General features: G+C 45.4%; 7 protein-coding genes, 2 long non-coding RNA genes, 1 other non-coding gene and 2 pseudogenes across 50 annotated transcripts; 7 read left to right on the forward strand and 5 right to left on the reverse strand.

Annotated features, from left to right (window-relative positions):
* Positions 1–8,460: 8,460 nt before the first annotated feature.
* On the reverse strand, positions 8,461–28,211 carry PATZ1 (POZ/BTB and AT hook containing zinc finger 1). Of its 4 annotated transcripts, none has more exons than XM_037510930.2 (5): positions 26,096–28,211; positions 24,651–24,714; positions 18,491–18,662; positions 11,379–11,516; positions 8,461–9,983 (listed from the first exon to the last, which is right to left on the reverse strand). In XM_037510930.2, exons 1-5 carry the CDS (start codon positions 27,364–27,366, stop codon positions 9,565–9,567), a joined length of 2,064 nt encoding a protein of 687 aa, XP_037366827.1. In that variant the 5' UTR covers positions 27,367–28,211; the 3' UTR covers positions 8,461–9,564. The 4 variants fall into 4 exon arrangements, with proteins under 4 accessions (XP_037366827.1, XP_037366824.1, XP_037366822.1 ...); XM_037510927.2 differs by having other exon boundaries at positions 11,379–11,451; positions 26,096–28,208; XM_037510925.2 differs by lacking the exon at positions 11,379–11,516 and having other exon boundaries at positions 26,096–28,208.
* Positions 9,378–20,109, forward strand: LOC129145796 (uncharacterized). Its single transcript, XR_008551868.1, has 3 exons — positions 9,378–9,692; positions 13,084–13,322; positions 19,760–20,109. It is a non-coding gene; the product is annotated as an uncharacterized LOC129145796 (long non-coding RNA).
* A 6,619-nt stretch (positions 28,212–34,830) lies between the features above and the next one.
* On the forward strand, positions 34,831–39,863 carry LOC129145838 (uncharacterized). The gene is made up of 3 exons (XR_008551936.1): positions 34,831–34,904; positions 34,992–35,103; positions 39,768–39,863. It is a non-coding gene; the product is annotated as an uncharacterized LOC129145838 (long non-coding RNA).
* A 16,272-nt stretch (positions 39,864–56,135) lies between these two features.
* Positions 56,136–77,588, forward strand: DRG1 (developmentally regulated GTP binding protein 1). The gene is made up of 9 exons (XM_037510953.2): positions 56,136–56,278; positions 57,146–57,269; positions 58,054–58,229; positions 63,834–63,903; positions 67,049–67,218; positions 69,572–69,702; positions 72,400–72,567; positions 73,247–73,369; positions 77,274–77,588. Exons 1-9 carry the CDS (start codon positions 56,237–56,239, stop codon positions 77,371–77,373), a joined length of 1,104 nt encoding a protein of 367 aa, XP_037366850.1. The 5' UTR covers positions 56,136–56,236; the 3' UTR covers positions 77,374–77,588.
* A 4,383-nt stretch (positions 77,589–81,971) lies between these two features.
* Positions 81,972–127,537, reverse strand: EIF4ENIF1 (eukaryotic translation initiation factor 4E nuclear import factor 1). Of its 4 annotated transcripts, none has more exons than XM_037510945.2 (19): positions 127,356–127,537; positions 126,266–126,388; positions 115,503–115,576; positions 113,223–113,350; positions 110,100–110,386; positions 109,633–109,834; positions 103,598–103,773; positions 97,309–97,444; positions 96,931–97,110; positions 96,002–96,234; positions 92,635–92,706; positions 92,010–92,190; positions 91,011–91,090; positions 90,556–90,695; positions 87,177–87,261; positions 85,499–85,631; positions 83,751–84,095; positions 83,296–83,460; positions 81,972–82,719 (listed from the first exon to the last, which is right to left on the reverse strand). In XM_037510945.2, exons 2-19 carry the CDS (start codon positions 126,359–126,361, stop codon positions 82,478–82,480), a joined length of 2,955 nt encoding a protein of 984 aa, XP_037366842.1. In that variant the 5' UTR covers positions 126,362–126,388; positions 127,356–127,537; the 3' UTR covers positions 81,972–82,477. The 4 variants fall into 4 exon arrangements, with proteins under 4 accessions (XP_037366842.1, XP_037366840.1, XP_054551239.1 ...); XM_037510943.2 differs by having other exon boundaries at positions 90,556–90,698; positions 127,356–127,400; XM_054695264.1 differs by lacking the exon at positions 127,356–127,537 and adding an exon at positions 127,051–127,121.
* On the forward strand, positions 94,151–198,400 carry SFI1 (SFI1 centrin binding protein). 10 transcript variants are annotated; one of them, XM_037510932.2, is made up of 35 exons: positions 94,151–94,229; positions 100,048–100,118; positions 118,155–118,219; positions 119,249–119,308; positions 122,703–122,845; positions 135,989–136,118; positions 139,084–139,245; positions 141,887–141,958; positions 153,180–153,290; positions 154,376–154,470; positions 156,047–156,164; positions 158,157–158,259; positions 170,436–170,592; positions 172,574–172,735; positions 174,817–174,887; positions 175,904–175,996; positions 177,871–177,968; positions 179,650–179,716; positions 183,843–183,973; positions 185,663–185,744; positions 186,036–186,214; positions 186,959–187,034; positions 188,010–188,086; positions 189,135–189,237; positions 190,335–190,431; positions 192,627–192,787; positions 193,179–193,253; positions 193,830–193,904; positions 194,039–194,215; positions 194,298–194,557; positions 195,272–195,376; positions 195,463–195,676; positions 196,786–197,114; positions 197,576–197,687; positions 197,766–198,075. In XM_037510932.2, exons 6-35 carry the CDS (start codon positions 136,021–136,023, stop codon positions 197,868–197,870), a joined length of 3,765 nt encoding a protein of 1,254 aa, XP_037366829.1. In that variant the 5' UTR covers positions 94,151–94,229; positions 100,048–100,118; positions 118,155–118,219; positions 119,249–119,308; positions 122,703–122,845; positions 135,989–136,020; the 3' UTR covers positions 197,871–198,075. The 10 variants fall into 10 exon arrangements, with proteins under 10 accessions (XP_037366829.1, XP_037366830.1, XP_054551235.1 ...); XM_037510933.2 differs by lacking the exons at positions 94,151–94,229; positions 100,048–100,118; positions 118,155–118,219; positions 119,249–119,308 and adding an exon at positions 119,877–120,018; XM_054695260.1 differs by lacking the exons at positions 94,151–94,229; positions 100,048–100,118; positions 118,155–118,219; positions 119,249–119,308 and adding an exon at positions 119,877–120,018 and having other exon boundaries at positions 195,275–195,376.
* Positions 197,885–231,096, reverse strand: PISD (phosphatidylserine decarboxylase). Of its 8 annotated transcripts, XM_037510946.2 has the most exons (10): positions 231,014–231,096; positions 223,711–223,790; positions 220,172–220,347; positions 203,538–203,941; positions 202,084–202,249; positions 200,530–200,766; positions 200,231–200,369; positions 199,910–200,047; positions 199,591–199,751; positions 197,885–199,099 (listed from the first exon to the last, which is right to left on the reverse strand). In XM_037510946.2, exons 1-10 carry the CDS (start codon positions 231,076–231,078, stop codon positions 198,875–198,877), a joined length of 1,791 nt encoding a protein of 596 aa, XP_037366843.1. In that variant the 5' UTR covers positions 231,079–231,096; the 3' UTR covers positions 197,885–198,874. The 8 variants fall into 8 exon arrangements, with proteins under 8 accessions (XP_037366843.1, XP_037366845.1, XP_037366844.1 ...); XM_037510948.2 differs by lacking the exons at positions 202,084–202,249; positions 203,538–203,941 and having other exon boundaries at positions 197,886–199,099; XM_037510947.2 differs by lacking the exons at positions 223,711–223,790; positions 231,014–231,096 and having other exon boundaries at positions 197,886–199,099; positions 203,711–203,941; positions 220,172–220,280.
* LOC119244866 (60S ribosomal protein L35a-like) lies at positions 218,858–219,240 on the forward strand (annotated as a pseudogene).
* An 8,843-nt stretch (positions 231,097–239,939) lies between the features above and the next one.
* On the reverse strand, positions 239,940–299,570 carry PRR14L (proline rich 14 like). Of its 9 annotated transcripts, none has more exons than XM_054695271.1 (10): positions 299,485–299,570; positions 290,638–291,162; positions 281,656–281,728; positions 277,823–277,846; positions 271,373–276,455; positions 266,456–266,524; positions 265,476–265,647; positions 264,787–264,893; positions 246,716–246,787; positions 239,940–244,260 (listed from the first exon to the last, which is right to left on the reverse strand). In XM_054695271.1, exons 2-10 carry the CDS (start codon positions 291,109–291,111, stop codon positions 243,999–244,001), a joined length of 6,336 nt encoding a protein of 2,111 aa, XP_054551246.1. In that variant the 5' UTR covers positions 291,112–291,162; positions 299,485–299,570; the 3' UTR covers positions 239,940–243,998. The 9 variants fall into 9 exon arrangements, with proteins under 9 accessions (XP_054551246.1, XP_054551243.1, XP_054551245.1 ...); XM_054695268.1 differs by lacking the exon at positions 299,485–299,570 and adding an exon at positions 298,982–299,379; XM_054695270.1 differs by lacking the exon at positions 299,485–299,570 and adding an exon at positions 299,145–299,378.
* Positions 255,976–260,100, reverse strand: LOC129145798 (eukaryotic translation initiation factor 1-like; annotated as a pseudogene).
* Positions 299,571–303,820: 4,250 nt separating the features above from the next.
* Positions 303,821–413,965, forward strand: DEPDC5 (DEP domain containing 5, GATOR1 subcomplex subunit). Of its 11 annotated transcripts, none has more exons than XM_037510960.2 (43): positions 303,821–303,859; positions 304,644–304,761; positions 307,549–307,636; positions 308,016–308,062; positions 309,691–309,776; positions 310,661–310,744; positions 312,583–312,632; positions 317,975–318,044; positions 323,815–323,893; positions 325,637–325,698; positions 331,553–331,622; positions 332,226–332,298; positions 335,422–335,525; positions 335,801–335,875; positions 336,670–336,804; positions 338,254–338,315; positions 338,460–338,533; positions 341,710–341,779; positions 343,954–343,990; positions 344,521–344,641; positions 347,352–347,572; positions 350,736–350,942; positions 352,583–352,718; positions 353,630–353,727; positions 358,384–358,449; positions 361,150–361,333; positions 361,801–361,961; positions 365,367–365,484; positions 365,927–366,094; positions 367,320–367,539; positions 369,181–369,314; positions 375,545–375,653; positions 378,601–378,666; positions 388,650–388,804; positions 390,068–390,145; positions 390,903–391,035; positions 393,169–393,277; positions 394,546–394,770; positions 399,994–400,163; positions 403,021–403,192; positions 405,705–405,765; positions 409,225–409,307; positions 409,454–413,965. In XM_037510960.2, exons 2-43 carry the CDS (start codon positions 304,704–304,706, stop codon positions 409,744–409,746), a joined length of 4,812 nt encoding a protein of 1,603 aa, XP_037366857.1. In that variant the 5' UTR covers positions 303,821–303,859; positions 304,644–304,703; the 3' UTR covers positions 409,747–413,965. The 11 variants fall into 11 exon arrangements, 10 of the variants coding, with proteins under 10 accessions (XP_037366857.1, XP_037366855.1, XP_037366859.1 ...); XM_037510958.2 differs by lacking the exon at positions 303,821–303,859 and adding an exon at positions 303,954–304,030; XM_037510962.2 differs by lacking the exon at positions 303,821–303,859 and adding an exon at positions 303,954–304,030 and having other exon boundaries at positions 361,177–361,333.
* On the forward strand, positions 314,377–314,507 carry LOC119245419 (small nucleolar RNA SNORA17). The gene has a single exon (XR_005125347.1). It is a non-coding gene; the product is annotated as a small nucleolar RNA SNORA17 (small nucleolar RNA).
* Positions 413,966–427,156: the final 13,191 nt, after the last annotated feature.

The following is a 427,156-nucleotide window of genomic DNA, read 5'->3' on the forward strand; positions in this document are numbered from 1 at the left end:
CCCGAGGCAAGCAGGTAGGAAGACCTGTCCAGTCCCCAGCCCTCTCGTAGAGAGAAATGGGAGGGGAAGTGGTGGAGGACAGACCATGTTCCTCCACCTTACAGTCAAACCACCCAGTCCTTAGCTAGACCCAGCAGCTGTGGGAAGGGGCACAAGCACATTTGAAGGGGAGCTTGAGATGGACGTTTTAAAATGAATGTTTTTATTTGTGTAAACATTTTAAATGAATTTTAAATACTGGGAGATATTTAATCTAATTCCTGAAAGTAGCTGAGGGCCTATGGCATCCATCATTAAGCTACCCAGTGGGAAAGACGGCTCACATAGTTCCACTGAGGGCAGCTGTTGACAAAGATTGAAAGGCTTTATGTTTATACAGGATGAGAAATCAAATAAACCAGTTGCAATCACAGTTCCTTCCAGGCCTTTATCCATGCTTCTTTTTAACATTGGTCTTAACCTACCACTTAGGTGATTTTTCTTCTCATAACCACTTTTATATAAACACTTCCCCCATGGTATTAGTTTTTTGGGTTTTTTGTTTGTTTGTTTGTTTGTTTGCCAGTTAGGTGGCTTATACATTATGCATACATCTTTCTACATGTTAGACTTTGTAGGGTTACTTTGTTAGATAGCTCCCTTAAGTCATACTATTGGTTTAAAGGATATGAGCATTATTAGACTCTTAATAAATACTAACAAATATTTTCCCAAAAAGCCTGACTCTAAGTCTCAGCTTTTTGTTCTGTGCTAGATTTTTTGAGTCTCCATTTTCTTATCTATGAAATGAAGGCAATTACACCTGTTCTGATGATGAGAACCAGAACTGTATGCTGAGTAAATGGGAGTTACTATTTTTTTTTAAAGATTTATTTATTTATGCATACAAGAGCTGGGATACAGGGGGTGAGAGGATTCACCAAAGACAGAGTGGAGGACAGAACAGGCAGATTGACTGAAATACACTGTTGAGGGGAGCAGCGGGTGAGACAGGAGAGGTCTGCGGCGCGTTGTAGGTTGTTCCCTGGCTGGCTGGGGATTGAACTCGTGCTGCAGAGGCTGTGGATTGCTTCATAGTGTGGTGCTTAACCCCTTGCACCACCAGGGAGAGCCAGGGAGTTACTATTTTTTTTAAGATTTATTTATTTAGGCATACAAGAACTGGAGTACAGGCCGGAGGTACAGGGGGTGAGAGGATTCACCAGAAACAGAGTGGGGAACAGAACGGGCAGACTCATTGAAATATATTGCTGAGAGGATCAGCAGGTGAGACAGGAGAGGTCTGCTGTGCCATGTGGGTAGCTCCCTGGCTGGGGATCAAACTTGTGCTGCAGAGGCTGGGGATAGCTTCACAGTGCTGTGCTTACCCCCTTGCACCAGCAGGGAGGCCCGAGTTACTATTTTAATGAGAAGATTTGTTACTTAAAAGTTGGCTGCAGACCCCTATTCTTATTGCAGCACTATTTACAGTAGGTATAAATGGAAACAACCCAGATGCCCAAAAATAGATGACTGGATCAAGAAGATATGCTATATATACGCAATGGAATACTACTTGGCAATCAAAAAGGATAAGCTCATGCCATTTGCAGCAACGTTAATGGAGCTAGAAGGGATTATGCTCAGTGAAATAAGCCAGAAGGAAAAAGAAACATATCAGATGGTTTCACTTATAGGAGGAATATAGGGGAACCAAAGAAGGGATCAGGGGAAAGTAACAATAATAAATAAAAAAGAAAAACAACAAAACTAGCAGGAAACTATAAATCAGAGACATTCTGCAACACAGATAATATATGTATTAAAGAAGAAAAAAGCTTGCTGTAGAATTCCTCTTAGAAAATTGTCTTTGTTGGGCCTCCTTGGTGGTGCAAGGGGTTAAGCACTGCACTATGAGGCAATCTGCAGCCTCTGCAGATGGAGTTTGATCCCCGGCTGGCCAGGGAGCAGCCCACATGGCGCAGCAGACCTCTCCTGTCTTACCTGCTGCTCCCCTCAGCAGTGTACTTCAGTCAATCTGCCTGTTCTGTTCCCCGCTCTGTCTCTGGTGAATCCTCTCAGACACAAACCCCCGCATCTCTGGCCTGTACCCCAGCTCTTGTATGCATAAAGAAATCAATCTTAAAAAAAAGAAAAGAAAATTGTCTTTGTTTTCTTCAGTTACCCAGACTCTACCCCTCCCTCCATTAGAGTGTGGTCAGCCCTGCCCTGCCCAGGTCTCCTTCACAATCTGAAGGCCAGCTGACTTTTGCCAGCAGCTTCTATCCACTCTGTGACTTGAAGAGATTTATCCCTCATGGAAATGAAGAGATTTGTTATTTTGATCATTAGCTGATATTTGTACATCAAGGGTAGGCTTGGCCACATTCTCCCTTCCCTGGGCTCCCCATCCCCCCAGACCTGTCTCTACAGGAGTCAGAGTCGTGCTCTGATTCCACCTTGTCAGACCTGCCAGTATCTCATCCTACGCCAGATCATCAGAACATTTATTTCTCCTCATTTCTCTTGTGGTACAAGTATCTATTTATTTGTATCTCCCATGTCCTGTACTACTCTCCTTGAGAGAAGAAATTAAGTCTTTCTGAGAAAACAGTGGCCACTCATAATACCTAGTGAATAATTCAGTGACTGCCAAGTGCCAAGCATACTAAGAATTATCTTTGTGTGAATAAGAACCCCATTTTCAAAGAAATCTGTCTCCTGAGGCGATAGATCCATGAGAAGATAATGCAAAAGTAGAAATACGTGTAGAACAGGGACTCGGCACCAGAAGACACAGTGATGGAGTCGCGGGCTCCCTGTTCAGATAGTTCAGGATTGGAGCCTTGGCTCTGCCAAGTCTCAGCTATGTGACATTGCCAGTTATTTTACTTACCTCTTAGGGTTGTTGATGTCCATACAGCCTCTGGCACAGTGCTTGGCAGGTGTAATTAGTGAAAGCTGTTTCCCCTCTAGAGGGAGCAGGGAAAGCTTTTCAGATGAGGGGCCCTCTGAGCTGAGCTATTGAATAAGAGTTCCTCAGGTAGACAAGAGATAAGGACTTTGTAACAGGAAACTACATCAATAAGCAAGCAGTTTATCATCATTCAAAGAAAAGCTTTTAAAAGATTAAATGCAGGCCCAGCTATTCAGGGAGTTTGTGTTCCTTAGCATGGGCAACAAAACATTCAGCAGACTCAGGGCACAGATTTTGACTCAAGAGAAGAAAATCAGGGCCTCCCCAGTGGCGCAGCAGTTGAGCGCTGGGTTGCGAATGCCCGCAGCCTCTGCAGCTCTGGTTCGATCCCCGGCTGCTCCCCCGCCACCGGAGGAGGGTCCCACATGGTGCGCAGACCTCTCCTGCCGCCCGCTGCTCCCCTCAGCAGTGTACTTCGGTCCTTCTGCCTGCTCTGCTCCCTGCTCTGGCTCGGTGAATTCTCTCACCCTCCCGCGCTTCTGACTGTACCCAGTGCTTGTATAAATAAATAAAATAAATAAATCTAAAAAAAAAAGCCAAATTTAAAAAAAAAAAAAAAAAAAGAAGAAGAAGAAAATCAGAAGAGAACGCCCTAGAAAGAGGAAAGGAGGTGTCAATAATCATGCAGTTACTTCTTTTTTTTTTTTTTTTAAAGATTTATTTATTTATTATTCATACAAGCACTGGGTACAGTCAGAAGTGGGATGGTGAGAGAATTCACCAGAGCCAGAGCGGGGAGCAGAGCAGGCAGAAGGACCGAAGGACACTGCTGAGGGGAGCAGCGGGCGGCAGGAGAGGTCTGTGCGCCATGTGGGACCCTCCTCCGGTGGCCGGGAGCAGCCAGGGATCGAACCGGCGCTACAGAGGCCGCGGGCAACCCCGCAACCCAGCGCTCAACCGCTGCGCTACCGGGGAGGCTCCAGTTACTTCTTCATTGCTGCCCCAGGCTTTGACCTCTGCTTGGCATGGCCTGCCCACAGCGTCCTGCACCAGATTTAGGGAGGGCAGTAGACTTTCCTCAAAGTAAAAGTAAGTTATTTTTCTGTTGTTCCTACCTACAGCAATACAAAGAGGCTGTATTCAGAGGCACTCCAAGCTGCCTTGTCTGCAAAGGAAATTTGTCTTGTTAGACATATTAATCTCCTGGATAAATATTTGGCATTTCCTTTCAGGGCAGTTTAGCAAAAGATGCAGATGTAGATGTTAATCATTCTGCCCTTCTCCCTCTGCCCTGTGAGGGTCCACAGGGCCTACAGGTACCCTCCATCCTTGGAAAGGTCCAGAGGAGGGTTAGGCCCAGGACCATGGAGAGAAGAGGGAGAGGAGAGGTGTGTAAGGACTAGAATTCTGGCGGTCCTGCTGCCAGGTGCTGGTGGCCAGGTATGATTATGTAAACTGGAGGGAATCTCACCAGCCTGCTTCCTGTAAGGACCAGGAGGGATTTATAAGACTCTAATGATAACTTTAAGGTAAGTGCTGACCACTGTCACTCAACTTGAGAGGGCGTGACTGTGGAATTTCCTCTATGAGGGGCACTCGAGAATTGTGAAATTCTGAACTCATAGCCAAAATTGGCAGCCCTCATTTCATCCCTGGTACCTCTTAGTACAGGCTTTCCAGGAAAGCCAGAAAGCAGAGGTAGGTAGGTAGCCAGAAATAACCTGAGCAGACAGGATTCACTGGCCTCATTCACTGCTTCCTCCACTCCACCTTCTAAACCAGCAACCTGCCTACCTTGTCCCTCTGTCCTTCCTCCTCTGCCCCTGCCCCAAAAGGATCTATGAAGGAAAACAAAATGACCAGGAGACAGGATTGGTTAACTGCGTGAGCCATTCTTGTTCTGCACACAGTAGGCCCATCTCTGTGTGGACTATGGATTTCCTTAGAATGACCTTGTTTGGGGTACCTGGCGTGGCACTCTGTGTGGAATGAGGACTTGATTGGCAGGCCAAGAAATCACCAGCTCCTCTGCAGCTGAGGAGGCTGAGAAAAGGGTTGGATTCAGACGCACATAGCTGGGGAGAGCCTTCCGGGTGGAGGGTGTCCTGGGTAAAGGCAGGGGCTGGGAATCCATGGTAAAGACTGAGACTGTGAAGCGCTAAGATGGCAGCTGCGGTTGGATGGGGCAGTTGGGATCGAGCCATGGCACACCCCCGGGCAAAGTGGCGGTGAAGAAACAGACTGTGGGCCTGGACTGCTGCACTTAGATCCTCTTCGCTCTGCTTACAGATGTGTGTTTGGAGCAAGTTGCTTAATTGTAAAACTAGTGCCTACCTCTTTGGGTGATTTGAAGGCAAGCAATTAAAATGTACAGTGTTGAAAAGGGTCCCTGGGACTTGGTACACGTGTGTCATTGTTAGGACTTTTGTGGTTAAACAGGATGGGCATAAACAAAGGCCTGATACATGAAAAATAAAAGTACAAGTAGGGACTTATGCTTGAGGTGTATCAAGTGGAAAATGTGAGGCTGGAGGTAGGGAAATCCAGGAGGCAAACTGCTGTGGACAGTTTTGGGGGTCCCCCAAGTCACCAAGGGAAAAAGAAGAGTGTAGGAACAGAACAGACCATAGAAGGGCCTGAAGTTCAGTCCCACCCATGGGCCCAGACACCTGACATACAACATCCCCTGTCAGTCCTTTCATCTCCCCTTTACATGTAAGGAAGCTGAGGCTTGGAGATTTGCCAAAATTATAGAAAGTTTATCTTGAGACCTGCCAGTCTCCCAGCTCCAGCCCACTGTTGGCTTTCAGTAGGCACATTACCCTGTAGCCACATGAACTGGGATCACTTGGCGCCCCAAGGCCTCCCTTACCTCTGCCAGGGGCAATCATGGGAGGTCATTGCCATGGGGAGGTGAGCACAGTACCAATCGTGGCCAGGCTGGTCCTCTGGCAGTTACTGATCTGGCTCCCTGGTGTGATGGCCCTGGCTGGAGCAAGTCCACCAGGGTGTTCCTGATGCTGGGACTCCTTCATTTTGGGGGCCAAGGCACAAATCACCCTAAGGGGTGCTAAGCTATGTGATAAGCTGTGTGTGCTATGTGATAAGCATTCTCACATAGGGCCCCTGGGCATCCCTCTGGCTCTGACCCTGACTTCCTCTGTGGCTCTTTGCTGCTGCTTTGTCCTGGCCCTCTTCCTGGGGCCTTTGGGCAAAGCATGATATTGGACATTTACATATGTGCAAAGGCACTGTCACTGGAGCTTGGGAATGAAGGTTCTAGAGTCAGAGGACAAACCTGAGTGTGAGTCCTGCCTTTCCTTTATACCTGTGATCTAGGGGGTTTGGGGGATGGTGCCTCCACCTCTTTTCTGAGCGTATTTATTCATTTGTAGGAAGGGGTAGTAATGGAACCAGGATCAAAGGTTGTGCTGAGGATTAGGCGTAGAAAATGACAGCTCAGGCCTCCACTGGTGGCACAGCGGTTGAGCGCTGGGCTGCGAAACTGCCTGCAGCCTCTGGAGCACCAGTTTGATCCCTGGCCACCAGGCGAGGGTCCCACATGGCACGACAGACCCCTCCTGCCGTGCCCTCTGCTCCCCTCAGTAGTGTATTTCATCAGTCTGCCTGTTCTGTTCCCCGCTCTTCTCTCACCCTCCCACGCTTCTGCCTGTACCCAGTGCTTGTATAAATAAATAAATCTTAAAAAAAAAAAAAGAAAATGACAGCTCATGAAATGTTAGCTCCCATTTTTCTGACAAGGAACCTAAGGCTCGGAGCTGGCAAAGAACGGATGGTGGAGCTAGGCAGCTAAGGTTCAGGATTTTCCTTCTTGACCATGTAAGAGAAGGCATTCTGACTTTATGCACCCATGTTCTGCATAGCTCTTCTCCCTGTGGCCTGAAGGGTGTGGTGTATGGAAAAACTGTGGAGGTTGAGGGGCAGGCAGGGGCACCTCCACTTCTGCTCAGGCCTGTAGGTGAGAGCACATAGGAAGAAGCGGCAGCCTACTGGCTTTGTTGTCCCCCACTGTCCCTTCCATGTGACAGTCATTGCTTCCTGAGTGGCCCCTGTCAATGGAGATAGCCAAGGTTTTTAGTAAGGGAGCAGGGGAGGGAGGAATAAGAATGTCTCAAGTACTTGGTTCTAGGCCAGGGTCTCTGCTTTAATACTCTGCTGGCAAATTCTATGGTGGTCACAAGGCCACACGTCCAAGGGCCTCAGCATTGTAAGGTCACCATTTCCTCTGCTATTACACCACACAGCTCAAGTCTCCACCTCACACAATCCACAGAGCCCAGCAATTTACCTAAGATTTCCTATAAACGGCTTAGAGGATTTTTTTTTTTTTAATCCAGCTCAGAGTCTTTCCTTTTAAACCAGAATGCAGTGTAATTACTGCTATTAATGTGAATCTCAATCATTTTGCGTTCTTTGTTCCTCCCGGTCTATGTTTATTTTTCTATTATCATTTTTTTCTTTGTACTTGCTTGGAGCTTAAATGTTGTTTGTATTAGTTTAGGGTTTCCCTCTTCCCTGAGGTTTCTCAAGATGCCTGGGTGCTGTAATTCTCCCTGCCCTCTTGCAACAGTTCTGGCTCCCAATAGTTCGCCATTGCGTTCGCTTCTTCCCTTTTGTTTGCTTTATTTTTATTCCTCCTCTTCATACTCTCACCCCTTGGGGGCAACAGCCTTTTACTCACCCCTGTTGGTAAGGTTAGGGAGATTCAAGTTGCTGAGCTTTTAAGAACTCCTTGGGGCCTCCCTGGTGACACAAGGGGTTAAGTCGCAGCAATGTGAAGCTATCCGCAGCCACTGCAGCACGAGTCCAATCCCTGGCCAGGGAGGTGACCCACATAGTACAGCAGACCTCTCCTGTCTGGCCCGCTGCTCCCCTCAGCAGTGTATTTCAGTCATTCTGCCTGTTCTGCTCCCCACTCTGTCTCTGGTGGATCCTCTCACCCCTCACCCCCCACACCTCTGGCCTGTACCCTAGTTCTTGTATGCATAAATAAATAATAAAACTTAAAAAAAAAAAAAGCCCCTTACTGTGAGGATTTTCTCGTTGGCCATGTGCCATCTTAGGTCCTAGCTAGTTGCTACGTCAGGCCCCTTGAACACTCTAAAACTCCAGGCCTTATCTCCCAGAGCCCTAACTGCTGCCTCACAGGGTCCTGGGCCACCTTAACTACTCTTTTGCCATCACTGCCCGGCTTTCCTCCTTGGACTTCTTGATACCTGAGATCAGTTAAATCTGCTTACTTGTTTACTGTCTCCCTCCACAACGATGTCCTGTTTACTACCATGTCCCCAGGGTCTGAGGCCAGGCCTGGCATAAAGCAGTGAAGACTAGGAATGAGTATTTGTGATGAATGGGTGAATGCAAGCAGCTGAGTCCTCTGTGGGAAGATTCCCATCGATCCCAGTGGAACTGGTGCAGTGAAGAGAAAGGAGGGTCTGCTGGGTTCCCACTGCCACCCAGGCTGCAGCGGCATAGACTGCCCATTCTCTAGGTCCCAAAGACCCCCCACAGCTAAAAAACTGGACTCAGGGGAGCAGGTAGAGTAAGGTACTAACATTTTTAATACAGTCTGATCAGATCAATTCACATCATGAGGTCAGCCTGGGCTTGCTCCCAGGTGACACAACTGAGGCACACAATGTCTCCACCTCCTGCTCCCCTACACCTTCCTGGCTCCCAACAGCATTGAAGCCCCCTACCTCCCTGATCAGACTGGCATTTTTAAAATTCTGCATAAAACTATTTCTTCCATAGACTTCAAACAATCAACTAGCCAAGTTAATTATGGTACATCTAAACAAAGTTTAATACTAACCCTAATGTGTGACTGCGGTTTACAAAGAGCTCTGTATCACCTGGGATAGCTTTCAGTAGCAATTCACTACAACTGGTCCTAAAAAATAATAACAATAATAATAATAATTAGAGAATTAAAACCCAACAGCAAGTTGAATGGTTAAAATCACATAAGAACTGGAATCTGAGGTGGGGGTGTCCTCTGTAGCTGAGTTTGCCTTATAGCAAAATGCTAGTCTTCAGGCAGGGCTCAGGAAGGTCTGGGGCCCTCTAGGTCAAGGGTCAAACTCAGGTGGCTCTCAGAGGACACTCACCCATGGTCCGTGGATGCTGTAGGCTTCCAGCTTCCTTAACAACAGTTGGGCATCAGCATTGTGTAAGTGGGTAGAAACCCTATTCTGGTTTCTTATGAGGGCTATGAGAAGGGGGAAACAAGGAAGTAGGGAAGTGGAGGGGACCAAAGTCACTGAGGCCCCAGGATGCCATCAGGCACTGGTTTGGGATTCGGGTCACTAAGAATTGAGCACCAGGAATTCCAGCTTCCGCCCTTTAGAAAAACCAGACTGGTGTTGCCTCGTAGGCCTATGTAGTGTTTTCTGCCCTTGTCCCATACCAGGTCTTGGAGATATTTCTGCAGAATATCAGATGAGAATCTATTTCTAAAGACCACTGGGGGTGGAGGGGTGCAGAATGGGTGGTGGAGAGGGAGTGGGGTGATAACGTTGGGGGGGGGAGTTAAAAACGAATAAAAATCTCTCAGCTACAGAACCCAAAGACATTACTTCCCTCCGCATTCACAGCATTTCTCAGCAATCCCCGATGGTCATTTCCGTGGGGACACAGCATTTGCCTCACTTCCCCTCAGGCCCCATGGGCTGCTGGTCAACCTCAGGATCTACTAAAGACGATGCAAACGCCGACTGAACAATCTGAAACCCAAAGGACTCGAGGAGAGACATGTTCTGCTGGGGAGAGAAAGGTGAGCCGAGGGCAGGACCCAGGTCCCCCAGGGGGCCCCCAAGGGCCCGGACATGCACCTTCTGGATGTGTTTGTTCAAGTAGGACTTAGAGCGGAAGAAGCTCCCACATTCAGGGCAGGGGTACTTCTTTTCCCCGTCAGACTCCATTTTGTTTTTGGGGACTGCCATGTCACAGGAGAAGGAGCCATTGGTGCTCTGCTTCTCCGGCGTCTTCAGGTCGCTAGCGTCCGAAAGGTCACCATAGGAGTCGGAGCTCTCAATCGGATCCTGATGTGAGCATTTCTGGCCTTCTAGGAGAAAATAAAACACAGAGGAGGGATGAGGCCAGGCTCTGGAAGATGCCCCTCCTGGAGGGGTGGGGAGGGGCCAGCTCACAGGCCGGTGGAGGGCAGCTGATGGCCGCCACTGCCCACGGAGATTCAGCTGGTCAGTCTGGGAGCCTGGAGTGCCTATGGGGGTGAGACAGTAGGGCCCTGGGACTGCCGGCCTACCTCGCCACGGCGCTTCATGCAGGTGCACGTGTTTTGCTCACCACCATCTCAGCCTGCATCAAGGAGAGGGAAACTCCACTGCTTCTGCCCAGAACAACTCAGACTCCCAACTCCTTGGCTCTCTTGGCTGCCCGTGGGGGTAAAATGGCCATTCTGATGACACCAAGCAGGTATGTCACCCCTGCACCGACTAGCTGCACCCTAGCAAGGCAGAACCGTAGCCCTGACGTCTTCACCTTGGGCACACCCCATCCATGGCTGAGACACAGAAGCCAATCCTTTTCCTGACACTACAAACCTTACCACCTTCTCTCTGCCAAAACTTTTCCAGGGCCGAGCAGCCAAAGCACAGAGATTAAAGCAACTCTGAAGAACTCAGTCAGCTGGCTGTCCCTGCAGGGCCCAGGGCAAGCTGGGCCTCAGGACAACCCCACCACTCTACCTTGCCTGGTCCACACTGGAGTCCTCCACCAGAGAGGCAGCTTCCTGCCCAGGTTCAGAGAGCCATGCCGGGAAAGGGAGATCTGTGATGGGAGCGTGGAGCATGCCATCTCTGCCATCTGCCAAGCCCCTGGAGCCATCCCCAAGACAACAACAACTTGAAATACCACAGAACAACCTGAATCAACAAGTGAAGTGGGACCTAGGGAGCGCTGTGCAAACCAACTCCAATCAGAGGCAGTCAGCTAGCTCACTGATCACCGTGCACCTCACAGATGCAGCCAGAGGCTCACAGCAACCAATCACCCCTATGGAGGGGAAGCCAGCCCTTGGCTCCCCCTGCCCTCAAGGTCACAGTGGGAGAAAGCATTCAGCTGCAGCTCCACACCATCTTTAGATGGCGACAGGCAAAGGACAGGCCCCGAGTGACTCATCATGCAGGGCTCCTCTTCCTGCTGTGGGCCCCGGACACCCCTGCAGGACTCCAGACTGTGGGGGCTGGCCAGGAGCAAGGGAGGAGGGCTGGGAGAGGAGGCGGGGCTGGATCTCGGCAGTGCCCTAAAGCCTCACTCACTACCCTAGAGTGAGATACCCACTGTGACATTTGTCCTGGAGGCCACTGCCACTCAGATCTCCTCGCCTCCTCAAGGCGGCCAGCAAGCCGGCAGCCTTCTTGCCTCCCCACGCCCGGCCTAGCGCCCCCACAACACAGTCTGCGCAGAGAAGCAAAGTGCAGAGCAAGGGGTCGCTTGCCTTTGTTGCCATAGGTCCTGGCGCAGTGGAACGCTGCTCCCCCATTCGGGATGGGCTCCTGGTGCCTGGAGACCTGGGGAAGGGGAACACCGTGGTGGGTTTTAACATGGACCTTTAAGTAGGAGGCAGAGGAGAAACCTAAACAAGACAAAAGGAGATGAGATCCCGCAGCCAGCAAAGACACTCTCTGCTTCCCCCACACCTCGCTTCTGGCCGCTCTGGCTAGCATTCCCAGATCAGCTGCACCTAGAAGGGGCCCCCTCCTTGGCTGAAAAAGGACTGCAATCACAGGAGCCCCCTGGCTCAGGCCGGAGGGTGGCACTGTCTTTGGCTTCTCCACAGAGCCCTCTCGGCAGGGCTGTGGTGCCTGCAGGGGTGGTCTAAGATCCTGCTCCTGCCTGTGCCAGAGGCCAAATGCCAACTTGCTCGCTTGGCATGTTAGCAACAGTATTTGAGTCATGTCTCACAGTCCTGGGTCAGGGGCCAGGACCATAGCTAGAAAGATAGTCAGAAAGTGTGTGGGACTCCAGGGCAGCCACAGGACTCCAGCCAGCACAGTGCCTGCTTACCACCTGTGAAAGGTAAACTAGACAACATACCAGAAGGCAGCAAGATGAAATCCCAAGGGAATGCCTTCAGGAACCCCCTTCCTCTATCAGGACACATTGTATTTTCCTAACATGCTCGCCTTCAAAATAACTGAATCTAGTAACTATTTAGGCCTTTTGAAGAACAACAAAAACAGGAAGTTAGGTTAAAGGAACACAGGATCTCTGATTCCTGGTGATGTTTTTGGAGTATCCATTAGGTTCACTTAAAGAAGAAACAGGGATACTCTTTTCTTTGTTTTCATTTGAGGGGAGGGGCAATCCAGCCATCTTGGAGCTGCTCAGGCCACTTTAAGCCACGAGATATCGCGGGCTAAGAAGAGCTGATCTTAGACCAGCTTCCACACCAGCCATTAAGTCTGAGGAACCAGGTGGGCCAGGCTAAGGATTCTGACTTGGGTTTCACAGGAAGAAGCTATACCATTGAAGCCCACTTGGTCAAAATTCCAAAAGTGCCTTCAGTAGGAAGCAAAATTTTTTAGTGTAAGGCCCACTTGGGGTGCCAGGACCTTGATGGTTTCTTTTTAATCCACTCTAGATCTGGTTGACACATTCTCAGGTATTCTCCTGGGATTCACTACTAGCAGGTCAGAGGCTGGAAAGTACTGTGTAATGTCTGCAAAAGACTCATTTAGAAGTCTGAGTCAGCATGGCCTTTCGAATTGCTGCTGAAACCATATCAAGTGATAATGCTGTGCCAGGGTTCAATGCATTCCATGCATTTTTCTGTATAATTTCCCCAACCATCCTAGGGCTGGGAACAGCTATTACACCCGTGTTACAGAGGAAGAACAGAGGCTTGGTGTGGCTGAGTAACTTAGAGTCGCACGCAGCTACTGAATGGCAGAGCCTGAACTCCACCGCGGCGCCAGATGCCACCAGAACTTGATCCTTCACTATTGGTCCTGTGGCTTGGCCCTGGCCCTAGAAAGCTCCCTCAGTCTTTTGGAGTTGGTTCCACTGTCACCACTTAACTCGTGCCTCTCTCTGCCATGCTAGCGAGTCTGACTGGAAGCCACTGGTGGATGGGGGCAGATCTGTGTGTCTGGAAGGGAAATGTGGGTCTGGATTAAATATTCCTTCCATTCCTAACACAGCTACTCCACAGACCTACCCAGACCAAATAATGACGTCTCGCCCGCTGGCTACAGCAAGTTGTCCCAACTATAACTGAGTCATCTGCCTGATCACTGGGCATCAGACTGGCTTTAGAGGGTCCCCTATGAACATTCCTAAGAGGGAGGATGTAGTCAAGAATAAAGAGATGAGCCAATGGAAAGGAGGATCCCAGCCCTGCCTCTTGGATTGGCACGTGGCCCCTGGCAACCAGCTGAAGGTATCAGGACTCTCTGACAATATGAAGCTACTTTATTTTTTTTTTAAGATTTATTTATGTATATAAGAACTGGGGTACAGGCCAGAGGTGTGGGGGTGAGAGGACTCACCAGAGACAGAGTGGGGAGCAGAACAGGCAGACTGACTGAAACACACTGCTGAGGGGAGCAGCGGGCGAGACAGGAGAGGTCTGCTGCGCCATGTGGGTAGCTCCCTGGCTGGCTGGGGATCGAACTCGTGCTTCAGTGGCTGCAGACAGCTTCATAGGTTGCTGCGTCTTTACCCCCTGAGCCACCAGGGAGGCCCGATATGAAGCTACTTTAGAAGGGAATTTTCCCTCTTTGTTTTGTAATCCCTGTGGGGCTGGTAATGAAACACTCTCCATGGCATACCAGAGCAGGGTATGATGTAAGAGGAGGGAAGGAAGACATAATTTTTTTAAAAAATATTTTATTTATTTATTTATTTAATTTTCTAGAGGCATGTCTTATTTATTTATTTATTTTTTTGTTTTTTGTTTTTTTTTTGGTTTATACATGCGCTGGGTACAGTCAGAAGCACGGGAGGGTGAGAGAATTCACCAGAGCCAGAGCGGGGAGCAGAGCAGGTAGAAGGACCGAAGTACATTGCTGAGGGGAGCAGCGGGCGGCAGGAGAGGTCTGCGCGCCATGTGGGACCCTCCTCCGGTGGCCGGGGAGCAGCCGGGAATTGAACCGGCGCCGCAGAGGTCGCGGGCAGCTTCGCAACCCAGCGTTCAACCGCTGCGCCACCGGGGAGGCCCTAAAGATTTATTTTTTATTTATACAATAGCTGGGGTACAGGCCAGAGGCACGGGAGGGTGAGAGGATTCACTAGAGACAGAGTGGGAAGCAGAACAGGCAGACTGACTGAAAGAACTGCTGAGGGGAGCAGTGGGCGAGGCAGGAGAGGTCTGCCGTGCCATGTGGGAATCTCCCTGGCTGGCCGGTAATCGAACCCGCGCTGCAGAGGCTGCAGACAGCCTCAGCACTGTGCTCAACCTGCTATGCCACCAGGGAGGCCCGGAATTTTTTTTTTTTTTTTTAAGATTTATTTATGCATACAAGAGCTGGGGTGTAAGCACAGAGGTATAGGAGTAAGAGGATTCACCAGAGACAAAGTGGGGAGCAGAACAGGCAGATCTACTGAAAAACACTGCTGAGGGGAGCAGTGGGCAAGATGGGAGAGGTCTGCTGCGCCACGTGGGTCAGCTCACAGGCCAGGGATCGAACTCATGTTGCAGTGGCTGGTGATCGCTTGATAACACTGTCTTTAACCCCTGCGCCACCAGGGAGGCCCAGAAGACAGAATTGTTATGTTTACTCCTGGCGGGAAGAGCTATACCAGGGGAATACAGCAGATGCTCACTGATAACTTACTGCGTTTTCCTGAAAAATCTAAGAAACACATGGCTGGGTCCTCTCGACTTCCCCCAGCTGCAGACTGTACTATCTATAGCGAAACCACATGGTGTGTGGTAGGAGTGGATCCACAGCTGCCACTTGAAGCCTAGAATTTAAACACAGAGCCACTTGGCAGCCAAGTGTTGGGATAAAGCAGAAGCCGAGTTTCTAAGAACGTATCTTTAAAGCCAGGCATATTTAGCTGGAATTCTAAACTCATCTGCCTGTTCACCACTGGTTAACCAAGAATGAAAGTGGCAGCTTGATCCAGGTGTGATGGAGACACTGAGCATGCATGTGATTCCACTACAACTACAAACCACCCTCACTCGCACTCCAGAGACAATGAATTTATTACCAAAATTCACATTTTCTTGCCTGGCATGCTGCAGTTATACTGCAGAAGAAGAACCCTTTTTTCATAGGTTCCACATCTGCAAGAATTAGGGACTGCTTTCTCCCCATCCAGACCTTGGTGGAAACATGCCCAACTGAATTGTGTTGAAGGGGGGCACTAAGCAGGTTTGTGTCAGCTCAATCCAGGGGAGCGGCAGGCAGACTGTCTGTGACCATGCTTGGCCTCGATGATGTGCACTTACATCTGACTGGAGAGAAGCCTTCCTCTGCCTTTTCAGCAGTGACGTTGGAGTCCAAATATGGACTCTGTCAAAGGCAGATTCCCAGGCAGATTCCCTCTTCCTTGTATCAGTAAGTTCGTGCATATAAGGAAAGGCCCTGCTACAGAAATTTAAAAAGAAAGGAAGGTGGGCCTCCCCTGGTGGCGCAGGCGGTTGAGCGCAGCGCTATGAAGCTATCCGCAGCCTCTGCAACAAGAGTTCAGTCCCGGTCGGCCGGTGAGATTCCCACATGGCGTGGCAGACCTCTCCTGTCTCACAAGCTGCTCCCCTCAGCATTGTGTTTCAGTCAGTCTGCCTGTTCTGTTTCTCGCTCTGTCTCTGGTGAATCCTCTCACCCTCCCGCACATCTAGCTTGTACCCCAGTTCTTGTATAGAAATAAATAAATCTTTAAAAAAAAAAAAGAAAGAAAAGAAAAGAAAGGAAGGTCCTTCTCTCCTGTTCACTGTTCAATTCAATGGATTTCCTCAGCTTGAGGAAGAAAGGACATGCTTTGCCAGCCATGATACATCTTTGCTGAAAAGTGTTTTCCTCTAGAGATGGTATGACCCACATCCTGATATGTCACTAAGACAAAAACTAGGCGATCTGTCTCATAAACTTGCATTTGAGTCAACTGTGGGGCTAGGGCAGCCAGGCTGTCTCCCCTCTTTTCATTCTTCACAGCCAGCAGTCATTGTAGGTAATTAGGTTGACTACTTAAGAACTGTTCAGATTGAAGGATCTTAGAGGCTTGGACGTTGACCTGATCCAACCTCAGCTGTTGCGGCTGATACGTCACCTTTGCTTAAACCTTTGCTTGAATCCTTGTAGAGGTTCACAGCCTTGGTGGCAGGCAGGGCAAAAGATGACACCGAGGTCTCTGCATTTTAATTCCAATGTCTCAAGTGTCTCTGGTGTCCTTATCCTCTTCCTGGAAAAACCGTCTTCCTCTTTTTGCTGGGTAGGAGCATGGGGAATCTCTCCCTATTTCTGCTCAAGAAGTGGGTCCAGGCGTAGAATCCTGCTCCTTCTCTTCTGATAAAGACTGTAATTGTTTTCTCTCCTTCTGAGTACCCAGGGTGGGTTAGACCCAGAGTGCGCGTCTTCCTGGAGGAACGAGACTTCCACTCTGACTCTGGTCCCCAAAGTAGTTTATTCAGCCTTGATCCAGACCTGGTCTTGGTTTTTCTGAGAAAGGTTGGCCCTGGTTTGCCCTCTGGCTCCCGACCCCAGTCATGTAACCCTGCAGTCACACCCAAGTCCTCTCTACCAGCCCAGGAAAACAAATCCTCATGTGCAGTAGTTGTTGGCTTCGACACATCAGCTGGCTTCTAACTGGGTCAACGTTCCTGCGGTTTCTTGCTGCTCCCAGCTCTTCTTTCTTCCTGAGCTGGGCCCCCAGCCCTGCATCTCGTCCGCTGTCCAGTTCTTGTCTCACTGTAATCTGGGCTAGGCTGAGTCTCATCGTCAGGATTCTTCTCCATGCTCGTATGCTTGTTGTCTTCCTGCCTCTGGGCTCTGACCCCAGTTCTCAGGCTGAGAAATTCAACTTTGAAAACTTGACAAAACACATGTTGCAGCAGGATCAGAGTTACTTGGGGATACTGTCAGGAAGCCAGGTCAGGATGAAACAAGACAGGAAACCATCTTTTCCGAGAGCCAGGACAGCCACAGTCAAGGTGGTCAGCCATGGTCTGACAGCCTCCTGCATGCTCAGCCCAAGTGCTCGCTACCCAGGGACGCTCCTGCGAGAAATGGACTCTTCTGACACGTTGGAAATCAGGACAGACAGCTGAAGCGGCTGTTACTAGCACCTCCCATTTTCACAGCAGGTTTCCTGATGGTACCCATATCGACCGGCAGTTGCCTTCACGGCAAACCCCAGGTATGCAGTCCCAGGAAGGGCCCTGTTCCAGCGCACCAAGAACACTCAAATTCTCAGCAGTCTCTTTCCACCAGGGACCTCAAGAACAGGGAGACAGCACGGGCACCCAAAGATTCCAGCCAAGCACTGCAGGAAAGTTGTGCCTGGTCCAGACCAGAGCCTCGGCGATCCGCGTCTTTCCTGATACTATTGGAAAGTGTTGGGGCTTCCTCCTTGTGGGGCAGTTCCTTGTGGGGTTCAGAGGACTTTCACCCACCTTGTTTCCCACAATCCTCACAACAACCCTGTGAGATGGGCAAGGGAGTGGTCTTAACCCCATTTAAGAGATAAAGAAACTGTGGCAGAGAGAGGGGAAGGGAGCTCTCAAGGTCACATAGTATGAAGTAGGAGGGGCTGTGACTAAACCCTAGGTGCCCTGACTTCTGGTTCAGTACTTACTCCACTGAGTCACAAGAAAATTTCCAGAAGCATTGGGACCAGGAGATAGGACTCCCCAGTCACGGCCCCACCTAGCCAAAGCAAGCGCACTGTGCAGAAGCACCCTCACACCCACCAGACAGCTGCCAGACCTCCTCCAGCACATACACGGCACAAGCCTCCTCCACTGACACTGTGCTTGCAAAACACAAACCTCCAGTCCTTCCAACGCCAACAAGCCCTGGCAGAAGCCCAGGGACAAGCTGCCTTCATCCAACACAACACCGGGACCACAGAGCCAGACGCCACCCGAGCTGACCCAGGCCATCCGCACACTGCCCTGCTCAGCAACTTCCACTTTCCTCTGTCATCAAGGCCACAACTGACCCAGGCTTGGGATCTTTTCTGACCATTTGTGCTAAAAAGTTTCCACCCCTTGTTGATATCCAGATGCCAGGGAATCAGCCAGCAAAAACTCTCCAACAAGGACCCCTTCTAATCCCATTTCCTGGGGCCTAATGACTCCCTCACCAACCTCAATAGTGCCATGATGTCTACAAAATCCGTGAGCAGCAGCTGTATGTGTTACAGGCCCAAGCATGGGAGCAACATCTGGAAACTTCCATTCCAAGGACTTCTATTCCCAAGAAACTCAGATAGGAAGGGGTAGCAAACAGCTAGCTAGGCAATGAAGGTGTTTACTGTTCAGTGGGAAGGAAGGGCCAGCCGTGTGAATAGTGGCATCTGAGGTGGTTGGCCAGGCATCCCCAGGCCTCCCACAAAGCTCAGGCCCATCCTCTGGAAGTGAGGAAACAGCAGGGAGATTACCTCGGTTACAGATACTGCAGAAGTTGCTCGGCCCCTCGCTGTGCTTCTTCAGATGGTCTGCCATGTACGCTGCCCGCAAGTACTTCCCACACACCTGGCAGGGCACCTTGTCTTCATGACAGGCCAGGTGGGAGCGCAGGCGGTCTCGGGTGGCAAAAGAAGCATTGCAGGTCTGAGGGCAGAAAGGAAAATGGGATGGGATGAGGTAGAAACTGGTATTCCACACCCGATTCCCCACCAAACACATGGTGAAGCAAAAACCATTTATGGCGAACACATGGACTCCTGTGCTGACTTTTCCTTGAGAGCTTTATAATTTGGCCCCTGTTTTTCCTCACAATGCCAAGTAGCTGCTCTCAGTTCCTAGGATGCCTCCTCATGGGGCACCTGAGTTGCAATCATTGGTTACAAGTGATCAGCATGACACACCCCAAACCTGTTCTAACTCAATTCTAACTCCTCTATAAAATAATCATCCTTCAACATTAAGAATTGAGTTTAGGGAGTTTAAGTTTAGTTGCACTAGCTATTAGTGAATTTACAGGTGAGTTCCTGGCATATATACATATCACTCTTCATGTTCTCCATCCTGGGTTTCCCCTCTACAAAGAATTCAATTTATATAGTGGCGTTAGGCTTAGCCACAGGAAAATGGAAAGGCAGGACAAAGCACAAAAATTCTTCTTCATAATCTCACAAGTTTGTACTGAAAATGCAGCCTGCAAAATGATAGTGTCAATTCTGCTACTGAGAATTACCAGAGAGAAAACGGGTCGGAGGCTTCAGCAACATTTGTGAAAGGTTAAGTTGGGGAAGTGCTGGCAATAACAAGGATAACGGCACTACCCTGCATTAATTGAGCACTCGTTCTGTCAGACAGGCACCACGTTTAGCCTTTCAGAGGCACTGACCTCAAGTTATCCATCTTTACAGCCTGAGACAGGCTGTGATATCACCCTCCAAGAACGCAGTCATAGAAAGCAGTGGTGTGAGCACCAGCTCACAGCCAGGCCCAGGGCCAGATGACTCAGGAGCGGAAGGCAGCCCCAGGTCCCTGGGTGTCTCCTGTTCCTGAGGCTCCACTCGGTCTTGGTCACTGCTCTCCCCACACGCTTCCTCAGCCTGAGCTTAGATAGGCAGCCCAGCCTTGGAGGTCATAGAAGAGCACTCAGGAGAGTTGAATCTGGTGATTCTTAAGTCATTTTGGCCCCATGGTGGTGTTTCAGGGATGCTTACTTTTGTTCTCTGTGTTTGTGTTTGCTGTTCTAGAACTGCACAGAGAAAGCAACATACATCTTTAAATATGTTCCATATTGGGTGTCAGCCCACTGAACGCGCACTGCCCCATTACCTTGCTAGAGCAGCGCTACTCCAGCTACCTCTGCCTAACAGAAGCACAGCCTGAGATCTCCAGGTAAGACCACGGTGAAAATTCACCTCCTGACTTTGTGGTCAACGTGAAAAGCAAATGCATGGAGTGCTGAGGAAGAACCACTGTTGCTATCCGTTCCCAAATGTCTATGTGCATCAAGGCAGGCCTTGGGGTCCTCAGTCACTTTTAAGTAAATATTACTAATTTGAATAGAGCACTTTATATTAATGAAATACTGCCTTTATCATGTGACGTAGTGTATTCATTTGACAGATGAAGTTAAGTTTAGAAAGTGATTTTTTCCAAAACAACTAAGCAGATGGAGGCCTAAAGAGAATACAGGGCGGCTGGAATATGAAACCGTCCCTGAGCCTATGTTCTTACCACCTCCAGGCTCAGTAGAGGTAGCTTCTGGTGAGCAAAAGGTGCCGATATTTTTAACACCATGTACTTGGTAGCCAGTACTCCTAATAGGGAGAGGTGACAGGGTTTGTGCAGGGAAACTCAAACACTTGGGTGATGAGAAGGCATCACTGGCACTCAGTTCCATGACTATAGGTGGGGTCTACCTCGGGCAGGAACCTCATGACCCTATCACAGGCCCCAGCAGGGGGCCATGAGACACTTCCCCCTAGACCACCAGCCTGTAAGCCAGAGCAAGGGCTGCCATCCACACCCTTGGGAGTCAACACCTGTCGACTTATGCAGGGATAAGAGCCAGATTTGCCAGCCAGCAATCTGAGGACCACACCTCCGTCCATGAAGGCAGTGTGGTCCATGCCTCAGAATTCAGAGGAACCAAACATGGGCCAGGTGTAGGAAAAGGGGGCTGAAAGCACGCATTCAGGATTCGTCTTCCGCTTTCCCTGGGTGAGGGCGCCACTAGAGGGCTATGAAAGAGATGCCTTGTTTCTCTTGCCAACCTTCTTTTGGGACCTGCCCTTTAAAGTATTGCCTGTCATACTTTGCTACCTAAAGATAACGGACAGCCAAACCTCAGTTATCGACAAGTGGATTATCCATTTGGGGGATTAGCTGATCAAATTTAAAATTCCAGGCCAGGCTGACTCCCCCACACCGTCCTCCACTGATTATCTCTTAAGGAGTGAGAGCTAACTTTAGTCTGAACAAACATAATTAGGAATGTAAATCTGTTGGGGGGGGGGGCCCGGAAGAACACAAACACAACAAAAGTTTTCCCACTGAAGTGATGGTTGGCTTCTCTGTGCCAGAGTTGATCCTCGGTGGCGGGAGTCCCCAAGATTTTCTGGGGGAATTGTGAAAGTGTACAAGTGCCAGAAGTTCAGACATCATGGACCATAATGAGCCAGGAGAGAAGGGACAGAGAAGAGTGGCTGAGGGAGAGACATCTCAAAGAAGGGACACCTAGAAGCGATGCCGAGGCTCTTAGGAGAAAGGCGTTTCCTGTTCTGGAGACGGAGAAGACAGAGGGGCCCTGAGACAGGTAGAGCGGGCCAGCGGCAGAGAAGCCTGATTGATCACTGGTGCTTGGGTCGGCTGCTCTGCCCACAGCCCTTTGGGTGAGGACGCCTGCCTGTCCCAGCCACCCCAGCTCGGCTGGCCCTGCGCTTGGCCACCTCTGGTCATCGCACCCACCCCTGGCCCAGTCATGCTTCCTTCCCTCCCCTTCCAGTCTCTCCCCATCCCACTTCCTGAAGCTTTTCTTCCCAAGGGTTGAGCTGCTCAGGAATGAGACCCAGAGGGTACCAAGGACACAAGTGTACTCCCCACCCTCGGTGGCCTTTGAAATCTGGCAGCCTCAAGGGGTGTCTTTTCCACAGTCCTGGAAAAGTCAGGACACGCAGAGGCCCAGTGTCATGGGCCTGTTGCCTTCTCGTTTCTCCGGGGTATCAGCTCCCTTATTCCCACCTCCATTCATTTGAGCTATCACTCCAGCCCACACCATCCCAACTAGGCCCTGGGAAGTGGGGCCACTGGGAGCAATGGGAGAGGCCTGAGCTGCTGTAGATTCTCAGCTTCAGGCTGAACTCAACATGGTAGAAATGTCCTGGCCCACCAAACGCATATCCCCGGTGTCGGGGGCATCTGGGCCGGGTAAGGAAACTTAATTCGGTGCCACTGCTAAGCCTCAGGCTCCATGCCTCCCTGCTTTGAATGGCCTTTTCACTCAAGTTATGGCACCAGTCTCTAAGTGACCCCTTTTTTCCTCTGCTCATCAGGAGGGGCTGAGAGGTAAGGCCTATGCCCAGCTCTGCCAGGGGCCCAAGGAACTAACTCCCAGAGAGCCGTCCCTTCCCCTCTGCTTTCAGAATACACACCGTGCATAGGAGAGGCCCTTGCTGCTTAACCAAGCCCAGGCTTACTTGAAAGTAAGGCACACCCGGCTGGCCAGCCCAAAGCATGAAAGCCAGAATGTCTTCACCTGCTGGATCATCACTGGGGCGTTCTGGCTATGGGGCTGGTGGTGGGGCCAGCAGGTCTGTGAGAATGTGTGTTGGAGGGCGGGGCAGGAGTGGGTTCGTACACCATGGGACAATGTTGTCAGTGTTATGACACAGACCAAAGACAAAACACACAAAGCCTCAAGTGTTAGAATGAAAACTTTTATCATCACTCCTGTTACCCCCGCGGAGCCTGCAGGGGCTAACAGGGTGCACCACTGGGATCTGAGGGGGTCTATACCTGCTTATCAGCCCCCAAAGCCATAGACTGGGGTGACCCGATATAAAGCTACTGGTTAGTCTAGTTCCTGAGCAGACCTGCTAATAAACCTCAAAAAACACAAAAGTCTAATTCATTAGCCAGAAATGAAAGCAGAACCTGTCCGAGTGGGAAGGGAAGAGGGCAGCATGGGTTGACCCAGTTGGAGATGTACCAGAGTCTCCTCTGAAGGAGGAGTCACTTCTAGAGTGGGGGGAGGGGTGGCCAAGCCCCATTTGGAACTCCATGCCTTAGGGGAGGTGATGCCAGGGAGGGGAAGCATGAAAGCCAGAGGCTTAGTTCCCAGGAAAGCACCAACCTCCAAAATCACGCAGGCAAGGACAGACACACAGAGGTGCCACCTGTTAAAGGGGGACAAAAAAGACAAGAGCCCAGAAAGATCCTGGAGGCTGTGGGGAGACTCCTGTGGGGCTCCCTTGCTACCCCCATCAGGGGTCTCTGAGCTGGGAAAGCCTCCCAGTTAGTCACTCCAGGAGGAGCTGGGCATACTGGGCAGGAACCATTCTACGGGCACCTCTCCAAAGCAGGGGTCTCAGACCCACTGCCACTCCTGCTCCCCTCCACAAAAAAACCCTCTCCAAGGAGGCCAGGCTAACCTACAGGCCACTGGGTAAAGGCCCGGCTACCCTCTGGGGCAGTCCAGCCCTGCCTCAGATATCCTGGTGGGGCTGGGCAGAAGAGAGCGTTGCTGGAGTGTGCTGGGCCCAGGTTTTCAAGGGCTGGGAATGACTTTTTTAGAGAAAGGGAAAAGGCGGTGTCAGGAACCGAATGGGACGACCTCCACAAAGCAGGCTGGGCAAAGTCCCATGATGGCAGTTCGCTAGGAAGAGATTCCAGGGGCGGCAGGCCGCTGCTGCTCCCAACCCACACCTGGAAAAAGGGCAGAGAGTGCAGGTTACCCCCCCAGGCCACCGGGCACATCCCCACTGCCCTCTGGGCTCCTCCTACTCTGCCCTGGGTGCTCAGCACACTACCTGGGAGAGTCAGAATGTGCTCTATGATGAGAGAATCAGAGAACCAGAGAGAGAGAGAGAGAGAGAGAGAGAGAGAGAGAGAGAGAAAGAGAGGAAGCAATGAGGCAAAGACAGATCCCAGCAGGCCCACCCGGAGTCATTCTCCTCGGGAGGCCGCCTAGCCTGGCATCTGTGAACAGTGTCCGCACCAGGACCCTGGCTCTTTGCCCTACCTACAGCACATCCGTCCCTCTCTACAGGAACCCTCCCTCCTTGCCACCAACAGGAAAAGAGAAGCAGGTTATCCTACCAGAGGTTGTAGTAAGCATCCCACAACTCTGTCTCTCCCTCACAGGGGGGGACTTGGCACAGGAGAGGACATAACCAAGGAGAAGTCAGGTGTGTTTTCCATCCACACAGGAATACACAGTGGTCAGGAAAGGAGACTCAAATTTTTCTGGGCACCACAGGACCCCCACATGTTGTTCCAGAAACAAACCAAGGGTGAGAATCGTGCCCAGCCTTCCCTACACTGCTAGCTACACAAAGCGTTCACAAGGAAGAGAGACCACCTTGCTTTCCAGTCCTCAGAAACCCTGACTGTTGGTACACTTGGCTCAGGATGGGATAAACAGGTGCCAGTGCTAGGAGGTGAGGCCACCCACCCCTCCTGTCTGAGGGGACCCAGAAGGAGCGCCCCCTCAGGGCAGGCTGTCTGGCCACAGGGGAAGAGACGAGACCACCAGGAGCCCTTCACCGACCTTTCCCTCCCCACGGGGGCCCTTGCACGCTGCTGGGAACCAGAAGCCAGGCCCAATGGGGAGCCCCAGGACACTTACACAACGTGCCCCGCCATCCAAGGAGCCGACACACGCCGGGAGAGGAAAGCCAAGCAACAGAGCAAAGACGAGACAGGGTGGGAACCAGGACCCAGCAACCAGGAAGGAGGGGACATCAGCAGTGGGGGGGATGGGGCTGGGGGGAAGAACAAAGGAGAGCAGACGGAGGGTGGAGGGACAGAGGGGGAGGTGTGCAAAGCGGTGGTCAGCCAGCCAGCCCAGCACACATCATGGCCGAGGCTGTGAGAACAGCAGCATTTTCCTGCCCATCTCTGCCCTGGCCCGGTCCCTACCTGACACTTGTGAGGCCGTTCTGAAGTGTGAACCTGCTTGATATGTCCATTCAAGTGATCAGGCCTGGAAGAGAGAGAACCAAGAGACTTTAAAACAAGATGTCGAAATACGGGGGCTACAAACTTGGCCTGGCCCCCCTCCCACACGGCGCACACAACACTGCTGGAGAGGACTCCCTCTGCACCACCCCAGCATGACAAAGACAAAGTCACCACCCAGCTCTGACTACACGAGCCCCAGGCCTCTCTGCCCTGGTTTTCTCTAGAGGGGGAAGGGAAGTGAGCACTCGTCTCTGACCTTGCCTACCCGCCTCCCCCCACCAGAAACTCAATGATTTCTAGGACCGAGGAGGTGGCTTTCGAATGAGACGGGGCTGCCTCGCTGCAGCCTTTCCGGGAGGGGGTATGTGTGATTCATTGTCCAGACGAAAGCCCCTTAGAAACTCAGCCTTCCCCACCCCCAACCCCTCTCCCGCCACACAGCCAATGAATGCCACCCGAATGGAATTCAGTCCCCAGAGGCCATGGGATGAAGCCTGAAGTCCCAGCTGGGCTGGTAAACCAGATGCCCGTCTGAGCAGGTGGGCAGGGGCTGCCTGACCGGTAAGACTGGTTTCAGCTTGGGGCCCCTCTGAGGGAGTTCTCCATCCCTGGGTCCACACACACAAGGTCCTCAGTATCCAGGCAAGTTAAAACCAGTCTTTTATTCTGAATATTAAGAGGAAAACAAAACAACCTACTGCTCCCGGAGCTGCTTCAGTTCCCTGTCGGGCTCGCTAGAAAGTGAATCTAAACAGACATCCTGCCCCCCTTCCTCTCTGTCCTGAAAACATAAAGGGGATCTGTGGGCTCAGTTTGGCTCTGGGGCAGATCAAAGATTTCCGTGTTAAGAAGGGACTCTGGGTGCCAAACTCGGTGCCCTCTGACTCCAGGGGGCTCTGAGGGGCAAACCAGCCTACCCACCCAGGACCACCAGTGCTGGGCTGAGGGATATGGTGGCAGGGTGGCGTCAGGACTCCCAGATGCACTTGTTTCAGCCCCTCCCTCGGCAGCCATTCAAGCGGGGAAAGTTGCTGGAGGAGCCCAGCCTCTCGCCCCCAGAGGGGGCCCCACGCCTGGTGCCGGAAACACAAAGGGAGCCCAGGGAGAAGAATGGTGAGGCCCTGTGGCTGTGGCCTGAGGAATCCAGCCCCTACCCACAAGGCCCCAAGGAAGAGAGACAGCAGGGCACGCCTCGCACAGGGAACTTCCCCGAGGGAAGAGTAAGCAGCTCTTGGCCACACCATCTCAAAATCAGGGCCACTAAAACTCAGCCCAAACCTGACATGGCCCCGTACGATCAAGTGACCCCCACAAGTCCCACACCCTCAGATCTTGGCAAGGAGCTGTCCCCAGGAGCCAGGAATAGGACAGGTCAAGATGGGGGAGAGGGCACCTTTCCTCACCTGGAGAAGCCTTTCCCACAGCTCTGGCAGATGTAGGGCTTGCCCACGGACCCATCATGGGATCGCACATGGTAGGACATACGATCTTTTCTCTTGAACCGCAGCCCACACACGGGGCAGGAATAGGGCTTCTCCCCAGAGTGGGAAAGCTTGTGCCGATTGAGATGATACACGTCACGGAAGATCTTGCCGCAGATCTCACATGCCACCTGCTTCCTGGTCCGACTCCTCTTTCGGGGGCCATCGGGGTCCTCAGAGATAGGTAGCCCATTCTCACCCAGCCTTGGAGGAGGAAGGTCGATGTACCCCAGCTGCAGGCTGGTGACACCGTGCTGGGCCTCGTGCTGGCGGAGCCGGTTGGCATCAGTGAACACCTTCCCACACAGGCCGCAGGGAAGGATGCCTGCCTCCCTCAGGCCCCCAGGGGATCCGAACATTGAGTCCAGCAGGTTGGCCTTTCTTGGGCGACCCCGGCCTCTCTTGCCAGTCAGGGGAGGGGCACTGGATGCCACATTTGGGAATGGGGAAGTCAGCAGTTGGGGGGACAGGGGTCCAGCCACCATGGGCAAGCGGTCCACCCCAGGTAACACAGGCAGGGAAGCCTGGCCTGCAATGGTTGCACCAGCCGCCCGGGCTGCCTCCTCCTCGGGCTGCATGCTGCCTGCGATGCCATTGCTGTTGGCAGCCAAGGCCGCCCCGTTGGTCATGTCCAAAGGAAAGCCCAAGTCCGAAGTCCCAGGGGGACGAAAGAGCATGATGTCGGCCCGGGCAGGGGGCACCAGGATCTGCACATTGGACTGTTTGATGACTTCCTGGCAGATCTCAATGACCGACCTCATCAGCAGGAACTTCGCGGCCGTCATGAGCTCCGGGAAGCTCTCCAAGCGAACCACGATGCGGGACGTGTAGGCGAAGTCCAGAATGTCGCCGAACACTTTGGAGCTGATAGTGTGCATCTCCAGCTCCCGGCTGCCCCCGGCCCCGCCGCCCGGGGCCGCCGCGGCGCCCCCCACGTCGGCGGGACCCCCGTCGGCAGCTCCGCCGTCGCCTAACTGGGCGCTGAACACCGACTCAAAGTACTCGCTGCAGGCGGCCAGCACGGCGCGGTGCGCGGGGAAGCTCTCGTCGCCCACCCGCAGGAGCACGTCGCAGAAGCGCCCGCCGTTTTTGCGCTGCTGGTTCAGGTTGTGCAGCATCTCCGTGCTGTGCCTGCTCACCTGGTAGGTGTAGCAGCCCGACGGGCCGCACGAAGCGTCGTTCACCCGCTCCATGGCCGCCGCCCCCTCCCCACAAGCCGGGCCGCGGCACCTGCCCGCCCCCCTCCCTTCTCTCCGGCCACGAGAAGCGGGGCGCAGCGGACGCGCCCACACTCCCCACACGTGCCGGCCCGGGTCGCTACAGTCCCGCAGGTGCGCCGAGCGCACACGCCCCCTGCCCGGATCAGGCCGTCTAGACCACAGAACACAGCACCCCCCGCATCGCTGCCCCCACCCCGGCTAGATCGGGCGCGCCTCTCTCCTCCCGGCCCGCCCGCCTCGGCCGCGCGGTCTACCTCGCGGGGGGGGCGCGAGCGCCGAGGTGCGCCCCTCCGGCAGGCGCGCCTGCCACCTCCCCTCCCGCCGCCAGGCGGCGCCGGCGCGCGGCCGGCAGAGGCGCGCGCGCGCGGGGCGGAGGCGGGGCGGCCGCGCAGGCGCGCGCGCCGCGGCTGTTCCCGGGCCCGCTGGGGGCGCGCGCTGCGTCCCCTGCAAAGCGCGAGCCGGGGCGGGGGCGCCGGCGCGGAGGAAACAAAAGGCGAAGGCGGCGGCGGCCGGGCGCGCGCGGGGGCGGCGGCGCGGGCGGTCCCGGGGCCCGGCGGGCGGCGGCGGCGGCGGCGGGCGCGGGCGGCGGGCGCGGCGGGCGGCGGCGGCGGCGGGAGCGGCCCTTCCCGGCCGGCGGAGCCTGCGACGACGCGGCGCTGCGGCCCCGGCCTCCGTGTGCGCGGCGCGGAGGAAAGATGGCAGCGGCTGCACTTCCTCTTGCACTTTCACCCCTGGGGGGAGGAGAAGGAGGGGGCGATACCAACAACACCCCCCCTCTCGCTTGCAGGAAAAAAAAAAAAAAAAGCAACGGCCGGCTCGGCGTGGGGGGCCCCCGGCGCCCCCGGCCTCGCACGTGCGCACCGGAGCCCCGGCCTGCGCCGCCGCGCGCGGCAAACTTTCCACTTTCTTTGTGCCGAGCGCCCCCCCCTCGCCCCGCCGAGGATGCACGTCCCCCGTCCCTATTTATACAGCCCCCCGGCCGCGCCGCTCCCCCCGCTTCCTGCCCCCCCTCCCCATTCCCCGGCTCCGCCAATGCTCGCGCGGGCTGAGCCCCCGGCCGGCCCCCGCCTCCCCACCCCGCCCGCGGGGCCGGGGGCTGCAGCCTCGGCCCCCCCGGCCGATGCAAACGACGCGCCCGGCCAGCGAACCAGCGCCGCCGCCCCTCCCCGGCCGCCGGGAGCCGCGGGGAGCGGACGGGGCGGGGGGCGGGGAGCGCGCCGCGGGGGCTCCTGCGGGTGGGGGCCCCCCGGCCCCGGCCTGCGATGCGCACCCGTGAGCCGAGCGCGCAGCGGGGACCCTGCGGAGCCCCCTTCGGCGCGCGGAATCCCCACGAGTCGCCGGCGCCCGCCCCCCCCGCCCCCAGCCCCGAAGCGGGCCCGGGGTCCGGCTCGGCGCAGGCCGAACCCCCGGGGCGGCTCGTGCCCTCCGCGCCGCGGCCCTCGGGCGGCCTCCCCCGCGGACCGCGGCTCGCCGGGCTTTGTGCCCCGGGCCGCGGGAAGTCGCCGGCTCGGCTCGGGAAGGCGGCGGCGGAGGAGCGAGCGCGAGGGACGGGAGCAGGGGGCCCCCGCGCACCCCGGCAGCCCCTCCGACGGGAAGGGGGACGGGGAGGGGGGAGGGGCGCGCCCCTCGGCCGCCGCTGGCCGCGAGCATCGCCGCCCCGCGAGCCGCCCCGCGCCCAGGCCGTGGGCCCCGCCGGCGGGCCCGGGCGCTTTGTCCCCGGGCCGGGGGATGCTGCGGAGCGCGGCTCGGACCCCGGGGCTCGCCCGCCCGGGCAGCGCCGGCGGCCGCCGAGGGGCCGCCGGGCTCGGAGCCCCAGGCTGCAGGCGCCGCGTGCGCGGGCGGGAAGTTCCCACAGTTGCAAAGAGGGAGCGAAGTGTGCGTGCCAAACTTTGCACGGCTCCAAACTGAGCGCTTCCATGAGGAGAAGCGCCGTGCGGGGAGGGGCGTGTGGGTGCGGGCGCAAATGCGCGGCCCGGCGCCCCCGCAGCCTCCCCGCCCGCCCGCCCGCCGGAGGGTGTCGGGGGCATCCGGGCGCGGCGCGGCGGGAGGATCCGAGTTCAAATTGGAGACCTCCCTCTGGTCGTGTGTTCTGGTTCCAGTCACTTGGTCTCTCCGAGCCTGCTCTACGCAGAGTCAGTTTTAGAATCTGTGCGACGGGACAGCAACACCTGTCTCATGAGGTGGTGAGGCTTCCAAGGTCATGTCTGCACAGCGCCTAATTCTGCACCGGGCCCCTGCTCTGAGGAAATGAGAACATAGATTAGCCCCATTTTGCACACCTCCCCCTTAGGGCATATTAGGTGCCATTCGCCCGTTGGAGATTTAATAAATAAATTAATTAAAAGATCCGTAAGGGGTTTTTTTGTTTTTGTTTTTTTAAGAGTTATTTATGTATATAAGAGTTGGGGGACAGGCCAGAGATGCAGGGGTTGGGGGTGAGAGGATTCACCAGAGACAGAGCAGGGAACAGAACAGGCAGAGTGACTGAAATACACTGCTGAGGGGAGCAGCGGGCTGGTGAGACAAGAGAGGTCTGCTGCGCCGCGTGGGTTGCTCCCTGGCAGCCGGGGATCAAACTTGTGCTGCCAAGGCTGCGGGTTGTTTCATAGTGCAGTGCTTAACCCCTTGGGCCACCAGGGATCTGTGCCCAGATCCTTAAGATTTAAGGAAAGTTTCCTGAACTCAAGAGGCAGGCAATCTGTGTTCTAAGCCCAGACTGACCAGTTCTTCCACCACCGGGTAATGCCTTAACCTCTCAGAGCTGGGAGATTCTAGCAACTGGCAATTTTTGTGCTCCAGCTTGCTGCTAGGAATATCCAGCCACAAAGAGAGAGAGAGGGGTCTGACTATTGTGCCTGTGGTATACACACATCCTCTCTCCAAGATAGGTACAGCCACTCCGTTCTACCGTTGAAGGTAAACTGAGGGATCTGGTGACTTGCCAGAGGCCACATGTACATTGGTTAAGCCAGGATCACAGCTGTTTAACCTGCGTGCTCCCCCTCCTGACAGTGGCTTTGGAAGACCTTCAGTGGCTCCACAATAATTAGGAATGGCCCCACGTGCAGTACTTAGAAGACGGTGCAGTGACTAGCTTCATGGCAGAGGGTGAAGGAGGTGGGTTAACAGAATGCTTCAGAACCCTCATCCTCAGTGCTCGGAGGAAAGGAGAACATCGATTAGCCCCATTTTGCAAATAGGGTGCTTAAAGCTCTGGGAGTTTGAATATAAAGCCCAGGATCCCACCCTGGGGAATTGGCCAGAGACAGGTGCAGATCCCAGTTCTGACTAGGTTTGGGACCTTCCTCCTCCATGTCACCTTAGCAGTGCAGTTCTGTGCCCATTAAGCCGTCATGCCCCACTCACCCCCTTTCTCCAGCTCCCAGCAAGCACCATCTGGATTCTGTCTCTATGGATTTACCTGTTCTAGATACTTTGTATAAATGGATTCATACAATATTTGAGCTTTTGAGAGTGGTTTCTTTCTCTTAGCATAATGTTTTCAAGGTTCATGTTGTAGCATGTACCAATGCATCCTTCCTTTCTATGGCTGAATTCTTTTGTATGGATACACCACCTTTTCTTCATTCATTCACTGATGACCTGTTGACTTTGTGAAAAATACTGCTGTAAGCATTCATTTATAAGTATTTGAGTACCTGTTTTTAATTCTCTTAGGTATATACCTCCAGTGGGTCCTGTGATAATTCTATGTTTGACTTTTTGAGGAACCAACAGACTTTTCCACAGAGACTGCACCATTTTATATTACTATCACACTTGTATTTTTATAAGTAATTTTAGAGCTGTCAAACCTCCCATTTATTTTTTTTAAAGATTTATTTATGCATACAAGAACTGGGGTACAGGCCAGAGTTGCAGGCGGTGAGAGGATTCACTAGAGACAGAGTGGGGGAACAGAACAGGAGGATTGACTGAAATACACTGCTGAGGGGAGCAGCGGGTGAGCCAGGAGAGGCCTGCTGCACCATGTGGATCACCTCCCTGGCGGGGATTAAATTTGTGCTGCAGTGGCTGCAGACAGCTTCAGAGGCTGCATCTTAACCCCCTGTGCCACCAGGGAGGCCCCTCAGACCTCCCATTTATAAAAAAATATTTATTTATGCATCCAAGAACTGGGGTATAGGCCAGAGGTGCAGTGGGGGTGGGGGGGAGAATGAGAGGATTCACCAGAGAGAGTGGGGAGCAGAAGTGACTGAAATACACTGCTGAGGGGAGCAGCGGGTGAGACAGGAGAGGTCTGCTGCACCGTGTGGGTTAGCTCCCTGGCCGGGGATTGAACTCCTGTTGCAGTGGCTGCAGATAGCTACATAGTGCTGAGACTTAACCCCTTGCACAGAGGCCCCAAAACCTTCCATTTTATGAATGTCATGCTGAGGCTCAGAGATGTTAAGTAACTTTTCCAAAGTGACACAGCAGGGTCCAGACGAGAACCAAACTTAATTCTTAAGTCCCTGAACTTCCCCCGCATTAAGAGCGTCCTACCCTCCTTCAAAGACCCCAGACTTCCTGTCTGAGTATTCATTGACTTGACAAACTTGTCCAGAAAACAAACTAACTAACATATTTATGAAGTTCCTTTCCCCTCTACATCTATTGAAGAAGCCCAGTTCCCAATTTCTGGCAACACCTTAAAAAGATGCAGAGTTCACAATCCCTGTGTCTGCCTCCTGCTGCTGGTCTGGAGGGCACTCTTCTGTTGCCGTGGAAACCATGCGCCTCCATTTTGGCAGAACACCAGCTGGATGGCAAACTGAGAGCATCCTCATCTCCAAGACTAAATGGAGCTGTCAAGGTTGTTTGCTCACTAGAGCAGTATTTATTGAGCACCTACTAAGCACCAGGTTTTGGGCATTGGTTTGGTTTTAGGTGCTAAGGCTACAGCAGTGAATAAGGTAAACCATGGACCGCACCCTTCTTAAGCCCACAGTTTAGGGGAGGAGAAGGGCAATAAATAAGAAAGTGAAAAAGACTTGTGGCTTCTCTCCCCAGTTTTTCAAATTCTTCCAGCCCTGGGGATCCCACTCCCCGTGGGGCATCCTTTCTGTGAGCCCAGATCCAAGAGATAACTCCTCAAAGCTCTCACAGTGTTTTCCTTTTTTTTTTTTTTTAAGATTTTTTTTTTTAATTTATGCATACAAGAGCTGGGTACAGGCCAGAGGTGTGGGGGTTGGGGGACACAGGGCATCATAATCACAGCCAGCTTGTGTTGAGTACTAACTGCAGCCACGGGACCTTCTCACCCCTATGAGGTAGCTACTCTGGGGTTCTTATTTTCAGGTGGGGAAACAGGAATCGCCTGTGAGGGAGGACAAAGGGACAGCCCAAAGTGCATGCAGCAAGGCTAAGTGGCATCCAGGCCCCAGTCTGCCAGGGACCCAACAGGAGGAGGTGCTAAAGGGAAGCGTGTTCCTGCAGGACAGTAAGAAACTAGGCCTCACCTTTACCTGGCTTGCTCAGAAGTGGTAAGAAGCCAGTCCACCTTCTCTGATTTTCTTGAATCCTGGGCTGTTTAGCTCCCCAATAACATTACTGCAATACGATTATTCATAGAGCAATCACGGCACCTCGCCAGGAGCAGAGCTCAGGGTTTGAAGCAGGCAGACACGAGTTCAGGTTCTAACTCTGCCCCTTGCCGCAGTACAGTTCTGAGTGGACTGTGCCAGAAGTTCATTTAGTCTTCGCAGCCTTCCTCTGCGGGTAGGATCATTGCTCCTGCCTTTTTACAGGTGAGTAACTAGGAAGAGAGATGGCTGGTCCCAGGCTCACAAGTAGAGGGGTAGGGTTTATGGAGCACAGGCTACCCTGAGACCAACAGGCACTGAACTCTGAACTCTGAACCTCTCTTCTTTCTTGACAATTGGGCGTCCTTTGTGACTGAGAAAAACTGGACCTGTTCCGGAGGTCCAGCTCTTTGAGCTTCATCAAGGATCCCACAAGAGACACAGGCTCAGAGGTGGCTTGCTGCCTCCTGCCACCCATCCTGGTTATCTTGGCCCTCTGTGCTGTGGTCTTCAGGGCCTGACAGGGTCCCCATGAGCCCTGGTTTATCTTCAGCCATATTTCCTGCCTTTGTGTCTCCATCTGCACCTTAATTCCCCTTCAGTGACTCAGGGAAAAAAAGTAAGGGGGAATTCCCAATGTGCAGTTTTTGTATATTTTCTACTCTCAAATCTGTGAGGGTCTTCTTTTTTTGTTCCTGATTCACTTATGGAGAATTAAAGTGCCGCTGGTGGCATGGGGGCCAGGGACATAACGGATGATGAACCACGGTGCATGCATGCGGGGGCAGGCGGGAGGCAAGTGGCTGAAGAAAACACATATGACAGAGCTACTAACTTTAATATAGAACAGTTTTTAAAGATCAACTTAAAAATAAACACTCCAGGGGCCTCCCTGGTGGCAGAAGGGGTTAAGTCTCAACACTATGAAGCTATTGGCAGCCAGCCAGGGAGCTACCCACATGGCGCAGCAGACCTCTCCTGACTCACACGCTGCTCCCCTCAGCAGAGTATTTCAGTCAATCTGCCTGTTTTGCTCCCCACTCTGTTTCTGGTGAATCCTTTCACCACCACCACCCCCACACCTCTGGCCTACACCCCAACTCTTGTATGCATAAATAAATAACAAATCTTTAAAAAAAATAGTCTAGAAATACATGTTTTTTAAAAATTACCTACAAAAGATGCTCTTTCATTTTCTCCCCTTCCTTTCTTCAACACTGCCCATATAAAAGACATTACTGCACCTTCTCAAAGCCTCACTTAGCGGTCGAGGCAGTACTCCCTTTTACATCCGCCTAGATGTACCAGCGCCCCAATTCTCCAGTTCCCATTCTGGGTTCACCATTCCTGACTTTCCTGTTAACTCATAGAGGAAAGGCTTGGGATTGAGGGGTAAACTCATGGCAAGGAAAGGTCTGCTGCGCCATGTGGGTAGCGCCCTGTCTGAGGATGGAACTCAGGCCACAGTGGCTGCTGACAGCTTCATAGTGCTTCGGCTTAACCCTTTGGCCACTGGGAAGCCCCATAAACACTTTTTTTTAGTACTTTAAAGGATAAAATGAGTGAAGGACACTAGCAGGCAATTGACAAAGGAGAAAATAAAAATGGTCTGTAAAAGCCAATGCTAGTTCCTCCATACTAATTGGTCTCTTTTTAAATGCAGCTTCCTTATAGGAGGCTGCCCCAGGGTAGCTAAACCCTGTTAGGCTTCCAAGAGTGCCCTAAGCTTCCCACCACACCTCTGACCCACTACTCCTCAAGGTACTCAAGGTAATAATTACCTCTTCTATTTTCTCCCTTCCCTCTAGACAGTCTCACAGCGCCTCCGGGTAGGGGGACGGGGTGGGGGCGGGGCCGGGGGAGCTACTCCTTTGTCCCAGTGCACTGCCCTCAAATATTTTTTCAGTGAGTACAAGAAAAAGATCATCCGCTGTGGCTGGGGAGGGCCTGAAGAACCCGGTGTTCCGGTCCCCTGCTGCTGGGAAGGTAAATTGTTGCAACTTTCTGGAAAGTGCTTTGGCAATGTTTTAAGAACCTAAGAAATACTTACCCTTTGACCCATAAATTTCGTAGGAATCTGATGAAATAAACACAGCTATGCTCCAAGATGTACGTTCAAGAATGTTCTCTGAAGCGCTCCTTCTAATAATGAAAACCGGAAACCATTTAAGTGTCCAACGAGAGCGTGAGTAGGGGTGTGGGCGGGGGTAGGGGTGTGGGCGGGGGTGGGGGTGCAGGGGGTCGCCAGCTTGAACAAGGATGGTGCTTGGCGTTGAGTTAAACGTTTCGCTGCAGATTTAGGGGTGATGGGTGAGTCGATGGGCCACTCCTTTGGGGCACTTCGTGTCAGCGCCACCAGACTCTGAAAAGGCAAAGTGGTCCCTGGGTCACTTCTGTTCCCCAGCCCTCGCAGAGGGACCTTTGATGCGGCCTGGGGATGCAAAGAGTTATTTCATGCTTGTTGAGTCCAGCTGACCGCGACTCAAAATACCCGTCATGTAAAATTTGCCTGTTAAAGGCTTAAGTACCACCCTCTTTTTTTTTTTTTTTTAAAGATTTATTATATTTATGTATACAAGAGCTGGGGTGTAGGCCAGAGGTGGGAGGTGGGTGAAAGGATTCACCAGAGACAGAGTGGGGAGCAGAACAAGTGCATTGACTGAAATACTTTGCTGAGGGGAGCAGCAGGTGAGACAGGAGAGGTCTGCTGCACCATGTGGGTAGCTCCCTGGCCTGGGATGGAACTTGTGCTGCAGTGGCTGGGGATAGCTTGATAGTTCTGAGACTTAACCCCTGCAACACCAGGGAGACCCTCCACTGAAGTCTTGAACCCTTTAAATTCATTTGTGAGAGTTGGAATCAATTTCCTCCAAACTCCTTTCATGTTGATATTTTGACCACCTTCATGAATCATGAATGTTCTTAATGGCATTTAGAATGGTAAGTCCTTTTCAGAAGGCTTTCAATTGACTTCGTCCAGCTCCATCAGAGGAATCACTATCCATGACAGGTATAGACTTAGGAAATGTATTTCTTAAATAGTAAGACCTGAAAGTCAAACTGACTTCTTGATCCGTGTACTGCAGAATGGATGCAGACATGAAAACAACATTTTTTTAAAGATTTATTTATTTATGCATACAAGAGCTGGGGTGTAGGTTAGAGGTGCAGGAGGTGAGAGGATACACCAGATAGAATAGAGAGCAGAACAGGCGGATCTACTAAAATACACTGCTGAGGGGAGCAGCGGGCAAGACAGGAGAGGTCTGCTGCCCTATGTGGGTTAGCTCCCTGGTGGGGATCAAACTCCTGCTGCAGTGGCAAGCGATGGCTTGATAGCTCTGAGACTTTAACCCCTGGGCCAGCAGGGAGGCCTCAGGTTAGCTTCCTTCTTAACTGCCCCAGGATTTCTGGACCTGGTAAATGAGCATTGATTGGCTTTAACTTGAGGTCACCAGCTGCATTAGCCCCTAACGAGGGGTCAGCCTTTGCAGCTTTGAAGTCAGCATTGATTCTTTTTTCTAACTATGAAAGTCCTAGATGGATCTTCTTCCAACAGAAGAATGTTTTGTCCATATTGAAAATCTGTCGTTTAATGTAGCTTAGGTCTTCTTGCTACTTGGCTGCAGCTTCCAAATCAGGACTTGCTTTATGTTGCACTTTTGTTACAGAGGCTTCATTCCTTAAACCTCTCAAAAAGCTTCTGCTAGTTTAGAATTTTCCTTCTGCAGCCTTCTCACTCTCAGCCTTCACAGAACTGAGGAGAGGTTGGGTCTTTCTCTGGATTGGGTTTTGGCTTAAGGAAATGTTGTGGCTGGTTTGATCTATTATCCAGACTACTAAAACTCTGCTCAGCAATAAGGTGATTTCACTTTCTTATCCATATGCACTGGAATAGCAGTTTTCATTTCTTCCAAGAATTTTTCCTTTATATTTATAACTTACCTGTTTGGCTCAAGAGTCCTAGCTTTCTGTCTGGGTTTTCAACATGATTTCTTCACTCAGCTTAATCATTTCTAGCTTTTGAACACTTAGAAGTCATTGTAGGGCTATTAATTGGCAGAATTTCAACATTGTTGTGTTTCATGGAGGCCTAAGGAGAGGGAGAGAGCCCGGGAAGGACCTGTTGGTGGAGTGGACAGAACATGCATAACATTTAAGGGTGGGCATGTTTTGTGGCTCCCTAAAACAATTACAGTAGTCACATTATTATTGTATTTGTCACCATGATGGATGTAATAATAATGAAAAAGTTAGGAAGATTGTGAGAATTACCAAAACATGATTCAGAGATCCAAAGTGAGTATGTTGCCGGGAAAATGCCTAGGATTTATTCAATGCAGGCTTGTCACAAACCTTCATTTTTTTTTTTTAAAGGATGCATTTATGTGTAGAAGAACTGGGGTGCAGGACAGAAGTGTGGGGGGTAAGAAGATTCACCAGAGACTGAGTAGGGAGCAGAACAGGCAGGTTGACTGAAATACACTGCTAAAGGAAGCAACAGATGAGAGAGGAGAGGTCTGCTATGCCATGTGGGGTAGCTCCCTGGCCTGGGATCGAACCCAGGCTGTGGCGGTGATAGCTCTGAGACTAACCCTTGTGCCACCAGAGAGGCCCACAAACCTTTATTTTGTGAAAAAAAAAAAATGTACTATCTGTGAAATGCAATAAAGCAAAGTGCAATAAAATGAGGTATACCTATACCATGTTTTGCTTATCCATTTATCCACTGATGGACATGTGGATCCTCCCACATTTTAACTGTCATGAATAATGCTGCTATAAGCATGGGCGTACAGATAATTCTTTTTTTTTTCCTATTTCAATGTATAGTTAAAAAAATATTAATGAGAGGCCTCCCTGGTGGCGCAGGGGGTTAAGTACCGCACTATGAAGCAGTCCGTAGCCTCTGCAGCATGAGTTCGATCTCCAGCCCGCCAGGGAGAAACCCACATGGTGCAGCAGACCTCTCCTGTCTTGCCCGCTGCTCCCCTCAGCAGTGTATTTCAGTTCAGTCTGCCTGTTCTGCTCCCCACTCTGTCTCTGGTGGATCCTCTCACCCCCCTATCCCCGCATATCTGGCCTGTACCCCAGCTTTTGTATGCATAAATAAATAAATCTTTAAAAAAATACTAACGAACATATGTAATTTTATCCTGCTTCTTAACCATAACATTAGATCACAAATACATTGTGTGTTAATGCTGGCCTTGGCAGTAGGTGTGTTTGTGGGGTAGTCTCACTTTTTACATTAAACACTTCTAGAGCGTTTTACTTTATGTTAATAATGAAAAGGGATTACTTTCATACTTTGAAAAGCAATAAAGAATCCAGAATATCACAAGTCCTTCTCAAGTCACTACATAAACATTCAAAGTAAAATAAGTAAATATATTTACTGGCTGCAAAACTTTCCTACTGGGTGGATACTTGTACCTTGACTTTTTAACTAGTTTTCTATGTTGGGCGTTTAGGTTGTATTCTTTTACTTTGCTGTTAGAGTCTGTGCTGAGATCAACATCTTTCATATCAAAGCAGAAGGTTGAAAATGATCATCTGCTTTTATTTGCACTGGAAGTAGAGGGCGGAAGACAATTTATCGGGCGTGTGTGGTGTTTTTACAAGATTTTTTCTACTGTTCTGGGAGACAAATAGGTTTGGGGAGGGGGCTTAAAACAACAGAAATGTGTTCAGAAATCCAATGTTTAGATTTTCAGAAGGAAATAATATAAATTATCAGAGCTTTGCTAAATGAGCGTCCAGTTCATTCAGGCTCAGGAGTTTGGGGTGTCACTGCAGATTGATTTATGGTCATTCATCTTAATCCTGGGCTGACATGAGGGGTCGGTGGAGATATAGACAGAAATTGGCAATCCATGGTCCACATTTACCAAAAACACTGCTGAGCACCTTTGTGATCCTTCATTACAGGGCAGGGAGAGGAGCCCCCCAGGCTCCCCAAACCTACCTGTTCAAAACAGGTTCTGCCATCTACGACCAAAAGGCAAGAGCAGTTTCTTCACGTGTCTCTTGGCTCCATGTGCCTCCTCCAGGTCTCCTGGCTCCATCCTGCTTCCTTCCTTCCTCAGTCTCCTCCGCAGCCTCCTCTCTCCCTGCTCAGCTCCACCCTCCTTTTGGGTGGGGCAGGAAACCTGGAACCTCCCTTTCCTGGGGACCACCCTGTTATACTTCTACAGTGATTCCCCAGCTCCGATCTGTGCAGATGGGACTGCAAGATTCATGTAGAGAATTGGGGGTCAAGGTGATGGAGTGCATCCATGTGCTGAGGACTTGAGGTTCCACCTGATTCTGAAAATCCAATTCTAGAAACTGAGGTACAGAAGGTACCATTGGCTTCTTATCAGGCAAAGAGGTCTGAACCTATTTTCAGCTGTGAGATTTGGGGGAAATTTACTCCCCAGAGTCTAAGGGGTTCTTATAGAGGTTGGTGATAGTATTACTACGCACACGTGTTGTAAATGCTTCATCAAAACTTTTGTTGTTGTTTGCAATTCAGTATGAAACACAGTGATGAGGGAATGGACTGGAATGCACTTAGGGATGACAGAACCTAGCCTGGGGGATCAGGGCAGGATGCTTCCAGGAAGCCACAGCCAAATTCTGAGTGATAAGGAAGAAAGGCCCCAGGGGATTTCTTTTCTGGCAGCTGAACCTCTCTGAGTGAGAAATGTATTATATTCCAATGCCAGGTGATTCCCAAGGCTGGTTTAGGTGAGAAGAGCCAGGCAAAGGGGAGAATGGTCATGGTGTGTCATGTGAGATTATGGAAGGGAGATTCAATTCTGTGTGGGACCCCTAGCATTCAGTAACCTCTGACCTTCATGTCAGGGAGGAAGGTTCCTCTTTTTCTGGTCTGTGGCTTGTGCTCCCAAAGAAACACAGGACTGGAAATTGGACCTTGGAAACCAGCTGAAGTTTCCAATCTTTGTGATCTTAGGTAAGTCCCTTCCTCTGCAGGATTCAGTTCCCTTACCTATAAAACAAGGGGATGACCTAGATCAAGGGTCTCAAGTTCATGTGCCTCCAGGGCTCGGGGTAACCCCGGCTGAGTGGAAACTCCAGGGCGGAGGGAGGTACCACACCAATGGGGCAGCCAGAGTTCAGCCACTGTGGAAATGTGGGCCTAGTATTGTCAAGTTTTCCCATTTTTTAGAAGAATTTAGAAATCTTGGAACTAGTCCATATTTTCCCACAAATATTTTTCCATTTGCAGGCCAAATGAAACAAGTGGTTGAAGTGGAGTATATAATCCTAATTCCCAGTTTATCATTCCTGGAATGGTTCTTTGTAGCAGAATCCTCAGACTCACAGTTTGCCATTTTATGTGCCCAGAATTGTTCCTGGGTAGGTCTTTTTCTACCAGTGGACTGTTATAAGTGACCTTGGGCAGTGGGGTCAAATGCTTTGAACCTGCAGGCTGTGTCTGTACTGCAGAAGAATTCTGAGATGGAGCCTGGACCTTGGCACAAGATCAAAGTAGCCTCCAAGAACATAGAGAGTTTTCTTTGACGTTCTTATACATCTCTGCACAGTTTTCCACTCTGGGTTGATTTAACTGATCCCCAGACTCATGGTGACTGATAATTTGTGGTTAATCAGAACTTGAATTTGCAGGAAGTAAAGCTGAATCAAGCCAATTCATCTATTTTACAAACCTAGTGTGGAAAACCATTAGCCCCAGATTGATGTCATATTGTTATAGGACAGGGAGAGGGGCAGCCCAAACCCCGCAAACCTGCCTATTCTACATGGGTTCTGCCATCCGCCGCATCAACACAAAACATAGGAGACTTTAATGGGAAGGAACTTTAATACAACTAGGAAACAATACAGGTAAGGCAAAGAGTCTAGTTTCTAAATGAAGCATCCAGAGTTACCCGTCCCCTCGTGGGTAAAAGTCCATCCAAATGGGATTGGCCCAGAACAAGGCCCCAAAGCCTGCTACAAGTCCAAAGCATCTTCCAGTGGGGACCCACAGAAAAGGGTCACAAACAACCGGACAAGCCTGGAAGGAAAAGAGCAAAATCAACATCAAGATAAAAGCTGCCATGGTCACCTCCCCACAGGTCTCACCCACATCTGTGTCACCCAGTCCACGACCAAAAGACAAGCGCAGTTTCTTCACGTGTCTCTAGGCTCCCTGCGCCTCCTCCAGGTCTCCTGGCTCCATCCTGCTTCCTTCCTCAGTCTCTTCTGCCGCTTCTCCTCTTCCTGCTCAGCTCCACCCTCCCTTGGGTGGGGCAGGGAACCTCCCCCTTTCCTGGGGACCACCCTGTTACAATATGTCATCCAGGAGGGCCCAGATTCCTGTCAAAGGGACTGGTTATTGAGCCTCCCTGGTGGTGCAGGCGGTTGAGTGCAGCGCTGTGAAGCTGTCCGCAGTCCCTGCAGTGCCGGTTCAATCCCCGCCGGCAGTGGAGCAACCCACTGTTGCAGCAGACCTCTCCGGTCTCACCTGCTGCTCCCCTCAGCAGTGTATTTCCGTCGATCTGCCTGTTCTGTTCCCCGCTCTGTCTCTGGTGAATCTTCTCACCTTCCCATACCTCTGACCTGTACCCCAGTTCTTGTGTAAAAATAAATAAATCTTAAAAAAAAAAAAAAAAAAAGGACAGTGGTTATTGCTGAGCACTTAGAAGCCAGCCAGACCTGGGTTAAACTCCTGATTTTCTCCATTACCAGCTTCTGATATCAGGCCTTTTGCTAGATAAATAAGACTGTTTCCCTAACCCACATCTCTTTTTTGCCTCTATGCCTTGCTTGTGCTCTCCTTATTTTAGGAAATCCTCCTGTCCACATTTTTATATATTTTTTTAATATAGCATTCCATTTTTTTTAAGTTTTATTTATTTATGCATACAAGAACCGGGGTACATGCCAGATGCGTGGGGGGTGAGAGGATTCACCAAAGACAGAGTGGGAAGCAGAACAGGCAGACTGACTGAAAACACTGCTGAGGGGACCAATGGATGAGACAGGAGAGGTCTGCTGTGCCATGTGGGTAGCTCCCTGGCCAGCCAGGGATCGAACACGTGCTGCAGTGGCTGCGGATAGCTTCATAAGTTGCGTCTCAACCCCTTGCGCCACCAGGGAGGCCCACATCTTTATCTTCTAAAAAAGTTCTATTTATTTTTCAACAGTTAGCTCAAATTTCAACTGTTCTCTGAAAACTTTATTCATTTGAATAGGCAATAATTCACAAACACAATCAAAATTCAGGTGGAATGAAATCTTTCTTGATCTCTTGCCTTTGTCCCAGAATCTTTGTCCTCTCCCGCTATTAAACTGCCATAGTGTCCATCCAGTCTAAGGTCCTTCAACAAAGAGGTGGGAGGGTGGTTGTGGAAATTAAGAATCATAACTGGAATGAAGTACCATGCAGCCATTGAAAGAAAAGTGGAGTACCTCCCTGGAGGCGCAGATGGTTGAGTGCAGTGCTGTGAAACTGTCTGCAGCCTCTGCAGTGCTGGTTCTATCCCCGCCAGCAACGGAGCAACCCACAGGGCGCGGCAGACCTCTCCAGTCTCACCTGCTGCTCCGCTCAGCAGTGTGTTTCAGTCAGTCTGCCTGTTCTGTTCCACACTCTGTCTCTGGTGAATCTTCTCACCCTCCCACACATCTGGCCTGTACCCCGGTTCTTGTATAAATAAATAAATCCTAAAAAAAAAAAGTATATAGCTTCCTTTAAAAAAAAAAAAAGTGGAAAGGATGTGGGAAAATAGTCACAAACTGTTGAGCCAAAAGGGTAGAAATCCTACTTCATCTAAAACAGTAGGACTCCAATTTTGTCAGAAAAAAAGTAGACATGGAAAAGAGATTTGTGGATATACAGCAAAATCTGTCCACCGGCATTTATTGGGGTGAGGGGAACAGAATTACAGGTGAATTCTTTTTCTACTTCCCTTTTCATGTTAGTCTTATCTTTTTGGAATTTTCTATACAATTTTGTGTTTACTGCATAGTCCTTATAAAATAATAGCTCTTTACATTGTTGAATCTCATATTCTCTTAGACTGCCAAATAATTCTGGGTGAGCAGGAAAGTAAAGGATATTATTCCCATTTTAGATTTTAGAGGTGGATCTAGAATTTACCCAAAGTCTGAAGCTAAGGTATGGAGCCAAAGCTGATCCTCCCGAGCCCCTTTTTGGCTTCTATGGGGGAACCCCTCTCCGCAGTTCTTTGTCCGCCTCTCCTGGCTGTGTGCACGGGGCATCTAAAGATTGTGCAAGAGACAGAGAGACCAGTTGAAAACAAACACATAAAGCAACATCTTGAATGGGTGGGGGAGCTTGGTCCACTGATGACTTCCACGTACATATATGCAAAACTCCACACATATGTCATCAATACACACATGTTGTTCCAGTCAAAGAACTTTTGGAAGCAGGGCCTTCCTGGTGGCACAGTGGTTGAGTGCTGGGTTGCGAGGGTCCCACATGGCACGCAGACCTCTCCTGCCGCCTGCTGCTCCCCTCAGCAGTGTACTACATCAGTCTGACTGTTCTGTTCCCCACTCTGGCTCTGGTGAATTCTGTCACCCTCCCACACTTCTGACTGTATCCATTGCTTGTATGAATAAATAAATAAATCTTTTTAAAAAAAAACTTTTGGAAGCAAACAGACCTAGTCAAACTAGCTTAAGTGAACAGAACATGAATTTATTGGAGGGACACTGTCACATCTCACCCAAAAGTTATGGGGCATCCAGAGTCTGGAAAATCTAGAATTCTTTTGGCTGCAGGGCCTCCCCTGGTGGTGCAGGTGGTTGAGCGCAGCGCTGTAAAACTGTCCGCAGCCTCTGTAGTGCTGGTTCCATTCCGGTCATCCAGCGAGGGTCCCACATGGCACAGCAGACCTCTCCTGTTGCACCCGCTGCTCCCCTCAGCAGTGTATTTCGTCAGTCTGCTTATTCTTTTTTTTTTTTTTTTTTTTTTTTATAATTTTTTTTTTTATAGAGGCATGTTTTATTTATTTATTTTATTTGTTTGTTTGTTTTGTTTATACATGCATTGGGCACAGTCAGAAGCGCGGGAGGGTGAGAGAATTCACCAGAGCCAGAGTGGGGAGCAGAGCAGGCAGAAGGACCGAAGTACACTGCTGAGGGGAGCAGCGGGGGCAGGAGAGGTCTGCCCACCATGTGGGATCCTCCTCTGGTGGCCGGGGAGCAGCCGGGGATCGAACCGGCGGCGCAGAGGCCGCGGGCAGCTTTGCAACCCAGCGCTCAACCACTGCGCCACCGGGGCGGCCCCAGTCTGCTTATTCTGTTCCCCACTCTTTCTCTGGTGAATCCTCTCACCTTCCCACGAATCTGGTCTGTACCCTGGTTCTGTATAAATAAATAAATAAATCTTAAAAAAAAAAAAAAGAATTCTTTTGGTTGCAGATAACAAAGTGAGATCAAGCTCTGTAAATAAATAAGGCCTTTATATCAAAGACACAGGGTGTGTCCTGAAACCAAACAGGAATACCAGTGGTCCCAGGAGGAGAACACTTGGGGGATCAAGTCCAGTGTGCTTTTCTCAGGCTACAAACCTGCTTCTCTTCTTCTTTGGTCTGGATGGGGAACAGAATAGATCTGCTCCCCAGCTTCCCAGTGTCACTTGTGTATTTCCTACCATACAGACTGTGACTCTCACCAATACCTGGGGGAAGGACTAACTGGCCACACACTTATTAGTTACCACTTGAATTCAGTCAGCTGTAGTCAAAGTAAAATCTCATGGTACAAACACAGCTGCCAGGATGCAGCCCTCGTTTCTTCTTTCCCCTGAACATCCTCGCCTTCTAAGATTAACTTTTCTGTCTTTCCGGAAGATGGCTACAGTATAGATCCCAAACTTTGCTATGTTTCTCATTCTAGCTACTCCAGAAACTGACCAGACCTGTTGAGACCCAATGCTGAATCTCTTGCAGAGAGCATGGGATGAGCCAGCTCAGATCCCTTAGCCACCCTTGTGCCCTCTCCTGTGGCCAGAAGGATGAGAGGGGTCCTATCCTACCAAATGGCTGCCATGGCCCACACCCAGGGAGAGGGCAGTTCTCAGAAAATATGGATTGTGAGGAACTGGGTGGATGCCTCCCAAGATGAGGACTCTTTGAACGAAATGACGTCATGCTTGCTTAAGGGCTGCTAAGCTTGAAGCATCTTCATAAATGAGGGGCTAGCTTTATTGTGTTCCATTAAAGCCCCAGAAAAACTGGGTATCTTTTCTGTTTAAGGACAGTGAGATTAGAAACCTTGGTGCACACTGGCTAACTCAATTTGGCCAGCCTATTGAGAACCTACCTTGAGTTGAACATTGTGCCAGGCCCTGATGTGCAGATGATCAGATAACATCGATGCTCAGTAGATCCTGCCCACCCCCCCATCCCTAATATTGTATTTATATCACTCAAGCTCATTTAGAAATCTGTTATCTGCAAAACAGCCTGCTTTGGAATTTCCATCTGACTGCATTAGGAGGCACTAAATTGCATGAATTCATCTGAGAGTTGAGATCACAGGAACTAATAATGTACTTGATCGCCTTACTCGGAATCATCATGTTTTAAACCGAAAATATTATGAAGGCCATTGACAGTGGTGAAATTAATATCCGGTTGGGATTTCCCAAGCAGCAGCAGAGGCCTGTCATTACAGAGTGGAATCTGGGCCAGACACCCTAGTGATGTTTTCCTGCATCTGCCTTGGCTTGTTTTGTTATTAATAGCTTTGCTAAAGACACAAGGGGACGCACTCAGTGTGGGAGCCTGACCTACGGGGTACACGTTCCCTTTCTTCCATTTACCTGTCGAGTCACTGGGAATGGCTCCTCTGTGAGCCTCAGTTATCGCTTTCCTAGAAATGGTCACAGATCCACCCACAAGCTGCCATTACTTCTGGAAAGATCCTGTTTCTCTTATGATCTTTAAAAGACTTTTTTTTTAAAGATTTATTTTATTTATACAAGAGCTGGGGTATAGTCCAGATACGCGGGAGGGAGAGAGGATTCACCAGAGACAGAGCGGGGAACAGAGCAGGCAGACTGACGAAATACACTGCTGAGGGGAGCAGAGGGTGAGACAGGAGAGGTCTGTTCGCCATGTGGGTTGCTCCGAGGCCAGCGGGGATTGAACCGGCGCTGCAGAGGCTGTGGACAGCCCCACAGTGCTGCGCTCAACCGCCTGTGCCACCAGGGAGGCCCCTAAAACACATTTTTAAGACTCATAGTAGATTGGGCAAAGCCAAAAAAAAAAAGAAAACAGAAAGTAAAAGTTGGGCATCAGCTTTAACCATGTCCAGCACATGTTGTTGCTTTTACAATGTGTTAAAGCTCAACAAACCACTCTGCCCACAAGTCACAATTTTTTCCCTCTACTTTTATCTCCTGCAGCCTCACTCAGAAGCAGAGAGCCTAGGATTTCTCTCTTGCTTGCCTCCAGGGCCAATTATATGATTTGGAGGACCCCTTGTCCAAAAGATGGAGGAGGGGAGCATGCTGTTGAAAGTAGTAACAAACCCCTTTTTTCTGCAGTCTCTCTTTTGACTTGTCAGAGTGTTTTTTTATTTGCTAATTTCAACCTAAGGAAAGAGAAAATAAAGTTTTGCGTTGTTGGCATGCATTTTACCATTTGTGTTTATGTTGTGCAATGCCAGTTTTAAATGCAAAAAATGTGAGAGTTTAAAATTCATCTGTGGAATCACCTCATTTACATTTTGTATCTTATATATGGGTTTAGCACAGCAGTGGAAATGCACAGAACAAACAACTGTTTTTATTTCACTTCATGAGACATTCACATTGTCCCAACACTCCCTTCTCAGCTTACTGATGAGTAAGAAAAAACCCAGAAAGGAAAAGGAACTATATGTTGCCTATCTCACCCTTTCCCTCTGTCATTTACAGCATCTGTTGCTGACTAATGCAAAGAAGGCACATGAATAAGAAAGGCTATGGTAGGACCTCTGGGTCATTCATGTTTCTTAGAACATTATTGCCTTCTTTCTGTGTTCAAACAAGTTCTGATTTAAAGGGAAGGCTTGGTTTCTCCTGGCTGCGGATACCCCATTTACTCAGCCTGAGAGTAATTGTACTTTGTACTTGATTTGAGCAAGTGCTCCTGGGGCATGCAGAGTGCTTTGAACTTTCTCACTATATAAATAAATATGGGGACTCCCTGGTGGTGCAAGGGGTTAAGTCTCAGCTCTATCAAGCTATCAGCAGCCACTGCAGCATGAGTTCAATCCCTGGTCAGGGAGTTCACCCACATGGCGCAGCAGACCTCTCCTTTTCCCCCACTGCTCTGCTCAGCAATGTATTTCAGTAGATCCACCTGTTCTGCTCCCCACTCTGTCTTTGGTGAATCCTCTCTCCACCCCCCTGCACCTCTGGCCTGCACCCAAGCTTTTATATATTAAATAAATAAAATAAATCTTTAAAAATAAAGAAATAGGTAAATAAATAAATAAAAGCACACACATAGAATGTTCATTTGCTCTGCTCCACTGCTCCATGGGGCTTCACTTACCAAATATCAGTTCAAAGATAAAATTATAAAGAAACTCAAGGTGGTGACAGCAGAGCATAATCTCCAAGTGCAAGGGCCTTCTGAGTGGGGAGCCCTGTGGGACTGGTTGGCTGCGTACCCATAACACCAGCTCAACAAAGGAGTCCATACAGGATGGGCAGCAGCCAGGGGCAGAGAACTTTCCATGAGGACTTAGAAGTTGTGTTCTGGCTGGTACTTGTATTTCTGTTTTTAATATATATATATATTTTTTAAAGATTTATTTATTTATTTATTTATTTGTACAAGCACTGGGTACAGTCAGAAGCGCCGGAGGGCGAGAGAATTCACCAGAGCCAGAGCGGGGAGCAGAGCAGGCAGAAGGACCGAAGTACACTGCTGAGAGGAGCAGCGGGCGGCAGGAGAGGTCTGCGCGCCATGTGGGACCCTCCTCTGGACCGGGGAGCAGCCGGGGATCGAACCGGCGCCGCAGAGGCCTGGGGCAGCATCGCAACCCAGCGCTCAACCGCTGCGCCACAGGGGAGGCCCTGTTTTTAATATATTTTTAATTTAATTTTATATATTTTTTACATCATTTTTCATCTGTGCACAATGTATGCATTTTCCTCTTGGTGATAGTCCCCATACAATTCCCACCCCCCTTGTTTTGATCCTAGTCCCTTCTCCCCGCCTCTGGTGAGAGGATTCACCAGAGACACAGTGAGGAATAGAGCAGGCAGATTGACTGAAATACACTGCTGAGGGGAGCAGCAGGTGAGTTGGGAGAGGTCTGCTGCACCATGTGGTCAGCTCCCTGGCCAGGGATGGAATTTGTGCTGCATTGGCTGCGAATAGCTTCATATGTTGCATCTTAACCCCCTTGCACCACCAGGGAGGCCCTTTCTTTTCTTTTTTTTTTTTTTTTGAATATTTATTTATGCATACAAGAACTGGGGCAGAGGCCAGAGGTGTGGGGGGGTGAGAGGATTCACCAGAGACAGAGCAGGGAACAGAACAGGCAGATTGACTAAAATATACTCCTGAGGGGAGCAGTGAGCAAGACAGGAGAGGTCTGCTCTGTGCTTACTTATTTTAACAGGTGAAGCAAATCATCTCTTCCCTGTCTCTATTGCCACTGCCTGGAGGTGATCAGGGTTTGGAAGCCTAGTGTGTATACCTCTGCCTTTCTCCACACTCATCCACATGTCTATGGATAAAAATAACTACAAGTGTAAATATGTACATATATGATATTTGAAAGTAGACTTTCATTTTCAGGGCCATTTTAGATTGATGGAAAATTTGAGTCACTAGGATACAGAGCTCCCACATAACCCCACACTCCGTTTCCAAGATCATTAACAAGGGATGAATAATACACATACATTATTCTTAATGAACATTCATATTTTGTTTAAGGTTGCCTTAGTTTTTACCTAGTGTCCGAATTCCATTCAGGGTACCATATTACATTTAATTGCCATTTTCTTTTTTTTTTAAGATTTATTTATACGGGCACTGGGTGCAGTCAGAAGTGCGGGAGGGCGAGAGAACTTACCAGAACCAGAGCAGGGAGCAGAACAGGCAGACCGATGAAGTACACTGTTGAGGGGAGCAGCGGGCACAGCAAGAGAGGTTTGCCTGTCATGTGGGACCCTCACCGGTGGCCGGGGACCGAACCAGCACTGCAGAGGCTGCGGGCAGCCTCGCAGCCGAGTGCTCAACCGCTGCGCCACTGGGGAGGGCCTTAATTGCCATTTTCTCCTTAATTGCCATTTTCTTAATTGCCTTGGGTTTCTCTTGGTTGTGATAAGTTTCTCCAATGTGACATGTTTTTTAAAACCTTAGCAGTTGTGGAGAGTATATACACATCAAATATTTTGTAGAATATCCCTTAATTGGAGTATGTCTAATGTTTTTCTCATGATTAGACTGGGAGTGTGAGTTTGGTGGAGGAAAATCACAGGTGCAAAGTGTCATTTTCATCGCATTCTATCAAGGGTGCATAACTTCCACATGCATTATCACTGTTGACATTGACCTTGATCACCAGGCTAAGATAGTATTTGTCAGGGTTCTTACTGTCAAGTTACTCCCCTGCCCAACATACGCACTGTATTTTTTAAAAGGAAGTCACTAGAGCCACACCTAAATAGTAGGGACGTATGTCCCCTTCCTTGTGGACACAGTATCTATATAATAATCATTTGAAGTTCTGGACTGGGATTTGTGCCTTCTCCATTTACTTTTTATTTTTCAATCATTTACATCAGTTTGGACTCCTGAATATTTATTATTTATACTTTGGTTTATAATCCAATATATCTTTATTTACATAAAGATATATTTTTTATTTATATAAAAAAAGTTTGTTGCTCAAACTTTTCCAACTTTGGCCATTGGGAGATCACATATATCTGCAGGATTTTATGTGAGATTTTTTTGTTTGTGTTTTTTGCAAAATTTAGGTTAGCTGTACACATTACTCTATAAATTTATTTTCACTGAAAAAATAAACTATCATTTATATCCCTTTCTAGTAAAAAAAAAGATATCTACCTATTCTTTTTAATAGTTATGTAATATTCCATATTATCCATATACATAATGGAGTCTACTATTCCTCTACTGATAGACATTGGGTTGCTTCAAGCTTATTTTGTTTTATTTGTAACTACAAGGTGTACTGCCATAAATACTCCTGAACTTATATAGGAATTATAGGATAGATTCCCCAAAGGGGGGAAGGGAATGTATATGGGGTCCAAGGGTATGTATATTTTACATTTTTAGTAAATATTATCATCTTATTTTCCAAAAGGGTTGTAACAATTTACTTCTCTATTACCAAGGAATGAGAGTGCTCTTTTTCCACATACTTATTAGCATTGCATGTCATTATTCTATTTTTATCAGTATGATAGGGACAAAATGCTATGTCATTGTTTCTTTAATTGGAATTTTCCTAGTCAGTAATGCTGTAAGCAGTTCTTCATATGTTTATTGACAGTTTGGGCTTCCTTTTCTTAGAATTGCCTGTTCATATACTTTGCCCACCTCTTTGTTGGATTGTTTATCTTTGTGGAGACTTTTTGTACAGTAGTAATTGTAAACCTTTATCTTTCATATAGTTCTAAGTATTTTTTATTAATTGGCCATTTATTTTGTACTTTATTTTTGGTGTCTCCTAAAGTCCCAAAATACATGTTTTTTTTTTTTTTTTTTCTGAAGTTAAATTTGCCAGTCATTTCCTTTAAGACACTGGGTTTGCCTTATTTTGGAAGTCTTCTCTGTATTCCTAAAAGTTCTTGTAATACTTTTTTTGTAGTCATTGAAAAAATTATCATTGTACCATTTCAGGTAAAATATAAGACTCTTAAAATATGATTCCATTTACACCCCCAGTATTGACCTTTGTGCTACTATATTTCATGTGTATATACAAACCTCACAATACAGTATCACTGCTTTTGCTTTAAATAGTTGTCTTTTAAGAAAATTATAGGAAAGTTTTATTGAGATATAATCAACATATAACATTGTATTTAAAAGTTAATTTAGAAAACATTTATCTATGAATATATCATTTCTTCATTACTTATTGCAGATCTGAATTCCATCTGGTATTATTGTCCTTCAGCCTGGACAATTTCTTTTAGCCTTTCTTGTGGCTGGCAATGAACGCTCTCAACTTTAATCTAGCTTTATGTCTTTATTTCCCCCCTATATTGAAGGACATTTTTAAAGTATAGAATTCTGGATTGACACTTTTTCTATTTCAGTACTTTAAAGCTCTGTTCTGGGGCCTCCCTGCAGGGGTTAAGTCTCAGAGCTATCAAGCTATAGCCAGCCAGGGAGCTGACCCACAGCAGACCTCTCTCCTCTCTTGCCCGCTGCTCCCCTCAGCAGTGTATTTCAGTAGATCTGCCTGTTTTGCTCCCCTCTGTCTCTGGTGTATCCTCTCACCCCCTGCACCTCTGGCCTACACCCCAGTTCTTGTATGCATAAATAAATAAAATAAATCTTTAAAAGAAAAAATAAAGATCTCCTCTGGTGTCTTCTGGCATCTGTTTCGGATGAGAAATGAGTTGTCATTGTGTTGTTTTCTTTGTATTTTTTCCTCCTGCATGCAAACGTGTCTTTTCTCTTCTGGCTGCTGTTTAGATTTTCTCTGAGCTTTTCAGCACTCTGAATATTATGGCCCTAGGTTTGGTTAGTTGGTTTGTATTTATCCCACTTGAGGTTTGCTGAGTTTCTTTGGTCCTTAAATCTTCACAATGGGGTTTTTCTATCCCATTATCTCTTCTCTTTCTGGGCTCCTATTACAGGTATGTTAATTTTATGGTGTCCCATGTGGCTCTAAGACTCTATTCATTTTCCTAATTTTTTTTTTGTTTTTCAATTTAGATCATTTCTATTGGTCCTTCAAGTTTATTTTAGCTTTACGCTGCACTTGTTAACTCCATATGGTGAATTTTTCATTTCAGATATTATACTTACCTGTTCTAAAAATCCTATTTTTAACAGTTTCCATTTCTCTGCTGAGATATTCCCTCATTTTCAGGTTTTCATTTTCATTCTTTTTTTCCTTTAAGTCCTTGAACATATTTATGATAGTTGTGTTAAGTCCTTTTCTGTTAATTCCAACATCTAGGTCTCATTGAAGTCTTTTTCTATTGACTTTTTCCTCTAGATTGTGTGTCTCTTCTATACCTAGCATATTTAACAGTTTCTTATTGTATGGTAGACCTGAATGATACATGGCAGGAAGTCTGGGTTTTTTGCATTGTTTTCAAGGATTTTGAGTTCTGTTCTGGTCATTCAATTACTAGTGGAGTTTCTCCTATCACTTTGGTTTAAGTTTTGTTTGGGAGAGTCTATTTTGGTTTTGTCTTTGGCCCTAAAGCATATCCCTACTCTAGGACTTAGTCCTTACTCCTAAAACATGGCTTTTTAGGGATCTCAACTGAAAGCCCAAAAATTTCACTATGTCCACTCTGGTTGGGCCTGAACTCCAATCTGTTCTAACATTGAGCAAACTGTGATGTCTCTTCAGCTCTTAGCTTAAAGGAGTTGTTCTCTGCTAAGCCTCACAGAATCTCACTTTGTACTCAGCCCTCAGCCAGCCTCTTTGGTCAGACTGAAGATGAATTCCCATGTAGAGGGCTGCCTTAACCCCTTATGCCACCAGGGAGGCCCTGCTTTTCAGTTCTTCCATGGTCACCTTCCCATTGCTAATATCATATATTTCCTTTTATATATTTATATATTCATTATGTTTATTAATATGCCACAATTAAGTAATGACTAAGTATTTTAAAAAAAGATTTATTTATTTATGCATACAAGAACTGGGGTACAGGCCAGAGGTGTGGGGGGGCGAAAGAATTCACCAGAGACAGAGTGGGGAACAGAACAGGCAGACTGACTGAAATACACTGCTGAGGGGAGCAGTGGGCAAGACAGGAGAGGTCTGTTCTGCCATGTGGGTAGCTCCCTGGCCCGCCGGGGATCCAGAACTCATGCTGCAGAGGCTGCGGATATCTTCACAGTGCTGTGCTTAACCCCTTGTGCCACCAGTGAGCCCCTCCAGAGACTTTTGATCTGTTTAAACCTAGGCTTAAAAATGTGCTAACATGAGCAGTGTACTTCTGTAAATCTGCCTGTTTTGCACCCCACTCTGTCTCTGGTGAATCCTCCCACGCCCTGCACCTCTAGCCTACACCCCAGTTCTTCTATGCAAAAAATAAAAATTGAAAAAAGGTGCTAATATGAAATTTTGATATATCATATTCCTGTTATTTCTCTTTCCATCAACCATAGTTAAGGAATCATGTAACTTTTCCCACTATTGCTAAAAATATATTTTAAACTGGTCCTTAGCTATGACTCTACTCCTTCTCCGAAGCAGACTATATTTAGATAAAACAAATCTAGGAGGGTCTCCCTGGTTGGCGCAAGGGGTTAAGCACTGTGCTATGAAGCAATACACAGCCTCTGCAGCACGAGTTCGATTCCCGGCCAGCCAGGGAGAAACCCACATGGCGCAGCAGGCCTCTCCTTTCGTGCCCGCTGCTCCCCTCAGCAGTGTATTTCAGTCAACCTGCCTGTTCTGTTCCCCTCTCTGTCTCTGGTGAATTCTCTCACCCCCACACCTCTGGCCTGTACCCCAGTTCTTGTAAGCATAAATAAATAAATATTTTAAAAAAATCTTTCAAATACCTTAAAATAATTTGTTAATTTTTATTAAATGATTCGTGTAGCAGTCAACTTTCCATTTAGCAAGTAGACTCTGCCCAATATTTTTCTACCTCCTTATTTTTATTTCTGTTTGTTAAATAAATATGTTTTAAGACCTTACTATAGCTGCCTGGGTGTTATGTTTGAGCTATATATTTTTTAATGGTTTTTAAAAAAGATTTATTTATTTATGCATATAAAAACTGGGTGTAAAGGCAGAACTGGACTTTAAAGAGGGCTTCCCCTGGTGATGCAGGCAGTTGAGTGCCAGGCTGTGAAGCTGTCTGCAGCCTCTGCAGCGGGGGTTCAATTTTGGCCGCCTGGCGAGGGTACCACATGGCACAGCAGACCTCTCCTGTTTCTCCTGCTGCTCCCCTCGTCAGTGTATTTCGTCAGTCTGCCTGTTCTGGTCCCCGCTCTGTCTCTGGTGAATCCTTACACCCTCCCGCACATCTGCCCTGTACCCCCGTTCTTGTATAAATAAATAAATAAATCTCTAAAAAAATAATTTTAAAGATATACAGTGCAAAGACACTAGTGACTTAGCCACATTCCAAAACAGGTTAGTACTGTTGTGGTTAATACTGAGCAGACCTGGATGAGCAGGTCTAAGAACCTGCTAGTTCTTAGCAGCTGAGCTCAAGGGCCTGGACCATGGGCTCCCAACCTACATACCGCTTAAACACAGGAACAGTGTCTGCTCTCTATATTCTGGTCCCAGTCTTGGTACAGAGCCAGGCAGCAATCATATCTCAGTATATTCCTTGAATTTATTGGATGGCCATATTACCCTTTGACACACTATTGGCCGCTTGGGACTCCAAAAGTAGATCCTGGGATGTCTTGAGCAATGAAGTAGTTAAGTTAACTGCAGGTCTTCTCTGATGGATTTGTTAAGGAGAACCTACTTACAGATGCCCTTGATTGTCTGTCAATTAATTCTGTAAGTACTTGAAGTTAGGAAAGGCCTGCTGATTTGATTTTATCTGTCTGTCAAGACTGATCTTTGATCATATTCCATTCCAGCTGGACTTCCTCTCCTCTTCTTCCCTCCATTACTGTCCTTGCAGGATCTAATTACCTCATCACCCCTTAATTTATTTATGAAAAGGCTGAGGTTAAAGAAAAGAAGAAAGAAACTCTGGGGCCCTTTGGGAACCTTCTGTAAAAGTTTTCCTTTCCTCATTCCCTCTATTATGCCTGATAAACCTCCTTTTCTGTCTCTGGCAGTTGGAATGTTCTTACTTACAAATTTAAATAAACTCCCCTTCCAGGACTGAGTGGAGGCCAGCGGCTTGGGTTAAATCAGGCCTGCAGAATCCCGATGGATCAATCAATCTATCAACAAGAATTCACTGATCCCACAGGAAGCAGCTTTCAAAACCAGGACACAGCTCCTGGACGTTCTGGCTTCCTCTTCACAAGACACTTGGGGAAGAGCAGTCTTTTGAAATTTTTAATTTTATTATTGCACAGATAATACACGACTATATTCGTGTCGTAAAACAAATTGGGAGGACACAGAAATACATGGAGTAACAAGTGAAAAGGGCCTTCTCTCCCTCTGCTTGCATCCCATGCCACTAAGAGCTTGCTATTGTATCCTTTTATTCAGCACTTTAAACACTGCACTTTCATACATGTACACCTAAATAAACACCTAGTTTTTAAAGTAAAGAAGGTCTCAACACAGACGTATTAAAAAACACACACAAAAAATCAGCATGTCCTGGACATCCAACCAATCAGACGACACAGACCCGTTTTAATGACTGTAATACTCTTTCACAGCATAGAGGTATCATTATTTATCCATTTCCCTACTGATGGGCGTTAACATAGTTTCGAATTCTTGAGTATTACAAGCTGTGTTGCAAGTACCGGTTCTCCGGGAAATATCCATTCAATCATGCATTTACCATGCACTCTGCTGGGGGGGTGGGGGGCGTAAACAAAACCACCTAAAACTAGTTTTATCCGAGTGATGGAAAGGGGCATTTTCTTTTTCCAGAGGGAGAAACAGGGTGAAGGTCGGTCTTGACACCAATCTCGGAGGCCGAGGGTGTTGACCCAGCTGAGAAAAGGGAGCCCCTGATCCGTGGAGGCTGACGAGGAAGAGGGGTGGGGGGCGTGAGTGCGCTTTTCCCCCACGCCGGGGCTGCGAGGACGCCGGGCCTGCGGGCTGTAGCGCCGAGCGGCTCCTCGCACACCACGCGCGGGACGCAGAGCCGGACGCGGGGCGCAGGTCGGGTGGGGCGGGGCGGGGCCGAGCGGCGCGCGACCCTCGGCGCGCTCGAGGAGGTACAGACTGGGGCGGCCTCTCTGGCCCCCGCTCCCGCGGGCTCTATGACCCCGCGCTGGCTCGCGGGACGGGGCGGGGCTGGCTGAGGGGGAGGAGACGGGCTGCGCAACGTGCGTCTGGTCTGGAGCCGCACGCGGAACGCTCTCGCGAGAAGAAGGAAGTTCCGCGCCTGCGCGCTGCAGTAGCGTCGGCTGACCGCGGCGGGTCCGCTGGCGACTCTGTGACGCGAGGCAGCGTGTTGGCCACTGAGCCCTCCGGGACTCGCCACCATGAGCAGCACCTTAGCCAAGATCGCGGAGATCGAAGCCGAGGTAATGGACCCGGCTGGCGCTTCATTCTGTCGGCGCGTTCCTTCTTCGAGTGCTCACTCCTGACAGAGCTCTCTTCAGCCGCGTCAGGACCCGGCCGCGTTCCTCGAGTCTCCTCAGCCGGGCTCTGGCGTTCCCTGACTCCCCTGCCGAGCCCGCGTGTCCTGACTCCCCACAGGCTGGCCGGGTCTTCCCCAGACCGTCCCCTGCCCACGTTCCATGCCCCTACTCCTTGGTCAGGCTCCCCTTCCAGGGTTCGGCTCTTGTCCGAACATTGTTTCTCTCAGTCTTTCCTGCCTTTCCTCCCCGCGAGCGACAGTGAATCTTGGCTCCCTGCTCCAGCCCAGACCTGCTCACAGACGCGCGCCTCGCACTCACCCCCGCTCCTTGCCCCTCTAGAGTCTCTTATCTTGATGACCCCCCCCCCTTTCCCAGAGTATTGCTCCCGGGAATAGGATCTGGAAGTAGATGAGTGGTAGCTGTTGATTCCGCCTGCATTATTGTGATTCTTATCTGAAGCGCTCACAGCTCCTTAAAGTCGGGAAAGTGGTGAACCTGTATCTGATGGGGCACACCAGTTAGAAGCCGTGGAAAAGAAATCAGCAGATGTTTTAGTCAAATCTGTGGACGTTAATTGTAATGACCTTGGTCCTGTCTTTTCTCTTTGGGTCTCAGTTGTTTGCTCTGAAGGGAATGGGCTGGATGGTAGAGAGACTGGAGTTTTTACTCTCTTTAAGTGACAAGAATGGATATACTGATATTAATAGAACCTAGGAAAAACATCCTTTCTGAACTGGGAAAGCATTTATTCTGCATATTTTGTTCTGTAGGAGCTGCTTCTGATTTATGAACGTGTTTTCTTCCTTGCAGATGGCTCGCACGCAAAAGAACAAGGCCACAGCGCACCACCTAGGGCTGCTTAAGGCTCGCCTTGCTAAGCTTCGCAGAGAACTCATTACTCCAAAAGGTGGTGGTGGTGGTGGGCCAGGAGAAGGTTTGTGATGTTTTTCTTCAACTTTGTGTTTGCATGTGTGTGTATGAGAGAGAGTTCTATCAAAATAATATGGGCTTATGGTTAAAAATAATTTTAAAATTTCTATCAAAGTAAATTTGTATTTTCTAAACCTAAATTCCTGAAATGTTTCCAGAATTCATCCTGGTTTTGAAAGCAAATGAATATTGTCTAAGTGAATTATACTTTTATTAATATGTATCCTGTTCTGGTCCAGAATGGAGTTCCATAGTCAACAACATAAAAATAGAAGTAATTGAATTATGCAAAGGGAAAACAAAGGTAGTAGGAATAAGTTGAAGCCAAGAGAGATAATGTTAGGGCTGAAAGTAATGTAAGATCTGTAGCATTTCCTAGAGAAGGAGCACAAATTTGACTTTCAACTTGTGTGTGGCCATTGGGGGATAAAAAACAACCAGCAAACCCAGTCAATCACATAATTCCCAGGGTTTATAAGATAAGAAAGAAACCCATTTTTTTTTAGATCAATTATATAATATTTGGCCCTTAAATACTATGGGTATTAGAAAGGCATATAACAGTTTAAATGGCAGAAAAGTTTTATATCAAACATCACATTAAATGTTGTGAATTGCTGTGGGAGAATTTTGTGTGCTTGAGTTATATCCTCTCTAGAGGTAAACTGTAAAAAGTTGAAGAAATAAGGTTTGCAGGGATAGGCAGCCAGAATGTGAAAGGAATCACATGAATTTCAAGTTACCTCCTAGAGATAACTTTTCTACTCCTTTTGATATTTATGTTTTAGGTTTTGATGTGGCCAAGACAGGTGATGCTCGAATTGGGTTTGTGGGTTTTCCATCTGTTGGGAAGTCAACGCTGCTCAGCAACCTGGCGGGGGTATATTCTGAGGTGGCAGCCTATGAGTTCACTACTCTGACCACTGTACCTGGTGTCATCAGATATAAAGGTGCCAAGATCCAGGTGAGTTCTGAAGCCAAGGAAGAGAAGAAATCCGTTCTTGAATGCATTTGAAAAACACTTATTGAGAGCTCTCTGTATACTAGGGCTGATCTTTAATTTACTAGAACCTTATTGTTAGCAGGGGAGGTAAACAGTATGTAAAAACTTTTAATATGGTAGGATAGTGACTGTGGTCAGGGAAGGAAGGTCTGCTATGACAAAGAAAGATTCATGTTGAAAGTAATAGTGGGGCTAGATCTTGAAGTTCAAGTAGTTTCACCAGCCAGAGAAGGTAAAGGGCAATTTCAGTCAGTTGTAATGGTGAGTAGCTTGCTGAGGTGTGAACTTCAGTGTGGGACAGAGAATATTAAAAATTGAAGCTGGAAAGGTAAACTGGAGCTGCATTATGAGGTCCTGTGTGTCTGCTAAGGAAGTTGAATTTTATCTTGTATATAATTAGGAACCATTAGAAGCATTTAATAAAGAAATAACCTGATCAGACCCTTTTTAGAAGATAATTCTTGTCTGTGAGATCTGAAGAGGCGATATCTTGAGAAGTTCTTAGATTTTTAAAAAAAATTTTTAAAGATTTATTTATTTATGCATACAAGAACTGGGGTACAGACCAGAGGTGCGGGAGGGTGAGAGGATTCACCAGAGACAGTGGGAGCGGAACAGGCAGACTGACTGAAAACACTGCTGAGGGGAGCAGCGGGCGAGACAGGAGAGGTCTGCTGCGCCATGTGGGTTTCTCCCTGACCAGCCAGGGATTGAACTTATGCTGCAGAGGCTGCGGATAGCTTCACAGTGCTGTGCTTAACCCCTTGTACCACCAGGGAGGCCCCTTAAGAGAGAGTTAGAACTGGATAGGAAAGAAAGTATATGTGAAGTAGAGTATATTCTTGTTGGGTGTGGTAGCAATTATTTCATGACATTTTTCCTTGTCCTGATAATTTTTTTATAAAGGTTTATTTATTTATGCATACAAGAGCTGGGGTACAGGCCAGAGGCGTGGTGGGTGAGAGGACTCACCAGAGAGAGTGGGGAACAGAACAGACAGATTGACTGAAATACACTGCTGAGGGGAGCAGTAGGCGAATCAGGAGAGGACTGCTGTGCCATGTGGGGTGCTCCCTTGCCAGCTGGGGATCGAACTCAGGCTGCAGAGGCTGTGGACTGCTTCATAGGTTGCGCCACCAGGGAGGCCCTGTCCTGGTAGTTTTTTTTTTTTTTTTTTTTTTAAGATTTATTTTTTGTTTATACAATAGCTGGGGTACAGACCAAAGGTGCGGGAGGGTAAGAGGATTCACTGGAGAGAGAGTGGGGAGCAGAACAGGCAGACAGACCGAAAGCACTGCTGAGGGGAGAACCGGGCGAGACAGGTGAGGTCTGCCGTGCCATGTGGGAATCTCCCTGACCAGCCAGGAATCGAACCTGTGCTGCAGAGGCTACAGACAGCTTTACAACGCTGTGCTCAACCCACTGTGCCACCGGGGAGGCCCTGTCCTGTAATTTTTTATGATGTCCAGACCAAAAGGAATATCTAATGGTTGTGTTTATTTAGATAATTGGGTCCAAACAACCTTTTATGTCCTTACAGCTGTAGTTATATACTAATGGGAAATGTGTGTGCATTGTTGAGTATCATATAACTTCTCAAATATAGGAATCAGATTGGATACTGCCACATTTGTTTTCTATTCCACATTGGTTTTTTTGTGTGGTGCTTAACCTTTGAAACCATAGTAACTGGGCCTCCCTGGTGGTGCAGGTGGTTGAATGCAGTGATGTGAGGCTGTCTGCAGCCTCTGCAGCGCGGGTTTGATCTCAGCTGGCAGGGGAGATACCCACATGGCATGGCGGACCTCTCCTGCCTTGCCCTCTGGTCCCCTCAGCAGTGTATTTCAGTCAGTCTGCCTGTTCTGTTCCTCACTCTGTCTCTGGTGAATCCTCTTACCCTCCCACACATCTGGCCTGTACACGGCTGTTTTATGAATGAATAAATCTTTAAAAAAAAAAATAGTAACTGCTGAAAAATCCAGCTTCCTGAAGATTCAGATCTTACATAATTGAAGACAGTATAGTAGGATCTGATGTTGAAATTGTCAGCTACCTGTAGTTGGTACTTTCTTCAGTACCTAACATATCAAGAATTGCTGTGTGTTTTTCTCTTGAAAAATAATACTCCTTGGCATCCCTAAGTTCTCTATCGTGTCCCAGAGTGCCTTGGTGTAGACATTTGCTTTCTGTCTTAACTGGGCTATCCAGTGAGTTGTGAGGTACATTTATGTTTATTATTATAGAATCTGAAGTAGGAAAGGGCTCAGGGGTTAAAGTCTCAGTGCTGTCAAGCTGTCACCAGCCACTGCGGCATGAGAGCAATTACTGGCCAGGGAGCTAACCCACATGGCACAGCAGACCTCTCTTGTCTCTCCTTGTGCTCCCCTTAGCAGTGTATTTCAGTAGATCTGCCTGTTCTGCTCCCTACTCTGTCTCTGGTGAATCCTCTCACCCCTAACACCTCTGGCCTATACCCCAGCTCTTGTATGCATAAATAAATAAAATAAACCTTTAAAAAAAATGAAAAGCTAAATTTTAGCTGTTTTTTTTGCTTTTGGGGGGACCGCAACATATTTTCTGCCCGTGTTGTTTTTCTTCAGTGTAATACTGTCAGATAGTTTTTTTTTTTGACATTATAGTCATATTCCAGATTTAGGAGTTTTAGATTAGCCATATGGATTTTCCTTTTAAGTTCTTGATAACAACAGTTATATAAAACATATAATAAGGGGCCTCCCTGGTGGAGCAAGGGGTTAAGCGCTGCACTATGAAGCAATCCACAGCCTCTGCAGCACGAGTTCGATCCCCGGCTGGTCAGGGAGAAACTCACATGGCGAGGCAGACCTCTCCTGTCTCACCTGCTGCTCCCCTCAGCAGTGTATTTCAGTCAATCTGCCTGTTCTGTTCCCCACTCTGTCTCTAGTGGGTCCTCTCCCCACATCTCTGGCCTGTACCCTAGCTCTTGTATGCATAAATTAATAAATCTTTTAAAAAAACCCAAGCATATAATAATGTCTTTTGCTGAAGAAAAACCTTTTTAAAGCAGAAGGGGATTTACTAAGTGTTTTAAGTAGATTACAGAATCTAATTTCTAGAGACAACTGATGAACTTTTTTTTTGCCCCCAAGATCTTAACTGATCTTGTTTGAATTATGATTCACTACAATAAGCTGTACATGAAATGTGTAATTTTATTACCTACACATTGGTAAAAACATCACCACAATCAAGAGTTGATTCCATCCTGTCCCTTTTTTTTTTTTTTTAAAGATTTATTTATTGAAAGATTTATTTATTTATTTATACAAGAACTGGGATACAGGCCAGATGCGCAGGAGGGTGAGAGGATTCACCAGAGACAGCGGGGCACAGAACAGGCAGACTGATGACATACACTGCTGAGGGGAGAAGCAGGCACAACAGGAGAGGTCTGCTGCACCATTGTGGGACCCTCGCCAGCTGGTTGGCCAGGATTGAACCAGTGCTGCAGAGGCTGCTGACAACTTCACAGCGCTGCGCTCAACTGCCTGCGCCACCAGGGGAGGCCCTAAAGATTTATATATTTAGGGCCTCCCTGGTGGTGCAGGGGGTTAAGTTAAGATGCAGCACTATGAAGCTACCCGCAGCCACTGGAGCACAAGTTCGAGTTTGATCCCCGGCTAGGGAGGTGACCCACATGGCGTAGCAGACCTCTTCTGACTCGCCTGCTGCTCCCCTCAGCAGTGTATTTCAGTCAGTCTGCCTGTTCCCCAGTTTGTCTCTGGTGAATCTGGTGTCTCTCACCCACTGCACCTCTGCCCTGTACCTCTGTTCTTGTATGCATAAATAAATCTTGAAAAAATATTTATTTATGCATACAAGAACTGGGATGTAGGCCAGAGCAGTGGGGTGGGACTCGGTTTGGGAGGTGGTTGAGAGGATTCACCAGAGACAGAGTGGGGAGCAGAGCAGGCAGCTCCACTGAGATACACTGCTGAAGGGACAGCAGACGAGACAGGAGAGGTCTGCTGCTCTGTGTGGGTCAGCTTCCTGGCCGGCCCGGAGATGGAACTGGTGCTACAGTGGCTGGCGATAGCTTGATAGCGCTCTGTCTTTAACCCCTGTGTCATCAGGGAACACGCTCCTGTCCCTTCTTGCTCCTGCCCCTTTCATTTTTTCTCCAAGTAGTCATTTGTCTACTTTTGCCACTATAGTTTATATGTTAAGGGTTTTATGTCAGTAAGACTGTGTACAGGTATAAATGTACTTGTTGGGAGAGGGTGACTTCCCTGAGCCTAATTATTTTAGGTTCTGCTGCCCCTTATATTAAAATCTTACATAACCTTAGGATAATTATGAGGGATAGATTAAAATTTGGTGTGATATTTAGTAAACTACAGATCTTATTTGGATTTTTATCAGTTTTCCCACTAGTATCCTTTTTCTTTTCCAAATTTTTTTCTATAATCATAAATGTTGTATTTAGTTATTTCTCCTTATTCTTCTGGCATTTGTACTGGTTTCACAGTTCTGTCTTTCATGACCTTGATACTATTAAAGAGTATTGACCAGTTATTCTGCAGAATGTTTCTCAACTTGAGTTTGTCTGATGGTTTCTTCATGATTAGATTGTATTTTTGCTAGAGAAATGTTGGGTCCTTAATGTATCCTGTCATGAGATTCATGGTGTTGATGTGTCTTATTGGTGACACTGACCTCTCCTAGTTGTTTAAGGTACTGACCTCAGGGTTTCTCTATTGGAAAGCTGTCTTTCTTTCTGTAATTTAATACTTTGGGAGAAATACTTTGAGAAGATATAAATCCTGTTTCTCAAACTTGTCCACTCATTTTAGCATCCATCTGGGGATTTTATGAAAAGATTATTACTATGCTTCTTGCTTAACGATGATCCTTTTTCTCTTTTACCTTAATTGGAATTCTATATGAAATAGCTGTTTTCTCTGCCATTTGTTCATTTAGTTGATAATTTGTATTAGTGTGGGCTCATGAATATTCATCTTACTTTATGGGTTATAATCCAATACTACCGTATTTTTAATATTCATTGTTCCAGCTTTTTTTTTTTAATATTTATGTATAAAAGAACTGGGGTACAGGCTAGAGGTGTGGGGGGTGGGGTGAGAGAATTCACCAGAGACAGAGTGGAGAACAGAACAGGCGGATTGACTGAAATGGGCTGCTGAGGGCAGCAGCAGGTGAGACAGGAGAGGTCTGCTGCGCCGTGTGGGTTAGCTCCCTGCCTGGGATCGAACTCATGCGCAGTGGCTGGCGATAGCTTGATAACTCTGAGACTTTAACCCCTGTGCCACCAGGGAGGCCCGTGTTAGGCATTTTAAACTAGGCAAAGTATATTAAAAGTCTGTGGCTGATGTTTATTAGATGCTTAATAAAATTAGTATTCATACACAAGGAAGTTTGCATTTAATCACCTAAATTTTGAATAACTGAGAAATAAATCATTGTATTTGATTATCATCCTATTTAATATTTAATCATTTTATTCTGTTCAGATTTATAACTCATTTTCCCCTTTCTCTCATTCTACCTGTCTTTAATCTTATATAGCTTCTGGATCTCCCAGGTATCATTGAGGGTGCCAAGGATGGTAAAGGTAGAGGTCGTCAAGTCATTGCAGGTGAGTAGTCTAGGGTTAATATCCTGGGATATCAACCCTTTACTGGATAGAGGAACTGTTCCCTTAGACTGGGTGTGTTGAACTTGGAGATGATATCACAGTGAAGGAAATATTCTGACTTCTTATCAGAATAAAATGTCAGAACTTGAAGGAACTTCAAAGAGTAAGGAGAAACACTAAAGACAAGTGAAATGTTTTGGTTGCACTGTTTGTGGCAGCTTCAGAAGTAGAACCTAGGTTTCCTGACTTCTGCCCATGCCTTTCCTTCTTTCCTCCTGTTTCAGGTAAATTGTTATAAAACATTAATCACAATTTGCATCAGTTACCCCACCTCTCTTTACCTCTACTGTCATTCCCCATTAGCACTTATTGTTGACTCTGATTTCTGCTATTTCATGTTTTAAAATATTATGCTCATATTGCTATTTCATGATTAAATATAGATATTGTCTATTGGTTTCCTATTATAGTAGAGAATTAGCTTTCTATTACTTTTTGCTTTCCCATTTAATTTTTAGTTAACTCATCAGTCATGGTTTACATTATTATGTAACAACTGTAATTTTTGTTTAATGCTGAGATAAGTAGTATGTTATGACTTGGTTTCTTTTCTCTTGAACTATGTTTTTTAAATTGGGTTTTCATGGAGTTAATAATTGGTTCTTGTTTTGGTTACTTTTCTGTGTTTGCTAATATTTTTCAAATGTTTGAATAGAACATGTCTATCAAAAATATTTTTCCAGATACTAAGATATAGTTCCAAATACAATTTTTTTTTTTTAAAGATTTATTTAGGGCCTCCCCTGGTGGCGCAGCGGTCGAGCGCTGGGCTGCGAAGCTGCCACAGCCTCTGCAGCGCCGGTTCACTCCCTGGCCACCAGTGAGGGTCCCATATGGCACGTCAGACCTCTCCTGCCGCGTCCGCTGTTCCCCTCAGCAGTGTATTTCGTCAGTCTGCCTGTTCTGTTCCCTGCTCTGGCTCTGGTGAATTCTCTCACCCTCCCACGCTTCTGACTGTACCCAGTGCTTGTATAAATAAATAAATCTTTAAAAAAAATAAAAATAAAGATTTATTTATTTATGCATATAAGAGCTGGGGTACAGGACAGAGGTGTAGGGGGCTGAGAGGATTCACCAGAGACAGAGTGGGGAACAGAACAGGCAGATTGACTGAAGTACACTGCTGTGGGGAGCAGCTGGTGAGTCAGGAGAGATCTGCTGCGTCATGTGAGTTGTTCCCTGGCTGGCCGGGTGATTGAACTCATGCTGCAGAGGCTGCGGACAGCTTCATAGGTTGCGTCTTAACCCCTTGCACCATCAGTGAGGCCCCAAATACTTCTTTTTTAAATGTCATTCTCTGCTGCCAACTGTGCCACTACCTACTGGTACCCATAGTCTTTGTACTTCAATTTGCATTGACTGCTTTCTACTTTTTTTCTTTTTTATTGAGGGGGGTGGGGAGGGATGGAGGAGAGAAAGGGGCCCCCTAGAGCATGGACTGCAGCAGAATGTGCCAGTGAGGTCCCACCTCCTGTTGGCCCTCTGGTCACATTGTGGCTCTGAGCTTCAGACAGACTCTCTTTTCTTCCCTTACCTCCTCTATGTGCTGAGAGAAGTGGTTGCTTTCTAGACCAGCATCGTTCAGTAATGGAAATGTGTGTTGGACTATAATATTAACTAGGTGTTAAGTCTCAGCGCTGTCACCAATACAGTATTTCCTAGGTAGGTATGGCTAGTGATCATTTTAGATAGGTCTGGTCTTGTTGAGGAACTGTATTTTCAATTTTAGTTGATTTTCTTAAATTCATGTATTTATTTACATTTTTTTAAAGATTTATTTATTTATGCATACAAGAGCTGGGGTGCAGGCCAGAGATGCGGAGTGGGGCGGGTAGAGGATTCACCAGAGACAGAGTAGGGAGCAGAACAGGCAGATGTACTGACATACACTGCTAAAGGGAGCAGCGAGAGAGACAAGAGAGGTCTGCTGCGCTATGTGGGTAGCTTCCTGGGCAGCCAGGGATCGAACTCTTGCTTCACAGTGCTGTGCCCTTGCTCCACCGGGGAGGCCCTGTTTACAATTTTTTTTTTAAAGATTTATTTATTTATACAAGAACCAGTATTTACACAAGAACTGGTATTTATATACCAGGCCAACTTCTGTGCATAAATAAATCTTTACAAAAAAGTCTAATTTAAAATAATGAGAGGGCCTCCCCTGGTGCTGCAGCGGGTTGAGCGCAGTGCTGTGAAGCTGTTCGCAGCCTCTGCAGCATGAGTTCGATTCCCGCCTGGCCAGGGAGATGCCCACATGGCGCGACAGACCTCTCCTGTCTTGCCCGCTGCTCCCCTCAGCAGTGTATTTTGTCAGTCTGCCTGTTCTGCTCCCCGCTCTGTCTCTGGTGAATCCTCTCACCCTCCCATGCCTCTGGCCTACACCCCACTTCTTGTATAAAAATAAATAAATCTTTTTAAATAAATAAATAAAGCTTTAAAAAAATAAATAAAAATCGGCACAAAAGTCTACATTTTGTATGGTTTCATTTGTATGAAATTCTAAAAATGTAAACTAACCTGTCATGACAGAAAGCAGATCAGTGATTGGAAATGAGAGAGGGGAAGGTTGATGGTAAAGGACTACAAGGGAACTGTTGGATGTGATGGGAATGTTCTGTGTGTTATTGCTGTGGTGGTTACATAGATATATATAGTTGTCATTAAACCATATGCTTAACATAGGCACAATCAACTTTTCATAAATTACAAAGTTGATTCTACTGCTAACCAGGCAGTCATATTTTAGAGTCCTTCCTGTTTTAAATTTTTCTAAATAGTTTCTAGAGTTTGGGGTGTGCCTGGTTTATATCTTCATTATATCTTCATTTTTCTACTGATGTATCTAGAAGTTGACCCGTTATCTAGATACACTTGGAGAAAACAAGGCATAAGTTGCAGATTGACTTCTGGCATAAATATTTGACAACCTTAACAATTCATGTGTATGTATTTGCAAAAAAATCCTTTTAAGTATAGGAATGGCACCTTCACCTTACGCCCATCTTTCTGCCATTCGAGTATTTGGGTTCATTAAATCTTTAATGAACTTTGCTTGGGTATAAGTTATTTTTTTTTTCCACTTCTTCAGTGGCCCGAACGTGTAACTTGATCCTGATTGTTTTGGATGTCTTGAAACCCTTGGGACATAAGAAGATAATTGAAAATGAGCTGGAAGGCTTTGGTATTCGCTTAAACAGCAAACCCCCTAACATTGGCTTTAAGAAGAAGGATAAGGGAGGCATTAATCTCACTGCCACTGTAAGTAAAGAAGAAGATATATGAGGCAGGTTGCTGAATGGTCTGGGTTGGGGACTGGATTAAGCAATAGCAATAATGAAATTTAGAAGTTCCCTGACTTTTCCCAGCACTGTTTGACCTAACACAATGATCATGTAATGACTGATAGAATCACAGGCATTAGAGTCTGACTTACTATCTTTGTAACTCTGTTTCCTCTTTGGGGAGTGGGTGGTACTAATCTTATGCTTGGGTGATTTTGTATCAATAGATGACTGCCAAAGTAGTATGTTTTCTGTCAACGCAGACTTATAGAGCACCTACCATGGGCCAAATATTATTTTATGTTCTTGGTGGAAGAGAAAAGACTGAGGAAGAGACACAAAAATCCCTGCCCTTGTATACTAATAAGAGAAAGTAATAAGCAACATTAATAGTAAAATATAGCACATTAAATGATGTTAAGTCTAAATATGAAAGTAAACCAAGGAAAGAAGATGGTGGAGAGAGTTTGTGGGAGGTTTCAGTTTTAAATAGATTGATTAGAGATGTCTTTGTTGAGGTGACATGAGGGAGTGAACCAACGGGATATCTTGGGAAAGAGTGATTCATGTAGAAGAAACATACAAGTTCTAATAAACAAGTAGGAGAGTTGTTATAAGAGATGAAGTCATAACATAGGGTCATATATGCTGTTATTTTGCAGGAGATGGGTAAATGTTGATAAGGTTCCAGTCTGGAGTAAACATGATTTGACTTAGGTTTTAATGTAATCAACCTTGGCTGTTGAGAATAGACTGAAATGGATTAAGAGCAGACACAGAGGAACTATTTTAGTGGTTGCTGCAATTATCTAGTCAAGAAATGATGGCTTCTCAGACCAGGGTTGTGGTTGTAGCAGTGGAGGAGATGAGAGAGAAGTGGTTGATTGTGAAAGATTTTGAAAGTAGACAGTTGGAATTAACAGCTGGGTTGGACGTGGGTTGTGAAAGATGACTGGGAGTTTTTGGGGTAGAATATATTTGGTGAGGAGGGGACGATCAGAATGTTTAGTTTGAGATGCCAATTTAGACACCCAAGTAGGCATGCAACAAATGATTTGAACTGGAGGTACAAATTTGGTGGTTATCAACTTTAAAGCCAAGAGCTTAGTGGGGAGCACTAAGAAGTGAGTATTATAATAGAAAAGAGGTTGAAGGATTGAGCCTTGTGACCCGCTAATGACTAGAGGTTGGGAGATGGGAAAAGTCAGGCTGAGAAGGAAAACCAGAAGAGTTTGGAATCTTGGAAGTCAAGATAAGTGTTAAGATTGGAGTGTTCAGTTTTGTCACATATTGCTTCTAAGTCATGTAATTGAAGACTGAGAATTTCCTACAATTTGCATTCTAGAGGTCCAGATGAATGGACTAGCGTGAGTTTAAATTATGTTGTATAAAAGAGCCTTCTCATTATATTTGGATTTGAGCATTCATCATTCTTTATTTAGTAGTTTGCTAAGGCTGCCATGATAAAGTTCCATAGATTGGTTGGGTGGTTTAAACAATAGAAATTCATTTTCTTTTAACTTTGGAGGCGAGGTACCTGAAATAAAGATGTGCACAGGGTTCATTTCTCCTGACCTCTCATCTTGCTTTGTAGATGGTTGTCTACTCCCCATGTCTTCACATGGTCTTCTCTGTGTGTATCCCAATTAAATACCTTTTCTTGTAAGGTCACATTGTATTAGGGCACACCCTTCTGACCTCATATATACTTAATTACCCCTTTTAAGACCCTGTCTTCAAACATATTTGCATTCTCAGATACTGTAGTTAAGACTTCAACACATCAATTGGGTGGGGATGAGGCTCACACACAAAATTTAGTCCAGAAATACCTTCCACTGAGTTTTTTTTTTTTTTTTTTTAAAGATTTATTTTTTATTTATTTATTATATAAGCACTGGGTACAGTCAGAAGCGCAGGAGGGTGAGAGAATTCACCAGAGCCAGAGCGGGGAGCAGAGCAGGCAGAAGGACCGAAGTACACTGCTGAGGGGAGCAGCGGGCAGCAGGAGAGGTCTGCGCGCCATGCGGGACCGGTCTGCGCGCCATGCAGGACCCTCCTCCGGTGGACGGGGAGCAGCCGGGGATCGAACTGCTGCAGAGGCTGCGGGCAGCTTCGCAACCCAGCGCTCAACCGCTGCGCCACCGGGGAGGCCCTCCACTGAGTTTTGAAAGAGTTTTAGTTCTTAAGTATTTCCTACTAAAATTTCTCAACCAGGAATACAGATTTCAGAAATGAGCTTGCACCTTAGCTAGGATTATCCAGGAACATAAATATTCTCGGGAGATTTGTTTTGTTCTCTTACCAATCACTGTCTTCTTTCTATTCAGTGCCCTCAAAGTGAGCTGGATGCTGAAACTGTGAAGAGCATTCTGGCTGAATACAAAATTCATAATGCCGATGTGACTCTGCGTAGCGATGCCACAGCGGATGATCTCATTGACGTGGTGGAAGGAAATAGGTACTGACAAAGGAGTCTGATGCCTGAGTTTAAATTTGAAGCTTTTTGTGAAAACAATATTGGATCATGGCAATTGTGCTGCTATCTCATATATTGATAACTTTTTTTTTTAAAGATTTATTTATTTATGCCTACAAGAATGGGGGTACAGGCCAGAGGTGTGGGGGTGGTAGTGAAAGGATTCACCAGAGACTCAGTGGGGAACAGAGCAGGCAGATTGACTGAAATACACTGCTGAGGGGAGCAGCGGGCGAGTCAGGAGAGGTCTGCTGCACCATGTGGATAGCTCCCTGCCTGGGGATCAAATTCATGCTGCAGTGGCTGCGGATTGCTTTATAATTTGTGTCCTAACCCCTTGCGCCACCAGGGAGGCCCATATATTGATAATTGTTGGCCCTGGTTTCCTTAGCTACAAAATGAAGGGCTGGTCTTGATTTCTAATTTCCTTCTTTGCTCTGAAGTTTGATTATGATAGCTTCACATTTCACTTGTGAACTGGACTGTCTTCTAAACTCTATATCATACAGTGGTTGAAAATAATAGGTTCTCAATCTGCTCTCCTAGAATTAATCCACTTGTGAAATTCTGTAGCTGTCCTACAGAACTCAGAGCAGGTGGAGCTCAGTCTGTTTTCTCCAGCCTAAAGATACATAGCGGAAACCCTGTTCCATGAGTTTTTTTTTAATATTTATTTATGCATCCAAGAGCTGGGGTACAGGCCAGAGATGCAGGAGGGTGAGAGGATTCACCAGAGACAGAGTGGGAAACAGAACAGGCAGGCTGACTGAAATACACTGCTGAAGGGAGCAGCGGGAGAGATAGGAGAGGTCTGCTTTGCCATGTGGGTTGCTCCCTGGCCGGCTGGGGATTGAACTCTTGCTGCAGAGGCTGCAGATTGCTTCATAGTGCGGTGCTTAACCCTTTGCGCCACCAGGGAGGCCCCTCCATGAGCTTTTACTATTATTGATATTTGAGATTGAGGGGCCTCCCCATTGGTCAGTGTGTTGAGCGCTGTGCTGTGAAATTGTCCCGGCTGGCCAGGGAGAAACCCACATGGCGCGGCAGACCTCTCCTGTCTCTCCCACTGCTCGCTTCAGCAGTGTTTTTGGTCTGTCTGCCTGTTCTGTTGCCCGCTTTGTCTGTAGTGAATTCTCTCACCCTCCTGTGCCTCTGGCCTGTATCCCAGTTTTTATATAAATAAAATAAATCTTAAAAAAAAAACAAACTTGAGATTGAATAACAATTAAAATCATTGTTAAAATTATTCCTGGCATTTGGATATAATATTTTCTAATTGCTTTCCAGTTGATTTGTTCCTATTTGTTGGATGAATTTATTTGATCCTCATTTGAAAACTAAAGCCAATGCTTTGAGTTACGCATTTTATAAGTGAGGCCATTGAAGCCTGAGAAGTTGTGACTTATCTAATTATTAGTAATCTTTTTTTTTTTTTTTTTTTTTTAAAAGATTTATCTATTGGGGGCCTCCCCCGTGGCGCAGCGGTTGAGCGCTGGGTTGCGAAGCTGCCCGCAGCCTCTGCGGCGCCGGTTCGATCCCTGGCTGCTCCCCGGCCACAGGAGGAGGGTCCCACATGGCGCGCAGACCTCTCCTGCCGCCCACTGCTCCCCTCAGCAGTGTACTTCGGTCCTTCTGCCTGCTCTGCTCTCGCCCTCCCGTGCTTCTGACTGTACCCAGTGCATGTATAAACAAACAAACAAAACAAACAAATAAATAAATAAATAAATAAAACATGCCTCTATTAAAAAAAAAAAAAAAAAAAAAAAAAGATTTATCTATTGGGACCTCCCTGGTGGCTCAGCGGGTTGAGCGCAGTGCTGCAAAGCTGTCTGCAGTCTCTGCAGCGCCGGTTCAATTCCCGGCCGGCCAGGGTGAGTCCCATATGGTGAGGCAAACCTTTCCTGTCGCACCCACTACTCCCCTCAGCAGTACTTTCGGTTTGTCTGCCTGTTTGCTCCCCACTCTGTCTCTGGTGAATCCTCACACCCTCCCGTGACTCTGGCCTGTACCCCAGCTCTTGTATAAATAAAATAAATCTTTTAAAAAAAAAAGATTTACCTATTTATGCATACAAGAGCTGGGGTACATGCCAGAGGTGTGGGGGGCAAGAGGATTCACCAGAGATAGAGTGGGGAACAGAACAGCAGAAGTATACTGCTGAGGGGAGTAGCGGGCGAGTCAGTAGAGATCTGCTGCGCCATGTGGGTAGCTCCCTGGCCGGCGGGGATTGAACTCGTGCTGCAGAGGCTGCGGACAGCTTCATAGGTTGCGTCTTAACCCCTTGTGCCACCAGGGAGGCCCAATTATTAGTAATCTTAGCTACCATATTGTTTGGAGATTAGACTTGTGACATTGCTAGACTTTTAAATTTTTTTTATTTTTTAAAATTATCATGGAATTTGATATTAGAATTATACTTGCATTTTTACATTTCTTAAAATAACTTTACCTGTCTAACTGGGACTAGGAGCCTGACTTTTGATGTTTTTTAACCCATAGTTCACTTCTTTTTGGATGTTTACCGTATTTTGTTAGGAGTGTTGTGTGTGTGTGACTGAGCTGCTGTAATCCCTTTTGAGAGTCTGTTTTGGCGTCCTGGGTGGGGCATGTTGATTATCAGACTAATAGTCTTATCATCAAAACCCAGACTAATGTCCTATTTTTCTCCTACTTATATAGAGTTTATATACCCTGTATCTATGTGTTAAATAAGATTGATCAGATCTCCATTGAAGAACTAGATATCATCTATAAGGTGCCTCACTGTGTACCCATCTCTGCCCATCACCGCTGGAATTTTGATGACCTTTTGGAAAAGATATGGGACTATCTGAAATTAGTGAGGATGTAAGTCTTTTTTTTTTCCCAGCAAGGGAAAAATTTAATGATTTATAATTAACCATCAAATTAAATTGTCTTGTGAAATTATTTTACATCAAGTATTTGCTTAGTTATGGACATCTGTTCCAGACAATAGGTTATTTTGTCATACATCCTGATTTTTTATTTTCATATATATTTTACGTCATTCTTCATTTTTGTACAGTGTGTGCTCTCTCTTCTCAGGTGTAGTCTTGGTAAAATTCCCACCACCAGTTCACCCGTGCACCATCACCATAGTCCCTTGTGCTCTTCCCTCCCCTGCTTTGATCCCTCTCCCTCCCCTGCAGAATGTCTCTGATAAATAGTTGCCTGTTAATTTTATTTTTATTTATTATAATTTTTTTTCCCCTGATTCCATGTTTTCGTTCTTGAGGATGTAAGTCTTAATGGATAAAGTACTGCTGCATAGGAATGAAACTGGACTGTCCTAAGTGACACCATTTGGAGCATTTTAATATAACTCTTTTTTTTTTTTTTTGAGATATAAATTAATTAATTCTTATCCACTAGGCCATATTAAAGGTACTTTCTTCCTCAAATTGAAGATTATCCTTGTCTGTCTTCTAAAAAGTATTCAGGGTTGAATGCATTTAACACGAGAAGTATTCCAAGAAGTAATCAACCTCTGGTCCTTCTGTTCTAGTTACACCAAACCCAAAGGCCAGTTGCCAGATTACACATCCCCAGTGGTGTTGCCTTATTCCAGGACCACTGTGGAGGATTTCTGCATGAAGATTCACAAAAACCTTATCAAAGAATTCAAATAGTAAGTATCATGGTTAGTGGTGTCTCCTTTTCCAGTTGAGCCATCCTTAGGATAGCATTAAAAAAATTGGCCATCAGAGAAGCTGCTGAAATTTTTGCTTTATTAAAACTCTGTAGTGTCTTCTTAAAACCATACCTGGAGCAGGAAGAGTTCTAGGAACCTCTTCAGAGTTGGGAGAACTGATAGTACAAAGGGCTGTGACTTTCTCTCATTAATTCATCTTTTTTCAAACACAAATACTAATTTTTCCTGCCAGCATTATACTGGCCTCCATTGGATCCTGAGTCTCCCTATAAACCATGGATAAATGCCCCTAATCTTTTGTACTTTTTCACATTTGATACTGGCTGAAAACAATTTTTTTTTATCATTTTATTTTGAATTTTATTTTAGACTTAAAAAAAGTTGCAAATAGGGCCTCCCTGGTGGCGCAGGTAGCGCTGTGAAGCTGTCCTCAGCTTCTGTAGAACTGGTTCGATCCCAGTCAGCCGCGGAGATACCCACATGGCATGGCAGACCTCTCCTGTCTCACCCGCTGCTCCCTCAGCACTGTATTTCAGTCAGTGTGCCTGTTCTGTTCCCTGCTCTGTCTCTGGTGAATCCTCTCACCCATGCCTCTGACCTGTACTCTAATTTTTGTATGCATAGATAAATAAATCTTAAAAAAAGAAAAAAGAAGGGCCTCTCCGGTGGTGCAGCAGTTGAGCGCTGGGTTGCGAAGCTGCCCGCAACCTCTGCAGCGCCAGTTCGATCCCTGGCCGCCGGGCAAGGGTCCCACATGGCGTGCAGACCTCTCTTGCCGCCCGTGTACCCAGTGCTTGTATAAATAAATAAATTTAAAAAAAAAAAAGAAGAAAGAAATAGTGACATTTTAAAAATATTTGTTTTTTGGTTGTAAGAATACTAAGTCAAATCCTTTGTTAAATTTCATATTTCTGGGCCTCCCTGGTGGCGCAAGGGGTTAAGCACCACACTGAGGCAATCTGCAACCTCTGCAGAACGAGTTTGATCCCCGGCCGGCCAGGGAGAAACCCACATGGTGAGGCAGACCTCTCCTGTCTTGCCTGCTGCTCCCCTCAGCAGTGTATTTCAGTCAGTCTGCCTGTTCTGGTCCCTGCTCTGTCTGGTGAATCCTCTCACCACCATCACCCCCTTCCCCCCGCATCTCTGGCCTGTACCCCAGCTCTTGTATGCATAAATAAATAAATCTTTAAAAAAAAATTCACATTTCTTTTATCTAAAGTATATTTCACATGTGGGTGCTAATTTCCACAACCTTCAAACCATTATATGTGCCATTATATGAAACGGAATCTAGGGAAAAATTAGGCATTATCCTTTTTCAAACTTTGTAGATTTATATATAATTCCTGCATTGCATGTGGCAGAATATAGTTCAAAAAGCCTCTAGAACTGTAAATTAACAAAGGCAGTAAAGAAAAGTATTTTGGAGAAGAGACTTATCAAAGGAAGTGGAATTTTATTTGGTCACTTTTCCTTATTATTAATGTATTTTTATTTTTTGTACAAATGGCATTTTAACCATTTTTTTTTAAAGTTTTGTTTATGCATACAAGAACTGGGGTACAGGCTAGGGGTGTGGGCGGTGAGAGGATTCACCAGAGACAAAGTGGGGAACAGAACAGTCAGACTGACTGAAATACACTGCTGAGGGGAGGAGCGGGCGAGGCAGGAGAGGTCTGCTGCACCATCTGGGTAGCTCCCTGGCCAGCCGGGGATTGAACTTGCGCTGAAGAGCCTGCGGTAGGTTCACAATGCTGTGCTTAACCCCTTGTGCCACCAGGGAGGCCCATTTTAACCATTTTTTAAAAAAAGACTGATTTTTTATTTATTCATGCATACAAGAGCTGGGGTGTAGGCCAGAGTTGGGTTGGGGGCGTTGTGTGTGAGAGGATTCACCAGAGACAGAGCAGGGAACAGAATAGGCAGATCTACAGAAATACCCTGCTGAGGGGAACAATGGGTGAGACAGGACAGGTCTGCTGCGCCATGTTGTTTAGCCTCCTGGCTGTGGATCAAACTTGTGCTGGAGTAGCTGTGGATTGCGCCACTAGGGAGGCCCCATAAGACTTTTTTTTTTAATAGCTGAGTTATGTTCCATTGTGTTTATATACCACATCTTCTTTACTCACTCATCTGTCGGGCACTTAAGTTGTTTCCAAACCTTGGCCATTATGAACAATGCTGCAGTTAATCTGTTCCTGTTATTTCATTTATATTTTAAAAACTGAAATCTTGTTCAGTGATTTCTTTTCGGAATATAAGTTTTTAAGGACTTTATTTTTGTAAAGATGATTTATGCATAAAAGAACTGGGATACAGGCCAGAGGTGTGGGGAGTGAGAGTATTCACCAGAGACAGAGTGGGGAGCAGAATAGGTGGATTGACTGAAGTACACTGCTGAGGGGAGCAGCAGGCGAGACAGGAGAGGTCTGCGCCATGTGGGTAGCTCCCTGGCCAGAGATCAAACACATGCTGCAGTGGCTGCAGATAGCTTCAGAGGTTGCATCTTAACCCCTTGCGCCACCAGGGAGGCCCTTAAAGACATTTTGCTTCAAAAGCAATCTAATAACAACATGGACATCCTTTTTTTTTTGTTCCACCCTTTGGTTTGTAGCTCTTAGCCTCTTTGAGTTAGTTCCCAGTGTCTTGTTCAGCAGTCTCCATCTTTTTTTTTTTTTAAGATTTATTTATGTTTACAAGAGCTGGGGTACAGACCAGTGATGCAGAGCATGAGAGGATTCACCAGAGACAGAGTGGGGAACAGAAAAGGCAGACTGAAACACACTGCTGAGGGGAGCAGCGGGTGAGACAGGAGAGGTCTGCTTAGCCATGTGGGTTGCTCCCTGGCTGGCCAGGGATCAAACTCGTGCTGCAGAGGCTGCGGATTGGTAGATAGTGCAGTGCTTAACCCCTTTCACCACCAGGGAGGACCTCCATCACTAGTTCTTAAGAAAAATATGATCTTAAACATCAGGAGAACATAACCAATTGCAGTTTCTTGATAGGGAGGCAGAATTTTCCTAGCATGGTTGAGGGGAGGAAAACCCTACTTTTCTTCTCAGTACCCACTGATGAGTATTGGTACTTCTTTGCAACTTTTTTTTTTTTTTAAAGATTTATTTATTTATGCATACAAGAGCTGGGGTACAGGCTAGAGGTGTGGAGGGTGAGAGGATTCACCAGAGACAGAGTGGGGAACAGAACAGGCAGATTGACCGAAGTACACTGCTGAGGGGAACAGTGTGCGAGACAGGAGAGATCTGTGGCACCATGTGGGTTGCTCCCTGGCCGTGGATCTAACTCATGCTGCAGTGGCTGCAGATAGCTTCATAGATGGTGTCTTAACCCCTTTCACCACCAGGGAGGCCCTGCAACTTTTTTTTTAAGATTCATTTTTTTAATTATGCATACAAGAGCTGGGGTGTAGGCAAGAGGTGCGGGAAGGCAGGCTAATTAGAGGGTTCGCCAGTGACAGAGTGGGGAGCAGAACGGGTGGATTGACTGAAATACACTGCGGAGGGGAGCAGCGGGCGAGACAGGAGAGGTCTGCTGCACCTTGTGGGTCAGTTCCCTGGCCGGGGATTAAACTCATGTTGCAGTGGCTGCAGATAGCTTCATAGTGCTGAGACTTAACCCTTGCACCTCTAAGGAGGCCTCTTTGCAACTTTGTATATAAAGGCTCCCTTATAACACACTGCTGGGGAAACTAAAGTCTTTGTATTTTCGAGGGTTGTTTTTGACTGTTGTTTTTGACTGGGGAGAGGGGACCTTGGCTATTGCAGGCCAGTGGCTATTAGTGAGCAAAAAGGTGGCACCCAAGTAGATAGGGGAGACACTGGTAATTCTTTACACTGACTGTTCTTTTTTCCTTTCCATACAGCGCTCTGGTCTGGGGTCTCTCTGTGAAACACAATCCTCAAAAAGTGGGTAAAGACCATACATTGGAAGATGAGGATGTCATTCAGATTGTGAAGAAGTGAAACCTTCCTCTTTTCCCATTTTCCAGCCAACCACAGCAGCTTTCCCCAAAACCACATACCCTTCCCCAAACCTCTTCTGGCTTTGGCAGTCACTGGATCAGGATTCAGAGGAGGGAGATGGAGGCATCCAAACTGAATCTTCACTTGTCTTATATTGGTGTCACCTTGTATATTGAACTGCATAAAGGACCTGGTAGGCAAGCCGGCTCTATGCAGTTCATGTGTCATTGTCAGAATTTGTTTTGGAATGGGTTGAGTGAGCATGGGTATGTACAGTGAGGCAGCTCCAGAAGGGTACCCTGGGAACCTGGTCTTGAGTATGAAATGGATAAAAATGTGACATACAACCTCTTATTTGAAGTTTAGTTTTGAGAAACCCTTCCAACTGGATTTGAGCTTTGATCCTTTCAAGTGACTTTTTCCAGATGATACTGGAGAGATGAAGGACTTGATGTAAGTTAACATTATTCCCTGCAAGGCTCGTCCTTTTGGTAGATGGTGTTGTGTGGCAGTTGAGTAAAGAACTGACCAGGTACATTGGAGTTTGAATTGCAAGTCCATCTCTAATTAGCAGTGGAAACCTTGCACAGATAACCTCTATAAACCTGTTTCTCATGTAACATGGAGATAGTAGCACTTCCCTTTTTGAGTGGTAATTGTTAGTATTAGGAGATGGTGCTTATAAAATGCTTACCATAGTATCTAACATGTTCAGTAAATGTCGGCTCCAATTGTCACTGGTTCCTTTCCTTTTCGGGGCTCCCTCCTGCCTTAGTCAGAGCATAGCTATATATCATCAATGTTGGACTGAATGTTTAGCTGAACTATACTGTCAGCTTGGGCCCACTAAATGTCTCCTTTCCCATAGCCCAGCCTTTTTGCTTGAACTCCATGGCAGTCCTGGTCTCAATCACATAACCTGAGCGAAGGCATGGAGGGAAGAGCATTGAAAGGGAGGCATCCAGTGTGATCAGAGCAGGTTTGTGTGTACACTTTGTGTGTGTATGGAGGTGGGAGGCTAGGTTAGGAGGGGAGGGATCAGGATTGAGAGGGTATGAAGGGTATAATTGTCCTGGGAATAAGGAAATTTAAAGGGACTACTCTGATAATTGGAAATCATTTGGCAGAAATCTTCATGGGCTAGTGAGAATGTGGTTAGTGGGAGGGTGTGGGTATATAGGTACGGAGGAGAAATCTAAACTTGGTAACCGACTGATGCTCTTTGGAGGAAACGAAGCCAAAGATTATTTCAGTATGGAGTACAGGGACTATAGAGAAGGGTAGTCTCTCAGAAAATCAGGAAGGGATATAGATTTGCAGGAAGAAAGTTTGATTTTTTTAAAAGATTTATTTATTTATGTATACAAGATGTGCGGGGGGCGGGGGGTGGTGAGAGGATTCACGAGAGACAGCGGGGAACCGAACAGGCAGACTGAAATACACTGCTGAGGGGAGGAGCGGGCGAGACAAGAAAAGTCTGTTCCGCCATGTGGGTAGATCCCTGGCCTGCTGGGAATTGAACTCATGCTGAAGAGGCTGTGGATAGCTTCACAGTGCTGTGCTTAACCCCTTGTGCCACCAGGGAGGCTCGAGAGTTTGATTTTATATGAAGTAGAGCTTCCAGTACCTTGAGAGAGATGGGGCTGTCGAATTATCCACATACTCAGCCAGTACTTGTTATTCCAGTACTGTTTCCAGTGCTCTATTTCTACTACTGCTACCTTAGTGGCAGCAGTTTCCCATTGTAGTTTGGACTTAGCACTTCCCCAGACCCAGAAGGTAGGACCCTAAGGCCTAGTATCCTAGTCCCTTTTCTGGATATAGACTAGTATCACTCCAGCATTCTAGATCATTCCATGATCTAGAACTTACCTCTAATTCAGAGAAACTGAGTGAGCTATGGGATTTCCAGCAAGTTTTTTTTTTTTAACAACCAAAGCAATGAGTTTGGAGAGCTCCCTGTGCCCACATTACTCTAATTGATCAAGAATTTAGCACTGATAGGATTCTTGGAAAGTTTCTGAAGTCCAATCATACAAGGCCTGAGGATGTGCTTTGAGAAGGCCTTTTTGCCATATTTTAGCTCCCTCCCTCCACCAGTGGCCCCCTAGTGCTTGAAGAGAGCATTGCCCTGTCTTTCTTTTTTCTTTTGTCCCTAGACTTGGGGGTCCTAGGGCGGGGGTAGTTTTGTGTTAGGAGGGGCATTCCTGAAGATTGTCTTTTTTCTCTTTATGAACTGTGATGGTTTGCAGTGTGGTTTACATTGCCTGTGCTACTAGAGATTTCATGTTTTTCCTGATTTTTTTAAAAGCACATCTTAGCACTCACTATCCTCTATTAGAATACTTCTGGCTTATATGTAACAGCAAGCACTAACCAGTTGAAATGGAAGGAAACTTGGTCTCTCATGTAAATTGTCTGGCTCTCAGATGGGCAAGTGGCAGCTGTTACCTCATTGAAGATCCAAATTCTTTCCATCAAGCTTCTCTGTCCACTATAGTTTATTGGCTTTGCTGGGCAGCTGACTCAGCAGTCAAGGAGTATCTGTTAGTCTCAGGCTTGACATTAGCATCCAGGGGATAAAAAAGGGCTCTTACCATTTTAGGAAGCCATCTCCTAGAAGCTGCCCAACCAATTTGTCCTTGCGTTTTCTGGCCTAAATTGGGTCTCATGCCCTTTTTTGAATTGTTGGTAAAGGGAATGGAATTACTAAATCAGAAGTAATTCCTGGATTGTTTCTTTCATTAACAAAGAAGGGCCAGTGGAGCTGACTTCCCTCCTTGATAATGTATCCTGACTTAGAAGATACTCAATAGCTATCTCCTAAAAGAAGGAGGTCTCACTTTACTTTACATTCTTCCCTTCACTTTTCATTATTGCATTGGATTTCCCAAGCACTAGTTGCTCAGCTGCTTCCTTTGGGAGGCACTTTTCTTTCCTCCTACATGACCCTCCTTAAATTGGTTTCTCTGTGATCCTCTGCAGCTTTGAGGATGCTTTCCACACTCTTAGCTTAACCTTTATTCTGCACATACTTTGAATCTTGATTGCTTCTAAATTCGTCTCATATTGGCCCAAAGTTGCTCCATGTAAACCATTGCTTATTAGCCATCACTTTCTCTCTGCCCTCACACTGTATCAGGCTCTTAGCTCCCAAAAGACTGCATTAGCCTCCTCTTTTGCCTCTACTAACTCTAGTACACCGAAATAGTTGTTAAAACCTTTGTCTAGCTTCTGCTGTGTTTTAGCAGTGTTCCCTATTTTCTTCTGGCTCTGTTTCACCAATCCCTGGCTAATGGTTTTGCCCTTTGCTAGGTGCCTACATTTGTTCATTTGTCATACCAGGTTCTAGCCCAAAAAGGATACCCTTATTGGCAGCCCCAATCAATCTTCCCCACCCTAAACCTATTAATATTGGTTCAAACAGAGGAGAATGAAGTGAGAGGACAAAGAAAAGGGGGAATTGGGTGTAAACATCTGTTCTGCTATTGCTACTTAAGACTGCTTTTCCAGTCTTTACCTGTGGAAACAGCATTTGCAAGAATCCTAAACAGTTTATTTCTGGAGCTGAGAAATCACATTGCGAATGAGTAGTACTGGGGCAAGGGAGTGCTAATGAGTACTGGGAAGGGACAAATCTCTTCCTTAATTCAGAAAGCCATGTTTTGCTGAGAGGCATTCTGCCTTGTTTCTGGAAGTATAGGGCAGGTTGGGCAGCTCTCAAGTTTATTAGGCAACACCTCTAACAACTCACACTGTTTTTTACCCTTGCGAAAGTCCAACCACCTTGCCCTTCACCTGTAAATCACAATGGCCTCATATTTGATCCTCCAGCATGAAGTCACAGTGGCTTAGGTGACCTTGAATGAATAAGTATTAAAAACTCAAAAATTAATTTGGTGTGCATGAGAAATAAGTAGTCACCCCAGATCAGTGAGAGGATTCACCAGAGACAGCAGGGAACAGAACAGGCAGACTGACGAAATACACTGCTGAGGGGAGCAGTGGACGAGACAGGAAAGGTCTGCTCGCCATGTGGGCATCTCTGCGGCCGGTGGGGATTGAACCAGCATTGCAGAGGCTCCGGACAGCTTCACAGCGCTGCGCTCAACTGTCTGCGCCACCAGGGAGGCCCAGTTGTGTCAGTTTTTTTTTTTTTTTTTTTTTTTTCCTTTTTATAGAGGCATGCTTTATTTATTTGTCTGCTGGTTTGTTTGCTTTGTTTATACATGCACTGGGTACAGTCAGAAGCGCGGGAGGGCGAGAGAATTCACCAGAGCCAGAGCGGGGAGCAGAGCAGGCAGAAGGACCGAAGCACACTGCTGAGGGGAGCAGCGGGCGGCAGGAGAAGTCTGCACGCCATGTGGGACCCTCCTCCGGTGGCCGGGGAGCAGCCGGGGATCGAACCGGCGCAGCAGAGGCCGCGGGCAGCTTCGCATCCCAGCGCTCAACCGCTGCGCCACCGGGGAGGCCCCCAGTTGTGTCAGTTTTATAGAAAACTTAAAATTTCATTTCCCTAAAGAAAACTACAGAGCCTCATGGCTTCACTGGTTGGAGACAAAAGGGGCACAGGAAGAAATAAGCACAACAGTGCCATTTGCTTCACTTACGCAGCAACTGCAACTTTAATCAACCAAGAAAGTCCCAAATATACAAGTGAAAAAAATTCAAACTTCACAGAGGCTTAACTACTAACAGCTACTTTTATGTACAGCTGTATAAGTTCAAAAAAGCTATCCTATATGTATATACAAAAGTTGTTTATACACAGGTCTGTACATAAGGGTTAGGTGCCACCTCTTGGTGAAGACACCAACACTTCATTCACATATTTTACAAAAAAAAAAAAAACCCACACAGATATACAACAGACAATCCAGGATTGACAACACCGTGCATGTTGTCAACCCTCTTCAGACCACGAGGGCTCCATTCAATTGGTTACGATCTTTCCAGCTTCCTTCATAATGCGGACTGCGCCAGGTGCCTGAACCCTTGCAGAGTGCTCCAAAGAAAAGCCCCAAATTATCCCACAATGAGGAAGCAGAGTCCTGGCCAAGGTGCCGCCGTAAGTCCAGGATTAGGTGAGCCCACCAGTCCTGCTTCACTGTCGGTATTCCAATTCATCTACACTGATGACTTTGGCAGGCATGGAGGGCAGGGGCTGCTGTAGCACATCTGAGCCAAACCATTTGGCTAGGCCCACCGGGGAGCTGCTCCTCTGATTGGGGCGATGCTCCAGCTGCGAGTGCATGTGGGGCAGGCCTGACCTGCTGGGTACATTTTGAGGGGTTGTCTGAATGCTGACAGCTGCTGCCTGGGAACCAGAGCCTGGAGGATGAAGAACTGTGGGATAAGGAAGGATTATTCATAACATGAAAATAGGTCTATATCATGTCCTGCTTCATTCAGATTATATCTCATAAAACCCCAAAGCCCTTTATTAAGGGCTTCATTAGGAAACTCTTTTGCAAAATGCTAACAGTGCCAGAAGACATACCTTTGAAAGATGAGCTATCTAGAAGCTATTCACACTGAGAACCCACCCTAAATGATGTGATTACTACCTCAGAAGGCAAGCAGTCACATCATAGGAGTGCTAATATTAACTGGTGAGAAGGTATCTACTCTGGGCAGTCCCTGTGTTGAACCTTTGTTGGAAAGATTCTCAGCCTCTTCTCCAAACAAGGACAAAGAAAGCCAGAGCACACTTGGTTCTCCTCCTATCTTTGCAGGGACAGGAATCCCACAGAGGCTGGTTCACCTCATCCTAGTTTCTGGTTAATTTTTCGTAGCAAGACTGTGATAAGGGAATAAAGAATGAACTGTCACTGTCATTTCCTCCCTTCTACTCAAACTGGTCCAAAAGCTTTAAGCCAATTCAGCCCACCTGTAGCTCACCTAGCCCATTCCTACACTTACCTGAGCGCTGTAATTGCTGTTGCATCATTGCCAGATGCAGAGGTGTCCCAGGACGAGGGTTTAGGAGAGGATGATTAGTGGCAGGTAAAGGGTAAAAGGGTTGACCCAGGATTGGACCAGATAGACCCTGTAAGTGAGTCAGATCCATCCCAGGAGGAAGCATACCTGAGGAGCACAAAGAAAAACTGATGAGATGTAATCTTAAATTTACTGGAAATTTTCCAGTTTTGACTAGTTTTATTGATATGAAGCTTTTTAAGAATGAAAAATGCTCAAGCTTAGGTTGCTAATTTGTTAATGGACTAAGGGATAGGTTGGATTAGACCCAATGCCCATCAGTTAGATGGAAAAATCTAATAATCTCTTTTTAGGGATGGAAGCCTCCCACAGTATAGTATTTCATCAGTGCTAGCAATTGTTGTCCTGCCAGGACCCACGCCAGGTCAGAAACTCACCAGCTTGGAGTAAATTCGGAAGATGCTGTGGATGGACTCCCTGGGCCAGCATCCTTTGGACCAACCCTGGGTGAAGCTGGTGAGCATGCCGAACAATTGGGACATGGGGAACGAGGGGAACTTGGTGGACAGGGCGGAGAAAGGGTGTTCCTGGAACTGGGGACACCAAAGTGGGTGTTTTTCTCCCAGTTGCTTTAGGTCGGTAATCTTGTTCTTTGGTGTAACGGCTGGTCTGGGACAGTGGGGTAGAACATGAAGAGCGCTGCAATGTTGACAATTTGGGATTTGTAGTTGGAGAAGAGTCTCGATCAGCACTGTGCACAGAGTTGGGTGACAGGAGACTCTCTGTAAAGATCCAAACGAATATTTTGGTGTTGGTAAACTAACTTCTCGCAGACATTCTGTCCTCCCAATGATCCATCCAGTAAACTAACTTTCTTTTTTAAAAGATTTTACTTATGCATATAAGAGTTGGGGTGTATGCCAGAGATGTGAGGGGGTGAGAGGATTCACCAGAGACAGAGTGGGGAGAACAGGCGGATTGACTGAAATACACTGCTGAGGGGAGCAGGGGGGGAGACAGGTCTGCTGTGCCATGTGGGTCAGCTCCCTGACTGGGGATCAAACTTGTGCTGCACTGGCTGCGGATACTTTTATAGTGCTGAGACTTAACCCCTTGTGCCACCAGGGAGGCCCAAATCTCATTTCTTAAAAAGTTCACAATCCTTATTTGATCCCCTCAACAAATTTGGAGGACTGCACTGTAAGGACCAATGTTTGCCTTATGATTAGGACCAATTAAGGTCACAGGGATTATTAGGGGCAGAGCTGGAACTAGTCCCCAAGTTTTCCAGTCTTCAAATACTTTGCTGGAACAAATTATTTTTGCTACACTATAAATCCAAAGGGACTGAAGTTATAAATTACAACCTAAAATACCTGTATCTTTATTCTTCTAATCCTTCCAACCTAGGATTAACTATAGGCAGGGGAGCCAACTCTGTGACTGGTGGTCCAACTCAGTTGGGCACCTTGCTTCTGTCCATTTGGCTATGGCCTAGATCTGTGTGGGAGCTAGTCCTGTTTTAGACACTTGGGATAAACATGCTTTTTAACTTAAGGGGAAAATCTAGTGTAAAATTATATAAATCGATTACAACAGAAAATTTAAACATCTATTTAAGTTTGGTGAAGGAATCTAAACTGCCTTTCTAGTAGCACAACTAGATTTTCTCAGTTTTTTCCAGAAGCTTTCTCATAGGCAAAAAGCTCCCACCAATACTCTAGACCTATGTAAACCCTAGTTTTTAGAATCTGTCATGTCCTTCACAATTCCAACTGTGCAGCTCCTAAAAGCCTGTCATGTGCCCCTTAACTCACTGTACAAACTTTGCTGGACATTTAACCTCCACAGACTGGAAACCTTTCAGTAGTAAAACTAGTTGATTAATTTGTCAAATAAGTATACTAATAAATTCAACTCTGAAGCCCAAATAAGGATCTTAATCTAAATAAAGATGATTAATCCTGATAGCACTTATATCACTATTGGATTGGTTAGAATTTCAAGGGGTTAAGTGACAGAGCTGGTCCAACCCTTCTCACTGGTCAAACAGAACTGTGATCCAGAGCAGCCACAGTTCTTGCCAGGGCTTTGCAGAGAATCAGGTTAGTATGGTTACTATTCAGGTCCATGTTCTCTATCACATACTTTCTTGAGTAATACACCCTCAACATCTCTGTAGTACCTTCACTGGTCTTCTGAGTGTCCTCTTTATTTTCACCAACAGCTGCTTTTCCAGGTGCTGGCTCTTCCTTGCTTTTCTCTTTGCTTTCATACATTTTACGAATCACTGAGGTAGGGGTAAAAGAAGGTGAAAGCTGCAGAGAAAAACAATTAGCATTAGCACATTCCCTGAATGCCTTTCCTTAATCAGGTCAAGATTAACTGGCTAAACTACTCCACATGTTTCCAGAGTCCCCCCTGCTACATGGTAGCAGGGGCCAATTCCAGAATTCTGGTCTCTAGCTGCTGAAGGAAAAGAAACAGAATGGATCAAACAGGTGGTTGTACCAAGTATATTATACCTTATTCACAACTCAACCTAGACTTAGCTCTAGTAAAGGCAGTTAGAACATAGTTTGAACCTACCTTTGGGGTCACGAGGACCTGCCTATGCAGTCTCTATTTTAGCCTAACCCTAGGCTGGGGAGAGGGAAAGAACAGCCAAAAGAATACCCTGGAATAACAGTCCTTCCATCTCGCAAAAGACATTTTATTATTATTTTTAAAAATTTATTTATGCATACAAGAGCTGGGGTACAGGCCAGAGATGCAGGGTTGAGAGGATCTGTTAGGGGGAAAAGGATCACAGACAGAGTGGGGAACAGAACAGTCAGACTGACTGAAATACACTGCTGAGGGGAGCAGCAGGCGAGACAGGAGAGGTCTGCCTTGCCATGTGGGTAGCTCCCTGGCCGGCCAGGGATCGAACTCGTGCTGCAGAGGCTGTGGATTGCTTAAGAGCGTGGTGCTTAACCCTTTGCTCCACCAGGGAGGCCCTCGTAAAGGACATTTTAGAAACAACCTCAGAAACTAAATCACTCCATATTTCTAATGTTTTCCTTCTTAATTTGGTTACCAGAAGATGTATAATTATTTGATAGTCTCTTCAGCCACTAGGACTCACATATGTGGTCATTTGTTCCCATCTCTTCACTATTTCTACTTTCATGATTTTACATAATACTTGTGACTATGCTCATAAAACTCCAAATCCCTAATGGCAGGAGAAGCGTGAATTATGAAAAGAAAAGCTTCTAGACCCTGTGCCTTCAAGGTGCTTAGTACAAAGACCCACTTGGAATCCTGAAGTACACAAGAACAGTTTTTCCCCTCGTCTGTCAGCCCTGATTAATGACAAAGGTCTATGGGGGAATGAAATTTTAAAAAAATACACTGGTTGGTACGTGGGTCAAGTTGTAAAATTATACTTGACACCATAAATAAGCAAACTTTTCTGACCCAGCCTCATTCATAATACTAAGACCTGAATCTGAATTTGTGAACATCCCAACATGTTTTACTGGACTACATGAACTGACCCTAGCCATCCCACCTACCTCACCTCCTGTCTTTTTACCCTTGTCCTCTTCAGCTTCCTTTTCCAACTGTTGTTTGACTATACTACACATTGCTTTGTGCACTCTGGCCCATACCCACCAATTTCCTGAACACACTTTCCCCAATGTAAGGGCTTCACTAGAAGCCTGAGTTAGATTGTGTCTTGAAAGGGGAAGGTATAAAAGACTAAAGCAATTATTTTTGTGGAAAATACTCATGAACATTTTGGGATTCAAGTGGAACAACACAGGCACTAACAAGGAGAAACCTAGGAGTCATTCATAAAGGCAAAGGCCACTGACCATGCTTGTGATGGGTGCTGCAGGGGCAGGGGATGAGGAATTCCCTCGGTGCACAGGTGCTGGTGACTTGGTCACTCGCTGTTGCCTGTGAATAGAACGAAGTATCAGTGTGAACGCTAAGATGCTCAAACCCCAAGTCCTAAAACCACAATCACTCAAACAGCTGAGGAATTTAACATCCTGTTTCTCTTATCCAATTCATTTAATAAGTGTTTAGCATATGCAAAACTACATGCTAAATTCTGAGGGAAGACAAAAGCTTAATAAAATATAGTCCTGGGATTTGTAAGAACTTTCATCTACTTGGAAAGATACTAACCAAGGGCAAACCAAGTCATGTAGACGTTAGGTATCAATAGATACAAGTAACAGCCAAGAAGCAGAAGCAATGATAGGATGTTCATGCTGAAGGGATTTTGGGAAAACTCTGGGAAGGAGATGGTTAAATTGGATGTGAGCAATGAGAAACTACAAAATGGAGAAAAATTCAGGTAGAAGGAACAGGTACAGGGACTTGGGAAGGCTGTGGGAATGTAGAGTTATACAGGACTGGTGTGTATATTTTGTGTCAGTGAGGTAAGCTAGGGAGGGCCTTCGTTCTGTGGGCCAGGCTGTGCTCCAGAGGACAGAGAGCAACACTTATTAGCACAGTTCTGGGCATAGGGCTGATGTTCTGTGAGACACAGGGTCATATTAAATAGAGAGCTGAAAGTTTCAGCTATTTTAAGACCCGGTTACATGCAGCATTCCCAATCAATCCTTATGTATATAGAAGGTTGATTCCAGGCCTTCCAAGTTAGTAAGAACAGATTCCCTTTCCCCACAGACATTCCACTAATTCTTCCTGTTACAGGAGAAAACAGTAAAGTGGTTGATGAAGATGTAGACAAGCTAAGAAATATGAGTTAGCCATCTAAGGAACGTGTCACTGCATTTCAGTCACGTCAGACCTTGTACCACATAGCCCAAAAAGTGCTAAATAGTCAGTGATTCTGAAATTTTATTTAAGAATAATAAGCAGCTGGGAATCCTAAACCCATGACTTCTTTCCAGTCTGTACGAGGTAAGCCCTAATGCTGCCACACTGAGACTCTGAATATGACAATGTTGGGAGAGTCAGAATACAAGTGTTTAAAAGGTAAATCTCAAATCTGCTGGTTCTGCATAACAAACTTCATTGGGTAAACACATGTGAGCACTTACTATGTGCTAGATACGGTATTATTATTTTTTGAAAGATTTATTTATTTATGCATACAACAACTGGGGTGTAGACCAGAGGTGGGGGAAGAGTGAGAGGATTCACCAGAGATGGAGTGGGGAGCAGAACAGGCAGACTGACGGAGATACACTGCTAAGGGGAGCAGCAGGCGAGACAGGAGAGGTCTGCTGTGCCACGTGGGTTGCTCCCTGGCCGGCTGAGGATCAAACTTGTGCTGCAGAGGCTGCGCAGATTGCTTCATAGTGCGGTGTTTAACCCTTTGCGCCACCAGGGAGGCCCCCCACATATGGTTTTAGATGCTGGGATATGGTAGTAAACAAAATAGACAAAATAATCTCTGCCTTCACTATATTCTTGTGGTTGCTGGATAGAGAGGGGTTACAGGTCGACAAAAGAAGAGTATTCTAGAAGATGGTAAGTACAATAAAAAAATAAAGCAAAGAAAGGAAAGGCATGCCTACCAAGGGACACAGCTATGTGCAGGATGTTCAGAGAGAGCCTGAGAGGCTGACATCTGATCTAAAACATGAAGGTTCCACTGATACTGATTTAGGTCTACTTGCTAGTTTTGAGTAAGTCACATTTTAAAAACCTGTGTCTGTATCTATAAAATGCAGCTATTTACTCTTATCTACCTTACCAGGTTGTTCTGGACAGTGAAAGTGATTTTAAAGTCAACAAATCATATTGGTAAATACTAATGAATACATTTTGTTTTAGAGTGAAATCCAGTGAAAGGGGCTCAGCAGATCACTTCTGAGCTCTATTTACACTGAGAGCTAATATAGATGGGATGCACTTAAAGTCACTTATGATTCTCAATGTCTTCTGAAAATGTCAACATACAAACCCAGCTGAAACAAGACACTGAGGCACTGATAAGGCAATTTTAAGAATCACATCAAAACATAAAAATTTCTTATTACCAAATACTGTCAGGACTAAACTGTAATGTTCAGAAATACATATATTGGTAATGAAACTCAAAAAAATGAAGGCAGTGTTTATTTTTAAAGACCAGACACTGGTGACTGTGGGGAGGAAAGGTGATACTGGGACAGGGCACAAAGCTGCTGGGTAGTTAACAAGAGAGTTTGCCTTATAAGAAGCTATATAGCTGCTTAGTGCACTTTTCTGGAAGGTTTTATTTTACAATAATTTTGCCACTTCCCACTTGTGGTTAGTTTCCTTTGACTACTTGTTACCACTAGTGAAAAGAACAGGAGGAGAGAGAAGTAAGTACTCAATTGTTAAGCTCAGACCAACAAACCCTTGATCAACAAAGGGATAGTTTGATAACTTAAGGAATCTGGGGGAGGAAGATAGGTGTTTTGTTTTTCATCATCTCATAAACAAGGAACTATGCTAGAGGCTACTTTTGTAAAAATGAATCCTTTAGATCAATAAAATAATTTAGGATGAAAAGTATGTGCCTGAAGTAGAATCCAATTGTGTTTCCGCTTCTAGTAACATTTAGAGATGGAATTCTCTATACTGTACAACATTATCAGTATGTGGCTAATTTGCTCATCTGAGGAAAATTAAGATTTATTTATTTATACAAGAACTGGGGTACAGGTCAGAGGTGCGGGGGGGTGAGAAAATTCACCAGAGAGAGCGGGGAACAGAACAGGCAGACGGGGTTGCTGAGGGGAGCAGTGGGCGAGACAGGAGAGGTCTGCCATGCCATGTGGGTTTCTCCCTGGCCAGCCGGGAATCGAACCTGTGCTGCAGAGGCTGTGGACAGCCTCACAGCGTAGCGCTCAACCCATCCCATTGCGCCACCAGGGGGGCCCCTCATCTGAGGAAAATTAATTAGCAAATCTCCACAGGAGTAGGACTGGTGGGCCTCCCCGGTGGCGCAGCGGTTGAGAGCTGGGTTGCGAAGCTGCCCGCAGCCTCTGCAGCACCGGTTCCATCCCCAGCTGCTCCCAGGCCACCAGAGGAGGGTCCCACATGGCGCGCAGACCTCTCCTGCGCCATGCTGCTCCCCTCAGCAGTGTACTTTGGTCCTTCTGCCTGCTCTGCTCCCTGCTCTGGCTCTGGTGAATTCTCTCACCCTCCCGCGCTTCTGACTGTACCCAGTGCTTGTATAAATAAATAAAAATAAATCTAAAAAAAAAAAAAAAAAAAAAAAGAGTAGGACTGGTAACATACCGGTTTCTGAATCCATCTCGGGTTCTGTCCATTTGTGGTTTGCTAAAACCAGGCTGGTAGAAGTTTGCTGCTGGCACTGCAAGGTCATGTGGTAGGGCCAGCCCCTCCAAAGCTGCCTGTTGCAATTCTAGCTGGCTCATCTGCTGAACCGAAGTGGCAGGAGAGGATCAGCAGAAAAAAGAGGACAGTCAATGCACTTTCTCCTCACGTATCACCTTGCTATATCTTATGTTTAAGTAACAGCCAAGTGAAATTTCATACTACAAACTTTTAATTGTGCTGCTATAAACTTACCAGGATTTTAACTAAGTATGACTTTAACTGTTCAGCACTGAGCTTGAATTATAGTTCAGAACCACTTCCAAGCATAATAACAATTCAATTCTCCATCCCACAAAAAAATAGTAAGAGGAAATCAAGCAACAGATTGAGTTTGAGGAAGAGTTTAGCCCGACCTGGGTTGTGACAGGGCTCATGGGCTTGCGCATGCCTTGGAATGGATCTCCAAGAAGTTGCTGTGGTCCTGGTGTGAAACCTGTTGGGAAAGTTACAATAACAATGAGTGTAAAGAGAGAAATCATCCATTAGAGAGGCGTTATCACTAATGCATGCTCCTCCTAGCAGGACACCATCTCTTAAAGGAGCACTGACTCCTGTACTGACAGTGGGCTATATGGACCTCAAGCAGAGGACTTGATTGCCCAGCATGCTGGTATATATATATCCATCTTCTCCACCAAGTTTTCGGCTTGTCCCTTTAGGCTGAGACCTCTATTTGTGAGAGAAAAGCTTTTCTAGGCCATGATTTAGCCCATTATCACCAAGTCCAATGGTACCAACGCAGAGGCCAGTGCTCTGAGGTTTCTTGAGGTTCTTTCCATTCTAACTCACTAACTGTGGAAGGAAAATTATAAAAACTTCCTTTTAAAGCATGACAGGCAGGGCCCAGACTGGCCAGAAGCATAAGGTGGTCTAGGGTGGCAGGAACAAAAAATTCTGTAAAATACATGGGTTGGACAGGTTTCTGAAAGAGCTTCTGTTCTTGTTCTAATTAGACACAAGACCTCACAGTTGACTGTGTACCAACTTTATGAGAAATAGAGCACCCCTACTCTCCTATCAAGGAAAAAGGGAGTCAAATTAACTTTTTTGGATTGAAGTCCCAACATAAAGAGGACTAAAAGAGCTGGAACCAATTTAGATCAATTTCAAGAGAAAGAAAAAACAAACCCAAACCTATAATGTGAACTTACTAATCTAAAAGGGCAGTTTGAATAATAAACTATCTTCCACATTTGTATTCCCCTCCCCAAGTATAATAAATAATAAACCCGCATTCAAATAATAAATCCTTTGAAACTCTTCAAGGATCCAAAGGAAGGACTTTGTCCCTAGATCCATAAAACAAGTATAACATGTTGGGGAGGGAGCCATCTATGCACAATCATATTTACCAATTGGTGATGGTATTCTAGGACGAAGGTAGTCTGCTGAGGCTGCTCGTGTCTGAAACACCTGTGACAAGGGAGGAGAGGGTGCTCTTTGGGCCAGTAAAGATGTAGACTCCAAGCTCCCCATAAGGCCACTCAGAAGATTGGAAGAAGCAGGTCTCTGAACTGGTGGACCCAGAAGTTCCTAAAGGGAGAAAGCCAAATCTATGTGAACAAATTTAGTTTTTCCTCTTAGCCAGAGACTATGGACTAAATTTTGAAAGCCAATGATGAATCTCCCTGATGCTCTAATGAGGGACTTGGCACAGGTACATGCAACACATTTCTCAAAATAATCAGTTAAAAGCATTTGCTTTAAGTTAGTGCTCCAAATACAAGTTATGTACTTTCAATTTTCATAGAAATTGCAAACCTGCAAATTGGACATCAAGGACTGACTTTGTCATCTTATTTTAGCCAACTCCCTGCCCCACATTGAGATTAACAGCAATAGAAGCATGTCAGCAGTGATTTCATATCCTCAATTGCCAAGGCAACATGAATCATTCTCTAATGCCTAAAGCTGGACCACAACACCAAAAAACCACTCAGAAGGACTCTGAGGCCCCAGTATGAGACTGAGAAGTACCTGCAGAATGTTCTTAGGGACAGGCTGGCCTGGAATCTCAGCAGGGGACATCAAATGGCTTTCAAGGTTTCGCTAAAAACATCAAAAGAAAATTAGTTTTAACCTTCTTCCACACTTAACTTACAGAGTTTGGGCTCACAAGAAAGCATTAAAAATTCCATGGAGTTGACAAAACAGCAGAATGATGTCCAAATAACAAAACTAGCTTAGATCCACTTGTCTCACTGTCATCACACAGGTCCCAAAGATCTGGGACTGGAAAGAATCTTCTAGACTCCCTCAGAGTCTCTCAGGTCTTTTCCTTCCTGTGGTAACCCTAATCCATTTCACTGTTTCTATCACTGTGACCAAAAAGAAGGAAAAAAACAAAATGGTGGAATAGGGGAGCACACACTTAGCAGGAAGCCACATGTAGGAAATGCTGGTAATTTATAGATTGTAATTTTTTTTAAAAGATTTATTTTATTCATACAAAAATTGGGGTGCGGGCCAGATGTGCGGGAGGGTGAGAGGATTCATCAGAGACAGAGCGGGGAACAGAACAGCAGATTGACTGAAATGCACTGCTGAGGGGAGCAGTGTGCGAGACAGGAGAGGTCTGCTCGCTATGTGGGTTGCTCCAAGGCCGGTGGGAACTGAACCGGCACTGCAGAGGCTGCGGACAGCTTCACAGCGCTGTGCTCAACCACCTGCGCCACTAGGGAGGCCCTATAGATTGTAATTTTTGAGGCAATCCTCATTACCCATTACCTTTATCAAGATTTACAGATAATAGATGGCACTTAAAATCTTATTAGAGACTTGCAATTTTGGCCAGAATGGTTATAATTCAGGAAATTTAAACTTCATTATTATAAAACATGTTGTTCCAAAATTGGTCTCACATACAGGGCAAAATTCAAACGCTCCACTTTTTGTTCTTTTAATGTAGCAGCAGTTATATTTTGCATCCAACCTGCATTATTTCCTGCACTTCAAGACATTCTTGTGCCCATTTAGCTCTGCCTCAAGTGCTTCTCTGGTAGTTTGCCTTCTAGCTGGAGCTGCCAAGATCACGGTAGTGTCTTCAGGCAGGCCTGACGACAATCCAAAGATATCCAAGTGTTTCACTGTTGATTTTAGAATTGATCATCTGATTGGTGATTTAAATCAGCGATCTCTTCAAGAATCATTTAATTTCATCTAACAAAAACAACTTTATATTATATGACTTACTATATTTGGAGGATAGAATCTACAATTCAATTTGCATGAGTTTAGATTGAACTAACATGTCCTACTTGGGGGACGAAGGAATACCACTGACTCTATAAACAGATGGAGGCACATCAAAAACAGTATGCATAACATACACAGGTGTAGTAACAACACATACATCAAAGTAGTATTTCAGGATGACACCTGGTGTGTTTGTCATACGTCTTTCCTTATTGCTATCTTTTCTAGGTTAGATTGAGTTTGTTACTTTTTGCCTAACAACTTGAATTATATCATTCACCCTTTTACACAGGTTTTTGAGGCTCTTTCTCATGGCTGAAACCAGATATATTTCAGAACAAAACCCCAACATCAAGCCAGTTACCTTCACAATGCAGGTAGACAACTATGTTAATATCAAACTCTAGAACCATATCTGAAACAAATGTTGAGCATCTTGTAAACTATTGAATTCCACCTTTCCCTCCATTTTTTTTAAGATTTATTTATGCATACAAGAACTGGGGTACAGGCCGGGGGTGGGGGGTAGTGAGAGGATTCACCAGAGACAGAGTGGGGAACAGAACAGCCGGATTGACTGAAATACACTGCTGAGGGGAGCAGCAGGCGAGACAGGAGAGGTCTGCTACCATGTGGGTTAGCTCCCTGACCGGGGATTGAACTCATGCGGATAGCTTCATAATGCTGACGCTTAACCCCTTGCACCACCAGGGAGGCCCCTCCCTCCATTTCTTTACTCAACTTACACTAAAAGAAGTTACTTACAAAATTTGATCCATACCACTATAATCAGCACCCTGTCAGCAAGCCCCAAAAATAACAAGAAAGGCGAACATAGTAACTTGCAATCTTTTAACCTGATAACTCAGTTAAAAGACACTTTCCCTTGTAACTGGCATGATGTGGTCAGATACCTAAAAATAAGTAGATATCCCTTTTCAGAGAGAGAGTCACTTCTAGTAGTGAGGCCAGGAAAAATGGCACCTATGTTATCTCTATCATTAACTGGTGGTCAGATAAGTAATATCAAAAATCAGTTGCTTTTCCTTGGTACAAGGCACAGTGAATCAAACATGTGCTACCTTGGCTAACTTGTAGTATCCAGATGAGGTGTCAGGAGAAAACAAGACAAAACTGAGTTTGGTAAATTTGTTATAACTTAGCGATTAAGTGTAAGTTTATTATTCAGATTTACCCTGCTTTCCCTATTCACACCATCAATGAATAGCAATATTGACACAGGCCATAGCTAAGACCTAACCTCTAATCATTAAGACAAAGTATGTCCTACTTAACTGCATTTACTGACGTATAGTCACCTTCTAACTCAATATCATTCTTAAAGGTGTTTTACAAGTTTGGAGTCATAGCTTTTCCATTAGTAAATTAACACTATGCAACTGTCTTGAAAACTCCATCTTAAATACTTTACAAATGACTTGCATAACTGTGAGTTGCCTAATCAAGAAAGCAGGTAATCCTAAGTATCCTGTAGTAATTAGAAGATACAAGAGGAAAGAAATTTTAACATAAAAAAAGGTAAGTTATTTTAAGTATCTGAACAACCCTTCTCTGCAACCCATGCAATAGTATTTGTTTTTACCTTTTTTTAGTAGTGACTTAAAGTTATATCTGAATCTTTCAATCTTTATATCGTCACCCACAATGCATAAAACTAACCAACAAGCCTGCTTTTTCCTTTTTTTTCCCCCCCAAGATTTATTTATTTATTTATACAAGCACTGGGTATAGTCAGAAGCACAGGAGGGTGAGAGGATTCACCAGAGCCAGAGCGGGGAGCAGAACAGGCAGACCGATGAAGCACACTGCTGAGGGGAGCAGCGGGCGCGGCAGGAGAGGTCTGTCGCGCCATGTGGGACCCTCGCTGGTGGCCGGGGATTGAACTGGCGCTGCAGAGGCTGCAGGCAGCTTCTCAGCCCAGCGCTCAACCGCTGCACCACCGGGGAGGCCCAAACCTGCTTTTGCTAGTAACAAATAGCATAAGCAATAACTAAAGAACTTAAAAGCATCAATTAACTACAAATGACTACTAAAGAATTTTGAGCTTACTCAGAATACCGTTTAAAAAATCCATTATTATGGTGGGAAGTAGAGTAGAAAGAGGCCAGGGCTTTAGCCAAATACTTACGCTAACTTTGGGCTGAGAAGGCAAAGTTCCACTTGCTTTCATGGTGCTCACAAGCTTGTTGAACGCAGTCATATCTCCATCTTTTTTGAGCTGTCGATTGTTGGTAACAGCACTCAGGGTCTCCTCTAAGTGTTCTGCCATGAAGGGAGTTGAATTCTTCACTTGCTGGTCCACCTTCAAGCCCTTGAGTCCTGCTTCTACCTCTTCCACTGAAAGCACAACTCCAGAATGTGCTGATAAGTCAAACAAAGAACACTTGGTAGGAATTCTTTGACAATCATCATGGTTAACGTGAAAATATTTCACAGTTGAAATGAGGTTGTCAGAAAATACTGACACCCAAAATAGACAAACTGAACACTTAAAATCATAGCTGCTCAGGGGAACAAGGCCATAATTGCATACTTAATAAGACAAACTAGGGATCTAGGGAATCACAACTGTGGTATGCTAGTTTTAACACTTGACAAGATGCTATCGCACATCCTGCTGGAGGACTTCAAATGGGTCTTCTGGAGACTTGTTACCTGGGACAGGAATCTCAGATAGCCCAGTATCAGCAAAATTGCTACATGTACTGTACTTTGGTTATTCTATCACTAAGGTTTCATGGAGAGGGCTTAGTACCCTAAGACAGAGCATGGCAGACTGGGTCAAAGGTGTGAGGAGATGCCAAGTTAGTCATCATGACTACCACACTCATTGGAGTGCTATAATCAGACTGGAGGAGAATGTGGAGAAAAAATTTTTAATGGGGCCCATGATCCACAGAATATCAGTTATCAGGAAGGTGGTATTGTTTGACTAGAAGATTTTTTGAATGACATTAAGCATATCCTACCACCTGCGTGACTTGTGATGAAATAGCAGTATATTGGGGCCAATTGCCTTAAGCATCCAAACTTAAGGAGAACCTTACAAACACTCACAGCTCTCTTTAAGTTTTTCTTTATTTGCAGAAAGGCTGGAAAGAAGAGGTTTTAAATCCACTTTGGCTTTCTGTAGCATTTCTAAAATATCCACTTTATTTTCAGCATGGTCTTCCAATGGTATAGGAGCAAAATAATTCCCCGAGTTCTGTCCAGGAGAAAGGATGGCTTGCTCCAGACCTAATATTGTAAGAAAACATATTCATGACTAACTGGTCCTAATAAAGCATAGTAACATATTTTCAACAGTATTAAAAGGACAGAAATGAAGACTTTTCAGTATCCACAGATTCTCTGGTAGATCCCTGACTAATGAAGACAGAATGAACCATGTCAGAGCAAGTTCAAGTCTATGTTGAAGGCCAGAAGCCATTTTACCTGCAAGTCTCTCCAGTTCTTCATGTGGTGTTGACCCAAGACTGCTGGATCGGCTTCCTGAACGGCTTGGGTTAGAGAACCATCTACTGAATCGACTGGCAGAGACTGACCCTTCTCCCAAAACATCTTCTATCATCTAGAGGGAAAGACAAAAGTAGCTAATAGTTTCTTGTTAAAAAAGACAATGACAGGGCCTCCCCTGGTGGCACAGCGGTTGAGTGCTGGGCTGCGAAGCTGCCTGCAACCTCTGCAGCGCCGGTTTGAACCCTGGCCACCAGTGAGGGTCCCACATGGTGTGCAGACCTCCCCTGCCGCGCCCGCTGCTCCCCTCAGCAGTGTATTTCGTCCGTCTGCCTGTTCTGCTCCCCGCTCTGGTTCTGGTGAATTCTCTCACCCTCCCGCGCTTCTGACTGTACCCAGTGCTTATATAAATAAATAAATCTTTAAAAAAAAAAAAAAAAGACAATGATAGTAAAGGTTCCAATATTAAGAATGTGTCACTTTGAAACTTCCCTTGATGCTGGTGACCTGAAAGTAAACACCCTCAGAACTTAGGATTTTGAACATGTTTGTTTTTTTCTTCCCTTCCTGGGTCATTTCTGTGCAACCTCAACTTGGGAACTTGGGTATAATCAACCATGTACTTTCTAAGCATATAAAGAAAAACCTGATGGCACAGAGTGTTTTGGTTTCCTTTGCTTATTAGAAAACCCATGAGTTACTGAATAGTCTCAGGACAATTTCAAAATCAAAATCAGCACCAAAGGAGTGGGAACAAAAAAAAACCAAAATCAACACCAGAGTAAAGCATATCATTGCCAAGCTGATGGGTGGCCTTCAACTGAATATCAGGAATGAAGAGCTGATAAAACCCTTCCTTCAAACTGCTCCAAACTAATGAATATCATGAAATTCAGCGATGACAATTTCTACAGCCAAAAGCTAAAAAGTAGAGCTCATATAAATCATAATTCCAGGCCAAAGTTACAAAGTGTTAGAATGTGGAAGATTAGCTTTTAACTGATTTCTAACATCTCTTTGAACTTAATGAAGACTTTTCATATTTTGTTTTGAAACATATGGGGGTATAATTAAATGATGCACTAAGATCAGAAATAATTTCTTTACTGTTTTATAAGAGTAATTTCTATTACTAATCCTCAAAAACTAGATTTAATCTCTTTTTAAAAAATGAGTTTTCGGGCCTCCCCAGTGGCACAGGTGGTTGAGCGCAACACTGTGAAGCTGTCCACAGCCTTTGCAGTGCAGGTTTGATCACGGCCAGTTGGTGAGGATCCCACGTGGCACAGCAGACCTCTCCTGTCTCACCTGCTACTCCCCTCAGTAGTGTGTTTCACTCAGTCTGCCTGTTCTGTTCCCCACTCCGTCTTTGGTGAATCCTCTCACCCTCCCGCATGTCTGGCTGTATCCTGGTTCTTGTATGTATGAATAAATAAATCTTAAAAAAAAATGAATTTTCAATTCTATGCTTTCATGAATCCTGTAAATGGTCTTTGTGCTGTGTTCTCATGAAAAGATAAAGCAAATGTCAATTCAAAAATGAGGCACAGGGCCTCCCCGTTGGCGCAGCGGTTGAGCGCTGGGTTGCGAAGCTGCCTGCAGCCTCTGCAGCACCGGTTCGATCCCTGGCTGCTCCCCGGCCACCGGAGGAGGGTCCCACATGGCGCGCAGACCTCTCCTGCCACCCGCTGCTCCCCTCAGCAGTGTACCTGGGTCCTTCTGCCTGCTCTGCTCCCCGCTCTGGCTCTGGTGAATTCTCTCACCCTCCCGCGCTTCTGACTATACCCAGTGCTTGTATAAATAAATAAATCTTTAAAAAAAAAAACAAAACAAAAAAAAAAAAACAAAAATGAGGCACATCCTTGAAAATAAGGCATATACTTCTATACCAACGATAAACAAAAACTTGGGTTTTTCTGGATGATAAAGTTAGTGACTTTGTTTTATCTGAAGTCTAGAACTAACAGTTTCTAAAATTAAGCAGTGGGAGATTAAATATATACTCTTACTCTTACCTGGAAGAATTTTCTAATATACCCAAACCATGTGAAAAAATACTTCTTTTGAACTCTAGAACAGATTTAAATTCAAGACCCTAATTTGGCTTGTAGTACATTTTGCTGGTGGTACATTTATTTTCTGGACCACAGAAAATTGACACAGTTTCAACCATATTCCACTCATAGATTCTCACACCTTATAATGCTGACTAATTTTGCAATGATCCAAGTAAGAAGAGAAACATTGAGTGATTTCACTGTGAAAAAATGAGAAATGTACCCAAAATGTAATTACCTCAGTCACGGACAGGACAGGAATTATTTAAAAAGTAACTAGGGGCCTCCCTGGTGTTGTAGGGGTTAAAGACAGCGCTATCAAGCTGTGGCCAACAACTGCAGTTCAATTCCCCAGCCAGCCAGGAAGCAACCTACATGGTGTAGCAGACCTCTCCTATCTTGCCCATTGCTCCCCTCAGCAGTGTACTCTGGTCAATCTGCCTGTTCTGTTCCCCATTCTGTCTCTGGTGAATCCTCTCACTCCCCGCATCTCTGGCCTGTACCTTAGTTCTTGCATGCATAAATAAATAAATCTTAAAAAATAAAATAAAAAGTAACTAAATGCAATGCTACAGTGATTAAAAATATTGAAAGAGTTTGAAATGTTATAGATAGCAAAAATGTCTGCATTTTAATTATTATTTTTCCTCTTATTGTATAGGAAAAAGGTCAGAAGATACACATGAAAAAGGAAATGAATATAAAATATCAGGACTTTTTCCAGAGGGAACAGTAAGTGCTGAAAAAGTCATTTCCATTTTTTGATCCATTACCAACTTTGTTTCTGTTATAGAAGCTAAGTTTTACTATAACCAAAACCAAAAAGTAAAAACAAAGTTACTTTTAAACACATTTACTGGAAATGCCAATTTCTTTTTTAAAGATTTATTTATTTATTTATACAAGCACTGGGTACAGTCAGAAGCGTGGGAGGGTGAGAGAATTCACCAGAGCCAGAGCGGGGAGCAGAGCAGGCAGAAGGACCGAAGTACACTGCTGAGGGGAGCAGCGGGCGGCAGGAGAGGTCTGCGCGCCATGTGGGACCCTCCTCCGGTGGCCGGGGAGCAGCCGGGGAATCGAACCAGCGCTGCAGAGGCTGCGGGCAGCTTCGCAACCCAGCGCCCAACCACTGTGCCACCGGGGAGACCCTGGAAATGCCAATTTCAAGAAACTAAAAACATTGTATTTATTTTTTTAAAAGATTTATTTATTTATGCAAACAAGAGCTGGAATGTAGGCCAGAGGTGTGGGCTGGGGCGTGCGGAGGATTCACCAAAGACAGAGTGGGGCGCAGAACAGGAGAACTGACTGAAAGACACTGCTAAGGGGAGCAGTCTGCGAGGCAGGAGAGGTCTGCTGTACCAAGTGGGTTGCTCCCTGGCTGCCAACAGCTTCATACTGCTGAGACTTAACCCCTTGCACCACCAGGGAGGCCCTAAAAACATTTTAAACTTGAATCTTACGAGTTTATCTAGTCAGTCATTTTTACCAAAGAGCAAGCTGGATGCTCTAGCAGCAGTGGCTTGCTCCTGTATTTTGGTACAGAAGTTGAGATCTGAACCCGTAGCTCTGACTTCTTGTTCAAGACATCCTCTGTACTTCCTTGTCACTCATCAGCTGCTAGAGAAGAGGATGCCATGAACTGTGTTCTGGTATATATCAGTTGCTCTTTCGAGACTAGATTTTCAGTAGCATTTGTAGCATAAGCTACATGGACTGTTTGGTCTTTTAAACAAAGGTTGTTTAGACAAATCATACTAAGATTCAAATTACTCAGATTATCAAACAGATATTGTGAAATATTTTTGCTGTATTATAGCTATTAAGTTTTTTTTTTTTTTTAAAGATTTATTGATTGATTGATACATACATACATACAAGTACTGGGTACAGTCAGAAGCGCGGGAGGGTGAGAGAATTCACCAGAGCCAGAGCTGGGAGCAGAGCAGGCAGAAGGACCGAGGTACACTGCTGAGGGGAGCAGCAGGCGGCAGGAGAGGTCTGCGCGCCATGAGGGACCCTCCTTTGGTGGCCAGGGAGCAGCCGGGGATCGAACCAGCGCTGCAGAGGCTGCAGGCAGCTTCGCAACCCAGGGCTCAACCGCTGTGCCACCGGGGAGGCCCTATAGCTATTAAGTTTTATTCATAAATGCTTTTTTATTTTAGTTTCCACATTTATGGAAACTTTGTATTTGTTTTGCTCAGTTTTACTGATTTTTGAAAATTTTCTTATGAATGCATATAAGGTTATTATCATGTTCTTCTTCATCACTCTATATAGTTTAGGATTACATTTTGATTTCCGTTTTTTCCCCCAACATATTTCAGCACCTGTTCTGTGTCAGGCACTGTAATAAGAGTTGCATCATATATACAAATTTATTTCTAATTATTTAACTGAAATTTGTACATAGGATACAAAATTTCAGTTTGTATAAATTTTTGGCAATTTCTAATATGTTGCAATGTCAGTAAATACAACTTACAAATATAGGTATAATCTGGTTTATACCTATTAGTAACTAACATTTGTGGCATGTTAATTATGTGCCAGGTATAATTTCAAGCACTGTATGTAACATTTACAATTTGCTATTCCAATTTTACATATGTCTTTCTTATTTTTCCACAGTATTATATTAGAGTCCATCCAGTTGGTTATATAGCACAATTGAACACTGGCATTTACTAACCCCAGCTTTGCTTTTGAGTGTGTGTATTATGGAATATATAGCTTAAAGAGCAGCGCATGTCAATGGAGAGACTTCCTAACCTAGTACTTATTGCTTACTAGTAGCCAAGTTTTGGGTGAGGGAGAGAGCCAAAGGATAAGTTGGTGATGAGTTCTTATTCCTCTTTTTTGTGCTTTTTTTTTTTTTCTTTAAGATTTATACAAGCACTGGGTATATAGTCAGAAGTGCGGGAGGGTGAGAGCATTCACCAGAGTGGGGAACAGAACAGGCAGAAGGACCAGAAATACACTGCTGAGGGGAGCAGCGGGCGGCAAGAGAGGTCTGCGCGTCAGTGTTCAATTGTGCCTTGCCTGGCGGCCGGGGATCGAACTGGCGCTGCAGAGGCTGCGGGCAGCTTCGCAGCCCAGAGCTCAACTGCTGCGCCACCAGGGGAGGCCTTCTTTTGTGCTTTAAAGGCAGTACAGTTGTGGGGAATTAAAGAACAAAGACTTAATTGTAACTACATAAGTTAGAATTTAGTGCTTGTAAAAATAAATAAATCTTTATTTTTTTTTTTTTTTTTTTTTTTTTTTATAGAGGCATGCTTTATTTATTTGTTTGCTGGTTTGTTGTTTGTTTCTTTTGTTTATACATGCACTGGGTACAGTCAGAAGCGCGGAAGGGTGAGAGAATTCACCAGAGCCAGAGCGGGGAGCAGAGCAGGCAGAAGGACCGAAGTACACTGCTGAGGGGAGCAGCGGGCGGCAGGAGAGGTCTGCGCGCCATGTGGGACCCTCCTCTGGTGGCCGGGGAGCAGCCGGGGATCGAACCGGCGCCGCAGAGGCCGCGGGCAGCTTCGCAACCCAGCGCTCAACCGCTGCGCCACCGGGGAGGCCCAATAAATAAATCTTTAAAAAAAAAAAAATACTCGCTTCTGTGTGCATCAGACACAGATCTTTCCTCCAAAAACTTGACAAGCCTACACTAATTAAATGGCCAAGACTATAGGAGCAAGTAGTAAGTGAAGATTTGGGGATGTCTTATTGTTTCTACTTTAAATGTCCAGAAAGACAACTTTAAGGTTTCACTGCAACACTGAGAGTCCTTCAAGGCCCTTTTTAGTAAAGGTTTTTGGAACTATCACATCACAGCGGTACCACCTTACCCAAGGAATGTACATTAGCCTTACCCAAGGAATGTACATCAGCATGATACCAATCACCAGTTATAAAAATGCACTTCCACAGTAAATCTTTACAACTCTTAACTACTTGAAAGTAAACCAGACAATGTTCTTAAATATCTGAAGAATTCTTAGATCAATGCTACCAGCCTGGAAAGAGTTCGAGACGCAGTCATTTCTATTAAACTGCAAAACAAGGCCAACACAAATTTAAATAATACTTAAAAATAAGAACCAAAAGACCCCAAGACAGCTAGCAAATAATACTTTCAATAGAGCTATCTTAAAAATTGAGGTCAAATTGAACCATAAAGTTAACTGCTCCATTCATATTGGCATGTGTGCTGCTGTACTCACCGAAGCCAAGCATGGCACCTTATCAAGGTTAAAGAACTCATTAAAGTCAAATTCTCCTGGGGACTGTTCAGCCAAGATAGCATCTCTTGGCACTTCCTGATCAGCAGCTGGCTCCTGGGCAAGGAGGACCTCCACCTCATCTTCTTCCGCCACTCCTCCATTGCACTCAACTATGCCTGAAAACAAACCCAGGACAAAACAGTATGATCACGTGAACTACTCCATACTTATTCCTTGGCCTCAGCCATCAACCCATGTGTACCACAGCCATAAATGACTTTAAAAGCAGACTTCTTGTGCTAGTGTAGCACTCACAACAGCAACAGTCCTCATTAGAGGAAGACAAGCCAGAACGCCAACATGATGGGGAAATAATTATGGTTCCCCTCCACCCATTCTTCAAATTTTCTACAGTATAGTGGATTCTTTTCCAATGGGCATTTTTATTTTTTTTAATTTATTTTTATTTTTTAATTTTTTTTTAGATTTATTTATTTATATAAGCACTGGGTACAGTCAGAAATGCGGGAGGGTGAGAGAATTCACCAGAGCCAGAGCGGGGAGCAGAGCAGGCAGAAGGACCGAAGTACACTGCTGAGGGGAGCAGCAGGTGGCAGGAGAGGTCTGCGCACCATGTGGGACCCTCCTCCGGTGGCCGGGGAGCAGCCGGGGATCGAACCGGTGCTGCAGAGGCTGCCGGCGACTTCGCAACCCAGCGCTCAACCGCTGCGCCACCGGGGAGGCCCGGCATTTTTATTTTTTTTTTTATTTTTTTTTTTTTTTTTTTTTAAGGCATGTTTTATTTATTTATTTGTTTGTTTGTTTGTTCGTTTATACATGCACTGGGTACAGTCAGAAGCACGGGAGGGTGAGAGAATTCACCAGAGCCAGAGCAGGGGCAGAGCAGGCAGAAGGACCGAAGTACACTGCTGAGGGGAGCAGCGGGTGGCAGGAGAGGTCTGCGCGCCATGTGGGACCCTCCTCCAGTGGCCGGGGAGCAGCCGGGGATCGAACCGGCGCGGCAGAGGCCGCGGCAGCTTCGCAACCCAGCGCTCAACCGCTGCGCCACCGGGGAAGCCCCAGCATTTTTATTTTTAAAGATAGTTTTTACAAGCCTCTTACTGCTTAAAAATGGAACCAATTAATTGTGTCTGCCTTTGTCCATGTACCCACACCACCAGTTTAAGTCAAGGATCAGCAACCTAAGGTATTTATGTGAAACATGGCTTTAAGGAAGTTTTTAGCTAATCTTTCAAGGTAAAGTTTAAATGTCTTTTCCTCTGCCTTCACATTTTTCCCTACTTAGCAAAATTACTGTCTTTTCTATAATGCTTGTGTTATCTGTCAGAGTACTTATCATACTATTATAGTAACTCTGGTGAGAATGAGTTCTCCAAGGGTAGGTAATTTGCTTTCTCTTCTTGTATATAGTGCCTGGTACATTAAAACGCAATCATGTTCTGTGGTTTTTATGATGGGAATACAAGGTCTAAATGAAGCTACCAAACACTGACATTTAAGGAATCTAGAATGTCTTTGTTTTGGCTACAGTATAGGCAAAAAGCAAAATCCCTAGGATTAAAAAACAAAAACACAACTTTTTTTTTCCTTTTAAATAAATGCACTGAGAGATACTAGGCATTCAACTTCTTAAAGAATACAATTCCAAAGTTCTACCCTGCAAAATTCACCTATTTGAGTAGCCTGCAGCTGACGATCACAGCAGACACAAAATCTTTCCAGCGGGAAAAAAATAAAAGCATCCACCTTATCAAAGGTTCCAACAGTTACCTCAGTGTTTTAATTAATCAGTCAGAATATTCTAAACCAAGAGAAATTAAACGCTATCAACTGCTTTCATCTAACACTTCAAGAAGATAGATAGCAAAGCAGGGAACCACAATAGCTGAAAGCTAAGAGTGGTGTGCTTACCAAAGGTCTTAACACAGCAAGTGGCAGAAAACTCAAACCCTTGTAGCTGATGCTCTTCCATACCATGGCTGTGTATACAGGCACTGTTCCTCTACAGGTGCACCAACCACCTAAGAACCTGAGCATTCTGAGGGCCTGAGGCATCTAGTGTGATGGACATTTGTAAGCTTCAGAATCCTTAAAGGCTAATATTTAAACTACACTGAGCACCTTAGTGGAGGTATTATCTTCACTTTACAAAGAAACTGAGCCTTAGAAAAAGAAGCCAACTTAACAGCCTAACTAATGCCAAATTTGTGTCCTTTTTCTACTACAGTAGTTTTATCCCTGACACACTTTACCTACCAGAAGAATCTGCCTGCCCACTTCAGGAATGGCATGGAACATAAATTTTGCTGCAGTTTTGTGACTCAAATTAAGGATGAGAGCCTGAAGAGATTCTAACTGGCTCATACATCTAAAAAATAAATTTTTAATATTTACCCTGTCACTTTTTTTTTTTAAAGAGAGCATTGTTTGTTTTGTTTTGTAGGTTTATTTTTATTTATTTATACAAGAACTGTGGTACAGGCCAGAGGCGTGGAAGGGTGAGAGGATTCACCAGAGAGAGTGGGGAACAGAACAGGTAGACTGACGAAATACACTGCTGAGGGGTGCAGCAGGCGAGACAAGAGAGGTCTGCTGCGCCATATTGGAATCTCGCCGGCCGGCCGGGATCAAACCCGCACTGCAGAGGCTGCTGACAGCTTCACAGTGTGGCACTCAACCGCCTGCGCCACCAGGGACCTGTCACTTTTGTGTTGAGATGGGGACCTCTCTTAACAGATGAATGGCTTTTACAAGCAGCAAGAGTGACCAGAATGCAATTTTATACTAGCTTTAAGCATTCTGGAAAGCAGAATGGGACTGACAAGTGAAAAGGGTTATGAGTGGGTTTATTATGCCAGACTTAAAAGTCAGGGACCCAAGAAAGACAACTAAGCTAGGGTTTTTTTTTTTTTTTTTTTAAATCATATTTCAGAATGAGCACATACTTTCATTAGAGAATACAAACTAATTTTTTTTTTAAAATAAATTGAGGTTGTTAGGGGCCTCCCCGGTGGCGCAGTGGTTGAGCGCTGGGTTGCGAAGCTGCCCGCGGCCTCTGCAGCACCGGTTCGATCCCCGGCTGCTCCCCGGCTACTGGAGGAGGGTCCCACATGGCGCGCAGACCTCTCCTGCCGCCCGCTGCTCCCCTCAGCAGTGTACTTCGGTCCTTCTGCCTGCTCTGCTCCCCGCTCTGGCTCTGGTGAATTCTCTCACCCTCCCGTGCCTCTGACTGTACCCAGTGCATGTATAAACAAAAACAAACAAACAAATAAATAATAAATAAATAAAAACATGCCTCTATAAAAAAAAAAAAGTTTAAAAAAAAAATAAAATAAAATAAAATAAAATAAATTGAGGTTGTTAACAATTTCCCCCTGGTTAAAATTCCCCCGGTATTTTTTTCCTGGCTGTATGTCTAATACATTCAAATTGTTTAATTCATCACATATGTACCTCTCCTAGCACTGAGCCCTGTTTAGAATGGGTATAGCTCAAAACATCTTTAAAGTCATGCATGCAAGGGCCATGGCTTATCGCACTCATTGTATTCCTAGCACCGCTGTGTCCCTGAAGATAGCTGCTATGTAAGTTCAGTGGAAAGCTAGAATATTAGACACAAAAAAATAGACTAAAGGGCGCTCATCATTGCTCCCCCTCCTTTCATTCTTGCAGCCAAGATGAAACCACAGAAGACCTGTTTATCTTAAAAACAGCAGTGAGTACAGGCTAGGGACTATTTGCAATTAACTAATGAGGTAAATGAGTCAGGACCTCCATTCTACTTGAGGTTCTGCCATGAAACCTGTGTTACAGGGTCTCAAGTTGTTCGTCTTTCCAGGTCTGTCTCTCTTTTGTTATCTGTAAGGTGAGGAGGTGCCACCAGCAAATACCTCGCTCCTTTGGCTTCCCTGTTTATAAACAAATGGATGAAATTCAAATTTCATCTCAGTTAAAACAAACACATAGGGAAAGAGGCCATGAATTTAATCTGGAGGCATTTTTGAGCTTGCCAACTAGCCCGTGAGCAAACCTTACCCTCCCCAAGGTGAAAAAAATGTAAGGACAAAAGTTATCATTGAAATTAAATGGTGGCAGCCGTCCAAGAATACTGTGGGCATTTGATTCCTTTGACTCTTGTGATAGATGAATGTGTGGAGATGGCCACTGGTGGGCAACACATCAATACTAGAATACGAAGAAATAGTCTCATCATGTTAGAAACCGCGGGGCAGCTACCAACAGTGGCTGTGTTTACTAGAGAAAACAATTGCCTCCACATAACCCCTTCTCCACAGCAACTTTTTCACTATAATGTAAAAAAATGGATCATATACATTTTCTTATTGAAATTTTTTGTTAAATAAACTTTTGTAGTAGTCAAAAAAACCAACAAAACCCAAGACATGCTTTTCTCACCAGAAGCCTGACCTTTATCATTAGGTGAAAAGACCATACTTGCTGGTGCTGCTTTAGCTTAGTCATGAATGAGACAAGGGCACAGTTCACAGACAATTTAATAGCAGTCTCCCAACTACTCCTTAATTTCCTCTATCACCATAGTGAAGAATGTGTAACAGTACAAAGATAATGGTAATGTCTACTGTATTTTCAAGAATGCGCCAAAAAAAAGACAAGTAATGTGATTTTTCTTTTCCATCTAAATAAGCTTGTTTCTGCTCATACACTGTAGCCTTGTAATTTTAAGGTGGCACAGATTAAATACAAGTATTAAGATTACTCTCCTATTTTGTTGTGCAATATCTGCCAAAAGATTTTTTTTCAACTAAACCTAAAGGCCAGAAGGAACTAGGATTTACTGAATAAGGGTCCATGAAAGGTGGAGCTCTCATGTGTACATTTGATATTCCATGTTAAATGGACTGTCTTCAAATTAAAATGAAATGGGCCCACCTATTAAGAGTTTAATTAGAGGGCCTCCTTGGTGGTGCAAGGGGTTAAGACGCAACCTATGAAGCTGTCCGCAGCCACTGCAGCACGAGTTCGATCCCCGACCAGGGAGATACCCACATGGCACAGCAAACCTCTCCTGCCTCACCCACTGCTCCCCTCTGCAGTGTATTTCAATCAATCCACCTGTTTTGTTCCCCACTGTCTCTGGTGAATCCTCTCACCCCTTGTACCTCTGGCTTGTACCCCAGTTCTTGTATGCATAAATAAATAAATATTTTTAAAAAAAAGTAGGAAAAAACAAAAAGTTTAATCAGAAACTATCCTTCTAAGCAATAGCCCCAACACACAAATCCAGGCTAGCCCACATGGGGTCTTCACTAGGGCCTGCAGTGCCTCTTTCAAGACCATCAGTTTAGGGCTGCCCATCTCAGGGCCAGGCCATTGTCCTAATTAATGGGCCCCCACTCTCCACCAGGCACCTCTTACAAATTAGCGCTGGCCTTTCTGTTTAGCAAGGGAGATTTTATCACAGCTGAGAAAAGCTTGGGAGAAGCCAACTCAACAAACAACTGCCAGAGGAAGATCCAATACCACGGTGAAGAAAGTGGGCTCTGAAGTTCAAAAGCATCCTGTCAACTCTCAACTTTACTACTTACTTCCTCAGTGTCCACAGAGAAGTCACTTAAGTCCCATGTGTGCCATTTGCTAATCTACAAGAGACATAAAAATACCTACCTCACAGGGTCATTAGGAGAAGGAAGTAGGATTATTGAGGTACCGCTGTGCCTAGTATGTATTCAATAAAAGACCTCTCCTTATCTCTATCACATTCTTCTCTCTAGGGAACCCTTTCATGTACATAATGCTCTTACAGGGTAATGTGAGATTTTTCTGTTTAGCACTGCAGGCAGATCAAGTTAAGAAGACAGTATAATCTGCGCCTGCTGAATTCAAACTTAGGAAGCAGTTTCAAAATCTGGCTGCAAAAGTAAAAACCTGCCATTTCCTAAACAGTGGTTTCCATTTCTAAATGTACAAGTAAGACAATGATAAGCAGATTTCATTTAAGAACAGTAAATTTCCCTCCCAAAGTTTTCACTGACCTTCCTTCACAGAAGCTGTCCGTCGCCTTGTTCTCTTTCTCCCCTTATGATCTTCTTCCAGTATCTTATCATCAAAGCCAGTTAGCTCAATGGTTTCAGACTGACTTGTGGGTCCAGCTGAGAACCATTCTGGTTCTTCTTCTGTATAGGAATCATTTCTTCTACGTTCACCAAAGACACGCTTACTATCCCCAAACTCCCTCTGGAAAAGTACATAGTAAGATTAAAAGAGTCCAGTTATGGCATTTCTACCTCTATTAAGGTCTGGACAAATTAAATAATGCTCAGTAGTGAACTGTAGATACTAAGTTAGACTTGAACTTCCATCCAGCCCCCAACCATCTCTATGCTTCTATATCTGATTTAAAATAAGAGGGAGTTGTTTATTCCAATCTCAGAATTAAACTGGTACAAAGTGAATGTTGAGTTCTAAACACATGAGGCAACAAAGGATCTAGAAGACAAACCCTGAAACGCTTGTCCTTATAGTCCCTCTCTCGGTCTCTGTCCCTCAAGTCCCGTAGATCCTTATCACTAAGCCGATGATCCTTCTCAAAGGTCCGAGCAGAGATTATCCTTCCACTGCCAATCCTCCTTCCACCAAGCAGGCGAAGTCCATCACTGTCTTTCTCCAAAGGGCTTCCTGAGCGCCGGGAGCTAACAGCAGCTGTTACGTGGCAGCCCCCTCCAAAGCTTCGTCTCTGTGGGCTGAGAACAACATCTAAGTCATCTTCTTTCACACGCTCTCGTGGATCTGGAAAGATGCCAAAAAGAGAAAAATTAAACCAACAAGGGCATTTTCCCTTTCTTATGTCCATGACTGGTGGTAGTGGAAGTATTGGAAAGAGTCATCACTAAAACAGATAGAATTAACACGTATATTAAATATTTAAATAAGACAGAGCCTTTTACTTTTTCTCTTTGGAACACTAAATGTACTTTATAATAAATTATTTTCCAGGATTAGTCTCCGCAATCCCTTTATTTTGACTAAGTCGTTATCTATGTAATTATTAGCAAATGTTTTGTCAACTAAGAACTATAGTAGGTGTCAGCATTTGAAAAAAAATAACTACTTAAAAAGTTAAAGTGTCTCTTCAACAAATGGTATTGAACAATTGGATATCCACATGAAAAAAACAACCCCCACAAACCTGAATCCATGCCTAGTACATTATACAAAAATTAATTCAAAATAAATTACAGCTGTAAAATGTAACAAAGCCTAAAACCATAATACTTCTAGAAGAAAAATTTAGGAGAAAATCTTTATGACATTGGGTTAAGCAAGTTTTCATATGCACAAAACCAAGAGCATAATCCATTTGAAGAAAAATGATAAATTGGGCTTTACAATCAATTTAAAACTTCTGCTCTTTGAAAGATATTGTTCAGAGAATACAAAAACAAGCTTTAGATGGGGAGAAAGTACATTAAAGCATATATTTGATAAAGAATCTGTATCTAGTATATAACTTTAAAACTTAACACAAACAATCCAATTAAAAACAAAAGGACAAATGGTTTGAACAGACACTTCACCAAAGAAGATTTATGGATGGCAAATAAGCACATGAAACGATACTCAACATCATTAGTCATTAGGAAAATGCAAATTAAACCATAATGTGTATGATACCACTACACACCTATTAGAATGGCTAAAATAAAAAAAAAAAAACTGACCATTCCAAGTGCTGGCGAGGATATGGAGCAAGTAGAATTCTCACACACTGCTGGTGGAAATGTAAAATGGTGTAACCACTTTGGAAAACAGGTTGGCAATTTCTCAAAATGTTAAACATATACCTACTATAGGACCTAGTAATTGTAATCAGGTACTTACCAAAGAGAAAAGAAAGCATATGTTCATATAGAGACTTGTACATTAAAGTTCATAGCAGTTTTAATTAATAGTAAAAAACTGGAAACAACCCAAATGTTCATCAATAGATAAATGGATAAACTGGCAAATTCATACAATGGATTATTACTAGGCAATAAAAAGGAATAAACTATAATAACCCAACAATATGGATGAAACTTAAAATAACTATTTTGAAAGAAAGAATCTACCTAAAGAGGACATCTATATAATTCCATTTATATAAAATTCTGGGAAATGTAAACTAATCTATAGTGACAGAAAGCAGCGTGAGGAGGATTTTAAGGGAGGGACTCATAGGGGTTAACTAGAGAACTGGGGAGGACAGAAGTACTTATTACTTTGATTGTGGTAATGGTTTCAAAAGCATGTAAAAATGTCAAAACATCAAATGAAACACTTTATCTGCAGTCTATTCAATGTCAATTGTAGCTCAATGATTTTTTAAAAAATAAACATGCCATCAGAAAAAAAAAAATCTTCATAAAAAGACCAGAAAACGAAAGAAAAGTCCAAGTGAGAAAATCCTCCTAGAATCACCTCACCAGAAAGAGTTCCTACAACAAGACACAATAGTTTTCTTTGACTTGATAATCACAGCTACAATGCAGTGGAACACTGTAATACTCCTAACATATGGTTGTACCTAAGTTTACTCAACTTATTTCTCTGTTGGACATTTAGGCTGTTTCTAAATTTTCATTGTTTTAATCAAGTCTCTGTGCACATCTTTAATGATTCTGTTAGAATGAACTGTTCAAGGGACACTACTAAATATGCTGACCGAACGATGACCTTTCTACACAGTCTAACTAGAGTTACTCCTATCTTCTTTGCTCAGTTCCAAGTTTGTTTTATGATGGGTCTTCCTCTCAAAAGGAGATTCTCTTGCAACAAGTTCCTTGACTGGCTTTTTATATTACTAGGTCTTCATTTTGCTCTTAAGATATGTATCTTTTCTAGTTTAAGAGGGTAAAGATGTGAAAGATCAAACTTTATTCCTGTTTCAAATCTATATAAATCCTATCGTAACTCATGATGAAGAATTAGTAAATTGATTTGTTTATCCCAGAGGACTAGTCTCACAAATCAGACTAAGCATATTCAGATTTCCAGCACAGGGTAACCACATCTAACCCTGTCATCCATATCCGTGAAACATATCACTATTTGATATTTAAAAACATGTAGCCTAATATAATCTACTTGCCACAGGAAGGTTATGATTTTACTCTGCTAATCAGGAAAATCCAATTTTTAAATCAGCTTCCTGATAATGACATTTTCCCCAATACATAAAATTCTCGGGCCTCCCCGGTGGCGCAGCGGTTGAGCGCTGGGTTGCGAAGCAGCCCGCGGCCTCTGCAGCGCCAGTTCGATCCCCGGCTGCTCCCCGGCCACCGGAGGAGGGTCCCACATGGCGCGCAGACCTCTCCTGCCGCCCGCTGCTCCCCTCAGCAGTGTGCTTCGGTCCTTCTGCCTGCTCTGCTCCCCGCTCTGGTGAATTCTCTCACCCTCCCGCGCTTCTGACTGTACCCAGTGCATGTATAAACAAACAAACAAACAAACAAATAAATAAATAAAACATGCCTCTATTAAAAAAAAAAAAAAAAATTAAAATTCTCAGAGCTAAAAATGAAGCAGTAACATAAGTGTGTCATCTCCAGTATCGCTGCTTCCACTCCTGAGTAACTTGTGTGCTCACCTACAATCTTGCGCACCAAGGAAGGGCGGTCTGTATCCAACTCTTTCTTCAGACTTTCCACTGGTGAGCTCCGCCCTGAGGCTGGGTAGAGAGAGGCATGCCACTTCTCAGGGTCCCAGACACCATCACTGTAGGTTAATTAATACCAACAGTTAGCATTTGCACTCATGAAATACATAGTCTAATTTCTAAACCTCTTCAGGTAAGTAAGTTATGAAAACACCTTTCCAATATAAAACTGTATGGCTGCCATCAGAATGGTTATATCTTTTAAGATGACAGCAAAATATTCAGTAATATTTTGTTGTTCACATAACACCAACAGTCACTTGAAAACCAGTGGTCTGTGCATCAATGAAACATTCAGACCACAAATCTCAGGACACAAATGGATTACAATAACTATGCCTGTTCCACACAAAGAAGAGGCCTCATAAATATTGATTACTCAGTTTACTTCACATTAATACAAAGGAAGAAAAGTCAAAAACCAAAAAAACCCTTAATCCTCTCACCAGAAGTAGGTCCTGGAATCCTTACTATTTTTCCAAAATTTCTATAGTCTCAGTTTTTCCCCCAAGCAGAATAGCTCTTAAGAGCCTAAAATGTGTCAACTGAGTTTTATTTTGTTACTCTCTCTCCAACGATTGAGTGGCAAATGGTACATTGTGCACAGCAGAAGTTTTGGAGTCCAGTGATTTATGACCAAATTCTCACTATTTTTCCACCTCTGGACATCCTGGACGAGGTACTAAACTATACCCTTTAGTTTTCTGCAAAAAGAATTTCCCCAACCCCTGATCAGAAAAGGTCACACTAGCACTATATTCTGTAATTATCCTTCTGAGCCTATTTTTGATGGTAATGATAAATTCTCACACGTATTTGACTGCTTCTTTCCACAGACTAATCCTCCACGGAGAGTATTTGATAGCATCTGACACATGCTATTTACCACATATCCTATACAACTAGGAAATTAAACAGAATAAATGCATTTTTTGTTAAACTTGTGGGCAAGTATTAACCATCTATCTTGATATTTAAGAAGTGACCTTAAAATCTTAAGTTCAGGGGCCTCCCCGGTGGTGCAGCGGTTGAGCGCTGGGTTGCGAAGCTGCCCGCGGACTCTGTGGCGCTGGTTTGATCCCTGGCTGCTCCCCGGCCACGGGAGGGGGGTCCAGCATGGCGCGTGGACCTCTCCTGCCGCCTGCTGCTCCCCTCAGCAGTGTACCTCGGTCCTTCTGCCTGCTCTGCTCCCCGCTCTGGCTCTGGTGAGTTCTCTCACCCTCCCGCGCTTCTGACTGTACCCAGTGCTTGTATAAATAAATAAAAATAAATCTTTAAAAAAAAAAAAATCTTAAGTTCAACATTGGGTCACTGTAAGAGAATTTTAAAATCATTTTAAGCTATAATCTTCTCAAACCAGTCTTTTACCTCTTATGAAAGAGCCCAAGATGCAAAAAGGATAGTCTGAATGGTTCTTTCATTTGGGGTGAGGAGCAAAGATAAAAGGGTCAAAGCCTATCAATCAGTCTACTGGGTCCAGGTCCTTGAAGAAGGACCCTCAAAACAAAGTTTAAAAAACCAATGGTAGGGGCCTCCCTGGTGGTGCAGGCGGTTGAGCACAGCGCTGTGAAGCTGTCCACAGCCTCTGCAGTGCCTATTCGATCCCTGCTGGCCTCGGAGCAACCCACATGGTGAGCAGACCTCTCCTGATTCGCCCGCTGCTCCCCTCAACAGTGTATTTCGTCAATCTGCCTGTTCTGTTCCCTGCTCTGTCTCTGGTGAATCCTCTCACCCTCCCGTACATCTGGACTGTACCCCGGCTCTTGTATAAATAAATAAATACATCTTTTTAAAAAAAAAAAAAACACCAATGGTAGACAAGAACCTGGTGAGGATTCTTGGGTTCAAGTCTTAACTCTTCTTTCTGATTATGTACCATAACCAAGTTGTTTTCTAGTTTTAGTTTCATCAGTTAATTGAAAGGTTTAGCTGAGTTGGTTTAGCTGTCCTTAATCCCTTGCAGCTCAAATCTCTGAATTAAAGGTTTAAAGCTAATTAATAATGAAACTGATAGACAATGAAGTGAGATGCTATTTAGTGATGTCTATAGCTTGTATGCAACATATTTATGCAGAAGCCTAATATCATTACCCCTCAAATCTTCCTACTCATAATTTCACCAAAAATTTCCAGAACAATACAAGTCTTATTTTACCAAGTGTGGTAGAACCGTTGATTAAAAATACCCCTTATTCATCCTCTCCCCAATACCTGTCGTATTTTTCAGAAAGGCATGAAGGCCTCTGCTTGGAATGAGGGCGTTCTTTTATATCCAAAAGTTCCTCCTGGAAAGATAAATCAAATGGTGATTTTTGAATAGCATTTCTCAAGCCACACTCTTTCAATTTCTTTTTTGTTCTCAGTAGTTGAGTGTCTACCTTAAGCATTTCACACAGTTCTTATTTATAACTTTACTTATTCCAGAAAGAATTGGAATCAGATCAAAGCTTTTTACAAGAAGCTCAAATAGAATTAGCAAATAACTTAATAATAATCTGTTTCTTGCTTAAATGCACTTTCATAAACCACTGTCCAATAACAGTTATATTCCACAGTACTGAATGCTCATTTAGGCATGGACACTTACATAAAATCTCTAGCCCATATTACTACTCTTAAATGCTTTAGATGCCAATTAATAAGAGGATAGTTTTGTGTTTTTTTAATGGATAGTAAAACTACAAGAAAAAAGGTACTTTTTTTTTAAAAACACATACCATTTACCTTGAATTACCTGTAGTTAACATTTCCTTCATTAGGTTTAGTATTTGGGCTCTATATGTAACTTTCTATTTTCTAAATCATTTAAAAGTAAATTGTGGAACTCATGGTCTTTTACAACCCTAAATATTTCAGTGCTTGTTTTCTTAGAATAAGGGCATTCTTTTACAGCCTCTTACCTGGTCCCCTGAGATAATGAAATGATTTGAGTGACTATTTCCCCATTCGCCTAAGGATGGTACTTGACCAGTTATCACTTTTGATGTACAGAAATGAACCAATGAAATACAACAGATGCCTTAGGCCACACTACCTTACTTCTGCACAACCTGGTTAAGAAGGGCTATCAGATCTTTGGCTGTTTATTTAAGTAACATTAATTTATAACATATAGGTTTCAGATGTACAGTCTTATAAGTCAACATCTGTATATGCTGCATTAAGCTTGCCACCAAATCTAGTTTTACATCACCATCATCACCATACAACCCCTTTAATCTATCTCCCCGTCACCCCTTCACTTCTGGCAATCACTGTTTTGTTCTTATGGACTCAGAATTTGTTTTTCCTTCATTTGTTTTCTTTGTCTACCGCATGAATGAAATGATATGCTATTTGTTCCTCTCTTTCTGACTTATTTCACTTAGCGTAGACCTATTTCACTTAGTGTAACATCCTATAGATCCATCCATGTTACTGCAAATGTCAGGATTTCATATTTTACAGCTGAGTAGTAGTCTACTGTGTATATATTCCACATCCTGGCATACATCTCTTTAAATTAGTTTTCATGTTCTTTGGATAAATACCCAGAAGTAGCATCGCTGGATCATATGGCATATGTATTCTTAGTTTTTTGAGGAATCTACGTATTGTTTTCTGTAACAGCTATACCAATTTACATCTTTACCAAGAGTATACAAGGGTTTCCTTTTCTTGTCAATACCTATTGTCTTTTTCATAACAGCCAATGTCAAATGTGTGAAGGAATAGCTCATTATTTTAATTTGCATTTCCATAATATAAGAAATGCTGAACATATTTTCATGTGTCTGTTGTTTATCTGTATGTCTTCTTTGGAGAAGTGTCTGTTGAGCACCTATGAAGGGCTGATTTATACAAGCAGTTATCAAGAACGTCTACCTAATCCATCCCTGCAGAACCCAGTTTTGTCAACTGACCCAGTCATGTCCTTCATGTTACTTTTTGTAGCCTTCAACACAGGATCCAGTCTAGAATCAGATAGTGATTGCCATGTCTCCTTGGTCTCTAATCTGGAAATTTCCACCACTTTTATCTTTCTTTTGACACTGACATTCCTAAAGAATAAAACCTTTTTCTTTTTTTTTAAAGAGAACATTATCCATTTTGGGTTTGTTGGCTGTTTCCTCACAATTGAGACCATGCATCCCTGAGATATTGTGTCTTTCTCAAATCCTCACCTCTGGATACCCATGATGTACATCTGACCCTTATTAGTGGTGTTAACTCTCACCACTTGGTCAAGGTGTTCTCCAATTTCTCTACTGTTTAATTACTACTTTCCCATTTTAAATTAGTATGTCATCTGTGGGGAGAGACTTTAAAACTATCCAAATATTCTGCTCTTCCTAAAAATTTCCTCCTAAATTTATTACTGTTAATGATTCCTGCCAAAATCAATCTTGATTTTTAGATTCTAGATATCTCTCCATATTTACCAATCAGTACTTGGCATTCTGCTGTAAACATAAACCCTCCAGACCATAAACAAGAATAAATTACTGGTAGATGCTACAACACGAACCTTGAAAACCTTGTTAAGTGAAAAGCCAGGCACACAAGGCCACATATTATGATCTTTATATTTAGGGTTCAGATAGGTAAATCCATAGACACAGAAGGCAGGACAACAGTTACTGGTGTTGTGGGAAGGGAATAATGGGGAGTCACTGCAAAAAGGTCCAGGGTTTCTTTTTGGGATGGTGAAAATAATCTAGAATTTGATAATAGCTGGGTGAACAACTTGGTGAATTTTCTAAAAACTACTAAATAGTACACTTTAGAAGGGTGAACTTCAAAATTATTTTAAAAAATTTAGAAAGTAAATTAAAAGAATTCGTTACCAAAGGCTAATGTTTTGCTTAATAACTCTTCTTACAGTGTTCTTGCTCTAATTTATAGAAGGATGATTGCCAACTACCCTCAGATACGAAAGAGCCACTCAGGTTGGTACAAAGGCTTTAACTTTACCTTCCATATTATTCCAGCTTTCTTTGTTGATTTTATGTGCTTAGTATATTCTGGGTGTGAATAAATGCTCAAGAGATTGCAGAAACTTGACAGGCCTAAAACAGTACAAGTTAGAGCAGTGAACAGTTTCACTAACCAAGGTAGCAGCACCATTGTTTCAGGGTACACTTCTGACCAAGTGCAATGTCTAAAACACAGCCTGTCTATAGAAGATGAAGAGATATTTTTGTCTTTAATAATCTGAGAACAGGGCAACCAAAAACAAAACAATTCCTGGATTGCAAAAGCTGCTGGAAATAACTTTAAGCATCTAGGTAAAACTAATACATATTGTGGCTGACAGCAGGCTCCTTAAACCAATTTTAAGACCTGAAGGACTACAAGATTTTCTGAAGCCATACAAAATTATGCATTTCAGTGTTTTGTTCATACCTTCAAAAGATCTCTAGGACCTTAAAGAGGTTAAGTAGTGGTGTTTTAAACTGATAATGTTTCTCAAAATGTGGCCCAACATTCCACCTGGAGTTAAGGGAAAATGAGAAAGATCCTCATCGGGTTTAGAGAGCTAAATCTGTTACCTCCCAATATCCTCAAATGGGTAAGATTATGTAGAAGTCTGAGAGGACCCCTTCACTTAAAGTGTAGGGAAGAGAGACTGAGCTAAGTCAATACAAACTTTGCTCTTTTCACAGTTGTCCACAGAACACTTTCTGTGTGCCAGAATGTTTTCCAGTGTCCAGTGTAGATAGATGACTCTTGTCTATGTCCTAAAGGTTCTCTGGTCTCTCAAGAGACGTGTTCTTGAACTTGTCACCTCATCAAGAGTCCTTAATGGTAGTTATTCCTGGAAAGGAACCCCTTTGAGGTATTTTCAAAGAAAACCTTCAGTTCCTCTGGCAAAAAAAACAAACAAACAAAAAAAAAAAAAACCCAAGAAAAACTTGCAAAGTGTTCACCCTGAACTGGAGTGAAAAGTCAATTCTGAGAACTTACTTTTCACACAGGTTACTAAAACCTGATCAAGCAAGAACAAGCTGCTAATTGCCTCAGACTCACACACCCAAGTAAGTATAAACACATTTTCTTAATTTTAGGACTAAGCCCTTTTTTTTTTTTGACATTCACTCAGCAAATATTTATTCAGCATCTAGTATGTGCCTCCTTTAGCAGCCTATCTTAATGAAATTTTGTTAAGCCTCCCAAAACAATCTATTTTAGAACCACTAATATGGACACTCACTTTTAGTAAACAAATTTAAATTAGAAAGTAAATGAATCTAGTATAAGTTTTAAACAACAGGGGTAAAATCCTCATCATCTCTGTTAGCAGAAATCCATGCAGAAGCAGGCAGGCCAGGGATCCAACTTGTGCTGCAGTGGCTGGTGATAGCTTGATAGCTCTATCTTTAACCCTTCTGCCACCAGGGAAGCCCCGGGTTGGGTCTGCCTTTGACAGTCTCTTCTAGTCGCCACCCTCCATATGCCTACTAGCACTGAGCTTGGCCCACTAGGCTCTCATATAGTTGCTGAATCGACCTGATATTTCATCTCTGTAACAACTTTTGTGAAAGAGCAGAAAGGTTCTACTAAGTCACAATGAAATAATGGCATCCATAGATGGTAGCCAGGGCAACAATGAACTGGCTACAGGGACATGAGGGGTGCATGGTATACATTCTACCATTTCCCCCCACCATTCATGAGTTTGTTGCTAAAGGGGCACATTTAGAACAGTTTTTACAAGTCAGGATTTAAAGTGTATCCTGCAGAGTTGGTAAGTAAGACTTAGCACCTTGATTGACCCAAGCTTCTGACAGTGGCTGATTTGATGCAAAGATCTCCTTCTATTAATTTATTTGAAACTAAGAAAATGGTAATTGGAAAAGGCAGAAAAGCACGTTTTTCTGTTGATCTGACCAGTGCAATAACCTTTGTCTTTTTAATGTATTTATACAACTGATAAAACAATGTAAAACAGTAATTACGCAGGTAGGTAAATACTCAAAGGAAAACAAGAAAATCATTTTTAGGGTGACTGCATTATATATTCAAAAGACTTTCTGATTTCATATTCATCTTGCTCTAAAGTTGGTATCTAAAGGAGTTATTTTGAGTACCTTCCCCTACCCTTATTATATCATAGGCAGTTTTAGCATTATCACTTTTCCGTAAGTACTTGACATGCATTTTTCTCCACAAAAATCCTATGAGTTTGGGGCCTCCCTGGTGGTGCAAGGGGTTAAGTCTCAGCACTGTGAAGCTATCCACAGCCACTGCAGCATGAGTTCTATCCCTGGCTAGGGAGCTGACCCACATGGCACAGCAGACCTCTCCTGTCTCACCCGCTGCTCCCTTCACAGTGTATTTCAGTAGATTCACCTCTTCTGCTCTCCACTCTGTCTCTGGTGAATCCTTTTACCACCACCCCCTCCCTGCACCTCTGGCCTACATCCCAGCTCTCGTATGCATAATAAAATAAATCTTAAAAAAAAAAAATCTTATGAGTTTGATTCTATTCTACCCACATTTTATAGAGGAGAAGAATGAGAGCCAGCGAAGCTAAGTATATGGCCCAAGGTCACAAAGATTAAAAAGCCAGACACTAGGGCTCTTAGCCTCTCTTCTCCAATGCTTCTCTTGAGCGGACAAGGGAAGGTACATAACCTCTTCCCAGAAGCTCTGTCAATGTGTTGGGTCTGTCCCTGGTCAATGGGATCACTGGGGAACCCTGAGCCAAACTGTCACTCCCTTAGGCAGGATTCCCCTAAGGATTCCCTCCCCTTGTTACACCATCACCTGAATCAAAGGCCTGCCTACAGATTTCTATGTTAAAGAATCCAGTAATGAAAAGATTGGCTCCTTATCTGGCTAGAAGCTGCCACCATTAGTGAGTAGGAGAGGGGCAATAGTCTTAAACCCCAATGTTTCAAGATGATTTACAATTGAAATAAGTAGTCAAAAGAGACTATCTATGGTATTACCAACCAGCTCTAAGAACATCCAGGGAGCTGGGTTTTCTGGATATTAGTGGAACCATTGAGATTGTATAATAATTTTTCATACCATAATTCTGCCTTCCCAAATATAAAGAGGCATCCCTACCTTTACACTAGCTTAAGAATTTTATATCTAAGTGTTACTGAAATGCCACCTACTCAGGTCAGTTTATACTTAAAAAGGGGCTTCCCTGGTGGTGCAAGGGGTTAAGATGCAATCTATGAAGCAATCTGCAGACACTGCAGCATGAGTTCAATCCCCAGCCAGGGAGGTGACCCACATGGCGCAGCAGACGACTCCTGACTTGCCCGTTGCTCCCCTGAGCAGGGTACTTCAGTCAGTCTGCCTGTTCTGTTCCCTGCTCTGTCTCTGGTGAATCCTCTCACCCCCCCACATCTCTGGCCTGCGCCCCAGCTCTTGTATAAATAAATAAAATAAATCTTTAAAAAGATTATCAGGGCCTCCCCGGTGGCCCAGCAGGTAAAGCGCAGCACTGTGAAGCTGTCCGCAGCCTCCGCAGTGCGGGTTCAATTCCTGGCTGGCCGGGGAGATACCCACATGGAGTGGAAGACCTCTCCTGCCTCGCCTGCTGCTCCCCTCAGCAGTGCTTTTGGTCTGTCTGCTTGTTCTGTTCTGTGCTCTATCTCTGGCAAATTCTCTCACCCTCCCATGCCTCTAACCTGTACCATAACTATTGTATTAAAAAAAAAAAAAGATATCAAATGAAGGCTTCCCTGGTGGCACAGGCGGTTGAGCACAGCGCTGTGAAGCTGTCCACAGCCTCTGCAGTGCCGGTTCGACCCCTGCCGGTCCTGGAGCAACCCACATGGCGAGTAGACCTCTCCAGTCTTGCCCGCTGCTCCCCTCAGCAGTGTATTTCTTCAGTCTGCCTGTTCTGTTGCCCACTCTGTCTCTGGTGAATCCTCTCACCCTCCCGCGCATCTGGCCTGTACCCAGTTCGTGTATAAAAATAAATATATCTTTAAATATATATATATAAATCTTTAAAAAAAAAGATATCAAATGAGATCTTTTTATAATAAAAATGAGTCTTCTGATTACTGACTTCAACCTAAAATTTAAATCAGTTACTTTATTCCAAGAGGCTTGACTTCAAGTCTCTTAACTGATTTTCTTCCTGGGGGGTAGAAGGATTACTCAAATCAGTCACTTCAGTTGCTTGTCTATTTCCTTTATGGTTTCAAAACAAACAAAAACTTAAACAGGCTGTACCACTGTGACCAAATGGCCCATCAAATCACAAATTAAGGTGACTACCTTTAAAAATCACTGACGACACTGATTAAAATGCTGCCAATTCATAACTAGTGAAGTTAATGAAAAGTACTTATGAAATTAAACTCAGATAATTCAACATCTACTTTTTAGGTTGTAGATTTAACATGCATGATTAATATTGGTCAGCATCGGCTGAATGTTCTGAGTGTCCTCTGCTTTTAGTTTTAGTTTATGTCCAAGAAGCAAAAGAGCAGCAGCATAAAATATGTATACTCCGTGACTTAAAAAGACCAGGTTGCTCACCTGAAGAAAAAACATGGAATAGTGGGACAATCCAAAGCATTTACCAAGGACCTTTGATGAAGGTAAGAAGAAGTGGAATGGTTCTAAAGGTTTTCCTGTAATAAGCATCACTGCCTCTCTCGTTTCCTAAGCCACTGGTTATCAAACTGAATCAGTCACAATTCCCTAAACATTTTTTTTTCCTTAAAAAAAAGATTTATTTTATTTATGCATACAAGAACTGGGAGGCCAGGGGTGCCAGGGTAGGGGTGGGGGGAGGGGGCAAGAGGATTCACCAGAGAGAGTGGAGAACAAAACAGGCGGATTGACTGAAATACACTGCTGAGGGGAGCAGCAGGCTACACAGGAGAGGTCTGCACTCCATGTGGGCTAGCTTCCTGGCCAAGGATCAAACTCATGTTGTAGTGGCTGCCAATAACTTCATAGTGCTGAGACTTCACCCCCTGTGCCAGAGAGGCCTCCTAAATGTCTTTAAATGCTAATGTCTGGGTCTTAGCCAGAGTTCCTGATTAAATGCCTGAGATGGGATTTTTGTATTTCTAAAGGCTAATTTGGAGACCACACTTTGAGAACCACTGTTTAAACCACTTTTTAATCTATGACTTTATAATTACTCAATTAACTCCAAAGATCCTTCAACATAAACCACTCCTTTCATAAAAGCACATTTAAATACGACCAAGGGCCTCCCTGGTGGCGCAGCGTTTAAGAGCTGGGCTGCCAAGCTGCCTGCAGCCTCTGCAGTGCCGGTTCGATCCCCGGCCACCGTCGAGGGTCCCACATGGCGTGTGCGGACCTCTCCTGCCTCGCTCGCTGCTCCCCTCAGCAGTGTATTTCATTGGTCTGCCTATTCTGTTCCCCGCTCTGGCTCTGGTGAGTTTTCTCACCCTCCCGTGCTTCTGACTGTACCCAGTGCTTGTATAAATAAATCAATCTTAAAAAAAAAAAAACTACCACCAAACTGTAACTTTTGACCTTAGGAATCTGGCCTAGCAAAATGGATCTGACGGGTTTTATAAATTAAGGGAGCAAGACCCTCAGGACAACAGGTGCATAAAATAAACCCACTTATAGCCATCCCAATTAGTTACCATTGAGGTTCTGGGATTGAACGTGCCCAGTATGACTTCACCTTGAGTTCCCTGATGCTAATGGAAGCACATGGGACACCATCTGAACACTGTGTAACTATGCATTTGAGTTGCTTGACAACATCAATACCATATATCAAGTTCTCCAAGGAAGACTAAAGCTTTAGGATGGTCAGTGGACCAGCAAGGGTACTAACTGGGAGCTGAAAACCTGAATTTTTAAGCACACCCCAACCTACCAATCAGAATTCACAATTTACCAAGATTCATAGGTGATTCCCAGATACATCAATGTTTGAGAAGCAAGCTGGACTAAAAGATGTCCTAACACATGGGGAGACCCTGGTGTATTACCCAGCGCTTAGCCAAACATCTGGACCTTTGTGGGGGGGGAAACCTCCAATTCTGAACACACTATTAATGTAATCTCATAAAATAACTGAATGCTAAACTAGAAAGGGTCAAAGATCAAGAAGTCCTCTCATTTGGCCAGTGTGGTTTATTTTGACCTTGTAGTGCATGTCCTACATTTACAAAAGTTTTCACAAGATACAGCATCTATAAAGATGGCTGAGAAAAGTTTTCTTCTACTTCTAAACTTTCTAGCTCATGAACTTGAAGTAGCATAAACTTTTATTCCAATAGTTTGATCTTACTAAGCAGCTAAGGAGTAAAATGGCTGAATAGTATTTGAGACATGAAACGGGCCATTTATTATAATGCTCAAAAGGAGGAAGGCTTAGTTTGCCTCAAGTCCACATAAAGTCACTAAAGTATATAAAGAAATACATATGGAAGCACTACTCTAACACTGCCTAAACACAATACTAAAACTGCTATTAACTAAATCCTCTTGAGTAAAAAATAAATCTGTTTCCAACTAAATTTGGTAGATAAGACCATTACCTCTAAGGTCCATTGTCATTAACTTAAAAATTTTTATTAACCATTTTTATAAGGCACATTTAAGTATGGTAAAATTCTAAAGCTGAACTGTCAAAAAGAGCAATACTGAGCTTCTTAATCTTTACTGTAAGTTTTGTCCTAAGGGGGATCAATAATACCTTTCTAAAAGACTTTAGCATAAAGATGAATACATCTGAAGATAAAATACATTGCACATCAGTGAGTGAAAGTGACTCAAAAGCCTCTACCTGGACTCTAAAAATAGACTACAAGTCAAAACTTTTATTCAAAAAATACTGGCTTATAAAAGTAGTTCAAATTAGTTTCCTTTCAATTTGATAAGCTTTTCTCATTCAGAATTCACCTGTTAACACTTTAGGTAATGAATTTAAGTCGTAAAACACTACTCAAGCACTTTCAGGTTTGAGAGGGCCTACATTTGAATGAAGACCACATTTGAATGAAGTAAAATGGTTTTTATCAACTCACATTCTCTTATGTCAAAACAATGTATAAGACGGTGATTAACCAAGACTCCTGTTATACCTGGAAACATCTCCCCTCCTTCAATTTTTTTTAATGCTAAAAATAGGCATTACATTTGATACATTATAAGTAGGCAAGAATAGAGGCACCAGGAAACAAAAAAAAAAGACTGGCTTTAAAATATTAACCAATCAGTATCCTGGAAAGCCAGGGACAGTAACCACATGAGGGTCCTTGATTGGATCCATATGCAGGAGTATAGACACCAGCCCAATGAGAATATAATCCTTCCCTGTCAACAGTTCCAAGCACCTTTAGATATTCCAGCCCAACACATTTCAGGGACTCAAATTCACAGCTCAGATTCTTGTCAACCTCTTCAAAAACATCTAGTAGCCAACAGGATCCTGAAGTGACAGCTTCAATAAATATACCATGGTGCAGCTGAATTGGACCTACTCCTCCCCAGGGAAAAAAGAGATCTAGTTGAGAAGTTTAAAATTCATAGGTTTTTAGCTCAGGAAAATATGACTGAAATCTTGTTTTTGTGAGTCCATATCCAATTTGTAATAGAAAGTTAAAAAAAAAAATTAAAATCTGGTTACTATATCCACACCCACGAACTTTCCTTGGGGAGTTCATCTCTCAAGGAAATGTCAATGTATAGGAGGTATTCCAGGGCTGGAATTCTTACTCTACAGCATGTAAGTCAATAACCTATCAATTACAGAATTGGACAGAACTTGTGTTGGTACAAAATTCACAAACTCCTTTGGTATCTGAACCTAACCCTTTACCTGAAAGCTACTTCTGGTTTAAACTCTGGCTGTTTACTGAAAGAAAAAAGTTTAAAGCACTACTTCAGTAAATCTAGTTTAGTACTTAGTCCTTATAGTAAGAACGAGATTACCATTTTAGATAACACTAATGAAATGCCTACACAATGTTACTAACCTCCCTACCTATAAAGAAACACTATTTCATAGTAACAAAGCCTACTTTTGTATAGCGATGGGGGGATTTGGAGGCCGGATGCTTCTTCAGGTCAAGGAAAGCATCTCCATTTTCTGTTTCACCCACACTTCTCTTGTCCATGGCTCCGTGGTCTACAGTTCTTTGCACCTGGAAGATAGATCAGCACAAAACTGTCACCGGTAAGACTATATTTTCAGAAGTCTTGATCAAGAAACTGAAATTCTTCTCTTAAAATGACTAGCTTTGAAAACCAAACCCTCACCCAACAACTATGCTATAAACCAGAACCCACTTTGAAGTAAAACCACTGGCATTAGGCTTTCCCTTCTAGTAAAGGAAGTATTCTAGGCATCAACAGGGTAAGGAAAAAGTAGAAAGTGCCCAAATCAGGGTACAATCTTCAAGCAGTTTTAATACAAAAAGAAACTAAGATAAGTCGCTTCCACCCTTGGGGGCTGATCAGGCAGTCGCGGGGAAGTTTCTCGCCGTGGGGGCAGGCGGGAGCCTGGTTTGGGGCCGGGGATCCGGGAAGTCGGGCTGTGTGTGGTAAAGTGCCTGTCACTTGCCAATGGACGGCGCCAGCTGCCCCTTGTTATCCGGGGGCCGGGGGCTGCGGACAGGGTCGGCGCGCCCCTCGCCCGGCCGGCCGCACCTGTGGCCATGTCAGGAGCGCCCGTGGCAAGGGAGGGGCGAGCGCCGGCCTCAGCTCGGAAACTCGCCTTCCCGGGGCCGCGACCCCAACCCCCGGCCTCTCGCGCAGGCCCCGGCCCAGCGGCCTCCTTCGAAAGAAGGGCGGGGACGGTACTCACGGAGGGAGGCGGGCCGGAGGGAGCGGGGAGGCCGAATCCCCCGGCCCGGGCGCTCTGAGCTGGAGCCGGCGCAGGCCCGCCGCCGTCCGCCCCGGCCCGGCGGCTCGGGCCCCGCCAGCCCGCCCGCCCGCCCGCTGCCCGCCGGCCGCCCCGCTGGCCTCCCGCCCCTGCCCGCCCCCCGCGCGCGCCCCGGCGCTCGCGCTCACGCACGCGACCCCGGGGCAGCGCGCCCGCGCCCCTTCCCTCCCCGCGGGCCCCGGCGCGCGGCGCCCCGGACCTCGCCGCGCCCGCCGCCGAGCCCTTACTGGGTGCCTCCGCCGCCCGGCGGCCCTTCGCCTCGGCCGCCGCCGCCCTCCCCGCGCCCGCGCCGGTCCGAGCGCTGCTCCGCGCGGCCTTCGCTCTCGCCCCCCCCACCCGCCCGGGCTGTCTCTCCTCAGCCGCCGTAACCGCGGCCCGGCCCTCGCCCCTCCTCCCCGACCCCCTCCCCCTTAATAACTCCCTCCGCGCACCCGGGCCCCGGCGCCGCCCTCGCCGCTGCGCGCCCGGATGTGAGGTGCCCGCGGCGGTGCCGGGCGGGAAAGAGCAGCCCCGCGGCGCGCTGCCCGGGGGTCGGCCCCCGCGCGAGCCCGGAGGCGGGGAGGCGGGAGCGGAGACGAGGCGGCGGGGGCGCCGGGGGGGCCGCGGCGGGGCCAGCGGAAGCCCCGGCCTGTGCGCGCAGGCGGTCGGCGCGGGCAGCCCGGGGAGGACGCCGCGTTCCCACGCGCGCTGCAGGGGCGGGGCGGGGCGGGGCGGGGCGGGTCCGGCCGGCGGCGCTGGCGGCCCTGGGAGCCGGACCCCCGCCCGACGGCTCCTCTGGGGAGGCGGTGGTGCCCGGGCTGGGGGGCTGGGGGGTTGGGGAGGCTGGGGTTCCCCGTGGGTTGTGCCCCGGGAGCGCGTTTCGCTCGGGCGGAGAACCCTGGGGCTTCGGCAGTGGGATTGAGTCAGGCGCGCCTGGCGGTGTAGACGCACACCTCCGCTCCTTTTCACTAGTAGGAGGATCGTGGACAAAGCTGCCTTCTTTAGGGTTTGTTCTTTTTCTTTCGAAAATGGGCCCTCTCTAAGGTGGTTAGAAATAAGCGAGGGTACGCGTCGCTGTGTTAGTGGGCACCTGGCCATGGCTGCTTTTGATTGAGCTGAGGGCGACGAACGAATTCACTGAAATGGCATAACCTTCCCTGGCCTGTACGGGAAGGGGAAGTGCGAGTTTGGTTGAGTGAAATGAGATGGCGAACGTCTCCGTCTAGCCTCGTACTTGGGCCCGAGGCTGTGGCCAGCAGGGGCACAGACATACAAATTTCATTTCCCGATTCTGAGTAAGGAGAGAAACATATGCTGGTGAGGGGAGCTCAGAGTGAGTCTGGTCTGCAGGATCATCACGATCCCCAGTTTCTGCCCCGTAGGACCGCCCAGGGTTGATGTGAAATGATACATGGGCGTGGAGTGAGAGATGGAAGTTTTTTTTCTCTGCAGGGCAGCAAAACCGACATTTCTTTAAATGGGCCTACTTTCTTGGGGCTTCACTCTTCGCTTGTGAAATTAGACTAGCAGTGATAGTTCCCTTTCTCTGTTGGCAACTGAGAAAACTGAAAAAAAAAAATTTTTTTTGTCTGTAATGTTAACTAAAATGTGTTCCTTACAAACTATCTTCTCTGCAAGCAAGAAGCAAAATTAGGCTATCTTTATGGTTCTTTTTCACTTCTGTAAAATTGGATTGGTAACCCATTCACAGCTGTTGTCAAAATTAAATAGTATAAGGTGGGTGAAAGCTTTATACAACAATCTCCATAAATCAGCTATTTTTTTTTAAGATTTATTTATATAAGAACGGTGTACAGGCCAGATTCGCGGGAGGGTGAGAGGATTCACCAGAGGCAGAGTGGGGAGCAGAACAGGCAGACTGACTGAAATACACTGCTGAGGGGAGCAGCGGGCGAGGCAGGAGAGGTCTGCAGAGCCATGTGGGACCCTCACAGGCTGGCAGGGATCAGAGGCTGTGGACAGGTTCACAGCGGGGTGCTCAACCGCCTGGGCCACCAGGGGAGGCCCAAATCAACTATTTTTCTTAAGCCTATACAAAGTTGCTTTGTAGGTAATCAAACAATGGTGGGTTTGTGTTTTGTTTTTTTTTTTCTTTTTCTCTTTTTAAAAACCCAGCTCCTTGTGAATCTAGGTTCCATGTAATGCTGGGGAAAGTGACCCAATCCCCTGTCACAAGAGTAGTGGAGAAGGCCCATTCTTTAAAACTTTTAAGTCTTGGTTCTGTCCCTTAATGTGTAATGTGAGCCAGTATTTTAACCTTTCTGGGCCTATTTACTGTCAAAAAGGGATAGTGTCTAATTTTCAGGCTTGTAGAGGGAATTAAAGATACTATTCCCTTCTGGTTATCTGTTGGTATGTAACAAAACACCCCAAAATTCAGTGGCCTAACCCAGCATTCAGTTTGCACCCAAATCTGCAATTTGGCCTTGTTTCAGCTGGTCTCTGCTCCATTCAACATCAGCTGGGGCTGCTGGAAAGCTGGAGACTAGGAGCATCTAAAGACTCTTAGATGTTTGGTGGTTGATCTGGCTGTTTGCTGGGGCCACTGAAGTTTGAGCTGGAATACTTACACATGACCTTTCTGTGGCCTGAGCTTCCTCATAGTATGGTAGCTTGATTCCCAAGGCTGATGTTCAGGGAGAACTGAAGACCAGACAGTTACAGAACTGTCTTTTCTAATCTAGTCTTGAAGATGCTCAGTGTCATGTCTACCATGTGCCACATTCTGTTCCTTAAACAGAAATCACTGGTGCTTCCTATATTCAAGGGGAGGGAACTGACACTCCACCTTTATGGGGAAGGAATGTAAAAGAATTTGTGGGCATGTTTTTAAATTACCATAAGGGGCCTCCCTGATGGTACAAGGGGTTAAGTCTCAACACTCTGAAGCTATGGGCAGCCACTGCAGTCCCCAGCCAGGGAGCTAATCCACATGGCGCAGCAGATCTCCCCTGTCTTGCGCACTGCTTCCCTCAGCAATGTATTCCAGTAGATCCACCTGTTCTGCTCCCCACTCTGGTGAATCCTCTCACCACCAACACTGCCCCCCGCACCTCTGGCCTACACCCCAGCTCTTATATGCATAAATAAATAAAATAAATCTTAAAATAAAAATACCATAAGCTATGTGTGAAATCTGCTGCATGCATTGTAGCTATCATGATGGAGGCCTGGCCTGGGGCTAAATTCCTGGGTCCTATCCTAATTAGGACCTATGTGGCACTCAGCTCTTCTTTAATGTCTTGTAGAACCTTGGTCTCAACTCACATCTTAACCTCCCAAAGTCTCAATTTGATCTTGTAAAAGAAGAAAATTATTACCTGGGACTAAAGATTATTAAGGTAGAACATCTATAACTTTTCACCTGTGTGATGCAAACACTAGATAGATACTTGCAAGTTGTTGTTTCATTGTAGCTTTTGAATGTTATTTTTCCTTGGCAGGAATATTTGTAGTTATACATGCCTGTTTTTGCAGTTAATGCATTTTCAAACAGCAGTATTGGAAAACCTTTAAAGTAAAAGACACTATTTATACTAGTTCCTTATTAAATATTTGGAATCTCCTGTATTGGTTCAAATTGTGGGTTCAAATTTTGGCATAAGGGTACTCAAAAGTTCACTCATTTGGGGAAATTAACAGTGCAAGAACAGGAGAGAAGCAAATGAAAATATTGGAAACCTAGAAATTATGAGCAATCTGTTTATCATATTCTAACCTCCCCCCTCTTCCACCTCAGGACTAAGTATTTTCATTATCACTCAAATGGAAAATACCTTTCATAGTTTCTTAAATTAGTAAAGTTGATGGTGGTAAGTATGCATGACAGGAAGAAAGCACCAGCACATTATCTAGAAAATATGTTTATTGACTTTTCCTGCATTTGTCATAATGTATATACATATAATTATATAAAAGTGCTTATAAGAAAGACTAAGTAAATATTAACTAAAAGTGTTAATTAGGACTTTTTAATTCCCAAATTATTTTTTAAAAAGATTTATTTATACATGCAAGAACTGGGGTACAGGCCAGAGGTGTGGGGGGTGAGAGGATTCACCAGAGACAAAGTGGGTAGCTGAACAGGCAGATTGACTGAAATATACTGCTGAGGGGAGCAGCAGGTGAGGCAGGAGAGGTCTGCTGTGGCATGTGGGTAGCTCCCTGACCTCGTGGAATCGAACTCGCTCTGCAGTGGCTGTGGTTAGCTTCACAGTGCTGTGCTTAACCCCTTGCGTCACCAGGGAGGCCCCCAAATTATTTTAAAACCACTTGGCCACATAGTTTCAGATAAGAGTCCTTAAAACATTGCGTCCCTTGTCCTACTAAAGTGAAACTTCTTTTAAATACCCTTTTTACAAAAATTAACTTGTAGAACAAAAATGCCAGTTACCTATGATTCTAATCCCGACATCCAAGTATTTATTTTTCCTCATTTATTAACATTTGTCAGGCATTTAAATACGTAATGCTAGTTTGCTCTGTCCACCACAAATCTCATGATTCAAATGGTGTTTTACAAAGCACAGGAGAGAAACATAGGACTGTCCCACTCATTCTCCCCATCCCTATTTTTAAAAGATTTTCTGGATGGATGCACATTAAAGAAAAAAATACATATACACCATATATAGTGTGTATATATATATATACTAATATATATATATACACTAACAGTGCCGTAAATTACATTTTTAAAGGAAGGGTTGTAAGATTGAAATGATAAAATAATCTAAATTAGCGGCTGCAGGATGAAGCCCCCACCCTGTCGCTGAGGGCTGGCTCGCCCTTCCCGGGCCCTATGAAGAACCAAGAGCCAGCGAGGCTCTAGCGGGAGCGTGGTTGGGGAGAACTGTGCCGAGCCCCCGACGGGAACCTTCTGCCTCGTGTTTTCTCCACGAAACCTAACTTGGGAATCGCTTGGAAACTGCTCTCACTCTTCTACGAGAAGCAGCAGAAAGCTGAGCTCAGAGAAGCCAGCGGGCCAAGGCGCTGAGCTGAGCCTCTGTGGGGCGGTGAGACCAGGCGTCCGCCAGGCACCTCGAATCAACTAGAATGGCTTGGTGGGTGCTTCCAGGCAGCCGGGGCTGGCGGGGGGCGGCGAGGGGCGGGGCAGGGGGCGTGTCACGGGCCGGACTGCGGCTGCGCCAACTCCGGGGTCCCCGGCGGCGTCCCTCACGCACGCCGCGTCGCCGTGGAAACGGAGGCGGGGCGGGCGCTGGGCCCGCGTCTTCAGGCGCGGGAAGCCGGACGCCCGGGCCCCGGGGAGGCGGGTCCGAGTGTGCGGCTCCCGCCGGGGCTGCGCGGAGGCGCGAGGCCGGAGGGCCGGCGTCCGCAGGTTCGAGGCCCCGTCGGTCGTCTCAGCGGCCAAGTGGTTCGGCGTCCGGGGCCGGGAGCCCGTCGCGAGCTCGGGCCCCTCGGAGCGGGCGGGTGAGCGTCCAGCCGGCGCCTCGGCTGCCTCTGGGAGCGCGGGTGGCGCTGCCCGCCCGCGGGGCCGCGGCGGCGGCGGGGGCCGGGGGAGCGGCGCGCCGGCCGGCGGGGGCCGCGTCCCGGGGCGGCTGGTAGGCCGGGGCGCTGCGGGGCGCGAGACGGGGAGAGGGTCACTGGCGAGCCGGGTCGAGTCCACCCCAGCAGCGGACGGGGCGAGGGGTTAGCGTTTGCAGAGCGGACCCGAGGGGCCTCCGCTGCCTGGTTCAGTGCTGTTGGCACAGACGCGGGGAACCCTGCCCCCCGCCGTGGGGGCCTGGTGCTCGGTTTTCATTTCATGGGCGACTCTTCTTATTTCTCGTTAATTTCTGTGTAGATGTAACTGTTGAAAGGATGGAGTTAGGAACCTGAGCGCCAGCACTAGCTCTGCCACTTAACTCGTGACGCTTCTCTGTGAGCTGAAAGTGGCTGCCACCTGTTGGGGTGGTTGTAATTGGAAAGCAGATAATTAATGGAAAGCGCTTTGTATTGCAGGTGGCACAGGTTAACTATTCCATAAAGGTAATTTTGAAGCTAATGTGTAAACTAAAGATTGTGCGTTACCCACCTGAGTGGCAAAAAAGTATGACGCCTGGAGGTGGAAGGCTTCCTAGAAGTAGTTGAAACTTATTCTGGGGCTTGAGATAGAAATTTAGGTATTTTTTTGCTTTACTTTAGTAGGATCATTCATTTCTCGTTGTCAAAAGTTGTAGAATACTGTAGAAACTTTGGGACGCTTACATTTAAATTTTTCCGGTTGACATACGTGGTTTTAAAAATTAGTATTAAAAGTTTTTTTTAACAATTTATGTGTACAAGAACTGGGGTGTAGGCCAGAGGTGCGTGTGTGTGTGTGTGTGTGTGTGTGTGTGTGTGAGAGAGAGAGAGAGAGTGAGAGAGAGACAGAGAGAGAGAGAGACAGAGAGAGAGAGAGAAAGAGAGAGAGAGAGAGAGAGAGGATTCACTAAAGACAAATTGGGGAGCAAAACAGGCAGATTGACATACATGTGGGTCAGCTCCCTGGCTGGGGATGGAACTCATGCTGCAGTGGCTGCTGATAGCTTCGTTGTGCTGAGACTTAACCCCTTTTGCCACCAGGGAGGTGCTCTTTTCACTTTCTTGATGGTTTCCTTTGAAGCACAAATGTTTTTAATTTTGACAATATCCAATTTTCCTTGTCAAGAAAAGGATACCTTAAGCTGCTTTTCCTTGCATATTAGAAAGTGGTTGATCTATACTGATATTTGACCTTTCTTCATCTTTGAGGATTATCATCCTTTAGTGTTGACAAACTTCCTTTTTATTTCATCATACTTTCTTCCTCTTTCATGCTCTCATACCTTTTTTCCTGGATTTCTATTTATATGGTCCCCAGATGAGCTTCTGATTTTATTTTTTAATTTCTTTTTGTCATCCCCTCTCCCCCTTGGACAGTTCTTCAATGTTTTGGCTCTCCTATTTGTTTCATGTTTTTCCTTTGTTTTATTTATTTTGTAAAAGATTTATTTATGCATGCAAGAACTGGGGTGTAGGTCAGAGGTGGTGGGGGGGGTGAGAGGAGCCAGCAGAGACAGAGTGGGGAGCAGAACTGATGGATCTACCAAAATACACTGAGGGGAGCAGTGGGTGAGAGAGGAGAGGTCTGCTGTGCCATATGGGTTAGCTCCCTGGCCACGGATTGAACTCATGTTGCAGTGGCTGGCAAAAGCTTGACAGCACTGTGTCTAACCCTTTGCACCACCAGGGAGGCCCCTTTATTTTCTTTTAAATAGTATCCTCATTTTACTCCCTGAGTATAGAATATGTTCTCTTTCTGAGGATATTAACTATAGTATTTCTTTTGTTTTTAAGATTTATTTATTTATGCACACCAGAACTGGGGTGTAGGCCAGAGGTGCTGGGGGTGGGGGCGTGAGAGGATTCACCAGAGACAGAGTGGGGAATGGAACAGGCAGATTGACTGAAATACATTGCTGAGGGGAGCAGGGGGTGAGTCAGGAGAGGTCTGCTGCACTATGTGGGTAGCTCCCTGGCTGGTGATCGAACCCATGCTGCAATGGCTGCGGATAGCTTCATAGATTGCGCCTTAACCCCTTGCGCCAAGGGAGGCCCTATAGTATTTCTTTTTTTGTTATTGTTGGCTTTGTTTTTCTTCTAGTGTCCTATTTTCTTTGTTTCCTGCAGAATTTTTTAAAGATTTTTTTTATCCATTTATACAAGAGCTGTGATAAAGGCCAGATACGCAGGAGGGTGAGAGGATTCACCACAGAGCGGGGAGCAGAACAGGCAGATGGACAGAAAGCACTGCTGAGGGGAGCAGCAGGCGAGACAGGAGAGGTCTGCCACGCCCTATAGGAATCTCCCTGGTCGGCTGGGAATCAAACCAGGGGCTGTGGACAGCCTCACAGCGCTGTACTCAACCCATTGTGCAACCAGGGATGCCCTGTTTCTTGCAGAATTTAAAAAAAGATTTTATTATGAAAAGTTTCAAACACATAGAACATGTGCTCATCACCCAGTTTCCAAGAATACTGGCTCATTGACTTTCTTGTTTCATCTATACTTATGCCCACTCTGTCCCTACTGGATTCTTTTACTTTTAATTTTTGTATTGAAGTAATTTTGATCTTATAGAAAAGTTGTGAGAAGGATAGGGAACCCCCGTATACTTTATCCGCATTGACAATTTTTTTTAAAAGATTTATTTATACAAGAACTAGGGTACAGGCCAGAGGCATGGGAGGGTGAGAGCATTCACCAGAGACACAGTGGGGATCAGAACAGGCTGATGGACCGAAGACACTGCTGAGGGTAGCAGCAGGCAAGGCAGGAGAGGTCTGCTGCTCCATGTGAGTATCTCCCTGGCTGGCCAAGACTCGAACTGGCACTGCAGAGCCTGCAGACAGTTTCACAGCGCTGCACTCAATTGCCTGTGCCAACGGGGAGGCACAAGTCTTAAGAAAAAATAGCTTTTAAGGGCATCCCCGGTGGTGCAGCGGGTTGAGCGCCACGCTGTGAAGCTGTCCACAGGCTCTTCAGCGCAGGTTCAATTCCCGGCTGGCCAGGGAGAAACCCACATGGCGAGGCAGACCTCTTCTGTCTCGCCCGCTGCTCCCCTCAGCAGTGTCTTTGGTCTGTCTGCCTGTTCTGCTCCCCACTCTGTCTCTGGTGAATTCTCTCACCCTCCCGCACCTCTGAACTGTACCCTAGTCATAGTATAAATAAATCTTTAAAAAAGAAAAAATAGCTTTTAAAAAGAATATTTTAGAGACCTCCCTTGTCCATCTGGTGTTTCATTAATATGGAGGCAGGAAAGTAGGAACTAGCATGTAACTTCAGAAATGTGACTCATAAGAGGCTCCCGATAATTTACTTTTATTCTCCTTTTTCTTAGAGTTAGAAAGGGAAGATAAAAGACTTTGATTCATGAAGAATCTGAACACTAAGAAGTATATGTCAAGCCACTGGCAGAATTTTTACCAAAAAGGGACTAAGCAGACCATGGAGAAGAAGGCTGCCTCCAAGTAAGTGATGATGAAACTTTGCCCAAAACAAACAAAAAACAAAACCAACTGAAATTGTGGTCCACATAAAAGCCTGCAAATATTTTGTGTGTGAAATATAATAATAAAAAGTTTTCCTAAATGAGTGTGGGAAAGTTCCTACGGGCTGACTTTGGGTAAGAATTTTTTGTTGTCAGTATTTTGAGTTTCTCATCCAGAATGAGTATAATATACATTTCATACTTTACAATCCAAAACTGTTTTGAGTGTGTAGACATACCCTTTGTTAAAATTCTGATTTTGAGGACCTCCCTGGTGGTGCAGGCGGTTGAGCGCAGCGCTGTGAAGCTGTCCACAGCCTCTGCAGTTCCGGTTCAATTGCTGCCAGCCGCAGAGCAACCCACATGGTGCGGCAGACTTCTCAGTCATGTCCACTGCTCTGCTCAGCAGTGTATTTTGTCTCTCTGCCTGTTCTGTTCCTGGCTCTGTCTCTGGTGAATCCTCTCACCCTCCCGCACATCTGGCCTGTACCTCAGATCTTGTATGCACAAAGAAATAAATCTTAAAGATTTATTGTCCTCTCTCATAAGAGGATTCACCAGAGACAGAGTGCGGAACAGAACAGGCAGACTGACTGAAGTACTGAGAGGTCTGTTGCGCCATGTGGGTAGCTCCCTGGCCAGCTGGGGATTGAATTCATGCTGCAGAGGCTGTGGATTGCTTTATAGTGCAGTGCTTAACCCCTTGCACCACCAGGGACGCCCCTGATATTGATTGTTTTAATGGTTCATTTTTCTAACATTAATTTTCCCTTTCTGTAATTCTCCATGTTATCCTTTTTCAGTGTCACTAATGTTAAGAGTTTTATGTATGTACTCATTTTCAAGGAGGAGGGTCCCACATGGCGCGCAGACCTCTCCTGCCGCCCGCTGCTCCCCTCAGCAGTGTACTACAGTCCTTCTGCCTGCTCTGCTCCCCGCTCTGGCTCTGGTGAATTCTCTCACCCTCCCGTGCTTCTGACTGTACCCAGTGCTTGTATAAATAAATAAAAATAAATCTTAAAAAAAAAAAAAAGGAAAAAAAAATCCTTGTCAAGTTATGTGATAAGATTGTGGATGGCCTCATAAAAACCACCTTGGTTTATATAGATTTGAGATGGGGAGTGTTCCTTTTTTTTTAATTTTCTGCAATACTTGATGTGGGATTGGCATACATTTTCTCTTAAATTTTGGTGGAATTTGACAATACCATCTAGGCCTAGAATTTTCTTGCTGCAAAGTTTATTACTTTTCAGTTTGGTTTTTTTTAAAGGTTTATTTATTTATTTATACAAGCACTGGATACAGTCAGAAGCGCGGGAGAGTGAGAGAATTCACCATAGCCAGAGCGGGGAGCAGAACAGGCAGACTGACAAAGTACACTGCTGAGGGGAGCAGCAGGCGTGGCAGGAGAGGTCTGTCGTGCCATATGGGACCCTCGCCAGTGGCCAGGGATCGAACTGGTACTGAGCAGGCTGCGGGCAGCTTCGCAGCCCAGCGCTCAACTGCTGCGCCACCAGGGAGGCCCACTTTTCAGTTTTGTAAATGGTTATTGGACTATTCATATTATATTTTATTTTTTATTTTATTTTATTTTAAAGATTTATTTATTCATACAAACACTGGATACAGTCAGAAGCACGGGAGGGAGAGAGAATTCACCAGAGCCAGAGCGGGGAGCAGAGCAGGCAGAAGGACCGAAGTACACTGCTTGAGGGGAGCCTCAGCAGGCTGCAGGAGAGGTCTGCGCGCCATGCGGGACCCTCCTTCTGTGGCCAGGGAGCAGCTGGGGATCGAACCAGCGCTGCAGAGGCTGCGGGCAGCTTTGCAACCCAGCGCTCAACTGCTATGCCACCGGGGAGGCCCTGGACTATTCATATTTTATATTCTTGTCAGTGTCTCCATTTTATTTACTTTTTTTTTTAATCAAGTTATTTATAATGTCATCTTGGGATTTTATCATCATGTGTCTCCCGTTTCTCAGTGTTGCTTTACTTGGCCTTTTGTCTTGATCACTGTCACTGACTATTCCGTAATTTTATTTATTTATTTTTAAAGATTTATTTATGCATACAAGAGCTGGGGTACAGGCCAGAGGTACAGGGGTGAGAGGATTCACCCGAGACAGAGTGGGGAACAGAACAGGCAGATTGACTCCCCTCCTGCTGAGGGGAGTAGTGGGCGAGTCAGAAGTGGTCATTGCACCATGTGGGTTGCTCCCTGGCCGGCTGGGGGATTGAACTCGTGCTGCAGAGTCTGTGGTCAGCTTCATAGGTTGCATCTTAACCCCTTGTGCCACCAGGGAGGCCCTTCCATAATTTTATTGGTATTTTTAAAGAACACCTTGATCTTTCTATTATGTTTTTTTCCATTTGTGCAGAAAAGAATTAACATAGCTACTGTTCACATGCCATACAATTCACCCATTAGTGGGTTTTATCATATTCAGAGTTTTTTTTTTATTGTGGCAAAATATGCATAACATAAAATTAACATTTTAATTACTTTTAAGTTTACAGTCTTGTGCATTAAGTACATTCACAGTATTGTGTTGCCATCATCACTTTCTATGTCCAAAATTTTTTTATCATCTAAACAGAAACCCTGTACGCATTAAATAGTAACTCCTCGAAGTCCCATGGAAACCAGCATTCTACTGTTTGTCTCTAAGAATCTGAATTGTGATGATCCCCTTACTATGACCTATTGAAAGAGTGTTAGGGCTAATGTCTCCAATATAATCTCCAACTCTAGTTCCTGCTGACCCCAAAGTACCCATGTCCAGTGAGTGGCAGGTATTTTTGTCAGAGATTGGTTTGCTTATTGTCCCTGAAGCATAGTTGTCTAACTCAGTGAGCTTATCTAATTTTGCTTGATGTTAAAAGGTATTTATATCACACACAGAAGTAATTTGATTCTCTCCTTCCCCCTTTCTCCTCAAATTTTAGGTCTTTTGGAGATGGTGCAGTTAAGAAACCTTATCCTCCAAAAATACTGTCCAACAAGAAGTCTTCTGCCTTCTCTAGGACCCCTAGTACCCGTCAGCCAGTGCAGCATCGTGCCCCACATGCTTGGACCCGAAGGGGCCGGTTAAGAGAGTTGCGTATCAGGTGAGCTTGTGAGTAGTTAACTGCTGTAGGTGACTTTCCCATTGTTCTCCCTTTCTGGTTAAGATGAGGGAAGATTCTTATTCTCTTCCCTCAATTAGTTGGAGATACTGATGGCTGCTCATCAGAGCAGAATGTTCAGATAAAAAAGGAAATGCAGATGAAATCTCTTATTGAGTTTTTACATTCATGGTCTCCACAATGTGTAAACTATAAAGGGTCTTCCAGAAGCAGTCTAAACACGCTCCAAGTACAGCTTCATTTCCAGCTACTCTTGATTAGGTCTATCAAAGGCATCTATTCACTCAGCAAAAATTTATTAAGTGCCTGCTCTGCCTGGTGTTATGCTAGATACTGAGCACCCGTGGTGAATAAAATCTCCCTGATCCATGGTTTCATGAAAGTAAAATCAGGTGGGCTTGACAGATTAAACAAGCCACAAGAGTGTTGTAAGTGCTGTGAAAGCAGAATAATTTAATACCTATGTGGCATGAAGAGCCACACGTGTAGCCAGCCATAACTTCCTGGAGAGGAATTACAGTTTAAGCTGAGTTCTGAAGGATAATGTAAGAATATGCCACCTAAAGGACAAGCTGTCCATTTGGAAGAGCAATCCAAAGTGAGTTCAATGTTTAACTGGCCAAAGACGTGTCAACTCTTTGTGTGTACCAGGCACTGTACTAAGTACTGCATACTCTAAGAAATGGTCCCTGCCCTGGGGGCTAACAGTGCAGAGGGAACAACAGGTATCTTGTGAGCTGATTACTGTGATATGGTATCATAATGTTACACTAACGGCTTGAACAGGGTGCTCAGAGTACAAAGCTACTCTCTTTCGGTTGGGGAAGATCCAGAAAGACTTCACATAAGAGCAGTCATTAAAGATGAGGCATTTTAGGCAGGAAGAATAGCATGAACAAAAACCTTATCATGTACTTCCTTTTCTTCCACTTAAGTCTTCATCAACAAAAGACTTTTTTTTTTTAAAGATTTAGTTTATATATTTATGCATACAAGAACTGGGGTGTAGGCCAGAGATGTGGGGGGTGGTGAGAATATTCACCAGAGACAGAGTGGGGGCAAAACAGGCAGATTGACTGAATTACACTGTTGAGGGGAGCAGCGGGAGAGACAGGAGAGCTCTGCTCGCCATGTGGGTATCTCCCTGGCCAGGGATCAAACTCGTGCTATAGTGGCTATTGATAGCTTCATAGTGCTGAGATTTAGCCCCTTGAACCATCAGGAAGGCCCCAACAATATACTTTATAATGAAAGTATTTTTAAAAAGTAATTTGGTTCGGGTCCTCCCTGGTGGCACAGGGGTTGAAGATAGTGCTGTCAAGCTACTGCCAGCCACTGCAGCACAAGTTTGATCCCCAGCCTGCCAGGGAGCTAACCCACATGGCGCAGCAGACCTCTCATCTCACCCTCTGCACCCCTCAACAGTGTATTTCAGTAGATCTGCATGTTCTGCTCCCCACTTTTTCTAGTGAATCCTCTTAACCACCCCTGCTCTGGCTTACACCCCAGTTCTTGTATGCATAAATAAAGAAATCTTTTTTTTTTTTGGAAAAAAAAAAAGAAATCTTTTTTTTGAAAAAAAGTAATTTGCTTCATTTTAGGTTTATAAACATATCCCATCCTATGCTCTGGTTAATGGAAGACTAATTCACCTTTTGACTCGTACTAGCATCTCTCTCCCTGGGATTTTAAAACTTCCCCCGTCTTTGCAGAAAACTGATGACATAAACCAAATTAAAGTGTCTAATGTTTGAGAGGATTGCTCTGTGGAGTACTCACCTGTGTGTTCACAGTTGCTATGAACACAGCACAATCTCACGGTGCAACAACAGGGTTTATTTACAAAGGGGACATAGGGATAAGGGAAGAGTTCCTAAGGCCACAAATGGCCAGCTGTCCTACTCCAGATAGTGTCCACACTCTCCATTAGTCCAAACCAAAAACTGCTTGTGCGAGATGGTGGTGTCCCTTTGAAGGGAGGCTGGAACTGGTGGCACATGGGTAAGTGGTGGACCTGGATCCAACTAACCTGTGACTGCTGGTGGTAGTCACAGGTGCTGCAGTGGCACCTCTCCTTAAGCCCAGTCTGTTTCCTCCTGAAGCCAAAGTTAATTCTCCTGAAACTTCTCCCAAACTGAGTCAAGCCTCTCTTTTTAAGCTGCCTTTCTTGGTTTCCATCCTGAACCTGAGTCAAGCCTGTGCTTATATCCCCCTTCAGGTCACCCACCTTTCAAAACTGATTGGTCCATTTTCTAAACTAGCTGTTTGCAAGAATTGCTTGGTGTGAACACAAACTTGAACCTAATTGGTGCCAGTGAGAATTTGGATACTTTCAAAAGCACCTAAGGATTCAAAACCAAAACCCTAGTAGTGCCCGGCACTGTCTCGTGCTGGAGCTGGGCAAGTAAGCTCTGCTGTATCTGAATGGTGTTGGCCAGGTTCAGACCTGACCTGAGTGTCTCCAAAACTGCTGTGGGTTTTTTTTTTCCTCCTTTTTTCCTAAAACCCAAACACGGATGCACCAGGGTCTGGATGCCGTGGGCCTTCAGAGCACCAAGAGCCAGGAGGACTGCTCTTACAAAGTGAAGTTGTAAAATGCACATATCCTCTTTCCTTCTTTCAGATGTGTGGCCAGAAAATTCTTATATTTGTGGATTCGAATGACTTTTGGAAGAGTATTTCCTTCTAAAGCCAGGTAGTATTCACTCAGAATATCAAATGTCTGCTGAACTTAGAGGTTTTTGTTTTTAGTAAGTCCTTACATAACCTTTATTTGGACATGTGTTACGATCCTCTCCTTTACCTCTCCGGGCAGACATATAATGTAGTGGTAATTGAACACTTACTAGTTTGATTAAATGAGTACATGAAGGAATCATAAGTAAACCAAGACAAGTGAGCCCTTTGGGGGGAAAATAACATTTGCCCAGGAGAAGTAAATGAATACTTTCAGAAAACTGTCAAAACTGACAAATTAGGGCCTCCCCAGTGGCGCAGCGGTTGAGCGTTGGGTTGCGAAGCTTCCCGTGACCTCTGCGGCACCGGTTTGATCCCCGGCTTCGCCCCTGCCACCGGAGGAGGGTCCCACATGACGCGCAGACCTCTCCTGCCGCCCGCTGCTCCCCTCAGCAGTGTACTTCGGTCCTTCTGCCTGCTCTGCTCACTACTCTGGCTCTGGTGAATTCTCTCACCCTCCCGCGCTTCTGTCTGTACCTAGTGCATGTATAAACAAAACAAACAAATAAATAAATAAAAACATGCCTCTATTAAAAAAAAAAAAAAAACAACAACTTAGTTTAAAAAAAAAAAAAACTGACAAATTAACTTGATCTAGCACAGAACTTGGGGAAAAGTTGACACTGACAAGAGGAGAGAGATTTTAGTGAAGAGCAAGTCCCTCTGCATGATTTCACTTTGCAGAGGTCACTGCCCACTGTGGATTTTGGGGGGAATTGCTGTAGCTGTGTTGCTGCAGAGGGTGAACTGCAAGGAGGAGTCACGGGGCAGGAGATAGTGGGTGTGGAGTGGAGAGAAGGGGCCAGTGTAGGGTATGTTGCATAAGGAGATGGGGCCATTGAGGATGTAAGCATTTTTTAAAAACTGAAATATCATGGCTTTGCTACTCCCTTTAGTTTATCCCCTACTAAAACCTTTCCAGTGTTCATTTTCCTGACTGTGACTTTCCTAACCTTGTATATCGCTCAGGGTATCTTGAACAGGCAGACTGACTGAAACACACTGCTGAGGGGAGCAGCGGGCGAGACAGGAGAGGTCTGCTGCTCCATGTGGGTAGCTACCTGGCTGGCCTGGGATTGAACTTCTGCTGCAGAGACTGCGGGTAGCTTCACAGTGCTGTGCTTTAATCCCTTGTGCCACCAGCGAGGCCCTGTTTTCTGGGTTTTCACCGGCAAGGTTCCCAGTGTGGCTACAGCTTGGCCTGGATGCAGGCACTTGGCATAGTTCACCTCTGCTTTTTCTTCTGGAGTTCCACCCTAGTCTTCCTTACCTCCTCAGTAGTTCTTCAGTGCCTTCAAATATGTGTGTTTGTGTAATTTTTTTTTTTTTTTGGTCCTGCTTTTCTCATTTTCAGAGGGAGAATTGATCTGAACTGCCTAGTTTCCCATTATCAGAAGTGTCTTATTTTTTCCTTTTATTCAGTTGAGTATTTTATTTACATCACACCCCGTTAGTATAGAAGTTATATACTCCTTTATTTTTTTACTGACTGCCATAAAGACCATATCTTTATTATTTATAAATGCCTTTGCCTTCTCAGAGTCTAATGTTAGTTGGTTCTTTACCCTCTTCCCAAACAAGACAAGGTCCTGAGAACACTGTCTCTCTCAAGACACTTTTATGCTCTTATTGTTATGTGTGCTCATAATGTAATTTTAATTCCATTTAGTTTTTTTTTTATAAAGGTTATTTTATTTTTTTTAAGATTTATTTATTTATACAAGCACTCGGGTAGAAGCCAGAGGCTCGGGCGGGGGTGGGGGGAGGGTGAGAATTCACCAGAGACAGAGCAGGGAGCAGAACAGGCAGAAGGACTGAAATACACTGCTGAGGGGAGCAGCGGGCGAGACAGGAGAGGTCTGCTGCGCCATGTGGGGATCTCCATGGCTGGCCGGGAATGGAACCGGCACTGCAGAGGCTGTGGACAGCTTCACAGCACTGCGCTTAACCCGCTGCGCCACCAGGGAGGCCCCTTAATTCCGTTTGTATTTAAATTCTACAAAACACTATTATTCTTCTCCAATATCAGCCAGTGTTCACTAAGATTTATTCTTGTGTTTACCCCTTTTTGCTGCTCTTTTTCTTCTTCTGTATCTCCAGGTTTCCATCTGTGATTTTCTTCTATCAGAACATCTCTGAGTATTTCCTTTAGGGTGGGTCTGCTTGTGATCAACTCTCCAATATTATCTGCTTAAAATGATTTTATTTCACTTTCATTTTTGAAGAATATTTCACAGAGAAGTCTAGGTTGCAAGTTTTTGTCTCCAGCACTTTGAAGAGACTTCATTGTCTTAAGACTTCCACTTGTAAACTGTTAGTTTAAATGTTGCTCTTTTGAAGATTTATTCTCTGTCCTAGTTTTTAGGAGTTTCAATAGGATATGCCTAGCTATGGATTTAGTTTCTTAAAGTCATTTAGTTCATTTTGAATTAGTGGGTTAAGGGGGTTTGTGTTTTTGTTTTTCTGTGTTGTGAGCACATCTTTCTGGCAAATTTTCTTCATGTATAGGCATGTTATTCTGCTCCTTTACTTTTCTCATATAATAACTTTGGTTAGGATTTGACCTCATTTTTTTGTGAAGCTAATTTTTCTGAACTTTTTAGAGTGAGACCCCATTCAGTTAAGCTTTCCTCATTTCACATAGCTCCCTTTTCTGTCATTTCTGTACACTATTAAAAAATATGGTAGTTTACTCTATGGGTTGTCCTGGTTCTGTTCCCCTACCACACTTGGTCTGGTCCTCTCTTTTCCTTGTTTTTGTTGTCCCTCTCCTGCTTAATTTTCATTCCACTCCCAATAGTTTCTTATTAATATGAAGCCAGTCCTGGAAGGGAGCCTGGCTGTTGAGGTTTGAGACTACAGGGGCGGGACAGCTTCAGCAGTATCCATTTTTCTTATGTTAGCCCTGGTGTTGGAGGGAACAAACTGACAGTTTCAGCCCTTGGTCTCAAGTTGGGCCTCCTTACTTTCCAGTGACTAGTTACTGACTGTTTGGGCTTCTCCCATTCTCAAGTTCCTCATATGCCTCCCTTGTTATTCCCTTCCCCTTCTATGCAAATGTTAATATCACATAGGTCTTTTGACTCTGGGTGTGACTGGGTTGTCCTCCCTTGCATTTTGGATTCTTGGACTACCTCATCACCTGGTTTTGTTTTATTGATAGATATGTTTTCCGTTTTGCTACATTGCTCTATGTATTTTATGGAGATTCAGAAATTGAAAAACTATGTTGTTGCCTCCATTCTCTTCCCTAAGCCCTTTTAGTATGTAATTTTATTTAACTTATATTTGACCATATTTAATGGGGAACCTCTTTTTAAGATTTATTTATTTATTAAAGATTTATTTATTCAGGGCCTCCCCGGTGGCGCAGCGGTTGAGCGCTGGGTTGCGAAGCTGCCCACAGCCTCCTCGGCTCCGGTTCGATCCCCGGCTGCTCCCCGGCCCCGGAGGAGGATCCCACATGGTGCACAGACCTCTCCTGCCACCCGCTGCTCCCCTCAGCAGTGTGCTTCGGTCCTTCTGCCTGTTCTGCTCCCCGCTCTGGCTCTGGTGAATTCTCTCACCCTCCCGCGCTTCTGACTGTACCCAGTGCATGTATAAACAAAACAAACAAACAAATATAATAAATAAATAAATAAAAACATGCCTCTATAAAAAAAAAGAACACAATTTAAAAAAAAAAAAAAAAAGATTTATTTATTCATACAAGCACTAGGTACAGACAGAAGCGCAGGAGGGTGAGCGAATTCACCAGAGCTAGAGCAGAGAGCAGAACAGGCAGAAGGACCTAAGTACACTGCTAAGGGGAGCAGCGGGCAGTAGGAGAGGTCTGTCACGCCATGTGGGATCCTCACCCGGTGGCCTGGGATCGAACCAGCGCTGCAGAGGCTGTGGGCAGCTTCGCAACCCAGCACTCCACTGCTGCGCCACCGGGAAGGCCCAAGATTTATTTTTTTATACAAAAACCGGGGTACAGGCCAGATGTGTGGGAGGGTGAGAGGATTCACCAGAGACAGAGCGGGGAACAGAACAGGCAGACTGAAATACACTGCTGAGGGGAGCAGTGGGCGAGAGTGGAGAGGTCTGCCACTCCATGTGGGTTGCTCTGCCACCTGGCGGGGATCAGACTGGCACTGCAGAGGCTGTGGACAGCTTCACAGCACTGAGCTCAACCTCCTGCGCAGGCCCAGAAACCTCTTTTTAAATAATACCTATTGATATTCTGAGTACTTGAGAAATGCTGAATGTGTTAGTTAGAAATGCATTTGACTCTAAGTAAGTGAAAGCCTGACAGTGGGATTTACTATTTCTCAGAGCATTCTAGAGGTTGGTATTGGTTCAGCTCTTCAGTGATGCCATCAGAAACTTGAACTTTTATATTTTATACTTCACCATACTTAGCATATTCCCCTTTGTCCTCAGAGATGACACTGCATAGTTGCAAGACAACTGTTCAAGGGCCTCCCCGGTGGCGCAGCAGTTGAGCGCTGGGTTGAGAAGCTGCCTGCGGCCTTTGCAGCGCTGGTTCGATCCCCAGCTGCTCCCCGGCCACAGGAGGAGGGTCCCACATGGCGCGCAGACCTCTCCTGCCGCCCGCTGCTCCCCTCAGCAGTGTACTTTGGTCCTTCTGCCTGCTCTGCTCCCCGCTCTGACTCTGGTGAATTCTCTCACCCTCCCGTGTTTCTGACTGCACCCAGTGCTTGTATCAAATAGATAAATAAATCTTTAAAAAAAAAATAACTGTTTAAGCTTTTCATAGTAAGGAGGAAGGAAGGGTGGTGTCAACTCAGTTTTTCCCTACCAAGACAGTAAAACTTTTAAAGGGTCCCCTAGCTTTATTCAGCTTCTGCCTCATTGGCCAGAGCTATGTTACTGTCAACTTTAGCAAAGGAGGCGCTTAGGAAAGGAGTCTTTTTGGCCTTTATATACTATATCAGCTGGTGAGGAAGGAGGGGCTAGCCAGTGACCAATGTCTTCTAAATTACTTTAACACATGCACATTATACTCTTTCTACTTTCTTTGCTCTTGTGTGGTAGCAGGGTACAGAGGAAAGGATATCTAGGAAACTTAGGGCACCTGAGTTTGGTTTTAACCCAGATCCTAGCTAATTTTTTTTTAAGTTATTTAATAGTTATTTAGATTTTTTTAAAAGATTTATTTATTTATTATTTATACAAGCACTGGGTACAGTCAGAAGCGCGGGAGGGTGAGAGAATTCACCAGAGCCAGAGCGGGGAGCAGAGCAGGCAGAAGGACCGAAGTACACTGCTGAGGGGAGCAGCGGGCGGCAGGAGAGGTCTGCGCGCCATGTGGGACCCTCCTCCAGTGGCTGGGGAGCAGCCAGGGATCGAACCGGCGCTGCAGAGGCTGCGGGCAGCTTCGCAACCCAGCGCTCAACTGCTGCGCCACTGGGGAGGCCCGATCCTAGCTAATTGTTTGAACTAGGGTTCAATTATGGCTGTGGGCCTGTTTCTGAATTATAAAATATTCTTACTGTCAGTGAGAGTATTTGTTCTCTAAGCATCTATCAGAATTAGAATTCTGGTATTTTGTTTCCATTGACTCAGGAATTTGTGAAGGAGTAGTTGTTTTCAGTTTGCATTTTTTTTTTTTTTTACAAGTGGTTTATTTGTTACTTTGGGTAAGGATGAACTTTTTTTGTGGGGGGGGTCTAGTTCCATACTGAGTTATTTATTTCACTTTTTAGGAACGTTAGAGGGGAGTGATAGCTTACTAGAAACAACCAAATAATGCCTTTATGTGCTTGGAGGATATTTTAACTTTTATAAATGGAAGTTGTTTTATCATTAATAAAGTGACAAAAATGACTGTTGAATTGGTTGAGCAAAAATAATACAATATGTGTGTGAATATAATGCAATCTAAAACGTGAGGTAGTTGCCTAGCTTTCTGAAAAGAAGAAATGAAAAATTTTTTTTAGCAAACTTTGGAAATAAGTAAACAGTCATGTCCTTTGACAGTTTGACATTAATATTTTTTCCTTATTCTTATCTAAGGGCCTTGCTTCCTATTTTCTTGGGAAAATAGAAGAGACCTCCACAAGCTCCCTTCTCTCTCCACCACTATTGGCATACAACCTGCTTTCCCTAATGTTAGGTGAGGAGCTGATCCTGCTCTTATCTGTGGCAAAATCCTTGACTTTTGCACTGTATTTCCCACATGCCTACTGAAGGGCACCACTCTGTGCTTTATTTCTCTTTCATGCATCAGTTTCTCCCTGTTTGCTCAAACATTTGTACCAGCATTTAATGCTATTATTATTTTTCCCATGCTAAAAAAAAAAATCTTTCTGACCTAACTTCCTGCTGCAGCTAGCACTCTCTTGTTGTTCCCCTTTATGTCAAATCTCATAACCATACACCATGTCTCCAGTACCTCTTTTTGTGGTCTTCCTTAAATCCATCCCACAAGGCTTTAGATTCCAACAAAACTATTTTTGTTGAGGCCACTAAATTTGCTAAAATCAGTGGTGACTTGTTAAACTTTCTTAATCTACATTAGTCAGCAACATTCCCTTCCTCAAGAACCCCTTTATTCTCTCAGCTTCCAGGTTACTATCTGCTTATGGTGTTCCTTCTACTTCTTTGAGTGCCCCTTCTAACTCTTTTGTTGGTTCCTCCTCATCTAAAGACCCCATACCCATTTCTTGCACTGCCTCTTTATCTACCTCACAGCCATTGCCAATCTTCAAATTTCAAGGTGATTCCCAAAGGTATTCACCCAGGCCAGCCCTCGCCTTAGACTCTAGTCTGCTGTGTATGTGACAGCTACATCATGTGTTTAATAGACAACACACCTTAACACTCAAAATAGAAGTCTGGAGTTCCCCCCACAAACCTCCCAGCTCACTCTTCCAGCTTTCAGTTAAAGGAAACTCCCACCCATTCAGGTACAGGAGTCAGAGACCGGGGAGTCATTCTTGCTTCCTTTTGTTCTCTCACATCCCAATTTAAAAGCCAATGTCAAAATTACATTGTTTCAACCTTTAAAATACATTCAGGGCCTCCCCAGTGACCCAAGGGGTTAAGGCACAACCTATGAAGCAGTCTGCAGCCACTGCAGCACAAGTTTGATCCCCCGGCTGGCCAGGGAGCAGCCCACATAGCGCAGCAGACCTCTCCTGACTCACCCGCTGCTCCCCTCAGCAGTGTATTTCAGTCTATCTGCCTGTTCTGTTCCCCACTCTGTCTCTGGTGAATCCTCTCACCATCTGCACCTCTGGCCTGCGCCCCAGTTCTTGTACACATAAATAAATCTTTTTAAAAAAATAAAATAAGGGCCTCCCTGGTGGCGCAGGTGGTTGAGCTCAGCGCTGTGAAGTTGTCCACAGCCTCTGCAGTGCCGGTTCAATCCCTGCCAGCCGCGGAGCAACCCTCATGGCATGGCAGACCTCTCCTGTCTGGCCCGCTGCTCCCCTCAGCAGTGTATTTTGGTCATTCTGCCTGTTCTGTTCCCCGCTCTGTCTCTGGTGAATCCTCTCACCCTCCCACACATCTGGCCTGCACCCCAGTTCTTGTATAAATAAAATAAAAATAAATCTTTAGAAAATAAAATAAAATACATTCAGACTCCAACCTTTTTTCACCTCCTCCAGTTGCTACACTCCTGTTGTCAGACATCATCATGTCTCCCCTGAGTCACTCCTGTAACCTCCTCACTGGCCTCTTGCTTCCGAACTTGCCCCTACTTAGTCTCTTCTCAACAGCGATCTGAGTAAATTAAGTCACATCATTTTACTCAGCCTTCTCATCCTGTTTAGAGGAAAAGCCCTGCTTTCACCCTGCTGAGTCCTGTGGCCTGCAAAACCAATCAGCTTCTTGTTTTGCCTATCTGTACATCTTTTTTTTTTTTTTAACTTTCACGCTCATGATTGTAATTTTCAATAGCTTTGTTTTGTTTTCTATTCTTTTTTTTTTTTTTGATTTATTTTTATACAAGAGCTGGGGTACAGGCCAGAGGAATGGGAGGGTGAGAGGATTCACCAGAGACAGAGAGGGGAGCAGAACAGGCAGACAACCGAAATACACTGCTGAGGGGAGCAGCAGGCGCAACAGGTGAGGTCTGCCGCGCCATGTGGGAATCTCCCTGGCAGGCGGAGAATCGAACCCATGTTGCAGAGACTGAGGACAGCTTCACAGCGCTGTGCTCAACCACCTGCGCCACTGGGGAAGCCTTGTTCTCTATTCTTTTTGTTGTTTAATAGCATCTATAAAATTTTGAAGTAATGTAGTGATTTTTTTTAAAGATTTTTGTCCGATCATACTGTCTTTTGGACTCCTTTGTGTGTGTGTGCTTTTGTTCACTGTCTCAAGGGATAAGAAATCCTTTCATTGTCTGTTCCTATTGCAGAGTTATGCACTAAAACTGATTTTATAAGTTTTCATATGCATGCATAGGGACTTGTATATTGAGGGCTTCATTTTAGGCTTTTGAGGCAGAGACCAGACAATTTCACTGGGACCAACAGCTGCCATTGTCTGAACGCCTTTTCCTGTAAGTTGATCAATTTTCCCCAGAGGAGAGGAATACCTCTCATTCTTTCTAGGATAGGGTGGGTTGGGGGCGAGGGCAGGGTTATATGTCTGATTACAAGCAGAGGGGAGGGAATGTGGGTCTCATTGTTCAGTATGTAGATTCTTGGTCTAGGACCCCCTCTAGAACTTCCCTGGTATTCTAGAGCCTCATGAGCCTCTGGCTCATCCTTTCCAGAGATAAATCTGAGTCTTTGCTTCGGTGAATACAGTGTCTGCTACCTTGCTGTTTCTTGTAAACCTGTATTTTCATCTCCAGGGCTCCCCCATCCTGATGCTTCTCATTCCTGTGCCTTTCTGGAACACTCCATCTGGTGCCCCCAGTTGGTTGGTTCTTCAGTCCCCCATCACAGGACACTTAGTTCTCAGTTGCTACTCCCCTGCCTGCTTTCCAGCGTCTAAATTTGTTGACATCTCTTGTCCATCATCTTTGTTCCTTTTCTCTTGTCTTTGTGGGTATATACCTTTTGAAATGTGTTTATTATTTTAAGTGGGATTTGTGAAAGGAAAGCTAGATGGATGTGTTCATTCTAAAGTGCAAGATGGAAGTGGTTCTTTTTCATTAACTTTTTTAAAGACTTATTTACTTATGCATACAAGAACAGGTACAGGCCAGAGGAGTGGGGGGTGAGAGAAGTCACTAGAGACAGAGTGGAGAACAGAACAGGCAGATTGACTGAAATACACTGCTGAGAGGAGCAGTGGGTGAGTCAGGAGAGGTCTGCTGCGCCATGTGGGTAGCTCCCTCGCCGGGGATCAAACGCTTGCTGCAATGGCTGCAGACAACTTCATAGATTACGTCTTAACCCCTTGCGCCATCAGGGAGGCCCTTCATTAACTTTTTTTTTTTTTTTAAAGATTTATTTATACAAGCATTGGATACCGTCAGAAGTTGCGGGAGGGTGAGAGAATTCACCAGAGCTAGAGCGGGGAGCAGAGCAGGCAGAAGGACCGAAGCAACGGGCGGCAGGAGAGGTCTGCGCGCCATGCGGGACCCTCCTCCAGTGGCCGGGGAGCAGCCGGGGATGGAACCGGCACTGCAGAGGCCGCGGGCAGCTTTTCAACCCAGCGCTCAACTGCTGCGCCACCAGGGAGGCCCCTTCATTAACATTTTTTAAAATTATGAACAAAACTGTCAATTTTTTTTCACATTACAGAAATGTGTAATGTAGGAAACACTAGTCTCCTATATTCCCTCCCTGAGAGAGCCCTTGGTGTTGGTTGGTTCTCTGGTGATCTTTTTGTACTTTCACTGTGTATAATATAATCATTTGTATATGTATATACATATGCATATGCGCGTCTATATATGCAAATATGTATGTATGTGCTTACATTTTGTATGTGTTTATAAATAATATATAGATAAGTGCTTGGGTATATTAATTCCAACATATAGGTTCTGGAAGTGAGGTAACTGTTTTTCACTTAACTTTTTGGAGCATCTCTATACCTCATTTTCCTTAGCTCTGCTTCATGCATAAAAAACAACTACATAGCATTAGTTGAATTTAACCTTCCCTCTTTTGATGGGCTTTTTTTGGTGTTTCATCTTTTTTTAAAAAAAATTATGAAACGTGAGAAAACCTTTCCTATGTATATTTTTGAAGACCAGGTTTTTTTTTTTTTTTTTCCTTTTTTTTTTTTTTTAATGTACAGCCTTCAGGTAAGGGAAGGGGCGGCCCCGAGACTGAAGACCAGGTTTTAAACACTGAATGGGTACAGAGGAGGGATGCGTTAGTAACCTGCAGAACCATGAAAAGAAATTCAAAGAGACTGATAGGACCAGCGTCTTGAGTTATCAGTCACCTTGATGGGGTCTTGTTAACGCAGTCTGTCACTGCTCTTCTATTTTCTTGTTGCCTTCCCCCCCCTTTTTATTTGCTCTTGTTTTCTTTTACTGTTGTTACAGTCTTCACAGCCAGATTTCAGTTAAACTAATGTGCTTTGTTTCTGTTAAGTACTAGGAATTCCATTAGGGGGTTGCTTATTTTATAATTTTCAACTTCCTATGTATGTAAGTGAAAGTGTAGCTGTTACTTTTTACTAATCACAAATAAGTTTTAGGGCCTCACTGGTGGCGCAAGGGGTTAAGATGCAACCTAGAAAGCTCTCTGCAGCCACTGCAGCACGAGTTCAAGCCCCAGCCAGGGAGCTACCCACATGGCACAGCAGACTCGCCTGCTGCTCCCCTCAGCAGTGTATTTCAGTCAATCTGCCTGTTCTGTTCCCCACTCTGTCTCTGGTGACTTCTCTCACGCTCCCCCCACCTCTGGCCTGTACCCCAGTGCTTGTATGCATAAATAAATAAATCTTAAAAAAAATAAGTTTTAGTCTGGTGAATGAAAAAACTTGGAAATGATTATTCTCAACTTACGGTATGTGAAAAGTAAGATTTTTATTTTATTTTAACATCTTTAATTGGTAATATCTGTAGTATAACATTTTTGAACATCATTTCTAGTTTACCTGTTTCTAAGATTTTTGACCTAAAAAACTCTTATTTGATGTTACCAAACAATGGACCATGCTTTTCTATGAGAAAGCAATGCAGTATGAAGCTATCACTTGGTAACAGCAGTGCTAATATCATCATGTACCTCTGATTATTTTCATTGCCCTAGGTTTTACTATGAACAGAGAATGCTACGGAAAGTTTTTGAAGAATGGAAGGAAGAGTGGTGGGTTTCCCATCAGGAATGGAAGCTCTGCGTTAGAGCTGACTGTCATTACAGGTCAACTTTCATGTTGTATTTTTTCAATTTTACAGATCCCTATTATCAAATAACTACTTGTTGGCAAGTTTCAAGTTAATTTACATTGATTGGGGGAGAAAGTATATGCCCAGCATGTGTATGTTTCTATAAATGTATAGGTATATGTAAAGAAAGTAGAAATGAAAGGAAAGAAAACTTAATCCTTGACATTAGAATTTGTAGGGACAAGTAGAGGGAAAATTGGGAATTATATCAATATGCATTTTTAGACTATTTTTAAAAAGATAGACACTTTGCGTCTTTAAAATGGATTTATCTCTCAGTCATCTTAGTTTCCTTTTTTTTTTTTTTAATTTTTTAAGATTTGTTTATTTATACAAGCACTGGGTGCAGTCAGAAGCGCGGGAGGGTGAGAAAATTCGCCAGAGCCAGAGCACGGAACAGAACAGGCAGACTGACAAAATACACTGCTGAGGGGAGCAGTGGGCGTGTCAGGAGAGGTCTGTGGTGCCATGTGGGACCCTTGCCGGTGGCCGGGAATCGAACCAGTGCTGCAGAGGCTGTGGGCAGCTTCGCAGCCCAACCCTCAACCACTGCACCACCACAGGATGCCCCATTTTAGGTTCTTTAGGTAGGTTTTCTGATTTTATGGATATTCAGATAAAATACATATTGAATAGTTCTAATAAGCTGATAGTGTGAAATCAAGTCATAGGAGTGGGTAGTAAAAATATGGAGGGACTTGGGGTCTTAGTGTGTATAGTGTGTGTATCAAGAAGGAATAGACAAAGGAAGAGATATCACTGTGTTTTAGTGCAAAGGAGCAGTGTGTGGCATTATATATTGTGGATGATTAAGATATGACTGTCATTCCAGAAGTTATTCTTGGAGAAGTCAAGCTTTTTTTCCTCTGTAATGCCAAAAGATGTGGAGGAGATTAGGTTTCACCATGATTATCAGAGAGAAAATTTTAACTTAGGATGTAGATATGACTTTTTTGTGTCAGAACATGTTAGTTTTGCCTCCGTATAGAGCAAACTGGGTGTGTAGGATTAGAAGTTGTTCTGTTTTAAAGAAATGCCATTTGTTTTTTGGCTTCTCAGATATTACTTGTACAACCTGATGTTTCAAGCCTGGAAGTCTTATGTGCATGAGCAGCACAAGATGAGAAACAAATACTTGAGAGCTGAGAATCATGGTGAGAAAAAGAAGTACATGTCTAAAGAAATTGCCCATATTAACTTTATTTCTTTATTAAGGCTTATTTATTTTTAAAAAACTTTTTTTTTAAAGATTTACTTATTTTTATACAAGAACCGGGGTACAGGTCAGATGTGCGGGAGGGTAAGAGGATTCACCATAGACAATAGGGAACAGAACAGGTAGACTGACCGAAATACACTGCTGAGGGGAGCAGCAGGTGAGACAGGAGAGGCCTGCCGCGCCATGTGCTTTGCTCCATGGCTGGTGGCGATTCAACCGGCACTGCAGAGGCTGCGGACAGCTTCACAGCGCTGGACTCAACCGCCTGCGCCACCAGGGAGGCCCTTTTCTGGTCCTTTTTATTCTATTTCACAAACAAATACAAACACATATAGGTAGTATCCTTTTCTTTTGCTTATTCTAGAGTTTTCCCTCAGTGTCTGTGGGGGCTCTTGATACCAGGATCCCTCCACAGATACCAAAACTGTCATGCTTATGTTGCATTTATAAAATGGCATAGTTTTTGCATATAACTCACATTCCTCCTGTATATTTTAAATCATCTCTAGATTACTTACACTAGCCAGTACAATGTAAATGTTATGAAACAGTTGTTATGCTATATTGTTTAGGAAATAATAACAAGGGGAAAATGTCTGCCCCATAAATACACAATTATCATAGATCTGATCACAAAGTGTGTATCTTTGATTTGTGTTTGATTGAATCTGCAGTGGCAGAACCCACCAGTAGGAGGTGCCAACTGTACTTTACAATCTGTTTCAAGTTGCAAATTTTATAACATTTCTTCTGTAACTTTATATTATGGAAATTAAATTTTTAAAAAAATCCTACAGCATTAAAGGAATCATGATCCTTCATGTATTCCTCACCTAGCTTCAGCAATTACCAATCACACCAGTCTTGTTATAGCTGCATCTCCCAACTTCCCTGCCTCCTGCATTATTTACATTATTTCATCTGTAAATATTGCAGAATACATCTCTAAAAAATTAAGAACTTTTAAAATAAAGAAATTCTGAACCATGCAGTACAGTGATTATCCTTTAAATGATTTGCAAATGTCCTCACTTTTGTAATCATTCTTCACATATTCTTGCATCCTTTTTTTTTTTTTTTTAAAGATTATTTATTTATGCAAGCACTGGGTATAGTCAGAAGCGCGGGAGGGTGAGAGAATTCACCAGAGCCAGAGTGAGGAACAGAACAGGCAGACTGACAAAATACACTGCTGAGAGGAGCAGCGGGTGCAGCAGGAGAGGTCTGTCGCACCATGTGGGGCCCTCTCCAGGGGCCGGGGATCGAACCAGCACTGCAGAGGCTGCTGGCAGCTTCGCAGCCCAGCACTCAACCATTGTGCCACCAGGGGATGCCCTGCATCCTTATTTTTGCATAGCTTCACAATGTTTCCAGCAGGGGCCACTTGAAGGCTAGAGGAAGTTAGATATTCTAAGGAGGGATGAGTACAGAGAAGCTTTGAGCTTTTGTCACAACCCAGAGTAATACGTCTCCCCCCCACCCCATTTTGAAAATCTCTTTGGTGCATCTAGATGTAAAGCAAAAGATGCGGCGGGCCTGGAAGTCTTGGTTGATATACGTGGTTTTTCGTAGGACCAAACGTCAGATGCAGACCACTGCCCTGGGATTTAGGCAGCGGAGTATTATATGGTGAGTGTGCTCAATGGTTCTACACATCATCATTTTACCTCAGCTTTGCTTGATACTGCTGGAAAGCAGCAAAATAATTCACCTTAAAACAATGTTTCAAACATAAATACTTAGTTACAACTTGTTCAACTATAAGATCTGGTTTTCACATTGTCATAATTAATGAACATCCTTACTATGTACTAAACCCTATGTTAAATTTGTGTGTGTGCTAATTTAATGTAAGTGTCTTATGTAGTCCTTACCACAAATTATGAAATAAGTACTGTTGTAGTGATTAAGAAAGACAGTAAGTCTCAGAAAATTTGAGCAGCTTGCCTAAGCTCATGTAAGTTGTAAAGGTAAAATCAAAGCTCAAGTGCCCATCTTTCTCATACCAAAGCCCGCACTATGAACTGCTGCCTGCACTGCATCTCATCAGCATTGTCCACACTTTGGAGGGTCATGAAAGCCAGAGTTTCCATATAATGGGGCTCGTTCCACTGTACATTGTGCATTGTGTCTGACAGTCCCCTAGTGGTTTTTTTTTTAAGTTTTTTTTTTTAATTTTAATTTTTTTTAAAGATTTATTTATTTATGCACACAAGAACTGGGGAACAGGCCAGAGGTGCGGGAGGATGAGAAGATTCACCAGAGACAGAGTGGGGAACAGAACAGGCAAATTGACTGAAATACACTGCTGGAGGGAGCAGCGAGCGAGTCAGGAGAGATCTGCTGCGCCATGTGGGTAGGTCCCTGGCCAGGTGATCGAACTCGTGCTGCAGTGGCTGCGGATAGCATCATAGGTTGCGTCTTAACCCCTTGTGCCACCAGGGAGGCCCTGGGGGTAGCTCTTATCAGAAATGCGGTATCTGTGAAACACAGTGGAATGAAGTATGCTTGTCATATCTGTGTTTAGTACAGTATGCAGAATATCAGTAGACATGAAGTTGTTTAAAATAAAAACTTTCTTGGGTTATTTCAAATTTATTCAGCAAATATTTTTAAATGCTTAATAAGTATGCAGTTTTAGAGTCTATGGGAAATATTTTATTTATTCAGTGTATAGTTATTAAGGACTTGAAATGTTGCTGGTACTATTTGGGGAACTCGTAATTCCTTAAGTGCTTAAAAGGATAAGTAATAATGCTAGATATTTTGAAATAAATGATGCCATTAGTACGATCAAGGTTAGGAGGAAAGAGAGATTATAAATACAGTGACCAGGCAATGTGAATGTTTCCATAAAGTGGAGGCTGCAAACTCTCCTTTGCTCATTACTGTTTTCCTTCAGAAAATTAGAAAATAAGAGAAAGAAACAAAGCCTGGAATAAAAACATGGACAGGAGGGGGCCTCCCTGGTGGTGCAAGGAGTTAAGACACAGCACTATGAAGCTATCCACAGCCACTGCAGCACAAGTTTGATCCCTGGCCAGGGAGCAACACACATGGTGCAGCAGACCTCTCCTGTCTTGCCCATTGCTCCCCTCAGCAATGTATTTCAGTCAATCCGCCAGTTCTGTTCCCTACTCTGTCTCTGGTGACTCCTCTCACCCCCGATACCTCTGGTCTGTACCCCAGTTCTAGTATGCAGAAATAAATCTTAAAAAAAAAAAAAAGAAAACATGGACAGCAAAGTAAGAAGGAAAGGGAACCTTCAAATTCTAAACCTAATAGTTACTGTTTTTGCACAGTTTTGTGAAATCTCCTGATTTTTAAGTGTTGGCAATAATTTGTAAGAAAACAAACAGCGACTACAGACAGAGGCATGTCTGTAGTGTCTAAGACTGGGTCTGGCCTTAGGAGCCACCAGTTTCCAACCTTTAACTGGCAGCTGTAGGACTCTTTCTCAGTTGGTTTCTTTGGCAGTGACTCTAGCAGATACCAATCTAGAGTTGATATCATGAGGGAGAGGGATGAGAACTGAATGCCTGAGGCCCAGCCCTCACTGCCCTTTTCTTTTCTGGGTGGCTTTTATCTGACTAGTTTCATCTTCAATTTGTTCTTTAACAGGGTGTGTTGGAGAGCGTGGAAGCGGGGATTGGAACAGGTCTGCATGGGCCATGCTCTCCATGCCTTGGCTGTGAAGCACAGGGCCCTGAGCCTCCAGCTGCAGGTCAGTCCAGCAGACCCAATTTTGATTTCCTCTGTATATGTTGTCTAGCCCCACACCCACAAAAGGTGGGATCAGATTCCCAAGCAGAAGACTAGTCATCATGCTGCTGCCTCTCGTTGGGCCCTTCCTGTAGCTCAGGAACCTAAATGGGGTGGAGGACAGACCCTGCCTAAAAGGCTAGGCTCTTCAACAGACAGAGACTACTTTTAGGAATATGCTAGATGTGACAACCAGTGGTTTTTAGAGAACTTCTGCTAATGTGGAACTGGAAAGGGACTTAGGAATTAGTTTTTTTTTTTTTTTTTAAAGATTTATTTATTTATTTATTTATTTATTTATTTATTTATTTATTTATTTATTTATACAAGCACTGGGTACAGTCAGAAGCACGGGAGGGTGAGAGAATTCACCAGAGCAGGGAACAGAACAGGCAAACTGACAAAATACACTGCTGAGGGGAGCAACGGGCACGGCAGGAGAGGTCTGTCGCGCCATGTGGGACCCTCACCAGTGGCTGGGAATCAAACCGGTGCTGCAGAGGCTGCGGGCAGCTTCGCAGCCGAGCACTCAACTGCTGCGCCACCAGGGGAGGCCCAGGAATTAGTTTTACACATGCCTAAAGGAATAGTATATATTCTTACCTCCTCATTACTATTTACCTACAGCATATTGGGAAATAAAAAGAGCAGAAAAGAAACGGACTTAAAACAAAACCTGACTTTTTTTTCATATAGCTTTGCTTGTCTTAGAGGGTTTTTTTTGGGAAGCCACTAGCTTTTGGTGAGTTTTAAGACCTAACCTCTGTACCAAAACTGTGCTATGGTAAAACTTTCTGATGTCCTTTGATAGACTCTCTGAATTTCTGTCACATTTTTGTTTTTGCTGTGTACTTGTAGGACTGTGTTCGTGAATAAAATGTTCAGTTATAGTGAATAAAACAGGGAAGAGAGAAAAAGAAGAGCCTGTTAAAAAGTATAGGAGTAATATCTTTGTAATCTAACATCATTTCGCATTGGCCACATAAGTATAAGCAATATGTGCAGATGACATGCAAATTGCATATCTAATCATATACACCAGGGGTCAACAAACTGGCCCCCAGGTCAAATTAGGCCTACTACCTCTTGTTACACGTATTCATTCAGGTATTGTCTAAGTCTGCTTTCTGGTTGCTAGGGCGGGGTTGAGGAGTTGCAGTAGAAACTACATGGCCTGCAAAGCCTAAAATATTCATCTGACCCTTTAAGGAAAAAATTTACTGACCTTTAAACTCAGAAGGTCTTCTCAGACAAAAGCAAGGAATTGAGACATACAGTTCTTGCCAGTAATAATAACCGTAATGAGAATAACAGTGGCGGCGGCAACAATAGCATTTACTGTGGTCTTCCTTGTGCAAGGTGCTGGATGAGGGGCTTGGCATAAATTATCTGAATTAATTTTCATAGTTCTTTTTTTTTAATTCCATATTTTTGCAGAAAATAGGGTGTGTCAGAGCCAGAATTTAAACCCATTCTGAAAACTGCAGAACTGTTATTTTTTTCAAGATTTATTTAATTATGCATGCAAGAACTAGGGTCCAGGCCAGAGGTACGGGGTGGGGCAGGGTTGAGATGATTCACCAGAGACAGAGTGGGGAACAGAACAGGCGTATTGACTGAAATACACTGCTGAGGGGAGCAGCGGGTGAGTCAGGAGAGGTCTGCTGCACCATGTGGGTTGCTCCCTGACCGGGCATTGAACTCGTGCTACAGTGGCTACAGTTAGCTTCATAGGTTGTGTCTTAACCCCTGCGCCACCAGGGAGGCCCTGAAGAGCCGTTCTTTTAATCAGCATCCTACATTGTCCTGAGTTAGACCTAACTCAGTGGAGAGATAGAAAAAATGCCATAAACACAGAAACATGATACTGATTTTCTCTCGCCCTTGGGCTTACAACTGTGAATGTTCTTGCTGCACACAGCCAGTTTGAAGCAGTCTAGTGATGCTGCTGTTGTGTGCAACACTTTCAGAATTGCCCTTTTACTGTTGTCTTCAAAGCTTGCAGCTTGCAATAGCAGATTTAATTAAGCACTTTTAAGGGTAGCAATTTTTCAGTTTGACATTGAATTTCACTTATAAAATTAGTCAAAAGTCATGAATAAAATCCAATGAAAAATATGAGTAACCAAGATAATAATGATATGGGCCAAAGCTAAGATATGGACTCTTAGACCTGAATTTTGGGTGCAAATTATCAGTAATAATGCCATGTGTCTGATAAGTACCATGTGGTTTACTGAGAACTTACAGGTAATCCCCACAACATCTCTGAACTGGGCAGGATTCCATCATGAGACATGTGAAATTCTTAAAAATAAAATTTATGCACCTCAAACAGAGAAACATTAAATACTAAGCATTTATAAAAACATCAACAGGTAGGAGAGCTGTGTGGAGATTTCTGGACCTACTAAACATAGAGCTTCCATATGATCCAGCAATTCCACTCCTAGGTATTTACCCAAAGGACACAGAAACATCAATTCCACAAAGAGCACCTGCACCCCTATGTTTATAGCAGCACTGTTTACAATAGCTAAGCTTTGGAAACAGCCCAAATGCCCAAAAATAGATGACTGGAATAAGAAGATGTGGTACATATACACAATGGAATATTACTCAGCATTCAAAAAAGATAAACACATGCAATTTGCAGCAACATGGATGGCGCTGGAAGGGATCATGCTCAGCGAAATAAGCCAGAAAGAAAAAGAAAAATACAGGATGGTCTCACTCATAGCAAGAATCTAGAAAACTTAAATAAGGGACCAGGAAAATGAATATAAGAAAGTGAAAATCAAAATCAACAAAAAACTATGAACCAGAGACACTTTTTGGGGGGCGGGAGGGGAAGGATTGGGGTCAGAATGGGGCGTTTGCAATTGTATGGGGGAATATAAAAATAAAATTTATTATTTAAAAAAAAAAATCAACAGGTAGCCAAGTACCCACCACCTTCATTTAAAAGGTGTTAGCATTTTCCATACTTGGCCCAGAATTTATATATAATGATATAATGGGCCCTTTCTCCCTTCTCACTTTCCCCTCTGAGATAACCCTATCCTGGGACTGAAATCATTATTCTCTTGTATTCTTTTTTACTTATAAAACAAATCTGTGTGCATATAGATTCATAATAAATATTTAGGCTTTGTGTAGTTAAGAAATACATGAGACCTCCCTGGTGGTGCAAGGGGTTAAGCACCACATTGTGAAGTAATCCGCAGCCTCTGCAGCACGAGTTTGATCCCCGGCAGGCCAGGAAGCAACCCACATGGCGAGGCAGACCTCTCCTGACTCGCCCGCTGCTCCCCTCAGCAGTGTATTTCAGTCAGCCTGCCTGTTCTGTTCCCCACTCTGTCTCTGGTGAATCCTCTCACCCCCTCCATCACTGGCCTGTACCCCAGTTCTTGTATGCATAAATAAATAAATCTTTATAAAAAAATAGATGAATGGTTGGCAGCTTGCTCTTTTTAATGCAACAGATTTTTTTTTAGAGATATATTTTATTTATTTATGCATACAAGAGCCAGAGGGTAGGCCAGAGGTGCTGGGGAGGGGGTGAGAGGATTCACTAGAGACAGCGGATTCACCAGAGACAGAGGATAGGCAGATCTACTGAAACACACTGCTGAGAGGAGCAGTGGGTCTGCTGTGCCATATGGTTTAGCTCGCCATTTGGGTTAGCAGGGGTTGAACTCATACTGCAGTGACTGTGGTGTATAGCTTCATAGTGCTGACACTTAACCCCTTGTGCCACCAGGGAGGCGCCTGTTGCTTTAATTTATATTTCCCTTACTCCCAATAGGCCCAGCATCTTTTCATGAATTTTGCCACTTGAGTTTCTGTTTTTGAGCTGGTTTACATCACTCACCCCTTTTTCCCTCCCTGTGGTGTTGCTTGTTTTTATCTTACTGATTTCTACACATTGTTTTAAATTCCACTTACTAAACATAAGTACATGACTTATGTTAATTGCAGGTATTTCCAGTTTGCTGCTTGTCTTTTTGAGTTTCTTTTTAATAATGCTTGTTTTTCATACTTCAATATGACCTAATTTATTGTTTTTTCTTATGGTTTGGTCTTTAATACATCTTGGATTCAATTTTATAAATTGTGTAAAATGGATCTTAGTTTGTCACTTTTTTTTAAAAGATTTATTTATTTATGCATACAAGAGCTGGGGTACAGGCCAGAGGTGTGGGGGGGAGTGGGGTAAGGTGAGAGGATTCACCAGATAAAGAGTGAGGAACAGACTAGGCAGACTGACTGAAATACACTGCTGAGGGGAGCAGCTGGCAAGCCAGGAGAGGTCTGCTGCGCCATCTGGTTAGCTCCCTGGCTGGGATCGAACTTGTGCTGCGGTGGCTGTGGATAGCTTCTTAAGTTGCGTCTTAACCCCATGCGCCACCAGGAAGGCCCCTTAGTTTGTCACTTTTCCATATGGATAATTAATTGCCCAGCACTATTTACTAATTAGTTTATTCTTTGTCTTTGTCACACTGATTATTAATCCTACCTCCATTACAAAACAAGGTCCCCTTTACTCATGTGTCTGTTTTAGGCTCTCTGTTCCAATGGTGTATTTGTCTACTTCTGAGCCAGTACCACATTGTTTTAATTATGATTTTATGATGCAGATAAGAAAGAGTATAGGTTCTCTAGGCAGAATGCCTAGGTAGAAATTCTGCCTCTCTCTCCTAATGTTGTTGTGCCTTTGAATTAGCTATTTAACCTGCCCATACCTTAAATTTCTTACCTGTAAGTAGATAATACCTGCATAATAGGATTGTTGAAGACTAAGTGTGATGAAACAGGGAACATGCCTAGAGCAGCACTGAAGTATGGGGATGATCAGCAAGTGCTTGCTGTGTAGTCTAGGCCTACTCTTACTATATAGCTTTTGAGTCTGCATATAGAAAAGGATCGCCTGTATTTTTGCTCTTTTTATTTCTTAAGATTTATTTATTTTATTTTAAAGATTTATTTACTTATACAAGAACCAGAGTACAGGCCAGATGCGCGGGAGGGTGAGAGGATTCACCAGAGACAGAGTGGGGAACAGAACAGGCAGACTGACGAAATACACTGCTGAGGGGAGTAGCGGGTGAGACAGGAGAAGTTTGCTGCGCCATGTGGGTTTCTCCCCCGCCGGCTGGGATCGAACCTGCGCTGCAGAGGCTGCAGACAGCTTCACAGCGCTGTGCTCAACCCACTGTGCCACCAGGGAGGCACTATTTTTGCTCTTTTTAAAAGTCGTTTTAGGAAGTCTTTTTTCACTTATTATTTTTAGAAATAATTTGTCATGCTCCATAACAACGCCTACTAGGATTCCTATTATAATGCAATGACTACATTAGATTGAAGGAAACTATCATGTATGTAAAGTTGAATCATGCCATCCATGAACTTGATATATCTAGAGATGATGATTGTGAGAGGGAAAGTAGAAAGAATTGGGTAGTGAGGTAAGAAGGAGGCATATTTTAGGGCATTACAGGCTGTGCCCTATAAAGGCTTTGGCTCTTATTCCAGGGGGAGGTGGGAAGCTACTGGTTTTGAGTAGAGGAGTGATAAGATCACACCTACTTCTTAACAGGATCCCTCTGGTTCATTGTGTGCTGCCTTTGGGTAAGAAAGGAAGAGAGATGAGTGTGTGGGAGAGGGGGAGGAAGGGAACAATGTGGGAACAAAGTACTTCTGTGAACTACCACTGTTACATTGTTGTAACTTTGGAACCACCTAAATATTTTACGTAATTAGAAAACAAAAGTAAATTATAAATCAGAGACATATTGCAGGACAGGAGGAGGAGGGAGAGGGATCAGAGGGAGGGAGGGATGAGCACAGGGGACTGAGGTGATGGTTTGCACAGGTGCATTGGTGAAGGAAAAACTATGGGGACTACACCTGAGGGGGTGGGGGGAAGCAAATATTGTTTAAAAATGAAAAATGATGTAAAAAATTAAAAAATAATTTTTTTTTTAAAAAATCCAACTGTACAGTTTAAAATGGTGAATTTTATGGTATGTGAATTATGTTTTTAAAATCTGTCAAGTTTATATACAAAAACTTCTAAAAATAAAAATTTTAAAATGAAAAAAAATTTTAAAAATAAAATATAAAGCAGATATAACTTTTCTGCCAAAAATTAAAAAAAAAGTAAATCAAAAAAAAAGGAGAAAAGGCAATCCCTACAATTTTATTTATTTATTATTTTATATATTTTTTACATTATGTTTCATTTTTGCACAATGTATGCATTTTCGTCATGGTTAGAGTGCCCATACAATTCCCACCCCTTCTTGTTTTCATCCTACTCCTTCCCCCTGTATTTTGTCTCTGGTTTATAGTTGCTTGTTGATTTAGATTTTTACTTTATTATAATTAGTCTTTTTCCTGGTCCCTTAGTTAGGTTTTCTAAATTCCTGCTATGAGTGAGACCATCCGGTATTTTTCTTTTTCTTTCTGGCTTATTTTGCTGAGCATGATTCCTTCCAGCTCCATCCATGTTGCTGCAAATTGCATGTGTTTATCTTTTTTGAATGCTGAGTAATATTCCATGGTGTATATGTACCACATCTTCTTGATCCAGTCATCTATTTTTGGGCATTTAGGTTGTTTTCATAGCTTAGCTATTGTAAATAGTGCTGCTATAAACATAGGGGTGCAGGTGTCCTTTTAAATTAATTTTTCTGTGTCCTTTGGGTAAATATCCAGGAGTGGGATTGCTGGATCATATGGCAGCTTTAACAGGTTGAGGAATCTCCACATAGCTTTCCATAGAGGTTGGACCAGTTTGCACTCCCACCAGCAGTGCAGGAGAGTTCCTATTTCTCCACATCCTCACCTACATTTGTTGTTGCTAGTTTTTTTAATATGTGCCATTCTTGGGCCTCCCCTGGTGGCACAGGTGGTTGAGCACAGTGCTGTGAAGCTCTCTGCAGCCTCTGCAGCACCAGTTCGATCCCGGCCAGCCGGTGAGGGTCCCACATGGCGTGGCAGACCTCTCCTGTCTCGCCCGCTGCTCCCCTCAGCAGTGTATTTCCATCAGTCTGCCTGTTCTGTTCCCCACTCTGTCTCTGGTGAATCCTCTCACCCTCCTGCACATCTGGCCTGTACCCTGGTTCTTGTATAAATAAATAAATAAATAAATAAATAAATAAATAAATAATTTTTTTTTTTTTAATAGAGGCATGTTTTTATTTTTATTTGTTTGTTTGTTTGTTTTGTTAATACATGCACTGGGTACAGTCAGAAGCGCAGGAGGGTGAAAGAATTCACCAGAGCCAGAATAGGGAGCAGAGCAGGCAGAAGGACTGAAGTACACTGCTGAGGGGAGCAGTGGGCGGCAGGAGAGGTCTGCGCGCCATGTGGGACCCTCCTCCGGTGGCCGGGGAGCAGCCGGGGATCGAACCGGCGCCACAGAGGCTGCGGGCAGCTTCGCAACCCAGCGCTCTACCGCTGCGCCACCTGGGAGGCCCATAAATAATCTTTTTAAAAAATGTGCCATTCTCACTGGTGTAAGATGGTACCTCATTGTAGTTTTGATTTGCGCATCCCTGATTACAAGTGATGTTGAACATTTTTTCATATGCCTGTTGTCCATTTGCATTTCCTCTTTGGAGAAGTTTCTTTTTAGCTCTTCTGCCCATTTTTTGACTGGATTATTTACTTTGTTTTTGTTGAGTCTCATCAACTCCTTGTAGATTTTTGTGATCAGTCCTTTATCATTAGTGTTGTGTGCAAAAATTTTCTCCCACTTGGCGGGGTGTCTCTTTGTTTTGGTTACTGTCTCTTTTGCTGTACAGAAGCTCTTTAATTTGATGTAGTCCTAACTGTTTATCTTTGCCTTCGCTATCACTGCTTTGGGTGATATGTCTTTAAAGATGTTCTTGAGGTGTATGTCGTGTAGCGTTTCACCTATATTTCCATCTATATATTTTATGGTTAGAGGTCTTATGTCTAGTTCTTTAATCCATTTTGAGTTGGTTTTTATGCATGGTGTGAGGTAGTAGTGAAGCTTCATTCTTTTGCATGTAGCAACCCAGTTTTCCCAACACCATTTATTGAACAAACTTTCTTTGCTCCATTGCATATTCTTACTTTGTCAAAGATTAGTTGACTGTAAATCTGTGGGTTTATTTCTGAATTTTCTATTTGGCTCCATTGGTCCATATGTCTGTTTTGTTCCAGTGCCATGCAGTTTTGCCATGCAGTTATTATGGCTTTGTAGTATAGTTTGAAGTCTGGGAGTGTAATACCTCCACTCCCTTTTTTTTTTTTTTCAGGAGAGCTTTGACTATTCTGGGTTTTTGGTGGCTCCATATGAATTTCATCAATATTTGTTCTATTTCTTTGAAGAATGTCATTGAAATTTTTATTGGAATAGCATTGAATCTGTAAATTGCTTTTGATAGGGTGACCATTTTGATAATGTTCTTCCAATCCATACGCTGGGGATGTCTTTCCATTTCTTTGTGTCTTCTTTTATTTCTTTTAATGGTGTTTTATTTTATAGTTTCTTTGTATAGGTCCTTTACTTCTTTTGTTAGGTTTATTCCCAAGTATTTGATTTTTTTTTTTTTGTTTCAATAATAAAAGGGATGGTTTTCTTGATTCTTCTTCAGATTTATTGTTTGTGTATAGGAGGGCTACTGATTTTTGTATGTTGATTTTGTATCCTTCCACCTTTACTAAACTGATTGTTTAATTTGATTAGTTTTTCTGTGGAGTTTTTGGGGCTCTCTATATATATTATATCATCTGCAAATAGTGATAGTTTAACTTTTTCCTTCCCTGTTTAATCTCTACAATTTTAAAACACTCTGAAACAAATATATCGAGTACTTAGCAATGACTATACAGACAATAATTCAATTAACTTTATTTTTTTTAAAGATTTATTTATTTATGTATACAAGAGCTGGGGTACAGGCCAGAAATGTGGGGGGTGAGGGGATCCACTGGAGACAGAGCAGGTGAACAGAACAGACAGGCACACTGAAATACACTGCTGAGGGGAGCAGTGGGCGAGACAGAGAGATCTGCCTCGCCATGTGGGTTGCTTCCTGGCTGGCCAGAGATTGAACTTGTGATGCAGAGGCTGTGGATTGCCCCATAGTGCGGCGCTTAACCCCTTGGGCCACCAGGGAGGCCCAATTCAATTAACTTTAAAAGACAACATTTTGATTGTTTGTCCCTTAGGATGTAACCTAAGGACACAAAGAACTGATAAGAAATCTAAAACTGTACTCAGTAGTCTTATTGTCAATAGTAGGTTTGGAATTGTTCTGTTGAAGCTCTTACAGCTACATTGTAAGAAAAAGCAAATAACTATGTGTCATTAGGAATCACAAATTTCAGTGTAAAGGAAAAGATTGCAAGTACAGAATGAAGTAAATAAAAGCCCTGTAAATCTAAATTTGGAAATGTATATTTCATTATAGATTTTTCTTAACCTTAAAAATGTCTTTCTAACTCTTATTTGCTGAAAAGTCTTAGAAAGCAGTGCCAATAAGATAATACTGGGGAAGTTAACTGTGGTGTCTACTGTTTCCCACTGAAAGGAACTGAGACTTTTTGGAGAAATCACTGATTTCAGGTCTAGAATGGGAAATAATACATCATCAACCTAAGCTATAGTGTACTGGAAAGTGAAGAAATTAAAGGGTTGTGTCAGAAGAACTTGAGAACCAATGACTGATAAGCTTAAAATAGAATAGTTTGAACATCAAAAAATAAAATGACTGAAGTGGATTGAAAGCATATCAAATACATAAATTTCATAGATTCATAATGACAAAGAAAGGGAACTCGTTGGTCATGTTATCAGGTAGAGCATTCATTGCTTTAAAAGTGAAAGCAGGGCCTCCCCGGTGGTGCAGGGGTTGAGCGCTGGGTTGCGAAGCTGCCCGCAGCCTCTGCAGCGCAGGTTTGATCCCCTGGCTGCTCCCCGGCCACCGGAGGAGGGTCCCACATGGCGCGCAGACCTCTCCTGCCGCCCGCTGCTCCCCTCAGCAGTGTACTTCAGTCTGCCTGCTCTGCTTCCCGATCTGGCTCTGGTGAATTCTCTCACCCTCCTGCGCTTCTGACTGTACCCAGTGCTTGTATAAATAAATAAAAATAAATCTCTTTAAAAAAAATTTAAAGAATAAATAAATAAAAGTGAAAGCAGGGGCCTCCCCAGTGGCACAGCGGGTTGAGCGCCATGCTCTGAAGCTGTCTGCAGCCTCTGAAGTGCAGGTTCAATTCCCGGCCAGCCAGGGAGAAACCCACATGGCACGGCAGACCTCCCCTGCCTCACCCTCTGCTCCCCTCAGCAGTGTCCTTGGTCCATCTGCCTGTTCTACCCTCCACTCTGTCTCTGGTGAATTCTCTCACCCTCCCACGCCTCTGACTGACTGTATCTTAGTTCTCGTATAAATAAATAGATCTTTAAATAAATAAATAAATAAAAATAAAAGTAAAAATCAAGCAATTATCCTGCCTTTCCTGTATAAACCACATCTCTCTAAAACCAGAGGGTTAATGAATAGGCTTATTTATAGAATTGTAGTTAATAAATGCAGAAAGACTGCTAGAATCTGAAAAGCAGTCAGTAGGTAAGAAGATGATGGGGAAATACACAGGAGGGATTGGGCTGACAGCCTATGAAGCCACAGAACAATCTTAGCTTTGCTAGACTGTGGCAGCCAGCCTTGATGTGCCTCATGGGCACTGCTAGGGGTGTGTTCTTGCCTAAAAATTTGAACATGACTCCGCCAAGCCTAACATGGATCTGTCAGTTCACAAGAAGTACACGGATCAGAGGACTGAATTAAAGACTCCTTGAGGAGACAGTCACTCAAAGTTTGAACAGATTGGTGCTATGAAAGGGGGAGAGACGGGAGTGAGATTATCATATGAAAAGGAGAGATTTTAATGCTGTAACAACCAAAAAAGGATCACTGTGGCTGCTGAGTTAAGAACAGACCATGGAAAATCAAAAGAGGGTGAATAGTGAAGAAGCTATTAGAAAATTCCAGGTGAGACATTTGGATAAGATAAATAGTAAGGTGGATATATTTTGAAGGTATTGTCAACAGGATTTTCAAGTGGATACATAAGAAGTGAAATTTCAGAAAAAAAATTCAAGAAAACTCCCGGGTTTTTGGTCTTATGTGACTGGAACAGTGGAACTACCATTTACTAAAGTGGGGAAGATGGAGGAGAAAGTCTTGTGGGGGAAGACAGGATCTCCATTCTGAGCTCCACATCTTCTTCCTGATCGACGTTTTGTGACATCTCCATGAAGAAATGTGAAGGGGCAGTTTGATATAGGTATAGAGTCCAGGCCAGAAGTACAGATTTACAGGGCTCAAAATGCAGATGCTATTAAAGCCAGGAGACTGGGTGAAATCACAGAGGACTGAGTGTAGCTAGAGAGGAAGTTCCCGGACTGAGCCTTGCCAGGTGAAGAGGTTGGTTTCAGCCACTTGAACAAGGGAAGACCTGAGGTATCCTGGAAGCAGGGGAAGAAAGGAGTCATTGGCTATGTCAGATGCTTCTGGCAGGGTGAGGATTGAGATTTGACCTTTGAGTTGGGCAATGTGGATACTATTGATGTTCTTGATAACAGTAGTTTCAGTAAACCTGATGGGGAGAGGGTTCAAGGAAACTTGTCTGGGAGAAGAGAAATTAGAAGAGAAATTATTAAAAAATAGCCCTTTTGAAGAGTTTAGAAATCAAAGGAAAGAATCAAGTGTTAGCTGGGTGGCCAAGTGTGGTCTTAAGAGGAATGTTGTTTGGTTGGTTTTGAAATCACTGATTTATTCCTTTCAGGAAATATTTTTGTGACCCCTCCCCCCAACTTTTTATTTTTGACAAAACCCAATCACAGAAAAAAACAGTGGATACTGTATACTCTTCACTAGTTTAACCCCTTATTAACATCTTGTCACATTGGCCTTCTCTGTGTCTGTAACTATATCCCTTTACACTTTAAAATTAGATATGAAGTTTACCCTAACCACTTCAACTTAGGTCTCCTGAAAATAAGAATGTTCTCCTATGTAACACAATATCATATCCGAGAAATCTAATGTTTCCCCCACCACCATCCTGCCTTTGCTCTCTTGTCATTTCCCTATTTTTCAGGCTTGGTCACAGTGGCAGGAGCAGCTCTTGCATGTCTGGCGGGAGAGACGGAAGATGGTTTGTGCAGCGAGACATCATCAGCACTGGCAAAAGTGGAGATTCCTGAAGGCTTGGCTTCAATACCTACAGGTCCGCAGAGTGAAGAGACAGCAGCATGGTGAGCAGGAGTCCTGGGCTCTAGAGACAGAGGGCCTAGCACAATTTCTACGCTCTTACTGCCAGTGGTGCTAATTTTTTCAGGAGAGAGATAATACTATGCCAGAAATTTTGTAAAAGGGACATGAAGGAGGGTACTACCTCATCCTTGATTCATTTATAGTTATTTCCTTCTGACTTACAAGAACTAGGGGATAGGCCAGAAGTGCGGGGGAGGTGAGAGGATTCACCTGACACATAGTGGGGAGAAGAACAGGTCGAATGACTGAAACACACTGCTGAGGGGAGCAGCGGGTGATTCAGAAGAGGTCTACTGCGCTGTGTGGGTAGCTCCCTGGCTGCAGTAATTGCGGATAGCTTCACAGTGCTGATACTTAACCCCTTGCACCACCATGGAGACCCTGTACATACAATTTTCTATCTCGTTTTTTCCATACAACTAATGAACACTTTTCTGGGTCTTTTGTATTCTTCAAAAATTTTTTTAATTTAAAAATTTTATAGGATGGCTTGCCTTAATCTGTTTAGCCATTCTTCTGTTGATAGATATTTGGATTGTTACTGTTTGTCCCCAGTTATGCAAATGCGTGTGATTTATGATGTCGACTTTTTGAACATTGTTCTTATGATTTGGTTTCCCACTTGGAGTTCAGAAGTAATAATACATGGGTTATGACCTTTGGTACTTTTTGTACTGGGTTTGCTGCACCTACGTAGATGTGCTTGATGCAGCCTTAGGCTCTCTGGCTTTCATCTAGGCCTCCCTGCAGAAATCTCCTAGAATTCTCAAACACTCTCTTGGGAGAATTTGAATGTGTCCATTTGAGGCTAGTAATGGGGACGAACTGTCCCCTTGCCCAAGTCTGGAAGGTGAAAGCATTAAGCTGTTCAGCATGAGATGCAAATTAATTTGCCTCCAGTTACAGTATTTGAATTCCAGACCCAGTTCCCTTTGACTCCCTGATCTAAACTCCTCAGGCCATTAGCTAATTAGTGTTAAAAGGAGGTGAAGCTGGAACCAGAATCAGCCTGGCTGAAAGCTCAAAAAGTCTTTGCCAGCATGTTGACCTAGCATATCCTTAACTTAGTCCCTCCCTAAAGTCCTATCTAGGAGACATCAGAAAAGAGACAATAGTGAGAAACGACCTTGAGAGTATGCCAGTGGGCCTTATTCTTCCAGACACACCCTTCCTGCACTTTAGTCATTAACCAGGAGCCTTAACCCTTTGATGTAACTGATTTTATAGCCTCTTCCTTAGAATTAGACCTTTTCTGTTTCCTTAGAAAGGGGATATAGCTAAGGATTTTCCAATAACTCTCCAGTATTTAAAAAACTTATTGTATGGGCCTCCCTGGTGACGCAGGGATTTAAGTCTCAGTGCTATCAAGCTGTCACCAGCCACTGCAGCACAAGTTCAATCCCTGGCTGCAGACATCTTCATAGATTGTCTCTTAACCCATTGCACTACCAGGGAGGCCCTAAAAAATAAATCTTAAAAAAAGAAAAAATAAACTCACTGTAGGGTTTTTTGTATGTATTTCTTTCCTTTTTTTTTTTTGATTTATTTATTTATACAAGTACTGGGGTATAGGCCAGAGGCGCGGGAGGGTGAGAGAATTCACCAGAGACAGCGGGGAGCAGAACAGGCAGAAGGACCGAAGTACACTGCTGAGGGGAGCAGCGGCCATGACAGGAGAGGTCTGCCTTGCCATGTGGGACTCCCCCCGGCTGGCCAGGAATCGAACTGGCACTGTGGAGGCTGCAGACAGCTCCACAGCGCTGCACTCAACCCACTGCACCACCAGGGAGGCCCTATTGTAGGGATCTTTGTGAGAGTGGCCTTGAATCCCTGCTGTCTGCCATCAGTGGGATTCAGTTTGTCATAAATGTGCTTGTAGCTCATCGCCCCCATCAGTCTTGTGGCAGTGGGGGGGTGCTGGGGGGGCGGGGGTAACACTAAAGTTTATGTTCTCTGTTGCAGAGATGGCTGAGCAATTCCACCATGTCACTGTGCTGCAGACGTATTTCTGTGATTGGCAGTGGGCTTGGGAGCAGAGGAAACGCTTACATGCCCACCAAGCACTGGTGGGAGAACTGGCCAGGAGGATGGCGCTGAGGCGGGCCTTCACTCACTGGAAACACTGTATCCTTTTCATCCACCATCCCTGTTCATGGTCTCAGCCAAGACAGCTGGCACTGAGCAGCTGGTAAAACAAGAGTCACATAAAACAAGAGTCATGAAACATGGGAATGAGTGCTTGTACAATTTGGGACAGTTGATTTCTGTTGACTTATTAAAAAAAATTGTTTAATTGGGACTATTCATACAAAAGAGTATGTATAACATACATTTATGATTTAAAGTATAACAGTGATATCTGTGTACTCACCACCCAACAAAGTTAGAACATTACTAACATTACATCCTATCTGTTCCTCCCTGATTATGTTCCCCTCCCCCACCTCAGGGGTGATTCCACTGTCATGAATTTGATGTTCTCATTCCTTGCTTTTTTCTACCCACTAGGTAATGGAAATAATCACAACTATCTGTTTCTTGGCAGCTCTATCATTATGATAAAGCTTTCACTTACTGAGTTCTCACTGTATGTAGATACTCTGTATTATCATCTCAGTCCTCATAGCAATCCTGTGGAGCAGGTGTTTCTATATCCAATTTTACAGATGAGGAAACAGATTCAGGAGGGCTGAGTGGTTTTCAAAGTCACATCAAGTCATTGGTAGAGCCAGGAGTTTGTAAATCTAGGCCTTTGACCCTGGTCACATGTGGGGTGTCCCCGACCACAGTATGTGCCTGAGTGTCCTAGACTGTCCTGGATGCTCAGCCACGCTGACAGTCTAGACTGTCCTGGATGCTCAGTTTGTTCATTTAATTCTTGCTTAGTTAGTGTTAAAACTGCCTAAGTTCTGGGATATGAACGTACTCGAAGACCAATAGAGAGTGCATTGTCTAGTGGGGAAAATAAGCAAGAAAATTGGTCTTTATAATATGATGTGATAAGTGTTATAACAGTTTGTGTCAAATCCTGCAAAGAGCTACTGTGAAGATTCAGCTGAGGAGGTCATGTATGAGCTGAATTTAAACCTTAGAAGAGGACCTCCCCAGTGGCACAGCAGGTTGAGCGCAGTGCTGTGAAGCTGTCCGCAGCCTCTGCAGCATGGGTTCGATTCCAGGCCAGCCAGAGAGAAACCCACATGGCGCGGCAGACCTCTCCTATTGCGCCTGCTGCTCCCCTCAGCAGTGTGTTTTGGTCTGTCCCCCTGTTCTGCTCCCCGCTCTGTCTCTGGTGAGTCCTCTCACCCCCCTGCATCTCTAGCCTGTACCCCAGTTCTTGTATAAAAATAAATCTTAAAAAAAAAAATCTTAGAAGACAAGCTTATCCAGCAGAGGGCTTGGGAGGGCATGTCAGGTGAGAGGAGTGACATTGATGAGAAAAGCATCTGAAGATGGGGCAGGGGTCAGAAGTGAGTTGTGGTGGTGTAGAGCAGCTGTAGGCAGAGCAAGTTGGAGACCCGCTTGTGCAGCCCAGTATGAAGTGGTCAGGAGTTTGGGCTTTATCCTTATGGCACTGGGGAGCCTCTAGGTTTTTCAGAAGAGAAGTGATTCAGCAGATTCGTACTTTAGAAAGGATAATTCTAGAGTATAGTACCGAAGCTTGCACAGGGAGACCAGTTATGTGGTAGAGTTGGGACTGGCAGGAGACTTAGCACTACATGTGAGGGACAAGGCAGATGAAGGTTGCAGGGCATTGGGGGTGGAGCCAGGTCCGGGAGATTTAGGAGGAAAACAGATGGACTGGCAACAGTAGATGGAGGGAGTTGATGGGGAAAAGGTTTGAAAATAACTCCAAGGTTTTTTATCTCAAATATCTGACTGGATTGTAATGTGGAAAAAGAAGGAGAGGGACCATCTTCTGCTTTTTAAGATGTGGTTTTGAAATGTTTCCTGAAATTGGTGGCAATTTATCTCAAATATTTTGCCTCTCATCAAATGGGCATCAAAGAGGAGAAAGACCAGGCCAGCTGTTGGATAAAACAACATGGCTTCTCTTTGCCCTCTCTTCTCTGGAGGAGTCAGAAGTGGACATCAGCCCACTTGGCATCTCTGTTACCCCCTATAGCCAGGCCACTGCACGTGGGTCACTAGGATGGCACTTTGTGGGAAGGGAACCTTCAAGATGAGAGTCCTTAACTCCCTAGCAGATGTGCTGCTGTGTGCGGAAGCAGCTGCCCAGTGGAAGGTGGCAGAAGAACACCACAGGCACAGCTTGCTGGTAAGCTTGTCAGCCTTTCTCGGGCATCTGCTCTTGAGGGGACTCAGAACCCCATGTCAGGTTCTTTGAGTGCCTGCAGTTGTGTGGTTGGCTTCAGTCAGGAGACCCTCTTTCATTTAGGGTGTCCCTATTTTCATTTTAATCAGAGATGGCACTCGTGTGAGGTCAGAGGGCTTTGGAGCTTAAAGGAATCTTTGAGGTGATCTAGTCCTGGGATTTTCTACATGGAGGGCCCTGTTTTTATGGTTGTAGTCTGTGAAATTGATCAAAGTAGAACTGCTGAGATCGAAGAAAGGTGTACAAGTTGGCCCTGTTTTACTGGCCGTTCTCGCTGACCCGCAGCATACGAGGTGCTCTTCAGACACCTCAGGAGCCTATGGAGGTGTACAGAGCATAAAACCCTGTGTTTTATGTAATTTTGTTCTCTATAATTTTGTCTCAGAAAGTTGAAACCAGGGTGTGGGGGAATGGACTTTGCTTAGGACACCTGTGAGGCATTATTGATAATGCTGCAGCCGGGCCTGCTGTCCTACATGACCCCCTCACTCACCAAGGGTTCCTTCTACTCTGCTCTTGCAAAATTGCATTTATAATCATATAAGTATACATGTCGACCCAGGTTATAACACACGCACACACAAAACAACACAACAGGCAAAACGATGTCTCTTTTCTGAGAGGTGAAGTTGATGTTTTTAACCTCTCTTGATAGTGTTCTCACCTGGGTCATGGGGATCTCCTGGTGAGAAGTGAGGGTGTATTTGTTCCCTTGCAGTGTCAGTGGAGAGGCGGGAGTTCAGCTCTGTCTCTTACGTGTCTACTGTGTGGGCTGGCTTGTGTCAGCCTCCCAGTGGAATCTCAAAGCAGACAAATGCTTTCAAGGACTTGGGAACAGCTGCAAGCAGCTGTGACTGAGCTTCTTGCTCTCTGATTCAGACTCTGCTTTCCTTTGTCTTCTCTTATTTTTCCATACTCTACTGATTTGTAACTATCTGTATGCTTTCTTCTTTTCACAGCACTTTTGCTTTAGAGCATTAAAAGACAATATGACCCGTGCCCATCTTCAGCGAATAAGAAGGAATCTCGCTCACCAGCAGCATGATGCCTTGGTGAGGGCCCTCTATTCAAGGGGCCTCTTCTGATAACCATTCTCGTTCTTTTTTTTTTTTTTTTTTCGTTCTCGTTCTTTAACTTTGTGCTCATAGATTTGTTCAAACCCTTAGACTCTGAAACCTTAATGCCCATTTTCTTTAAAAATAATGATCGATAGAGAACTCTTGTTTTTGCCTTGCTTAATCCCATTTTGTATCTGTTTGCTAAGAACATTGAATCAGAGGTCAGGGACTGTGGATTCCACCCTGACCTAGGGAATGTACTTTAAGCCTTGAATTATAGGAGGCCTTGGTTGTGTTTGCACTTTAAGTCTGTTTTTTTTAGTGGCTTATTTACCTAAGTGCAACAAATGCCCTGTCTCTGCTTCTAGATTGTGTTTCAGGCTACAGAAGGATGTTTTGGGTTGTGTTAAGTGTTCAGACGTACAAAAAAATAGAGTAGTATGATAAACATCTATATATTCACCACCTAGATTCAGCAGTTGTTGATATTTGCTATATTTTTTTAGTTTTTTTTTGGATGAATCATTTTAAAGTAAATTAGACATCACGACACATTGCACCTAAATATTTCAATATGCTTCACCCCAAAATAAGTTTCTCACATAACCACAATATCCTTATCATCCCTGACAAAATGAGCAGTAACTCCTTAATATTATCCAGTACCCAGTCCTTACTCAAATTTCCTCAGTTTTCCCCCCCAATTTTTTAAAAAAATATTTATTTATTTATACAAGCACTGGGTACAGTCAGAAGCACGGGAGGATGAGAGAGTTCACCAGAGCCAGAGCGGGGAGCAGAGCAGGCAGACTGACGAAATACACTGCTGAGGGGAGCAGCGGGCGCAGCAGGAGAGATCTGTGCGCCATGTGGGACCCTCGCCGGCAGCTGGGGATCGAACTGGTGCTGCAGAGGCTGTGGGCAGCTTCGCAGCCCAGCGCTTAACCACTGCGCCACCAGGGGAGGTCCCCAAAATATCTTTTTAAACCAGAATTCCATTAAGGTTTATTCATTGCATTTGGTTGTGTCTTTAAGGCTATTAATCAACAATAGTCTTCTGTTTTTTATTTTTTAGTTATAATAAAACACATGTAACATAAAACTCATCCTCTTAACCTATTTTAAGTGTGCAGTTCAGTGACATTAAGTACATTTACATTATTGGGCAACCATCGCCACTGTCCACCTCCAACACTTTTTCATATTGCAAAACAGAACCTATGTCCCATTCAGTTCCTCATTCTCCTTCCCCGGCCCCTGGAAACCACCTTTCTACTTTCTTTCTCTACGCATTTGACCATTAGTTGCCTCAAATGTATAGTACTTGCCTTTTTGTCTCTGGTTTATTTCACTAAGTATAAGTACACTTTTTTTTTTTTTAATAACACTGACTTTTGGAAAGAAGAGGCCATTTATTTTGTACTGTGACCCATATTCTAGATTTATCTGTTTCCTTTCATGTAACTTAATTTTCCTTTAATCTGTGTAACCCCTATAGATCGAAGACTATTAGATTGAAGTTAAACTTTTTTTGGCACAAATACTGAACAGGCGATGAGGTGAACACATGAGATAAGATCAGTTTCGATTTCTAAATATTAAAATAGCTTTTTAAAATGGCATTGTCTTCCATGATAGCCAAGTTAGGAATAGTTTCTTCATTTTGATTTCCATAAACTGGATTGGATCTATCTATTTGCTTGGCCATGATTATTTTGCAAGCCTGAGTCGGACATGCCTACTTAAAATAATTCCTGCTTTGGAGTTGCTTAGTTTTTTGGAGCAAGGATTTGCTAACTTACAAGGTAAGAGAGATTGTTTTTCCTTTTGTCTCAATACATTTCCATTTCCTTCCTGTTCTGCTTCAGTTGCTGCATAGGTTCTGGAACCTCTGGCAGTCTCGGATTGAGCAGAAGGAGGATAAAGAGCAGTTCCCCTTACTGCATGCTGCCTGGAACCACTACAGGTGGGGACTCTGGCCTTATCCTTCGACTCTCTAGGAACACATGTTGGCTGAATCACTGTTCTCCAGGCGTGATGACTTACCCTCCATGTGTGATTACAGCAGATTCAGAAAGGTCCTGCTGTGAACCAGTGGGTCCTGCGCTTGCATTTGTCTTTTGAATGAACAAGTGGGAGATAGAATGAGGATGTTTGTACTGGTCCATGGCTGCCATGGTTTGAGGTGTGTGCCTGCTAGCTCACCCCTCAGTCCTTCATACTTGAGTGGCATTCATGTCTTAGAGTTCATGATGGTGTTAAAGAGGAGGGTCAGGCCAGGGGACATATGTGGGCTGGTTGATGGGTCTTGAAGGGTACAGAGTGTGTCAGTTTTTAAGACTTAATTATTTAGTTAAATAAAAGCCCCACATGTCCATGAGGAAAACTGACAATGTATAGGAAGGAAAATACAAAGTAAAAGTAAAACATCCTGGGGCCTCCCCGGTGGTGCAGCTGTTGAGCACTGGGTTGCAAAGCTGCCGGCAGCCTCTGCAGCGCCGGTTCGATCCCCGACTGCCGGGTGAGGGTCCCATATGGTGCGCAGACCTCTCCTGCTGCCCGCTGCTCCCCTCAGCAGTGTACTTTGGTCCTTCTGCCTGTTCTGCGCCCTGCTGTGGCTCTGGTGAATTCTCTCACCCTCCCACGCTTCTGACTGTACCCAGTGCTTGTATAAATAAATAAATCCTTTTTTTTTTTTTTAAAAATTTATTTATTTATACAAGCACTGGGTACAGTCAGAAGCGTGGGAGGGTGAGAGAATTCACCAGAGCAGGGAGCAGAACAGGCAGAAGGACCGAAGTACACTGCCTGGGGGAGCAGCGGGCGGCAGGAGAGGTCTGCGTGCCATGTGGCACCCTCCTCTGGTGGCTGGGGAGCAGCCGGGGATCGAACCAGCGCTGCAGAGGCTGCGGGCAGCTTCACAACCCAGCGCTCAACCGCTGCGCCACCGGGGAGGCCCTAAATAAATAAATCTTTAAAAAAAACCCAAAACATCCTGAATACCTTCCTGTCACCCCTTAGTCGTACTCTTTACAGGTAAACACTACTTTTTTTGCTACCAGAAATGTTCAGTTGACCTTCTCCTTTTTCAGTAGTATAGTCAACTTGATTTGCATAGTTTCAGGTCTCTGATTTTGGAGCATATTTTAATGGATCTGTGAGAATCCCAGTATTTCACTGACTCAATTTGGAGTTATCACAGTATATCATTATTCTAAGTGCTGGTTTATGAAGCTGAAGTGGTTCTCACTCTCAAAAATCACTGTGTACAGACAGCATATCACAGACCCAGGTGGGCCTAAACAAACCCCAGAGTTTGGCCATAAAACAAAAAAAAATTGAGGCTATTTGGTGGATTTCATAAATATTTACTCAGTTCCAGAGACATCATGCTTGGCAGTCTTACTAATTTTACAAGAACATTGTCAAAATTTTGGGGCAAGCCTCAGTCCAAAAATAGGGCTTCACAGATTTCATGTTAGGTATCAGGCTTTTATTTCCCTCTCTCCTAAAATGAAACTAGTGAACCGCTAGGGTGCCTTTAATACTCAAGATGTAACTGCACTCAGATTTACCTGCTTTAAAAACAAAAGGAAGTTCAAAAAACCTGAGTAGGTAGGATCTTTATGGCCTGTGTTTTATTTCAGAATAACATTGCTACGCAAGTGTATCAAATTGTGGTTGCAGTGCACACAGAAGAGGCGATACAAACAGGTATGGAAGACTTCATACAGATAGCTCTGCTGCTTACATTTTTGGGTCCATTTGCTTTGGAAAGATTCTTGGAAAAGGCCTATGCCAAGAGGTCTTGGTGTTCTGATACAGAGAGAGAGCTGTACCAAACTCAACGGTATTTCCCCTAGTACCCTCTGGTAATTTCAGAAAGTTTGCATAACTCCCATTCCTTTATCTGCTGAAAAATGCTGCTTTTCTCGCCCTTTCTATCCATATTTTGACTCATCCCTTTCTTATATATTTCTTCACCTTCCTGTCACCCAGTGGGACCTTGAGGAGCAATTGGGAGAGGTACAGAGTGTATACCTCACATGCTGCACTCAGTACTGAGGATACAGCTGTGATACATATTCTTACTTGTCATATCGCACTGGCGGGGGCAGAGGGCAGATGAGTGTGACCTTGAAGGCCTGCTGTAATGACTGGGAGCAGCTGTCTGGAATACAGCTGTTTGGAGTGCTGAACTGGGGAGAATTCTGAGGCTGCTTCCAAACTCAGGGAAATATGTGTCCCACTGATGATGTCTGCATGGGCATCATGGCCGAAAGTGTTGTGACCACTTTGGCCATCGCTGGCAGTGAAATGGAGGAAGACACAAACCAAACTCCTTCCAGTTATTTTCATGCTGTCGTCCCCACCCGAACTTACATCTGCTACCAGAGTCTAACATGTGAATCTAAAATTATAGTTGCTTCCTTATAGTTTGGGAGTAGAATCCAGATTTTCTAGTGAGGGATGAAACTCCTTTGACGGTTGGTAGCCTGTCTACTTCTCTCCTTTTCTTGTTACCTCTCTCTCTGCCTTCACTCTGACCAGTGAAACTGCGGGTCCTTCCCTGCATCCACTGTGCTCTCCTGCCTCTCTGTGTACCTGCAGTCCTGTATTCCTTGCTACCTTTCAGCTCAGGTATTACTTCTTCCCCCCTGCCCTGCCCCAAGCCCCCATGTAGCTTTATCAGCATGTTCATCACACAGTTATATACTGGCCTCTCCCCCTGGCAGGCTGTGAACTTCTTGAGGGTACAAGCTGTCTCCTTGTCAACCCAACACAGTGTTGGCATAGCGGGGTAGCTTCTGACTAATATTTGGACAAATGAATGAACAAACGAGTAAGCAGATTAACAAACTGCCATCAGTTGCTTCACAGTTGTCCCCAAGGATCACCTCATTTAGGGTCTAGGTGTTACTAGCTGAGACCTGGCTTGTTTCTGTGTCACCCTTGCTCTCCACACCTAGACAGTGCTTCAGAGTTGCTGCACTGTTGTCCTTTTGGATTATGTGACTGTTTTGAAAGGACATTGCTACTTGGTCTCCTAAACTCATTTAAAGCCAACTCAACAAAATGTAGAGAGACCTGCTAGAAAAAGAATGTGAGTGTCAAGGTTGAAAGATTGTATTTATTCAAGGTAAAAAAGCAGTAGTGAATCTCTTTTAGTCCCTTTCTGGAAAGAATGCTCCTTGACATGAGAAAGCCCAGCACTGGTAGAAGGTCAAGGGTCAGTTTTCTTATCTTTCACTCTACCCCACATGGCTGGCTGTTACAGGCATCACAGAAGGTTTGGAAAATCATATGAACCCTACTTGGGTATTGGTTTTAAGAAATCTTTAGCTAACAATCTGAGTATCATCTCTTGGTGTTGCTATCTAACAAACACATCAGTTCTGGTTTTAGGTAGAGAAAAAAAAAATTATTTATTGTGTGTTTTTTTTCCTTTTTAAAAAAGTAATATATAAAGAATGGCAAAATGTTTATTAATTGCTGAAAATGGATTAGGTAAGTTCATGAAGATTCAATATACTATTGGCTTCTGCATTGAAAAATGCCCATAATAAAAAGTAGAGAAAAGCAATGTATAGACAGTATCAAAAACTTGGAAAGTAAAGAAAGACATAAAGAAGAAAAAACCCCATAACCCATAATCTTGCCCTTAAGATGACATTTGGTGGGTAGACCCAGTATCTTTTATCCTTCACGTGGGTAGTAATGTGTATACCCCTATATTCACATACCCACACACACATGCACGCATACTGCTCTAGTTATCTATTGCTAAGTAAGAAAACACCCCAAATTCAGTGGCATAACATAGTAACCACCTATTTATGCTTAAGAATTCTGTTGTGAGGGCCTCCCTGGTGGCGCAAGGGGTTAAGATGCAGCACTGTGAAGCTATCTGCAGCCACTCCAGTATGAATTTGATCCCTGGCCAGGGAGGTGACCAACATAGTGCAGCAGACCTCTCCTGTCTTGCCCGCTGCTTCCCTCAGCAGTGTAATTCAGTCAGTCTGCCTGTTCTGTTCCCCGCTCTCCCGCTCTGTCTCACCTCCCGCACCTCTGGCCTACACCCCAGTTCTTATATGCATAAATAAATAAAACTAAATCTTAAAAAAAAAAAAAAGGATTCTCTTGGTTAAAAACTGACAGGATATTGCAAGGATGACTGGCCTCTGCTCCGTGTTTACTGGGGCCTCCTTGGAAGATTCTAAAAGCAGGGGGTGAGAATTATCTATAGAGTTTCTTCATTCACATGTCTGATTCCTGGACTGCAATGGCTCTAAGACTGGGCTCAACTGTAACTGTTACCCAGAATGTCACCTTCCCTGTACTCTGTTGGTCAAAGCAGTCATTGTTCCACCCAGATTCCAGGGGAGAGGACATAAAAGTGAGAGGACTTCAGGGTAAAAAGATCAAAGAATCTGCTATCATGTTTTAAAAACCACCACATGTTCACATTGCTTTCCCTTTCCCTCCCCCCAGTTTTAGATTGTAGAAACAAAAATTCTTTTTTTTTGTTTTTTGAAACAAAAATTCCTTTTTTGAAAGATTTATTTATATATGCATACAAGAGCTAGGGTACAGGCCAGAGATGTGGGGATGGCGAGAGGATTCACCATAGACAGAGTGGGGAACAGAACAGGCAGATTAACTGAAATATACTGCTGAGAGGAGCAGCGGGCGAGATAGGAGAGGTCTGCTGCGCCATGTGGGTAGCTCCCTAGCCGGCCGGGGATTGAACTCGTACTGCAGAGGCTGTGAATTGCTTCATAGTGTGGTTCTTAACCCCCTGCGCCACCAGGGAGGCCCTGAAACAAAAATTCTTTATGTCAGTTGTCTTCCTACTGATAAATCAGTAAGAGTAGCTTTATATAATTAGATAAAATTTTAAAGAATATATATGACAAATACTATAAAGAAAATCAAAGACATAGGGTGGGAACAATATTTATATAGCACATGACAGAAGACTAATAAATTTCTTTTTTTTAAAAAATTTATACAAGAACTGTGGTATAGGCCAGAAGTGCAGGAGGGTGAGAGAATTCACCTGAGACAGAGCCGGGAGCAGAACAGGCAGATGGACCAAAAACACTGCTGAGGGGAGCAGCGGGTGAGACAGGAGAGGTCTGCTGCACCATGTGGGCATCTCCCTGGCCGGCCAGGTATCAAACCCACGCTGCAGAGTCTGCGGACATTTTCACAGCACTGCACTCAACCTGCTGGGCCACTTGGGAGGCCCAAGACTAATAAATTTCTTAAGGTTCATAAAGCCCATAAACATTATTGAATTAAATGCTGACAGGCAGTAAAACAGGCAATGGGTGTGAACACCTAGACCACAGGAAAATATATACATGCATACTGCAAATATATGAAGAGGTGCTTAGCCCACCTTTAATTAAATTTTTCCCCATCATTTTGGCAAAGATGATAAATAAAAATATATTTTCCTGTTTTGTGTAGGAAGCAACCCTCCTTCAAGAGTATGATCCTGACAGGTCATTTTTAAAAAAATGTACAAATAGGGCCTCCCTGGTGGCACACAGGGTTAAGCATAGCACTATGAAACTATCCGCAGCCTCTGCAGTACAAGTTTGATCCCCAGCCGGCCAGGGAGCTACCCACATGGTGCAGCAGACCTCTCCTGTCTTGCCCGCTGCTCCCCTCAGCAGTATATTTCAGTCAGTCTGCCTGTTTTGTTCCCCACTCTGTCTCTGGTGAATCCTCTAACCCCCCACACCTCTGGCCTGTATCCCAGTTCTTGTATGCATAAATAAATTTTTTAAAAAATAAATATGTACAAATAATGGTCCTTTTTTCACTTTAGCTGTTGCAGGCCAGAGCAGATTGTCATTTCCAGCAGAGAACCCTGCCTGTAGCCTTCCAGGCATGGAGAACACTCTGGCAGTGGAACCAGCAGGAAAATGTTCTCAATGCAAGAGCAGCACGCTTTCACAGGTACACATGCTACTCTGCCTGCATTGGGGCAGGCATCGTGAGTCTGTTACCCACAATGCCATTTGCTTTGCTTATTAGCCTCCCAGCCCCCTAGGCCATAATTCTTCCTAGTTTTGAGGTTCCTAACCAGGTCTTTCCACTCTGACTAGGCTGAAACTCCATTTCTCAGCTCTTCCAACTTCTGTTAATTCCATTCAGCTCGTAACCCTACAGTGGCCATTCTGGTAGGCCTTACAGAGTCTGCCTGTATATCCTCATTTGGAGGATCTAGGGAACCTCACCTAGAATTCTGGAAATTGCCTCTGTAGCAAGGTTTCCATGAGAATGCCATGAGTGTGAGGAGGGCCTCCCTCAGCGAAGGGCATTCAGTAACCATGGTAGCACTGAGGTTTAGACAGGTGGGACAACAGGGTGAGGTCTCTACCCACCCAGGTCTAGAAAGGTTATGGGGGTCCATGCAGGCCTACCCCTGCTGTCTTGAGCTGCAGTCTGTGTCTCCCCAGCTCAATGCAACTGTCATGCTTTGCTTGGATTCCCTTCCCTGTCCGCACTGTCCAGGAAGTACCCAGACAGAAAGCCTGGGCAGCCAAGGGACTCACCTTGCATGTTTACCATTTCTCAAGGATCAGTCTGCACTGCTTGTTGTTCAGTGTCTGAAAACAATAGCCTCATATACTTTGTCCCATTTTGTAATGCATGGCGGGAGGGCAAACCCAGGACCAGTTGCTATGTCTTGGCTGTAAGTAGTGGTCTTTGTACTGAGTGATATGCTACGAGTCTGATATGTTAAATGCCAGGGAAGCCCTCTCCTCCTACCCCCTGGCTTTGGTTCCCATGGCTTTGCCAAAGTGCAGCCCCGGTTGTCCCAGAGTAGCTTTTGTAGGCTTTGATGTAGATGTAGACATAACGAGTCGGTGAGAAAGTCATGGTTCCCAAACCTGTCCCCTGTGCAGCTCCCCTGGAACGCTTGCTTAAATACTGTCTCCTAGGCCCCCTCAGACCTGCCCATCAGCCTTGGGGGCCTAGCGACTGCTTTTTCACTTCGCCTTGGGATTTATGTAGAAGCGACCTGGTGGATTTATGTGGAAGTATGGACTGGAAAGGCGGTGCCTGGTGATCATTGGGCACTGCTAGTAATTCAGTGTGGAGCCACCAATAAATAACCAGAGTCAAAATGGAAGTCTTTTTGTCACAGAGTCCCTGGCTAACATCAGAAATAAGTTAAAAAGTATTGGGTCCTTTTAGGATTTTGGCCTTTGTTTTCTGCTTTCCCTTCCTTCGCCTTTCTTCCCAGCTAAACTTATTTGCATCTTCTGCAGTAGTCCGTTTTGAACTTCTTGTCTTTTTGGAGTTGTTTTATTTTATTTATTTTTTTTAATTATTTTTTTAAGATTTATTTATTTATACAAGCAGAAGCGCGGGAGGGTGAGAGAATTCACCAGAGCCAGAGCGGGGAGCAGAACAGGCAGAAGGACCGAAGTACGAGGCTGAGGGGAACAGCGGGCGGCAGGAGAGGTCTGCGCGCCATGTGGGACCCTCCTCCGGTGGCCGGGGAGCAGCCGGGGATCCAACCCGCGCTGCAGAGGCTGCGGGCAGCTTCGCAACCCAGCGCTCAATCGCTGCGCCACCGGGGAGGCCCTGCAGTTGTTTTATTTTAAGTAGTTTGCTATTAGTCATTTGTGTTTTTAGGGAAATGTTAGAAAAGCAAGTATTTGCTATTTGGTGGCAGAAGATGTTTCAATGTCGAGAAAACCGCTTGGCAGAGAGACTGGTAAGTGGCTCTCCCTGAGGAGGTGCCCAGGGTGGGCAGTGCTGTTTCAAACCTTTGTACTCGGGAAGGGCTCACAAGACCCACACTGATGGGCACCCCAGCTGTGGGACTTAGGAGGCAGGAGCAGGGCCTAGGACACCTGTTGGTTTTGTTTGTGTTGAGTTTATAATTTCTCAACCAAGGCAGCTTCTGAATGTCCATTTCTGTTGCCTTGGTCATTATTTGTGCCCCTGGCTTCTGTACCCCTTCCTCCTTGAGACATTCTGTTCTCTCCCGCCTACCCCGCCATAGGCTATCCTTCATGCAGAACGGCAGCTTCTACGCAGGTCCTGGTCCACGTGGCACCAGCAGGCGACAGCACATCGCCAGGAGAGGCTACGGCAAGCAGTGGCCTGTGCCCACCACTGCCGCAGGCGGCTCAGGGGGGCTTTCTGTGTCTGGAGGGAGAGTGCCCGAGGGCTCAGGACAGAGTGAGTGGCTGGTTATGCCTGAGGAATTCTTCCCATCTCACGCCGCTTTACCAAGTAGAGTAGCTGCACTGTTAGCAGTGAATGCCTGTCCAGAGGGTCATCTTAGCTTAGGCCCTAGTTTTAAGTTTCAGAAATTCAACCTGAGACAGTCTAAGCAAAACTAGGGCTGTGGCGACAGGATGTTGGGGTGTCTAGGGACCATACTAGCTACTTGGAGCTGAGGTCCCATTGATGGGTTGCATCCCACTTGCTGTGGGGGCCCATTTGCAGTGAGCATGGCTAGGGAATAGAGGGATAGATCTGTTTTCGGGTAGTTGACCTCCTAGCACCAGCAGTGTGGCCCAGAGGGCAGGTTGTGGCAGTCTGCCACATCACCTAGATAATGGGGACAGGAGCTACGGCCGCATGTCCACAGCAGACACTGTCCTGCTTTGGTGCCTTTTTGTGTCCACTTTGTGCACCGATCATCTCCCCACCTCTTAGACTTTAGCACAACTAACCTCCTCCCCGGCCACCTGCACACTATCGGGCTTCGGTGGTGCCTGAAGCCCCATGAAGTTGCCTACAAACGTTTGACTACATGCACTTTTATGGAAGGAAAGCCCAAATCAGTTCTTCAGAGAGCCCCCACCCCCCATGTTTAAGAAACGCTAGGCGAGGGCCAGGGACTGTGGGCTGGTGCCCACGGGAGAGGGCCCTCACTAGGTCTGGACTGCAGCGCTGAGCTCTGACCGTCTCCCACAGGAAGGTGGGCAGCGTGTTGGCCGCGGAGTTCCACTCGGCACGGCTCCTGCGGTGGACCTGGAACAAGTGGAGGGAGGTGAGGCTCTGGCAAGGCACCCCCTGCTGCGGCCAGGTGGAGCTGTGTGTCAGTGTGACTCAGAGCGGACATATGGCTCCTCCACGGTCCCTCGGAAACCACCTGCCTCCGAGGCCAGGCAGCGGATGAAGAAGTGGCAGCCCTGTGGTAACCCTGGCCCAGGAGTCCTTGTTCTTCTAGGTGCCTGTGTCCTTATCGGTGCTTACTGATCTGAAATTCCTGGTCTAACCATTTACAGGCATCTAATTCAGGGTACAAAAAAGAAAAAGGGCTTAAGTAACAATGCCTGAGCATTTGCCCTAAATCAGGCCCTTGCTTCACCTGATCCTCCCAAACCCCCTAAGAGGCCCATGTTTATACATGAGGAAGCTGGGCTCCCCGGTTAAGTTCCTTCCCTGAGCTCACCCAGAAGTAAATGGAAGAAAAGCTGAGCCTGCCTCCTGCTTGGCCCCTCAGCCCACTGTGGCTAGCCCTGTGGGGTGCTGAGTGGCAGAAGCTGATGTGCGCCGACCTGCATCACCAGCACACCTTGCTGCACAGGGTGCTGCAGACCTGGGGGTAGGAGCTGCTGCTATGTCCAGATCCCCTTGCCTCTGGGGAGAGGGATTTCCCTTCCTTGTTCTTCCTGCTCCACCCCAAACAGCCATTCAGCAAGACTCCAACAGAGCAGATGCCCCCAGCAGTGGGCTTTATAGTCTCCAGTGTAAAAACCCCGTGTTCTCTGGGGTGCCAGCCTTATGACCAGTGGTCCTTGGCACGGGAGTCCAGTTGTTTGAGTTGGCAGGGGCATCCCACTAAGGGTGTTGTCTGAGCATTCTCCTGGCCTCGGGACTAGGGGCTTTCGGTCTTTCCCCACCCTCTGAGGTGCGTGTTCTCGACATCAGGGCTCCTGTGGAGAATGCACCTGTGAGGTCTGCCTGCACACAGGGAGAGGTGTGGGCCTGTGTGACCTCCAGTTTGCCTCGTCTCCTGCAGAGTTTCCAGAGCAGAGTGCAGGGCATGCTACAAGAAGTGGCAGCGAGGGAGAGCCGGCACAGGAGGGGGCTGCTGAGGTGAGTGTCCCCAGTGTCTCCCAGGCCCGGCCTGAGGAATGGGGAGGACGCTAGGGCCAGGTGGAGGATGGGACTCCGTCCTCCCGCCACTCAGATCATGGTTTTGACGTCTCCACAGCAAGCACTTCATTCCCTGGTTCTCCTCTTATGCCTTGAGCCCCTGCTGTGTGCAGAGCCAGGCCTGTAGGGAGCAGCTGTCGCCTGGTGCCTGAAAGAGCTCTGCTTGCCTTGCTCCCTGAGACTCCCCCCACCCCTTTACAGTGCGAGATTCAGCTCCTTAAAGCATCATTTGTTCTCCCTTCCTGCACTGGAGGCCATGACTTCCTTTGCTTCCAGTCCCTGTCAGCCCCCTCCCTAATGTGGCTGCCGGCCTTTCACTGACTCTCCAGAATCATCTCTCACCCCACAGGCCCCATCTGCATCTCTTCTACCCTGGAAGGTCACTTATGCTGCCTCGACCCCAGCTCCCACCCAAATCCATCCTCCACCTTCTGCTAAGCCAAGCTCTAAAGCCACTCCTCCCCAGCAGTCCTCCCTCATGCCACTCTTCCTTGCGCTTTATTTGTTCAGCACACACTATTCCAAGCTGTCGGTGGACAGTGGGCCTTGTGGACTTTAAACACTTCTGTCCCTACATCAGGGTCCCATGAAGAACTTACCTAACTCCTCAGTCTGTGTGGAATAAGACAGAGTCCCTGAAGCACTAAACAGCAAGCCTCCAGTTCCTCTCTTCGTACGCCTCTTACCGTGCTTGAATCACCGTCCTCATGATCATCAGTCTGGTTATGGGTCTGTGCTCCCTGTAGCACGTACAGACGCGAGGGTAGTAAGGGCCCAGTGTCGTCTTGTTCTCTGTGGTGACCCTAATGCTCCCCAGTGCCTGGTGCACAGCAAGCGCTCAGCAGCAGGAGGATGGCTGTCAGTCTGACGGGCTCAACCAAGGGTGTCCTCGACTCTGGTGGGCTGAGGAACTAGGAGTGACTCCTAGAAACCTCGAACTGCACTCCACACCTGCGTCACCCCCGCTCCTGGGCCTGTGTCCCTGCAGGAAGGCTTTGCATCGCTGGAGAGAGAACACTGTCACTCGTATAGATGAAGCGAAGAAAACCTCTCAAGCAAGAGCTCACTACAGCAGGACCTTATGCTCCAAGGTGAGGCATTGGGAGGCTAGCTGGCCACCAACGAGGGCTGGGGACCAGGTTCCTATGAGGGAGCAGCGCCAGAGATTGCACTGAACAAGGAACCTAGAGAAGGGACCGACTGCCCTCTAGCACATGCAGCCATGTGAACATTTGGGTTTTATATCTGTTTGTCTTATTCTCAATTATGAACCAATATCATTTAAAGTAAAAACCCAGCACCCTGTGAGTGAACTAATTCTTGTCAGATCAGTATTTTCTATACATGTGGAATTTTCTGCTGGGGTGAGTCTCTGTGCTTCTGTCTCCTCACCTGTAGAAGAGAGAGCTTGCTCCTGCTCATCAGCCTTGCAGGCTTTATGGCCACTGAAACTTGCTGGAAAGCATAGCGCATCCGGGAATGTGAGGTCATTGATCATTTTTAGTGGGAAGTGCTGAAAAAATGCCACTTGCTGGCCTCATGATCAGGATGTAGCTATGAGGAGAAAAGTTGTTACAGGAAAGAGGAGATTCAAAGAAATGAAAGGACAGCAGTAGTCCCTGAACTCAGGGATGTTTCAGGAGAAAGTTTTCAGGAGCCCTGAAGGCCAGGGGGTATAGGACGGGCTGGTCCTCACGACTCTGAAGCCTCCCTCCTACAAGCAATGATTACACACGGCCAAGGCCCTGTCTGATCTCAGGAGCACTCCCAGGCCAGCTTGTGCATCCCGGCCCTAGGAGCAGAGTCTGCTCTTTGCTTTGCTTCAGGGCTTGGGAAGGGAGAGGACTTTGTGACGGCCGGGGAGCAGGCGCCAGGTGTGAAGTGTTCTGTCACTGTGACTTACGTGTCTCCTGTGTGAAAGCATACACAGTGTGTGTTTCATTTAGCAAACAACAAGTGTGACAACGTGACTTCTGGTGTGGTATAAAGTAACTTGGGGCTTCCTCTGAGAGCACTGGGGGCTCTGGCCACTCGTGTATGGTCTGCACGGATGACAGGCGCTTCCTAGGTGTGTGAGCCTGTGCGTACACCACTCGGCTTCGGTCTGTGAGGACAGGCCAGTGAAGGTGGCTCCTCAGGAAGGCAGCACATGCTGTAACCATCTCTCTGTTCTTTGTGTGACCTACAGGTCCTTGTCCAGTGGCGGGAGACTGTGTCAGTGCAGATATACTACAGACAGCGGGAGGATTGTGCCATCAGGGAGGCCGGGAAGGTGCTGGAGAGGGGTAAGCAGGGCCCCTGGATGCAAGTCAGGTAGAGGGGGTTGGTGAAGGACTACCTCGGCGCTCCATTCACTCCCCCGTAGCATTTGTCTCCTTGTGTATATTAGTTTTTGTTGCCGCAGTAGCAAAGCACCATGGAAGCTTAAAACAACAAGGAAGCTTAACAGAAAATTATTCTCTTATAGTCCTGAAGGCCAGTGTCTTCAGGAAACTCAATTCTGAGTTTCCAGGACAGTCATGAATTTGGGGCGGGTAACTAGTCAAGCCAGTACCTCATAGCATTCTGTTCCGAAATGATCGCCAAATAGTTTGTTAAAAAGAAAGGTCACGGCTTGAGATCTACAGAAATGTAAAGAAATGAAGCTGGACCTGGGGAGTTTGAGGTGGTTGGTGGTTACGATGGGAAAGCCCTTCCACTGGCCGTTCCTTGTCAGTCTGCCCCGTGTTGCCGGGGGCTTGCTTCCCTGCCTTCTTGGGCTTTTTTGTGTTTCGGGCCCAGACACTTGCTCCATCAGCCCCACTACCTGCTGCGGACGACGGCCCAGACAGGAGCCTCTGCTCTGTGCAAGACACAGGGCAGGGGCCTGCAGTGGGGGGTGTGACCCTTGGAGGGGACAACTTGTGGTCAGAGTGAATGAAAATACAAATGGAATGGAAACTGTTAGAATGGGGCCTTAGAGGAAGTGGATCAAGTTGATAAATTGACTTAGCAGTTTTCTCCAGAGCAAAACCTAATCACCTTTGGGTTGGATCTGACTATAGTGTTTACGTTGATGAGCGCAGATCCCTGTTGTCCTCTGATAGAACCCCTGGGTTTGCTCCACCATTAACCAGCTTGCCTGTGTCCTCTGGCCACCCTCACCCGAAAAACCCATGTTGGATTTCCAGTTCACTCCCAAGACAGAAGCCAAGGGGTTTAGCCCATCCTGCGGCCTCTGTTTGGACAGGGACGTGGCACCCAGTGGTGAGAGGCCTTGCCTGTTCAGGTCAGCTGCCCAGCCCGGGCTCAGGTAACACAGTGGGACGTTGGAGGTGACAGGTTTAGGTGCAACCTGAAGCTACTTACCTTTGAAGGACTGTGAGGCAGGCAGTTTCCTGAGAAGGGGGTTGTGGCATGTGGCAGGCCCAGGTTCACCATGTTCACAGCAGATGGTACAGATGACGTGGGAAACCAATTGACAAGGTACCATGTCCTCAGCTCATAGTGGATCCCCGTGGAGCCAGTGCTTGGCTTAACGAAGGCCTCTGAGTCTCAGGCACACTCCGGCAAGGGGCGAGGGGAAGAACTCAGGGCACGGCAGCACCTGACGGAGCGCTTAGGAAGCGTGGGGCCATGCGCTGCTCACGACCTCGGCAAGTCCCCTCTCTGCCTCAGGTTCTTCATCCGCGAGAGGCCAAGTAGTACCTGCCTCTTGGAGTCATCCCCAGTGAGGCTGATATTTGGTTGTCAGAAAAGTCATGATGGGTTTTTCTGTTTTTTTCAAGCAAAAACGCATCATGACTTTCCGACAACCCAGTATATGCCCACTTCCAAGCAGTGTGGGCACCGGCAGGCAGCCTCCAGGCCGAGACCCTGACCCTGGAGGCCCTGGAGGGGCCTCATCTTGGCATCAGTGGTCTGGCGTCGACAGTTTTCTGTTTTCTAAAAGAAATTTACCACAAGGCCTAAGGAAAATGCTAAAAGTTTAAAAATCAGCAGAAGAAAGTCCTTGCTCCCTGGAGAGGGTCTGGCGGCAGACAGAATGCACAATATGGCCCCTGCTGCAGGGCCGGGCTGAGAACGAGGCCCAGCAGCCACTGTGCCTTCCCCCCTGGAACTCTCTGCGCCTTGGCTTCCTACTTGATAAACTGGTGCCGCCGCTCACTCCTTCGGACGGACTTCGGACGGAGGGTCTGCCCCGTGCATCCTGTGGCGGCTCCGCGGGCCCTCGCACTCCTGGCTTGCACAGCCAGTGGCTCCGGTGGGCCTTTGGAGGCACAGTAGATGGCAGACCCAGTTCTGTTCCAGGTGCTCGCAGTTGCTGCAGGCGTCTGGGGCTGTCCTCACAGTGTGCACCCATCCACAAGTGGTGTTCCCCAAGAGTATGGGCTGACACCCCAAGGGTATTCCCTTACCACCTTCTCGACGCTCTAAACTTCCTTCCCCAGTGCATAGTCATTCATATTGATCCTACAAAACAGACTCTGATCGGCCACAGGCTGTCTCAGGACCTGTTTTCAGCGCTGGCAGGCCCAGAGCCAGAGGGCAGCCCAGCAGCGGGAGCAGCTGGAGAGGGCATCGCAGCATCACCGCCGGACACTGCTGCTGGTGGCCATGGCCAGGTGGAAGGCCTACCGCCTGGGCTGCGTCAGGAAGAAGGTGAGGCAGGTGGCAACTCCCCAAGTTGCTCTGTGTGGCAGGACTGGCTGTCCAGGTCGCAAGACTACCTCCCGGGAGCCAGGATGGATGCTGGGTGGTTTGGGGTCCTGTGGACACAAGGCCGCAGGATCCTTTCTGGGTGTTTTCTGCAGGCACCAGGGTGGGGGGAAGCAAGCTAACCTCAGGATGGAGTCTACCTCAGGTAGAGGTGGCTCAGCAGGGACCCCTGGTCACTGAATCATGGCTTATCAGAGCTGGGGAGCCTGTGCAGTCCTCTGGACCCCCTACCCGGTGCAGAGGCCCTTGGCCTCTTCCACTGAGGCTGCCCCAGGTGGTCTGGGCAGGGGCACCTGATTGCATTGTCGGCTCCCTGTGTGTTTCTCTTCCCCAGCTCCTGCAGAGGCTGGGCACCCAGCTCCGGGCCCAGACACTCAGCCGGTCCTGCTTCTGTCAGTGGAAGCAACAGGTGGGAGCCTCCGAACACCCCTCTGTCCCTTCCCCCTACTCCCCTTGCCTCTTGAGCCCCAACCTTCAGTTCAGTATTTGTCCTATCACCCAAGACCGGGGCTTCCATCCCTTAGGCCCCTTCCCAAGTCATTTCCTGTTTTCTCCCACTGCCATCTGAGCGTGTCTCCGCACGGCATGGTCATAAACCATCGGAGTAACTCCCCCGGATGAACATGAAATGTATTTTAAGTCCTTGCTGAGGCCCGGATACAGCTCCAGTGAGACTGCGTGGTGCTCAGCACACCTGTCCTCCTGCCCTGCGTGGTGCTCAGCACACGCGTGCAGACCGTCCTCCTGTCCAGGCTAATGCAGAGCAGCCCCCGCTCCCTCCCGGAGCAGCCCGCTGCCCTGCTCTTGGCCTTGTTCTCGCCAGGGGTCATTCCTTACTCCACCACCTCGGTGCCAGGCAGGGCCGGGCCTTTCCTGCCGGAGGGAGGGAAGCTCCAACTAGGAAGGGATCTCCGAGCGGACGGGCCCCAGAGTCGCAGCCCTCGGGGAGGGGCTGTTAGGGCCATCTTGCTTTTCTGGCCCACAGCTGCTGAGTAGGAGGCGGGAACAGCAGGGCACAGCGCGGGCCTTGTGGTTCTGGTCCTTCTGTCTACAGGCGAAGGTAACGGGCGTCTCCACCGTGCTCCTGCCTCCCCCAGGAGGGGACAGCGCCTCGGCGGAGCCCTGGGTGGGTTGTGGGCCAAGCCCTGGGGAGTCTGCAGGGAGAGCTGGGCCTCATCCCCTGTTCTCCTGGAGGTGTGGGCTGCGTGGCTGGACTTCGTGTTAGAGAGGAGGAGAAAGAAGGTGCGGCTGGAGCAGGCGGCGCAGGCCTACCATGAGCAGCTGCTCCGGGAGGGCGTCACGCGCCTGCTGCACTTCACAGCCGACATGAAGGCTTTCCGGCAGCGGCTGCACGCCCAGCAGCAGGTCCAGGTGGGCCAGCGGTCACCCCCTTGGCGGTCACACCATGACCTTTGCCTGTGGACAGCCTGACCTGACCAGGGGCCAATTGCAGGCAGCCCACAGTCTGCACCGGGCGGTCCATCGCTGCGCCACGCTCTGGAAACAGAAGGCGCTAGGCCCAGGCCAGAAGCCTCAACCTTCCGCCTCCACCATCCCCAGCAGGAGAGTAACCTTCCAGGGTGCCCTGCTCAGTGACGCTGCTGCAGCTGGGGATGCCACCCTGGAGACCAAGAGGTCGAAAGCTGCTCATGGGCCTTGGGGAGCCCCGGGCAGCCTGACCCTGGCAGCTGGGAACCCGCAGCTTCTGGAGCTGTGAGTAACCCACCCCTTTCTCCTTCCTCCTCACTCTCACCTTGGCCTGCATAGGAGGGAGGATGCTGGACCCTGAGGGTCATGGCCAACCCCCGCCCAGGCCTCTCTAGCAGGATCTTGTCCCCCACATGGCAGGGACGCCAGCCGGTCTTCCCAGGGGCAAGGGGGAGGAACGTGTAGTTGGCAAAGGCAGCCCTGCCCTCCCGCCTCCGGGCCTGCCGCCCTCCCGCTTCCCGTACAGTGGACACATGGGCTTCCTCTGGGAAACCCCCCTTTCTGTGACCTGGCCCTGCCTCTCTACTTCTCCCGGGATAGTCCCCTCAAATCCTGCCCCTTCCCTGTACGCTGTGCTCACTGGGCCGTCAGCCCCCAGAGCAGCCAGCGTGAGTGCTGGCAGGGAGGGGCACTAGTCTGGACCTTGGTCCTGCTCTGCCTCCCACACTGCCCTCCTCTGACAAGAGCCTGGCCCCGAGGAGACCACGTGGGTAGGGCATCCCCAGGCGCCAGGCTGGCTTCACTGGAGTTACCAGAAGTTCTGTGCAGCCCAGGCCCAGCCCAGCCCACCTGCTGACCTTGGCCAAGAGCCTTTCCTTCAGTCTCCCTGTGAGCTGGGAAGAGCTGGACTGGATCATCTCCCCAGCCGCCAGCTACAAGGTCTCAGGCCCTCAGCAGTCCCCAGACACGCTGGGCGAATGGGCTCATGTATCTTCCCAGCAGTGCTCCCCGCTCATTAAGGAGGCAGCCTCGACGCCCGCACTTCCTGCTGGAGCCCATGCAGAGTCAGAGGCCCCTGGAGTGTGGAATGCTTGGGGGACAGAGGTAGGGTGTGGAGCCCTAGGGTGGGAAACCCCCTTTCCTTCCTGCCTCCCAGGGGAAGGCTCCAAGGCCTGCCTCTTTCTGCTCAGGCCTGAGAAGCATCAGGACCAAGGCCTAGGCCCTTCCCTGTCAGGGCCCTTCCTGGCAAAGGCCCAGGTGGCACCGATCCCAAGCAGCCCCCTGCCCCAGTCTGGGGTCCTGCCAAGTCTCCCTGACCTGAAGGTGTACCCCACTGCCAACGCAGGCCCCGAGCTGCTGCCCCCTTCCTGCTTCGTGCCTTATGGGAAGGACACACCTGCCAGGGTAAGTCCTCTCTGGTCACTGGGGGTCCAGCTCTGCGGTCTGGGCTTCGGTGCTCTTTACGCGTACTGTGGCCAGCTGCACTAAAATCATGGCTTCAGGGAGATGATGGGAAGCCGGTCACCTGCTGAGGCCCCTGTGATGCAGCTTACATCCTAGCGGTAGAGACCGGAGACTTCCACGTGCACAGGGGAGGAGACTGAGGTCAGGTAGTGCAGCGCTGGGTTCCAAGAGGAGGAGTTTGTGGAGCTGGTTGGGTGCTGTGGACCGACAGCCCAGCGGGAGGTGCTGGCAGCAGAGTGGGGGGCTGGGCCCATGGGTGGGTTTGATAGGAGGGAAGCAATCGTGGGGGCAGGCTAGGTTTCTGGCTTGAGAAACTGGGAATAATGAACTCTTTACCAACACAGGGAAAACTGGGGGTGGGGACCAGTTGGTGAAGTGTGTCCCCCTTGAACCTGTTGACTTCGAGATCAAGCAACAGGATTCAGCCTGGCCTTCAGGAAAGTCAGGCCGGAAGTCAGCGCTGAGACGCTGCAGCTGGGGAAGCTGGGAGAGGGGCTGCCCCTCCCTGCCAGCTGACACCCGTAGCGGAGCGGGCAGGCAGAGCGCTCAGTGACACTAACAGCCGGGGGGCTGGGCCACCCTAACCCCGGCTCTTCAGAACCGGTCCCTGGAGACAGTGGCCATGGAGGCGGGCGGGCCTGCAAATTTGGCCTGAGTGTAGAGGGGAGGGGTTTGGTTCTCTGCACAGCGGATGGAGGGGGCGTGGGGCGATAGTCCTGAGCACACTGTGCCCAGGAGGGAAGGAGTGGACAAGAACTCGCCTCTGAACATTGTCCTCATGGAGGTGCGAGCTCGGGCAGCTCAGCAAGGTCACAGCTCGGGGGCAGTGCAGAGAAAGGTCCGTCAGGTTCCAGACAGCTTCCTCCTCTAAGACAAGGGGCCCTCGGGTTAGTCATGGACTTTCTCCAGCCATGACTGGGTCCGCGGCAGGGCCGGGCTCTGAGGGAGTCGGCGGTGGCAGGTGTGAGGAAAGCAGCTGCTGGTTTGGGCCTCACGTGCCCTTCTCGGACTTGCAGTTTCCCTGCTCAGCATCCACCCTTCTGTCACAGGTTTCAGCACGGCCAGCCACCCCTGGGCTTGTGCCTCAGGCCCCCCCTTCTCTGGCCAGTGCCCGCAACCCCCATCTGCTCCTCCCTGGAGACTTCATAGGCACCAGGCCTGGCTCTGCAGCTGCAGGGGTGTTTCTGAGACCCGTCAGCACAGCAAGCACGCGGGCTGCTCTCAGCACCCGGGATCCCTCCATTCAGCCTGGGCCTGGTGGGAAAGATCCAGATCGAGTTCATTCTCCCGTTGCCACTAGCCACACGGACCTGGAGGCTGAGCTTGAGGGAATCCAGCAGCAGTTGCAGCACTGCCAGACCACGAAGCAGAACCTCTGGTAAGACCCCAAACCCCTCTGCCACCTGTGCACAGGGAAAGCAGGGAGCGCCGCCTCCAGAGCTGGCTGCCAGGGTGCTTCGTCTGCACTGCAATGCCAGCTCCCCACTCACGGGTGGCACTTTACCCCCCAGGCCTGCTCAGGAAGGCCCAAGTCATTCTTACCTCTGGGGAGGGAGGACAATGCTGAGCAAAACATTAAGCACGTGAAAGCCAGGCCAGCGGCTGCCCAGCAACGACTGGGGCGCGGGCTGACAAAGGTGCGGGGAAGACAGGCCCAGGCTGCAGCCACACACATCAGGCCATCCTCTCACGCCAGCGCCCACACCCGCACACCCAGGGCACGGACCCCCCTTGGTGTGAGCAGCAGCCTCAGATTCAAGGGGTGCCAGTGGGCGCAGAACAGCCCTGCCCCTCTGTCGCCGTCAGAGGTAGCTGATGTGCTGCCCCCTGACCCCTCAGGTCCTGCCAGCGTCAAGCACGCAGCCTGCGCAGGTGGCTGGAGCTGAGCCGGGAGGAACCCAGGCCTGAGGACCAGGAAGCAGAGCGGCTAGTAGAGAAAGAGCTACGGGAGGTAAGGCCTCAGGGCCCCCCGGCTGGCCTTCCAGGTCGGGCCGCCTCCTAAGTTGGACCGCCCCGCCCCTGCCCTCAGGTGGAACTGCAGATCCAGCAGCTGGCCGCCGAGCTCCAGGCCCAGCGCCAGCCCATCGGGGCCTGCATCGCCCGAGTCCAGGCCCTGCGGCAAGCTCTGGGCTAGCGCCCCGGCTCAGGGAGGCCACAGCCCACCACCAGGAATAGGACACAGAGCTGCAGTGAGGTTTTTTTATTTCAAAATGTTGCAATTAAATGAATCACTGTTCAGAAGTCTCCTGCTTTTCATACAAAAATACTGTGCTACTGATACAGTTGAAAAAGTTCAAATGGCTTCTCCTGCAGGAGAAATTCACAGCGTCCCCAGGAAACATGAAACCTGGTCCTGCCCCCATCAGTGGCACCCCCAGGACTGCATACCTGGGGACAGGTTTTCTAGGCACTGACACCCCCCAAACACCAAAGCCCTGAGCTGACAGCGGCCGCGCTCCCTACCCTGGCGTGGCGCTGGCTTTAGGGAGGGGCGTGCTCTCCCCATCCCCCGGCTGGACAAACTGGTAGGGGGACTCACCAGCTCCAAAGTCACTTCCAGGACCCGCGTCCCGTCCCGGGACGACACTGGCAGGGTCCAGGGCACCGTGCTCAGCCACAGGAGGAAACACCGAGCTTTTCCCCACGAGCAGGGTATGGCAAGTTGGGAGCAAAGCAGTTGCATTAAAGGCTGTGGGGCCCTGCTCGGGGAGGGGGGGGGGCCGCGGGGGTCACAGTCAGCGCCAGCAGGCACCTCACCCCAGGCAGAGGCGGCAGAGGGGCAAGGCCAGGAGCAGGGACGGGAGGAGCAGTGACATCAGCCGGAGACGCAAGGGCTCCATTTTATACAACGTGTTAAAAAAAAAAAATCCCCAACAGGGATTTTGAGGATCCTCCCTGCCTGCCCCTTCTTCAGGGTGGAAGGGGCCGACGGGTGCCCACCTCCTTTTCAAAGGGATCAGGAGCCTCTTGTCCGCCCCTCACGGACTCGGCAGGAACGGGTGTGGCCCAGGTCCTGCCCAGGCAGACCCTGCGGCCGACAGTCGCCCCAGCCCTGGAGAGCCGCGGGGGGTCCCCTGGAGAAGACCGGGGTGTTTTTCTGCTTGGAAAAGCGCCCTGGCAGCAGAAGCCGGGGAGACTCTAGAGGGAGCCCAGAGCCTCCCCGAAGTGGATTTTCTGTCCTGCTTTCAGACGGAAGTTGAAGTCCTTGGGGGCCTCGAAGATGAGCACGATGGTGGAGCCCAGGTTGAACTCGCCCAGGTGCTCGCCCTTGCGCATGGGGATGCCCTCCTTGTTGGCGCGGCTCACGAAGCTGAAGTCGTTGTAGCTGCCCTTGCTGTAGCGCGGGCTGTTCGTGTGCAGGTCCTGGGGAGCGAGGGACAGCGCATGGGGGGGCTGCCGCCGGCCCCAGCAGCTCGGAAAGGGTGGTGGGGACGGCGTCTCGCCTGAGGACTGGGTCTAACCGGACGGCCCCCAACACTGGCCATGAACCGGGCCCTAGAGGGATGTGTGCTGGGGCTCATTCCTCCAGGGGGGCGTGAGGGCCGGGTCACCACCCATCATTGAGAGCAGCAGCCCCTCAGGCAGGAAGGGCACTGTCTGCCTCCCGTCTGCGGACGCCGCCCCAGTACGTCCCCCCGTTCCCAGCAGAAGCCAGGTGCTAGGTGGGGAGGCTACTTCCTGCGCGCTCGGCCACCTCCAGACAGGGCGAGGGGCAGATCTGCAGGTGGGGGAGCAGCTGCTCCCCAGAGCCTCCCAGAACTTACAGTCCCGGCAGATCCAGGCTGTACAGGGGACAGAAGAGGCGAGACCCCGCTGGCCCGGCCCCTGGGTTACAGCAGGGCCTGAGCTCTTACCCGGTCAAAATAGATGCGGATGGAGCCCACGTTGGTGGCCCCCACAGCGGTCAGCGAGAAGAAGCCGTGTTTCCAGTCCCCGGTCAGGACCACTCGCTCGTTGTGGCAGAAGAGCTCTTTGATCCAGCGGGCCATGCCAGGGTTGACGGACATCAGGGAGCCTGTGGGCCAGGGACACTGCCACTGCTGCCCAGCAGGAAGCACCGGCCCCCCGGGGCCCAGTGTGTCTACCTGGGGCAGCCCGAGACTGCCCTCCCTGAGAAGCAGAGCACTCTGACGCCCGGAGCCCCCTCCCATCCAGGGGCCAGCCCGGGCCTACCTGGAAAGTGGCGCCTGTGGGAAACCGTCCAGTCCGTGGGGGAGTGGAAGCAGTGGTAGTCCCCCGGGGCCAGGTAGATGACGCAGTGGTAGAGCTCGTTCCCCTCTCGAGTGACCAGCTGGTTCCTGAAGGAGGTGGCTGCGGCGGGTGCACACAGGGCCAGGCTCTCAGACGAGCACTGACGTCACCCCGCGTGCAGCCACGGGTTCCAGGGAGCCCCCAGCTCACAAGCGAGGCCCTCCCGTCCCTACACCTGCCCGGAGTCCCTCTCCAACCCCAGCCCACCACGCTGCAGCACGGCCGCTAGCCGCAGGGACCTACCTGGTGGAAAGGGCAGGTCCTCTGAAGAGGTACGTGGGCCCAGGAATGACTCGAGAGAGTAGGTGACCCCCTTGACCTGCTCCACCTCAGAGTTCTTCACCTGCCCAAAGTTGAGGATCTTCCCATCTGACGGGCTGATCTGGAAGGGCCAGGAGAGGCTGGACACAGCAGGACCTACCTGCAGACCCGGCCTTGGGGGACCCACCCACCACAGTGTGGGCTGCTGGGGCCGGTGCCCACAGGCAGAGGCGAGCACCCCGCTTCTGGAGGGAGGAACGGAAGGCAGTGTGGGGCCTCACCACGCTGTGCAGGCCATTGACGGGCCGGGCCTGCGGCTTCAGCTTGCGCCGGAAGAACTCGCTGAGGTTGCGGTAGTGGTGCAGGTCCTCCACCGCGGCCTCCTTCATGTTCACCCCGAAGGTCCAGATGTACAGACTGTAGACGGGCCTGCGCAACCAATGTGGCAGCTCCACCTGGTTGAGGCGACCCCAGGCCCGCGACAGCAGGCGTGTCGGCACCGACTTGTACAAGGCCACCTGCAGGTCACAGGCAGATGGACGAGACTGTTACATGGAGGCCCTCCTGCCCGTCAGCCTACCCTCGCCTCCCGGCCATTTTTGGAGGCCTGGGCACCCCCACTCCCCCATGGCTTTGTGTTGAGACCATTTCTCACTAGAAACCAGACTGAGCTCACCCGACAGTGTTGGCTGAGACCAGGACAGCGACTTACAGCTCAGGTGTTTGTCACTTTGTGCAGAGGTCAAACAGGACCCCCCCCCCCCAGTCCTGAGGAGACTGGCAGGTGCAGCCCTACTTCTTAAAAGAAAAGGCGGGGGCCTAAGTGGATCTGACACCGTCACAGAGGCTGGAGGAGGAACCACCGGGAAGGCGCAGGATGCTCAGGCACATGTCCTAGTCCTGACAGAAGCAGACAAACCCCCACCAGGCCAGCCTGGCGCTCAGAGGCAGGAGCCTGTCCACAAGGAGGTCTGCACCTGGAGCTCCTCCCAGGAGACCGGGGGGGAGGGGGGGGCGGGCGGCAATCGGGTTCCCCGGGGCCCCTTCAGCCCAACTTTCAGGGCCAGGAGCCGAGCACACTTGAGGACAGGCCATGGCTTGTGGTGGACGCGACACCTGATGCCGGGCCACGCGCCCTGTGCGGGGCGGCCTCTTAATAAGGCTCAGTGCCTCTGCCTCAGTGGGAGGCGCGGCTGCGCAGTGGCTGCTGCTTGTCTGCCCGTACCTGACACACCAAGTCCCCGAGGTGCTGAGAATCACTTCACTCCAGTGTTGAACACCTCCACGACGGCTATGGACTCCCAGCTGACACGGGGCACTGGAGCAGCCCAGGGTGCTGGGCGGTCCCGTGTACAGTCCAACGCCCGTAGGTTGCCTCTGAGCCACCCAGTCCTCCAAGGCCCAGGAGCAGGGTCTCCTTCTCAGAGTGAGCCTGGCCAGGCCACTCACCCATCCAGCCCTGCCCAGGGGTCCCCACCCTATGGGGCCCAGATAGGCTCCTGCCTTCCTGAACACCTCTCTGAGGTCCCGGAATTTGAATTCTCAAAATCGCCTCTGACACCATGTTATGAGCACCCCGTGTGGGTTCCTTCTAGAAGCAGAGGCCCCCAAATGGCACGGGTGCAGGCAAAGGACCACCCGTCCGCAGCCCAGACAAGCCTGACCTGCTGCCACCCGTCCGCAGCCCAGACCAGCCTGACCTCTCGGCCGGCTCACGTCACACCGTCCAGAGGGAGGGCACAGCCCCCACAGCCATCACCTCTACCGTGACAACTGCCTCCACCCCAGCCTCAGGCCTGCCCCGGGGAGGGTGAGGTGGCAGCCTGCAAACTTACCCTGCTCACGGGCCTCCATCCCACCCGGCTGAGTGGTCTGAGGGCCCCCAAGGGCAGGAGATAGTAGAGGACAGTCAGGGGCCAAGAGCGAAGTTTCAGGGCGGGTCTGGACATGCAGCTCCACTGGCCCAGCCTCCGCCTCAGGGCCAGCTGGGGGAAGTGCAACCTGCAGGGCAGATGTCCAGGCACAACCAGGGTCAGCGACCAGGGGCTGAGGGGCCCCGCCCACCCCAGCAGGGTAGCCCCTGCCTGTCCTCCCGCCCTCCCCAGCTGCTCTGGCCAGGGCCCCACGTCTCCAGCCCATTCCCGGTCGGGGATTTGGCTGCTCCTGCCCGGCAGCCCCACTCCCCAACTCTCCACCTGCCCGCGGCTGAGGACAGGGAACCCGGGCGCTAGGACACTGGGGGTGAGGCCCGGCCGCACAGGAACTGGGGAGCCTGGGCGTGCTCCCCTGGAGCCCCAAGCAGCGCCCAGCAGAGGGGAAGCTATTGCCACCACGCTGCTGCAGGGGCTGGGATCCCCCACCTGACAGACCAGCGCCGAGCCGGAGGAGCTGGCAAGGGACACACACAGACGCGCACAGCCTCCTCGCAGCCCCAGCGCAGCGCCTGGGGGCTCTTCCGCAACAGGATCCTAAACCCATCGGAGGCTGGGAAGGGCCCTCCTCTCACCCCTAAAGGCTGTGTCCCGACTCTGGGGCCACGCGCCTGACCCAGACCCCTCCTTTCAGCCGCGGGAGGTGAGCCTCTCCCGAGACCCACCCCCCAGATCCAGTGCATTTGGCACAGGCTCGGCCTTGCGCTAACTGCAGAGGCTGGGACAGGTCTCTCCCCCGGAACCCTGGCCTCCCGAGGCACAGCAGCGACACCCGGGCTCCCCTGTCACGCACCACGGCCTAGAAAATAGTGGAGGCCCCAGTACGGCCATCAGGCGACCACACTGCCCCCCACTGAGGGAGCCCCTAGGCCTCGGTTTTGTCATCCGCAAAAGGACTGCACTCAACCGGACAGTGCGAGGCTCCCATCTGCGCCTGTGTTCCCAGAGGACTGTGAGAACTGGGTTCTCAGAGGGCTGTGTCCTCTGCCCCCGGTTGCTGAAAAAACAGGAACAAAGAGGCATCTCTGCTGACACTAAAAGCAGAAAAAATGGAGAACTAAGGCACCGGCCAGACCCTGCAGTCCACTGATGGGAGCGGAAGGTGGCCGCGCCGCCCTGCCTCCCACCCACCCTGCTATGTTTTCAAGGACCAGGGAAGGTAGGAAGGGCCAAGCAAAGCTGACAAATCACTGCGCCCCCACTCCACCACCCAGCCGCCGGCTCACTGCAGCAGCACGGGGACCAATCCCGGAAGAGCTGCGCCCTCCCCCAGCGGGTGGGGGGGCGCCCGGGGGGTGGGAAGCGGCAGTTAGGGTGCCGCAGACAATGGGCCACCAGCCTCCTGGAACCACAGGTACCTGAAGCGGGCTCTCCGACTTAGGCCCCCAGGACCGGGCCCCTCCAGTCGAGGGGGCTGATGCCCAGGCCCCCTGCCGCCACCTCCACCTCGGGGCCGCTGGACGTGAACTCTGACCTTCCGGAGGTCGTGGCGGGGCACCGCGGGGTTAGGACGAGGCGGGCAGCATCTCACCATTTCGCTGCACGGAGCTCCGGTCCTCGCCGCGCTTCTGACTGACACATGGTGGGCGGCGCGAGGCGCGCTCGCCTTTGTTTCTCCTCCTTCCTCCCTTCCCCCCAGTCCGCGGGCGGCTCTCCTGCTACTGCGCGGCGGCTCCTCCGCCAGGGCTGGGGCTCCGCCAGACCCCTGGGGGCTGATGGGCTGCTCCGCCTCTCGGCTCCGCGGCGCGGGTTGGAGGTCCGGCTACGGCAAAGACAGGCACTGGTCACGCACCTGCCCTGGCCCGCCGCCCACAGCCCCCGGGCTGGGCCACCTGCCTGCTCCAGGGAGCGGATGCCAGGGAGGGACCTGGCAGTGCCGGGCGCAAGGCGCACAGGCGGGAATCTGAGCCCGGGGCTCCAGCTGGCGTCGTCAGCCTGTCTGCAGCCAGGGCAGCCCCTCCCTCCCGGGACCTGACCCATTTCCTTTCAACTGAGGAGCATCTGAGGAATGAGGGAGCAGGACATGGGGGAGACCCTGGGCATCTGACGCACAGATCCTTAGAGCCCCCACAACCTTGCACTGGCCCCCCAGACCCCCTTGGAAGACACGCACCCGAGTGACCTCAGGGAAACTAAGGTGGGGCTGGGAACCTGCCAGGACTGAAGCCCAAACAGGCCCCACCTACCCTTCCCAGCCTGGCCGGGAACAGCACTCTGGGGGTTCCAGGGCGCCCCGCCTGCTCTCTGGGAAGACAGGCCTGGACTCCACAGCCCTTCAGTCCAGCCTCACAGATAACAGGGAGGAGGAGAGCAAACATTCCACGTTGTTGCCATTTCAGCCCAAGGACAGCAGTCCAGACCCCAGAGGATGCGCGCTGACAGGGAGCCGGCCCCGCCCGCCTGCTGCCAACCCTCACCTCAGCTCTGGAAGGAGACAAGCACCTGCTGCCATCTTTACAAGAAGAAACCTGGGCACAAAGATCTACTGCCGGAGCAGAGAACCGACCCAGTCGAGGACTCTGCCCCGGGCCAACACACGATGACAGAGCACGAGACCCCAACTCAAAAGTGGCTCTACCCACACAAGAAGAAGCTGACACTCCGGCAAAACCACTGCGACCTCGGACGTGAAAATGCCGGCCCTGCCAGGCAAGTCGCTGACGCCCCAAGTGTACAACGGGCTCCGGGTGCCGAGGCAGGACGACTAATGACCAGATGTAAGCGTGGAAGGTGCGCACCCACCAGGGCTCACCCAGCAGCAAGCCCCCTCGCCAAGCATCAGAGCAGACACGGGCCTCCCCCCCCAGAGCCCCGTGGTCACCCGTTTTTGCCCCAGGTCTGTGCTGAGACTCCCACTGGCTCTCCCACCCATCAGGCCACCAACCACTCTGCCCCAGCACTGAGCACACACCCCATCCCTTCCCGCTCTTCAGGCCCTGGGGCTCCACGGTGGCCTCCTGCCAGCTCCCCGGGAACTGGCCCAGAAGAGCGGCGGGCAGTCAGGGTTGAACCTGGCACTTGGCTCTCCGGAGGAGGGGAATCTCTTGCACAGCCTGGGATTCCTGGTGGAGGGCACCTGCAGGGCGGGAGAGTGCCAGTCTCCTGCCCATCTCCTGCCCTGCCACGTGGGCTGTGCCCACTGCAGCCAGACAGGCGTGGTGAGGCGCCCCCAGACCAGCTGGGTCCAAAAGCCTCCAGTCCTCAAAGTAGGTCCCCAGCTGGCCTCTGCATTTCATGCTCCCCCATGGGCTCCGGGCCGGGGGTATGAACAGACCCTCGACCCTCCTCCCAAAGTGGGGAACTCCAGGGGGGCCAGTGAAAGGAGCTGCTGTCCTGGAGGAACTCTGGAAACTCGGGCACAAGGTACTTCCACCTCTGTCACTCCGCCCCCTCACCTGCAACAGGACGCTGAGACCAGGGGCTCAGCGCTCTTCCCAATCACCACAGCTGGGTCCCAAAAGGCCCCCAGGCAGCAGACATGACTTTAGCTGACCCCCAGGGGTCAGGCCTAGCACCTATTGTCCAGCTTGGAGCTTCAGAGTGGAGGGAAGGGGGTTCCTAGATGTCATGCCATGTCCGAAGAGCAGAGGCACGGCCGTGGCCAGCAGTGCCCACATCCCCTCCCCGCTAGGGGCGCGCGCCTCCCGCACTGTTGGTGGCCCTGGACATAAGTCAGAGCTTCTACTCTCCCTGGCTCCAGGTGGCCTGGGGAGTGAGGGGGAGCCTGAGGAGGAACCTGCAAGGAGGGAACCCTGAAGCAGGGACATGTAGACACCTTCCCTCTCTCCTGAGTCAAGGCCACTGCGGAGGTGAGTTCTGGGCTGTGGCCAGGAGGGCTGTACAGTCATTATGTGGCTTACGGGTCAGCCACCCAGAACAAGAGGACTGAGGTGGCTTTGGACGGCTGGGAACAATCTGACACTGCAGCCCTGACCACCCTCCCGAGAGCAAGGAAGGGCTTTGCAAGGCACCCGCGTTCTCCGGGTCTCGCTGACTCCCCTGGAAATCAGGCAAGGGCATTCCTCCAGCTCACCTGCCCACTGTGCAGGTCACAGCTGTGCCCTAGAACAACCGCTCAGGAGCCCGGTACCTCACTTCCACTTGGCGCAGCATCACCCCCCAGGCCTGACTGCCAACACCTTTACACACCCACAGTCTGGGGGAAGAGGGGCGCTGCCACCGGGAAGATGGCGGAGCAGGCGGAGGCTGCGGTTCTGAAAGCGGCGCCTAAGCAATGAGGACGGTGGCGGCGGGCACTGCGACTAGAAGGCCAAGGCCTGGCCGTGGGGCACGGGGGAGGGATGCCACCTTTCCAGAACACGCTGTTCTGCGAGTTGATGCGGTGCAGTGCTGCAGAATCCCGATCCACCCCTCGCCACCCAGGAGGCAACAGCATCCCCTCCGTGGGATGGAACATTCCAGTGGAAGTCTTAAAAAAAGAAACAGCAGGCCCAAAATGGAGTCACTTGGGCCAAGCCCAGAACACGCCTCCAAACGAAGATTTAGAATCTCACTGAACTGTCGTTTCTACCCTCCCCACTTAGTCCTGCCAGCACCGGGAGCGCAGGTATCTGAGGCAGACGCCTTCTCCTAAAGGAAAATAGTCTCACCTGAAACTTCTTATTTTTGCTAAAAAATAAATCTCACGCCACCTTATTTCCGACCATAAAAAACCTGTCGTTTTGCATAGCCCTCCCCCGCAGCTTTCTAGACGGGATACTGTCCTATTCATGCATCATTTAATAAAACCAATTAGATCTTTAAATTTACTTGATTGAATTTTGTTTTTCAGCAGGTCGGGTGGCGAGCCCAGATGGCGAGCCCAGATGAGTTACTTGTTGCCACAGGTGTGTGTGGGGAGGGCGGAGGAGGGGGTGCTCCTGCCAGGTTCCTTGGACCTTGGATTAAGAGGTGGGTCTCTGCTAGGCCGGGAAGGGAGTGAGGAAGTCGGGCCTGGGAGCCTTGAACAGTCCAAGACAACCAGAGAATTTGCTCCTGCTGAGAGGAAGCGGCACCGAGTGCCAGTCACCCACCGGAAACCTTAGCAGTAAGCCCCCCAAACCTTCCACCACCCCAAACGTTCACACCTTGGAGGGTGCAGGGCATACTTCCTCCCGGTCTACCGACAGCGCCAGGGGAGGGGCAGCGGTGTCCAGGTGGGACTACCAGCCTCCCCCCCCCCTTCCAAGGCAGGCAGCAGACAGACTTCCAAAGTAGGGAAGGAGAAAATGGATTCTCAGAGGACAAAATGGGAGAGTTGCCGCAGCCTCTGCAGCCCCGGTTCGATCCCCAGCCACCGGAGGCGGGGCCCACGCTCCCCTCAGCAGTGTCCTTCGGTCCTTCTGCCTGCTCTGCTCCCCGCTCTGGCTCTGGTGAATTCTCTCACCCTCCCGCACTTCTGACTGTACCCAGTGCTGGTATAAATAACTAACTAACTAACTAAATAAATAAATAAATAAATAAATAAATAAATCTTTAAAAAAAAAAAAAAAAAAAGGGAGAGTGGCATTGGGGAAGCCTTGGGCAAGAGAAGAGGAAGCAAAGGGAAAGCCCTGAGGCGCTTCTTCTCAAAGGAGGGCCTGCAGGGGATGGACTGGGCATCGGTTCTTCCTCAAGCCTCTCAACCAAAGCCCCTTATCCAGGCAGCCGCAGGCACCAGCAGGGGCCAGGGCCTTGCACAGGGCAGCAGCTAGGGCCTTGCCAGCCCTTGGGTGGCAAGACGGTGACAAATTCTGACAATCCTGGGTCCCACTGGGCAACAGTGCCGCTTCCCCTCCCCCTGGGGTGCTCCTACCTCAGCCCTTTCGGCAGCCCCGAGAAAATCAGCCCCGAGCTCACAAGGCAGGAGGGGGCCCGGAGCCCAGGACGCCAGGATTTCCCTTCCCTCCAGCGCGAAGGGCGAGGAGATGCCACAGGATGTGGAGGAAGTGAGCTCACGCCGCCTGGCCCGTGACCCTCGCGCTCAGAAGCCGGCAGCCGATCCCCAAGGTGGGGCGGGGTGGGCGCCTCGATCCCGGGCCCTCCCGGCTCTAAGCGTAAGCGCTGACCCCCACCCCAGGCGCTGAGGGCCCCTCCCCACGAGCCCCGGAGGCAGCACTTCAGGCCGGGGGCTCCAGCGCGGAGGGCCGCACTCACCGGCAGGTGGTCCAGGCCCGCTGCTTCCGGCCAGCAGCCGCGACTCCGGGGAGGCCCCGCCGCGGAAGTTAGGGGGGTGGGCGGGGCCCGGCGCAGCCACTCAGGCTGCCGGGGCGGGGCCGGGACGCCAGACCACACCGCACGGCCCCCCTCCCGCCAGCCCGCGGCCCCAGGACCCTGGAAGAGGCGGGGCTGGGCCGAGGGCCAGGGGGAGGGGTGCAGAGATAGGGGAATAGGGTACTTCCCCGCAGCTGCCTCCGGGGACTGGGGGCCAAGGCCCCACCCCAACTCCTCTCCCCTCTTGCACCAACCCTCCGGGCAGGATCAGGACCTCCAGGTACCAGAGACCTCACCCAGGAAAGAGGAGAAAGACACCTCCAGGCTTGCTCCTTTCTACACCTCATCGTAAAGACACAGCCCCCCCCCACCCCCCTTCCTCCTCCAGGCCGCCCTCTAACACACCAAGTCCCCTGGTGCAGACCCATGGGCGAGGTCCACCCCCTGCTGAGCAGCACATTCCACAGCTGGGAGGAGGAAGCTGTGGGGGTGATTCCTGGGGGTCTGTCTAACCCTCTATGTGATAGGGAGCCAGTTTGTGGGCTCAGCATCCTACCTCCATGCCCACAAGCACTCAGTCAACCTGGGGCAGAATGAACCATTTTAACATGTTTTTGTGGTGGGGGAGGCCGGGCACGGAACACGATGAACCTAACAAGGCTGCTGCGCAGCAGGACCCCCCAGCCCAGCTCCGACTGCGCGGAAGGCTCCGCGCTTCTGAACAAGGATGAAACCCCGAGAGCTTCCCACCACTGCTAACACCTGCTGGGCTGTGAGGAGCAGGCAGCTGTGTGCAGAAAGGCGGCCCTCACACTGTCCTTGGCATCCCAGCGAAGCTTCAGACCTCTACTCACCTCAGCACCCTGCAAACGGCGCGAGACGATAAAAAAAGGAGTTAAAGCTCCAGGAGATGCTGACACAGAATCCCAGCGACACAAAATCCAGAACCTGAAAGATGCTGGAAGACTGCTGACTCCCCCAACGCCTCCGGTACCCCAGACCAGGCCACACAAATTCCACGCACAGAAGGGAGCTAGACCAAGTCAGAGCAGGAGAGGGAACTAAGGTCTGCAGGTCAACCACCCAGGGGCCGTCTGCTCAGTGGCTTCCAACACGCAAGTCTACAGAATCACCCACGGGCTCCTCCCACCTCTACCAGAGGTGGGAGAACCATTCTGTGGCTCTGGGGAGATAGGTGTTTAGAAAACGCATGACTGGGCCCCCAGGTGTGCCCTGTGGTTAGCCCTCCTAACCTTCTGAGCTGCCCTCCTCCATGCGCAAGTTCAGGAGGAAGATGCCTTTTGGATTCCAGACAATAGTTAACAAATGATTTCTGGGAAAAACAAAAACCCTTTGATTTTTTTCACTTTCTCACTCTGCATGATGTCTCTTCCGGCACAGAGCCCTTCCTTTCCACGAGTCCCCTGGGTGGGAGTGCCCCCTAGTGCAAATGCACGGCTCTGCAGGCCCCAAGCCACTAAGGCAACAGCACCTGCGGTAGGGCCTCCCAAGTGAATTTTATACAGGGGCTGGAAGGCAGCTGCAGGGCAGGGGGAGCAGGTGTTCTCTGCTAATTCTCATTCCCTGCGGGCCAGTGGAGGCCCCTTGAGGAAAACCAGTGACAGCTGGTGTCTCAGGACAGGCAGGTGATTGATCAGCCTCACAGAAGCTTCGGTAGGTAGCCCAGACACCAAGTGCCGTCAGGCCATTTCTTCATCTGTAAGATTCTCCCAGCTCTGTCAAACCCCACCTCGTGGTGGCAAAGGTTCCTCAGAGGTTCCACCACCCACACGTCTGCTCTAATGCCCTCCGGTCCATCCAGGGTCCCTCCAGCAGCAACCTGAGGCTCAACCCAGGCACAGAAGGGTGGCCTGCCGCATGACAAAGAAAACACAGTGCTTTAAGGGCGCTCACTGGGTCCAGGAGAAAGCTTCACACAGGGCCTGAAAGCATCCAAGTCGCCACCCCAGACGCCTTCCAGCCCTGAGGCCAGCGTTGTCTTATTCCACGTTCTCAGGCGTAGCCCTCCCCTCTTCCACACACTGGTCACTCAAAGCCTGGGAGGCAGTTCCTGGGTGGCACAGATTGTCCCAGGGGTGGGGAGACCGGTTAGGGAACTGGGGTCTGGCACAGCCTGAGCCACCTTGGGGGCGTGGCTGCCACTGTCCTTGGTACTAAGTCCCCCCACCTTCGTACCCTCCCCACCTGCCTTCTGTTTCCTCAACACCTACTAGTAAGCAAAAAGGTACTGAATCCCTGCTCCCCGCCGGCGCGAGGCCAGGCATTCAGTACATCATTTTCATTTAGTAACTTGGAGGGAGTTAACAGCAGCCTTTTTACAGATGAGAATAAAAAGGCTTTCGTAATTACATAAAGTTTAAAAATACACAGGCTATGCTCAATCATGTCCAGGGTCCTGGTCACCGAGGAGCATGCGGAGTGGGGATCCTCGGTGCCCCAGACCGGGGTGTACAGTGCACTTCACAGGGTCCTGTTCAACTTCTTAAGTTGGAGAACGGGAGAATGGCTGTCTCCATTCCCCTTTTCAAGAACTGGAGTGCCACACTATACATTTGTCTCTTTTCAATTCTAAACTAAGGTTAGAACCAAGGAGACAGGGGCCTCCCTGGTGGCGCAAGGGGTTAAGACACAATCTATGAAGCTGTCCGCAGCCACTGCAGCCCAAGTGTGATCCCGGGCCAGGGAGCTGCCCACATGGCGCAGCAGACCTCTCCTGTCTTGCCTGCTGCTCCCCTCAGCAGTGTCTTTCAGTCAGTCTGCCTGTTCTGCTCCCCACTCTGTCTCTGGTGGATCCTCTCATCCCCCACACCTCTGGCCTGTACCCCAGTTCTTGTATGCATAAATAAAAAATAAAATCATAAAAAAGTCTTGGAAATGGGGCCGGTTTTGAAAACAGGAGAGTTGGATGTGAAATGTGGGCACTCTAATGGGAACATAAGCAAGGCACAGCAGACACATTCACTCATCCAGATCAAGACCTTCCTTCATTGAGACCTTCTCTCCAAATTCATTCATTTAAGACCTTTGCATCTGATCTCCATTGTAAACCACTGCCTAACTGCTGTCCCTGCCTGTGACTCCGCTTCCGTATCACCTGCTGCTAGGCGCTGCTAACCTGTGCCCGGCGTCTCTGAAAGAGCTGCACACTGGTGCCCGATCCTCTGGCACTGCCTCTAAAAGAGCTCTCAACTGCCGGCTTGTGCCCAGCATGTCTAAAGAGCTGTAACACTGGTGCCTGATGCTCTACATCGCTGCCTGCTGATATTGCTGACCTGTGCCTGGCCACCTCTAAGAGTTTCCACCACTCCTGTCCTTCCAGCACCACCACCTGATGGCCACCCCTGCCTGCAGCACACCCGGCGCAGCCTCCTGGTGCCGTTGAGTCCAGCACTATGTCCACAGCGCCACCCACGACTATCTCCAGCTGCAGTGAATTGTGTCCTGGTCCACTGCTCATTGGTGTGCCCCCAGCTCTAGACTCTTGTATAAGGACAACACCATCTTGCACAAGCACCTTTTGATTTTGGCTACTGGACACTGCAGGCACTATCTGAGGTAAGAAAGCCAGCTTGTCGTGGCCTTGGAAACTCCTTTTCCCCTAATTTCCTTTTTATTAGTAAACCCAGTTGTTGTTGCACTCTGAGCCTGAGCCAAGCCTTGCAACTGTGAGCCCACAGGTGAAGACCCGCGAAACGTGACATTCCCAGGTTTGCAGTTTCAAAATCATGAGTCATTTTCCATTTCGCACCATTCAATCCATCAGCACATCCTGTTCACTCTCCCCTCAAAACACACTTAGAATCAGGTCCCTCTCCCCACTTCCACCACTCCCACACCTGGGTCTAAGCCACCACCTTCTCTGCCAGGACACAAAGTCTCCCAACAGGTCTCTTGCCTCCACCCCAGCTTCCCCACAGTCTGGCTCAACAGCAGCCACAGCAAGCTGATCACCAAGATGATTCAAACCTCACGCAGAGAACAAGCCCTAAACGACTGATGCACCAGCCTTCCACCTCTCTGTCCACTGGGCACTGCACGCACTTTTTAAACCACTGCCTAACTGCTATCCCTGCCTGTGACTCCGCTTCCGTATCACCTGCTGATAGGCGCTGCTAACCTGCGGGCCCTGAGTTCTTTCTCAACAAACAAGCAAATCTGTCTCAAGCCTCGGCCTGGACCCCACTCCCGTCTGACACCATCATGGCTCACCCCTCTACTCCCACAACGCCTGCTCACATGGCACTGAAGCCCTCCTGCTCTGACTGCTCAGTTCTGGCCCAGCTCTACCCCAGGCTGAGACACCTGTACCCTTCACTTGTTTAACTTTTCCTCACAGCATTTCAACTGCTTGACATGTGTATGTGTCCATTTGTTCCTGTCTGTCTCACACTAAGAAGGGGAGCTCCTTGGGGACAGGAACTCTAGTTCTATTCACTAATGGATCCACATCTCAAAAGGACCTGGTATGTTGAAGGAGCTGCAATATCTGTAGAATAAATGAGTAAATTCAAGAAGAGAGGGATCATGTTCATCTATGACAATACTTGCTTGGGTAACGTCCAGTGGTTCATGTACTCGCCACAATGCCCACTACGAATGGGTACAAGAGTTTCAGAACACGCATAATACAAACTATAAGGATGTCCTTGTCCTTGCACACAGCAATTCCACACCCAGGCGTTCACTCTAAGAAAAAGGCCTATGTGCAAAGACGCATTCTATATCACTCGTGATGACACAGTCACTGGTCTGCCAGAACCCACTGTAGTGGTAAAGCCACTGAAAATGCTGTCATGCAACCCAGCAAAACGTCACATAGCAAGAAAAGTAGAAAAGACAAGATACAAACCAGCAACATCCGTTTGAAAATTGAGACAAGGATAGGTAGTGTGTGCATTAAAACATAATCATGATTACACAATCGCAGTGATATTGTGACAAGGGGTAGAATACTGATTATCTTCCCTAATTTTCAAATTCAAACTTAAAAAAGGGCCACCTGACACTTTTAAAATGAAAGGCAATATCTACAATGAAAACTGTAACCAAAAAACTGCTAGGATAAATGAATTTAATAAGATGATAGACTTACATATTGCTAATGGGAACACAAAATGAAATGGAACAACTACTTTCAAAAGGCTGGTGGTTTCTAATTAAAGTTTATATAAATATATGTTTACCATCTGATTAAGTATTTGCACTTTAAGTATTCAAACAAGAGAAAAACAAATGTCCAAAGCCTCCCTGGTGGAGCAAGGGGTTAAGACGCAACCCATGAAGCTGTCTGCAGCTACTACAGCACAAGTTTGATCCCTGGCCCTCCAGGGAGCTACCCACATGGCACGGCAGACCTCTCCTGATTCGCCTGCTGCTCCCCTCAGCGTGTATTTCAGTCAATCTACCTGTTCTGCTCCCCACTGTCTCTGGTGAATCCTCTTACTACTTCCCCATACCTCTGGCCTACACGCCAGCTCTCGAATGCATAAATAAATAAATCTTAAAAGACACACACAAATATTCATATTGACTTATGAATAGTCAAAATTTGCAAACAATCCAACTACCCACCAATAGATGGATTAAAATTAATTTGCAGGGCCTCCCTGGTGGCGCAAGGGGTTAAGCACAGCACTATGAAGCAATCCGCAGCCTCTGCAGCATGAGTTCGATCCCTGGCCGGCCAGGGAGCTACCCAAATGGTGCAGCAGACCTCTCCTGTCTCGCCTGCTGCTCCCTTCAGCAGTGTATTTCAGTATGCCTGTTCTGTTCCCCACTGTCTCTGGTGAATCCTCTCACCCCCCCATACCCCTGGGCTGTACCGCAGCTCTTGTAGGGATAAATAAGTAAATCTTTAAAAAAAATTAATTTGCAGAGGGGCTTCCGGGTGGCGCAGGGGTTAAAGTCTCAGTGCTATCAAGCTACGGCCAGCCACTGTGGCATGAAGGATAAATGAATTTATCCTTTTATGTGTAAATAAATAAATCTTTAAAAAAAAAATTTCAGTACATCTACCCAATGAAATGCTACTCAGCAATATAAAGGAATGAACCCTCAATATATGCAACAAGAATGGATCTCAATATTATAGTCAGTAAAATTAATCACAAGTAACAGGTATGTATTATTCTCTTTATATAAATTGTCTTAAAAGACTAGTCTATAGTGGCCTCCCTGGTGGCGCAGCGGGTCGAATGCAGCGCTGTGATGCTGTCCATAATCTCTGCAGCACAGGTTCAATTCCCAGCCGCCCAGGGAGATGCCCACATGGCGCAGCAGACCTCTCCTCTTCACCCGTTGCTCCCCTCAGCAGTGTTTTCGGTTGTCTGCCTGTTCTGCTCCCTGCTCTGTCTCTAGTGAATCCTCTCACTGCACTTCTGTCCTGTACCCCAGTTCTTGTATAAATAAATCTTAAAAAAAAAAAAAGACTAGTCATAGTGACAGAAAGTAGATCAGATTGGAACTCTACATGTTCTCTTCTTGAACATGGTGATGATAACACAGGTATGTACAGTGATCAAAAACCAAGGAGCTACTTGCTTTCAAGGGGTCTATCTCATTGTATATAACATAGTATCTCAGTAAAGTAGGCTGAAAATTAAGTCAACCTTGAATAACACAAAAGTATATTTGAAGAGATTTTCTGGAAATGCTTCTGAACAATGGGAATGAAATTAATAACGGGACAGAGGCCATCTTCAAGTAGCAAACTTGAATCTATATCATGTTTTATTTAAAAACTTTTGAGCTATCTCTTTAATAATAAATGTTAACAATCCAGAGTCCAAACCACAGCCAAAAGCCTAGAACGGCTATGTTCATGTGGGATTATGGATCATCATTGTTTTCATCTTAATATTTCATTATACTTGGGGCCTCCTGGTGGTGCAAGGGGTTAAGACGCAGTACTATGAAGCTAGCTGATGCTACTGCAGCATGCATGAGTTTGATCCCCAGCTAGGGAACTAACCCACATGGTGCAGCAGACCTCTCCTTTGGTACCCGCTGCTCCCCTCAGCAGTGTGTTTCAGTAGATCTGCCTGTTTTGCTCCCCACTCTGTCTCTGGTGATTCCTCTCACCCCCCCATACCACTAGCCTATACCCCATCTCATGTATGCATAAATAAATATATAAGATCTTTATTTAAAAAAAAAAAAGGAGAGGAGGGCCTTCTTGGTGGCACAAGGGGATAAGTCTCAGCACTATGAAGCTATCAGCAACCGCAGCCACTGCAGCATGAGTTCAATCCCCAGCCAGGCAGCTGATCCACATGGCACAGCAGACCTCTCCTGTCTTGCCCACTGCTCCCCTCAGCAGTGTATTTCTGTAAATCTAACTGTTCTGCTCTCCACTCTGTCTCTGGTGAATCCTCTCACCCCCTACCCCAACCCCTCCCTGCACCTCTGGCCTATACCTCACAGTTTTTTTATGTATAAATAAAAATAAATCTTAAAAAAAGTCTGATGCTCCCTCCTCCTAAGAGCTGTCCCCTCTCCCCATCCCAGAGTACAGTCTGCAGTGAATGGGGTAGCAAGATTTTCCAGTATGAATTCTTCTATGTTGTTACCAAAAAAAAAAAAAAACCCAAAACAAAACAAAAAAACACCTATTTAAATAAAGGAAAGGTATGGATATAAATTTTTTAAGATCACTAGCAGGCAGGCCAGGCAGATATGAATGCTTATCTGCATTATCACAGACAACTTTTCAAGTCAGTATACTCAAATTCACTTCACTTTTTTTTTTAAAGATTTATTTATTTAATTTATTTGTTTGTTTGTTTGTTTGTTTATTTATACAGGCACTGGGTACAGTCAGAAGCGCGGGAGGGTGAGAGAATTCACCAGAGCCAGAGTGGAGAACAGAACAGGGAGACTGATAAAGTACACTGCAGGGGGGAGCAGCGGGAGGCAGGAGAGGTCTGCGCGCCATGTGGGACCCTCACCCGGCGGCCGGGGATCGAACCGGTGCTGCAGAGGATGCGGGCAGGTTCGCAGCCCAGCGCTCCACCGGGGAGGCCCCAAATTCACTTCACATTTTAAACAGAGTCCTCAGAGAAGGAGGTGCCTCAAGTATACAGCAAATCTGGGTGGACAGGGAGCTTGCTTCTAGCTCTTGCTATCAGTTTAACTTCTGTACTAAGAATAGCTCTTACTAGCAATGTCGTTTCATTGAGAGAAAATGGGATTTGGTGTCCCCAAAGCTAAGTTCTGGAACCTACTCTGTCACCAAGTAGGCTTTCCATTTGTGAAATGGCTCTGACATCTGCCCTGCCCACCTCAGTGAGCTGACTGACATAAGGTATTCCCACCATGTTCTTTTTTTTTAAAGATTTATTTATTTATGCATACAAGAACGGGGGCATAGGCCAGAGGTGCAGGAGGTGAGAGGACCCACCAGAGACAGAGCAGAGGACAGAACAGGCAGACTGACCGAAACATACTGCCAAGGGGAGCAGCGGGCAAGAGGTCTGCCGTGCCATGTGGGTAGCTCCCCACCCAGGGATCGAACTCATGCTGCAGGGGCCGCAGACAGCTTCACAGGCTGCGTCTCAACCCCTTGTGCCACCGGGGAGGCCCAATTACCACCACGCTCTTAGGCTTTCTGATTAAGAGGAATAACCAAATGCTTCTCAGGCACAAGAGAAGTTTACAAGATGGGGAAGGAAGCAAAGGCTTCCTGCTGGTAACCCAACCAGCAGGCGCTAACAGGAATCAATATTTCATGTGAGGGGAAGGTTCCACTGGTCCTGGACCCATGTCTATATCCTGGAAGTCCAGAAAACACTTCTTGGTAAACAAAATCATTCAATCACCTCAACACATCAGCATGCCAATGCGGTTCATCTCAGCAGTTAACTATCAGCCTTTCTTCAATCACCTCTGTAAGTGCCAGACTTGGTTTCAGGAGATGAAAGAATTATACACCAGCAAAACCACCACCAGAAATTTTCATTTGCCACTTAAAAACAGAGCCCTGGGGGAAAACTTAGAGATTATCTTCCCTTGGTTCCTAAATCTGGCTTATCAGAATCACTTAGGGGAGTGATCTTGAGGCACACCCAAACTTTCTAAATCTCTGGGAGACCAAAGGACCTACCATTTTAAAAGCTCCCCAACAATTCAGACAATCAGCCAGATGGAGATTCTCCCTCATTTTTTCATGAGACAACAGTGATTAAGTAGGGTCGAGGGGAACTCTCCCCCACAGTCTGCTGCCTCTCTTGAAATCCTATCATGTCAACTGAGTACAGACCATTTCCCCTTCACATTTCTCATTTCCCAAAGTGAAATGTTGGTATCCTACGTAGAAATCCGGGTTCTGTGGCCATTTTACTCAAACAAAAGAACAGTATCTAGCTTAAGTGCTGCTTTCTACCAAAAGGGGTTTGAGACCACCTGCTGCTCTAGGCCCTCTGCTCCAGTGTCCTGTCACTATCCAGACCCCAGAATTTATAAATCAATCAATGCTATCCTCTTTACAATCTATCATCTGTCACGTGTTAATTCATACATGGCAGTAATCCCCACTCTCAAATGGTAGAAGTTAAAAACTACTGACATACGTCTCTGATGATTTTGGTGGTAGCAAATTTCTTTCAAATTTAAATTCTCTTGGGATATCTTTGAAACGGGTAGGAATTTGCTGACAGTGTGAGCTCGTCACAGGGTGAGTCAGTCTGTCAAATCGGTAGAGTCAGAGAGAAGCCAGCTTGGTTGTAACACTTGAGTGGGATCATATAATCACAGTCTAACAAGTACTTCACTTGTCTGAAAGCACAGGGTATGTTTATAGAAGTCATAGGTCGTGGGAAATAAACAGAGTACAGCATACTCTGAGAGTGTGGCCCACATCTATGCAGCTACTCTTCACCAAAAGGTTGTGTAAAACCTTTTTCTCTTGTCTAAGATAGGTTATTATAAAACCCAAGTGTTCTGAACATGCCAAAGGGTAGGCACATCGGCATGTAGAAAGGTATTTCTTTGGAAAAGGTCCCATCTGGATCTGTACAGCCAGTAGACTGAGTCGCAGGATGGTCAGAACTAAACTGAAATCCTTACAGAGGATTGATTCTCTTGGAGGAAGAGGAATTAAATGAAAATTCAAAACAGGGGTTTTGAAGAGCGCCTATAATGTCAACGTCAACAAAGATTCCAGGTAAACTGTTAGAGCTGGAAGAAAATCACGTCATATTCCAATCCAATGTGCTATCTGATAGAAAACAGAGGACCAGGTGGACAGTGATGTGCCCAAGGTCACACAGCTATGAGGGAGCATGGCTGGGGCTCCCCTCAGGACCTGGCCACTGATTTAGCTGAATTGTGATATGGAGTGGCTGAGGTCACCCAAATTGCAGCAGTCCAAATACATAAAGGGTGAAAGTAGAGACTTTTTCGAGGCTATCAGGGCCTATTAACGTTTCATATTTTTCATTATCACTGAGGCCGAACATGGGGGCGAATAACTAAGGCCTGCTGCGAGCAGGATTTCTAAAATATGGCTGGAAGGCTCTGGTTCGAGGCCATTTTTTCTGGCTACAAGTGAGGTCTCCAGAACCAGAGGGAACACACAGCTCTTCTTAGAAGAGAAGGTGTTTATACTTGAGATGAAACAGAATGCAATCTAGGCAAGAGAAGTGTTTCCATGTACAAAGCAAACAACACCACAGTAACTCCTGGCGGCAAACTGAATGAAACTAGAGTCATCTGGGGAAAGGCAACTCGTGCCTGGGGAAGCCACCTAGTTCAGGCCAAATTCCAAAGCAGCCTTCCTGCCAAGGGCACAGGACACAGAATCTGCATGACGCTGTACCTCTCAAGGACTTAAACTTACTGACAAGCCAAAAAATAAAGGTGAGTTTGTCCTCTTGCATTTTGTTAAATGGTGTCCAAAAAAAGGTCAGGGCCTCCCTGGTGGTGCAAGGGGTTAAGCACCGCACTATGAGGCAATCTGAGGCCTCCGCAGCACGAGTTCAGTTCCTGGCCGGCCAGGGATAAACCCACATGGCGAAACAGGCCTCTCCTGTCTCACCCGCTGCTCCCCTTAGCGATGTGTTTCAGTTAGTCTGCCTGTTCTGTTCCCCGCTCTGTCTCTGGTAAATCCTCTCTCTCTCTCACACACACACACACACACACACACACACACACACACACACACACACACACACCCGTGTCTCTGGCCTGTATACCAGCTCTTGTATGCATGAATAAGTAAATCTTTAAAAAAAAAAAAAAAGCCATAACTGATAAGGTCATTTTAAAACTTACACCTTATTATTCCATTTCATATTTACTGAATGTTTAACTGATTTAGGCGGTGTCCCTAGCACAAAGGAGTAAGACCATTCACTATGTGCCGTGCCTGCACAGTTCTATGACCCTGCCCATCCCCCATCAAGGGGGAGTGTTCTGAGCAATAATGATAAAGGAAGTTGATTATCTCAGTCTGGTTCCTGGTGAGAACTAGTCCACATCACAAAAGCCAAACCATTTCAGCTCCTGCTCCGACTAAGAAGGGCATGATGGCCAGCACGCCAGCCCTGACAGCAGGCATGAACTCTCGAGGATTTCAGCAGCAGGAATTTCTACCCAAAGGTAAGTCAGGAGAGCCTGATTCAATGCCGAAGGTATGTACTTCTGTATCTGGCCAAAATGTCACTTGGAGACATAAGCTCCATGAAAGTACAATTCACTTTTTCAAACATTTCATCAGTGGGGCAGTTTCAAAAGTGACAGTTATGCTGAATAAGAACTCCAGGTGGTTCCACCTTATTCCTACCTCCCAGTGACCAGCAAGTTTGGGTGGAATCTCCAATCCCAGCTTCTCCAGTTCTTGTTCCCTGTACTTCTCATACTGTCGGTAGCCTGCGTACCCACTGCCGGTCACAAACAGAAGGCGCAGGGGGCGCAGCATGAACAAGGATCGAGGAGGGGCAGTGTGGACTTTTCTGGCATCTGTAACAAAAAATAGAGAAGTTCTGAGCTGGAGAGAAGGGGTAGGGATGAGTCACACAAACACAGCACCAACAGAAGGGTCAGGAAACATCAGTGCACCTTAGAAACTCAGTAAAGGTGACTGTAACCTGAAGGGATGTGCTCTGACAGGCAGGGCAACCCTGAGTCACTTCTAAAATGCTTCTGTCTCCAAATTGTGTCAGTAAGTAAGGGGCACACATCTTTCCTATGAATACAACATAATCTCGACTGCCACCACAGTGACAGAATTTATGATAGACACATGAATCACAAAGAGATCAAGAAAATAACCAAGATTGCCCAGTTGGCCACCAACGGGTACAGGACTGGAAGCCGGGACCATTTCACAGCCAGGACTTTGACCTCACTTTTACAACTCAGGTCCAATTCTGATTGAACACTAGTATTGTCAAGTACAAAATCTCCTAAGCTCTTATAACTCAACAATAAAAAGATAATGACCCCATTTAAAAATATATGAAGGATTTGAATAGACATTTTTTCAAAGAAGATATAGAAGTGGCCAATAAGCACATGAAAAGATGCTCAACTATTATAGGCTGAACTGTGTCCCTCCAAAATTCTTATGGTGAAGTCCTAACTACCCCATAGTACCTTAGACTATATGACCTTATTTGGAGATCAGGTCTCTACAGAGGTAATCGAATTAAAATAAGGGGTCTCCCTGGTGGCACAGGGGTGAAAGTCAGCGCTATCAAGCTATCGCCAGCCACTGCTGCATGAGTTTTATCCCCAGCCAGGGAACTACCCACATGGCGCAGCAGACCTCTCCTGTTTCACCCACTACTCCCCTCAGCAGTACGTTTCAGTAGATCTGCCTGTTTTGCTCCCCACTCTGTCTGTTGAATCCTTTCACCCCCTGCACCTCTAGCCTACATCCTAGTTCTTATATGCATAAATAAAATAAAAATTAAAATAAGGTCATTATGATGGATCCTAACCATAGGATTAACTAGTATCCATACAAAAAAGAACAATTTGGACACAGACACACAGAAGGCTACATGAGAATGAAAGCAGGGATCAGGATAATGTTTCTAAAGACCAAGAAAGCCAAAGATTGCCAGCAATCCATTAGAAGTCAGACATGGGACAAATTCTATCTCACAGCCCATAGAAGAACACAATCGACACCTTGATCGAGGACCTTTCAAAACATGAGAAATTAATTTCTACTGTTTAAACTAGTCAGTCTGTGGTATTTTGCTACATCACCAAAACAAGATCACAAGTAATCAGGGAAATGAAAATCAAAGCCACAATGAGACTATGCCACACCCACTAGGATGGTTAGAATAAAAGATAAGTATTGGCAAGGATGCATGACTCTTCACATAGTGCTGCTGGGATTATAAACTGGGGCAGCCAATTTGAAAACCAGTTTGTTAGTTCCTTAAATTAAACATGAAACTGCCATATGGTCCAACAATTCTGCTCGTAGATGTATATCTAAAAGAATTGAAAACATTCATTTACATGAAAACTTAGGCATGAATTTTCAATACCGGCATTATTCATAATAGCCAAAAAGTGGTAATAATCCAAATGTCCATCAACTGATGAATGAAAAAAAACAAGATGCGGTACATCCTCACGAAGAGAGTACTATTTGATAACAAAGAGGAAGTACTGACACATGCTACAATGTGCGAAAGAAGCCAGTCACAAAAGGATGCATACTGTCTAATTCCATTTACATGACGCTTCCAGTACAGGAAAACCGATAGAGACGTGAAGTAGACTCGTGGCTGCTAGCAGCGGGGGGTCAGGAAGAAATGCACAGCAACCGCTTAATGGGTTAAGTGTTGTTATGGGGGGGGAAGCAAGGGAGAGAAGGCCGGGACAGGGAATGAAAATGTTCGAAAATTAGTGGTGATGGTTTTGTAACTGAATTACTTAAAACCACTGAATTGCATATTTAATAGGGTATGTTTAACGACACACAAATGAAACGACAATAAAGCTGTTAGCAATTCAAGATTTCAAGATCTGAATTCTCATCAGTCTGTGTAAAACCAAAGAGCATAGCCTTGTCTTGCCTTTGGTTTCCAATGAGAGGAAATTGTCCTGTTTCCTCCATCACTGTCTCCACACCTGGTTTTTGTTACTGCTGTTTCTTTTTCTAATGTGCAAGTGTGGCCACCATTCACCTCTCCCACCTTTTTAACTATTCCCAGTGGACCCTTCCACTAGACATTCTGCCTCTGGCCAATAAAGACTTGTCAAAAGGCAAGAAACTTTTTCTCTTTCTAAAATTTCTGGTAAGGAAAGAACTATTGTATCCTCCTTGCACTGACAGCACCCGAGAACGGCTAGTCTCAGCCGACTCCATGTTTTCCGGTCCACCGACCTTTCTTCTAGTTATGGGGCTTGGTCTTCCATCCTCAAAGGCTTGCTAAACTTTCCAACAGGAAGCAGTGAGCAGAGCGCGCTCCTCTCCTGACCACCTGGGTTGGGTCTATCATTTCATGAAAGCACAGTGGTTGCTTTTCAGCAGACCCAAGTATGGCCCTATTTTTGAGGTTCTCCTTCCTATGATTCCTACATGTTGCAGCAAGCAACTCCTCACTAAATAAGTAACACCCAGATGTGCTCCTATTAACTACTATTTTTGTTCTCATTAACCTCTCATTTTATTCCCACAGTACTGTTATTAGACAGTTAAAAATAGCAGTATGATAAAAAGATATTTATGTAATAAATACACACATTTTTTATGGGTTCAAATAGCTGCTTAACAGGTTTTAAAAGTTCATAATCCAGGGCCCCCCCTGGTGGCACAGCGGTTGAGCACTAGATTGCGAGGCTGCCCGCAGCCTCTGCAGCGCCAGTTCGATCCCCAGCCACCGGCGAGGGTCCCCCCCAAAAAAATTTTAAAATTAAAAAAAATAAAAGTTTATAACCCACAGTGCTGGTGAACGTGTGGGAAACTGATGTATGCATATGTACTTCTTGAGTGTGAAGTGGGACGACCTCTTTGAAGAGCAATTTGGCCTAAATATCAAATTATAAAATACATAAACCTTTTGATTCAACAATTCTACCACTGAAATTTTATCCTGAAGATGCCCAAAGATTATGTTACCACACAATTGTCTGAAGTAGAAAAGGATCAGAAACCACTTCAATGTCCCACCAAACAGTACTGGCATACGATGAGCACCACACAGTCAGTAAAAAGGATGAGGTAATAGCCAGCTACTGCTCCATGATAAACACATGCAGGCTCTCGCAGCACATCATTTCATTCTCACATAGGAATGTTTATCCCAATTTACGGATGGACAAATGAAGGCACAGCCACCACTGATCATTACTTACTTGTGCAAAAGACTCTGAGAGGCAGCTTCCACAAGGATTGTGAGAAATGGTTGAGGACAGTGTTTTCACAGTGAAGGAGGCTATAACCAAGCGAAAATGAACCATTAAAACATTTTTTTTTAATTACAAAAATTAGTGGATCATTTGGCAAATTTTGAATAGTCTATAGATTCTATAACAGTATTGTGTCAATGTTAATTGCCTAGTTTTGACCACTGTGCTGCGGTTATGTAAGAAAATGTCCCTGTAAGAAAAAGGCTGCAATACTTAAAAGTACAGGGGCAGCAAGCGTTTCAGAGAAAAATATATTATTACTATACATACGTGAGTGAGTAGGGGAAGAAGGAAGGGCCAAGGGGAGGGAGGGAGGGAATGAAAAAAGGCAAATAGTCGACATTTGGTGATTCTGGGTGAAGCGCATTCAAGAATCCTATGTATTACTTTTATAGCTTTTCTGCAAATCTGAAACTATTTCACAATAAAAAGTTAATTTTTTTTCCTCAAATAAGCACAAGATCACAATCAGCAGCAGCACTGGTGCTCCCCCACAAAGTCTACGTCTCCGCACCGCAGAAGCGTTGACACAGCCTGCAAACACCTAGCCCTGGCTCATTAAGGAATCTAAGATTTCAGCACGTGGAAATTATACATTTTAAATGACCTGGGGGGGGGGGAATTACACAAACCAACCATGCCTGAACTATTCTAATCTATGCCAAGTATGGAAAGCCCAATCTATGTCAAGTATGGATCTAGCATTTTTGAATATCTTTTGTGCCTACTTTTGCCACAAAAACTACTTGGACAGAATAGGTTTCAAACATTCCTGGAAAAAAAAAAATTACTTTCATAGCTTCATGCTCTAAGAAAATATTATTTCTGACTCAGTTTCTCTTGTCTCCTCTTCACCCAGGGAAACTGAATAGTATCAAATGGCTATGCCAGCAAGTAAAGCATCAATGAATTTTTTAGTTAATCAAAGGACAAATGTCACTTTCAATTCAGGTAACATTTCAGTTTCCCCAAATATTGACCTGCAATAAAGAAACTGTATTCTTGTCAGTAAGCATTTCTTTTTTTTCTTTGGAGCCCTTTATTTAAGAAGTACTAATTTATTATAAATATCTATATTGCTTTTTATGTGGAAAATGGAACTGCATTTACAACTTTTATACGATATTTACTTTCATGGGTATTTAGCAGCTAATGTCTACCTTGGTTTCCTGTGAACATTATCATATATCGAAACCTTCATTTTTTTTTTTTTGCCTGAAATTTCTTTAATATAAAAATATTCTCTTGCAGCATGAAACAAATATGGCTAATGTGATAAACCTGATCTTCCCACCGACAAATAGGTCTGCATGGAGAAAAAGCATGGGACCATGATAACTGTCACCCCTAAAGGCCAGTGAGCAACACTCACTCCCATTTGTGTTTATCCACTATACCAGGAAGCACTGCACTCAGGCAGTTGGTTTTGGACATGGGTCTTCCCTCTTTGCTGCCTGAAAGCACAGAGTTGGGTTTTCTTATACACTGCTGCAGCCCCAGCCCTAAAATACATACATGGCAATGCACCATTGTCTTGAATTACTAGATCTTTCCTCTCCCCATATAAATGCCGAATGATCTTACATAGCACGCTGTCAATCATATATCCTTCTCTAGTTCCCATTCCACTCTTTTGCTCTTCTTCTTCACCAGCTCTTAAAAAAAACCATGTTCACTGTAGCTGCTTCCTCACCTCCCACTGTTAATCTCATTCAACCAAGGCTTTTCCTCCTATCACGCCCCTTCCTGTTGAAGTCTTCAATATCCTCCATGCTACCAACACACATTTCTTGGGTCTCATGTTACCTGATCTCTCAGCAGCATTTGCCACTAGAGATCTCTTTTCTCCTTTTTGAAACACATTCCTCACTTGGCTTCCAGGACCCTTTCCTCATACCTCTGGTCTCACCTCAGTCTCCTTTGTGGATTCTCCTTTGTTTTCTGACTTCGAAGTATTGCCATGGTTCCTACTTCTCTGTCTATGCCCTTCCTAGAGATGCTGGTCCAATTTCATCACTCTAAACGGCAACACCATGATGAGTTCCTCACTGCTCCTTCACAGACCTCCAGATCCATATTTCCAACTGGCTACCCAACATCCCCACTTTGTGTCATCTTACACTGAAACTGTCAAAAGCAGAATTCCTGACACTCCCCTTTTTGCAACAGGAAGCACAGGGCAGGTTCTCTATCAATTTGCGCAGATGGATAAAGGATCTCTCAGTGGTTTTTTTCAGGCTTTAATGCTCTTTCTACGCCAACTGTTACGGGGCAAGCCCACAGCAAGCAAGGCAGGGAGATCAGAGGGCCAGGCCAGGAGGCTGGCAGGCCTCCCAGCCCCCAGCAATCTTCACTCTTTCACTTTGGGCTCTCTGGCTTTGTAGTTTCATCCTATTGCAGCCATTTCACCACAGCTGTCTGAATGATGCTGCCCTTATAGCCTCAGCCTCAAAACGCAGCTGTACCCACTTATGCATGCCCGCACCATACTCCAGGTGTCCACAATCAGACATGAGCGCCCTGAGCCCAAGCACCTCCTGCATTCAAGACCACAGGTGATAGCCACAGAGGACAGCAGTGTAAAAGCCTAACCAATCTTCTCTTATACTACACCCTCAACTTGCTGCTGCCCCAGACTAGTCCAGAGGCTAATCAGATGTTTATCAAATCAGCTTCCTTTTCTTCCCAGATCCCCCCACAACAGGGTGCGGTCATGGAATCGAGTTTTTACCAATGTGAGGACCATTCAGGCTTCCCAGGCATCTACTACAGACTTCCCCCTTTCAGCCTACTTGATACAGACATTGCAAAAACATGTGTTAAAGATGTCTGGAGGGCCTCCCTGGTGGCGCAGGCGGTTGAGCGCAGGGCTGTTAAGCTGTCTGTAGCCTCTGCAGTGCGGGTTCGATCCCGGCCAGCCAGGGAGATACCCACATGGCGCGGCAGACCTCTCCTGTCTCTCCTGCTGCTCCCCTCAGCAGTGTATTTCAGTCAGTCTGCCTGTTCTGTTCCCTGCTCTATCTCTGATGAATCCTTTCACCCTCCCGCACATCTGGCCTGTACCCCGGTTCTTGTATAAATAAAAAAATAAACCTTAAAAAAAAAACAAAACAGATGACTGGAGACTAGGTCCATGAATCACTGCTGTCCTGCCAATCAGGAGCACCCATGAAGGCTTTACAAGAGCAAGACATACACTTCTACTGTGTTAAATCACTGGTTTACCCATTATAGAGGCAGCGTTACTATAATTAATGTGCCACCTCAGAAAAAGGGACCGCCATTTACCCAACTGCACAGGTGAAAACCCTAGGACACATCCGGAAATCCTTTATCACTACCCAAATTCAATCCACTGGCAAGACTCTCCATTCAGAATATATTCAATCCTGCCCATCACTCATCTTTTCTCACCCTAGCCCAAGCCACCTGATGACTGACTAGATGACTGTGACATCCTGTTCTCCCCGGTTCAATGCGTGGTCTTCTATATCCGATTCACCACAAAACAGCCAATGAACTTTTCAAAACAGCAGACTGGATTTGATGTAATTGGTACCTGCTGACCTCTCAGATCTCTGCTGCTTTCCCTCTGCTCCTCACTCATTCCTCTCGACACGCCTTGTACACACCACACCTATACCCCCTTCTACATTAAAGCATGTGCTGTTTACTCTACTGGGCACACCCCACCATGTGACTCACTCCTTCACCATTTGAGTTCTTTGCTCAAATGTTTCCTCTTCAGGAAACTCTAGTACCTTCCTTCGTTTTCCTTCATTGCACTTCCTATTATCTGCAAAGAATAGATTTATAAGTTCACTTATTTGTTTACTGCCTGCTATCCCTCGATGATGCAGGGTTTTGTCAATCTTCTCAGTGAGACAAAATCCCAGAGAAATGAACAGATAAACTCAATCAGCACTCCCTGCTACAAGGCGAACTCATGTGGGCATCCTGCAAGCAGGTGATTAAAGTCCATGTTTAAGCATCAAGTCTGATGTGTGCCTCAAATCCCGGTTCTGCCACTTACTAGCAACGTGACCTTGGGAAAATTCTAAACTAATTCTAAGCCTCCCTCAGTTTCTCCACCTTTAACAGGATTTAGCTCATTAGGAGTATGTGATACAATCATGTAAAATCCTAAGCCTGGCACCTATTAATTACTATTATTAAAAGTAACAGCATTGATATTCGGCTGGCACACTGGGATGTTGATATCCATTCTCTATGACCAGAGTTCACTCTATTATAATTATAAAACATTTTTAACATTGCAACTAATGGTAACATGTCTCTCCTACTTTCTAAAGTTGTGAAAGTTCTAAACATGAACTGGCAGACCTCTTAAAGGTTTTATCTTGCATCTTACCTTGTATTTACTAGTGTTTCCTCTTCAATAAATTATGTATTTTTTTAATTATAAAATTTTTAAACACAAGGTCTCCTTCAAGAACCTTTTCATTCCTCTCTTTTCCCCACCCACCTCTCCCCATCCCCACATGGTTCCTGTAGTTTGCAGTAGGAGGGGTGTCAAATATTTTGGAATATTAGCTTTGCACAAGCAACCACTCCCCAGGTACCATGTCTATACTTGCCTAAACCTAGGAATCACTTGGGGCATTTGTTAAAAAGAAAAAACAACACAGCTGCCAGAGCCCCAACCAACTGCTACTAAATGTGAATTTGGCATCAAGGTTGAGGAATATCTGGGAATGTTTCTAAAAACATTCATTCCATTCTTTTAACAAATAAATTTGGGAAACATGTCACTCAAATTGTCACTCAAAATGCTGATTTCTCTTTGTTCTACCACCTGTCATATATCACCCTCTTTTTTTTTTTTTTTAAGATTTTTTTTTTTTAATAGAGGCATGTTTTTCTTTATTTATTTGTTTGCTTGTTTGTTTGTTTTGTTTATACATGCACTGGGTACAGTCAGAAGCGCGGGAGGGTGAGAGAATTCACCAGAGCCAGAGCGGGGAGCAGAGCAGGCAGAAGGACCGAAGTACACTGCTGAGGGGAGCAGCGGGCGGCAGGAGAGGTCTGCGCGCCATGTGGGACCCTCCTCCGGTGGCCAGGGAGCAGCCGGGGATGGAACCGGCGCCGCCGAGACCGCGGGCAGCTTTGCAACCCAGCGCTCTACCGCTGCGCCACCGGGGAGGCCCTATCACCCTCTTATTAAAAAAAAATCTCTGCAATGAGGGCTTCATCTGTCTTATAGACACTGCTGTCCTTAAATTAACGAAAATGCAGCCTTTTGGGCTTTCTGAAAATAAATGTAGTTTCTATCTTTTTTCTACATAAGAGAAAATTAAGAGTTTGTATTGTACCCAAATGAAAGAGACCTGATGGGTCTGACCCATCAGGTCTCTTTCAGCTCTAAATTCAGTTTTAGGGCCTCCCCGGTGGCGCAGCAGTTGAGCGCTGGGTTGTGAAGCTGCCCGCAGCCTCTGCAGCGCTGGTTCGATCCCCGGCTGCTCCCCGGCCACCGGAGGAGGGTCCCACATGGCGCGCAGACCTCTCCTGCCGCCCGCTGCTCCCCTCAGCAGTGTACTTCAGTCCTTCTGCCTGCTCTGCTCCCTGCTCTGACTCTGGTGAATTCTCTCACCCTCCCGCGCTTCTGACTGTACCCAGTGCTTGTATAAATAATAAATAAATCTTTTTTTTAAATAAATAAATTCAGTTTTATCTACCTACACTGGTACTAAAGTATGACCTTTTTCTCTCCCTTTTTAAATGATGGCGCATGAATCCATCCTCCTCACCATCATTTAAAAAATATTTTAGGGGGGCCTTCCCGGTGGCGCAGCGGTTGAGCGCTGGGTTGCGAAGCTGCCCGCAGCCTCAGTGGCACCGGTTCAATCCCCGGCTGCTCCCCGGCCACCGGAGGAGGGTCCCACATGGTGCGCAGACCTCTCCTGCCACCCGCTGCTCCCCTCAGCAGTGTACTTCGGTCCTTCTGCCTGCTCTGTTCTCCGCTCTGGCTCTGGTGAATTCTCTCACCCTCCCGTGCTTCTGACTGTACCCAGTGCATGTATAAACAAAACAAACAAACAAATAAATAAACATGCCTCTATAAAAAAAAAAAATATTTTAGGAATGTTTTCAGTCTTTCCAACTCATGACATAATTTAGATGAATTCTTGGCTGACTCATAAACAGCACAGCCATAATAACATAGAAACCACAGAGACCCTCCTGTCCAAACCATAAATTATTATCACCACATCGCAGAGCCCGTCTTGGGAGAGCTACACCAATTCTGAAGAGTTAATGGTGGAGAGTGAAGATGGGCAAGGGCCAGTGATGTTTCTGTTCCCTTTCAGTCCAAATCCAGCGCCCTTTTTACCTCCCCAAATTACAATAAGCTACTTATAATTACAGCGCAAGTTTTGGTCAACACTAACAAAATCACAAAGTAACCTTGCAACTCTTAAACCTTAGTTCTTTGAAATGACACTGAGCAGCTGACTCGGTGTAGAAGATATCCAACATTCAATCCATTTTCCTAAAGTCCAAACACTCCCAGCCTATCTTTAAATAATAAATGTCCTCACGGTAGACTGCCCTGGAAAGGAGCTGACTGGCAGGAGAAAGAAGTTCCAGCCTTGGCTCTGCTACTAACTTGCTCGGTTAAACTGAGCAAGATCCTCCCTCTCTCGGGGCCTCAATTTTCCCAAGTCCAAAAAGCTAGACTTAGATGACCCCTTAGGTCTCTTTCAGCTCTAAGAAAATAAGAATTGGGAATCACCGGAGTAGCCATGACCCCAATTCCGCAAGACTTTTGACATTACCGGCTCCAAACTCCTATCTTCAAAGAGCAAACTCCGAAGTGAAAGTCGCCGGATTCCCATTCAGGGCTCTTCGTACATCACGCTGCCCCTTCCAGAAACATAAATCCCTGAGAACAAGGCGTCCAGCCCTGCCTCGCCTCGGGCGGGGACGGGGGTTGCAACATAGCCTATCCCATGTGGTTTTCAGATCCCCTGTGCATCAGCCCTTCCCACGGAGCTAGAAAGGGCAGAGCGAGAGAGGGCTCAAAAAAGTCGGACCAGACTCTAACTACACCTGGACTTTTCTCCGCGGCGGTAGCCGCACCTGCTCTGGAGCTCGAGATGAAGGTGACTCCGTCTCCACTCGAGTTCTCCTCAGGGCAAGTCTGCGAAGGAGAAATAGTTTCTCTCTCTTGCTCAGGGTTTGGCCTCGGCTGCCCCCATCCCAAGGTCGCCTCTACGCGCAGTTGTACCTGCTCCGCCGCGGCATAGTCCCGCGCAAGCACCTCAGACACCTCTGGCCTACGGACGCCGCCATCTTGCCTCCTCTTTTGGAGCGGAGCACGCCCCCTTTTACAGGCGCGGCTCACGCGGGTGGCGTCATAACCCAGCGCTCGCGGAGCCAATGAGGAACGCAGGTGCTGTGCGTGGCGCCCACTCCTCCGGTGCGCCCCCGCCCACCTCCTGGTTCTCGTGGAACCTTCCGGGTGGGGTTGGGCAGGTGCGGGCGTTGGGCCTGGGTGCACCGTGGCCAGTCTGTCCCTCTGTCGTGCGTTTCCGCGGATGCCTAGAAAATCCGAGTCGCCCAAGGTCCTAGAATGCATCTAGTATGCTAATTCATACAGGGGGAAAGCACTACCCATTTAACCCAGCCAGTTAGTAGAGGAGCCAGGACTCCAACTCGAGTACCTTTCTTTCTCACGCATTATCAGCTGCCATTTACTAAGCGCTTCCTGAGTGCCAGGCTGTTCTGAGCATTTTGCATGCTGGGTCTACTTCTTACCTCCCGCCCTGAACTGCCAGAGAGACCAGAAGCAAGGGGTCTTGGGTCACCTCCAAAAGAAATTAGTCGCCAAATGAGAAGCACTGGTGTGAGGAAGTTTACTTCTGCAGAGACTCCTAGTCGGAGTTTAAAGAAAATCAGTTTTCATTAGTATCTGCTTTTTCTTTTTCTTTTTTTTTTAATGGAAAGAGACAAGTCAAGCGGCTAGCCCTGACTTGGCATTGTCCCCATTTTAAAGATAGAAAAAGCGTTATCCCCATTTAAAAGATAGAAAAAGCGTGACTCAGAGTAATCAATATGCACAAAAGCATGCAGCTGTAAAATGGAAGCCAGTATTTGAACAGACATATTTGCCTCCAGAATCATGAGCTAAACCTTTGTAGGGTAAAGAAAATGTCAGGCTTTTCTGCCCTTCCGCCATCAGGATAGATGATGGATTCTTATCCTGAATGCATGCCTGATGGCGGGCACCTGGAATAGGGTGTGGGCATAGGTAGATGGAATTCAGCTGAGTTAAGACTGTGCTTTTTAAGGGCGGCGTCACGGGGGAACGCCAGCAGCACCAGTAGCAGCAGCAGCAGTAGTATGAAGCCGAAAGAGAAGCCGAGAAGCAGCAGAACCAACTCCAGAGAGCCCAGATAGAGTGAAGACTTGCTGGGGGCTGGGAGGCCTGCCAGCCTCCCAGTCCCCCAGGCAGCACCCCTGCCTGCCATATGCCTGGTGAACCCCAAATAAAAAACCTGCAAAACTACTGAGGACTCTGACTCCTCCTTTACCCAGTCTGCATGGGATCAGAGAACCTGCACTGTGGCCAGTCCGGCCCTTACAATTGGCGTAAGTCGAGGGCCTCCCCGGTGGCGCAGCGGTTGAGCGCTGGGTTGCGAAGCTGCCCGCGGCCTCTGCGGCGCCGGTTCGATCCCCGGCTGCTCCCGGCCACTGGAGGAGGGTCCCACATGGCGCGCAGACCTCTCCTGCTGCCCGCTGCTCCCCTCAGCAGTGTACTTCGGTCCTTCTGCCTGCTCTGCTCCCCGCTCTGGCTCTGGTGAATTCTCTCACCCTCCCGTGCTTCTGACTGTACCCAGTGCATGTATAAACAAAAAAAAAAAAAACAAATAAATAAATAAAGCATGCCTCTATTAAAATAAATAAATAAATAAATAAATAAAAAAAACAATTGGCGTAAGTCGGCAAGATCCATGCAGACGGGTATGGAGCCCTCCAAAGACCTGGAGGGACTAAGGAGAACAGACTGTGTGCCTGTGACGATGCTGGAGGCGCCATGGCAGTACAGAAGGTAGACACTGTCCAGGAGCTGCAGGACAGGACCTGGCATGAAGGAGACGCCCACGAGGACCAGACAACGACACCGGAAAGGACCAGCCAATGACCCCTGAGGCAGCAGACCGTTGCTGAAGCAGGGAGAGGCCAATGGACATGAATTGATGGACTGACGAACTTGGACTGACAATCCCGCCAGAAGGCAGAGGACCTTACAGGTTGATATGTTTTGGGACCCTGGGGGTGGAACAGTTTTGTTTGTAAACCCCAGGAGATGGGAATCTGGGGGTGGCCAGTGGGCCTAGATGGCCAAAAACAGCCTGTTATGCCCAGCAGCCAGGTGGAGGAGAAAAGCCAACTGAGAAGGCAAAAGCTGGTACTGATGCTAAGTTGAGAAGCCCTGAGTGGCTGTTAAGCAGCCTGAGTATGCTGAAGAACTGTGAGTCTCGTAAAATCACCTGTGGGTGATGCCCTGCTCATTCTTGAGCGAGGGTGAGTTGCTGAGGAACCTGTCCTTGGGGGACGGGTGGGGAACGTGGCTTGGGGTGGAGCCCAAGCCAAATGTAGAGTTTTGGTCCCCAACCCACGTGCTTGTGCAGTGGGTTGGCTTGAGTGCAGGGGTCTGCGAGTCGCATTGGTGGCCATGAAGGCCGAGTGTTGGAGCGACTGCAGACAGAAACCCTGAGGATTGGCGATTACCCCCAACAGAATAAAATTGCCAATCCCAGAGCTAGTGCATCCTGGGGGTGGATGCTGTGTGTGCCTTGTAGCCGAGACTACAGCCAGAGAAGGCCAGGAAGCCTGACGGCTCCTGGTGTGATATAGTAGATGTGATTTCCCCTTCCTTGTATGAGCAGTGCCTTCGGCAGCAGATTTGGTGGCTTATCTGCTGGTACCAATAATTGTCTTTTGCACTTGGTTGGGGCCCTGCCTGGACTTATTTGTGTTCTGTTGTATTTTGTTGTGATGTATTTGCTTTTGTGGGCCATGGCTGCATTGTTTGTTTGATAAGAAAATTGTATATATATAGACTGTATGGCAGAAAACCCTGAGAGGGTGGACTGTAGGGTAAAGAAAATGTCAGGCTTTTCTGCCCTTCCGCCATCAGGATAGATGATGGATTCTTATCCTGAATGCATGCCTGATGGCGGGCATCTGGAATAGGGTGTGGGCATAGGTAGATGGGATTCAGCTGAGCTAAGACTGTGCTTTTTAAGGGCGGCGTCATGGGGGGACGCCAGCAGCACCAGTAGCAGCAGCAGCAGCAGTATGAAGCCGAAAGAGAAGCCAAGAAGCAGCAGAACCAACTCCAGAAAGCCCAGATAGAGTGAAGACTTGCTGGGGGCTGGGAGGCCTGCCAGCCTGCCAGCCCCCCAGCCAGAACCCCTGCCTGCCATATGCCTGGTGAACCCCAAATAAAAAACCTGCAAAACTACTGAGGACTCTGACTCCTCCTTTACCTGGTCTGCATGGGATCAGAGAACCTGTACTGTGTTTTGTCCTGCCTTTACAACCTTCTTTCTTTTAAGCCCTATTGTGGACAGCAGACATTTGACACAGCAAGAGGGATATATTACCTGATGCTTGCAATTATTTCTATGTGGTTATTTAAGCCCATGTATGGCATAACTGTAACAGGGTGGTCCCCAGAAAAGGGGGAGGTTCCAGGTTCCCTGCCCCATCCAAATGGAGGGTGGAGCTGAGCAGAGAGAGAAGAAGCTGCAGAGGAGACTGAGAAGGAAGGAAGCAGGATGGAGAGTGTAGGGTAAGGAAAAAATGTCAGGCTTTTCTGCCCTCCCACCATCAGGATAGATGATGGATCCTTGCGGTCCTGAATGCATGCCTGATGGCGGGCACCTGGAGTAGGGTGTGGGCATAGGTAGATGGGATTCACCTGGGCTAAGACTGGGCTTTTAAGGGCGGCGTCACGGGGACGCCAGCAGAAGCCAAGAAGCCGAGAGAGAAGCAAGAGAAGCCGAGAGAGAAGCAAGAGAAGCAGAGAACGCCGGAGAGCCCAGATAGAGTGAAGACTTGCTGGGGGACGGGAGGACTGCCAGCCTTCTGGCCCCCCAGCACCCCTGCCTGCCATATGCCTGGTGAACCCCAATAAAAGACCTGCAAAAACCACTGAGGACTCTGACTCCTCCTTTACCCGTTCTGCATGGGATCCTAGAAAACCTGCACTGTGTCCATTCCTGCCCCTATAGAGAGCCAGGAGGAGACTTGGAGGAGGCACATGGAATAGAGAGACATGTGAAGAAACTGTGCTTGTCTTTTGGTCGTGGACGGGGTGACACAGATGTGGGTGAGACCCGTGGGGAGGTGACAATGGCAGCTTTTATCTTGATGTTGATTTTGCTCTTTTCCTTCTGGGCTTGTCTGGTTGTTTCTGACCCTTTTCTGTGGGTCCCTTTTCTGCTTTGGACTTGTGGCAGGCTCTGGGCCAATCCCATTTGGATGGAGTTTTACCACGAGGGGACGGGTAACTTTGGGTGCTTGATTTAGAAACTAGATTCTTTGCCTTTCCTGTATTGTTTCCTAGTTGTATTAAAGTTCCTTCCCATTAAAGTCTAATGTTTTGTGTTGATGCGGTGGATGGCAGAACCCATTTAGAATAGGCAGGTTTGTGGGATTTGGGCTGCCCCTCTCCCTGCCCTGTAACATAACCAGCTCATAAAGGAGCTTAACAGGCATCAGGTTTTGTATTAGAAGATACTTCCCCATTTGGCTTTTGAAAATCTGAGGGGGGAAAAAGTATAGAATTGGTTTTAATGTTCAATTGAGAGTAGTAACACAAAACTGAGGGGAGGAAGAGCGCTTCAAAATGAAGTGCAAAATGGATGGAAGCAGAATCCGGCAAGATGGTGGCAGAGTGAAGAGGCCAGGCTGGCTTCCTCCATATACTCACAACCAGATTGTAGCCAAAGCTAATAACCCCTGAAAGAAAAACAGACTACTGCAGTACACACCAGTGGGAATTGCCCAGAAGAAAGGGATAGGAAAAAACTCTAATTGAGCAGTGTTTGCAGTGATACCAGAGCACTACAGCCCTTGCAGGAGTTGGGAGGAGGCTGCTCCATAAAATCCTTCACAGACGCACATGCCAACATCAGGAGTTTTGGAGACCAGGCACTGTGCTGGATAAAGGATACATAGAGTTGGCATCCACAGGTGGTGTACTATTAGAGAACTATAGAATGGAGGGTACAGAGTGATGATTAGTGACTGGAGCCTGCTGCTCCCAAAATAAACCAGCTAGTCCAAACCAGCAAAGAGAACCAGGTCAGATCACCTGTGTCTCCTCAAAGAGGAGGCAACTACTTGAAGCTCAATGCTGGGATAACACCTGCCACTACCACTGCCCACCCACCCCACCTCTGGCTAAAACCAAGATAAAAAAAAAAAACACAACACTTTAATTAAGCAGAGTTCAAGCACCTGCTAACTATAGACATACACATCCTAGGATAAGACTCTGTTCTAGAAAATAAAAATGAACAACTCCTGACTTGTGACCCTGTATAAACTACAATCAAACCCCAGCACTGCATCTAGTGCTCAGACATAGCCTAGAAGTGGAAGGTGATATGAGACTATACAAGATACTTAGACTGGGGGCCTCCCTGGTGGTGCAAGGGGTTAAGACGCAGCATAATAAAGCTTTCCGCTAGCTGCTGCAGCACAAGTTCGATATCCAGCCAGGGAGGTGACCCACATGGCACAGCAGACCTCTACTGTCTGGCCAGCTGCTCCCCTTAGCAAATCCTAAATCCTCTTTATTTAGAAAGAAAGGTAATAAGAGATGGTCAGGCATTATATTATGATTAAGGGTCTAATAAGAGGAAATAACAAACATTATATATGACCTAAATGATGGAGCATCCAGATACATAAGACAGGGCCTCCCCTGGTGGCGCAGTGGTTGAGCGCTGGGCTGTGAAGCTGCCTGCAGCCTCTGCAGCGCTGGTTCGTTCCCCGGCCGCTGCTGGCGAGGGTCCCACATGGCGTGCAGACCTCTCCTGCCAGGTCCGCTGCTCCCCTCAGCAGTGTATTTCCTCAGTCTGCCTGTTCTGTTCCCCACTCTGGCTCTGGTGAATTCTCTCACCCTCCCACACTTCTGACTGTACCCCGTGCTTGTATAAATAAATTAATTAAAAAAAAGATACATAAGACAATAACAGAACTAAAGAGAAATATTGACAACAATATACTACTAGGGGATTTTAACATCCCACTTATAGCTATTGACAGATCAACACAAGAGAGGCTAAATAAACAATAGCCTCAAATGAGGAGCTAGACTAAATAAGTTTAACAGACATCCATAGAACACACCACCCCAAAACTGCTGCATACACATTTTTTTCAAGTGCACATGAAACATTTTCAAGAATATACCATATGTTCGGATGCAAGTCAATTAATAAAATTACAAAGAATGAAATTTTACCAAGTACTCACCCTGACCATAATGCTATAAAGGTAGAAATCAATTCTAAGAAAATGACAGGAAAAACTATGAATACATAGAGACTGATAATATGCTTCTTAATAGCTTTCCTCATGGAATCATAAGGATGAAATGATGTAAGACCATTTCAGAGCACCTAGTAATTGTGAATTATTCCCTGCTACTAGGTTATTGGCCAGTACTCTGCTGACACTAGGGGGCAGAATTATCCTAGGATTTAAAGAATAGGCTAATAACCATGATTTAAATTCCCATTTTCAAAGCAGTTTTGCAAACTGTGGACAGTGGTGACTGAGCTGCATCATGGATATTGTGAGATATAAGTACTTTTGCCATTAAAAAGAATTATTTTAGGGCCTCGCTGGTAGCGCAGGTGGTTGAGGGCAGTGCTGTGAGGATGTCCACGGCCTCTGCAGCACGGGTTTGATCCTGGCCTGCCGGGGAGATACCCACATGGCACGGCAGACCTCTCCTGTCTTGCCTGCTGCTCCCCTCAGCAGTGTATTTCAGTCAGTCTGCCTGTTCTGTTCCCTGCTCTGTCTCTGATGAATCCTCTCACCCTCCCACACATCTGGCCTGTACCCTGGTTCTTGTATAAATAAATAAATCTTAAAATTTTTTTTTTTTTAACTATGTTTTACAGGGCCTCCCTGGTGGCGCAAGGGGGTTAAGCCTCAGCACAATGAAGGTATCCGCAGCCTCTAGAGCATGAGTTCGTTCCCCCACTCAAGAGCTGACCCCCATGGCACAGCAGACCTCTCCTGTCTTGCCCACTGCTCCCCTCAGCAGTGTATTTCAGTAAATCGGTCTGTTCTGCCCCCACTCTGTCTCTGGTGAATCCTCTCACCCCTGCACCTCTGGCTTATACCCCAGTTCCTCTATGTATTAATAAATATATGTTTAAAAAAAAAGGCCTATGTGGGAGTTCTACTCAAACTCCTTCTATCTCCTCAGTGAATTGTGAAGCAAACTTATCTGAGAAGCAGAGAGCACAGGAGGCTTGAAAAAAGATATGACTCACCTAGAACTGGAAGTTTCTTGAAGAATTAGGAATTTTCTACAACTCTTCTCAAGAGAAATCCCAAAAGGAACTGCAGAAATAAGTTTCCATCACTGGAAGAGGGCAGGATACCATAGAAGATTCTTAAGTAAGTGCTCTTTTCAGGCAACCCCACCACTGCAAAAATTTGGTCATGGCACATGCTAAAGAAAAACTGCCATAATTGACAGTTCCCCTCTAAATAAAGAAAAATTTTATTTATTCTCCTCCAAGTAGTGGTGAAACCTAACAAGCAGAAAAAGTTGTCAGGCAGAATGTTCTGGGCGTGTGAAAGATTACTTGGACACAATTTTTTTTTTTAAAGATTTATTTATTTTTATGCATTCAAGAGCTGGGGTACAGGCCACAGTGTGGGGGTGGGGTGGGGTGGGAGGATTCACTAGAGACAAAGCGGGGAACAGAACAGGCAGACTGAAGAAATACACTGCTGAGGGGAGCAGCAGGCGAATCAGGAGAGGTCTGCTGCACCAAGTAGGTTGCTCCCTGGCTAGGGATTGAACTCGTGCTGCAGTGGCGATTAGCTTCATAGGTTGTGTCTTAACCTCTTGGGCCACCAGGGAAGCCCTGGACACAATTCTTGACTGTAGTTCAAGAACAGACTGGGCTCTCCTCTTCTTCTGGACAGAGGAAGAACATCCAGGAATTACACTTCTTTCTGGAATACACCCGTGTGGTGTCAGGGTGCCATGTTTTCATCTGTCCTTTCACTAGGTTCAGTTGGTGAGAATTGAGAATCTGAACTCACAGCTGAAACTAGCGTACAACTGGGAAGGGAATGTGATAAAAAGAGACCTCTCAAAAAGTAAATGAACATACCCCATACCAAGTAGTCTTCTCATTCTCAGCATGTTATTGTAGCTTATTCCAAAAATGTTGCTAATATTTGAAATATATTTCAATCTAAAGACATACCACTTTCCTGCCCCCCACCCCCATCATCATGAGAAAAGTCACACCACTTAAAAACCTCACCTAGAATCCTTGCTCAGGAGGCCTCCCTGGTGGCCTATGGGTTAAGTCTCAGCGCTATCACCTCTACAGCCAGAGTGTGATCCCTGGTCAGGGAGCTACCCACATGGCGCAGCAGACCTCTCCTGTTTTACCTGCTGCTCCCTTCAGCAGTGTATTTCAGTATATGTGCCTGGTGAATCCTCTCACCCCCTGCTCCTCTGGCCTATACTCTTATGCAAAAAAAAATCCTTGGTCAGCAACCCCACCCAATTTATTGGGTATGACTTGGAGCTTAATGAGTTTTGGATGTTTCCAAACATCAAATTTCCCACACAAGAAATGAGCTGACACCACTGGGTAAATTTAAAAAGCTTCACTTTTTAATTTAATTAAAGAGGCTTCGAAGGGTATCCAAAAGGTGGAGTGCTAAATGTGTTCTGAGCACTGGACAGTCCTCAGAAGACAGGACTGTGAAGACAAAGTGATTTCCAAATCACTTTGAAAATAATGCTTGTTTCTAAACTGTATCTCTGGATCGTCCATTAAATATAAACATTATGACATTAGAGGTGAAACTTTAACTTATTACTAGTCATAAGAACAAAATAACAGTCGAGAGTTATTTGAAAGGTTTTCAAAAAAAAATTTATTTTCATAAATTAACACACATAACAGTGGGAATTTTCGAGTCACAAACTACCAAACAGAAAAGGAACTGCAGGGGCATCATGTATGCCAATGTTACCAAAAAATGTACAAATTTCACTGAACTATTGACCATGATAATATATAAACACTTCAGGCAGCTATTTACTGGCCCAGACCAGCCCAAGGAGATGCTGAGGCCTCTCACCAAGAATTCAAATCCAATTCAGCACCAGAGAGGGGCTCATGAAGATACACAAACAATAAGCATCAAATCTGAGACTACGCTGTGTCTGATGGTGGGCTGTACGGGGACCCTCAGGATAGCCTTTTGCTGCTCAATTTGTAGCTAGAGAGTAACATTGATTTGATTTGATTAAATTAAGCCTTCTTCCCGAGCCAGCTTTTTACATAAGAAGTTCAGTTGTGGCGAGGAGCCCTTCCCTTGCATGATCTCCTCACCGCTGGTCAATTATTTCGACTTTGGATACAGCCACCCACAACGTGGTGTTGAAGAGGTCCTTTCCATGATACCAGGGGAAAAGCTTACAGAAACAAAGCAAAACAAGGGAATTAAAGAAAGCACCAACTGCATACTTCCCCGCAATGGGAGAAAAGGATCACTGTCTAAAAGTTGGTCTTTCGCGGATCTTTACGTACATGGTATTGATTGAGATGGAATCCCAGCCTGGATATGGAAGGCTGGCTCTGCGTTCTATTAGGCTGCACCAGAGCCCTGGACCTGCTGCTCAGTCCTGCACACTCTGTGCTGCTCCTGGCCTGCAGGCAGAGAATGAGCCATGGGGGGAGGGCTATGACCAGAGAGTAGATCTGGAATTTGCCTCAGTTTAGCTCTGGTGCCTGCAGGAAAGACCCCCTCAGGCAAAATTGTGACAAAGTGTCATGATTTTCACAGCTCTTGGAGGAGCGCTGAGTTTTGGGATTCACAGCATGAGTTTCTGAGCTCTTTAGGCTCCAAATAAGGCAAACGCTACATGTCTTTCGACTGCACTTCCCTCAGCTGTAGGTCTTATCAGTAAGGTCAGTTAAAAAAAAAAAAAAAAGGACATAATCTGCTTTCATAGCTGATGAGGTACATTTAAACTAATGGAGAAATGAAGTTGGAAAGAGACCAAAAGAAAAGGGGAAGGGAAGGTGGGGAATGGTGCAAATACAGCTCTAAACTGAAAGATGAAAAAATCTCTTAAAAGTTTCAGTGAAAAGCTGATGGGCAAAACCCTGATTGGACCTGAGATTTCTCCTCTCTTTCCCATATTAAGAACACTAAATGTCTGTATTTGAGTTATAGTTGAGTAAGTTATAGTTAACTACAACTTCTCACCTCTAGCAGTGGGAAGTCCCCGTACTCAGAAATTGTACCAACTCCCACCCCAGAAGCAGACCTGCAGCTCCAGGCAGGGGGCAGGGCAGCAGCTGACTACCACCTCCCACCTGGACGGCACCACAGGCTTCAAGGCCCACAGACAGCACTGCAGCTGGCTAGGCCATGGCGAGGAAAATGGATGTTAAGACAGGTGCAGCTGAGCATAGCTAAAACCTGATGTATCAACCTCAGATAAGCAATTTCAAGTTCACATTGGGGGCCCCTTTCTTAACTGTGGAAGCAGGAGAAGGGTATGAGCCAGAGGGAAGGCCAAGAATTTCAAGGACAGGAAGATTTGGTCTCAGAGATTGCCCCTCTGTTCCCAAGACAAGGAAGGAGCCCAGGTCTCCATTTTCACCAATACTCCCTTCACTGCTTCTCATCATTGCAAGTACCATGCCCACAATGGGCAAACTTGAAATTGTATCTCCGTGATACTGGTAATACCACAGCAGTACCCATCTCAGCTTTAGTCCGCTTGGATGCCACGGCAGCCACAATGCTGACTCATATATGCTGGCAACAGAGCTAGAAACAGTGCTCTGCTGATTCACCAGGAGTTTGCAAACTATCTAGAGTTCCCTAAAAATGTTTACACAGGGACACAAGGTATGACTTATCCCACACCCTTAAGCAAAGACAGAAGCATTTAGTGTCTAAGGACCCTGTCCCAGGAAGGGAGAGGTATTGAGGTGAAACACAGGTCGCGTCTATACAGTCTGGGCAAAGTGGATGTCGAACAGCAGAATCTGGTTCGCGTCACTCAGAACCAGTGCGGAAACTTGGCTCTCTTATAATGCTATTTGGCCATGGCCTTAGAAGCCTCCGTAGATGACCAGGTGTGTGTATCACTGATTAAATGCTATGTCTGAGGCAGGGGGCCTAGAAGATAGGATGTGGCACTTTGTTTTTCTTGCTCATGTCAATGTTTCTGCTCCAGTGTGGCATAGACTGTCAACCTGCAAAGGAAAGGCACATAGAGACTCCCCACCCCACCCCATCTTCCCACCCACTAACAAATGGGGAAACAAAAGAACCAAGGAGACACATTCCAGGACAGCACCACTCACTCTTCTCTAACAGAATGACTTGAAAATGTCTCTGGAGCTTTGACAGTTCCCATCGGTGGCTGCTTCACAGCAGTGGCTCCTAGGAGGCTGGGAGGAGGTGGCCATGTCCTGAAGCTGGGTTTAGTATTCTACTCACCAGCCAAGGAATGTTAATTCTCTGAACTCTTGTTTCGAGAGAGAGAGAAAGATAAAACATAGGGAAGGAGAGGAGGGGAAGCAGGCGAGAACACACAGGGGTTAAGTGGGAAAGGAATGAAACCTCTGGGCCTGCTGGCCCACACGGCATCCTTCTGCCCACAAACTCCTGTAGGGATAAATGAAGAAACTCAGCTAACTCCGGCATTCTACAAAGTTTCCAGCAGATTCGACACAGGAGCCCAGAGTACAACTCGGTGCCCTTAGAGAAGGCTGGCCGTGGATATTTCATGATCCACCACAAGAATGCCTCACTGGGTTTCAACCAAGGCGTGTCCTCTCTCCACTCACAGAGCAGGTCACTCTGACAGCTGCAGCACCCTGGGCTGGACTTTATAATTACTCGAGCTGTTGTAACCAATTTAGTAATTGACCACCATTTCAGATAAAATCCATTAAGACCTTACCCAACCTTTATATATTTTTTAAATGATTGGGAGAGCAAACTGCTCTTACATCTGTCATTACAACAAACACATGTACTTAGTGAGCAAAAATGAGAACCCAGGTAGAAAAAGTGCTCCCTCTATGGCATTACACTAAAAGTTGGAGATGGGAAGGAGACTGAATCATGTGAATGGGAGAATGTCTCTTTCATTGTCCCATACCATGCACCGATAAACCGGGTCAAATGCCTATCATATATTCTTAAGACAGATATTATCTTTCTCCTTGATATCTTAAAAAAAAAAAAATTGTTTTAAAATCACATTTAAAGGCTCCAAACATGCAGCAGTAATACAAAAAAAAAAAAAAAAAAAAAGAAATAAAACAAATGAAAATAATCAACATCACAACATTAAAAAGTGCAACTTACTTCGAATGGGGCCTGGATGGGCTCCTCTGGCACTAGTGACCCACAGTCACAAAGGGGAGGAAATGATGGGAAGAAGACACACACACACACACACACATACACACGCACACACACAACCAGTTCTGGGCAGACTCACGAAGGATTAGAAAACACCACAGGACAGGACGCCAGGTCCCCTTCCCTAGGCCACGTCTCTATCTAAATAATCTTGGTCTAGCACCACCGTAAACAACGCGGAACTTTCACAGGGACGTGCAAATGCTGTGAGTCCTTGGAATCCTAGTGTTACTGAAGGTATGCTGCATCTTCCTCCTGTGGATGGCAAAGTGGGAGGAGGTGGCCAGATGTCATTCAGGACCATTTCCAGGAGAAAGGGAGCATTCCTGAGGTTCTATACTCAGCAGAAGAAGACCCTCCTTTACCAGTTCCTTAAAAGGTTGCACCTTGAAATAGGTAAAAATCCATGGACTATAATTTGAGTGACTTGGGTGGTGGGGTAAAACTAGGCAACCTCTTCCAAAGAGGACCAGAAAAACTAAAATTGAGACCCCCCCAAACCAAACTGTTTCTTTGTAACCAGATGATCACTCCTGCTCTTCTTCCTTGGCAAAGAAGGTCTCCAGTTCCATTAGTTTCTGTATCAAAAGAGCATCCAGTTCTCGACTCTGCAGCGCTGCCTTCTGGGCCCTGGTAAAGCTGCCTGCCACCTTGACCTTACCTCGAGCCCTCCTCTTTCGTGGGACTGTAAAATCTTGAAATTCTAGAACTCGTTTTCTCTTTTGTTGGCTGATTGAAATCAGTGTACCATTTCGCTCCTTAGGTTCCTCAAAGATGGTCTCTAAACACCTAAGGTAGAGCACAAAACAGAATCACCAACTCTCCCAGGTCACCAAGCCTCTGGTCAAAGGCGACTAAAAGCTTCCTGCACTAACCCCTCCTTTCTCTATTATTTCTGCTGGCTAGTGTCTATTTTTTTTTTAAAAAAGATTTATTTATTTATGCATACAAGAACTGGGGTAAAGGCCAGAGATGTGGGAGGTGGGGGGGGGGAGGGGTGGTGGTGAGAGGATTCACCAGAGACAGAGCGGGCAATAGAACAGGCAGATCAACTGAAATACACTGCTGAGAGGAGCAGCGGGCAAGTCAGGAGAGGTCTGCTGCACCATGTGGGTAGCTCCCTGGCCCCGGGGATTGAACTTGTACTGCAGTGGCTGCGGATAGCTTCATAGATTGTGTCTTTTTTTTTTTTTTTTAAAGATTTATTTATTTTTGTACAAGAACCGGGGTATAGGCCAGATGCGCGGGAGGATGAGAGGATTCACTGGAGACAGAGCGGGGAACGGAACAGGCAGACTGAAGAAATACACTGCTGAGGGGAGCAGCAGGTGAGACAGGAAAGGTCTGCTTCGCCATGTGGGATTCTTGCCAGCCAGCTGGGATCGAACCCGCGCTGCAGAGGCTACGGACAGCTTCACAGTGCAGTGCTCAACCACCTGTGCCACCAGGGAGACCCACAGATTGTGTCTTAATGCCTTACGCCACCAGGGAGGACCCTAGTATCTACTTTTTAATATGAAAAAAGTGTGTGTTTGTGTGTTATATATGAATATGCACTATAAGCATAAAGTGAAAAAACTGTGACTATATAGAAAAGGAATAAAAGTAAGACCAATGCCAGCAAGTCCTTCATGTGTACCCTCTCAAAGTTCATTCAATACACGACATGCACAAAAAAGCAAGCATTATGAGGGCCTGGTTCTTTTCTGGGAAGGGCCAGAGAGTGGGGCCTCCCTGGTGGCACAAGGGGTTAAGATGCAACCTATGAAGCTGTCTGCAGCCTCTGCAGCACCAGTTCGATCCCCCAGCCCTCCAGGGAGCAACCCACATGGCGCCAACAGTCCTCTCCTGACTTGTCCACTGCTCGCCTCACAATGTACTTCAGTCAATATGCCTATTTCTGTTCCTTACTCTGTCTCTAGTGAATCCTCTCATCCCCCACACCTCTGGCCTGTACCCCAGTTCTTGTATGCATAAATAAATAAATCTTTAAAAAAAAAAAAACACCTAAAAGTAAATATAGGGCCTCCCCGGTGGAGCAGCAGTTAAGCGCTGGGTTGCGAAGCTGCCCGCAGCCTCTGCAGCGCTGGTTTGATCCCTGGCCACCAGCGAGAGTCCCACATGGCGCGCAGACCTCTCCTGCCATGCCCGCTGCTCCCCTCAGCAGTGTACTTCGTCAGTCTGCCTGCTCTGCTCTCCCCTCTGGCTCTGGTGAATTCTCTCACCCTCCTGCGCTTCTGACTGTACCCAGTGCTTGTATAAATAAATAAATAAATCTCAAAAAAAAAAAAAAAAAAAGTAAATATAGAAACTGTTCTTAGCTCACAGGTCATTAAAAAGAAAGTCATAAGAAAATACAGAATGTTGCCATTTACAGCAAAATGGAAGGAGTTTGAAGGAATTATATATAGTAATGCAAGTCAGAATGACAAATGTTGCACATTTACATAGCAGATGTTTCAACATGGTAAAATACTTATAAAAAAGAGTGAATACTAGTGAGACTTCTAGGGTTAAGAACATGGGGGAGAAAGGATGAACTAGGTTAAAAAAAAAAATCAGAAAATAAAGTAGTAACTCTCCCCAAATAAAAGATTAAGTAGAAAATAGGCGGCTGGGTGGAAGTAGCTTGTACTGTGCCGCCCATGGAATATACCATCCATTTTGGTATTTATCCCACACTCAAAGAGTAGTGAACTATGCACACCACCTTATGCACTGTATCTCTTTGCCCTATCAATCATTTTTAAGATCATTTCACTTTCATACACAGGTATCTGATTAATTCTTTTTAACGACTATATTATGTATTTCATTATAAGGCTGGATCATAGCTTAATCAGAGCCCTTTTAATAAATGTTTTCTTTTCAATCCTTTCCTATTATCTGGTAATGTTGCATCGAATAGTCTTGCACAAATGTCTCAAAGCACATGCAGGATGAAATCCTAGAGCTCTTCTACTATGCCCTAGACAACAGGCATTTAATAAATGTTCAAAGACTTTGAACTTAGACCCAAAGGTAGTCGAGTGAAACTTCTGTACTGGGTTTGGAATCAGACTTGAAGATCAAATTAGTCCTGAAGAAGAAATCAGCACATCTGGCAGAAACACCAACCCAACCACATTTCTTTTCCATCCTAGCATTGACCCCAAGGAAAGTATTATGAATTAAACATATCAGAACTGGACAAAAAACCCTTTCTGAAGTGAAAGGATTGGAGACTTGCACCTGTTGTACCTACCTGTTTGCAGGAGGAGACTTATAATTCTTGTTGGTATATATTTCTTCTAAACTAAACTCCTTTTTCTTCAACCTGAAAGAGAAAAAAATATATTCTTCATGGTATACTGAGATAAGACTGGTTCCTTGGCCTCCCTGGTGGCCTACAGGTTAAGTCTCATTGCTGTCACTGCTACAGCCTGAGTTTGATCCCCGGCCAGGGAACTGACCCACATGGCTCAGCAGACCTCTCCTGTCTTGTCTGCTGCTCCCCTCAGCAGTGTATTTCAGTAGATCCGCCTGTTCTGCTCCCCACTTTGTCTCTTGTGAATCCTCTCACCTCTCACCTCTTGCCTACACCCTAGTTCTTCTATGCAAAGTAAAATTTTAAAATCTTAAAAAATTTGCTTCCTAACTCTACGCTTCCCATTCTACCACCTTTTCTTTCTTTCTTTCTTTTTTTATTTATACAAGCACTGGGTACAGTCAGAAATGCGGGAGGGTGAGAGAATTCACCAGAGCCACAGCAGGGAGCAGAACAGGCAGACTGACAAAATACACTGCTGAGGGGAGCAGCGGGCGGCAGGAGAGGTTTGCGCGCGCCATGTGGACCCTCACCGGTGGCCAGGGATCGAGCTGGCGCTGCAGAGGCTGTGGGCAGCTTCAAGCCCAGTGCTCAACCACTGCGCCACCAGGGGAGGCCCCATTCTACCACTTTCAATCTCTCTGTAAGTTTTAGATGAGTCCCATGTGAACAAAGCACAAGGATATTCTTTTCTAAGCTGCCATCTTCGAATATATAAAATACAATCTATTTATATTTAGTAGGAATGATATAATTATATTTACATGTTATCTTATTTTATGGCTTTTTTTGGTTCCACCTTTTCAATTATTTCTTTTCTTTTTCATAATTGCTGTCGTTCTCTCTCATCCTCCTCTCTTGGCTTGGAGATTAAACACTTTTTAGTGGTAAAATTTTAGTGAGCATATTTAACTTAAAAACTGAAGTGTATCAATACTTTGACCTTTCGGGCCTCCTCTGGAGGCGCAGCCATTGAGCGCTGGGCTGTGAAGCTGCCCACAGCCTCTGCAGCGCCAGCTCGATCCCTGGCCACCGGTGAGGGTCCCACATGGCGCGCGCAAACCTCTCCTGCCGCCCGCTGCTCCCCTCAGCAGTGTATTTTGTCAGTCTGCCTGCTCTGCTCCCTGCTCTGGCTCTGGTGAATTCTCTCACCCTCCCGAGCTTCTGACTGTACCCAGTGCTTGTATAAATAAATAAATCTTTAAAAAAAATAAAATTAAGTTAAATTAAAAAAAAATACTTTGACCTTTCTCCCATATAACACAAAGTCTCTGTAACTTCTAACTTGTCAGTATCAACATGACTTATGTTGATAGTGTTCCATTTTGACTGTATAAAAATGAACAATGTAAGAAAGTAAATTTAAAAAGCAAAACAGGGCCTCCCCGGTGGCGCAGCGGTTGAGCGCTGGGTTGCGAAGCTGCCCGCGGCCTCTGCGGCGCCGGTTCGATCCCCGGCTGCTCCCCGGCCATCGGAGGAGGGTCCCACATGGCGCGCAGACCTCTCCTGCCGCCCGCTGCTCCCCTCAGCAGTGTACTTCGGTCCTTCTGCCTGCTCTGCTCCCCGCTCTGGCTCTGGTGAATTCTCTCACCCTCCCGCGCTTCTGACTGTACCCAGTGCATGTATAAACCAAACAAACAAACAAATAAATAAATAAATAAAACATGCCTCTATTTAAAAAAAAAAAAAAAAAGCAAAACAAAACCAATATAGTACAATGATTAAAAAAAGTGTTTTACTTGGTCTTTTTTATTTCGCTATTTTTTGTTTTATTTTGGTAAAGAAACCAGGTTATTTGCCTATTACTTTCCCAGTTTAGATTTTTTCTTTTCTTTTTTTTTTAGATTTTCTTGATTAGATTACTATGGCAGCATTTACTATGTTCCTCTGAACCAAACACATGGGAAATACCATAGGCATTTGCTATAGACTGGCAAATATATAGGCATGATCAGATTTGGGTGTTCTTTCTTTCCCATAGGAAGACATTTAGAAAGGAAGACCTTCCATCACAGGGAACATGATATTCAATGTTACCTTGCAATACTAGCAGGCACCGATGAACACTGATTAGCTTATTCCTCTGGGGTTGTACAGGGTGACAGTCTGTCATTACTCCTTTATCCATCTACTAGCACTCATCAATTTATTAATCAATTAATTTATTTAAAGATTTATTTATTTATGCATACAAGAACTGGGGTACAGGCCAGAGGTGCAGGGGAGGGGGGTGAGAGGATTCACCAGAGACAGAGTGGGCAACAGAACAGGCAGACTGACTAAAATACACTGCTGAGGGGAGCAGTGGGCAAAACAGGAGAGGTCTGCTGCACCATGTGGGTAGCTCCCTAGCCAGGGATCAAACTCATGCTGCAGAGGCCACGGACAGCTGCACAGTGCTGTGCTTAACCCCTTGTACCACGGGGCGGGGGGTATCCCAGTAAGAAGCATTCTGAGACTATTCAAAAACATGGTTCGTACTATTCTAGTACCCTGGAGTCATGTCCCAGTCCCTGGAATGTCCTGTGCAGGCCTTGTTCCTGGTGGCGCAAAGGGTTAAGCACAGAACTGTGAAGCTATCTGCGGCTTCTGCAGCAGGAGTTTGATCCCAGGCCAGCCAAGGAGCTGCTCACATGGCACAACAGACCTTTCCTGTCTCGCCCAATACTCCCCTCAGAAGTGTACTTCAGTCAGTCTGCCTGTTCTGCTCCCTACTCTGTCTATGGTGAATCCTCTCATCCCCCACACCTCTGGCCTGTACCCCAGTTCTCGTATGCATAAACATATGCATAAATAAATCTTTACAAAAAATAAAGCACACAGGGCCTCCCCTGTAGCACAGCGGTTGAGTGCTGGGTTGCGAAGCTGCCCGCAGCCTCTGCAGCGCCGGTTCAATCCCTGGCTGCCGGGCGAGGGTCCCACATGGCGCGTAGACTTCTCCTGCCGCCTGCTGCTGCTCCCCTCAACAGTGTATTTTGTCAGTCTGCCTGTTCTGTTCCCCGCTCTGGCTCTGGTGAACTCTCTCACCCTCCCATGCTTCTGACTGTACCCAGAGCTTGTATAAATAAATAAATCTTTAAAAAACACACACACACACACACACACAATTCAGTGGTTTTAGTATAGTCACAGGTTATTTATCAGTCACCTTGACATAATTCCAGAACATATGCATTAACACCTCCCTCCCCACAAGAAAGCTTGTAGCAATCAGACATCACTTCCACCCTCCCCTACCAAGGATCTAACAACCACTAATCTTTTTGATTCTATGGTTTGGCCCATCTTGGACATTTCACATAAAAGGATCTGCACAGTACGTGCCCTTTCAGATCCTTCTCCTTTCACCTGGCATACTGTTTTCATGGCTCATTCACAGTGCAGCACAACACTCCTTTTTACGGCTGAAATCAACATTCGGATATATTTTGTCTTAGTCCTCAGCGAGCACTTGGATTACTTCCACTTTTTAGCTATTATGAGTAATGCTGCTATGAACTTTCACATACAGGACTTTATATGAACACTTTCAATTCCTTTGAGTTATACCTAGACATAAAACTAGTAGGTCAATGATAACTTTTTTTTTTTTTTTTGAGGAACTGTCAAACTATTTTTCACAGTGGCTATGCCATTTTACCTTCCCACAAGCAATGTGGCAATGTATGAGTCGTCCAATTTCTCTACATTCTTGACTGCAGCAAATCTTGTTATTTTCTCGTTCTTTTCATTTTTTAAAAAGATTATTTATGCATATAAGAACTAGATGTAGGCCAAAGCTACAGGGGCAGGGAGAGTGTGTGAGAGGATTCACCAGAGACAGAGTGGGAAGCAGAACAGGCGGATCTACTGAAATACACTGCTGAGGGGAGAAGCAGCTGAGACAGATGAGGTTTATTGTACCATGTGGGTACCTCCCCGGCTGGGGAACGAACTTGGGCCATCGCAGTGATAGTGCTGAGACCTAACCCTTAGGCCACCAGGGAGGCACCCTTATTTTTCATTATTTCAAAAAAATTATAGTAATCTTAATGGTAGAATCAGACTGTGGTTCTGGTTTGCAGTTCCTGAATGATTAGTGATACTGAGCATTTTCCTTCTTTTTTTTTTTGCCATTTGTTTCTTTTCCTTGGGGGCATGTCTATACAAATTCTTTGCCTCATTGGAAAAACTGGATTTTTATCTTTGTTGTTGAGTTGTCAAGAGTTCTTTATATATTGTGGCTACTATTCTAATCAGATATATGATTGGAAAATATTTTTTTTTTAAAGATTTATTTATTTATTTATACAAGCACTGGGTACAGTCAGAAGCGCGGGAGGGTGAGAGAATTCACCAGAGCCAGAGCGGGGAGCAGAGCAGGCAGAAGGACCGAAGGACACTGCTGAGGGGAGCAGCGGGCGGCAGGAGAGGTCTGCGCGCCATGTGGGACACTCCTCTGGTGGCCGGGGAGCAGCCGGGGATCGAACCGGCGTAGCAGAGGCTGCGGGCAGCTTCGCAACCCAGCGCTCAACCGCTGCGCCACCGGGGAGGCCCTGGAAAATATTTTCTATAGTGAATTATCAATTATCCTTTCTTTCAAATGAACTCTTTTTTATAAGCTTATTTTTTTGGGGGGGAGACTCATAGCAACTGAGAGAACAGTAGAGAGAATTCTCATATAACCTTTGCCCTTACTATCAACATCTCACACCAGACTGGCACATTTGTCACAATTGATGACTGCACATTGATATGTCATCATCATCCTAAGTCAGTAATTTACATTAGAGTTCACTCTTGGTGCTGTACATTCTATGGGCTTGTTGTATATTATTATGTATCCATCATTATAGTATCATATAAAATAGCTTTCACTACCCTAAAAATTCTGTGCTCTAGTCTCTCAGTATGTGGCTTGTTTCTAATCTCTTGAATTATCTTCTCACTTTTGTAACAGTGGCCTTTGATGAACCAAAGTTTAAATTTTGAAGTACAATTTATTCTCTTTTCTTTTGCTCATGCTTTTTAATGTTATTTCCAAGAAATTAATGCCTAATCAAAGATGATGCAAATCATATTTTATTACTTTTACTTCATGTTTATTTACTTTACACTTTATTACTTTACATCTTGGTCTTTGATTCGGAGTATTTTTTTCTTTATAGATATATCCATCCAGTTTTGCATGTGGATATCTAGTTGTCCCAGTACCTTTTTCCAAACGGTTATTCTTTCTCCCAATGAATGGTCTTGGCACTTTTGTCAAAAATCAAATAACCGTAGATGTATAGGGTTATTGCAGGACTCTCAATTCTATCCCACCAAATAAAGCCTGTCATCATGCCATTACCACTCTTAAATACTACTCCTTCATAGCAAATCTATGTGATTAATTTTGTACCTTTTTTCAAAATTGTTTTGGCTATTCTGTATTTCCACATAAATTTTAGGATCAGCTTGTTAATTTCCAGAGAAGTCATTTTGATAGGGATTGTACTGAATGTGTAGACTGCTTGCTTAGTGAACTTACACCATGCTTTTGTTATATTACTAGTTTTTTTTTTTAATTCTGCTTTAAATGGAACTATTTTCTTAATTTTATTTTCAGATAGCTCACAAATGATTTTCATACTTTTTGATTTCATACCCTGCAACCTAACTGAATTCATTAGTTCTAACAATGGTTTCTTCAAGGTTTTCTAGATGTGAGTAGAAATAATTTTATTTCCTTTCTAATCTGAATGCTATTTCATTTTCTTTTTTAATTGTCATGGCTAAAACCTCTTGTAGCTTTTTTTTTTTTTTTTAAGATTTATTTATTTATACAAGCACTGGGTACAGTCAGAAGCGCAGGAGGGTGAGAAAATTCACCAGAGCCAGAGCGGGGAGCAGAACAGGCAGACTGAAGAAGTACACTGCTGAGGGGAGCAGTGGGCGTGGCAGGAGAGGTCTTAGTGCCATGTGGGACCCTCACTGGCAGCTGGGGATCGAACCGGTGCTGTAGAGGCTGTGGGAAGCTTCGCAGCCCTGCACTCAACAGCTGCGCCACCGGAGAGGCCCAGTTTTTTTTTTTTTTTTTTAAGATTTATTTATTTATACCAGAATTAGGGTATAGGCCAGATGTGCGGGAGGGTGAGAGGATCCACCAGAGACACAGCAGGGTACAGAACAGGCAGACTGACGAAATAAACTGCTGAGGGGAGCAGTGGGCAAGACAGGAGAGGTCTGCTGCACCTCTTGTAGTGTTAAACATAAACGGTTACAGTGGATATACTTGTATCATTCCTGATCTCAGTCTTCTCACTATTAAGAATGATTTTTAGCTATGGGTTTTTGTAGATGCCCTTTCTGTATTTGAGGAAGTTCCCATTTACTCTTATTTGTGGATTTGAAGAGTGTTAGATATTTTTCAAATGCTTTTTCTCATCCATTGAAATGATTGTGTTTCTTCTAACCTTCTTTATTCTATTAACACAGGTATATTACATTGATTGATTTCCTATACTCAAACCATTTTGAGTTACTGGAATAAGAACTACTTATCATGTCTATGATATTTTTTAACATACACTCCTGGGTTCAAGTCTGCCGGTATTTTGTTGAAGATTTTGGTGTCTATATTCACAAAATTGTCTGGCTGTTTTTAAGATCTTTTGTCTTTAGAATTCTGTAGTAGTCTTATGACACAATTAGGTAGGAAATTCTTTTTTATTGCTCCTCCTTGGGATTAATGTCTTTTACCCAAATACTACTATTCCCTCTATTCTTTTCCTTCTGGAACTATGATTAGAAGTCAGCCATATATTTAAAATTTTCCTCTTCATCTCCCTCACCCTCCCTTTCTATGTAATTTGCAGTTGTTTCGTTTCTGTATTTCATTCTGAATGATTTGTTCAGATATGTTCTCTTGTTCATTACTTATACTTGGCTCTATTAAATCTGCTAAGTTAAATCTACCTATTATGTTTTTATTTTGATTAATCTAGCTTTCCAGATAATTTAGAAATTATCTCTGGTTTTATTTCATATCTAGTTGGTCAGTTTCAACACTCTAGACCCTGGGGCCTCCCTGGTGGCACAGGCGCTTGAGTGCCGCACTGTGAAGCTGTCAGCAGCCTCTGCAGCGTGGGTTTGGTCCCGGCCGGCTGGCAAGAATCCCACGTGGCGAAGCAGACCTCTCCTGTCTCACCCACTACTCCCCTCAGCAGTGTATTTTGTCAGTCTGCCTGTTCTGTTCCCCACTCTGTCTCTGGTGAATCCTCTCACCCTCCCGCGCATCTGGCCTATACCCCGGTTCTTGTATAAAAATACATAAAGCTTTAAAAAAAAAACAACTCTAGATCCTTTATTCATATTTTCAATCCATTTTATTTTCCTAAAAATAGAAAACATTTCTAAATTATTTTCTTCTCCAATACAGTATCAAAAGTTTTTTCAGATTTGCTGTTATTTCCATTAGCACTCATGCATGAAACTTTGTTTCCATTCATACTTTATGATTTATTTTACTGAGTTATGTCCCATTCCCTGATTTTTACTTAATGCCAGATTTAGAAGTGGACTCCTCAAGAAACTATGTTTCTGCCAGGAGTCCAAGGGCACTACCAGCCTGGGACCGCAGTAAATTAAATTCTCAGCTTATGTTGTTTTCAGTCTGTCTAGGTGGAATGGATTCAAGCTGCAAATCCATGAGGTCACCTTAGAACTATTAAACCTCAATGCCAAGTCCTTTTGTATTACCCAGTGACAGGAATTGGGGAACGGAAGGTACACAGGTTTATTATGTGTATGTATGTGTCTCATATTAGATCCTCATTTTTGGTTAGAGCACAGATTTTGTCTTTAGTCTCCTGCATAAGGCCAATGAAAACTTAAGCTAAATGTAACCCTGGTTTTGTAAATGCCCTCAAAGCAAAAGCTGGATTTAATGCTCACATCTTTCCTCTCTATATTGCTACATTCAGAGTTTTTGTCTCTAAGAATTCTTTATTCTTCTGGCAGTTTACTGACACATATAAAGCCTAATATTTATTGAGTACTGTTATTTTTTTCTAAAAGTAAATAAGGTAATGTGTCTACCACATTACTAAAACCTAAGTTCTATATCTCATTTCTACCTTACTTAAACCTAAAGTAACAAGGTTGATAGTGAAATGAGAGCTGAGATGGAAAATCATGAATTTAAATGTTTTTTTTTTTTTTTAAAGATTTATTTATTTATTTGTTTGTGTGTTTATAGAAGCACTGGGCAGTCAGAAGCGCGGGAGGGTGAGAGAATTCACCAGAGCCAGAGCGGGGAGCAGAGCAGGCAGAAGGACCGAAGTACACTGCTGAGGGGAGCAGCAGGTGGCAGGAGAGGTCTGCATGCCATGCGGGACCCTCCTCCGGTGGCCAGGGAGCAGCCAGAGATTGAACTGGCGCTGCAAAGTCTGCGGGCAGCCTCGCAAGCCAGCGCTCAACTGCTGCACCACCGGGGAGGCCCTTAAATGTTTTAAATGGTACTCTTTCACTTGCTGGTTTGATGACAAATCTCACAGGTTGAGATTGGTTTTGATCATGCCATATGATGAAATTGTATCAGGAATTTAAATTTACCACGCACATTGAATGCATCTTATAGGACAAGTCCCTGCGTATTTATCACGAGGAAGGCAGGTTCAGACCTGTTTGTATGCGGTACTGTCTTGATGCACATGTACCAATGCATAATTAAGCAGAACAGAGCAACAATTTTGATGGCATCTGTTTTCTGACCTAGAAAATGACCAGGGACACTAAATTCTTAAGATGACCAAATAGCTGGAGTAAAACTGGTTTTTATATTCTGACCTAGAGAGAACAAATGTGTAAGGTCAGAGACAAAACATCAGGCGTTTGGGGTGAGTTTAAATTCTGCCTTTGTGAAACTATGCCTCTCATTTGCAAACATATATGGAAGACATGGCTGATGAAATGGTTTATATACAACATAGAAGTCTGAAGACATTTTTATTTTCCTAAAACTTCCACTATATTTGTCTTATTTTTTATTCTACTATTTTATACAAAGGGTAGCATTCTATAGGCAATGTTTGGCTGCAGAATAATATTATCTTAGACTGCTGTTGACACTGGTATACAAATATACCAATTTTTTTTTCCTCCTGGGGTGGGGCTTGGAACCTTTTATTTATTATTTTATCTATTTATTTTAAAAGACAAGATAAACCACAAATTATTTAACCAGCCCTGTGTTTTCTTCAGTCTTTTGTCATTACAATGTAGTAAATAGCTTTATACATGTCATTTCTTATATATGGAAACATATTTGTATAAATGGAATTGAGTCAAAGGATCAGTGCATTTCTAATTGTGATATAGTCCTTCAAATAAGCAATGGCCATTTATAATCCCATTTAAACAACATGGTATTACTGAATTATCAAACTTTTGTCTTTAGGCGTGAGGTAGTTTTAATAGTATTTTAAATTTTTGTTATTATTTGACTTTTTTCAGTTTTATGGTATGAAGGAGTTAACACTAGTCCAAGTTAAAAGCAGACCCCACAATGGTTACATTATACCAGCTGTGAAGTCTTTAAACTTGTGACAAGGGACAGAAGGAAAAATTCTACTCATTTCAAGGAAATCCTCACTTAAGCTTCAGTCGACTGGTTGAAAGCACTTCACTTCAAATCCATGAACCTTCAGCTGGTCATCCACAGCCAGTTCACTCTCTACTAGGAACTGACATATGTTCCTGCACTGTCATCTGTAGTTGGAATTACTTCTTCATATTCAGGATGCTCAATTATAGTACCACTGCAGGTTACTTTCTTCTTAAATGCCTTCACTACTTTCTTTTTATAGTAATCAGTGATCCCTCAGGCAGTAGGTAAGGGTCCTCCTGCTTTTTCTCTGCTGAGTTCTTACATGGATTTAATCCTCAGTGCCAGCAGAAAACAGATGATCACCCTTACTTGCATCAGCAATGAGGCTGAAAGAGTGGACATTATGGATTGTGGACATACCATACAATTCCTTTTCCTCTGTGGAAACAGCCTGTGGAGGGCAGGCAGGTGGCAGTACAAGGGGGGTGGGGGGGTACAGGAGTATGAGTTGAACCACGGGGAAGTAAGGAGGCTCGAGGGGCAGGCTGTGCTTGTGTGTGTGAATTAGTCTCTGGAGATGAGTTTGCGGATTCTTATAAAATCTTACTGCTTATTTTTTTTCCAGCTTTTAAAAAAAATGATTTATTTATGCATACAAGAACTGGGGTACAGGCCAGAGGTGCAGGGGGTAAAAGAATTCACCAGAGACAGAATGGGGAACAGAACAGTCATATTGACTGAAATACACTGCTGAGGGGAGCAATGGGCAAGACAGGAGAGGTCTGCTGCACCATGTGGGTAGCTCCCTGGCAAGTCAGGAATCGAACCTGCGCTGCAGAGGCTGCAGACAGCTTCACAAAGCTGCACTCAACCCCCTGTGCCACCAGTGAGGCCCTTTTTTTCCTGTTTTATTGAGACATAATTGACAAATATATGTACAAGGTATTTTAAGTGTACATCCCGACTTGATATACATACATGTTGCAAGAGAATTCTTCCCATTTAACTCATCACAAGTTTACATTCTAACTGCTGATCATGGGTTTCTTTTCCCCAGGAGAAGTGCTGAATTTTTATTAAACATGTTCTTCAGGCTTTTATTTTATGGTTCTGGATTTTGTTACAGTAAGCCATTCCAGGTAGATGTTTCCAATGGTTTCTTCAAGTATTCTTATAGTTTGATTTGTTTACACTTAAATTTGACTGATTTGGAATTCATTCCAAATGAGGAATGTCCCACAGTACAGATACAACTTTATTATTCCTAAAATGGCTACCCATTTGTCCCAGTTTTACTGACTACTCCATCTTTCCACCATTCATATGAGAGGACACCTTTGTTCCAAGCTAAATTTCTGGACTTTGTATTTTGTTTTCCAATATGTATATTTATACTCTAGCATTATTATTGAGATCTATTTACAATATATTTTAATATCTCCTAGGATTAGTATTCTTATTTCACCTTTTTCCAGGCTCTCTTGCTTTTTGTTTTTCCATATGAATTTTGACATTAAATACATGCCTTCCTATTTAGTCTCCACCTATAAGAACAGTTCTTGGACAGGACAATGTATTAAAACGTTTTTTACTGGAATGTGCCAATTACCAAATTATTTGCCTCTCAGGGCAAAATACCCCCTTTAGTACCTGCTCTGTGATCACAGAATCTTGGACTTCAGATCTTTCCTTTTTACTGTGAGTATGATGACAAGCATTATTGTGAGAGGGCCCTAAAGGAGAGGAACAGTACAGGAGAAAGGGAGCATCTCCTCCTGGTTCTGGGGAGTCTTTTTTTTTTTTTTTCTTGCTGGTTCATCATTGATGCACAGTTGTTGCGGGTGTCTGAAGCAGGAGGGAAAGGGGGGGCACTTGAAGGGGTGCAGCTCCTGCTGTATAGCCAGAGCATGGTGGTAGCCCCTGAGTGCCCTTGTAGTCAGAATGGTTATCACCATGCCACAAACGTTTTTTTTTAATTCAATTTATTTATTTTCTTACATCATTCATTTTTTGTACAATATCTGATTTCTCCCCTCAGGTGTAGTCCCTTTAGTTATCCGACCAGTACAACATCCGTGATCCATCACCACAGTCCCTTGTGCTCTTCCCTCTCCTGTTTTGGCCCCTTCCCTCCTCCTCCCCTGCTGTATGCCTCAGCTCTATGGTCAGTTACCAAGTTTTGTCTTTTTCCCGACCCTTTGTTGGGTTTCCCTATACTCTACCTACAAGTAAAACCATTCGATGTTTCTCTTTATTTTGCTTGGCATAATCTCTTCCAGTGCCATCCATATTGGTGCAGATGGCATTGGTTTATCTTTTTTGATCACTGAGTAGTATTCCTCTGAGTATATATACCATATCTTCTTGATCCATTCATTTGCTTGGGGTATTTAGTTGTTTCCATATCTTAGCTATTGTAAATAGTGCTGCAATAAACATAGGAGCGCAGGTTTCCTTTTGAATTAATGTATGTCCTTTGCAAGCCACAAACTTTCTGACATACATAGTCATAGGGTACTCCATCAATTTCCTGAGAGCTGTTTTCTGTGGCTCTCCTGAAGCAAATACAACATGCTCCAGGCCTTGCATCTGCAGCAGCACTTTAATTTCCCTTGCATGTCTGCCCACCCCAGTTTATCAGTGTCCAAGAAAGTTGTTTTCTGTTATACCAGCTCTGGCCTTGGCAAGCCAGCCATGCAATGGCTGCAAACACACCTCCAACAAAGTCTAAGTTCCAATCTGGGGTGGTAGCACCAAGTGTGTCCTTCTTTGAACATTCTCCTGAATTTTTTGTACATTTTTAAGGTTAATCCCCTGTTATATTTTAACACTTTATTTAAAATTTCCCCCATTCAAAATTCTGTGGGACCCAGACTAATATGTGATAGTAAGATAAAACCCTAAGAACAAAATAAGGTTGCTACTTAATACCCTAGATCAATAGTCTTCACTCTAGTGTACGAAAAGACTTTCCAAAGAATATGTGAAAACACAGTTTTAGGTAAATCAATCTATCAATCTTTAATTTCCTACAAATGATGTAGGAATCATCACTGAGAAATGTCCCTGAATACTCACGAAGATTTGTTTATTCCAACAAATTCTCATTCAACCTGAATTCTAACTTCAGTTTAAGAATCAAATCATGATCTTGCTAAGCTATACCTTTTCAATGAGTAATGAAATCACTGTTAACCTGTTTTGGACTTGTCTTTCCCCATCTTACAGCGTTCCTTTAAGAGGAAAGTGACTTTAGAAATAGGGTATTTGACTGCTATCAGGATATTCTGATTTCACACATGTTGTGCAACAGGGCTGTCAGAGTGATTGTGCCTCATTCATCTGATTATCATACACAATGCCTACCTAAGAGAGCCTACTTATAAGACAGCTTCAAACATTAAAAATAATTTCTGCATGTATTTAATTGTACACAATGTCTTTATCAAGTGATTTTAATTCTCATTAATAGCATGTTATCACTTAGAAAAACTCCATTCTGGTGCCTCCCTGGTGGTGCAGGTGGTTGAGCACAGTGCTGTAAAGCTGTCCTCAGCCTCTGCAGTGCGGGTTCAATCCCTGCCTGCTGGGGAGATACCCACATGGTGTGGCGGACCTCTCCTGTCTTACCCGCTGCTCCCCTCAGCAGTGTATTTTGTCAGTCTGCCTGTTCTGTTCCCTGGTCTGTCTCTGGTGAATCCTCTCACCCTCCTGCACATCTGGCCTGTACCCCGGCTCTTGTATGCATGAATAAATCAATCTTAAAGGAAAAAAAAAAAAAAGAAAAACTCCATTCTGTTATTTTATGAAAAAAAAAAAAAAAAAAAAAAAAAAAAAAAAATGAGGGGCCTCCCTGATGGCACAAGTGGTTAAGCACAGTATTGTGAAGCTATCTGTAGCCACTGCAGCTAGAGTTCGATCCCCAGCCAGTCAGGGAGCTACCAACATGGCAGAGCAGACCTCTCTTGTCTCACCCACTGCTCCCCTCAACAGTGTATTTCAGTGGATCCGCCTGTTCTGTTCCCCATTCTGTCTCTGGTGAATCCTCTCATCCCCCCCACATTTCTGGCCTGTACCCCAATTCTTGTATGCATAAATAAATCTATTTTTTTCACAAATAAATCTTTAAAAAAAATGAACTGTTTATTGGGAATATGAAACACCTGAAGACAAAGTTTATAAAGTTTACAGATAAGAATTTTAAGTAATTTTCTTCAGCTAAGGTATGAATTTTTATCAAATCACATAAGGAATATTTAACTCAATTATTTAACCCTTATTTCATCTTATAAAATGTTGTAACTTCTTCTTGTTTTTTTAAAGATTTATTTATTTATTTATACAAGCAGTGGGTACAGTCAGATGCGCGGGAGGGTGAGAGAATCCACCAGAGCCAGAGCGGGGAACAGAGCAGGCAGACTGACGAGATACACTGCTGAGGGGAGCAGCGGGCGGCAGGCGAGGTCTGCGCACGATATGGGACCCTCGCCCGGCGGCCGGGGATCGAACCAGCACTGCAGAGGCTGCGGGAAGCTTTGCAACCCAGCACTCGGCCACTGCGCCACCAGGGAGGCCCTGTGACTTCTTTGTTAACAAAAATTATAAGGTGTACTCCCATGTTAGTCATACATTTTTCTACTTTCTCCAATTAAATACTGGAGTCATCATGGGATTTTTATAAGTTAATGGATTTATTTCTGACTTTTTACACAATTTCTAATTGTTCCTAAGTTAAATAACAATTTGATTTACATGTGCACATACAATTTACGAAAACAACTTTCTACAGAGCATAATAATAATTTTAATTTTAATTACAGACCACATTGCTTTACTAGAAATTCTGTAATAAATATAGCATTTACTATGTTGTTTTAACAATGTCTTATTAAAATGTATAAAATTATATTTCTTACACATTATCTTAATACTGACTTATGTTGGAAATCTACCTTGTAAGATGTGTTCTGTAATTATTTCTCAATGCTTTGTAATACATTTTCCTAAATGTGCAGATTAACACATTTTCTTGTATTGGAAAAGAGAAGTTAAGAAGAATGAGTTGGCTGATGGATTCAATAATAAAAAATTGCCTTTGTCAATTAAGTTATATGCTAAGGGTTTTTTCTTAAACTTAATGAACTAATCTGCATCTTTAAGCTTTTTTGATGGAGGTACATCTTAAGTACTAAAAGCAATATACTGAAAGATATCACAGGAAAAGGTCTGTAAAAAATACTTTCTTTTTCGGGGGAGGGAGAGGGAGTGGCGGGGAAAGGAAGGACTAGAGTCAAACAAAGGCGGGGTGCAATTGTATGGGGAATATAACCAAAATGAAAATGCATACCTTGTGTAAAGATGAAAAAAGATGTAAGAATTATATAAAATAAAATATTTAAATAATAAAAAAAATTTTCTTTTTAAAGATTGATTTATGCATACAAGACCTGGGGTACAGGCCAAAGGCGCAGGAGGGTGAGAGAATTCACCAAAGACAGAGCAGGGAGCAGAACAGGCAGAAGGACTAATACACTGCTGAAGGGAGCAGCAAGAGAGACAGGAGAGGTCTGCCACACCATATGGGTTTCTCCCTGGCTGGTTGGCAATCAAACCTGTGCTGCGAACAGCTTCACAGCGTGGCGCTCGACTAGCTGCATCACAGGGGAGGCCCCTGTTAAAAATATTATTTTCTCAATCTCTTTTGAGACTTGATTAAATAAAGTGCCTCTAAGTGAAAGAGCAAGATACAAATTATTAGGCATTTTACACTCACTGGTCAGTTTGTTATGGTGTCTTTCCCACACACTGAGACAGTGACCACCTTCAATGCCCCAGTAGCAGAACCTAAGTAAGTCAGTGCTGTTTTAAACTTTGGCTTAAAAAAATAAAAAAAGCTGATAAACCATCAAATATAATTTAATGATAGTTCAGTCTGATTTTCTGACATATTACTCAAAAGAGTTGGAAAGAATTGAGGGTCATTATTAAAATTCTTTCCACTTTCAACTACTTATCTATATAAACAAACTTTTTCAGGTCTTCTATCTACATATGAATGCAAGCTAGAATATATCCAGGACTGAATCCTTTCATTCTAAAAAGCTAAGAAATGTAAAATATTTAAAATTTTTCTCTTGGAAAGCTATATAGTTGCGTGATCAAAAAAAAAGTATAACGTAATGTTAAGATAAAAACCACATGGGGGCCTCCCTGGTGGTGCAAGGGGTTAAGTCGCAGCATCATGAAAGTATCCATAGCCACTGCAGCACAGCGCGAGTTTGATCTCTGGCCAGGCAGGGAGCTACCCACATGGTGTAGCAGACCTCTCCTGTCTCACCTACTGCCCCCCCGAGCAGTGTATTTCAGTCAATCCACCTGTTCTGTTCGCAACTCTTTCTCTGGTGAATCCTCTCACCCACCCCTACCCACAGGCACCTCTGGCCTATACCCCAGCTCTTATATACATAAATAAATAAATCTTGGGGCCTCCCTGGTGACACAAGGGGTTAAGACACAACCTATGAAGCTGTCTGCAGCCACTACAGTACCAGTTTGATACCCCAGCCGGCCAGGGAACAACCCACATGGCGCAGCAGACCTCTCCTGACTCGCCCGCTGCTCCCCTCAGCAGTGTACTTCAGTCAATCTGCCTGTTCTGTTCCCCACTCTGTCTCTAGTGAATCCTCTCACCCCCCCACCCCACACCTGTGGCCTGTACCCCAGCTCTTGTATGCATAAATAAATAAATAAATATTAAACCCCCCCTCAAAAAAAAGAAACTGTTTAAAAAAAAAAAAAAACACATGGGAAAAATGGAATGTCAATCATGATCATAATAGTAATTAACTATTACTGCATTTGTATTGTGTAAAACTATATAACAACTACAGTACACATTTTCCCCCTCAATTGGACCATATAGAAATATAATGTGTCAGGAATTGTTATTCTTGCTTTACAGGTAAGTTCTTAAAACTCAGGAAGGTGAAATAATTTGCTTTGTACAGGACCACTCTTGACTTCCATTTGCCCATGAAGGAGTGACATCTCCCACAAGAAAATACAACTCTGGAGATTTTTTTTTTTTTCTAGAACTGGGGTACAGGCCAGAGGTGTGGGGGTTGAGAGGATTCACCAGAGACAGAGTGTGGAGCAGAACAGGTGGATTGACTGAAATACACTTCTGAGGGGAGCAGCGGGCAAGGCAGGAAAGGTCTTCTGTGCCACGTGGGTAGCTCTGGGGCTAGGAATGGAACTCGTGTTGCAGCGGCTGTGGACAGCTTCAAAGGTTGCATCTTAACCTCTTGCACCACCAGAGACAGATTGCGGAGCAGAACAGGTGGATTGACTGAAATACACTTAGCAGGCGAGGCAGGAAAGGTCTTCTGTGCCATGTGGGTAGCTCTGGGGCTAGGAATGGAACTCGTGTTGTAGCAGCTGCGGACAGCTTCAAAGGTTGCATCTTAACCTCTTGCACTACCAGAGAAGCCCCCTGGAGATTATTTATTTATTTGTTTGTTTTTAGATTTAGTTATACAAGCACTGAGGTATAGGCCAGAGACGCAGGAGGGTGAGAGAATTCACCAGAGACAGAGCAGGGAGCAGAATAGGCAGAAGGACCGAAGTACACTGCTGAGGGGAGCAGTGGGCAAATCAGGAGAGGTTTGCTGCGCCATGTGGGACTCTCCCTGGCCGGCTGGAAATCGAACTGGCACTGCAGCGGCTGCGGACAGCTTCACAGCGCTGCGCTCAACCTGCTGCACCACCAGGGAGGCCCTGGAGATTTTTTTTAAAACTTAAAATTTTCATAGCATGCCTATGCAATATGTATAATTCCAAATACAAGAGCCATAGCAAATACATAATGTTTTTTTCTTTCCACTTCACTTTATAAAGTTAGCAATTGTCTAATAAAAACATAGTATTAGAAACTAAAATTTTAAGGGCTATAATATACACAATAACATGGATCTGTCATTTTCTTAAAGTTAAACTTCTTTCCCTCATAATACTTAGGTCCCTTCTTGTTTAATGGTTATAACATTGTGAGTTTGGGTGTGGGTTTAGTGGGCAAAACCTGTGTGAGACAGAAATGTGTGCCATAATGACACCATGGCCTAACACGGTTTTCACCACTACTGAGCTCTATCCTGCCCTAAGCCTAGGACAACAGTGCTTACATTCCAGAGGATGAATTGAGACTACATATGCAAATGGGTAGTACAAAACCTGGCAAAGTGAGCTCAATCAAGAATAACTGAGAATGCATTAAAATATCATTGTATATAAATCTCTGACCATATTACCAAATAATTCTTTTGTATACATAACTAGAAGTATAGAAGTATATAATGAATGGTTCGGAACATATAACGCATTCAAAAGTTCATAGTTATCCAAAACAATGAACCTGGTTTGTATCAGAGAAGGAACTCACCTTTTTGGTCGAGGAAGGCCCATGGGGGTAAGATTAGGGTCTGGTTTAGGAATGGTTTTCCGGATGCGAATCTGTGAGACTTTCTTTGGCCTCTTCTCTGGCTCAACCTATTTTTTAAGGTTTAAAAAGAAAGATGGTCAAGTTGCAAGACATTTGAAATACATAAAAGTCCCTTTCCTTGACATTCAAGATAATGCTTCCTCAGGTTATAGATAACTCTAGTAGAAGTATATGACAAAGTTTCTACTTCTAGTCCTGCTGATAGTATTTTTAGCAACTACCCACCCCCCCATTTTGTCACAACAGAATTGTGCATTCAGTTCATGTTTGAGATTATAAAAATGAAAGCGTGCAACTGTTGAAGACAACAGAGAACATAAAATTAAGAGAAACCGTCAGTCACTCATCATCTTTGAATACCTGAAGTAGTTTTTTGATCTAATATACACTGGTAAATGGTGTCATCAAGAAAAAAATGGATCTGGAAAACAACAGAGACTAAGAAATCCAGGGTATCCTTCAGTGGTCAAGTTGAAAATCCATCCTGGTTATCTCTAGTACTCAGCCGAAGTTAAAGGTGTTAAGTAGAGGAATTCAGAGGTGTCACTGTACCTACTGTATGATCTGTAGTCAGTGATGGACACCGCCAGTACCACTGTCACCTGGCCCCACCAGCATTTTACATTTACCTCTTTCTGCTTTGGAGGGCTGCTCTGTGTTCGGGGACATGCTGCTGTCACGCCATCGAGCTCATCAAATTCAGGAACCTGGAACTCAGAGGCTGAAAGCAGGAGCTTGCTGACAGCTGAATCTGTTACCAAGCAAGACTTTGGTACCAAGGCAGGAAATGGAGGCTCTAGCCTAGCACCATGGAGACAAATCCAAAGAAGTAAAATGTGAGATGAGTTCACTTTCTACCTTAACATCCAGACAGGCCTCAAGACTTTTTCTTTCAAGAAATAACATTTTCCAGGACCTCCCCTGGAGGCGCAGCAGTTGAGCGCTGGGCTGTGAAGCTGCCAGCAGCCTCTGTAGCACCGGTTCGATCCCTGGCTGCCGGCGAGGGTCCCATATGGCACGCAGACCTCTTCTGCTGTGCCCGCTGCTCCCCTCAGCAGTGTATTTCGTCACTCTGTCTGTTCTGATCCCTGCTCTGGTTCTGGTGGATTCTCTCACCCTCCCACATTTCTGACTGTACCCAGTGCTTGTATTAAAAAAAGAAATAACATTTCCAGTCAACCTGTTTTGTCACTTCTGGACGTAATCTATGCCTGCCACATGTAAAAAATTATTAGAATGTGATCAATCCATTTCATTAGTATGAAGGAAAAAGGAAGACTTTTTGGAAGGAGATAAAACATACTGAACTAAACAAATGAATTATGCTCAGATGAGATCAGTGATGTCCAGGAACTAGAGTTGACTGAATGACCAAGACAAAAATAAGTGGAGACATGAGGCACAATGAGCCAGCTGGGGATTTTAACTTTTCCCTACAATATGGTTTTGATTATACACCCTTAGTTTCCACATGTAATACAGCCCATTTTAATCTCAGATCAGGTTCAGAAGATGCAGAAGTTGGAATCATGCCATGCCTGACCTCCCCCCCACCCCACACACACACACTATGCGAGTCCTAATGTGCCAGGTGCCACTGCAGGCTTACCTCATCTGACTATCAGTGTTGTAAGTAGCTTCCACGCCTGGAAGAGGCACATATGGTAACATGATGTGGCTGAAGTGAAGCAAAAGTAGAAGAGCAATAGGTTAGGGTAGTGGAACAACAGGAAAGGGTATGATGCCACTGTGGATATTAGAACCTGACCCAGGCCTAGAAGACAAGAAATGTCAGTCACTTGGAAAAGAAGAAAACCTCCCAGCTGTGAAATTTGTATTTATGTGTCCATCACTGGAAGGAAGGCAGGAAGACAAGGTTATTTTTCTGACTTAAATGAAAAGATAAAGAAATGAAGACAGTTAAGAGAAAGGAAAGGAGCAAAAATGATTTAGGTCTGATATTGCTAATTATTAAGTTATGAACATGCATATTAAAGATTTCTAAAACAGTAATCTAACAATAAAAGTATCTTTATCCATTTTTCTATAATCTTATGAAAAATTATGAAGAAATCTTATTTAATTTAAAACAACTTCCACATAAAACCCGGCTATTTAGATAAAAACTGTTGACAGGATTGGGGGCCTCCCTGGTGGCCTAGTTTAAGTCTCAGCATTATCACGCTATCACTGCCAAAGCCTGAGTTTGATCCCTGGCCAGGGAGCTAACTCACATATGGCGCAGCAGACCTCTCCTGTCTTGCCTGCTGCTCCCTTAGCAGTGCATTTCAGTAGATCCATCTGTTCTGGTCCCCCCCCCCTCAATACCACCACCCCCCCTGCACCTCTGGCCTATACCCCAGTTCTTGTATGCATAAATAAATAAAATCTTAAAAAATTAATTTAAAAAATTGTTGACAGATTGGTTCCTTTATAATCAAACTTTTATTTTTTAAAATTTTTTAAACTTTTTTTTTTTTTAAAGATTTATTTATTTATACAAGCACTGGGTACAGTCAGAAGCGCGGGAGGGTGAGAGAATTCACCGAGCCAGAGCGGGGAGCAGAGCAGGCAGAGGACCGAAGTACACTGCTGAGGGGAGCAGCGGGCGGCAGGAGAGATCTGCACGCCATGTGGGACCCTCGCCCGGTGGCCGGGGAGCAGCCGGGGATTGAACCGGCGCTGCAGAGGCTGCGGGCAGCTTCGCAACCCAGCGCTCAACCACTGCGCCACCGGGGAGGCCCCAAACTTTTATTTTTATAGGTGAAACAATAGTATTAATCATTTACAGATACATTAATATGTGATGTTTGAGGGCTTTTTGTGCCTCTGAAAGTAAAACCTGTATCCATTTCTACTGAATTTAGAATACAGTTCAGTTTTAATTAATGGGAATTTTATATGGTGACCACACACACTAAATTCATCTCTCAGAGATAAATTTGTTTAATGGTTAGGGGAACACAGAGAATTTAGATTTTTAGAGTATTCAGCACCAACTCAAGATTCTCTAAGAAATACCAATAAAAGGACAGAAAGGCAGGGTAGAATACTGGAAAAAGAGCTGGCTATTTTAGAAAAATGAGACCTGAGTTCTAGGCCTAGGTCAGTTGAAACAATAATCAGCTAAGTGAGCTAGGTTAAAAAACGTTTCAGGTTTATAATCTACAAAATTGGCAAAAAGGATGTTTGTTCAACCCATATTATAATCATGCATCACTTAATGACTTTGGGGTCAAGAATGGAGGACACGGGGCCTCCCTGGTGGCGCAGGGGGTTGGCGTCGTGCTGTGAAGCTGTCTGTAGCCTCTGCAGTGCGGGTTTGATCCCAGCCAGCAGGGGAGATACCCACATGGCATAGGAGACCTCTCCTGTCTCGCCCGCTGCTCCCCTCAGCAGTGTTTTCCGTCTGCCTGTTTTGCTTCCCCCTGTCTCTGGTGAATCCTCTCACCCTCCTGTACCTCTGGTCTGTGCCCCAGTTCTTGTATGCATAAAAATAAATGAATCTTTAAAAAAAAAAAAAAAGAACAGATGGCATGTACCACCATGTTCCCAAAGGGCTATGCTACACAGCCTTGGTGTGCAGCAGCCTGTGCTATCAAGGTTTGTGTAATTACAACTCTACGATGTTCAAGTGCCAACAAAATCACCTAGTGATACATTTCTCAGAACATATCCTCCTGAACTGACACATGACTGCATAGAGTGCTGAAGTTCAAGAGAATAGTTTGAAGTCAGAAATTAATTAAACCTGCTAGTCCTATTTTCTAGTGTTACCCAATTTATCAGGTCTAACATTTCAAAGTATGTTTAGAAAACCAGCAAACTACCAAAATCTAAGCCAAGGATGTACGAAACAAGGAACCGCTATAGACAATGAGAAGATTATATTCCTATAAATACCACCCTTGCCTTCTAATTGGAAAAAAAATTAATCATATAAAACATAAATACAAAAATGAAATGTATTAATTTACATAAAATATACTTTAATATAACTATAATAAAAAATAAATATTAAAATAATGGGCCTTTCTGGTGCCCAAGGGGTTAATTCTCAGCGCCATCACTGAGATGGCCTGAGTTTGATCCCTGGCCTGGGAGCTGACCCACACTGGCACAGCAGTCCTCTCCTATCTCACCCACTGCTCCTCTTAGCAGCGAATTTCAGTCAATTCACCTGCTCTGCTCTCCACTCCTCTTACCATCTGCATCTCTGGCCTACACCTCAGTTCTTCTATGCAAAAATAAATACAATTAACTTTAAAAAACTACAAAACCTCATTTTTTATTTTATAAACATAAAATATAATATAAACTAACATAACAAAATAAATTATATATTACCACAAAATATAAACATGAAATACATAAATATTTTAATTACATTTAAAAAAACAACTAGTCATAGGAAGCAAGGGAGAGAGAAAATATTACACACCAGGAAACAAAAAGTAGGTGGAAGAGTTCTAGAAGAATAAAAAGGGCCATAGGGTCACACACTGCACTTTCAGAGGCTGAAACAACTAATGGCACGCTACACTAACCTCAGGAATGAGCATAGTTTAAAGAAGGTAACACAATGTTAAGCTTTGGGTAACAGAAGACCAGAGAGCAATTATAAGACTACAGAAGCACACCAAGAAACCAGATGATAAAGTACCTAGCATTTAAAATGATCTGATTCACCTAATATATTTTTATGGCTGCATTTTAAGAAGTGAATCTTTTTCTATTAACTATCAGACAAGTACTTACGAGAGTAATTCATCTTTCAATTTCAATCAGTTATGTTCTGGTACTATGGTGTTTTTCTCAAACTCTTTAGTTTTCCGTTAAGATGCTGGGGGAACTTCATAAAATACACTAACCACTTTTTTTTTTTAATTTGTTTTATTTATTTATACAAGCACTGGGTACAGTCAGAAGCGCAGGAGGGTGAGAGAATTCACCAGAGCCAGAGTGGGGAACAGAACAGACAGATGGACAAAATACACTGCTGAGGGGAGCAGCGGGCATGGCAGGAGAGGTCTGCGCGCCATGTGGTACCCTCGCTGGTGGCCAGGGATCGAACCGGCGCTACAGAGGCTGCGGGCAGCTTCACAGCCCAGTGCTCAACGCTGCGCCACTGGGGAGGCCCCACTAACCACTTTTTAATGACACAGAATGATTCTACAAAAGAGTGCCCAATAGTATAAAAAGTACAAGCCCTCTCCAGGCTAAATTGGAATTTTTTTTTTTTGTTATTTTTTTTTTATTTTTTTATAGAGGCATGTTTTATTTATTTATTTGTTTGTTTGTTCTGTTTACACATGCACTGGGTACAGTCAGAGGCGCACCATGTGGGACCCTCCTCCGGTGGCCGGGGAGCAGCCGGGGATTGAACCGGCGCCGCAGAGGCCGCGGGCAGCTTCGCAACCCAGCGCTCAACCGCTGCGCCACCGGGGAGGCCCTAAATTGGAATTTTAAGGCTTTTTTGCTGGTGTTGAAATTTTAAACTTTTTGAAATGACAAGGACAGATTTTTACAATTTTAAAGTCACTACTTATCCAAAGGATTACAAATGCGAGTTTATGTATTATGTTTAAAGCAGATTCTTAGGGATGTTAATTCTCAAATTATTTTTCTTATTGTGTTACAAAGTAAAATGATATTTGTGAAATTATTTTCAACTCTTCTTAGTAGTTCAACGATAGAAACTCCCAGTTCGCTTTAAAATTCTATAAATTCTGGGCCTCCATGGTGGCACAGGTGGTTGAGCGCAGCACTGTGAAGCTGTCCACAGCCTCTACAGTGCCGGTTTGATGCCCGCCGGCCTTGGAGCAACCCACATGGCGAGCAGATCTCTCCTGTATCGCCCACTGCCCCCATCAGCAGTGTGCTTCGGGTTGGTATGCCTGCACTGTTCCCTTCTCTGTCTCTGGTAAATCCTCTCACTCTCCCACGCATCTGGCCTGTACCCTGGTTCTTGTATAAATAAATCTTAAAAAAAAAAAAAAAATTCTATAAATTCTACAACTACAGCACATAAGTACAAATTTTTAAAATCTCTCAGCTCTAGAGAGAAATGTAGTGGGGCATATAAACAAATTATAGTTGGTGATACCTTCATGATTTATTTATACAAAGTGTACTTCTGTATCTTTCACACACTAACCATTAAGTATGTAAGTATGATACTTTGTAAACAAGATACAGCTACAAGCCATTATTTGTCTCTAATTATAGTCTTATAATGGTGCTTGTTTTTTGCAAATGGGGGCTGAGGTAGAGAAGAAAAGATTCAAAAGATTTGATGATTTGCAGAGTGAAAGTGAAAAAGAATGGTACAAAACAGTAAATTTTTCAGAGAACTGGATCTATACATAAAAATTGCTGTTGCATTTTCTAGCAGAGATGTGGCAAAGTAGACAGAAAATGCAGAAACAGACTGAATAGCCTAGCATTTTCAGTAGTGCTCCTTTTCTCTCCCCAGTGGCAAGAAGCAACATGGAACATTCGCAAAGAATCAAGGGCTGGATTTTACCTGCTTGTGGTGCCCAGAGTTGGCTTCTGCTTGCTGTGAGCGGAATGAAGCGCAGAGATTTCGATGGGGTAGGCAGAAGGCCCATGCTGGCTCCAAATGGACAGTACTCGGCCCACCGAATAGGGCAGAGAGCAGAAGACCTTGTCTGCAATAGAGGCTGGAGACCTTAACCCTTTCAAGCCCTGTGTAAACTGGGTCATGAAGAGCCTCTGCATGGTAGGCTTGTGGCTAGAGAAGCTCCGTTTTTTTGTCCAGATTCTGTAGCATCCAGGAGAACAAAGTGCTAGAAGTGTGTGAAGGCCAAGGACAGAACAGCCTGCTCTGGTCTGGACTATGGTGGTGCCTCCATAGTCTTGAAGAGGCAGTGGAGGTTCTGGTGGAGCCTCGGCACATGCCTGACTATGAAGGCCAGTGTCTTCCCTGAATGTGGCTGTCCCAGGGCAAACGTGGGACAAGAAGAAAGAGAAAGCCCACTTGGGAGGCTGAGATGGGCACAGGGGGGCCTCTCTTAAGGCGAGCCTTGCTGGAGCACAGTGCTCAGGAAAAGTCCTTGTGGACTCAGGCATGCACTCAGAGCCTGATTTCACATGAAAGGATACTGGGAAGATTTCAGAACCAAACAGGAATGATGGCATCTTGTTGCTCAAATCTATGAAGCTCATTTTGATGGTGTCGAGTGAATAAAGTGTCCAGGGCTTACTATTAGGATGCTTATCCCATCCACTAGCTGCCAAATATGGGTTCAGCTGCATCGTATTGTAAGAAAATCCATCTAGGAGCCTTTTATATCTGAGCCGCTTGTAGCTTTTAGCCACTGGAAGAAGTTCAGAGGAACACCGCCGGTATCTAAGTTTCTGGGTCTTTGTGCCTGGGGCCAGTTTGGAGGCAAGAATGGAGAGCTTGTTTAGTAAGGCTGATTCTTTGGTAAGCTTCCTGACATTCAGGCTCCTCAAGGGATGGCATGGAGCAGACTTCTGCTTTGGTATGTGGCTAATTAAGCTCCTGCTAGGTACTGTTTCGGGTTCCAGTCGTGTAGGTGCAGACACAGAATGTGAACTGAGAAATCTGTGTGCTTTTGTGGGGATGGTTTCAGAGGAACTCTTTAAAAAGGCAGAACTTCTTATTTTACTTATTTTTCTCCCCACTCTGACTTGCTCCTGACAGGAAACTTTCTTACAGGTTCGATGGGGCTGCTTCTTTAAGGGAAGCACTCCTTTCCGATGTGAAGTGTTCCCAAAGGCACCGTGTATCGTATCACATGCAGCAGAGCTAGGGTCTTGTGCTTTCTGGGAGGCACCATGAAGGCAAGGACCTGGGCACAACTTACTGTCCTTTTTAAATGGATGACCTACGGTTTCCTCCTTTGGGTCTTTCAATTTCTGAAACTGTGCAGTGATGTTGTTCTCGGCCAGCTTTACGAAGGTGACTTCTTTCATCATGGTGGATTCATCTGAGCAATCCTTATTTTGTACCTCATCTGGCAACCCATTAGATGATGTGCATTGTTTCAATATCACATGTGCTCCCTTTTGCTGTATAAATTCCTCTTCCTTCAGCAACTCACAGTCCAAAACCCTCTGGCTTTGTTGTTGTTTGGTATCATCAAGCACCTTCTGAGACTTAAAGTGGGTCTGAGACATCTCATTTGCACCATCACCATGATCATTTTCTCTGGTAATCATGTCCTCAGATTCCTCCCCAACGGTTAAGTGACCCAGTGGTCCCCCCTGACATTTTTCAGTTTCTTCTTTCACTTTAGTCTCTGTTTCCACGGTTAAAGGCAAATTTTTCATACTGACCTTTATTCTATTTCCGTCACTGGGATTAACAACATTCCTTGGTGTTCCTTCCTTCATCTCAGGGAGGACTATGCAGTCCTTTACATTTTCAAAAAGGCCTTCACCATCTTTTGGTTTTAAAAGATTCTGTAGGTCAGTTTCTGAATTTTCTTGAGAAGAGAGATACAAAGGTATTTTTCTACTGAATGCCAAGCTGCCTAGGGGAACAGAGTTCTCATCTTGGCATCTAGAAGGTATCAACTCTTTTGAGGAAATTTCAAAGGTATTTTCCTTGTCAAATTCAGAATTTATTTCTGGTTTTGATTCTTCAATCACTCCTTGTGTTTCTTTCAGAGATGGTTCTTCAACTTGCTGATCATGATGAATATCACTTAAAGAAACATCTATTCTATCCAGTGTTCTTATATTTGGTTCATGATCCACAACAGACTTTATCTCATGAGCGCAAGATCCTGGACACACTTCCATTTCACAGTCTTTTAATGACTTGCATACTTTTTCTTCACACGATTTTTTTATTCCAAGAGATTCCAGTGTAGAGGAAGTAGCATCTGGGAAATCTGAATCCTGATCAACCACTGCTATACATGCTGCATTCAGTCCTCCTAGGTGAGACAGGGCACTCCTTGAGGTTTCACGTGATGGCAGTTGATCTTGCCTTGGACCACCATCAAGTGCACTACAGGCCACTACATCCAGCATAGTATCTGCAGGCTTACTGCTACGGTCTGTGCAAACAATGCCTACCAGACCATCTGTGGACTCCTCACTTTGAAAGGTGCCTCTCTTTGAACTACCACAGGATAATGAGTTGTGATTCCCTGAACAGACTAGCAGAGTCTCTTGGTTGTGGCTTAGATTTCTGTTAGGTTCTGTGACGATCCCTCTCTGGTCACTACCTAGTATTTTTTTAGCAGGTTTGCCTTCATTTCTGCATTTATCTGGTCTGTTTTGGTTACTCTGGTAGTCAAGGACTTTGTTAGTCTTCTCATCAAGAGTTTCAACTGCTTGGTTCGTGTATTTAAAACTGGAGAACATAATAGTAGGAGACTGGTCCAACAATTTCTTAGGACTTGGAATGTTTGCAGATTGGTTTAGTTCTTGTACGGCAGTGTCAGAGGTGCTACACTTACAAAACACAGTTTCTCTGGGTATATTCTGTCCCTTCCGTTCTAGCCCTTCCTCACTGGGTTGGTGGTTACTAGTGGTGTGAATCATCTTGTTTGAAGCTTCACTATTTAACATGCATGCTGATGTCTCATCTCTGATCTTATCTTCTAGAAGAGTGACTTTAGTTTCATTTCCATCAGGTTCACTTTCCTCTGCTGTATTACTTATTTTATGGCTGCTACTTTCCACGGAGTGGTGACCACTACAGTGAAATGCATTTTTACACTTGGTTAGCATAGAGTTTTCAGCTTCTGTGATGATGTTGCTGGACTCAATAGCTGTGCAAGCAGAACACATGCTCTCTTCTGGTGTATTTCTTCTTATACAATGACAGCTAGAGAGATTGTGAGATTGAACACTTTGACATTCCATGACAGAGATCGTTTGAGGAAAGTCAGCTGCTTCTTTCTTATTTGAAAGCAGACTGGAATGTAGATCATCTGCTGCTACATCAGTCATTTTGTTTGTTCTTTTGAGATTTTCTGGTTTGATATTTAAGGTGGGATTGTTTGAAGAAGTACCACATGTACTGTTACCTGGTAGAGAATTGTCTTTCATTTTTGTCTTCATAGGAATGGTTTGGGTATCAGCAATGACATCTGCTCCATCCTTTAATGGAGGATGATGGTTCTGTTGGGAATCCTCGCTTGTTGCTAAAGGCATCTCTTTGTCAGCTGGCAACTTTACCTGGTCTTCAGTATTAAGGGACACTTGATTTAAAACACATTTATTTTTTATTTTGTTTAAAACCAGTTCATTGGTACAGGGAAGTTCATTCATCTCAGAGGCAATGCTCTGGCTCTGCTCATCTAAATGTGGAATATCATCCTGTGAAGTCTGTACCTTTTGTTTTGAATCAGGTCTGTAATCAAATTCTAGGGATGGTGGGAACTGAGCAAGATCTTTCTTGGGTTTTGATACCTTATTTATAGGACTTATCTGGTCCCCTGGCATTATCATAGGGGATTTTCTTTCGGTCAGAAATGTATTATATGGTGCTTCATTTAATTGGATGTTGCCTTCCAGATTTTTCTGGGTGCTGACAAAAGAGTTAGAGTCTTTACTGTATATCTTATCAGCTACTATATTTGGCTCCATAGTGGTTGTCTGTCCTGGCTCTTCAATCTGCATCACAGAGGAAAAACTGCTCCTTTCAGGGCGTCTGCCTGAATGGCTCATGTTAGTAAGGGTTTCTCTATGGTCCTCATGGTTTGCAAAGTTACTTTGAACATCTAACGCTATTTTTGAATCTTTTTTTTCAGACATTATTTCCGTGGCTTTGGTAAGAGAATTGGGGGTTAAAAAACTAGACTTGTCTGTAATTTTGGGGATGTTAACAGTCTCCTTTTCACCAGAACAAGGGCCATTAGCATCCACTTCTGGTAGCTTGGCATTAACAAGAAACAGTTCCCCTCTTTCACTCTTGGGGTTAAAAATCTGTCCTGTATTTTCTTCTTGAAAAGTCAATTTCTTGCTTTGATCATCCCCTTCAAAACAGGAATTGTCTGTCTTTTCAGCAGAGTCCTTCAGCAAAGCATCATCTTCAAAACTACATTTTTCTGAAGATACTGTTCTGGATTTGGGACCAGACAAATTTGAAGTAAAATACGAAGCTTCAGAATTTTCTTCAGTGGGATCTGTAATAACTATACTTCTTGTGCCTTTGGGGCTGCCACATGCAGAACTGTATTTTTCAAAATGATGGCCAAAAATCTGTTGGTGATTGTCATCTGCTTCATAGACAGGGTTTAATTTACACAATTCTTCTTTCTCATTGTCCACTTTGGAAATGGAACTGCTCCCTGGTAATGACAACCAAGAAGGACAAGTTTTTAATTCTTCACATTCTTTCTCTGTAGGAGTTGCGTCTGTTAATCCAGGGTCCACAAAGGTTAAAGGCTCTAGGGATACTAATGTACTGGTTTCTGAAACCTTACCACTGGTCATGAGTTTGTCTACTTCTGGGTAGTTGCTGCATCCAGCTGAGAGACCTTTACTCACATTGCCATTCTCATGTCCTTCATTATTATCCGTGTTAGTCCCATTGACCTTCATACCTTGCACTTCTTCAGTAGATTTTAGCAGAGTTTCAGTTGTAATCTGTACATTTCCTTCTGCACAAGAGAAATAAATCCAAATCATTGTGCAATCATAAAAAAGTCATTTGCACTACTTTCAAAAATTTAATCATGCAACAAGAAAGACTTAAATAAAAAAGAGAATCGCAAAGTCCGTGTATACCACCACTACGGACCTTGTTATTCTCTGCAAAAGAAAAATAAGGGGGGCCTCCCTAGTGGCACAAGGGGTTAAGTCTCAGCACTATCAAGCCATTGCCAGCCACTGCAACATGAGTTTGGTCCCCAGCGAGGGAGCTAACCCACATGGTGCAGCAGACCTCTCCTGTCTCACCCGCTGCTCCTCTCAGCAGTGTATTTTGGTCAATCCACCTGTTCTGCTCCCCAATCTGTCTCTGGTGAATCCGCTCACCCCCTGAACCTCTGTCCTACACCCCAGTTCTTGTATGTATAAATAAAAACAAATCTTTTACATACATATATGTTTATGTATGTGTGTATGTGTATATATGTATGTGTACGTGTGCACGCATATATATATAAAAAACCAAGGGCCAATACTGTACCAGGTAGAAACAAGTAATTTTGAATGAATACCTTTTCCTAAATGTTACTTACTTAAATATACTTATTTAACTGGACTGTTGAAGACAACATGGAAACATGGCTCAGTCTTAAGAAGCCTCTATTCTAAAACATTAATAGATTCACAATGTAACAGTTTATACTACTAGATAACCATGACAATAAATACAAAATAAGTCATAAGTAAAGATACCTTTGAAAAAGAACAATTACACATAAAAAGTTAATTTGTAAACTGAATTATTAGCCATGAACTCAATTATTGCGATAATTGCTTCTCTACAAGCTTGTTCATGAGTTGGTAACTTACTAAAGTTAAGTGATAGGTACCTGAGTACACTCTTTTCCACTTTTGAATAAATCTGAAAATTTCCATTATGAAACATTAAAAAACAAGCAAAAAAAATCTTTCTAAGCAGAATGTAAATAAATTCACAAATGAGTTCTACTGTATAGTTTCTCTGAAATAATAGATATATGATATAGTATGAAGTTACCCAAACTTGTTAATCTACAAAAAAATTTCACCCCACCATTTTAGAAATCAAACCCAAAGCTAAACACACACACATCTGTATGCATGCACATATGTTAACAGGACACCTGCAAACAGATAAATCAAGATCTAATAATACCTACTGGAACATAACTGCTATATAAAAGCACTTAATAAATATTTGTGGAATTAATAAATACAGTCAGGACAAACAACAATTACCGTTATGAATGTCTTCTAGGGCTTTCCTATTCGTTTCTCAACAGGTACTAAAAGCAGTGACTCTGAAGCCAAGCCAATTTGGTTCTATGATGTTACTTACCTCTCAGAGCCTCAACTTCCTCCTCTGTGAGAAAGGGGAGAAGTACACTTACCTTAGTGTTATTCTGAGGATTAAATTAAAAAATACATGTTAAACACCATCTGGTACAGTGCCTGCCATTTAAAGGAAAAGTGTATTTCCTTTGCTCTGTTTTCTTTGATTCTTATTTTACTGGACCTGAGATTAGTTAAAATGATAAACTTGAAAACTACGTGCTAGGACACAGAATTTGAGATATTTGGAGTAAGCAAATATTAAATGGATATATACTAGATTCCATAAGTTTGCATAGATAACAAACACTGACTAAGAGGCAGTCACAAAATCCTAATACCACACTTTTTTGGAAGTATGTTTTTGGAAGTAGCCTTCATATCACCTTAGACAATTCAATCATATTCATTAATTCTAAGCATAAATACTCCAAATAGTTGTAGTTTATCTCTTTAAACTCTATAGTATTCATCAAATTATTTGTGTATATTCTGGGTCTTCCCTCTCTGTTCCAGCACTATCCTTGTATACCTAACTTCATCTTACCTGCTCAGGAAAACGCAAACTCTTCACCCATCCCCAAACTATTTACTATGCAAGGCATTAAGGCGAGATTCTCAGAGTCCCTACTTGGTAGAAGAAGGCCTGCTTTCTATTTAGTCAAGAATCTTTTAAATTAGTAGATCTTTGATCTTTTTTTTTAAACCCCTGCGCCACCAGGAAAGCCCCAGATCTTTGATCTGGACTGTGGCTAAGTAAGCTGAAACACTGGTCACATTATGGTAGAGCAAATGCAATTGTTTGACTCAATTCCATGGTGGTGACATGTTCTACTTATGCTCCGAGGGCTCAAAGCCTACTAGATATACCTTGCAGAACCTTCCTTTCTGCCTTATGACTGGCTGGGACTGTGGACAGGTGAACTTGTCTTCTATTGTGTAACACAGGGACACCTTGGGAAGTTCTCAGAGAAATGAATAGAAGAATGTATCCCAACCAGCGATGAGGTCATTGTTGCTAAAAACTCTGTAATAGAGTTGCTACCTTATCAAATGGGACAACCTCACACATGGCTTTGGGGAAAAAATAAAAACACATTTTACCAATTTAAGTCATTAAAGGAAAATATTAGGGCAGTAAGGAAAGTGTCATAAAGCAGTTTATCTGAGGACACTTTTCAGAGGAGCTCATCTTATCCATATCCAATGTAGGCCAGCTTTTTAGGTGGAGAGCAATCACAGTTAAGTCTGAGAAAGCAGATTTCCTCACAGAAAATAAGTCTGCTTTTTCTATTGGAAAGGTCAGTTCAATCTGTCAAATTTATCCATATTAAAAAAAAAATTAAATTTCAGTGGATAAATGAAAGTGTAGTTCATACATTTTGCGCTAAGATTTGGGTGAAAAGATATCAAAGACTCAGGCCTCCCCGGTGGCGCTGTGGTTGAGCTCTGGGTTGCGAAGCTGCCTGCAGCCTCTGCAGCACCAGTTCCATCCCCGGCCGCCGGGCGAGGATCCCACATGGCGCACAGACCTCTTCTGCTGCCCGCTGCTCCCCTCAGCAGTGTACTTTGTCACTCTACCTGTTCTGCTCCCTGCTCTGGCTCTAGTGAATTCTCTCACCCTCCCGCACTTCTGACTATACCCAGTGCTTGTATAAATAAATAAATAAATCTTAAAAAAAAAAAAAAAGAGATATCAAAGACTCAATATAGCAATACTTGAACTCCACTAAAACGATCTTGGTGGAGGTGAGGGGATGATAGGAGGGTTTTAAACAGCATCAAAGCCCTAAGAACCAGGTGAGGCTAATGTACAAAGTGAAACTCTCATCTTTACAGCTTTAATCTAAACTGGCCAGTCAACTGAGAGTCAGAGAGAAAATTTCCAGCACCAGGAAGCAGGTGGGACAAGTCTTCTTTTCTCATAAGTTTGTGCTTCCTTTTAGGTTGCCAAGAAGCAGAGTCAAATCTGATGCTGCATCATAGACACAAAATGTTCATAAAATTAAATGTATTTGCTATATCTTCTTTCTTTTGAGGTTCTTCTGATCATTCTGTGTTATTAACCTTAGCTGCATACACATAGTCCTCTCTACAATACCTAAGATGAGTTTTAGCCTGGGATAGGGATAGGAGAATAACCTTGGCTCATCTATTATTTCTTTCTTTTTTTTTTTGGTGGTTTCCTCTTTATTGATGTGCCTCCTACCAACCCCTACAATCCTCCTACAATTTCCGTCCTTTCAATCTACCCCTCAAAAAGTGGTGGAAGGAACTGTTGGGGTTCTGAGCTTTCTGGGCAGCTACAAAGGGAACAGAAACCAAACAATCACTGGATCTGAAAGAGACTGACGATCAAGAAGTCTGAAGGAGAATGAGAAAGGTGGTAGAGAAAGGGGGAAGAAAGGAGAAAGAAGAGGTGCTATAAGCCATTTCCCTCAACACCCTCCTGTGAAGAGGGGCTGAAGGGAGGTGGTGTTTGAGCCTGAAGGAAGAGGAGCCACCTGTCTCTTTGCAGAATGGGACCCCCCTCCACACCTCAGGGGTAGCAGCTTCACAGGCACTATATAGAAAGAAGTCTTCATGGTGCACCTGGTATAACTGACCCATTGTGGCACTGGTGGGTGGAATGACATTGGTGACAAAGAAAAACAAGATATCTTCAACTCAAAGATGAATTCGCTTCTGGATCAAGAAATAGAACTGACAGTGAGATCAGAAGGCACCAGATGCTCCTTTTTGTCCAGGTCTCCAACCCGAGGTTTGGGAGCATTTTGTATTATCACTGGGTCCCAGTCTGGGCATTTCTTTCAGATCTTCTTGCCCTCAGATGGCACTTCTTGAACAGATACTCCTCTTCATATACAAACGTCACCCTCCTGGTACCTTGGGGATGTGATTGGATCAAGCTAGGCTGAGGGAACCTCCCCCGTGGGAGGGTAGGGGTGGTGTAGGTGAATTCAGCCTCAGCTGTTCTTTCTACTGAGCCTCAAATTCCTCTTCAATTAATCAATAACTCAAACTATAGGTACTATCTCAGATGTCTATATCCAACCATTGCTTTGAGCAGCAAAGCGAGTTAATGGAAATGAAACTGCTCTGAAAATTCTCAAAGTGACCTGGAGTGAACACTTTTTCCTGTCCCTGCCAAGAGAACAAGATGATGAAGTACTGCCACAGTGCTGAACAACTCTGCTGGGTAGGGTCTTCTGTGGTCCATGTTATCCCTTCCAAAAAGGCAGCCAGTTATACAAAATAAAAACTATAATAAGGGTTCAACACACTTTTTTTTTTTTAAGTAGATGCCATCTTTTTTTCTTAAAGATTTATTTATTTATTTATACAAGCACTGGGTACAGTCAGAAGCGCGGGAGGGTGAGAGAATTCACCAGAGCTAGAGCGGAGCAGAGCAGGCAGAAGGACCGAAGTACATTGCTGAGGGGAGCAGCAGGCAGCAAGAGAGGTCTGCACGCCACGTGGGACCCTCATCCGGTGGCCGGGGAGCAGCCGGGGATCGAACCGGCGCTGCAGAGGCTGCGGGCAGCTTCACAACCCAGCGCTCAACCGCTGCGCCACCGGGGAGGCCCTAACGCACTGTTAACAGAGACTCATTTTTGAAAAACTATGTGGGAAGCAAATGATGACCCAAAATAAGGCACTGCTGCTACTAGTAGGAGTCTTCAACTATACCCATCGGCAATATCAAGAACTTCTATAGTTTAGTCCATCTGGAAAGGCAGGAACAATAACTGGTACATTCCCAATTCAAAATGGAAACTGTAGACCAAAACAGTGGTTGTAATTTAAGTGGAAAAAGTAAGATTTGATCGAAATAAATACCTTTGCTCCTCAGACAATCTTCAGGGAGGTTTGTGCATGGAAGTTCTTTGCTAGACTGCATCAGGAGGCCCTCCTGCAAAAAGAAAATCCAACAGTCAGAGGATTCTGAGATACTTGATTCATGAACGTCAACTTCTTTGTCATTCCAGGAAATTTGTTACCAGTCACAAAAATTTGGAACTGAAGGAAATCTCAAATATGAGAAACACAATCAATAAAACTGCTACTTCTCTAGGGTCTGGACTTGAAAAGCCAGGCCTCTCAAGGTCTGGACAATACTAGAGGTTTAAATTGCTGACCTGAAGATACAAACAGAACCCTACAAATAATTCTGAATCAAGAAAAAAAAATGCTGGAATGTAATCTTCACTTCATCTGAAAAGAAAGTATCAGGATATTGGATATATCCTAGTCCCTAATCATGCTAGCTATCATATACGCATTCTCTTCCCAAACTTTTAGAAGTTTTTCCTTTCATTCTCCTTCATCAGAGAAGGGCATAAGGGAGAACACTATCAATGATAAGCAGTTTCCTCCTACAGCAGAAACTAGAACAATGGGAAAGGGCTGTGTGCACTCTGGGGTAGCAACTGGCTTGAAGCCCCACGAGGTAAGGGTCTATCAGGTTTGCAACCAGGTTCATCAACTGAAGATGGCTGCTTGCACTAAACTTTCCTCTGGGTCACATTTTTCCTCATCCTAAGGTTTAAAAATTTTTACACATTAATTTAATTGGAAGTAGAAGACTCTGTCATAGCATTCATCTAAAGCTGCAGATAATGAAATCATTGCTATAACTTTTAATAATTTACTGATTTCTACAGCACTTATTTAAAAAAAAAAAAATAACAGGTAAATGCCATTTGGGCCCTAAGCAAGTTCTGAGGTGGAAACAGAACCCAGGAGAGGGAGGTAAGATAAAAGCAATGACAAATACCAGTGGACATAGGCAGAAACAAAACATTGGTATTAGAAGACAGAGACAAGGACTAGTGTGAACTATCATATATGAAGTAGGACTAATCTTTTTCTGTTGAAAACTTTAAGTTTTGTAGAACATGAACATACAAAAAGAGTATGAATCCTGGGGGCCATAGGGGTTAAAGTCTCAGTGCCACCAAGCTATCACCAGGCACTATGGCATGAATTCGATCCCTGGCCAGGGAGCTGACCCACATGGCACAACAGACCTCTTCTGACTCACCCACTGCTCCCCTCAGCAATGTATTTCAGTGGATCTGCCTGTTCTGCTCCCACTCTGTCTCTCACCTTCCCCAGCACCCTCCCCAGAATCCTCTCACCTTCCCCAGCACCCCGCACCTCTGGCATGAACCCCAGTTCTTATATGCATAAATAAATAAAAATAAATCTTTGGGGAAAAAAAAAAAGAGTATGAATTCTAGTATGATGCCAGACAGAACTTATTTGTACATGGAAGCAGAGACAGCTCTTACTTACCATAGAAGGAAAGACAGAATTAGGAAATCATCATTTGGCAACTACCACAGTAAAAATTATATCAAGCAAGCATCACCAATGGATGTTAAAACTAGTGGCTATAAATTTGAATAAGAAACAAATATTTACGTAGTTTCAAAATATCTCCCAAGACACTTTAGTAATTACAAAGGGAAAAATAGCAACTTCACAGTGGGAAACCCTGGCAGACCCCACCTGACATGAACCAAGTGATGGAAATCCACCTGTGCAGAAATGAGGCACCTCAAAGTCATGTGGTTCCTGAGAAGATATATGAAGACAACCCCCCATCACTTCTGTGGGATGCCTGCCCCCAAAATGTATAACCAGAATCTAGTCAGACAAATCCAAATTGAGAAAAATTGTACCAAACAAATGGCCTGAACACTTCAAAAGTCCTAAAGTGTCAAGGTCATGAACTAAGGAAATGTTAGACTAAAGAGCCATGACAAGGGCCTCCCTTGGTGGCGCAGCGGTTGAGCGCTGGGTTGCAAAGCTGCCCGCAGCCTCTGCAACGCCAGTTTGATCCTCGGCCACTGGGCAAGGGTCCCACATGGCACGCAGACCTCTACTGCTGCCCGCTGCTCCCCTCAGCAGTGTTTCTTGTCAGTCTGCCTGCTCTGTTCCCCGCTCTGGCTCTGGTGAATTCTCTCACTGTCCCGCGCTTCTGACTGTACTCAGTGCTTGTATAAGTAAACAAACAAATAAAATAAATAAATAAATAACAACATGCCTCTAGAAACAAAAAAAAAAATTAAAAAAAAAAATAAATTAATACTACTCTATTATCTACAGATCTTATTCAAATCTTGTGAATGGCCCCAGAATGTTTTTTTTTTAAATTTTCTAGAGGCATGTCTTATTTATTTATTTATTATTTGTTTGTTTGTTTGGTTTATACATGCACTGGGTACAGTCAGAAGCGCGGGAGGGTGAGAGAATTCACCAGAGCCAGAGCGGGGAGCAGAGCAGGCAGAAGGACCGAAGGACACTGCTGAGGGGAGCAGCGGGCGGCAGGAGAGGTCTGCGCGCCATGTGGGACCCTCCTCCGGTGGCCGGGGAGCAGCCGGGGATTGAACAGGCTGCAGAGGTTGCAGGCAGCTTCGCAACCCAGCGCTCAACCGCTGAGCCACCGGGGAGGCCCAAGGCCCCAGAATGTTTTTAGAACCAGGGTCTAATTCAGGTTCCACTTGCATTTAGCCGTTATGTCTCCTTTGTTTTAAACAGTGATGGTGCCTTAGGTTATTCGGTTTTCATGACCTTGACACTTTTGAAAATTCTCTTGATCTCAGGCACATGTTTCCTCAGGATTAGATGCTGGTATACATTATGGGAATGGGCGTCCTACACAAGTGATGCTGGGTCTTCTCAGTGCATCATCTCAGAAGGCACACGGCACTGAGGTGCAATGAGGTACCTCATTCCTTGACAAGTGAACTTCCATCAGTTGGTTCGGGTAGGGTCTGCCAGGTGTCTCCATTGTAAAGCTACTATTAATATTTGTTTGATTTTTTTTTAAAGATTTATTTACTTATGCATACAAGAACTGAGGTACAGGCCAAAGGTGTGGAGGGTGAGAGGATTCACCAGCGATAGAGTGGGGAGCAGAACAGGCAGACTGACTGAAATACACTGCTAAGGGGAGCAGGTAGGAAAGGTCTGCTGTGCCATGTGGGCATCTCCCTGGCCAGGGATCGAACTCATGCCTCAGTGGCTGCAGATAGCTTCACAGGTTGAATCTTAAATCTTTGCGCCACCAGGGAGGCCCATATTTCTGTTTCTTATTCAAACTTTTAGCCACCAGTTTTAATATCCATTGAGTTCTTACTGAGATGATTATTTCTGTGATGGTTGTCAAGTGGTAACTTTTTATTTCCTTCTATATTAATTGGAATACTTTTTCTTTTCAAGTTATTTATTCAATTATTTTATATAAATATGGGTTCGTGGGCATTTGTTTGAGCCTCTGGGTTATAATTTATTTCCATCATTATTTGCTATAAGCTTAAATTAGCTCAAACTTGGCAATGAGAAGCCCCTTCAAGTTGGCTTCGGTGCGGTTCTGATGTTTCCATAATTTTCTGAGCATTTCACCACAAACTGTTACAGGATTATCTTGTAATTTGTCCTGTTCTGGCACTGGAACAGCTTTTCTCCAGTCTCCATTCCTTTAATTGGAAGATATCTAGAAACCAAGACTCAGACAGTAGGTGTGTTTGTTGCTATGAGGTGTCACTGTTTCTAGACCTATCTTATATGTCCACACACATACATTCATATATCTGTTAAAACCCTATGTTCATACTAGTAATTCCAATTTCCATTCCACAACACAGGGTTCATTCTAGCCCCAGACCCACACCACACCCATCTGTAACTTCTGTGTGAGAACCTGGCCTCGTTATCAACAATAAATTTACCCAGCCAATTGTAGAATACACACAAAGTAGTTTAGGTACTAAACCACATAGCATGTGAAAAACAAATTTACTAAAATGTTTTTTTTCTTTTTTGGGTTTAATCTTAAGAGTATAAAGTCAAAATACTGGTTTTTCCCCAAAGTTACTTGGGTTATTTTTATTTGGTATTCCACCCCCTTACTGTGGTTTCATTCTTTTAAATATAGTTAATGTCATCTGTTAGTTTATATTCAATTGTGGGTTTCCCCCTATATCCTGATTGCCTATATTTCAAGTAAGAAGTCATAACCATACCAAAAAGTGCATTCAGAAGTGTCGCTTCCTCTTATCCCTTCTATCCTGTCCTTCCGTCTTGCATGAGAAAGTATACAACTGATATTCCCTTGCACTTTGCTCTTTTTGCTTACCCTAGTTTGCAGAAAAGAGTTAACACAGCAGGCCTACCTGTTATCTATAGAAAAATCTGCTTGCAAGGAAACTTAGATTTTTAGAGCTTCCATTATTCTCTAGTGAAAAGAGTAGCTCACTACAACTAAACAACATTGTGGTTTATGCTGAATACCTGCTTTCCTTCTGTAAGTCTGGAATTTTATTATATGCCAGTCGGGGAATGCCTACGGATAGCCCTTAGTAAAAAACCTAGGCTCTAACAAATTTTTGCTGATAGGCACCATTGCATGTCACTATCTGTTCCCAGAAGTAGTTTGACTACTCTGAGCGCATTCATGGAAGTCTACCCTTCCCTGGACTTTGCCGCATGCCTCTCTTACCTTTGCTGATTGTTTTATACTCCTTTGCTGTAATTAATCTTGGCTATAAATATGACAACATCCTGAGTCCCACGAGTTCTAGTGAATCACCAAATGTGGAGGTGACTTTGGGGACCCTGATACACTTGGAAATCATTCCATATATAGAGTTCTTCGTTCTTCATAGTGCTCCAAATGTGACTATACCACACATCATCATTTATTCAATTTCTCACTTACATGCACATTTTTGCAATAATAAACAAAGCTTTGCTCATTTTAAAATTTTTTACAGTAATATCTTGCAACAATGCTGGGCCTTCCTGGTGGCACAGGTGGTTAAGCGCCGCACTGTGAAGCTGTCCGCAGCCTCTGTAGCACGGGTTTGATTCCAGCTGGCTGGTGAAAATACCACATGGCGAAGCAGACCTCTTTTGTCTCGCCCGCTGCTCCCTTCAGCAGTGTATTTCGTCAATCTGCCTGTTCTGTTCCCCGCTCTGTCTCTGGACAATCCTCTCACCCTCCTGCGTATCTGGCCTATACCCCAGTTCTTGTATAAATAAATAAATCTTTAAAAAAATGGAAAAAAAAAAAACAATGCTGCAAAGGATAACCTTGTTTATAAGTATTACGCTGTTGAAGGTATATCCTCCAGGATAGAGTCTAAGTGCTGGTCAGTAGGTCCTCAGGGCATATGTATTTTTGTCAGATGTAGTTTTGTCAGGTGTACTCAAATTCCTCTTCTGAAAGGCTTCTATATTCTTGCCATCAAAGTATGATAATAGTTTTTTTCTCACTGCTTTGCTGGCTAGATATGTAGTTGTAATTTTTCACTTTTGCAACTTGGGAGATAACCAAGTGATATCTCAGGTTGTTTAAATTTGCATTTCTCTAATTATGAATGAGGCTGACCAGCTCTTCATATGTTTTTTTTTTTTTTAATAGAGGCATTTATTTATTTATTTTATTTGTTTGATTGTTTTGTTTATACATGCACTGGGTACAGTCAGAAGCGCGGGAGGGTGAGAGAATTCACCAGAGCCAGAGCGGGGAGCAGAGCAGGCAGAAGGACCGAAGTACACTGCTGAGGGGAGCAGCAGGCGGCAGGAGAGGTCTGCGCGCCATGCGGGACCCTCCTCTGGTGGCCGGGGAGCAGCCGGGGATCGAACCGGCGCCGCAGAGGCCGCGGGCAGCTTCACAACCCAGTGCTCAACCACTGCGCCACTGGGGAGCCCCTCCCCCAATTTCTTATTGGGTTTTCATTCCTCAATTTGAAAGTAATTTATATTTTAGAGAAATAGGCCTTTTATTCATTGTAAATCTGTTCTCCCAATTTGTAAGTTGTCCTTTATCTGTGTTTGTGATGTATTGCCAATCTAGAAAGAGTTCTCATCTTGAGGTACAAGGATGTCTAGGGTCTACAAATATTCTGAAATGGTATGCAAGTGCTATATCAGTTTATCCAAGAAATCTGTAGCATTTAGATTTCAGAGTCCTGGGACCCAAGAACAATCAGGTGCTCCTACTGCCTCAGGTCTTCCACTGAAACTAACTGCCCCCACAGAACTAATTCTACTAGTCAGTCCTCCAAATTCTTGAAAGCTTCTCTCATTTCTCTTGATTCCTCTCTTTCATAGGACACACCCCACAAGTGGCTTCCAATGGTGTACTTTCAGTTTTAGTTATTAGTGTGAATTTTTTTTTTTTTGTGGGACCCTTGCCGGCGGCCGGGGAACGAACCAGCGCTGCAGAGGCTGCGGGCAGCCTCGCAGCCCAGAGCGCAACCGCTGCGCCACCAGGGGAGGCCCTGAATTTTTTTTTTTAAAGATTTATTTATTTATACAAGCACTGGGGTACAGGCCAGAGGCGGGAGGATGAGAGAATCCACCAGAGATAGAGTAGGGAGCAGAACAGGCAGAAGGACCGAAATACACTGATGAGGGGAGGAGCGGTTGAGATAGGAGAGGTCTGTAGAGCCATGTGGGAATCTCCCTGGCCGGCCTGGAATCAAACCGGCACTGCAGAGGCTGTGGACAGCTTCACAGCACTGCGCTCAACCTGCTTCGCCACCGGGAAGGCCCTAATGTGAATTTTTATCATGAGTGAATTCTTAATTTTCTATAATCTTCCCATAAATGACACCAGGCTCAGCTGGGGGGGGATGGGACAGGATACACTTTGGTCAGGAACCCTTACATATTTCTTGCCTCTTGACATACTCTCCTCCCCCATTCCATCAGCACCCTGAGGTCATATACATGTTGGGGGGAGAGAGGTGGGATCGTTAAGTCATACTCTAGTGAAAGACTTATCAGCACATAACGGGAGTACACCTACCACCTCTAATCTCGTAACACATCTCTGTTCGCATATATTAAGAGCAAAACGACTTTTCCTGACAATCATATAGCAATGTCAATCCTAATAGACCTGGTAAAACCTGTAGATTTTCGGTTTCCCCATACTTTTTATTGTTCCTACTCTTTTTGGAACCAAGTATAAAATCTTACATTTGTAACTATTAAATTTCATTTTGCTTTACACAAAATAGTATTTATCTTTGGTGAAGGAATAGGAATGCTTTAGGAAAAAAAAAAAAAAGGGAGACAGTAATCTTCTAGTTTTAGGTTGGATAGTTGTGTGTGTATTCATTATACTTCATAACTTATATAATTACCCATGCTTTTATTTTATGTCAAATAATACATTAAGAAACTTTTCATCTAAGATTCAACCCACCAAATCAAGAATGAGCTTTTAGATCCTGAAGTTTTACCTCATTTAACTGTATTTTTAAGGGCAGGTATTCACAGCATAAAATGTGGTATCATATTCAACTATTAATTATTTGCAAGAGCCAACTGCCCTGTAACCTGTATGAAGAAATGAATTATATAATAGTTGGAAGGAGCAGCGCCTAATCTAGGAAGCCCATAGAATATGAACTTGGGGGTCTAGTAGGGATGGGTAAACTACAGCTCACAGGTCAGCACCTGTACTGATGAAGTTTTATTGAGAAACAGTCACATCCCCATTCATTTATATGTTCCCTATAATATCTGTTTTCATGCTACAAAGGCAGACTTCAGTAGTTTGGCCAGAGACCATACAGGCTGCAAAGCCTAAAATATTTACTTCATGGTCCTTTATAGAAAAAGCTTACTGCTTGCTTTCTCCCTCCTTCACATCCAACATTTCTGAGTGCATCCGACAAGCCAGGTGCTCATCCTGTTAACCCAGGATGAAAGAGGCTGCCAGGTATGCGTGGTAGCAGCGGGGAGGGGGCTATAGGCTGGTCATCATGCCCTGTGGTTGTGGATGGGCCAGAGTGACTGCCCAACCCTGGTGCCCCCCCCTCAGATCTGTCACCCCACTCCCCTCACTCACCATAGCATTGACCTGTGTGCCATTATATCTTTGATTGATTGTAGAAACCCCAGAAGTTCCTTAAGCAGTAAGCGTTCAAACAAATGTGTGATAAATGAGGATAAAAAAGGAAGAAAAAAAGCTTACTAATATCTGGACTAAGACCACCCAATGGAGAAAATAAGTTTACTAGTGCACTTAATTATAAACTTAAGGATATTCCTTTAGGAATTTGGGTTCATCAGGCTATCACAGCACACTAATATTTAGGCTTGGCTACCTAATAATCTCTCCATTCGAATTTCAAACTCTTGCTTACAGAAAGACATACTGACCAGTATGACCATTTCTACCATGAAGTAATTCTATTTTTCATTATAAATTAAATAAAGAACTAGTTTTCTGATTTATATTCCAGACTCTCATGAAGTGGATTAACATGATTCAATCCTTTGGAGACAATCACTTCCGATACACTAAAAATCAAAAGTCAAGCTTCTAGATTTGTAAAGCTATGGAACAGCTTCTGAAATACGGAGATTCCTTTAGGGTATCCATCCTATGAAGCCCTACCTGGTTCAAGAGCTTCCCTCAACAAGATTCAAGTGACATCTCACTAAATCCCAATCATGACACTACCAAAACTTAAAGAACAAGGATACTTCATTTCTTAACATCAGATGCAGAAATCACACACAACTATCACAAAGTCTCAACATTCCATATAGAGTGGCTGCTTCAGAGAAGTGACGCTTTTTCATTACAGAAGCACTTCCTCTCTTCAAGCTTGTTATGTGACACCAATGTTTTTAAAAGATCATCAGAAAAAAGTTAACATCTGAGTCAACAATCTGGAAATGTTCAAGAGTAAATCATAAGCTACCTGTCAGCATCTGCATTTACCACGTGAAGTGTTACACTGGAAAGCTGTCATTCACACTCATCTAAATCAGGATCTCATTTCTTACCTGACTTGGGCTGATCTTTTCTTCAGCAGCTGTGGAATGTTGATGTGGGTCTTCCTTTGTGCCCTCACAGGGGTGTCTTACAATTTTCTCCTGGTCCCCTTGATTTCTGAAGACCTTTAGCTCCATGCTCTTGGCTTTCTCTTCCCTAGTCAAGATCCCAGAAGCCACAGAGCCTCCTGCTGTGGAGTCCACCAGCCCACACCGCCCAGGCTCACCCCCATGATCCAAGGTCTCAGAGGTTTCTTCACAACAACTTTCCGCATGAGTCCTCTGCAGCTCCAAGGGCACTGCCCTACTCTGACTTAAAAGAGAGCTTGAGGCTCTAAGTTTTACATCTGGAATCCCACTTGGCTCGGGGTCAGCATGAAGCTCTTTGGAGACACTTACTGGGAGTTCAGAGTATAATTCCTGTACCACGGCAGACATGGAGGAATCAAGTGGAACTGGCTGAGTCTCTACTCCGGATGACAGCATTAGGGCAGATGTAGATTATGGAGTCAAGTCTTTTACATCAAACGGTTCACCCTGACACAAATCAAAGGAAGGGATAAAAGTTTAAAACCTTGGAGGGTAGAAGAAAGCTGTCTCAACTCAAGCTGGCTAAAACAAGGACAATAAATTCTGCTTCAAATGCCAGTATTATCTGGCACCAAAAATTCCTCAATAGACTGAGAATTTGTGGAAAAATAAATACCTTAAGCCTTTGATAGACAGCTCTCTAATCTCAACTCAAATACTGCTTGTGAACAATTCTCTAAGTCTGGAGGGCCAGCAAACACAGATGAGACTGAAACAAGTCTAAACATCCAAAGACAGACCTGATGTCTATAAGCAGGTAAAGACAGTTTTCTACTTGTTGTCAGGCATCACCTTTACCTGTTTTGTTCACTGCTATATCCTCACTGTCTAGAAGAGGTGCGGGACCACAAGGTATTGAGTAGATATTTGCTGAATAAATATATATTAGGAACTTTGAAGAATTTGACACATTTCCTCAGGAAGAATTCCCTACGAAAGCTATAGAGAAAATGGAATTCCATTCCTTTACTGTTTGCCAAACACTTAAGCTTTATCTACCCAGGCTGGTGCAAAACACTACAAAAGCAGCGCTTCAGCAGAATCTTTCCCGACCTTTGATCAGCATCTTGAGGTTTTCCAAGTGCTTCCACAAATACCACTCTTGGTTCTCACATAATCCTGTGAGCTAGGTAGAGCAGCCATCACCTTCTCATTACAGATCCTAACAGCAGTCCTGAAGAGGTTACAAGTGACCTGCCTAAAATATTACATGGTCAACTAAGGAAAAGGGGGAAGACACCTCACAGGTACCCACTGTTTTGGGAATATTTTATTCCTTACATCTGCTAAAATATTTATATCTCAGGAGTTCATAATATTTTATTATGAAAGTAGTCAAAGCACAACATACTGCACCACACTTCTCCCCACCCCCCAGGGAATAGTCGACTTGGAACCAAGGTTTCCTGCTGGGTAACTTCTCCATTTTAGTTTAGTCTACCAAAAGTATACATTTCCAACAACAAACTTCACTTTGACCTGACTAAGAAGGAAACTGGCTAATCAAATATGATACAGCACGCTTCATTCTTGATACTTTCTCTAACCCTAAACAAGGGAAAAGAAAAGAAGTATTTACAACTTAGAGTTCATAACAAGGATTCATGAGAGGCACTGACAGCAAAGTCCTCTGGCCAACATGCATATAGGAAAGATCAAAAGATCAGCTGAACCAATTTATATGTTGAGATATTTCACTCTCTTGCCACTGACCACATTCAGATATCTGGGCAGGATGCAATTTCCCACACGACATGTAAAATCTTTACAACTCGGTTTTCTTGTTTCTACTTCTACCCCTATTATCTAGAGGAGCCTAGACACTGCTTACACAAAAAGCACACACCTGCCCCTTCTATTACATCTGGGCTTACTCATGCCTGTTGCTCAGAAGGGCTTATTGTGATATCTGGACAGAAGCTAAAGAAGGGCAGACAGGTGATCTTTTTTGGACTACTCTGCCCTTCTCCTGGTACTCCTACCTTTGGTAGGTGGCTTACTTATTTATGTTCCAAAGGGGAAAGGAGGTAACACTACACTAGTAACCAATTTACTAGAAATGATAGGAAATCAGACTGCTGGTCCATAAAGTTTAGGCAACACAGAAGGGTGATGGAAAAACTTCAATCCCAAAAAGAAGAGAGATGAAATGTTGAGTGTGGTGAGATGCAAACAAAAATCATTAACAGTGCCGAGAAAAATGCATCCCCCTTTTGGAGCTCCAAACTTCCCTTTTTACTTGTAGCTCCTGGATCTTTTGGGGGTACTTTGGATTGCAGGGGGAGGGGGTGAGAGACAAAGTGGAATTGCTATTTGATGACAAAAAAGATGGCAGGAAGTGTTCAATTTTAATTTGGCTGAGTTTCTCTTTCCTAACAGACAGAACGTGATTTTTGGTTGTCATACCACATACGAACCAGAAGAATACGTGCAGATATAATACTATAAAAGAGCAGGTTTGTCAAAGGAGATGGCTTGAAGGATCTTCATGCTGCTCATGCTGAAAAATTCTTCATCTGCCTGCCACTTAGGTGTGGGTGTTCTCAAAAGTTTAATCCCCCACAAGTCTCCCTTTTCAGGCTTTACATTTTTAATGATCTCACCTTTTCTTGCAACCTCTCTGCTATGAGGATGACTCAAAACAGCCCCTTAAAGCATAGTGTGACTACATGACCTAACAATTCTATGCTTAGGTACATATGCAAACAACATGGGTACACAAAGTTCACACTAGCAGTATTCACAATAACCAAAAAATGGAAATAATTAAAATGTCTGTTAACTGATAAATAAAATGTGGTGTGTTCATACAGTGGAATATCATTCAGCCATGAAAAAGAATCAAGTACTGATTTATGATACGACATGGATGAACCTTGAAAACAGTTTATCATAAGTAACAAAAAAGCCCACATAAGATCCCATCTATATGAAATGTCCAGAGTAGGCAAAACTATAGTAAGAAAGTGAATTAGGAGGCCTCCCTGGTGGCGCAAGGGGTTAAGCGTTCACACTAGGAAGCGATCTGCAGCTATTGCAGCACCACTTTGATCCCTGGCCAGGAAGGGGACCCACATGGAGCAGTAGACCTCTCCTGTCTCACCTCCTGCTCCCCTCAGTAGTGTATTTCAGTCAATTAGCCTGTTCTGCTCCCCATTGTGTCTCTGGAGAATTCTCTCACCCCCTGCACTTCTGGCCTGCACGGCTCTTGTATGCATAAATATGTCTTTTTTTAAAAAAAAAAGAAAGTGAATTAGTGGTTGCTTAGCTGGGAGAGTAGAGAAATATTGATTGTTAACGGTAAAAGTGATTAAAAACAAACGTTAGCTCTAAAGTTTTTCTCAAGTTCCTGCTGCACTCACAAGGATGGCATGTCCAAGCTTAACATGTCTAAAATAGAATCCCGGGCCTCCCTGGTGGCACAAGGGGTTAAGACACAACACTATGAAGCTGTCCGCAGCCCCTGCAAGTGCAAGTTTGATCCCCGGCCAGGGAGGTAACCTACACGGTGCAGCAGACTCTCCTGACTTACCCGCTGCTCCCCTCAGCAGTGTTTTTTAGTCAATCCACCTGTTCTGCTCCCCACTCTGTCTCTGGTGAATCCTCTCACACACACCCCACCCACCTCTGGCCTGTACCCCAGTTCTTGTATGCATACATAAATGAATCTCTAAAAAAATTAAAATAGAATCCACTCAACCCAATAAATGAGTCTTACTTACTACAAGGAAACAACTTACATGCTTATTATTAATTGTGTTGTCCCGCTCAGTAACGACATGCCCATTAGCCTTGAGCTCAAACTTGAATCTCTGGACATAACTATATATCTGACCTTCCACTTGATATTCAATTAGCACTCCAACTCCTGCAGTGTCTGACAAACCCACTCCTTTCCATTGTCATAGTTCTAATTCAAGATTTTTTTCTGAACAGTGGACTGTGGATAATACCGATATACTAAACAGATCTTTATCATAAGAAGTCAATATTGACAACCATATAAAATAGTTCAAGACAGTCTTATGCCTGCATCTATGCTGTAAACTGTTCTTGACCAAAACAGAATTTTAAAGTTTTGGTCACCAAAAGATAACTTCCAATTTACACAAGCCAACCACAGGATCATCTCTTTATACTCCTGTTTGGTAGAGACGTAATTCTCAGAATTTCAACCCGTGAAAACAAGCAGGTACATTGGTTGTGAAGCCAAAGACACTCCCTCCTGGGCCTCTCTGGTGGCGCAAGGGGTTTGTCTCAGCACTATGAAGCTATCCACAGCCACTGCAGCATGAGTTTGATCCCCGCCCTGCCAGGGAGCTACCCACATGGTGCAGCAGACCTCTCTGGTCTCACCTGATGCTCCTCAGCAGTGTATTTCAGTCAACCTGCCTGTTCTGCTCTCCACTCTGTCTCTGGGGAATCCTCTCACCCCCCCACACCTCTGGGCTGTACCTCAGTTCTTGTATGCATAAATAAATCTTTAAAAAAAAAAAAAAGGGCCTCCCCGGTGGCGCAGCGGTTGAGCGCTGGGTTGCGAAGCTGCCCGCAGCCTCTGCAGCGCCGGTTCGATCCCCGGCTGCTCCCCGGCCACCAGAGGAGGGTCCCACATGGCGCGCACACCTCTCCTGCCACCTGCTGCTCCCCTCAGCAGTGTACTTTGGTCCTTCTGCCTGCTCTGCTCCCCGCTCTGGCTCTGGTGAATTCTCTCACCCTCCCGCGCTTCTGACTGTACCCAGTGCATGTATAAACAAAAACAAATAAATAAATAAATAAAAACATGCCTCTATAAAAAAAAAAAAAAAAAAAGACACGCCTTCCTTTTTCTCCTAGCTCAATTCTCCCTCCTCAAGTTTCTGAGCATCTGCAGTTGAGTGCCATAGCTGGAACCCTCAGAGATGATGTAATAATAAGAGTCAAATCTGGAGCAGCAGATGAAAAATTATCCTCAGCTTGCTAACATATCACCAAACTCTTCCCTCACTTTTCCCCATCTACCAAGTAATGGTAATGACAGAAGACTGCAGAAACAGAATAAAATTTTACTGATAGTCAAGCTCTTCAAAACTTAGTTTCTGAATACAATTAGAAATAACAGTGGGTGTAGAAATATATTGCTAGACAGAAAGCTGCCTGGGATATTTTATCAAAGTCAATAAATATCAGAACTCTTTCATATTGGTACCAGATACATATACATAAGAAAAGTATTTGAAAGGATCTAAGCCAAACATCAAGAGTGTTAGGCTGGGTAATGGAGTCAGCGACTTATCTACATATTGTACTTTTAAAAATGAGTATGCGGGGCCTCCCTGGTGGTGCAAGGGGTTAAGCACAGCACTGTGAAGCTATCCACAGTCTCTGCAGCACGAGTTCAATCCCTGGCTGGCCAGGAGCTACCCACATGATGCAGCAGACCTCTCCTGTCTCTTCCGCTGCTCCCCTCAGCAGTGTATTTTAGTCAGTCTGCCTGTTCTCTTCCCCACTCTGTCTCTGGTGAATCCTCTCACTCCCTGCACCTCTGGTCTATAACCCCAGTTCCTGTATGCGTAAGTAAACAAATCTTTAAAAAAAAATAAGTATGCACTACATATGCATTACAAGATTCAAATATACAGTAATAACTGGCAAGTATATTATTTCTTTATCAGTATCTCTCCAAATGTCAACTCTAACTCCACCTTAAGTTTTCACATTAAATTGTTAAATTGAAGAAGGAAGAATATACATGCTTCTGTCTTGCCCACTGCTCCCCTCAGCAGTGTGTTTCAGTAGATCTGCCTGTTCTGCTCCCCACTCTGTCTCTGGTGAATCCTCTCACCACCCCCCACCCTTCTGGCCTGTACCCCAGTTCTTATACATATAAACAAATCTTAAAAAAAAAAAAGAGTATACATGCTTATGAAATGTAGGCAGGAACTCAGTTTAATCCTCCTTAACAATTTATAACCAATCAACTGTGTGGGGACACCAGATAATTAACTAGTTTGAGGTATAAGCAAAATATAAACCATAGGTTCCCAAATAACCCTTGCCAGCTACTGCTGGCTTGCCATCTTTTTACCTAACACAAGAATTAGATTGTTTAGGGAATGGATTTATCCCTGGAAAGACTAATATTTATGGGGAATATTCAGTGAAATTATTCCAATAAAAAAATTATTTTTGAATTTAGAACAATCTCTTTCCACTTCAAATGTAGATACAGTCCTGGGATGCAGTCTGTTTTTACCCCCAACCCCCAGCCCTCTGTGGGAAGCAGTCTAGTTGCTAGTCTCCAGTGGGAGACTATCGCAGCCTATAAGGATCTCTTACACTACCTTAAACTTATTGGCTGAGCGGCCTTGAGGGTGCCATTTAATTTTCCTGGGTTTGTTTTTCACATGTAAAATGAACAAATTAAACAAAATAATCTCAAAGGGTACTGCCCCCCATTAAAATCTCATGACTCTAAATAACTATTTCAGCAAAGCACGCCTATGGACATCAACAACTAATCCCCACAGCAAGTACTTACAGGCACATGAGATAATTTAAGAACACTTTACATATAAAATAGCTGGAAAAGCTTTGGTTAGTGTCTTTATATAACTTGGCAGTGTAATTCCTACACCACCAAATCAAAAAGAAAAACTACCAGAGAAAGATTAACATTGCAGCTCTTAATATTATTAAAACATTTTATAATACTAAAAACATTTTATAATACTAAAAAAGAAAGGTAACTTCTACTTTAGTTGTCCAGACACTCCCCAAAACAAGAAATTCTGGGGTTCAAAGTATACAGCAATAAGGAAAAAAATGACAGAAGAAAACTAATTTTAAACAAAGAAAAAAAATAACAGAAAACCCTGTGTCTCAGTAATCCCAAATCTATAGATCTCCCTTTTAATTCCAAGGCAAAGAGGCTGCTCTTAAGGAAACCAAGAAGTGACTAACTCTGGGCACTGCCCTGCTTGTATTGAGGGACAACACTTATAATAATGACCAGACCCATCAGGCATTCCCAACACTACTTTCACCTTGAGAAAGGGGCTTTCTTTCCAACGATGCTGACACTCTTGGAGATCCCTCCAAGAGGAAGGTCAGAGAACAGACCCCTTCTTGAGGGACAGAGAAAGAAAAGCATTTTACAAGATCTCTAGACAAACTGAAAGTGGGGCAGACCATACACTAATAGGGGCCAGTTTTCTCAAGATCTCAAACAGCACCAAGCACTATTTTCCTTTAACTCCCTTTACTGCACGCAGAAAAAGGATGCTTGTCTCCACCTGGAGAGTGAAACAGTGAAAATGCTCCTAATTTCTACTGACAAAGACTCTACATGAAAGGTTTTCATTTCTTTTTCTAAGGAAGAGGAGAAAAGAAACCATCTGCGCCACTCTAAATATACAGCAGAAAGAGTCCTCCTTCCAAAGGTATAGTGTTATCTTGGGAGGGAGAGCAAGAAAAAAGTTGGGCTTACTTTTCGGGGGTTGGAGGGGCAAACAGAAGGAAGCGTTTCCTTCACTAGAGCTAGCAGAGGGAGTGGGAGAGGACATCTCTAACCCCTCAATAAGAAGTGATGGCTTCTCTGGACAAAGGAAAGACTGGCTTCGGTATCAAGTCTCCCCCCTCTACAGAAATAAGTTTGTAAAAAGTCTTTTTTCCTGATTACTCTAAGTGTTAATTTGGGGAATATGGCGGGTTCTAAAAGTGGAGGTGCTACTCCACCCCTGGGGGGGAAAGTCCTCTTTCTTATGAGAAGGGTTGAGGGGGGCCGTGGGGGGAGTAAACATGGAAAAAGGCCTCTCTGTTAAAGATACTAGTTTTTGTCTTTTAAACAAATTAACAGGAATAGCAATAATTTACCAAAAGCTTACTATGTATTAAAAACACGCACACAAATCCTCTCTTACCTCTCCTGGTAATTCGCTAAAGAGTACCCAAATCAGAGAAGGGGTAACCAAGACTGAGAAAGCTTAAGCCATTAGTCAAGGTCACAAAGATGCGAAGAGGGAGACACGGCTTGCAAGTACCCCACTCCAAACGCCATGCTCTTAATTGTGCAACAGAAAGGAGCTCGCTGCACACCGAGAGACCTCGGGGAAGAGGAGCGAGGCTCCCTCTGTGGACAAGACTGGGGGAGGGGAGAAAGGACGATTTCTAAAACCATCAAGTAAATTCAGAGTCTTCCTCGGTATCTCGGGGTAAAGGTGAGCAAGGAGAGACGCTAAGTCTCTTTCTAACAGGAAAGTAAGACCCCACCCCCCAACCCCCGCCTCACTTTTCGGCAAGTTGATGGTCGCTCTTCATCTGGGGGGCGCTGACCAGACTGGGGTAGGGGGAGGTCTTGTTTAGCGGGTATTTCTCTCACTCCTCCTTAAAAATAAGTTCAGAATCGCCCTCTCCGATCCCGGGAGAGGCTCTCCTCCTGCTGACAAACGCACCGGCGCTGGGGCAGAGCGTCCGCCCACGACGAGGGGCGTCGTCCTACCGGAGGAAGAAAGTTGGGGGTCCTCGCCATATCGAGGTGAAAGAGGACTCTCTCTCCCCCGCCGAAGCCATGACTCGGAGAAACCGTCTCCCTCTTCCGATGCAGGGCTGGGTCTACGCTCTCTCCACGGGTCGCTCCGCGGCCGACGGCCCAGCCTCCGTCCCCTTCGGCAGCCGGGAGGGGGGGCGGGGGGCAGGGCTCCCCTGCAGCCTGCACCGCCCGGCGGAGGGTTCCCTCAGGGTGGATGGGGCGGGGCGGCTACGCCCGAAACCTTCCCGCCCCCGGCCTCTTACCCTGAGGCCTGCTCCGCGGCCCGCGCTCGCTCGGCCAGCCCAGCCTCTGCAGCCGCAGCCCGGTCGCCGCCAAGTCTACCTGAGCCTACTGAGCCAAGAGAGCCCGAGGGCGCTCCGCCCGCCACCGCCGCTTCGTCTCTATGGTTCTCCCCCCAGTCCCCTCCCCCCGCACTTCCTTATCCGGGGCCCAAGCCAGCCATGCGGGTTCGCCCAAGTCCCGCCCCCGCACGGCGCGCGCGCACTCCTAAGGGCGGCTCTTCCCGCGTTCGGCCCCCCGCCCTCTGCTAGCCGTCGCGTCCCTCCGCCCCCCCCCAGCGGCCTGGATTCTTAAAGGGAAACACACCTATGGCTTGCCGGTGTGAGAGCCCAAGGGCCTAATGTCTGTTTCCACTGCCATCACTCTGGTCCTGCCCACGGGTTTTCTGGCCTAGATGGCTACATCACTAGCGTTCTCCTAGCTTCCTCTCTGGCAGCCCAAGAGATCTTTTATAACTGGAATAGGTGTTTTAGGTAATGTCACTCCCCTGCTCCTTACAATCTCACCGACTAGTAAATCTATGTCAAATCTGATCTAATCCTTTACTGCACCTTGTTTTTGCAACAGGGTGGTCCCCAGGAAAGGGGGAGGTTCCCTGCCCCACCCAAGGGAGGGTGGAGCTGAGCAGGAAGAGGAGAAGCTGCAGAAGAGACTGAGGAAGTTTTGTGTTGATGCGGCGGATGGCAGAACCCATTTAGAATAGGCAGGTTTGCGGGGCTTGGGCTGCCCCTCTCCCTGTCCTATAACATTTTGATTTCTTCATAGCTTTAACGCAAGCTGAAATTGTCCTGTTGCATCTCTTGATTGATTCATTTACCGTCTGTCTTCCACCCCCCACCGTTTTGTTCGCTATTCTTTCTTTACTAGACCCTTAGCATAGTGTCTGACACAAGCAGACATTCAAAAGACTTGATGGGAAATGATGCTTACCTGGGAGGAAATTGAGATTCAGAGAATGGAATCAACTTACCCCAGATCACACAGCCTTGTCTTAAAAACAGAAATCAGTTATTTCTTGGATCTTATCAGTTTAGCTGATTAGAGAGGTAGGGATTTGGAGGTTTAAGGAGAGATTTTAATTTTTTTTAAAGATTTATTTTTATTTATGCACAGAAGAACTGGGGTGTAGGCCAGAGGTGTGGCAGTGAGAGGATTCACAGAGACAGAGTGGGTAGCAGAACAGGCCCATCCACTGAAATACACTGCTGAGGGGAGCAGCAGGGGAGATAGGAGAGGTCTGGTGCACCATGTGGGTTATTTCCCTGGCTGGAGATTCAAATCATGATTCAGGACTGGGGTGACTTGATTGTCTGAGACTTTAACCCCTGCCCCACCAGGGAGGCCTGAGATTTTAATTATTTCTTCTCTGATCAAGGTATCTCTGAGTTAGTCAACATGAGGATCATTTTGGGCTGAGATAGTTGTTTTCCCAGCATTAGTTAGGACTGAGTCTTAAAAATCCAAATGCCAGTCCTATTGTCTTCAGCCCTTGCAAGTCCAAATAATGTCCATAGCACTTACAACTCATACATAGGCCACTACAGATACTGTTGGGATGCATTAAGTAGAAATTCACTTTAAAATATTTGCAGTTTTCACTTTCTTGAGTACTTTCTCTGGCAACTACACACCCATGGTAAGGGGATTTGAGAAACTCAGTATTACTGGTTTGTTCTTCATCCTCAGGCTCTGATACAATTCTGCACAGCACCATTACTGATCTTGTCTTTTAAAATGTGTTCAGAGCAGCACTCCCTCTGCCCACCTGTGCCTATGCTGGTGCTTTTTTCATCAGCTTTCTCCCACTGCAGGGCAGCAGCCTCCCTGCCTACCGTGACCTGTACCTGCTGGGACTTTTCCTCACTGACCTCCCTCAGTGGAGGCCTCTCTCCACAAGGCCGCCCACCTGCAACCATGCAGGCCTCTCAGCAAACCTGTCCCTTTGGGGCACCTCTTCCTGCCTGCTTGTGTCTATGCAGGTGTCTTTTACTCTTCCGTCCCTTTCCCTAATAAACCTGCCTTTAAATATAACTAACTAACCGTCTCTGTCTTGTGGAGAAACCTGCCTGGGGAACTCGCCGCATGCTGCTGAAATGTGAGCTCTGGTGACACCTTTTCCAGAGTGAACCCAAGGACCTGGCACTCCAAACCCACAGACTCCAAAAAACAACAGTGATGGTACACGAGTGACTTGATGGTGGGAATTTTATGGGGACTACACCTGAGAGAAGAAAGCAAACATTTTTCAAAAATGAATGCTGATGTAAAATATATATAAATAAATAAATTTTTAAAATTAAAAAAATGTGTTCAGAGAGGGTGTTTGTACTGATTTTTATTTTTAAAACTATTTCATTAAACATTATGAGGTTTTGTCACCCCTTTAACATTTTTGTACTCTAAGGTGACAGCCCCAGCCCTGCTCTTAGTACTATATTAGGCACAAGGGTTCAAAGATGCTTCATTTTTATCATTAGATTTCCTAAACATTGAGGGGAGCTAATTTCCCGATTCCATGCTTTGGGTTAGCTAACCATACTCTAGATTTACTAGCACTTTAAATTTCTTTAACTACAAACACCTAGTGTAACATATTCCTCATCCCATTTGAACCTTGTGAAGGACATGTACTTTTGTTCCTATTGATAGGGGAGAAATTTAAGAAAAGAGACTTCTCTTGTGCAAAACCATGTAGTGAGAAACAGGCAATCCTGCAGGTGGTTAAACACAGGGATGGATGGATGGATGAGCCAAGGCACTTGGCTCCCCAATCTGGGGGCTACCAGCTCCAGCCTTCCCTAACCTTGCCCAGCTTTAGACCGCTAAAAAAATAAATCTCAGTATTTGCCAAGTTTTTTTAATGAGACTCATCAAATTTAAAAGTGAAATATTTGCATTTCTAAGATACGACAACAATTATGACTATCTCTCAGGAGAAGGAATCACATTCCCCTGCAGCCAAAGAGAGAATCCCCTTAGCTCTCCCTTTGGGGTGGCAGGACTTCTCACCAGCCATTAATGTTAGGGGTAGAAAAGAGTCTGCGGGACCTGGGTATGTATCCTCAATTCACAACATAAATATCTTTTACATTTTACAATTTATCCGGGAAAACTGTTGTCACTGTTGCAGGTCACCTGTGTTTTTCTTCAATACAATATATATACACACACGCATATATTTAATAGCTATTTACCCTCTGAATTCTAAAGCAAAAGCACCAATGCATAAAGAAGCTCTTGTCTTGCTACAGGGTTCCCTTTGCCCACTCCTAAGTCGCTGTGTGGCATGGATGTTCTTTTCCTTTCAACACTGGACAAATTCTGAAAACCATAAATGAATTAGATGGAGCCGGCAACTTGTCGGGAGCCCTTGGTCAGCTTCAGCCTACGCAGCTCTGACTCCTCCAGGAAAGATGTACCTACAGACAGCCTGAGCCCATGGGTGAGAGATTAGGCTGCTGCTTAATCACTCAGCCTTGGGATCCAAGCTGGACGCGACCGGGTCAGGATCCATCCTTGCTTCTTTCTGAGGAGTTTCGTGTTCCTGTTATAGGGCAGCCCCGATATTGAACGGGTTGCCTGGCTGTGGGTCCTCACCCGCACGCTTAAAAGGGACTTATTAATACTCCACTACAGGCACACACAAAAGGTTAATAAAAGGTTTATTTACAAGGGAAAAGGAAATAAGGAAAATGTACAACTCAGGGAGGAAAACAGGGAAATAAAGCCTTTTAGGACATCCTTTTCCCCCAACATCCCCAGCCTCCCTGTCACCCAGTAGAGGCCTGCCCTTTATAGGGACGTCTGGGAAAGCTCCAGTAACTATTGTTATCATTAGCTACAGACAAAATCATTCGGGGTTTGGAAGGGGGTTTCAACAGCCCCTCAAAGTGGCTACTTCTCGGCAGAGACCGCCGCACGTGCCTCCTACGGTTCCTCCAAAAACCAGTTTGTGTCCCCCAGCAGCCTGGGAGGCCAGGCGAGGGTCCATAAACAGCCTGCACAGATCCGGGGACACGGGCCCGAGTTTGCCCTGTTGCGTGATCTCTACGTCGGAAATGCAGCTCTCGGGCACGAAGCTATCTCAGAACTTCTGAGAGGACAAGGGGACAAGGACTTCCTTTCTAGGGCCGCAGCCCCCCATGTCCGCGAGCGGGAAAGGCCGGGAGCGGCGGGAGGAGGCCACCCGCGACGCCCCGCCCCCGGCGCAGGCCCCGGATGGGGAAATGGCGTGGACACTGAGAGGAGGCGGAGGCCGGGCCAGAGCGGCCCGGGGCGGGGGGGCGGGAAGGGGGCGGGGCCCTGGGGCGGAGCCACCCGAGCGGCGCGGGTTCTCAGGTGAGAGCGCTCGGCGGCCGAGGCGGGCCGGCCGGCTCCTGGGGCTCCCGGGCGGAAGCCGCGGGGGCTGTGGGGGCGTAGGCGGGCCGTCCGGAAGAGGCGCGGGAGCCCCAGCCAGGGTCCGGCCCTCGGGCCCCGGGCCTGGCGCGGGAAAGGGCTGTGGAGCTGCGGGTGAGTGGACCTGCACGTCCGGGCCGGGGTTTGGGGAGCGTGAGGAATGGGGCCGCGACCCTGGTTCGAGTCCTGACCCCACCCCCATTCGGCTGTGTGACCAAGTTCAGTTCCTCTCTGAGCCTCAGTGGCCTCGGCTGTGAAGTGAAAGAGAGGGAGGAAGCAATCACTAGGAGTTTGTATATAGATGAAGATTCGGAAGCGAACCTCTGCCCTCCAATTTATACTCATCTTGCACTGGATATTGACGGCAAAGCGTGACCGGTGGGAGTCCCTCTCTGTATGAGTGACCTTGGGCATGTCCCTTGGCTGGCCTTCACTTTCCTCATCTAAAAAAAATGAGTGCGCTCACCTTTTTTAAGATCTCTTTGATATTTGGCTGTTTTGATTTAGAGTCTAGGTAACTAGTGCCCCGCTCGCTGTAAGTTTCCCTTTGGGGTGTAATAGAGCATCTTTTTGGCAGTTAGCTTCCATCCTGAGTGAGTGATTTCATGCAAGTGTGGGTGCCACCTCTCAGCTGATTAACACCAGTGTTTTCACTGACCTGAAATCATAAAGCATTTATAGGGAAAAATCTGATGTTCCAGTCTTTTTGTTTGTATTTCAATGACAGGGAGGCAAGATGACTTCTCTCCCCCAAGCTTGGAACAGCTGAAGGAAACCACGGAGCAAGATGAGAACAACAAAGGTCTACAAACTTGTCATCCACAAGAAGGGCTTTGGGGGCAGTGGTCAGTATTGATTGGTCTTTGGGGGTTGTGTAAATTGGCTGAGTTTCTGGTGTGTCCAGTGCCTTGAAAATTACACCCTGACTCATGTGACTTTCAGAAGCTAGACAGACTACTTAACTGAGTGAAGCAGCAAATATAATACAGTAATTGGGAGGGCAGTAGGGCCAGAGAGCACAGGCTCCTTCTGAAAAGCATTTCCTTTCTGAGTTTTAAGAAACGTTATGAATATTGCCAGTTTACTATTGGTGTGTTGTAGTTTTGCTACATGTTTTCTGATTAAAATTCCAGCCTGCACTAGTTTGGCAGATAAGAGAAACTTAGATTTAGTGAGCGAGAAGGCGTAGATGTACGTGAGACAGGTATGATCAAAGAGTGAACCTTTGCCTGGCTCCAAGGCATAGTGAGAAGGGGCAGGACACAGCTTGTTGTCTTGCATTAAACTAGAATCTGGAGTATCAGCTCTGCTGCTAACTTTCCCTGGGACCTCTAGCATACCCCCATCTACAGATTCAAGTGCTATAAAATAGTTTCTCTTAGCATCTGGCGAGCACTTAGTCATGTGATTTCCTTTTCTTTTGTAAAGGAATAATTTCCTCTTCTGTTCTAACAACCAGAAATTGGAATTAGCAACACTACAAGTCTTTTTAAAATTGTATTTTAGCATGTATTTGCTCCTGTGACATGTATGTATAAGTCTTACCAGGGAAAGGACTGCCCAAAAGGGAAAACAATAGTTTCTATATCATAAGGTGTTGCATGGATTAAGTAAGATGATGTATGTAGTCTTTAGCAAAGAACTAGGCTGGTTTGTGCTGTGCAATAAATGTAGCCATTATAATTAAGGAACAAGGCTATATCAGTGATTGCTATATTTGAAACACAATTTCTGCTAAAACAGCAGTCTGTTGGTGACACTATACTTTGTATGCAGTTAATGCTCCCTAAACAGTTTGGAGTAGAATGAATGAATAATAGAGGTAACTTTTGACAGAGGAAAAGATATAAGGCTACAGTATATACAGTTGTTTATAATGTATGCAAATTTCTTGTACATGTGTACAAGACAGGTAGCTACATGCTGTACCTTCCTGAAAGACTATAAATAAGAATGCACCCAACAAAATTAGGTGCATACCTGCCCCATATATAGATTATGAGTGCAGCAAGGTCCTTGGTCTCTGAAAAGCTTTTAGCTTGATGAGAAATGTGCAAAAAAGAAATGATAAAGCAGAATAGAATCCATGCTCAGATTGCTCATTTCAGGTTATTGAGGTTTGGGGAGAATTTTATAGAGGATTTGGCATAAAGCTCTCAATGGAAAAATATACCAAATAAATTTTGGGATTAACCCAGTGCTTTGTTTTACTACACTAAATTTTTTTTAAAGATTTATTTATTTATGCATACAAGAGCTGGGGTGCAGACCAGAGATGCAGGGGGTGAGAGGATTCACCAGAGACAGAGTGGGGAGCAGAACAGGTAGATTGACTGAAACATACTGCCAAGGGGAGCAGCAGGTGAGACAGAGGTTTTCTGCGCCATGTGGTTCATGTCCCTGGCTGGGGATCGAACTCGTGCTGCAGTGGCTGTGGATAGCTTCATAGTGCTGCATCTTAATCCCTTGTGCCACCAGGGAGGCCCCTTGACTAAATTTTTGTGGGGTCTGATTGCATTTGAAATCTGCTTATACTTATTTGTCATGGTTTTAGCATAATTAAAGGCCATTTCTTGCCCCCAAAATTAAAACAGAAAACACCATTCCACCTTTATGATTCTGAATTTATTATATTTGTGAGTTCTTCCCAACTCCCATTGGGAGGTAGAGTAGATAAACTTAGGAAATCATGTCTTTGCTATGGGGTCTTATTGGATCCTAATGTGAACTGATATCTGACGTTTTCCCCTGATGGGGTGCTGCCCTCCAAAGTCTATTGCATTTTATTTGCCTTGATTTTTTATGACATGTGAGAAGTGGTGGGTTTTAGGAGGAGGAACCTGGACTAGTAATGAGTCCTGGGTGGGCTATTTATTACCAGCTGTGCACCCTTAGGGAAGTCACCTCATTGCTATTGAGGTTTTTTCCTCTCTACACCATGATCCAGTAGATCCAGAGACTTAATGTGAGGGTCATATTAAGACAGTATTTGGGGAATATTTTTGAATCAGGTTGTGCTAAATCTGTGGAACCCAGGCTGTTCTTTGTATATGCTACACACATGATTTTTTTAAAGATTTATATATTTATGCATATAAGAACTGGGGTATAAGCCAGAGGTGCGGGGAGGTGAGAGGATTCACCAGAGAAAGTACTGAGCAGAACCGGCAGATGTACTAAAATACACTGCTGAGGGGAGCAGCGGCTGGGGCAGGAGAGGTCTGTTGCGCTTTGTGGCTTGCTTCTTGGCTGGCAGAGGATCGAACTTGTGCTGCAGTGGCTGGTGATAGCTTGATGGTGCTGTCTTTAACCCCTGTACAACCAGGGAGGCCCCACACATGATATTTGAGGGAGTAAGGAACTCTCAGAGGCCTAATTCCAGGAGAGCAAGGGCTGTTTTTCCCTGGGCACAGTGGGCTCTGGGAGACAAGGGTACCAGAATGCTGTCATGCTGTCCCACTTAGCTGCCCACCAGCAAATTTAGTTGATCCATTAGTTGAAATGGAATGTCATTTGTGAGATGAAGTAGTAATACCAACCTGCTGGGGCCGGAAGGACCCAGGGTGAAAACACAGCAACCTGTTACCCAAATGAATGTGCTTTCTGCTTAAGGTTGCTGAATTGTTTTTCAGATGATGAGCTAGTCGTGAATCCCAAAGTGTTTCCTCACATCAAACTTGGAGATATTGTGGAGATTGCTCATCCTAACGATGAATACAGGTGAGCCTCTCACTTGATTCAGGGGAACTAACTGAGCAGCCTGCTGTTTCCAAATGATTTTTTGCCTAAGGGGCAAAAGAGACTTTTGCCTGTGGATGAAAATGCTTCAGCCCTATTGGATTGATAAGCCAATAATTTGTTTTTAAAGTAGTCCATCCTTTCTGTTTCCAAAACAGAGAGGACAACTCTGAAAAGTTCTGTAGCATTTATCCATTTCCTTGAGCACAAGTACAGAGTTTCTTTGTTTCTAAAGGAAGCTTTTTCCCATTGCTGTGCTATAGTTACAGTGTGTCCAGAAATGGATTTGTCTCTTTAGGGGGCAAAGAAAGCTGGTTAGTTACTGCCTAGTTTCCCATGGCTTTTTTGCTTTATTTTCCAGCCCTCTGCTTTTGCAAGTCAAGTCACTTAAGGAAGATTTACAGAAAGGTAAGAATTTCATGTGGCTCTCTGAGATGTTTGCCCCTTACTGTCCCAGAAACTGCAAGAAATCTCTTCTCATGCTCTTAGGGAATAAGGATACACTTATACTTCTCTCCTTCTTTAATTGTGTTAACTCTTTAAAAATGGTCAGATAACAAAACTGTCAAGGCATCTCATTTGTCAGCATCTTGAGAGTGCTGAAATAACTATATTTAGGTTTAGGATAAAGATATCTGAAAAGGTAAAGCTTTACACTTAACTCCAAAAAAAATTATTGCCAAAAAGTGCTTTCCTATGTATATTTTCCCCCCAAAATTTGTTAAGTGCCTATTGAGGATGGGGTGAGGAAGGGACACATTAATCATGGCCTACCACATGTGCAGGGCATGGGGACCTTTTTGTCATCTCTCTTTATCTTTCCACAAACTTTTTTTTTCTTTGCATAGAAGGACTGGGGTATAGACCAGAGGTGTGGAGGTGAGAGGATTCACCAGAAACTGAGTGGGGAGCAGGCAGATGGATTTACTGAAATATACTGTTAATATGTGGGTTACCTCCCTGGCCAGGGTTCAAACTAAGCCTTGATGGTGGCAGTGCTGAGACATAACTTTAGGCCACTAGGGAGACACCCCACAAACTCTTGAGTGAATGAGGAAACAGTCTCTGTGACTTACTGACTTGCCTGAAGTCAGTAAGTGTGGGAGGCCCAGCTATGGTTCTACTACTCATTTGGATCCAATTCCTTTCTGTTTTTTCTTTAACAACTATGCCACGCCCATTATGGAACCAATAAGTTAACTGACAGCAAATAAGATAAATTCCTTAAATAGTATTTAAAATAAAGAAGACTTAATTTGCTCTAAAGGATTTTGATGTCCACTTTATATTTCAACTTGATGGACGAATACTATCTATAGCCTAGATCCTAAAAGTACCCAGACCCTAAAAGTACCCATTCCCTCATCTCATCTTCTGTTAAGTTTCTTACCAGACTTAAGGCCTTTTTGATGGCTAGGGGTTACGTCTTAGAGCTATCAACACTAAAGCCTAACTTTGATCCCTGGCCAGGGAGCTAACCTACTTATGTCGCAGCAGACCTCTCCTCTCTTGCCCGCTGTGTCCCTCTCTCAGCAGTGCATTTCAGTCAGTCTGCCTGTTCTGCTCCCCACTCTGCTCCCCACTCTGTCTCTGGTGAATCCTCTCACCCACCTGCACCTCTGGCCTACACCTCAGTTCTTCTATGCAAAAAAAAAAAAAAAAAAGTTTCTTACCAGACTTAAGAGCTCATTGAAAAGTGTGTTCCTTCCTTAATTACTCCCACTACTCTCAAATGAGAAAGGACCTCTTTCCTCTTCTGTGTTTTTATAACCCTTTGAAAGTTCTAATTTCTTCCTTTTCTCTCTATGTGTCTCTTTCCCTGTTTTCCTCTCCCATTTTTTCAGTTGCTTAGGCTCAGGTCTTATTTCTTCTGAAAAGAGAACTCCAGATTTTAAGCTCTTGGAAAGCAGAGAATATGTCTTACCCATGGCAAATGATCAGTTGTATTACTTGCTGAATGTCTGCGTATTTAGATTAGAATATATTTACCTGATTTTTCAGAATGTTACCTGATGCAGATTTCTTTTCTGTTCCAGAAACTATCAGTGTAGACCAGACTGTAACTCAAGTTTTTCGTCTAAGACCTTATCAAGATGTTTATGTGAATGTTGTAGACCCTAAGGTATTACTTTGTTCTGGACATGAATATCTTTTTTTTTTTTTTTAATATTTTCTCTTGTCTCTGGCTTATCTTTTCATTTTCTTTTTTTTTAAAGATTCAGTTATTTATTTATTTATTTATACAAGCACTGGGTACAGTCAGAAGTGCGGGAGGGTGAGAGAACTCACCAGAGCCAGAGCAGGGAACAGAACAGGCAGACTGACGAAATACACTGCTGAGGGGAGCAGCGGGCGGCAGGAGAGGTTTGCGCACCATGTGGGACCCTTACCCGGTGGCCAGGGATCGAACCGGTGCTGCAGAGGCTGGGGGCAACTTCGCATCCCAGCGCTCAACCCCTGCGCCACCGGGGAGGCCCCCTGGACATGAATATCTTTTTGCAATGATTAGCACCCTTTCTCAAGATTAGGTCTCTAAGGAAATAATGAGTTACTTAAATACAGTGTTGGTCTATTAAATATGTGATCATATATAGGTAACTTCAGTTATAGGTAGTATGTAGGTTGCATTTAAGCCTCCCTCCCCCTTTTAAAGTACGTCTTTAAAAAATTTGGTATATATGTATTTATTGACGTTGTGTAGGGAAATAAAGCTCACAACTCAATATCATGTTTCTTTAGCAGAATCAGGATTACAGACAGGACTGGTACTCTTTGTACTAACCCCTGGTACAGCTGCTATAGAATCTGCTGTAGACTTATCTATCCTTGAAAATGGTCCTTTGACAGGAAAAAATTCTGTTTGTTAGGGTTCAGCTTTCAAGTGGGCTTCTAATAGGTTATTTTTTTTTTTAACCAAAAGATTTCTTTATGATGACTGGACTTTATTGTATAACTATGCGGGTGTGTCAAAGTAATGGAGAGAGATTTTTTTACTATCCTTTTTAGGATGTGACCCTTGACCTAGTGGAATTAACCTTTAAGGATCAGTATATTGGCCGAGGAGATATGTGGCGACTGAAGAAAAGTTTGGTAAGATTAAAAAAAAAAAGCATTATTTTTCCATTATATTAATAATCCATATTCATAAGTAGATTTAGAAGATTTAATGGACGAATAAAAGTTTCTAATTCTGTCATCTACAATTATTGCAAATACTTTGTATATCTTTCCATAAATATTTTTTGAGCTTTCTTTATTTATGGTCACAATTTTTTACTTTACATTTTAGATTTGAATAGGAAATTATAATATTTTACCTTTGGTGGGGACTTTCATTTTCAGATTTTCACTTGTTCCTCACATCTCCTTGTGGAGAGGTATTTGTTTATAATTTCTAGATGTAATTTATAAACTATTTTCCTAATTTATAGGAAAAGTGAGATTAAGAATTTAGGTGATTTTGGATCTCCCGGGTGGCACAGGGTTTAAGTCTCAGCACTGTGAAGCAATCCACAGCCACTGAGGCATGAGTTCAACCCCCAGCCAGGGAGCTGACCCACATGGCACAGCAAACCTCTCCTGTCTCACCTGCTGCTCCCCTCAGCAGTGTATTTCAGTAGATCTGCCTGTTCTGTTCCCCACTCTGTCTCTGGTGAATCCTCTCGCCCACCAGTTCTTGTATGCATGAATAAATAAAAACAAATCTTTAAAAAAAAGAATTTAAGTGATTACCCAAGTCAAGACAAGAAAGGTTGTACGTAAGCACTTGACACTGGCCTAGAATCAAGGTCTTGTTGCTTCTGGGTTAGACTACTTTTTGCTGTGCACTCCTCCAATTTTCCTTATTCATTTATTTTTTTTCAGCATGAGCATTTGCCACTTAAAATGATCAGTTCATTAGAACTGTAAACTAGTACTGAAAATTTTCCATATAGGAGTTTTTGAGTATTACAAAATAACAAATTATAGGTGGAATTTCCATACACTCATTTTCATTTTTTATTTTTTTTTTTTAAGATTTATTTTATTTATACAAGAGCTGGGGTACAGGCCAGATGCGCAGGAGGGTGAGAGGATTCACCAAAGACAGAGCAGGGAGCAGAACAGGCAGAAAGACTGAAATACTCTGCTGAGGGGAGCAGCAGACGAGCCAGGAGAGGTCTGCTTGCCATGTGGGTTGCTCCGAGGCTGGTGGGGATTGAACTGGCACTGCAGAGGCTGCGGACAGCTTCACGGTGCTGCACTCAACCAACTGTGCCACCAGGGAGACCCCATACACTCATTTTTAGGAAAAAAATCTTTGTTCATTTTTTTTTTAAAGATTTATTTATTTTTTATTGATTTATGCATATAAGAACTGGGGTGTAGGTTAGAGGTGCAGGGGGTTGGGGTGTGAGAGGATTCACCAGAGACAGTGGGGAGCAGAGCAGGCAGATCTATTGAAATACACTGCTGAGGGGAGCAGCAGGCGAGACAGGAGAGGTCTGCTACGCCATGGGGTTACCTCCCTGGCTAGGGATTGAACTCATGCAGCAGTGGCTGGTGATAGCATGATAGTGCCAGGATGTTAACCCTGTGCCACCAGGGAGGCCCTCTTTGTTCATTTTTTTATTTGGTGGGGAAGGGTTCTATTTTATAATGTGAGAAATAAATGTTTTATTTATAAGCGAGATATATAAAGGTAGGTGAAGGTAAGTATATTAGTGAAGTTGGACTCCTGTTCTTTACTATTTCTGCACTTGCCAAGCTCTTGAGAATCTATTGTTCTTCCTGCCCAACAGGTTTCTCTATGGGACAAATTTGTGACTCCCATGTTAATTGAACTTTGGATTATTAGAAAAGATTGGAAAGTCAAGAGACGTTTGTGACTTTTTTTAATGGCCTTAATGTGTTGAATCTCTCTCTCTCTCTCTCTCTTCTCCTCTTAGGTCAGCACATGTGCCTATATCACACAGAAGGTGGAATTTGCTGGCATTAGGTAGATATTATATTACTTTTGACTTATTAGCAAGTAAATGGGGGTAGGGTATAGTGCAGTAATGGGGCTGTATTAGGCATTAGAGGCATATGGATTTTCATATAATAAAGTACACAGTAACTTAAAACTTTAGATTGTTGGAGTTAAAAGATTCAAATAAACAAAAATTCAAAATGCACTGTAGTATTCTTAAATGAGTAGAAGTTATTGAAGCCACCTAGTATTCTGGAACAAATGAGTAATAGACTTAACAATTTCACAACTGAAAAAAAGCCTTAGGTGACTATATTTAATGAAACCTCATTTTACGGATTAGGAAACAGATTTGGAGAGAAAAAATAGCACAAAGGTTCTGATTTGCTTCTTTTTAAATTATATTGTGTTGCTTATGATTTATTAAAATTATTTCTGTATTTTAGTTTATGAAGAATAGAGAAAAAAGGACTTTTTGAAATCCCTCTTAAATTAAAAAAGCCCAGCAGTTACATAGTAAAGTCTTTAAGCAGCACTAAATAGTATATAATGAGACATAAATCCTTCTTCTGAGAAGAAACTTGTGTTATTCCTGAAATTTACTATATCAACACAAGCATATTTACACCTGCTTGACTCACTTTTAGTGACACTGATAGTGGCTGGTGGGCTCCAGTAATGCAGTGTAGACCCCCATTATGAAGTTCTCTATCAACTTCTCACCTAGTGAGAGAGTGATAATTGTTGCAGGAGTGTGGTAATTTTCTAGGTCAGCCATCTCATCTACATTTATTAGCCAAAATCTTCATAAAGAACTTACTCATTAGCAACAAGGGTCATTTACGTTGAATGATTGATCCTGAAAGGATTAGTTTTTTTTTTTTTCCTAAAGGGATTTTTAAAAAGATGTTGTAGGGTCAAAATTCTTTAGGAAAAAAAATAGTCTTAGCAACTAAAGTACAATACAAGAAGGAACCTAAGTCTTGAGCAGAACAAGAAATGCAGTTAGGTTCATACCTTCTACTAAAAGCTAGTCTCTCTGAGGTGGCAGGCCAGAATCAGGAAATCTGTATATCCTGCTGCTGCAATGCCAGTGATTAACAGGAAAGTGTGTGTTGAAGAGATCAGGGGATCTTGGAGTCTATTCATCTGAAAATGAATTGTTTGCTTTAAAATCTCTTTCTGTAAAGGACCATGGTAAATATATTAAACTTCGGGTCATGTGGGTCTCAGGTCTTTCTTGCAAATTATTGTCAGTTCCTGTAGAAATCATTCTTAGTTGTGAACCTTGCAAAAACAGGAGATGGGCTGGATTTGGCCTCCAGTCTATAGTTCACCCTAAACCTTCTTTCCTTCTTAAATTCTTTTTTTATAAAGATTTATTTTATTTATTTATGCATATAAGAACTGGGGTGTAGTCCAGAGGTGCTGGTACTGGCGGGGGGGGGGGTGTATGTGTGAAAGGATTCACCAGATATACAGTGGGGAGCAGAACAGGTGCATCTACTGAAATATACTGCTGAGGGGAGCAGCCGGCGAGCCAGGAGAGGTCTGTTGGGCTATGCGGTCAGCTCCCTGGCTGGGGATCTAACTCATGCTGCAGTGGCTGTCAATAGTATCATAGTGCTGAGACTTTACCCCTTGTGCCACCAGGGAGGCCCTCCTTAAATTCTTTCTGTATGTCACTACTCTTAGATACAAAAGCATTAGATGGAGACTGAAAACCCTGAGATGATACAGTTTTAGACTTTTACAGATGTCCTAATAATATACTGCCCCTAGAGGCGTTGCAGATGTGGCTGCTGTGCCACATGTGTGTCATTAGGTGGCAGAGAGAAGAGAGGCTTGTCTATGTCCAGCGTTCTGACCTGTGAACCTTTGGATGAGTGCCAGTCCGACATTGTGGGAAAAAAATATGTTCTAATATTTTGCTCATTCATGGTTAAATGTAAGCCACACAGTTGTCTGCCATTTATAATCTTCCTATACAGAATCAAAGGTCACTTTTTTTTGCTAATTACCTGAAGGCACACAAATTAAGAAAAAAAAAGATGCTATGGGGCCTCCCCGGTGGCGCAGCGGTTGAGCGCTGGGTTGCGAAGCTGCCCGCGGCCTTTGCGGTGCCGGTTCAATCCCTGGCTGCTCCCCGGCCACTGGAGGAGGGTCCCGCATGGCGCGCAGACCTCTCCTGCCGCCCGCTGCTCCCCTCAGCAGTGTACTTCGGTCCTTCTGCCTGCTCTGCTCCCCGCTGTGGCTCTGGTGAATTCTCTCACCCTCCTGTGCTTCTGACTGTACCCAGTGCATGTATAAACAAAACAAACAAACAAACAAATAAATAAATAAAACATGCCTCTATTTTTTAAAAAAAAAAAAGATGCTATGGATCTCATACAGGGAAAAATGGTAATTGTGTAACTAGAAGTTGTTATTATTAAAGAATTTCTTTATAACTTAGCCTTTTAAACTGGTAATGTAGTAAAAAGTTAAGGGTATATGAAAGAATTTCACTACTTTGGGTCCCTGCCTTTGAAATAGTCTCTTTTCTTAAAAGATTAACATTTGATTTTCTTTGGATCATCTCACCTCTCCCACCCACCCCCCGCACCTCTGGCTTATACCCCAGTTCTTGTATGTATGAATAAATAAATCCTTAAAAAAATGAATGAGTGGTTTCACCAGAGACAGAGTGGGGAACAGAACAGGTAGACTGACTGAAATACACTGCTGAGGGGAGCAGCGGGCAAGACAGGAGAGGTCTGCTGCGTCATATGGATAGCTGTCTTGGCAGCCAGGGATCGAACTTGTGCTGCAGAGGCTGTGGATAGCTTCACAGTGCTGTACTTAACCCCTTGTGCCACTAGGGACTACCCTAAATAAATAAATCATTAATTCCAAAGGGCACCTGCATCCCTATGTTTATAGCAGCACTATTTACAATAGCTAAGCTATGGAAACAACCCAAATGCCCAAAAATAGATGACTGGATCAAGAAGATGTGGTACATATACACCATGGAATATTACTCAGCAATCAAAAAAATAAACACATGCAGTTTGCAGCAACATGGATGGAGCTAGAAGGGATCATGCTCAGCAAAATTAGTCAGAAAGAAAAAGAAAAATACCGGATGGTCTCGCTCATAGCAGGAATTTAGAAAACCTAAATAAGGGACCAGGAAAAAGACTAATTAATACAAAGTGAAAATCAAAATCAACAAGCCACTATAAACCAGAGACTCACGACGGTGGGGGGGCGGGGGAGAGGAAAGACTAGGGTCAAAATAAGGGGGGGATGTAATTGTATGGGGAATATAACCAAAATGAAAATGCATACATTGTGCAAAAATGAAAAATGATGTAAGAATTACATAAAATAAAATATTAATTAAAAAAAACAAAATGTAAAAGAAAAAAAAATCTTTAAAAAATAATCTTGGGCCTCCCTGGTGGCGCAAGGGGTTAACCACTGCACTATGAAGCAATCTAAAGCACAAGTTTAATACCTGGCTGCCCAGAAAATTTAGCATATCATTTCAGAGGATTCATGGATTTCCTGAAGCCTACCCTTAGACCTAAACGTCATTTGTGAACTCCTAGATTAAGAGCTCCTGTTGTACAAACTCAGTATGCTCTCTGGATATCTTACCTGGCTGGGTCTTTTGGGTGTAAGGTATTTTTTTTTCTTTTTTTTTTAAGATTTATTTATACAAGCACTGGGTACAGTCAGCAGCGCAGGAGGGTGAGAGAATTCACTAGAGCCAGAGTGGGGAACAGAACAGGCAGACTGACGAAGTACACTGCGGAGGGGAGCAGCTGGGCGTGGCAGGAGAAGTCTGCGCACCATGTGGAACTCTTGCTGTGGGCAGAGGCTACGGGCAGCTTTGCAGCCCAGCGCTCAACCGCTGCCCACCAGGGAGTCCCTTTTTCTTTTCTTTTTTTTTAAAGCATTTGTAGGGCCTCCCTGGTGGCGCAGTGGGTTAAGCACAGCACTATGAAGCAATCGGAAGCCTCTGCAGCACAAGTTTGATCCCCAGCCTTCCAGGGAGCAACCCACATGGCAAAGCAGACCTCTCCTGTCTCTCTGCCTGCTCCCCTCAGCAGTGTATTTCAGTCAGTCTGCCTGTTCTGTTCCCCACTCTGTTCTGGTGAATCATCTCACCCCCTGCATCTCTGGCCTGTGCCCCAGCTCTTGTATGCATAAATAAATAAATCTTTAAAAAAAAAAGCATTTGTAGATTTATAGAGATTGAGCAAATAGTACAGAGTTCCCTTATATCCCTCTTCCAATTTCCCTCACTATTAGCATTTTGATTTTGTGTGGTTCATTTGTTGTAATTCATTAACCCATATTGACACATTATTAACTAAGTCCATAGTTTTTGTTAGGGTTCATGCTTTATGTTGTATATCTCTCTATATTTTTATTTATATACTTTTCACAGTGTTATTCATTCTCCTCTCAGGTGTAATCCCCATAAAATTACCACCACTGAGACATCTGTGAACCATTACCATAATCTCTTGTGCTCTTCCCTCCCATGTTTTGGTCCTTCTCCTTCTCCCTCCCCAGCTGAATGTCTCTGATTTATTGTTTGCCTGCTGTTCCCTGCCCCCCCACCACCACCCTATCCCTTGTTTGTTTTTCCTATGTTCCTTCTATACATGTTCCTATGTTCTTTTATACATGTTCCTATGTTCCTTCTATACATGTTTCCTATGTTCCTTCTATACATGTTCCTATGTTCTTTTCCTATGTTCCTTTCCTATGTTCTTTCCATGCAATGTTCTCCTATTTCCTTCTGACTTATTATACTAAGCATAATGCCTTCCAGCTCCATCCATGTTGCTGCAAATGACATGAGTTTATCTTTTTTGATTGCTGAATAATAGTCCATTGTGTTTATATACCATATCTTCTTGATCCAATCATATGTTTTGAGGCATTTAGGTTGTCTCCATATCTTTGCTATTTTTTTAAAGGTTTATTTTTACTATTTAAACATATAAAAACTGGGGTGTAGGTCAGAGCTGCAAGGATGAGAAGATTCACCAGAGACAGAGTGGGGAGCAGAACAGGCAGATTGACTGAAATACACCACCGAGGGGAGTAGCAGGCGAGACAGGAGAGGTCTGCTGCACCATATGTGGGTTAGCTCCCTGGCCGGAGATCGAACTCAGATCCTCTCTGTGGTAGCACTGAGACTTCAATTCCTGTGCCACCAGGGAGACCCTATCTTAGCTATCGTAAATAGTGCTCCATCTTTTGGGTATAAGTAACAGAGTAGAGCAAAGCATCCAGAAGTCACTCCCATTTCTTCTTGGTTTTTGTAAGACTTGTAATAACTTGTGTGTGTGTGTGTATCCTTTCAGGGCACAGGCTGGTGAGCTGTGGGTCAAGAATGAGAAGGTCATGTGTGGTTACATCAGTGAAGATACCAGGGTAAGATTTATGAAATGCTTTTTTGGTTTTGTTCTCCCATACCATAATGTCTAAGTCCTGAAATTAAAAAAACAAAACAAAACACAAAAAACCCCAGAGAAATAAGCAAAACATTGATAATCTCATGATTGCTACTATCTGCCCAGTAGGTAATATTGTCAGGGACCCCCCCCCAATTCTAATCTTTCACAGTTGGATCTTTCCAGTTTGGGGTTGATCTTCATTTTCTGCTCATATTTAATCAGAAGATGTAGAGATAGTGTGTAGCTTGCAGGCTCCTAAGCCCACTAATCCATTACAAAAGTGGAAGATTGTCTTAGTGCTCATGAAGAGAAATCTTTGCAAAGGAATCTCCTCCTTCCAAACTCTGTTCTGACTGGAAAAATCCAAGCCTAGCCACTGTGAAACATCACCCATGCTGATGAAACCACCTCTTTGCTCTTCCTTGTTCCCATCTCTCTCCCTCCTTTGACAGCAGTGGTTCTCAACTGGAGGAGATTTTTTGCCTCCCTAGGGAACTTTGGCAATGTCTGGAGACACTTTTTGTTGTCACAACTGGGTTGTGTGGAGGATGCTACTAAACATGTTGCAATTTTTAGCACAGTCTCTAGAGCAAAGAATTATCTGGCCCCAGATGCCAGTAATGTCGTGGGGGGTTGTTGTGTGTACATTGTGGGATGTTTAGCAGCATCTCTGGCTTCTACTTAGTAGATGCCAGTAGCAGCCTCCACCCACTACCCTCCAAGTCATGAAAACCCAAAATATCTGCAGATATTATCGACTGTCCCCGGGTGAGAACCAGTTCCCTTTAAAGGTAGCCACTAAGTACATATTTTATCTTTGAAGTATCCTGTTGTTTGCATTATGTTAATGCATATATATTTTTTATTCTAAACACTATTTTTTGTTTATTTTTGTACTTTGTTAAAATGAAATAAAAATGTAGGTAGCTTTTTTTTTTTTTTTTTCCAAATATATCACTTCTTTTTTTTTTTTAAGATTTATTTGTTTACACAAGAACTGGGGTATAGGCCAGATGTACGGGCGGGTGAGAGGATTCATCAGAGACAGAACGGGGAACAGAACAGGCAGACGGACGAAATACACTGTTGAGGGGAGCAGCGGGCGAGACAGGAGAGGTCTACTGCACCATGTGGGTTTCTCCCTGGCCGGCTGGGATGTAACCCTCACTGCAGAGTCTGTGGGTAGCTTTATAGTGCGGTGCTCAACCACCTGAGCCAGCAGGGAGGCCACTATGTAGCCTTTTTTAGCTGACTTTTTTTGGTAACCAATGATACATGTTTTATTTTATTTATTTTTAAAGATTTGTTTTTATTTATTTATGATTGCTAGAACTGGGGCATAGGTCAAAGGTGCGGGGGTGAGAGAATTCACCAGAGACAGAGTGGGGAGCAGAAAAGGCAGATCTACCGAAATACAGATCTACTGAGGGAAGCAGCGGGTGACACAGGAGAGGTCTGCTGTGCCATGTGGGTCAGCTCCCTAGCTGGGGATCCAATTCATGCCCCAGTGGCTGGTGATAGCTTGATAGTGCTGAGACTTTTCCTCCTGTGTCTCCAGGGAAGCCCTAATACATTTTTTGATCTATAATTAGTGTGTTTTCTGGGTAATACGTTATACTTTACAAGATTATAAAATTGTTTCTCAATTTTAGGAAAATTTATATTCCTTGTAGAAATACATAAAATCATCAGTTGTTTTTTACTTTTTCCAGTATTTGGTATTAGATTTTAAAACATTTGCAACTGTAATGAGCATACATTTGTGAGGTGCACAGTATTTCAAGCAGAGGAAATAATTGTGAGAGGACATTGTAACAAAAGCATAAGTGATGAGTAGGGAGAATGATGTCCCTGAGGAGGTAGAAAGATTCCAGAGGGTCATGTAGGGCCTTGAAGGCTTTTGTAACTAGTTCAGAGTTTATTCTTATTCTTTCTTTCTTTCTTCTTTTTTAAAATTTTTGTTTACTTTTACATAGAACTGGAGTATAGGCCAGAGGTGTGAGGGTGAGAGTATTCACCAGAGACAGTGGGGAGCAGAGCAAGCAGATCTACTGAAATACACTGCTAAAGGGGAGCAGCAGGCCAGACAGGAGAGGTCTGCTGCACCATGTGGGTAGCTCCTTGGCCAGGGTTAGAACTCGTGCCTCAGTGGCTGGCGATAGCTTGATTGCACTGAGACTTTATTACCTGTTTCATCAATTAGTTTTCCAACCCACAAAGATTAGATTTAATAAATTTAAAGGAAAGGGAGTATGTATGACTGCAATTTATTTTTACATAGACAAATTAAGGTAGACTAATTGTTGCATGAAGGGATGTATAGATGGTGATAGGTAAATGACAAAGTAAATGTCAAGTATAGGATCTAGGTATTTTAAATACAGAAAAAGTTCTAACTAGAATGTAAACTAACATTCTAGTTAAGCAGAATTAACATGAAGCTTTCAAAGTATCTTTGGAAGACATTCAAATATAACAAAAGATTGATTCGCTTAAGGAAAAATAGGAGGGCCTCCCTGGTGGCACAGGGCTTAAGACGCAGCACTATGAAGCTATCCGTAGCCACTGCAGCACAAGTTAGATCCCCGCCAGGGAGCTGACCCACATAGCCCAATAGACCTCTCCTGGCTGGCTGGCTGCTCCCCTCAGCAGTGTGTTTCAGTCAATCTGCCTGTTCTGTTCCCTACTCTGTCTCTGGTGAATCCTCTCACCTCCCCTCACCTCTGGCCTATACCCCAGTTCTTGTATGCATACATAAATAATTAATAATTTAAAAAAAAAAAAAGAACAAAAGGAAAGCAAACAGCCCATTTAAAAGTGAGCAAATGGGCCTCCCCGGTGGCGCAGAGGGTTGAGCACAGTGCTGTGAAGCTGTCCGCAGCCTCTGCAGTGCTCGTTCGATTACTGCCTGGCCATGGATATTCCCACATGGCGCTGCAGACCTCTCCTGTCTCGCCCACTGCTCCCCTTAGCAGTGTACTTCGGTCCTTCTGCCTGTTCTGCTCCCTACTCTGTCTCTATTGAATTCTCTCACCCTGCCACGCCTCTGGCCTATACCCCAGTGCTTGTATAAATAAATAAATCTTTTAAAAAAAAAGTGAGCAAATGGTTTGAATAGACATTTTTCCAAAAAAGTATACAAATAGAATATATACAAGTGGCCAATAAATGCAAGAGTAGATACTTAGCACTATTAGTCACGGGAGAAGTAAATCACGACCTTGATGAGATAACTTCAGACTCACTAATTTGGCTATAATCAAATTTAAATTTTTATAAAGAAAAATAGTGAGTGTTGGTGAAGATGTGGAGAAAGTGAAATCCTCTTATATCCCTGGTGGGAATGTAAAATGGTACAGCCATTGTGGTACGTTTTGGCAGCTCCTCAAAAGGTTAAACATTGAATTACCATGGGACTGCATTCTTAGGTGTATACCTGAGAGAATTGAAAATATTTATGTTCACACTGAAACTTATGTGACATACACATCTTTGTGGCAGTATTGTTCATAATAGCCAAAAAGATGATACTACCCAAAATGTTCATCAGCACATAAAGTAAAACCATACAATGGAATGTCATTTAATTTAAAAAAAAAAAAAAGGGATTGATTCATGCAACAAGTATGAAAGAAGCCAGTTATAAAAGAAGTGTTCACAGTGGATAAATCCATAGAGACAGAAAGTACATTTGTGGTTGCCAGGGGAGCAGGTAGAAGGAAGTAACTGCTAATGGGTATGTGGTTCCTTTTTGGAGTGGAAATATTCCGGCATTAGATAATGGTGATGACTGCATAACATTGTGAAATATGCTAAAAGTCCTTGAATTGTAGATGTTAAAATAGCAAGTTTTGTTATATGAATTTTATCCTAAAAAAAATTAAGCCACAAAAATGGAAGGGACCAAAAATGAGGAGGATAATTTAAATATAACAATAACTGACATTTCTATAGTTTCAGAGTAGAAAACATTTAAAGAAACTGTCAAGTCCATTACTAAAAATAATGCTTTATGTATTTATGTACATGCTTTATAAATACAGAGTGTTACCCAGATCTAGAAATGTATCTTTTTAATCAACTTACAAAAATGGAGTTTTCGTACAATAAAACACATTCATTTTAAATGTGTAGTTTGATGAATTTTGACAAATGTGTATACTACCACCACGATGGTCTAATATAGAACATTCACATTGCCTCAAATATTTCCCTCATCTCCCTTTGCAGCCAAAGGTCTGCTTTTATCTCTAGAAAAAGTTTGCTAAAAGGTTAGCTTTAAAAAAAAAATCAGCCTTTTTTTGGTGGTAGGCATGGTGTGGTAACATACATTTGGACATACACTGTACTAAAACATTTACGGTGCTATGAACCAGGGTTAGCTCAGTTTTAAAAAATTAACTTTTTAAATTATAAGATCATTGCTTGTTTGTTACAAAAAAAGATTTAGACCATATTTCTCTTCAATTCTCTGAAATGTTTCCCAATTTAAAGATAGGCAAAAAGAAGCAAAATCTCTCATAATGCTAATACCCAGAAATGATCACAGTTGACATATTAAGAGAGATATTTCCTCCACACATTTCTGTGTGTTCGAGAGTCGGAGCGAATTTATTGAGTGCCTTTTATGCCCCAGAGACTTCTGTCTTTAAGGAATGTGGTCTCACATAAACCATTGGTGTGCCAGATGCTTGTATTTTGCTTTCCATCAAACCTCTATGGAGCCTAGAGGCAGAAGGAATGATTGGGAAAGGACTTTGTGGTAAAGCACACAGCCTAGAAATCCACTTATACTTTTCTGGAAGGCATTCTGGGTACAGAGGTATACAATATGTGTCACAGTTTTTTAGACTGGCAACTCATCAGCTGGCACATACTAGGCCAGTATTTTGCATGTTTTTTTTTAATGATTTATTTATTTATGCATACAAGAGCTGAGGTGTAGGCCAGAGATGTACAGGAGGGTAAGAGGATTTACCAGAGACAGAGTGGGGAGCAGAACTGGCAGATCCACGGGAATGCATTGCTGAAGGGAGCAGCGGGAGAGACAGGGGAGGTCTGCTGCAACATGTGGGTTAACCCCTTGCGCCACCAGGGATGCCCAAGTGTTTTGCATGTCTTTATCCTCTACTAGAAGCTCCTCACCGCCCAACATGCCAGGGATGAAGCTTGCTTTTTGAAGTCCCTTGTCACAATTAGGAGAATTCTTCCATCAATGCGTGTGCGTGGAGGGGTACTTGGTGGTAAATGACCTGAAGTGTACCATGTCTATCATTTAAAAATGTGCAGTTTGGTAGTGTTCAGTCTCTGTACATTGTTGTCAAACATGTCCACAGAAGGTATATATCTTAAAAACAGAGAGTGAATACACACCTTTGCTTTTTTTTAAAAATAGATAATTATTTTAAATCAATTAAGGTAAATAGCTTATGGTAACAGGAAACAATAACATGACAATTATAGCAACAGTTTCCATGTTACTAAATCAATTTCTAAAAGAGTGATAGTTTTTACTTTTTTTTTTTTACATTATTTTTTATTTAAATTTTATTTTTATATTCCCCATACAATTACAACCCCCTCATTTTGACCCCAAGCCCTCCTTTCCCCGCCCCCCACCCCCCAGGAGTTTTTCCTTTCATAGCCCCCTTTAGCTTAGCAAACATGAGGATTTCATATTCCTGTTGAACAGCTTCTATTTACTGTTTCATGTTTTTTAACACAGTTATATATTTTTTTTATTTCAGGTGGTGTTCCGTTCTACATCGGCTATGGTTTACATATTTATTCAGATGAGCTGTGAAATGTGGGATTTTGATATTTATGGTACTGTTCTTAAGTACTGGTTGTAACTCCACTGGGGAGAATTTTCTGGTTTCCCTTGCATTGGTATCATTTTACACTAAGCTCTTGACATTCTCTAAAAATGTGTCCTGGGATCTTTGCAAATCCTCAAATGCTGAAATTAATATAAATGTATGTATATAATGAATTCCATGAAATGCTGTATTCATGAAAAATTTAACTTATTGCATCTTTAATTTTTCTGTAAGTCCATATGGGATGAAAAAGAGTCTAAACTAGAAACCAATACTTTTTTGCATACCTTTCATTTCTCTTCCTGTCACTCCTGGAAATCTCCATGTTTGTCTCATTTATTAGAATTATTATATAATGAGGAGAAAGCAGTGATGCTGCTGTGAGGTATGGATAGTGTGTCCAACATACCAGCCTCATGATGTGTGCAGTTCAAATTTTCATTTAGCAAAATTGCAAGTTAATTTTTGCTGTGGGTGATCAATAGCAGGAACTGCAAATGATAATTCAGTGAATGCCTAGGGTCTACCAGATCATCTTCTAGCAAAGTTTAAGCATCACCCTAAAATAATCATATTTAGAGGTCAGGTGGTTCTCTCATTCTGTTTTTTTTTTTTTTTTTTTTAAGATTTATTTATTTATGCATGCAAGAACTGAGGTATAAGCCAGAGGAGGAGGGGGTGAGAGGATTCACCAGAGAGAATGGGGAGCAGAACAGGTGGATCTACTGAAATACATTGCTGAGGGGAGCAGTGGGCGAGATAGGAGAGGTGTGCCAAGTAGGTTTCTCCCTGGCCTGCTGGGGCTTGAACTTGTGCTACAGTGGCTGTTGACAGCTTGATAGCGCTGTCTTTAACCCCTGTGCCACCAGGGAGGCCCGGTCCTCTCTCATTCTGAAGGTAGAACATGGTTTTTAATCACTAAAACTTTTTCAATCTTGGATTTTGCTTTGGAGTCATGGCCTCTTATAGTGGGTGAGGCTTTATCTCCTTCTTTTTTTTTTTTTTTTTTTAAGCTAAGGCTATTTTTTTTTTAGAGGCATGTTTTATTTATTTATTTATTTGTTCGTTTTGTTTTGTTTATACATGCACTGGGTACAGTCAGAAGCACGGGAGGGTGAGAGAATTCACCAGAGCCACAGCGGGGAGCAGAGCAGGCAGAAGGACCGAAGTACACTGCTGAGGGGAGCAGCGGGCGGCAGGAGAGGTCTGCGCACCATGTGGGACCCTCCTCCAGTGGCCGGGGAGCAGCCGGGGATGGAACCGGCGCCGCAGAGGCCGCGGGCAGCTTTGCAACCCAGCGCTCAACCGCTGCGCCACCGGGGAGGCCCGAGGCTTTATCTCCTTCTAAGATACAGAAGGATCTACCTTCTTTCTCATTGGTCCATTCCTTTTACTTTACTAAGAGAAGAAATTGTAAACAAGAAATAAAGATCGGGGCCTCCTCTGGTGGTGTAGGTGGTTGAGTGCAGCGCTGTGAAGCTGTCCGCAGCCTCTGCAGTGCAGGTTCCATCCCGGCTGGCTGGTGAGAATCCCACATGGCGCGGCAGACCTCTCCTGCCTTGCCCACTGCTCCCCTCAGCAGTGTATTTCAGTCAGTCTGCCTGTTCTGTTCCACGCCCTGTCTCTGGTGAATCCTCTCACCCTCCCACGTGTCTGACCGACCTGTGTTCCAGTTCTTGTATGTATGAATAAATAAATCTTTAAAAAAAAAAAAAAAGATCATTCTCATCTTCTCATTGTTTCTTTTCAGGAGATCTATATTTTGAGAAAGCTGTGAATGGTTTCCTTGCTGATCTCTTTACCAAGTGGAAGGTATGTTTCTTCTTGCACCAAATGTTATTGATCTAAATCTCAATCCATTACTTAATGCAGATTTTAAAAATACACTATTTCTATTGAGCTGTCTTTAATTGAGATATATTAGGTAAAGCCTAAATTGATGAAACTCATTTAAATTGCCTTAATAACCAGAACATGATAAAGGCCATTTATGAAAAAAACCACAGCTAGCGGTCAGACTCAATGGTAAAAGACTGAAAACTTTTCCCCTTAAATCCAGGAACAATAGAAGGATGTCTTCTTTTACCACTAGTGTTCAATGTTCTAGCCAAAATAGTTACACAAGAAAAGAAAGTAGGAAGCATCCAATATTGTAAAAGAAGTAAAATTGTCTCTACTCACAGATGATATATCCTTTATGTAGAAAATCCTTAAAACCCACAAAGAAGACCTAATAAATGGACTCAAAAGTTTTAGGATGCAAAATTAATACATAAAATCAGTTGTTTTCAGCAACAATGAACAATTCAAGAAGGAAATTAAAAAATGAATTAATTTTTAAAAAGGAAATAATTCTTTTTACTGGAGCATCAGAGAGAGTAAAGTTTTTTGGAGTAAAGTGTGCAAAATTCGTATACTAATACCTATGAACCATTGCTATAAGAAATTAATGAAGACCTAATTGAATGAAAATCCACCCATGGTGCTAAAAGACTTAATATTGTTAAAATGGCAGCACTACCCAAAGCAAATCATCGCAAATGTATACACTCCCTGTCAAAATTTCGGCGACCCTTTTTTTTCCAGAAATGGAAAAGCTGATTCTAAAACTTATGTGGAATTGTAAGGCATCCTGAATAGCCAAAACAACCTTGAAAAAAATGAACAAAGAGGACTCTCACTTCCTAATTTTAAAACTTACTACAAAGCCAAAGCAGTCCAAACATTATGGTACTGGCATCAAGATAGATACACAGAATAAAATTGAGCATACAGAAATCAGCCCATGAGGGAAAGCACAGTCTCTTCAACAAATGGTTGAGACCACTGCATATTCATATACAAAAGAATGAATTTGGACCCTTACCTCACATCATATGCAAAAATGAACTCAAAATGAATCAAAGACCTAAATAGAAGAGCTATTTGAGGGCACATTATATGGTAGAAAAGAGCTGGAGTTTGTGTGAAAGCAGGCTTGACTTCTGCTTTGATTAGCTTTTTTAATCTTTGAGAAGTTTTCTGTCTCTCTGTGTCTGTATTTCTTTATCTGTAAACTAGAGGTAATAATATTCCCTACTTTAAAAGATATTTTATTTTTTTAAAGATCTATTTATTTATGCATACAAGAGTTGGGGTATAGGCCAGGGGTGTGGTGGGGTGAGGGGATTCACCATAGACAGTGGGGAGCAGAACAGGGGATCTATTTAAACACCCTGCTGAGGGGAGGAGCAGGTGAGACAGGAGAGATCTTATCCTCCCTGGCTGGGGATCAAACTTTTGCTGCAGTAGCTGTGGATTGCTTCATAGTGCTGATGTTTAATCCTTGCGTCAGTAGGGAGGCCCCTTTATAAGGTATTTTTAAGTCTCTTCATGTAGTAAGGTCTCAATTGGATCTAGGTCTCCTGGAATAGAAGTCCCATTTTCCTTTTTCAGCAGTGTGGCAACAGTGACCTTCAACTCTGAAGGCTAAAGAAATATAATCAGATGCTTGACCTTAGAGAGCTTGCAGACCTAGGGAGATTGGATTTGTGTATCTGGAACAACAGCAAACCATGTGTTTTAGGGCTTGCTTTAGAATTTAGCTTGGAAGGTTGAGGAAGCTTTGAATGGTTGTGAAGGAAGACAGCGTGTTTCAGATAAAGAGTATGAACAAAAGGGTGAACAGGGTATGAGTGCAGGGTATGATCTTTTTTTTTTTTTAATTTTTTTTTTATAGAGGCATTTTTATTTATTTATTTATTTTATTTGTTTGTTTTGTTTATACATGCACTGGGTACAGTCAGAAGTGCGGGAGGGTGAGAGAATTCACCAGAGCCAGAGCGGGGAGCAGAGCAGGCAGAAGGACCAAAGTACACTGCTGAGGGGAGCAGCGGGTGGCAGGAGAGGTCTTCGCGCCATGTGGGACCCTCCTCTGGTGGCCGGGGAGCAGCCGGGGATGGAACCGGCGCCGCAGAGGCCGCGGGCAGCTTCGAAACCCGGCGCTCAACCACTGCACCACTGGGGAGGCCCGTGGGGTATGATCTTAATTGACTCCATAGAAGGCTTCTGAGGAAATAGGTAATAAGATTGTATTAGAGGGATAGGGTCAGATCAAGCCAGGCTGTTTGAACATGATTTGATAAGAAGTGGGACCTATAGATGTTCTTGAGTAGAGGGTCAATGTGATGAAAGCTGGAATTTGAGGAAGAGTAGTTCAGTAGTCAGGGGCAATTTGGTGAATTTTCAGACTAGAATTAAGCAGACCAGCTAGGAGACTTCTACAGTCCTGTGGCTGAATAGGGTGAAAGGAAGCCTTTGTGTCTGCCTGTGAATGGGCCTGAAGGAAAATGCATAGTAGGGGCTGCCTTAGGGGTGGGCACAACAGATGGTCACCTTGGGTCACATCATGGCTATTTTCTTTTTTTTTTTTTTTTTTTTATTTTTTTTATAGAGGCATGCTTTATTTATTTGTTTGCTGGTTTGTTTGTTTGTTTTGTTTATACATGCACTGGGTACAGTCAGAAGCGCGGGAGGGCGAGAGAATTCACCAGAGCCAGAGCGGGGAGCAGAGCAGGCAGAAGGACCGAAGTACACTGCTGAGGGGAGCAGCGGGCGGCAGGAGAGGTCTGCGCGCCAACATCATGGCTATTTTCAATGTTGTGTCCATAGATGTCTTTTAGCCCAAGAGTCTATATGTATATGTGATTAACTATAGGCATAAAATAACACTATAGTCATTAGTTTGTAGGGCTTTGCTCTTATGGTTTCTTTTTCAAAATCAAGGACTTAATTTTATTTTATTTAAAAATTTATTTTATTTATTTGTGTATATAAGAGCTGGGGTGTAGAGCAGAAGTGTGAGGGTTGAGAGGATTCACCAGAGACACTGGGGAGTAGAACAGGCAGATCTACTGAAATACACTGCTGAAGGGAGCAGTGGGTGAGAAAGGAGAGGTCTGTTGCACCATGTGCGTCAACTCCCTGGCCGGGGGATTTGAACTCGGTGCTGCAGTGGCTGACGATAGCTTCACAGTGCTGAGACTTAACCCCTTGCGCCATCAGGGACCTCTCCAAGAACTTAATTTTAAAGCAAGAGCTTGAACATGAAATAATTTTCTGTAACTACTCTGTATTGATTTAATGAGGTAGGTGAAGTTTGTTTATTCTTCATATATTCTATTTTGAGTAACTTATAGCTCAAATCGTGGGTAGCACAATTGAGTAGGGGAGCTTATGAATTCATTTCTGAGTTCAAATAATGGCAGTGGCCATAATAGGAGTAGTCCTAGTTATTTTTTCTTTAAGATTTATTTATTTACAGGCCAGAAGTGTGGGGGGTGAGAAGATTCACCAGAGACAGAGTGGAGTTCAGAACAGGAGGAATGACGAAATACACTGCTGAGGGGAACAGCGGGCAAGACAGGAGAGGTCTGCTGTGCCATGTGGGTTGCTCCCTGGCTGGGGATTAAACTTGTGATGCAGTGGCCTTGGCAGCTTCATAGGTTGTGTCTTAACCCCTTGTGCCACCAGGGAGGCCCCTAGTTGATATTCATTGAGTATTTTGACATATCAGGTATCATGTGTTTTATCATTATTATTTTACTTAATCTCATGTCCCTATTACACAGGCAGGAAAAGTACAGCTCACAGAGGTTAGGTAACTTTCTCATAATCAATAGTCTGTGAAAGCAGCATGAGGATTCTAATCCGGTTCCATCTCTTTATTCAGAGCTAGCCTGAGGTCATAGCCCTGTGCTCTCCTGTGGTACTATAATCCCAGGCCATGTCACTTCTGCTCTATGTTATCTCACATGAGCCCACTGTAAGGCGTTTTTCCTATATATCACTTATGCCAAAATCAGGTAAGTTTGGAGCTGAGTTTGGAGCACTGGGAGTCCAGTGAATTAATTAGGTGACTAATAAAGGTCTGCTCTTTCCTCATACTTTGCTTTTGGTACCATGGCTTGTACTTAGGAATTTCTGTCCCCTTGAGATATATTTGTGAAACACTGTAAGGGGGCATGTAATATACATTGTGCTGCATATTTACATGGTAAATGCTGAATTGTGTAGTCAGTAAGTACAGTTACATTAGAGATGGGGTTGGTTAGTGTAAGCTTTTGTCTTTTTTTTTAAAGATTTTTTTTTAAAGATTTATTTATTTATTTATACAAGCACTGGGTACAGTCAGAAGCACGGGAGGGTGAGAGAATTCACCAGAGCCAGAGCGGGGAACAGAACAGGCAGACCGCAAAATACACTGTTGAGGGGAGCAGCGGGCGCGGCAGGAGAGGTCTGTTGCACCATGTGGGACCCTTGTCGGAGGCCGGGGATTGAACTGGCGCTGCAGAGGCTGCGGGCAGCTTCGCAGCCCAGCGCTCAACCACTGCGCCACCAAAGGAGGCCCAAGATTTATTTTATTTTTATGCATACAAGAGCTGGAGTACAGGCCAGAGATATTTGGGTAGGGGTGAGCGAGGGGGTGGTGAGAGGATTCACCAGAAACAGAGTGGGGAACAGAATAGGCAGATTGACTGAAATACACTGCTGAGGGGAGCAGCGGGCGAGCCAGGAGAGGTCTGCTGCACCTTGTGTGTTGCTCCCTGGCCGGGGATCAAACTCGTGCTACAGTGGCTGCAGTTAGCTTCATAGGTTGTGTCTTAATCCCTTGCGCCACCAGGGAGGCCTATAAGCTGTTGTCTTTAAAGACCTAAGAAGAGGGCCTCCCCGGTGGCACAGCGGTTGAGCGCTGGGTTGCGAAGCTGCCCGCGGCCTCTGCGTCGGTTCGATCCCCGGCTGCTCCCCGGCCACCGGAGGAGGGTCCCACATGGCGCGCAGACCTCTCCTGCAGCCCGCTGCTCCCCTCAGCAGTGTACTTCGGTCCTTCTGCCTGTTCTGCTCCCCGCTCTGGCTCTGGTGAATTCTCTCACCCTCCCACGCTTCTGACTGTACCCAGTGCATGTATAAACAAAACAAACAAACAAACAAATAAAAAAAAAAAAAAACATGCCTCTATTAAAAAAAAAAAAAAATCTTTTAAAAAAAAAAAAAGACCTAAGAAGAACTGAAATTGAGCTTGCTGGCTCACTGGTGCAAGCCAAGTTCCATGCTATCTTTAAACATCCTACTTCTAGAACATTGATCTCCAGATTCCATGAAGTATTTATTTTCACAAATCCCCATCTCAGACCAAAGGTAATTCACTGCTTTCACTTTAATCCCTGTATCCCAAACAGCCCCCATGACAGTGGTAGGATGATTCTTCTATCCACCACCATGGGTTCTATTCTTATTTTCTAAACGGTAGTTCAGAGAAATTAAAAACCTTTGAAGAGGCACAAATCATGATCCTCTAATGCTGAGCTCACCTGTTTCATGTCAAGTCAATAGACAGGAGATCGCAACCCATGCTTACTGGTGATTTGTAGTTCTGAAAGCACTTTCTACATTCCTGGGACTTTAGGTAACTTGCCCAAGGTCACGTAGTGGTAAGTTTCAGATCCAGGACTCAGTCCAGGTCTTCTGACTCCCAGGCATGCTCTGTCCACTATGTTGTGTAACCTGCAATTACATGGCATCCAATAGTGTGTACTGTTGCTAAACCTAGAATTGAGACCATTGTGTTCATGTAGGCTGCTTCATAGTGATGAAATAAAACTGAGCCCTCTTCTCTACTCATGCCTAGGAGAAGAACTGTAGTCATGAAGTGACAGTGGTCCTATTTTCTAGAACTTTCTATGATGCAAAATCTCTTGGTGAGTAAGCCTCCTACAGTTATTTTTGATGAGCTTCTCCTACCACACCTCCAACCATTCTGTGTCATTTTTTTCCTTTGCATTACTTTATCTTTCTCACTTGCTCTGTTATGAGAATGGGGTAAAAAAGAAAATAGCATAGTCCTTTAGTGGATGCAAGAATTCTGTGGGCTATGATTCATTTTAAAACAAACTTAGTTATATAGATATATAATTATCTTTTTTTTTTTCCTGATGCTAATCTTCAACCCAGAAGTGTAGCAGAGAAACGGAATTTCTCTTTTCTTTTTCTTTTTTAAAAAGATTTATTTACGCATACAAGAACTGGGTACAGGCCAGAGGTGCGGGGGGTGAGAGGATTCACCAGAGACAGAGTGGGGAACAAAACAGGCAGATTGACCAAAATACACTGCTGAGGGGAGCAGCGGGCGAGACAGGAGAGGTCTGCTGCACCATATGGGCAGCTCCCTGGCCAGGGATGGAACTCATGCCTCAGTGGCTGCGGATCGCTTCATAGGTTGTATCTTAACCCCTCACGCCACCAGGGAGGCCCAGAATTTCTCTTTTCAATCTGATCTACATGCTTTGTTTTCTCTTGTTCAGATGAATTTCCTGAAATCAGCCGAGCTTCAATTCGACAAGATCATAAAGGTCGATTCTATGAAGACTTTTATAAGTATGTTTGGGTGCTTCACTATGCCTGTCTGTCTGCTTTCCTTTTTTCTTCTTCTTCTATTTTTTTATTGTTGTTTCTTCCCTAGCTTTAAAAAAAAGTTAACCTTTTTATTTTGGAATTATTTAATAGAGAATCAAGTTTATAGAGAAGTCAAAAAGAGTACGGAGCTCCCATATGCCCTTCACCTAATTTTCCTGCTAACATTTTCGAACATTTTTCCTAGTTGGAACTGTGAGATTAGCACTGGTACATTGTTAATTAGTTAAATTTCAGGCTTTTCCCCCCTACATTTTTCCAGTTCAGGCTACCACATTGCATGTAGACTTTCTAAACTTTTTTTTTAAGATTTATTTTTATTTATCTATGCATGCAAGAGCTGGGGTGTAGGCCAGAAGTGTAGGGGTGAGGGTGCAGGGATGAGAGAACTCACCAAAGACAGAGTGGAGAGCAGAACAGGCAGATCTACTGAAATACACTGCTGAGGGGGGACAGTGGGTGAGACAGGAGAGGTCTGCTGTGCCATGTGGGTCAGCTCCATGGCTGGGGATTGAACTTATGTTGCAGTGGCTGGTGATAGCTTGATAGCACTGAGACTTTAACCCCTGAGCCACCACTTTCTAAACTTTTTATTGTGAGAAATTTCAAGCTCACGGAAAAGAAGCATAAATATATAATGAACCCATATTCCCAACACTCAATTTAGCAATTATTATTTTGCCATCTTCATCTGTTTTTTGGGTAAATATTATTTAGAATAAATATAGGTATTATGACATTTTGTTACTATGTATTTCTAAAGAAAAGGTCATTTTCATATATAACCAGTGTCCTCACAGTTAACAAAATTAATAGTAGTAGTTCTATAATGTCCAATATTTAGTAGATATTCACATTTCCTTAATTGTCTTTAAAGTGAATTCTTATATTTGGTCTCAAATCTAAATCTAAATCTTATGTTAAAATTAAAACAATTTACCTTTTTTGTTGACTTAAAGAATTTGGGTCAGGGCCTCCCTGCCCGCAACCATTGCAGCACGAGTTCGATCCCTGGTCATGGAGATACCCACATGGCACAGCAGACCTCTCCTGTCTTGCCCGCTGCTCCCCTCAGCAGTGTATTTCAGTCGATCTGCGTGTTCTGTTCCCTACTCTGTCTCTGGTGAGTCCTCTCACCCTACACACCTCTGTCCTGTACCCCAGTTCTTGTATGCATAAATAAATCAATCTAAGAAAAAAAAAAGAATTTGGGTCTTTTAGAACAGTTCTGAAACTTGAGTGTGCATATGAACCACCCTCTGGGGATCATGCTAAAGTACTGATTCTAATCAGTTCAACACTCGGGGATAGGCCTGAGATTCTGCTTGTTTAACTCATGCCTATGTTTACTCATTGTACTGATCTTTGCTTCACATTTTAAGTAGGAAGGCAGTAGAAGACCGCTTCTGGATTTGTCTGATTGCATCTTGTGGTGGTTTTTATTTATTTTCTGTAAAGCAGAGCTTATATCTGGGGCAGTTTCACTGCATCCCAGGAAAGCTAGTGGGTATCTAGAGACACTTTTTTTTTTTAATTGTTAAAATGGCGAAGGTGGGTGGATGGGAAAGGGAGGTTGTGCAGCTGCTGTCTAGTGGATAGAAATCCAATATGCTGCTAATCAGCATATAGCACCCAGGAAAAGTGGCACCCCTTACCTCCAGGAGAATCATTTGGCTCAAAATACCAGTGGTGCCAAGGCTCCAGAGACTTGGTTAGATTTACACTGAACCTTTATTTATTTATTTTTAAAAAAGATTTATTTATTTGTTTATACAAGCACTGGGTACAGTCAGAAGCATGGGAGGGTAAGAGAATTCACCAGAGCCAGAGCGGGGAATAGAACAGGCAGACTGACGAAATACACTGCTGAGGGGAGCATTGGGCGTGGCAGAGGTCTGTCACTTGGCGGTGGCCGGGGATCAAACCGGCGCTGCAGAGGCTGCGGGCAGCTTTGCAGCCCAGTGCTCAACTGCTGTGCCCCCGGGGAGGCCCTGTTTTGTTTTTTAATAAGATGAAATATACTTAAGTAGAGAGAATAATATTGTGAACCAACTGTGTTCTTTTCCTTTATGAATGTGTTAGCTATTTGGGGGCCTTAGCTTTGGAATTACTTGATTAGTAGAAATGTATATTTTTCTTTTTCTTTTTTTTTTAAGATTTATTTATTTATGCATACAAGAACTGGGGTACAGGCCAGAGGTGTGGGGTGGTGAGAAAATTCACCAGAGACAGAGTGAGGCAGAACAGGCAGATCTGCTGAAACACACTGCTGAGGGGAGCAGTGGACAAGATAGAGAGGTCTGCTGCACCATGTGGGTTAGCTCCCTGTCTGGGGATCGAACTCAAGGGGTGACCTCAAGTGGTGGTGCTTGGCAGTAGCTTGATAGTGCTGAGACTTTAACCCTTGCGCCACCAGGGAGGCCCATGCATATTGTCTTTTAAGACATTTTATATACAACACCTAGTTGTAATTCAGTGTGTGAGAAGGTCCCTGTGCGTGCTCAACATTGATCATTAATACAATCTCAAGACAATTCAATTTCAATCCTGTGACTTTGTGATTTCATTTTTTTATTACATTTCTTTGTTAATGTTTGTTAAAATGCATTGACTTTATTTTTATTTTTTTAATAAATTTCAATTTTTTTTAATTTAATTTTATTTTTTAAAAGATTTTATTTATTTATTTATACAAGCACTGGGTACAGTCAGAAGCACGGGAGGGTGAGAGAACTCACCAGAGCCAGAGCGGGGAGCAGAACAGGCAGAAGGACCGAAGTACACTGCTGAGGGGAGCAGCGGGCGGCAGGAGAGGTCTGCGCGCCATGTGGGACCCTCTTCCGGTGGCCGGGGAGCAGCCAGGGATCGATCTGGTGCTGCAGAGGCTGCAGGCAGCTTCACAACCCAGTGCTCAACCGCTGCACCACGGGGGAATCCCCAAAATGCATTGACTTTATTATTTACTATATGACAAATTCCTTAACTCTGGGGATCCCATCTTCTCCTTTCCTTCAAACCCTGTAAAGGACCTGATGTCCTGTATCTAATAGTTGTTCAATATCTATGTTATGCTACTACTCCTTTCAGGGTGGTGGTACAGAATGAGAGGAGAGAAGAGTGGACTTCACTCCTTGTGACCATTAAAAAACTCTTCATCCAGTATCCAGTGTTGGTGCGACTGGAACAGGCAGGTACTGCATTCATGTGATAGAAGGTGCAGCTGGGAAAGGGTGGAGGCTGGAGCTGGGATGAAGAAGTTCATGCTTGTTTCCCTTTTAGTGATGTGCATAGCTTCTGTTTTTGGTGAGGTTTCTATTTACAAGTGGGTCCAATAGTCCATTACTTATCAGTAAACCCAATAGTGTTCTTCATAGAGCACAGGGGGCTACATAGAATCAGACACCTTCTACTTTTTAAGACTTCATCTTTTATGAGGCATTTTTCCTTCTCTGTTTCTTTGCTTCAGAGGGCTTTCCTCAAGGAGAAAATTCTACCTCAGCACAGGGAAACTACCTAGAGGCCATCAATCTGTCATTCAATGGTGAGTAAGGACAGTAGCCAGGTGTCTTACTTAACCACATGGCTTATGAACTTCTCTTTACTAATGCCCAAAGACCCAGAACTAGCTAATGACACCTCCCCCCACCTGCCCCCTAAATTAATTAAAAGCAATAACTTCTGATTAGATGGTTGTAATGGCTAACATTTAGATCTTAGTTCTCCTGTTGGGAAATTAACTTGCTATTCTGATCTGCTTATTACAGTAACCTCAGAATAAAGAGCTGAGGCTGAGGGACTCTTCCTTGGGCTCTTTGTTTTTACTAAAAACTGTATTTATTATTTTCCACTCCATCCCTCAATTGTTTCTAGATATATATTTTTATTATAAAAGGAATCCATATTAGAATTCAAGTAACAGAGAGGTTTAGCAAGTAAAAATGAAAATCCCCCCACTCCTGTCACTGTCAGTCCTTTTCTGAGAGGTACCATTGTTAACAGCCTGGTGCCATTTCTTCCAAATGTTTGTCCCTGGATTTATGTATTAGTTGAGATACTTCGTTTGCGTACCGCAGAAATTTGAGCACATAAAGCTGCAGGAGGCAGATATTAGATCTCAATGAGGAAGATTAACAAAGGCAACAGTGACACAGTCCAGTGTTCAGGAAGTTCTTAATGTAGAAGAGGAAAGACAGACGTGCACCATTAACTAGGATTCAGGTCAGAATGTGTCCATTACTATAATAGGAAAATGGACAAAATGCTCCAAGAGCACAGAGATGCTTGCCAGTGGTGGTTTCTAAAAAGCTGTGACGTCTTGTTTGGTTTTGTTTCAAGTGTTCGACAAGCATTACATCAACCGCAACTTTGATCGAACTGGACAGATGTCAGTGGTGATCACGCCTGGAGTGGGTGTGTTCGAAGTGGACCGCCTGCTCATGATCTTGACCAAGCAGCGGATGATAGACAATGGTAATGCTCCCTGAGTCCTGCTACATGTGTATGGCCTGACTGACTCCTGTAATGCTGAGCTTGCCCTGCCTTTGAGGGTGCGAGGAGCCACAAAGGTGCTCTGCCCTAGAAATCTGGGCATGTGAATAATGTTAGGTGACACCAACAGCACCATGGTCAAATTGATTTGGGAAAAGCTGGATAATGCAGTTAGGCGGATTCACTAATTGCAGCTTTTTTGTTTGTTTGTTTAGGAGAAAAGAATAAATATAATTATATTCAGAAGATGGGGAATCCATGTGTTTGTGGATTCTAAAGCAAATAGGGTATATCCTAAACAAAGAAAGGGGATGGGGCTTCATGAAGAGACGAGGGGGCACATGGGCTGGGCTGACGAGAGGCTTCGTAGGATGAAGGCCATAGACTGATTGCAGTTTTTAATTTTAGTGGGTCATGTTTATTTTATTTTATTTTTTTAAAGATTTATTTATTTATGCATACAAGAACGGGGGTACAGGCCAGAGGTGCGGAGGGTGAGTGGATTCACCAGAGACAGAGCGGGGAACAGAACAGGCAGAATGACTGAGATACACTGCTGAGGGGAGCAGCAGGCAAGTCATGGTGCAGGTCTCCTGCACCATGTGGGTTGCTTCCTGGCCGGGGATCGAACTTGTGCTGCAGCGGCTGCGGTCAGCTTCATAGGTTGTGTCTCAACACCTTGCGTCACCAGGGAGGCCCAGGATCGTTTTTATCTTTAAAGGGCATGACTGACAATCTTGATTTTCCAAATATGTTTGCTACTAGAGAACCCCTTTGGTGGGGGCTGTGGGTTGTTTCAAGGAACCAGTGTGCCATCAGCCCACCTTGGAAATTTCCTTCAGGTCATCTACCGTAGTGCTCTGCCCGGCACCCCCTTGATGTACCATGTTTCCCCAACTCACACCCCACTCTCCTCTGCCTTCCCCAATTTGATTTGTGTTTTAACAACAATACAGAGTTGGGAAAGAGCATCTTTGTGTGGTGATGGGAGTTGTTTTACTTTTCACTGAGATTACAAGGAGAAAATTCTACCTCAGCACAGGGAAACTACCTAGAGGCCATCAATCTGTCATTCAGTGGTCATTCAATTTGTCATTCAATGCCGTTCAATTCCTTTTTCTTTCGGGCCTTGAAACTTTGTAAGAGGCCTGGTTGTCTTTTCGACAAATCATGATCTGAATGGTAGTCACAGGCTAATTGTCAAGCATTGAAGAGTGGCAGGTGTGATGGGACTTGGTGAAGAGGAAAAAGAAAAGACATCTATTTACTTCTTTGTTGTGTAGGCAGCACTGAGGAGGTTTTAAGTCATAGGATGGCAAGTAGGCTTTGCCTCATAATCTAACCCAGTTAAACAACATTGCTAATAGACGAGAACATTTATCTCTGCCTCTCCCCTCCGCCTCCGACCTTTCTTTGTGTTTTCTTTTTTAGGAATTGGTGTAGACTTGGTGTGCATGGGGGAACAACCGTTACATGCTGTCCCCTTATTCAAGGTAATTCGATTTGGGATTTGTTTACTAAAGACTAGCTTCTGGTGCCAGGTGATCTTGAGGATACCTAAAAAACAGAGAAGTTGGAGCAGTTCCACATCCTGCTTATTTTCTGGCTGATCACTGCACTGACTCTTTTCTCTCCAGCTGCATAATCGCAGTGCCCCTCGTGATTCTCGTCTGGGTGATGACTATAATATTCCTCACTGGATAAACCACAGGTGGGTATGATCTTGATTCATAGCAGATGAAAAACTTCCTTGCCATTTTCTCTTCCTTGCCATAAAATCTTCTGTCAAGCAAATGGGGAAACCAAAGTTCTAACATTTGCTGCAAGTTTTACTACCTGCACAGAAGTAGCAGTAATGTAAGAACACTCTAGTTTAAAAAAAAACAAAAAACAAACATCTTTGGAGGAGTTATTTCCACTATTATTCCCAACTCCAGCTATTCCAGCTCCCATGGACCATAGCAGACCAACCTATCTCATGCCCTGTAGGGTGTGGTGGAGCAGCATGCCTGGCCTCTAGCCACTAGATGCCAACAACTCAGATCCTTTAGTTGGATGTGACAATTTGACAAAAATGTCTGCAGACATTGCCATGTGTCCCCTAAGCAGCAACTCCTTGTCCTTCCTCCCCACTCCCATTGAGAATTGCTTCTTTAGAACAATATATTTTTTTATAAATTTTCTTTTATTTATATATTTTTTACATCATTGTTCATTTTTAAACAATGTTTGCTTTCTCCAACCCTGCAGGTGTAGTCCCCATAGAATTTCCTTCACCAATGCACCCGTGCACCACCACCTCAGTCCCCTGAGCTCCTCCCTCCCTCCCTCTGATCCCTCTCCCTCCTCCTCCCTGCAGGATGTCTCTGGTTTATGATTGTCTGTTTTTGTTTTTTTGTGTTGTGTTTTGTATTGTTATTATTTATTGTATTGTTATTATTTTGTATTGTTATTATTTTTTCCCCTGATGTCATTGCTCTTTTCCTCTGATTCTTCATGTCTATTTGATCAAGACTAAAACAACTGACAAGTGAGGCGTCCTCTCCCACCTCTTTCATTTTGCATGGCAGACACCTGTATCTCAGTTTCACTTCTGAACCCTGTGAACCCTAATTTGAAGGTCTTTCCACCTGTCCTCTCCCTTTCAAGTCCCTGTTAAAGACTCAGCCCCGGGCCTCTCCTGGTGGTGCAGCGGTTGGGCACTGGGCTGCGAAGCTGCCTTCAGCCTCTGCAGCGCCGGTTCCATCCCTGGCCACCAGCGAGGGTCCCACGTGGCGCAACAGACCTCTCCTGCCACGCCCGCTGCTCCCCTCAGCAGTGTATTTTGTCAGTCTGCCTCTCTGCTCCCTGCTCTGGCTCTGGTGAATTCTCTTACCCTCCCGCGCTTCTGACCATACCCAGTGCTTGTATAAATAAATAAATAAATCGTTAAAAAAAAAATGTTAAAAAAAAAAAAAGACTCAGCCCCATCATCTGTCTTCTGTGAGCGCTTCCTCTGCTGCCCCAATAGCCGATAGCTATTTTCTCTCCAGTGCTTCCAGAGCATTTCTACCCTTCTCTGCATTGTCTGTCTTTTTTTTTTTTTTTTTAAATTTTATTTATTTATTTATTTAAACAGTCTTTTTAAATTTAATTTTATTTTTTTAAAGATTTATCTTTATTTATTTATACAAGCACTGGGTACAGTCAGAAGTGCAGGAGGGTGAGAGAATTCACCAGAGCCAGAGCGGGGAGCAGAGCAGGCAGAAGGACCAAAGTACACTGTTGAGGGGAGCAGTGGGCTGCAGGAGAGGTCTGCGTGCCATGTGGGACCCTCCTCCAGTGGCCGGAGAGCAGCCTGGGATCGAACCAGCGTTGCAGAGGCCACGGGCAGCTTTGCAACCCAGCGCTCAACTGCTGCGCCACCGGGGAGGCTTTGTCTTTTTTTTTTTTTTAAGATTTATTTATTTATGCATACAAGAGCTAGGGTACAGGCCAGAGGTGTGGGGGGTGAGAATTCACCAGAGACAGAGTGGGGAACAGAACAGGCAGATCTACTGAAATACACTGCTGAGGGGAGCAGTGGGTGAGTCAGGAGAGGGCTGCTGTGCCATGTGGGTAGCTCCCTGGCTGGGAATCGAACTCATGCTGCAGTGGCTGTCAACAGCTTGATAGCGCTGTCTTTAAACGCTGCAACCAGGGAGGCCCTTTCCTCCCCTTTTTTGACCTCTCTCCTTCCCCATTCCCTATAGTATGTCTCAGTTCTGCAGTTTGCCTGCTAGTTTTGTCTTTTTTTCCCATTGCTATTTCCCTGTATTCTTCCTATTAGCGAAGCCATTGGTATTTTTCTTTTTCCTTCTTGTCTTATTTCACTGAGCATAATCCCTTCCAGCTCCATCCATGTTGCTGCTATTGGCATGAGTTTGTTTTTTTTTTCCTTCATTTCATGCTGTAATGTTCTTAATGTGCTGCCCAGATCACTCCACAGTCCACTGGTATCTGTTGATACTACACCCCACCCTGTTTCCGACTTATGAGTAGAGTTATGATGGGAGGAGGGGATTGAATGGTCAGTTCAAAATCTCTTTACCACAAGTTAATTATAAGTAAAAGAGAAGCTTAAGCAATAGGGAAGGTGGCACTGCTGTTCCTCACTCATTTGCTAAACATGCCAATATTGAAACTGGAGTCTCCAGTTTTCTTGTTTAGGATATGATTTTCAGAGATTTAATGTTTTCTTTTTTTTTTTAAAGATTTATTTATTTATTTATACAGCCCTGGGTATAGTCAGAAGTGCAGGAGGGTGAGAGAATTCACCAGAACCAGAGCGGGGAACAGACCAGGCAGACTGACAAAATACACTGCTGAGGGGAGCAGCGGGTGAGACAGAAGAGGTCTGTTGTGCCATGTGGGACCCTCGCCAGTGGCCCAGGATCGAACCAGTGCTGCAGAGGCTGTAGGTAGCTTCGCAGCCCAGCACTCAACCGCTGCACCACCAGGGGAGGCCCCAGAGATTTAATGTTTTCTGCCAACTTTTCTTGAGTGACACCTTTTATTTTCTTACCTGGGTTATTCTTGCTTACTGTGTAGTTGTCAAGCAGGGAGCGATAAGGACTCTTCTTTGACCCACCACCACATCAAGGTGAAGAAATATCATGGTATAAATAGATTTAATTGCTCCCACAAGAAATCAGCACTGCACATGCTGAATGATTTATGGGGGAAAGAGAATAGAACAACAATTAAAAACATAGCTAAGGTTTTGTAGTAGTAATTGCCAAAGAAATTAGGAGTGGGGAGATCAGTGATGACTGAGATAAAAAGACTTCACAAGAGGGTTGATCCATGCCTAGGATCTCAGCTGTGTCTTGAGGTTTAGATTAGTAACCCTGTCTATTTCTCTTGCAGTTTCTACACATCCAAAAGCCAGCTCTTTTGTAACAGTTTCACCCCACGAATAAAACTGGCAGGAAAGAAGGTAGGTTTCACCCACCAGCAGGGACTGCCTCACCCAATGTAGTTATTTTGGTCTTGACATACCCCCCATTTCTCCAGTGATCATGATTAACATTTAAGAACTATGTCTTAGACAAAATCAAGCCAAAATAAACCCTCGAAGTCTGACTAGAACTGAGGCTAGCAGAGAAAGAGGGGATGAAGAGCAAGGGATTGAGGAGGTCCAGTAGACTGGTGGAGGGTTAGTCAGGCTTCAGTGGTAGGTGTGGTAACATACACTTGAGGAGTGAGAGCTTCTGTCCCTAAATCATTACACAGTGTTGTAAACCATTACTGCAATAAAATAATTTACTTAAAAAACAACAAAAAATAAATGTCTTAACTTTCCAATTTTGTGCATTAAATAAATTACTAGCAAGGCAAACCCAGAGTGCAAGAAATATGACAGAGTTATTTCTGTTATGGTGTAACTGGTTTATTCAGATATGAGACTCCATTTAGATACCAGTAGGGACAAAGACATGGACCCACATTGCAACAAAGAGGAAATAGGATTAAAAAAATCACTTCTTAGCAGTATGTAAAGAAATGCAAATTCAGACAAGGGATGGGGATTCTTTTCTGGCTTACTGAATAGGTTTAAAGCTTACCAGTAATGCTAAAAGTATGGTGAAATTGGTACTTGTGTACCTGGTTGGTATAAAATACTTTTTTTTTAAAGATTTATTTATTTATGCATACCAGAACTGGGGTACAGGCCAGAGGTGTGGGGTGGTGAGAGGATTCACCAGGGATAGAGTGGGAAACAGAACAGGCAGATTGACTGAAATACACTGCTGAGGGGAACTGTGGGTGAGTCAGGAGAGGTCTGCTGCGCCTGTGGGAAGCTCCCCAGCCGGAGATTTAACACATGCTGCAGCCTGCAGAGGCTTCATAGTTTGCATCTTAACCCCTTGCGCCACCAGGGAAGCCCTGGTGCAAAGTACTTATGGAAAGCATTTCAGCTACTAAGTATCCAGAGTAATACAATCTTTTGTGCCATTTGACCAGATAATTTAATTTTGACAATGTGATCTAAGAAAATCAGTGAGAATATTGTTTGAGAATAGGTCTTGTTCTGGTTTTATTTATAACAGTGAGACCTTGAAAATAATAGAAAAATGGCTAAGTAAACTAGGAAAGGTCTTCTCAATGAAATATACTTGCAGCCAACAAAAATGCCAGTTTTTGAGAACCTGAAAAGGTATTTTTGATGTACAATGAGGAGAAAAACAGGCTGTCAGGTATGTTGGCCTCACACCAGCTTGCTCTCACCTATCTGCCCATTTCTAGCTGAGCTGAACTCTGTAAAATTTGCCCCATTGGGGTTGTGTTACATTGGTAGTATCAGGGCTACTTCTTCCCCTTTTTGGAGGGGATAGGTTATTGTCTGTCTTTTAATAGGGAGGTAATTTGAAGGACTGTGAAGACTCCTGAAATGGTTATTCAGGTAGTGAAGTGCTGGGAGACGGTATTCTGCCCACAAAGGGCCTCTGACTTCTGAACTTTATGCCTTCTCCATGGCCATTCTTGGCAAAGTGGGACATGGAGGAATTTCTCTGCATTATGATCATTTTAAAGAAAGAAATAATAAGTATTTTATGGAAGCTTAAAGGGGCCTAAAAAAGAATTATGTTTTTAAAAAATTAGCTCTTTGAGTTTTCTCTCCATTTCAGCAAATTGGACCTCCTGTGGAGGGCTCTGCTCTGGCAGGAGCATTGTGGTAAAAAGGTGGAGACAGCCAGGGTTTGGGGCCTCGGAATCTAGCCTTGGCAGAACAGACAGACCACTGGGTTGAGCAAAAGTGTGAAGAGTTGACTTGGCTTTTGGCTCTGCCACCTCTAATTATGGGACTTTGAGCATGTCCCTTATTCTCGCTAGAACTGAATACCCTCCTCTGTAAAGTAGGATTTAAGCCCCCATTAGATAAAGCTGTGAGAGTGCACAGAATATAAGGTGGAAAGTAAAGGACCTAGTGGAAAATAAAGGGCCTGACCCCATGCTAGGTAGATGCCAAGTGGTAGTTCCTGCCCATCCATCAGCGTGTGAGGGTTGTGACACAGTCTCTGCCTTGGAGCAACAGCTACATACTGTGTCTTGTAATACATTCTGTCCTAGCCAAGGAAGGAGTGATTAATTATCTATTTAATTTTACAGCCTGCCTCTGAGAAAGCAAAAAATGGCCGTGATACCTGTGAGTATTTTGAAATCTCTTTTCATTACTTTTTGAACGAATTGGCTCACCTTTAGCAACAAGGTTATGTGAGGTTCATGAAATGTTCACAGCCAGATTGGGAGACATAAGTTCCTTTTGTGTGACCTCTGGATGATTTCTTAACTCCCTGGTATATTTTTGTCCTATTAGCTACAAAATGGATGATGACAGAAACTTCATGGTGTTTTCTATGTTTCCATAGGCAATTATAGGGAGTAGGTAGAAAGTTTCAGAGTATTAAACATGCATATTAAAATGACATTTTAAAAAGTGGGATCACTGAAAAATAAAATACTACTATCACCTGGCATTTTTTTAGTGCTATCCTTTTTCTATTAATGCTTTGACATGTAAGTCATTTAATAGACAACCTAATGAATGGGCTGTTATCCCATTTTTTTTTCAGGGGACAGTGATCACTTGTGCCTTACAGGTTTTGATAAGGATGCTCTGAAGGCATCCATTGGAAGTGTATTTTGATAACAGTTAATATTATTTGTGCATTTCAGCTCTTGGGACTCCAAAAGAATCTGAGAACGCCCTTCCCATCCAAGTCGATTATGATGCCTATGATGCCCAAGTGTTCAGGCTTCCTGGACCTTCCCGGGCTCAGCGCCTCGCCACCTGCAGGTTTTCTGCCACATTCACTTGGGGTGGATATAAAATTTGCTTAGGGACCTTCATGAGAGCAACCTTGAAATTGTTTTACATTAAATCAACCAAATGGAAGCTATGCCATGTAGATTATTAGGGATTCTGTTTTCAGGTTCTCTGGTTGTCTAACCCATCCATTTTGTTAGCTGTATTTGCTATGAAGTATTGTTTCCAACTAAGGAGAGCATTCTTCTGCTTTTCCTTGCCAAATGAAGCAATTCACAGATTCCAGAATCTTCTCACTGGACTGGAGTTAATATGTGTAGAGCACAGATGTTAAGAAATTTATTCAATTACTACTTTTAAAGTTTGCTCCATGGTGTTTGGTCATATACTAGTTTTTAATTATAATTTAGTCAGGGTTACCAATATATTCATTTCTAGTTCTTATGTCTGACCTCAAGCTTAGAGATAAATATTTTATATTTTCTTCTAGTGCTTTATAGTTTTGATTTTTATGCTTTATGGTTGCTATGCTTAGTTCATTCTGTAGAATTCTGTTATGAATGTGTGAAACAAAGTTCCAGCTTGCTCTTTTCCCCTCATTGACTAATACTATTAGTCTGTTTTCCACATTCCGTAAATATGCAAGATTATTTAAGCACAAGCAATTGGAAGAACATTCCATCTCTTCACAATGTGGCAAGGGAGCTTGTGTTGGCCCTGTTGTTATCTCCTGTCATTTCCCCTCATTTCATCTTAAGAGCTCTCCTAAAATGTTTAGAGTTCAGAATAAGTACTTTAACAACAGCTCCCCTACACATAGTGCTCTTCTTCTGAGTATTTAACATCTTTTTTAAAAAGATTTATTTATTTATGCATACATGAGCTAGGGTAAAGGCCAGGTGTGGGGGGTGAGATGATTCACTAGAGACAGAGTGGGGAACAGAACAGGCAGATCGACTGAAATACACTGCTGAGGGGAGCAGCAGGCGAATCAGGAGAGGTCTGTGCTCTGCAGAGGCTGAGGCTAGCCTCATAGGCTGCATCTTAACCCCTTGCGCCACCAGCGAGGCCCTTCTTCTAAGTATTTTAAAATGCTTTCATAGTTCAAAGTCTTTGCTTTTCTTTCTTATAATCAAAGAAGGCAGAACCTATTGTTTTTAGAGACCTAGGTTGTGTGTTCCATGAGGGCACAGATCAAGTTAATCAGTGCTCTATCCCCCACAGTGGGCTGAGCAACATATTGAGATAATGATCTGTGTAGTCAGCCCCAGGAGCCTAACTCTAAGTTCTTACTTCAACAGGGCCTCCTTCCAGGTGGCAAGAGAACAGCTCTGATGTGAGAGGCAGCCCTGTCAGTGGTGGCTGACGTTCAGTCTAGATTTTCGCCTCCCCATTGGGCTTCTCTCCTTCTGATCCTTCTTCCTACCACTTCCAGAGGTTCCCACTTTGGGAGTTTTTTGTTTTAAAATAAAGGTATACCTTAAAAAAACAAAACAAACTTTTTAAAAAGGAAATGTTCAGGCATGCTCAAATAGAGAGACTGCTGTGATGAACCCTTAGTGTGTGTTTGCCTTGTTTCATCACTTTTACCACATTTTAAGTTTTGCTTCAGTATTTTGAGATAAATTGCAGGCATCTTTTTTTTTTTTAGCTTGTAAATATTTCAGTATATGTCTTTGGCAAAGAAGAATTGTCTTCTCTGAATTTCCTATATACTAGCAGTTATCTCTAGAGGCTTGATTAGATTTAGGGTTTTTTTTTCTCTCTCTCTCTTCTGCACACATACACACACACACACATTTTTTCTTTAATGTGAGATTTCTTTGGTGGAGCTCTATATTTTCTTTTGCATCACTTTGTATCATGTCTGGTTACCCCATTTTCAGTGATAGGAGATGAATAGGTGGGATTACACCAAAACTTGCATTTCTTTATAGCCATCATCCTAGGATATTGGCCATTTGAGAACATCAGTCACGTCCCCCTTTTCTTTTCTTTTTTTTTTTTAAAGATTTATTTGTATACGCATAAAAGAACTGGGGTACAGGGCCTCCCTGGTGGTGCAGGCAGTTGAGCGCCGCGCTGTGAAGCTGTCCACAGCCTCTGCAGTGCCAGTTCGATCCCGGCTTGCCAGCAAGAGTCCCACATAGTGAGCAGACCTCTCCTGTCTCGCCCGCTGCTCCCCTCAGGAATGTATTTCGTCAGTCTGCCTTTTCTGTTCCCCGCTTTGTCCTTGGTGAATCCTCTCACCCTCCCGTGCATCTGGCCTGTACCCTGATTCTTATATAAATAAATAAATAAATCTTTAAAAAAAAGAACTGGGGTACAGGCCAGAGGTGTGGGGGGGTGATAAGATTCACCAGAGACAGTGCAGGGAACAGAACAGGCAGAGTGAGTGAAATACACAGCTGAGGGGAGCAGCAGGCAAGTCAGGAGAGTTCTGCTACACCATGTGGGTAGCTCCCTGGATGGGGATCTAACTTGTGCTGCAGTGGCTGCGGACAGCTTCATAGGTTGCGTCTTAACCCCTTGCGCCACCAGGGAGACCCTACGTCTGCCTTTTCTTAAAGAACATCTCAAGCTTCTCAGGGCAAAGTACCTCCTGCAGTATTTCCCATGCACAGATGACATTGGGGATTTTTATTACTGGTTTCTCACTCAGGCTGGCGACAGTTTGTAGTTTTAACCCTAGTTGGGCCAACTTCTTCTGCTTGTTGGTGACTTGTCTTTCACATGTCAGGTCTGTGCGAGAGCGCGAGAGTCATAGCCGAAAGAGTGTCAGCTACTGTGATGTCTCGTCCAGCCCTTCCCTGGCCAGCCGTGCGCTGCCGCCTGAGGAAGTAAGGAGCCAGGCTTCTGATGACAGTTCACTGGGCAGGAGTGCCAACATCCTGATGATCCCCCATCCCCACCTACACCAGTATGAAGTCAGCAGCTCCTTGGGCTACACCAGCACTCGAGGTCAGAGAGCTTCCTGCCTGCCTAAGGGATGGGGGTATGTGGCTGGTTGTGGGGTGATGTCCCTTATCTTAATTATTTCCATATCAGTGCAGTGAGTCTAAATGACCTTAACTATACGTGTGTGTATTGTATTGCTTTGCTCTATCCATTCTTCCCTGTCACTAAAACTGTATACCGTTCCACATGTTAATGAAAAGCTTTTCTGGGGCTTAGAGACAAAGATCTTTGCTTATTTCCTTATTTCCATTTGTGCTAAACTTAAAGCATCCTTTCCTGTCATCCGCTTTAAGATTTCTCCTGTTTACCTGACTTTCACTGAGGAGCACAGCACTGTTTTTCCTGTTCATCCAGCAGTACCTGCACTAGAGTATACAGGTCTTTCCTGTTTTTGTTTTTTTTCCCCCTAAGTCTTTATTTTGAAGTAATTAATGGATTCATGGGAAATCACCAAAAAAAAACCAGACAGGCAGGCCCCAATACATGTCTCTCATTTTCCCCAGTGGTGACACCTTGCGTAACTACAGTATAATATCAAAACTAAGGAACTGACATTCGTACAATCCACAGAGCTCCTGCAGATTTCCCCAGTTTTGCATACAGTCATTGGCGTGGGTGATGGGTGGGTGTGTATTTCCATGCAGTTTTGTTACTTGTGTAGATTTCTGTAGCCACCAACACAATGAAAATACAGAACTGTTCCATCATAGCAGGGGCCTGAACAGGCCCCTCCCCCCTTATAACCACACTCTTCCACTGATTGATCTCCTTCTCTGTGAGTTTATTATTTCAAGAACATGGCATAAATGGAAGCATAGCCCTCCTGACTTCTGATCACTGATTTAGGAATGTTACGTGCACACAGTATGTAATCCTTCCTGTTGCCCTGGAAGGATTCCCAAAGCGCAGAGAGTGTTTTCCATGATCCAGAATGTTGATGGGGATGCCATTAGCCCCAAGGGCCTCGGGACTATGGACCAGGGCACTTTTATCTACTGGACACCGTTAGGCACCAAGGACCTAGGAAAACTTTGGTTACTGAGAAAAAGGTTTTTTATTGTTTCAAAGAATTAAAAGGAAATTCTGAAGGAGAAAGGAGCAGATATTTAATTATGTGAGAATGGAATATAACCTATACATGTTCACCTACATATTCAAAAAAGTTTTAATGCATTTGAAATTAGGTTAGCTTTTTCCCACCTTCTGAAGGTGGGAAAGTTTGCATGGTAATACTCCTATTTTGCTGAAAATATTCTTGAAGAGTCTGTAACAGAAGCTTTATTAATATTAATCTTTTAAAAACCTTTGTTATTCTAAAAGCCAGATCTTCTCTGAGGAGATAATAGTGTACTTAATCCAAATAGCTTTGAAAGTAGTGTTTATAAAAATTAACTGACTAGTAGAATTGATTTCAATTGTCTTTCGGTGATATTTTGTAGTTTATTGGAAAAGGCAAAAAGCATTTCACTGGAATATGTGGAGGCCCTTAGTTTCCTCATTAATTGTTATATGTAAGAAGTCTCCCCATGTGCAGTCCATGTAACATAGAAACACTTCCCTTTTCCCTACATATATTTTCCCTTAGTCCCATTTCTCACCCTAAAGTATGTACTCACATTTTGAGATGTTTTTTCTTTTTATTTCCATAGCTAATTAGACCATATTCTTTTTTATTTGGTAAGCCAGAGCATCAGTTCACTAATTTGCAGTGAAAAATGTAACTCATGGAATGTATATCAATTTATGGATATACATTAACTCATGTATATCAATTTATGAAATCAATATAATATACAGCTTCTTTGCTAGGCTTTGGGTTGATATGAGTGGATAAGACAGATTCTTTAACACCATGAAATTTGCTTCTGCTGCTGCTGGACCCACTCTTTTTTTTTTTTTTTTTAAATGGTGTTTGTAGATCCAACTGAGTCTTGTGTTTTATTTATTTATTATTTTTTAAAGATTCATTTATTTATTTATACAAGATTGATTGATTGATTGATTTATACAAGCACTGGGTACAGTCAGAAGTGCGGGAGGGTGAGAGAATTCACCAGAGCGGAGAGCAGAGCAGGCAGACTGACGAAGTACACTGCTGAGGGGAGCAGCGGGCGGCAGAAGAGGTCTGCATGCCATGTGGGACCCTCCTCCGGTGGCCGGGGAGCAGCTGGGGATCAAACCGGCGCTGCAGAGGCAGCGGGCAGCTTCGCAACCCAGCGCTCAACCACTGCGCCACCGGGGAGGCCCTGGACCCACTTTCTAACCTGGGTCATTGCTTAGTGACTATGGGGAGCTGGTGGTGGATGCTGCATTTATCCACAATAGGGACCAGTCAGTCTGACACTGGATTGGACAGGTTGAGTCTAAATGTCATGCCATCTCCTTCCCGGTCAAGACTAGATACCCTCATTTCTTCATTTTTTTTTTCCCAAGATTTTTTTTTAAAATACAATAACATTTGATTGCTTATTCATGTTCCAGGCCACTGAATCAATGGGAGGGGGTTCCTAATCTGCCCTGTCATTCAGGGCTCCAAGATCCTTCCATCCTAGGATGCCATGTTCATCAATACTGGTCTCCAAAGTTGTCACAGCAGGGGAAAATAGAATGGAGAGGATGTGTGGAGATATTTGAAGCATGTCACTTCTCTGTATTCCATTTGCTGAAACTAAGTTATCTGGCCTCAGTGCAACGGGTCTGAAAACTATAGTCCCATTGTGTGCCTAAGAGGAAAATCACAAGGGTTTAGTGAACACATTGACATCTCTGTCAGTGTCTGTCCTTTTGGTCACCAAATGTCTACTTTTATTGTTCCTCCCACATACAAAATATACCCACCCCATCCCCTAGGGTGACAACTCAAGTCCTGTCATTAATTCATTGTACCCAGCTCAAAGTCTAGGGCCTCTGGTTGATGTGTGATCCTCGGGTTTAGGTGTGCCTTCATTGGCCAGTAATTTAGGAACTGAAACTCCCTTCTCCCAAGTATTTAAAAAGTAAACAAATTCAGTATTTCATTTTCTCATAGTTTGACATTTTTACTCATTTCCCTCACTCCCTAACATGTATGAGGTTAAAGATGCTTATCAGTGTTGGCCTGTCTATCTGCCTTGTTCTGGTTTCATTGTCTATGTTTCCTCCTGTGCCTCGGCTCCACGATACCTAGCAGATGCCCTGGAGAACATGATGGAGCCACCACAGCGAGACTCCAGTGCACCAGGGAGGTTCCACGTCGGCAGCGCAGAATCCATGCTACATGTTCGACCTGGAGGATACACGCCCCAGCGGGCGCTGATTAACCCTTTTGCCCCCTCACGAATGCCCATGAAGCTCACATCCAACAGAAGGCGCTGGATGCACACTTTTCCTGTAGGTAAGTTGATTGCCTAGGAAAGAGCCTTGGACTGGGAGCTCATAGTCCTGATCCTCAGCACTAATCAACTGAGTGACCTTGGCCAAGTATCTCAACTTCTCTGCACCTCCAGAACCCCACCTGAAAGATGGGGATCACCATATCCACGTTGCCTGTCCCAGAGGTTCTTGAGAAGATCCTTGAGGACAAACTTGGGAATGGACTTTGTAACTACTAACTCTCCTTATCAGGCTGAAGCCTTCGTTTTTCTATTTGAAAGAGACTTCCCTTTGCCACCTGCCTTCTTTCCTAAGGCTAAAGTCCCTTATTGTTGTTCATTCCTCCTTCTTCTAGCTCTGAGTATTAATGATACTGTCTCGGTTTCACAGACTTGTATTACTTTGTCTTCTTTTGAGAGTCTCTGACAACTGAAAAAAAATTTTGTTTTTCTCAAATTGACTGTATTTCTAACCCATCCTTTATGATCTGTTTTGTCCTAAGGAAGATGACGGTAAGGTTTTATGCAGCTATGGCTAAAATTAAACTTCAGCTTAATGGACTTTGCCTGGGCTAGGAAGGAACAGATGCAGTTAACTCTGGGGTTTTTTCATAGAAACCATCCTGCCGAATGTCTGGAAACATCTAGTTACTTTCTTCAGTACTTTCTTTTAGTGTTCAAAGTTAAATAGGTGAGAAATGAATCTGGTTTTTTGGGCTGTAATTGGGGGTCATTCCTAATTGTCTTTTTGTCCCCCTTCTCTCTGCAGCACTCACTCACATGACTTGATTCTCTCAGGTGTCTCTTTCTTTCCATTCTTCCTCCCCCTTTGAGTTCTATTACAAGAACCACTTCTGTTTCTTCCAAGACCTTCAGTTCTTGTTTTCAGTGCTTTTCCTCCTCCCACCTATCACATACTCATCACTAAAGCGTTCTGTGAACACCACTTCCTTTGTTTTCTCCTCCTGCCCAACTGGCCTCTGCTAGCTGAGCCCCTCCTTTGCCAGTCTCCCCAACTTTCCATTTCCCCCTGCTCATCCTCAGCAGTTCTTTCCTTTCCCAAGCTAATCGTGTATTCTCCTGCCCATGTTTTGCCACTTCCACACTTGGGATTTCACACCCATCATTTCTTCTACCCAGATGCCCTCTCCTTCCTTTCCTGCTAACCTTGTTTAACACTCAGCTCTAAAACTTCTCTTTCTCCAGGAAGTATTTTAGATCTTCCTAATTCTGACTTATCTCCTACTTGATGTCTTTTTTTGTACTTATGCATCCTCTGCTTGTAGAGTCAGTTATTATTATCTTATGTATTAATAGCCACTTAGTATTTCCCTTCTCATTTAGTTGATGTTAGCCCTCTTACCTCTTCTGTATTTCTCTCCAACATCTCAGTTGACAATCATGAGACAGAGGCTTCTAAAATCTTTTTAGCTTGAACAGGGTGACAAACATGAGGCCTCCCTGGAGGATGAGTCCTGAGTGGGAGAGGAAATATCTTGTGTGGGAGCTGGAGGGCCATATCTGTGTTCCTCTATGGTGTGCTCTTCTTTCAAACTCTCCCAACACTCACATCACAGCAGCTGGAAAGAAGGAAGATTGAAGTTAAGTGCACAGCACTAGCTGGCAGGTGGGAGTGATGCTCAGTGGATCTTTGTCTGGGTAGGACCATCCGGAGAGGCCATCCAGATCCATCACCAGACCCGGCAGAATATGGCGGAGCTGCAGGGCAGCGGGCAGAGGGACCCTACTCACTCCTCTGCGGAGCTGCTGGAGTTAGCGTATCATGAAGCTGCTGGAAGGTGAGGTTGTGCACAGGACTCTGGAAGGTACCTCAAGAACATTCTCTAGCACCCAAGACAATGTACAGACAGAATGCCGTGTTTGTAAGACTTGAAGGGACTGTATGAGATCAGGGCCTTCTTTGTCAGTTAGCACCATTCCCTTCAGTGGGCCGAGTGTAAAGCAAAAAGCATGACATTTGTGCCAGAGATGTTACCTAGCCTGTTCTAGTTTTCACTTTCATTCAAAGTACACCTTGTAAACCTTAAACGTGAATTTCTACTAAACCTCAGTCAAGAGTAAAAACAAGTGCTGAGACACACATTCTGTGTGTTCTGGGTAGTATGTTTATGACTTTTGTCAATGTTGGATATAAATGTTAATGTAAGGGAATTCGAGACCTATGTTTATAGAAACAACTTTTTTTTTTTTATAGAAACAACTCTTTGAATCAGAACTCTGAACATGTTACAAGGTATTTAAAGAGAATCAGTATAGGAAGCAATTGTTTAAGACTTGACAAGCAATCTTTGGCCCCTTCAAGTCACTTCAATGTCCCATAGGTTAGATTAGAGATATGGCAGGACCTGCCCCTCTTACCGAATTAACTTGGTCTATCTATTCAAGCACCTCATAGCCTCCTGTTGAAGTTGGCAGGAGAAGGGTTAGGACAGAAAGGACAGGCATCTCACATGGCAGTGGAAAAGCAGTGGGGGTGCCAGGGCAGGAGGAGCAGGCCACAGGAGGCCAGAGCTGGCAAACAAAACAAGCCCTGAGGCCTGCTGACCTATGATATGGATCCCAGTGGTTGTCAGCCTGTGCGGCTGAGTATTCAGTTCTGTTTCTAATGAAATCCCCTGGGATACAGGGTGAGCATGAGAAAAGGTGATGATCTGCATTAAGCCAGGTGGCTGGGCTCTGTTCTCTGCAGGCACAGCACTTCCCGCCAACCTGGTGACGGCATGTCCTTCTTGAACTTCAGTGGAACAGAAGATCTTTCTGTCAGCCTGCTTAGCAACAGTGGTGCAGGTAACCAATCCAAGAGGTAACAGAGTTGGGATCCTCAGAGCAGACTCACATCTAGAAATGACAAGAGAACCGGAAAAGCAGGACCATGTCTATTTTGAGCTCGTTTCAGCCACAATTTTGTGTGACCTATTTAGAAGCAGTGCTATATAATGCATGGGATTATAAATGAACTGCACATTGTGTTTTTCGCTGAGAACATGAAGGCCAAGCAACATTTATCATGTCAAGTGAGTCGTGATTGAGAACTGACCATGAGCTTGGTTTGGGGCAGCTCCAGGGACAGTGCTCGGCTCTAGAAGAACTTTTAGTTGTGTGTGGGGGGGACAAACCCACCTCTATAAACATAATCAGAAGAGACCCTGAGGAGAACAGTGTAGTTAGCTATGAGAGCAGAAAAGATAAGGGTGTGTAGTTCCTTAAAGTAGTTGTCATGTACCTCAGACTTAAGGGGGTAGAATTTTGTTTGGTGGACTTTGAAGATGAGGATTATTAGTGTAGGTTGTGTGGTGGGGAAGAGTATGAAGTTACCTTAATACAGGTTTTATGTCTTCTAGAACTGTTTGTATGTTTATTGCTTCATTTAATCATCTTAGTAGGGCATGTTATTAAATATATCTTAAACATGGGCTACTCAATGCCCAGAGATGTAGAGATATTAAACAAATCTCTCAAGTCAGTAGCCAGATGTCTTGACTCAGAGCACCACTTGATGCCTTAACGGGTGTAGGGCAACATGAATTGGAATGGGTGGGGGCAGATTTTGGAAAGCCTCAAAGAATAGATATTATATAAAATAATTGAAAACTGAAAAACAAAACGGGGCTGCCACTTCGTGTCTTAGTTTTCTGTTAGCCAATTTGCATTTCTAAAAATTAGGTTAAGGAATTTTGTAGTGAAAGTGAGGTTGTTGAAAGCTGGTTAATAAAGTTTTCCTTCCTCAGTCGGTAGATTCATCAACACTATATGTGAGTGCACAAGAAATGAGACCTGTTATTTTGATTATTGGGCAAACATTTTATATTCCAGTCATCGCTTGTGCCTCCAGAATATCCTTGTCCTCATATTCATTTGCACAGAGAAGTTGCTCTTTGAAGTCTTCCCTGGTGGGTCTCTCTCCTGACCATGCCTTCCCAGATGTTAGGCATGTTTCCACATAGTTCCATACACATAACCCAGTTGTATTACTTGGCACATCATGATCCCACTGTTTATTTCCTTGTCTGTCTTTCTACTAGACTGAAAGAATGTATCTTCATTCATTTTCTCTGCATAGTGTTTAGCACATTTATTGACAAATGAATTTATACTTCCAAGATCAAGCTGCCATATGTGAGAAGCACTTGAGTGGGCCACATGATTACTGTTTAATTGGTATGCAACTGTTCAATTACATAACATGTTCTAGAATATTTGGCATCTTAGAGAAGATGTGGGCTCTTTGGATTGTTTTTCTAGACAGGATAATATCGTTAAATAGGGTCATCCTTACCCTTGCCCAGTATCCTTCTGACCAGTAGCCTGTGTTTTTGAAGGGCTCAGGGGTCATCAGGAGGTGGTCTGTAGCTCTGCACTCACATGGAAGTTACACTCAAATTTTTGATCTTGTGCTTTCTGGCCAGTTATGTTAGCCAGCCACAGAAAGATATTAGATAAAATTACCTAATTTTTACTACCATGTATATTAACCACTTAACTCATGTGCAATAAATAACCAGCTAATTTCAGATCTGTGTTCAGGAGCTAGCCAGAATGTAGCTGAATCTCATCACCTCAGCCTGTCCTAGTCCAGTCCAAGGTATCATCATCTTTCACCTGGTTTGTTGCAGTAATCTGCTAACTGACTTTCCACCTTGCTATCCCATATAATTTATTTTAAATAAAGCAATTCAGTTATCCTTCAAAAATAAAAGTCAGATCATGAAACTTCTCTGCTTCCCGACACACTCAGAGTACAAGCCAAAGCTGATGGAGCTACCTGTTCATGTGGCTTCTTGTTACTCTTAGACTCTTGTGCTCTCCCTTTCATTTCAGTGTCATGTTCCCCAAATGTTTCGGGCACATTCTGAATGTCAGGTCCCTTCTCTTGCTCTCTTCTTTTTTTTTTTTTTTTTTTAAAGATTTATTTATTTGTTTGTTTGTTTGTTTATTTGTTTATTTATTTATTCAAGCACTGGGTACAGTCAGAAGCGCGGGAAGGTGAGAGAATTCACCAGAGCCAGAGCGGGGAGCAGAGCAGGCAGAAGGACCGAAGCACACTGCTGAGGGGAGCAGCGGGCGGCAGGAGAGGTCTGCGCGCCATGTGGGACCCTCCTCCGGTGGCCAGGGAGCAGCCGGGGATCGAACTGGCGCCGCAGAGGCTGTGGGCAGCCTCGCAACCCAGCGCTCAACCGCTGCGCCACCGGGGAGGCCCTCTTGCTCTCTTCTTGCCTGTGTTCTTATATTAGAGAACTCTTTGGCTAAGGTCCATATGTCTGAGTTTCCCCAGGACAGTTCTGCTTTGAATTTTTGTCATGTGTGATTATTAGTAGTATCCCCTTTCACTCGGAGAGGTGTCCTGGATTGGATTATAAATTATAGTCACCTTTCTGAGGGCTTGCTCTTTTACTTCCTTAAGGCCTTACCTGAATTGCCATGCTTGATCTTGGTACTTCCCCTCCTCTTCCCTGCCTAATATTTCTCTATATTGTCACCTGACATAATAGAACTTCATTTGTATTTTTTTTATCATAAGTCCAATGATGGCAAGGATTATTATTATTTTCATGGCTGTTTCTCAAGAGCATGAAAAGTTCCTGGCACATTCCAGGTAGTTGAATGAATGCTGGGAACCTTCTGAAGTTAACTTTCTCTTTACGGGGCATGTTGAACAATTAACTGGATTCCTTTCTACAAAACTTGGGCAGCCTTTTTCTACCTTGCTTATTTTAAAACGACTTTAACTGAACTGTAATGGTTCCAGTGCTAATGTGTAGTCTGAACATGTGATCGTTGCTAAAGGCTGATATGATAGTTGAGGGAATGTGGTTTGATGAAAATGATCTGGAACAAAGTCCCATCCCTCCTTTTTAGTGCCTTTGGATTTTTACCTTTGACCTTGACTGATATTTAGGTTCTTCATTTGTATAGTGGGCTTTAAGATCTTACCTGCCTGGCTGCTTCACACAATTCTAGTAAGGATCAGAATTAGCTTGGATTCTGAGTCATCAAGGGCAATATCCATGTTAGGTCCTCGTTTTGGGACAAGGTCTAAACAGACAACAAGTTACCATTTCCTTTGTTAAAAAATAGAAAAGAAACAGGAAAACCTCATCTGTGACCCTCCCTTCACCTTCCGGGCTTTACAGTTTGCACCATATGCAGGCACTGGAGCATGACTCACATTTTCTCCTGCTTTTGGACAGGATTCAGATGTGAGTCATGCGTCGCAGGAGTGGTGTCTCTGTGGGTTTCCCTCTTGGCTTTGTAGAGTTTCACTGTGAGCTTTGTGGACTAGTGCCCTGTGCCTGTGCTGCTCACATGTTCCTCACCATGTTCCTTGGTAGGGTCCAGGTAGTTGTTAGGCTGGGGCAGGTAGTTTTATCCCTCTGTTCCTTTAACTGGGTACCAGTTTATACAATTGGTAGTGTCATTCCTTTCACTGGGGAGAAGTGCTCTAGATAATTTTGGAAAGGAATCTTTTCATGTGCTTATTTGCCTTCTGTATAGATCGCTTGATGAAGTATCTGGGTGAGGCTTTCACCCATTTTCTCACTGGTTTTGAGAATTTATTCTATATTACGGATACAGATCTTTTGCCAGATTTATGATTTACAAATGCTCTCTCCTAGGTTGAGTTTATCTTTTCAGAGATTTCACAAAGGATTTATGATTGTTTTAAAAGATTCAGATGACACAAAGGTATTTCGAGTAAAAAAATCACAAGTATGTTTTACCTCTTACCACCTCCTCTGGCTTTCCTTTGGGAGGTAGCTGCTGTGACAGTATCATGAATGTCTAATAGTTATTTGTGTTTTGAAAGTTAAGTATTGATATATGTATTGTAAAATTAGTTCTGTTTTTATCAATAAGTGGCTCTTCAAGCAATCTTCCTGCCTTTTCTTTCAGCCCAGTTATAGGTAAAATCATTGCTTTTCTCTTAAAGCAGTGTGTTTTGATGGCCTGTGTTATATTACAGAAAGCCGTGATTTGGGGAAGAAAATCACAGAAGATAAGGATGACTATTGAGTGGACTAAATTTAAATAGGTCATTTTATATTTGCTAAGATTGCTCCAGTTAGTTGACTTTGAAATATGTCTGTTTTCTTAAAATAAGTGGTGGGTTGGTTTTTGTGTATGTGCTTTGTGTGTGTGTGTGTGTGTGTGTGTGTGTGTGTGCGCGCGCACACACACACACGAGCATGCTTACACACATGCACTAAAGGTCTCATTGTACAGAGAATGGTATTTATAACTTCAGAGTACAGTTCTGGCTCATGCCCAAATTTTAGATTGCACTTTTTTTCTTTGATTGATTCTTTTATGCTGTTTGAAATACTCAGCACAGAATTTGCACTTGGTTCACATTTTTATTTTTAGCTACAGTTTGGGCTTTTTCAACAACTGATCAGAACTTTCTTGCAGAAAGAACCTCATTAAAACAAACTTTTCTTCCCATAGGTATGAATCCTAGGACCCAGAATAAAGATTCTCTTGAAGACAATGTTTCTACCTCTCCAGATCCAAGTAAGAGGGGAGATGGCTGACTGGGATGATGTGGGGGCATGGGGGCTCATCAGAGCATGGGGAAGCAAAAAGGAAGCCCTGTGGCAAGAGAATGGTCTGGAGGTCCATTCTTGAAGTTCTAGAGTGCTAGGAGATAATGTACTGAGGGAAGACTTTAGCCTCTTCAGTGGAAAGTGAGAGGGATGTAGCCAAGTGACCCATCTCAGAATGTGATTCAATAAGTGGGGCATATGGGAATGGTCATGGAATTCACGTGAGATCCATTTACCAGTCCTGAGCTGGCCTTAGCCCTTATGTGCTTAGTGGTGACTTCATGGAAAAGTTGAAAAACAATAGTAAGAACTGGGATTGTGTACATATCTGTAGCTAAGAATGTTGGGCTGTGTTAAATTTGTTTTGATCATCCTTGTCTACTGAAAAAAGCTGTGAAATAAGAGAACACCTAAATATGTTAACAGCAAAAAACCGGAAAAAAACCCTGCTACCTAATAGAGCTTACTTTACTTAGCCATGACCCATGTATATACATCACAGACTCCCTGTCTCCACTTAAGATTAATTTAATAATCCTTTCACTACTTCTTCAGTCCCTTGTATCAATCAAGTTTAATGGCTTTATTGAACATAATACTGTATCCCAGTTTGAGTAGTCATTTCTTATCAGTGATCATTTAGGTAGTTTCTAGTTTTTTAACAATAGTGTGCAGCGTGGACATAACACATGCTATAGTAGGTGTACTTTTCTTGCGGCTCATGTCCTGGGAATATATTCCCCAAAGTATGGTTGGCAGATTGGCTATTTTCCAGAAAGCTTACAGCAATGAAGAAATGAGCCTGTTTCTTCTCTACAACCACCCCAGTTTTAACTTTATAGTCTGTGTTTATCATTGTTGTTCATGTTTCTGAAGTGGAACCTTCTCAGGGGCCTTCTTTGTTGGGCTTGAAGAGACCAGAGTCAGAAAAGAAACCACCACCCTTAACCCAGGGAAAGAACATCATTAAATTAAGAATCTATCACCACAGGATTTTGGACCAGGCATTTGAATTCTTTGCGTCTTGGCATGTGCCTCCAGAAAGCATTTTAAAATAATCGCCATAATCCTGAAGGTCAGGAAGCCAACAAGAGAATCAGAATGATCGAAGAGGGTGTAAAGATAAAGCTGTTTTCTGCTTCTGGCTGCCCCACTGTGGCTTTGATCAGGCCTCTTCCTTTGGCCTCTGGATTTAATCAGGACGCACAACAAACTCACCCTTGTCTGCCATTTAGGGAAACTGGGTGCTTAATTAGGCTATTCTGGGATATGTTTTGAATTCCTGAAGTATTCATGAGATAATAAGACTTGTGTACAGTCAGACTCGTCGAATCAGACGAGTCCCTGGTGGTTGCCAGGGACTTGGCGGGGAGGGAGGAAAGAGATTTGCTACTCAGTGGGCATAAAGCATCACCAATACAAGAGGATTGAGTTCTGTGGGCATGTGGTACAGCATTGGGCCTAAGTTAACACTAGTGTGTGGAAAATTTAAAAATTTAAGTAGGCAGAGTGTGTTGTGTATTAAGGGTTCTTACCACAATAAAATTCAAACAAACAAAAATACATCTCAAGACCCTTATAGATCATGAAGTTAGGTCTGTTGTGGGTGACATTTTTTTACCCAAGGCAGTGGTGCTGCACAGGGCATGTTTCCTGCTGTGACTTAGCACATCAGTACTCTTGTCCTTTAGCCCCAGATTCAGTGGGACTCTGTTGTACTGGGTAGTGGTACCTACCTAGTGGTGAGCAGAGAGGCTTCTGGTCCTGTAACCTCTAGGAAGTTGGACTTGACCAGGTGTTTAAAGGGGCTGGAGAGTCTACCATACCTGCTCCTTGGAGGCAACATGAAGGTGGGCTATACCATGACCAGGGGCCCACTGGCTGGTTTCGTGAGTAGAGTCTAGGGATGCCGCTCACCACTGTGATTGCACAGGGCAGCCCCCACAACAAAAAATTACCCAGCCCAGACATCATTAGGGCTGGCATGGAGAAACCCTGTTTAAAACTGAGAGAGCAGGCAATTCCAGACAGACCACATGGTCAGGTCCATTGTGTCGGGCAGTTTTTATTTTTTTTTTTTATAGGTTGTCAAACTCTGTCTCTTAAAATTCTAGCCTTACAACTTCCCAGACATCCTTCCTTAATTTCCCCTCCCACCCTTTTGGATCTGCAACTTGTTTTTGCAATTCTAAAAGTATTCCTGAATTCTGCTGCCATGTGCTGTTCACTCCAAGATCCAACTGAGCTCTCCTTTCCCCACCCAGCCTCTCTGCAGTCCTCTGGAGGGGCTCTGGCTTCTGCTCTTGGAATGTTGATTTGCTTCAAAGTGTAACTCTGCCTGCCCTGCCCTACCCTGCAGTAACCTCACTGGCATTGCGGCTGTAGCTCAAAACCAGCAGAAAATGAAAAGTATCAGCTGTGACTCCCATTTGCATGATGGGATTGGATAAGCACGTGCACTGCATTGTCTAACAAACTCTGTTTCTCTCTTTCTCTTTCTCCCTCCCCCCCTCCCTTCCCTCTTCCCCCTTCCTTTCCTGGCAATTTTATCACCTTTCACTGAACTTTTTTTCCCCACTATCTCTTTCCTCTCCTCCCCACTCCCTGCCCACGTCCCACACCTACCATGGTGACCACGCATGCCTTTTTCCCCTGTTACATGAGGCAGTTCTGACACTGTCTGCTCCCCCTGTAGTGCCAGGCTTCTGTTGCACAGTGGGAGTGGACTGGAAGTCTCTCACTACTCCGGCGTGCCTCCCCCTCACCACCGACTACTTCCCCGACCGCCAGGGCCTGCAGAATGACTACACAGAGGGCTGTTACGACCTCCTCCCGGAAGCGGACATGGACAGGTCGGTGTCAGAGGACCGCACTCAGCTTGTTCTAGGAGGGGTCTGGATATGTTAGGTATTTGTGGAAACACTGGCTTTTCAAACCTGTGTCCTTTTTATTTAGGAGATTTTATGATACAGGAATTTCTAGTTTGTTCCTTAGAATTCCATTGATACATGCCCTTTAACCATTTCTCCTCATTGATTCTTTCTTAGATTTCTTCATGCAGTTGTTCTGAGCACGCTAAATATGATCTTTTCTAAAATGTCTGGGCATCAAATTATCTGCCTTCTTTTTTCACCTGCTTGAATTGATCATTCCTCTCAAAGCTGGTTTACAAATTGTTAGTAGTTTGAATGGTGACCAGGGATGCTTGTGATGCTTGGTGATGAAGCGAAGCAATAGAGAGGAAGGGGCTGAGGACTCAGGACTATCAACTGTGTCCAGGGCCAATTGTATCAGTGTGAACAATTGTTTGCTTTTTCAGGAGGGATGAAGAGGGTGTGCAGATGACAGCCCAGCAGGTGTTTGAAGAGTTTATATGCCAGCGGCTCATGCAGGGCTACCAGATCATAGTGCAGCCAAAGGCACAGAAACCAAACCCCGCTGTCCCGCCCCCGCTGAGCAGCAGCCCGCTCTATAGCCGAGGTGAGTTTGTCTCCTTGGGTTTGTATTTTTCTTTTCTAAGAAACTTGTGGGAATAGGTTCTTTAGAGCACAGGGGATTAGGTAAATTTGGAGTACTTGTTTTTCAACACAAAATTTTCCTCTCTAAATTTTACTTTTCATGAAGAATAGTCTTCATTAGATACAGATTTATCTTCAACACTGTCTTCAATCTTCAGATCTCCTTTTAAGGAAGAGGATATGACCAAGTTCAGAAATGTTACTGCCTGGTTTGGGCAATACTGAGGAATAGAGGTACCTGAACTAGGACTGAGCTGTCAAAGTTCATGACAATATTCTAGATCCAGAAATCTGAATTTATTTCTAGCCTAGTACTTGACACACAGAAGATTCTCAGATGCTACCTAAACCTTAAGTTTACACTTGTTCTTTTTTTTTCGTATTCCAAATTCATCTTTCTCTTGTTTATTGTGAATGTTAGTGACATGAAGCAAGAATGGGGTGTCTATGAGTGACAGAGGCTAATAAATGACAGAGTCCATGACACTGATTAAGTTAGAGCCAGGCTCTGGAGAGTTTGTCTAAAAAAAAATCAGGCAGAGAGAATTAAGTGTGGGTGCCTGGAACAAGAAAGTAATGATCACTTCCTGGAACAATCAATGCACAACTGTCTACTTTCTTCTCATAGCTAATGTGACCCCCATTTCTCTAATTACCCAACTCAGAAACCTCAGATCATCTTTGGATTCATTAGTGCTCCTCTGCCAGATTAGAGAAGTGTGGACCTATGATTAGAAAGGATGAAGCTTAATGGTCATCCTGTCTAGGCCCTGGTTCTTACAATGAAGTCTGGGCTTTCAATGGATTTTCTTTGAAAGCCCCTTGTGACATTTATCACATGTTGCCTTCCATTCATATTCTAGACTCTATTGAATATTAACCTCTTTGAGTGCCAGGGCTGTTTCAGACTGACCTTTTTATTCTCCACAATAGAAACCGTTGTGCTTGGTGACTAGTGATATGGGTCAATAAATATGCTTATTTATTCAACAGTGTTTTTGAAGCTCTTTCTCTGTATAATCACATAGTGTGAAAAATGTGTTAGGGAAAAATCAAGAATTGGTGAGAACATTTAAGATGGGACCTGATCTGGTCTAGTGGAGAAGGAAATGTTTGAGTGAAGACCTGAAGTATGTGCAGGAGTGATTAGGAGAAGCAGGATGGGAGCAGAGAGTGAGAATAGAAGGGATGACACTTTCAAGCGGAGTGGTTGGTATATGCAAAGGCCCTGTGGCAGGAGGCATTGTGGGTACAGGCATGATGGAGCATAGGGAGTGACCAGAGACTGGGCCAGAGATATCAGGAGATCCTGGCCTCAGAGGACATTGTGAAGGATTTTATTCTTTATACCAAGAGTAGTGGGATAAATTCACCTTTGATCTCATTGGCCCTGTCCACACTCCCCACTTGCTTTTCTCAAAATTCCTTGCACATTCAGTTCTGTTCTGATTGATTCATAAACTTCACATGATGTATCATGTCAGATACTTGACCAGAGGCTTCTTGCCTAACTATGTCCTTTCTGGCTGTTTTTCTCCTTTGGTAAATTTAATCCCTTTTAAGTCTGTAGTAACAGAAGTGGTACTGTTGTTATAATTACTGGAAAAGTGGCTATCGTGTCTTATGCTACTTGCTGATTAGATTTATTGAATACCAGCTGTGAGTGAGACCCTGTGCTCAGAGTTTACAGTCTGCAGGCAAACAGACTTTAAACTAATTGTGAACAGTGCTGTGCAAGGTAAAGATGGGAATAACTGGTTTCACCTAATGAGAAATGAGGTATCAGGCTACCATGCTAGATGCTCATGAGCATTATCCCATGGCACTGTCTTCCTATGGCCAGCAGGGTGTTTAGTGTGTAAATGCAGGAATGCTGGGTGGGTGGAAGCCCTCTCTCTACATGCAGGAAGTGAGACTAGAGTTTTGATACCCAGTGTCCTATGAGACCAGGACCTCCTGACATCTCTGGCTCAGTCTCTGCTCACTCCCTATGCTCCGTCTCTCTTGTCTCCTTGGGAACCAAGGAGTGAGTTTCCTTGGGTACCAAGAGTGAGCAAATGAAAGAGATGGTATTAAACTGGGGTCTCTCTTGCAGGCAACCTGCCTGTTGCTCCCTTGGCATCATTTGCAAAGTTTCTATATCACAGTGAAGATCCTTTCAGATTCCACTGTCCTCAATTCTCCTGACCACTCCCACGCTCCTGCCACCATGTGATGCTCTCAGCTGAATGAGAAGACTATTTCACCTCAGATCATGGGAATCTAGTCTTGGTGTAGTTGTTCACTGAACCGCTATTTGACTCTCTTGAAAGTTTGCAGTTAGTTTTCCGGGAGCCCTGCCGATATCCCTAGGGGCCTGGAGAGTGGGGCCTGAGAAAAGGCAGGGCCTCCTGAGGATGCCAGAGCAGATGTACTGAGGGAAACTGAGCAGGGTAGAGGGCCTGGGACTGTGTGGTTTGTGTAGAGGTGTAAATTGGCTGCTGAAGCCAACTGCCCTGCAGTCAGAGGGAAGGAGGAAGGTATAGGTGTTCCAGGGCTTTAGAGGTGCTGACTGTCTGCAGCCTGCAGCCCCTGGGAGATGACTGCCCCAAGGCAGAGGGGGTATTCTACCCAGGTCTTAGGTGGGGCCCCCATGGGCTCTGTGGTCCCAGCCCAATCCTCTCAGCACACTTACCCTCAGGTTCACTATTTTCCTCTTTCCTATTTAATTTCCTAATACTTTCTAATCCCTACTGTGGGCAAGGCACTTTATCAGGTGCTTCTGAAAATATGAATACAAACAAGGGTTGGGCCCTGGCCTCCTGGAACTTTTTTAGTATGTAAGGGGGTGAGACAATCACACCAGGGCTACATAGGGATAGAATTCAGACCACTGACCTGATGTGATAGCTTTCTGGAGGAAGCTGCATTTGAAGGTAACCTTAAATGATTTCAGTAATGGCCCAGGAAGGGAAGGCAGAAAAAAGCAACAATTGCAGCAAATAAAGAAATGGTCATTCAAGACTGAAACTGCAGGCACGAAAGTTGGTTGCCAGCTTGGACTGAGGGCTTGTGCTTGGGTGGAGTGGAGTTCTATGTTAGCCTTACATTTTCTCTCAGACTTAATAACATCAGCTCCAGAACTTTCCTTCTCAAAGGATGAGGCATCGGGCTGTTCTACTTCGAGTGTGTCATCTAGGTGCTAGCGTCCCCAAGCTCTAACCTGCTGTCGGTACGTTTAGTAACAAAAAATTCCACCAGCTCCAGGATTCTTTTTTAACCAAGAATAGCCTTTTTCCATGAACCTGCCCCTCAACAGAAAGTGTTTGCCTCCTTTGTTTCTCCTCTTCTGCATCTGTCTGGAGGAAGTGATTTTGTTCTCTGTTAGGCCTCGTGTCCCGAAACCGCCCTGAGGAGGAGGACCAGTACTGGCTGAGTATGGGCAGAACTTTCCACAAAGTGACGCTGAAGGATAAGATGATCACAGTGACACGATACCTGCCCAAGTGAGTCCTTGGATCTTTAAAGTGTTCGGCTTCTGACCCAAATGGTGCCCAGGTGCCAACTTAGTTTATAGCATGTGCTGCCCTCAGTGAATTGTGGTTAGCACATAACTCAGGAGGTTAAGTGGTTGGTTTTTGCTTTTGAAGTTATTGTTTTATTTTCTAGGATACTTTAGAGTTGTAGCTCACCTACTCCAAAAGGGATTTGATTCCATTTACAATGTTTAGCCTGGTTTGTAACATGCAATTAAACATGAAGAACGTGAGGACAGAAGGAAGTGAAGGTTGAGGAAGATCTGAGGACTGCTACCAGTCCCCTGGGCTGAGTCAGTTGCTGCAGTCCAGGCTTGTGTGCTAAGGTGGTGTTAAATGTATTAAGACAGAATGTCCAGAAGCAATGGGGGAATTCTCTTTTGGACCTCTGGGCATGCCCTTTATTTTCCAGGTATCCTTATGAATCTGCCCAGATTCACTACGCCTACAGCCTCTGCCCTTCCCACTCAGACTCGGAGTTTGTCTCTTGTTGGGTGGAGTTCTCCCATGAACGGCTGGAGGAGTACAAGTGGAATTACCTAGATCAGTATATCTGTTCTGCTGGCTCCGAGGACTTCAGGTTAGAGAACGTACTTTGGCTTCCATCCTTGCTGCCTTGGGTATATCTTTATTTTAACACTTCTGTCCTTTTTTTCTGATTACACAATGATACCTGTTTTAGAAAATAATAGAGAACAGAAGCACATCGGCCTAGGGTTAAGAGTTTAGTGATGAGGGCCTCCCTGGTGGCGCAAGGGATTAAGCACTGCACTATGAAGCAATTCGCAGCCTCTGCAGCATGAGTTCCATCCCTGGCCGGCCAGAGAGAAACCCATATGGCGCAGCAGACCTCACCTGACTCGTCCGCTGCTCCCCTTAGCAGTGTATTTCAGTCAGTCTGCCTGTTCTGTTCTCTGCTCTGTCTCTCGTGAATCCTCTCACCCCCCTGCATCTCTGGCCTGTACCCCAGCTCTTGTATGCATAAATAAATAAATCATTAAAAAAAAAAAGAGTTTAGTGATGAGATGGGTGGTGGTGATGGCTGCCCAGGAGTGATGTATTTCATGTGAGTTAATTGTGGGTTTAAAGATAGTTTTTAGGGCCTTCCTAGTGGCCTAGGGGTTAAGTCTCATCACTGCTGTGGCCTGAGTTCCATCCCCAGCCAGGGAGCTGACCCACATGGCACAGCAGACCTCTCCTGTCTTGCCTGCTGCTCCCCTCTGCAGTGTATTTTAGTACATCTGCCTGTTCTGCTCCCCACTCTGTCTCTGGTGAATCCTCTTATCACCTGCACCTCTGGCCTACACTGCAGTTCTTCTGCACAAAAGTAAAAATTAAGTAAATAAAAATAGAGTAAAAAAAAGATAGTTTTTAAAGTAATAAATTTCACATTTCACATATATCTTACCATGCAAAGTCCCCCCGCAAAAATCTTGATGATGAGTTGCTCTCTGACGGACTGTCAGTGCAGCTTACATTGTTGGCATATGCCTCACTACCTGTGCGGCCTCATTTTTAGTTTCTGTGTGTGCTCTGTGATTGTGATGATAAAAAGCCACAACTTCATTGGGTCTGGGTGCATAGACAAATTCAGATGTCTCTACGATGTGAAGTGAGCTCAGCCTTCATGCTTTTCCATGAGAACTTGTGTTTTAAATGACACCATGAGAGGTACTGTCAGTGATATGTGTTCACAGGGTGGGGTACCCTCCTGCACAGAGTGCAGGAAGAGGTTTATTAGAAGCACTTCTTATTATCTACTTCTTCTCACCTCCACTCCCTTTTTTTCCTTTGGCCCTCCATAGCTTAATCGAATCTCTGAAGTTCTGGAGGACCCGCTTCCTGCTGCTGCCAGCCTGTGTCACTGCCACCAAGCGCATCACGGAAGGGGAGGTTCACTGTGACATCTATGGGGACAAGCCTCGGGCAGACGAGGAGGAGTGGCAACTCCTGGATGGCTTCATCCGCTTTGTGGAGGGCTTAAACCGGATCCGCAGGCGCCATCGCTCAGATCGCATGATGAGGGTGAGGGCTCTTGGGCCCCTGGGGGATTGAACTTGATCTTGCGTGCAGGAACTATCTCCTCGATTTCAGAGACCTCTCATTGGCTAGTTTACTTATTCCACAACTGTACAGCATTTATTTTTTTTTTTTTTTAATTTTATTTATTTATTTATACATGCGCTGGACACAGTCAGAAGCACAGGAGGGTGAGAGGATTCACCAGAGCCAGAGCGGGGAACAGAACAGGCAGACTGACGAAATACACTGCTGAGGGGAGCAGCGGGCGGCAGGAGAGGTCTGCGCGCCATGTGGAACCCTCGCCAGTGGTCGGGGATCGAACCTGCACTGCAGAGGCTGCGGGCAGCTTCACAGCCCAGCGCTCAACTGCTGCGCCACCAGGGGAGGCCCATGTGCAGCATTTATCTTAAACCCAAGACAAGTTGTTCTCCCCCATTGAGAGTAGAGGAGGGAAGACTGGGGTATACAAAGGTGACTGGATGGTGTTCTTGGCTTGGGGCCATCCCTCCCAGCCTGAGGACATAGTTCCTTCATGTGCTCCCAGGTGAGACACTGTGTTGGGCGCAGATACTTATGTAATAGGATGCTGGATTGCTGAGTAGAAATTGGCCTAAAAAGGTAACAGCAGCAATACTTACTTATTCTTATTTCAGTCACTATTAGGGTTTCTAGCACCCATGGGCATTGTTTTAGCCACATTACCCAGAGAGGACACTAAAGTACTAGGGCTCATGGATGTGTCTGAGGACACCCAGTTAATAAAAAGCAGTGTGTGTGTGTGTGTGTGTGTGTGTGTGTATTCTGGTCTATGGATTTTAACAAATGTATAGATTCATCTCATTACCACTACCACACTTAGGTTACAGAATAGCTTCATCACTCCTGAAAAACTCCCTCATGTTACCTTTTATCATCATACTCCTCCCATCTCCTACCTCTGGCAGCCACTAGTCTGTTCTTCATTATTATTATACTTCATTCTTGTCCAAATGTCGTATAAATAGAATCCTATAAGATGTGACCTTTCCAGGCTGCCTTCTTTTACTTAGCATATGCCTCTGAGATTCATTCAAGATATCTCTTGTATCAGTAGTTCATTCCTTTTAATTGTTGAGTGGTGTTTCATCATTCGCGATGCTTTTTTTGGTGTTGTTTTCAACCTCAAGTTCAGTGTTCTTTCCCCTACACCAGCTGCCTTTTGTATAAGTACCACTTGTGATTAGAAGCATTTCCAGGAGAGCTTGTATACTGGAAAGAACCTGGTTTTTGCAATCAGGTACTTGGAGAGAGAATTCTAACCCCAGTAGGATTTGAGATAAGTTTCTTAAGTTTTGTGAGACTTACTTTCTTCTGAAAATTAGTTATAACGTAATTTACTCCCTAGAACTGATTATAAAGTCAAATGCGATGGTATGTATGAATAACCTCAAAAAGGCAGTTTGTTTTGAGTCCAGGAGGCATTTGGGATCTGCAGTTCAAGAAACAAGCCCCTTTCTGGCACTTACTGAAGAGGGAGAACCTGTGTTCTTTAACTCTGTTTATTGGATTCCCAGGGCCTGAAGTGTGACAGATGTAGCAACACACTTAGGGGTGTCACTGAGGGTGCTCCCATGGGCTGATGGCCTGTCTTCTCTTCTTTTTTAGAAAGGGACTGCTATGAAAGGCTTGCAGATGCCTGGACCCATTTCCACACACCCTCTTGAGTCAACTGGACCTCCGGTTGGGAAGAAGGGAACCTCAGCTCTGTCTGCCCTGTTGGAGATGGAGGCCAGTCAGAAGTAAGTGCCTGGTTGGAGAGACTGCGCCTCACCCTGTAGGCCCCAGGGTTTTTAGTGCTCCACTTTGAATGGGATGAAGTATGATTTCTATCTGCAAGGAGCCTATAATTAACCAAAAGACATATACATGAAAAGAAAACTAAGTTAATACCTGATAAGTGTCACTTAGTATGAAATATGCCAGAAGTTAGAAACTTGCAGTGTGGGGCTTAATTTTTGAGCTACAGATGAATTTGGTTTTACTCACAATTGTTTTGTTTGTTTGTTTATAGACTATATTTTTTAGAGCAATCTTAGGTTCATAACAAGGTTTAAGATGCAAAGTGTACAAAGATTTCTCACATACACCGTGTTCCACACATCCATAGCCTTTCCTTACTATCAACATCCCCTACCAATGGTACATTTATACAGTGGATGAATCTATATTTACACATTGTAATCACCCAAAGACCATAGTTTATATTGGGGTTCACTCTGGATGATGTACATTTTGTGGGTTTAGACAGATTCAAAATGACACATAGGCACTATCAGAGAGTATTTTTACTACCCCAAAAAACACAAAATATTTTTTAAATAGCTTAGTTAAGTTTCTTTTAGTTTGAAGATTTCATGTAAAAATCTGGATTTTGTATGAATTCTGAAATGGAAAATAAATATGTACATGATTATGTTAATAAAATGTATAAAGTGGAATTATAGATAACATAGTATTATATATAGATAATACAACATTATATAAATTCCAGGTTTGCCTAAAATAGTTGAGGCTTTGTTAACACTGGGCCCATGCTCACACCTAGGCACGTGCTCCCAGGTTTACCTGAGACCAGCACATCTGGACTTGTTTTGCATGCTCAGTTGTTCTATCTGACTAGCTTCTCTAGGCATTTGAGTGTGTGGTCCCTTTAGGGACAGTACTTGCCAAAGTTCCCAGACACTGGTGGGACCATATCTTGTTTAGGGGCCAGGGAAAGCATCACAGGGGCTGGGACCTAAGTTTGTCTTATAGGAATGGAGGTGTTTATTTAGGTAGGAGGAAGAACTTGGGGTAAAGGAGAAAACACTGCTGTGTGCAGGTGGGACCTTGCTCTGGGGAGCCTTCCCTGACTCTCTACTCTCCCAGCCAGCTCAGGTTCCCCTCTGTGCTTTCCAACATCCTAGGCCTGTGTCCATTAGAGCACTTTCAGTACTCTGGGAAGGACCACAGTCATCAGCTCACCTGATTTCCCCTCAATTGTCTGTGTGTGAGGAGAGGCTCTATGTTATGCCTGGCACAGAGTAGATACATGGTAGAGGTTTACTGAATGGGGAGGAAGGGCTGTTGAGGGTCTCCATGTATAGACCTGGGGCCCCCAGCATGTTAGGTGAGGCTACAACCTTGTTTGTCTAGCATGTAAATCCATGACTTGCTCTGCAGGAGTCAGTGTGTTATTAGACTTCCTCAAAGTAACTTCAATTGAGCAAGTGAGCACAAAGCATTGTGGGAGATGCCCTTGCAATGACAGAGTGGAGAGTTGGAGGCCTGGCTGTCATTATGCATTCTTATGGCAAGAGGGGTCCTTTTAAAGTTTTTTGTTCTTTTAATAGAAATTTTCAAATAAAAAGTAGACAGAGTCATACAGGAAATCTCCATTTCTCCATCACCCTACTTCAGTGATCATCAACTCTTATTGATCAAGAGCAAACTGATCTTGTTTCATTTATATCCTATTTGCTATTACCTTCCTTTTTATTTTTCATTAAATCTATAATATTTCATTAAATCTATAATCTACTTCATCTATAATATTTCAATATGTATCTCTGAAAATTAAATGCTTTTAAAAATAACCCAAAATCATGATGCCATGATTTATCTAAATAGTTCCAGCAGCTCCTTAATATCATGAAAGGTCCAGTCAGGTGTTTGGCAGAGTGGTGTTTCCAGAGATGAGCCCCATGTTTCTGGAAGTCTGGTGGATGGGCCAAAGGAGGAAGAGGCAGAATGGAAGGTGTTGATGACATGGCAAGGAAGGGATGCAGGGAGAGACGTGAAGAACAGAGCAGGGTCACTGTGGGGGGGCAGATGAAAGGAGGAACAGGTTGGGTTTATTACTGAAGGCACCACATCCCCTTTAGAAAATGTCTTCATTGGACCAAAGAAAGACCACAGAACTCTGCCCAGCAGGTTCTTCCTGTAACACATCCCAAACCTTTCCCGCTGGAAAAAAGAACAGGGAACATATGTTGCTAGGAGGAGTGTGAAGTTGGGGGTGGGGGGGGCCTTATTTTAATATGTCAGTGAGTCATTGTTGAGTATGTGCCAAGGAGCCTCTTTCTGCTCAGATTGGGAGAGGAAAGACAGCTTGGGGTGGTAGTGTCCCCCAGTGTGGAGGCTGAGACTCTCAGCCAACCCCACAGCCAAGGGCAAGCTGAGATTTATGCTTGCCCAGATGACTGCTCCAGGCGGACACAATATATTTTCTCAATGCTAGAGGTAGAGTGAAGCCAGAGCTTTATGTAATGTTTACTCACACAACACTTCTTATGTGCTTTTCTTTTTCTTTGCCGTGTCAAGCAGATCTAATTTTATTTAAGGTGAAAAACAACACATAGCAACATAACGAAGAATTATTAAAATATCACCTGTAGTCCTGTCATCATTCCACCACTATGTTTATTCCCTCCAGTTCTCTCCCAGTCTGGATCTGTAAGCATGTACCTTTAGTTAGGCTGTTGGGGAAAGGTAGAGGCTCCTGGAGTTTCAGCCTTTGATTGATAAACAGCTTGACTGGAAGCGGTCTGGACTGCAGGTGCTGGTCAGCAGGTTTCTCTGCTCCTTTTGAGTGAAGAGAAATGGCTGAGTCAGAGCAGAAAGAGGGAGTCAGTTGCCGCTGCTTGGCTAGCGATTTCCTCCCACCGGAAGGCTGTGTGCCCTCGTGGACCTGCTCCCGTGTGCATGTGTACAGTATAGCTGGTCGTTTTCCCCGACATTAGACAAGGAGCCTCCAAGGGCAAGGGCAGGGTCTTACTTGACTCTAAATCCTAGTCCACAGATCAGCACCTAGAAAGCAACTCAATAAACGGGGATGTCATGTGTATCATACCACATGTCTGAAGGGTCACTGGGGAGTAACTAAGGTTTCCTGCCATTGCTGTCCTAGTCATAGCCTGCCATGGCAGCCCTCAGGAAATGCAGGGAAATGTGAGTGTGTTTACGGATGAGGATCAGAGGAGGCACCTGAGATAGAGACAGTGTGGTCTGAGCGGACAAGGGAAAGAACAAAGCATTTAGTCTGGGTTTCCTGTGTGAATTATACCTCAGTGTGACCAAGTAATTGGTGTGAGGATGCTTCTCTTTTTTAATATTCCAGCTAATAGGTACAGAAGGAACAATGGAATAATGCCTCATGTGATTGCTAATGCACTAATGGATCTATCAGAGACCATCAGTGGCAACTAATATCACCAGGGAGAGACCACCAGGCCTTATGGGCCTCCAGATAAAAGTACACAATGCACTTAGGAAGAATTCTTGCCCCCAAATTGAACCTAAATTAGTTTAAATCTTTAGACATAACTTCTAGTTCTCAGGAAGTGCCATGCACAGAGGAACATGATAAACAATAAGGAGACATAAGCAGCACATCCAGGCTGTGTAAGTTTACAGGACAAATGAGCTACTTTCTTCAACAAATAAACTGTAAGAATAAGGAGAGGTGAAGAGGAGCTTGTGGCTTAAAAGAGACTTATAGGGCCTCCCTGGTGCGCAAGGGGTTAAGATGCAACCTATGAAGCTATCTGCAGCCACTGCAGCACGAGTTCAATCCCCAGCCAGAGAGCTACCCACATGGCGCAGCAGACCTCTCCTGTCTCACACGCTGCTCCCCTCAGCAGCGTATTTCAGTCAATCTGCCTGTTCTGTTCCCCACTCTGTCTCTGATGAATCCTCTCACCCCCCACACCTCTGGCCTGTACCCAAGTTCTTGTATGCATAAATGAATAAATCTTTAAAAAAAAAAAAAGAGAGACTTACAAAACCTAATTTATTGCAATGTAGGGACTTTGATTGAGTCCTGTTTTATGTGAATAAACTATAAAAAAGTTTTTGAGATAATGGGGTAATACTTGATATTAGAAAACAAACCTTTAAAGAATCAAAAAGTGATTGTGATTTTTTTTTTTAAGTTTTCTCTTAGCATACATACTAAAGTGTTTATGGGTGAAATAATATATGTGAATTTCCATCTAATCAGTAGGTAGAGGGTATAAACAAAGAAAGATCGGCTCTAAGTATATAAATTTGGGGCCTGGATGTGTAGGGGTTCATTATATTATGCTCTTTTGTGTATGTTTGAGATTTTTCTGTAATAAAAAAGAAAGTGTAGCAGGTTACTATGGAAACAGGTTTCTTAAATCTCTGGTTTGTCATTACTTCACAATCAGGTAACTAAAATGGCAGAATTTAAAACCAGCAAAATAGCACAGATAGGGTTCCCAGAGAAGCAGGTTGAGATGGAGTTTGACATATAGGATGTTTAGGGAGAGTGGTTGGGCTCAACGCCTGTGGGAGGGAGGGGACAAAGCAGGGGTGGGCACAGGGAGAAACCCAGGTGCAGTGCAGGCCCAGTGAAGGCTTGGGCAGCCTCACTCAAGCCAGAGCAGGTTTCAGAGGTGAGCCAGGTTGGACCAGTGTGACCACCTTCAAACCCCCTCATGGTTCATTCACTGTCTATGGGCAGCCAGAGGAGGGCCAAGAACTTAAATACGGCTGCTCTACAGTGGGGCTGTCCCGGAACGGGCTGGCAGCTGAGCCCACTGAACAACACTCCTGGCTTCTGTGGCAAAATGGTCACAGCAGAGGGGTCTGGGCACTGCCTCATAGTTACAACAATAATGAAGCATTTAGGACTATAATGTGAACCTTCTGAAACTTACCAAATAAAAAATGCCATGATATATTAAAACAATATAATTTAGGGGAATATTTAATTTATTATCATTCCTGGTTAATTTTAGTTAGGAAAATACAGCTAAAGGTACATCTTTATGTACATCAGAACTGAGATGGGGGCCTGCCCGGTGGCACAGCGGTTGAGCGCTGGGTTGCGAAGCTGCCCGCGGCCTCTGCGGCGCCGGTTCGATCCCCGGCTGCTCCCCGGCCACTGGAGGAGGGTCCCACATGGCGCGCGGACCTCTCCTGCCGCCCACTGCTCCCCTCAGCAGTGTACTTCGGTCCTTCTGCCTGTTCTGCTCCCCGCTCTGGCTCTGGTGAATTCTCTCACCCTCCCGCGCTTCTGACTGTACCCAGTACATGTATAAAAAAACAAACAAACAAATAAATAAATAAAACATGCCTCTATAAAAAAAAAAAAAAAGAACTGAGATGGGATGAGATGTCATAAAGAAAGCCATAGTTGCCTTGTGTTATGGGATAATGCCTGTTAGATTTGTGTGATGGGGAGAGGTGGGGTTGTAAGTATATATATTTGAAAGATTAACTTATAAACACATTTCCCCCAGTTTAGCTTATGCCTCATGTTAATGCAGCCCTAATTAGCAGAATGTACTTTTACTGGTATATTTAATAAAACTGAGAAAACTTCTTCCCAGAGGGTTTAAAAAAATGTGTTCAGGGCCTCCCTGGTGGCGCAGCGGTTGAGCGCTGGGTTGCGAAGCTGCCCGCAGCCTCTGCAGCACTGGTTCGATTCCCGGCTGCTCCCGGCCACCAGAGGAGGGTCCCACATGGCGCGCAGACCTCTCCTGCCGCCCGCTGCTCCCCTCAGCAGTGTACTTTGGTCCTTCTGCCTGCTCTGCTACCCGCTCTGGCTCTGGTGAATTCTCTCACCCTCCCGCACTTCTGACTGTACCCAGTGCATGTAGAAACAAAACAAACGAATAAATAAATAAATAAATAAATAAATAAATTAAAAAAAAAAAAATGTGTTCATAGCAGTCACTTAAACCACATCACTTTGCCTTTTCAAAGTAATATGTAAGTACCAGGTGCTACAAAGATGCTTTTTAAATTGGGCTGTTTTCTGAAGTACCATGAAGGGCTGGTCATTATTTAGGGCCTTGAATGAAGTGAAGGGTGTTACATAGGGCATGAAAGAGGAACAAAGCAGAAGTGTGTGTTCCGAAGATGGCGGCCACAAAACTCACTTCATTTCACCTTGGCTAACAAGGGTCCTTCCCCAGAGGGCTCTGAGCAAGCTACTGTCATGTGTTTTTCCTCATTCCAGGTGCCTAGGAGAACAGGCAGCTGTGCATGGTGGCAAGAGTTCCGCCCAGCCAGCTGAGAGCAGCAGCAGCGTTGCCATGGCTCCCTCCTACGTGGATAGCCCACGAAAGGTAACAGAGGCCACGCTAGCAGGGAGCTGCCAGGTGTTCTCAGAGACCCACTGTGGGGGGTAAAATGGATAGTCATTAGAATTCAGGATTGAACATACTAAGGAGATGGATGAATTGTACCCTGAACCCTTTTAAATATTACTGTTTTTATTGAGGAACTTTCCTGTTCACAGTTGTAAGGAAGCTAACTTCTTGATAAAGGTAGACATAAATCTGTGAAGCTAAGTTGTATTGTTCAAGACCCAAGATCCTGCTTGGGCTTTGAAATTGGCCATTTGGTTCTTCTTCAGCCACATCTTTGGCTTTCCCTAAAGGGTGTAGAAGCTACTAAGGCAGCTTCCATGAGAGTACACTCTTCTTTGCTTGTGAAATTTCTATCAGTTTGCTATTCTCCTGAGAATTATAGTCAAGAGGGAGCAGATCATAGCTTGGGGGGCAAGAGGGGTGGTTGGGAAGGACCCAAAGCTGAGGCTATATATTTCTTTACAGAATAGCAAATACAGTGAGACCCTTTGCATAAAATATCTTCAGACCTAGGAGATGGTAAAAGGCATAAAGTCTAAACACCTGGAGGGAGGATCATTGAGAGAAAACTCCATAGGTGAGGCTTTTTGTATCATTAGACTTCGTCAGTGTCTTCTCCGGGGAAATTCAGAGCATGAGATCATTCTGATGTGATAGGGTGAGTTGACTGTACATTCTCTTATCTAGTTTCAGTTCACTCAGAGAGAGAAATTCAATATATGTATTTTATTTTTCAAAATTGTGGTCAAATTGTATGTCCACCTACGTATTTATTTTACTTCCATATCATGAAAATTTCCCCATGTTATTAAAATATTTTTCAAAAGCATAAACTTACAAAACAAGTATATTCCATCATAATGATATTTTATCACGACTTTTTAATGACTTTTTTGTTAAAAAAGTAGATGTTACCTGATTTTATAAGTAATATTTGGTAATTCCATAAATTTTGATAATTTTGTGTATCACAGTTATATGCAGACACCATCCTTGTTCATAATTGTTTGACTGCATCTCTGATTATTTCTTTAGGATCAATTCCTAGAATTAGACTACTAGGATGGAGGGATTAAAATATGAGGAAAAATATTGAATGAGGCTGCAAGCGGCATGTAGGATCTATGAATAAGCCAGAGGCCAGCAAACCTAACAAGTACTTTAGGCTTTGTGGGCCTGGAGACAAGACCAGTGCTTTGTGAAGGTACTTCCACAGCCACTTAAATTTTAACAGCCATTTTAGCTCACAGACAGTAATAACCAGGTGGCTAGATTTGGCTGGATTTCGCTGACCCTCACTCTAGTATATGATTTGAGGTACAGTTTAAGGATTATCTGTATATAAAAACGATCTGTTGGTCATGGAAGTCTTTTCATCTGTCTTCACTCGCGAGTGCATAAATCTCAGCAGCATTAGCCTCTCTGTTTCTTTATGTTCTGGCAGAAAAGGCACACAGGTGGAACAATGAGAATGTACAATACCCAGTGTCCTGCCCACTAGCTGTTACCTCTACTCATTGCCATCTTTGAGATTAGAAACAGTGCCAGGGACAAGGCTGAAAAGTAGGAAAAGTACGGAGCACAAGCTTTAAGGCTAAAATGCACTGATGACCTGATATTAGACTGCTGTTTAGAACGCTCCTTATCTCCCAACTGAGCACCAAAGTTCACATGTATAGCCATCACTGCGCCAGATGTCGATTCCTGAGTTACAAGGAGAAACACAGATGTTCCATGATAGCCAGAGTGGAGAGCCCTGTCAGCCCTTTCAGAAATGCCCAGCACTTCCAGGCAGAAACTTGTGGTAGGATATATCAAGGGGTAATTGAATGTGTGTCTCCATAGCTGCACGTTTCCACGGTTAGTGAAGCAGGCTCACAGCAGCTTGTGGGAAGTGGCAGCCGTATTGATAAAATGAACATCCGACTACTTTAGTGATTCCGCTTTTAGCATTGAAGAAAAGCTGTAAGAATGTAGGACCCTCAGATTTATCATGTGCCATTTCTGAATTTCATTGATAATAGGCATCAAAAATAAGTTTTTGAAGGGATAAGAGGATATTTCTTGACCTAAAGAAAGATAAAAGGAGGAATTGCTGGAAAAGTTCTCTATGCTGTTTTTGTTTTAAAAATGGCAACTTGAACCACACAACAATAGGGTGAGTTGGGGGAGACAGCTTCGGGAAGCCCCTCCAGTGACTACATATGTATCCAACATTTATATGTCTCAGCTGCTTGTGATTTTGTTATACACCCAGTGGAGGAGAGGTATTGCTGCTTCTGTATCTGCTGTTTGCTTTGAAAATTAAGCAAAAACTTTTCCTGCATTGAATCCTTGTCTCCTGTCTGGCTACCATATTGAGTAACAGGCAAAAATGAAAACCCCAAGCCTCTGTATATCTCTTTAAGAGGTTTGCTGCTCACCCAGCCAGGTGGGAGGCCAGGATGCCACCATTGAAGCTACGCCCCTCACCCCCCAACCCCGCCTAGACTCCCACCAAGCTGCTCTGATGCATTTTCCCTCCCTTGGCATAGGTCTGAAGGAAGTTCAGAGCTATGAGGGAGGGCGCAAGCATCCAAGCCAGGCTCTGATGAGACCTGAGGGAGCTTGGACACACCTTCTAACTCAGGTGCTTTCTCCCACACAGATGGGATGTTCTGTCCAAGAAGGTGTGAGTTCCTGCTCGTGCTTTGCATTTGGATATTGTCTTCCTAGGTGGATCTCTCTCTCTCCCACTCCCTGGTACCCCCCTCCTTGCACCCTTCCCTGCTGCATGCCCTTGTTTATGCTCTCCTCTCCTAGTTTTTAATTTTTCTTTCATATCCCTCTCCTCCCCCTGATGGTACACCACTGGCCCACATCCCGTTCCTCTCTCCCTTGCACCTGCTGTTGCCGCTGCTGCTTCCTCCTCCTCTGACTTCAGGACGGGGCCTTCTTTATGGAGTTTGTCCGCAGCCCACGCACAGCATCATCTGCCTTCTACCCGCAGGTCAGTCAAACTCAAGGGCTCTGCAGCCTGTGCATGCCTGTCCTATCAGCAGAAACCACGGGTTGGCCGTCTGCTTTAATCTGAACAGATGGAATTGGACTGAAACTGAGTTTGAGGGGTACTTGCAATTGAATTTGGTCTCAGAGTGTACATTCACATCCCTGCTGTTAGTGGCCACAAAGGGGATGGAAATGAGCAAACTAAGAGAACAAATATAGAAACACCAGTGTGCTCCCGTGTGCCCCATCTCTGCCTGGATGCTTTACAAAGTTACCATGGATTTTTTTGCCACATCATGCCTTCCTTTTTAGGCATTTTTGGCCATATGATATGAACAACATGAAATGTGCCTTCTTACAGATTGAAAACTTATTTTTTTTCCCTCTTAATTCTACCAGATAAATTTTAGCAGTATCTAAGGAAGTGGTAAAAAACAGAACAGGGCCTCCCCTGGTGGCGCAGGCAGTTGAGTGCCGCGCTGTGAAGCTGCCCGCAGCCTCTGCAGCACCGGTTCAATCCCGGCTGGCCGACAAGGGTCCCACATGGCGCGGCAGAACTCTCCTGTCGTGCCCGCTGCTCCCCTCAGCAGTGTATTTCATCAGTCTGCCTGTTCTGTTCCCTGCTCTGTCTCTGGTGAATCCTCTCACCCTCCCACGCATCTGGCCTGTACTCTGGTTCTTGTATAAATAAATAAATAAATCTTTAAAAACAGCAACACCACCAACAGAGCAAACATTAATGGGCACACGCTTGGTCAGAGGCTCGTCGTGTGTGACCGAGGCAGGTTACCTTGGCCCTGGACTTCCCTAAACTCAGTTGTCAAATAAAGGGTTTCACCCAGATCTCCAAGAGCCGTCCAAGCTTTATGTTTCTTCAGTTGCTAAGTGCTGAGCACATAGCATTATCCTCACAGTATAATGTATGAATTAGGGAGACATTTTATCTCAGTTTTACAAATGGAGAAATCAAGGGCCTAAGAAGTTATGCTTTATGCAGTAGGGAGTAGAGCTGAGATTTAAATCCTAGACCAACAGGCTTGACTCGTGATCCCCTGCTCTGTAATTAGTATTACTGATTACTGTAAGGAGGCCTCAGGTTCTAGGTGAAGAGAAAGTGGCCCCCTTGTCCTTCGTAGAGGTCCCTAAGTATATGAAATTGACTTCATTGAGAGGGTGTAGGCAAAGTAGGGCAGCCTAAGGAGGATAGGGCTTGGGAGGTTGAAGGGCAAAGGTTATGTGATAAAGCCTGAAAATCAACATGCATTGAGTGATCATTCTCTAGTTACTGTACTGGAAATGAGGAAACTGAGGCTAAAAGTCATTACTTGGTCCAAGGGCACACAACTAGCAAGTAGATGAGGCCCTGCACCATCAGAGGGGAAGGGGTTCGTTAACATAGGAGCTCCCCCTTTCTTAGGAGGCCAGAGAGTGCCTTACCTGTCTGTGCAGGTCTTCAGATGTCTGTGCCTGCTTCATCCCAGTGAGCTGCATGACGCTGGCAAATCCATCAGGATCTGAGTGTGAATTCAACAATCTCCAATCTCTAAGCATGGGAGGCATACTGTTTTTGGTTTAAAACCAACTCAGGTTGAACTTTCTTTTTTATTTGAAGATTTATTTATTTATGCATACAAGAACTGGGGTACAGGCCAGAGGTGCAGGGGTGAGAGGATTCACCAGAGACAGAGTAGGGAACAGAACAGGCAGACTGACTGAAATACACTGCTGAAGGGAGCATTGGGTGAGACAGGAGGGGTCTGCTATGCCATGTGGGTAGCTCCCTGGCCGGCTAGGGATCAAACTTGTGCTGCAGTGACTGCAGGTAGCTTCACAGTGCTGTGCTTAATAACCCCTTGCACCACCAGGGAGGCCCCAGGTTGAACTTTTACTTTCCAACATTTCTTGTGAAAAATTTTATACTTATGTTAGAACATAACAGAAGAAAAATCAGCAGTGCCAAAAAAAGAGAATTGTTTTATAAATACTATAATAGTCCATACAACTTAATATGGTGGAATTTGTAGGTAGAACAAAAGTGGACAAGTTTCCACCATTTGAACTAGCACACAGAGATGAGAAGCTGGAGGAAGCATGTGAAGTTAAAACTCCACCAGCTGTACAGTTAAGAAAAATATATAAACTAAAAAAAATTATATCAACTCATTGGGTGCAGTAAGGGGTCTCCAAATACTTACACATAATTAAATTGTACTTTGTTTTTTATTTTTCCTTTTGCTTATCTGTTTCTTATTTATTTTGGAAAATGGTACATAACAAGATTTGTTTGTTTGTGTCCTGACAGTCAGCATGGAGACTGGAGAGAGGCCACTGGAGTCTGATGATTCCTTTCTGGTCTTGATTTCGCACTGTAGGACACGGCTTTTGGCACATTAATTAACCTCTGAACCTCAGTGTTCTCATTTATAAAAGGAAATAAAAATAACTTCCTTGTAGGCTTGTTTTGAGGATTAGAAATAATACACATTTATTAATAGAGTTCACAGGTATGAAATCATACACAGAACATGTGTGTAATTAAGTTACCTGTCAGTGACACAAAGATAACTAGAAAAGCCCCACATATTTGGAAATTAAAATGTAGCACACTTCTAGTAAGGCATGAGACAGGAGTAATACATGTGAAGGCAACTGGTGCTTGGTATGTGGTGGGCACACAGTCAATGAGCTTGTAGCTGCAAGGAGGCTCAGAGTGACTAAAATTCCAGGTTTTAATGTCAGTTTTGCACATCTGTTTACTGGTGCCTACTCTCTATTCCTGCTGCCTCTGCTGTCCATCCTAATGCCAGAACCAAAAAATAGAGTATGGTGAGCTCCTTAGGAGAAAGGGCCTGCATGTTAACAGGCTGCCTGAGACGGCCCTGGTGTCAGCCTGCCCACCGTGGCACAACTGGTTGTGAAATTTTCGGCAACAGCACTAGACTTTCTGACGTTCAGGTTTCTCATCAGTAGACTGGAACAACTAACCATGTTCTCCTTATAGAATTGCTGTGAGAGCCGACTGAGATGACGCATCTCTGTGGTTAGTTCAGATCCTGGCACGCAGTAAATTCTCCAGACATGTATCTGTGTGGGGAAGTAGGGAGTGGGGAGTGCAGGGTGGGGTTGGGCACACACTAGTGGAGGGGCTTGATTGGCCTAGCCAGCTCTTTCCTCATGAATGTGTGTGTAAAAATGGGAACTTCCACCATTCTAGCTCTGAAATTCTGGGATGACCCTGAGGGACCTTGAAAGTAAGTCCTCCACCTCAGGCTAAGTTACAAAGGTGTTGCCTATGTATTGTTGCCCCTTAGAACAGTTCTCTACTGAGAAGGGACTCCTGTTTGCTAAGGAGGGTGAGATTCTGATTTTGCTAAGAGAAGGAAGTACCTGTAAAACTGAAACAGATAGCAGTATGCAGAGGTAACAGGCCTACACATCCCTACTGGAAAGTAGTTCTTTATGCCTCCAATTCGTCATTCTGACGATAATGAATGTGTCACTCTCTCTGATAACAGAACACTTCCACAGTTTCCTCACCTTATTCTGCTCTCTGGAAATCTATTTTAGTCTTCACAAAGTTCCACAAGAACTTGGAGGCATAAGAAATACTTGGTAATGGGATTTTCCTCAGAAGTCAGCCTGATGATATCTTTTGTCTGTACCTTGGAGCCTGAAGGAACATATTCAAGGAGAGAGGGTCCTGCCACATGAGACCTGAGCTAGTGAGGGTCTCTCCCCTTCTCCCCTGCTGTCCCTTGACCCCCCAGCAGTTACTCTCAGAAGGACACGTGGCTCTTGGCAGATCCGGCTCTCTGTCTTGTTGGATTTGCTTGTGTCTGGGGTCATGCGCTTAGCTCCGTACTTCCATATGCCCCAGCTCACTCCCTAGTTCACGCGACTGTATCTCACCTTGATCCTGCCCCAGCCTCCAGTGTGTTCTCCCTGCTTCCATCCTGCTCTCTCCCCATCTTTTCCAACTGTGTCTGGGATTTACCTTTTGAAATGTAAGTTGGATTGTGTCACTCCTGATCAAATCTATATTAGCTCAAACTCCTATAAGAAAATACTGTAGACTGGGGGCTTAAGCAGCACGTTTACTTCTCACATTTCTGCAGACTGAGAAGTCCAAGACCAAAGAGCTGGCACACTTGACTTGCAGATGACCACCTCATTGTGTCCTCAGATGGCAGAGACTTGGAGCTCTGGTCTGCCTATTGTAATGATGGGACACTAACCCCATCATGGGGCCCCTACCCTCTTGACCTCATCTAATTCTCTCCCAAGGGCTCCACCTGCAAATACCATCACATCAGGGATTGGGACTTCAACATGAATTTGGGGAGCACGTAAGCATTCAGCCCATAACACTTCTTTCCTTTAGGATAAAGACCAAAATCAGTACAATGTCCTACGTGATTGAGGCTCTGCCTTTCTTTCCAGCCTTACTTTTTGCCATTCATCTTCCTCACTCTTGCACTCCAGCCACATATGTCTTTCTCCAGCTCTGCAGACAGCAGATTTCCTGCCACTGTGCCTTGGCATGTTCTGTTCCCTCTGATTGTGGCTGGTTAACTCCCACTCATCAGGTGAATCTCCTGTCACAGACTTGCATAGCTCCAGTTTTCTTTTCAGTCCTTCTTGTGGTTCTACTTTGCATTTGTATGACTGGGATTTAATTAATGTCCATCTTCCCCATGAGACTAAACTCCAGGAGGGCAACTTCCTTGTCTGTGTTGCTTAGTGGTAACTCTCCAGCGCTAACATGGCACTTAGGAGGGCTTAGTAAATACCACCTCAAAGATCCTAGTGCAGGGAGACATACACAAACAAAGTTTATTTAAACAATAGAACCCTTTTTTTCCACAATGATAATTTACACCAAGCCCGGAACTATAACCCGATAAAACGTAATGGGAACCGCTCTGGCTTGCGTATGTGGGAGGATGGGTGGTGGAGAAGGCTCACAGCCCTGTGCAGTCGCACCCTGTGGTAGCCCCAGAGAAGCTGCCCCAAGTTCTGCAGAATGCACTCTGGGGCCATGCCTGTTAGGACAGCAGTTTTCAGCATGCACATGCGGGCACTGAGAGAATTTTCTGGGGAATCCGGCAATTTGACCAAAAGTGGACTTTTTACTCTAATGTGTTTTTTCCCTTTGGAGACACGAGTGAGCAAAAGGTTTCTGTCTCCAGGGCTGACTCCCCAAAGGGGGCTCTCCAGACACACTACTCAGCCTTTGCCCTAACTTAAACCCTCCACCCTCAGGTTCTTGCCAGGAGTCTGCAGCAGGGGCTCACCGAGAAGATTGTCAGTCTATTGCCAACTCCTGAAAATATTTTGGGACTTGCTGTGTTTTAAAATTTTTGAGTTAGTTGGGCATACTTAAAAATCTGTAGATTTTGTACAAAGATCCAGGTTTCTATCTTATGTCACAAAATCAGCTAGACCTTGGACCTGGGTTCTTTCCCGAAGAGAGTCATATGGCCACAGAACAGGCTGTGGTTTTTCCTTTTTTGTTTTATTTTTAATAATCTGCCAGCTGTGCCAATATGTGTCCATCAATTTTTTGTTTTGTTTTGTTGTTTGTAACATTTGCTCTAGATCAGTGCTGCTTAGTGGAACTTTCTGCAGTGATGGAAATGTTCTGTATTTGTGCCATCCAGCACCATAGCTGTAAGTCACACATGGCTATCGAGCATTTGAGAAGTGGCTGGTGCTACCAAGGAACTGAATTTTACTTTTTATTTTAATTAATTTTTAAAAAATTTATTTATGCATACAAGCGCTGGGGTACAGGCCAGAGATGCAGGTGGTGAGAGGATTAACCAGAGACAGAGTTGGGAAGAGAACAGGCAGACTGACTGAAATACACTGCTGAGGAAGCAGCAGACGAGACAGGAGATGTCTGCCTCGCCATGAGGGTTGCTCCCTGGCCGGCCGGGGATCGCACTCATGCTGCCGAGGCTGCAGATTGCTTTATAGTGCGGTGCTTTAACCCCTTGTGCCACCTGAAAGGCCCTATTTTAATTAATTTATACCTAAATAGCCACATATAGGAAGTAGCTATGGTATTGTAGGGCACAGGTCTGACCATTTAAAACATTACAGTTAGATCAAAAAAGGATTTAGATGCAATGATTTCATATTTATCCTACCCCTGTTTTCACTGGATTTTCTTGTATGTTTATTTTGATTTACTAATATGTCTATTAATTAGTATCCTCATCTTATTTTGGAGTGATGTGAGATACTAAAATAGAGATAATCATTCAAATAGGAGGTTAGGATAGACTTGGTAGAAGGAGGCTCTCCCTGTGGAGAGAAATTCAGCTCAGCTGAGATTGCAGAGCCTACGTGGCTGTGATAGAGCTGTGCCAGGTGCCGGGGGAGGCACAGGGAGGAATATGGGACTTCATGGACGTTAGTTGTTCAATGTCTGTTTTCCCCTCCTCACCCCCAGATAGTAAGCTCCATGAGGGCGGGGGTTTCGGTTTGGGATGTTACTCCTTCCTTCCTTGACGGAGCTTTGGAGCTCTTGGAGGTGTGTGGGTTCTGTCTTGGGTCCTTCTCAGTGCCCTGAATGAGCTGGATGACTAGGAACCAGATGCACTTAGCCCACTTTGTCTCCAGTTTAGATTGGAATTAGGGGTTTTGGAAAAGAATACCTCACAAATGAGGTACATTTCTCATCACATCATATCAGGGCCTCCATGGGAGCCACACAACATCATTAGTGACATGACCCTTCCATCACTTAGTGGTATTATTTGCCAGCTGTCTCCACTATGAAATCAATATTTTCCCCTTTCTATTCTCTATGCTTTGGAAGCAAGTCACTAAGTCTAGACCACTCAAAAAAGGGAGAGATTAAACTCCACCTCCTGGAAGGGAGAGTACCTCCCTAGGAATCTTTCTGTAAGGATGATTTTGAATGACCTTCTAAGATGAGCTGCATCCTAGACAGACCAGGCCTCTGGGGGAGAGACTGCCATCCTGCCCATTTAGCCCTGTCTTTTTGGTTACACCACTGGTCTTATTCCAAAATGTTACTGTTGGTGGATTTTTTTAAAGATTTATTTTTATGAATATAAGAAAGTGAAAATCAAAATCAACAAAAAACTATGAACCAGAGACACTTTTTGGGGGGTGGGGGGCGGGAGGGGAAGGATTGGGGTCAGAATGGGGCGTTTGCAATTGTATGGGGGAATATAAAAATAAAATTTAATATTTAAAAAAAAAAATAAATAAAAAAAAAAAAAAGATTTATTTTTATTCATACAAGAACCAGGGTGTAGGCCAAAGGTACGGGGGTGGGGTGAGAAAATCAGAGACAGAGTGGGGAGCAGAACAGGCGGATCTACTGAAACACCCTGCTGAGGGGAGCAGCAGGCAAGACAGGAGAGGTCTGCTGCGCCATGTGGGTCAACTTCCTTTCTGGGAACTCATGCTGCAGTGGTTGGTGATAGCTTGATAGCGCTGAGACTTTAACCTCTGTGCCACCAGGGAGGCTCTCCAGATGGGTTATTGAAATAGGTATAATCTCCAGAGTGAAAAGGTGACTAGGTGGAAGACATTCAGGAATAGAAAAAAAGAAGATAGGACATAAAATGAGGTGTTATAAAGTAGCTAGAGTTTCATGCTCAATTCAACCCTGAACGTCCATTGGTAGCCAGAGAAAAGTGGGAAACATCTGTTCCAGGATTCAGAGTGATAATGAGATAAACATAAACCATAAACATTAACACCAACCATAAGGCGTAACTTTTCCTGGCATTAGTATCTGAGCAAAAGGCCATTCTGTGAAGGCCCTGGAAGATGGACATTGTGTGATATAGCTCAGGGGTCAGGAAACTATGGGGCAAGTCTGACCCGCCATCTGCTTTTGTAAACTAAGTTTTCTTGGGGGAGACTCATGCTCATTCATTTCCATGTTGGCTCATGGCTGCTTTTGTGCTTTTTCGTGCAGAGTTGAGTAGTTGTGACAGGCCATCTAGCCTGTAAGTCTAAAACGTTTACTATCTAAGATTTTGCAGAAAATGCTTGCCAGTTCTGATATAGAGGATAGCTCCTAACACACCCGCCTGAAATAAAACCGCGGGAATCATGCAAATTTCTGGTGACATCCCACAGTGTAGCCTGGTAGGGCAATTCTCAGGGTGCAGTAGAAGAGAGAGAACTCTACTCCAGGGCCTCAGAAGGCAGCACCTAAGAAGCACACTTATGTACATGAGAACTGGATCTATTCCCCCTTAATTAGCTTCTAAGTTAATGTTATGGTATAAATACTGTTCCTAAGTCTTGCTGGTTAAGGGCAGATGGTGATTGGTAATTGTAAGCTGCTTCTTAACTGCATTTCTCCATGTAGTTTTAGTGCTAGCAAAGTCTTGTTCTCATTTCTGTTTTTTTCTTAAATCATTGAGCCTGCTGTAGTAGAGCGTAATCATTCTTTCAGAACAGGGGCAGTTTTATCTGCCAGGGGACATTTAGTAGTATCTGGAGACATTTTTATTTGTCATGACTGGGATGGAGGGAAATGATAGATAATGGGGGTGTTACTGGCATCTAGAGGGCAGAAGCCTGGGATGCTGCTCAGAATCCTACAATGCAGCAACCCACAACAAAGACAAATCTGGTCCCTAATGGTCCCTAAGTGCTGAGGTTACGTATCACGTCTTAGAAGGAGTGCTTTTTACATGATCTGATGAAATATCTAAAAATATAAGGCTCCATTCTGGAAATACTGGTGAACCCTATATAAGAGGGACTAGACACTGTATTTTTCTAGAACTGTTCTGGAAGCCTTCCTGTTCTCTCTGGGTGTTTGTTGTGCAGTGAGCATGTCAGAGCAGTGCCTTCCAGAGCTTTTAAAGGGATAAAATAGAGATAACCAATGTTTGAGGTGAAATCCAGTGGCTGCCAGGAGAGAGTCAGGGAGGTCCTAAGTGGAGAGTAGATAGTTTCTCTTTGGGGGCTGAGGTGGAATGAGAAAGGAAACATTTTACTATGGGAGCAGCATTTGAAATGGCCTTCAGGAGTGGTGGGTTTTTAGCCTGTGGTTGTGGGGAAGGGGTCCCACGTGATGGGGCATGTGGATTCAGCACCCAGGGTTTGATTGAACTGGAAACGTAGAGGTGGGTGAATGGTGGGGGAAGCCATGGATCCTAGGTCACTGCTGTTGGTGCAGGACCCTCAGTGGCCGAGAGGTTGCTTCTTGGTGTGATAGCCCGTGGGGAGACTTGAAAGATTTCCAAGTAAATGAGTGACAGGATCGGAACTGTCCTTTAGGAAGATGAAAAGGGAGGTGATTCTCAGGTCGAGTATTTGGCAGAGAGGCTGCAATCAGGGAAGCTGGGGAGGAGACTGAGAGCCCTCCTCAGCAAGGAGGGCCTGAGTGAAGGTGGTGGGAGGGTATGATTGGAGATGTGCGTGAGTCAGCAGAAGGGAGGCCTCAGGACCAGGCCTCTCTAGAGGTGAAGTTGGAAATGGGCACTGTTAGAGGCCCCTGGGCAGTTGGTGGACGGAGAGTACCACAGACACAGGAAAGGAGGAGGGTGGAGAGGTGAGGTGTGGTCAAAGGAAGGTGCCTGCCCTGATGCGCATCCTTTTGTCTCAGCATTCTCTCTCTCCTCACAGTCTCATAGGAAATGATTCTGACTCCTTGTCCTTTCTCTGGAGAGTTTTCTTTAGTATAAATCGGGCAGTTTGAATCAGGTACTGCAGCTATTACTTTGGTCCTGGGGATGTTCTGTGAACGTTGACTTCACATATGCCTTGCTTTGGAGTGCAGGAATTCCCACTGCTCTGCTGAAGTAGCTACAAAGGAGCTGGTGTGGTCTCTCAACTCCTTTAACACTTTCCACCAGAGACCAGAGGGGAATGAGGGAAGAATAGAGAGGATCGTGTATATAGAGTCTTAAGAGTTTTGTTGGACTTTTGTTGTGTGTGTGTGTGTGTGTGTGTGTGTATTAAGTTTGAAATCTTCTACAGGTGTCTGTGGACCAGACGGCTGCCCCACTGTTGGACAGCTCCAGTTTGGGGATAAGCACAGGTCAACCTGCGGACAGAGGCAGCAGCCAGACATTTGGGAATTCCCAGACCTCAGGAGAACAAGGCTTCCCCTCCACAAACCCTAGTGATAACAGGTGAGCTTCAGAATGGCTGGGCTGTGCTGCTGGGCAGCGTGTATGACCTAAACGCAAGGCTATAGAGTCTGGAAGTTCAGAGTGCTGGATCCAGGTCTTACTTGGGCCATGAGTTTTATCTGGGAGGCTGGATCAGTCAGTTACCAGCACCTGTTTAGTAGGGCTCATGATGTGCGCCCTGCCTTCCCCACAGGATAGCAAAGAAGTTCCCACAGAGACGTAGACAAGTTTCCAGCACTGTGCAGGAGTGGGCTTTGGGAAGGGGTCCCAGGCCGAGCCCACCCTATCACCCAGGTGCCTTGGCATGATGCCTTGCACGAGGTAGTGTGTGGTCATTCTGTGCCCCTTGAGGGAAGGAATTTGAATAGTGAAAGAGTCAATAGTGGGAATTTTAGGGAGATTACACCTGAGGGGATAAATCAAACATTATACAAAAATGAACAACAATATAAATAAATAAATAAAATCATGAAAAACAACAACATTGCTTTAAACATTGAAAAGAAAAGTCAGTGATTGTGCCTGAATAGGGCCATTCTTATGTTGTTCCTGGGTATCCAGGGGAAAAATGACATGAATCAGGACCAGTGACTGAAAATTACAGAGAACAGATTCCATTTCATGATAAAGGACTGACTGGCAATTGGTACTGTGGCAGGGAAACTTACTACATGGAGAAGCTGAGTTCTCTGCCATTGAAATGTTTACATAGGTGGCAAGGGCTCGGGTCTTAGAAGTTCACATCCAAAGTCTTTCAATAATTTTTTTAACCCTGAGATTCTGAAATGTTCCAATGGGTTTTGGATCCACCAAAGCGGAAGAAGAGGCCTGCACTGAGGAAGGAGGTTTAAGAAGCTTCCAGATAAGCACCAGAACTGGCCCATTTTGGTGGGGTGGGTGGTGGTGTGTGCCCAGTGATCTGGGCTTAGTTGCTGAATATTTAAGCATGTTTTAAGGAGCTACCATATTATTGAAGAATTTGAATAGCAGCTGATGGAAAGATCTAAACTCTGGAGTCAGGCAGAACTGGCTTCACATCCAGCCCTGCTGTTTCCCAGCTCTTAGACTTTCACCTTTAATGTATACACCCCCACACCTGTGCCCTATGAGATAGCCTCAGGATGTGACTCTTCACAATTTGCTCAAGTGTTCAGTGTCAGTATTATCCTGGTCTCCAGCTCTGGAAGAAGTAGAGTGTAAGATCTGTGCTCTTGACTATGCATGTGCCCCCTTGTTTTGCTAACCAGTCATTCTGTGTTCCAGCTCTCAGCAGCAGATGGCAAGCTCCTTGACATCATCCTCCACCCTGGTGGAGATCCTGGAAGCCATGAAGCACCCCTCGTAAGTGGCTTGTCTGTGAGTACAAGGGTGGGAGGAGCTCAAAGATACAAGCCATGGCAGTGCTCAGCAGTGTGCTTTAGAAGATTCATACTTGACTACTGCTCACCAGCTGTGAGACGTTAGGCAAGTAACTTGACCTCTCTGAACCTCTGTTAACCTTGTAAAATGGATAACAGGGTTGCTCTAGGAGTTAAATGAAATAATTATGTAAATTACCTAGTATAATGATGGACAAGTATAGGTATTCTCTAAATACCATGTCCTTTCTCTTTCCCCTGTCTTGTTTTCCCCTGTGACACCTCTTGTCCTACCAGTGGGTTTCCTCTTGGCCTAAAGAGAAATTGAAGTTTGGGACCAGAACAGAATATCTGCTCTTTGTTTTGTTTTTTGCTTTTAAAGATTTATTTATTTATGCATACATAAATAAATAAATGGCATGGGTGGGGGGTGAGAGGATTCACCAGAGACAGAGTGGGAAACAGAACAGGCAGACTTAACTGAAATACACTGCTGAGGGGAGCAGCGGGCGAGTCAGGAGAGGTCTGCTGCGCCATGTGGTTAGCTCCTTGGCCGGGGACCGAACTTGTGCTGCAGTAGCTTCATACGTTGCGTCTCAGCTTCCTGTGCCACCAGGGAGGCCCTGCTGTTTGGATATTAAATGCTTTAGTGAGAGTTTCTTCTATTTCATCTTTTCTTTCTGTTCTTTGCCACCATGTACATACCCACCCTGCTCCCTCCCTGCTGTGTTGGAACTCAGGACAGGAGTCCAGCTGCTCTCTGAACAGAAGGGCCTCTCACCGTGCTGCTTCATCAGTGCAGAGGTGGTGCACTGGCTGGTCAACAACGTGGAGGGGGTCCAGACGCAGGCGATGGCCATCGACATCATGCAGGTGAGACAGCAAGGCCAGGGCCTGTGGAACCGTCTGCTCAGGCCCCCCTTGAAACCAAAGCCTGTCTCTGAAGCAGCTGTCCTTTCCAATAAAAAGATCTCCAGGTTGGGGTGAGGATCTGTTTTTATTGAGTGTGAGGCCTGTCTGGTATTGATAAAAGAGAAAGGTTTTGCTTTGAAAGATGTTATATCTTTTTTTTTAATTAATATTTTATATAATTCTTATATCATATTTCATTTTTGCACAATGTATGCATTATCATTTTGGCCATATTCCCCATACAATTGCACCCCCCCTTATTTTGACCCTAGTCCTTCCTCTCCCCTTCTCTCTACCCCCCTCCCAACCGTAGTGTGTCTCTGGTTTATAGTTGTTGATTATGATTTTTACTTTGTATTAATTAGTGAAAGACATTATATCTTGACTTAAAAATCTTGCAGAATTTGTCATATGAACTGAAATCCTGGACAAAATGTGTACTTTTGAATCTAGAAGGGATACCTGTGGAGGGATTCCCAGGGACTGCCCGCCCTTTGACCTTGAGCCCCTCTGCTCCCCTGTCAACACCTCAGTCAAGACAGGAAGCTGAAGTCAAGGCTCTGTCTACCTCAGGGACCTTGTGGCAACCTTGTACTTGCTCTGTCAGAGCCCTTAGCACAACAGTGAAGATTCTATCCATATCTCCTTCGTCTCCCACCAGAAGCGGGAATATTGAGTGAATAACCAAAATACAGAATGATAGTATTACTCCCTTCATTTAAAATGTAAAATCTGAGGCCTCCCTGGTGGTGCAGGGATTCAGTCTCATTGCTATCAAGCTGTCGCCAGCCACTGAGGCATGAATTCAATCCCTGGCCAGGGAGGTAACCCACATGGCACAGCAGACCTCTCCTGTCTCGCTCACTGCTCCCTTCAGTAGATCCATGTGAATTTCTGTAAATCCATGTGTTCTGCTCCTCACTCTCTCTGGTGAATCCTCCTACCCCCCACACCTCTGGCCTATACCCCAGTTCCTATATGCATAAGTAAATTTTAAAAATTTAAAATATATATATATATATATATATATATATATATATATATATATATATATATAGGGCCTTCCTGGTGGTGCAAGGGGTTAAGTCTCACACTGTGAAGCTATCAGCAGCCACTGCAGCACTACTTCGATCCCCAGCCTGGCAGCCACCCACATGGCACAGTATAGCTCTCCTGTCTGGCCCGCTGCTCCCCTCAGCAATGTATTTCCACGGATTTGCCTGTTCTGTTCCCCACTCTGTCTCTGGTGAATCCTTTCATACCCTCCACCCCACTGCCGCACCTCTGGGCTACACCCCAGCTCTTGTATGGATTAATAAAATAAATCTTTTAAAAAATAAATAAATATATATGTAATATAATGTAAAATCCCATGAAAACACTTCATATTCTTTATCAAAACATGTCTTATAATCAAATTATTAAAACCATGCTTGAGAGTAATATCACACTAGCTATTTCTGGAGGGAGAAGATTCCATAGAGGTTTTATTCTTTTTTTTTTTTTTTTTTAATAGAGGCATGCTTTATTTATTTATTTATTTGTTTGTTTGTTTTGTTTATACATGCACTGGGTACAGTCAGAAGCGTGGGAGGGTGAGAGAATTCACCAGAGCCAGAGTGGGGAGCAGAACAGGCAGAAGGACCGAAGTACGCTGCTGAGGGGAGCAGCGGGCAGCAGGAGAGGTTTGCGCACCATGTGGTACCCTCCTCCGGTGGCTGGGGAGCAGCCGGGGATCGAACCGGCGCTGCAGAGGCTGCGGGCAGCTTCGCAACCCAGCACTCAACCGCTGCGCCACCAGGGAGGCCCAGAGGTTTTATTCTTAATAAAAATATCTGAAGTCAGTATAGCAAAATGTTAAATTTGTTGAAGTTGGATGTTGGTATAAAGATTTTCTTTATATTTTTCTGTATGTTTGAAATATTATGTGGTTGCATTTTATAATACTGTTTACACCAGCACAGCATTAACATAGGTGGTCATCGTGGCTGATGGCAGGAGGGGGGGTTGCATCTCCTTCGTGCTGCTGACTCTGGGGCATAACTGAAGGCTGCACCTCTGTAGGAATTTCATTTTCAATATCTTTCCTTCTAGAAAATGCTGGAAGAGCAGCTTATCACCCACGCATCTGGTGAAGTCTGGCGGACCTTCATCTATGGCTTCTATTTCTACAAGATAGTAACGGACAAAGAACCTGATCGAGGTCAGAAATAAGATAAATGCCTCCCACAGGGCAAGAGATCTGCTCTTTCAGATGACAGTGCTTTTCGAACTCCTTATGTAACTTTGTCTTCTAAGTTGATGCGTGTCAGTTTCCTTGAGCATTTGTGCTTAATTTAAGCATAACCAGAGGGACAAGCATTTCTTAAATTCACCGTTATGTTCTTGGTAAGAATGGAACAGTGTAGATGAAAGATAAACCTAAAGGAGGCGGAGAGACCTGGTGTGAGCAAATTCCTGGGGATCAATTCTTTGGTAACTATGGGAATCTTGCATGATACCACTACACCAGCGGCGCTGTTTCTTTGGTAACTATGTTTAATGATTTTGCCCCCCACCAAGAGCCAGTGGCTCTGAGTATACCATGACAGGCTCTAATCAGTAACTTCATGGCATTTTTACTTGCTCAGCCTTCAGACTCCATTTCTTCCCCTGGAAGATTGTCAAGTCCTAGTAAGTTTTCCAAGATATATTTTAAGTTTTAAATTTTAATGAGAAAAAGTAGTAGCCAAGAGGGGAGCAATTGCTGGCATGGTCAGAGCTGACTCACAGTAGTTCTGGAAGAACCAAGGATTCAGACCAGCTTCTCCAGTTTACCCAAAATACTTGGCTGGAAGTGACTTTGTCCTGCACACACCTGGCTTCTCAGTCTCTGGGGTCAGGACTCACACGCCAGCTGAAGCAGCTGGTGCCACTCGCATGCGCTCTCACCCAAACACGTGTCAGAAGTGAGCCTATGCAGGTTTTCCACCCTGTCTTGTGTATCCATCGCCACCTCTTCCCTTCAGTCCCAAACCTGACCAGTAGATGCCTCCTGTTCCTTCAGGTTGAAAACACCTGGCTGCCATTATGTGCTTCAAACTGAGAGGTCTGAAATGAGCATAAAATATTTTTAAAAATTGAAGGTCATATAATATAAAATGAACCACTTTAAAGTAAACATTTGGGTGACATTTAGTACATTCACAATGTGGTGCAACCACCACCTCTGATCACCCAGAAAGGAAACCCTGTGTTTACCAGCTGTTACACCCAAACTCCTCCTCCCCCTAGCTCCCGGCCACACCAGTTGCACTTTTTCTGTAAAGATTGGCCTGTTCTGGACATTTCACTTGAGTGGAATCATACAGTAGGTGTCTGGCTTCTTTACTTAGTGCTATGTTTTCAGAGTTGATCCATGTTGTAGTATGAGTCAAGAAGACAACAAGCTTTTGTGCTAAGGGTACCTTCTCTCCCCTCTGCTTTTCTCAGTGGCCATGCAACAGCCCACCACCTGGCACACGACAGCAGTAGATGACTTCGCCAGTTTCCAGCGCAAGTGGTTTGAGGTGGCCTTTGTGGCTGAAGAGCTCTTGCACTCCGAGATTCCTGCCTTCCTCCTGCCCTGGCTGCCCAGCCGGCCAGCCTCCTATGCAAGCAGGCACAGCTCCTTTAGCCGTAGCTTTGGAGGACGGAGCCAGGCAGCCGCACTCTTAGGTACATGCCTGCTTCAGGTGGGGCCTGGGGGTGCACGTGTGGGTGTCAGAGAGAGCGGCAGCTTGCCAGGGGATCAATGCCATGTGAGCCAGGGTCACAGCCACTGTTTTGGCACTGTGAGCTTCTACTGGCTGAGTAGTTCCAGCTTATCTTTGTCCCAACCAACAGACAGTACCCATCAATTCTCAAATCAGTGCCCTTTGCTAAACCTGCATGGGCAGGAGATAAAAGAAAATGTGGATACAGAGCATGTGAGCATCAGGGCTTGGTAACAAAGGCCTTTGGGCACCTGGAAAAGCAGGCAGCAAGCTCATCCATTTTATGCCATGGGAGGGCTGAGCAGTCCATTATGGGCACCAGATAAAAGGAAAGGAGCCTGTGGCTAATGGAACAAAAGTCAGTAGTGCAATAGCAAAGGCGGAGTCGCAAAATCTGTCACAGATATAGCAAGCATGAGAACTGGAAGTGCAGCCTGGGTTATTCATTTCTAATACTAGACTGCATACAGGAAGCTTCTTGAGAGACTAAGTTTTACTTCCTTTTCCCCCATAAGTCATGCTCATTTTAAGTAGCCAGGTTCTAAAGTTCACTTTTTCCTTAGCGATTGAAGCTAAGCATGTCCATCTTCTCCAGTGAATAAGGAGAAAAGCCTAAAAGCCAGGTGCTATTAGATGCATGCTGAAGAGAGTGTTGAAGAGTCAGCCTCTCATGCTCTTTGAGGTTACTTTCTGAGCTCTTATAAGACAGTGCGATCTCAGAGATTGTGTGGGATCATGTAAGTTGAGACGTTATTTATCTGAGAGCTGAAGGAAGCAAAAAAGGTTTCTGCAGAACCCGTGTAAATGCCACTATCCAGTGTCACCTGGTTACATGGGGGTCCCTCAAGTAGCACCTCGAGCTATTAGCTATTCCTCTTTTTTACTGGTTTGGATCCAGATCACTCAGCAACACCTAGAGCAGAGGCAGAGAATTTGTAGCATCTGATGGCAGCAAGTACATGAAAACATTTTAGAAAAATGTATTGCAAAATAAATTTGTTATATTTTGGCCCTTTTAGGGTTGGAGCCAGCTATCAACTAGAAAACTTCTTTCTCTTGAAGTGTTTGATAACCTTGAAGTGCTTGATAACCAGGCTTGTTCTTAGTTGAGTCTTCTCCTGCAGGTTTCTCAACCATCACACTACAGATATTTTGGACAATTGAGGGGGGCTGTCCTGTGCATGGTAGCATCCCTGCCCTCTCCCCACTAGTTAGCAGTAGCACCCACTGCCACAACCCACTGTGAGACCACATGTCCCCAGAGGAGCACAAAATTACCCTCAAGAACCACTGCTTAAAAGGAATTGAAGAATTTCAGAAAGGAGCCAAAATTGGAGAGCTCAGCAAAACGTGATAAGCATTGAAGTTAATCTAAGCATGTGTCAGGTTGAGAAAGAGGGCTTTTCCAGAGGGTAGGGGTAGAATGAATGATTAGAGCTGGAACTGGCTAAGAAGGTAGCTCTGATTTCTGCTTTGTCCTGCCAGTGCACTCTTCTGCTCAGCAGGGGCATTTGTGGTTACTTTAACCTTACCTGATACAGTATAGCGGTGGTAATAACATTAAATGCCAGAGATTTCTGGAACATTGATATGTCAGGCACAGTACCAAGCAGAAAATTATCCCATTTAATTTTCATCTCAGTCCCATAGGATGCTATAATTTTTGTTGTAGAGTTCACAAATCTGGTTCAGAGCAGTGAAGTCAGTTTGCCCCAGACTCTGCATCCACTAAGTGCTGCATCTGGAGTTTCTTCTTGAGACTGCTGGCTCTGGAGCCTGAGCTCTCCAGCCTCAGCAAAAAATAGTCCAAGCCTATCTGGACTTCAGATGGTTTGCATAATGGCTCAGCTTCATGAGTGGCAGGCAGCCCTGAATGATGACGACACTCAGGTCCAACTCCTTGCTACAAAACTGTAGCTCTCTTGACAAAAGTGTGGCTTTTTTCCCCCTTCTGTGTCTCCAGCGAGCTCTCTCTACTCCCAACTTCAGCAACTTTTTCTTTTTAAAGATTTATTTATTTATGTGTATAAGAACTGGGGTACAGGCCAGAGGTGTAGGGGGTGAAAGGATTCACCAAAGACAGAGTGGAGAACAGAACAGGCAGACTGACTGAAATACACTGCTGAGGGGAGCAGCGGACGAGTCAGGAGAGGTCTGCTGCGCCATGTGAGTAGCTCCCTGGCTGGTGATAGAACTTGTGCTTCATGGCTGCGGATAGCTTCATAACCCCTTGTGCCACCAGGGAGGCCCAACTTCAGCAACTTTGACCCCACCACGATCCCCAACCAATTGTTCTTGCCATCTTTCAGTCTTCCCCACCCACTTCCTGTCCTCACTTCTCTCATGGCACTGCTCAGAGCTATTGAACCTCTAACCCCTACCCGTTCCCCACCTTTAGGGTCCTGTATCATTAAGAAAACTGAAGCAATCAGAAGTAAGTTCCAGATGCCCACCTGCCATCGGCCCTCCCCATAGCCAAGGCTATCCCCACTGTGGGTCAGCCACCCCTGATCCACTCAATGCCAATGTCTCCACTTTTGCACAGGGGCCCCACCCGAGCAGTCCTCCAGTCATCCCCTCTCTCTACTAAAGCATCCCCATCAGTCTACAGGCACACACCCTTTCCTGTTGACAAAAGCAAAACAAGCAAAACCCAGGGAAACTTGAATAGAGTCTCTCTGCACCCCCTCCACTAGAACAGCGCTTCCCAGAATGACCTGGAACCTCCTTGTCGCTCGGTCTAATGGTTGAACCTCACTCTTGGTCTTCCTTGTCCCATCAGGATCATTTGTTCCATAGCCCTCAACTCCTTTAAATGCTTCTTCTTTAAATAAATAACTCTTTTTAAATAAATAAATGCTGCTTCTACTTGGCTGTTAAGACATTACTCTGAGCTCTCCTCTTCACATCAGTATTCTTTCTGGTTTCTCTTTTACAATCTGATCTGTCAACATTGCTGCACCTGGGCCTCTGCCTGCGCCCTCATCCCTCTGTCCCAAGACATCTCATCCATTCAGCTAGCCTTAATTACCCTCAAAATTTGGTCACTCACAGATTCCTGTCCACATTTCAATCCATGCCCTCAGCACTGTGAGTCTGCTGGTAAGTATTATTAAACCTACCCCTGACATAGGAAGCCAGTGGTGTTTTGAACCAGTAACCACTTGGCTGAATAGTATACTTCCTTGGGCATCTTCAGACCAGCCTGTTCTGAACTTGATATGCCAGATAGGATGAGAAGAGATGTGCCAAGGCCCCTGCTGGTATTTATCAAGTGCCCCTTTCTTGGAGCCAGTGACACATGGCAAGAAATACACAGTTTCCAAGACCAGAGAGCAAAGCTTTCCTCCTTTGACTTGGGCTGTTGAGTGATCTTGGGACACAAGCCAGTGACAGAAACTAGTTTTGATGAGACTGTCACATCAGAGCTGCTAAGTGTTTTAACATCAAGTGTCACTGATGGCTAAGCAGCATCCCTTGGAATGATGGACAGGCCTAAAATTGCGCATTGGTGAGTTTATACTAGGAGGAAGGAATAATAAGAGGTGGAGGAAGAGAAGAGTAGAAGACTTATTAATGAGAGCAAAAGAGAGAGGGGGAGTCCATGACCCAATCTTTCACTTGACCCTCACCCCTCTGTAAGGAAGCTCGGTGGGTACCATCGCATGTTGCACAGATAAGGCACCTAAAGAACAGAGGTGAAACCACATTCTCGGGGTGCAGGGCTAGTAAATGATAGAGCTTAGACCTCTGACTCCAAACCAAGGGTCCTTCTCACTTTGCTTATTTTGGTTTTGAGAGAATAAGCCACACAATGGGCTGCTGAGTACTAGTCCACCTGGGCGCCATTCAGTGCCCTGACTGTAGCTCAACAGAAGTTCTTTGAAGTTGCTGACTCAAAAGCCATTTTGATTCTTGTCAGTGATAAAAGCCGCTCAGGGCTTCTACCTGCAGATCCCAGAACAAAGCTGACTGCTTTAGATAAAGAAATGCCACTGGATTCATGGGGGAGGATGAGAGACCTGCAATAGTTGGAGAAACCCTGCCTTTGGCTGGGCCCAGCAGACTGAGCAGAGCTCCAATCTTTTCTTTATTCCTGAGCCTCTTTCAAGCCTTTGGTCTGGTCAGGAAGTTGATTGTGTGACCCATCTCTAAAACATCCCAATTTGGGGTGAGTAGGATTTCTGAGCATGAGTCCCAGAAGGGATGAGCTAGTTTAACACTGACCTAGAATCCTTGAGTGACACACAGGTGATGAACAGGACGTTGCTCTTCATTACGAGGTTTCAGGTTTTTTTTTTTTTTTTTTTTTTTGGAGAAAAGATTATGGAACTATTTGCCTTCTTATTTTGAAACCAGAGAAGCAAAGACTTCCTCCTCACTTAGCTCCTCACTGTGGCCTGGGCTGCTTGTCCCATTGTGTCCCATTGTAGGTCTCTGGAATCAGAAGATCTGGGCTCAGCTTGGCTGAGGTCCTGACCATAATCTTGGCCGAGGCACTTCCTCTCTCCTGGCTGTTTCCTCATCTGTAAATGAAGAGGTTGCATTAGCTTAGGGGAAGGCAAACTACAGCTTAACCAACCAAATCAGGCCTGTCAACTGTTTGTTTGTTCATTTGTTTGTTTGTTTTATAATAGCCTTTATTTTTAGAGCAGTTTTAGCTTCAAAGAAAAGTTGAGCAGTAGTTATAGAGAGTTGCCATATACTCCCTGCCCCAGGACAGATACAGCCTCCTCCTCCAGACTGGTGCATTTACAGTTGGTGAAACCCGCACTGACACATCATTCTCACCTAAAGTCCATGGTTTGCATTAGAGCTCACTTAGTGCAGTACATTTTGTGGGTTTTGACAAATGTGTAGTGTCATGCAGAAAAGTCGCATTGCCCTGAAAAGCCCTCTGTTTTATCAGGACACAGCTGAGGTAATGTCTGTGACTGCTTTTGTACTATAATGGCAGAGCTGAGTAGCTGAAACAGAGACCATATAGCCTACGAACCCTAAACTATTACATGGTCCTTTGCAGAAAAAGTTGACCTGGACTATGATGCCAGGAAACTTTGAGAATCTGTGATTTTTCTGTAGGTGATTGTGCAGTTTCTATCTGTATGCTTAATTGTTTGTTCTTCCTCTTGAACCCACTCCCATCTCTTCCCTGCCTTGGTGCCCCTCCTGGGTACTGACTTAGCTGCCACTGTCCCAGAGCAAAGGACCGTAACCTTGGATGTCGACGTGAACAACCGCACAGACAGGCTGGAGTGGTGCAGCTGTTATTACCATGGCAACTTCTCCCTGAATGCAGCCTTTGAGATCAAACTTCACTGGATGGCAGTGACCGCTGCAGTGCTCTTTGAGATGGTGAGAACCTCGTTAACTTTGTGGTTGGGACCTGGGCTTCCCTTACACAAGGACAGTGGAGCTTAGAGATTCATGTCACTTTTTTAAAGTTCTGGCTTCTATTATCATTTTCCTGACTATTGAGATAGTCTCTAGAAAATTTTATTTTATTTATTTTTTTTTCTAGAAAATTTTAAACATAGAAAAAAATGCAAATAGTCAAAAAGGACATAGGTCAGGGTTTCTGAACCTTGGCATTAGTGACATCTGGGACCAGATAATTCTGTCGTGGGGCCTGTCCTGGGAAATCATAGAATGTTGGGCAACATCCTGGGCCTTACTCATTACACATCTCCCTTGAGACAACCAAAAATGTCTCCAGCTATTGCCACATGTCCCCAAGGAGGGGGAGTGTTGCTCCCAGTTGAGAATCACTGGTTTAGGATAAAAGTAAGTCTCACTTCCTAACCTTAACCCTGGTCACTAGAACTTCTATCTAAAAGCACCCACTTTGTTGAATATACTTCCAGAGACATTGTATACATATGCAAAGCCAAGTTACCTTTTTTAAAAAAAAATGAGTGGTAGGAGGGGACACATAATATTTACCTTCTATTTATCCTGTTCCGTATGTATCTTCAGTATCAGTGTACAAACAAGTCTGCCACTTTGTTGTTAATTTTTGTTTTGCTTCATTGTTTCTAAGGATTGTAGAATATTCTCATGTTTATATCATAGCAGACTTAACCAGTCCCCTGTTAGTGAAAGTCACTGTTTATAACTCTAGTTCCCAACTGGGCTAGAGGGGAGATTTTGCCCCCATAGGTGTCTTTAGCAATATCTGCAAACATTTTTACTTTCTACAAATAGTGGGGGGTACTGTTTGTGTCTAATGGGTAGAGAACAGGAATGGCTCTCATCATCCCACAGTGCTTAGCACAGAATAGCTCTGTAACAAAGAAAGAAGCAGTCTAAGATGGCATGAATACTAAAGTTGATGAGCCCTGCTCTAACTGGTCTTCTGCCTGTCTTTCCTCCTTCTGACCCTACCCTGGCCGGTCTCTCCAGTCGGCTCATTCATTGCTCCTGCACTGAGACGCCAGTCCTGGTTGCCCCTCCTCCTGAGTCCTAGTGTCTGTAGAATAAACACGCCTTAGCCAAACTGTCAGTATCTCCCAGGAGCTCTCTTTAACCATCTTAGCAGTCTGCTACTCTTTTTATACACTCTCCCCTTCAGCCAAAAAGACTGTTATCCTGTGCCTTCAGTTGAGTCTCACTCCCCTCAAACATTGGCCCAAGCATCTCATCACACAGCTGAGAGCAGCTGGAAAGTTCAAAGTTTACAGAAAGCTAGGAGATGACCACAGAAATGAACACAGCATCGGCTGACATATAGTTGGGGGAGGGGGTTTCCTTTTTTGGTTTTGTGGGTTTTTTTGGTCCAGGGCTCATAGGCCCCGTTTTACCCCACAAAACATGATCTCCTGGGGCAGAGACTTGTCTAGATCTCTGCCCAGGCCCTGTCTGCCTCCACACAGCATTGGTACCTTTGAGACGAGACACACAATGGGGAAGCATCCATAAGGCCCAAACCAAACAAGATGCCAGTTGCCAGTCCTGCCTGACTTGACGGGACACCAGCTCTTCCCCAACTGGTTGACACTGGGATGACTGCTCGCTCCAGGCAGATTTAACCCTCTAACCTGGTAGGCTAACAAGCCTTCTCCTTGGAAGCCATAGCCCATATCCCGTCTCAAAACAACACGACCACAACCTTCATAGACACATACACATAGTTAAACGCGTAGGAAGAAGAGTATTTCTTTCCTCCGAGGAATTTAGCAACTGTCTCTTAAAGCATACTTTTCAAATCAATCCATATAAAGCCCAAAGAAAGCTGGTGACCCATTATCATTATTTTAATAAAATTTTAGAAATCTCTAGGGTAGGTTAATTATTGTTTTAAGGCAATGTCCAGATTTGTTATAAGTCACATATTATTGGGCTAAATATATAAAATAAGGTGGTTTGAGAGAAATGATTTTGATCAGAGACCTTGGTGTTTTGGTTGTTGTTACGAGTGTTCCTGAGAGGAGAACTGAATGGTCCCCTTCAGCTTTTAACCTGATCATATCTGTTAAAGTCAAGGAAGGACCTAAACTATATTTTTTGAAATATAGTCACAGATCTCATATGCCATACTCACACGTATTGACTTTTAATATGTGTGTGCGTTTCATGGCCTAAAAAGTATCTTAAGACCTAGAAAGTTGCTGCTGTTGATGTAGAAAATGTTTGTCTTTATTCCCCAGTAACTTTCATTCTTGGTCAGCTTTCGGACAGACAGCTTTTGGGGGTGTGCCAGAGGGCGACTCATTCTGTCAGGTCCCAGCTTATCGCTCTTGGCCAGAGGCCACCACAGTCATCTTGCACTCTTGCGTCATGTCCCTCTCAGCCAGCCTGAGTGGATTGTTTTCCTCTTTGATACTTCAGACTTAGTAAATTTTTGATAAAGGACAAAATTAGGACTTAGCCTATATCCTATGACTGTCCTCCAACATCCTATAGGATGAGAAGAGTTTTTAGGAGGCAAGAAATAGCCCTATCCAGTGTCTTTCTTCCAGAAGAAACACTGAAGTAGCAGAAACGCAGGCTGTGAAGAGGAGCATGTGCTTGACTCACAGCTTTTTGAGTATTTGTCAGGAGGTTAACTGCACTTTCTCCTGCCCAGGACTGACTTGGAGCCAGTGGATATTAATAAATCAGCATGCCAATCAGTATGCGCGCCGCCACTCTGGCGGCTTCACCGCCTGGAAATATTTTCTGTTGTCTGGATGAACTTGGAGCTGACACTCTTTGTTTCTGTGCTTTCCACCAGGTCCAAGGTTGGCATCGAAAAGCCACCTCCTGTGGCTTTTTGTTGGTCCCGGTATTGGAGGGTCCCTTTGCACTGCCCAGTTATCTGTATGGTGATCCACTTCGAGCCCAGCTCTTCATCCCCCTCAACATCAGCTGCTTGCTCAAGGAGGGCAGCGAGCACCTGTTTGATAGTAAGATACTCTCCTCTGCGGGTTCTGTCTCCACAAGTAAGACCCCCTCCCTCAAGGACACGTCTCTAAGTACCGGTTGACACAGGCTGGTGAAGAGAGAATGCCTTCAGACAGGAGGAGGTCAAAGGATCTGGGTTTAATCCTGTTTCTTTGTTTAGTGACTGGGCAAGTTACTTAATGTCACAGAACCTCAAAATCCATAATCCTTAATGAGGGTGGCTGGAGCTGCCTTGCTAACTCATGGAGACCCTTGTAAAGCCAGGAGCGGGCTGGTGGGTGGGAAAGGGCACAATACCCTGTAAATCACCAGTGACCCTGCTCTTCTCCCCCACCCTGCTCTCTGCTCCGGTCTGACTGGTTTGGGCTGCCAGAATTTGAACCTCATTGGATGCTTGAATCTGCTGCCCCATGCATAAAGGCCAGAAAAGGGAGGCTTAGAAAGCAAAACAGGAAACAGTGTCCTATTGTGGGAAGCTGTGATGTGTCAGCACCTTGTACGTGGCACGTGGCTCCAGCCTCGCATCTCAAGGAAGATAGAGCAGTGGAGGCTCAGAGGAGGGTGGCAGGACCCTGATCAGAGTCCTCCTCCGAGGCAGGGCTGTCCATCAGAAAAGGGAGCACTCAGAGCCAGCCCACCCTGCTGCTCCACCCTAGTCCCCCAGAATATGGAGGCAGGTTTCGGACAGATTGAAGGGCGAGTGTTACTGCACACAGCTCACAGCTTTCCATCACCAAGTGCGCATTGAGGTGAGCACAGAAGTAGCTCCTGCAAAGTTCGCAGTGAGCTTGCAGGTGATATTTCTTTAAATGAAAAGCTAGAGTTGCTGCTGAGATGAGGAGCCCTTCATTTCTCAGCTAGAGAGATCATAAATATGAAAGGAATTCTTTGGATATCAGAAAGATACTTTCTTCCCCTGCCCTTGGAACTAGCAGAGAACCTGCCTGGGGTGAGAGGTCCCCCCAGATCCTGTAGGTCAAACTAAGAGTCCCTGCGCTTTCCCAGTGCCGGGCTGGCCCCTGACACACGCAGCTTTTGTTCCCAAAGCCATCTATATATTCCGTGTTTATATCTTAGAAAACATTTCTGTACAGATGCAACATTTTAAAGTCATCATAGAGTTCCAGGTGAGCCCTGGGGCCACTGGCGACCATAGACGCCGCAATCCAAAGCACTCTGCACACATTCTTGGCTTGCCTCACAGTGCAGCGAGAGAGGACTGTTTATGCAGCCCTGAAATGCCAGTTGGTTATATTCCTATCTGACGATTTCAAGCCAGGCACTGCCATAGATAGCTGTTTTTAATATGTTCAAGAGATAGGGACATCTTGCCCCACCCAACCAAAGACAAGTCTTCTGGGGTTTTCCACCTCCACTGTAACAGAACAGGGTTGTTCATGGGGCTGGCATTGGAGGACTTTTTTTTAATATGAGCTGATGGTTTTCTCTGCCACTTGTAACCCAGTCTTCACGACCAGCATCCTCTGTTGGTTGCTATGGTTACAGCTGAAGAAAGGAGTCCTAGTTTAAAGGAATAAGGGCTGGAGTCTAAAAATCCATTTTCTTCTGGTCCACTTCTTTTTCTGCTATTTTCCCTTGTGATAACCGTGAATTTAGAACCTTAGAAATCAGACAAAATGCACTGTGTGTTGTGTGCACACACACATTTTCCTATTAAAGCCAATGTATTTTTCTCTTTTGCTCCTAGAATCTTTCAATCTTTCTTAGATAGAAAACCCCAAGTGTGGACAAAGTAACAAGGAGGCCACCACAGGCAACCCTAGTCTTTCAGGTGTCTTGTCAGTTGCAGCTGCTCAGCGCCACAGCCCTCAGAGTGGCTGTTGCTGTGTGACAGCCTGCTGTAGCCCTCCTGCCTCCTCCCTGCCTCTTGTCCTCACACGCAGCCCTGCAGAAGGAGCGATGAAGTGGGTGATGGGGGAGATGGAGGAGGAGGTGCTGCTGCTCAGCAACCCTCCCTAGCTGGCCACTGTTTCCAAAACCATCTTTACATTTATTTGCTTCAGTTTTCCCATTCCTAACGTGAATCTTGTAATGTTGCCTTTTCCTTGTGGGGAAATGTAGAACTGTAATACATTTCCTTTTATTTTCTTTTCTCCTGAGAAGCAAATAATATGTATTTTACAAGTTACATTTTATTTATACTTTGATATCACGCTCCTTTCTGCTTTTGGCAGAGGAAGTCATTAGGATGGGCCTTATCTTGAGTTCTAGTAGCTCACCTGGGTTGCTGAGACCCCATCATATTCATCCCCTTTCTAGGCCCTCATCGAGCTGGAGGGGAGGGTGGTGAGATAGATGCACAGCTGCCGCCTTCCCTAGGACTTCGCTACTGGGGATGGGCACTAGTTGTCCTGGAGGCCGGCAGTGGGGCAAAGCCCAGCTTAGGCTCAAGGGGAGGAACTGCCTGGAGTAGTTCAGGATACAGAAGGCGGGGCTCCGGGAGAATGGCAAACCTTGGGATCCCAAGCAGCATTGTCTCATTTTCCCTTTCAGGCTTTGAACCAGAAACGTACTGGGATCGAATGCACCTTTTCCAGGAAGCCATTGCACACAGGTTTGTCTCTTAGCAAGAGGGACTAGTAGGAAGGCACTGGTGTCTTGAATAGCAGTTACCTGAGCAAAAAAATTCCAGTGTTTCATTTCTGGGAAATGGATTGAGTCCACCAATAGCAAATGTGCTGCTTATCTCCAACAAGACCCTTTGCCCTGGTTTCAAAGATAAGCAGCTCTCAGATTCCTGTAGCTGTTGTTTTTCTGACCTCATTACCTTCTTCTTTGAGTTGAGGGGAGACCAGAGAGCTCTCTCCTTAGCCTTCAACAAGACCCTGAACAAAGCTATCCAAGAAAAGGGGCCTCCCCAGTGGCGCAGTGGGTTGAGCACAGCGTTGTGAGGCTGTCTGCAGCCTCTGCAGCACCGGTTCAATTCCCAGCCGGCCAGGGAGAGTCCCACATAGCATGGCAGACCTCTCCTCTCTCGCGCTGCTCTCCTCAGCAGTGTATTTCTTCAGTCTGCCTGTTCTGCTCCCTGCTGTGTCTCTGGTGAATCCTTTCACCCTCCTGCACCTCTAGCCTGTACCCCAGCTCTTGTATAAATAAATAGCTACCCGAGAAAGGACATGAATGGAAAACTATAAAATTCATCAAAAGATCCTTGACACATGTTGAAAGACATGTTAAAATTGGTTAAAAAGGGCCTCCCTGGTGGCCAGCGGTTAAGCGCTGGGCGGCGACGCTGCCCACAGCTCTGCGGGCCTGTTTGATCCCCGGCCGCCAGGCAAGAGTCCCACATGGTGCGCAGACCTCTCCTGCTGCCCGCTGCTTCCCTCAGCAGTGTACTTCGGTCCTTCTGCCTGCTCTGCTCTCCGCTCTGACTCTGGTGAATTCTCTTACCCTCCTGCGCTTCTGACTGTACCCAGTGCTTGTATAAATAAATAAATCTTTAAAAAATAAAATAAAATTGGTTAAAAAGCAGTCAGTAAAGCCAGTAGATATTGACTGGCACCTAATATGTATGCCAGGGAGAGCCTTTCCTAGGCTTAGCTGTCTCCCCTGCCTCCCAACACCCATCTAGCTTTTTCTCTAGAACATCACTAACACTATCCAATTGTTGCATCAAGCTAATCATGGCTAAGGCAAAGCTCCTATTCTTGCTTCAGTAATCCTGTTGCTGCCCCTGCCTTCTGTGTCTTATCATCTCTTTCTTCACGTGTCTTCAGTTATTCCCCCTGCCACCTTCACCACAGAATGAAGTCCAGACTCTTCAGCCATGTCTCGCTCAAGTTGGTGCCAGCCTTGCACCTTGTCCTGCTCTTTTCTTTGTAGACCTAGCTCTGATCATAGCAAAAGGTGCGGGAATAATGCTAGGGCAGGTATTTCCTCCCTCCGGTAGGAGGGGATGCCAGCCGGCTTAGGGCAGAAGGTAGGGAATGTGTTTGTAGAGGAGGGGGCGGGGATTGAAGACCTGGTCACCTCCACCTCCCCTAGCATCTGACTGAAGAACTATGGGCAAGTCCCAGAACTGCTTCACCTTCATTTTCTGCCCCTTGCAGGGTTGTTGAGAGAGCTCCGATGTGCCTGGCATTTAGCTCTCAGACAGTAGTTTCTGTATGCACTCAGACCCCAGCCACATGATGAGATTATAGACAGGTCTCCACTGGCTGGATTTCACTCCGGGTGTGGCCTTGATATATCAAACCTGTTTTTTTCCTCATAGTAGCCGCCTTAGTCCAGTCATCTTTCTAAATGATTGCCCTTTCTTCTTCAGCCTGCTTTTCTAGCCTTCACACTCCTCAAATCTTATGTGTATCATCACTACACTAAACACTGCTGTGTGCCCCTTCACACCTCACCTCCCCATCCAGACCCCCTCTTACCTTCCCCACTTAGCCCCCCCACACCTATACCCCCATTCTTCACACCTACAGCCCTCCCCTACCTCCCCAGTCAGGCCTCCTCTGCCTTCTACATCAGTTGTCCTGTTCCACCAGGGATCCCCAGGGCTCTTCACTCTGACCCATACTGCTTTCTCCCGTATACTCTGACCATTACACTAATACTAATTTGGGTTCCCGAGAGCAGAGGTATGCATTTTTCTCTTTTTGTTTCCTTCCCCAAGGCCTAGCAAAGTATGTTCCCCAGAATACTTGCTCACTGTGTAACTTTTCCATAGGGCAGTATTGGAATTGCAGCTCTGAAAGGAAGCATTAGCTCATCTGGGAGTTCCAGCTAAGAATGCACTAGAAAAGTACCCAGCACCTCCTTTATTTCATCAGGGCAGTACATCTCCTCCCCAGGGACTGGACCCCTGCTGCCCTCACTGCCATCCTTGCTTGTGTTCTCCCCATGTGGACAGCAAAGGGTCAAGCACCCTATGCTGAAATTGTCTTTTAAAAAGTAAAGATCTTTCCTGATGACTTAAGGAAGAAATGAGGCAAGACTCCTGGCAAGCTGACCCAAGCCGAGTAAATAAATAGCCTTGACTGGAAAGTAGAAAGGAAAGGAGGCAAAATCTAAAGCCATTCCAACAGGCGATATAATCAGTGCGTGTTGGCCTGTCCATTTAATGTACATAAATGGCTTCACGTGTTCTTCAGTAAACAGTTATCACATGCCAGTGGAAAATCAGCTGATACAGAGGATGTGACCCAGCACCTCCCCGAGGAACTCAGTCTCAGGATGGAGATGGGCATTTTACCTCTTTAATTTTGCCTACATCACAGCCTTCATTACATAAAGCCCTCAGACTCAGGGCAGGCACCACATCTGTTAGCACGTCCTTTGCAGCACTTAGCAGGTAGAGCTGTAATAAATGTGCCTTATGGAAATAGAAAAACCAGGAATAGAACAAGCTGTAGATGAAAATGCAGTAGAACAAGTCATAAATGAAAAATGACTCCTCCTGCCCATTTCCAGAGCACAGAGAACCCAGATTCTCACTTTTCAGAAAAGGATTTCAATGAGGATACTTCATTCCATTTCAATTCAAAGCCTTAATTGAGAACCAACTATGTGTTCATCCTGGGAGAGCAGTGAGGAAAAGGAGAGGTATGGCTCGAGTAATACAGGGACTCTTCCCTGGAGGAGCTGGCAGCCTCAAGTATGAGAATGGGTGCCTGACCAGCTAGGGTGTGAGGTGAATTCCAGGGAGAGAGACAGAGTACCTGCAAGCTGGGACCAGCAGAGGCAGCAGTGGGGTGGTCTGACGGGGCTGCTGGGGGCACAGGAAAGAGGCTTGACTGGCATAGGTAAGGCTAGATAAGGTTGAGGGTAGCAGGTGAGCGGCCTTCTGCTGCCTTGAACATAAAAGGAGGCTGGACGGGAGGAAAGCAGATGAGCCAGTGAAGGGGTCGGAGTTGGAACGTAATGAGGATGAAAATAAGCAGCTGAATGTTTCCTCTTAAAAGAGGTCTTTCCAGATCCCTTCATTTCAGGAGAGTCCTGTTAGCCACACTTGCTCCCCTGTCCCTTTGGCTAAGGAGGCCCTAATCAGTGTGTCTTCCTGTCCTTCCCTTAGGTTTGGGTTTGTCCAAGATAAATATTCTGCCTCTGCTTTTAACTTCCCCGCTGAGAACAAGCCTCAGTACATCCACGTGACAGGTGAGGAGCTACTTGCAAAATGGTGGGCAGGTGGGCCTGGGCCCCTGTGGCAGGAGCAGGCACCCTGCGAGGGACCTGCCATTGCCCCAGGCGTGTGGTGGCAGAACCAGCCAAGCCAACCCGGGCGCCCTCTCCTTCCTCTCCAGGAACAGTGTTCCTGCAGCTGCCCTACTCCAAGCGCAAGTTCTCGGGGCAGCAGCGGCGGCGGCGGAACTCCACCAGCTCCACCAGCCAGAACATGTTCTGTGAGGAGAGGGTCGGCTACAACTGGGCCTACAACACCATGCTGACCAAGACCTGGCGCTCCAGCGCCACGGGGGACGAGAAGTTCGCCGATCGGCTGCTGCGGGACTTCACGGACTTCTGCATCAACCGTGACAACCGCCTGGTCTCATTCTGGACCAGTTGCTTGGAGAAGATGCATGCCAGCGCCCCGTGAGGCCAGCCCACGCTGGGTCAGGAGGATGGGGCCAGATGTGGTCTCGCTATTGATATTCAATAGGATCAGTCAGACTCTGGGCGTCCAACGTCAGTTTGCCACTATTGGTGAGAGGGGGCCGTTGCTGCTACTGCTTCCCCCAACAAGTGTTCTTCCACTGGAAGAGAAAGACTTGGGAAACTGCTAGTGCCAAGAGCAGGTGGGAGGCCCAGATGGTCCGTGGGAGGGCTTTAGTACTGGGGAAGGGGGCACGCAGCCCCCTGAATGTCCTCAGAGGGGGTGGCTCCTGTGAGCATCCCTTCCCTCTACCATCCGTGGAGGTGGAGCAGAATCTGCCGCTTCCTGACCAGAAGTGCGCACAGGATGTAAGATAATTTTGTGAAATAATGTACCATAGGCTCACAGCAACTGTACATACCTGTATATAGCAAAGTAGGAGTAAAGTGCCATGGGCAGCATCTCTGGCCCCAGCCTGGTTCCTGGCAGCAACAGTCCCATCCTCAGCTGGGCAGTCTAGTCCCTTTGCTGGGACTGTAGTGACAAATAAGGCAGCTGCAAATGGTGAGGAGGACTCTAGGATTCAGTGTTTGGCTGTGAGTTTCCGGCAAGATGTCTTTCTCATCTCATCTCATCCATGCTGCAGGGAGCATGGATGGTTTGTGTAGCCCCAGTGAGCAGGCAGCATAGCATACTAGCAGACGGCAGGCTTGTGCTGGCAGAGGTGAATCTCGTTGATGGAGCGAGCCCAGCTGTGGCACGCAGACCTCCTGGCATGGGGAAGAACTCCAAGGAAAACCTCTATTGACTCTGAGGGTTAGGACCCTCTCCTTAACCCGACGAGACAGCTCAGGGCCTCAACTTCAGTGCCCTGCCCTCACCTACTGAGGCGGTAGGGCAAAGGGAGTAGATGGTTATCAACTCTTCCTCCCCGTCTAGTGCCACACAGTGCTAATGAAAAGCCCTGTCAACATACTTCCACAGCAGCTAGTGAATCCATCCACGTCTTCCCAGGCCCTCTGCTGCCATCTAAGCTTAGCCCTCGTCCACCTTTGTTGTCTTCTGCATCTTACATGACTAGGAGAGCCTTCAGCTCATCTTTGCTTTTTCTTCAGGCAGTCAGAACCATTTTGAAAAACTGCTCTGATGGTGCCTGAGTCATAGAAGGCACTTTTTGCTGTTGAGAAATGAGATGATTAAGGCCCAGACCTGTGCCTTAGGTCACCCTGTGTGGGTGGAGAGAAGTGTAGTTGGCCCAATAAGACAGGAGCCTTAGAGCAAAGGGCTCCATGACCAGGCTAGAGCCACCTGCCTCAGGCTGTAGGTGGAATCAGAATGAGGACCCAGTTCTCTGGCTCCCAGCCCCGTGCCTTTCCAGACATTGGGCTGCAGTCAGTAGCGTGGTAAGGAGGGCAGGCTCAAGAGGCAGGTGGCCAAATTCAGTTTCTAGCACGGCCACTTGCCAGTGTGTGACCCTGAGTAAAGTCAGAGCTTCCATTTCCTCATCTCTAAAGTGAGATGGGAATGCCACCTGATGGGGTCATGAGCAGCACAGGAGAGACAGTGGGTAGAGAGCTTAGTGCATGGGATGTTGTGCTCCACTAAGTATTAGCCATTACAATGATAATGCCCTAAATTCTGAACCCCGGGAGTTTAGAGAAGGGACTCATCAGAGGGCTGGAGTGAATAAGGTAACAAGGGAGTAGTCTGGAGCCTGTGGGATTTGTAGGAGTTGGGCTGACTAAGACAGGGCCCAGTGCCCCCACCCCAACTCCATACCCTCACCCTGCCGGGCCTAGAGGGCTGTAGACTAACTGACCACTGTGGTCTTTCACCTTATCCGGGTCCCAAGAACATCTGCTGGGAGATGTTTTTTTACCCCCCCATTAAGTTTTTCTTTTTTTGCCCAGCAGATGTGCCACATTGCCAAGAGCAAGAAGGGTGGCTTTGCCCCTCTGCCCGCTGCCCACATTCCTGGCTCTTCTGAACAGAGTGCTTGTTGCCTGGGCAGGGGCTAGGCAGCTCTGGAGAGATTTCTCAGCTTTGTGGTTCTGCTTGAGGTGCACACAGGTCCTAGAAAACCGGGCACAGCACCAGTCAGCCTCCTGGATGTAGAAGTTAGCCTGGGGTGAGGAACCACACAGGATGGCCTGATGGGAACAGAAACAAGGTAGAATAATGCCTTCCTCTACGAAAGGAACTTGAAATTAACTGGAAAACCTTCAGAGCAGAAGTGGTAGCCATCTTAGTCCCTCACCATAATTCTCCAGTGCTCCCATGAGTAAGAACTCACTTACATCACCAATACCAGGCTTGTCCCTCCTGCCCACCCCCTCACCACCACCCCCATCCACACCATGATTCTGATTCAGGAGTCCTGGGATCTTGCACTGTAAATAGACAGTGATTCTGCTATCACCTATCCATTTGAGAAACCCTGCCCCAGATTTCTTCTCTGGACTTCTTCCTGCTTACTTTACCTGGAAATCTGATTCTCAGACCGAAGCAGATGAGAAACCACACACTGGAAGGTCACATGGCAGAGGCAGAGAGCACGGCAGCAGAGGGAATGAGCAGCTGAAGGCACAGTGGCAAGCAAGGGGAGCAGCTGAAGAATTACTGAGGCACCAGGCCACCACAGGCTGAGCAGCTGGGCTGGCAACTGCCAAGTACTATGTTGGATAAGCATAGAAACCCCAATCTCATCTGGGGGATCTTTCAAAATAATGAAAATGGAGACTCCGGGTATTACAAGAACATCATATATGCCTGTGGCACTAAGGAAATCTGTGAGGCATTGCTAAAGGGATAGGAAATTGCGGCAGAGAAAGCTAAATAGAAGCCAATTTACAGGCCTCCTCAGTTACCCCCCTAAGTTTCAGATACATGATATAACAATGGTTGCTCCATTTCTTGAGCATTTCCTGTGTTCCGGGCAATGTAGCTACTTTATATATAATCTTCCCTTTGTGTCCTCTTGCCAACCCCCCTCATATCAGATGAGGGGGAGAAGACTCCAGGAGGTGGAGCCCAAGGCCACGCAGCTGACAGAGAGCTGGGAATCAGCTCTGTGGGGCTGTGGACTCCAGCCTCCACCCATTGTGCTGTCCCCCTCGCCTGGTGCTGCCCTCTCAGTGAGGTCCCACCCACTCTCTGTCCTGAGGGCAGGCTCCCTCTCTTCCTTTCAGCTGACTTTTCCAGGTGTGGCACAGACACCATATCACAGGTCCGCATGGATTCACATTTATGTTCTGTGGTAGGGAGCAGTGGCCCTTCTGAAAGCCTCTCTCCCGGGCTGCTATCTGGAAGCCACTGCCTGCTCCTTCACTCTGGCCCATAGCTATCGACTTTGGTTTACAAGTGCTTCGGGCAGCTTCCAGCCTTCTCACTTGCCCTAAGCCTGGCCTGGTATGTGTGGGCTGTGGGGGCAAAGCAAGTGCCAAGTACACCAGTCCTACCAGCCTGTAGGGTTGACCTCCATCTGCTGCAGTGCTGTTTCCTCCATGAGTCAGCATATCATCCTTGCAAGAAGAAAATGTCCCCCCTCATGGGGGCAACGGGAAGTGGGGAGTCACTGGGGGATCCCCTGCAAACCCTTTCTCAGCCCTGGTGTTTTTGTCTGAACTTGCCTGCAGTAATTCTTGGTGAAACCTCAGGGACCACAAGGTTGCAGACCTTTCCCATTCTCAACTGATGAGAAAGCCGAGTGCTGGGAGCGAGTGAAGTCCCCGGGCAGCTCGTGGCGGTTGTGACTGGAATTGAGTTTTCTTACCTCCTCTCTGCACTTTGAGTTATACCAGTTTCTCCCCTTTAATCCTCAGTGTCTCTTAAGAAACAGAAATTTTTATTTTTAAGCCCATGGCATCCTCAGAGAGAAACATTTTCCTAATACCTTTGATGTCCATCCAGCCCTTGTAGTTCACATTCTGGGTCCTCCCCACAGTCAGAGGGCATCTGGTGGGCACGATTGGGTGCTGTCGTGGGAAAGGGCCCCTTCCCCAAGGGGAGACATCCTGCCTCTTCTCAAGCTGTGTTTCCCCGGAACCTGAGTAGACACAACCTTGATGGAGTCAGCAGGACTCTGCCAGGGCAGACATACAAAGTTGTTCTGATGCCATCTTAGAACACACCCACCCCTTTCCAGGTCCCTGGACACAGTGCTGGAGAACTGGGAGCTAGCCAGGGGTTCTCCGCTGGGGGCGATTTTGACCCTCAAGGGACATTTGACAGTATCCGGAGACATTCTGGTTGTTGGTGCTGTAGTGGGTGCTTGTAAACACTGCATTGCACAGGACAAAGAATTGTCCCCTGAAACAAAGAATTATTCAGCCTTGAAATCAATAGTGATGAGACCTTGAACTAAATTCTGATCAGGCAACATGGTCTTCCTATGATTTCGGAGGAAGAGGAGCCTGCCACTTGCCCCTGACTCTGGCACTAACCCTTCCTCAGTGGCAGCCCTGTCCTTAGTCTTCTTCATGATCACTCTTGTTAGGTAAGTCCTGAGACCAGAGCGGCTAAGAGACCTATCTAGGGCCACAAAACAAGTTATAGACAGAGCCAGGATTAGAATCCTGGGCGCATGTAGTGCTCACGTGCGACAGTGCACTCTTGTTTCTCTTTCCTTGTGTGACAGGGCAGGGGGAGGGGCACCCCAGAATCTCCAAACTTGCCCACTCTAAATAGGTTCTGCCATCTGCTGCCTCAAGACAAAACACTAGTGCATGAGACCTTTCATGGAAGGGAACTTTAATACAATTAGTGTGCAACAAAGAGAAGACAAAGAATACAGTTTTCAAACCAAACACCCGAAGTCACCCATCCCCTCGTGGGTAAATGTCCAGCCAAACGGAGTTGACCTGAAGCAGGGCCACTGAGGCTCAAAAGCTTGCCGTAAATCTAAGGCACCTCCTGGTGCGGACCCATAGGAAAGAGGCAGAAGGGGCCAGGCCAGTCTGGGTCAGAAGGAGCAAGATCAAGATAAAAGCTGCCATTGTTAACCTCCCTACAATTCTCTCACCCACATCTGTTTCAACCAGTCCAGGACCAAAAAGCAAGTGCAGCGTCTTCACATGTGTCTCTGCTCCACGGGCCTCCTCCAGGTCTCCTTGCTCTCCATCTTTTTTTCCTTTTTAAAGAGTTATTTATTTATGCATACTAGAGCTGGGGTACAGGCTAGAGGTGTGGGGGGTGAGAGGATTCACCAGAGACAGAGCTGGGAACAGAACAGGCAGATCGATGGAATTACACTGCTGAGGGGAACAGCAGGTGAGTCAGCAGAGGTCTGCTGTGCCATGTGGGTTGCTCCCTGGCTGGCCAGGGATCGAACTCGTGCTGCAGAGGCTGCGGACAGCTTTGCAGGCTGTGTCTTTTTTTTTTTTTTTAAAGATTTATTTTATTTTTATTTATTTATACAAGCACTGGGTACAGTCAGAAGCGCGGGAGGGTGAGAGAATCCACCAGAGCCAGAGCGGGGCAGAGCAGACAGAAGGATGGAAGCACACTGCTGAGGGGAGCAGCGGGCGGCAGGAGAGGTCTGCGCCCCATGTGGGACCCTCCTCCGGTGGCCGGGGAGCAGCCGGGGATCGAACCGGCGCTGCAGAGGCTGCGGGCAGCTTCGCAACCCAGCGCTCAACCGCTGCGCCACCGGGGAGGCCCTGCAGGCTGCGTCTTAACCCCTTGTGCCACCAGGGAGGTCCTCCATCCTCTCTTCCCTAGTCTCTCCATCTTCTCTTCCCTGCTGAGCTCCACCCTTCCTTGGGTGGAGCAGAGAACCTGAAACCTCCCCTTTTCCTGGCAACTACCGTTACACTCACACATGTAGTTGGCTTTGCTCATTGTATATAAACTAGGGGCAGGGAGCACATCTTGCTCATCCTTGTATTCACAAGAGCACCTCACACATAGGTGCTCGGATAGAGTGGTTGATCCATCTTTCAGCCAACATTTCTGTAAAGCTAAGCCAGTGAAGGCCCTGCTCTCTCGACAGAGGGAAAGAGACATGCAAAGCGCTACAGAAATAGAGGAGGGGGCTTGATTCTGCAGAAGGGAGCTGGGGGAAGACTGGAGAAAGGAGCATTTGGGCTGGGATTTGAAGGCCGTGTAAAAGTTTGGCAGGTGAGGAGGATAGGATAGGGAAGGGTATGTGGGGTAGGGGTGGCTGGGGGACTTTGGCACCAGACCAAATGAGAAAGTGACAGCCTCAAAACTTGGGGGAGAAAACAGGAAATATTACTCCAAAACTGCCACGCCCAACCCATCCTTTTAACAGAGTTTCCAGAGGGAGGTGAGTGTTGTCAAGTTCCAGGACACAGACCAGAGTGACAAATGCTCCATTGTCTGGAAACCCTTGCCAGCTGGGGCCCTAGAGTCATGCCCCAGAGAGGGTGGACCTTGCTCACCTGCCAGGCTTCGCTCTTCTGGCCCCAGTCTGGATAGAACAACAGCCTTGTGCACAACCAGGTTCCAAGGTGGTGGTTGACACCAGGGCTGGTCTACACTCAGAGAAATCCTCTTCCATCATCCCTTCTCTTCAGGGAGCCAGAAACCCTGCTCTAATCTAGTGTCAATGACCTCTGTGATCCTGAGCAAGTCTGTTCACCTCACTGGGCCTCAAGTTTTGGGGTGGGGTGACAACAGTTTTTTCTGCCTCATTCAAGGGGAATGCCATCAGATTTGCAAGAGTCTGGTGGGGAGGCACACGAAATACTCCATAATTATGAGACAACACTATGAGCACTCCCCTAGCAGAGGTCAAACATTCTGCTTCGAATGTGGCTGACAGGTCTGCCAAGAATCTGGAGCCCCACCAGCCAGCTGAAGCTCGGAAGGGAGGGATCAAAAGCAGGAGAAAGGTGATGACAAGTGCTTGCTTTTACAATGAACCCCAAGCAGCCTGGTGCCCTGCCAAGGGCCAAGGACAGCCCCGAGGGAGGCAAGTGGTGCTGGTATCCCCCACTTCCCAGAGGAGAAACTGATTCCTAGCGAAGTAGAGGGACTTCCCCAGGGTTACTGAGCACACACATGATGGAGGAAGGACTCACCCGGGGACTCTCCATCTCTTAGGGGAACATGGGCAAAAGAAACCCACGTGAGTGGTTGCCATTGCATTGCAGACACATCCAGGAAGTGGGGAGAGCCCAGCTTGGGGCCTGGACTCCCTGACAGTGATGAGGGCCATGTCCCCAGGCCCTCCAGTGCCTGATCACCAAACTGGCCAGCATTGGTGGCTGGCACGGGGAGGGCAGGCGTGCTCCCTGGGTGGTCTGACACACAGGATGTGTCTCTCCTCAAAGCAGAAGTGAAATGGGGCGTGCTTCCCCTTGGGAGGTGAGAGGCAAGTTGACTACCCCAAGGCAGGGGTCTGACTGAGCTGAGGGCTTGACAAAAAGTAGCCGGCCTGGTCTGGGGACCTAAACCATGTGCCCCACCCACCCACCACACACGGACCTGTACATTCACATCAGCTTTTAGAGAGACCCCCTTCTACATAAGCCCTTTCCTCCCCAGTCACAGGCAGCCATCACCGCAAGAGGGAGAGTCATCATTGGTCTGCTGGCTCCCATCAATGAAGGTGCGTCAAGAAGCGTCTGTGAGAAATAAATCCACAGATTTATGGTCAACTAATCTTTGACAAAGGAGCAAAGACTATGCATTGGAGCAAAGAAAGTTTGTTCAATAAATGGTGCTGGGAAAACTGGGTCGCTACATGCAAAAGAATGAAGCTTGACCACTACCTCACACCATACACAAAAATCAACTCAAAATGGATTAAAGAACTAGACATAAGACCTGAAACCATAAAATATATAGAAGGAAATATAGGCGAAACACTACGTGATCTGCACATCAAAGACATCTTTACAGACACATCACCCAAAGCAGTGATAGTGAAGGCAAAGATAAACAGCTGGGACTACATCAAATTAAAGAGCTTCTGCACAGCAAAAGAGACAATAACAAAAACAAAGAGAAACCCCACCAACTGGGAGAACATTTTTGCACCCAACACTAATGATAAAGGACTGATCACAAAAATCTGCAAAGAGCTGATGAGACTCAGCAACAACAAAGAAAATAATCCAGTCAAAAAATGGGCAGAAGAGCTAAAAAGAAACTTCTCTGAAGAGGAAATGCAAATGGCCAACAGGCATATGAAAAAATGTTCAACATCACTTGTAATCAGGGAAATGCAAATCAAAACTACCATGAGATACCATCTTACACCAGTGAGAATGGCACATATTAAAAAAACTAGCAACAACAAATGCTGGCGAGGGTGTGGAGAAAAAGGAACTCTTCTGCACTGTTGGTGGGAGTGCAAACTGGTCCAACCACTGTGGAGAGCTGTGTGGAGATTTCTGGACCTACTAAACATAGAGCTTCCATATGATCCAGCAATTCCACTCCTAGGTATTTACCCAAAGGACACAGAAACATCAATTCCAAAGAACACCTGCACCCCTATGTTTATAGCAGCACTGTTTACAATAGCTAAGCTTTGGAAACAACCCAAATGCCCAAAAATAGATGACTGGATCAAGAAGATGTGGTACATATATACCATGGAATATTACTCAGCATTCAAAAAAGATAAACACATGCAATTTGCAGCAACATGGATGGCGCTGGAAGGGATCATGCTCAGCGAAATAAGCCAAAAAGAAAAAGAAAAATACCGGATGGTCTCACTCATAGCAGGAATCTAGAAAACTTAAATAAGGGACCAGGAAAATGAATAACTATAAGAAAGTGAAAATCAAAATCAACAAAAAACTATGAACCAGAGACACTTTTAGGGGGGCGGGGGCAGGAGGGGAGGGATTGGGGTCAGAATGGGGGGGCTGCAATTGTATGGGGAATATAACAATAAAATTTATAAAAAAAAAAAAAAAAAAAAAAAAAAGAAGCGTCTGTGAGCCAGGCTTTGTGCGGATCCAGTGGGGAAGCATGGTAGAGAGGGAATCACACAAATGACTGTTCTGGTCGTGAGGTAAGAAGCGTAGTTGTGAGAAGTGCTTCAAGGGCCCAGGAGAGGCTGCTGACCACTAGGGGTTGGGCAGGGTCACCATTAGTCACAGGCTCGAGGCAGGCTCCTGAGCATTCCAGGCCCGCTGGATGGCAGGACTTGCAGAGGGCAGCCATGGGAGGGCAGTGGGGGCTCCTGACCGTCCAGACCTGGGAAGCTGAGTGGGCCTAGGAGAAAGTATGGGCGCGGTGTCGTGGAGAAGGAAGCTGAGACCTCGCAGGCTACTTCAGGGGGCCTGCCCAGGGGGCCTGGAAGGGGTCTCTTGGGAAGAGTATCAGGAAGGCAACCTTTCTCTTATCTTTACAGCAGGGCCGTGTGCTGTCCTCGCGGGGTTGGCGCAGAGCCCTGAGGTAAAGGGCCTGGCATGCCTGGCTGGGTAGAGGGGCCCAGAAAGTGCAGCCTTTAGCCTAATTGTTGAGACACAGCAGGGCCAGAAATTCAGGCTCCACCCCAGTTCCCCCTCCAGTGGCTGCAGTCCCTGCCTGCCCCCCTCCCCAGACTGCTCATAGGAAACATGGAGCCAAGAGCTGTCATCGAGGTTGAACACATTGGCCTGCGCCCCAGCTCGCGCTCTGCGGAAGCATTTCCCTACTGTCCTCTGCTCTTTGCCAGTCCAGGGAATGCAGCCTGGGGAAAGGGTCCAGCCAGCAGCTGTGGTCCATCCCCGCAGCCCCTGCCGGGGCCCGGCCTCCAAACCCCCATTCTTTCTATGACAGCCTTGTGCTTGTGCAGGTGCGTATGGGGGAGGGGACATGGAGTCAGCGGCCCCGAGGTTGTCTGGCAGCTGGACCACATTATTCTACATGGATCAAGCCACCTCTCACTCCCTTTCTTGTGATTCGGGAAGAAATGTCCCTGAAGGAGAAAGGAACTGGCATGGCCTGTGTGTGCCCGGAGCTGTGCGGGTACTTTGCTTGGCTTTGTTCTAGCAATAACCCCTCATGGCAGGTATTACAGGTTGCCTTTCCCAGAGAAATAAGGGGACCCAGCTGACAAGGGGCAGAGTCTGGATTCTACTGAAGGTCACTGTCACCTTGCCCTGCCCCCTGCACCCTGCCATCCATGTGGGCCTTGGGGGTGTGCTTTGTTGTTCTTCACCCGGTGCCAGCTGATCGTAGGAAGCTCAGAAACCAAGTGGGTGAGCCTGACCTTTGATTTCTCCATCTGGCGAGTGAACCTAGGATTCACTGCGTCTCTTTCACAAGAGAGACACGAGCCACCTCAGCCTTGGATATGCCTTCCCTGGTTCCAGAAAGGGAACTGAGCCCTACAGAAGGCAAGCAACTTGCCTAAAGTTACAGGCTGGGTCCCAGGGAGCTGGGGCAGGCTGGACTCTCCTTGCAGCCTCCTTCATTGCTGCCGTCCTCTCCCTTCGTCTACACCTCTGTCCGGTCTATACGTGGGAGGATCCCAGTCTGTGTTCCCTGGACATTTTACTGTGTCTCATTCTCTGGGCACCCCTCTAATTCCATCTCCATGCTGGGAGTCCCAACATGAGCCCTCCAGCCCTGACCCCACTGCTGCACCCGAGCCCGTCCTCCCAGCTGCCTTCTTGGCCTCCTTTTAGAGAGTCACGAGCAGAACAAGCTGAATATGTCTCAAACACAGCTCTTTATTTGACTGTCTCCCACCCAAACGTGCTCCGCCCCCAGCCCACCCCATTTGAGTCAGCATACTAGCAGCTACCCAGTCTCTCAGGCAGAAAGCCTTGGAATTATCCCGTATTTCCTTTTGTCAACCCCCACATTTAATCCATTAGCAAAAATATATTGTCATCTGACTCTTCTCCCCAACTCTGCCTTCATCTGATGCAGCAACAGCCTAACGACTGTATCCCCTTTTGCCTCCAAGAATTTATTCTGCTCACTGCAAGCAACATACTCTCTTGTAAACATTGAATTCATTGCATCCTTCTCCTTGAAAACCCTTTGGTGACTTCCCAACAATTCAGGATGACATCCCAACTCCTGGCTACAGCTCCACAGCCTATGGGGCCTGGGCTTCTGGAAGCCTCTTTTCTCATCTCCTCCTGCTCATGCAGAATAATGCAGTGTCTTTCTGTTCTGTGAACGCCTGAAGGTTGTTCCTGCCTCAGGGCCTTTGCATGACTCTTCCCTGTTCTTGGAACCCTCGTCCTGAGGTTGTGGCTCCGTTGTTTTCTCAATGAAGGTGTCACTTGCCGCCTTCTCGGAGAGGCCTTCCCTGACCGCTGGGTCTGGAGAAGCATCACGAGCCTGCCTGTCCCACTGAGCTGTCTCTCCCTCCTCACCCTGTCATCACCCCAAATCAGCTGTATCATTACTTGCCCACTTGGGCATTGTCTTGTCTCCTTGCTGGAATATAAGTTCCAAGACTTACAACAGTGTACCTAATACATGGTGGGTGCTCGATAGGTGCTTGTTCACAGAACCAACCACATGGATTAAGGGCCACAGTTACAAATCAAGTTACTTCCAGGTTGCAGTCCCTAGACTCTCTCGCGGGCACCATGTCCCTGTCCTGTGGTTTCTTTAAGTGTGCAGAGATCATTCACTTATCTGTCAGTTCTGTCACCTATAAGTTGTGTGACCTTGGGCAAGTTATTTAACCTCTCTGTGCCTCAGTTTTGTTAGCTGTAAAATGGAGATAATCACAGTGTTCACTTCATAGGGTGAATGTGAGGATTAAATGAATAAATGCATAAAGAATGCTTAAAGCAGGGCTTCCCTGGTGGCGCAAGGGGTTAAGCACCACACTATGAAGCAATCAGAAGCCTTTGCAGCATGAATTCGAGTTCGATCCCCAGCCTACCAGGGAGCAACACACATGGCACAGCAGACCTCTCCTGTCTGTCCCGCTGCTCCCCTCAGCAATGTATTTCAGTCAGTCTGCCTGTTCTGTTCCCCACTCTGTCTCTGGTGAATCCTCTCACTCCCCACACCTCTGGCCTGTACCCTAGCTCTTATATGCATAAATAAATAAATCTAAAAAATAGAATAAAAAAGAATGCTTAAAGCAGTACATGGGCTGTATCCTTCAGGGATGTCAGGTCTATTGCTGTTTCTATCATCATTGTTATTTTTACTGCTATTGTCATCAGCACCAGTTGTGTCTTCTTTGCCTCATATAGTGATGCTCACTTCACTTTACCTACTCAGTACCCTTTAGTGGATTTCAATTTCACTTAAGACCAAAACCCTTTAAGTAGCCTGTGAGCCCCCAACCTACCTTCCTAGCCTCTCCATGCATATCCCCTTTCTTGACCCTTATCATTGCACCAGCCACAATTGTGTTTGTTGTGTGATTTATACTCAGGCCCACAACAGGCAATTTCCCTGGAACTTGCGTCTTCTCTCCTCCATCACCAGGTCAGTGCCCACTCATAGTCCCAATCGCGTTTGGGCATTACTGTCTCAACTTCCCTTCAATTCCATGCCATAGCACTTGTCACACAAATCTGTATTTACTCCTTCCACTTGGATCAACCTCTGCCTTGCCTAATAGACGCTAAGCTTCCTAATAGACACTAAGAACAGGAACAAAGTCTTGCTTTGCTCACCTTTGTGCCCCCATTGCGAGCACAGTGTCTGCACATAGGAGTGAGTGAATGAATGAATGGCGAGGAAGCCTTTGGGTTGGAGGCTGGCCCTTCAGACCAAGCACAGAACTGCTGCAAGAGAAAACCTGCTGCCTTTGCACAATCCACTGGCCTCACTGGCCTCCTGCCATGGAGTCAGCTCTCCTGACTTCCAGTAGGTCCTACTAGGTAGAGATCTGATCTTGGGCAGCTCCTGCTTGCCATGCTGCTCCAAAGAACTGCAAAAGGAAGGAAAGCCTTTGCTTTCTAAGCCAAGATAGAAACTGGACATGAAGCTATGCTACAATGGACAAGTCTGCCTTACTTCCTGAGTCAGCTGTCTCCGTGCCAGACACTTCTAGCCTTTCCTTCCCCCTTGAAACAGGGTAGCTATGGTGTCCTAATGGAAGAGTGCTCTGTTCTGGTTTTTCTGACTGATGGTGTTTTCTTTAATTGCTTGGAGTAGAGGTACTTGCAGGGTACAGACTTGAGCCTGTCCCCCCCACCTCCCGACAGAGTCTGCCACCAGGACATGGCAAAATGAGAAAAATAGGGACAATGTAGGGAGTGTTCATAAAGCTAAATTAATTCTCAGATTGTCCTACTTTTTTTGTGTGTCAGGATGCCCTTTCTTTTATGAAACAAGGGTGATGGGAGGTGTGATCTTTTTTTTAAACGTCCTTGCTTGTCAAATCACCTACTTAATTTTCTTTTGAAACTGACTGACCTGTGGACAGCAGCTGAGCTAGGATGAGCATGTGGGTCTTCTAGCACGGGTTAGCACTCTCTCCACGGCCCTCTCTGCAGGGAATACGCTAACCATAAAGGAGACCTGGCTGCAAATTATTGACGGCTGCCATGTGGAAGAGGGGACACATTAGTTCTGGTTGTACACAGGAGGACAGAATTGGGAGCACTGGATAGCAGCTTCAGACAGGCACATTTCAACTGGTTTAGAATAAAGCTTCTGCCGGGCAGGTATTCAGCAATAGCCTGGGCTGCATCCCCCAGCCCAGCTGTGTTCAGGCACAGAATGGGGCAGCTACATTCAGGGTTGTTGGAGACTGTTCGAGTCCCAGTTAAGGTGTCTTGGTCTTAGATTCAAACCAATCTGGTTTCAGCACCAATTATGCCACTTATTGTCTGTGTCCTTAGGCAAATCAGTGTCCTCCTATTTCAAATGAGGGGAATCATGCCTTTGCTGGGGTCCTGTGAGGATTTTAAAAGGGAAGGATCAGCCTTCCATGAGATGTGAATTTCCCAGGAAGCTTACTTAGAGAATGGTGGAGGAAGAGACTCAAAGAGAAAGGATAACACAAAGCAATTTATGAGCAAGGACTAGCAAGCTCGGCCCAGATGTGTGTTCTAGGCAGTTCTGAGGATGGGAGAGAGGGCAGGGGCTGGATGATTAAGGAAGACTTCCTGGAGGAGGCAACAGATAAACTGAAACTTGAGACACTGTCAGCTACTGGATAGGCAGAGGAGTAGGAGCTTCCCAGCATACAGTGGTCTCTGGCACTATACAGTAGAGAGTGTTAACTGGAAACAGCTACTATTATATAAATTTCAAGGGCATAAACAACCTTGGGCTCCCTGGCACTGTGGGTATTCCTGATATCTTGGAATATGTGCTTCGTGTGTACTGAACAATCAGAGGGAAGTTTGGCTAACTGCAGAATAGAAGGAGATATGATCAGCTCAAAGTAAGCTGGGGAAATGAGAGCATCCATCTGTACGTCCACAACCCACCATCTATTTACCTGTCCATCATCCAACAATATTTACCTACACACATACTTTGTACTCGACTGTCTATCCAGCCTGCGCCACTCATCCAGCCTACACTTATTCATTATCCCATCCATCCTTACCACCATCTGTCTAAATTCCATCCATCTACCTGTTCATCCTTACATCCATTCACCCGTCTTACACTCATCCATCCATACTCCATTCATCCAACCTCCCTTCTGTCATCCACCCATACTATACTCACTCAGTTAACTGAGTGAGTCCTTGCTAGTCCTTGCTCCATTAATTAATGCTCCTATCCATCCTTACATCTAAAACTCCATCCTTCATTTGTTTCAGAAAAAGAACAAGACAAAGTCACTGCCTTTATGAAGTTTATCTCAAGTGGGGCAGTTCTTACAGCCATGAGTAAAAAAAGAAAAAAAATTACACTGATAAGTGTAAAATTGCAACTGTGCATCGTGCTACAGATGAAAGGGGTACATGACACCAGAGAGCCCAAAACTGGGCAATTTGATCTATTCAGGGAGGTCAGGAAAGGCTCCCTAAGGGAATAACCATTGACCTGGGAGCTCAAAAGTGAGTAGGAATAACTAGAAGAATTGGTGAGGAAAGAATGTTCCAGGCAGAGAGGGCAAAGCACATGTAAGGGAAGATAAAGTTGGGGAGTGGTGGTGTCAGTCTGTCCACAAGGACCTCTTAAGCACGTTAAGGATTTTGATTTTTATTCTTAGGGTTCTAAGCAAGCATCAGGTGACACTATCAGATTTGTACTTTTATTTTTTTTTATTTATGCATATAAGAGCTTGGGTGCAGGCCAAAGGTGCGGGGGGGCAGGGTGAGAGGATTCACCAGAAACACAGCAGGCAAGACAGGAGAGGTCTGCTGCACCATATGTGGGTTTGCTTCCTGGCCTGGATCGAACTCAGACCACAGTGGTGATCGCTTGATAGAGCTGAAACTTAACCCCTACACCACCAGGGAGGCCCCCTGATTTGTACTTTTAAAAATTGTCTGGCTGTGGTTGTAGAAAACGGAAGCAAGGGATGGGGTAAATGTAAAAGCAAGAGACCTGCAAGAGGCCTGTGTAGTTGTCCAGGAAATCATGACAGAACCTCAGCCTGCAGAAGCACTGGGGGCAGGGAAGGAGGGGGTGGACTCAAGGGTCATTTAGGAGACAAAATGGACATGGCTGGGCTATGGGCTTGGTGGAAAGGATGAGGGTGAGGGATTTGTCTACCATGACATCTAGGTTTCTGGATAGAACTGTTGCCAGGCAACAGTGAAAGCCAGGAGGGAGTGGGGAAGGGTGGCACACACTTTCCCTTGCATTGTTATAATGCTGGTGTTTGTAAAACAAAGGGTGTTGGGATTCACAACAACATGGATGGAGCTAGAAGAGATTATGCCCAGTGAAATAAGCCAGAAGGAAAACGAAAAATATCAGATGGTTTCACTTATAGGAGGAATATAGGGGAACCAAATAAGGGATCAGGAAAAAAAATAACAATAATAGTAATAACAATTTTTTTAAAAACCTACAACAAAATTAGCAGGCAGCCATAAATCAGAGACATTCTGTGAAGGAGGAGGAGAGGGATCAAAACGGGAGAGAAGAGCACAAGGGACTATGGTGATGGTTCGCAGGTGAATTGGTGGAGGCACTTTTACAAGGAATACACAATGATGCAAAAGATATGAATAAAAAAATAATGAAAATAAATAAAGGGTGTTTGATGTGTGGGCATGCACAGCTTCCCGATTGCCTGCCTGAGGATGCGAAGGTGGAGGAGGCATGTTGCAGATTGAAGGCTGGGCCTGGTGAGGGCTTCAGTCTTGGCTGTGCATCTGGGTAGCTGTGCAGCCTTGAGGGACTGCTTCACCCCTCTGGGCCTCAGCTCTAAAACTGACAGCCCAGCTCATCTGGCACTGTAAGTCTTATTTGCATCCACTGGCATTATCTACAGGGCTCCCTCTTGGGAAGTGATTCCTTGTAGATCCACTTTATTCAGAGCCTGAAGTTAAAACAGCCTAAGTCTAGAATGTGAGCCCTGAAAGGAATCACAAAACTCATTTTCCAAATCTTCTCATTTTAGAGAGACCTTGTCTGACCTTGATCACCATCTTCCTGCCCTACCCTCCATGCTGGAGAAGATGGGGTGCTGCCTGTGCAAAGTCACAAAGCTATAGGGCAGAAGAGCACCTCTCAGGGATGAGCCCCATGTTCCCACACTTGCTTTAGGGGTGACGCTTTTTCTGCACACTATAGCCCTTGCCTAGGACAGACAGAGCTGGGTAGAACTGTCGGGATGGACTAAGATCACAGATGCAGGTGCGGCTGAGTGTCTGGGTGAAGAGGGATGGAGGGGGCGTCTGGAGCTCTGCCTGTTAAGCTGGGGTCCTCCCTGACTCTTTGAAGAAGATGCTTCTTGGCATGCTCTCCTGTCATGACTTCTGAATGTCCTCTGGGGGCTACAAGATGCTCTTTGCAAAAAAGGAATGCAGAAACCCAGCCCTACCCCCCTGCAAACGAGACATGGAGACAAAAACAGGGTGCAGGGCTGAGGTTTCCATGGTGGCTCCACTCTGTCGCCCTTCCCATTGGCCGGGCTTCAGGCTCAGATACCCGTCTCCTTCCTGATTGGCCAGGCTGTGCTGCAGCACCATGGCAACAAGGGCAGACAGACCAGTCTCTGCAGAACCACTAGAGTCACCATCTGGGGTGGTGCTGAGATATGAGGGCCACTTGCAGGGGATGCAAAGGGGAACAGGTAGCTGCCCCCTCAGCTGGTGGTCAGGTGGGGGAACATTCCACCTTGATTGCCCAAGGGCTTTGAGGCTGTGGACTTCTCTTTATTGCATCTGCCCTATATCTAGCAGCATCTCCTCAGCCCTTCCCTTTCTCCGGGCGCCTGTCTCCTGCAGAAGGAAAATCAAACCTCTGCCAGTGCCAGACCATTTGTCCAAAGTCATACAAGTTGCAAGTTAGAATTTGAACCCATGTTGTATGGCCTAACTTAAAGGCTTTAGAGGGGCCTTGCTAGAGAATCCAGGTGTCCTTTTTTTTAATAGTTTGT

Source organism: Talpa occidentalis, unplaced genomic scaffold, assembly GCF_014898055.3.
Source record: "Talpa occidentalis isolate TD23 unplaced genomic scaffold, MPIMG_talOcc4v2.1 talOcc4.14, whole genome shotgun sequence".
Taxonomy (NCBI): domain Eukaryota; kingdom Metazoa; phylum Chordata; class Mammalia; order Eulipotyphla; family Talpidae; genus Talpa; species Talpa occidentalis.

Coding starts and splice junctions, on each gene's coding strand:
- PATZ1 (XM_037510930.2), bottom strand. CDS start 27,366: ATGGAGCGGGTGAACGACGCTTCGTGCGGCCCGTCGGGCTGCTACACC. Junction 24,715..26,095: donor TGTGGGAAAGGCTTCTCCAG/GTGAGGAAAGGT, acceptor TCTCTCTTCCAG/GCCTGATCACTTGAATGGAC. Junction 18,663..24,650: donor AACGGCCTCACAAGTGTCAG/GTAGGGACCGGG, acceptor TTCTGCCCTCAG/ACCTGCAATGCTTCTTTTGC.
- DRG1 (XM_037510953.2), top strand. CDS start 56,237: ATGAGCAGCACCTTAGCCAAGATCGCGGAGATCGAAGCCGAG. Junction 56,279..57,145: donor TCGCGGAGATCGAAGCCGAG/GTAATGGACCCG, acceptor TCTTCCTTGCAG/ATGGCTCGCACGCAAAAGAA. Junction 72,568..73,246: donor TATCTGAAATTAGTGAGGAT/GTAAGTCTTTTT, acceptor CTTCTGTTCTAG/TTACACCAAACCCAAAGGCC.
- EIF4ENIF1 (XM_037510943.2), bottom strand. CDS start 126,361: ATGGACAAGAGAAGTGTGGGTGAAACAGAAAATGGAGATGCTTTCCTT. Junction 113,351..115,502: donor CTTTCTGAAAAATACGACAG/GTATTGGGGAGA, acceptor ATTAACCTACAG/TGATGGTGTCTGGGACCCTG. Junction 92,707..96,001: donor CTTCTCAGCCCAAAGTTAGC/GTAAGTATTTGG, acceptor TGATGTTTTTAG/CGAAACCTTGAAAGCCATTT.
- SFI1 (XM_037510932.2), top strand. CDS start 136,021: ATGAAGAATCTGAACACTAAGAAGTATATGTCAAGCCACTGGCAGAAT. Junction 190,432..192,626: donor CGGGAAGGTGCTGGAGAGGG/GTAAGCAGGGCC, acceptor GATCGGCCACAG/GCTGTCTCAGGACCTGTTTT. Junction 195,377..195,462: donor GGAATGCTTGGGGGACAGAG/GTAGGGTGTGGA, acceptor CTTTCTGCTCAG/GCCTGAGAAGCATCAGGACC.
- PISD (XM_037510946.2), bottom strand. CDS start 231,078: ATGGCGGCGTCCGTAGGCCAGAGGTGTCTGAGGTGCTTGCGCGGGACT. Junction 202,250..203,537: donor AGTCGGAGAGCCCGCTTCAG/GTACCTGTGGTT, acceptor TCTGCCCTGCAG/GTTGCACTTCCCCCAGCTGG. Junction 199,100..199,590: donor TCCGCATCTATTTTGACCGG/GTAAGAGCTCAG, acceptor CTCGCTCCCCAG/GACCTGCACACGAACAGCCC.
- PRR14L (XM_054695271.1), bottom strand. CDS start 291,111: ATGCTGTCATCCGGAGTAGAGACTCAGCCAGTTCCACTTGATTCCTCC. Junction 281,729..290,637: donor AAAAGATCAGCCCAAGTCAG/GTAAGAAATGAG, acceptor TTCTTTTTGCAG/GAGGGCCTCCTGATGCAGTC. Junction 266,525..271,372: donor ACTCTGGGCACCACAAGCAG/GTAAAATCCAGC, acceptor GCTTCACTTCAG/CCACATCATGTTACCATATG.
- DEPDC5 (XM_037510960.2), top strand. CDS start 304,704: ATGAGAACAACAAAGGTCTACAAACTTGTCATCCACAAGAAGGGCTTT. Junction 332,299..335,421: donor TTCTATGAAGACTTTTATAA/GTATGTTTGGGT, acceptor TACTCCTTTCAG/GGTGGTGGTACAGAATGAGA. Junction 390,146..390,902: donor GAAGCCATGAAGCACCCCTC/GTAAGTGGCTTG, acceptor GTTGGAACTCAG/GACAGGAGTCCAGCTGCTCT.